A 576,716-nucleotide genomic window follows, 5' to 3' on the forward strand; every position below is an offset into this window, starting at 1 on the left:
AGGTGTCTGACACACCTGGATGCCCACAGATGCATTATGTGCAGGTGGTCACTTAACTTTCTTACGGAAATATTTACGACAGCAGTTTCCGCTACAGTGACAGTCTCATATAAAAATATTTCACAGGTCAAGAATTTGCGTTGCAAATGTGTAGAAACAAAATCCTATGAATATAACAGTGTCCAAAAAATTTTCGCCGGCATTGTGATACATTCACGCATTTACACACATTTCATAACTCTTAAAGTACGATTCTTGGTTTCCAACATCCTTTTTCACAAGTCAAGAGTCCCTAACTTCTATTCATTATTCCTTACCTTATTCGTCGACACTTTTTCCATATTTCATCATAACAGATACATAGCATAATCAAATAACTCATATAGCATCAGCCTATTAATCATAAACATACCTCAGCAGCATAATACTCATCGTCATCGTAATAATAACATCATAACACCTCAGTCAAATCTCAAAATCGTCGTAGCTTCCTCCAATAATTTCAAAACCTAACAAAATTCTCTGCTCATGTCAAAAGTGTCATCTGCCTCAAACGTACCTTAAATATCATGATCTCATACCAAATACATCATTCAAAGCTCTCATAGTATCACAATGGGTCAGAAAAAATATGAACAGTTCACAAAGTACAGACAAAATACAATTTCTTAAGTGTGAAGTAATCCAACTCTGTAATTGCGTAAACATGTGTCACTGACATAGTAAAAAAATGTTTGTCCCTCTCAGTTAAATGATCAGATAGCTGTGTAATTTATGTGTTAGAGAAATATGGTACCGATGTGTTACATTGTATAAGCAAATACCATATTAGCTAGGGCTCCTTGTGCTTTCCAAACACATGATACACAAAGTAGGCGTGTACCCCCCTGAGGATTATTGTAATTGTATCCTCAGGTATTATAGCTTACAGCAATGGAATGAAATGTATCACGAAAAACTTTCTTTGTAATTCAAAAATCTCTAAAAATAAATGTTTTAAGTACAAAATTAATCACTCAAATACATGTCCTGTAGCGCTAAATGTGCGTCTTGCTGTAAGATAATCTCTGGGAAGTGTCGTAGTTATTGTCCTCCGAAAGCTAAGTTCTGCAGAAGTCAATGTACTTACCTCATGATACACAAAAGTGAAATGCTTTGCGTATAGATAACTTAGTTATTACGCTTATTGCCGTGATGAGGAAAGTACTGTGCTGTAACGTACTGTTGTCCTACGGAAAAGGCTGTCTCCTTGTAGCAATAGCACAAAAGTCACCACTAAAACATGTCTCACTTTATAGAAGAATTCAGAAAAAACTGTGCAGATATAAAACAGATACACCGCAAAAGCAACATTGTAAATTGTCACGTATTAGCAGCGTCGTGATAAAATCGTGTAGCTGTCACATAAACTAACCATTGTCTCATCTGGTATCTCACAGAAACGGTATTCGTCCGTAAAGAATACTGGAATTTTGCTCAAGGTTAGCGTCAATGTTATTTTTCCCTGAGCCAGCGGGCGCACGCGGCAGCCTGCGGTGTGTGTCATTGTCTGTTCCTTTGTTGGCGCGCGTCGTTATTGGGATTTGGAGACCTAACTTCCACAAATTCGCCTTGCCGAGAGGGCCCAGCTCTGTTTAAAGCTCGCCCGTTCTGATGGAATTCAGGTCTGTCGTTTTGTTGGTAGTTTACATAGTTTCTTGTTTGTCGGTCATGTGGTGGAGAATTTCTCCCTGAATTATCACTGCATGGTGGAGCATTGCGTCTGAAGTTATTCTGTCTCCTGTGATAATAGTAGTTCTGGTTGCTAAATTGTCGGTTTCTATGATTGTCTCTGTCATATTCATTACTACGGAAATGCGATCTTTCTCTGTAACTATTACTCTGCCAGTGGTCGTCATACGGGTGGTGTCTGTTTTGGTCACGATTTGCGTTGTAAGAATAGCCTTGTTGTGTCCAGTTATTATTTCTTTCATCGCGGAATTGCGACGGATGTGACCTGTAATGATTGTTTTCCTGTTTCCGCATCCCGCGACTGTCTGTGTCAATTTCTAATTCTTGTAACAGTCCCTGAAAAGCTTCAATGTCGTCTTTGCAACGTCCTGCTAAAATAATATGTCGTAAATGTTCAGGCAGTTTGATTAAGCAAATGCGGATGAGTTCTGAGGGGCTGTATGGGTTTGACAGGTATTGATTCTTGTGCAACATGTCTTCAAAATATTTCACAAGACTGGAAAATTCAGATTGTTCGAAGTGTTTCATCATTATGATGCTATGTTTTACGTGGTCTTGTGTGGCTTGAGACCAATATGCTGAGAGGAAGGCATGGTAAAATTCTCCTTCACTGTGGCAATCGTGAATGACCGATCGCATTCTTACAGCTGGTTCATTCTCCAAGTAGCCACACATAAATTCTAATCTGTGTTCTAATGACCAGTTGGGAGGAAAACAATGAGAGAATTGATGGAGCCACGCTTGTGGATGAATGTCGTTGGCAGAATTCTTAAACGTTTTGAATTTACGTGTAGTAATGAACAGCTTATAGTCAAAATCATCGTGTCGGCGAGTAGCATATCGGTCATTGTTACGTCGTGTCGGCGGTTCCATCTCAAAATTCGGTGTACCTTGCCAATTTCTTTCATAATTACCGAAATGCCCTGTGTTATTATTTTGTGGCTGATCCGTATTTCTATGTCCCTCTTCCCTTATTGGGGCGCGAGTGTCCTCTGAAATACATAATTCTTGTATTACCTGTGTCAGCTGATCTTGTACTTCCCGCATTTCTCTTTTGTATTGCGTATTAATTTGATTCTGATTTTGTTTGAATTTTCTTATTTGTTCATACTCTTCTGTGTCAGTGAAGGCTACGGGTCTTGTGTCATTCAGATCATCATCTACCTTTGTAGATAAGTTAGTGACCTGATCCGAAAGTTCGGCTACTTTCTCTGATAATGAACTAATTTCCTCCATGTGTCTTTCTACTGTGTCCTTTAAGTTTTCCTGAGTTTTTGCAAGTTGCGTAACCGAATCGGTAGATGCAACTGAGTCCATTTTAGCTTGCAAGGTCTCATGATTTTCATGAATAATAGTTTGCAGTTCTTTTATGGCTGCTTCGTTATTCTGTAATGCATTTTCATGCCGCGAAAAAATAGGTTGAAAATGTTCACAAATTTGTGTTTTTACGTCATTACAGACATTTTGACATTTCGATTCGATGTTATGTAACTCAGTAGTTAAATCTTCACGTGTTTGTTCAAGTGTGGTGTCTAACTTCTGAAGCTTTTGCTGTGTTTGTCTCTGATTTTGTTCCATTGTGTCTAACTTTTGCAGCTTTTGCTGTGTTTGTCTCTGATTTTGTTCCATTATGTCTAACTTTTGAAGATTTTGTCCCATTGTGTCTAACTGTTGCTGTGTTTGTCTCTGATTTTGTTCCATTTGTTGCATTAGTTGTAATAACAATGCATTAGTGTCTGGAATCTGTTCCTCTACTCTTTTCGGCAGTGCATTTGCACCGGCAACATTCACATTTTGACAAGCTGAAAATGTGTCTTGACTTATTTGAGAAAACGGTGAGGACGCAAAACCTGAATCTACAGTATTTGCAAAATTGTGTCCTATCATTTCGGATTCCTGAGGCGAGCTGTTGCCGACCGATCGATCGATAATGCTTCCCTGTTCACTACCTGTTTGACTGTCTACGCCATTGTTTGACGCCCGTTCCATTTCCCTATGCACAGTTACCAAATTACTACTTTGAATATTAGTTAATTCATTACATGGTGGGGCCAACACACTGCTTTCGTCTTCACTGTCATTTCTTAGTTTACTTTGGAGCCGAGTGTTACGTTTTTCACACGCCATTATTGTCACAATATTTCACACGATAACACAGAAAAGCACAATTTGAATAGCAAAAATAAGAGAACACATTAATATAGCACTGAAAATAATATCTAGTTAATTGCAGCTGCGAAATACTTGGTGCAAATCTACATGCATGCCACAACTGTTTTACAGTACAACAATGAAAGACTGCAACTACAAAGGAGATTCTCTCTACAATTACGCGCTAGCAATAAACAAAAGCTACACTAAATACACAAACTACAAGAAAAAATCAGAAGATTCCAGTGAGGTATCCTAGGCTAAGGGTCGACATATGAAACGTCCCCTTAGAACAACTTATACACGACTGTGCTTAACCTGACACACAATGTTTTTTAGCGCAACGCAATCTGACTTTCAATAATCCCTACAAAACAATGGCCCTGACTAACTTTAACCTATAACTTTCACAAATCACTTACCTCACAAAAATCTTCGTTAGTGGAACTACAGCAATACAGCGAGCGCCACTACTGCCAGCTAAATAAAAGATTCAAACTACTGAAGGCACTAACTACTGATAGGGATAGTCAGCAAATGAAAGATATTAATAGAGAACAAACACTGTATTTACCTCAATATTCATAATATATACAGCAGTTCATGACATTTTTCAAAACTCCGCCATCTCTCTCCCCACATCCACCACTGCTGGCGGCTCACCTCGAACTGCGCAACGCTACGCGCTGTTCACATCCAGCTGCCCCTCTACAATGGCAGACAACAATGCAAACTAGCCACAGACTGCACACAGCACAGCCAGTGATTTTCATATAGAGCGCTACGTAACTTTGCCAATAAGAAAATATAAACAACCTACTTACACAAGATGATACAGTTGTAGCCTGGAGGCCCAGGGATTGACATCAAGGGAGCATGTTGCAATCTTCGTTAACAAAACACGGCAAAACCCTTGTTTTTCCAGTAAATGGACGAGGTGACTAAGTTAATTTGTCTTCGTCTACGCGGGATTGCTACGGTCGCAGGTTCGAATCCTGCCTCGGGCATGGATGTGTGTGATGTCCTTAGGTTAGTTAGGTTTAAGTAGTTCTAAGTTCTAGGGGACTGATGACCACAGATGTTAAGTCCCATAGTGCTCAGAGCCATTTGAACCATTGTTTTTGTCTCAGTCTAATCCTAGTTCTACTAATCAGAACATTTCTAGAGCGCTACAGAATCTCATCTAGCTACTATAAACACTTGCTCGACTTTCTCTGTGATACCACACTCAATAAGGCACTATGTGTCACTTCTGTATGGGCTAAAAAATTACTCGTGGGGTCAAGTAATTCGTATCCAGTCCTCCACTGTCCACTATCAGTGCCACCCAGCAGCATTATGTGCGACTGTGTGGACCAAGGGCCAGTTTCTATTATATGCACCCTTCATCCAGATGTCCACCAGATGCAATTCCAATTTTTCACCAAATGCTATATCTTGAACAATTATTGCCAATGTTTTACTATTCGCCTAAAATGTACGTTGATTCTTCTTTTATTACACCTTTAATATCTGAGCACCTATAACGGAGTGCATAGTTGGTGCTTCCATCAGCTCTTGATATTCTGGAAGTCCTTATACGATTCTGCTACGATCGTGTATTTGTATTCCTCGACCTTCGCTGTCCGTTTCGAGAAAGAAAATGTTAATACAGTACTACTGAACGAGACTAGTCTCGCTTACAAACGGCCACAACGTGCTAGGGACAGAAAGTGGCTGAAACGAGGTGTCAACAGCAATGGAACATTACAATGATCTTCTTAGTTCCGTCTGTGATTAAAAACGTATTAGGTCCTCAAACTATAGCAATGACCATACTTAGATCTGTTTTGAAAACATGCTCTAATACAATGGAGCCATAGTGACATCATCAAAAGATAAACACAAATTTTTACGATACCACTATAGCTCCACTGTATTAGTAGGCGTTTTTAAAACAGATCTGAAGATGGTCATTGTGAGCGAAACCGGTAGTCTGAGAAGAAATTTATTCTACACTTTCTGGATCACTGTTCTATTCGCGACCATGTCGCAGCCTGTGCAGTGGAACATTGCTTTGTACCTACAAACACACTGCTCCATTCTGCGCAGTTCTGCCCAGTTATGTGTTCCTCTGCGCCGTTCTGCGCTGCTCTGTGCTACGTGTTTGCGCGCGCCTCGTCACTGCACGGCTCTGTAAGTCTTACGTAGCTTCGGGTGGAGGTTTGAACTCACAAGATATAGACTGAAAGACTCAAGTGATTACATGGCAGGTAGTAAGGAGAGCGAATCGTGTGAAATTGTTTTAAATACCTCGAGTAGTTGATCAGAGAACCGATTCGTGAAGGTACCGTATTACATCTGCTGGTGACAAACAGACTCGAACTTTTCGTCGGCAATCAGCATATAATAGGGTATCAATAATCTTAAGGCCGTTACAGTATGATTGAATACGGCTGTAGATAGGGATACAAACAAAAGTAGGAAGACCTTTCTTCCTAGCAGGAGCGAAAGAAACAGATTTCAGATTAACTGATCGGTCAGCATGGACATTTCATTTCCAGCTCTACCAGCGTTGAATATCAAAGAAGAAAGTTTAAGAGCATTGGTGATACGCTTCAGACAGACATGCACCGAGAAAAGTTTTGAGGGACGGAAGAGACCCGACGAGGTTCGACAGCCATGCTAGAGAGCTACGAAAGGAAAAAAAGCTTCATTGAAAATAAACGTAGCCAAAGCCTCACAGATAAAAAAAATCAAACTGAGCCAAATTTAACGTAAGGAGAGCCACGCGTGATGCATTCAGCGAACTAGAAAGTAAAATTCTGTCTACGACGTGATAGAATAAACTGAGAAGTTTTGATGTTAGGGTAAATCAATAAATTGGTCGAAGCCATTTGTCCATAAACACTGTGCCCATAATGGCACAGGAATGGCCGAAATACTAAAAGTCGTTTTCCAAAATTGTTTCACTGAGGATGATCGCTGAGTAAAATTCAACGACAAAATGGCTGATACGAAAATAAGTTACCATGGTATAGAAAAGCAACTGAGGTCGCTCAACAGAGGGGAGACCATTGGACCTGACGGGATACGAGTACGATTGTACACAGGGCATGAGAAAGAACTTGCCCTTCCTGAAGCAGCAGTATGTCGTAGATCTCTGGACGACCGAAGTTTTCTGATGACCGGAAAAATCACAGATCAATGCCATTTTCAAAAGGGTCGTCGAACATACGCGCAGATCCTTTAGGCCTATTTCACGTCGTTATGACATTTCTGGAGACCGAAGCTCTCCCCCATTTGAATCAACACGGGTTCTGAAAACAAGGATAAAATGAAACTCAGCTCGCTCCTGTTCGTTTACAAGACCCTGAAGGCCGTAGATACCGGCGCGCAGGTAGATGCAGTGTTGTTTGAATTCCGTAGGGTTTTCGATACAGTTTCGCACTGCCGGCTAGTGGAAAAATACAAGCATACGTTGTATTGGATCAACTTCATTGGACTGAAGTGTTTCTAGTAAACAGAACACAACAAGCCGTCCGCAACGAAGAAAAGTTTTCAGGCATGAAAGTGACTTCGGGCGAACTACAAGCAAACTACATCTTGATTGGACTGATGGGTTTCTAACAAACAGAACATATAAAGTCCTCCGCAATGGAGAGAAGTCTTCATGCGTAAAAGTGACCTCGCGCGAACAGCAAGGGAGCGTCAATTACATTTCTTATAAATGTATAATTTTTTCATATAAATGGCATTATAGATGGCACAGTAAGTTGCATAAAGGGTTCCCAGATGATTCTGTTGTGTACAAGAGAAACCGTATCTCCAGAAAATTGTAGGAAAATGCAGGAAGTCGCAATTGAACCTCAACATAAAGAAATGTAACGTATTGTGGATACATAGAAAAACGATAGCGGAAAAATCACAAGAAGCTGCGACATCCATAAAATATCTAGGCGTAAGCTTATGGACCGATTAAAATTGGAACAAGCACATAAAACTAATCTCAGGAATGGTAGATGCCAGACGGAGATTAATTGAAAGAATCCTCAGGAAATGCAGTCCGTCAACGAAGGAGGTAGCTCAACCAGTTCATCAGTATTGCTCGACAGTATGGGATCCGTACCAGATATGACTGATATTGCTTCCTACTACGTATATCTGGCGAAAAGGCCATCAAGCTCAAATTAAAGAGATCCGAGCCCACGCGGAAGCTTTCTGGCAATCGTTCTTCCCGTGAGCCATTTGCGACTGGAGCAGGAAAGGGGGGACGTGACAGTGGTACACAAAGCAACCTCCGCCACACACCGCAAGGTGCCCTGTTGAGTATAGATAGTATAGATGTGGATGTAGATTGCGAATCATCCTTAAGAGGAGTACGGCTGCAAGTGATCAGTGACTTACATCCTAACTTTTGAAAATGAAGGAGCAGAGACAAAAAAGCTTCAGCAACTTTGGACCACTTTCAATTGTTAATAAAACATAGAAAATAGATAATTGTATGATAACACAGATTAATTTAAAAGACTATGTAAGCAAAGCTATTGTCGTGCGGAATAGCCGAGCTGTCTGGGGCACCTTGTCAGGGTTCGCGCCGCTTCCCCGTCGGAGGTTCGAGTCCTCCCTCGGGTATTGGTGTGTATGTTGGCCTTAGCGTAAGTTAGTTTAAGTTAGGTTAGCTCCAGAGCTATTCTTCAGGTCGAACGTACAAGTGAATTGCTTTATCAAAACACCAAAGAAAATTTTATTGATGTGAACCCCATCTCTGGCACATGTGGAGAACAAATACGAGTAGTGAGAGACGAAATACACAAAAAGAAGGTAGAATTGTTATAGGAGTTGGACAAGGTTGCGATCTGTCTCCATACCTATTCAAGAAGCAATAAATGAATGCAAAGAGTATTGTACAGATGTCAGAATAAATAGAGAAGGAATACAGACGCTTAGGTTTTCGGATGATGTAGTTGAGATAGCCGCAGATGAAATAAATGTCCAATACAGTTTCGAAGTTATGGATTCAGTTCTAAGAGATGAGAGTAAAGTTGATTCGGAAAAGAAATACTAGTTACCACCGTGGTATCAGAAGAGGTAAAAATTAAAATTGGAGGGAATAAAATAAAACAAGCCTGTCTTCCTCAACCAGCAATGACATCTTACAGCAGGGTAACTGTCCGTGCCACAAGGCCAGAATCTCAGAATCGTGCTGCAGTGGTTTGAGGAGCCTGATAGTGAACACACGTTGATGTCTTGGCCATCAAATTCGGCTTATCTGAATACGATGAAACACAGCTGGGTCACTATCAGACGCCACACGAATCAACCGCCCGTAAGTTACAGATAGTGTGTGACCTGTACGTAGGTATCAAGTGCCACAAACCTCTCGAAACCTACAAAGCACTTGTCGAATCCAAGGCACGCAGAATCACTGCTCAACTTCGTTCCATAAGTGGACCAAAACGTTTTTAAGTAGATAATCGTAACGTTTTGCCTTAGCGGTGTAGGTGTGGAAGTAGGGTTACCCACTTCACAGTGCCGGCCGGTGTGGTCGAGCGGTTCTAGGCACTTCAGTCTGGAACCGTGCGACCGCTACGGTCGGAGGTTCGAATCCTGCCTCGTGCATGGATGTGTGTGATGTCCTTAGGTTAGTTAGGTTTAAGCAGTTCTAAGTTCTAGGAGACTGATGAGCTCAGATGTTAAGTCCCATAGTGCTCAGAGCCATTTGAACCAACTTCACAAATACCGTCACTATGACCTGCAACACAGACTGTCGTACCAATAGTATTTTATGGCGAGTTATTTCGGATCGGAAAAGTACCGAAAGCCGAAGAGTGAAAAGTGTATATAATAAAAGAAGTTTATACACCGAAACGATTTCCCGCGGGCTAAATATATTAGGGCGGCGAGTTAATTTTGGAACGGCCGTGAAAGAAACAAGAGAAAAGTCCCGCGCGGCTATCGTCCCAGAGCGCCGGCCAGCAGGTACATAATGCAAAGTTAAAAATCAGTAAAACGGAAAACCGCGTGCCTTAAATTTAATATCAGCGACCGCATATTTTTCGGGTGGACGGCTGAAATATTAAAGCGGACAACAGGAGCGAGCACGGGCCGCGTGCAACATTAATCCGCGCGGCCGGCGAGCCCGTAATTTGCACTTTCCCATTAGCGGCGCATAATTTATTCAAGACAAGCCGCAAACAGAAAGCGGGCCGGCCGCGGCGCCGCGCTGTGACAAACCGCAGTCCACGGCGCGCCGGCCGCGCCGGCTCCTGCGCCTTCGCCCCACGTGCAATTAACACGTGTAGCGCGCTAGCGGCTCCGGCCGCGGGGGCGATGAAACATTGAGGAGCGCAGCGCCGCTGTCGCCGCGACCCCGGCGCGCAAACGCTGACCCATAAGTGAGCCCGAGGCTGACGTCGATCACCACCCGTCCGTCACGCTGCGTGCATTTCTTGCGGAAATAAAGATATTCCTAACGATAATGACTTCGGCGAAAAGTTGCCAGGCGTAGCTCCCCAGTTTCGTAGGTCAGGGAATTAAAAAAACTGGCTACTTTCCAGTCAAAGGAAACCATCTCTCACAAGTATTTCACGTAACAGAGATACACGGTTCTTCAAAATTGTCTAGACATTTTCAAGTGATTGTAAAAAATGTCTGTACTGAGGTGAAATATTATATGACTGTACAGTACGTCTCTCGTAAGAGTCTTCAGGCGCATTTTGTCTGGTGTTTCGACAGATATTCGCAATTTCGTTTTTTCACTGTGTAGCTGGAGTCATCCAAAGCAATGGTACCTATCGAAACAGATGACAGAGGAATAGAAAAACAGTTATAATCGCTCAAAAGAGGAAAGACCGCTGGACCTTATGGGATACCAGTTCGATTTTACACAGAGTACGTGAAGGAAGGGGTATCTGTTGGGAGGCCAGACAAACGTATGGTTCCTGAAGGGGGGCAGCAGCCTTTTCAGTAGTTGCAGGGGCAACAGTCTGGATGATTGACTGATCTGGCCTTGTAACACTAACCAAAACGGCCTTGCCGTGCTGGTACTGCGAACGGCTGAAAGCAAGGGAAACTACAGCCGTAATTCTTCCCGTGGGCATACAGCTTTGCTGTATGAGCCACTTAAAGTAGTAAAGGAGTTTTGCTATTTGGGGAGCAAAATAGCTGATCATGGTCGAAGCAGAAAGGATATAAAATGTAGACTGGCAATGGCAAGGAAGGCGTTTCTGAAGAAGAGAAACTTGTTAACATCGAGTATAGATTTAAGTGTCAGGAAGTCGTTTCTGAAAGTATTTGTATGGAGTGTAGCCATGTATGGAAGTGAAACATGGACGATAATTAGTTTGGACAAGAAGAGAATAGAAGCTTTTGAAATGTGATGCTACAGAAGAATGCTGAAGATTAGATGGGTAGATCACATAACTAATGAGGAGGTATTAAATAGGATTGGGGAGAAGAGGAGTTTGTGGCACAACTTGACTAGAGGAAGGGATTCGTTGGTAGGACATGTTCTGAGGCATCAAGGGATCACCAATTTAGTATTGGAGGGCAGCGTGGAGGGTAAAAATCGTAGAGGGAGACCAAGAGATGAATACACTAAACTGATTCAGAAGGATGTAGGTTGCAGTACGTATTGGGAGATGAAGAAGCTTGCACAGGATAGAGTAGCATGGAGAGCTGCATCAAACCAGTCTCAGGACTGAAGACCACAACAACAACAACGCGAAGGAACTTGCCCCCCTCCTTTCAGCGGTGTACCGTAGGTCTCTTAGAAGAGCGTGGCGTTCCCAAGGATTGGAAAAGCGCACAGGTCATACCCGTTTTCAAGAAGGGACGTCGAACAGATGTGCAGAACTATAGACCTATATCTCTAACGTCGATCAGTTGTAGAATTTTGGAACACGTATTATGTTCGAGTATAATGACTTTTCTGGAGACTAGAAATCTACTCTGTAGGAATCAGCATGGGTTTCGAAAAAGACGATCGTGTGAAACGGAGCTCGCGCTATTCGTCCACGAGACTCAGAGGGCCATAGACACGGGTTCACAGGTAGATGCCGTGTTTCTTGACTTCCGCAAGGTGTTCGATACAGTTCCCCACAGTCGTTTAATGAACAAAGTAAGAGCATATGGACTATCAGACCAATTGTGTGATTGGATTGAAGAGTTCCTAGATAACAGGACGCAGCATGTCATTCTTAATGGAGAGAAGTCTTCAGAAGTAAGAGTGATTTCAGGTGTGCCGCAGGGGAGTGTCGTAGGACCGTTGCTATTCACAATATATATAAATGACCTTGTGGATAACATAGGAAGTTCACTGAGGTTTTTTGCGGATGATGCTGTAGTATATCGAGAGGTTGTAACAATGGAAAATTGTACTGAAATGCAGGAGGATCTGCAGCGAATTGACGCATGGTGCAGGGAATGGCAATGTGCTGCGAATACATAGAAAGAAAGATCCTTTATCATTTAGCTACAATATAGCAGGTTAGCAACTCGAAGCAGTTAATTCCATAAATTATCTGGGAGTAGACATTAGGAGTGATTTAAAATGGAATGATCATATAAAGTTGATCGTTGATAAATCAGATGCCAGACTGAAAATGGGTCAAATGGCTCTGAGCACTACGGGACTTAACTTCTGAGGTCATCAGTCCCCTAAAACTTAGAACTACTTAAACCTAACTAACTTAAGGAGATCACACACATCCATGCCCGAGGCAGGATTCGACCTTGCGACCGTAGCGGTCGCGCGGTTCCAGACTGTAACGACTAGAACCGCTCAGCCACTTCGACCGGCTTGCCCGACTGAGATTCATTGGAAGAATCCTAAGCAAATGCAATCCGAAAACAAAGGAAATAGGTTAAAGTACACTTGTTCGCCCACTGCTTGAATATTGCTCACCAGTGTGGGATCTGTGTCAGAGAGGGTTGATAGAAGAGACAGAGAAGATCCAACGGAGAGCATGGCGCTTCGTTACAGGATCATTTAGTAATCGCGAAAGCGTTACGGAGATGATGGATAGGCTCCAATGGAAGGCTCTGCAGGAGAGACGGTCAGTAGCTCTGTACGGGCTTTTGGTGACGTTTCGAGAACATACCTTCACCGAGGAGTCAAGCTGTATATTGCTCCCTCCTACGTATATCTCGCGAAAAGACCATGAGGATAAAATCAGAGAGATTAGAGCCCACACAGAGGCATACCGACAATCTTTATTTCCACGAACAATACGAGACTGGATACTCAAAGTACCCTCCGCCACATACCGTCAGGTGGCTTGCGGAGTATCGATGTGTATGTAGATGTTGATATTGCTCATCACGTCTCTCATATGGCGCCCAGAATGATTTTTAAAGCGGAATGTTACACTCTCATGCGATAGAGCGGTCCAAAATTAGTCCAGTGCGATATTCTTGTTATCGATATGTGTTAACAGGAACAGTAAAACACGAAGAATAACCAGTACTCAGGCAGCGACTGAGCAGCGCTGCTGCTCCACGGCAACAGCAGTCAGTGCACTCCGGGGCAGCGGCGTCGCTGCTGGTTATTCGTGGTGTTTTACTGTTCCTCTTAACACATATCGATAACAAGAATATCGCACTGGACTAATTTGGGACCGGCATATCGAATGAGAACGTAACACCCCGCTTTAAAAATCATTTTGTTTGTGAGGCGAAACAAACCGACGTTTTCCGTTCACACTGGACGTCGTATGAAGGACGTGATGAGAACTATTTGCCTGGGCTGACTCGAGCTGCGCAGTGGAAAAACGAAATTGCACACTTCTGCCGAAACACCAGACAAAATGCTCTGACGATTTTTAGGACGCACAAAGTCCAAAATTGTTCTGTATACACATTTTGGATGGTGATTTGGTTAAACTAATGTTTGGAGATAAGGGGTTTTAATTAAATAAGGCTATTTAAGATGGTTGCCGCATACTTTTGATGGAACTGATGTATGGAATTCCAAAATTGCGCCTTCTCAATATTGTTTGAATATTCTGTGTGACGCCTATGCATTTCCTCCCACTGACGAAATGGCAGTCCATGGGTGCCACCTGATCTTCTGAGGTGAGCGCTGCATGCCTCAACTGGTATTCTACACACTGTAAACTCTTATAAAATGGTATTTATGAACTTTGGTACTAGAAATTTAGACGCTGTAAGTTGTCAGAAACTGTTTGTTAGCAGACAATTTTCCTCATACACCCTAGCGCTACTGAGCGGTCTCTTCCATTGTATTATTTTCAAACGTTCAAAAGTTCCGTCACGGGTTGTTTAGGAAAAAAATAGATTTTTGTAAAACACTGTAAAGTTATTTTAATGCAGTACTTACTGATGGAAGTGTTTTATACGATATAACGATGAAAATGTAGTTCTGAACAAAAAATGCAGCGTGTACCACGCACCCAGCGCCGTTTAGTGGTTTAGTCCATTTAGTTTCCAATTCGTTCCTGGGAGCGATTTGCTTTTATCTCGTGACAGGATTTTGACGAGATACAGTGTATATACTGGACAGTATTAGGTGATTGATAAAACATTGTTAAGCTAGAAGACTATATTTTACTAGTTATACAATGTCTCTAATCAGTGGGTAATGTAACATTTTTTCATATCTCTTGACACCAGTTTTGTGGTGCATTTAATACTGTTTCAAAATGTCGAAACGCGTAAGGCGATTTTGGGAATAGAAGAAGTGTGATCAACGCATATAAAGATTAGTGAAGTACATCCAAATGGCTGCTTCGTCTTATAGGATTTTCATGTAAATTGCAGCTGTTTGGAGAGAGCTGGGAAAACGTCTGCACGTGCGACCATAACGAATGTTGTTGCTCCAAGCCGTTACACACGACTACAAAAGTTTGAGGGAGCACTTAACGGAAGAGGACGATTTCATACGCCAGTTGATTTTCAGCGATGAGGCTACTTTTCACCTCAACGGTGTAGTGAGCCGGCACAACGTGCAAAGATGGGGAGCAAATAACCCCCTCGTTGTTGTCAGCGGATCCTCGAAGACTTTTATATTTTGTGGTTTGTCAAGACAAGAAGTGTATGGACCCTTCTTCTTTGCAAACCCGACAATATACGGACAAACTTAGCAGTACATGCTTTAGCTGTGGCTCATGCCTCTGTTGCAAGAGGATAGTGATAATTTCAGTTTTTAACAGAAGTTAATAGAGAGTTTCTCAACGACGTCCGCGAGATCGTGGGCACTAAACAATCACGATGAAGTTGTACGTACCCATGGATTGCCAAAAGTTCAAGTGTTTTGTGGTTTTTCAAGGCAACAAGTGTACAGGCCCTTCTTCTTTCAAGAAGCAACGATCAACGAACATTCTTACCAGGACATGGCCGGCAGAGGTGGCCGAGCGGTTCTAGGCGCTACAGTCTGGAACCGCGCGACCGCTACGGTCGCAGGTTCGAGTCCTGCCTCGGGCATGGATGTGTGTGATGTCCTTAGGTTAGTTAGGTTTAAGTAGTTCTAAGTTCTAGGGGACTGATGACCTCAGAAGTTAAGTCCCATAGTGCTCAGAGCCATTTGAACCATTTTGAACCAGGACATGCTTCAATTACGACTCATGCCGCAGTTGCAAGAGTACATTTATAATTTAACTTTTTAATAGAACGGTGCTCCTCCACAGTTACTGAAAGATGTTCAAGACTTCGTGAACAGTAATTAATCATGATGATGCATCGCTCGTGCACCATTCGCAAACTGCAGTTGGTGGGGTGGGCTCCACGTTCACCGCATCTGACACGGTGTGATTTTTACCTGTAGAGTTACATCAAAGACACTATTGCCACACCTCCATTCTGATTTACAAGCATGTATCAAGACATTTGTGGCTGGCTTCGATGCGACCGCTTTGGACAAATTGGACTGAAGACTAGATATGTGACTCCTCATCTGCTGTGTCGATACATACAGAGCGAGTCAGGAGGAAAGATAAGTGTTTCGACGGGTGATAGCATTACTGAGTCTCAACAAAAAATTCGATGTGGACATATGCCCTATTCCGAATGGTTTCCGAGACAGAACACTTTTAATGTACATTTCTGTTTCTTTTTTTTATTATTCATTGTCATTGTTTACAACTAACCACGGTAATATAGAGGAAGTTGAGACGAACATTTTGATACCGGAAGCTTCTGGTCTATCAAGTCGGAAAACTATCTAAAACTGGCCTACACAAGGTAACTAAGCTACAGCGCACGTGCATCGCGCGAGATTTTCAGTATTCTCGCAATCTCTCCGCGTAAAAAATAAGTAGGCCCTTTTTTTTTTTGTAGCGAATTTAATTTAGTTTAGTTGTGTACCCAGACACGTTTTTTGTTGGTGTGTGAGGTTTTCAAGTTATTAAGGAGAAACGTACGAAAGTGATGTTAAACGTTTTTTCCCTCGGAAACCATTCTCAATAGGGCATATGTCCATATGAAGTTTTTTGTTCAGAATCATTAATACTATCGCGTATCAAAGGATATACCTTTCCTCCCGACTCACCCTGTATTTATAACTACGATTTCGCTTTTGAATGTCATATGACATCAGTTCGATAAGGATTATTATACGGGATCTGTACTAGATAGGACTGCTAGAGAAAACAGAGAGGGTCCAAAGAAGAGCACCACGTTTCCTTACACGTTCATTTAGAAAGCCCCATAGAAATGCTCAGCCGGGCGCCAGTGGCAGAGCCGTTCTGCATCAGTCTATGGTGTTCTGTTAATGTTTCTACAGCGTTTATTCCGAGGAGATTCGCCCATTACATTGGTTTCTGTGACTACATCTCGCAAAAAGACCGTGACGATAAAATAAGAGAGATTCGAGCACACACGGAGGCTTACCAGCAATCGTTCTTCCCTCGAAACATACGCGACTGGAACAGGAAAAGGGAGAAGTGACACTGGTAACCGAACTACCCTCCGCCAAACACCGTAAGGTGGCTTGCGGCGTATATATGTAGACACAGGTTACATGCTACGGATTTTATGTAGATACAGATTATTGTATGTGTTCCATTCATATAGGTAGTGAGCATGAACTCCGCCGACAAACTTTCAGAGATTGTTCAAGGACACCTTAGTTTTGATACAAGGGACACAAGGTTTATTGGAGGCTCGTTACAGAATTTTTGGATTTCATTTGCCTTTTTGCTCCCATTAGCTTCGTAGAGGAAAGGAATATATAGACAGAATAAGAGAATACCTGTTAAGACATCAGGCAATTACTTTCATAACACTGGAGGCAGCTGTACAGGGAAGACAAAAATTGGAATTCGTGGCGGGCCTCGTCAAACATGAATTCTACCGCTGTTACTATTTTCTGCTGCTGTTGGTACTACCCAATACTCATGTACCAGAAATCTTTGTCTTCTTTCGATTTCACTTCACTGAATGCACCATATCTAGACTGAGCCTTAGCACTTCCTTTCCAGATTTTCCAGCTTCCCTACCACGTTCAAATTCTGCCATTCCACGCCCCGACTCGAAGAATGTTACCCTCCCCTTGGTTATTCGATCTTTTTCTCATAGTCGCCTCCCCCATGGCAACCCCCTCCTGGAGATCAGAATAGGGGATTATTCCAGAACCTTTTGCAAATAGATATATCATTATGTCCCTTTTCAATTATAAGCCATATGTCCTGTGGATACACGTTAAATGTCTTTAATTCAGTGGTTCCCACTGCTTTTTGCTCCTCGCGCCGACGATCATAGCTGAGTCTTCCGCCTTTATGGGCAGTTTTCCCACCACAAGGGGAAGAGAGTGCCCTGAACCTCTGTATGCTCCTCCACCCTTTCTAACAAGGCTGTTAGCAGAGCGAAGGTGACTTTTTATTACGGAAGTCTTCAGCCACCATCGCTGATGATTTTTATTCAAAATTTAAGCAGTGGCGAAGTTTGAACTTGGGTTCCAGCACGTTTCGTTTACTATTCACACACACTACTCCTAGACTACTGCTGCTAGAAGGTTGCAAGTTCTTTCGCATAACCAGTTACCTCATCCGGTCCAGATGAACATCCAAGTGATTAGTTATTTAATTTATTTTCTATAGATGCATTAATTCATCTCAATATCTCCCATTACCGGCTTTCATGCTAAAACTACATCACGAGCTTAGTGAAACTGTTTTGGAAAATCGAATTCCGTATATTGTCATTCTTTATGTCATCCCAGAAAACATCACCTAAATCATGAAGGATACCAGCTGATCCACCTATGCGACTCTCAGGTGGAAGACCGAAGACAGAAATGCATGGCGAGCTGCTGCTAAGCAACCTGGTGGTTGAAGACCTAAGGAAAAGAAGTATGTCACCATCCGTTTCAGTGCCAGTGTGGTCACTCAGAGATCTAATCGACGTTTTGAAATCCTTTACTGATTTTGTGCAAGAGCGGGATATTTCGTGGGGTCGATTGGCGTAACTTTTTTTCCTAATTAACTGAACATTTCCATCCTGTTCTCATTATGCTCTTTTGGGCTTTCTTCAGCCTTTTACTTAAGTGTAATATCGCTCTCTAGTCTTTTTTACATATCTATTAAGAAATGATAAGAAAGCCAAAGTATTGCATTAGCAGCTGCAGACTAGTGGCCAAAGTGTGGCGACGTCTGGTCAGAATCACATGCTTGTAAGAGGACTGCGAGCTGAGGCTAGCTGCACGCAGCGGTAATGACTGTAACAGAAGGGTTAATGCCGCCACACCAGAGAAAATTTCTTGTTATGGGCCACGCGGCAATAAAAAATGCACCTCGGGGCAATGCAAGTAAGTCTGAATTTTGAGTCATTACCTTTCGCCAGAGTCCAGCGGATCACCACGACAGCAGAGCCAAGCTGGAGAGCAAGACAACTGGGCATTACCATTAGCAGCCTTATTTTCGAGACTGGGCTGCGTCTGTTGACTCCAGCATTGAGTTCTTCAAGGGACCTGTGTCACAGTACCACCAACCTGTCACCAGCCTCTGCTGCCGCATGCTCCGAGCCCACGGGAATTAGTGCCTCCTCCAACGGTCGTCTGGCTTCTCTCAGAGGGCAGGGGGCTGAATACCCCACACAGCAGTCTCCATGTGCTGCCATAGTGAATGCCTGCATGGCCGAAGGGCCATTGTCAGAGGAGAAATAGCGCGCCACTGTCGTCTCAGGCTTGCCGTACCGAGCACCTGCCATCAACAACTAAGGGAGCCGACGCAGCATCCCTGGGTGGAAGCCGTCGCCCATACGTCAGCGCCGGCGGGGTTCAACAGAATGCCTCGCTGAGCCATAACAAAGCATGTAACGAGGTTGAATAAACCTTTCCCTACTGTCAGCAGTGTTTACAATAGACCCTCTGGCGCATCACTGCCACCACTCACCACACCTAGTGCAACTGCACTCCTCAGAGTGGTGGCAAGGAAGCCGACGTCAACACAGTCAACAGAAGAGTGCGCCCAAGCCACAGTATCATCATTTGGGATGAGTGAGACTATATTATGGTGGCAGTTATGGGGTTGAGTGCAAGGTGGCTTGATAATGGTAGACTTACTTTTGTAAATGTAAAGCGACCAGTGTACTATACCCTTAAACGGTGATTCTCAGAGATTCTAAGAGATGAGTGGTTAAAAGCTATACGTTTTTTTTTTTTTTCTTATTGGCTTGATGCAGCCAGCCACGAATTCCTCTCCTGTGCCAACCTCTTCATCTCAGAATAGCACTTGCAACCTACGTCCTTAATTATTTGCTGGATGTATTCCAATCTCTGTCTTCCCCTACAGTTTTTGCCCTCTACAGCTCGCTCTACCACCATGGAAGTCTTCCTTGATGTCATAACAGATGTCGTACTATCCTGTCCCTTCTCCTTTCAGTGATTTCACATATTCCTTTCCTCTCCGATTCTGCGTAAAACCTTACCTTATCAGTCCAACTAATTTTCAACATTCGTCTGTAACACCATATCTCAAATGCTTCAGTTCTCTTCTGTTCGGTTTTCTCACAGTCCATGCTTCACTACAATACGATGCTGTGCTCCAAACATACATTGTCAGAAATTTCTTCTTCAAATTAAAGCCTACGTGTGTTATTAGTAGACCTTTCTTCCTAGTCTGCTTCTGATGTCCTCGTTACTCCGCCCGTCATTCATTATTTTGCTTTCTAGGTAGCTGAGTTCCTCGACTTCATCTACTTCCTGTTCTCATTTCTGCTACTTCCTACAAACTGTTTCCGTCCTAGATGCGGGCTCACGGCCCACTAGCGTTTAGTGCTAGTCTGTTGCTAATTCTTAGTGGTGGAGTAGGACATTAGGGCATTGTCTGGTTTTTCCTTCCCGAACGAATGTTCATTTCTTTCGCCAGTAGCCACTTAAAGGGATTTAGAGCGCTACCTGCCACAGACACCAACCTGGGCTAGTGGTTTCAGTGTCCATCCGTTCACCTATTGTTTGTCCTACGTGGTACAGACTTGAAGGGTATTATTCTTAAATGGTTCGATAGCACTTCAGAATGTGATGTAGCACAAGGTAGGCATTAATTTATCGGGTGTTCGGTGTAACAGAGCACCACAGCTCGTCGGTTGTGATTACGCAAAATCTACTCCAGAGGAATACGCCGTGTGTTTAACATTGTTGCAAGAAACCTTTGAGCACTGAATGCTCTACTACATGATTCATGACAACTTTTCTTCAACTAATGAACGACTTTTTTAACCTCTGTCGACAGCAAACTTAGAGTTCAATCATAGATAAAGGCTACACTGTCTATGTGTATCACTAGGGAGATGTAATGACTGTATACGCATCACGGTTTTCACTGTCCTGTCGAGTCTCGAATTAAACGCATTTTTCACATATTATTCTTAAATCTCTTACTGCATGCTGCACACCAAACGGTCTTTGTCTGCACCGAGCCTTATTTCAAGCAATGGTTTGGTTTTTACTTTTTTAAGGCGTTACTATATTGCATAATCATAAATATGAAACGTTACATCCATCTGTGCTGGATATATAGTACATCGACAACAACATTCAACGACCGAAATTAGGGTAATGTAGAGCTACGAAGATCAAGTAAACGCGAACATACCACCCTACACAGTCCAACAGTGCACATTGCCGGTAGCGCCATTTTTCAGATATGTCTACTTTCTTGGCTTACAGTGGGATTTGACTTCGAGGTACAGGACTACTTAATTTTAATTTTCAACTTCTCTTAAAATGAGGGCAGTCATGACCAGGAGGTTTCAGTTTTCGTATCACCAACTGGGCGACCAGTACGAGTTAAAAAAAAAAAAAGAAATCTTCGAATCTCTAGGGAGGGGGGGCGGGGGGGGGGGGGTTGGCAGCTGTCCCTTCCCTCCTCACCCACCTCCCCCTAGCGGGCCTTTGCCGCCAGCCATGTATGGGCCTGCCGTCAGCAACGCAGGGTGCCTACTTAGTATCCTCTCTCTAAGGCAGAGGTCATTGCCTGTACGTCAGTGTGGGCCACGTTCAACACAGTGAGTGTGTTTTGCTTCATTGATCGACGACAAAGCATGTGCCGACTCAATAAAGCGTTCTTTACTGTCAGCAATGTTTACACTGGCCCCTCTGACCCGTCACCACCGCCACACATCCCACGGAGTGAAAGTGCTCTCTTCATAACAAAACTGTTACTTTGATTTATCTGTACTGAAGCTCTCTTTGTGTTGATACACTATGTGATCAAAAGTATCCGAACACCTGGCTGAAAAGACGTACAATTTTGTGGCGCCCTCCAACGGTAATGCTGGCATTCAATATGGTGTTGGCCCACCCTCTAGCCTTTATGACAGCTTCCATTCTCGCAGGCATACGTTCAATCATGTACTGGACGGTTTCTTGGGGAATGGCAGCCCATCCTTCACGGAGTGCTGCACTGAGGAGAGGTATCGATGTAGGTCGATGAGGCCTGGCACGAAGCTGGCGTTCAAAAACGTACCAAAGGTGTTCTATAGGATTAAGGGATGTTATTGCCGTGTAACCACTCCGCCACAGGCCGTGCATTATTAACAGGTGCTCGATCGTGTTGAAAGATGCAATCGCCATCCCCAAATTGCCCTTCAACAGTGGGAAGCAAGACGGTGCTTAAAATATCTATGTAGGCCTGTGCTGTGATAGTGCCACGCGTAACAGCAAGGGGTGCAAGCCCCCTCCATGAAACACACGACCACAGCATAACACCACCGCCTCCTAATTTTACTGTAGGCACTACACACGCTGGCAAATGACATTCACCGGGCATTCGCCGTACCCACACCCTGCCATCGGATCGCCACATTGTGTACCGTGATTTTTCACTCCACACAACGTTTTTTCACTGTTCAATGGTCCAGTGTTTACGCCCTTTACACCAAGTGAGGCGTCGTTTGGCATTTACCGGCGTGATGTGTGGCTTATGAGCAGCCACTCCGCCATGAAATCCAAGCTTTCTCACCTCCCGCCTAACTGTCATAGAGCTTGCAGTGAATCCTGTTGCAGTTTGGAATTCCTGTGTGATGGTCTGGATAGATGTCTGCCTATTACTCATTACGACCCTCTTCAACTGTCGGCAGTCTCTGTCAGTCAGCTGACGATGTTGGCCTGTACGCTTTTGTGCTGTACGTGTCCCTTCACGTTTCCACTTCACTATCACATCGGAAACAGTGGACCCAGGTATGTTTAGGAGTGTGAAAAATCTCGCGTACGGGCGTATGACACTAGTGACACCCCATCACCTGACCACGTTGGAGGTCCGTGAGTTCCGCGGAGCGCCCCATTCTACTCTCTCACGACGTCTAATGACAACTTGAGGTCGCTGATATGGAGTACCTGGCAGTAGGTGACAGCACAATGCACCTAATATGAAAAACGTATGTTTCTGGGGGTGTCCGTGTACTTTTGATTACATAGTGTACCAGCTTTGTAACAAGACTCGTGTGTTCGAGTAGGCTTAATACTCTGCAAAAGGTAAATACTGTGACTTGCATCTAAAACCAGTAGCACGTTTTCCACTCAAAGACAACAGCCACAAGCTTTTCACGGATACAGCACTAACTGATAATGATTCTTATTAAAGGGCTTAAATCATGTCTCAACACACTCCATATCCTAACAAGGATGGTCAGTGTGTGAGAACAAACACTAAATAACGTGTAGTGGCTTGTGATAACAGTAACAAGCACGGATGTATGTGTATGAAGTTGGTTTCTTTGTCAAATGGAACTGCAGTAATCTCTGCTACTTGTGATGTAGACTTGCAAGAAGCGAATTCAATGGCATTTCACTCTCAACTATGCGATTTCTCTGAGAAAATACAGAACTTCAGTATTTCGAAGTTATATTTCTCTGCTGTGAACATTAAACTGCTTCTATGAGCTCCACGTTCTCGTGACACTGAAGTCAAAATTTTCCTCATATTTTCTCCTGTTTTTTATTTTCGGATGTCGTGTACGTCTGACTTCTCTCAGTTTTTTCTTCACTGACGGAATTTGGGTTGTACCCGCATTTAAGAAAGAACACAAGAATCCTTTAAAACTAAAACATTAATCACGGATTAGGAGTAACATGGGGATTGCGCAGAGTTATTGACACTGTACTTCATAAGAGAATTTATGAAATCTCCGTGATACCGTCATACTATTAACTCCTCATAGTTTCCTAGCATCACTTCAGAAGCCTAATAGGTTGGTTCCTTCAATAAGGCCATAACTGTTTCCTACTGTGTCTCTGTTAGGGGAAAGGTGATGGAGATGAGTTGATAAGACACAGGTACTAAGAAACATTTAAATTTGTAATGGAGGGAAGTGCCGACCTAGGGCTACAAGTTATAGAGGAAAACCAAAACATTCATAAAGTACACAGATTCAAAAGGATGTAAGTTGCAGTAATTATGCAGATAAGACCTCAGGTGGACAGATCAGCGCCAAGAGCTGCATGAAACCTGTCTTTGGACTCACGAGTGCTGCATCGTTGTCCTGTTGGTACCGAGTTCCACCTCCGACAACAGTGACATTTATCCACACGGCATCTTAAAACTGTAGTCTGCCTCGTGGCTACGAAGGCTTTCCCGGCGTAATAATTGATAATATTCTTCTCGGGTATGCAGCCGGATCATAACGTATTGTAGTCTGCCTCGCTTGCAGAAAGATATACAATTTGTTTGCTGTTCCCCATAAATATACACTTCGTGCATTGTTGACTAATTAAAAAAGCTATATTGTGCACTAAGTAGACGAGTTATGACAATACATGTCGTTGCCGAATGACAACATAGCTCCAGCAAACGTTCACATGAAGAGTCATGTGCAAAATTTCAAAGATCTTAATTTCACTGTGTGAAAACTCTTCACGTCAGGAAAAGAAACAAGAAGCTGACTTATAGCCTTCAGTTCCACAGATTCATAAGAAGGTCTTTGGCAATATACGGAGAGTAATAAGTTATTTACCAACATCGCAAATGGAGATAAACCAAGAACTCGAGATTAATCGTGGATGCCAAAGACCCCAGATATATTTGACTTATAGTAAGTTAATTATCGGATACGGAAGTCAAAGAAATCTGCACTTTAAAATTTTCGTAAGTTTCATAGAGGAGGACGGGCACTAATGACACTGGATTGTTTTCCGATAGCATTTTACATCCACTCGTCAAGCACACACATTATCTTATAGAAATATAACTCTCATTATTGGTTTTCAAGTAATCTGCAACTCGCCTCATCACCTCCGCCGCTCCGGGCTCTGCAAGATAGTTGCCCTTCCTCCTTTTTTCAACCATCTCGACTTTTTTTCCCACCCTCGTCTCTGGCTGCTACGTTCTCGATTTCTTGTTGAAATGTTTCAATTTCCCCTTCGTGTTTTCTCCCCGACATCTAGCAGGGGTAATTACCAACGTTGCCGGAAATTAACAAGTGAGGAGTTATCACCTCACCTACTTGCTATTCTTATATTTGCCCTCCTCTTTTTTTTTTCTTTTTCACGCCTCTTTCCAACTCCCTCCGGCCTCATCTCTATTTCGCTCGCGCCCTCTCACTCCTTCCTCATTTCCCCTGCCGAGCCTTTACTATCATTTCTTTTCTCGCTCGCTCCGAAACCGGCGAAGCCATTACCAACAGAAATAAATGACAATAGGCCCCTATACGTCGCGGGACGCCAGCAGAAAAATAAGCCAGCCAAGGGGGAGGGGCGCGGGCTCTGATACGGGCGTTATTATAGCTGCTAATGACTTTATTTAAATCTGTCGGCGAGGGCGCGCCAGCCAGCCGTTGATACGGCGCCGTCGTTACCAGGTCATCCGCTCTCTGCCAGGGGCTGTGTCCTGAAGATGAGCGATACCTGTCCGCTACAGCCGCGTTTTATTTGCGTGCAAATCTCAGGCGCGAAAATACTTGTGCCAGGCATAGTCATGAGGAGAACTTAAATGATTTCCTTTTATTTATTCCCTCATGTTCCGCGCGAACGTCTAACCAAAACCATTTAATCACGAAAATTCTTCACTTGTGAGGCCATGTTGTCCGTAGTTGCTTTACAGCTCCCATTTGATCACTTAATGCCGGCCGGAGTGGCCGAGCGGTTCTAGGCTTTACAGTCTGGAACCGCGTGACAGCTACGGTCGCAGGTTCGAATCCTGCCTCGGTCATGGATGTGTGTGATGTCCTTAGGTTAGTTAGGTTTAGGTAGTTCTAAGTTCTAGGGGACTGATGACCTCAGAAGTTAAGTCCCATAGTGCTCAGACCCATTTGATCACGCAATGAGTCACTACATACGTTAACTTACAGATTCTTGCAAAACACGAAAGTACGAGAGTGCCGATAGACTGTAACTACAGAGAGACTGTGCACAAAGACTGAATTAGCTTCCATAGAACGTCCGGCGGCCATCATTCATAAATTTTAGGTATGCAGGAAGACTGTTACAAACGCAACCTACAGAAAAGGGCACACACTGATTTCCCAGTGCAAATAGCTTTTCTGCCCAGTGTTTATTCACTTCGTTCTGCAATTTCTTTTGAACGAGTCTACACCATGAACCACAAATCCCGTGAGGGATCTGCAAATGTTTATCACAGCTGTTTGAACAAGAGCCATGGCGAAATTAGTGAATTGGTAATTTTGATTACTCTTTTCTGGCCAATGAATATCCCTTGCGAATTCTTGCAAAATTTGCTTAGAAAGTTACACCATTGGACATAACAAAGTAGTTATAGCAGTGGGAAAGCATTTTCATTTCAGAGCCAAGGACGGTGGGGGTTCTTCTATAGTAAGATCAACTATGTGCCTATGTGCCTCATTTGCATGTGTTCGCCTGATTATTTTGTTGTGTAGACCGACACGTGATTAATCAAACTTCCGAACAGACAGTTTAAATATGATGCCTATAGTACGTTAATCTCGTATGCTTGTGATGATAGCTATTTTATTGGTGAAAGTGGAAACTATTTATGGATGTATTAATTGGCGAACTTTGTTCACTCTGAGTGTCCTACGATATTGTACAGTAAAAACATCAAATAATACTCCGTCGCCATTTTGCCCAACAAAATGTTTTTCTTTACGAGGATACTAAATAAAATACACTTCATCTATTTCGAAGCTCAACGTATTAAAAGTTCAATTAAACATGTTAGAGTACAGAGTAACGGGGTAAATAACGGCAGGTTTGGAGAAACAGTAAGATCATTAATGTATACCTTTCAAGGAAAGCTTTCATTTATCTACGTTTTAGGAATCTATAATTGTCTACTTCAGTGACTGTACAATGTTGCTTTTACTCGAGTTCTGTCCCGGAAAATGTATTCACTGTGTAATATGACGGTTAAGAATGCATTAAAACTTATCTGCTTTAAGATACGAAATGATACTGCCCACTATCACATTTGCTAAACCTTTGCACTCTTTAATTGTGACATTAATGACATCCGCTAACTGAGAATATCTTGAATCACCATGTTAAGATGCAGCGGATTTATGTATTTTAAGAAAAGCATTACACTAACCTGAGGCGTAATTTCGTCCCCTCCACCATCGAAGTAGCTCTTTCCCTCTCTTCCCCACTCACTTTAGAGAATTTCGTTTGCATCCTGTTTGTAGACCCTAGAGAACTATCTTAAGTTCCCTTTATCCCACGGGTGAGCTGCTCTCCTAAATATGCTGTGTCCCAAAAGTTATATATTGTTCAAGGGTATAGAATGTACAGACAACTAGTTACTTAACCTAACTTAAAGAAGGGACTTAGTATCCTTACAAATGACCTACGAACAAAATAACAAGTTACACTTTCTGATGATGCTTCTTCCTTGAAAGCAAATTTTGAGTTTGCAAACGAATTCCATATTCTGAAATGTTTTGCTACCCATTTGTACATTTTATCATAAAAAGTTTTTGAAAATTATAGTAGCAACGAAATAAACCTAGCTATATTATCTTTTTCTTCCACTTAATTAAATGATTTTACTAATGCATGTTTTAGTCTGCCTGGAAATTTGCTCTACTCGAAAGGCTCATTGCACAAGTGAGTTAGTATAACATTAATGGAGGGTAGACTTAACTAGCCAAAAATTCACATGATGGCGGTGAATTACTTGTTGTTGTGGGAATTCAAAAACAACGGCTTATGTCTCTGTAAATACGGTGTTTGTTATATTGGGGTACATATAGATAAAAGCGAATATGAAAAATGTTGAAAATAAAATTTAATTTCAAGTGAAGGAGAAATATTTCTTCTCACACTAACCAAATTAAATAGCTTGCGCTTCTAACATACTAGATTGCCAAGTTTACGTTTTTCTGCTTGCCATGTCACTTTATTGCCCATCTAGCAAAACTCGCGTTTGCTAAGTATGACATTGTTTTAATTATCATGTAGACTTCCATCTCTTTCCATCTCGTGCTCATATTTTTATCTCTGGGTGTTTCTATTAAGCGAAATATTCTGGAAAACTGTCTCCGATAGTCAGTATTACACTCTTTTCCTTCCCCCATCGAGTGAAAGACGTTAATGTCCTTTACAGCTTCTAGCATGTTTCTTCGGTTTCTTCTTCAGTTTGGTCTGCCAACATTCCTTCTTCTTCCTGGGTGATACAGCAGTGTTCCTTCATTGGAAGTCTTCTGCAAGTAGTTCCATCATTTATTGCTATAACCTATAATATTTTATTGTAAGCACTAGATGTTCACCTGCTGCAGTATGTCCTCCTTTCTTTCATTCTACTAATTCTTCAGTCACCTACCGATCACTTACACAATTAATTCCTTCACCTGGGTTCTGATTCTCTCCTACTATTCGTGTTTGAAGTTCACTGCATTACCTGTTAGACAGTTCACATTACTGAATAAATAGCCAAAGATTTTAACACATGAACATTTCATCCCCTTCTTGTTCCACACTAAGCCTGAGTAACTGAGAGTGTAACTCATTTCTCCTTTAGTATTGGCATTAAACTGCTAAATTGTTGTTTTCTACTATGACTGTCGACGACAAACTTCATTTGGTAGTATTTGTACTTTGAGGCTGTTGTCTGTATGTCCAACTGCTCACAGAGATATGTGCAAGAGGTTCTAGAGTGACACAACTCTGCCGGCCGGAGTGGCCGAGCGGTTCTAGGCACTACAGTCTGGAACCGCGCGACCGCTACGGTCGCAGGTTCGAATCCTGCTTCAGGCATGGATTTGTGTGATGTCCTTAGGTTAGTTAGGTTTAAGTAGTTCTAAGTTCTAGGGGACTGATGACCTCCGAAGTTAAGTCCCATAGTGCTCTGAGCCATTTGAACCATTTGACACAACTGTTTACCCTTATTTACCCTTTGACTACCAGTTTTATTTAAAAACAGTTATGGATGCTTATTTTAATTAATGTCTTAGTCCGAAGTAACAATATGAAAAGCATTTTTCCAGCCTTTTCGTGTTCGGAGGGCGTTGGCGAAAGGGGAGGGGGGAGAGGGAAACACATAGAGGATTATTTATAAGAACCTCCAGGATTTCAGAAGACGATTGAGCAAAAACTGCAAGACATACTAAAAACAGACACACATCAGATGACAGAGTATCTCTCCAGGTTTATAACTCACACTACAGGTGCTTAATATGAGCTTCGTCTGTAATGCCACAGCGTCAGTTCTTGGATGCAAGTCGTTGACGTGATGTGTCCGGGAAGTCGGGAAGACAGCTCGCTTTGTTAACCTGGTAACTGGGTTGTCTATCTGTAGGTGTGAACTTATTCAACGTGACAACACGGTGCAGAGTGCTAACTATGAAGTTTGGGGACGGCACAACCTACAGGTAGATTTTCCCTTACCAGTGGGACGTTGGAACATAGCAATAACTTGCGGCAGTTTTCTGATAGCCTATCGGAGAACACAGACGCCCCAATAGTAGTCAAAGGGTTACACAACAATGCTTTGTTCCTCTATGAGGAGTTGACCCAGAATACGAGGTCATTAGATATTCGTGTGTTATGGCAAGGAAGACCACTTCCTAACATTGTCATCGCCAAAGACTGTTCTAATAATATTTCATGCCTCCATTTGGAGGTGTCGGCTAAATTATGCGTTAGTTAACAACAAGCTAGATGTGGACGTTAAGCTCTGGTCTTACGAAAGACAGGCCAGAAGAAACGGGCTCTGCGGACTTCTTACCGGACAAGGAAGTGGCTCGACGCGATCCTAACTGAACTGAACCGAACGGAACCGACCGAACTCCTTAGAGAGGAGCGGCCGTGGTCTGTGTGAGGAGGCGGCGGTGGGAGAGGGAAGGCAGGGTAAGACGAGTCGGGGTTTCTTTTCAGTCGAGAGAACGGAGCAGAGTGGCGCTATCTGCGCCTGGGAATCTCCGTAATGACGTCAGATGAGCGGGAGGAGCGCTCGCCTGGAAAGTTAATTATTGGATGTGGGGGCAAACAGACTTGATTTCTGAACCAATCCCATCCATCTATCGATTCTTTCAGGTTTTGCACGGCCCGGGCGAGCGCGGCACGGCGCGGGCGAGATTTAGTGCGGCTCGGCCTATCCATTAAGCTAACCTGCCATCATTCTTCGTCCGTGCCCCATTGGCCAGAGGAGCCTCGCCACCTTGCAGGGACGCGCGCAGCCGCCGCCGCCGCCGCCGTCGGTTTAATTATCTCACTAACAGCGCCGCCATCCATAATGCTCCCTAGCTGGTAACTAGTCTGTCGCACGGCTTGCTGCGCCTCGGGCCGCACCCGCTCTCTTACCAGCTGTGATTCACTGCGGCTCCTATTTTTTACCCCTTACCTGTTCACATACACTTCTTCCGTGTACCCACATCTCACAGTTGTCTGCCAGTGTCGGGTTAACCGCTGAAGACCCAGACTTGAAGATGCAAATGACCAAGTACACTACTGGCCATTAAAATTGCTACACCAAGAAGAAATGCAGATGATAAACGGGTATTCATCGGACAAATATATTACACTAGAACTGACATGTGATTACATTTTCACGCAATTTGGGTGCATAGATCCTGAGAAATCAGTACCCAGAACAACCACCTCTGGCCGTAATAACGGCCTTGATACGCCTGGGCATTGAGTCAAATAGAGCTTGGATGGTGTGTACAGGTACAGCTGCCCGTGCAGCTTCAACACGATACCAAAGTTCGTCAAGACAAGTGACCGTCGTATTGTGACGAGCCAGTTGCTCGGCCACCATTGACCAGACGTTTTCAATTGGTGAGAGATCTGGAGAAAGTGATGGCCAGGGCAGCAGTCGAACATTTTCTGTATCCAGAAAGGCCCGTACAGGTCCTGCAACATGATGTCGTGCATTATCCTGCTGGAATGTAGGGTTTCGCAGGGATCAAATGAGGGGTCGTAACACATCTGAAATGTAACGTCCACTGTTCAAAGCGCCGTCAATGTGAACAAGAGGTGTCCGAGACGTGTAACCAATGGCACCCCATACCATAAAGCCGGTTGATACGCCAGTATGGCGATGACGAATACACGCTTCCAAAGTGCGTTGACAGCGATGTCACCAAACACGGATGTGACCATCATAAACAGAACGTGGATTGACGTTTTGCCATTCGTGCACCCAGGTTCGTCGTTGAGTACACCGTCGCAGGCTCTTCTGCCTGTGATGCAGCGTCACGGTTAACCGCAGCCATGGTCTCCGAGCTGATAGTCCATGCTGCTGCAAACGTCGTCGAACTGTTCGTGCAGATGGTTGTTGTCTTGCAAGCGTTCCCATATGCTGACTAAGGGATCGAGACGTGGCTGCACGATCCGTTACAGCCATGCGGATAAGATACCTGTCATCTCGACTGCTAGTGATACGAGGCCGTTGGGATCCAGCACGGCGTTCTGTATTACCCTCCTAAAGCCACCGATTCCATGTTCTGGTAACACTTATTGGATCTCGACCAACGCGAGCAGCAATGTTGCGATACCATAAATCGCAATCGCTATAGGCTACAATCCGACCTTTATCAAAGTCGGAAACGTGATGGTACGCATTTCTCCTCCTTACACGAGGCATCGCATCAACGGTTCACCAGGCATCGCCGGTCAACTACTGTTTGTGTATGCGAAATCGGTTGGAAACTTTCCTCATGTCAGCACGTGTTAGGTGTCGCCACCGGCGCCAACCTTGTGTGTGAATGCTCTGAAAAGCTAATCATTTGAATATCACAGCATCTTCTTCCTGTCGGTTAAATTTCGCGTCTGTAGCACGTCATCTTTGTGGTGTAGCAATTTTAATGGCCAGTAGCATGTATTCTGTTTCTTGAATTGCAGACCAATACCACTGACGTCCGTCTGTTTCAGGATCCCAGAAAATTTTTTAAGCCCAACACATAATAGCGTTTCTGGAGTAAGACAAACATTTTTCTAAGAATCAGAACGCGCGAAATGCACCTTGGCTTATTTTGTAAACGGCATCTTGCGAGCAGTGTATGCAGCTGAAGAAGTACATTCCGTCTTCTTAGTTTCCCGAACGGCTTTCACACTGTATCACACTAACAAATTTACTATCATACGGAGTATCTTCGGCCGTATACAGGGTGTCCATAATTAAACCTCCAGATTCACAGCGCTGTAGAAAGAGAACTACTGCTCAGACTGACGTCAGATTTGAACAGAATATTATTGACGAAGGAAGAAACGTCATGAAAAAAACAACGAAAATTTGACCAATAGATGGCACTGCAAGCGTCTTAATGTAAATGGGGCCGGATACAAACAACAGTTTAATTCCAATACGACGGCTATGGCCTGAGTTGCACATTACACCATCCATACTGTTCATAGTGCATGACTGCAGTAGTTCGGCAGTCAACAGTTGTAGCACTGTTAGTAAGGTAAGACCACGCACCAAGGCACGATCGTACCGCATGGGATGATCAGATGGTAGAAATCGGTTCTGATGCCAAAACCCACTCAAAAAGAGAAATGACATCGGTTTCTAACTGTCATGAAACTGGAGCAAGACATGTTCTATATGCTGTAAACCGTTTCCTGCCATAGGCTGGAATGAGAAATAGCGTGTTCCACAACGGATAAGTTTGTCTCGGGGCTCACGTTCAGTGTGCGTTGCACAAGGCATGTCTTCAGTTCAGCTACATTCGTAACTGGAGCAATGAACACAACGTCTTTCGGATAATCCCACAGCCAGACGTCAAACCTTGAGATCAGGTAATGTGGGCGGCCAGGCTGTAGGGAAATGACGGCTGATAATTTTAGTATTTCCGAAATGCCTCCGCAGTAGCCGCTTCACTGGCCCTGTAATTTGCGGAGGAAAGCCATCTTGCACAAAAATGATCCAACCCACACATCCACGCTGTTGAATGGTTCGTACGACGCTGGGTGCGCAAAAGACTCTCATAGTGTTCACCAGTGACGGTACAGGTAACGAAACCAAAGGGTCTCATCTGCTCGAAAAAAGAGGTCCCTACGATAAACTATGCAGCCAGCCCGCACCACACAGTCATCTTTTTGCATGGTGAAGTGCATTTTCCGTTGCCCTTAGTCTGTAATTATGTGAATTTACGTGTCCTTGGAGATTTTCTCTCCATCGAATCTTCTACGACCATTCATTGTCAACTGCTATGTGAGCAACTAATTCGAGAGCGGACGTTTGTTTTGCTGAGAGGTCAGCAGGAAGCAACTCCTGAACGTGAATAATTCTGTACGGACAGCAACGCAGGATATTTCGTAGAATTTTGTGCACCGTGCTGGCAGGCACTACGTGTTTGCACGCCACCGCTCGACCCCTCCTGCAGTGCTGTGGCTACATCTTCGATAATCGTAGGATCAACTGGTTTCCTCACTCAGCCGCGCTGCACTTCAAAAGAATCTGTGTACTCGATTTTTTTAATCATTTTCTCCAGACCTTTAGCAGACGTGGGATAAACCCCTTTCTTCGTATCCTTGAGTGTCTGGAACTTTTGCAGGGCTATTGGCGAACAGTCACTGTTCCTGTAAAAGAGCTCTCACAGCAGCGTGCGAACCTTCATCGAGACAGTCATGTTTGGAGACTCGCACGCGTCTGTGGGTGTGCATAATCTGATGCTTACAGCGTCATCTATTGGTCTAATTTACGTATTTTTCTTTCTTAACGTTTCCCCGTGCGTCAATAAGACGCTGTTCAAATTTTATGTCATTCTCAGCTGCGCTTCTCTTTCTACAGCATTTGAAAACAGGAAATTTCATTATAGACACACTGTATGTGTGTGGGAGAACTTCAGTAGAGACATTCTAGGGTGATATGAACTGTAAGTAAATGCATTTGTTTATAAAAGAAGTCTTTCTACATATAGGGAGGATAAAAAAACATATTTCTTCTTCCATGATATTTTCCCCTGCGTCAATAATTCCCTGTTCTAATTGGACGTCATTCAGAGCAGTGGTTCTGCTTCTACAGGATTTTGAAACGAAATTTTGATTATGGACACCCTCGATGACTGGCTCGAGGAATGTTTGACTAACACAACTCAGAGCGTTTTGCTGGACGGTGAATGTCAGGCAGAAGCGAAAGTAACATCGAATGTATCCTAAGGAAGCGTAATAGCACGTTTAATGTTCTCAGCATGCATAAAACATTTGTCAGATCCGATAAGTAACACAACAAGATTGTGCCCAGACGACGTTGTCGTAGTTTTGCGCTCATGAGGAATCTAGGAAAGCTTGGAGATTTCTGTTTGGTGTAATGATTAGCAGCTCTCCTAAAAATGTGGATTAATGTCAGATAATGTCTGTAACAAAAAGAAAGAATCCGTCATTATCTGAATACAAGAGTAGCGGTGAATACTCTGAGCTCATCAAATCGTACAAGTATTTTACGGTAATACTGTGAAACTATAGGATTGGGTCATGACTTAAATCAGTAATTGAGAAGGCGAATGGGAGACTTTGATTTCCTGGAAACATTCGGGAAAAATGGATTGCTTCAGTAAAGGATATCTCAGGAAAGACGCTATTGTGACCAATTTTAGCACATTACTCCCATGTCTGTAGCCTACATCAAGTGAACAATATAGAGCTAATGACTTCAGAGACACAATATTAGGACAACAAGTCGGTGCAGTCCATCTGAACAAAAATACTCAGGGACTTTGAACTGGTAATCCTGTGAATCAAGACGTCTTAATTCTCGCAAAACCCTGTTAGATAAATTCAGATAATCTGTATTCGAAGAGTTTGTGAGCCTCAGGCTGCCACCGCTGTAAGTGTCGCGTGTTCTTCGTAAGGTTAACAAGAGAGAGGTTAGGGAATATACTGAGCCATATAATAATTTTTCCCTCACTCTGTACGCAAAGTGAATAGGAAAGGAAACTGATGATATTGGTATGATACACCCCCATTCCTGAAATGTACAGTGGCTTGCGGAGTTTACAGGGTGTAACGAATATAAGTGCAGACATTTTTATTGGTGGCCGTGAGCAGTGTACTCATGGAACATCATTATTTACTTCATATGCTAACAAATAATTATGGCTATTAGGAGTACTATGTTTTTTGGTTGGTACTACCTCGAAGTACACGTAGCAAGGGCAAGCCATTAATGCTTATTTTCCCATGGGCAGCAGATCAGATGTTGAAGAGTGGATACGTAGACACAAAATGGTTAAGGGGAGATTGTACCTTATATACTTACAATGTTACATTTGTCAACTTTAGGTACAATTATCTCCTGGGGATTACTGGGGTTACCTGAACGCATTGAGTAATATGGCTACCAACTATCTGAAACAATTATTGTGGTGTTAACATCACCAAATGGTACACTAAAGAAACGCCATCCTTACTTGTGACATCACCATCGTCATGTGATAAGTCATGCCCGTATCCTGATTTCTATGATGTCACTTACAATCGAAGGAGCCACTTAGTTTCTTGGAATAATACTGGCCATCAAAATTAAACAGATAATCGTATCCCAGAAACATACAGGCCATTAAAATTAAACAACCACATGGTAGCCCCAGAGGATCTGATCAGGCAGGAGTTGATAACATCCATAGTTCAATCTGTGTACCATACTTGGTGTAGTGTAACCTCCCCCTCACTTTCCGACCTTAATGACAGTGAAAAATGAAACCGCGTGTACCTAATGGGAGTTTTGGAAAAGCAATCGTCACCGAAGTTAACCTGTCGGTAAAGAGGGAGGAAAGGGTTACATCTAAATGAAAGGAAATGTGCTAATGAAACTGGTGGAAATTAATTTTGAAAAGGGGTAAAGTTAATAAAGAAAGTAAATGTGCAGCCGTTACGTTAACAATTAACTAGCGGTAATTAGGTATTTGAGATTTGGGGGAAATCACGGTCGCCAGTCCTAAGGACAATTACTATAGTAACTGAAAAAGAAAGGTTATTACACATATAATTAGCACTAGAAGCGTGGCAACTGAAGGTTGACACGTGTAGTGTGAAAACTGAAAGTTTGTCAGAAGTAATAAATTTCGCTACACCCTGACTTAATTTAGCAAAAGAATTAATAAAACCGAAAAATCGAAAGTTAATTTAGTGACTGAAGTTAATAGTGAGCTTTCTTTCTGAAGCACATCGAAATTAAGTAAAATACGGTTAGTCTTGGACTACCTCAACAATCATTTCTAAAGCTACTTGAATCTATGCAATTTAGAAATAAGAGATTTAACTTTGAACTTGAATTAAATGATTCTGAACAATTAGCAATAGTAAAATTTAGTACGTACCAAGCTGAGCTGCAGTCACAGGTACGCTAAAATATGCTAACAAAACTCGCACTCTTAATTTGTGCTTATGTAATCTGAATATTGTAGCCAGCTATGAATACTTTGAAATTAAAGCAGTGAAATCGAATGGTATAATTTTAATGCTGGCGTTTAAATTTCAACGACACTCGGGTTCATTTCGGAAAAGGAAGGGACCCTGCTTGGTAATGCAATTGGGACAATGAGCAACAAAGGTTCATGCTAAGTTGCTGTTGTTATAGTTACGAAAATGGTACAGTTTGAAAAGCTGAGGTCTGCCATACAGTTCTAAAACTTTACTTGCGTCCAGTCTTCCTTGTCGGTTGATTGAAGGTTTGAAGCCGTCGGTCGAGGAGGTGGCGACAGTCACTCATTGTCGGCCGTCGCTGTTGCAGAAGCTGGATGTTGGCGCGCCTTCTTCTCGACACGGTCACCAGACGAAACGGGCTCTTGATGTGCGCTAGTTAATGTTTCCCGTCCGCGACACCATGTCAGAAACTATCATCGCAAGTCGAGCGCAATTACATGCTGCCAAACCCCGAAAGCGCGGCAACTCGCGGGAGCGTCACACCACGCACCTGCTCCACTCGCTACTCCCGCCACACTCCTTCTCCCAGCCCGCGCTCCACGCGGCAGAGTTAACACTACCAAAGATCCTACACACTTTGATTCTTCACACGACCTATCGACGTAATCGTTCGATAGCAGTTTTCCCTAGGCAAGACCCAGCGTAAAAATACAAATAATATTTACGAAACAAACCAATTATACATCGACATAAATGCATAAATATACAAATAGTAAAACAATTACAATATACCACGAGACAGAAATGTCATATCCTGAGGTAACAAAGCAAGGAAAGAAAATAATAGCATAGATGGAAATAGGAGGCTATGCATTTCCGGCGTTACACGTGCCCCACATTGTCTGAGGATGTTCGTGTAACGTAAACAGACTCAGAAAATGTCCCAAAAAAGAAACAGCGGAAATGCATATGCTCAAAACATCAAAAAAAATTTAGCATTCGTCTAATTAACCATAAACCAATTTTTAGACAATAATAATTGAGTGGAGACACTCCTAATCTTATTCCACTCTGTCATCTTGCACAAAATAAAACAGGTTGACAACATATCAAAATTCATAGAAAACATAGAAAATGGTTTAGCTATTCCAAAATCATTAAAATTCGTAACACTATAAGAAATGGAATACTATTTGCAAAATTGATCAGAGTACATGATCATAAAAAACAGGTATATCAAAATACGCAAACTAATAATTAATTACATAGAATACACATTTTTATGTAACCTTTTCATAATTAATTTTCTCGTCATGTCCAATTTACGCTAAACAAGAAAATAATATACAGCAGATCGAAGAAAACATAAATATTGACAGCAGAATTCTTTCACATCAGCTGCCCGGGTAAGAAAAGCAACTCCACATTTCGTAATCGCGAGTACAAAGAATGCCGACAGCGGTACAAATGCCGACAGCGGCACAAGAGCCGACAGCGGCTTCGCCTCGCCAATATTGTTGCGCCCGCCTGTGCGGCACGCTTGTTCTCACTCGCGTGTGTAACGGCATATCCAGAACGTCCGTTTCACTGAATTCTTTAGGAAAAACTCACTCCCGAGTAATCTCAAGGAGTCCCTTAATACTATCACAGTGGATAACTCAACACTGTCCATCATCACACGCATGTACTAGCCTGAAACTTAAAACAGCGTCTAAGTACATCGGCAATGACTAATAAAAACACACATTCATGAAATATTACAGAAAGTTACAAAATCATATTTACATTGCTTAATCTACTGTGACTCAGCTGAAAACTTAAACTAGCAGCTTGGATTTTTCAGATGATTACTAATCAGTTACTCTTAAATCATTTAGTCAAAATTAATTACTTATTAATTACAACTTCTTTAATGACCTCTAGGTCAGGCAAAAGCATCGTAACATGGCACATCCTTAAATCTTACACTCTATATTTACATACTGTACAAATTACCCATTGTGTGGTATTAATCGATCCTAGGTTGGTACAATTTCAAGTCTACAATATTCCGTATACCTAATCGTTTTCCAGAGCTTGGATACTCTAAGCAATAAGCATTTGTGTGAGGTATACCAATGACTTTATATGGTCCATTATAAACAAACTTAAATTTAGAGATTTCATTGTCTATCTCGCTCGATTTCTCATGAGCTTTTACAAGTACTAAGTCTCCGATTGCAAACTTAGCAAAACGCGCTTTTGCGTCATGACTACGTATGCGAGCATCGGCTTTTAGCTTCATTACTCCTCGCAAACGATCTTTTTTCACACCAATACTAATGTCAATCCGTGGAGGGAATTTGATTATCTCTTCCACTAAACTTTCTACACTTTTGTCAATGCCGAGATTCCTCACGTTACGGCAGTTCAAATTCATTCCTATGTCAATGTCATCCGGCCAGTTAACAATGTGTATAGGCTGGTATTGCCTATGCACACCGTCTCCTGCCTCGTCAAAACCAACTACCATTGTTTTATCTAGTGACATACATGTCAAAGTTTTGCTTTCGCAATTAATCACTGCACGGTACTTTAATAGCCAATCTAACCCGATAATTACTTCCGTAGTCAAGTCTGGCACGACGACAAACTCTTGTTCAAATCGTGCCCCACATATCTCGAAGTTGACAAAAATCTGTTTTGTGACCGGTTTACTGGCCTTCCCAGTAGCACCGATAATTTTCACTCCTGCTACTGGCATAACCACGATGCCAGGTCTGTCTTTCAGTAACTCAAATATTTTCCCAGATACAGCACTCAATTCTGCACCGGTGTCAATCAACACGTTTAGTTGTAGGTCGTTCATATTAACAGACACTACTATCTGTCTACACTTGTCCTCGACTGTTTCTTTATTTTCCCATAGTAAATCCTCGTCTATATCCAGGTCATTCCAGAAAAAACCATCCGGCTTTGATCCTAAATCCGGCTTATCTGGCGGCTTTTTCAGCCTCTGTTCACATACAGTTTTAATTTCAACACGTTTGTCCTGAGGCTTAGCCTGTAGCTTCGCCTCCAATACCGAAACCTTTTCCTGTAACTCGTCAACTAGTGAGTGTTGCTTCGCTATCAATTCATTAATCGTCACCTTCGTTGATTCCACTTTGGTCAGATTAATCTCATCCGCCAATCTACCTGGAGGAATGTGTCCAGTAGTTTCTGCAATTACTTCCGCTAGATCTGCGCAACCCACACTGCTATCGTCTGACCGTATAATGTCAGCTCTAACCTCATACACGTTGTAATCTACGTGCTTTTCTACCAATCGTGTCCGGCTATCACTAAAATTTTCGCAATCTTCCTCCTTAATACTCTCGCAATGTTTAAACTGGAGGTTTGCGTCGGATGGGTCGGTTACTTCTACCACTGAAACTTTCGGTAAGGTCTGCCGGTTAGGGCCAGAACTTTCCGTTACTACTTCAACATCTAACTCCTGCGGGACGAAACACGACGAATCTTGCTCGTGCTCCCCCTTAACATCAACTATTTCTAGTAAAGTCTGCCGATTAGGGCCAGAACTTTCTATCATTTCACAAACACTATCTTCCTGCGGGACGAGACGCGGAAAATCCTGCACGCGCTCCCCATAAACACTTCTCCCATACAGACCCCTATAATCTCTTAGTTCGTCGTACAAGCGACCGAACTGCCTTAACCAGACCTCATCCCTCTCTGCATCCCCTCGCTCGATGACGGACGTGTTATCCGACATCTGATCTTCTCTCAACACTTGTGAATCATTATTAAACTCAATCTCCAGTTCCGCTGTGGGTATTACAGATGCCACTTTATGATCGATTTCCGGAACACTACTTAAATTGTTCTCACTGACAGCGAATGTATTTTCTACTGCCGTGTATACAGCTGATCTACTACCTGTGGGCGCACTCTTTTCTCTTAACACTGGCACACTCTCCCGCCGTTGATTATTCCATACGGAATTTTCATAATGACGATACCTGGGTTTTCTCCTGTTATTGGGCCGCCAAAATTTCTCCACGCCCGCTCGGCCCCTCACCGGCGCGGCTAATGGTTTCCCTGTCTCGTCCCAGCAGATACGCTCCTCGGATGCTGCTGAGGCGGCTGATCACACCCTCTGGCGTTATTACTATTCTGTGAAGCCCGTATCACGTTAGTGTGATACTGGTTTCCGTCATTCCTGTCATTATTTGCATTGTACCGATTGTCATTACGGCCCCAACCACTATTGTTATTGCTGCCAAGATTGCGGTATGCATTATTCCCATAGTTATCATTGTTGTGGTTGCTGTGGTACCCGTTGTTACCACGGCCTCTACCACTGTCGCGATTTTTGCGCCAATTCTCCTCGTCCTCGACTCTGTCCAGGAAATCATTGATTGTCCTGTGATTGCTTCCTACGTAGCGTTTTGTGTCATCTGGAAGCTTCCTGTAGAGTTCCCAGACTATTTCGGATTCCGTGCGGCGATCACGCAAATATTCCAACTTGCGGATCCAACCCTCACAAAACTCCTTCATCGAACCGCGCGAATTCGCATCGAAAGGCCTCGATACGACAAATTCTCGCCAGACACTTTGCTGTTTTTGCTCTGACCAGTATTCAGCCAGAAACAAATTTTTAAACTCGTCAAAAGTTAGGTTCGTAATGTTGAGGTTTAAGCCCCAACGCTTGGCATCACCAGCCAGCACATCAATAACCGCATTAATTTTTCTCTCATTAGTCCATGATCTGTGTAAAACTCTTTCACAATTTTTAATGAAATCCGTCGCGTGTATACCGCCTTTTTTCAAGGGGTCGAACCGCTCCTCTTTCGTCAACAATTCCGAACTATGTGCACAGATTGGCACATAGCTCTGTTTTTCGTCAAGTTTCTTTTCTAATTCCGACACTCTCGTAATTACTTGGCAAGTGGTTGTCGCAAGCGTTTCCACTTCCCTCTTTTTCTCTTCGCAGGTATTAGCCTGCTCCCTCACTTTAGTGTCTACTTCGGACACTAAAGCCTTTAAAGTTTCCACCTTCTGTTGATCCTCTTTTTTCACTAATTGAATTTGTTCCGTCACCTTATTCTCAATGATCGGAGCAACTGCTTCTCCTACACTCAGCTCGCCCTATTTGCCCAAGAAATTCACAGTGCCGTAGACACTGGCGAGCAGATTGATGCCGTATTCCTGGACTTCAGGAAGGCATTTGATACGGTTCCGCACTTACGTTTAATGAAAAAAATACGAGCTTACGGAATATCGGACCAGGTTTGTGATTGGATTCAGGATTTCCTAGAAGAAAGAACACAACATGTCATTCTTAACGGTTCAAAATCTGCAGATGTAGAGGTAATTTCGGGAGTACCGCAAGGAAGCGTGATAGGACCTTTATTGTTTACAATATACATAAATGACTTAGTTGACAACATCGGTAGCTCCGTGAGGCTATTTGCAGATGACACGGTTGTCTACAAGAAAGTAGCAACATCAGAAGACTCGTACGTACTCCAGGAAGACCTGCAGAGATTAATGCATGGTGCGACAGCTGGCAGCTTTCCCTAAACGTAGATAAATGTAATATAATGCGCATACATAGGGGCAGAAATCCATTCCAGTACGATTATGCCATAGGTGGTAAATCATTGGAAGCGGTAACGACCGTAAAATACTTAGGAGTTACTATCCGGAGCGATCTGAAGTGGAATGATCACATAAAACAAATAGTGGGAAAAGCAGGCGCCAGGTTGAGATTCATAGGAAGAATTCTAAGAAAATGTGACTCATCGACGAAAGAAGTAGCTTACAAAACGCTTGTTCGTCCGATTCTTGAGTATTGCTCATCAGTATGGGACCCTTACCAGGTTGGATTAATAGAAGAGATAGACATGATCCAGCGAAAAGCAGCGCGATTCGTCATGGGGACATTTAGTCAGCGCGAGAGCGTTACGGAGATGCTGAACAAGCTCCAGTGGCGGACACTTCAAGAAAGGCGTTACGCAATACGGAGAGGTTTATTATCGAAATTACGAGAGAGCACATTCCGGGAAGAGATGGGCAACATATTACTACCGCCCACATATATCTCGCGTAATGATCACAACGAAAAGATCCGAGAAATTAGAGCAAATACGGAGACTTACAAGCAGTCGTTCTTCCCACGCACAATTCGTGAATGGAACAGGGAAGGGGGGATCAGATAGTGGTACAATAAGTACCCTCCGCCACACACCGTAAGGTGGCTCGCGGAGTATAGATGTAGATGTAGATGTAGATTCTGCTAATTTCGGAATCAAAACGAGTATTTATGCTCGCAATTTCCGCCTGAATGCTTATCATTTCCTGTTTAAGATTACCGATTTCGGTATTAATTACAACAATATCTTCTTTGATTTTATCAACTTTTGTATTAACAACTCCAACATTGTTGTTAACAACGTTAATAGCTTTGTTCTGATTGTCTAGCTTGGCCGATTGACTCTTGATTTCGTTAATCAAAACATTCAATAAATCAGTTAAATTCCCGGAAACTACCGGTTCCACTTCCGTAGCGGCTTCCTCTTTAATTGTCCCCCCGTATTCGTCATAAAGGGATTCAGGTTTGATTTTCACTTCCGATTCCGAAACATTTTCTAAAGATTGGAATTCCATTTCTGCTCTTTGTTGCGTTTCGATGGTCGCGTCTTTCATGCTAGCCGCCTGCCCCTGAACAATGGGTACCGCGGTGCGCGTTTCCCACTGTTCGACCGATTGTTCCGTATCCAAGTCTACCAAATTTTGGCAATTGTTGCCTTCACTCATTTTAATAATTTTCAATATAAATGTCAAATCTCAAATATAATTAGGATTACTCCCACTACTTATTCTCGCTGACGTAACGGCCTGTACGTAACCAATACTTTGTTACGAGATTTGCACAATGCAAAATTCGTGTCCAGAACAACCTCAAATCTGAAGATTGTCCTGTCACCAGGTCGCCACGTGTAACCTCCCCCTCACTTTCCGACCTTAATGACAGTGAAAAATGAAACCGCGTGTACCTAATGGGAGTTTTGGAAAAGCAATCGTCACCGAAGTTAACCTGTCGGTAAAGAGGGAGGAAAGGGTTACATCTAAATGAAAGGAAATGTGCTAATGAAACTGGTGGAAATTAATTTTGAAAAGGGGTAAAGTTAATAAAGAAAGTAAATGTGCAGCCGTTACGTTAACAATTAACTAGCGGTAATTAGGTATTTGAGATTTGGGGGAAATCACGGTCGCCAGTCCTAAGGACAATTACTATAGTAACTGAAAAAGAAAGGTTATTACACATATAATTAGCACTAGAAGCGTGGCAACTGAAGGTTGACACGTGTAGTGTGAAAACTGAAAGTTTGTCAGAAGTAATAAATTTCGCTACACCCTGACTTAATTTAGCAAAAGAATTAATAAAACCGAAAAATCGAAAGTTAATTTAGTGACTGAAGTTAATAGTGAGCTTTCTTTCTGAAGCACATCGAAATTAAGTAAAATACGGTTAGTCTTGGACTACCTCAACAATCATTTCTAAAGCTACTTGAATCTATGCAATTTAGAAATAAGAGATTTAACTTTGAACTTGAATTAAATGATTCTGAACAATTAGCAATAGTAAAATTTAGTACGTACCAAGCTGAGCTGCAGTCACAGGTACGCTAAAATATGCTAACAAAACTCGCACTCTTAATTTGTGCTTATGTAATCTGAATATTGTAGCCAGCTATGAATACTTTGAAATTAAAGCAGTGAAATCGAATGGTATAATTTTAATGCTGGCGTTTAAATTTCAACGACACTCGGGTTCATTTCGGAAAAGGAAGGGACCCTGCTTGGTAATGCAATTGGGACAATGAGCAACAAAGGTTAATGCTAAGTTGCTGTTGTTATAGTTACGAAAATGGTACAGTTTGAAAAGCTGAGGTCTGCCATACAGTTCTAAAACTTTACTTGCGTCCAGTCTTCCTTGTCGGTTGATTGAAGGTTTGAAGCCGTCGGTCGAGGAGGTGGCGACAGTCACTCATTGTCGGCCGTCGCTGTTGCAGAAGCTGGATGTTGGCGCGCCTTCTTCTCGACACGGTCACCAGACGAAACGGGCTCTTGATGTGCGCTAGTTAATGTTTCCCGTCCGCGACACCATGTCAGAAACTATCATCGCAAGTCGAGCGCAATTACATGCTGCCAAACCCCGAAAGCGCGGCAACTCGCGGGAGCGTCACACCACGCACCTGCTCCACTCGCTACTCCCGCCACACTCCTTCTCCCAGCCCGCGCTCCACGCGGCAGAGTTAACACTACCAAAGATCCTACACACTTTGATTCTTCACACGACCTATCGACGTAATCGTTCGATAGCAGTTTTCCCTAGGCAAGACCCAGCGTAAAAATACAAATAATATTTACGAAACAAACCAATTATACATCGACATAAATGCATAAATATACAAATAGTAAAACAATTACAATATACCACGAGACAGAAATGTCATATCCTGAGGTAACAAAGCAAGGAAAGAAAATAATAGCATAGATGGAAATAGGAGGCTATGCATTTCCGGCGTTACACGTGCCCCACATTGTCTGAGGATGTTCGTGTAACGTAAACAGACTCAGAAAATGTCCCAAAAAAGAAACAGCGGAAATGCATATGCTCAAAACATCAAAAAAAATTTAGCATTCGTCTAATTAACCATAAACCAATTTTTAGACAATAATAATTGAGTGGAGACACTCCTAATCTTATTCCACTCTGTCATCTTGCACAAAATAAAACAGGTTGACAACATATCAAAATTCATAGAAAACATAGAAAATGGTTTAGCTATTCCAAAATCATTAAAATTCGTAACACTATAAGAAATGGAATACTATTTGCAAAATTGATCAGAGTACATGATCATAAAAAACAGGTATATCAAAATACGCAAACTAATAATTAATTACATAGAATACACATTTTTATGTAACCTTTTCATAATTAATTTTCTCGTCATGTCCAATTTACGCTAAACAAGAAAATAATATACAGCAGATCGAAGAAAACATAAATATTGACAGCAGAATTCTTTCACATCAGCTGCCCGGGTAAGAAAAGCAACTCCACATTTCGTAATCGCGAGTACAAAGAATGCCGACAGCGGTACAAATGCCGACAGCGGCACAAGAGCCGACAGCGGCTTCGCCTCGCCAATATTGTTGCGCCCGCCTGTGCGGCACGCTTGTTCTCACTCGCGTGTGTAACGGCATATCCAGAACGTCCGTTTCACTGAATTCTTTAGGAAAAACTCACTCCCGAGTAATCTCAAGGAGTCCCTTAATACTATCACAGTGGATAACTCAACACTGTCCATCATCACACGCATGTACTAGCCTGAAACTTAAAACAGCGTCTAAGTACATCGGCAATGACTAATAAAAACACACATTCATGAAATATTACAGAAAGTTACAAAATCATATTTACATTGCTTAATCTACTGTGACTCAGCTGAAAACTTAAACTAGCAGCTTGGATTTTTCAGATGATTACTAATCAGTTACTCTTAAATCATTTAGTCAAAATTAATTACTTATTAATTACAACTTCTTTAATGACCTCTAGGTCAGGCAAAAGCATCGTAACATGGCACATCCTTAAATCTTACACTCTATATTTACATACTGTACAAATTACCCATTGTGTGGTATTAATCGATCCTAGGTTGGTACAATTTCAAGTCTACAATATTCCGTATACCTAATCGTTTTCCAGAGCTTGGATACTCTAAGCAATAAGCATTTGTGTGAGGTATACCAATGACTTTATATGGTCCATTATAAACAAACTTAAATTTAGAGATTTCATTGTCTATCTCGCTCGATTTCTCATGAGCTTTTACAAGTACTAAGTCTCCGATTGCAAACTTAGCAAAACGCGCTTTTGCGTCATGACTACGTATGCGAGCATCGGCTTTTAGCTTCATTACTCCTCGCAAACGATCTTTTTTCACACCAATACTAATGTCAATCCGTGGAGGGAATTTGATTATCTCTTCCACTAAACTTTCTACACTTTTGTCAATGCCGAGATTCCTCACGTTACGGCAGTTCAAATTCATTCCTATGTCAATGTCATCCGGCCAGTTAACAATGTGTATAGGCTGGTATTGCCTATGCACACCGTCTCCTGCCTCGTCAAAACCAACTACCATTGTTTTATCTAGTGACATACATGTCAAAGTTTTGCTTTCGCAATTAATCACTGCACGGTACTTTAATAGCCAATCTAACCCGATAATTACTTCCGTAGTCAAGTCTGGCACGACGACAAACTCTTGTTCAAATCGTGCCCCACATATCTCGAAGTTGACAAAAATCTGTTTTGTGACCGGTTTACTGGCCTTCCCAGTAGCACCGATAATTTTCACTCCTGCTACTGGCATAACCACGATGCCAGGTCTGTCTTTCAGTAACTCAAATATTTTCCCAGATACAGCACTCAATTCTGCACCGGTGTCAATCAACACGTTTAGTTGTAGGTCGTTCATATTAACAGACACTACTATCTGTCTACACTTGTCCTCGACTGTTTCTTTATTTTCCCATAGTAAATCCTCGTCTATATCCAGGTCATTCCAGAAAAAACCATCCGGCTTTGATCCTAAATCCGGCTTATCTGGCGGCTTTTTCAGCCTCTGTTCACATACAGTTTTAATTTCAACACGTTTGTCCTGAGGCTTAGCCTGTAGCTTCGCCTCCAATACCGAAACCTTTTCCTGTAACTCGTCAACTAGTGAGTGTTGCTTCGCTATCAATTCATTAATCGTCACCTTCGTTGATTCCACTTTGGTCAGATTAATCTCATCCGCCAATCTACCTGGAGGAATGTGTCCAGTAGTTTCTGCAATTACTTCCGCTAGATCTGCGCAACCCACACTGCTATCGTCTGACCGTATAATGTCAGCTCTAACCTCATACACGTTGTAATCTACGTGCTTTTCTACCAATCGTGTCCGGCTATCACTAAAATTTTCGCAATCTTCCTCCTTAATACTCTCGCAATGTTTAAACTGGAGGTTTGCGTCGGATGGGTCGGTTACTTCTACCACTGAAACTTTCGGTAAGGTCTGCCGGTTAGGGCCAGAACTTTCCGTTACTACTTCAACATCTAACTCCTGCGGGACGAAACACGACGAATCTTGCTCGTGCTCCCCCTTAACATCAACTATTTCTAGTAAAGTCTGCCGATTAGGGCCAGAACTTTCTATCATTTCACAAACACTATCTTCCTGCGGGACGAGACGCGGAAAATCCTGCACGCGCTCCCCATAAACACTTCTCCCATACAGACCCCTATAATCTCTTAGTTCGTCGTACAAGCGACCGAACTGCCTTAACCAGACCTCATCCCTCTCTGCATCCCCTCGCTCGATGACGGACGTGTTATCCGACATCTGATCTTCTCTCAACACTTGTGAATCATTATTAAACTCAATCTCCAGTTCCGCTGTGGGTATTACAGATGCCACTTTATGATCGATTTCCGGAACACTACTTAAATTGTTCTCACTGACAGCGAATGTATTTTCTACTGCCGTGTATACAGCTGATCTACTACCTGTGGGCGCACTCTTTTCTCTTAACACTGGCACACTCTCCCGCCGTTGATTATTCCATACGGAATTTTCATAATGACGATACCTGGGTTTTCTCCTGTTATTGGGCCGCCAAAATTTCTCCACGCCCGCTCGGCCCCTCACCGGCGCGGCTAATGGTTTCCCTGTCTCGTCCCAGCAGATACGCTCCTCGGATGCTGCTGAGGCGGCTGATCACACCCTCTGGCGTTATTACTATTCTGTGAAGCCCGTATCACGTTAGTGTGATACTGGTTTCCGTCATTCCTGTCATTATTTGCATTGTACCGATTGTCATTACGGCCCCAACCACTATTGTTATTGCTGCCAAGATTGCGGTATGCATTATTCCCATAGTTATCATTGTTGTGGTTGCTGTGGTACCCGTTGTTACCACGGCCTCTACCACTGTCGCGATTTTTGCGCCAATTCTCCTCGTCCTCGACTCTGTCCAGGAAATCATTGATTGTCCTGTGATTGCTTCCTACGTAGCGTTTTGTGTCATCTGGAAGCTTCCTGTAGAGTTCCCAGACTATTTCGGATTCCGTGCGGCGATCACGCAAATATTCCAACTTGCGGATCCAACCCTCACAAAACTCCTTCATCGAACCGCGCGAATTCGCATCGAAAGGCCTCGATACGACAAATTCTCGCCAGACACTTTGCTGTTTTTGCTCTGACCAGTATTCAGCCAGAAACAAATTTTTAAACTCGTCAAAAGTTAGGTTCGTAATGTTGAGGTTTAAGCCCCAACGCTTGGCATCACCAGCCAGCACATCAATAACCGCATTAATTTTTCTCTCATTAGTCCATGATCTGTGTAAAACTCTTTCACAATTTTTAATGAAATCCGTCGCGTGTATACCGCCTTTTTTCAAGGGGTCGAACCGCTCCTCTTTCGTCAACAATTCCGAACTATGTGCACAGATTGGCACATAGCTCTGTTTTTCGTCAAGTTTCTTTTCTAATTCCGACACTCTCGTAATTACTTGGCAAGTGGTTGTCGCAAGCGTTTCCACTTCCCTCTTTTTCTCTTCGCAGGTATTAGCCTGCTCCCTCACTTTAGTGTCTACTTCGGACACTAAAGCCTTTAAAGTTTCCACCTTCTGTTGATCCTCTTTTTTCACTAATTGAATTTGTTCCGTCACCTTATTCTCAATGATCGGAGCAACTGCTTCTCCTACACTCAGCTCGCCCTATTTGCCCAAGAAATTCACAGTGCCGTAGACACTGGCGAGCAGATTGATGCCGTATTCCTGGACTTCAGGAAGGCATTTGATACGGTTCCGCACTTACGTTTAATGAAAAAAATACGAGCTTACGGAATATCGGACCAGGTTTGTGATTGGATTCAGGATTTCCTAGAAGAAAGAACACAACATGTCATTCTTAACGGTTCAAAATCTGCAGATGTAGAGGTAATTTCGGGAGTACCGCAAGGAAGCGTGATAGGACCTTTATTGTTTACAATATACATAAATGACTTAGTTGACAACATCGGTAGCTCCGTGAGGCTATTTGCAGATGACACGGTTGTCTACAAGAAAGTAGCAACATCAGAAGACTCGTACGTACTCCAGGAAGACCTGCAGAGGATTAATGCATGGTGCGACAGCTGGCAGCTTTCCCTAAACGTAGATAAATGTAATATAATGCGCATACATAGGGGCAGAAATCCATTCCAGTACGATTATGCCATAGGTGGTAAATCATTGGAAGCGGTAACGACCGTAAAATACTTAGGAGTTACTATCCGGAGCGATCTGAAGTGGAATGATCACATAAAACAAATAGTGGGAAAAGCAGGCGCCAGGTTGAGATTCATAGGAAGAATTCTAAGAAAATGTGACTCATCGACGAAAGAAGTAGCTTACAAAACGCTTGTTCGTCCGATTCTTGAGTATTGCTCATCAGTATGGGACCCTTACCAGGTTGGATTAATAGAAGAGATAGACATGATCCAGCGAAAAGCAGCGCGATTCGTCATGGGGACATTTAGTCAGCGCGAGAGCGTTACGGAGATGCTGAACAAGCTCCAGTGGCGGACACTTCAAGAAAGGCGTTACGCAATACGGAGAGGTTTATTATCGAAATTACGAGAGAGCACATTCCGGGAAGAGATGGGCAACATATTACTACTGCCCACATATATCTCGCGTAATGATCACAACGAAAAGATCCGAGAAATTAGAGCAAATACGGAGACTTACAAGCAGTCGTTCTTCCCACGCACAATTCGTGAATGGAACAGGGAAGGGGGGATCAGATAGTGGTACAATAAGTACCCTCCGCCACACACCGTAAGGTGGCTCGCGGAGTATAGATGTAGATGTAGATGTAGATTCTGCTAATTTCGGAATCAAAACGAGTATTTATGCTCGCAATTTCCGCCTGAACGCTTATCATTTCCTGTTTAAGATTACCGATTTCGGTATTAATTACAACAATATCTTCTTTGATTTTATCAACTTTTGTATTAACAACTCCAACATTGTTGTTAACAACGTTAATAGCTTTGTTCTGATTGTCTAGCTTGGCCGATTGACTCTTGATTTCGTTAATCAAAACATTCAATAAATCAGTTAAATTCCCGGAAACTACCGGTTCCACTTCCGTAGCGGCTTCCTCTTTAATTGTCCCCCCGTATTCGTCATAAAGGGATTCAGGTTTGATTTTCACTTCCGATTCCGAAACATTTTCTAAAGATTGGAATTCCATTTCTGCTCTTTGTTGCGTTTCGATGGTCGCGTCTTTCATGCTAGCCGCCTGCCCCTGAACAATGGGTACCGCGGTGCGCGTTTCCCACTGTTCGACCGATTGTTCCGTATCCAAGTCTACCAAATTTTGGCAATTGTTGCCTTCACTCATTTTAATAATTTTCAATATAAATGTCAAATCTCAAATATAATTAGGATTACTCCCACTACTTATTCTCGCTGACGTAACGGCCTGTACGTAACCAATACTTTGTTACGAGATTTGCACAATGCAAAATTCGTGTCCAGAACAACCTCAAATCTGAAGATTGTCCTGTCACCAGGTCGCCACGTGTAACCTCCCCCTCACTTTCCGACCTTAATGACAGTGAAAAATGAAACCGCGTGTACCTAATGGGAGTTTTGGAAAAGCAATCGTCACCGAAGTTAACCTGTCGGTAAAGAGGGAGGAAAGGGTTACATCTAAATGAAAGGAAATGTGCTAATGAAACTGGTGGAAATTAATTTTGAAAAGGGGTAAAGTTAATAAAGAAAGTAAATGTGCAGCCGTTACGTTAACAATTAACTAGCGGTAATTAGGTATTTGAGATTTGGGGGAAATCACGGTCGCCAGTCCTAAGGACAATTACTATAGTAACTGAAAAAGAAAGGTTATTACACATATAATTAGCACTAGAAGCGTGGCAACTGAAGGTTGACACGTGTAGTGTGAAAACTGAAAGTTTGTCAGAAGTAATAAATTTCGCTACACCCTGACTTAATTTAGCAAAAGAATTAATAAAACCGAAAAATCGAAAGTTAATTTAGTGACTGAAGTTAATAGTGAGCTTTCTTTCTGAAGCACATCGAAATTAAGTAAAATACGGTTAGTCTTGGACTACCTCAACAATCATTTCTAAAGCTACTTGAATCTATGCAATTTAGAAATAAGAGATTTAACTTTGAACTTGAATTAAATGATTCTGAACAATTAGCAATAGTAAAATTTAGTACGTACCAAGCTGAGCTGCAGTCACAGGTACGCTAAAATATGCTAACAAAACTCGCACTCTTAATTTGTGCTTATGTAATCTGAATATTGTAGCCAGCTATGAATACTTTGAAATTAAAGCAGTGAAATCGAATGGTATAATTTTAATGCTGGCGTTTAAATTTCAACGACACTCGGGTTCATTTCGGAAAAGGAAGGGACCCTGCTTGGTAATGCAATTGGGACAATGAGCAACAAAGGTTCATGCTAAGTTGCTGTTGTTATAGTTACGAAAATGGTACAGTTTGAAAAGCTGAGGTCTGCCATACAGTTCTAAAACTTTACTTGCGTCCAGTCTTCCTTGTCGGTTGATTGAAGGTTTGAAGCCGTCGGTCGAGGAGGTGGCGACAGTCACTCATTGTCGGCCGTCGCTGTTGCAGAAGCTGGATGTTGGCGCGCCTTCTTCTCGACACGGTCACCAGACGAAACGGGCTCTTGATGTGCGCTAGTTAATGTTTCCCGTCCGCGACACCATGTCAGAAACTATCATCGCAAGTCGAGCGCAATTACATGCTGCCAAACCCCGAAAGCGCGGCAACTCGCGGGAGCGTCACACCACGCACCTGCTCCACTCGCTACTCCCGCCACACTCCTTCTCCCAGCCCGCGCTCCACGCGGCAGAGTTAACACTACCAAAGATCCTACACACTTTGATTCTTCACACGACCTATCGACGTAATCGTTCGATAGCAGTTTTCCCTAGGCAAGACCCAGCGTAAAAATACAAATAATATTTACGAAACAAACCAATTATACATCGACATAAATGCATAAATATACAAATAGTAAAACAATTACAATATACCACGAGACAGAAATGTCATATCCTGAGGTAACAAAGCAAGGAAAGAAAATAATAGCATAGATGGAAATAGGAGGCTATGCATTTCCGGCGTTACAGTAGGACGCAAGGGAATCTCAAATTAGATGTTTCCGAGTCCAAATTTTTCTGTAAAATGCGTAGATCTTGACAAGTGTCAAAATAAAATTGCACATGTAAAATATCTGCAGCAAAAACACGACAGCAACACAAAAATGCAGTGAAGAACAATCAGTCTTGGTTACTGTGTTAAAATTTTTACTATTTCCCAAAGAAGCAGGATATCTTGTTTAGGCCTCTTCGGATTGGCTGATATTTTGTAGCTGTGGGTACGTACTATATCATACATAAAATTCCACAGCGGGTAAACGCCCCTAGTCAAAGCTTTTAAAATACTGCATGGTGTCCTTACTACGTCGCGTGGCGCAATCCAGTGCAAACCCAACGGAATCAGGCCTACAGTAAAGCTTTACGTCATATATATGCTGGAGGTGCAACCTGGATCCAGTATGATGTGTGCAACCGGAATACGCACTACACCTCCGGCATCTTTGTGATGTAAAGCTTTACTGTAGGCCTGATCCCGTTTTGAAAATTCCTGGCAGGTTAAAACTGTGTGACAGACCGAGACTCTAGCTCGAGACCTTTGCCTTTCGCAGGCAAGTGCTGTACCGTCTGAGCTACCCAAGCACGACTCACGCCCCGCCCTCACAGCTTTACTTCAGCCAGTACCTCGTCTCCTACCTTTCAACCTTCACAGAAGCTCTCCTGCATACCTTGCAGAACTAGCACTCCCGGCAGAAAGGATATAGCGGAGACATGGCTTAGCCACAGCCTGGGAGATGTTTCCAGATTGAGATTTTCACTCTGCAGTGGAGTGTGCACTTTCCCGCAAAAGGCAAAGGTCCCGAGTTCTAGTTTCGGACTGGCACACAGTTTTAATCTACCAGGAAGTTTCATACCAGCGTACACTCCACTGCAGAGTGAAAATCTCAGTTTGATCCATTTTTGTTTGCTCTGGACTGCGTCACATGGCATATAATGAAACTGTACAGCGCCTTCAGAGATTTGGCAAGGGGCATTTGCCTCCTGGGGTATTTTATGTGCGGTATCCCATGTTCCTATCTCTACCAAATATCAGCCAATCTGAAGATGACTAAATAAAAGTGAAAAGCATCATTGGGAAATAATAAAGATTTTAACACTGCAACCAAGTCAGCTTGTTTCTTGAAATGACACATAATGGTTGCTGTACCAATCCCGCTATGAACTGGGAAAATAGAAATAAATTATTTATGTGAAGTGTCACGAATTACCACGCACATACACATCCCTATCAAACGCCTAAAAGTGGACTGTGGACTCTCAAATTAAGTGCCCCCTTCCTATTTCCGTGTCTGAATTGTTACAAAACACATGAAGCTAAAAAGTTCTATGCTAAGCATATAATTAGATATCTCTAACATATAATCTCTGCACAAAAATAAAATTATTTATCAAAATACGTTACGAGTTCCAGTACAAAACACACTCATGTCGTTTAGCATAATATGTAACTAGAATTACAGATCTTTGATCGAGAACGAAAAATACAACCTTATACCAAAATAAGATTGTCATATCTCAAAATACATAAGATTTCAAATACAGAAAACTCTTGGCACTATTGTCGAAAGTTATTTCCTCTGTAACATTAGCAAAATACCGATGGCTCAAATACTGACACTATGATAAAACTTACATGTTAAGCAGCATTTGTCGACAACTGAAATTTGGAATTTGTACACTTTGCAAAACACAATGAACCCTCAAATTAAATATTTCCTAAATTCGATCTGTTGTCTGTATTACTTATCAGAATACACAAAAATCACTTTTAGACGCAACTGATATTATTTACAAATTGGTTAACAAGTTTAATTCGATCTTTGCACTACACACAAAAGGAACCCAAATACATAAAATTTGGTTCTATAAATTACAAAAGACACTTGGGCATTGCTCCTGATGTAACTTAAAACTTACGACTGACTTATCAGCGGGAACAGTTGGTTCCTTCTACAAGGTACATAACACTATTCCTAGGTCTAAATTTGTCAAAAAGTCATCTCAGTTCAGCTAAGACGAGTGTCAGGGTCAGTCAACATTATGGTGACCCCCAGGCTAGGATATCAACTTTATCTTGCAGCTTACAGCATTTGTCGTCTTCTGCTGATAATGCTAAATTATCCTGTCACAATGAAGAAATTACGTACACTTCAGTCAATTAACATATGGAACAGTAGCAATATACATTTGCGTAGGTAAGAAACGAGGATTCCTGTGTTTCAACTATTTTTCGGGTACCAATCTTTATAGTGGCCTTATGGTTGGAAATTAACTTTATCTTGTAGTACAGCATGTTTTACGTATGATAATGCTAACTTACGCTATCACACAGTGGACACAGTGCTGTCATATGTTACCAATTCATAGTAATATTGTACAAAATTGCAGCGAGCAACGTAATACTACAGCACAAGTGTAATATATTACCTCATATATTGACTTGCTGGAGAAGATGTTGTAGAAAATGCCACTTGTACAATAAATTTAGCATTTTCTGCTGATAACAATGCTACTTACAGCCAGTGTAAACTACAATGCTAAGCATACAAGTCATGAGAGTTAACGCAAGGAAATATAAATTCAAAACTGAAATGGTGTTGTAACACACAATAATTTGACAGTGGGTGTCTGCCAGTGGATCTTACAAGTGTATACTAACACCAGAAGCTGATAGTGAGCATGCGTAGTGCGCGTCGACTACTGGATCTTAAAACTGTTTCCAGGAGCAGTAACTGAGGGTATGTGCGGTATCTGTCTTCTACTGGATCTTGAAACAGTATTCTAACACCAGTAGCTGACAGAGTGGATGTGCAGTGTGTGTAAGTATGGATCTTAAAACTATATTCTAACGACTGTAACTGCCAGCATTTGGAAAGGATGTTACTTACCGCATAGTAACACTGTATTCTAACACCAATAGCTCTCAATTTGTATTGCAGCATGTGTCAGCTACTGGATAAACTGTATTCCTGTATTATGTTTCTTAAGAACTGTTCCCTTTCAAATTTTGTAGTTTATAAAGGAATTCTGTAATGTATTCCCCACTTGTGTCTATTTAACTTGTGAAATACGGTGAATGAATTCTGTTCTCTTCCTGTTTTTGCTGGTGGGAGCTATCATCCTATTTTCTCTCTGTAGCTTGTGGTTCTGTAGGCTGCACTTAATCTTAGTACAATGAAGAGAATGGGTTGTTTCGACATGCAAGATGTTTTTGTTTACCTCACCTTGCTAAAAAAACTTGATCCTCGTTTGATTCAAAGCATTTGTTGTAATCATTGCTTGGTACATCGGCATTTGTTATTTAACTTTTGTCTCTAGAGTTTTGATTTAAAGTAAGTCAGGCCAAGGCCTCTGTCTCAAGTGCTACCACACCTGTGTTCATTAAAATTGTTGCAGTTTGAAATCAATCCTAATTATGTAATTGCTGCAGGTGATTAACGTGAAGCGAATGTTCTAACTTCTGTTTGAGTGCATTGCCCGAAATCTGACACAGTTCCAGATAGTCTTTGTGCACAATTAATTTGCCTTCGTAACTGGTTGATAACTGGTTAAAATGTGTAGCTTGCTGGCATTTTGAACGCTTGGTCACTGTAAAAATTTTTTCTTAGGGTTGATTACAGTTAAGCATAATTCAGTTGATTTTTAAAAAAGCAGACCCTTGTGATCAATTATAGTGTGCAAATAATATGACCTACTGTTATGGATGCATTTCAACATCGTTTTACATCTGTGCTTTAGATTGAGATTATACAAGTTCCTCGAACAGTGTAGAGCGTGAAGTGTTGTCGGAGTTGAAACTTATTATGTTGAACTGCAGTTGACATTTTCTATTGCACTGTTAATTTTTAGATTGTCAAGGTACTAGGTAACGTAATAAAGCGTATTTAAAATTTGTTTGTGTCGCAATTGGTGATCAAGCACTGTTTGTCCACCTCTCCCATCCCTAAGCAACCAAGTGTCAGGCGATGTTTCAGCAATGATGGTCGCTTAACATATGACGACCAGCGTACCTCGAATACTGTTGGATCAATGATGGTCAATTCAAAAGGTAACAGCCATCATCCTGATTACAAATGGGGCACTGATGGTCAGTTGACTTATAGTTGATACCTTTTTGTCAAATGCAACAGGGAAAATGACAGTCCATTAACACAGAGTCCAATGAAAGTCAGTTTACAGTGAGGAAAATGATCATTAGTTTAAAGGGTGACTGCCATTACTCTTTAGATAATACTGAGTGGGGCAATGATATTCAGTTTACAGTGTGACTACCATCTCCTCAAACACAACTGGGGCAATGACTGTCAACTGATGTATAGTGATAGCCACTGTCCTGGTCACAACTGGAGCAATTGTCAGCTGACATACACTGACGAGCCAAACCTTATGACCACCTGCTTTATAACTTGTTTGTCGGTCTTTGGAAAGAAATACATCACTGATACTGAATACTAGGGATTCGACAGTATGTTGCTAGGTATGTCGAGGTATGTGGGTTTAGGTATCTATGCAGAGATCATGAATTCGTTTAAATAGAGGCCACTGATTTGCGTGCCCGGTGATGGCGTTCGATAACGACACAGATGGATTCCATAGAATTGATCCCTGAGACATAAACATGAGATCACTATAATGCTCCTCATATCACTGTAGCATGTTTCTGGCTCCGAGACATGGACAGTCATACTGTTGTCGGGGAAGACATCAAGCATGAAGGGAAGCAGGTAGTCTCCGGCTGAAATGATGTCTTCGATTACTACCACAGATCCCATGCAACCACAGGAGCATGTTTTCCATAGCATAACACTGCTGCCAGCAGCCTACGACCGTGGCTCTGTGCTTGTTTGGAATTGCTGCCTCGATGATGGCGTTTTTAGAGACGACCATCGACCTGATGTAGCAAGAAACATGATTCATCCGTAGAGCTGGCACGTTTGTGATCCAAGGTCGAATCCCGATGGTCCAGTGCACACTGCAGTCGTAATTGTCGATGTTGTTGGGTCAACATGGGAAGACGTAGGCGTCATCTGCTGTGGATTTCCAAGTTCAACAATGTACCATAAACAATGTGCTCTGAAACACTTGTGCATGCCCCAGCATTGTGATTTTTATGCAGAGATACCACAGATCACCATCTATCCTACTTTACAGAGCAGACAAGCCTCTGAACTTCATGTTCTGTGAAAAGTCCTGGATAACTGTTTGGCTCCCAGTCGTAGTTTCGCTGTTCTTCTATCACTTTCTATAGACATTCATGACAGTAGCAGGTGAAGATTCGATTAGCTTCACCCTTTTCGTGATACTTGTTCACAGGCAATGCGTAATAGCAATCTGCCCTCTGTCAGAGTCGCTTATCTCAATGGATTTCCCCATTTGCAGCCCACATCTTCGCTATAGTGATCCCCCCAGTCGTCTCTGCTCTGTTTACATACTTTCCTTACCCGACGCCACCGGGGAGCATCGAACGTCACGGTAAACTGTGGCGACAATATTTTGGCTCTTCATTGTATGCAGACTATGCAGTTGGGGCAATGTGACTGCCATTACCCCAAATACATAGTTTTATTCAACTGTTAAGAAACATTATGTGTGTCAACTACTCGATCTCAAATAGTATTAACACACACTGTGCATGTGCTATAACGTGATGATGGGTGTTTGCCAAACGTCAAACATAATTATACCAAATTTCCCCATGCAGCACCCTTGTTACGCTAAACAGTAAAAATAGCCACATGCTTCACCATGTAATCATAACAAATTGCCCCATTCATCAAAACTGATACGCAAAACTGTAACAAATTGTCCCATATGTCATGACTAAGTTCCTGAGGCATGTTCGAGCAAGCTGAATCTTGTTCCATCAAGCAAATGTCATTATGCATCAAGATGAGAATTACCAATTCCAGCTATTTGAGACTTGTTACAACAAGAAAACCGCTTAGTCAGATTTATGACGTCACGTGGGCATGTCAGTACTCTATCAGTGATGTCACAAGCTTTGATTCTTACTGTAACACCATTATGATATCATGATATCATGTCACAATCCAAGAAGGCAGAATACATGACACCACAGTGGCTGTTTACTGATCATGGAAATGAAACAGCACAACGGTGCAGCATTTTACATATCATTAAAACTACCATTGGTTCTGCCATCTTAGTCACAGGCAAATGCAGTCAAGTACAGGTATTCACCTGCACATGCACATGAATCGAACTAAGATTTTGCTTGTGGGGACAAATATTGACTTGGTGGAACAAGTATCAACTCGCTTAGCTAGTGAATATGCCTCCATTTGTTATAGTTTTATGTAACAGTGGTGATGTATAGGGTGAACTGTTATGATTTCATGTAACAATTGTGATACATGGGCCACTTTGTTATAGTTATATTTGCTGTTCAATGTGCTATTTGACGTCTAGCAGCTAACACCCACTGCCACGTTACAGCACATAATGTCGCCTTCTAGTGTTAGAGCACTGTTTGAGATCTAGAAGCTGACACCATCTGTCAGCAAATAATTTTTCTTAATTCTTGAATAAAAGAATGCATTGGCCCTATTGCGTTTGGGGTATTGGCTGTCACCCTCTAAACTGATCATCATTATCCCAAGAGATAGCACTCACCTTGTCAACCGTCTGTTATTGATCCAATCGCATTAGGGGTAACAGCTGAGATCCAGTAGCACTGCAACTAAGCACTGGCACATGTTGTTATTAGAATATTGTTTTAAGACCCAGTAGCTGACATCAACTGCACATACATATTGTAAGCTACTGGTGTTACAATACAGCTTCAAGATCCCCGTCGCTGACATCCACTGCATGTACACACTGTCAGCGTCTGATGTTCGGATAGAGTTTTAAGACCCAGAATCTGACACCTACCATAAGATTATGGTGTTAGAACGCTATTTCAGTTCTGAATGCCTATTTGTTTGCGAGAACTATCAACGTCATGCCTGCTTAGCATTGTAGTTTCCGCTGTGCGATGGCATAAGTTAGTGTTGTCAGCAGAAGATGTCAAAGGACCAATTTATTAAAGCTTTTGCTGTAAATTAAACGTCATAGCCACACTGAATAGAATCGTAGGGCTAACAGCAATCATCCTGTAAACTGACCCTCATTGCCCCACCCAATAAACTGACCGTCATTTTCCTACCCTTTAAAGTGTTTATCTTTGCCCTTCCCTCTAAACTTACTATAATTACCCTCTTCGTCAAATGACCATCATTGCCCTCCACTTGAAAAACTGCAGCATGGAAATAAAATTTAACAAAACCTGCTTACTTGCCAAGCAGCTGGGGGTGGTGAAACGCAAAACGAGAGAAACCCTTGAAATACTGAAACACTCTAACAACAGGAACATGGAAGATGGGCTCACGTTTACCCCATTCTGGCTGCCACTCATCAAAGCCTAACATTCTGCCCTAAAAACATGAGATGTGAACATTACTGGCGTGCAACTACCGTAGGACTGCCTGCATTTAGGACAAGGGGAACAAGAGTCTGCATCCCATTCACTGATGACTAACAATCATGACCACACTGCAAGATCCAGAATATTACTTTGGTAACTTATTGCGGTAAAGTTCCCATCTTTTCCGTCACATGTGACTAACTATATCAACTGTTTTTTATGTTATGGTGTAATGTCATGCCCAGTGAGCTGTCATGACGAAACTAAATGATTCTGGGCAGCAGAAACACACTAGTAGGCACAGAAGAAAACTTTGGTTTCAGCACTAATAGTTTTTTTACAATATGTAGCGGTAACATAGCTAGAAAAACTTTTATAACAACTGTCCACGATTGCCTCACCCTGTAAAAACACCACAATTGCCCCTCATAAACTGACAAAAACTGCCATTAGTCACCTTATGCCAACTGACTATCGTTGCTCGCCCCCCCCCCCTTCCTCCCCCCCCCCCCCCTCTGTGATAATGGCAATTGTCTTTTCAGTTGCTTATCATTGCAGAAAGTGGCATTTAAGGGAATTGTAGCCACTATATGTCAACTGACCGTCCTCCCCCCCCCCTCCCCCCAAGTGTATTCAGAGAAACAGCATCAACTGTAAAGTGACAGACAATCATTACACTCAATGACATTTGGGGTAATGACACTACTTTTTCAAATGTTTATCACGGTCCCAATGGCTTTGAAGGTAATGGTTAAGATCCAGTAGCTGAAAGCAATTGCATACACAGACTGTCAGCTACTGGTGTCAGAATACAGTTTTAAGATCCAACAGCTGACAGCCACTATTAGCTAATGGTCTTAGAACAGTATTTGAGTTTTGAAGGTCTATTTGTTTGTGTCAGCTACAACTGTACCTCCTGCTTACCGCTATAGATTTCACAGTTTAATAGCATAAATTAGCATTATCAGCAGATCATGATAAATGTTTGATACATGGGACAATGTGTTAGCGATTTTGCTCTAATGTGCAAATTTTTGGGGCAGTTTGTTTCAATGTGATGTAAAACGATGATGTATGTCAGGCAAAGTGTCGTGTATGACAGCATGATATAGCGTCATCAGCAGAAAACTGCTGCCCGAGCATGGAGGTCACTATAACGTTAGGCTGTCCTTGATATCAGTTTTAGTCGAAATAACATGTGTTTTCAAAAAATTTTGATTTTGTGTAACAATGGTGAGTTACGAGAAAATATGATAAAATATTGTTCGATGCTTGAGATGTTATTATTTTTCATAAATGTTGAATAAAACCATGCATATGGAATAATGGTAGTCACCAAGTAAACTATCACTGGCTGCTGTAAAATAATGACTTATGAGAGGGAGAGTGACATGTAGTCTGCACTGTCTGATCCCCTAAGTTAGTGATATCAGCAGAAGGTGTCAAACGTTTTCTGGTTCAAGATAATGTTAATACCTTAGGATTATGATCACCATAGTGCTTGGCTGACTTTGATTTGGGCCTAGCCAATCTAAGACGACGTTTTGATAAATTTAGACATGGGAATATCATTGTTGCCTTTTGTACAAATATCAAAATTTCCTTGTTGATAAGTGCCCTTAAACTGTGAGTTAGATTAGCAGTAGTGGCCATATGTGATTTATAACACTGAATAACAGATTGTTTCATGATTTGTTTTCTTTAATGTATGGTAAAAAGATCGAATTAAACTCATCAGCTACCCTGTAAGTTATATTAGTTGTGTTAAAAAGATTGAGCTGCATATATTTTGAGAAGACATACACGAAATATACACTCCTGGAAATTGAAATAAGAACACCGTGAATTCATTGTCCCAGGAAGGGGAAACTTTATTGACACATTCCTGGGGTCAGATACATCACATGATCACACTGACAGAACCACAGGCACATAGACACAGGCAACAGAGCGTGCACAATGTCGGCACTAGTACAGTGTATATCCACCTTTCGCAGCAATGCAGGCTGCTATTCTCCCATGGAGACGATCGTAGAGATGCTGGATGTAGTCCTGTGGAACGGCTTGCCATGCCATTTCCACCTGGCGCCTCAGTTGGACCAGCGTTCGTGCTGGACGTGCAGACCGCGTGAGACGACGCTTCATCCAGTCCCAAACATGCTCAATGGGGGACAGATCCGGAGATCTTGCTGGCCAGGGTAGTTGACTTACACCTTCTAGAGCACGTTGGGTGGCACTGGATACATGCGGACGTGCATTGTCCTGTTGGAACAGCAAGTTCCCTTGCCGGTCTAGGAATGGTAGAACGATGGGTTCGATGACGGTTTGGATGTACCGTGCACTATTCAGTGTCCCCTCGACGATCACCAGTGGTGTACGGCCAGTGTAGGAGATCGCTCCCCACACCATGATGCCGGGTGTTGGCCCTGTGTGCCTCGGTCGTATGCAGTCCTGATTGTGGCGCTCACCTGCACGGCGCCAAACACGCATACGACCATCATTGGCACCAAGGCAGAAGCGACTCTCATCGCTGAAGACGACACGTCTCCATTCGTCCCTCCATTCACGCCTGTCGCGAAACCACTGGAGGCGGGCTGCACGATGTTGGGGCGTGAGCGGAAGACGGCCTAACGGTGTGCGGGACCGTAGCCCAGCTTCATGGAGACGGTTGCGAACGGTCCTCGCCGATACCCCAGGAGCAACAGTGTCCCTAATTTGCTGGGAAGTGGCGGTGCGCTCCCCTACGGCACTGCGTAGGATCCTACGGTCTTGGCGTGCATCCGTGCGTCGCTGCGGTCCGGTCCCAGGTCGACGGGGACGTGCACCTTCCGCCGACCACTGGCGACAACATCGATGTACTGTGGAGACCTCACGCCCCACGTGTTGAGCAATTCGGCGGTACGTCCACCCGGCCTCCCGCATGCCCACTATACGCCCTCGCTCAAAGTCCGTCAACTGCACATACGGTTCACGTCCACGCTGTCGCGGCATGCTACCAGTGTTAAAGACTGCGATGGAGCTCCGTATGCCACGGCAAACTGGCTGACACTGACGGCGGCGGTGCACAAATGCTGCGCAGCTAGCGCCATTCGACGGCCAACACCGCGGTTCCTGGTGTGTCCGCTGTGCCGTGCGTGTGATCATTGCTTGTACAGCCCTCTCGCAGTGTCCGGAGTGAGTATGGTGGGTCTGACACACCGGTGTCAATGTGTTCTTTTTTCCATTTCCAGGAGTGTAGATAGTTATTTTGTGGTCCATTGTGCATTGCAAAGTGTGATACAGATATTGAACTTTATTGATCAACAAATGCTCCTTAACGTGTAAATTTTGTCATTAGTGCCGCTATGACAGCCATTTATATTTTTTTATGTACGTCTCTCGACGTAGATATCTCCCGTCAGAGGATCGAATCAGATGTAAAACATTAAGTTACGGCCACCTCTTCAGTTTATTTAATTTTTAACAGTTGCACCTTCATGGAAAGGAAGGTATTTTTTTGTTAAGTTACAACAGCATGACATTGTTTTTTGTACTCAAAATCATAACATATTCTGATAAATAATTTTATTTTTGTACAGATATTTTCGAGATATCAATCCTTTCCCATTGCGTGTGTGTGGAACTCACCTATCAATTTCTTTGGCCATGTTTACATCTCGTATTCGGAGCATTACGAAGCTACATTTTTGTATAGTGACAATATGTAGCTTGAGTGACACAACATAATAAATATCTGGTGAAACTGTCTCCTTACCCATAAAATGGTGCTTGGTCAATTCGTTTGTGTTTAATTATGATTTTAGATCTCGTATTTCGGAGAATTTAGATTTGATCTAGGTTTTATTTAGTACCTGTGGTGTTCAAGCACCCTACAAAGAAGTGTGTCACGCCTTTTGTAATACGCAGGGGATCATCGTGAATCATGTTAACTTCATTGTAATAGCTATCTTTGAATGAAAGTATCATTTCTTTTCGTCACATTTCTATCAGCTACCTTCTGTACTGCATTGTAGCAGTTCTTTCTACGAATGGTCCAAGTTTCATTGAGCTACGTTACTTGGCAGTGAGACATCATGTGAAGTTGTTTTTGTCGTCAAGTTTTGCACACCAGTGTACCTCATACCTCAACTAAACGACTAGAAAAATACAGCTAAGCAAATTATAAAAAAAAACGATATTACAGTAATCATTTATTCTGTAAACAAATGAAGATACGTGAAAAAATTAGCTGTAATATGTTTGGTTAAGAAACAGAAGATAAATTCTGTTGAAGAGACAGGAACCAGCGGATGTATACAGTTGAGAAGCACACCAACTATATTTACGTATAGGGATCTTCGTCATTTCAGTACTTTTATTCCTGTGACCAATTAGACTCATGATTGGACAGTATCCTTCCCTATCACGACGGTGCGCTTGTCAGAAAATGTAATAAACTGGAAAGGTGCGCTTAACGGATTGTTCTATATATGATCAGATTCTCGAACAGGAGACAGCTATGTTGGGAGATGTTACATAAAACAAGATTAAAACTTTTCTTACGGAACAGCGGGATCATTACATCAAGTAAAAATATCAAGTCTGATGTCAACCACTGAGTCTCAGAGTGCATAGAAAATTGTCGGTGAAAACGATTCTATGAGATAACGTGTTCCACATAGTCATATCTCGCGGACATTTCAATCAAATGGAAACCTCTAGCGCGGCGCTTTAAACAGATAATTAAGACTTATCGAGGTTCCAGTCTCCCTTTCTTACTGCGGGAAGCATAAACCACGACATACAATCGGCGACCCACTGTAATTTTCCTCTCTTAAATAAAGGAGCTGGTGAAGGTATTTCCGTGGTTACGAACACAAAAAGAAGGTTTTATCCGTAAGGCCTTTCACCGCAGCGCTGCCTGACGTCTCCTGAGTTACATCCATTCTTACACAAACTGCAGTTTGCAGAAACCTCCAATTACCAGTCGCCTTTGTGTCATTCGTCGACCCTGGGCAGTGTCTTTCTCAGAAACGATTTTCTCGTTCCCTTTTTTCCAAGGAAACGATACAGACAACCTCATGAACTTTGGCAGCTACAGGCTACCTCAATAGAACAAGAATCTAGGTAGTTTCATCTTAACTTCAAAATACATCTTGCATGACCTTTTCTCCAAATCGAGGTAGAAATATTATAACAATGAGTAACGGAGAAATACGTGTCCAGCAGCTTCTTGACTCAGACACAACGTAGTATTAAATTGTTTCACACGTTTCCAAGATTTGTTAAAGAAAGATCATCTGTCAATAGAATAGAAGAAAGTAGAAAAATTTTGATAAAAACGTCAAGCTATTATTGCGGCACAACATAAAATCTCCCTTCCATCGGTTGGAGAAAAAAAGCCCTTGAAATCACAATCTCTCTTACGAAATTTCAACTGACTTGTTTCTTTCCAAGAGCACAAAAATCTTGTTCATGACTCATAAGCTACATTTGTGCCCAAATGGAAATTTTGCAATGTTGCCTTTATTTTGCCACAAAACAGTGTAAACAGGTGAAGGTAAAGTAGAAACAACGTAAAGAACACAGAACGTAAACAACTGCAACATGCATAACGGTAGACAAAAATGTTCTTCGTTTTTTCCAACTCAACGGATTTGCACACGCATTCCGACAACTGATCAGTGTGTTCAGCATGGGGCGTTAGCACCTCTGGTAGCAATACAGGCCTGACAAGGACGGGGCATGCTGTGAGTGACGTCATCAGTCCCATGTTGAGGCAATAACGCCCATTCTTCCCGAGAGCTGCTCTCAAGTCTTGGAGAGTAGTTTCTGGATGCTGACGTGATGCAACCTGTCTCCCTAGCGCGTCCCAGACATGCTCCAGGGATTCTAATCGGGACAGCGAGCAGGCCGCGCATGCGTGCAGTATCTTCCGTTTCCAAGAAAACATCAGCCACCCGTGAGCTCTGAGGTCGAGCATTATCGTACATCAGTAGAAAGTCTGGACCCACTCCACCTCGGAAGAATCGCACATGAGGTCCCAAGCTCTCGTCGCGATACTTGGCAGCAGTTAACCTTTGGCGATTCACCCGCAAAATTTCGTGAAAAGGTGTTCGAGTGGTCAACATAATCCCTGCCTACACCATTAAGGATCCTCCTAGATATCAGTCTCTTTCCACAATGTTTGGATTCAGTTATCGTGTTTCACGTTCCCTCCAGATGCGAATGCGTCGAGAATCGCTCTTCAGGCCAAGTCGGGACTCATCTGCGAAAAGAACATTGGCCCACTGTTTTGACCGTCCAGGTGGCATGTTGACGGCTTCGCTCTAGACGTTCCCTTCTGTGACGACGCGACAAGAGGACACATACAGAAGGTCTCCTACAATAAAGGCTACTCTGCCGAAGCCTACTGTACACAGTTTGTCTCCATACAACACGTCCAGTGGATGCTGTGTGGTCAGATGCCAGTTGCCACGCAGTACAAAGGCGATTCCGTCGTAGCCTTCTGGCCAAATAACGGTCCTCTCTTTTAGGCATCACAGGTGGTCGGTTCTGACCTGGTCTTTGGAATACTGTTTCGGTCTGTATAAATTGTCGCCACACCTGAGAAACAACAGAACTATTCACATTAAGCCCTCAGGTCACTTCAGTTAGCAACTGTCCTGCTTCCATTCTTCTTATGGCTCTCCTCTGTAGAGAATCTGGTAGGCGTCTTCTTTGCGCCATGCTGCACCGTCTGTCACTGTATACACAGCGATTGTCACTGTGTGACTACATGGCAAACCTTACCCCGTTTGATAGGTGCCCAGACGTCATCGTTAACGTGGTTGTCCATTGACCGGAATGCGATCTTCAGTGCGGAACACGATTGCACGGACATCTGTCGACATTTTGTGTGATTATACCGGACACGACACGGGGGAACAGCAGTTTGTTGCTTTAATTTTGGGCACATGAATTTAAGTGTAATCTACGGAAAGGATTAAAAGTGAATAAAAACATTAATAAAACGAACAAACTGCACGGACGAATTCGGGACTGGAAACGGAGAAAAAGATTACGATGAACACGTGTCCAGACATACTTCGTTGCCACGGTAGATGGCGCTGACGAATGACAATTCCTCTGACCACGTGCCGTGTGTACCTTGCGTGTTGCAGGTTCTGTGATTGACGCAGCGTACTGTGAGCAGCAGAATGGTCCGATATTCATGTCGGTAACAAGCCGAGATAGTGTTTGTGTACGGCCAAGTAGATGGAAACTGTCGAGACGCAACACGGCTATACGAGAACGAATACCTTCACAGACACCAGTCAGGAGCTGTAATGCACAACTTTTCAAGCCCTTTATGGGCATTTGTCGCGGGTCCGTTCAGACAGGTGACGTGCATGGAGGCGACGAAATGCGTATACCAGATCTGGAGGACCGCACGATACTGCCTCCCATGGACGCCACTTTGAACATCTGCTGTGACGTGGATACAGTGCAGCTCTGTACTTTGTTGCGGGACGATCTGTTGTCGTTGCAAGCACATCGTCTATTTCCAGTCCGGATTCCGCCCGTACAGTTTTCCGGTCTTGTTAACTTCACGTTGTATATATGTAGATCTTTAGTTAAGCTGGCTACGTCGTGTTAAAATTCAGGTAGCAGGCGAGGAATGGTTTTATTGATCACACTATGTATGCAAAACTTATTTCGGGATTATTTCCTTCTTCAGAAATCCAAGTACAAAAATACACAAGGATAAGAGTGTTACCAATCGTGTACATGTTACGCGCATGTACCTGTACACGTACGTGGTGAGTACACTTTACGTATACAACTGGTAACACTCGTGTCCTTGTGCTACCATTGAACTTGGATTTCTGAAGAAAGTACTAATTCCGAAATGCATCACGCATACTTCGTGATCACTAAAGTCATTCTTCACCTTCTGTATGTCCTTCTATGCTACCAGGCAAGCAACTAGAGATCTTGGTTCAAATGGCTCTGAGCACTATGGGACTCAACATCTTAGGTCATAAGTCCCCTAGAACTTAGAACTACTTAAACCTAACTAACCTAAGGACATCACACACACCCATGCCCGAGGCAGGATTCGAACCTGCGACCGTAGCAGTCCCGCGGTTCCGGACTGCAGCGCCAGAACCGCTAGACTGCCGCGGCCGGCACTAGAGATCTACACTTATGTACTAGAATGGTCTCTAGACTCCTACGTGACTTCATATCAAACCTTTATTGACTCATGAAGTCCTGAATAATGTGAAATTACGCAGTCTCAGTAATAACTCAAATTCCTTATTTTCTGCTTATGTTAATTTTTTCATTGTAACCAGAATTTTTTGTGAGCCACTGCCATGTGTAATCGCGGACATATTAATACATAATACCTTCTTGGCCCCAACATGGCGTATTGTTCCCAACCATCGCGAACTGAACCAGCGAACCGAACGTATCCAGTCAATGACTAGCCATCACCAATAATGCCATGCGCTTCAGACCATGTGAGGTACTGCGGAGGAGACTGGAGCAAGGGTAGCAGTACACAGCCAGGACGTCAGGAGCTGTAATGCACACATTTCTGTCCAAATTAGTCGGATATTTTATTTGTAGTTGCTTATGGGTCACCTACATATTGAACACACGTGTTCCAACCAACAGCACTCCAACAATGTTTTCTCGATCGCCTGCCACTTTTCTCAGCCTACGTGTCCTCTATTCAACAGACCAACGTGTAATTTGCCATTTAATCAATATCAGATATAGTCCTTCTGTAGAATAACAGTCACTGTTGAAACTATGTAAAAAAGTTGTATTCCAGCACAGAGACGTAAACCTAAGTTAGATAAACTGCCTATTGGCTTCTGTCTCGGGTTCTTCGGCCGACGTTCATCTAATGATTTTTCTGACGTTTCGCCAGCACGAGTGGCTGGCATTGTCAAAGCTTCACCCTCCATTGTCGGTGGTGAACTGGAGGCGAGCTCGCGACCGCAGACTATATGTACCTGGCGCGCCAACGTCCGAGGGCTTCTCCGCGGTCATTTCCGGTGCGGTTCTCCTCTTGCTACCTGCGACGGTCGTTCGCTGCAGTACGGGAAGCCAGGATCCGTTTACCTTAAGGCTTTCCTCTTTCTTGTTGAAACTGTTCGCGTGTTTTTGGATTTCTACAGCTTCTCTGAACAAGCGCGTGTGATAGTGCTTCTCTACAGCCAGAACTTCCGTGTCGGCGAATTTTATTACGTGGTCGGTCTCATTCAGTGCGTGCTCTGCCACGGCCGATTTCTCCACCTGCCCCAACCTGCAATGTCGCTTATGCTCTTTGATCCTGGTGTTAATGGATCGTCCAGTCATTCCGACATAAACTTTTCCGCATGTGCAAGGTATACGGTATATTCCCGACATTGCAAGTGGGTCTCTTTTCTCATTCGCCGATCTAAGACACTCTTTGATCTTCCTTGTCGATTTGAAAATTTTACGCCGTGTTTGCGCAATGGATGGTGAAGCTTTGACAATCCCAGCCACTCGTGCTGGCGAAACGTCAGAAAAATCATTACATGAACGTCGGCCGAAGAACCCGAGACAGAAGCCAATAGGCAGTTTGTCAACAAGTGGCCACGAAAGCCTTAACAATTTTCTAAGTTAGATAATCAGCATATTCATACGCTTATTCCTTCGTGCTCATCCAGAGGTTTGGTTTGCATCAGTACGCCATTCCATCCTTCTGTCTGCTTTCCTTTTCATTTTCTCATACGTAGCATTCCCTGCATCGCTTTTACACTCAAATTACGAAACTAGTTGGACACTTCCTAATCGCGCCGTACCACCGTTTGCCTGGCGTGGTGCGTCAGCTCGACGTGGCATGGACTCAACGAGTCGTTGGAACCCCCTGCAGAAATACTCAGCCATGTTGCCTCTACAGCCGTCCACAAGTGCAAACGTGTGGTCGTACAGGATTTCGTGCCGGAACTGACTTCTTGATAAAGTCCTACAATTGCTCTAGGGGATTCATGAAGGGCGATCTGGGTGGCCAACTCATTCGCTCGAACTGTCGAGAATGTTCTTCAAATGAGTCGCTAAAAGTTGTGACCTGGTGACATGGCATATTACCATCCATGAAAATTCCATCGTTGTTAGAGAACAGCCGGCCGCAGTGGCCGTGCGGTTAAAGGCGCTGCAGTCTGGAACCGCAAGACCGCTACGGTCGCAGGTTCGAGTCCTGCCTCGGGCATGGATGTTTGTGATGTCCTTAGGTGAGCTAGGTTTCACTAGTTCTAGGTTCTGGGGGACTGATGACCTCAGCAGTTGAGTCCCATAGTGCTCAGAGCCATTTTTTGTTAGAGAACATAAACACCATAAATTGCTGCAGATGGTCTCCAAGTAGCCGAACATAACCATTTACAGCCAATGAATGGTCCAGTTGCGCTAGAGGTCCCAATCCATTCCATGTCAACACAACCCTGCCCATTATAGAGTCTCCACCAGTTTGCAGAGTGTCTTATTGACAACATGGATCCACCGTTTAGTGGATTCTGCGCCACTCTTGAACCGTACCATCAGCTCTTACAGCTGAAATCGGGACTCATTTTACCAGGCCACGGTTTTCCAGTCGTCTAAGATCCAGTCGGTACGGTCACGAGCTCAGAAGAGGCACTGCAAGTGATGTCGTGGCGTTAGCAAAGGCACTGCCGTCGGTCGTTGCTGCCACAGCCCGTTGACGCCAAATTTCGCCGCACTGTTCTAACGTATACGTTCGTCGTACGTCCAATATTGATTTCTGCTGTTATTTCAGGCAGTGTTACTTGTCCTTCAGTAGTGACAACTCTACGCAAACGTTGCTCCTCTGGGTCGTCGGCCACTACGTGCTACGTGGTGTGAGGTAATGTCTGATATTTGGTATTCTCGGCACACTCTTGATGTTGTGGATCACGGAATATTGAAATCCCCGACAATTTCCGAAATGAAATGTTCCATGCGTCGAGCTCCAACCATCTCTCCAGGTTCACGGTCGTTAATTCCCGTCGTGCGGCCGTAATCACGTCCGAAATCCTTTCATATGAATCACCTAAGAACAAACGACAGCTCCGCCAATGCACTCCCCTTCTATACCTTGTGTACTCAATGCTACCGCCATTTTTATATGTGCATATCGCTGTCCCATGACTTTCGCCACCTCAGTGTAACCTGACGCATGAATATCATTGGTCGTCCCCGGCGATTCCTTCCTTCTGTTGCCGGCCGAAGTGGCCGTGCGGTTGTAGGCGCTGCAGTCTGGAACCGCGAGACCGCTACGGTCGCAGGTTCGAATCCTGCCTCGGGCAGGTTTGTTAGGTTTAACTAGTTCTAAGTTCTAGGGGACTAATGACCTCAGAAGTTGAGTCCCATAGTGCTCAGCGCCATTTGAAAAATTTCTTTTTCCTTCTGTTATTGTTCCTGTGATGTCACTAAGCCCAAAAATGTCTCCTAAGAGTTTGTATCTTTTTGTTCGTTTAAGCATCCAGAGAGATATGGTCTTCCGGGTTCTTCACAGCATCCGTTGATTACTATCTCTACCTGTGATCTTCTACATCCTTCTGTAGCATGAAATCTCCAAGACTTCTAGCCGTCTTCTCTCTTGTTTTCCGGCTGTCAGCGTTTCACACCCGGTTAGTGCTATACCCCAAACAAATGATTTCGTGATCTGTTCCTTTATTTCCAGAGTTATGATCTTTCTCTTCCCCCTTTCTTTCTTGTTCTTTCTCTCTCTCTCTCACTCTCTTTATCCGCATCCCTCTCTCTTTCTCTCTCTCTCTCTCTCTCTCTCTCACACACACACACACACACACACACACACACACACGCACACACACGCACGCACAAAAAAAATAGCAAACCACACACACACACACACACACACACACACACACACAACACAAACTAAAGACGGAAGCTAAACACACAGCGACAGTTGGCAACACTACACTCTGTAAGCACACACATGGATCACAAAATGAAAAGTGCAAGTGATGTGTATTTATAATAAACGTGGGTGAAAAAATGCCGGAAATCGGCAACCTGGAGCATGGCGAGCGAATGAACACATCTCAGGGACCACTCACATGGTCTAATATGGACTAACAAGACTGAAAACCGTAAGTAACATCAAACGATAATTTAACATCGTGATATTTGTGCTGAAAAAGTCGTTTCTTAACTAAATAACAAAAGACAAACATGAAAAAATGACTCATAGTAACATATTGTAACTACTACATAATACATGTATAAAAACAAAAACATATATTACAGGCCACTAAAGATGCTTCACACGTAAAAGAAGCGAAACGCGTATAGCAAAAACCAGCTGCCTTTCATTTAGTTCCAATATGGTTCAAATGGTTATGAGCACTATGGGACTTAACTTCTAAGTCCCCTAGAACTTAGAACTACGTAAACCTAACTAACCTAAGGACATCACACACATCCATGCCCGAGGCAGGATTCGAACCTGCGACCATAGCGGTCGCGAGGTTCCAGACTGTAGCGCCTAGAACCGCTAGGACACCCCGGCCGGCTTCATTTAGTTGCATAGAGGGAAAACACCTCCATGAATGAAATTAAGTGTAGTTTTGGCCTGCTGTATTCTGTTCGCACTGTATTTCCGGCTTCTACTACTCGCATGCCTTCGTATTATAGACCAGCTTTTTTTTTTCAGCACTCTGAACACCTCTTGCCAGGTAATATTATGGCATGCTTATTCCAGGTCTACAACCGCAAATTGATACAATTATCTGTGTTTTCCGATAAGATGTCATGGTACCAGAATCATGGTCGTGCGATTATTAGTACGTGCTTCTTTCTATTTCCATTCCACTGTCGGCAGTAGAACACAGAAAAGAAGAACGTTATTCGAAGTTCTGTACGTGTATTTGATGAATATCATCACTGCGACCCATCGGGAAAACATTTGTTGAAGGTGTAAATGGTTTTTAGAGCCCTCTTAGAGATACTATCATCAAATTTCAAAAGTAAACTTACACATGACGCTCTCGACATAACACTAATAGAATTTCTGGATCAGTTTCTTTCCATGTACGTGGGTTTTTGTAACAACATTTTATATGCTGTTATTAATATGTCCATATCCTCTGCAAATATAAATCATAAAAAATTATAAAATAATATTACAAAAATAAAACGAAATACATCTGTGCTTTATAGAAAACAGTCAACGTTTTTGGTTATATAAAATGTTGTGGGAACACTTGTTACGTTACGTTGATTTTATCTTTGTCATTTGATTTCACGGCAGGGAGTGATTGCAGAAGGTTATTATCTGCGTGAACATCAAATACACAAACGGGAACTTAATAGTTTACGTGATTAACTCAATGATAGATACCGTCCAAAGCTCAGAAGCTTCGATACATTTAATTCACCGAGGATATTCCATTCAAGAAACACGTAGCGTTGGACTTCCTGGCTGACGCGTTTCGTTGCTATCACTCGAACCAGTGACCGACCATAATCGTGAAGTGGCTTACAGCCGCCCAGGAGTCCACTTCCCGGCCGCTTAGTAAGATAATGACATAGTCATACAGGTCATTCCCCCAGCGTTGGGCCGCTTGTGAAATTTATATCACAAGTAAAGATGCGTCTCGCTGAATTAACTTTATACCACTGACAAAAGTGCGAATTCATTAGGATGTTGAAATGTTCAAGTGCGAATTGATTAGGATGTTAAAATCTTTGTAAATGTCCGTCTGCAACGGTAGGGTAGATGGTTAAACATCGATGTAGAAACGAAATATGACTGGAGGGTGAGCCATGTAAGGGCAATTATAATACGGAATGCAACTCCAGAAATGGTAGCAAATAACGAAATTTTACTTATTGTGCTTATGCAGCATAGTAGGAAGGAAACACTAAATCTGTAGGGGATTTGGGGATGCGCAGGGTACGAATTTTCGTACCAAATCAACCAGCTCTGACAGCAACAATGGCTGTAGCCCTGGTGACCATCGCGTTTAACTGAGCTCGGATGTCAGGTCCAGGTACTCTATTCCACGCTGCTTCAAGTATATCAAAGTTCATCAACTGTAGGACCAGATTTTTTTCATCGATAAAGAGATTTGGAGAACATGATGGCCAGGGCAACATCTGAACTTCCTCTGTATCCATGTAATACACGAATGCATGGACGACATGCAGATCTGGAAAGATAACGCCACCAAGACCTCAAAATATGGCAAAGCTACCAGCCTTAACATGTCAGAAACGCAATTAGTGCTGTGACCTACTGGCTATGCGAACCGGAGGCGATCGTAATGTGTACACAATGAGACCCTATAATGTCGCGCCTGATGTTGGGCTCTGTATGACACTAAAAATCGAAAACTGGCGACTTTCCTTCCTCTCAGTTTCCACAGACGAGTTACGTTATCACGATGCTATACGCAGATCTGCCACTCGTCTGAAAAGAAAAAGCGGCGGCCGCTGTGGCCGAGCGGCTCAAGGCGCTTCAGTCTGGAACCGCGCGACCGCTAATGTCGCAGGTTCGAATCCTGCCTCGGGCAGGGCTGTGTGTGATGTTAGGTTACTTAGGTTTAAGTAGTTCTAAGTTCTAAGGGACTGATGACCTCAGATGTTAAGTCCCATAGTGCTCACAGCCATTTGAACCATTTTTGGAAAGACAAAGACATGCTGCCACCACTGAAACCAGTGTTGCCGGTGGTACAGCTCTGTAGGTACGAAACACTCTGTCGCTGAATCAAGGCAAACCCCAACGGTGGTCTAGAAAACTCCAGGCGTCGTTGCACTGTCCACGTGAATATTTGTCTCACCAAACAAGTCCATTTCCTGGCTTCAGGTGGTCTTACGACCTTGTGCGGCTGGGCGAACAATGTCTGTCCACTCGGGCGCTAGTCAAGTGGGGCAGTTCAGGTCCTGCATGACGTCGAGTACGGCATGTTTGCGTGATAGTCATGGGGTCCTGAGGAATTCTGGCAGCAGTATACACGATTTGTTCCAGTTGGGTCTGTTTGTGTCAAACTCCAGACTACAGTGCTATCTCGTCTTGAGCTGCGGCGTTACGATCCTTGAAATTTCAACAACAGCCATGTAAAAGGTCAAAGTGCTAGCACTGCTGCAGCAGACGTCCTCACCGCGAATGTAACAGTACGTATGTGACACTTGTCGGAGAATGGCGGAGGAGCAGCGAGGTAACATCGTGTTATGTGTTTTGTGTCTGGGCGAGAATTCGTCGAATAGCGAGAGGCAGATCCCTGGTCGTTGCTCTACGACAATGCTCCAGCCCACAAAGGGAAGATCATGGGCTATTTTTTGGCCTGTAAACGGATCACAGTCCAGGACCACCCGCTGCACGCCCAGGATTTGGAGCCAGACGACTTCTAGTTGATTCCCAAAGTGAAGTCAGCAGTGAAAGACACCGTTACGATGCAGTTAAAGACATCCAGCACAACTGTATTGCAGTACTAAATGCAATTCCAAAAGGAGCACTATAGTGATAGTTTCGAAACTCTTCAGCTGTGTATTGATTCAGAGGGAGGTTATTTGGAATTAATACAGTGATTTTCTGAGCATAATCGATGACATTTTTTTCAAAGACAGAGTCCTAATGGAACTATGACACACTGTGTAAACTGTATCTCTAAAGGCTACAATCCAGCCACTATCGCATCCTCACACATTCTGGAAACGTTACCTTCTTATGCGATCTTCTCACAAACAGCACTCAGATGTGGCTTCTGAATGAGAACTCTTAAATGTAATCTTTCCTTTCATACCAAATTTATACAGCCTTATTGGTACTTACACTGTGAAGTTGTCCAGAAATGCTATTCATTTTCGTACCTAACCATGTAGTACATGTCACCACTTTTGCAGCGTGTCACATTCGCGGTGTTCGAATTTAAATGGCTGACAGAGTATGAAAATACACTGAGAGAAAAAATCGCAACACCAAAAAATAATTACTGCAGAGTAACGAAAATTTCGGTAATACATTTGTCTAGGTAACATGTGTAAGTGATTAACGCTACAAGATCATGGGTTAATATAAGCGCGAGATAAGCCATTGAAAATGTGAAATACTGACACATTAATAATCGATGCAACAGTCGCAATGTTGAATGCAAGCGTGCAAATTTGTTGTACGGGCGCCGAATGTCAGTTCGTGGGATGGATTTCCATGCGTGTTGCACTTGGTTGGTCTATACAGGGGTGACTAATGCTGGTTGTGGGCAACGCTGGAGTTGTTCTCTGATGATATTCCATCTGCGCTCGACTGGAGACAGATCTGGTGATAGAGCAGGTCAAAGCAACGTGTCGACATTCTGTGGAGCTTATTGCGTTTAACAGCGGTATGCGGGCGGGCTTTATCCAGTTGGGAAACGCCCCCTCGAATACTGTTCATGAATGGCAGCACAGCTGATCGAATCACTAGAGTTACGTACAAAATTGCAGTCAGCGTACGTGGGATAACCACGTCATACGAAATCGCAGTCCAGTGGTAACTGCTGGTGTAGGCCAGTGTCCAGAGCGAGGTACTGGCAGAATTAAAGTTGCGAGGACGGGTCGTGAGTCATGTTTGGGTAACTCAGTTGGCAGAGCACTTGCCCGCGAAAGGCAAAGGTCCCGAGTTCGAGTCTCGTTCCGGCACACCGCTTTAATCTGCCAGGAAGTGTCGTTTAGGTCCAGTGCACAGAGAGGTTGGTCGCAATCCCTCAACTGGCATTCTTCGAACCAATACACGGATGTCACTGGAGGGAGAAACAGCCTTCATCACGAAAAGCATCTGACCTCCACCCTTCCCTCCGATGAGCTAACGCATGACATCTCTGAAATCACAAATGGCGGTGAATTGGGGTAACTGGAATGCACGCTACAGGGCGTCTGGCTCGGAGCTGTACTTGAAGTAACCAGTTTGTGTCACTATGGTGCCTACTGCTGCTCAAATTGCTGGTGGAGATGCAGTACGATACACCAGAGCCATATGCCGACTACGATGGTCTTTCGGTAGTGCCACGTGGCCGTCCGGAGCACGGTCTTCGTACAATCGTGGATTCTCCTGACCACCGCTGCCAGCAGTCATGAGGTACAATTCTGCCAAGTCTTTCTACAGTATCGCAGAAGGGACATCCAGCTTCTCCTGGCCCTATTACACGATCTCGCTCAAAGTCATTGAAGTGCTGATAAAGGTGTCTTTGTCGTCTTAAAGGCATGCTTGACTAGAATTAACTCACTACGTCGAGTCTCAAACGCAAATAAGGCTTACGACCCTCATAGCATTTATTTAAAACAAACCTGATTTGAATCCTCATAGTGGTTCCACTGGTTAATTGGTTGATTTGGGGGAAGGGACCAATCAGCGAGGTCATCGGTCCCATCACATTAGGAAGGAAGTCGGCCGTGCCCTTACAAAGGAATCATCAGGCATTTGCCTGAAGCGATTCAGGCTCAAAAATGGCTCTGAGCACTAGGGGACTTAACATCTAAGGTCATCAGTCCCCTAGAACTTAGAACTACTTAAACCTAACTAACCTAAGGACATCACACACATCCATGCCCGAAGCAGGATTCGAACCTGCGACCGTAGCGGTCGCGCGGTTCCAGACTAAAGCGTCTAGAATCGCTCGGCCACTCCGGCCGGCGAAGCGATTCAGGGAAATCACGGAAAACCTAAATCAACATGGCCGGAAGCGGGTTTGAACCATCGTTCTCCCGAATGCGAGTTCAGTGTGCTAGCCACTGCGCCACGTCTCTCGGTGGTGCTGTTGAAACACATCGTCTTCCAGATGTAGAAACACACCTACCAACTTTCATTTATGTCGAAAAACTCCTTCTTGGTGTTGCGCTTTATTTTCCAGAAGTGCAGAAGGAAAGAAGTTCCCAGATAAGATTCACCGTCTTGTCCGACAGCGCTCCAGAAGGGTTGTCGCTGTCTCGTAGCGCCTCCATTCACAGCCGTTCCTCCGTGCCCACGCCTCAAGTACCCGGTACGCGGACGAAGTGAGCAACAGTTTCCCGTGGAGGACTGTAGCTGTGGCTTTGGAGTAGCCGGCAGCTGCTGCAGCAGCAGCAATGAATAAAGCCGGGCCAACATGTGTCCCGTGATTCATGGGACGGCCGTATTTCAAGGTTGGCCGGCCTGTGCCGTGGCGCCCCGTAATGGCGGGAAAAATAGCGGCGCGCGTGCAGTTCGGCCGGAAGCAGCGACCGGCGGCAGCGGCGGCGGCGGCGGCAGCGGCGGCCCACGCCGAACCGCTGCGAGCTCAGCGGCCGCCATATTGATTGGCCGCCGGGCACTCGTCCGCCCCCGCCGCCCCTGCCGCCCCCTCCGCCCCCGCCTCCGCCTCCGCCTCCACCGCGCCAGGCAGCCAGCCTGCCGGCGGGGCAGCCACCATGACGGGATTAATAAAACACTGGCCGGCAGATAAGGCCCACGCCTGTCCGCCCGCCGATAATGCAACGGCCGCCGGCCGATCCGATACACTTCCCGTTTCATTCCGACTTGTCTCCAATATTTCCGCACTTAAACAACAATAAATTCGCGCGAAAAAATACAGGCGGCCGCGGCCTCTGGTTGGGCTGTGACAAGTACGGTAGATCAGTCTCTGTGACGCAGTGGACACGAGACTCGCTCAGTACACAGAAAACTCCACGAACCGGCGTAAAGAGGCAATACGTCAGGCTGTGTACACGTTTACTACGTACAAAACTAAGACAGTACAGAACTGAAAATCACTGAAAACAGTCAGTGATAACTTTTCATGAACAGTAAATACGTTAGCATGATCTTAATACTATACAATCATCTTTTCTCTGAGCCAAAGTACGTTCTGTTATTGCAGTGAATGTTTGTCAATGATTTATCAGCTCTTGCAACTAAGGTTTATTATGATATAGACTTAAAACGCTGTAAGTTGCTCAGAGACATTTACCATTTTTCTTTCCTTTATTGTTTCTTGTCACGACGTGTTTCAGAATTATCCTATCATCTGATGACCGTAGAGTTCACATGTACAACACGACCTTGACATACCATTCATGTATCGTAACTTAAAGTTTAAGCTTCATCAGTTAAAAACTTAAATACGACCAGAAGTGCAGTGTTGTGTAGCCTTATGCCAGTTAGGTTTCTTATTGGTCTTAAGTTATCAATTGACGATAATTAAGTCATGTTTACATATGAACTCTATTGTCATCATATGGTAGGATAGTTCCGAAACGCTTCCTAACAAGAAACAATAAAGAAATTCATAAAAAAACGTAAATATGTTTGAGCAACCTTACAACTTTTTAAAGTCTATTTCGTAATGAATGTGATAATACTTGCAGTCTTCTTCAACGACCTCATCATGAATGTGGGTTTTGTTCAGTTACTCAAGGCTTGTTTCTTTTGAGGAGGCAGCTCTGCTTCACAGGCGTGAAACATGTCACTATTGTCCATTTTATCACATTTGCCGAAGTGATTTATGGAAAACACCTCAAATAAAATGGCCTGACTTAAATCTGGAACCCGGTGCTGCAAGTTGAGGATCCTGCCCATTGCGCTATATCACTCCGTTTGAATGACCGAGTAGCACAGGGATTGAATTATGACTTAGTGATGCCATCTGAAAATATGACACTGCAATTTGGAACGTTGCAATACGAATGTGTGGGGTTGACCTTGTATTTGGAAAGACAAATACCACAGTGTGGTTCATTGGGACTGATCTGAGCAAGCGTTGTTCGACTGCGAAAGAAATACCTTTCAGTACAGTACTGCACCCTTTACATGGGTGCTGTTTATCTTTGGAGGAAGCTTATCAGATCACAAGGATTAAAAATGTTGAACAAAGTAAAAGAAGGACAGCGTTTGTTTTGATTCGCTATGTACTATGTAGTCGGCATCAATAGTTAACTAACTGCTGACTGAAACCCACCTGTTTCTGTCTGTCAGATACCGATTGGAATACTTAAACGGAATAAGATACCAAAATAGTTACAGGTCACTTCAGATTGGAAATTAGCTTTATTTGCTCAATTGTGTGACACTGCAAAAAAGCTGTAGTCACAAGGATATTTACAGGTTTTCGTTGCCAGATTTTTAAACCTCTCGTTGTGCAGATCTGTAGTGTTCACCATTAATTTTGGAGTGTCTCAGCACAGATCGGCTCAAATGGCTCTGAGCACTGTGCGGCTTAACTTCTGAAGTCATCAGTCGCCTAGAACTTAGAACTAATTAAACCTAACTAACCTAAGGACATCACACACATCGATGCCCGAGGCAGGATTCGAACCTGCGACCGTAGCGGTCGCTCGGTTTCAGACTGTAGTGCCTAGAACCGCACGGCCACTCCGGCCGGCAGCACAGATCGTTGGAGCCAGACTGTATATACAGGATGTTAGGGATTTAGGTACAGATATTATGAACATTGGTACCTTAATATGTACCCACTTCAGAGTGTTAATTGTTTTTTCTCTGTGTCTAACTGTCTTCCCACAACCACGACACGTAATTTACTATCTGCTGTTTTTTGCACGTTCGTAATTGCACCACGGAGTGGACTATAGCTGTCAGTATAGACTTTCTGTTTTGCGTCCAAGCGTGCATACTTCAATACCTGACCCGCTGCCCGGGGGTAAAAATATTGAAACGTCCCCTTTGAACATTTATACAAGACTATGCTTAAACTGACACACAATATTTTTTAGCGCAACGCAATCTGACTTTCAGAAATCCCTACAAAGGAATGGCCCTGACTAACATTAACCTGTACCTTTCACAAATCACTTACCTCACCAAAAATCTTCGTTACTAGAACTACTGCAATACAGCGAGCGCCACTACTGCCAGCTAAATAAAAGGTTCAAACTACTGAAGGCACTAACTACTCATAGGCATAGTTAGCAAATGAAAGATTTTAATAGAGAACAAACAATGTATTTACCTTAATAATCATAGAATATATGCCATCCAGTCTTACAAATTTCAAATCTCCGCCATTTCTCTCCCCACATCCACCACTGCTGGCGGCTCACCTCCTACTGCGCAACACTACGCGCTGTTCACGTCCAGCTGCCCAACACTACAATGGCAGACAACAATGCAAACTAACCACACACTGCACACAGCACAGCCAGTGATTTTCATACAGAGAGTGCTACGTGGCGGCGGCGTTACCACTATAAGAACCTAAACAGCCTACTTACAATATACACTCCTGGAAATTGAAATATGAACACCGCGAATTCATTGTCCCAGGAAGGGGAAACTTTATTGACACATTCCTGGGGTCAGATACATCACATGATCACACTGACAGAACCACAGGCACATAGACACAGGCAACAGAGCATGCACAATGTCGGCACTAATAAAGTGTATATCCACCTTTCGCAGCAATGTAGGCTGCTATTCTCCCATGGAGACGATCGTAGAGATGCTGGATGTAGTCCTGTGAAACGGCTTGCCATGCCATTTCTACCTGGCGCCTCAGTTGGACCAGCGTTCGTGCTGGACGTGCAGACCGCGTGAGACGACGCTTCATCCAGTCCCAAACATGCTCAATGGGGGACAGACCCGGAGATCTTGCTGGCCAGGGTAGTTGACTTACACCTTCTAGAGCACGTTGGGTGGCATGGGATACCTGCGGACGTGCATTGTCCTGTTGGAACAGCAAGTTCCCTTGCCGGTCTAGGAATGGTAGAACGATGGGTTCGATGACGGTTTGGATGTACCGTGCACTATTCAGTGTCCCCTCGACGATCACCAGTGGTGTACGGCCAGTGTAGGAGATCGCTCCCCACACCATGATGCCGGGTGATGGCCCTGTGTGCCTCGGTCGTATGCAGTCCTGATTGTGGCGCTCACCTGCACGGCGCCAAACACGCATACGACCATCATTGGCACCAAGGCAGAAGCGACTCTCATCGCTGAAGACGACACGTCTCCATTCGTCCCTCCATTCACGCCTGTCGCGACACCACTGGAGGCGGGCTGCACGATGTTGGGGCGTGAGCGGAAGACGGCCTAACGGTGTGCGGGACCGTAGCCCAGCTTCATGGAGACGGTTGCGAATGGTCCTCGCCGATACCCCAGGAGCAACAGTGTCCCTAATTTGCTGGGAAGTGGTGGTGCGGTCCCCTACGGCACTGCGTAGGATCCTACGGTCTTGGCGTGCATCCGTGCGTCGCTGCGGTCCGGTCCCAGGTCGACGGGCACGTGCACCTTCCGCCGACCATTGGCGACAACATCGATGTACTGTGGAGACCTCACGCCCACGTGTTGAGCAATTCGGCGGTACGTCCACCCGGCCTCCCGCATGCCCACTATACGCCCTCGCTCAAAGTCCGTCAACTGCACATACGGTTCACGTCCACGCTGTCGCGGCATGCTACCAGTGTTAAAGACTGCGATGGAGCTCCGTATGCCACGGCAAACTGGCTGACACTGACGGCGGCGGTGCACAAATGCTGCGCAGCTAGCGACATTCGACGGCCAACACCGCGGTTCCTGGTGTGTCCGCTGTGCCGTGCGTGTGATCATTGCTTGTACAGCCCTCTCGCAGTGTCCGGAGCAAGTATGGTGGGTCTGACACACCGGTGTCAATGTGTTCTTTTTTCCATTTCCAGGAGTGTACTTTAATGGCATACTTGAGACTTGCATACGTGAAGGTACTAAGAAACCTAATAACAAACTACTTGTAATAGCTATAATTTTAACCTGCAAATGAAGTAAATACTGATCTAATTTTGTTCAGTACACTGCCATCACTCATCAACAAAAACATCTGCCCTCATAGGAATTCCTACTGCTCTGTACAGAATGTAGATTGACAGTGTTTGTTACATTTTATTACTGACAGTGCTATAAATTTTACTGCTTGACGACAGTGACTAGTGTCTGAATTTATGTTATTTGACGCCATAGGTTTAGTGTCGTCATGTAACCTGTGTTAAATGTCTTAAAATACCTGATATGGCCTGAGGTCTGAGACCGGTTGTAATAAAGAAAAGTATTATCATCTCTCAGTGGTTAAGTGTGATGTTTTTCAAATAATCAGGAACTGTGAGACATCACCTTCTCAAGAAGTAGTGAAACGACTAGTGATAATATTTATTTTACGGTGCCAGAAGAGGACCGCATCTTCCAAGATAACGGACTCCTCATATAAATGTAACATTCTTAATAGTGAGTGTGAAAAGCCAATAACGTATTTTTCCTACCTTCTACAGTTCTATGCTCGAAGTTGGAGAAATCGTTTACGTCCTTATACCGTCTATTTTTCGTATGACTCAAAAACTCGGGGCGGTTCTTTTGCGACGTGTAGTAAAACTCTCGTTAACTACAACACAGGATTTGCGTGCAACCATCCACAACTAAACTAGGTCGTTTTGACGACCATTAAACTTGTGTCCACACAACTGTAGTAGCACGCTCGGGTCCGTAGGTCAAAGCCCGCCAGCCGGCCTTGGTGGCCAAGCGGTTAAAGGCGCTACAGTCTGGAACCGCGCGGCCGCTACGGTCGCAGGTTCGAATCCTGCCTCGGGCATGGATGTGTGTGATGTCCTTAGGTTAGTTAGGTTTAAGTAGTTCTAAGTTCTAGGGGACTGATGACCTTAGAAGTTAAGTCCCATAGTGCTCAGAGCCATTTGAGCCAAAGCCCGCCACCTGTCGTTTGCCACAAACACACTGCTCCACGTTCGTTTATGATGGAAATGAAGAACGTGAGCAGGAAAGCGGCTTTACCTCCACTCGCCTCCAGCAGAGAGTCGATCGTCCACACCTTCCTATCGACTGTTCCGTTGATAGTACCTGACGTCCCACAACCGCAAGGAATACGGTGGACAATCGCCTTATGGATACCAAGACAACACTTTACGGAGCCTAAAATGGTCATAGTGGCTGACGAAAAACATATTTCACATCACATTTCCGCAGAATATGACCAGTCCTGTTGGAAGTGCTTACTGTGTAAGGCTAAAAGGTCAACCCTTTATTATCATCACACTGTTGGTCGATAGCGCAACGAGTGTCTGGTTTGACTTTCCGCTAAATCATTCTGGCGAATAGTGACTTCGAATTGGTCTAATTCGTTTGACAAACTTTCAAGGCCTGAGATGACGTGGGCCCTATGAAGCAAGCTAGGACTCTTTTTATGCTGAGCCGGATGGTGATAAGTATCCGATCCTGATTGGTGTGAGTTGGCTTCCTATAAACTGCTTGGTCCAACGTGCCAGCAATCTTCCTCGTAACCAACACTTGAAAGGAGGGAAGGCAGCCATTCTTTTCCACCTCTATCATGGGTGCACTGTCCCCTAAATCGTCCAGAAACAAATTGACAATAATAGGAGACAAAAAAATGGTTTAAAGGGCTTGGAGCACTATGGGACTTAACATCTGGTGTCATCAGTCCTCTAGAACTTAGAACCACTTAAACCTAACTAACCTAAGGACATCACACACATGCATGCCCGAGGCAGGATTCGAACCTGCGACTGTAGCGGGCGCCCGGTTCCAAACTGAAGCGCCTAGAACCGCTCGGCCACACAGGCCGGCAATAGGGGACAACGGGATCTTCATTGCAACTCAGTCTGTTCATAGTAATGGTCATTGAATAAAAAATCAGGTAGAAATCAACACAAGCCGAAATAGATTCGAAAAAATTAATTCAACATCAGACCTGGCTTCAATTAAGCGCAACGAACCTGACAGAAGAGCTCGAGCGAAGATAGAGACTACATCAAAACTTCCTGGTATGTTATGGTGATACAAATGCAGTTCCTCCAGTCAACGTAAGAATTCCACAGAGTTCTTAAGTGACGCACACTCCAACCTGCTAGTGGTCTCAACAGAGTAGCAAGCTGTTTAGCTACACAGTTCTTCGGATCACCGATGTTATTGACAATAGGCCTAAGAGAAATGCATTCCCTGTGGATCTCCGGGGGGGCCATGTAGTTTAGGGGAACAGTTCAATAAATATTAAGACTATAAATAGTCTCTTGCGACAAGGAACGTTTCTTCAGGAAATTGTTTATCTTCCCCACAACAGTTTTTGTTGGGTCATCATACGCCAGATGAGATAGTAACCGCTGCATCTTTTGAATCCAGTTGTGCTTGTCTAATACAAGTGTTTCGTTGCCTCGTCGGCAGGTAAGATAACAACATCAGGATCCACTCTAATAGAACGTGAAGCAGCCTTCTCAGCTACTGCTATATTAAACTTGAGCAAACTTGCGTAGTCAACTCGACCCTTCTTCTGGAGAATGTCCTGGCCAGGGCAGCAGTCTAACATTCTATGTATCCAGAAAGGCACGTACGGGACCTGCAACGTGCGGTCGTGCATTATCCTGCTGAAATGTAGGGTTTCACAGGAATCGAATGAAGGGTAGAGCCATGGGTCGTAACACATCTGAAATGTAACGTCCACTGTTCAAAGTGCCGTCAATGCGAACAAGAGCTGACCGAGACGTGTAACCAATGGCACCCCCTAACATCACACCGGGTGACACGCCAGTATGGCGATGACGAATACACGCTTCCAATGTGCGTTCACTGCGATGTCGCCAAACACGGATGCGGCCATCATGACGCTGTTAACAGAACCTCGATTCATCCGAAAAAATGACGTTTTGCCATTCGTGCACCCAGCTGTGATGCAGCGTCAAGGGTGACCGCAGCCATGGTCTCCGAGCTGATAGTCCATGCTGCTGCAAACGTCGTCGAACTGTTCGTGCAGATGGTTGTTGTCTTGCAAATGTCCCCATCTGTTGACTCAGGGATCGAGACGTGGATGCACGATCCGTTACAGCCATGCAGATAAGATGACTGTCATCTCGACTGCTAGTGATTAGAGGCCGTTGGGATCCAGCAAAGCGTTCCGTATTACCCTCCTGAACCCACCGATTCCATATTCTGCTAACAATCATCGGATCTCAACCAACTCGAGCAGCAATGTCGCGATATGATAAACCGCAATCGTGAGAGGCTACAATCTGACCTTTATCAAAGTCGGAACCGCGATGGTACCCATTTCTCCTCCTTACACGAGACATCACAAGAACGTTTCACCAGGCAGCGCCGGTCATCTGCTGTTTGTGTATGAGAAATCGGTTGGAAACTTTCCTCATGTCAGCACGTTGTAGGTGTCGCCACCGGCTCCAACCTTGTGTGAATGCTCTGAAAAGCTAATCATTTGCATATCACAGCATCTTCTTCCTGTCTGTTAAATTTCGCGTCTGTAGCACCTGTTCGTCGTGGTGTAGCAATATTAATGTCGAGTAGTATAATTCCAAGAAAACGCTGAAATTTTCGAAACAAGAGTGTCACAATAATGCTTTACAAATTCTAGTGGAAGATTTGGTTAGCATTACTGGCAAAATTTGGTGAGCCAGTGTTCCAAAAAGAGTCAAGCCACGTATCATTTTTATCAATAAAATCATCGTTTAGTGACCACGTTGGTAAAAATAAAGCATTTCGTGCTTATACACAGAGATGTCGGATGCATTTAAAAAAAAGGTTTAAATAGCTCTGAGCACTATGGGACTTAAAATCGGAGGTCATCAGTCCTCTAGAACGTACAACTACTTAAACCTAACCTAAGGACATCGCACACATCCATGCCCGAGGGAGGATTCGAACCTGCGGCCGTCCCAGTTGCGCGGTTCCGGACCGAAGAGCTTAGAACTGCTCGGCCACCATGGCCGTCGGGTGTATTTCTTCCATTGAACAATCCACAAATGAAATAAGAAAGAAAAATTATTCTCGTTCACTGTATACCCTCCTCAACTCTGGCTTGAGGATTACAGGTGGAGACGTAGAAGATTTTCAGCTCTCCTCTTGTTACATCATCTCTCATGCAATGTAGTCTCCTATATTAGTATAAAGATGCAGAGTGCTCTAGAATTCCTCTTACAGAATTCTAGGACTTGTGAAGGGGATTGGGTAGACAATATTTTAGATACGAACCAGAGTGCGGGAATGTACCGTTACCATGTTACAACCGTTTGAAAACGTATTTGCTAGGTAGGTATGCAAAAGGGTAGTCATGTCATTTGACTTCTATCCTACCTCTATGACATGCTTCGAGCCTCCTTTAGATGTCTGTAAGTGTTGGAGTGACGAGGCTGAGTACACGTTTGCAGAATAGATCGAATTTATCCTTCGGTGTGGAGAAGCTCAAGTTAATGGAAGCGCTGCTCGTCGTCTTTATCAAGGTCGTTATCCGCAACAAACATCCACAAAAAATGGTGCAAATGGCTCTGAGCACTATGGGACTCAACTGCTGAGGTCATTAGTCCCCTAGAACTTAGAACTAGTTAAATCTAACTAACCGGACGATATCACACACATCCAAGCCCGAGGCAGGATTCGAACCTGCGACCGTAGCGGTCTCGCGGTTCCAGACTGCAGCGCCTAGAACCGCACGGCCACTTCTGCCGGCCCAAACATCCACAACTCTACTGGACGTTGTCCTTTGCGACTGGTCTCTGGGACGCCTGTAGAGACAGAAAAAGAGCTAGTTGCTAGAGTAGTGGTCGCTGCAGGACAGATTACAAAGACACACGTGTGACAGAGTGTATGTACCTTAACATTATTCTTAAGTAAAATGTGTGACCGAGCTTGGTGATCGCCACATCGAATCTTACTTGTAGTGTTCAGATTTCTAACCCTCTTTCGAAAAAGATAAAAACAGTTTAAGTATAAACAGTTTTTGTGGAAACTGATTACACTTCCTTATTGTTTCTTTGGTTATTTATGAATGGAATTGTAAAACCAATGGTGTACTGGAGCACGCATTATAAATTACAAGGAAAAATGGTTGCGTCACCATCAGTTGCTAAATAGCTGCAGCACGGAAACGGTACGTTTCCGGACATACGTTCCAGTTCAGAGTATCATCTATTCATTCCCCCTACAAGTCCTTGAAGTTTTCAAGGGGTATTTTAGAACGCCCTTATAAATTAATATTCTAACTTTTGAATACACATGTGGTGCTATAAACAGAATTTTGAATCTTAAGACCAGAAAAAACAGCAGAATAAAAATTTATGAAGCAATGGCAACACCTTTTTGAATACATGGAATACTTGGGTGCCTATACAGTGACCAAAAAGGAAAATTAGATGTTTTTAAGAAAAGTTCAAGAATGCTCAAGTTTGGAAAGAATACGCAACGAACAAAATTCATGTGTACTTTCTAATCGGAGATGGACTGTAACAGGATTATCCATAAGAGATGCGTAGGCGAAAAGTTGAGATACGCCAGTGATAACAGGTGATCACAGTGCCGCGAATATCACAGAAGTGATATAATACGTGTATGACTCTTCAATTTGAAAGTATTGAGCATAGAACTTTGAACAAGAACAGTATTACGCCCTCACCATGTAACTTTTCATCAAAAAATAGACAAATCCGCTCAGAAATACAGATATAAAATTTCGTGAACAACACTGTTATCACTGTCTAAGCATCGGTGGTGGTAGTTCCCATTTTCATTTGTCGATCAGCACGTGGCCGAAATCAGACAACCGTGTGAAATCAATGAGAGTGATTCTATAACAGCCAAACTGAAAATTGTAATTGCCTTTTAATAAATTTTTGGCTGTGGCACCCGACACGAAAAACAATATGCAACTTAATACTCAGAGATTACAGTCAACAGCATCTTAAATTTGAGGTGTTACATCGGAAATGTTGTGGGGAAAGCGAACTAAAGACTGTGTTTAATTAGCAGAAAATGTAATTCATCTACTGCGCTTGCTTGTCCTCTACTGGAGTACTGATGCGCTTTATGGGAACCTTACTAGACAGGATCGACAGAGGATACCGAAACTGTTCAAAGAAGGGTAGAACGTTTTGTGTTATTGCGAACTAGGAGAGAGAGAGAGAGAGTCACGGATGTGATAAGTGAGTTGGGGTGGCAGTCATTAAAAGCCTTAAAGTAGTTCCATGGCCCCTCCGCCAAGCTCTTGAATGCGAATTACAGAATAGTCACCCAGATGTAGATGTAGATGAACGTAAAACTTCCGACAGGTAATAACGCAAATTTTAGACACAGCCTAGAAAAATTTTGTGTAACCAACTCCCTCGAGTCAATGGACGAAATTTCAATTGGAAACTGTTAGAACCTGTAGCTTATTAAAGAAATTAATTTCAAGTTTTTCCCCAATTACAAGAGACTCTCAATTCATTACTGTTAATTTTAAGCCAGAGAAGTAAATAGTTTGCAGTAAATGGCCGACATATAGCTAAGTCACAACCAAATCATTGTACTCATAACCTGTAAACTGAATTGTTTCAGTTTTCGATAAAAACAGTATTAGTGATCTATGTACATCATAACCAATTAATCAAGAATGGACGTGCCATTGTTAGATGTGACAAGTGACTCGTTGGAATCATGAAAGTAATAACGACAAGAAACGCCGAAAGAAATTTTCTGCAGCTACATACATACTGCGCAAGCCAACATCCAGAACACCGCGGAGGGTACCTTGCACTGCTAAACGTCATTCCCTTTCCTCCTCCAATTGAAAATGGAGGGAGGGGAAATCGACTGCCTGTGTGCCGCCCTATACGAGTTTGACGTGCTGATCTAGCACTTATGTGCATATTCAGAAGGCACGAGACCCCCGAACGGATTCCCGCGCAACAATACTTATAGTTTTTAAAAAAATTAAAATATCGTTTAACCAGCTTGAGCTGTTGATGAAGCACTTTATTTAAGCAGCCAGTTTCAGTCATCTGACCGTCATCAGGTGCATAAAAGTATTCACAGCATCATGTTAGACGAAATATAAAATCGTTATCATCAGATGATCAAACCATGATTAGTACACTATCCTCATATCGAAATACGAATTATGTCGTCAATCTATAAAAACTGGGGTGATAATGTACACATACATGTTAAAAATGTAATAGGTGTTAACGCTATGAGCAGATTCATACCACTCGTGTTGTTTAAAGCTGTCTGTCGTTTCCCTTGGTGCCGGGATAGTCGCTCCTGAAAGGTCAAAGGCCTGTCATTTGCCATTACCAGTTTATGCTTCGTTTATAAAGACCTACACTGTCGATGGGTAATTAAATTCTAATCTCTAATCCTTCCATCTTCTATTCCATTAAATATGAAAGAACGTTCTCAGTCGGATACTTACACGTTCTGTACGTAAGTTACATTTTGCGTGAATTACCTCGTCTCTCGTATGCTGACACTAACTTCGTCAGCCTTTCTGTTTAGTAATCTGGATATTATATTTTGGTCGCCTGGAGCCACGTCTGCAGTAATATCTTACGACGGACCTCTCCAGAGGATACATTAACTAATGAATTCGTTTACGTAACAGGCCCATGTCCATTAGTTTAACATGACGCCTCCTGATTTGCGATCTATACCACTTCTGATATTATATTAAACTTCCTTTAGTTTGTCAAATAATTTTAATGTGTCTACCTGAAACGCTTCTACGAATGGAATAGCATCACATTGTTCTCTAATGCTGTCTTCTTAACGAGTGTGAGTGATCAATAACGATTCCCTACGTCTATCTTCTTTAGCAGACTTGTACGGCTTTAGCTACTGTTCTACGTGTTTACACGCAGCAATGTGTTTGTAGCAGAGTAGTCTGGGAGGAAATTTAATAAATGGGAAGTAAAATACATCCATGCCTTCACTCCATGCTCCCACAATCAGAAATACATCATTTTCATACTGTTGAATCAATAATCACTTACGGAAAGTTGATAAACTCTGCTTGTAGTTTCTTTTTCTCGAAACCGGATATCGTAGAAATTATGTCTCGTAAGTAGCGTAGTATGTCAGATGTCTGTGTAGCATTTATTTCACAAATCGAGCTTGATGTAACGTTCGTTTATTCAGAAGGAGTCAGTGTTTATTATTTTCAGTAAACCAAAATCCCGATATTGATATCTACATGATGTCCCAGGAGGAATGGTCAGTATTCAGGGATATGACAGAAACAATCATTCGAAGCAAAAAGCGACTATAAATGTATACCTTAAGAGCTACGAGCACTTATCCACCTTCGACACTCTAAACAAATCTCTTTTTCTGCAAACTTTTTGCTTTCCAAATTTTGAGAAATGGTAGTACGAACCAAAACAAGAAAGAAAACGGCAAGTGCGCAGCCTAACAGCTATGAGTGCTTGTTCATCTTCGTTACTGTGAAACACATCTCTTCTACGGAAAAAAGTGCTCGTAGTTGTTAAGGTACGCATTTTAGAGACCATGTTTACTAGATGTTTTTGATTAGAATGGTCGTTCCTGTCATATCACTGAATATTAAACGTTCCTCCTGGGAGACCCTGAATATACGAAGTATTTTGATTTCCAAGTTCCTCATTTATTCAAAAGCGATGTGAAAGTAGGAATTTCAAATGTAAGATTCAACTTTCTGTAGCCAACAAGCAGGTGAAATGAAGATCCATATGAACGTTAAGTTGATTCTTGGCATCCAGTACAGAATTTGCACGGGCATTGTGCTGCGACCTAAAAGCTACTGGACTTAGCAAGTCTAATAGAATGAAAACATATTTTAAGTTCAATAAATTGTGATTGTTATGTCATTTGTCGTATCTCTCACATCAGCCTTGTGTGTGCACGCGCACGCGCGCGCGCGCGCGTGTGTGTGTGTGTGTGTTTGTGTGTGTGTGTGTGTTTGAACTCTGTTGCGCAGTTAACATATCTGACGGTCGTACTACAGAGTCCTAGGATTCGTTGAGCAAAGTACATACCTCGGTGCACTTTAGACGAGTGTTTGAGACCACCAGTTTATAAACAGTTAGGATCTTGCGGCTATTTTTACACAATAAAATTGCCTGCGTCTTCTCTGATCCCCCAAAACCTTTATTTTCTTTCGGTCAAAAATTATTGACTCAGCTTACTCACCATCGAAATTTTCACTAATTTATGATGGATATCCGTGAAGATGTTATGTTACAATTTTCGTTTCCTGTACCTACGTATCTTCGTTGTGAAAGTTTCTTGATGTATTAGATGTCAGACTGTCTATGAAAATACTTAGAACGTAGTTTGCGTGTTTCTTTCGGTTTATCCTATTCAGTTTCATTTCGTAAATTATTTATCCTTTTTTCTCTGCGATATGTAGTTTAAATTTTCTATGCTTTCGTGTTTCTTCCTTCTAACTGCTTCGGTGCTATACAAGAATTTTTAATTACGAGATTTGTGTTAAGCGGTTGTTCGTAAGTATCAATTCCGTAAAATCTTTAGTATTATGCTAGTGATTCCGTTACTTTCTCTACCTTTCTTTATGGTATTTTGGTGCTTCAAGGTACTCATGGATGATTAAAAACAGGAAGTTTTGCTCTACCAACGACAAGATTTACTTGCGGTAGCTCCGATTTATTTTGACTGTTAAGCAGTTTCTTACTGCTTATGTTGCTCATGATGCAGAAAAGTATAGCGGCACCTTAGTAAAGGCAAAGATTCTCAGCGTACAAACACAGGGTGCCCAGAAATAAACGTTACAAACTTCTAGGACTTGTAGAGGGGAGTGAGTAGAATATTTTAAATAGGAACCCATGTCCGGAAACGTATCGTTTCCGCTCTATGACTGTTTCAATTCAGATGTGTAACGCATCCAGGTCTGCTGAGGGAAAGAGAAAAGTCTCAGAGTTGGTTCACCTGGTATGCAATGGGATGGACAGGATGGCGTCCGCTACACCTCTTCAGTGTGATGCAACACGGCCTCTTCCAATCCGGATGTGCGGCGTCTGCCTGGAGCACTACAGTAACGCCTGCTGACAATGTAGATACCCTTTCCTCGAAGCCGTTGCGTAATTGGGGCGAAAAGGCTACTAGATGGAGTGGAACGTTGTGGATAACGATCTCGATAAAGACGACGAGCAGCACTTCCATTACGGTGAGCTTCGGCGTACGGAAGGACCATGCCGGTGTATTCTGCAAATTTGTACTCAACTATGTTGCTCAAACAGTCACAGGCACGTGAATGAAGCTCGAACCACGTCAGAGAGGTAGGACAGACGTCAAATGACATCAGCAAATCCGGCGAGAGCACCCCCAACTATGTCTAGCCCATTGCACATCTACCTAGCAAACATGTTTTGTAACGGGCATAGAATGAAAACGGTACGTTTCCGGACAAAGTCTCTTCCCTCTACAAGCCACGAAGTTTGTAATGGAAATTTCCGAACGCCTGTTTAACTTTAAGAGCACTAACTGAAATAGAAATGTAAATTTTACGCATTTTTATATTTTCAGCAGCGTTTTGCAAATACTTAGACCTTTTATTTGATAGTGTAGGTGACATTCATGATGAAGTCTGTAATATACCGACCGAACACTTCATGTTCCAGATGAACAGACAGAAAAACGCAAGTATTTTAACAATAAGTTTTACTTCTGGTGGGATGTTTGCATATGTACCCATAAAGCAGGGTTCATATATTTGGTTTTGAAAAGAGATATAAAAATAATAGTAATTTATCATACCGCCTCCGTAGGCGATTCGTTGGCGTCGCTGCCTTCGGTGGGGAAGGAACCAGTTTCGGTTCCCGGTACTTCGCCAGATTTTTTTCTGAGGTAGGGAGGTCTGAAACGGGATCGACTTAGCCTCGTAAGTTCAGAAGACGAGCTAAGGCACCATCAGGACTCATCTACTAGCAGCAACGGTTAATGGGAACGGTGACATGTTGATCACGCGTCCTGCTATCATAAGTCGCCGCTCCAACTGCCTTGTCGACGTAGTCGGCCAGTCGGAACAGGTCTAGGTGAGTCGTGTTTACGTTTACTGGCCTATGTATGTGTTTCGGAATTTATGCAATGCTGCAAGGACTAGTGGCACTTACAGGATGTGACACGTAGAAATTATGTTCGTATGCAAGTACTTACTTACTTTTAAGGCCTTCTCCACTCTTCAGCAGTTGCCCTGTATTGCCGTTAGCCAGCTTTTCTCGGTCATGGCAGCCTTCCTCTTTCTGGTCCGTCTTCCCAATCATTCCAATTACTCCCGCTCCCCATGTTAATCTCGGCCGTCCTGGTGGCAACCATCCTGGACCCATACCTGTGAAGAGTTCTGTTCTCAATTCTTTGCACGACTAGTTGCTCCATACCCGTAATCTTGCATTTGTCTATAACAAAAGCACTAGATAAGGTAACACAGAACCTAAGCTAGAGGGAGAAGTAAAAGAGATGCTGAAAAAGCAAGAAATGAAAAAGGAAGTGGACCGGGAGAAGTTGTGATGGAACTGTGAAAATACGGCCCCCTCCAATGGTGAGACGTACATGTAAACTGTTCAGTCAGACAGTGAAGGGAGAGGAAATACCAAGATAGATGTGTGTATCACACATACAATGATCAGCCAGAATATGGTGACAACACACCTAATAGCAATCACATCCATATCAGGCACGGATAACAGCCACGACGCGTTCAATCACGTCCCAGATGTGTTCGACCGGGTTCAGAACGGCGACTTGGGGAGGCCAGCATATCAATTGGAACCCGCCACAATGTTCCTCAAACTACTCCATCACGCTCCTGGTCTTGTGACAGAGCGCACTATGTTGCTGAAAAATGCCACTGCTGTCGGAAAACATGAGCGTCACGAAAGAGTGTACGTGGTCTGCAACCAGTGAACGATCCTCCTTAGCCTTCAAGGTCCCTTGCACGAGCTCCACTGGACCCATGGATGCCCACGTGAATGTTTCCCAGAGCATAATGGAGCCGCCGCCAGCTTGTCTCCGTCCCGCAGTATAGTGTCAAAGAGCCGTTCCCCTGCAAGACGACGGACTCGCACGCTTCCATCGGCATGATGAAGAAGGTATCGGAATTCATGAGACCGTGCAACACTCTACCACTGCGCCGGCGTCCAGTTCCGATGGTCACGTGCCCATTCCAGTCGTAGTTGCCGATGTCGAAGTGTTAACATTGGCACATATATAGGTGGTTGGCTGCAGAGGACCACCGTTAGGAGTATTCGATGCACTGTGTGTTCAGACGCACTTGTACTCTGCCCAGCATTAAAGTCCAATGTTAGTTCCGCCACAGTTCACGGCCTGTCCTCTTTTACCAGCCTGACCGGACTACGAAGAGCTACATCTGTAATGATTGGTGGCCGCCCAACCCCACGACGTCTGGACGTGGTTTTACCTGGGTTTCGCCACATGTTGAAGACACTACAACGTTCCTCGAACACCCGACAGGACGTATAGTTTCCGAAATGGTCGTGCCGAGCCTCCGGGCCTTCACAATCCGCCCTCGGTCAAACAGATAAATCGCATGCCTTCCCCATTCTACATACAGGGTGTTTCAAAAATGACCGGTATATTTGAAACGGCAATAAAAACTAAACGAGCAGCGATATAAATACACCGTTTGTTGCAATATGCTTGGGACAACAGTATATTTTCAGGCGGACAAACTTTCCAAATTACAGTAGTTACAATTTTCAACAACAGATGGCGCTGCAAGTGATGTGAAAGATATAGAAGACAACGCAGTCTGTGGGTGCGCCATTCTGTACGTCGTCTTTCTGCTGTAAGCGTGTGCTGTTCACAACGTGCAAGTGTGCTGTAGACATAATGGTTTATTCCTTAGAACAGAGGATTTTTCTGGTGTTGGAATTCCACTGCCTAGAACACAGTGTTGTTGCAACAAGACGAAGTTTTCAACGGAGGTTTAATGTAACCAAGGGAACGAAAAGCGATACAATAAAGGATCTGTTTGAAAAATTTCAACAGACTGGGAACGTGACGGATGAACGTGCTGGAAAGGTAGGGCGACCGCATACGGCAACCACAGAGGGCAACGCGCAGCTAGTGCAGCAGGCGATCCAACAGCGGCCTCGGGTTTCCGTTCGCCGTGTTGCAGCTGCGGTCCAAATGACGCCAACGTCCACGTATCGTCTCATGCGCCAGAGTTTACACCTCTATCCATACAAAATTCAAACGCGGCAACCCCTCAGCACCGCTACCATTGCTGCACGAGAGACATTCGCTAACGATATAGTGCACAGGATTGATGACGGCGATATGCATCTGGGCAGCATTTGGTTTACTGACGAAGCTTATTTTTACCTGGACGGCTTCGTCAATAAACAGAACTGGCGCATATGGGGAACCGAAAAGCCCATGTTGCAGTCCCATCGTCCCTGCATCCTCAAAAAGTACTGGTTTGGGCCGCCATTTCTTCCAAAGGAATCATTGGCCCATTTTTCAGATCCGAAACGATTACTGCATCACGCTAACTGGACATTCTTCGTGAATTTGTGGCGGTACAAACTGCCTTAGACGACACTGCGAACACCTCGTGGTTTATGCAAGATGGTGCCCGGCCACATCGCACGGCCGACGTCTTTAATTTCCTGAATGAATATTTCGATGATCGTGTGATTGCTTTGGGCTATCTGAAACATACAGGAGGCGGCGTGGATTGGCCTCCCTATTCGCCAGACATGAACCCCTGTGACTTCTTTCTGTGGGGACACTTGAATGACCAGGTGTACCGCCAGAATCCAGAAACAATTGAACAGCTGAAGCAGTACATCTCATCTGTATGTGAAGCCATTCCGCCAGACACGTTGTCAAAGGTTTCGGGTAATTTCATTCAGAGACTACGCCATATTATTGCTACGCATGGTGGATATGTGGAAAATATCGTACTATAGAGTTTCCCAGACCGCAGCGCCATCTGTTGTTGAAAATTGTAACTACTGTAATTTCGAAAGTTTGTCCGCCTGAAAATATACTGTTGTCCCAAGCATATTGCAACAAACGGTGTATTTCTATCGCTGCTCGTTTAGTTTTTATTGCCGTTTCAAATATACCGGTCATTTTTGAAACACCCTGTACGAACAGCACGCTGACTTATACTACATGCACCGTGCGCGTGACTGGCTAGCAGGTGACGGTGCTACCGCTTGGACGGGTTTATACGGATAGTGGATGAGTGGTCGTAATGTTCTGGCTGATCAGCGTGTCTACTATCTATGAACAAGGAAACAAGAAGCACCCAAGTAATTATAGAGGAATTAGTGTTATGGCATCTATCAGCAGACTTTTTAGCGCTATACTGAAACGAGAGTGAGGGAAAGAAGCGAGTGCAATAGGCAGATTTAAGGTTGGATGAACTTGTATCGATCATAGTTTTAGCACTAGGGAAATAAGACAGAAGGCGTAATCAGGTAGTGCAATCAGTATTTTTTGGTCTAGAAAGTGTGTGTTATATAGCCATCAACACACTACGGAAAGCGATGGTGTATATAAGCGTAGAAGCACAACATTCGAAGAATACACCATCAGTCGCACGCAACAATTAAAGTAAGGAGGAAGTTGAGACATTCTAGACGTCGAAAGCACTTAAACAGGACGCAGTATGTCGCTGTATCCAGTATATATTGAAATGATGGAATTAGTCAGGTGGAGGTATGGGAATTCGTTTCCAGCATTGTACTGTCTACTCATTATTATTTGCCGATTATGGAATAGTGATAGCGCAAAGTAGAGATAATGTCAAATATTTGCTAAATAAGGTAAGCAATTGAACGAGTTGAGCTTAGACTAAATAAGAGTAAAACTCCGTGTCTTATTAGTGGGAGGAGATGGAAGTGCTATAGTCCTGCCGCAAGGAACCATTGAAGTTGTAAGGCAGTTTACATATTTAGGGTCGATTATCCATGCCTCATGAAGCTGTAAAGCAAATGTGGAAAGCAGCATCCTGCAGGCAACAGGAACCATTAAAATGCTGAACGGTGTACTATGGAGCCGGGAAATATGAAAACAAACAAGGGGATTCTCCAACCAGCAGCGGGAAGTATACTAACGTACGGTACAGATGGATGCACCCTGGGGGAGCGGCATAGAAGCAAAGCACAGGCAATAGAGATGGACGGAATGAGCGGGCAGCCAGGATATCCAGGACAGAGTGGAGAACAAATATACAAATACACAAAAAAATTGCAAGAACATGTAATGCTGTAGCCAGTATATCAGCGAAGAAATCATTAGGTAGTAACGTCCTATGGGGTGCCCGACGACAGTGTAGTTCGTCCCCTCTACCGTTTAACATCTTCTCCGACCAGTCTTTAAAAAGGCCCTTTCAAACACAAATCATGAAATCCTGTTCAACAGTTGTCTTTCAAATAATATAGGTGTAAAGCTGATACTGTCATCTCGATACAAGGATTTCACGGCCTATTGCATGAAATCTGTGTGGGTGTTGCAGAATTCAATCTTTATATCTGTGCCAGGAACGTGGTACAGATCTGAAATCCGAACTAAGATGCAGAAACAGATGTGGTGAAATGGCTTCACTCAATGAGTGGGAACATTTAAATATTTAAGTTGAACGATTACGGGAGATATTGATCCGGAAACCTAAATCAAAAGCCGAAGCGGAACAGTAAGCCTGAAATACAGAATACTACAGCAAAATTGTTGTAATATCATAAATCTTAAACCGAAACAGCAAATGGTTGGGTATTATATTTAGATCATCTCTCCGCGTGGTGTGAAGGTATGAACAATAAAAATGGATTATCTGCCTTAAACTCGCATGTATTCACTAAAGACACGTCGTCACAAATGTCACCTTTTTCAGGTCTTTATGAGATGAAGAGTTACAAAAGTATCCTTAACAATTAGTGTCTCATTTTGGTAGGATGTCATAGTCCGACAGTGTTTTATGGTGCCCTGGCTTAATAAAACGTACAGTTCCAATAATTTACGCTGTATGGGTAAAGCTAGTTTCAGTGTGTTCATTCAGAAAGCAAAACACTCTGTGTCACTTCTTTGTGTCCTCGGGAGCTTTCGAGGTGGCATGCCTGAATAAAACATTCTCTCTTTTCAAGCCGCGACTCGTCGAATAAGGTCCTCGAGCTTTCGACAGCTTTGCTCGTCATCATCATGAAGAGCACTTCTCACTCTTATCCACTTTATCGACCTGTTTGTATTGACTGTACTGCGCCTCAGGCGTTCTCGTACTCTTCAAAGAAAGCCACCTCGGTACCGATTGTCACTTGACGTAGAATTTCTCGTGATTTCTACGTCATCACAAGGTCGAACGCAAATGGGCCATCTGTTGAAACGACTGTCATTTTTAGGTAATATTGTGACATAGCATTAAAAGTGTTGGTGAAACCTTCACGGCTGCTGAGGAAAGATTGGGACTAAAGAGCGTCAGCATTCTGAATACAAGTGCTTTCGCTAATGGCGTCAATCTTCTGAAGACTGAAGAAGAAGAAAGTTACCTCTTAAATGACAGTGGACATTTGATTACACATTCGTATACACTAAACTGTTCATAACAATCGTACAGAAGGAAATGAACTTTGCATAACCACCTTGATAAAAATCAAGCTGCAACCACGAAACTTAACGGCGGTGTCAGTCCATCTCTACATTTTCATCAATCCGAGACATTTTTCCCAGTGATTGATGATTTGACACTAGCCTTTGTTCTGCAAATCTGAATTTTGGTTCTTCAGGAAACGTCCTCATTATGGAACTGCCTGCTACGCAGTGGTTTCTTCATTCGTGAAGAGAGGAAAAAGCCTCAGGGTGCCATGTCAGAAGAACATGTGGGATAAGGCAAAATTTTAATAAACAAAGGAAGTAACATGTGTGACTGCTCACGTACAGACTGACCTGGGCATTATAATGGACCAGACGATGTAAGCATTTGTGCGCATATAACGATTTGCCCATTATGAGCCTAAATCCTGTAAAGAAAATCTCATTACCCGGTTGGATATTTGCCTTTTTTGGAGGTGGTGTAACAACATGTTACCACTGGTTGCTATGCTCCTCTGCCCCGGGATCTTTGTAAGACACCCAACAGTCATCCATGGTGATAACAAAGCTAAAGATCTGGAATGAGTCATCTAGAGTGGTCCCACTAAGCTGAATGGCAGGACTCAGTGGATGGCAACATATACTTAACGCAATTTTGTCATATGATGACATGATGGAGACCGTGGCTGTTGTTTGAAGACAAATGTTGATGGTGTTAGGACAAATGTTGATGGTGTTAGAACAGCAACCAGCCACAAATTTACTTTCAGTTCCTTTATTCATGCGATACATGCTCAAAATTCTACATTCGGCAGACAAGCAGAAGTTTTGAAATTAGACACAAAGAACATATTGATGCTTTAAGACTTGGTAACTTGAACAAATCAGCACTTGCAGCCCATATTGCTGAAGAAAACCATTCAATGGGAAACATTGAGGACAACTTAAAAATTTTACATCTGGCAGAAAAAGCAGCCACTATGAATATAGTAGAAGAAATAGAAATACACACACACAAAAACAGAACCCCAGACCATATGCTTAATGAACAAACAGAGTCAGTTAACACACCTTTCCTGAAAAATTTCCAAAAATTATTTTCCAACCTCCAAAGCAAATAATATTAGTACGCCTGTCTGCAGATCAGGTAGCAAATTTATATGTTAGTATAATTCTCATGATGCTAAATGTAATTAAATAATAAACTATTTTACCTATGTATATATTTATTTAAAAAAATAACAAGAAATTATAATTAATTTAGCAATATCTACTCAAAAATTCAATGTCTCTGTACTGGTATAAAAGGTATTACGGTTGCGTAAATGAATATATGATCCTTTCCAAACATAGGACATCACCGTCATAGCATCTTTGATACTCATATGCTTGTAAGCTCTTTGTATACATCAAAGCATGTGGTACGTGGTAGAAATCTTTTCAGTGACAAATCTAAAGTGTTCAGTGAGAACAATTTACGTGTGCAACAATAAGAATGCAGTGGTAATGTATTCACATCTGTTGGACGAATGTCCGCAGCTCGTGGTCGTGTGCGGTAACGATCTCGCTTCCCACGCCCGGGTTCCCGCGTTCGATTCCCGGCGGGGTCAGGGATTTTCTCTGCCTCGTGATGACTGGGTGTTGTGTGATGTCCTTAGGCTAGTTAGGTTTAAGTAGTTCTAAGTTCTAGGGGACTGATGACCATAGACGTTATGTCTCATAGTGCTCAGAGCCATTTGAACCATTTTTGTTGGACGAATGTTATGAAAACAAACACTTCAAACCGAAGTTTCACGTAAGTCACATGCAACGAAAATCTGTAACGTAACCGTCTGTGTGTGGCGTGTTTATAATTATGTATTATTTATATTTTAGGACAATTAATCTGTAAGAAACACACCACATGTCATAAAGAAAGCGTGTAAACCGTCTGAGGATGAATCACAACGATTCGAAACCGGTAACGGAACCCTTTGAATAAAGGAACTGAAAGTAAATTTTTGGCTGGTTGCCGTCCTAACACCATCAACATATGCTTACTCTGCTTTAAGCGATCAGGCCCAGAGGACCACGCGCAGCTTACAAGGCTCTTCTTCCACTGGTTTCTCTCTTGTGCCTTCTGTCGCCAGTCACCCGCTATGCCAATCTGCAGCAAGTCCTCACGGATTACATCCCTCCACATATTCTTTGGTCTTCCCAGTCGCCTTCTTCCGCAGGGAGTAAAATCCATTGGCTTCAAAGGCCATCAGTGTTTATCCATGCCAGCGACATGTCCCGCCCATAGTACCCGCTTGCTTCTCATCAGGGCAACATTTGTTAGTCAATAGACTAACAAATCTCATCCCTTATGCCGGAATCATCACTCTTCAGTGATATCATCTGGTACCGGGCCACAGATCTCCCTTAAGCCTTTTCGCTCGAAAACGAGGAGATTATTTAAGCCTTTTTTCCAAACACTCAAAGCTTCACAAACATACAGCCCTACTGGTTGGATCATTGTTTTGTGTAGCTGGAGTTTGAAATTTCTTGAGATACTGCGCAATTTAAAAATCTGAGTCAGATTGAAGTACGAGGTGTGGCTATAAATTAATGGACTGATGCTGTCACACAGGAAATATGCGTGCGATACAGATGAGGAACCACCTGTGAAGCATGGAGCCTTCTCAGTCGAATGCGGCATGTCTGATGTCTGTACAGAAATAGTGTGGCCGTCGCCTTCGTTTGTGAAAGAGCCGCTATTTTGTTTTGCTGGAAAAATAATAAGTGTGCTACTAGAGTAACGAATTGTCGTCAAGTTTCACATGAAACTTGGTAACACTGCTAGTGAAACCACTTCTAAAAGAAGTGTGCCAGCCATTGTGGCCGAGCGGTTCTAGGTGCTTCAGACCGGAACCGCGCCTGCTGCTACGGTCGCAGGTTCGTATCCTGCCCCGGACATGGATGTGTTGTGTGTGATGTCCTTAGGTTACTTAGGTTTAAGTAGTGCTAAGTTCTTGGGGAATGATGACCTCAGATGTTAAGTCTCATAGAGCTCAGAGCCATTTGAACCATTTTTTGCGGTTTTCTCACCCTCTACCTCGATCGCCTGGGTGTTCTTATGGAAAGCTTCCCTCATTATCTTTTCGAACGCTAGTTTGAACAATATCGTGGTACACCATCTCCTTGTCTCAGCCCTGTGGTTATATAAAAGCTCTCCCTGACCTGGTTCCCGAGATTCATTTTGCCTTTATGATCAATGAGACAAGCTCGAACTAGGCTGACGAGTTTCTTCGGTATTCCAAATACTATTATGCAGTTCATCATATGCATTCTTAAAATCCATGAAGAACACCTGAGGTCTTCTCCATGTTCCTGCATCTTTTATGTGAGCTGTCACAGCACATAGATGTAATTTCTGCAACCCCATGATATTCTCAATCACTTCTTCTGCAATCAACTGGATTCTATCCAGTAAACACTTGGGCGAGATCTTATAGCAGTCGTTCAAGAGGGCGATTCCTCTGTAGTTGACAAGATTTTGCTGCATACGTTCAGGAGGGCGATTCTTCTGCAGATCATGCTGTCCTCTTTGTTACCTTTTTTGTGTATAGTGCTTTGTGTGCGGGTCTTCCAGTCTTTCTAGGCTCTCTTCTAAAATCCAGATCCTTTCACAAGTTGTTGAATTTTCACTTCTCCAGCGTGAATGCCGGCGACATGTCACGTTCATAATGTCGTGAAATATGTTTCATCCGTGACTGATTTTTATTTCTTCCATCTCCTCTTTCCGTTTGTGATTCGTTGGTCTTCGAGCACCAGGGCCACAGTTTCTCTTCCAGTTGGTGGTTCTTCGCAGAGACGAGATGTCTCACTTTGTTCTTCATCATTCAGACTTGTTTGGCGACATTAGAAACGTTTCCGCATTGTTGGAGCACACTTACAATAATAAACATAGGATTGTTGCAGCGTTATTCCTCTCCAAACAGAGAAGAAGAAATACAGTGAGGTATTCCACTTTATCAATGGGCTACGCCATATTGTTTTAACTCCTATAGCGGCATACACCGGTACTGTACCACAGGGATTTCAGTGTTTGTGAATGCTGCAGAAAATAAGTTCAAACAAACGAATAGTTAATTATCTGAATTTATTCGCCAAGGTGACAATTAAAGCTTTATAATGTATGTAGGCCTATGTATGCACACTGAAGCGACGAATGAAAATCTGTACCAAAGCTGGGATTCGAAGCCAGACCTCCTGTTCACTAGGCAAATGCGCTAACCACTATGCCACCCAGGTACAGTAGCTTTGTATAACTGCACAGACTGTTCCAGCACACTTCCCTCCTTTTACCTTGGTATCTCGGTACAAATTTTCATTCGTCGCTTCAGTCTGCATATGTACATCATAGATGCTTGAGACTTTGAAGAGCCTCTGGAACCATATAGCTTCAGTTGGTTCAAGCACCTACACCTGGGTTTCAGGCAAGACCCCCCGTTTGATTCGATGTTAAGGTGCCATTCCTCTGCAATGGTGTTCGAGTTGGGGGGAATACCAAGTGGGCTGGGCGTGGATGGGATTTTGGATTGACGAGGGAGGTATGCTGGGAGAGTGCATACAGCTGTGTAGAGCCAATGTTACTGGGTGGTTTAGTGGTTAGGATATCTGCCTAATCAGCAGGAGACCCGGGTTCGAATGCTGGCATGGCAAACATTTTCATTTGCCGATTCAGTATGCGTACGTACATCATAGATGTTTGACATCTGAAAATGTCTTTGAAACCATGTAATTTCGTTCGATGAAAGGCTTACAGTTCTCCGCTGTAGATATTTACTGAATTGGAATATCGAACAATCGGTTTCTGGTGGGAACTGCACCTGCAGCGACAGCCTGAACAAACTCCGTGCATCCCCCGTCAGCCGTAGCGAGGTGCCGTGTGAGGAGAGAGCGGCACTTGCCGTGTTTACGACGCAGAAAGAGGGCAGCTGGGTCGCAGCATTCGTGAGGGTCAGCGGGAGCGTCCGGCCGTAACAGGCGGGTAATGAGGACGCGGTCGGCAGGTGGAGGAGGCGTCGCCCACTTTATGGATCCTTTCGCGGCGGCTCCCCTCGCCTTCCCGTGGCGCGCAGTGGGACGTCCACGAGGCCGTCCATCGCCGCAGCCCAAACCGCTCGCAGGCCGGCACACACACGCAGCGCTTGGGATCACGCGAGAGATCTGGTGGGCTCTCTTCATTGCTGTACATCGAAGAACTATCGAACAATAGATTGCCAAAAGACATTCGGCAACGTATCCCAATAGAAGCAGACTAGGTTACAGTCACATGTCGTCGCCATCAATGCTATGGACTGGAGGATATTCCTCAGGTATGAATCCCAGAATCTTATGCTGCAGTGAGAGTGTTCATCAGGCATTAACATGGCGTCGGATATATGCCCAAGAATGGGACATAATACCCTATTTTTCAGGATGATTGAGACAAAATTTTCACGGCAAATGTTCTGAATCAATGTCACACTTCCTCTGTGAGCTAACAATGCCGAAGCGTGGGCTAGAAATCGGCGCTTTTGCCTTCAGCTTGGAGCTCATGTTTTGGTTTTCCCTAATCGGCGAATAGTGTGCTGCCGAAAAGATTCACGCCGCTGAACATTGATGTCAAAGTGTACTAGGTCCCTTCAGGTATTACAGACTTTCCATTCACGTCAGATACTCTCACCGTAATATTCAGTGATAAATAATAACTTCCGTTATGTTCATTGAGGCCCCAGTTCTGTAGTATTTTAGAAAGGACAACATTTTTCAGCCAGCCCGTATTCAAATGTATTTATTTTCCACGATCGAGTTTTCGTCCTGTTGTACAATTTTCAGTTGTCAGCTCACTGTGAAGTGAGTCGATTGAAACCTCATGTCAATCATGTCTACATTTCCATGTGCATAATAAGGCAAGAGTCTTACCATACGTCACACCTGGCGAACGCATGGAGGAAATTATGTGTCGATGTGACATGGATTCGAGAGTAATTATTACATGAAGTGCTGTGTTCTGTTGAAGAAATGACGAAGACTCCTGTCTCATTATGCACACGGAACGAGACAATTCCTTACAGGAGTCATACCTAACCAGAACAAATATTATTATTGGCAAAAAATGGAATGGGAATCTATAATACCAATCGTACTGCACTTGACGCATGTTTGATGAAAAGACAGCTACGTTCAGTTCTGAGAGTTGCTTGGAGGCTGCAGATTGTTGGAAACGATTAGCTGCCCTCTTGACTATGGAAGGCTAGTTGTAGGTCGTCTGGGGCTAATGTGACGTCTAAGTTTCATATTTCTAACGTTGTAAGCAATCCACAGTTAAAAAGTTATCCTAGCAATACCGAAAGCTGCTAAAAATTTTCAAGCTGTTTCCGTGAGCGTGTGCGTAGTTATGATTAGCTTTTTCAAGTACTGTTGCCCAGTATTGCGACATGGTGAGAAGGCATAAGACTGGTAGGAGAAGGCCTCATATCGAATCGTCGAGTCGTCGAGCTATTAAATCTCTCAAAATGATGGTCAACAAAGGAGCGAGATTTAATTAAAGCTGACATACTTCATTTATCTTCGAGGTAAGTGTTCAGAATTTTGGTTTGACTGTTTCCTACGTAGGCAGAACAGCTACGCTATTTTGTCTCTGTGGACATTTTTTGCACGAGCTGCAATACTCCAATACGGGAAGATGTATTGTCTGAAGGCGGTGTACGTTTCCCAGTCCAGTGGTCGTATCAAGGACAATTTGTGAATATAGTTATAATACAACTGGACATTTATGGCATGTATCATTGGTATTGGAGTATTATATATTTTACCTCTGTCTCGTAGGACAAAGCGAACAAGTGTAGCAGGTGGATAATGGGTAAGAGTCCACCAGTAATCATCATTAATCAGTGGTGGAATACGGCATTCCGACACGGAATCTTAGCTCAGATGATTAAATGTTTCTGAAGCAGCTGTCAGACGTGGTGGAATTGCACATCGTCTGTCTAAAATCCACCCTATGTTTTGTTCTGAAGTACCTAGTATCAAGTAGCCTGAGTTATGTCATACGAATTTCGAACCAGCTACAAATACTGTGTGAGCGGTCGAGTGTGTAGAACCAAGCGGAGAATGTATCAATATTTGTAAAGAATTTTTAACTGGAGGACTTTTAAAGTGTTGTTTCTGTAATAGTAAGCACCTCATTTTGTACAAGTATTCCTGATACCCTCTGAAATTGGACGAGTGCAACATAAATTACAAGCAATAATTATCCTCAACCATCAAATTAAGGCCTTCGTGACATTGTTGTTACATATCGCTATGTGATATTAATTCATTTTTGTCGTCATTTCCTTCCGCATTGGCTGTTAAAATACGTTTATTAAATGTCACTACCGGTTTCACTTCAGTGGAGATGCATCTTCAGGTGACAAGTTCTTCTACTTTTTTTAAACAGACTTGGCGGGGTGCTGTGAATACTTAGAACCACATCCCATTGTCAAGATCAAACCAACATCGAGGGAGAAAAGGTTGTCTATGATTAAACTAATCCCAGTCGTTTTCATCACAGACATGATGATAAACTGATACCAGTCAGTTTCATCATTGACAACCGCTTTCAGTGTGCTGTTACTTTAATCAAGACGATGAACGATGGGATTTGGAATTTTTTGGAACATTGTTCCATGAAAAACAATGTTCTGTTAAAATTATAACTAAAGTAATAAATACAGTTGTGATCGCATTTAAGTTGTTAATTTTTATTTCTTAGATGGCCGGGTCATCATTAGATCTACATTCCTTGATTAGCAGCGTTCTCCATGCCTCAGTGTCCTCCAACCCAGCACGGAGGAACCTGCTCCACGTCAGCTGTTCCTACTGTCATCAGGGAATGTAGATCTGATAATAATCTCGTAGAAAATCGAAACCAGTCGTCTAAAAAAATTAAAATCAATAACTTAGACGCAGTCATGACTGTGTTTATTCCATAAGATGGGATTCGTCTTTAAGCATTCACTTTGCTGCACCATGACTGTTTGAAAAAGTAAAAAAAAAAAAAAAGCCTACCTGCTGAAGATGCATTTCCACTGATTCGAAACCATTAGTGACTCCTTAATAAAAGTATTTTAACAACCAATGCGAAAGATTCTGTTCACCTTGTGCAACTTTGGCTGCGGTTGCCCGACCTCCACAATAATATGTTTATCGGTAGATCCGGCGTCTCTCCTAGCTCTGAAATGAAATGAAATGTAGTGCGACTAGGGCCTCCCGTCAGGTAGACCGTTCGCCTGGTGGAAGTATTTCTATTTGACGCCACTTCGTCGAATTGTGCTTCTATGGGGATGAAATGATGATGATTAGGACAACACAACACCCAGTCCCTGAGCGGAGAAAAATCTCCGACCCAGCCGGGAATCGAACCCGTGCCCTTTGGATTAACATTCTGTCGCGCTGACCACTCAGCTACCGCGGGCGTACTTTCCTAGCTCTGAGCGGAAGGTGTTCAGCCGCCATTGCCATCGCCAGAGAAAACTGAGTACAACTGTTTTGCGTGCTCTGTTCGGGCATCAAAGCACGAACACCGTGACGCCACCCAACCAGCTTTCATTCCGAAATTTAGTGCACGCAATCAAATTGTGTCGCTCCTCCAGCAGACTTGGAATGAAGAAGCCGACCAATCTATGGGGTACTGCTCCATCCCAGTCAATGTCGTTTTTGTTAAGGTGGATTTTGTACACGAAGAGTGAAAAGGTTCTGCAGCGTCTCCCACTTTTGATGAACTAAGCGATATGCTCGACCATCACATTGGCTACAGCATTAAGTGGTTCCCTCCAAGTATTTTTTGAAAGCAGAAAGTTGGAGAGGGAGATCAGCGTTTCGTAGTCATCCTAACAGCGCTCGCCGTTTGGTGCTGAAGCGTGAGCCCTTTGCTGCTTTGCAGAAATGTTAATGTCACAACTGTAGTCTCTTGTTTCGTCGTTAACTTTGATTTCTCGAGCTGCGCAGGCGAGTAGAAATGTTTCAGATGGTTCAAATGGCTCTCAGCACTATGGGACGTAACATCTGAAGTCATCAGTCCCCTAGACTTAGAACTACTTAAACCTAACTAACCTAAGAACATCACATACATCCATGCCCGAGACAGGATTCTAACCTGCGACTGCAGCAGCAGCACGGTTCAGGACTGAAGCGCCTTCAACCGCTCGGTCACAGCGGCTGGTGACGAGCAGATATTGTTGCGCTGTCTCTGTACAGTCTCCCACATTTTTTTGTACGCCTCGGCAGTATTGACGTCGTTTAGTAATTATGTTTGAACTTTGGAAGTCTTTGGTTTCTGATAATTTTATTGCAATATGTATAGGTCATCAGAGCAAATAAATATCTTTTAAATTCAGTTTTTATTTAAATTTCAGTATACTGTAAATTGTCCAACAAATTTTCCTTGGTTAGGCGACACACTAATAATCAGTTTAACTTGGTACACACCTAAGCTTGTTGTACCCACTGTGCTAGCTTTACCGTTACGATATTAAGAATTCAGAAGAAAGAACTCTTGTCTATTTTGATCGAAGATTTGTTTTCGAACGAGTGTTGTACATACAGCCCTCAACTCAGACAGAGATCAGGAATCCAACTTTCCCTTTGGGAAGAAACTTTGGATTCCGGTTCACTAATTAGAAATTTGTGACTGTGATTGTGAACGATAATGATGGATGATGAAATGAAAGACAGTAGCTCCATTACAGAATCATGTATTAGAAATGATTTTACGCACATGAGTCTCATATGACATGCTTTGGAGCATTAATGGAATGTTTGGAATCCTCGTGAAGCCACCTTGAACGAAGAGGGCGAAGAAAATGAGATGCTGTGGCAGATTTAATCATCCACTTTAGTGTACAAGACATAATTACAGTACATCTTTATAAAACTCAAACTGGAATTTCTGAAAGAGATAACAGTTCAAGAAACGTTTTGCATAATCTGCATTCCTGCGAAAGTGTGTAGATTTTGATTCAACGAGAGCAGGGAATAAAGATTGAAAGCCTTATGAAACAATAACTTTAGTTTTATTGTGAGATAAAAACAAAACAATGCCCATCATGAAGGTAATGTGTCAGAAAGTACCCAACTTTACAAATTTTGTGATACCAAATTCTGAGACTAGGTAACGTTCAGTGCCATGCTGCTCTGGCCACTTCACTGTAACACGCTTGGATCCCCCTTGGCATGTTGCCCAGAGGATGCTCCAGACGGTTTTGTTCGAGACTGTAAAGGCGGCCTTTCTGAGTGTGTGAGATATGTTCCTGCGATGGCGACGGTGCACTGCAAGTAACAAAGCAAATATGTATGAAATCTTATGGGACTTAACTGCTAAGGTCATCAGTCCCTAAGCTTACACACTACTTAACCTAAATTATCCTAAGGACAAACACACACACCCATGCCTGAGGGGGACTCGAACCTCCGCCGGGACCAGCCGCACAGTCCATGACTGTAGCGCCACAGACCGCTCAGCTAATCCCGCGCGGCTGCAAGTAACAACTGGTCCGGAGCAATTTCAGTCGGATTCTTGTCAGCAGGCGCTGCAGATCATTCCATTCGGTTGATTCCTACCTCCAGGAGGAAAATGTCGACGAGATGGGAGCGGTGCTCTCCTGAATCAGGATTTTTAAAGATAAACCCATCGTCGAAATGTTGACTGTAGAGTCTGGTCAGCAGGTTGGTGCATCCTTTCCCGATACTGCACAGCCCTGAAATTGCCCTAGATTACAGTGAGATTATGATTTCCGTATAGTATATCGGCTCAGTCCATGAATTTGCATTCCTGAGAAGTGCATTTACTCCCGGTCCCCTTCATTCTCATCAATTTTGGTCATCAGGTGTCGGACAGATACTACACACGGAGGTGAAGAGGATCTGACGTCATTGATCGAAGTTACGTCCCTGGTGGTCCCTAGCCATCCTTCCTCACGGACCACGATGTCCGTTTGGTTCAGTTATTGATCGTAACCTACGCCTAAAGGCCAACTGATGTTGTGAGGTCGGTCGAAAACCGTCTTGGTAGACACGGCTTTCCCTACTGCGTGCTGAAACTGCAGCGCGCAGTTCCTTTGCGTTCCCTCAGAATAGTAGCTGCAAGGTGAGAGCGGCTGTGAACTGGTGTTGATTCCCAGCGACCATCACGAGGCACATCTTGAATGTTCTAAGTCTCACGATCGCAAATGAATGCTTGAATGACGTCACTGCGCCGTACTCCGATTCGATGGACAACTGTCCGTGCTGTCGAGCTGCCTTTCTAGGAGGTGAGAATTACGCACACTCTAGGCTTGAAATTACCCTTCGTAGCGTGTTGATGGACAGTAAGTGTAGGGAAGCCGCACTTGCTAACGCGACACACTCTGCTGATCCGCACTTACACAGATGGATGTAATCGCGATTTCTTAAGGTCAGAAAAATATTGAGAGAAAAGTTTCCGATAAAAGTGATATAAACTAAGCAAGTCGTCAGGGTGGTGTAAAACATTCCTTGCGCAGTTTATGGCAAAAATTTCTTTCATTTAAAATATAAAATTGTCCTTTCACCTTGATCACATTGAGTAAAGATCAGACGGACAGTTTAATGAAAGCTAAGACGCATACGAAGCCATTCAGTCATTTAACTCTACATTCGAGTAGAAGACGAAGAGGACTAATGCGATACTATATCTTCCATCATGCGCTGTAGAGGCATTTCAGGTCACAAATATATAACGACTCACAATTCGCTCTTTGCTTGCGCTAGTACCTCGCCTCCTGTCTCCCAAAAGTCACAGTTCTCCTGCGTGTCTTGCGACACAAGTAGGCCTGGAACAAAGGTTATCGTGGACAAATGGCTTAGCCACAGTCTGGGGGTTTGTTTCCGCAACGAATTTTCACTCCTCAGTGGAGTGTGCGTTGAACTGAAGCTGCCTTGTAGATTAAAACTTAAATTCCGAACAATGACGTTCCATGTGCGTCTTAACTTGTAATGTTGGTGACTCCAGCGGTGAACAATAAAATAACTGTCATCTTATATCCAGCAAAGATTCAGTTAACAATCGGATGTGAATAAAGATACTACTCTCTGGTAGAATATCACGTATGAACAATTATTACACTACTGGACATTAAAATTGCTACACCAAGAAGAAATGCAAATGATAAACGGTTACTCATTGGACAAATATATTATACTACAACTGACATGTGATTACATTTTCACGTAATTTGGGTGCATAGATCCTCAGAAATCAGTACCCAGAACAACCATCTCTGGCCGTAATAACGACCTTGAAAGGCCTGGGCATTGAGTAAAAGAGAGCTTGGATGGCGTGTACAGGTACAGCTCCCCATGCAGCTTCAACACGATACCACAGGTCATCAAGAGTAGTGACTGGCGTGTTGTGACGAACCAGTTGCTCGGCCACAATCGATCAGACGTTTTCAGTTGGTGAGAGATCTGGATAATGTGCTGGCAACGGCAGCAGTCGAACATTTTCTGTATCCAGAAAGGCCCGTACAGGACCTGCAGCATGCGGTCGTGCATTGTCCTGCTGAAATGTAGGGTTTTGCAGGGATCGAATGAAGGGTAGAGCCACGGGTCGTAACACATCTGAAATGTAATGTGCACTGTTCAAAGTGCCATCAATGCGAACAAGAGGTGACCGAGACGTGTAACCAATGGCACCCCATACGATCACGCCGGGTGATACGCCAGTATGGCGATGACGAATACACTCTTCCAGTGTGCGTTCACCGCGATGTCGCCAAACACGGATGCGACCATCATGATGCTGTAGACATAACCTGGATTCATCCGAAAAAATGACGTTTTGCCATTCGTGCACCCAGGTTCGTCGTTGAGTACACCATCGCAGGCGCTCCTGTCTGTGATGCAGCGTCAAGGGTAACCGCAGCCGTGGTCTCCGAGCTGATAGTCCATGCTGCTGCAAACGTTGTCGAACTGTTCGTGCATATGGTTGTTGTCTTGCAAACGTCCCCATCTGTTGACTCAGGGATCGAGTCGTGGCTGCACGATCCATTACAGCCATGCGGATAAGATGCGTGTCATATCGACTGCTAGTGATACGAGGCCGTTGGGATCCAGCACGGCGTTCCGTATTACCCTCCTGAACCCACTGATTCCATATTCTTCTAACAGTCATTGGATCTCGACCAACGCGAGCAGCAATGTCGCGATACGATAAACCGCAATCACGACAGGCTACAATCCGACCTTTATCAAAGTCGGAAATGTGATGGTACGCATTTCTCCTCCTTACACGAGGCATCACAACAACGTTTCACCAGGCAACGCCGGTCAACTGCTCTTTGTATATGAGAAATCGGTTGGAAGCTTTCCTGATGTCAGCACGTTGTAGGTGTCACCACCGGCGCCAACCTTGTGTGAATCCTCTGAAAAGCTAATAATTTGCATCTCACAGCATCTTCTTCCTGTCGTTTAAATTTCACGTCTGTAGCACGTCATCTTCGTGGTGTAGCAATTTAATGGCCAGTAGTGTATGTAACTGCATTTTAAAAAGCAGTCCTGAGATGCGCTGTTGGTCACGAGCGAAAAATAAATTGTTATGGAATGTTACGTGTGCTAAAACGGACAAATTAATGTTAAGATTTATTACAAAGATTTTATTTCTACATACACTGTGCAAAAGATTAGTTAAGACCCTGTCATTTTCCTCCACTCCGCAGTAGAAGTTTGAAATTTGGCTCAAAGGACTCTACAGCGTTTTTCTGTAATGATGTAAAAGCATGGTGACGTAACTCTCGGGCTCGGAGACGCTCGAAACAGTAACGTGTCCACATATTAGAATAAAAGTCCAGGGGTCTGAAGCTCATTTGATGCGTAAGGTGGGACAATGAGACCACATTGACACCAAATTTCAGCAAAATTCGTTCTGTTGCGCATCGCTCTGCAACTGTACTTCCCGACCGCGGAATGTGCGTACATGAACATCCCGAAGTCAAGGATGGTTTCATTTATGCCTTGCATGGCACATCCAGTGGCTTTTCATGTCGATTTTAAGCGTGTGAAATATTTTCCTCGTTTACAGAAAATAAAACTATTTGATTTCAGCGCTGAGAGTCGCGGTCTTGAACTCCATCACAGAGGCGCAAGAGAATGGGTTATATGGGGGTAAATATTGGTGTGGCGAATTTTCCATTGTGTGACACGTCCATCGAGGCCTTGAGCAGAACTGTGGCGAAATTTGGTTCCAGTGTGACATCATTATCCTAATTACACCTGACTTGAACTGCTGAGTTTTGGCCTCATTGGCAGCGGGGGGGGGGGGGGGGGGGGGGGGGGGGTGGAGTATGACACAGCAAGCTGGAATATCTTTACTTCCTCTCTTGTTATGCCATTTGCCTCCTTAAATTCATTTTTTCGTTTTTGCCTAATTACTATTAACGTGCATGATTATAATCTACATTTCCATGAAAGAGAAAGATTGAAATAAGAAATTGAAATAAGAACACCGTGAATTCATTGTCCCAGGAAGGGGAAACTTTATTGACACATTCCTGGGGTCAGATACATCACATGATCACACTGACAGAACCACAGGCACATAGACACAGGCAACAGAGCATGCACAATGTCGGCACTAGTACAGTGTATATCCACCTTTCGCAGCAATGCAGGCTGCTATTCTCCCATGGAGACGATCGTAGAGATGCTGGATGTAGTCCTGTGGGACGGCTTGCCATGCCATTTCCACCTGGCGCCTCAGTTGGACCAGCGTTCGTGCTGGACGTGCAGACCGCGTGAGACGACGCTTCATCCAGTCCCAAACATGCTCAATGGGGGACAGATCCGGAGATCTTGCTGGCCAGGGTAGTTGACTTACACCTTCTAGAGCACGTTGGGTGGCACGGGATACATGCGGACGTGCATTGTCCTGTTGGAACAGCAAGTTCCCTTGCCGGTCTAGGAATGGTAGAACGATGGGTTCGATGACGGTTTGGATGTACCGTGCACTATTCAGTGTCCCCTCGACGATCACCAGTGGTGTACGGCCAGTGTAGGAGATCGCTCCCCACACCATGATGCCGGGTGTTGGCCCTGTGTGCCTCGGTCGTATGCAGTCCTGATTGTGGCGCTCACCTGCACGGCGCCAAACACGCATACGGCCATCATTGGCACCAAGGCAGAAGCGACCCTCATCGCTGAAGACGACACGTCTCCATTCGTCCCTCCATTCACGCCTGTCGCGACACCACTGGAGGCGGGCTGCACGATGTTGGGGCGTGAGCGGAAGACGGCCTAACGGTGTGCGGGACCGTAGCCCAGCTTCATGGAGACGGTTGCGAATGGTCCTCGCCGATACCCCAGGAGCAACAGTGTCCCTAATTTGCTGGGAGGTGGCGGTGCGGTCCCCTACGGCACTGCGTAGGATCCTACGGTCTTGGCGTGCATCCGTGCGTCGCTGCGGTCCGGTCCCAGGTCGACGGGCACGTGCACCTTCCGCCGACCACTGGCGACAACATCGATGTACTGTGGAGACCTCACGCCCCACGTGTTGAGCAATTCGGCGGTACGTCCACCCGGCCTCCCGCATGCCCACTATACGCCCTCGCTCAAAGTCCGTCAACTGCACATACGGTTCACGTCCACGCTGTCGCGGCATGCTACCAGTGTTAAAGACTGCGATGGAGCTCCGTATGCCACGGCAAACTGGCTGACACTGACGGCGGCGGTGCACAAATGCTGCGCAGCTAGCGCCATTCGACGGCCAACACCGCGGTTCCTGGTGTGTCCGCTGTGCCGTGCGTGTGATCATTGCTTGTACAGCCCTCTCGCATTGTCCGGAGCAAGTATGGTGGGTCTGACACACCGGTGTCAATGTGTTCTTTTTTCCATTTCCATGAGTGTATGTGTGGGGCTGATGTCTTCTCACGGCTCTTCACCCATCCATTCTTGGGTTCCATCACCTGTCTGCATTTCTCTTGTACCTGATTCACTAACATGATTTGTGCGACCTCAAAATAAGTTAATTGAACATTCATTAACAATGGAATTTACTTATATAAAATATAATCTGACCTTATAGCCGTTTCTCACAAAAGTCTACATTTAATATCAATGCTATTTCCAATAAATTTATTTAGATTATTACTTTAATGTTATTTCAAGTTATGTTACTTTTAATGAAGTTAACTAACAATTCCATTAAGATTCATTCATAAATGGTCATCAATTCTTATTTCTTTTTATTGCTTGATCTTTCATATAATAGCTTTTAGCCATTTTCATCTTTACAAGTTTTCATTAAATCTTAGAAAGTTTTTAAAATATTGTACAGGATTGTTTTGGTTAGGATCTCAGAGTTGGAAATGTTACTGATTATTTCCTCATGCGATTATCTCTCAATTTCGTGCACCACGAGTTATACCAGAGAAGTCCACTGATACTCAGGAGCTCTCTCTCAGTTACCTGTTCATTGCTTATAGTATCCTTCACCTAAAGACTACTGTGGCCACACTGCCGTTTACTCCTACATTCAGAGGTCATCTGGTCCGATTTGTCTTTATTGCTCTTTAATTCCACCGCTTTTTTCATGGACGAAGATGCGCTAACAGCGATGTAATATGTATAACACGCCACTCTTCAGCTATAAACGTTACCAAATAGTTTGTGAATATTACAGAAGCTAAAAATAGGCACATAACTTTATAAAATAATTTATAAATGATAATTTCACGTTAATGTTTTCTTTAAAGAAACACTCATGGAAATGCTGAAGCACTTAACTACACTAAAACAGGAAAGACCTGCTTCGGAAGGGAATAATTCAGAAGAGGTGAGGATGAGTGCTGTTCTTGTGCAGTAAGATGTGAGATATCCACGGAGCAGGATGGCAGGTATGGAATGAAAGCGGAGTGTGCGCTGACATGAAACTTCCTGGCAGATTAAAACTGTGTGCCGGACCGAGACTCGAATTCGAGAACTTTGCCTTTCGCGGGAAAGTGCTCTATCATTTTTCTTTTTTTATCTCATTTTGTTCTACATTGTTCGTTGAATTTGTTCGGGGTGGAGGTACGATGAGACCCATTTAGATTCTCCGTTGATCTGTTCATTCAGTTTTTTGTTACAGAGGGTAGCTAATCCTCTGACCGAACACGCTGAGCTACCGTTCGGGCGTCTGAGATACCCAAGCACGACTCACGCCCCGTCCTCACAGCTTTACTTCCGCCAGTACCTCGTCTCCTACCTTCCAAACTTCACAGAAGCGTTCCTGCAAACCTTGCAAGACTAGCAACTCTGGAAGAAAAGGATATTGCGGAGACATGGCTTAGCCACAGCTTAGGGGATGTTTCCAGAATGCACTCCGCTGCAGAGTGAAAATTTCGTTGAGGAAACACCCCCCAGACTGTGGCTAAGCCATGTCTCCGCAATATCCTTTCTTCCAGAAGTGCTAGTCTTCCAAGGTTTGCAGGAAAGCTTCTGTGAAGTTTGGAAGGTAGGAGACGAGATACTGGCGGAAGTAAGGCTATGAGGACGAGGCGTGAGTCGTGCTTGTGTACCTCAGATGGTAAGGCCCTTGCTCGCGCAAGGCAAAGGTCTCGAGTTCGAGTCTCGGTCCGGCACACAGTTTTAATCTTCCAGGAAGTTTCAGGATGGTTGGTATTTGTAAACTGGTGTAATTTTGGAGGATGTTCATTAGCGATTCGGGATATGAGGTGAGTGTAAGTAGGGCGGAGGCTAGGTACTGATTATGAGCAGAAAAGAGTGGGTGAAAATAGGGTGGGAGTCATATTGTTTGGGGCGATAGGGATTGGCTCACTTCTTATAGGGAGGGTAAATATCAGAGCGAGTGCCATTGTTTGGGAGAGCGTGTCTGTTATTAAAGTAGCACGAGTATTTGGAGTGTGAGTAGGGTAGGGCTTTTGGAATGTGTTGGTATAGGAGCAATAGCAAACCACTACTGTAAATTAGAGGGGAACAGTGGGGTTGCTGGAGTCGTATTTGCAAGGTGTATAGGGTATAAGGAAAGAGGAGGGACAGAAGCCAGCCATGAACTGCTAAAGGATCAGTGTAGTGGTGAGTAAACAGATGCTTCCACCAAGTTTATCAAGCTCCGAGTAAATGCAGTATGGGTAGGAATGGAGGGCGGAGGATGAAGGGCAGTAGGTCAACAAAGGTAAACATGTGGGACATGTGGGTGGGAACACGAAGGTGGATCAGGATGCTGGGACAAATATTAGAGCCTTGACCGAAAGGAAAAGGCATTGGAACTAGAACTATAGTTCGTAAGATTGATAGATGTCAGGGCGGATTTCAGAGTCAGGAAGAGGGAGTGTGTTGAAGACATGACTCTACAATGATTGGTATATAAATATCTTCGAATAAAGATGTACATGGATGCTGAAGCTTTCTTGTGAAGAAAAGAATTTACAGAAAAGTAATTTGGAGATATAATGCTGCATCAAGTTAAAGGACTGCTCATCCATGATTTGAAGATGGTCACTGTATCGTAAATGATAGTACATAATAAACATACACATTTGGTGGTTCCAGGATGGCGATCTTTAAATACGTTGATGCTGTGCAGCATGGTTTACAGAAAAACAGTAATGGGGCTATTACTAAGACAAACCACGCCAACGCTGTGATCAGTGGTGCCTGACCGCTAATAGAAGCCCGCCCTGCTGTAATATCTGCGAACTTTGCAAGAAATGGAAACACAGTGGCCACTGCAGCGCTATAATGGGCGAGGATAGGGGGCGCTGAGGGGAAAGTCCGCCACAGAGCGCGTAATTTGTCTGCTGAAAGTCGTCGTCATGTTTTGGTCGGTGAGCAGGGCGGCCCCCTGGGCGGCGTGCGGGACGCAGCCAACAGTGACTAACTGCGGCGCGGGCGGCGTCTCCGCGCGCCGCAGGGGCAGCCTCCGCCTCCTCGCTCATTCACGCTGCGGGAGTCGTGCGCCGCGAAGCGAGCGCTCCAGGGAGGCTCCGACCCGGATAGGCAATCAGGGACCGACCGCCCTCATTACTGTCTGCCGCGTGTGCCCACGCGGTGACACCAGACTGTACCTCGTCGTCAAAATGATCGTCATTAGCCAATTGTCATCCACTTTTCTAGAATTAGGGTAAAGAAACTTTGTATCCAGTTACACTTAAATCGCCTTCATTTTAATTTGCCATAATCGATTTTGAGCTTCCAGCTTAAGCGTCTGATGTAACTGATGTAAATTGTTTGGCCAAAAAGATCAGTGGCGTAACTGCGATAACAGCTTGAACTAACAGCGGTAAACAACAGATGTACAGTCCCCCAGTCAGTTTTGAGCAGTACTTGACGTGCAGTGTCACAAGGAAATCGAGCGACTTCTCTAAATTAGGTGTTCAAGACATTCGGCAGAATGTTTTGAAGAATGGAAAAGTGCGTGCAAAGCTTATCCTGCACTGCTTCAACCCCGAAGGAAAACCACAACGCGTGGGTGCTTGCGCGACTTGAGTGAAATGAAAAAGTAGCAATTTTTTCTTTAAAAATTGTGTCACAGTGTCGACGTACCTACTACAAAACGACGAAGCCCAGAAATTCACGTGAAGGGCCAGTCTTTCACGATAGAACCAACAGTCGAGCTAATGTGACCAGCGAGTAGAACAAAACCAAAAGAAGGACATTTTTCACATGGTTGCATGAACGGTATGTGCGTTGTACTCAAGTGGAGCATGAAGCATTATTATAAATACACTCCTGGAAATTGAAATAAGAACACCGTGAATTCATTGTCCCAGGAAGGGGAAACTTTATTGACACATTCCTGGGGTCAGATACATCACATGATCACACTGACAGAACCACAGGCACATAGACACAGGCAACAGAGCATGCACAATGTCGGCACTAGTACAGTGTATATCCACCATTCGCAGCAATGCAGGCTGCTATTCTCCCATGGAGACGATCGTACAGATGCTGGATGTAGTCCTGTGGAACGGCTTGCCATGCCATTTCCACCTGGCGCCTCAGTTGGACCAGCGTTCGTGCTGGACGTGCAGACCGCGTGAGACGACGCTTCATCCAGTCCCAAACATGCCCAATGGGGGACAGATCCGGAGATCTTGCTGGCCAGGGTAGTTGACTTACACCTTCTAGAGCACGTTGGGTGGCACGGGATACATGCGGACGTGCATTGTCCTGTTGGAACAGCAAGTTCCCTTGCCGGTCTAGGAATGGTAGAACGATGGGTTCGATGACGGTTTGGATGTACCGTGCACTATTCAGTGTCCCCTCGACGATCACCACTGGTGTACGGCCAGTGTAGGAGATCGCTCCCCACACCATGATGCCGGGTGTTTGCCCTGTGTGCCTCGGTCGTATGCAGTCCTGATTGTGGCGCTCACCTGCACGGCGCCGAACACGCATACGACCATCATTGGCACCAAGGCAGAAGCGACTCTCATCGCTGAAGACGACACGTCTCCATTCGTCCCTCCATTCACGCCTGTCGCGACACCACTGGAGGCGGGCTGCACGATGTTGGGGCGTGAGCGGAAGACGGCCTAACGGTGTGCGGGACCGTAGCCCAGCTTCATGGAGACGGTTGCGAATGGTCCTCGCCGATACCCCAGGAGCAACAGTGTCCCTAATTTGCTGGGAAGTGGCGGTGCGGTCCCCTACGGCACTGCGTAGGATCCTACGGTCTTGGCGTGCATCCGTGCGTCGCTGCGGTCCGGTCCCAGGTCGACGGGCACGTGCACCTTCCGCCGACCACTGGCGACAACATCGATGTACTGTGGAGACCTCATGCCCCACGTGTTGATCAATTTGGCGGTACGTCCACCCGGCCTCCCGCATGCCCACTATACACCCTCGCTCAAAGTCCGTCAACTGCACATACGGTTCACGTCCACGCTGTCGCGGCATGCTACCAGTGTAAAAGACTGCGATGGAGCTCCGTATGCCACGGCAAACTGGCTGACAGTGACGGCGGCGGTGCACAAATGCTGCGCAGCTAGCGCCATTCGACGGCCAACACCGCGGTTCCTGGTGTGTCCGCTGTGCCGTGCGTGTGATCATTGCTTGTACAGCCCTCTCGCAGTGTCCGGAGCAAGTATGGTGGGTCTGACACACCGGTGTCAATGTGTACTTTTTTCCACTTCCAGGAGTGTACAACCCTAATTTTTCTTTATCTTGTTATTAATCTAGTGTCGAAACTTTTTGAACTGAAGGGATGTATACATCAAATCTACAAGTGGTATGAACTTTATAAGACCATGGCTTGTCGACATTAATTGTCCTACAAAAAGACCGTTGTTTACAGCCGTACGCCCACCTCTGTCCATGCCTCCCATCCAACCAGATCTTCACCTTACGTTGTGCGGGATGATGCTGACATCTGCGATCACTGGAAGAAACAATTACGAGCTGTACGAGAATAAGATCGGATGATCTGGAATAAGGTAGGGGCGGGGACAAGTCATGTTCCTGGGTAACTGGAGTATAAGTTGCTTGCATGCACTCAAAAAGCTACAGGTCCCCGTTTAACAGTGCGCGTTTTTTAAGACAAAACATACGTGACATCACGCGTCGATATAATTAAGGGCCTATTCAGGGTGTCCTAGAAATATTGCGACACACTTCGAGATTTTCTAAAGTGTGTCTTGAAGAACAAACCGAGGATAGGAACCCGTGTGTGAAAAAGTCATCTAATGACGCTACAGAACATCATAGTTATGATCGCCGGCAGCAGCTACTGTGTCACCCCGTCAGCAGCAAGCATAACTTTTTACATTGACAGACAGTAGGCAAGTCTCGTGATCACCTGTGGACAAGAGGGATCTACTTGACAGGCCATTTCTCGTATGAATACAATGCTCAGTTGCCTTGACGAATGACGGTTTCGGACACGGGTTTTCTATTTGCAGTTTATTGTTCTCGTGTATCTCGAAAGACACTGGAGATTTTACAGGGTTCCAGGAGAAGAATGAACTCAAATGAAAACTCATATTCTTAACAGTCATCCACTGTGGCAATAGAGCATCGTGGGAGATAAGGCTTGTCTATGCAGCAGCTAGCTCTGTCTTCTCAACTGGCGAACGAGGCAATCAGTAGCTATCGCTGATAAACGAACAATATCTCGAGAAGTTCCGCCTACTGTCCGTCAGCGTACTAGGACACGTTTGCTGTCGATGGGGTGGTCTAGTGGCAGGCGCCTAAGTCTATAACTTAGACGCTCTGAGGCATCACTGGATAACGTTACCGGCGACGGTTTCCTTCCCTCGATTTGTTCCTCAAGACGCCCTCAGCAACCACTGGAGTTTTTTCGCAACATTTCTGGGACACTCAGTATACAGGGTGACTGCTTTAACTTGCAACTACTAAAAATCTAGAAAAATACGCATCACACAAAAAACGCGAAGCGCGCTGTTCTCATTTCAGATTAGAACTCTACCCTAAAATATAGGTAGGCTTTATCAGAAACACTTTATGTCATTCGTGGTAGACGGCATTATAATGGGCGCCAGAGTTACGACGGTTGATCAGGAAAACACACCGAAATCGGTCACCCTAAGGGTGAGATTCGAGGAGACTCACCAAAACCAAGCATCCTGATCATGTTGGTGCTCACCGAAATCAACCCGAAGAGAACAGAAAACTACTTTATGTCACATGTAGCTTATTGGCTAAACTTGTAAATGTCTAAACGTTGAAGCTTTACTGTAAACTCGAGTTTACAAAACTATATTATATTTTTCACAATAATATCAACTGCTTGGAACAAAAATTTGCATTTCTCTTGAAATATAAAGTAGATTCAGATGAGTTCGTTCTTACTTACAAAGCCAGGGCAAATTGAATTTTGTCGATTAGAGCCCCAAATAACGTAGACAGATGTCTCCCTTGAGAATATTAACTTTTCATCTGGAACTTTGATACGTACCTTACGTATTTTTCGAGATTAGTATCTGTTCCAACTTAAAACAAGCATATTAACTGAGTTGTGTACATGCGAGGGGGAGGCTGGTTGCTTGGAAATCGGTAATGACCAAATACAATGAAGACCATTTCATCAGAGTCGGATTAAAGTTTCTGTCATCTAATGATCAGAACTAGTGTTTCCCTCTGTTACTTACAAAATAATAAGTGAAATGAATATTTATTTATATAACTTAACGTATGAAACGTTATTCTTTCTTCGGAATTACGAACATAGTTTACTTATGTAAGTTAGTTAGTTTCCAGAGACTTACAGCAAGGAGATAAAATTTTATAACCTGAACATTATTCTTTTCTATGATGTAGCTAATATATTTAAACCATGTTTGTACAGATTAATGTCTATCATTGTAGTTTGGCAGCTGGAAACGTTTGAAGTTTTAGGCGTCGATGCAACTAGCTGAATATAAAGTTTCTGGTGCTACGGAACGACAAAGAGTCAGACAATAAATAAGCTACCCCTGGAATGCTGATAACCTTGTCAGAATGTAGGATCAGTTGTTGCATGGGACACATCACAAGTTCTAACACGCTCATCAGATCAATACTACTGAAACCAGGTTTCATCAAGCACGCTACTATGTTCGCTGGTCCATGCAAAGTCGTTCAGTTCTGTGTGGAGGCGTCAGTAAAGAGAAGTGAGTTGGTCACCCGTTGATGAAGCCTGTGTGGTACATTCGTTGCACGATCACAGTAGATATTGGTTCTGAGCTCCTTACATTCAAGTGGGGGAGATTTGAGTCACAACATACGGTCATCATCCCATACAGCTCTGTGGAAGACAATTTGAAGTCCATTCGTCAGACACTTGTGCTTGCCCTGTGCTGTGGTGTATTCGTGTGGTATTGTTGCCTCTGCGACGTTGAAGGTCCACTCTAGACGGTACTGAACTCTTCAGCCGCAATTCTTGTATAATCTCCGGCATGCTGTGATCCTTGTATCTTGTACTGATTGTCATCCCAAATTCAAAGTCGATTCATAAGCGACGTGCCGCTTTGTTCACTACACACGTGTCTGTAACAGGCTGACCGATACTGTTTGGACTTGCGCTTTAAGCCTCAGGTAGTTGCAACGTTTGGGCGGCGTATAAAGTACATCTTCAAGTGGGACAATACTTGCCATGGCATTTAACCACTCAGCTTAACTTTGAACGTTAGCTCAGCTTAACTCCACTCAGTTTTCATCAAATGTACATCAACGTATCAAGCAGTATTCGCTGATTCATGGACTTGGACTCTAGTAACAGAGTCCTACTTTATAGGACTCATTGTTTCAGCGTGTACTGATTGATTTGTATAGTACACGTAGAGACAGGTTCCCTGAACGAAGTCCCGTGAAGTCAGTGTCACCAGTGGGTATGCCACACCATTCTAGGTACGTGTTTCTGTTTCAGGTGCTCTTAAAAGTACTTATGAGTCAGATACCAGCGAGATGACATTGGATGTCAAGTCTGAAGTATACGTACTCGCAGGGAGCATTATCACTTCCAGAATCTGCCTTCCAACTAAGTCGAACCTTTGAAAGCTTAAGTCGAAACGGAGATTTTACAGGGTGATCCAAGAGTCCATTAATATTTTAAAATTCAATACTTCACGGAATAATGTAGGTAGAGAGCTAAAAAGCTGACACATATGCTTGAAATGACAAGAGGTTTAATTGAAACAAAAAAGTGCACAAATTGAATAACGGATGGCGCTTCATATGTTACAAAATAATTAGCATAACAATTCATTTTTAGCAAAGAGGATGTTCTATATAGCAAATACTGAACACGTCGGTCGTCATTCATCAACAATACATGTAGTCGAGGGACAATGTTGTGAACAGCACTGTGCCCAAAACGGAGGGTGAGAAATTTACGTCAGACGTTCTCTTTTAGTGTGCCTAATGAGATCGGACTATTGCGGAATATTTGCGACTTAAGGTAACCCCACAATGAATGATCAAGCAGATTAAGGTCTGGAGACCTGGGAGGCCTAGTATAACGGAAGCGGTGGCTCAGGAAGCGATCCTCAGTAAACGATATGAGCAAGAGATCTTTCACACGTGTAACAATACCGGGTGAAGCGCCATTCTGCATAAAAGTCATACCTTCCAGTTGATGTTTATCAGCCAGGCTCGGGATAATGAGATCCTGAAACTGATCGACGTACCTCGCATCCGTCACGTTGACGATCCTCATGCAGCGTCACTAAAGTGTTGCTGTCTAGCACCATCTGCTGGTCAATTTTTGCACTCGTTTTCGTTTCAGTGGAACCCCATATCATTTCGGGCATTTGTGTCACGCCTTACCTCTCTACCTACATCATTCCGTGAATTAGTACATTTTGAAATATTAATGGACTTCTGAAACCATGTATTTACTTTTAATTTATTGCTAGAACAATGCCTCCACGACCACTTGTAATTATAATGAAGAATGACAACGACTGCATCAGTTGGCATGGTTTTTGAAAAACTGTTTTCGACCTTTGACTGGGGTTATCGTCGATACATGTATTTAATTAGTGTTAAGCATACAAATGTTGTTATGTATTCCTGTCACTCTCAGTCTGTGGACGGTCTGAAACGTGTGACAACTGAAGAAAACTTGACAGGCCGAAATAGCTGAAGAAGCATTTTAATGGACGATCAGTTTCGAAACAACTATGCTGTCATCATTGGACCTTATGGATTAAAATTTTTACAACATATTATCTAACAGTGTCGTCATTGGATCTTATGATTTAAAGATTTTGCAACACAGTTGGATAATACGTTGTAAAACTTTTGAAGCATAGCTCTGTCTAAACTGGTCATCCAATAAAATTCATTTTAGCGATATTGGCTTCTGAAGTTTTCTTTAGGTATCCTACAGTAGTTGCCTGTTTTCCATAGTTTTAACGTCTACATCTGCAGCAAATGATCTACACTGTTCACTGCTGGCTTTTTCGAATGTACATCTATATATCGCAAATCTTCCACAGTATGGAGTGGATGGTATTTGTAGACCAATAAATCACCTCTTCCTCCTACCCTCTGTGCTGTACCATGCGAGATATGCAAATAAGGGGATTAGAACAATGACTTGTCAGTAAGCATCCGTAAGCGTGCTGACTTTGCTGTCGTGATAACTTCGCGAAATGGATGTGGCCGGATGTATTAGGTTGAATGAATTTCGATCTTGATATACCTGAGTGATCGACAAGGCACCTTATGCAATGCCAGCCACTGCTGAGCATCTGCGTTATGGTATTCCCCTGACTGAACGAACCCGTGACGAAACGCACCGCTCCTCTTGGAATCTTCCAAATCTCCTCCATTAATTTCACCTGGCAAGGGTCCAGACTGAGGGGCAATCCTCAAAAATAGGTATGGTGGATGTTCTGTACTAGATTTCTTTCCTGGGTAAAAATCTTTCTAACGCCAAGATAGCATAAATACTTATTTATTTTCGACAACCGGTTTAGGCAGGCTTTGCTGTCACCTTCAGATCTTCAAAGCAGTAGAGCCTGTCAAAACAGATTGTCGAAAATAAATAAGTCCTAATGCGATCTTGGCTATAGAAACTTTTTCCAAATAAAACAGATGGCTCCTTCTCATTTCTCAACATGAGAAATTTCAACTTCTTTCGTGGACGATTTACATTTCTTTGGGTGCTTTCGATTAATCTCAGTCTTGGAAGTGCTTTCCTCACAAAGAATTTTATGTCGTGTTCGTGTTCGCAATGATTTATTGTATCAATAGTTTAAGGGTACCGTAGTGCGTCCTTCCTCCCCCGGTATACATTGCGTTGCCATTATGTAAGTACACTACTGGCCATCAAAATTGCTACACCAAGAAGAAATGTAGATGACAAACAGGTATTCATTGGACAAATATATTATACTAGAACTAATGTGTGATTACATTTTCACGCAATTTGGGTGCATAGATCCTGAGAAATCAGTACCCAGAACAACCACCTCTGGCCGTAATAACGACCTTGATACGCCTGGGCATTGAGTCAAACAGAGCTTGGATGGCGTGTACAGGTACAGCAGCCTATGCAGCTTCAGCACGATACCACAGTTCATCAAGAGTAGTGACTGGCGTATTGTGACGAGCCAGTTGCTCGGCCACCATTGACCAGACGATTTCAGTTGGTGAGACATCTGGCGAATGTGCTGGCCAGGGCAGCAGTCGAACGTTTTCTGTATCCAGAAAGGCCCGTACAGGAACTCCAATATGCCGTCGTGCATTATCCTGCTGAAATGTAGGGTTTCGCAGGGATCGAATGGAGGGTAGAGCCACTGTCGTAACACATCTGTAATAACGTCCACTGTTCAAAGTGCCGTCAATGCGAACAAGAGGTGACCGAGACGCGTAACCAACGGCACCCCATACCATCACGCCGGGTGATACGCCAGTATGGCGATGACGAATACACGCTTCCAATGTGCGTCCACCGCGATGTCGCCAAACACGGATGCCACCATCATGATGCTGTAAACAGAACCTGGATTCATCCGAAAAAAAATGACGTTATGCCATTCGTGCACCCAGGTTCGTCGTTGAGTACATCATCGCAGGCGCTCCTGTCTGTGATGCAGCGTCAGGGGTAACCGCATCCACGCTCTCCGAGCTGATAGTCCATGCTGCTGCAAACGTCGTCGAACTGTTCGTGCATATGGTTGTTGTCTTGCAAACGTCCCCATCTGTTGACTCAGGGATCGAGACGTGGCTGCACGATCCGTTACAGCCATGCGGATAAGAAGCGTGTCATCTCGACTGCTAGTGATACGAGGCCGTTGGCATCCAGCACGGCGTTTCGTATTACCCTCCTGAACCCACCGATTCCATATTCTGCTAACAGTCATTGGATCTCGATACGATAAATAGCAATGGCGCTAGGCTACAATCCGACCTTTATCAAAGTCCGAAATGTGGTGGTACGCATTTCTCCTCCTTACACGAGGCATCACAAGAACGTTTCACCAGGCAACGCCGATCAACTGCTGTTTGCGTATGAGAAATCGGTTGGAGACTTTCCTCATGTCAGCGCGTTGTAGGTGTCGCCACCGGCGCCAGCCTTGTGTGAATGCTCTGAAAATCTAATCATTTGCATAACACAGCATCTTCTTCCTGTCGGTTAGATTTCGCGTCTGTAGCACGTCATCTTCGTGGTGTAGCAATTTTAATGGCCAGTAGTGTAGATTGTCAGTTACTAGTATGTGCAGCAGTCTTCCCAGATGTTGAAAAACGCTGCCAAACTGTGAAGGACAGTGAGGAAAAAACAACGCAGCGCGAAGGAAGTGATAAAAAGGCACAAGGGCTGCGAGGGAGGCGGCAGGTAGCTGTCTGCAATGAACTCCTCGGGACTTTAAACAGTCCCCGGAGAGCACATCTTGCGACCCCTCGGCTCGCGCAGAACAGCCGGCGATACGTTCCGATGGCGCTCAGTCTAATAAACTTAAACGCCGCCTCGGAAGGCGGCGCTGGCGCCGGCGCCGGAAGAGTTTCTGCCGCAGTCCCGCCCCTGCTGGGAGTGATCCGGGCGGGCGTGAAATGTTTATGACGCCACAAAGCCGAGCGTAAAAATTCGTGTCGCGGCGTGGCGCTACGCAGCGTGCGTGGCGTGGCGCTGTGGCACGCCGCACGCGGGGACCTCTCTGCTGCGCTGCGTCGCTATCCCTCCCTCCCTCTCGCTCTCACTCACTACGTCTCGGCACACATTGTGTATTTATAACCAGGGGGATCATGTCGTCCCATTCTCTGCAGTCGGGTTTTATTCGCTTTCAAAAGGATCGGCTTGTCAATCAGGTGGCTGCCGCTGCGGCTAAGCTCATTAAAAAAATAAAAACACTGCAAGGAGGGGAACAGCGCCGGCGGCGGCGAAGAACAATACACGCGGCCCGCATCGCCCCGCGGCACACACAGACACAGACGCGCCGCGCCGTATGAAATCGCCAAGAGCTTCCTGAGTGCTTCCCCCCCCCTCTTCCCCCCACTCCCTCCCCCTTTCCCAAAGTCATGTGATTGACGGGCCGGGGACGGCCTCGCCGCTCTGTCGTCACTGTTTTCTCTCCACCAGAATGGCTGATGCTGCGGGCTGAAAAATAATCTTTTTTGTTTCGCTTTGATATAGCTGCGCCCCTTCTGCAAAAAAAGTACAAGTTTTAGCGAGGTACGCGCCCCAAGTCTCTCGGAACCAAGATTGTGCACGTTCCACTGAATGATGTGAAGTACACTGCAGTACATATAGCATGATATGCACAGTGCAGCTCCCATCTGGAAATTAGAGTAGGTAGATTAACAGCCACCCGCTTTCCCTCATAACACTGCTTTATTTACTCTCCACTTTCTGCCAATCATTGATCTACAGAGCTAAATTCAAAGGGTTCTGATAGTTCCTCAAATTCATAACAGTAACATATACAAAATATATTATTTTTGTAAAGTCTTAACATGGCTGCGTAGTCAGCAACCGTTTACACATTAATGTTATAGCAATTACACCCCTCAGTCACAAAATTTAAGTCTTTTGACCAGGTTTCGACTTCTATGAGTGCCTTCATCAGAAATTAAATATTCAAATTGGCCTATAACATAAGTAAAAAGTAATGGAAATTTTTTTATATAAAAGTGTAAGCACTAGCAGTACAAGAAATAAACAGTACTTACATGTCCCGTATAAGATAAATATCAAACGATAAGGCTTTAATCACAAAAATTTAAAAAAGAATACATGAAAGGCGAGCCACTAAGCGCTGCTTATAAATATTTAGCCACCGGTAGCAAAAGACTGAGGCTCCCGCGTTAGCAATTGCGGGCAGGTGAACATTACACCAAAAGTGCCATCTAGCAGCCATAAATATAAGTAGGCTACTTAAAATTTAATATACAGACAGATGAAAATTCCATTCTGGAGATGAATGTTAAGATGAACAGTATTTAGTACATCAACTAACAGTCGAAGTTTTATTTGACAGCAGCAGAAATGGTAACTTTTTGTTTATTTTTCTCTCGTTTTCCCTCGTCTTCTTCTCTTCTGCCACTCCCATGATCTCTAACAGTCCAGAGCCTCCCCTATTAACATGATGAATCCCATCACCGATTAAATTCGGTCCTGTCGAAAACATACTTTTCCGCCATTAATGCCAAAATCTCACATTCTGTTTCTCGAAATTGCTTGTCTCTTGGAGTTTTCCCCCAGGGCCTGTCACTGAATGTCCTCAGCCCCTTTTACAGTTTCAAATATAGCCATCTATTGAACTCAGTCGGTTAATCTGTGATCTATATGCCTCATGTGCCATTTTCCACTCCACCACACCGCAGTTATCTGCCCCTCACTTTTCCTTTGATGGTATCATCAACCAAGCCAAATTCAAATTACAACAACAGGAAGACATCGTCTTAAAGAGCTATCCCATTTTCTCGTAAACTACCTCAATAGTTATTTTGGAAATTTATGGTAAGTTATTATGGGACCAAACTGCTGAGGTCATCGATCGCTAGAGTTACACACTACTTAATCTAACTTAAACTAACTTACGCTAAGGACACCCATGCCCGAGGGAGGATTCGAACTTCCTACCCGGGGGCCACGCGAACCTTGGCAAGACGCACCAGTCCGCGCGGCTAGCCCGCGCGGCTAAACAGTTATGTTCTCCTTCCTGTCCCTCGCCAGCTCCCTAAACGGCCACACCACCTAGCACCACTCCTCCCCTACAAAGGTCGCATGGCCAAACTCCTTAACGTTCCCCGGCAATCATAATTCATGATGAGTCATAATGGAACAGTGTTTTCAACCTCTCATTTACGTCACCGTCGCTACTTGAATTATCTGTATTATTCAAGGGCCTCACTTTCAGTCAAAAACCTGGATTTAACCAAGCTACTCTGGTGGAGGGCCTACTTTCTTCACAAGTAATGTCAACTCGAAAAATCAATTTGCAACCCAGTCCCAACAATTTCCACACTAGACCTGACAGTGAACCCTGGAACCCTGCCTCGAACTGTTCCGACCACGATCCCAACTTGATCCACCACCACAACCTCGAAATCATCGTTTATAAGCATTCCAAGAATTCCTAACAACCACCATTGCTTCACAGTCCTTCTTCAGGTACCTACATGATCTTAACCTCTCCTCCACAGAACTCTAAGCTCCCTAAAAGCTGATGACTCCGTCACTGTCCTCCCAGCGGACAAGGCATCTACCACTATGGTACTTGGCCTACGGGCGTAGCGAGGGTCTACGCAACCTGTTGCCTCTAAGTACAGCATCTGCCAGGTGTGATACAAACCGACCAACAGTCTCTCCTTACAGCCTCAGGCCCCTCGCAAGGATTAACAACCCAATCCACAGAACTTTTCACCCCAACCAAACCACGTACCCCCATTTCCCTAAAATCCGAAAACGCAGTCGCTCTGACCCTCCCATAGTTTCTGCCTCCAAAGCACCCACCGAACGTGTATCTGCCTTAATTGATCGATACCTGCTGTACAAATATGTCCCCGAAATATTAAAGACATCACTCATATCTTAGATCGTCTGAAATTGGTGTATGTTCCACTCCCACCAGACACTTTGCTTGTCACCACTGATGCCGTCTCGCTCTATGCTAACATCCCCCACGTGCATGGTCTACCCATTTTCTTATCAACGCATTCCTGATTCGAAACCTGAGTCTTTATTTATCACCCCATCCGGTAAGTCTCCCCTGAACCGGGGCTCTGAGTGACTTTTCCGAACTCTCCTCATTTCCTATACTTTAGTACTGCCTTTTCTTCACCCTCGTTCCCCTTCAAGCCTTCTGCCAGAAGAAGCCACTGGCTCGGACAGCTTGCCAATTTCCGTACTTTCGTACGTGTGTGTTGTCCTGCCTCCGTTTGGTCAGTAGATTTTTTTTAGCTACCCAGTTACGTGATATTTACGCGAAGTATGTTTCATCTGAATCATCAAATCTAATAGGGCTATGGATTAATATTGCGCGTAAGTCAATATAAAAAGTATTACATATGATTTCTTCTTCTGGCTTTTATTGGTAGGTGCACACCTTTTGAAAGGTACGTGTTACAAACGTCTTTCATATTGAGTACTTATCCGAGTGTTGCGAATCACTTGTGTGGCTCTAAGACGATATTCTATGCTTTCGTATGCTAGGGAGTCACATCTTTGATTACCTGGTAAAGCACATTTGCAAGTTGTGCTTTGAGCGGGGGGCTCTGCCTACCAACCAGATAGCTTGGTGGTTAGATTCAGTTCAAATAGGGTAGTGTGGCAGGAAATTGCCCTTCTCTTTCCGTGGTCGTTGCCTGTAGCAGCTCACATCTTTCTACTTGTTAAATTCAGACGTTATTGTTTCGTGTGTTGCTGAGACGGGCGTTTCTAAAATGCATTATTCAGGATTCATTCTGAAATCGTTTGCTTACTAACGTTGCGTTGGTATACTTCTGTATTACAGGATATTTTCAGCTTTGCAGTTGTTTCCATTGTGAGTTGTGAGCAAGTTTTGGTCTTTGTCCAGTATGAGTCTTTGCCTATTATAGTGAGGATTAGTATCTACATTTGTTCTAGCCATCTGCAGATATTAGTTGCAGTCTCAGCCTTACGACATTTGTGTTCAGTCTACCTGTTCTCATTTATCCATTATTCACGTCAGAATTGATACGAGCACTCCTTAGTGGAAACAAGCTGCCTTCTGCATAACTAATAGCATTAAAGACTGTTTTCAGTGGATACAATATTTTCTTCTTCACACGTGATTTTTAGTCGATTAAAGATTGTTTGAGCTGCATATTCCTTCGAGACACGTGGTACAGTCGTGTATACGTCGACAGCTGGATCCTTGATGATTCATACTTTTTGCCATTAGTTGTTAGGTAAGGGAAAGGCCAGCTTAAATTTTCATTGCAGGCGTTTCCTCTTCAAGAGAATGCACAGTTCCACTTATCGGTTGTTAAAGAGTGACTGAACGTCTTGGTTATAGTTCTGTACTACTTTCAGTACCTTCTGATATATTCCGTGACACTATGAAAGTGTGCTTACTACCTAATATTTCTTTAATATCACTCAGATCACGTTGTTGTTCATTCATGACTCATGACGTAGTACAAGGTGAATAATATTTTTAGGGCGTTAGTACCCGAGACATAACTGCTATGCGTTCATGTCCTTTCACTGTTTCGTCAGTAACGTAATGTTTAAGCTGTGGCTCTGTGTCTTCACATCTTGAAAATTAGAGACGAATATCGGTGTGTCGAAAATAGCTTGCGATATGGACGTAGATTTTTGTTTTTGTGCAAGATTCGTGACATTTATGGGAAATCCCATGTTTGCCGACTGCCTTACAGAGTTCGGCCTGATGATTGGCGTAGTGAGAACAGCCGAGCAGATGATTTAGATCTGCCAGTTCTGGCTGGTAGTCTTCGCAATACGGAGAGAGTAAAAGTTTGATTCTGTAGAGATGTCCTGGATAATACCAGTGTCCATTTAGAATTCTTATTATTGATGTTGTATGACGACGTGAATGTCTTAAATTTTAATACTTAGTGCTTTCGTGAATAAATGATTGACTCTGTGAAAAGTTTGGTCCTCTTTCTCTCTGAGAAGTTTTCCATATTCGGTACCATTCATCAAGTACCGCTTCTGTTACAGCACGTACAAAGTTTGCGTAAGGCAAATGTCAAACAAAGACCCCTCCCATGAAAAAGCTCTTTGCTGATTGGCCGGTTATTTCGTTGCCTATAATTCTTGTCTATAATTCTAAACTGGTGACGCATGGTGTAGAGATAGTGTGTACCTTTAGTAATCACATTTTCTTGGGTTCAAGGTGCGAACCTAGCCGTCATGAAATTTTGAAAAAATCATCAACAATGGTATAAAAAGACTCCCGGTACAAGGAGTCACCCTTGTTCTGCCAACGGGCTTGTCAAAGAGAGCGGAGAAGCGGATAGAGTTTCTTCGACAGGGGTGGGAAACTGCGCTTGAAACGCGGAAGAATCAGCAATGATCAGCTGCACGTGGACGTAGAACGCAATGGAAGCTGCGAGCTAAGATCCCAAAGATGTTCGGGCTCACATGCGGTTCCTCTTCGTCGAAATGTCTTGGCTCAAACTCTTCTAGGGGTTGCACCGCATGTGTCGCATTGCACTCCCTAAATTAGACACTTGTGACCTTTTGGTTAAATTGTCTGGCTGATGGCAAGTTTGCGAAATACAAAGTTAATATAATATATAATAACAGTAATAATAATATCGGAAATTAAATTAACGACCCATAAATGATGTAGACCATACAGTTGCGATTTGGTTAGAATAATGTTTATTCAGAAAGCAAAGTACAAGCGAAAGTGGTCATATTTAGAATTACTATTACGCTCGAGTGCATGTCCATTTGACACATTTCGATCATTCACAATATCATCGTGAATTAAAAGTCCAACAATCCACCTCGTTAACTACGCGAAAAGTTAGTGTTCAAACCAGGCGCGTGGCTGCTCACCGCTCAGAGACCAAGTCCCGCGATACCACACAACGCGAAATTTTCTAAGTCTTTTCACTTCCTAGCTACCTAAAAACCGACCGTCCGCTTTCGTATCTCCACCCGCACTGCATGTACCCTTTGGTGTCTCCAGCCGAACTGTCCGCTTTGGCGTCTGCACCAGCACTCTCCCTCTGCCCGTTCCCGGCCGAGTTTCCCGCGCGCCGAACATCCTCGCTCAACTGACTAGGGCAGTTCCCTTTCCTGAAGCCGTCCATCTGATTGGCTACAGCTTATTGTACATTATTTTACATTTTAGCAAATTTAAATTTTCAAAGCTTGACCAGTTTCACGTTTTAAATAAATTAACAATAATATCCATTACATAATAAAGGTTATATTATTTTTCATAAAACGAACACAATTTCCTTCCTAACTTTGAATGTCACGGCCAGTAGCCTTGCACCAATGTGCTTTCTGATAAATAAATAAAGAACAAAAGTAAGTATTATGCACTAAACTTTACAACAAATATTCTGTTACCTAATGATTCAATAATGTGTCATGCTGTCATCGTTCAATGTGTTCTGTGTGATGTTCTGATGCTTAACTGAAAATAATGATAATTTAAATTTACTGTATCTTTTAAACGAATGAAGTCACAGAGTTGATATTTACAACGTTTGTTCAAAAAATGGCTCTGAGCACTATGGGACTTGACATCGATGGTCATCAGTCCCCTAGAACTTAGAACTACTTAAATCTAACTAACCTAAGGACATCGCACAACACCAAGTCATCACGAGGCAGAGAAAATCCCTGACCCCGCCGGGAATCGAACCCGGGAACCCGGGTGCGGGAAGCGAGAACGCTACCGCACGACCACGAGCTGCGGGCAACGTTTGTCATTTTAATGATGCGCTTCTGTATGAAATGTTAAGATCGATCAAAGCGTCCAGATTTTAATATTCAGGTCTTTGTTAAAAAACTTGCGTATTTCACTTTCACAGTAAATCCTGAACTATTATAGATGTGATCAATATTCGAGTTTTATTGGGATCACCATGAAAATTTATGGAGGATGGTAGATTAAAATTACTATGCCTTCATTTCCTGCATTGCTACAGAATTAAATAGCTTCCATAAGTGTTTCCCTTTATGGCCAATCTTAGGTCCGCCATATTTAACACTGCTACGTCTCCTTGGCCACAAACGGCTTCTACTGGGTTTCCCTATGACGTAGATTCTCGTCTGTCTCACTCGGACACTACAGCGCTTAGGCCTCGTTCAGCGCAATAGACGGTTTCTCCACCTCGTGGGCCAGCCGGTGTGGCCGAGCGGTTCTAGGCGCTACAGTCTGGAACCGCGCGACTGCTACAGTCGCAGGTTCGAATCCTGCCTCAGGCATGGATGTGTGTTTTGTCCTTAGGTTAGTTAGGTTTAAGTAGTTCTAAGTTCTAGGGGACTGATGACCTCAGATGTTAAGTCCCATAGTGCTCAGAGTTATTTGAACCATTTTCCATCTCGTGGCAAAGATGTTCGTTTCACAATTCCTGGAGGCTGACCCTTTTGGCCTTACACTTAAATGAGAGTGCAGTGCTCATTAACTCACAAAGCCATGCATTAAAGACCCATAAGGTGTATTTACAGGAGATGTCGCTCATAACTAAAGAAGTGTCTGATCTCCCCATTGTCAAAAGATTCCAGAGTAGTTTCCAATATGGCTTTCTGGAAGCGGACTGCCAAGGGAGAAGTAATCATGACAAAAGATTAAGTAATCAACGAATCTGAGTGTGGAATTTCAGAAATTTGAATGTGGTAGAGAAGTTAAAAAGTCTGAAGAGAGAAATGCAGAAGCTCAGTATAGATACGATGAGTGTCAGAGAAGTGAAATGGAAACAAGGATCTCTGGCCAGGAAAATATATGGTAGTATTAGCGGTAGAAGAAAACAGTATTAAGGATAGAATTTGTTCTGAATAGGAAAATAGGAGGCAAAGAAATGATTTACGGAAGGATAGATTCGGCAAATAGAAAATCAAAGCAATCATTGGTGAAACTGAAAACATGGATGGTAACATTAAAAATGCAGTGGGAATGCCGAGACGATAGGGAAAAAATAGGGGATTCAGTATTAGGATCAGAATTCGACAGAGCTTTGAAAGACTTAAAATAAGGCAGAAGGGATTGATAAAATTCCATTGGACTTTCTAAAATCATTGGGTGAACCAAACGATTAATATCGGCACAAAAAGGCCTGATGGAAGGAGAGGGGGATGGTAGTATAAAGGACGTTGGTAGAAAGGGCGTCAGTGAGACCATCGCTGTCCTTGGGGCATTGATTCTCACACACTTTGTGGTGGAAAACGATCGTGGCAGTTTTATGAGCAACAGGACGACGTTCTTGACAACCTTTGACACGATTCAAACGCCTTTAAGGACATTGTGAGCCAGCAGCCCCACTGACCATGGTCGCTCACTGCGACCGCAGTTTTTGCTCTGATTTATAGGGTAGAACCACTAGGGACCGTTCAAAACTATTCGACGAAATCTGAACGCGATCTGAAGCTTCAAAGGCTGTTTATTCCGGTCATGTCTCCCTTGTCCTACTATGGAGTGACGATGAAGGGGTGGGCATTGATACATGCATGAATAAAATGGCGAAGGGTCCCTCTATAACCCCCAGTTTGGCAATACCCCCAGTGCCATCTGTGTGGCTCTGTTGAGCACTTTAAAAATGTACCTGTACTGAGACAAACTGTGACGAGAGTCCTAGGCGCCTGCAGGTAGGCTACACTGCTGCTCTTGCACCCACTAATAGGTATGCAGAATTGGAGAGGTGTCAGGGGTTTGCCTGCCTACAAGCGCTTAGGACTTTGTCACAGTTTGTCTCTGCACATGTACATTTGAGCATAAGATGGGCAACCACAACTTCAAATGATAGCAATAAAATTCATCATGACTTAGAAGAAAAAAATTACTGACGCTATACCTTTATACATAAACGTTGGTAGTTAATGAGTATGAAAATTTAAATATGGATATTATTTGTTGTCTGAGGGTGGCCAGGAGATGCTAAGCAGATAATGGTGATACAGTGATGTAGAAGAATTTTCTTTGATTTTTTAGAGTGATGAACTACTTGCATTAAAAAGTTTATTGTTGCCAAGATGATGATTTCCGTTGAACCAAGTCTGTAGGAATTTGACAACTTTCATGTGTGGGGTTAAGTTCACAAATATCAGAATCCAGTTCTTGGTAAGTTATCATCCAGAATACCTTCCAGAAAACATGGAAGAGACACAGATTGGCCACAAAAATTAGTGCCACTCTGGTCTGCTGACTGTGTTCTTCGGAAGCTGAAGTTTTAAATAGATTAGCTTCAAAGGGAGCAGTCTAACCTTTTGGTCTGCTGAGAAGATTTCAACACACGTTTCCGCGGCAGGTACAGTCAGCTTCCAAACCACAAGAATTTAGGAGTCATGTTGTAACATTGTTCTTGAGTGTAGAAACTTCAGGCTTGTAGTGAAGAGTGCCAGTTTTCGATACGTAAACCGTTTAAACATCTTATTTCTCACTCGTCACGACAAGCAGATTAATATTCCCACGATAGCTCAAAAGTATGACGCAGCTAAACCTCAGAGTCATTCAAGCTACCGCTCAGGTAATGCTAAACGTTCTCCTGCCGTTGTAGCATCATTTGACAGAATCACTCTGTAGCTCGTCTTCATTACCGGTGTATTTAAATATTTCTTAGGAGTATGTTTCTTCTGTTTACCGAGCAGGGATTGCCAGTCCAGTAACTTGTAACAGTTTAAACACGCTTTGCCAATTCTTTCAGTGCTGCGACATTAATTGATTAAATGAAATTCTTGTATCTACATCGGAGCGTGTTATTTAATATACCTCTATATTTGAGTCTGTTTACGACTCTGAGTCACGTAGATTTGTAATCTCCCCTTGTGTCGTTGATTTCTATCATAGCTTTATCATAATCATAGTGATTAACAGAGGCCTTGTTGCTTCCAAGTACGAGAGGAAGCAGGTGCCTTAGTGACGATCAGGGTAGGTCACTGTAAGGTAGATGCCCGTTTTGGGAAGGCAGGCAACACTAAGAGGAGATCATCTGCGATATCAACACATTTGATCACAAGCATCCTAGACTTGGGACACTCCATCCAGAAAAAGCTACAATCTGAGACTTTGATGTATCAGGAGGTCAGTAGTATATGCTGAATACTTCAATGGGGAGAAAACTTTGCGATCCTAGAAGTGGCTAGAAGGGTTACAGCCCAGAAAATCATTACCGATCAGTAGTTAACAGCAACCGGCGAGTAACCATTCCACCCAGAACTACCTCGTCATGCCGTACGCCCCATACGTCTCCCTCTGCTCACCTCAAGTCACAGGACTTAGGGATTACTGCTATTGGACGCTCGAGACGTCGGAATAGCTCCCTAATGAGAAACAATATACGCTGCTGAAAATTAGTGCTAGAAAACAGCATGAACCGATACGTTCCACTTACCGTAGTAGCATCATTTAAGCAGGAGATAGCGGAAAAGTACGGAGGAGGTGGTGTTACAGCATAGGTACGTTCTTAATGGTTAGGGTGTGATCCTCTTACCGCGAATCAGCAGATGCTAAAACCGGAAGGAGATCAACACAATGTACAGAATTTTGTATACTACGTACAATAGAGGAGTAGTTCGAAGACAGCTCAGCACAACAAAGCATCCTGTCTTAAAGTAGCATCTGTGAGGCAATGGTTTCTTGACAATAACATTCCAAAAATGGATTAGCCTGTCCACGATCCCGATCTAAACGTCTTTGAGACGTGTTAGAAGGTCGGATTCGTTCCAGATCCCAACGTTAACATTACTATCTTTTCTGGTTTCAGCTCCACATTCAGACATCTCATTGGAAGTGTGTTAACACAGTTCAAGCTGTCACCAGTTAAATTATTCATAGCTGTGTATATAGCAGTGGTCTGTATTTCCTGACACTTCATAGAATTATTGATTGGTAAGGGAAGGATCTAATCTTTATCAAAATTTCCTAGCAGCAGTTAGGAACATGCAGCTGCTAACGTAGATTTCTTTTTTTTTTTTTTTTCGTCAGGAGAGACACGTCCAGCCAATACGCTGCATAATTCAATGGCTGCCGTTACCAACCTGTGAAAGACCTGTGGCACATGTGGCAGCTGTCACTTAAATATAAACTACATTCGCCGACGTGTGTATTGAACCGGTGACCTAGAGGCTTCGTCCCCGCCGTAGCCCTCAGTGGTTCACAACCCCACAACAGGCTACAGCAATCCACTCAACCCACACCGCCGCCCCACACCGAACACAGGGTTATAATGCGGTTCGTTCCCCAGTGGACGCCACCCCCCCCCCCCCCCCCCCCCCGGGAACATCTCATACCAGACGAGTGTAACCCCAAAAAGAGTAATTATGGTGTACTATGGTGTACGTGTACGTGGAGACAGTGTTTGCGCAGCAATCGCCGACAGTGTAACTGAGGCAGAATAAGGGGAACCAGCCAGCATTCGCCGAGGCAGGTGGAAAACCGCCTTAAAAACCACCCATAGGCTGGCCGGCATACCGGACCTCGACACTAATCGGCCGGGAAGCAGCGCGCTAGACCTCGCGGCTAGCCAGGCGGGCTAAGCAATGTGGTACTCAGTACTAGTGACTGTCAGCGAGCGACATCTCGGTCAGTATTCTTAGTCCATTCTTATACTCTCCTTTGCATGTATATAAGATACAAATTTGGCGAGATGAATATGGTATCTCATGTCTGCACCATATCGGCACGAAGTGATGAGAACATGCTGTTAGACGCACTTGTTCGATGCAGCTTGCCACGAATTCCACTCTTATGCCAAACTCAGCTTAGAGTAGCACGTGCACTCTATATCCTCATTTAGTTTTACCCTCTACGGCTATTCCTGTAGTACTATGAAGGTTTTTCCCTGATGTCATAGACCGTACGGATTATTCTGTCCTTTTTCTTGTCAAAGTTTACCACGTGTTTCTCCCTCGCCGATTCTGCGGAGGAAATCCTCATTATGTCCCTTTTTAAGTCTTGAACATCATTCTACAGCACCATGTCTAACGCTTGGTTTTTTTCCGTTCCCCTTTTTCTAACAGTCCATGATTCCCTCCCACACAACGCTGTGCTCAAACTGTACATCCTCAGAAATTTCTTCCTCAAATTACAGACGATTTTTGATACTAGTAGGCTTCTTTTGGGCAGGATTTCCTTCTTCGTCTATGGTCCTCCGTCCGTCAGGTGTTATTTTGCTTTTACGGTAGCAGAAGTCCTTCGTCTACCTCGTTGTCTCCAGTTTTTATATTTACAACCCGCAAGCCGGTATTTGCTGTCTTCTGTATCTGGTGGACGAATAGAAGTTCTTTCTTCTCGGTCTGGATATCAGTCCGTCCAACGGCCTTGCCGCAGTGTTAACACCGGTTCACGTCAGAGCACCGAAGTTAGGCGCTGTTGGGCTGGGCTAGCACTTGGATGGGTGACCACCCGGCCTACTGAGCGCTGTTGGCAGGCGGGATGCACTGAGTGTTTAAGAGGCAAACTGAGGAGCTCCTTGACTGAGAAGTAGTGGCTCCGGTCTGGTAATCTCACATACAGGCAGGAGAGCGACGTGCTGAACACATGCCCCTCTATATTAGCATCCAGTGACTCCTTTGGGCTGTGGATGACACGGTGGCCGGTCAGTACCGTTTGGCCTTCATGGCCTGTTCGAGCGGAGTTTACTTTTAGATATCAATCCAACAAACCGTGCTTTATTTTTTCGATGGTTGGTGGGTTAGATCGTTTTACAGATCTGGTTGGCTAAAAAATGGCTCTGAGCACTATGGGACTCAACTGCTGTGGTCATAAGTCCCCTAGAACTTAGAACTACTTAAACCTAACTAACCTAAGGACAGCACACAACACCCAGCCATCACGAGGCAGAGAAAATCCCTGACCCCGCCGGGAATCGAACCCGGGAACCCGGGCGTGGGAAGCGAGAACGCTACCGCACGACCACGAGATGCGGGCACAGATCTGGTCACACTGGGTTCATTACAGATAGGGCGCTAATCCAGGTGGAGAGAAACCATTCCAGCTTTAACTCAAAAGATATACGGAAGCTGCATAAAATGGAGTGTGTAGACGAGTCGTGGGTGTTACCATTGTTTTCCTAGAATATGAGCAGACCACCTAAACCACTGTGCGTTTTACTCTGTTGTTCATCACCGGCAGAGATCGTATTCGGTATGAATATGTATCTCCAATTACGTCGAAATACATACTCCACAAGCAAAACTGTAACACACAGCCGAGTGTACTTCTTACAAAAATTAGCGATTTTCTGTCGAAATTCATTCAGTTATGACCGTACAAAAAACTCTACGGCCATTCTACTCTGTCGTATCTTATTCTCATGATTCCTATTTGAGATATACGGTGATGAAAATGCAACTGTGGCACAGTTTTCTTCGAATTATATGTCCATCAGTGATTTGCAAGAAATACACTGCTCTGCAGCACCTACGAACGAGATTGATATAGAATGCTAACATATTAACTACTTCATGTAAATAATGAAAGTGCTGGATCATGTTGCGAGAGGTCTCCTAGTGCACGCAAAAGTGGACGTTACATGGCGTGAGGTCAATGTGATTGTAGCGCCCATGGGGCTGGCACCGAAACGCAAAGCAGTTGAAGGAACGTGAAAAGATAGTGTATTAATTAGCGAGCCGTTACAGTGCACTGTGGTGGTGTTCTTCATTACAACATGGCATGAAGAGAGCATATGGTCATTGGGCGACTGGAGGAAAGACGAAGTGTGACATGTAGCTCAGGAGCTTGGTACTGCTCACAGCATTGTTTACGTGCACGGGCAGCGTTCAAAACCACAGGCACTGTTTCCAGAAGGAAAAGAAGGGGAGAGGTGGTCCAACACGGTCAACTACAGCAGCAATTATGTAAGTCTGCAGGCTTTCGTGGCCGTTGTCACTGATGTTAAAATCTTCTGGGTTATTAGGCCGCGTCATGTATCTTCTAAAATGATTGACGTTTCGACCCCTCTGCTGGGATCTTCCTCAGGATCTTCTGGTGTCCACTACTGCTAGAACACTGTCCGAGACGAGTGTCGCGTCCTCTTATAAAGGGTGAGTTTTCACGCGTTCGTGCTGGAGAAGTGATAGTACTGGTTACAATTAATATGGCTACCATTGGTGGGCCATAGTCATAGGCTAATATTCCCGTCCTGATGCAGAAGAAGGGCGTTGTTACCTAATCTCTTGTGGATACCATTGGCGGCCCATCGTCAGTGGATAGAAAAGAACTATTCCACACTTACAATGGAGAAGGGTTATTGGTTGAAATTCCTGCTACCGCTATTGGTTGGTCGTCATCATTGGCTAGATTCGAAACGGGCAGAACAAGAGAGGGGGAATGTTTACCCAAAGATATTATTGTCCGCCGAGGTGACTTGCAGCGCGTTGTTTATGCCGCTCACACACCGCGGCCGCGTATTTATTTCCTTGATGGCAGGGAGCCGCGATGCCGGAAGCCTATAGCCGTCCTCCCCATTGAAAGTAGATGCATTCTTAGAAATTTCAACCGCGTCTCGGACCTTTCTTTTATAAATGTTTGTTTCCTTAGCCAGTACACATAAGTTATTAAAATCGATGTCAGAGCCACAGTTCTCATGGTGTTCCGCTACAGTCGATTTTGCACTTTGCTTTAGTCGCATGTGCCGTTCGTGTTCCTTAATGCGTTCTTTAACAGTTCTTCCCGTTTCGCCTATATACAGTTTGCCGCAGCCACTCGACACTTGATAGACGCCTGCATTGTGGAGGCAATCAGGTGCATCCGTTTTCCGTCGGAAAAAATCTTTCATTTTATTTTTACTAGAGAAAGGTGTCTGAATACCAGTTTTCTTTAAAATTCTGCTTATGCGGACAGTGACCCCAGAAACAATTGTAACCTGACCGAGTGAGAAGGCGGTTCCTCGTCATTCTTATTAGCGGTATAAATATTCCGCCTAAAAGCTCTGTCGATTGAGTAACTATCATACCCATTTGCCTTCAATGTCCTCTTTAAAAAATTCAACTCCGATTCCAAGTTGTCGTCATCGGTGATACGGAACGCATGTGGAGACAGAGTGTTGAGTACTGCTTGCTTCTGGGCTCGGTGGTGGTGCGACGTGGCGTCTAAATACCTGTTTGTGTTAGTCGGCTTTCTGTACACTATGGTATCCACAGGAGATTAGCTAACACCGCCACTTCTTCTGCACCAGAACTGGAATATGAGCTTATGACTATGGCCCACCAATCGTAGCCATATTAATTGTAACCATTACTATTACTTATCCAGCACTAACACGTGAAAACTCCCCGACACTCGTCTCGGACAGTGTTATAACAGTAGTGGACACCAGAAGGTCCTGAGGAAAATCCTAGCAGAGGGGTCGAAACGTCGATCATTTTAGAAGAAACATGACGCGGCCTAGTAACTAACGATATTTTAACTACAGTTGCCGCTATATTAAGCAAAAGGCGAAAAAGGGCCTACTTCAAACAGCGCGCGCAGTTGCAGTCTCATTCAACAGGACTGCAAGGCACGCAAGCTTCCCTCCACAGTGGAACGGCGGCTGCTTACGGCTGGTTCTTTTGCCTGACGGCCGGCACATTGTGTTCCCTTGGCATTTTCACATGGTCGGCACCGTTTGTGATGGTGCGAGGAGCGTAAGCACTGGACCCGCAAGGAGTTTGCACTACACAAAGGAAGCGGCTACTCGGGTAGCAGAGTACTTGTGGCGTGAACATGGGGGTTTTTTAGGCTAGGCAGTAGCGCGAGGTGTCCTGATGAACACTCACCAGTCGACGTGCGGGCAGGGAAATCAGGACGCCCTCAATGTAAACACACTTCAGCTATCAAGATATTAGCAGTAAATTTTCAGAGTGTTCGGAATAAAGTTCCTGAATTTGCTGCCCTCTAGGAAGCGCGCAAATTATTCTCGGGACTGAGGCCTGGCTGAACCCTGAGATAGGAAGTTCTGAAATATTTAGTGAGGGTTGTAACGTGTTTCGGAAAGACAGATTATACACCGTAGGAGGTGGTGTCTTCACTGCAGTTGACAAAAATATTGTGTCTACTGAGGTCGAAGTAGAGTGTGACTGCGAAGTTATCTGGACACGTTTAACACGGCTAAGAGAAATAATGTTGATTGTTGAGTGTTATTACCGGCCACCAGGTTCCACGGTGGCAGTTCTAGAATCGTTCAAACGGAGTCTACACTCTGTATCGCAGAGCTACCCGGATCATGGTATATTCGTCGAAGGCAACTTAAACCTACCTAGTATAGACTGGGATGTCTATGGATTCATTACAAGCGGTACAGACAAGCCGTCGTGTGAATTACTTTTGAACACATTATCCGAAAACTGTCTTGAGCAGCTAAATCGACAGCCAACGCGTAGTGGAAATATTTTAGATCTGGTAGCCACGAACAGACCAGACCTCATCGACGGTGTCTGTGTTGAGACAAGGATTAGTGATCATGATGTTGTCATTACGGCTATGGTTACGAAAGTTAAAAAGTCGGTCAAGAAGGCTAGGAGGGTATTCTTACTAGAAAGAGCAGATAAGCAGTTGTTAGCATCCCACTTAGTAAATGAATCGACTTCATTTACTTCCGGTACGATGGACGTGGAAGAATTATGGGCAAATTTTAAACTCATTGTAAATCACGCATTGGATAAGTATGTGACGAAAAAGTGGGTTACGGGACGGAAAAGACCCTCCGTGGTTTAACAGCGCAATTCGGAGAATGCTCAGGAAGCAAAGACAGTTGCACTCGCGGTACAAGAATGACCGGGAGAGTGAGAACAGGCAAAGTTAGTAGAGATTCTTGCTGCTGTAAAAAGAGCGATGCGTGAAGCATTCAACCACTACCACCGTCATACCTTAGCAAAAGATCTTGCTGGAAACCCAAGGAAATCCTGCTCTTACGTAAAATCGGTAAGCGGGTCGAAGGCTTCCATCCAGTCACTCACTGATCAGTCTGGCCTGGCAACGGAAGACAGCAAAACGAAAGCTGAAATTTTAAATTTAGCATTTGACGAATCTTTCACTCAGGAGGATCGTACAAACATACCGCCGTATGAGTCTCGTACAGATTCCCGTATGGAGGACATAGTGATAGACATCCCTGCGGTTATGAAGCAGCTGAATGGGTTGAAAATAAATAAATCGCCAGGTCCTGGTGGGATTCCAATTCGGTTTTGCAGAGAGTACTCTACTGCATTGGCACCTTACTTAGCTTGCATTTATTGCGAATCTCTTGCCCAGCGTCAAGTCCCGAGCGACTGGAAAAAAGCGCAGGTGACGCCTGCATATTGAAGGGTAGAAGGACGGATCCTCAAAATTACAGACCAATATCCCTAACATCGGTTTGTTGCAGGACTCTCGAACATATTCTCAGTTCGAATATAACGAATTTCCTTGAGACAGGTAAGTTGGTGTCCATGCATCAGCACGGCTTTGGAAAGCATCGCTCCTGCGAAACGCAACTCGCCCTTTTTTCACATGATATCTTGCGGACCATGGATGAAGGGTAGCAGACGGATGCCATATTCCTTGACTTCCGGAAAGCGTTTCACTCGGTGCCCCACTGCAGACTCCTAACTAAGGTACGAGCATATGGGATTGGTTCCCAAGTATGTGAGTGGCTCGAAGACTTCTTAAGTAATAGAACCCAGTACGTTGTCCTCGATGGTGAGTGTTCATCGGAGGTGAGGGTATCATCTGGAGTGTCCCAGGGAAGTGTGGTAGGTCCGCTGTTTTTTATATCTACATAAATGATCTTTTGGATAGGGTGGATAGCAACGTGCGGCTGTTTGCTGATGATGCTGTGGCGTACGGGAAGGTGTCGTCGTTGAGTGACTGTAGGAGGATAGAAGATGACTAGGATAGGATTTGTGATTGGTGTAAACAATGGCAGCTAACTCTAAACATATATAAATGTAAATTAATGCAGATGAATAGGAAAGAGAATCGTGTAATGTTTGAATACTCCATTAGTAGTGTAGCGCTTGACACAGTCACGTCGATTAAATATTTGGGCGTAACAATGCAGAGAGATATAAAGTGGGACAAGCATGTAATGTCAGTTGTGCGGAAGGCGGATAGTCGTCTTCGGTTCATTGGTATAATTTTGGGAAGATGTGGATCATATGTAAAGGAGACCGCTTATAAAACACTAATACGACCTATCCTTGAGTAATGCTCGAGCGTTTGGGATCCCTATCAGAACGGATTGAGGGAGGACATAAAAGCAATTCAGAGGCGGGCTGCTAGATTTGTTACTGGTAGGTTTGATCATCACGGAAAAGCTTCAGGAACTCGGATGGGGGTCTCTAGAGGAAAGGAGGCGTTAATCCGCATACCGAGTGTTTAAATTTCCTCTCGTTCCATTTATGCCTTGAAAAAAATGGCTCTGAGCACTATGGGACTTAACAGCTATGGTCATCAGTCCCCTAGAACTTAGAACTACTTAAACCTAACTAACCTAACGACAGCACACAACACTCAGCCATCACGAGGCAGAGAAATCATTTATGCCTTGAAAATGACGGTGTGTTCTGCTGTAGATATATTGTCGATTGTCCAGAAAGTCAGCCAGCTGCATCATCGTAAGTTATTTGAACAATACTGTCATCATTCGTGCATCCTTAGTAAATTCTCAGTATCCTCTGTTAGACCTATCTGGTATTGCAGTTATAGAATACTCTGTTTTTGCGTTTTGTGAAGCGCTCAGTGTTAAGTGTAGGAATATTTAAAGCAGTTTGCCTGTTTTCGCATCGAGTCTATTTCTGGATCCCAGAATAAAAGATTTTTTTCAGGTAGTACTTGCAGGCGTATTATCGTGCTGGAAGATACTTACACAAATTTTATTGTTAATATTTGCTATTTTCATACACAGGACAATAGAATACAGTTATTTATATTTATAACACGTGTACTAGATTTGTCAAAGATTTTTACAAATTATATGAATTCTGGCGCTCACAGTTCCGGGATACAGCAATGTATACGTGTAGGAAATTGCATGTAAGACATCAGCGTGACCAACTTTAGGATACTGTTGCAGCGTTTGTGGTCCTTCCAGATAGGCATGAGAGTAAACACTGAAGAAATTCACAGTCCCAATGCTAAGGTAATAACACCTGAAAAATAGCAGAAATGCTCGGGGCCATTAATCAGAATCGTGGAACAAATGTACGAAACAAATATATACAATGGCAAGAACACCGAAAAATCCGTAATACAGAAGGCGAATGGCAGACATAAATTTCTTGGAAGCGTTCCGGGATACAGACAAGTCTTAATTCCTTGGACACTTCATGAAACTATGTCTGGACGTATTTTTTGGTAGTGCTGAGACATTCGTCCGCTAGCTGGGGTACTCAAATGTGTGAGCCCGCCTGGTTCCTCGCCGATCAACAGAAGAGCATAGAGAGCAAGAAAGGACCACCTTCACGGAACGGCTTGCACGTTGCAAGACTGATCATGACAATTTTTTTTCCAGCATCGTCTTTGGAATGTTCTTCCTCGTCCACTCTGCAGCTCGAATCTCAAACCTTCCGACATCCGTCTGTTTGAGCCAATGACGGATGGACTCGGCTGGAATGAGGACGTCGATGTTGGGAAGGTTAGTGATGCAGCAAGGAGTTGACTCCGACGTCGGCCAGTACAGTGGTACTATGCGGCCATGCAGGCCTTTCCAGCAATGTGATGTAAAGGTATCGCATTGAATGAAGATTGCGTTTAAAAAAAGGGTTTTGTAGCCAAAATAATGGGTATAATAAGATGTATTGGAATCCTGAATGAAACCAACCTGTCTTCCATAAGGATAGAAGCTGAGGTCATGAATTAAAATTTATGCCACAGCTACGACTTTAACCCAGGTCTCCAACTAACGAGGCAGATGTGCTAAGCAATATATCGTAGTAGCATTGTGGCTTCATTAGTTGCACAGACTACCCTAGTCCAATGCCCATCCTAACACATACTTCACTTCACACCTTCTGCCCATTATCCTTATATCGATTGCTGAGCACCCCATTTTTGTAATGGGGAGTCCTGCCTGTACCTGCGGTAGGAAGGGCATTGGACTAGGGTAATCCGTGTAGAATAAAAGGGTTATAGTTAAGTATGACATTTGGGTTTGGATTAAAAAGTATTGATATAATCAATCAATCAACCTTAAGCATAATAAAAATAGAATAGTTAGCCATCATGCTGTGGTGCTGTGGTGGCTGACACATCTGCCTCGTAAACTGGAGACCTAGGTGAAAGTGCTCACTGTAGCACATATTTTAATTCATCGCTTGAGCTTCTATCCTTATCAAAAAATGGAGGTGAATCTTACATGTCCCCAGGAAAATGCACACTACTGGCCATTAAAATTGCTACATCACTAAGATGACGCGCTACCGACGCGAAATTTAACCGACAGGAAGAAGATGCTGTGAGGTGCAAATGATTAACTTTTCAAAGCATTCACACAAGGTTGGTGCCGGTGGCGACACCTACAACGTGCTGACATGAGGAAAGCTTCCAACCGATTTCTCATACACAAACAGTAGTTGACCGGCGTTGCCTGGTGAAACGTTGTTGTGATGCCTCGTGTAAGGAGGAGAAATGCGTACCATCACGTTTCCGACTTTGATAAAGGTCGGACTGTTGCCTATCGCGATTGCGGATTATCGTATCGCGACATTGCTGCTCGCGTTGGTTGAGGTCCAATGACTCTTAGCAGAATATGGAATCGGTGGGTTCAGGAGGGTAATACGGAACGCCGTGCTGGATCCCAACGGCCTCGTATCACTAGCAATCGAGATGAGAGGCATCTTATCCGCATGGTTGTAACGGATCGTGCAGCCACGTCTCGATCCCTGAGTTAACAGATGGGGACGTTTGCAAGGCAACAACCATCTGCACGAACAGTTCGACGACGTTTGCAGCAGCATGGACTATCAGCTCGGAGACCATGGCTGCGGTTACCCTTGACGCTGTATCACAGACAGGAGTGCCTGCGATGGTGTACTTAACGACGAACCTGTGTGCACGAATGGCAAGACAACATTTTTTCGGATGAATCCAGGATCTGTTTACAGCATCATGATGGTCGCATCCGTGTTTGGCGACATCGCGGTGAACGCACGTTGGAAGCGTGTATTCGTCATCGCCATACTGGCGCATCATCCGGCGTGATGGTATTGGGTGCCATTGGTTACACGACTCAGTCACCTCTTGTTCGGATTGACGGCACTTGGAGCAGTGGACGTTACATTTCAGATGTGTTACGACCCATGGCTCTACCCTTCATTCGATCCCTACGAAACCCCAAATTTCAGCAGGACAATGCACGACCGCATGTTGCAGGTCCTGTCCGGGCCTTTCTGGATAGAGAAAATGTTCGACTGCTGCCCTGTGCAGCACATTCGCCAGATCTCTCACCAATTGAAAAGGTCTGGTCAATGGTGGCTGAGCAAATGGCTCGTCACAATACTCCAGTTACTACTCTTGATGAACTGTGGTATCGAGTTGAAGCTGCATGGGCAGCTGTAGCTGTACACGCCATCCAAGCTGTGTTTGACTCAATGCCCAGGCGTATCACGGCCGTTATTACGGCCAGAGAAATGGCTCTGAGCACTACGGGACTTAACTTCTGAGGTCATCAGTCCCCTAGAACTTAGAACTACTTAAACCTAACTAACCTAAGGACATCACACACATCCATGCCCGAGGGAGGATTCGAACCTGCGACCGTAGCGGTCACGCGGTTCCAAACTGAAGCGCTTAGAACCGCACGGCCACACCGGCCGGCTATTACGGCCAGAGGTGGTTCTTCTGGATACTGATGTCTCAGGATCTATGCACCCAAATTGCGTGAAAATGTAATCACATGTTAGTTCTAGTATAATATATCTGTCCAATGAATACCCGTTTATCATCTGCATTTGTTCTTGGTGTAGCAGTTTTAATGACCAGTAGTGTATTTCCATCAGATCAATAGAATCTGACTTGCTGTCAGAAAAAAATGTGTTGCATTACTTATTGAATTCCCCTCGTATATAGAGTCCTACGATACTTCGTTGGGGCACAACAGACGATGACCTTGTCTGTAATGTAGATGTAGAGGAGAAGCAGATGTAGATATGAAGAAATGGTATCAATATTTGGCGTCTTTGAGGTAAGAATATTTCAAATATTTGATACTCGAGAAGGCACAGCACAATTGATAGCAGGTGTTTACGCCGACGCCACCAATCTAGACTGCGGAGACGCCGACGTCAGTGTCGGCGGGGGCGTAAATATTAGAGCAGGCTAGCAGGCAGGCAACAATGAGTGGGGCGGACGGGGGGCGGTTGCACTTGTCGCAGACAGCCGGCGACACAAAGGCAACAGCGGGGGCGGGCCGGGCCCGGCGAGAGTTGGAAGGAAGGCTCGTTAAAGATGGATGGCGCGCGGTTATACCTCGGAGCTGTCACGAGAGATTGGCGTCGCCGGCGCGGCGAGGCAGGCGTGTGTGGCGGCGGAGGGCGGAGCGGCCGCCGCAGCGCGCATCAAAAAGTAAAAACGCGCTCCGGCCGGCTCTGCGCTGCGCGGCGCGGCGCGGCCCGCGGGCTCCGGGTCTTGCGCCGCTGTCACGCCGCTGTCAGGGGACGCCGCGCCGGCTCCTCCCTCTCGCTCGCTCTGCGGCTGCAATATTTAGGCGGGCCTGAGGCGCGGCGCGGCCGGGCCGCATCAAGAATCGCTGGTTTAATGATAAACATTAACACGGCCGCTGGCGCCGGCGCACCGGCACTTAGGCCCGGTTCTTCGCGGGGCGCGGCCGCCCCCGCTGCATAATCCACGCCGCTGTCCGCGCCCGCCGCTTCCCGGCCGGGCCCGGCCCGGCCGAGCCCGGCACGGTCGCCACATTCGTTTCGGCCGCCTGCGGCCATGACGCCGACGCGTCGGCCGCGCGACTTGCCGCTGACACGGCTCTCTGTCGACGAAGTTTCACTTTCGACGCACCGCCCCTCACTTCGGCGGGTGTCGCCGCAGCGCGCGAGGCCGTCGCGGCGTCGCGTCACGTGTCCCGGGCTGCAACCTCGGGCTGGCAGTCGCGAACCGCGCACCGATGGCGTCACGGTGTGTGTCGCCGTTCCGACAGCGTCACTTGCAAAATTGAACTGCTCTTTCTTGCAGTGACGTATATCTCCGGCCTGATGCGCACGGATACTCTCCGAATTGGCATCACGTTACGCTCCATTAGCTGGACTGCGCATAATGTACTTTATCCTGCCTTATACTTTCGAGACGATACGGAAATGAGAACCAGCGATGGCCATAGACTACAGGAGGCTTCTATTGTCTCCAGCGTTCATCTTGCTTGCAGTACGATAGTTCAGACGTAAGAAAAGTCTATGTTCTGCTAAATGAAGCTATCAGGACAATAACAGGTTACACCAGCTTACTCCTCTCATGTGGTTACTATCTGTAAGCCACATTGGGGCATTAGATCAGCGAAGACAGGATCCCAGTCTCAAGGAATGTGAAAATTGGTAGGCTGGTCCACACGTTCGTAACGTTTAATAAATATAACACATACACATACACAGGAGCAAGGAGGAAATAACAGAGAGGATAAAGAAGATGAGGTCAGCATGACGAGAGAGGTATACAATAAAAAGAATATATCCACAGAGGCAAAGATAAGCCACTACAAGGCAACAGTGAGGAATGGAGTATTATATGCTGCCGAGACGATGAAACTAGGAAGAAATGGGGCAGAGCAACTAGAGAAAGAAGAGAGGAAAATACTGAGAAAAATAATAAGTCCCAAAAGAGGTGAAGAGAGGTGGATGCGAAGACCTACGAAAGAATTGTACAGGAACATGGGAAAAATAACCGTGGAAATCAGACTCAAAAGGGGAAGGTTTGCTGGGCATGTAGTTAGGATCAGTATGGACAGAATGACGAATAGAGTGTGGGAAACAACAGGGAGGACAAGGGGAAAGACAGGAACAATGTGGACTTTTGAACTTCGGAAGGACTGGTTGGAATTGGGGATCAAGGTCGAAAGAAAGGAAAATTGGAGGAACAAATATACACCGACAAATATGCCGGAGATCAATGACAGAGAAGAATACAGGAAAAGATTAGAATGTCACCAGTGGAGCCGACAGGAGAAACGGAAACTGAAGATCTCAGAAGAACAGCGGGAGAGGGGAAGAGAAAGAATTATGAGGTTCTGGGAGAAGAAGAGGAAAATTCAGTCCACGAAGGGCCTACCCGTGGTCCTACAGAGGCCGTAACGCAAGAAGAAGAAGATACACATAACAGACATCACTATTTATAGCATTCTATCAAAACTAGGATAACTTTTCGATTCCATGGCTGTAAAAACCTCGTGTTTTTTTTTCGTAAACCCTCGTCGCCAGTTTTGTAAAGGCCTCGTCGTTACTGCTGCGGAGGCCGAGTTGCCACTCGTCTTACGATAGGCCGAGTTTGTGAGTTCGTGAAAAGGCTTCTGGTAACATACACCGCTAAGACAATTTTCCCCGGCCAATATTACACATCTGTGCGCCAGGGTCAAGTAACTCAATCGGAGAACGAAGATTCTACAAATTAGTAACAAAATCACAAATGAGTTAAAAAGGTTTACTTATCTCTGTGACTAGCTGACAATTGAAGTCTGCAACACCGCATAAACTACAACACAATAAAGACTATTGTGACGTGTCGTCTTATGGGAAGTGACTTCTGGTTGGGCCCCGGCGTTTAGGTGTTGCTTTGTACGACTGATCAGCTGCTTCCGGCGCTTTAAGTTCAGTTAGTTTTTGCCCAGGTCAGCCTGGTGTCACTGCCCGTTTCATAAACTCGCATCTATATATACAGGGTGAGTCACCTAACATTACCGCTGGATATATTTCGTAAACCACATCAAATACTGACGAATCGATTCCACAGACCGGACGTGAGGAGAGGGACTAGTGTAATTGGTTAATACAAACCATAAAAAGATGCACGGAAGTATGTTTTTTAACACAATCCTACGTTTTTTTAAATGGAACCCCGTTAGTTTTCTTAGCACATCTGAACATATAAACAAATACGTAATCAGTGCCGTTTGTTGCATTGCAAAATGTTAATTACATCCGGAGATATTGTAACCTAAAGTTGACGCTTGAGTACCACTCCTCCGCTGTTCGATCGTGTGTATCGGAGATCACCGAATTACGTAGGGATCCAAAGGGAACGGTGATGGACCTTAGGTACAGAAGAGACTGGAAGAGTACATTGCGTCCACATGCTAACACCTTTTTATTGGTGTTTTTCACTGACGCACATGTACATTACCATGATGGGTGAGGTACACGTACACCAGTGGTTTCCGTTTTCAATTACGGAGTGGAATGGAGTGTGTCCCGACATGTCAGGCCAATAGATGTTCAATGTGATGGCCATCATTTGCTGTACACAATTGCAATGTCTGGGGTAATGAATGTCGTACACGCCGCAGTACATCTGGTGTAATGTCGCCGCAGGCTGCCACAATACGTTGTTTCATATCTTCTGGGGTTGTAGGCACATCACGGTACACATTCTCCTTCAACGTACCCCACAGAAAGAAGTCCAGAGGTGTAAGATCAGGAGAACGGGCTGGCCAGTTTATGCGTCCTCCACGTCCTATGAAACGCCCGTCGAACATCCTGTCAAGGTTCAGCCTAGTGTTAATTGCGGAATGAGCAGGTGCACCATCATGCTCATACCACATACGTCGACGCGTTTCCAGTGGGACACACTCTATTCCATTCCGTAATTGAAAACGGAAACCACGTGTGTACGTATACCTCACCCCTCATGGTAATGTACATGTGCGTCAGTGAAAAAGACCAATAAAAAGGTGTTACCATGTGGACGTAATGTGCTGTTCCAGTCTCTTCTGTACCTAAGATCCATCACCGTTCCCTTTGGATCCCTACGTAATTCGGTGTTCTCCGATACACACGATCGAACAGCGGAGTGGTACTCAAGCGTCAACTTTAGGTTACAATATCTCCGTATGTAATTAACATTTTACAATGCAACAAACGGCACTGATTACGTATTTGTTTATATGTTCAGATGTGCTAACAAAAATAACGGGGTTCCATTTAAAAAAACGTAGGATTGTGTTAAAAAACATACTTCCGTGCATCTTTTTATGGTTTGTATTAACCAATTAGACTAGCCCCTCTCCTCACGTTCGGCCTGTGGAATCGATTCGTCAGTATTTGATGTGGTTTACAAAATATATCCAGCGGTAACGTTAGGTGACTCACCCTTATATATACACTCATGGAAATTGAAATAAGAACACCGTGAATTCATTGTCCCAGGAAGGGGAAACTTTATTGACACATTCCTAGGGTCAGATACATCACATGATCACACTGACAGAACCACAGGCACATAGACACAGGCAACAGAGCATGCACAATGTCGGCACTAGTACAGTGTATATCTACCTTTCACAGAAATGCAGGCTGCTATTCTCCCATGGAGACGATCGTAGAGATGCTGGATATAGTCCTGTGGAACGGCTTGCCATGCCATTTCCACCTGGCGCCTCAGTTGGACCAGCGTTCGTGCTGGGCGTGCAGACCGCGTGAGACGACGCTTCATCCAGTCCCAAACATGCTCAATGGGGGACAGATCCGGAGATCTTGCTGGCCAGGGTAGTTGACTTACACCTTCTAGAGCACGTTGGGTGGCACGGGGTACATGCGGACGTGCATTGTCCTGTTGGAACAGCAAGTTCCCTTGCCGGTCTAGGAATGGTAGAACGATGGGTTCGATGACGGTTTGGATGTACCGTGCACTATTCAGTGTCCCCTCGACGATCACCAGTGGTGTACGGCCAGTGTAGGATATCGCTCCCCACACCATGATGCCGGGTGTTGGCCCTGTGTGCCTCGATCGTATGCAGTCCTGATTGTGGCGCTCACCTGCACGGCGCCAAACACGCATACGACCATCATTGGCACCAAGGCAGAAGCGACTCTCATCGCTGAAGACGACACGTCTCCATTCGTCCCTCCATTCACGCCTGTCGCGACACCACTGGAGGCGGGCTGCACGATGTTGGGGCGTGAGCGGAAGACGGTCTAACGGTGTGCGGGACCGTAGCCCAGCTTCATGGAGACGGTTGCGAATGGTCCTCGCCGATACCCCAGGAGCAACAGTGTCCCTAATTTGCTGGGAAGTGGCGGTGCGGTCCCCTACGGCACTGCGTAGGATCCTACGGTCTTGGCGTGCATCCGTGCGTCGCTGCGGTCCGGTCCCAGGTCGACGGGCACGTGCACCTTCCGCCGACCACTGGCGACAACAGCGATGTACTGTGGAGACCTCACGCCCCACGTGTTGAGCAATTCGGCGGTACGTCCACCTGGCCTCCCGCATGCCCACTATACGCCCTCGCTCAAAGTCCGTCAACTGCTCATACGGTTCACGTCCACGCTGTCGCGGCATGCTACCAGTGTTAAAGACTGCGATGGAGCTCCGTATGCCACGGCAAACTGGCTGACACTGACGGCGGCGGTGCACAAATGCTGCGCAGCTAGCGCCATTCGACGGCCAACACCGCGGTTCCTGGTGTGTCCGCTGTGCCGTGCGTGTGATCATTGCTTGTACAGCCCTCTCGCAGTGTCCGGAGCAAGTATGGTGGGTCTGACACACCGGTGTCAATGTGTTCTTTTTTCCATTTCCAGGAGTGTATATATATATATATATATATACAGGGTGATTCAAAAATGCATGTAAATATTTCAAGGGTGTATTTGTGAGGTAAATATAAGACAAAAATGTTCTATACAATTTTTTCCATACTTGGCTTATTACAGAGTTATGAACAAAACAGGATAATACATTCAATACAACGTAAGGTATTTAATTCCCAGAGTTCACAGTTTAATTACAGTGCATTTGGACTAACAACGCAAACTGATAAATAAACGTGACGTAACAAACTGAAACAATTCCTCGCGAACACTGTATTAATTTAGGTCCTGTTGATTGAACTACAGCAATGCAAATGCAACTGCAGCAATGCAGGAAAATTGAAGCATTTTACAGACTGTACTGTACTGTACTGTACTGTACTGTACTGTATTTGCACAAATCTTAATGCAATGCATGTTCGAAATGCTGTCCCTGAACTTGCAGACAGACCCGTGCTCGTCGCATCAATGATCTCTGCACATTACACAGTCCGTTCAACTCTCCACGAATAATTTCACAACCACCTTCAATTCTTTGTTGTAGCACTTCTCTGTTCGGTACTGCAGAAGAATACACCAATGTCTTTAGTCGGCCCCATAAATAAAAGTCTAAAGGGTTCAGGTCAGGTGATCTGGCTGGCCAAGCAATTGGTCCTCCGCGACCTATCCATCGATGTGGATACGCAGAATTGAGGTACGCCCTTACGTTGCGGCTGTAATGGGCGGGAGCACCATCGTGCATAAACCACATGGTGGCTCGTGTTGCAAGAGGGACATCCTGTAACAATCCAGGCAATTCTCCCTCCACAAATTCGCAGTACGCGTGCCCATTCAGCCTTGGAGGCAGAACATGAGGTCCGAGTAAGTAATTCCCCACAATACCACACCAAATGTTTATGGAGAATTGATGTTGATATCCACGCACAATTCTCGCGCCAGGATTCTCGACAGCCCACTGGTGCATATTATGCGAATTGATTACACCCGCACGAGTAAACATGGCCTCATCTGTGAATAATATCCGCCGAATGAACATTGGATCATTCAAATGACGCTCTTGTAACCACTGGCAGAATTGCTGACGGTGAGGATAGTCTTCAGGTGTCAATTCGTGCACTTTTTGCAGGTGAAATGGATGCAACTGTTGTCTCCGAAGCAGCCGCCATACAGTAGATTGTGGAAGTCGTACAGCTGCACTAATTTGTCTCGTACTGATAGATGGATCTTGGTCTACCAGGTCCAAAACATGTTCCTCGACGTTCACTGCATGCTCAAGTGGTCGACCTGAATGCGGCCCAGGACGAATGCCATACTCCCGCATACGTCTGTCCACAGATACAAACGTCTGATGACTTGGTAACCGTCTCCCTGGAAACAGTTCACTGTACCTTCGTCTTGCTGCAAGTGCATTTCCATCTGCTGCACCATACACAAGGTGCATATCAGCATACTCACTGTTTGAGTACATCATGTGCACGAAACCTTTGGCCTTCCGACGATGAATGAACGACAGGACGTACTTTTCCGTTACCAACAACATCAGCGCCATCTTCCGTACAGTAGGAGTAAACATCACGTGCAAACAAAAACAAACACTATTCATGCAGTTTCGAATCAACTGTTGGGAGATACGTATGTGAATTACGTACCAGAATATGGCATCCTGCTGCTTGCACTGCCGTCGTTTTGATACGGACATGACTTTCGTATTTAACGATAACTCTGGAATTAAACGTTTATGGAAAAACATTTATAGAACATTTTTGTCTTATATTTACCTCACAAATACACCCTTAAAATATTTACATGCATTTTTGAATCACCCTGTATATATATATATATATATATATATATATATTTGCTTGTCAATGAATTATATTAATTAACTGTAACGTCTTACTTGTGTTATTGATGCCACATTACACATTTCTTTAAATCACTTCTGATGTAATTTACTGTTCGTTAAGTAATTGTAATTTGCTGCTAGCTTAAGAAGGAAGCTGTCATTTTCAGATATAATCTTAATGATGGCCACATGTTGGTTGTATGTTAGCTATTCGATTAATGTGCTCTAAAACAAACTGTTACTTTATTTCTTGAATTGCTAGTTGTTGTTTGAGGAGTGACATTATAGAGGCCTTGACCTTCCATGCTAAGTGTACCCTTCATCTCCACTTCCTAAGTCACAACCGTCAATGGGTAAGCGCAAATAATCATAGGTAAACTTCACAGTACATAGCAAACGCAGTTTACAACAACAGTCTGTTCACTTCTAAGAGTTCACTAAACAACGTTCCCTGTCTAAGTCAGTCCTATTTCTATAACTAAGTGGGCGCGGGCTGTTCTTCTATCTTCCGAGTAGGCTTCTGCCCGTTGTCGTTCGGTGATTGGCGGATTGTACTCGGTCGCCAATTGGCCGAGGCGAAGTGCCGCCCGTGGCCCTGGTGAAACTCGCGCACTGGCTCCAGCTCGCATCTTTGCGCCTGTGGTACTTTTGCCGTGGCTGCATCTTGTTCGGACTGCATAGCACTTTTGAACCTAAGAACTCGTGGCTGCATGTTCGAATCGCAGTTTCCATCGGAAAGAAAGTTCCTTGAATGAGTGGAAAAGGTGAAAAACGCAAGTTCAGTTGAGCATGGTCGTTGCTGAATGACTTCCCACCTCAACTCCTGTGCAGTGTTTTTTGTCAGTCCATTAGAAAACGCTCTGGCGTTCTCGTGGTGTAACAACACTTTGTGCAGTCCTCCTGGTCGTTATTCTTCAACTGCGTTTGCCGAGAATTCTCAGTTGTTGGCAATGTCAGCAGTGATGGTTACACCCCGCGATTCGTAGCACACCACACCGTCAGTGTTCCACCCCATGCATCATTTGTGGATGCTCAGCGGACATTGTTTGGGCTCAATCATTCCTTTCTTTTCCTTATATTAGCATAAAGAAGCCATTTCTCGTCACCAGTAACAATGTTGGTTAGGAATAGTCGGTATTTTTCACGAGACAATTGATGACGAGCAAGCAGAGATTTAACTGTGACCTCCCGCTGTTTTTGTAATTTTCGCTTAGAGTAGGTGGTAACCATACAATTGCGTTTTGAACCTTACCCATTTCGTGCAGATGTCGCACGATGGTGGAATGGTCACAGATCATCACATTTCCCAGTAATCGCGTACACTGACATGGATCATTGTACATTAGAGCGTTTAAACGACCTTCACGAAACCCCGAAGGTCTTCCTGAAAGCAAAGAGTCACTAGTGTCAAAACAATCGTCCTTAAAACGAGAAAACCATTTTCTCACCGTGCCCTGTCCAATTCCATTATCCGCATACACGCTAAATATGTTTCTATCTGTCCCCGCTACTGTCACCCCTCTAGTGATTTCAAGCAGAAAAATATGTCGCAAATGTTTCGGTTACTCCACTTGACACTCCATTTTCTATCGTTGACAGCTCCACTCGCTATAGCCGAATGACAAAACTCAAATAGCAACACTGAATTAGAAATAAAAAATAACAACCCATATATAAAATCATAGCAAAGGAATAATAATAATGTCGTGTGGCTAGGGCCTCCCGTCGGGTAGACCGTCCGCCGAGTGCAAGTCTGGATTTGACGCCACTTCAGCGGCTTGCGTGTCGGTGGGGATGAAACGATGATGACTAGGACAACACAACACCCAGTCCCTGAGCGGAGAAAATCTCCGATCCAGCCTGGAATCGAACCCGGGCACTTTGGATTGACATTCTGTCACGCTGACCACTAATATACCGGGGGCGGACATAGCAAAAAGAATATCAACATGCGAAACAAAAATGTTACGAACTGACGCACCAGCGTAAGAATTAAAATTCATCAAATTGCTCTGAGAACTGTGGGACTTAACATCTCAGGTCATCAGTCCCCTAGAACTTGGAACTACTTAAACTTAATTAACCTAAGGACATAACACACATCCATGCCCGAGGCAGGATTCGAACCTGCGACCCTAGCGGTCACGCGGTTCCAGACTGAAGCACCTAGAACCGCTCGGTCGCAACGGCCGGCTAAAATTCATCGGCTCCAAATCTACTCTGATGGGCCTCAATTTAGAATGAACCGACAAAATTGCAAGCAGTCACCCCTCACATTGCAAGCAAAGAATTTCAACATGAACAGGAAGTGGTCATAAACGTGGAATAGCGTTGCCCATGAGGAACATCAGACCCTCATAAGACGCGGTGTAACGTCAGCCGGCATGGAATCACTGCGACGCGTCTGGAAGACAAAAAGCAGGATTCGTACGGGGCATTGCACCTGCGTAAAAAGGTCTGCCGATTGGGAAGGGTTTCGTCTTCTCAATGTGAAGGGTGACGGTGGCAATGAACCTCAGACCATGACACACATTATAACAAGCCGTAGCAGACTAGCTTTTTCCGTAAACCCGGACGATTTTTTTTTTTATGAGTTCAAAATTTAGATTTAGAGTTTTAGTTCTGTTTATTTTATAAAATTATGCAGTTAATGTGTGTTACTTACACTTCAGTTTCTATTGCCATAAGCTAAATAAGAAAATAAATCTCGCTTACGGACCGTCCGGACGAAATAATTGGTATTAAGACTACAGAAGAGGGATTGTGAGTAGCCTAAACCGAAGAAAGACAGACTTCATGACGATTAACAGAAAATCGAAGTGTAGGAGATGTGATGCTATAGGAGGATGTTGAAAATTAATTGCACTGATGAGAAAGTTTTCCAGAGAATCGTCGAAGAAAGGAACGTGTGAAATAATTGATGTGGCGCTAGAGGTATTTTTAGAGTCTAATACCTGTGGGGGCAGACAGATACTGGAATATATCCAATAAATAATTAAGGACGCTGAACGCTAGTGCTGTCCTGGCAAAAAAAAAAGGATCTCGATAAATATATCCCGCGCTGCAGGGGTCGTAATGTGGACTGTTAGATCCCCTAACCGATAGGGAAGGTTAGAGAATTTAAATACAGAAATACATAGGCGGAGGTCTGGTATAGCGGTAACTGTTGAGTCCGATGGCAAGGACAAAAATAAATGAAGTAAGGTTAATGCAGGAACTAATTTTTTACCATCAAGTAGTCTTTTGTGGACGGAAAGTGCAGCTGAAGTAATCCATGTTTCAGAAATAAACCGTTTTCAGCTTATATGAGCTTATATGTACAGGAGCACGACCGGTTTCCTGTTACACGACTTAAAATCACATCTTCAGCTGTACATCTATAAGACAGATATCATACAATCGACATTATGACATAAAACCTAAGACCTATCCTAATAGTCATGCTCTATGACAACCAGCACGAAATACATTACAATAAAACATTAAGCCAATGATACGGGAAGGAGGGGGACCAACCATCTCTAAATAAACTAATGTTACCCGCAACAAGCAGGGCGTCAAAGATCAAACTGACCAACTGAAAACCTGGCACGTTAAGATCGCGTTTACCTACAGTGAAAAGACTAAAATAAGAAATTTAAAAAAATTAAAAAGTTCCAGCGAGTAACGATGGAAGCCCGTGGTTAAGATAAGTTCCAGCTAGTAACACTGAAAGCCCATGGTTAAGAAAACTCACTTCATAACAGATAGGGGAGGACGGCAATCCTCTAACTGCCTCGCCACGCAGGACTACAATGCTGGTCGGACACGATCATGTGCGCCTAAGAGCGCATTAGCGCCACCACACACACAACGCGGAAAGTTCAACATTTTCGCTCGTATTCAAATATCATGGGAATAACTGAGGGTCCCGTTACGCACCACAACGATATAAACTATAAAACAGTTGACTATGAAAAGTCCTTAAACCCAAACAGAATAGAGGCAAGAGCGTATAACAATAGCAACCGAGTAAAAGTGTGAGGGACGGGAAAAACTCACCGTGGTTCAACAACAAAGTTAGGAAACTACTGCGAAAGTAAAGAGAGCTTCACTGCAAGTTTAAACACAGCCAAAACCTCTCAGACAAAAAGATGCTAAACGATGTCAAAGTTAGCGTAAGGAGGGCTATGCGTGAAGCGTTCAGTGAATTCGAAAGTAAAATTCTATGTACCGACTTGACAGAAAATCCTAGGAAGTTCTGGTCTTACGTTAAATCAGTAAGTGGCTCGAAACAGCATATCCAGACACTCCGGGATGATGATGGCATTGAAACAGAGGGTGACACGCGTAAAGCTGAAATAATAAACACCTTTTTCCAAAGCTGTTTCGCAGAGGAAGACCGCACTGCAGTTCCTTCTCTAAACCCTCGCACAAACGAAAAAATGGCTATCATCGAAATAAGTGTCCAAGGAATAGAAAAGCAACTGGAATCACACAACAGAGGAAAGTCCACTGGACCTGACGGGATACCAACTCGTTTCCACACAGACTACGCGAAAGAACTTGCCCCCCTTCTAACAGCCGTGTACCACAAGTCTCTAGAGGAACGGAAGGTTCCAAATGATTGGAAAAGAGCACAGGTAGTCCCAGTCTTCAAGAAGCGACGTCGAGCAGATGCGCGAAACTATAGACGTGGATCTGTTGTAGAATATTAGAACATGTATTTTGCTCGCGTATCATGTCGTTTCTGGAAACCCAGAATCTACTCTGTAGGAATCAACATGGATTCCGGAAACAGCGATCGTGTGAGACGCAACTCGCTTTATTTGTTCATGAGACCCATAAAATATTAGATACAGGCTCCCAAGTAGATGCTATTTTCCTTGACTTCCGGAAGGCGTTCGATACAGTTCCGCACTGTCGCCTGATAAACAAAGTAAGAGCCTACGGAATACCAGACCAGCTGTGTGGCTGGATTGAAGAGGTTTTAGCAAACAGAACACAGCATGTTGTTCTCAATGGAGAGAGGTCTACAGACGTTAAAGTAACCTCTGGCGTGCCACAGGGGAGTCTTATGGGACCATTGCTTTTCACAATATATATATAAATGACCTAGTAGATAGTGTCGGAAGTTCCATGCGGGTTTTCGCGGATGATGCTGTAGTATACAGAGAAGTTGCAGCATTAGAAAATTGTAGCGAAATGCAGGAAGATCTGCAGCGGATAGGCACTTGGTGCAGGGAGTGGCAACCGACCCTTAACCTGGACAAATGTAATGTATTGCGAATACCCAAATTGCGTGAAAATGTAATCACATGTCAGTTCTAGTATAATATATTTGTGCAATGAGTACCCGTTTATCATCTGCATTCCTTTTTGGAGTAGCAATTTTAATGGCCAGTAGTGTATGATGCAACTTGAGAAATCGCGAGCTGTAATTCAGTTTCTAACCGTCCACACATGTAGCACCCTCTCTTTCAGCTTGACAATGCCAGACTACACATGAGCGCTGCGACATCTGCAACGATCCGACGCCTTCGGCCTGTTGTCCTCGATCAACCTCCATACAGTTCCGTCTTGTGCCCACCCGACTTCCATCTGTTCCCAAAACTTAAATACCACCTTCGAGGACCTCACTTTGATAGTAACTTAGCGGTGCAACGAGAGGTGAGGTTATGGCTCCGGCAACAAAGTGACACATTCTACAGTGATGGTAGAAACAAACTGGTCTGAGAAATAAATATGTAGGTGCGAAGAGTAAGGATGTACAATGTTGATAACATTTGTTTTATTTAAAAACAGTTTTCACTCAAAAAATTCGGAGGCCTTACTTTTTAGCACGACCTCGTACACATGTGGGGAAGCGTCGAAAGCTATCGTGTTCTGTGGGTGATAGTGACTATGTAACGTACTGATATAATTTTATCCCCTTCCTATTGCAGTCCAAGAACAACTGAAGGTACGAATCAGTCAGAAGTGGAATTGTCTTAATAATACTGCCATTTACATTATGCTAAAAATGTATGTGAAGAAGTAACTTTTTTTCTCGAATCGTCCGATACGCGGTCAGAACTTTCAGACCAAGCCAGAATATGACGTACAACGCCTGTCTTCCTCAGTTGCGCATTACAAACTCTCCACCATTAGTATGACGGTCTAGTGCGAACTGAAGAGTCCATTGATGAATTCCTCACTACAACATTCTCTTCCTCTTCCGTTAATTCAACTTTCCTATTGCCCCAGACTGACTAAAAATATCCAGCATTTGATGGAAGGTGGGATGTGAAAGGACACTTTCCAATGGAATTTCCAAAAAATCTGCCAGCAATCTCAATCTTCGTGAGCTGTTTATGGCGCCGTTCCATCTTTTACTGCTCCATCTTTATAATCCTAGATCTTTGGCGACTGCTATTAGTGCCACTTAATGCTTATCAACGATGTGACGAAAAAAATCGGGCCTCCTTGCTCATTTATTCGCACAACATTGAGTCCTTTTATGTTACATTAGGATCACTTGCAAGTCGATGAATAAAGTCTTGCGTCTGAAAACAAGTAGCCAAGGATACGAAATTCCTGCTTAAATTCAGTAGAGCGCTGCCGGCAAGTATGTAATATCAACAACACAGCTGTAATGTGGTAGATGCGTCCATAACGCTTAATTCGCGTGATGTGTAACGTCGTGGCACCAGTTACAATGGGGAAGGAGACTACACTGAAGCGGTTGCTCTCAAACTAAAAGTAGACACGTAACAAGGTTGAAGTCTGCTGACTGAGAAGGAGAGCCGCTGAAGACAATCCGGTTGTCCACCAAATCCTGCCTGAGCAGAGCCAGTAGGGTGAGTTACGATTGTGGCTCACGTTTGATGATCTCATCAGCACTGCAATCTATTCTTGGTGGCTATGCGAATTCATATCAATCCAGCTACGAATATTAAATTATCCAGGTCGCATCATAATCTTGTTGCACGTATTAATTCTTAGAGATGTTGCCTGAGTTCTGATGCTCACTGGTATGTCTCAAGTTCTACAGTAACCTGTAAAAACAACTTTTACTGTATTTTGTTAATCGGTATAAATGTAGTGTTCTTAACATGTGATAAGATACCGTTGTGTACCAGGCCAGAAATAAACGCAGAGAGGCCTTTCGAAAAGAATAGCAAGGCTCTAGCGGCAAGTTGACATATTGACTCGGTTCATGAGACGTATTTCTGTAGTGAGATGATAATTAAATCAAGACCTTCTGCTGTCGACAGGCGTTGACATACATCAACGGGGACAGATAAAAATCTGTGCCCCGACCGGGACTCGAACCTGGGATCTCCTGCTTACATGGCAGACGCTCCATCCATCTGAGCCACCGAGGGCAAAGAGAATAGTGCGACTGCAGGGATTTATCCCTCGCATGCTACCCGTGAGGCCCTCATTCCCAAATTAATGTCCACACTCTACAGTCGTAGTGCCCCTGCCCATTACACTCATTACTAGCGGCAGACAATCTTACCGAGTCCCGTAAGAGTTCGGGCAATGTGTGTGCCTCGAGCACAGAAGAAGATACCATCTTCATATATTTCTGTAGCTCAGGTCGCACCGTACAGCTCTCAGAGAACCGAACCTAACAGTGAACCTGTCAAAGTGAGAAGTAGGTAATCTGTAAGTTCGTGAAGTTAAATTTCAATATTTACAGTAAACAACAAGGAAAATAAATTATGTAAATCTTCTAACTATCTGGGGGTGATTTTTGCTAAAGAGGTAAAGGTAGAGAACCTATAAATAATAATAGTTGGAACCTAAAGTTGGTAAATACTAAGCAGGCTTTAGACCAATCAGATACTATGCGGAACAAAATCTTAATTTAAAACTAATTCTTAGGCACCAAAGGATTTCTAGTAACAATATTGTATGTACATTTTTGGTGTTAAAAATGGCCTATGACTGAATTGATCGTGAATCTCTTATCCCAATTTTAGAGGAAGAAGGGCTAGATAACAAAACTGTAACACTGATTAAGGAAACGTCAAATGACACTAGCTCTAAAGCTAAATTCATGGGAGTCTGGTTTACGAGTAAGACAGGGAGATGAACTCTCTCCATTATTGCTTAACTGTGCTTTGAAAAAGGTAAACACAGAATGGCGAAAACAGAAGTCGTGTCAAAATTTAGATCAGTCAATCAAGTTAGATAGGAGTAATATTATAGTAGATTATCGTGTCAAAATATAGATCAATCATTAAAGTTAGATAGAAGTAAATTTAGAGTAGATGGCCTCGCCTTTGCAAATAATCTGGCAATTTTAACTAGGGATATTACGACACCTCAAAAGCAAATTGAAATTCTTGAAGAAGTTGCGGAAAAAGTAGGACTACAAATATCATTCGAGAAAGCGGAATATGTGACGTGCAACAAACAAGCGCAAAAGTTTTCGATCTCGAAATATGGAAAAATGAAAAGGGTTTCTTAATTTAAATACTTCTGGGAAGTCATAGAAGAAAACGGCCTGGAAAAATCTGCAAACGAAGTTCGCTTTCAAAAATTGACAACTGCATTCAGATTAAAACAAAATATTTCTAGTAAAAAATCACTTTCTAAATTCAGTAAACTTAGGCATTGCTGCACTGTAATCGAACCCGAAAGTCCTTATGGAGCAGAACCTTTAATTTTCAATAGAAAGAGGACTACTGAAGAAATTCAAAAGAAAGAAAGAAAGATTATTAGAAAAATATTAGACCCCAAAATTAGTGATAGAGAAACTTATAGGCTGAGAAGTAAAAAGGAAATAGAAGAATACACAAACATGCATGGTAACACGAGCAAAAGCAGGCTTAAATTTTATGGACACATTAAAAGAATGGCACCCACTAGGTCGACAAAACAAATAGTAGAATTCTACGAAAACAAAATTAAGGCCAAAACTGAGCCAATTAAATGAATCGCTTCGCTTAAGGAGGATCTGAAAGTTGCCGGTATAGCTCAGGCAGACGTTAAAGATAGAAAAACTTTCAGACGAAAGATGTTTGATTGGAAAGTTTGTCAGGGGCAAATTAGAAAACGGACTGGAGCGCCGTGGTCTGATGAAAGAAAGAAACTTCATTCTCAAAGGATGGAACAAATTTGGACACAAAGGGAGGCCAACCATCAAAAGTGACGTTAATTGGTTGTACCTCGCGTGGCCTTGTTGAGCACATATTTCAATAATAAATAAATATTGGGCGATGAAGAACATAATATGACAACTAAACTCCGCGTTGTGTAGTTACAAATAACAAAAACAAAATAACATCGTATGTGTAGTAGAAAATATTACCATCTACTGGGGAGTTGACATAGAAGGACTGTAATTGATTAAATGAAACGAAACGACTATTGTTGTACAAGCAGCTCGAAAGAGGCATGAAAGAAGGGGACTAAAATATTTCCAAATATGATTCCAATGGAAAAAGAAGTATTCAAGAGTGCTGATGTTTACGAATCGACCCCTTCCAGAAACCTTGAAGAAGGCGACTCGATCTATAGCGAAAATTAATCGGGATTCGAGAAACTGTGTCACACTCCCCCCCCCCCCCATGCTCTGACACAAAATACTTTCACTTATAACGTTGTGTACGTTACATTAACATGAGTAATCCAGAGTCATCGAGCTGTCATGAGATTTTCTAGTTAAATATTCGTTGTAATTTCTTCCAAATTAGTGATGGTGTCTCATTTATTTTCTTCCAAATTTTGATCAATTAAGAAAAGGTGGCCAAACTAGAACGTGCTTGAAGTTGACTCTCTCAGGAAGAAGTCCTGAAACATGTATCTTTGAGAAAAGCAACAAGAAAATGTAAATATGATACTGAACGCTCTGAGGCTGATAGCATCACCATATCGGAGAATGAGTATGTTACCTTTTAAATGGATACTTAACTATGAAAGACATTGTGCAAGACTGGTATTGCGTTTGATGAATGAATGAAAAAAAGTAAATGGAAAACGGAATTTCATATTGCGATTAACTGAAAGGAATAGCTTTTCTTGCTGACTGATTTGTTAGGTGCGTGAAGTTGGAGGCACAAAATCAGACTCGAAATGAAATACAATCGAAGATGGTGGTGGAAGTCAGTAACTCTGCGTCACGTAAGATGAAGTCTCTTTCATCTTACCTAACAGGTAATCGCCAGTGCTTTTTCAGATGCAAAAGAAAGCATGTAGAACTTTTAGACGATATATATAAAAGACCTTGCATCCTCCATATTTGACATGCCTTGCCTTCCATATGTTCGCACAACTAAGGTAGGTGAGCGTTGACACTGAACACAGGAAGACAATGGTTCAAACCCGTACAGCCATCCTGAGATCAGTTTTCATTGATTCCCCTACGACTCTTAAAGCGAAGGCCGAGATGATTCCTCTGAAATGGAACGACCGATTTCTTTCCATGTTCTTCCCCAGTCTGAACTTCTGCCCCATCAATAATGACCTCGTTCTCAGTGGCACGTTAAAGTCCGACATTTTTATATTTATTTAGAGACATAAGATGGTCCAACGAAGAGAACAACGCTGTAGGAGACGGAAATTTTAGAAGACGTTACAACAGCGCATTTCAGGAGAAGAATATATTGACAAACTGAACAAACTAAGAGATTACAAACAAGGATAATTACATGTTTTTTTGCACAGAAAACGCAGACTTTCACTGCCAAGCCGATAACTATTCAGACTGACTTGGTATGAGCAGTCAAGCAAATTTTATTTCTGGACTCCGTAACTGCAGACATTAGGGAGGTCTGCCGCCACCAGTTAGTGCCCACGCCCACGCCCAGTTTCAGACTCGTAGCGTGACGTGTGCTGAATGCTGCATGCGTCCAGGGCGCCACAATTAGGCGGGCGGGGGTCACACCGGGTCGAGCGGCCACCTGCATCGACGCCCAGACGGGCAGGACAGGCTTTTAGAGGTCGTCGCTAACCGGGAATAGCGGAGCCCCCACCGCCGGCTTGTTTTCGGCGAGTAAGTCCTCCCAGCTACGGATGGCAGGCGGCAACCCCTACGGCGGGGCTTTTAGACGCATGCGTCCTCCCTCAATACAGTGGCTCGCAGTTCGATGGCAGAAGGACGAAGAAACGCTAAAATATTTCGAAATAGTTGGTCACATCTACAATCTTACGAGGAAAGACTTTTACCGTTACTCAGATATCATTTTATCCTGGTATTAACATAGAGCAAAAGAAATGTGCTAAATGCGGTATAGTTAAAGACATTACAGAATATGGAACAAAGTTAGATAAACAAAGATCGATTTGTAAAAAGTGTATAAATAATGATCAACTTAATGGATATTATTCAAAAAAAAAATTAAGAACGATAACACATTGAACTGTACAAATGATGTAAAAAGGTGTACTAAATGTGGAACAGTAAAAAGTATAACAGAATATGGAAAAAATTAGGCAAACCTATATCAATTTGTAAAAAATATTTAAATAATGATCGTATTAGCAGATATTCTATTAAAATGGCTAATATGCAGAATAGTGTGGAAGAAATACAGGACAGAAAACAACATAATGAACAAAATTGTATGGACAGCAAGGAACAAAATGAACAAAATTGTATGGACAACAAAGAACATAATGTACAAAATTGTATGGACAACGAAGAACAGAATGAACAAAACTATGTGGACAACAAAGAACAAAATGAACAAAACTGAACGGACAACAAAGAACAAAATGAACAAAATTGTATGGACAATGACAAATTTAAAAACATGCAATTTATGTAACATTAAAAAGAATTAAATTGCTTTGCAAGAAATCATGGAAAGATACTATCAATTTGTAGAGATTGTAGAAAATTAAGAAGGTCAGAAAATAAAAAAAACTAAAATAGAATACATAACTAAAAATAAAAAAATTAGATCTAAATTACAAGATTAAAGTTAAACTAGATAAAATTAAAACAACAGCAAATAAGAACAAAGTAAGACTTGTTTGTTGTTTAATCTATATCTATCTAAACCCGGTAAAATGCCAGGTAATCTTGGAGAAAGATTGATTTTAAAATTAAAGAATATAAAATAGATTCATTAATAAATATAGTGTTTTTATAGTCTTTTAACCTGTCTGGCATATGGGTCTCAAATTTACTAATAAATTATTATCATCCGTATGTAGAATATAATTTTATCGGTGTATCGGTCCTTAAATCAGATCAATATGTTCTTTTTTTAAATTCAGTCGTAAATATGTCTGTTGGTCTCATATAGGTCTTAGTCTGTTCCTATCTTGAGCTGGCCCGAAAGGCACCTCTACAGATCTTCTCAAAGCCCAGTCGAGAGACGCTGAATGATGTTGACATCCTGATCTTCCATCGATTCCGAACAATTGATTAAGATATTTCCTGATAGTGCTGGCATTATAGGATGGGACACCATATTGCAACCAACTGTCATTAATAACCACACTGAAAAACTGGCGCTGTGTGTGAGATATATGTCTATCTCAAGTTTTGGGTCAGTTTACTGAATGATGCACCTCTTGTTATGTGGATTATCGGAGTTATGCACTATTGCGTGAATATGGAAGTGCACTGTTCTTTTTACTGGTCTCAACAGTTAGCCTGATTTGGCGCACGCCAGTGTAGCGTGCAGCAGTTGCTGTATAGTTGTATATCTGAGAGTGAGCCACTATGTGGACGCGTGTCCAGCAGTCTGCAATGGTGTGGCGCCTTTTTTGGAAGAATTTGCATTACGTGTACGTGTATGGTACAGTCACATTGTCACTGAAGAAATTAATAACTGTCATAACGCATTTTTCGTGGAACCGATAAAACGAACGTATGTGATGACTTGTGTCAATCTGTGACCGTCAAAGGAATTTCCTGGATCTGTCAGTACAAGATGAAGATAGTAACTGTTCCGAAAGAACAGATACCAATGATGACCATGCAGATTCTCTAGAAAGAACTGATAATTAATCGGAACCCTCAGCTGCCAACAGCTGTTGTTGATATACCTAAATGGGGACAGCTGAATTGTGTGCATGGCCATCATTGGTATCTGTTCATTCGGAACAGTTACTATCTTCATATAGTTAAAGGCTACCCGGTCATTGTGCTTCTCCTGTGCGAATGCGCACACTTTGCCCGAACTCTTACGGGAATCGTCACCTTAGTTGGCGCGAGTAATGAGTAAATGGGAAAATATCCTTCAGGAACATTACGAATGTAGATTGTAGACAGTTGGGAATGTGGGTCTCATGGGAAGCGTGCAAGAGATAAGTCCCTGCAGTCGTGTCCTCGGTGGCTCAGATGGATAGAACGTCTGTCTTGTAAGCAGGAGATCCCGGATTCGAGTCTCGGTCGGGGCACACATTTTCAGCTGTCCCCATTGAGGTATATCAACAACACCTGTTGGCAGCTGAGGGTTTCGATTAATTATCATGTCAGTAGAAGAGCCTATCAATAAAGTTTGTGAGCTCGCCCCTATGCAGCCCACACATTAGGACGAGGACCCAAGTAACACCCAGTGAGACAATAAGAAGGGACGATCTTACAACGTGGTGACGCGAGCCTTGACAACGGACGACGTGTTATCATCGGATTCGGCCGTTGCAGATCTCAACAGATGTACGGTGAGTCTTTTCGCAAATGCGTAACAGCGACTCTCAAGAAAGACTAAGTGCCACTTTGAATAATAATATAAGAACAATAGGCAATGAATGTTAAATTTAATTGCAGACAGCTGTGAGCCATTATTAATTGTGTTGATTTTGAGTGAATTCCTCCTTGTTTTCAGTTGTTTTCGTAGCCTTTTCAATCACGAACAGCCATGCCCAGTTCACGCCTTGTTGGGTTGTGTCTGCTTCCTCACGTCGGAGGTTTGACTGTCCTGTCACTCATTCGGTTTCAGGAACTGTGGGTCTGTTGGTCGGTATCCCGTGCTGCAATGCACGGTTTCGTCGAAGTACCTTCCGTTTTCGGTACGTACTAGACTCAGGCACTGCGTCTGTCAAAAACAAATATTCTAAACAGTTCGGCCAGCTGGTGCACGTACCGTTCCGTGGGATTAGACGGAAACTTTCTAATTCAGGATAAAGTCCTCCTGCCTTCCATCTCGGGTGCGTGAAAATCATAGCAAGGTCCGAGGACCCTCTTGGGCTTATCCCTCATGTGCACATAATCGTCCGTCAAAGTTTTAGCACAGCCTCTTCTTGTGTTGCGGTTTGTGACTTAATCCTGGGGAGCTTAGTAAATGCAAAATGGTTCAAATGGCTCTGAGCACTATGGGACTTAACATCTGAGGTCATCAGTCTCCTAGAACTTAGAACTACTTAAACCTAAGTAACCTAAGGACATCACACACATCCATGCCCGAGGCAGGATTCGAACCTGCGACCGTGGCGGTCGCACGGTTCCAGACTGTAGTGCCTAGAACCGCTCGGCCACTCGGGCCGGCTAGTAAATGCATCCAATAAACTTTCGCCCGAACTGTCCCCTCGGCAGAGGGCGATAATGATCAACACACATCAGGTAATTTGGCGCTTCTGGTGTGATGGCACACATTTCACCTCGTACAATGGTGCTCGGATGTTTTACGTACTGGCACATACCGCGTCCCCTAGCTGTCTCCGTAACCTTCCGTCTGAGTGCAGCATGTTCCCAGTCCTTGGCGACTGTTGCTTGCAACCTCGCTTATGAGCGTGTATGGGGACTCAACATCTGTGCGAAGTTGACAAAGTGCCCCCCAAAAATGAAATCAGCTCAATGTACTAGCTTAAACCTCGTACGCGACATGGCTGTTTCATTTTCGTGATCTCCATCGATTTGCATTTTTCCGGACGGATACTCCGGCAGGATCTCGAATCCGTGATAGACCATCTTGTTTTGTCAGACCTGGGCGTCACGCCTAATCTCTAGTGTGCTGACATCAGCTGATTTATGTGGCACATGTGTTCTCAAAATGCTGCAGACGCGACAGTTATGTCGTCGACGCAGACGTGACCATACTATTCAGAGCCCTTGCAGCTGCCGAACTGGTGTTCTTAATTCCGAATAGTATTCGGTTGTAGCCGTACTGTTTCCTCTAGATTAGAAAACCAGTGTACTTCCAGCAGGATGCATCGGTCTCAACTTAACATCTGTGGTCATCAGTCCCCTAGAACTTAGTGTCAAAGGTTGAAAGCCAAGTTTTCCCCGAGAATTGGTGCCATATATCCTGGATCGTTTCCGGTCTTGTTCCGTCTACCTCAAATGTGCTCATTTAGCATGGTTCAAAATGTCTCTGAGCACTATGGGACTTAACATCTGTGGTCATCAGTCCCCTAGAACTTAGAACTACTTAAACCTAACTAACCTAAGGACATCACACACATCCATGCCGGAGGCAGGATTCGAGCCTGCGACCGTAGCGGTCACGCGCTTCCAGACTGAAGCGCCTAGAACCGCACGGCCACTCCGGCCGGCTCATTTAGCATGCTCGCATCAAGGTAACAACGGACTGATCCGTCATTTTTAGGTACGACTGCGATAGGGTTCACATATTCCGACGCGGCCCACATCGCCTGTATCACTTCCGTGGCAGTTTTTCCGTACCTCCAGGCCGCTGAGTACGCTTTCCTCATCGGCGGCCAATCACACATTGCTCTAACTTCCTGGACCGCTCCCCTAAATCTTCCCAGTAGGAACGAAAATGTATCCCTGAATTTCATGATAGTTTTCTTCATCTCCGGTCTCTGCTCCTGGTTCAACTCTGGGTATCATGAATAAACTTTCTAAGTATTCGGATCAGCCTCTGCGCCTTCACATCCACTTCTGTACACTGGACTCCATCTATGTGATCAATTTATCTCGCCACTTCGATGTATGGAAACACCTGTGGTGCTCTGAGCACCGTCTGGCTTTTTCGAGTTTTTCGACCGTAGACGGAACAACATTTACTTCTACTACTGGCGAGTGGGCGTATACTATACTTCCGTGACGCACTTCATAGTACTTCTCAGCCAGTTCGCAAACTTCTCAGCATATTCAGCTGCACATAATATTCCCTATTGCTGTGAAGGTCCACCTTCAACCTTTGTCATCTTCTCGGCGTGCTTGTCGTCACGCCGTTTGACTGTGATCTCTTTATGGATACTACGAGGCGTGTTTTTTAAGTAAGTACCGTTTTGAAATTTAAAAAAGACGTGCTATGCTATCTCAATAATTTTATTTTTACATGAAAGCCTGTACCTTAATCTACTTTTCTACATAATTTCCGTCAATATTGAGGCACTTGTCATAACGTTGTACCCTGCTCGTAGAAGTCTGCCGCCTGACTTGTTAACCACTGCATCACCACTGTTTTGAGTTCGCCATCGCCTTGAAGACGCTGACCGCCCAGGTGTTTCTCCAAGAGCAGGAACAGTTGGTAGTCACTGGGCGTAAGATCGGGGCTGTACAGAGGATGATCTAGAGTTTCCCATCGGAAAGATGTGATGAGATCTTTGATCTGTTTGCCACATGCGGACGGGCATTGTCGTGCAGCAAAACGATGCCCTCGCTCAACTTCCATGGACTGTTGCTTTGATTCTGTTGTGACGTAGTCCACCCATGTTTCATCGCCAGTAACAATTTGGCTAAAGAAATCATCACCGTCGTTGTGGTACCGCTCAAGGAAAGTCAATGCATTGTCTAAATGTTTGGTTTTGTGCACATCCGTCAACATTTTCGGTACCCAACGTGCGCACAATTTTCGGTAATTCAAGTGCTCGGTCACAATCCCATGCAAAACACTACGAGGAACATAAGAAAGGTCATCCCGCAAGGAGGAAATCGTAAAGCATCTGTTTTCTTGCAGCTTATTGTCCACTTCCTGCACCAAACTTTCATTAACGACCGAAGGACGCCCACTCCGTTGTTCATCATGCAGATTTGTGCGACAGTCTTTAAATGCTCTCACCCACTTTCTTACCATTCCATCATCCATAATGTTTTCTCCGTAAACTGCACAGATCTCACGATGAATATCGACCGCTTTTAGGCCTTAAGCACTAAGAAATCTTATAACAGCCCGTACTTCACAGTCGGCGGGACTCACGATTATCGGAGGCATCTTAAACGCTCAGTACACAACGTAAACAAGGAAGAATCAGACTGTAATGGCGTCAGTGCGTAGATTTAGGTACAGGCTTTCAAGTAAAAATAAAATTATTGAGATATCTTAGCACGTCTTTTGTTAATTTCAAAACGGTACTTACTTAAAAAACACGCCTCGTATTATGTTCCTTTCGGAGTTTTCTTTCGTACTCGCGTGGGTGACACGGGCTGTCACGGGACCGAATTAATCAGCGGCCTATACCCATCTAAATCCTAAAGGTACATACGCTGGGGTCTCTAACTCGCGAACAGCCGTATCATGTCCATCAGATTCTCTTTTGTCGGCTGTGTGGGTGGAATTATCATCACGACTTGCCGACGGTAAATTCTCTCCATGTGGAACCCCTGCTCCCTCTAAGAAATCACCTTTTTGCTTCCATGGCCCATCTGTTCTTTGTCCCCTTACACGTTACTAAATTAATAGTGTCCTTAGTGTCCTCTGTATCCCTTGCAACAGAATCTTTGAACAAATTAACCACAGTTTTCGAGGCCCAATCCGTGATCACCAAGGTACTCGATTACAAAATATAGCGACAACCCACCGATGAGGACTGCATTCACCTGGAAGCCGCTTCTTCGGTCGCTTAGTGGTACAAACTCCGGTTTTTCTACCTTCTTGCTTTTCTTCTCGAACGCTTGAATTATGGTTATCTCAGCTAACTCACTAACACTTTGCACCAGTTTTACATAAAGAAACGTTGAAAGTGCTGTCACTTCCGACCCGGAATCCCGACATGCTCCCGCGTTAATTCCTTCCACGATTATCTCAATGAGGGGACACACGTTTCCCGCCTTTTCAGGCAACTCTAGGTAGGCTTGCGCTTATGGTTGTCAGTACCGCACATTGCGTATATGATGTTGCTTCTCTGCTGGGACATTATCTGTAATATCTCATTGTCTTTGGTCATCCACATATGCGATCTCAAGCTGCTGTGTCTGCGTTGGAACCAATGGTGGTGAACCTCCATTACTCTCTCACCCTTTGTCATTATGCGACGCTTGCACACAATACACGTGCCGTCCACGGCCCGGCTCATCGATCCTGCCTTGTTCTCCGTGGTGTGGACCATGACGTCCTTTCGCTCTCGCCTATACCTTTTTCTCTCCTTTTTCCATTATTGTGCCAATTCTACCTGTCATTGTGCCACAGAATTATTTGTGGCGCCCCATTTTCTGTCTTCATTGCGTTATCGTGTACCATCGTTTGTTTCTCCAGCTCCACAGAGTCGTCCAGAGACCTTAAAATATTGAGGAACTGTTCTCTCGACAAAGCTCCGACGACAGCACGATGTACATGAACAAGAAAGAGTGAGAGCATCACGCTACACAATTCCTGGGTCATTTTGTTGTCCAGTTCCCTGCAGAACGATAAAGTCAACAGCGTATGTTGCCATGGATTGGCGTGACGTTCGAATACGTTGACACAAACGTAGCGCAGAAACTTATAGTTCCCGCAAATGGTTACGTCAGACCAGTCAGCTTAACCTTGGTCGAGCGTATGCCATGCAACAAGTAAACCATTGCATTCTATCACTCCTTTCTTACACAGATACGTACCTAAATTCTTTAGGTATGGCTTCGAGTGGGCACTAGCAGTGGTAGGTTCACCCCGTGCATCGGGAAAGCGGACTGCAAACTCGTTAGCGTAACCCGCGTCATATGGACATTACCGTGTATTATTGTAGCCACTTCTTGTTCGAGAACTGAATCTTGTATGTGTTTCCTTGGATGATTCACTTCCCTCGTCTATGCGAGCGGAGTTGTCAGTCATCTTCGTGTTTACCCGCCTTTGTAGGTTGCCAACCTTCGTTTCACACGGTTTTACAACTCGTCCATGTTTCCTTGAGTAAATTTTTGGTTTTGGTCCCCAAGTCGCGTCTAGCTCCAACCATCTACAGATCAATTTGTTGACTATAAAGTTTAGCTCTGCTTCCAGTCTTTCAAATTGCATCTCATTCAGCTTCCTCATGGCGGTTAAGTGAGATGTCCGGTTTACTAACTTCGCCAGAATTCGACCCAGGGGACTCTGATTTGGCGTATCTTCCACAGACATGCCTTTTGTTTCCTCGCTCACTCCCGAAATTTCCATTGGGGTGTCTGGTTCAAGTGGGCTCTGAATTACAGACGTGCCACAGCGTTTCTTCACTCTCTCTCAAACGTTCCTCGATGGCGTGACGGTTTCCTATGAACTCTGACTTTGTGTACTCTGCACAGATGTGCCTTGTGTTCCCTCATTTAACCATGAACCCTTCTCGATTGGCCTGCCAGTTTCTATATTTAGCAGTCTCCCACAACAGAAGAAGTAACGGCAAACTAAAAGTACTCCACAGAACGACCTGCGATGGACAATACGACGCTGATCATAACTCTGGTAGCAGCAGACAGAAGAATGAAAACATCGAACAGAATATTCACAATAACAGACTACTCGTTCTAAAACTATATCATAGAATATGGGGGAGGACATGAGAACCAAAGGTAAATATAATACCTACAACTACGTATGTCTACTTCATACTGTTGACTTACAACACACTCAGACCAGTCAAACACACCATCCGTGTGCCTGAGACCACAAACAAAGAGGGAAGAGTATGCCAATAGCCGGCCGGAGTGGCCGTGCGGTTCTAGGCGCTACAGTCTGGAGCCGAGCGACCGCTACGGTCGCAGGTTCGAGTCCTACCTCGGGCATGGATGTGTGTGATGTCCTTAGGTTAGTTAGGTTTAATTAGTTCTAAGTTCTAGGCGACTGATGACCTCAGAAGTTAAGTCGCATAGTGTTCAGAGCCATTTGAACCATTTGAGTATGCCAATAAAGGTACAGGAAGTTAATTCTTCCTGAGTCGTGTCTGAAAATGTAGAGGTCCTCACACTAGCAAAAACATGAGAATGAAATCAAATGGAAGCACCAAGTTTGGTGCCAAAATATAGTGCACTGAAAATTCTCGTATCTGACATGAGATTACGTGCAGGTTGTAGTAAGATCACACCCTCCCTAGGGGTAAAAGTTAACTAACTACTACCGTCATACAGAAAAATCAAACAGAAAAAGGTCACGAGATTAAGGGACTGATGTGCTAATTGAACAGATTAATTGGAGAATTAAAACCTGAAATGTTTGCTTTTACTGCATTACCTTTTTCCACAAAATTACAAATATCAGGGCGGAAATGACTGGATTTGGTCACATCTCATTACGTGGAAGGAGGGGTAATGAATCATCTCACCATTCTTCGTAGTCATTAGTCATGTAGTGACGTCGGATCGCCTCGTGGCGGTGCGGCGGGAGTCGGCAACTCTCAACTGTGTCCTGTTTCCGCGGTCAGGCCCCGAACCGGTCTCCACGTCGATTGCTCGCCGTGGGCTGTGTAGCCAAACCAGTGCTATCGCGGTGTCGAGAGGTGGATGTCAGGCAATGAAATTGTTACGCTCAGTCGAGTGCTTTGTTCCCAAGGATTCATCCATTTAAGACGGAACAGGAAAAGAATAAGTCACAAAGTGATGATGAACTTTCGGCTGGGAGTAAGGATCAGAATGTAAGTCAGAAGACTAAGTAGGTGATGGGTGGAAGAGCCTCGGTGTCCTCTTGTTTTCGCGTCTTCACTTCTCTTCACACTCCTCGGCTCACAGACTCATCGAATTTTTCCTACTCTTAGCATTGTCAATGGCGGATTCAATTTGCAGTGCCCTTTCGTGACCGCGTCTCCCAGTGCAGGGAAGAGATTTTCTATCTTTCGTGAGCTGTAGTGTGACTGTGGTACTGGCATCTTTCTCAGATGTTCACTGTCAATGCCTTTTCCAGCGTTGTTCACTCATTCTTCCGATGTTCTATCGCACTCCTTAGCTGCACTGGAAGCAGCCACACACTTCCGTACAACGGCTGTCTCTGCGTAAGGCCTGGACAGTCTAACGTTAGAGATTCGTCTATGAAAAAACTGGTGTCCGCAATTAATAAGAAACCTCCTTCCTGTCCGAAGTTTTCAAAGTTTTCTTTTATTTTTTGATTCAGGCTGACTTCTTCTGATGTTCTATAGTTCACACGCCTCCCTGAGTGAATTCTTGATACTTTATGTCTATGTTCCGTCTCAGTGCCTACAGGCTCCCGTGAATTATCGGCGTGTTTCTCGTATTTTTAAGGCAGGCGAAAACTTGCTGCGACAAGCCAGCAGTTTCACCCGCTTCCACATGTGCAGTTTTGACACTTTCCTCTCTATGTTCAATCTTAGTGCCTGCAGGGGTCCGCGAATTTTTGGCACGTTTCTCATTGTCCATCAGGCCTTTCGCAAGGTGTCCATTCTTAAGGGAGAGATGGGCATCTGCCAAGCTACCCACTGCGCAGTTGCAGAATGACCCCATGTCAGCATCTCTGCTGCTCACTGTATGACGTCCGAATTTCCCGTCATCCTGGGCCGTTGACGCTGGAAGTCGGAGAAGTGTCCACCAGCGGAGATATTACGCTTAGTTTAGACAAACTGCGCCAATTCGATTCAGTACAACATCATTAACTATCCTCTATACCCTGCTTATCTTCAGCATCTTCATGTCGCATGACACTTCAGAAACTTGTATTGTCTTCTTGTGTTTCATGTTTACTGCCTACATTCCAGTTCCGTCCAACACCGCTCTCCAACCAAATACCTTCAAAAAAAAAAAAAAAAAAATTCGTAACATTTAAAATCGTGTTCGATGCAATTAAATTTCTCTTTCTCAGGAACTCCTTTAATGCTATGCCCATCTGCACCTTACGTCATTTCTACTTCTCACATTTATTTTTCTGCCTAATTAGTAAACTAAATTTGCTGAAATATATAGTGCTACATTTTGCTACATCACGTTTATCTGAATAAAAATGAACTTTATCTTAACAAACCACTGCCCGAAAAAAAATTTGTACACATAGAAAGCCGACGTCAGTTTTGATCCGATGACGGCATACGCCACCTGGGGGATAGTAAATGCACCGACAGTGGTTTCAACGTCGTCCTTCAACAGATAGCGTAGTGGCGTAGCTGCCAGAGCGCTATTTGTGTATACCCTTTAATAGAAAATGCTCACAGCCAGAAGTAGCCAGTGTGGTGCAAACTGTGAAGCAAACAAGCAACCATGCCACGGTGAAGCAATCGTGCCAACTGCGCTAGTTTGAAAAGGGGTCAAATTATGGCCTTCCGAGTGGCGAGACGTTCCTTTCGGAGAACTGCCACACAGGTTGGACGTGCTGCGTCAGTTGTGCAACAATATTGGTACCAGTGGTCAAGTGAACATTCTCACACCCGTAGACGAGGTTCTGGACGTCCAAGCAACACAGACGCCCGCCTAGATCGTCAGCAGTGGCACATCGTACAGCTGCCACACCAGACGAGTCAACACGAACTGTTGCGAACCGGTTATTAGCTGTGGGATAATGGGTACGCAGATTTCCAGTCCGTCTTCTAGTCGCCCGCATCTCGTGGTCGTGCGGTAGCGTTCTCGCTTCCCACGCCCGGGTTCCCGGGTTCGATTCCCGGCGGGGTCAGGGATTTTCTCTGCCTCGTGATGGCTGGGTGTTGTGTGCTGTCCTTAGGTTAGTTAGGTTTAAGTAGTTCTAAGTTCTAGGGGACTTATGACCACAGCAGTTGAGTCCCATAGTGCTCAGAGCCATTTGAACCGTCTTCTAGTCGAGCCACAGCATCGATGTACACAGCTTGCTGCTGTCATCCAGGGATAGTTTGGAAAATGGAAACGAGCGCCGAGATCTGCAGCGACGAAAGCAGATTCTGCATGCATGCAAGCGACGGCCATCTGCGCCTACGGCGTAGGCCTGTTGAGCGCCGTTTCGCAGACTGCATTCGTCCAAGACCCACTGGCGTCATCCCAGGCCTTATGGTCTGGCGTGCGATGAGCTACCACTCTTTTACCTTTGGCGTTTCTGGAGGATACACTAACCATGCGCGGAATGTTGCTGTATCTGCTCCTTTGCCGTTCTTACAACAGGAAGGCGACGTGTTGTTCCAACAAGATAATGCTTGCCCACATACTGTCCATGAAACTCAGTTTGCTCTGTAAGACGTGCAGCAACTTCCCTGACCAGCACGATCTCAATCGAGACATAATGGGATATAGTGGGACGAGAAGTCATCTTATGGAATATCGTCTCAGTTATGAGACTAGATTTGAGATTTCCTGTCAGAGAGGTCACAGTTCGTAGCAATTGACGGAAAGTCATCGAGCAAAACAGAAGTGATTTCTGGCGTTCCCCAAGATAGTGTAATAGGCCCTTTGCTGTTCATTATCTATATAAACGATTTGGGAGACAATCTGACATTTAGAAAAGATATGTGAATGGCGCGAAAAGTGGCAGTTGACCCTAAATAACAAAAAGTGTGAGAACATCCACATGAGTGCTCAAAGGAACTCGTTGAACTTCGGTTACACGATAAATCAGTCTAATCTAAAAGCCGTAAATTCAACTAAATACCTAGGTGTTACAATTACGAACAACTTAAATAGGAAAGAACACATAGAAAATGTTGTGGGGAAGGCTAACCAAAGGCTGCGTTTTATTGGCAGAACGCTTAGAAAATGTAACAGATCTACTAAGGAGACTGACCGCACTACGCTTGTCCGTCCTCTTTTAGAATACTGCTGAGCGGTGTGGGATCTTTACCAGGTAGGACTGACGGAGTACATCGAAAAAGTTGAAAGAAAGGCAGCACGTTTTTTTATTATCGTGAAGTATGGGAGAGAGTGTCACAGAAATGATACAGGATTTCGGCTGGAAATCGTTAAACGAAAGGCGTTTATCGTTGCAACGGAATCTTCTCACGAAATTCCAATCACCAACTTTCTCCTCCGAATGCGGAAATACTATTTGATTGACACTGACCTACATAGCGCGGAACTATCACCACGATAAAATAAGGGAAATCAGAGCTCGTATGCAAAGATACAGGTGTTCATTCTTTCAGCGTGCTATACGAATGGCTCAAATGGCTCTGAGCACTATGGGACTCAACTGCTGTGGTCATAAGTCTCCTAGAACTTAGAACTACTTAAACCTAACTAACCTAAGGACGTCACACACATCCATGCCCGAGGCAGGATTCGAACCTGCGACCGTAGCGGTCGTGCGGTTCCAGACTGTAGCGCCTTTAACCGCGCGGCCACTCCGGCCGGCGTGCTATACGAGATTGGAATAATAGAGAATTGTGAAGGTGGTTCAATGAACCCTCTGCCAGGCACTTAAATGTGATTTGCAGAGTATCCATGTAGATGTAGATGTAGATTATATCGCACACGTGCGCGATTTGAGACAAATACAGAGATCGTCCTGATCAGAGAAGTTGCTGCACATCTTGCAGAGAAAACTGAGTTTTACTCAATCGGCTCGTTGGCCAACAAGCATTACAGAACAACGTGAACAGGTCGAGCAGGCATGGCTAAACGTATCCCAGGACAGTATTCGCTATCTGTACGATCGACTGGAGAGTCAGAGCGTGCATTGCTGCCCGTGGAGGGTACACCACGTACTAATATAGGTCGATACCTGACGCATAAAACGTTTTTGCTGTTGATCTGTAAATTTAATCATTTCATGTACTCCCTACTCACTGTTGCAACAACCAATCTTGAGTGAACCGGAAACCTCTAAAAGTGTGTGTTAATTATTTTTTCCAGCAGTGTTATAGTTTGAAGTTTACATGTAGCTCTACTTCTTTCTGAAATTCTAACAGATTCGGAAACCTTAGGAATATGATTTCAACAGTGAGAAAATGGAATACATGAGGCACTGCAATTCAGCGAATTCATGTGTAGCAATAGGCCTCCGGCTATGGGTAGGACGAGAGTGGAATATGCGGCTGCACTCAGCTGTGTACGAGTTGCAAGCAAGCGCTAGGCCCGTCCAGCACTTGCCGCAGTCGCAAAGCCATTATGCACGGAGGGCCGGTAATACGCCCTATTGGGCGCATCATCTGGCCTCGCGGCGCAAATAAGCATTTCCGCCGGCCGAAGAGCGCCTCTGCAGGTTTCATAGCGGGAATTATTAGCGCCGTCATTAGCTAATTGTCACGTTGCTTATTGAAACGGCGAAGCGGCCAAGCAACGCCGGGCGCGTCGGCGGTGAATCAGCCACGATTGTAATCTGCCATGCAAACGTGCTCATTACCGCGACAGATGGCGCTCTCCTGTTCATTACGAGGCAAAGACCAACGCGGCTGGCCAGCCGATTTGCCGCCGCGCTAATAACACGCGCATTGGCCAGCTCAACCACCCGGCGCTCAGCCGCGTAAGGGGCAAAGTCGCGCGAAATTATGCTGGGATGCTCTCTACGCGCCTATAAGGCTAAACAATCGTCAAATGATGTAAGGTCGCCTTTGTTTGTAACTACTATTAGACTTACCATGCTATGGAAATTTTGAGAAAATTCAGAAATGAATCAAAGTTGTATAAATTTCGCTACTGAAGTTGTAAAATTTGATGTATTACTACGGAAATTCTTCCAATCCATATGTGGCATACAGCAAACTAGTGCTTAACAGTATTGGTTAAAAACAGTCTTGGTTGCAATTTTAGTTTTTTTTTATTTTTCAACGACGCGTTTCGACTTATTTAGGCATCTTCAGGTTATCTTTTCTAGATGGACGGGAGAGACGCCAAGATCTGCATAACGCGCCTTACTCTGTTACTCGCTCCTGTGAACGGGAACGCGTTATGCAGATCTTGGTGTGTCTCCCGTCCATCTAGAAAAGATAACCTGAAGATGCTTAAATAAGTCGAAATGCGTCGTTGAAAAATAAAAAAACTAAAGTTGCAACCAAGACTGTTTTTAACCAATTTTATTACTACAGAGGTCACTGTATCTGTATTTTGGCGTAGGTAAAAATATACATGCCGATTCAGCAGCTCCTACCGCTGTCGTTATATGCAACCCGCAATGTTATAGCTCGCGTTATATACCAAGTGCGAGATTTTCATGTTTTCTCGCTCGCTTCGCGCAAATTGTATGCCCTACAGAAAAAAATGAGGAGGACCTTTTTGTAAGAAATTTAATGTAGTTAAATTTTGTATCGGGGTATATTTGCGCTGGAGGCCATGGCTTTCGAGTTGTTCAAGAAAAACGCAATAAAGGGGCCTTGAAACGAACCTCCGACCCCCACAATCATCCCTCACCAGTCAGGATTTCTAGTATGATGTTCGTGGCACTTCCTTCTACCACATTACAAAAAATTTAGACTACGTGGGCTATTCCAGAAATCCGAACTTTTTTTGACCTCTATTGATTTAGCTGTTACAAAGTCAACATAGTATTTAAAAGTATCCCTGTGCGCAATGAACTAAAAGTAACTTTTGTAAACGTTACGCTAAAACTAATTACGTTTACAGTTCGTTCCAAACTTTGCACTTAGAAGCATAGTAGTTCCGTAGTCAGTAGGCCTGACGAATACAAAGATGTTATAGTTTAATTTATGCTGTTAAAATTCACAAAAATTTTAGTTTTACAATTTGCAAGTGCTCGACTAAGCCGGTAGTGCAATAAGGCCAGTCAATGAAGACCAAAAAAAGACGATTACTGGAAGTAATTCGTGTAGTCGCAAATACTTGTACAGTGGTAGGAGGGAGTGCCATGAACAATGTACAACAAATCCCGGCCGGTGGAGCTGAGTTTGGGAGTTGTAGTGTGTTTAAATGTCCTTTTTTCTTGAATGGCTCGAAAACTGCTACCTCAAGCAAAAACGTATCCCAGTACAAAATTTTAGTACATTAAAACTCCTTCAAAAAGGTCCAGTTCATTTTTTCTGAAGGACAAATAGTCTGCGCATAACGAGCGAAGGAATATGAAAATTTCGCGCGTGGGTTATGAAGGTTAGCTAAGGTTGCATAAAACGACAGAGGTGGGGGCAGCTCACTCACCCTGTATGTACGACTTACCAACTTATGTAAGCTACACCAACTTCTGTTGGGATGACTGCTGTATTAGCTTACAAAAATCGAGCGACGTGGCGCGGTAGTTACACACTTTCTCCTCTGGGAGGACGAAGGTTCAGATACCCGTCTCGTCATACAGATCTAGGTTTTCTGTGATTTCACTAAAACCGCTCCAGGGAAATATCAGTATAGATCCCTTGAAGCGGGTTTCCTTCCCTATCCTTTCATAATCCGAGCTTGTGCTCCGTCCATAATGACTGCAGTGTCAAAGAGATATTAAAGTGTATTCTTTCTTCCTTTCTTAACTTAGAAGTGGAACAACTACACTCCCTGAATCATAAACACTGGTCAAAACTATGACAAATCCCAGAAATCGTCTAAGAAATGTATACTTCTGTAACTACAGTAACGTGTGCCTGCTCTTATGGCAGTGTTGGTGCTGATGGTGAGTGGCAGGTGGAGGTCAGAATATCAAGGCACCACCCCAGGTCGTGTATAAGCAGTGAGACGGCCGCTGTGGCCGAGCGGTTCTAGGCACTTCAGTCAGGAACCGCTCTGCTGCTACGGTCGCAGGTTCGAATCCTGCCTTGGGCATGGTTGTGTATGGTATCCTTAGGTTAGTTAGGTTTAATTAGTTCTAAGTCTAGGGGACTGATGACCTCAGTTGTTAAGTCCCATAGTGCTTAGAGCTATTTGAACCATTTTTTTATAAGCAGTGGTGTAGTGTGTAGGGTCTTGTTAGATGCCAAATGAAGCGCCGCGAAATAGGACAAACCATATTTTTATTATTCAGAATACATGAGTTAGTGTAGGGGCGCACCAGGCAGCCAGCGCCTGAATGGCATTGGTTGTCCACACCTGCTGAGATAAGCGCCGATCTGCATTTGCCCTGGAGCCGCAGTCTGGCGGCGGCAAAGGAAGCATAAGTGTGAGCACTAGTGAAACTGTAAGGCTGTAAGACTGCCGAACCGTCATATCCGATTTGTTCCATCACCGACACTGCCAGTTTTCCGCTTGCAGCATCGGAAGTAGGTGACCAGGACGAGCACGACCACAATGTAGCCTACGAGCAGAAGGAGCCGCCCCAATGGCGAAGTCTTCCTACACGGACTGTGCAGGCAGCAATTAGATGGCTTGCACAAGACTCCTGGTAAGTCACCACTTACAAACCAGCACAATTATATTTTCACATCCGCCTCTTCTCCATAGACATTTTACAAACATTTCACAATAACAATCTCACTCATTTCTCCAGACACTCCGCACTCCTCCTCGTATAGCAGGTAGAGTTTCCCACTTAAACCGAGGAACGTAATTACATGGCCTCTTAAAGACAACATGAGAACATTTAGTGCGTATTTAAAAACATTTCCCACTTAAATAGAAGAATATAGTTAAATGACCTCTTGAAGGCCACATGACACTTTTAATACGTATTGACGGACAGTGACAGTTAAAATATGTTCCATTTAAATTTCAAACAAATAAACGAAGTTACGGTGTGCACAGGGTGCATCACCTAAAACTTTCACAGCAAACATTCCGGAAATGGAAAGTGGTGTTGATGTGTACTGATGTGCGGTTTTCGTAGAATGGATTCTTAGCCAGGAGCTCGTATTGTTAGCCAATCAACAGAGTGTAATAATACTTAGAAAGTGTGTTTTTTGTACAAACGTACGCTTTTGTAAATGGAACAACGTCTATTGATATTAACAAATCAAAATAAGCTTAAATTAGAATATCAGTGGTGTTTGTTGCAGGTTTCTAGTACTAGCCCTTTATGAGATATCGTAGTTTGAATAGTTCTCACACTGACACTTGTTCAATACCTGTGTCAACACATATCAAAGAATAAGAGAAGTGCATATGTATTAGTTATGTGGATTCTGACCAGTAACGAGGCAACTGACTATCACCGGTTGTGTTGAAAATGACCACCGACAACGGCAATGCATGCTTCCAGTATGTTATGGAACGACTGCTGCACACATGCTAGCATTTCAGCGGATACGTCCGAGCAGGCTGCAACAATACGTCATTGCATATTACCGGGTGTAGTTGGTATGTTCGTGTAGACAGCATCTTTCAGCTTTCACCACAGAAAAATGTCAACAGGTGTCAAATCTAGGGAACTTGCCGCTAGGGTACAGATAATCTGTATCCAATCAAAAAATTGGAAATAATTCGTAAAGAAATGCCGTAGTATTCGTGCACTAAGGGCTGGACAGCCATCATGTTGGTACCACAGGTTCCTCCTAGTTTGCAGAGGAACGTCTTTTAGCATTCGTAGAAGATGGTTTGTTAGACGGCTGCGATATTTGTCAGTGTTAAGTGTTCCGTCTACGATGAACGGGCCTATGAGCTGATGGTTCACTATCGCACACCACACGTTTGTACTCCATTGACGCTGACGTTCCATCTGACGAAGCCAATGAGAATTTTCGACAGACCAGTAGTTTATGTTTCGGCGGTTTATCTGGCCGTAACTGGTAAATGCGGCTTCAACACTAAATAAGATACATGATACATCTGGAGTGTCCTGTCATAATGTCCATGTTGAGAAGTTAACACGATTCCCACAATCGTTTCCATGCAGCTCTAGGTAGAGAGAGATGTGATAGGTATGGAATGTACGTCGGTGGAGAATGCGTAGGGCATTTCGTGCGGATCAACTGCAACAGCAGCAAGAACGTTAACCTCCCCCTCTTCTGTCGTGACTTGTATCCTTCTGTTACATTGTCTAGATATTACACTAACACATTCGCGAAACTGGTCGAAGAGATTGATAAATAGCTGCCGAGATGGTTGACGCCTATTTGTATATCTTGCCGCATACACCGTACAAGAACGAACCGTATTCTCCCTGTACTCTTTGCATTGGTAAATACCATCGTCCATTCACGAACTCCTGCTTGGACTGTCATACACGAACTGACTAGCTGGTCGCATTGCTCTCAAAGAACACACAAGCACATCGTAAGCGAACATAACTACATTAAACTTAGCAACTACGCATATTGAATGGCACAAGCAATGACTCGTACCATAATCTTGCAACAATGACCACTGACATCCTAATTAACCTTACTTTGGTTTGTTAACGTCAACAGGCGTCGTTCCTTTTTTAGAAAGGTATTTTGGCACAAAAAATACACTTTCTAAGTATTATTACAGTCTATTCATTACCTAACAGTACTAGCTACTGACAACCAATACATTCTGTGAAAACTGCACATCAATAGCACTTTATATTTCCGAAATATCTGCGAGGCAAGTTTTAGGTGATGCACCCTGTATATGACGAAATATGCGTAGACAACAAATCACACTTTTTTGTGCCATAATTGTAAATGCAAGATGTGTCTGCGACGTAAATGTATTTTAGGGTAAAGGAACTCCAAGTTAAAACTGACAGCTGAGGGAATGGAAGTCAGGGGTATGTATTGAAACATCCTACCATAGTACTGTTGTGACCTGTGCAGCTGGGGTCATGTTGTGTGCCGGAGGCCAGGCATGTAGTGAGGGGCAGTGGTCCAGTTTATGGACGGAGGTAGCCGGCCGCGGTGGCCGTGCGGTTCTGGCGCTGCAGTCCGGAACCGCGGGACTGCTACGGCCGCAGGCATGGGTGTGTGTGATGTCCTTAGGTTAGTTAGGTTTAAGTAGTTCTAAGTTCTAGGGGACTTATGACCTAAGATGTTGAGTCTCATAGTGCTCAGAGCCATTTTATGGAGGGAGGTGTGAACGACATACTGGAGTCGGCAATAATATTCATTTTTCAGGTTGGGTTTACAGAGTTATTATGCGTCTAAGGGCGTCGGAGTGGCCGGACGTAAGCGCATGCCACAAGGAAGCGCTGAAGCCACATCAGAGAGTCATGACGTCGCAGCCACAGGTCAGCGAGCCTGAGCGACACCCCCGGGATAACAAGGCCGCCCAGCAGTGTTAGTGACGTCACACTAAGCGGCCCATAGCCGACGCAGCAGTCCACGGACACCTCCGTACAGACGCGCCTGGTGCTAGCGACCTTCTGTCCGTCATACAGAAAGGAGCGAACTGTAATTCGAACCAGAGACCAAATTATATATATTCTTGTAAACAGCATAAAGGTTCATAACGAAATACCGATTACATATACGGGCAGGAATAAGTTTAATCTATTGAGCAACTTTGCCACTATTTTATACTATTTTATAATTGTCAGAACACTATTTAGCTTTAAAACTCGCATACAGGTGGTGACAAATGCCAACTGACAGCAGGACTTAACATTTTCAAGCTATTACACTGAAAGTAAATTATCTTAAACACTGTCATACATAGCAAAACCCTCACAACTTTCGTTTACAATAAGGTAACAAGAGTTCGCTGTATCTCATAAAACACATGACTATTGTGAATTTACCCATATGTTCATGGTGACAGCTCTTTTCAAGAATTTTTACAAGTGTATCCCCAGTAATAAAGAATGGAAACAAAAGATAGGTATCAAATATTCTCCTTTTAACATAGACATCACTGAACACGAGATTCTGTCTTGCACTGTGATACTAAGGGACTTCTCTTTCCTTTAAGAAAAGCCTGACAATTTGATGTTCACTCTGCTATTGAAGATACACTTCTTGAAACAATATTAAAAAAGTTACGAAAGGTAAGGAAATGAAAAACAACCAAGTGCATTACATGTAAGAATGTGAGCAAAAGGCTGAGGCTCTCTTTACTTACCATTTTCAATCTCTCTACACCTTATTTCCTTTTCCACGTAGAAATCACCAACTGCAAGTCTCATTATTGCTGTCTGTTACTAACAAAGTGCTTTTCTATTTAGAAAATCTGACAATTTGATGTTCAGTCTGGTACTGAAAATAAACACTGTGCAGAGGAGTTCTAGAACCTATTCCTGCCCCTATATATGATCGGTATTTCGTTATGAACCTTTATGCTGTTTACAAGAATATATATAATTTGGTCTCTGGTTCGAATTACAGTTCGCTCCTTTCTGTATGACGGACAGAAGGTCGCTAGCACCAGGCGCGTCTGTACGGAGGTGTCCGTGGACTGCTGCGTCGGCCATGGGCCGCTTAGTGTGACGTCACTAACACTGTTGGGCGGCCTTGTTATCCCGGGGGTGTCGGCCTGAGCCGCATGCCGTACTGTCGGCGGCATGGGGGCTGGAAGGAGTCGTCCGCCCAGATGTTCCGCTGTACAGCGCGGCTCACCCAGCCATCAGCTCTCTCGGAGCCAACCGTCGCATGATCGGGTCGGTTGTGGAGACTAGGCTCTGGTCGCCCACCGTGGGGCGACCAAGACGCAACAGATGTTTACGAGTCGGCAAGGCGACTGCGCGAACATGACATGTGGTTGAAGTCAGTAAGCGGGTAGCAGGCAGGCGCTCATCGATCAGCTCGTCGTGGTTTCACCAAAACTCAGTAGACTGTCACTCTCTCTGGCTCCAGCGGAACGGAGAGAATAACAGCATGGCTGGCTGTGTCTTTGAGATCCGGAAGCTCTGTTATTTAGAGAATCGTGTCTACCCCAAGGACACGGTAGCTCTGGATGTATGCTCGCATTTGTCCTCGTTTGCTGGTCCCGTCAGCGCTTCCTGCCTCGCCGCGTATTCAGTAACTATTCTAGGTCGCCTAACACAGGTCTTTCTACAACATTAGACTACAGCAGTGGCACTCTCCCCTGAAGTTACGGAGCGTTACTTCATACTACATTATCATGCAGCATTGCGGACATTGCGTTTCTGCTTCCCTCACTCGGAGGCCGTGGGGCAATGTTCGCCTGCTGTCCCGAGCCCGTTATATTGGAGGTATAGCTAGCTTGTTGAGTTTCCGATTGGCACACCAACCCACAACTAGCCACCTCAGCCCTGAGTCAACAGGGGAAAACTTTAAAAAATTTAAGCATGTACAACGAAAGAATGCTGTGTCACAATACTACAATAAAAACGTTTGTTTTGGACGAATTTGTTGACCTTGACGGAACCTCAGTGAACTTATTTTCAGTTTATTATTCGTTGATTTTTGTCACGTTCATTAAGGTGAATGGCGACCTTAATGGTTTACCAGGAGAAGCCAAATTTAAAGAAAACAATTTAAAAATTGGCATCAAAATAGTTTCTTGGCAATTTCTTTCCATCATCTGTTTTTCACTAAAACGACACGTTGGAATGATTTTTAACCAAATGGAGGAACATCATGCTACCGAACCCCACTCCGATTCGTGTTCACACTCTAAATCATATTTCTGTGGAATACGTGTCCATATTCCCCAACAGCCCTCCAGATTTTCATTTGCCGTAATTTTCTTAAACTACTTCAGAAGAATGTTGGGATTACGCCTTTCAGATGTACAGTTTCTTACGTTTTTGTTGTCCACCTTTGCATCATATCCAATCCTTTGAATCCTAGCAGATGAGGAACTGATAATCTTCCTATAAACACGACAATACGTTTCTGCCCTTTGCGATTTTGTTGAGGAAGTCATTACTGCTCTGACTTGTATGATTTTGTTGAGGAAGTCTTTACTGCCCTTGTACATCGATTTGATAAGAGATATGTGAGATCTACAAAAGAAGTTCGAATTTACGAACGTCTTAGAATACCTTAAATTGGTTACTGTTAATAGAAACTGACCTAATGGACACAGAGATTAAGTTTATTCGAACAGCGATTTACAACGCTCACGTGCAAGGGCAAAACGATAATTACTTTCGAACGGCGTATTCTACTGTTTAGGAGTGGCCACAAGCTGTGAAACGTCCCCTTAGAAAAATTATACAAGACTGTGCTTAAACTGACACACAATATTTTTAGCGCAACGCAATCTGACTTTCAAAAATCCCTACAAAACAATGGCCCTGATTAACATTAACCTAAACCTTTCACAAATCACTTGCCTCACAAAAATCTTCGTTACTCGAACTACTGCAATACAGCGAGCGCCACTACCACCAGCTAAATAAAAGATTCAAACTACTGAAGGCACTAACTACTGATAGGCATAGTTAGCAAATGAAAGATTTTAATAGAGAACAAACAATGTATTTACCTTAATATCCATAATTGACATCCAGTCTTACAAATTTCAAATCTCCGCCATCTCTCTCCCCACATCCACCACTGCTGGCGGCTCACCTCCAACTGCGCAACGCTACGCGCTGTTCACATCCAGCTGCCGCTTCCCAACACTACAATGGCAGACAACAATGCAAACTAGCCACACACTGCACACAGCACATCCAGTGATTTTCATACAGAGCGCTACGTAACGTTACCAATAAGAAAACATAAACAGCCTATTTACATAGCCCCCATGCTCCCCACAAAAAAATTTTGCAAATTGTTTTGGGCAGTGGCCAATAATGATATGATAAAATTTTTCATAATTAAAATAACAAAGAAATCAAATGCACACACTTATTGATACAATGTTGGTCAAAAGCTAAAATTTTTTCACAGTCCATAAAGACAGTCCAGATTGTTCATTACAGTAAAATTGCAGTGTTTTTCTCAAAGTCTGAGCAGTAAAAGACAATGCACATGGAAGTAGTGGATTTCCATGCAGTCTTGAAGAAGTATCGGTGTCCTTCCAACGGAAAGACAGTGCTGACTCTCGACATGTAGACAGGTAATGGGCCACAACAGAGCAAATCCACAGCAGAGTCAGTCGGAGTTTTGAAGAATATTGGTAGGTAGGTCATCACAGAGCAGACCCACTGTAGTCCTGGTAGAGAATATGGTATTGGTGGGCCACCAGAGGCGCAGACCCACTGCAGTCCTTGTAGAAATAATGGTATTGGTGGGTCATCAAAGATGCAGACCCACTGTAGTCCATGTAGAGACGGCCAGCAGCCATCTGTTGTGACTGTGGAGGTGCACATTCACCATCGAAGAGTCTTGACGAGATTATAGCAAGTCCATAAACCACCACTTGTGCACTCACAAAGTTTTTTTTTTTTGTCCATAGAACCAGCAATGCTGTTATCCAGTCCCTTGCTGAATTATTAACACATGCGCAAACACTATCAGTCCCTACTTCTCACATATTGTCCATATACTATGACCAACAGAAACGTGTGCAGTGGTATGATACTTAATTTGACGAACTGGTGTCAATTACAATATTATAACATGAGAATACAATTACAAAGGTACAAAATACATCATTAAAGAACATAACAATACAGATAACATTTGAAGTACAGGCTTTACAACAGAATACAAATAAACATATGCATCAATGTTACAGGAATTATGAGATAAGTAAATACATAAAAGATCAGAATAACTTTTGAAACATCAGCTTTACACATGAGCATTAAAACAGAACAGAATTAATAATGTCTAACATCTTTACAAAGTAAATAACATATTATTAATGCAAATTATTTTTGAGGATAACAGTATTCCTCATCATAGTTCATGTAGCTGAGTATTAGAAAAATTCTACAACATAAGTCTTATCAGATAAACATATAAAGACAGGAAGAACATAAATACACAAAGGTACACAAACACATAGTGGGATAACACAAAAGGAAAGGACAGGGTTTGTTATCAGTGTAACATTTGGTACTGCAGTCCAACCCAAAACTTCATTCGATAGATCTCTCGTCTTATTTCAACATTTGTTTCCACCAAAAAAATCCTATCCAAGCATGCTTTCTGTATTCTGTTCATATCCTCTTTCAAAAATAGTTTTTCTCCACTGTACACTACTTTGTTGGCCAAACCATTTTCTTATAGCTTCTCAATGCGTTTCTTCCAATCCATCATAGTTAGTTTCTTATATAGTCTACCCCTTCTTAAGCTAACTTAAATCTACTGAGCTCAGATGCTAAACTAAGGGACGAGGCAATGCAGCAGCACAAAACAATTAACACAAACAGCAATGACAAAAAAAATGGAAATTGGCAAAGCAATTGCAATATCACAACTAATATAAGGCAATGAGCAGCAAACAAGAAAAATAAATCAGTAATAAACTGGCTTAGCAGAGTAACACAAAGTCAAATTCAGTAACACTATGCCTGACAAACAGCAGTAACTTATACCTAAACATGACAAAGCTCAAGCAGAAAAAATATTACAGTAAAAACAACAATGCAGAAAAGGGAAATGTCTATTCACATCTTAATGTCTATGTAATTAAAGTGGTGCACCACAAATTATTCTACAAAAGAAATTACCAAGTACTTGAAAAGAAAATTCTGTATGCAATTCCTATGAAGGGAAATGCGTTTTTGTGCTCCTTCTTTTTTTTTTTTTTTGATGTACATCAAAGTTATTCTTTTTTTCTGGATCTGTAGGTATAAAATATTTATATTAGTACATCTATAAAATTTTATGTTAACCAAAGCTGCAGTGCGGCTAGGAACTAGATATTAAACAAAATGAGTAAATAAATACATAAAGCAAGCCATATGGCATTTCTCTCAACTAGCAAGACAATAGCCATGAAATGTTTCTCATTGTTTCATTAGACATTTTAGTAAATATCATAAATTACGAGCTCCATAGTATAGTCATATGTTTTCAAGTTTGAGCGTGTCGTATTTGCGATGCTTTCTACAAAGGACTGTCAATAGCGAGGATAATGGCCTCCCTTTTTTTTCTACCTGTGCCTCTGAAAAGGCCCTCACTCTAATGGCTTGTTCTCCAGGTGTCTGACACAGCTGGGTGCCCATGACGCATTAAGTGCAGGTGGTCACTTAACTTTCTTACGGAAATATTTACGACAGCAGTTGACAGTCTCATATACAAAATTTCACGGGTCGAGAATTGGCGTTGCAAATATGTAGATACAAAATGCTATTGATATAACAGTGTCCAAAAAATTTTCGTCGGCATTGTAATACATTCACGCACTTACATACATTTCGTAACTCTTAAAGTACGATTCTTGGTTTCCAACAACCTTTTTCACAAACCAGAGTTCCTAAACACTACTCATTATTCCTTACCTTATTCGTCGACACTTCTTCAATATTTCATCATAACAGATACGTAACATAATCAAATAACTCATACAGCATCAGCTTATTGATTATAAACATACCACAACAGCATAATACACATAGTCATCATAATAATAACAGCATAACACCTCAGTCAACTCTCAAAATCGTCGTAGCTTCCTCCAATAATATCAAAACCTAAAAAAAATTCTCTGCTCATGTCAAAAGTGTCATCTGCCTCAAACGTACTTTAAAAATCGTGATCCCACACCAAATATATCATCCAAAGCTCTCATAATATCACAATGGGTCCGAAAAAATATGAACAGTTCACGAAGTACAGACAAAATACAATTTCGTAAGTGTGAAGTTGTACAACTGTGTAATTGCGTACACATGTGTCACTGATGTAGTAAAAAAAAGTTTATCTCTCAGTTAAATGATCAGATAGCTGTGTAATTTGTGTGTTAGAGAAATATGGTACCGATGTGTAAAGTTGTATAAGCAAATACCATATTAGCTAGGGCTCCTTGTGCTTGCCAAACACATGGTACACAAAGTAAGTGTGTACCCCCCTGAGGATTAATGTAATTATAGCCTCAGGTGTTACAGATTACAGCAATGGAATGAAATGTATCACGGAAAACCTTTGTACCATTGTACTTCAAATATCCTTAAAAATAAATGTTGTAAGTACAAAATTAATCACTCAAATACGTGTCCTGTAGCGCTAAATGTGCGTCTTGCTGTAAGATAATCTCTGTGGAAGTGTCGTAGTTATTGTTCTCCGAAAGCTAAGTTCTGCAGAAGTCAATATACTTACCTAATGATAAACAAAAGTGAAATGCTTTGCGTATAGATATCTTAGATATTACTCTTATTGTTGTGATGAAGAAATTACTGTGCTGTAACGTATTGTTGTGCTACGGAAAAGGCTGTCTCATTGTAGCTATACCACAAAAGTTACTACTAAAACATGTTTTACTTTCCAGAATAATACAGAAAAACTGTGCAGATATGAAACAGAAACACCGCAAAAGCAACATTGTAAATTGTCACTCATTAGTAGCGTCATGATAAAATCGTGTAGCTGTCACACAAACCAACCACTGTGTCATCTGGCATTTCACAGAAAGCACCTGAAATCCAGAATCCACTCTCAAGCAAACCAAAATGTTGCATGAAAATCTCATTAGCAGTGCCGGTATATGTTCCAAGTATGTGAGTCTTATAGTCGTTACGTAATCGTGCAACTAACAAGCAAGAATGTACAAATAACAACATTGTGTCGTCTGTTCACTATAACAATGCATTCATAATTTTTGTTGAAATAAGTTCTCTTGGTTCTTGACTGGATATTTAACTTCAAACATTGTTGCATGTTAACAGTTGCTTAAGTATACTAGTAACGTGAAGTGAAACGTTTTATGGCAAAGACAAAGTTAAAAAGCAGATTATCTTTCAATAAACGGTTTTACATGTGAAATGTGGTGTAACCCTTTGCTCTTCTCAGTACACAGAGTTTCAACTTGAATGCAATTATCATGCAGTATTCGTCCGTAAAGAATACTGGAATTTTGCTCAAGGTTAGCGTCAATGTTATGTTTCCTTGAGCCAGCGGGCACAAGTGGCTGCCTGCGGTGCGAGTCATTGTCTGTTTCTTTGTTGGCGCACATCGTTATTGGGATTAGGAGACCTAACTTCTACAAATTCGCCTTCCCGAGAAGGCCCTGCCCTGTTTGAAGCTCGACAGTTCTGATGGAATTCAGATCTGTCGTTTTGTCGGTAGTTTACATAGTTTCTTGTTTGTTGGTTATGTGGTGGAGAATTTCTCCCGGAATCGTAACTGCGTGATGGACTGTTGCGTCTGAAGTTATTCTGTCTCCCTTGATAATAATTATTTTGGTTCCCATATTGTCTGTTTCTATGGTTGTCTCTGTCACATTCATTACTATAGAAAAGCGATCTTTCTCTATAACTATTATTCTGCCAACGGTTGACATACGGATGGTGTCTGTTTTGGTCACGATTTACGTTATAAGAATAGCCTTGTCGTGTCCAGTTATTATTTCTTTCGTCGCGGAATTGTGACGGATGTGACCTGTAATTGTTGTGTTCCTGTTTTCGCGTTCCGCGATTTCCACGATTGTCAGTGTCAATTTCCAGTTCTTGTAACAGTCCCTGAAAAGCTTCAATGTCGTCTTTGCAACGTCCCTCTAAAATAATATGTCGTAAATGTTCAGGCAGCTTGATTAAGCAAATGCGGATGAGTTCTGAGGGGCTGTATGGGTTTGAAAGATACTGATTCTTATGCAACATGTCTTCAAAATATTTCATAAGACTGGAAAATTCAGATTGTTCGAAACGTTTCATCATTATGATGCTATGTTTTACTCGGTCTTGTGTAGCTTGAGACCAATACGCTGAGAGGAAGGCATGATAAAATTCTCCTTCACTGTGACAATCGTGAATGACCGATCGCATTTTTACAGCTGGTTCATTCTCCAAGTAGCCACACATAAGTTCTAACCTGTGCTCCAATGACCAGTTGGGAGGAAAACAATGAGAAAATTGATGAAGCCATGCTTGTGGATGAATGTCGTTGTCAGAATTCTTAAATGTTTTGAATTTACGTGTAGTAATGAACAGCTTATAGTCGAAATCATCGTGTCGGTGAGTCGCACATCGCTCATTGTTACTTCGTTTCGGCGGTTCCATCTCAAAATCCAATGCGCCTTGCCAATTTCTTTCATAATTTCCGAAGTGTCCTGTGTTATTATTTTGTGGTTGTGCCGTATTTCTATGTCCCTCTTCCCGTACTGGAGCGCGAGTGTCCTCTGAAATATGTAATTCTTGTATTACCTGCGTCAACTGATCTTGTAGTACCCGGATTTCTCTTTTGTACTGTGTATTGATTTGATTTTGATTTTGTTTGAATTTTCTATTTTGTTCATACTCTTCTGTGTCAGTGAAGGCTTCGGGTCTTGTGTCATTAAGATCATCATCTACCTTTGTAGATAAGTTAGTGACCTGATCCGAAAGTTCGGCTACTTTCTCCGATAGTGAACACATTTCCTCAGTGTGTTTTTCTGAACCAAGTTTCAGAGTGCCCATTTGTGTTGAAATCGAATCTACTGTGTCCTTTAAGTTTTCCTGAGTTTTTGCAAGTTGCGTAACCGAATCGGTAGATGCAACTGAGTCACTTTTAGCCCACAAGGTCTCATGATTTTCATGAACAATGGTTTGCAGTTCTTTTATGGCTGCTTCGTGATTCTGTAGTGCATTTTCATGCCGCGAAAAGATAGGTTCAAAATGCTCACAAATTTGTGTTTTTACGTCATTACAGACTTTTTGACATTTCGATTCAATGTTATGTAACTCAGTAGTTAAATCTTCACTTGTTTGTTTAAGCGTGGTGTCTAACTTCCGAAGATTTTGTTCCATTGTGTCTAACTTTGGAAGATTTTGTTCCATTGTGTCTAACTTTTGAAGATTTTGTTCCATTGTGTCTAACTGTTGCTGTGTTTGTCTCTGATTTTGTTTCATTTGCTGCATTAATTGCAGTAATAATGTATTAGTGTCTGGAATCTGTTCCTCTATGTTTTCGGCAGTGCATTTGCACCGGCAACATTCACATTTTGACAAGCAGAAAATGTGTCTTGACTTATTTGAGAAAACGGTGAGGACGCAAAACCTGCCTCTACAGTATTTGCAATATTGTGTTCTGTCATTTCGGATTCCTGAGGCGAGCTGTTGCCGACCGATCGATCGATAATGCTTCCCTGTTCACAACCTGTTTCACTGTCTACACCATTATTTGCCGCCCGCTCCATTTCCCTATGCACAATTACCAAATTACTACTCCGAATGTCTGTTAATTCACTACACAGTGGTGCCGATAAGCTACGCTCTTCGTCACTATTATTTCTCAGTTTACTTTGGAGCCTAGTGTTACGTTTTTCACACGCCATTATTGTCACAATATTTCACACGACAACACAGTAAAGCACAATTTGAAGAGCAAAAATAAGAGAACACATTAACATAGCACTGAAAATAATATCTAGTTAATTGCAAGCGCAGCTGCGAAATACTTGGTGCAAATCTAAATGCATGCCACAACTGTGTACAACAATGAAAAACTACAACTACAAAGGAAATTCTCTCTATAATTACGCGCTAGCAATAAACAAAAGCTACACTAATTACACAAAGTACAGGAAAAAAATCAGAAGATTCCAGTGAGGTATCCTAGGCTAAGGGTCGACATATGAAACGTCCCCTTAGAAAAATTATACAAGACTGTGCTTAAACTGACACACAATATTTTTAGCGCAACGCAATCTGACTTTCAAAAATCCCTACAAAAGAATGGCCCTGATTAACATTAACCTAAATCTTTCACAAGTCACTTACCTCACAAAAATATCCTTACTCGAACTACTGCAATGCAGCGAGCGCCACTACCGCCAGCTAAATAAAAGATTCAAACTACTGAAGGCACTAACTACTGATAGGCATAGTTAGCAAATGAAAGATTTTAATAGAGAACAAACAATGTATTTACCTTAATATCCATAATTGACATCCAGTCTTACAAATTTCAAAACTCGGCCATCTCTCTCCCCACATCCACCACTGCTGGCGGCTCACCTCCAACTGCACAACGCTACGCGCTGTTCACATCCAGCTGCCGCTGCCCAATACTACAATGGCAGACAACAATGCAAACTAGTCACAGACTGCACACAGCACAGCCAGTGATTTTCATACAGAGCGCTACGTAACGTTACCAATAAGAAAACATAAACAGCCTATTTACAGTTGTTCGAGCAGTGGACAGAGCAAATTTTTCCGATGTCTTGAAGCACATCCCGAAAGCTGAAGGTATACAGTGAGGCACGTCTCCCGTCATTTATGACTGGGCTGTCAAATGAATTTTCACATAGAGGCGTTAGACTAGTACTATGTTATTAGTTATTGTGAGCTGATTTAATTCAGTGATTTGATTTCCACATTATTAGCAGAGCAAGCATTAATCGTCTTTCAAAACGCTGAAATTGTTTTAGTCACTTTCCCAACGAGATTTTGATTTTGTAAATCTCATTTTCTTCCCACTTTGGTCCATTAATCAACTAATAAGAACTATTCTTTTTCTTGATGAACCTATCTGTTTATTCTAAAAAAAATGTTTCATTCCTCGATGTTGTCTAGTTTCAAGTGTTTTCTTACTTTCAAGTACCCATTTCATTTTCTCTTAGGTATAGTATTAACAGATCATATACAGTACGATAATAAATAACCAGTCAAGAGAGAATAGTGCAAGAAAAATTGTATCCCAGGAAACCTACTGAAAAACACAGCACCTGGTACTTTATTGTGAATCTGGATGGACCTGTGCGCACTGTAGTCCAGTGTCGTTTACGAAATCCCAACGTTCTTGCACAATTGTCTCGTGTTTTGTTTCTTTTATGACATAATGTACGATCTGTTACTGCTTCACGAACGAAATTATTACATGTCTACCTGACAGTGAGTGAGCCGTCCAAATTGGTCAATAATGTGTAATAAAAAATGTCGTGCACAAGACATATTTCAACGCCTGTACATTACGTACTCTAGGTCTCATGCTATGTCTTAATTTATATCCCTTATGTCTTAAATTTATAGTACTTCTTTCTTTCGGTCATTATTAATTGTCAGCAAATAGTGTTTTATCCTACAAAATTTTCCATATGTGATATACGAGTTATATTTTTTAAACAGACTGTGGTACCAAAATCGACTTCTCTTTGTCTTGTTTGCTTTAACATGCACAAGGAAAAGAATGATAAACTATAGATCACATATTCTAAGAAAGCTAAGAAAGCTACTTCACTACTGTTGCTGCTTTACAAACTTGATTAATTAGCTTACTCATGTTGAGTTCGAAGGTGCGATCTGTAGTGATTACGCACGAGAAGAAGAACTTCTTAACTACTTGTGGTCATTTCGTCTCATGCATCGGCCATTGACAGTCAATCTTGCGGCGCCCTAGTAAGCACGATGTTTTATGTTACAGGAACGATATTTTGGTGAATTTTGATGTACATGGTAATTCTAATTCTGACGTCCCCACGCGTTGCTCATTTCATGTTTTATGAATTCAATGGAAGAATTTGTGTATAACTGGTACAAGATGTTTGTAATAACCTTTATGAAGATCTGAAGATGGTAACTTAAGTTTTCCCGAAACCGGTTACCTACAATAATGTTTTTTATTGTGACATCGGCTGAGAAGCTCTTCTTCTATCAAGTAAACTTGACTGAAATCTTATAGGAATGTAGATAATTTAATGATGCAAGTGATTAATTTTACTGAACTGTGCGAAATTACCTTCCTGTTTAGAACCACGTACTTGAACTTAAATATCTGAAAACTAGAATCGAAAATGACAAAAAATCTGGCAGTTCCACCAGGTTAAAAAATGGCTCTGAGCGCTATGGGACTTAATATCTGAGGTCTTCAGTCCCCTAGAACTAAGAACTACTTAAACCTAACTAACCTAAGGACATCACAAACATCCATTCCCGAGGCAGGATTCCAGCCTGCGACCGTAGCCGACCAGGTTAACCTTAAATGCCAACTTCAGACTGTTCACACTGTATTGTGGTTTGTAGGTATAGTACATGTTTTGGTCACTCTCTCCATTTATGTCAGACATTGATCTTGAGGATCCTGAGATGATCATTACAAAGAAAACAGACATATGTAAAAGACCCCTCTCTTGATACTCACTATGTCACATCTTGGAGGTGTATAGAGTTTGCGAATACCTTGTATAATTTTCCAGTTTATACTGTTGTAAAAAGCTTTCGAGTTTCCAGTCAGGTGGCAACTTTAAAATATCGCGACGTTTCGAAGAGTGTCATACTCATCATCTTCGCCAAGAGATATTGAGCATGGCGCTCTTCGAAACGTACGATATTTTAACATTGCCATCCAGCTGGGAACCCGAAAGCTATACAGCATCATCGAAGTCTGTTGGAAGTAAAAGCTATCAACCGAATGCCCATGGTAAAGTGAAAAGCATAAAATGAATTTCCATGTTCATACAGCTGAAAATTTTGCCTTCATAAAAGCAGTCCTTTTCAACATGAAATTCAGATATACAACTCGCCTCATCTAGCGAAAAATTTAAAGTCTTATTGGATGATAATTGTCTTTAAAATCAATTTTTTACGGATTAGATCAAATAAATATGACATCAGCAAATACAAAAATACGATATAAGCAATCATGAAAAATCTCAGTGAACAAATGGTTTTGATGTACATATTCTGTAACAATGACAATGTTTTCATTTTTTACTCATTTGTGTGTGTGTGTGAGTGTGTGTGTGTGTGCGTGCGTGCGTGTGTGAGTGAGGAAGGGAGGAGAGTGGGAGTAGAGAGGGGAAAGGGGTACAGGACTATTAAATTGCTGTAACAAATTTTTGCCTTTTCTCACTGCATGTAATTATGTCAGATCGTATTAGCTTCAAGTATATATAGCACCCTTGCAAGAAAAATGACATAACCAAAAAAAGCAGCAATTTTTAGATTTTGTCACCAAAAAACACGTGTCATATGTCCTCGAAAGATGTCACAACTCAACCTCGCAATTTTTCCACTTCAGGGCAGTTGAGTCGGTTTTGTTGTAGACTAGCTTATGGTTCGCTACTGCTACAGTGTCAATTCAGCGTTGCTACTTGTAGGTGTGCATGCGTGTCTGAAGGAACAGACATTGATCTGAAGATTACAGCTGAAGTTTTGTGCAGACAAGAAAAGAGTCGAAGTTTTTGCTATCAAGAACGTTCATAGTGAATTCCTTTTCTCGGCGAGCAGTATTCCTACAGTACATAAGCCTATTTCTGATTTCATTTTTTCGTAAATTTTGTTATTTAAATAGTACGTAATTGATCTTTCTTACTTAATTTTATTAATTTTAGAAAATAATGATTTTAATTTTTGTGTTTTTCTAATACAACAACCTAAATTTGCTTTTCATTTCTTCTTTTAATTCAACCACTTCTTCTGCCTGAAAGAGGTTCGAACTTCATATTATATTACCGTAAGTAAAAAAAAAAAAAGTATATAATATTTGGTGTGGAAAAGTGGCAAAAGTATTACATGAGGAGTTATAAAAGAAACAAAAAATATTGTGGAAATATTGACACAATTCAAATAATTAATAAATAATTACCTGATAACGCCTCTCACTCCACGAGAACAGAACAACGAGTCCATTTTAGCGTTGTGTAGACTATAATGGAATTTACTGCCAAAATTACTTGTTTGAAATTTTAAGGATGTTTATTGTATTTCAATATAAGATTATAGAACACTTTAAGTCGATTTTTTTCCAGTATTGCATTTCTGAGCTATGACACAATTTCTTGCCATGGAGCGATAAGACAGTCACTTATCATGTTCTCTGCCATATGACAATGCACCTATAGTGTACATAAATATATGTTTAGCTTCTAGGAAAATGAATCAGCGTGCCAAAAGAGAAAATAATTACAGTACTATGGAAATGGGGTTTTGAACACTGACCCAGCTTACTTAAGCTGTATTCTTTTTTCTAATGCTTTCTGTACGTATTTTACGGCCATTATATTCGTGCAAGAGTAGGATTCGCACCTTACAATTTTAAAAAAACCTTAGTTTGTTACTGTAAACAGAGACAGATTGAAACACATTTGTGCACTACATTGATATTTCCCATTTTTTACTACATCACGTTGCATCGAAAACGACGAGATTTTGATAGTTTGATAGACGTTTATGTGTCAGTGCATTTAAGAATGGTATTTTTCTTAACAAGTAAATATTAACTCATTATCTACTAAACACGGTACTTTTGCTGCAGATCGCTAGAAGCCAACATGGTGTTAAAAGCTGAGGTTTGGCAACAAACGCTACCACTGACCAAATAGCGAAACAAACAGGATATACAGTCGAGCAGTGCGATAACTACAATCGGCTTGTAGCTATCGTCGTCCGCGCATTCGTAATGGAGTAGTTTTGCTAGCTATCTGTTATAGTCACAAGTATTAACATCTAAAAGGGGCACAAAAATTCTGAGATATTTGTATCAGAAAGCAGTATCAGTCGAGGAACGCAACATTCGGTTGCAGTGCAACCGTGAGCAGAAAGATACTTTAAAGGAGAGATATTCAGGTTATGGCAGGAACATTGGAAGACCCACCTTCGTAGCTTGCGCTGGATCTTTTGAGTAAACCATACAAATTCCTGTTGGGAAGCATAAATACACTGATGGTTTTGTCAATGGTTACATGGCATGATGGAAGTATAGCATAGAGCAGATTTTCCTCTAGGCAAACGTCTCCCAGGAAATATACAACTCACAGACTAGCTGCAACATGGTAGACTAAGAGCAAATTTTTAAGATACTTAATCTAAACTGTAATCACTGCGATTCTCACAACACGAGGTCGCGGACGCGTTACCGGAACATAAGCCTAAGAAAGTCTCACGTCGTTACGCTATCCAGCCCGATGCACTGTTATGTAATCGTGACTTTCCTAACGGAATTATTCTGCTATTTATATGACTGAGAAGGGTTGCAGAGAATTAGAAATCTTCAAGAATAGTCATGAATAAAAAGTTCGAATTCAAGGATCCTGCAGGTAGTACGTCTTACAAGAGTATATGTTTGCGTCATAAACTCGCTGGCTAAAGTCGAGGAGCGCCTCTTACCTGCCGGACTGGAGGAATACAGGGAACTTCTGGGTCTTAACCAGCGATATTCTGATTTAAGTGGGCTTCGTTCCGTTGATGAGCCCGTTAATCAACCGCCTCACTCAGTTAGTAATTCGGCCCGCAAATATGTAGCTGCAATAATGGTCAATATTGCAGGCACCTTCTGCGTCCTATGATGACCTGGAATGTTTGTGCAACCTAAGTTACCTTCAGATTCCCTACCCACGATATCATAACCACCTGGGTAACTGCGGGGCAGAAAAGTAGAGTTTAATGCCGGCAATCATTAGGTAGCCTGAACTAAACGTTGCCCACTCGTTCATCAAATAAGATTTCTTGATGATCTTTTTGCATTTGGCATCCATTGTTCTTGTAACAGAATCTTGTGATCATGTAATCTCTCACTGATCACCATTTTCAAAAGAAGGTATCTGTTTTAACTAGGACGTCTGGAACGCTTATTTCCCAAGTTGGTTATGGGACTAGTTGTGCGATACAGCTGTTTTACAAAGTTCTCAGTGTTACTTCAGTACGCTCACTGTTTGTCCTTATCGCCAATAACGTATTCATAATGTTTCCAGGAGATACTGGAGGTTAAAATAATCATCTACTCTTACCGTGTGCTCGCGGTATTAGTACGCTGTCGAATTTAAGCTGTATATGAATAATTTCGACAAATGTGTCTGAACCTGGTGATGTAAGAGCTCATCATTAATCTGAGTCCAGCGACCCCAGTTACTCTTGTCCATACCAGGTCGCCATCGGATTCATTGAGAACCTCGCCGGAACTAATGTTTCTGATTGTTGCAATAAAAATCCTCCTTCTGGAGAATTTAATTCATCTTTCAGATATACGTTCCGTGTGTTATCGAAAATTTCCCTATTTTTTTACTTCAGCAACTCTTAGTTTCTAGAATGAAACATCGAGGTGATTAGAGACGAAGCTCATATAGAAAAGGAAGGTGTTGGAAACAGGACAAGGCCTGGAATTCGACTGACACGTTGAAGTGACAAGAAAACTACGTCAGTAAAGTTGGGCGAGCGTTTGACTATCACTCCTCCGTTATGTGATACACTAGGCACCTTTGTTTGATTGTTTATAAATAAAAAAAAGAGCATTTAAGTACAAGCTTCCTTCTGACGGCGAGACGTGAATTTCAGCGTCTTTTGTCCAGTTACATTTCACTTTAATTTCTGATGTATTGCAACGTGATTGCCAATCCAGTACTGTGAAGCTATTAATGTACTGGTATTTTTAGAAAGAGAAAGTGTGCATTTGTTCTGGACACCAGGAGGAGAGATGTGAGGGACGTGCAGAGGTACTTCACAAATAAATACACTGTTGAAAATGAATAAATTATGAGTGATCATATGACAATCGTGTACGTTGTTAGCTTCAGTGTAAATACAGGGAGTTAGGGTTATAGGTGCAGAAATTGTGATCATTGGTACGTTAATATGTACCCACTTCAGTGCGTAAGTTGCTTTTTTCCTCTGCCTCTGTCTTCCCGCAAACACGTCACATAATTTACTATCTGATGTTTTCTGCGTGGTCGTAAGAGCACGACTACGTACACTACACCTGTGAGTACAGACTACCCATTTTTCGTCCACACGTCCGCACTTCAATACCTGACCTCCACGCAGGGGAAAATAAGCATGAATGGCTTCCTCTTTCCACATGTACTTTGGAGGTACTGACCAACGTTTTTACGTTGTACTCCCAATAGCTATAATTATTAGTCTGAAAATGAGGTAAATACTTGTGTAATTTGTTCAATAATCTCTTCTCAGTCACCAATAAAAATATCAGCACTTACACCCTTAGCAACCTGTGCATCAAAAGCTTTATAGTAGGACAACGTATATAGAATTTTATTCTGCAATTAACAAGAATTCTGTAATAAGTACTTAAGTCTGGCATGTAATACCGTGCCACAGCGTGCGAATATACTGGGCTTACAGTTCTTCAGAACGTCATATATTTCCCCTTCACATACCACTCACCCAAGCTTTCTTAAGCTCTTTGCGCCTCACGTGGGTCCTTCACAATACTACCACAGTTATAGATTCATCAGCCGTGGTAAGTATAGGAACTTCGCTCTAGTATCAGCTGGTAGTACAGTGTGATAAAAATACTTTTATGAATCTGTTTGGCATAATATGATTTCTAAGACACTGACGTACAGATCATCGAAACTTCTGAGCGCTTGTTTGCAAGGACGTTTCCAGGTCAGCGAAATGCTCCTCCATCCTCATTTAAACATTTATAGTTGAACGGCTGAGCGCGCAAGGAAGAGTGCGATTATCCTGCGGGGAACGACTGAGGGAAAAACTTTAGTAGCGACGGCGGATTTGCATAATGTGCTCCTAACTGCTTTTTAAAGAGTTTTGGCGAATGTGGAGCATAATCATTAGTGGTAATTTGAGAGGCGCGTTGTATACCCGCCCGACTTACATACTGGATGGCCCTCCGCTCTCGTGGCCTTGGCAACGTTCGCAGTCTTCCAAACCGATGCCAGATTTTTTGCTCAATTAAGTGTTTACTTTTGTTTTCTGAGTTAAAATGGGTTTATCTCGTCCACAGTGCTTGATTTAAAATACGCGTTGAACTAGTAATTCTGCAAATATGCGACAGCCATCTACTGAATTCTACATCACAACAGGACGCAAAGAAAACACACGATAGAAGCAGAAGATTTTAAAAAATTGCCAAAGATACTATGATTACTTCATATACACACAAACTATGTACCACGTGGGATGCAAGGGCTCTGATTTTGCTCTTACATAATTAAAATATATCTCACGATGGGTACTTTCTATGCTTTACAATTAAGGGACAAATAGTTTTAAGTGAAACGACTATTTTACTGAATTTTGCATGAAATTGAATAAAAATACGAATTTAACTCCTACATGGAATACTGTGTAGTTTAACCCTATAGGTAACTGTTTATGCCAGCACTATTGGACTCTGGTAATATTTCCGAAATCATTTCACGAACTGCATTTTTTACCTTATGTCGTACCTGTTCCTCTTTCTACACGTACAATAAAAAATTTACTGTGCAAAGAACACAGTAAAAGAATCAGAATAAATGAAAAAAGAATAACGATGCTTAGGTTTGTGGATGACAAAGCTGTGATAATTGAATGAAATCTTGATACAATCTCATAAGCTATGAATACAGAACTATTGGATGGATATAAAATGGAAATAAACTGAAAAAACAGTGAAATACTCATATGCTCCAAGGTACCATTAGGAATAAACATTAAAACTAGAGGAAATAAAATAAAATTAAGAATATAATGCAGATATGTAGGAAGTACAATAACTGAAGACGAAAGAATAAATGAAGACCTAAAGCAAAGGAGTAGGGAAGCGGAAGGGTGTTTATGTGTAAAAGAATGCTTTGTTCAAACAACATTAATATTGGAGTGAATAAAAGTGCAATTAAGAGTTGTATCTGGAGCGTAGAATGCTTCGCTGTAAACATGGACAACTCTTGAAGCATTTGATGTATCGTTCTGATGAGACCTGTTAAAATGGACTGATAGAACCGCCAACCACAATGTCCTGCAAAGAGCTGGCGTAGAAATGGCAATTAAGAGAACAACAGAGTAAAGGAGACGCCAAAGGATTGACCACATAATATGACAACCAGACAGACTTCATAGAAGAAGTCTTACAAATGATATATCAGGATTCATGGTAACACTTCCTGCTGTTTGTTTAAATTTCGTTTATCAAACGCCACAGGTTTCGCTGATACATTGCACCGTCATAGATCCTCAGTTGGCAAAAATTGGATGGAAACGGATCGCATTTCAATAATGAAATGTAAACATAGGGCTAAAAGCGTTACGCTTAAACACCATACACTGACCAGCTGTCGTCGTACTCACAAGCCGAAACAGAATATAGATATATGAAATATTACAAAGAAACGTAACCCAAGGAAGACCGTGACTGACATTTATTTATAAAAAGCTGTGTATCAGACAAGACTTTTTAATTACGCGTAAATGAAGGAACTAGCTTCTAATTGATCCAGGTGGAGACCTCACAACCAATCGAAAGATTGATAATGAAGAAGAAAATTATGTAACGTCAACTGCATATACTAAATGCAAAATTCAGTACATCTTAAAGTGATTCGAATGGGACGTTTCTGTCAAGATGTAAGTCCTCGCGTTTTACTTACATTTCAATTCCACTCCTTTTCGCACTTACAGTAACAATCTGACGAAAACACAAGTGTTTATCGGGAGATATTTCTGAGAAACCGGATATTTGAGCTGCTTAAAATTGTTTCGTCATAAATTGTTGCTTTGTCACTATGTACTTTTTCTCTTGCAGTATATTTACTTGCACACCTTTCCAGTGCTCATGATACCTTAGTTAAATGATAGGCAGTTGAAAAGTGTATAGTGGTGGGCATTACATTCAGCTATCACAACATCACACGAAATACATCTCTCTTCCTTTCTCCTACCTGTTTGGCAAGACAATAAAGTACTCGATTCAATAAACGGCTTAAGGATAGAAGTGTGTTTTGAGTCTCGTGGTGCAAGGGATTGTGGTTTTTTTCTACCACGCGCGATATTTCAACTAGACACCTGTCGGACATCTTCAGATTAGCTGTCGAAGACTGACATCGACTCGCGACGTCGCGCAGTTTACTAGTGTGCCGTGTGCGTCTTGCACGTGACCGAGGTGATCGTAGATGCAACACCGACCACACGGCGGGCAGACAGCGCACTCGATGGCGGAGTTGCGAAAGTCGGATGTCCGCTGGGTTGCCGCTCGTCTTCGCCCTCGGCGTAATCTGTGCGTTACCCAGCTGGAAGTCGCTGAAACGTTAACAAGGTTTTCCCCCCTTGAGTATCTCCACTGACTATCTGATAATTAAATTCCAAAATTAATTTACATCAGCGGAAACTGTTGTTTTATCGTACTCCATCGTATTCCAGGTGGAAACCAATGTTCTGCAACACCAGACTTCAGTGGCTGCAAAATGAAAGTACAGCGTTGATGTTTTACTTAGCTTACACCCACGGTGCGTGTGATCTGATCTATATAAGCCATACCAGTTTGTCAGGGTATTTTGTTATACTCCAACCTTCCGCAATAATAAATCACCCTTCACCGATTAAGAATTTTTGCAGTCTTAGACGATGGATCGAAAACCACTTTCACGTGAAATTTCCTGAGGATACTCCTTATCTTGAGAAGACGCTGCCAACAAATGAATGAAAAGCTGTGGGTTTTCCAGCGTAATCTCGTTCTTGTCCGATTGTTGATTTCTTGCGGTAACTGATAATACCAATTTCCAGTCTCAGAATCGAAAACTGTGTGTACCCACTGGAAAAGAGTCGTAAGCACACTAATGATTTGTAACACTGATGTTATGTGGTACCCAATCACCATTACCGAGACTTTTAAAAATATACCTGTTGAGCCAGAAATAGTGACGAGAGAGCCAAGAACCTGCAGGAAGGGTAACCAGCTGCTCTTTCCCTACTGTAATGCTGCTCTTGTGCTCATTGTTGTTGTTGTTGTTGCTGTGGTCTTCAATCCAGAGACTGGTTTCATGCAGCTCTCCATGCTACTCAACACTGTGCAAGCTTCTACATCTCCAAGCAACTACTGCAACCTACATCCTTCTGAATCTTCTTACTGTATTCATCTCTTGGTCTCCCTCTGTTATTTTTATCCTCCACGCTGCCCTCCAATACTATATTAGAGATCCCTTGATGCCTCAGAACATATACTACCAACCGATCCCTTCTTCTAGTCAAGTTGTGCCACAAACTTCTCTTCTCCCCAATCCTATTCAATACTTCCTCATTAGTTATGTGATTTACCCATCTAATCTTCAGCATTCTTCTGTAGCACCACATTTCGGAAGCTTCTATTCTCTTTTTGTCCAAGCTATTTATCGTCCATGTTTCACTTCCATAAATGGCTACACTCTGTACAAATACTTTCAGGAAAGACTACCTGACACTTAAATCTATTCTCGATGTTAACAAATTTCTCTTCTTCAGAAAAGATTTCCTTGCCATTACCAATCTACATTTTAAATCCTCTCTACTTCGACCATCATCAGTTATTTTGTTTCCCTAATAGCAAAAGGCATTTACTACTTTAAGTGTCTCATTTCATAATCTAATTCCATCAGCATCACCTGATTTAAACTGACTATATTCCATTATCTTCGTTTTGCTTTTGTTGATGTTCATCTTATATCCTCCTTTCAAGACACTGTTCATTCCGTTCAACTGCTCTTCCAGGTCCTTTGCTGTCTCCGACAGAATTACAATGTCATCGGAAAACCTCAGAGTCTTTATTTCTTCTCCATGGATTTTAAATCCTACTCCAAATTTTTCTTTTGTTTCCTTTCCTGCTTGCTCAATACGCAGGTTGAATAACATCGGGGATACGCTACAACCCTGTCTCACTCCCTTCCCAACCACTGATTCCCTTTCATGCCCCTCGACTCTAGTGACTGCCGTCTGGTATCTGTACAAATTGGAAATAGCCTTTCGCTCCCTGTATTTTATCACTGCCACCTTCAGAATTTGAAATCGTGTATTCCAAGCAATATTGTGGAAAGCTTCCTCTAAGTCTTCAAATGCTAGAAACGTAGGTTGCCTTCCCTTAATCTATCTTCAAAAATAATTCGTAGAGCCTGTATTGCCTCACCTGTTCCAACATTTTTACGGAATCCAAACTGATCTTCCGCGAGGTCGGCTTCTGCCAGTTTTTCCATTCGTCTGTTAGTATTTTGCAGCCATGACTTATTAAACTTATCAGTTTAATAATTTTCATACCTGTCAACACCTGCTTTCTGTGGGACTGGAATTATTACATTCTTCTTGAAGTCTGAGTGTATTTCACCTGTCTCATACATCTTTCTCACGAGTTGGTTGAGTTTCGTCAGGGATGGCTCTCCCAAGGCTATCAGTAGTTCTAATGGAATGTTGTCTACTCCAGGGGCCTTGTTTCGACTTAGGTCTTTCAGTGCTCTGTCACATTCTTCACGCAGTATAGTATCTCTCATTTCATATTCATCTACGTCATTTCCGTAATATTGCCCTTGTATAGACCCTCTATATACTCCTTCCACCTTCCTGCTTTCCCTTCTTTGCTTAGAACTGGTTTTCCATCTGAGCTCTTGATATTCATACAAGTGGTTCTCTTTTCTCCAAAGGTCTCTTTAATTTTCCTGTAGGCATTATCTATCTTACCCCTAGTGATATACGCCTCTACATCCTTACATTTGTCCTCTAGCCATTTCTGTTTAGCCATTTTGCACGTCCTGCCGATCTCATGTTTGAGACGTTTATATTCCTTTCTACCTGGTTCGTTTACTGCATTTGTATATTTTCTCCTTTCATCAATCAAATCCAATATCTCTTCTGTTACCCAAGGTTTTCTACTAGCCCTTATCTTGTTACCCACTTGATCCTCTGCTGCCATAACTATTTCATCTGTCAAAGCTACCTATTCTTCTTCTACTGTATTTCTTTCCCCCATTCTTCTCAGTCGTTCCCTAATGCTCTCTCTGAAACTCTCTACAACCTCTGGTTCTTTCGGTTCATCCAGGTCCCATCCCCTTAAATTCCCAATTTTTTGCAGTTTCTTCAGTTTTAATCTATAGTTCATATCCAATAGACTGCGATCAGAGTCCACATCTGCCCCTGAAAAGTCTTACAATTTAAACCCTGCTTCCTAAATCTCTGATTTACCTTGATATAATCTATCTGAAACCTTACAGTGTCTCCAGGCCTCTTCCACGTATACATCCTTCCTTCATTAGTCTTAAACCAAGTGTTAGCTATGATTAAGTTATGCTCTTTGCAAACTTCCACCAAGCGGCTTCCTCTTCCATTCCTTACCCCCATTCCATATGCACCTACTACTTTTCCTTCTCTTCCTTTTCCTACTATCGAATACCAGTCCCCCAAAACAATTAAATTTTCGTTTCCCTTCTCTATCCGAATAATTTCTTTTATCTCATCATACATTTCTTCAATCTCTTCGTCATCTGCGGAGCCACTTGGTATCTAAACTTGTACTACTGTGGCAGGCGTGGGCTTCGTGTCTATCTTTGCTACAATAATGCGTTCACTACGCTGTTCGTAGTAGCTTACCCACGCTTCTATTTCTTATTCATTATTAAACCTACTCCGGCATTACCCCTATTTGCTTTTGTATATATAACCCTGTACTGACCTGACTAGAAGTCTTGTTCATCCTGCCACGCCGGCCGTGTGGCCGAGCGGTTCTAGGCGCTTCAGTCCGGAACTGCGCTGCTGCTATGATTGGAGGTTCGAATCCTGCCTCGGGCATGGATGTGTGTGATGTCCTTAGGTTAGTTAGTTCTAAGTCTAGGGGACTGATGAGCTCAGATATTAAGTCCCATAGGGCTTAGAGCCATTTGAACCTCCTGCCACCGAACTTCACTAATTCCCACTATATATAACTTTAACCTATACATTTCCCTTTTTAAGTTTTGTAACCTACGTACCCAATTAATCCGATCCGTAGAACGCCAGTTTCGTTTCTCCTGATATGACGTCCTCCTGAGTCGAACCGCCCCCCCCCCTCCCCATTCCCGCCCCATCCCAGAGATCCAAATTGGGGACTATTTTACCTCCGAAATATTTTAGTCAAGAGGACGCCATCATCATTTAACCATATATAAAGGTGCATGCCCTCGGAAAAATTACGGCTGTAGTTTCCCGTTGCTTTCAGCCGTTCGCAGTACCAGCACCGTAAGGCCGTTTTGGTTAATCTTGCAAGACCAGATCAGTCAATCACCCAGACTGTTGGCCCCGCAAGTACTAAAAACGCTGCTGCCCCTTTTCAGGAACCACTCGTTTATCTGGCCTCTCAACAGATACCCCTCCATTCATTGTGGTTGCACCTACGATACAGCTATCTGTATCACTTATGCATGCAAGCCTCTCCACCAACGGCTTCATGGGGGGGGGGGGGAGGGGGAGCAGGGGGGGCGCTCATAGTAGGCCATCCCGAATCGGATAGTGTCCAAGGCACTTGGAGGCACTAAGACTTCGTCACTGGGTCAGTCTATCCAGGTATATTTTTAAAATTTTCTGTTAAGTTGGCCAATGAAACCAAGAGTTTTGAGAATTTGGGCCCTTAGAGGAATTCTTCGATATTTTATTCACATGTGTCAGAATCGCATCTCCCCGTGAGCACGCCACAAGAGGACACAAAGTAGGAGCGAAGAGAAATCATAAGCACCCTTGCCTGCTTCGGATGACATTCAGATTCCTTCGAAAGATTTTGAACGGTCCCTAGTGTACACAGGAGCAAAAATTGTGGCCTCGCTGCGCTCCAAACGGGTGTGATACATTCGATGGGGATGCAACCCCACAATGTTCTTAGGGAAGGGTTGAAACACCCGAGGGTGTAAACAGTGTCGAAGTGCGCGAAGAAATTTTTCCTGTTCCTTATCGCACTGAGAACTGTCGTTTCCGATCGCGAAACGTGTAGACGTCGACCCCCAGAGAAAGGAGTGATTCCAGTGACGCACTTTATGCCGCCCTCTACAGCGTTCCCGTGTCGAATATGAGCGGCTGTGTGTCTGGAATGTTTTCCTCGGCTACTCATAGGAAACCCGCATGGTTTCAACGCTTGGAGTCGCCATTCTGACTTCCATCGCAGAGACGTCAAAAGAAGGGGTGAAATGTGGGTATGACGGGTTGTCACGAACTATCCATCGTGTGACACGTCCTTGGTAGCATTGAGCAGGATTTTGGTGAAATTTGGTCATAAAGGTGACGTTGTTAACACACCCTACACGTAAAATGAACCCCTGATGTGTCGCCTTTTTTTTCCCCCAGTGTCGACAGCTTGCTGTTTGAGCGTTGCCGACCCCGAGGGTGACGTCCCAGGGTGCCACGCTTTTGCATCGTTACAGAGGAAGGTTGGAAGCAACTTTGAGCCAGATTTCAAGCATAAGCGTCGCAAAGGGTAGGAATTATGGGCCTTTAAAAAAGTGATTCATTAATTCTGTTGCGCAGTGGTTTTCCTTTCGCTCCGGTGTCCCCAGGCTATCTGGGGCATTCGCTCTGTGCGTCCACTCAAAGGTTCAAATGGTTCAAATGGCTCTGAGTACTATGGGACTTAACGTCTGAGGTCATCAGTCCCCTAGAATTTAGAACTACTTAAGTCTAACTAACCTAAAGACATCACATACATCCATGCCCGAGGCAGGATTCGAACCTGCGACCGTAGCGGTCGCGCGGTTCCAGACTGTAGCACCTAGAACCACTCACCCACCTCGGCCGGCCACTCAGAGGTAACTGCGTGTACAAAAGACCTGTAAGGTGCATTTCGGTGTACCCGAGTTACAATATTTCCTAACAGGAGCAGATTATAATGGACAAGCTGGTCTCTTCAGTTTTCAATATACCACTAGAACTGTCAAAGGTCAGTTAAAGAACTCAACAAACACGCTGCATTACCTTGCCTTATTTACAGAATGTAGATGGCACTATTCCTCCTCGCGTAGTGTAGTTGCGCTCACGAAGTAACCATTGGCGTATACAAGTATTTTATACAATTCATGCCAGTTTGACCTGTATTGCTTGCCGCCTTCACAGTGCTGCAATTTTGCGATACGACAATGCTAGTACTGCTTTTCCGCTGCGAAAAACTACAAATATACTATCGGAGCAGCAACGATATCTCCTAAAGTAGCACGGTGCTTATGTCGGAAGGATGTCACTAACTACGGACAAGCATTTTTCCAATATTTTTACGTGTATTTCAGAGGAGTGTTCGGAAAGTAAGATCCGATCAGTGGCGAAACAGAAACCTCAATGAAAATCAGAAATGTTTCCTATACAACAGTTTGCCACATCTTCCAGCCACTTCTCTACAGTCGCCGCTCAGAGTTAGATATCTGTCGTAGCTTTGTGCCAACTTTGCAATACCGGCGTCATAGTTGGCAGCCGCCTTTGCTTTCTGCCTCATCTCTACGCTGGTCTGCAGTTCGTTGTGACAAAATTTGTCTTCATTGCCAACAGTTCATGTCAGCAGAAATGAACATCAGAGGGAGCGAAGTTCGGGCTGTATGGTGGCTCAGGGACGTCCTCATTATGGCTGCAGTGTGCGGCCAAGAACTGTCATGAAGAAGGAAATGCATGACAGGAACGTTATGTGGGGTTGCATTAAATCAGGCGAAACCTCGCAGCGGAAACCTGTACATGGATGGGAGACACTATTATTCTAGGCATCTTCACGTGCTCACTGTGTGCTCAGAACTGAAAAGATGCACGTGACACGATCGACAGGCGTACTAGGGACACTGCCCAACACATCTGCGCAAAGATTCATCGGAATGTCACTGTATGTTTTCATTTCGCGACCGGTCGGACGTCACTTTCCAATAGCCCTCTTAGTATGTCGAGCTCACTAAACTTATTGCATGGTAGTTCAGGCACTGGCGCCTATTTTCTATCTTTCTTTTTATTTATATTTTAATTTTTACGTCCTCTAAATTTTATATAGTACTGTAAATGAGCTCCAGCTACACTCCTGGAAATTCAAATAAGAACACCGTGAATTCATTGTCCCAGGAAGGGGAAACTTTATTGACACATTCCTGGGGTCAGATACATCACATGATCACACTGACAGAACCACAGGCACATAGACACAGGCAACAGAGCATGCACAATGTCGGCACTAGTACAGTGTATATCCACCTTTCGCAGCAATGCAGGCTGCTATTCTCCCATGGAGACGATCGTAGAGATGCTGGATGTAGTCCTGTGGAACGGCTTGCCATGCCATTTCCACCTGGCGCCTCAGTTGGACCAGCGTTCGTGCTGGACGTGCTGACCGCGTGAGACGACGCTTCATCCAGTCCCAAACATGCTCAATGGGGGACAGATCCGGAGATCTTGCTGGCCAGGGTAGTTGACTTACACCTTCTAGAGCACGTTGGGTGGCACGGGATACATGCGGACGTGCATTGTCCTGTTGGAACAGCAAGTTCCCTTGCCGGTCTAGGAATGGTAGAACGATGGGTTCGATGACGGTTTGGATGTACCGTGCACTATTCAGTGTCCCCTCGACGATCGCCAGTGGTGTACGGCCAGTGTAGGAGATCGCTCCCCACACCATGATGCCGGGTGTTGGCCCTGTGTGCCTCGGTCGTATGCAGTCCTGATTGTGGCGCTCACCTGCACGGCGCCAAACACGCATACGACCATCATTGGCACCAATGCAGAAGCGACTCTCATCGCTGAAGACGACACGTCTCCATTCGTCCCTCCATTCACGCCTGTCGCGACACCACTGGAGGCGGGCTGCACGATGTTGGGGCGTGAGCGGAAGACGGCCTAACGGTGTGCGGGACCGTAGCCCAGCTTCATGGAGACGGTTGCGAATGGTCCTCGCCGATACCCCAGGAGCAACAGTGTCCCTAATTTGCTGGGAAGTGGCGGTGCGGTCCCCTACGGCACTGCGTAGGATCCTACGGTCTTGGCGTGCATCCGTGCGTCGCTGCGGTCCGGTCCCAGGTCGACGGGCACGTGCACCTTCCGCCGACCACTGGCGACAACATCGATGTACTGTGGAGACCTCACGCCCCACGTGTTGAGCAATTCGGCGGTACGTCCACCCGGCCTCCCGCATGCCCACTATACGCCCTCGCTCAAAGTCCGTCAACTGCACATACGGTTCACGTCCACGCTGTCGCGGCATGCTACCAGTGTTAAAGACTGCGATGGAGCTCCGTATGCCACGGCAAACTGGCTGACACTGACGGCGGCGGTGCACAAATGCTGCGTAGCTAGCGCCATTCGACGGCCAACACCGCGGTTCCTGGTGTGTCCGCTGTGCCGTGCGTGTGATCATTGCTTGTACAGCCCTCTCGCAGTGTCCGGAGCAAGTATGGTGGGTCTGACACACCGGTGTCAATGTGTTCTTTTTTCCATTTCCAGGAGTGTATTACAAAATAGTAAAAAAGATCTTGTTCACGCAACGACCCTGTGGTAAATGGCCAAACAGTGCCACGCTTTGGTGCGGAAAGTATTGTAGAAACGGGACCCAACTTCGGCTTGACAGGCGGCACTCGCTATCACCAGCACCGGCAGAAGCGGCGGCGGAGGCGTAGGCGGCGGCGGGGGCGGCAGGGGCGGTGCAGGCAGCAGCAGCGCCGAGGCCGGGCCAGATAAAATTCTGCGCCGGCTGGAGGAGCAGCTCGCCGGGAAACTTGCTACAGAGTTGCCAGCCAGGTAATTAAATTAAGGTGACTAGCTCGCAGTCTGACAGCAGCCGGCCGCCGCCGCCGGCGCTGCGCGGCCCGGGGGAAGAGGCAAGTGCTGCCAACCCGCGTGCAGAAAACTTCCCTCGCCTTGCTCCTCCCGAGCGCGGTGAATTCCAGCCCGCTCGCTGCCTCCCTCGCCGTCGCAGCTGCCGCGCTGGAAACTCCAGCGCCGCCGGCGCCGACGCCGCACCGCGCCTCGCAAGTCGGCAGGACTTTTGTCCGGAGACTCGTTCCGCATCACTTTATACCGCTTAATGATAAATGAGAATTAAGAGTACCTTGCTAACTGGACTCCGGCTAACTTTTCACTCAGTTCGCAGAGCTCTTGCGAGCCGAGCTACACTGCTGCTGAAATTACCTCGCGGCTAATGAGAGTTTCTCTGCACAAACATCCTTTGGGTTCACATTCTGGGACCATATCACCAAAAAGTAAGCATGCGCTCCATACAGCAAATTTCATTAACAAAATACGACTCTATGTACCTCTATCTATATTTATATTAGCCAAGCGGTCAGGGGGCGCTGCAGTCATGGACTGTGCGGCTGGTCCCGGCAGAGGTTCGAGTCCTCCCTCGGGCATGGGAGTTTGTGTTTGTCCTTAGGATAATTTAGGTTATGTAGTGTGTAAGCTTAGGGACTGACGACCTTAGCAGTTAAGTCCCATAAGATTTCACACACATTTGAACATTTTTTTGTATGTGGTTCGTATCGACACTTAAGATTTACTAATGACGTACGTAAATTCTTCATTATCTCGCATTTGCTGGTCTGTAATTCTGTAATATTAATTTCAATTAAGAAGGGGAAGGGTTTAAGACAGGGATGTAGTCTTCCGCCCCTACTGTTCAATCAATGAACTGAGGAAGCAATGAGGGAAGTAATAGACAGCTTCAAGAGCGGGATTAAAATTCAAGGTGAAAAATATACCAATGACAAGATTCGCTGATGACAATGCTATCCTCACTGAAATTGAAGAAGCGTTACAAGATCAGCTGAATGGAATGAACACTGTAATGAGTGCAGAATTTGGATTAAGAGCAAGTCGAAGAAAGACGACAGTAATAAAGTACCAGAACTGAGATCAGCGAGAAACTTAATATCAGAATCGGTGATCACGAAGTAGATCAAGTTACGGAATTCTGCTTCCTAGGCAGCAAAATAACCCATCACGGACAGAGCAAGGAGGCAATAAAAAGCTGACTAGCACTGGCAAAAAGGGTATGTCTGGCCAAGGGGACTCTACTAGTATCAAACAAAGGGTTTAAATTGAGGAAGAGATTCTGAGAATGTGCGTTTGGAGCACAGCGTTGTATGGAAGTGAAACATGGACTGTGGGAAAACCGGAAACCAAAAAACTCGAAGCATTTAAGATGTAACACTACAGAAGAATGCTAAAGATTAGGTGGACTGATAACGTAATCAATGAGGAGGTTCTCCACAGATTAGGTGAGGAAATGAATAGTTACAAGAAAAGGGAGGGGATGATAGGACAGTCGCATGTTCGAATCCTGCCTCGGGCATGGGTGTGTGTGTGTGTGTGTGTGTGAAGTCCTTAGTTCAGTTCGGTTTAAGTAGTTCTAAGTTCTAGGGGACTAATGACCTCAGAAGTTAAGTCCCATAGTGCTCAGAGCCATCTGAACCATTTTTCATTGTAGGACACGTGTGAAAACATCAGGGAATAACTTCCTCGTACTAGAGGGAGCTGCAGAGACTGGAATACATCCAGCAAATAATTGAAGACATCTACATCTACATCTACATTTATACTCCGCAAGCCACCCAACGGTGTGTGGCGGAGGGCACTTTACGTGCCACTGTCATTACCTCCCTTTCCTGTTCCAGTCGCGTATGGTACGCGGGAAAAACGACTGTCTGAAAGCCTCCGTGCGCGCTCTAATCTCTCTAATTTTGCATTCGTGATCTCCTCGGGAGGTATAAGTAGGGGGAAGCAATATATTCGATACCTCATCCAGAAACGCACCCTCTCGAAACCTGGCGAGCAAGCTACACCGCGATGCAGAGCGCCTCTCTTGCAGAGTCTGCCACTTGAGTTTGTTAAACATCTCCGTAACGCTACCACGGTTACCAAATAACCCTGTGACGAAACGCGCCGCTCTTCTTTGGATCTTCTCTATCTCCTCCGTCAACCCGATCTGGTACGGATCCCACACTGTGTGTTACTCTGAGATGAAGAGGTTGGCGAAGGAGAAGAATTCGTGGAGGGTCGCATGTAACCAGTCACGTGACTGATGACTGATCACGTAAACACATAAAAAGAAAAAAGATACAGGTATCAGGATTACTTATGAATTTCCATAATTTTCCTGTAGCTGGATTTGTCTTTCACTCCTCTGTTTTGATTTTCCTCCTTTGTTTCGACTGCTGTCCAGCTCTCCGTGACTGCTTTAAACTGACTCATCCCTCTAAGCTTGTTGCGTTCCATATCTTCTTGTTCAAGATTTTGTCACCTATCCTCATGACGTGTCCCGGAAATCTCCATTCCTTTTCCCTATCCTCCACGAAACAAGTTTCCTCTGGATATGTAAATTTAAATTTCATCTAGTTCTTTGAGTCCCAGATATCTATCAATTATATTTGGTCTTCTTCCACAATGACATACGGGATCATATCACATAAACTGAAGAGGGAGAAAGGAAAAGAAAATGAACGAACTATTAATATCTGCCTCATCGGAACTTTATGTGGAATCATCAGCGACGAGTGAAAATGTGTGCCGGACAAGGATTCGAACCCGGCATTTCCTACTTGCTAGGAAGCGATAAATCTACTTATGACCGTTTTCTCTCTTACCAGGATTGGGTCTTATATTCAATTATGATTTTAGACGGTAATTTGCGTTAACCACTGCACCAACCGGACACAGTGTTTATAGCAATTGTGCGGGCTATTTATTAGCCACGCCTCCCGGCCGACCCCCCCCCCCCCCCTAGCGCCACCTATCCACAGTTCTCGCTCATGTCTTCCATGCTAGCTACTATGAAGTTCCCACAGGAGGTCGCACGTAACTGTGCGTCCGCAGTGAAGGTCGTGGATTCATTGCCCATAGAGACGAACCAATTACATTAATAGGTGGTGTTTGTTCTTTCGGACATATCCGAAAGATCAGAAACCACGTATTTATATAACAGGTACTGGATCATCTCTCTTCCAAACAAAATCATATTCCTTACATAATTTTGCAATTCGGTGTTACTATGTACCTTCTTACCACAGGTTGTCATCACAGTGTATCGCAGTTTCTGGAGTATTTGTTCTAGTTAAACTGTAGATAATCTGTAATTATCCCGTCGGCAGCGCAGTCGCTAGACATGGAGCTCGGATTACGAAAGGATGGGAAAGGAAATCGGTCATGCCGTTTTCAAAGGAACCATCTGAGCAATTGTGAAGAGCAATTCACGGAAACCACGGGAAACCCAAATCTGGATGGGCGAACAGGGATCTGAACCGTCGTCCTCCCGAGCGCCATCTCGTTCAGTCTCTGTTACATTCTCGCTCACATGCCGAAAGCTGTGGACATTTTACACCATTTGACCTTCAGCCACCAAGTTCATATCCGCAATGAGCAGTATTTCAATGCGGCCTTGGTACGATTTTCGATGTCATTACTGAATTTTTCTCATTCTTATGTAACAGCGTAATTTTAACGGCCAAAGCAAGGTATAATATATTATTTTATATTATTTTTTATTTACACCTTATTAAAAATATTGAGTTAGTCAGGCTCCAGAATATAATACTGGCTGTGGATAAATGAACAAAGGGAACAAAGCAAGTAGGTTACAGTACACTGGTTCGCCCACTGCTTGAATACTGCTCACCGGTGTGGGATCCGTACCAGATAAGGTTGATAGAAGAGATAGAGAAGATCCAACGGAGAGCAGCGCGCATCGTTACAGGATCATTTAGTAATTGCGAAAGCGTTGCGGAGATGATAGATAAACTCCAGTGGAAGACACTGCAAGAGAGACGCTCAGTAGCTCGGTACGGGCTTTTGTTGAAGTTTCGAGAACATACCTTCACCGAGGAGTCAAGCAGTATATTGCTCCCTCCTACGTATATCTCGAGAAGAGACCATGAGGATAAAATCAGAGATATTAGAACCGACACAGAGGCATACCGACAATCTTTCTTTCCGCGAACAGGAAGAGACTGGAATAGAAGAGAAAACCGATAGAGGTACTCAGGGTACCCTCCGCCACACACCGTCAGGTGGCTTGCGGAGTATGGATGTAGATGTAGATGTACGGTGGAAGAAGACAAGCTCAACGGCGAGGAAGGCGGAAAATTTTTTTTTTATCCTGTGCTAAATCCAGACACGGCATTTACGATGGAGAAACTACGCTTTGATACAATATAGGTGATCGCAGGAACAAACTTGCAGCGTATACACTTCAGAGAGCGAGAGCAACAGGTTTTCCATGTTAGGGGCGACTCGTCCACGTTACCTATAGTAGGTCACTGCCGCCAAGTGTAACCCCGCTACCACTAATGCGGTAGCTCAGTTAATACTTCATCTTCAGAACTCACCCTGGGAAACGTGATACTCTGCCTATACATATTATATAACCGTTATTATTTTCTATTGGCTAACTCATTTTTACATGTTATTGATAAAGGCAACGGTTTACGAACTACTTTGCAAATATGCAGCACAACTAGCTTCTGCTCCTATCAACACAATGAAAAATGGAGATTCTTCATAGATCGCTTTTTATTCACGACGGTCCCTTTGTGCACCACCTTCTGTCTCCACGTGGCCTTTGCTTCGTCTCCAAGATACTTGTATTTTTCCATGTGGGTTTTTGTGTGTGTGTGAGAGAGTGTGCGTACGCGCGCGCGTGCGTGCGTGCGAGCGTGTGTGTGTGTGTGTGTGTGTGTGTGTGTGTGTGTGTGTGTGTGTGTGAAAAGTACTGTCATATCTATGAGAAAAGTGATTTTGTTGCATCAGATTGGCTTGCCATATATTGTGTGGCAGTTTCAGTAAATCGTTAATTTGTCGTTTTCTATTACAGTGGAACGATATTATCTACTGTACGGGTGAATTCTTGCTCTTAAAACTTCTGTTGAATGGTTTTGACGACTTCATCAGATATTTTCAAATAATCTATAGATACACAACAGCATTCCCAGGTTCTTCGGGAAAGATCTCTGGTACCTCCTATTCGTAATGATCTGGAGTTGCACCGTTCTCATATACGTGTGTTGATACCTGACTGAATCAACCAGTTGTTCGACTCTTGGGAATCGACATGAATCTGGCCTAGGTCATTCCCATGTTCACCATGCAGTTGTTTTCTAATCAAATCATGGTGTCCATTATCCCTACTTTAGATCTAGGACTGCTTCACATGTTTTTGCTAGATAAGTGGTGAGTCATTAGCGTTTGCTATTACTGTTGAGCCAAAGAAACTGGTACACCTGCCCATCATCGTGTAGGGCCCCCGCGAGCACGCAGAAGTGCCGCAACACGACGTGCAATGGACTCGACTAATATCTGAAGTAGTTCCTGCGAACTGATACTAAGAATCCAGCAGGTCTTCCCATAAATCTGTAAGAGTACGAAGGGGTGGAAATCTCTTCTGAACAGCATGTTGCAATGCATCCGAGATATGCTCAATAATGTTCATGTCTGGTGAGTTTGGTAGCTAGCGGAAATGTTTAAACCCAGAAGAGTGTTCCTGGAGCCACTCTATAGCAATTCTGGACGTGTGGGGTGTCGCATTGTCCTGCTGGAATTGCCCAAGTCCGTCGCAATGTGGACATGAATGGATGCAGGTGATCTAACAGGATACTTACGTACTTGTTACTTGTCAGAGTCGTATCTAAACGTATCAGGGGTCCAACTGCACACGCCCGATACCATAACAGAGCCTCCACCATCTTGAACATTCCCTTGTTGACATGCATGAATTCATGAGGTTGTCTCCATACCCATATACGTCCATCCTCACTATACAATTTGAAACGAGACTCGTCCGATCAGGCAACGTGTTTCCAGTCATCAACACTCCAATGTCGGTACTGACGATCCCAGGTGAGGCGTAAAGCTTTTTGTCGGGCAGTCATCAAGGGTACAAGAGTGGGCCTTCGGCTCCGAAAGCCCATATCGATGATGATTCGTTGAATGGTTCACACGGTTACATTTGTTGATGGGCCAGCATTGAAATCTGCAGCAATTTTCTGAAGAGTTGCTCTTCTGTAACGCTGAACGATTTTCTTCAGTCGTCGTTGGTCCCCTTCTTGCAGCATCTTTTTCCGGCCGCAGAGATGTCGGAGGTTTGATATTTTCCCGGCTTCCTCATATTCATGGTACACTCGTGAAGTGGTCGTACGGGAGAATCCCCACTTAATCGCTACGTCGGAAATGCTGTGACCATCGTTCGTGCATCGACTATAACACCACGTTCAAACTCACTTAAATCTTGATAACTTGCCATTGTAGCAGCAGTAACCGATCTAACAACTGCGCCAGACACTGGTTTTCTCATGCAGGCGTTGCCGACTTCAGCGCCATATTCTGCCTATTTACGTAACTGTATATTTGAATACACGTCCCCATACCAGTTTCTTTGGCGCTTCAATGTATGATGATGTGATCTGCTGTTATGAAAATACTGCTTTAGATTACAGTATAACTTTTCATGTTCTATTACTATCATTCAAAATATTTCACTCTATCTTAACTAACGTTCTCTTAATGCAGATTAGATTAGTGTGGTTGGTGTGTTTGATCTCTTATTGTAACAAAAAGGAGAGCTTGGGAAAATACAGGCCCAGTTAACTAGTTTCTCATCGAATTTTCAGCAGCAGGTTTTTGAATTTTATGTACATTTTATCCTAGTGAAAAAGTGTAACATTTTTACCCAGTCTGGTTTTCAAATTCATATGAAGGTACTCAATAGGTGACCTTGTTCTCGGGATGAAAGGGAAAACCGTATCACCTCTGATGCTTAACGTAATTGTTACCTTTTTTACAGGCCTTCAAATTATCCTACTGTTTTCTGCCTCCTGTTGGAGCCTCAAAGGAGCGCATGAGCATGTAGTTTCCTACGACCCCCCTAAGATTACTATCTGATTTATATACAGGGTGAAGCGAAATTCGCTCACTCAGGCTTCGAAGCGCAGCTCCTCACATACCAGCGACAAAAAAAGGTCTGTCACAAAATTTCGTTTGGCGAATACATTCGGCAGAAAAAGAGCGTTAAGAGCGCAATCTAGCAATACTGTAACGACACGTACGGTAACTACATCATGTTGACACATGTTAGTCATGCTGTTCAGTTAGTGCAGTAGGTAGAGTTTTCGGTTAGCATGCAGGAGGTCGATGGTTGTATCCTGAGTTGAGGCATATGTTCATTATTTGGTAAATGTAGTCCCGGTGCTACGGTATCTGGCATCTTAATCGTCAACAGCGATTGCAGCGGGTCCTATAGAAATCATTTGCACTTACATACTACAGTCGTAGAAATGGAAGATTGGTCAGCTTTGAAAGAAGCCCTTTCCACGTCGTGGGCATGAATTTATTCGCTCCACTTAATCTACTAGATGCAAAACCTGTTTTCTTTGTACGCTCCTGCAATGGTCCCACAGATTAATACCAACAATTATTCTTTCCTTGTTCAGGTCCATTACATTTCGTTAGGGCCCAATGTTAGTGCCTTACGTTACCAGAAGGACTAGCAACGTACTTTGCGAATAATGACCAAACTCGGCTACTATTTGTATGTGTTATCACCATGGTCCCACTAATTATGCCTTCCAACATAGAGTCTGGTAACCTCATTCTGTTTAGTATGCATCTCAATACATTATTATTGTCATTATTATTATTATTATTATTCCATAGATGGGATTGTGGAAACATCACGTCTATTACCGTTAGGGAAACAGTGTAATTCAAAACCGAACATTTTACATTTAGCAGTCTCGAGATGAATCATGCAGAATAATATCTGTCAGAGGGGTAATGCGCGCCGGCCGGGGTGGCCGAGCGGTTCTAGGAGCTACAGTCTGGAACCGCGTGACTGCTACGGTCCCAGGTTCGAGTCCTGCCTCGGGCATGGATGTGTGTGATGTTCTTAGGTTAGTTAGGTTTAAGTAGTTCTAGGTTCTAGGGGACTGATGACCACAGCAGTTAAGTCCCATAGTGCTCAGAGCCAATTGAACCATTTGACTGATGACCTTAGAAGTTAAGTCCCATAGTGCTCAGAGCCATTTGAACCATTTGGTAATGCGCGTTAGGTGGAACAGCGCGCATGACTGACGGCGTGTTTGTACTGTATGAGCTGTCCACCAGGCAGGGCGTAGTTGCCAGCAGAGTAACGCCCCCGTGGCAGACTCCAATGTCCATGCGTACAGGTATCGAATTTTCTCATTGTAAACCTCTAAACCAGTGTGGCAGACGTATGGCATACACAAACGATGAGTATGTGGATATGCTTCTGGTTCTTGATGTATCTGGTAACCGGGGTGGTGTTGCCGCTCATGAATATGCAGCTAGATATCCTCGTCGATGCCATCCAGATAAAAATGTGTTTTGTGATCTGGAGCTGCACCTTCGAAAGTCAGGTTCTCTCCTTCCACCATCGCGTGACAGAGGTCGTCCACGGACTCGCCATACTCCAGTTACTGAGGGAGCTATTCTGGAGGTCACACACCAAGAACCTAAGCGAAGTACACGTAGCATAGCAAGGCAGCAGAGTGTCTCGCAACGCACGGTCGTTAACGTGCTGCACGAACATGGGCTGCACCCCCACCATGCTTTCACGCAACATCTGCATTCTGCAGATCTCTATTAGCGGATGCAATTCTGTGAATGGTTCCAACAATAACAGGAAGCCAACAGTGACTTCGTCAACACCGTAATATAGTTGGATGAAGCAACATTCACTCGTGAGGTTGTCTTCAATATGCACAATGCCCTCCATTGGTGTGAGGTTAACCCGCACGCCACCCCCGACCGTGGATATCAAGTTCGCTTTGGTATCAACGTCTGGGCCGGAATATTGGGCGACAGATGTTTGGGCCCCTACATGTTGCCTGACCAGTTGACTGCATGAAGATACCATGCATTCCTCCCAAACTATCTGACTGATGCGCTGGATGATGTTCCACTACATGTTCGGCAGAGGATATGGTTCCAACATGATGGTGCAAGCAACTCCACACCCTAGAATTGATGTGAGATGGTATTTGGACAGAACATTTCCAGGGAAAAGGCTCAGACTTGGAAGTCCAGTTCTATGGCCACCGCATTCACCTGACCTAAGTCCCGTGGATTTCTTCCTGTGGGGATACCTGAAGTAGCACATGTACTCTACTCCGCCGACGAATGTGGAAGAACTGGTAGCACGTGTTCATGCTGCTCTTGTTACTGTGAAATCAGCTTTGTTGCGAAGGGTCCAGAGCTGTATGATTCGGCGGGTTGCGCTATTTTTTGACTTACAGGGAGGCCGCTTTGAGCATCTGTTGTTCTGAGGACTGAGTATTCTGTTGTGGAGGTCATGCGGTCATCTATATGAACATTATTATTGCCACTGGTTGTTAATGTGCGATATCTGAGCGCTCATATTATATGTAATATAAATGTAGTTGTTATTGTAGTTATTCTGTCCTATGAGAGGTCATTTGTTTCAAGTGCGTATTTCTTATCTGTGTAACCACGTATTTGTTATTCAGTTCGTTCAAATTGCTCTGAGCACTATGGGACTTAACATCTGAGGTCATCAGTCCCCTAGACTTAGAACTACTTAAACCTAACTAACCTAAGGACATCACACACATCCATGCCCGAGGCAGGATTCGAACCTGCGACCGTTCAGCGCGGTTCCGGACTGAAGCACCTAAAACCGCTCGGCCACAGCGGCCGACCGTATTTGTTATGTTAAGCGTTACAAATGTTGTAAATTTAGGATACATATGACCTAAGAAACGGTGTATATTACAGTATCAAATGTCAGAATGAAATTAGCAAATAAAAAAATGTGCCAAAAAGCCACTCGAACCCTCGGCCTCTTGCATGCTAACATAAAACTCTACCCACTGTACTAATTGCACAGAATGACTAATATGTGTCAAGAGAGGCAGTTACCGTACATGTGGTTACAGTGTTGCTAGATTGACATCTCTAACGTCCTTTTTCTGCCGAATTTATTCGCCAAACAAAATTTTGTGACAGACATTTTTTTTATCGTTGTCATGTGAGGAGCCGTGCTGCGAAGTATATACGAGGGCTGGGGCAACTATTTATTCACAACCGATACAAAAGAGTTACATGTTGGCACCTGTTACTGTCCTTCAAAGTAGTCACCAGCGTTGTGCAGAATCCGTTGCCAGCGATGCGGAAGGCGTAGTATACGGTTAGCAGAGCCGGTTCTGATGATGGTGTAAATGGAGCGGTCTACTGCCTGTCGAATCTCTGGAACAGTTGTGAAGCTAATGCCACGAAGTGGTTCCTTCATCTTCGGAATCAAATCAAAGTCACAAGGACTTAAGTCCGTGGAGTGTAGTGGATGGTACAGTACTTCCCAGTCCCATCGACCGAACAGAGAAGCCCCATCTTGCGCTGTATGCGCCCTCGCATTGTCGTGCAAAATGATAGGTGGGTTGCGCAGGAAGTGTCGCTGCTTCTTTCGCAAAGCTCGTCGCAGTTGATGCTCCAAGAACGAACTGTAATATTGTGCATTGATTTTCTGCCGTGGAGGATCGTAATGCTTTAGGATAGCACCGTCACAGTCGTACACGAGAACCACCATAACTTTCACCGCAATGGGGCGCTGACGCACTTCCGACTTTCTCGGCGACCCGTAATGACGCCATTCTTTGGATTGGCGTTTCAGTTTTGGCTCGTACGATGTGGCCCATGTCTCATCCTGTGTTACGATACGGGGTAAGAAAGTCTCTCCTTCGCACTCACAGCTCTACAACTGCGTCTGAGCAGCGTCGTAACGCATCCGTTTCTGCAATTCCGTCAAGTCATACGGAACCCATCGTGATGCAATTTTTCGCATGCCCAGACGTTCCTTCAGGATGAGAAGGACAGCCATATCCGCTAATCCGGTTTCGTGTGCGAGCTCACGAATCGTATGGCGTCGATCACTGTCCACTAACGCGGCAACAGCATGCACTTCTTCAGAGACGCTAGGACGACCTGCCTGATGCATGTCTGCCACAGCTTGCCGACAGTCGTTGAAGGCTTTTACCCAACGTGCCACTGTTCTGTACGGCAATGTCGATTCCCCGCAGGCCTCTTGAAGACCTTGATGACACTGTCGTTCTGTACGATCTCTGGCACATACGATCTTGGTCCAACTGCATTGTTCCTGTTTCGAAAACATAGCTACAACTTTACGTTGGACCGCTCTCTGACAAGTGACTGTGTTTCCCTCGATTGTGCACACGCCGGTGACGTGGGACGGGCGAGTCCATTCGCTGGGAGGTAAGGTAGGTATGTCAATAACATGTGCTATCAGTGACAATAGTAGATTCCATTGCATAAAGTCTCCACAGCAGTGTTGCCACTATTTAAGTTCCAACATACACTCCTGGAAATTGAAATAAGAACACCGTGAATTCATTGTCCCAGGAAGGGGAAACTTTATTGACACATTCCTGGGGTCAGATACATCACATGATCACACTGACAGAACCACAGGCACATAGACACAGGCAACAGAGCATGCACAATGTCGGCACTAGTACAGTGTATATCCACCTTTCGCAGCAATGCAGGCTGCTATTCTCCCATGGAGACGATCGTAGAGATGCTGGATGTAGTCCTGTGGAACGGCTTGCCATGCCATTTCCACCTGGCGCCTCAGTTGGACCAGCGTTCGTGCTGGACGTGCTGACCGCGTGAGACGACGCTTCATCCAGTCCCAAACATGCTCAATGGGGGACAGATCCGGAGATCTTGCTGGCCAGGGTACTTGACTTACACCTTCTAGAGCACGTTGGGTGGCACGGGATATATGCGGACGTGCATTGTCCTATTGGAACAGCAAGTTCCCTTGCCGGTCTAGGAATGGTAGAACGATGGGTTCGATGACGGTTTGGATGTACCGTGCACTATTCAGTGTCCCCTCGACGATCACCAGTGGTGTACGGCCAGTGTAGGAGATCGCTCCCCACACCATGCCGGGTGTTGGCCCTGTGTGCCTCGGTCGTATGCAGTCCTGATTGTGGCGCTCACCTCCACGGCGCCAGACACGCATACGACCATCATTGGCACCAAGGCAGAAGCGACTCTCATCGCTGAAGATGACACGTCTCCATTCGTCCCTCCATTCACGCCTGTCGCGACACCACTGGAGGCGGGCTGCACGATGTTGGGGCGTGAGCGGAAGACGGCCTAACGGTGTGCGGGACCGTAGCCCAGCTTCATGGAGACGGTTGCGAATGGTCCTCGCCGATACCCCAGGAGCAACAGTGTCCCTAATTTGCTGGGAAGTGGCGGTGCGGTCCCCTACGGCACTGCGTAGGATCCTACGGTCTTGGCGTGCATCCGTGCGTCGCTGCGGTCCGGTCCCAGGTCGACGGGCACGTGCACCTTTCGCCGACCACTGGCGACAACATCGATGTACTGTGGAGACCTCATGCCCCACGTGTTGAGCAATTCGGCGGTACGTCCACCCGGCCTCCCGCATGCCCACTATACGCCCTCGCTCAAAGTCCGTCAACTGCACATACGGTTCACGTCCACGCTGTCGCGGCATGCTACCAGTGTTAAAGACTGCGATGGAGCTCCGTATGCCACGGCAAACTGGCTGACACTGACGGCAGCGGTGCACAAATGCTGCGCAGCTAGCGCCATTCGACGGCCAACACCGCGGTTCCTGGTGTGTCCGCTGTGCCGTGCGTGTGATCATTGCTTGTACAGCCCTCTCGCAGTGTCCGGAGCAAGTATGGTGGGTCTGACACACCGGTGTCAATGTGTTCTTTTTTCCATTTCCAGGAGTGTATATATATATATATATATATATATATATATATATATATATATATATTGTGTGTGTGTGTGTGCGGAGGGGGGGGGGGCAGCTAAAGGTATTATTGGGACGAGACATATGCAGCATCACACTTACCGAATCCTCACACCTCGCCTGCTGTTTTCTGATGAGAGCCTAGGGCCATTACATAAATACATATTACGTTGACAGTCCCCACAGTGTCCACCAGCATACTGCCCTCCTGTCGGCAGACCGGCGCTGTCTTCTCTACATTCTGCGCCCGAGGCCCATTGTTGCCTGCCTTGTAGGACCTTTACTGTACTTCACAACTCCCTCACCGCAGAAAACTTCTAAGGAACGTGTGAGTGGCGGTCATCTTGTGTAGGATTCCAATGACTCGTCTGCGGCCACCCAGACGGTCGGGGCGTTACCTGCTGTCTACATTGTGTCGACTTGCGACGGGCGTCACTTCATCCTGCCCAGTATAGACAACAGCCTTTGGGGAAAGCTGTCCTACCTGGTCTCGGCTTCATCTTTTACAACCTGCGTTAAGTTAATGGTGCCTTTCGGCCCACTTTGACCTTCTGTTTGTCTATGAAAGTACCAGACCAGCTAAACATAATTCTCGAGAAATAAAACACCTACAAGTACTTCGTATATTGGCAATCACTATCGGATAATCCTTAGTAAAAGTAAAGGAATACACTATAGATCGATACTGTGAAATTCGACGAAACCATCGGTTTCGCCGTCTGTCAAATTCCCCGCCGAACCCATGGGACAGCATACCAGATAAGTGCGTCAGCACATAGATGACTTGGCGTTCTTATACGATGCTCACCATATTAAGGAAATATTTTTATATTGGATAACATTTATAAATACGACTATATTACTTGTACGGTGAAAATGACTTGTTGACATTGGCTATCAGGTAGTGTAACTAACCGTTAGCGAACACTAAGATGTTTGATATCTCACAGCAGCAGTTGAATGTTCATGTCACGTCACGTTGCTATGGTTCACGCGAATCACGAGGACTGTGAAAAACTACTTAGAGCAGTTTAGTACCAATGTGAAAGTTACGGTTTCCCATAAATATTACTCTATTAGTCAAGATAGCAAAAATTATATATAATTACGGTGACTAGTTTTGGCTAAACAGCTAGCAATCTTCAGAACTAATATTTTATAGGAAACTGCACATACAGGTGAGTAGTGTGACACAAACCGTCATTATCACAAAGATTATGCGAAGTCAGTACGTACCAAGCAAGGACGAACATCGCTATGTCTAATCACCAAGCTGGCAGGAGACACATTGTCATTACTAAATTACATACATGTGCTTAACACTATTCAGGGCCCACCCTCTTATGTATGCAATACTCAATGAACATTAATATAAATACACTCCTGAAAATAGAAAAAAGAACACATTGACACCGGTGTCTCAGACCCACCATACTTGCTCCGGACACTGCGAGAGGGCTGTACAAGCAATGATCACACGCACGGCACAGCGGACACACCAGGAACCGCGGTGTTGGCCGTCGAATGGCGCTAGCTGCGCAGCATTTGTGCACCGCCGCCGTCAGTGTCAGCCAGTTTGCCGTGGCATACGGAGCTCCATCGCAGTCTTTAACACTGGTAGCATGCCGCGACAGCGTGGACGTGAACCGTATGTGCAGTTGACGGACTTTGAGCGAGGGCGTATAGTGGGCATGCGGGAGGCCGGGTGGACGTACCGCCGAATTGCTCAACACGTGGGGCGTGAGGTCTCCACAGTACATCGATGTTGTCGCCAGTGGTCGGCGAAAGGTGCACGTGCCCGTCGACCTGGGACCGGACCGCAGCGACGCACGGATGCACGCCAAGACCGTAGGATCCTACGCAGTGCCGTAGGGGACCGCACCGCCACTTCCCAGCAAATTAGGGACACTGTTGCTCCTGGGGTATCGTCGAGGACCATTCGCAACCGTCTCCATGAAGCTGGGCTACGGTCCCGCACACCGTTAGGCCGTCTTCCGCTCACGCCCCAACATCGTGCAGCCCGCCTCCAGTGGTGTCGCGACAGGCGTGAATGGAGGGACGAATGGAGACGTGTCGTCTTCAGCGATGAGAGTCGCTTCTGCCTTGGTGCCAATGATGGTCGTATGCGTGTCTGGCGCCGTGCAGGTGAGCGCCACAATCAGGACTGCATACGACCGAGGCACACAGGGCCAACACCCGGCATCATGGTGTGGGGAGCGATCTCCTACACTGGCCGTACACCACTGGTGATCGTCGAGGGGACACTGAATAGTGCACGGTACATCCAAACCGTCATCGAACCCATCGTTCTACCATTCCTAGACCGGCAAGGGAACTTGCTGTTCCAATAGGACAATGCACGTCCGCATGTATCCCGTGCCACCCAACGTGCTCTAGAAGGTGTAAGTCAAGTACCCTGGCCAGCAAGATCTCCGGATCTGTCCCCCATTGAGCATGTTTGGGACTGGATGAAGCGTCGTCTCACGCGGTCTTCACGTCCAGCACGAACGCTGGTCCAACTGAGGCGCCAGGTGGAAATGGCATGGCAAGCCGTTCCACAGGACTACATCCAGCATCTCTACGATCGTCTCCATGGGAGAATAGCAGCCTACATTGCTGCGAAAGGTGGATATACACTGTACTAGTGCCGACATTGTGCATGCTCTGTTGCCTGTGTCTATGTGCCTGTGGTTCTGTCAGTGTGATCATGTGATGTATCTGACCCCAGGAATGTGTCAATAAAGTTTCCCCTTCCTGGGACAATGAATTCACGGTGTTCTTATTTCAATTTCCAGGAGTGTATGATATAAAAAATACAAATCAAGTAGGAATTATATCGCATTGTGACATTATACCATTACAAGTTTCATAGCACATAATTCTTACCAAAATGTGTTATACATTGTACAGTAACATTAGATCAGCTCGTACCTGCATATGAAGAGTGCTTATCACAAACTAACGGATCAAGCTACCTCTGTCACACATCACCAGTGAATGACAGAGCCGTTTTCCCCTGTCACAGCACCCAGAACATTTACGTGCTGGGCTTGCAAGGAAACTATGTGCCAAAAAGAGGTATTACAGTTACAGTACATTAATTGACACAGTATATTAAGTGACGCAGGAGAGTAATAGTACCAACTATTGTGTGCTGTATACACAACGTAATAATAATAATAATTTTAGCTAAACAAGTACACAAATTCCAGATTACAACGAAAAGCATAATGGTAATCGTACGTTCATATGTCAAAGGGACAAATTGTCTTTAGATGGCATATAACTTTATTCTACTTAATTTAGAATAATAACAATCGAATTTGTAATATCAGTAATATTAAACAATTAGCTGCAATCAGCCTAAGGCATTCACGCATCCAATATTAAATCATAGAAAATCGTGAGTGAGGAATGAACTTGAGATCCACTTGTTTTATTGTCATAATTTATAAATTTACACATCATTTTAATCATGACTCGTAATATGTAGACCAGGTGAATTACAAGTAATCATATTTTAGTATATAGTACACATACTGCAGAAGATATCTGCTAATAGTGCACTATAAAAGTAACGAAAAATTATGAATTTAATATGCCAATGCATGAACGTACCGCTTACAGCAGCAGTCACGGTACAAGCGACAAAACTTGTCAACAGCACACACCCAGGTGAAGGTAGCAGTAGCATGGTGTACATTTTCTTCGCAAGTAAATAAGTGAAGTCATAATCAACAATATCACTAAAACATGCTTAACCTAGATACAACGAAAAGTTTTTGTAGACTAATATCATATTTCAAATTAATATGTGTAAGACATAATGCCAGTTGTATAATGGAAGCATGCATTTGTCTTAACACCAACGTATCTACGAGAAGTAGCGTGTTGTCTACGTGAATAGCAATAATAGTAGTAGCTATATACCAACACAAAATGTACTAGTTTCGTCGCCACGCTGCTGCCCCGTAAGACGGACAGATCACAATCAACCAACTACGAACGTAGAAACAACGGGTTTTACGCAAACAAAAGATTGGTCTCAATATAATCTTCATTCACGTCAATGCATTTGGTGAAGGAAGATTCGGTTTGTTTCCTCCTCAGCGAAGGAATTTATCTCCAGCCCTTTTATAGCATGGATAACTTCGTCGTTTCTTACCTTCAGGCTATTTCTTTGATATAAGAGAAATAGAATTACTCATGTAATATGAAGCCAGCCTGACGCGTCAGGTGAATGAGTAATTGTTTCAACTCAGACTTTTGCATATTTGCCATCACATCTACGAATGTAAGAGTGATGACCAGTCCTAATGCTGTAGTTCTTTTTCTGTTCTCGCTACAGCTGTGATTATTTCTTTGCAGTTTGTTATGTAATGGATGTAGTATCGTCCTCTAGTAAAAACGATAAAACGAATCACTATTTAACTATTTTCCAGTCTGTCAGTTATTATGACACGCCACGAAAGACAGCGTTCCTCCCCCCCCCCCCCCCATAGGAGAGTTGTTTTGTGTGTGTGTGTGTGTGTGTGTGTGTGTGTGTGTGTGTGTCTGTCTGTCTGTGTGTGCGTGTGTGTGTGTATGTATGTATGTGTGTGTGCTTGTGCGAACTATCACGTTTTCAACCTCTTGTTGCCGGGCGCGGTGGCCGAGCGGTTCTAGGCGCTTCAGTCCGGAACCGCGCGACTGCTACCGTCGCAGGTTCGAATCCTGCCTCGGGTATGGATGTGTGTGATGTCTTTAGGTTAGTTAGGTTTAAGTAGTTCTAAGTTCTAGGGAACTGATGACCTCAGGTGTTAAGTCCCATAGTGCTCAGAGCCATTTGAACCATTTTCAACCCCTTGTTTTGGCCTTTGTTTCCTGTCTCCTGGGTGTAATGCTGGATCCAGGTTTCTTCGTGTGCCATAGGGCGATGCGTGAAGACCTTCGAGTTTGGTTTCATCTTTTCCAATCATAATATTAAAAATCTTCAGACGAGCCATTTCTTGTAAATCTGCACTCACCAGATAGGACAACCGTCATGCCAGCTCCTTCATGTGAAAGATTTCGTCTATGATTTGTCGCAGACGTCCCACAAACCTTGACGAATGTTCTCTCTGAATAAGCTTCATTTAGTCAGTGGGGCGTGTCAGATAAGTCCTGTTCGTTTTATCACACTTGAAGTACACTCCTGGAAATTGAAATAAGAACACCGTGAATTCATTGTCCCAGGAAGGGGAAACTTTATTGACACATTCCTGGGGTCAGATACATCACATGATCACACTGACAGAACCACAGGCACATAGACACAGGCAACAGAGCATGCACAATGTCGGCACTAGTACAGTGTATATCCACCTTTCGCAGCAATGCAGGCTGCTATTCTCCCATGGAGACGATCGTAGAGATGCTGGATGTAGTCCTGTGGAACGGTTTGCCATGCCATTTCCACCTGGCGCCTCAGTTGGACCAGCGTTCGTGCTGGACGTGAAGACCGCGTGAGACGACGCTTCATCCAGTCCCAAACATGCTCAATGGGGGACAGATCCGGAGATCTTGCTGGCCAGGGTACTTGACTTACACCTTCTAGAGCACGTTGGGTGGCACGGGATACATGCGGACGTGCATTGTCCTGTTGGAACAGCAAGTTCCCTTGCCGGTCTAGGAATGGTAGAACGATGGGTTCAATGACGGTTTGGATGTACCGTGCACTATTCAGTGTCCCCTCGACGATCACCAGTGGTGTACGGCCAGTGTAGGAGATCGCTCCCCACACCATGATGCCGGGTGTTGGCCCTGTGTGCCTCGGTCGTATGCAGTCCTGATTGTGGCGATCACCTGCACGGCGCCAAACACACGCATACGACCATCATTGGCACCAAGGCAGAAGCGACTCTCATCGCTGAAGACGACACGTCTCCATTCGTCCCTCCATTCACGCCTGTCGCGACACCACTGGAGGCGGGCTGCACGATGTTGGGGCGTGAGCGGAAGACGGCCTAACGGTGTGCGGGACCGTAGCCCAGCTTCATGGAGACGGTTGCGAATGGTCCTCGCCGATACCCCAGGAGCAACAGTGTCCCTAATTTGCTGGGAAGTGGCGGTGCGGTCCCCTACGGCACTGCGTAGGATCCTACGGTCTTGGCGTGCATCCGTGCGTCGCTGCGGTCCGGTCCCAGGTCGACGGGCACGTGCACCTTTCGCCGACCACTGGCGACAACATCGATGTACTGTGGAGACCTCACGCCCCACGTGTTGAGCAATTCGGCGGTACGTCCACCCGGCCTCCCGCATGGCCACTATACGCCCTCGCTCAAAGTCAGTCAACTGCACATACGGTTCACGTCCACGCTGTCGCGGCATGCTACCAGTGTTAAAGACTGCGATGGAGCTCCGTATGCCACGGCAAACTGGCTGACACTGACGGCGGCGGTGCACAAATGCTGCGCAGCTAGCGCCATTCGACGGCCAACACCGCGGTTCCTGGTGTGTCCGCTGTGCCGTGCGTGTGATCATTGCTTGTACAGCCCTCTCGCAGTGTCCGGAGCAAGTATGGTGGGTCTGACACACCGGTGTCAATGTGTTCTTTTTTCCATTTCCAGGAGTGTAATTTCACTGAATACCTTACAGCGAATGTTAAGATGGCTCCTGTGAAACGGGACACGGTCGATTTTCGTCCCTACATTTGACCAATCCCAGATTGTACTTTATCTCTTGGTTCAAATGGCTCTGAGCACTATGGGACTTATCATCTGAGGTCATCAGTCCCCTAGAACTTAGAACTACTTAAACCTAACTAACCTAAGGACATCACACATATCCCTACCCGAGGCAGGATTCAAACCTGCAACCGTAGCGGTCGCGAGTTTCCTGACTGAAGCGCCTAGAATCGCTCGACCACAACGGTCGGCGTACTTTGTAACTAATCAACTTATCGCATTCAAGAGATTGAATCTTAATCTTCGATCTCAAATATATTAATTGATTAAGAAATGGTTCTCTTAGTTGCTGTCTAATTTAAAAATGGTTTGTATAATTCCACACACCACTTCTGGAAAATAAGGAATTTATTTCAGTGTCCATCGCTCGTTGTTATACATGGTTCGCCGCGCGGGATTAGCCGAGCGGTCTGAGGCACTGCCGTCATGGACTGTGCGGCAGGTACCGGCGGAGGCTCGAGTCCTTCCTCGGGAAGGGGTGTGTGTGATTGTCCTTAGGATAATTTAGGTTAAGTAGCGTGTAAGCTTAGGGACCAAGAGGGAATAATAAGAGTGGACGATCAAGAACGAAGTGCTCGTATTAAGAAGGGTGTAAGACAAGGCTGTAGCCTTTCGCCCCTACTCTTCAATCTGTACATCGAGGAAGCAATGATGGAAATAAAAGAAAGGTTCAGGAGTGGAATTAAAGTACAAGGTGAAAGGATATCAATGATACGAATCGCTGATGACATTGCTATCCTAAGTGAAAGTGAAGAACAATTAAATGATCTGCTAAACGGATTGAACAGTCTAATGAGTACACACCATGGTTTGAGAGTAAATCGGAGAAAGGCGAAGGTAATGAAAAGTAGTAGAAATGAGAACAGCGAGAAACTTAACATCAGGATTGATGGTCACTAAGTCAATGAAGTTAAGGAATTCTGCTACCTAGGCAGTAAAATAACCAATGACGGACGGAGCAAGGAGGACATCAAAAGCAGACTCGCTATGGCAAAAAAGGCATTTCTGGCCAAGAGAAGTCTGCTAATATCAAATACTGGCCTTAATTTTAGGAAGAAATTTCTGAGGATGTACGTTTGGAGTACAGCACTGTATGGTAGTGAAACATGGACTGTGGGAAAACCGGAACAGAAGAGAATCGAAGCATTTGAGATGTGGTGCTATAGACGAATGTTGAAAATTAGGTGGACTGATAAGGTAAGGAATGAGGAGGGTCTACGCAGAGTCGGAGAGGAAAGGAATATGTGGAAAACACTGATAAGGAGAAGGGACAGGATGATAGGACATCTGCTAAGACATGAGGGAATGACTTCCATGGTACTAGAGGGAGCTGTAGAGGGCAAAAACTGTAGAGGAAGACCGAGATTGGAATACGTCAAGCAAATAATTGAGGACGTAGGTTGCAAGTGCTACTCTGAGATGAAGAGGTTAGCACAGGAAAGGAATTCGTGGCGGGCCGCATCAAACCAGTCAGTAGACTGATGACCAAAAACAAAAAAACTTAGGGACTGATGACCATTGCAGTTAAGTCCCATAAGATTTCACACACATCTGAACATTTTTTATACATGGTTCAAATGGTGCTGAGCACTATGGGACTTAACTTCTGAGGTCATCAGTCCCCTGGAACTTAGAACTACTTAAAAGTAACTAAGGACATCACACACATCCATGCCCGAGGCAGGATTCGAACCTGCGACCGTAGCAGCGGCGCGGTTCCAGACTGCTATACATGTCTTTGAAAGACATGACACTGGTCGCATAAAATAGCTGTTAGTAAATAATTGTATCCGTTGCAGTGCTTGAACCAAATTGTTTGAATAATCTCGTTTAGCAACAGGCTTGCCGCTTAAAACAATTTCCCGCTTGTCCTTGGAAATTTATGAGACCTCTAAACTAAGTCTCCAATATATCCCTAGGATAGTTGACGTGTATCCTGCGGCGCTGTCAAGGTATTAGCGCGAGACGACTCGAGATGCGACTGCCGGACGGCTGGCACGGGAGCCCGGCCGTAGCCGCCGAGTGAGGCGGAGCGCAATCTGCTAGCAGGTGGACCCTGAAGCTCATCCGGCACTTTACGACGGCGACCAGTCGTAAATTTCTGGTTACGATCGGGTCTGGCAAAATATGTAACTGTGCTGCATCATTCAGGCCGGCGGCGTCGCGTGACAAGTGAGGCACTAACGGTCGACTGCCGACTGCTGCCGCTCCAGGATTTCTGCGCTCCAGGGCACACGGCGCGTTCCAGGGCACCGGCGCGCCGGCCGCCGCTGGTCGGTCGGCCGTGGCGCGGTCGCCCAGTATTTCAGCGGAATTAAGCTCCCCCTTGGCATTTCGACAGTAATCTTACGAGCATCAGAATCCTCTGTGTCCGGGATGCGACGAAATGTAGCCGAACAGGTAGGATCAGGAAACACAGCGACTCTGTTAATCTTGTATAACGAGCAGCTACACCAACTGTAAAAATGAGAATTGTCAACAGCCTGCAGATACGAAATCTGCGTCCACTTAAGCAAAAACCAAGAAGAATCCCTCAGACTGAAATTAGGATACGAGACTACACGCAAATAATAATTTGCGAGCTGTTCATGACCTCTCACTGAGAAAACAGTATGGCGTGAAGCATTTACGTGCTAGAATCAGAGCTTCCAAATATTTTTCCAAGCTGGCAGTAGTTACGAGATTAGACTCATGTTACTTAGCTATTGCTTTAAGCTCTCCATCTGGACATCCGCATTTATATCTTTCTTTTTTAGCGATCATCTTTTCATCATCACACTGGGAAGCTAATCTATGCAGTGGAATTTCCTTAAGTGTCTATTAACGCAGTGATACATTCATTATACACTCCTGGAAATTGAAATAAGAACACCGTGAATTCATTGTCCCAGGAAGGGGAAACTTTATTGACACATTCCTGGGGTCAGATACATCACATGATCACACTGACAGAACCACAGGCACATAGACACAGGCAACAGAGCATGCACAATGTCGGCACTAGTACAGTGTATATCCACCTTTCGCAGCAATGCAGGCTGCTATTCTCCCATGGAGACGATCGTAGAGATGCTGGATGTAGTCCTGTGGAACGGCTTGCCATGCCATTTCCACCTGGCGCCTCAGTTGGACCAGCATTCGTGCTGGACGTGAAGACCGCGTGAGACGACGCTTCAACCAGTCCCAAACATGCTCAATGGGGGACAGATCCGGAGATCTTGCTGGCCAGGGTACTTGACTTACACCTTCTAGAGCACGTTGGGTGGCACGGGATACATGCGGACGTGCATTATCCTGTTGGAACAGCAAGTTCCCTTGCCGGTCTAGGAATGGTAGAACGATGGGTTCGATGACGGTTTGGATGTACCGTGCACTATTCAGTGTCCCCTCGACAATCACCAGTGGTGTACGGCCAGTGTAGGAGATCGCGCCCCACACCATGATGCCGGGTGTTGGCCCTGTGTGCCTCGGTCGTATGCAGTCCTGATTGTGGGGCTCACTTGCACGGCGCCAAACACGCATACGACCATCATTGGCACCAAGGCAGAAGCGACTCTCATCGCTGAAGACGACACGTCTCCATTCGTCCCTCCATTCACGCCTGTCGCGACACCACTGGAGGCGGGCTGCACGATGTTGGGGCGTGAGCGGAAGACGGCCTAACGGTGTGCGGGACCGTAGCCCAGCTTCATGGAGACGGTTGCGAATGGTCCTCGACGATACCCCAGGAGCAACAGTGTCCCTAATTTGCTGGGAAGTGGCGGTGCGGTCCCCTACGGCACTGCGTAGGATCCTACGGTCTTGGCGTGCATCCGTGCGTCGCTGCGGTCCGGTCCCAGGTCGACGGGCACGTGCACCTTCCGCCGACCACTGGCGACAACATCGATGTACTGTGGAGACCTCACGCCCCACGTGTTGAGCAATTCGGCGGTACGTCCACCCGGCCTCCCGCATGCCCACTATACGCCCTCGCTCAAAGTCCGTCAGCTGCACATACGGTTCACGTCCACGCTGTCGCGGCACGCTACCAGTGTTAAAGACTGCGATGGAGCTCCGTATGCCACGGCAAACTGGCTGACACTGACGGCGGCGGTGCACAAATGCTGCGCAGCTAGCGCCATTCGACGGCCAACACCGCGGTTCCTGGTGTGTCCGTTGTGCCGTGCGTGTGATCATTGCTTGTACAGCCCTCTCGCAGTGTCCGGAGCAAGTATGGTGGGTCTGACACACCGGTGTCAATGTGTTCTTTTTTCCATTTCCAGGAGTGTATTATCCAACTTCTGAGGAAAATTAAAAAAAAAGTACTCCGTCTTCAGGACACGAGTGGCCTACCGGGACCATCCGACCGCCGTGTCATCCTCAGAGGAGGATACGGATAGGAGGGGCGTGGGGTCAGCACACCGCTCTCCCGGTCGTTATGATGGTATTCTTGATCGAAGACGCTAGTATTCGGTCAAGTAGCTCCTCAATTGGCATCACGAGGCTGAGTGCACCCCGAAAACTGGCAACAGCTCATGGCAGCCAGGATGGTCACCCATCCAAGTGCCGACCACGCCCGACAGCGCTGAACTTCGGTGATCTCACGGGAACCGGTGTATCCACTGCGGCAATCCCGTTGCTGAGGAAAATTTATGGTAGTTATATTTACTCACTATAAACAAAGTACAGCGTTTGCAAGTAATAAAACTAAATTAATTAGATGAGTTAGCTGTAGAAATACAATTAAAATAAATTTTCTCCTGTCAAAATCATCTTTTTTGGACGACGTCATCAATTATTCTTTACAAAGTTCCTTAATAACAAGCTGTGAAACGTCTGAACCAGAAAAGTTAACTTCTTTCTATCGTACGCTAAGGCTGTAAAAGAAACAATAACGTTTTTCTTCTATTAATGATAATCTCCAGGTCACTTTCTAAGACGTTAGCTAATACTTGGAGACAAAGGAGAATTAACAGGTGGACTTTTACCGTGTAGGTTTCGTGCATCCAACTGATAGGTTTGCAAGTCCCATTTATCTGGTTTGGACCATGGCTAAATTCACTTTAAATAACATCTACAAAATTACTGAATCTACGTTTCACTTAAAATACAATTTTTCTATCACACACTAAAATTAAAAAGATATGAGAAACATGCTTCCTCTGTTAATAAGAATCTCAAGAGTTGCATTACGGATTACTTTGACATATGTGGCACATTAGCAGATGAATTTCAGTGGAGTGATTGAGTGTATGCCATTACTAGACAGCGTGTGTCAGTCTTTTATTTTATTTACTTATTTTTCTGTTTTGAGTCATCAGTGTTATGAGTGGCTTGATGTAGCCGACATCAAATTCTTCACCTGTGTCAACCTCTTAGTCACAGAGTAACATCTGAACCCTATATCCGCAATTATTTACTATGTTCCAATCGCAGTCTTCCTTTACAATTTTTACCGTCTGTAATTCCCTCTACCACCATGTAAGTCGTTCCCTGATGTCGTAACATGTCCTGTCATCCTGTCGCTTTCTCTTGTGACTGTTTTCCACATGTTCCTTTCTAAGCCGATTCTGTACAGAAATTCGTCATTCTTTATATTATTAGTGCATCTAATTTTCAGTATCCTTCTATAGCACCACACCTCAGATGCTTCGATTTCCTTTTCTCCAATTTTCCCACGGTCCATAATTCGCTACCATACAACGCTGTATTCCAAACATTATATCGTCAGACGTTTATTCCTCAAATAAAGGTTAATGTTTGACACCAGTTGACTTTTTCCGGGTAGGAATTGTCTGTTTGCCTATACTGGTCTACCTTTGTGCTCCTTCCTTCATCCATCGTACGTTATTTGGCCTCAAAGGTAACAGAATTCTTTTGCTTTGACTGCTTTGTGGTAACCAGTTTTGTTTTTAAGTTCATAGTTGATCTCATTTTGCTACCTCCTATTACTCAAGTTTCTTATCTCCAACTTTTCATTGGGTCATTTAACATCAATACAGATTTAAGGTAAATATCATAATGTAATCAAGTAAATAACCAAATTTTATCAGTAAAGGACTTACCATTGCACACAAGACCAATCACAATGGAAAAGATTAGTTAGCTGACACAAACAACATAATAAGGAAATTATGCAGGAGTAACTGATATCTTGAGACATTTTGTAAAGCTTATGGTATTAATTTATCCTATCCTATATCCATGATTAGTGTTTTCATGGTGGCATTTCTTAAGACAATGGACATGCTGTATCACAGACAGGAAAGAAGATTAATACTTCATGAAGAAAATACACAGCGTACACAGAAATATGGCAAATGGTATATAATATGAAGGGGTTGATGGAAGAAAGTGCCAACCCTTGAAACAATTCTTATGAAACGTTATCTTCCATTATTTACATGTGTTTCTGGCATTTTTTGCAAAGAGCTCATCTTCTCTGCTTGGGTACATTCCAAAGCCAGTGACCAATGTCATCAAAATGCAATGTATGATAGCCCTCTTCAGTAATTCCTCTGATGTTTTTGGTCTTTCCCATGACATTGATAGTCTACTGTACTTTTGCAAGTATGTTTGCACTACATTCCTTCTAAAAGAGATACTTTTAAGATTTTGATTACTTTTATTTTCCCTGTAAAGCTACCATCCGTTCTGCATTGGTCTATCAATACAGAAAATAAATTTAGGCCATTATCATTTTTTTATTGGAGTGAGGTCCAAAAAATACGAAATATTTTCATCCATCAGATCTACACTGCCCCTGAAACAGTTATTTGCCTGGACTGTGCTCAAGTGTTGAACTAATTTTTCTTTTATTTTCAGCCTGGAGCCACCAAAAGATTCTCTGATGGCTTGAACAGGGTCATATTCTGATATGACTTGAGTGGACGGTTGTCATTCCAAATAGCTATCACACATTAAGAATATTTCTATCTTATATAGTCGAAGCTGTAGCTCACCTCTTTTATCAACCGTATGGCACCTTCGTATTATATTGCTCAATATTGTACCTGTGAATCACATTCCATTATCTCTCAATTATTTGGCCAAATAAATTGAGTAAAAGAAGTGGCCTGTGTAGATTTTGTATGGAGCTGGTGGCAAGTCTTCCACTAATTTCAGAACCATGTGCTCACTGAACCTAATATTTTTCAGCCAGTGATTGTCTTTTACACTGTAAGAAAAAAATTGTGTGAAATCCCAAATCGGCTTGCAGATATATCACATTTTGAAGCAAAATCTTACCACCTTACCCTTCAGGAGCTTCTTCGCCCCATGCCTACCATGATACAGTACCACACACTCACAAGCTGACAGATGTTCCTCCAATCAAGCACGAGGCAAAATACCATCATTCAGATGCTTTATTAGGTGCAATAATACACCACGTTTATCCCATGATGATGTTTTTAGAGTTACCAACGCTATGGACAAACGTTTTTATTTTTTCAAATCTGTTGTGCACTGCTGAACTGACATTGCTGTTTGGACTTCCCACTACAGTTTGCATCTAAGAATGGTTAGGTATCGTGATCAGACAAAAATTTCCAAGAAACGCCTCATTCATCACATGATGTTTAAAAACTGTGGTTACCATTCTGGGGAGAATATATTGTAAATGTATCATGGAGGTGATTCAATACACCATTTTTAAAAAAGAGAAAAAAGCATTCAACTGATTTGAGGGGATATGTTTTCCTTCAATGGAGTTAACTGATCGCAGTTGAGAGGAATGACATCCTTTCTCTAGTCATAAGAAGATGATCAATCCCATGAGCCTTTTTTAGTGCTATCTACACGTTTATTAAAATAAGATTCTGGTTTAGGTGGAGCTGTTGTGCCTGACACAATGTTTCATCCCATCTGAAGACTTTTGCTTCAGCTATTGCTGAAAGTTGTTCACCAGACGAATTGTCTCTTCTTTTCCATTCTCTGCTTTTGCTCCCACCCATCATCCAGAGGATCAATATATAAACTTGCGTCTGAAAAATCACCATTATTAAAAATAACTAAAAAGTCAAGAAAAATGTGTTATGGTGGAATACCTATTCTTGGAAGGCATGTTGCATGCAGGAATGACTGCCAATGTTGTAAACACACAATATTTACCATATACCAAAGAACTAAAAATGATCTTAGATTCAAAAACAGCAATATGAAAAGAAATTCAATTTAAAAAACATTATGTGACTCAAAATAAGTAACTCAAAACCTAAAAAAATATTGTTCCTATTTCATGACACCAGACCAAAGTGGATTAAGCATTTACTGAGCAGTATAATTACTGTCATGATCTATAACACAGTAAAGTAAAAAAATTCATTTTCTAAGGTATAGGTGAACATTATTTTTTAAATTTTCTGTAAGAGAGGTTTGTGTTCATCACTGTTGTTTTTGTAATACACACATAATAATGTCTCTGGAGGTTTCTTAATTCTTTTAATCAGTACATCCTGTGGTACCTTATCCATCTCAATATGAAACCCAAACACAAACCTACCATTACATTTTCCAGACAGTTTCTCAAAAAATTTATCAGGCATAACAAATCTTCATGATTATTTAATGAAGACAGACTTTCATTTATATTTAAATATTTTATTTAATCTATTCATGGTAAATTCATATCATTATTTGAAAATAGCTTTCTGCATAAGTTATTCAGAAAGTACACTAAAAACCTATCTAAAAACTATGGATCACTAGAGGGAATAAAGTATTTTGTGAAAGGAAGAGGCAAATATATGTTTTGGCAAGAACAAGTAGGGATCCTACAGTAGTTACAGAGTACAAAATTATTCAAAATTACTAAGAAAGGTTATTAAAAAAAATCATAGGATCAGCACATATTGTCAGAAATCAGTGCTTCTGACTACAGACTTAAGCTACATGGAGTGTAGCAAAATGAGACACAGGACAACCAGCCACAGAACAAGATGACATCACTACTGAACTGAAGGGGTGAGCTATAAATGATCGATCATATGAAGCTAATGTATTTAATAATCATTTCCTCAATATAGTAGAAAGTATAGAGACAAACAGTTCAAGTGCGAAATCACAGCATTAAGTTGAAAATGCAACTTTCATAAAATTCAGTCATGTGATCATGTGAATGTATCACTAACTTCTCCTTCTGAAATTAAGAAAATTATAATTCTCTCAAACTTAAAATCTCATCTAGTTTTGATGCTGTTTCCAAAAGAATACAAAAAGTTTGTTCTCCTATAATAAGCCCAGTCTTATCTGAAATATGTAATGCGCCAGTAACTCAATGCATTGTTCCAGACAGACTGAAAAATGCAGTTGATAAACACCTCTTCAAGAAGGATGATAAGAGAGATGTCAGTTACTACCGACCTGTTTCCCTACTGACATCACTCTCCAAAATTTGTGATAAGATGTATCCTAGAATATTATCTCACCTTAGTAACAATGGTATCTGTAACAAATCACAGTTTGGGTTTCAGAAGGGTTGCTCTACTGAGAATGCCATTTACATGTTTACCATGTTCACTCACCAGATTTTACAGATATTAAATAAGAAAACAGCAGCAGTTTGTCTTTTCTGCAACATCTCTAAGGCATTTGTCTATGAGAATTAAGTATTCTCCTAGATGAACTGACGTTATGGAATTGATGGTATAGCCAACAAATGGATAATGTCACATCCAACCAAAAGAACACAGAAAGTTGTACATAATAATTCAAGCAATATAGTGCGAGGACTTAATTCAGCCCAGAGAGAAATCACATATGGGGTTCCACAGAGTTCATTCTTAGGTCCACAAGGCCCTCATATATGTAAATGATCTTCTGTCTAGTTCTTTTTGCAGATGACACATGTATTATAATCAATCCAAACACACATCCAGAAACAGAAGAAATGGTAAATAATGTTCTTAAAAGTAACATTAACTGATTTTCTGTGAATGGTCTCACCCTCAACTTTAAAAAGACACAACATTTTCACTTCTGCACGTCTAGAGGTACTATACCAATGATAAGTGCAGCACACTGGAGGAAATAATAAAGAGGGTGGAAACTTCAAAATTCTTAGGGGTCCATATTAATGAGAATTTAAATTAAAAAAAAATTTTTTTGGAGCTCCTAAAACAACTTTGTTCAGCCATATTTGCGCTTAGAATCGTTGCAAATCTTGGGGAGAGACAAATCAGTAAGATGACATATTTTGCATACTTTCATTCAATAATGTCATATGGAATAATGTTCTGGGCTAAGTCATCTTTAAGAAAGGCAGTCTTCACTGCACAAAAACATGCTGTAGGAATAATATGTGATTCTCATGCATGATCGTTATGTACGCAACTGTTTCGGGAGTTGGGCATTCTGACTAATGCTACACAGTACATTTATTTCCTCATGAAGTTTCCCAGGAGGAAAAATAACATTCAATACTCCACCTTAAAGTCGTATTTAGCACAAAAAGGTGTGCACAATGCTGCAACAAAAATTTCTGATAACTTACTAAGTGATATAAAATGTATGACAGACAGCGAGGTAAAAATTGATAAATTGAGAAAATTTCTCTTTGACAACTCCTTCTGTTCCAAAGAACAATTTCTGTTGCTGTAATGAGTAAAAGGTAGTAGGTATGAAATACTAACTCACATTTGTATGTCTTTTTCTTTTTGTAAAAAAAGGGAAAAAACGTTACAAATGTTCAGAATGTAACCATTTGTACAAATTAATTGTTCCACATCATTACCATCTATCATGCAAAATGCTGCATGAAACATGTAAGCAACCACCTAACTTAGTAACCGTTTCTTTTAATTGTACTGTAAATTAACATAATTTACTGCACTATCATTAAATTATTTCCATTTGGTTTTAAACTTAGTGCAAAATACATTTAGGTGCTTCACCCACCACACAAACTTCATCAATTCACAAAATTCCGACAATTCTTTCCAGATGGATTTGATACTAAAAATCTTAGATCTGACGCAACTTTCTGTATCTAACGTTGAAAATTAATCTACAATCTGCTATTGACTGTAAAAACACCTCATTCTTACTTCCATAGAAGTAAACTCATCTTTCACAGTGAGAAAACAGTTTACCCCTACATCTACATTATCATCTTCACATAAATGGACTAAATTCCACTCTGCAATAATTACTTCAGACACATTAAAGGTGCCTACGTTATCTAAAGAGTTAGTTCCAGCTTACAAATCAGTTACTCATTGATTAACAGTTGGAGACTTGGATTTTGTGTTGTTAAATTTGTAATCCAGTTTGACAAGTTTTGATTTTACAGTTGCAAATTGATCTTTCAGATTGTCCTTAAATGCAGTGATTTGACTACTCAGTTATTTTTATGTGGCAAGCTGATTTTTCAATTGATTTCTTGTGTCATTTAAGCTTTTGGAAATTCGAATTTTCTAATCTTTTTAAGTCAGCTTTTGGCAGTTTGAGTGATTGTACAGAAAAATTTACTTTTTAATTCATCTAAGCTTTTGGTAATTTGACTATTTGTTTCAGCAGTTTGAATCTTCAGATCAACTATTAACACTGTTTTATCCCCCGTCTACAGCTCTACGAAGAATTTGTTAGACTGCTCTTACTTCTTCTGTTCAGCATTTCCAAGGTTTGCTGGTAATGGAAGCCTGAAAAAAGTTTCACACCCAAAGGAGAGTCACAACATCCAAAATTTCTTTTTCTTTCCTGTTCTGATTAAATAATTAAAGACGAAAACTGAAAATTGGTGCTTACCTTTCACCTAAGGCCCTATTGCAGGTCCTGAAACTTCCACTTTGTTGACAAGTACGACTGTCCACAGATCATAGTTGGTTTCCAGTCTGCTTTACACTCCATTTAGTTTTAGGTTCATTATGGTATAAGTCTGTTTTAAGATATCTGAAACTTATGTGCAAACGAATAATAATTTCTTTGTACAATACCAGATCACAGATGTTCATCATTTTTGAGCGAAGTTGAAAGGCATGCCCATTCTGAAAAAAGAAAATCAAGAAACAGCACTATTCCCACCAGGAAACTCTAAGTATAAATAATAAACAACATCCCACTTTATCATAAATGCATTTAAAACAACTCCTTAACAATTAAAGAGTCCGTATTTCTCCAAGACTTCCTATCTTTCAATTATAGCACCTGAAACATCACGCCTTCTTACTACAAGTAGTACATGTCTATTATGTCTCTTCCAACCTTGTGCATTGCAAGCAGGACAGGAATAATAATCATTTAAATAAATAACTAAAAAAATGTTTAAAAAGTTTCTACACAAATTCATGTTTAAATACTACAATAGTCTGTTTAAAAATTCAAACAAATGACTTGACAAAAGTATTTTCCGTATGTATTTTTTATTTTAACTACAAAAATTTTAAATTTGTATTTAACGAAATGATAGTTTACAAGTTATACAGGTCGATTCTTTCACAAACTTTCTATATTTTTATACATGAAGCGATCGTTACCTTGTGCCATCAAATGTTTCATATCCTGCATTTAACTTGATTACATCGAAGTGCACACAACCAGTGTTGAAATATATTTGAATGTGCTCATACTGGAACAACAGCTATGGTAATAGACCAATGTTGCCCCAGTACGAACATGTTCAGATAGTTGTATTTACTCACTGCATACACCTATGTGCTAAATGTTTATAATTACATTTTTGACGTTCTTCTAGTATAGGGATAAGTATTCATGTGTACTTGCAAACGTTACGAATCCCGAGACCGATTGGAATTCAAGACGTAAATAAAAAAAAATTCTAGCTTAACCGCTTTTGTGGAAGCAGTATAATGTTTATTGTCAATTATTGAGTCTGCAGTACCCGACTGAGGAAATTAAACGACAAAATTCTGTTTTTAGAAACTACTTCACCGATGAAGTAACAACGTAGTTCCTATGTTAGACATCACATAGATGCGAAAAGGACTAGAACAAATAAGCGAGCGAGAAACTGTAAAATATTTTGAGTTGCTCGACAAAGGATATGGTTGGCAGACGGAGCGCCCATAAGATTCTATGTAAAGAAACTCACCCTCTTCTACACTGAAGAGTATAGAAACTGGTACACCTGCCCAGTATCGTGTAGGGCCCTCGCAAGCTCGCAGAAGTGCCGCAACACGACGTGGCATGGACTCAACTAATGTCTGAAGTAGTGCATGAGGGAAATGACACCACGAAACCCGCAAGGCTGTCCATAAATCCAAAAGAGTACGAGGTGGTTGAGATCTCTTCTGAACAGCACGTTGCAAGGCATCCCAGATGTGCTCAATAACGTTCATAACTTGAGAGCCTGGTGGCCAGCGGAAGTGTTTAAACTCAGAAGAGTGTTCCTGGAGCCATTCTGTACCAATTCTGGACGTGTGCGGCGTCGCATTGTCCTGCTGGAATTGCCCAAGCCCGTCGGAATGCACAATAGATTTGAAAGGATGCAGGTGATCAGACAGGATGCTTACGTACCTGTCACCTGTCAGAGTCGTATCTAGACGTTTCAGGAGTCCCACATCATTCCAACTGCACACGCCCCACACCATTACAGAGCCTCCACCAGCTTGAACAGTCCTTTGCTGACATGCAGGGTTCATGAGGTTGTCTCCATTCCCGTGCACGTCCGTTCGCTCGATACCATTTGAAACTAGGCGCGTCCGACCAGGCAACATGTTTCCGATCATCACAGTCCATTTTTGGTGTTGACGGGTCCAGGTGAACTGTAAAGCTTTGTGTCGTGCAGTCATCAAGGGTACAGGATTGGGCCTTCGGCTCCGAAAGCTCATGTCGATGATGTTTCGTTGAACTGTTCGCACTCTGACACGTATTGATGGCCCAGCATTGAAATGTGCAGGATTTGCGGAAGGGTTGCACTTCTGTTACGTTTAACAATTCTCTTCAGTCGTCGTTGGTCCCGTTCTTGCATGATCTTTTTCCGGCCGCAGCGATGTCGGAGATTTGATGTGTTACCGGAGTCCTGATATTCACGGTACACTCGTGAAATGGTTGTACTGGAAAATCCCCACATCAGCGCTACCTCGTAGATGCTGTGTCTCATCGCTCGTGCGCCTACTGTAACATCACGTTCAGACTCGCTTAGATCTTGATAAACTGCCATTGTAGCAGCAATAACAAATCTAACAACTGCGCCAGATACTTATCTTATATAGGATGAGTCACTAACTATTGCTTCCAATAATAACTCCGAAAGTACGATAGGAGCTGAAAAGTTTGTGGGGCAAAAGTTGCTCGGGAGAGCGGGGGCCATAATATGACGTTGTTTTTTTGTTGTTAGTTTGGGTCACTTCAAACATATGAAGGTCAACTCTGTTTTTTAAACGGGATGCTACAGTTTGGTACTTGTTTTCTAATAGCGACTATCGAGACGAATCCAGTGATGTGTAACAGTAAAGTCTTTGAAGGTCACCGCAGCTCACAAGTAAATGATGACTAACTGACAACCTCAGCTGCCGACAGGTGTTGTTGATATACCTCGATGTGGACAGCTGAAAATGTGTGCCCCGACCGGGACTCGAACCCGGGATCTCCTGCTTACATGGCAGACGCTCTGAGCCACCGAGGACACAGATGAATAGCGCGACTGCAGGGACTTATTCCTTGCACGCTTCCCGTGAGACTCACATTCCCAACTGTCCACAATTCTACATATTTATTGTACCTTATAGACATTTGCCCACCCACTCATTACTCGCGCACGCTTTGGCGAGTCCCGTAAAGAGTTTGGGCAACCTGTGCGCATTCGCACAGAAGGAGGTCAATGGCTGGGTAGCCTTTAACTATATATACGAAGACAGTAACTTGTTCTCGAAAGAGCAGTTACTGTTACCCAGCCATTGATCTTCTTCTGTGCGAATGCGCACAGGTTGCCCAAACTCTTACGGGAATCGCCAAAGCGTGCGCGAGTAATGAGTGGGTGGGCAAATGTCTATAAGGTAAAATACATATGTAGAATTGTGGACAGTTGGGAATGTGAGTCTCACGGGAAGCGTGCAAGGGATAAGTCCCTGCAGTCACGCTATTCATCTGTGTCCTCGGTGGCTCAGATGGATAGAGCGTTTGCCAGGTAAGCAGGAGATCCTGGGTTCGAGTCCCGATCGGGGCTCACATTTTCAGCTGTCCACATCGAGGTATATAAACAACACCTGTCGGCAGCTGAGGTTGTCAGTTAGTCATGATTTATTCCAGGGAAAAGCTGCACAGTCATCAACAGTAACTGTTCTTTCGAGAACAAGTTACTGTATTAGTATATGCTGAGAGGCACCCACATGCCTTGCTCATACTGCGGCATCAAGCAGTCAGGCCTGCAAGATGAGTGGTCTGCCCAGCGAGTGGATTCATTCTTATCTGTCGAGTAACATGAACTCTAGTACTCACAATAAAGTTACAAATTATCCTCCTGTATGAATAATGCGAAAGAAAACGCACATCTGACTATCAGTAATTTACAGAACACTGACCGTTCACTACTCGCTGGCAATACCACATTTTCTTTTTTTTTTTTTTAACGGCTTTTATCAACACGTGGCCATCGCACTGAATATGAGTGGCGCACACATTATAAATTCTGGATATCTTGACAACGTACAATTCGAAGGAAAAGGCCACCAATCTTTTTCTTTTCACTATCTTATTTATTCCGATAAATTCTATAACCTAAACACACAAATTCTATAACCTACAACAATAACACATGAGAAATTCCGCCCAGTGGGCATGGCTTTACATTGGTGATTCTCTATCTTATGGTCTCGCAATTATTCAACATTCAACGCTACAGTGCACTTTCTGGATAGGATGGTGGATTTTTTGCTATATCTCACACTTCGACTCTCACAACCATCATCACGAAACTTTCCTCCAGACCGAGCGGTACAAAAGGAACACGCATAGCCCACTACCTCTGCAACTACCTAGCTACTCTCCCTTGCAAACCACACCTACCCAAATTACATGACATACACCACACTACAACATGGAATACAACACAAGAAATAGTCACACCACTATCACTTTCAGCTTTCCCACTTCAATTAGTATTTATCCCAGTTTCACACGACACTGCCCCACTTCGTAATTCTTCTTTCCTACTATGAACTCTGGAGATATATGCACGTCTTCCTGTGCAATGCAAGTCAAGTGGCGTTGCTGGATAGACGGCTGACTCACCTTGCTTCTCTCTCAGAGTATTATAGTTTGAATCAAGCGTCACATGGAAACATAATATCCAAAGTAATATTAAGTGCATATTCATCACACACGCGAGTCCTCAACTGATACTATGGACGAGTACTTCTCTTTATCCTTTGTCTCACACACAGATTGAGACTCACACAGTACTCACCACGTGGAAGTACTCGTCTCTAATTTCAAGTCCTGCACACGCCATTCCTTAAATATTTCAACTTATAGTACACACGCTAGTAATTCAGCTTAACTTAAGCACACAGAAGTATTTCAACTTATTGCTACACGTGGTTTCATTGTGACCGTTGGTCACTTCCGAAGATTACTACGATCCCATTAATATTACCTGCCTGACATTTAATTCTCCCCACAAAAGTTCCTGAAATAGAGAAATTATTATTTCAAACTACTCTTAAATATTCCACATGCATACCATGTCTCCACTCTTTCATCTTTACGGAGCACACCTAAGACAGTTCTTAACAGCACAAGATCCAGCGGCAGAGTGCTGAAACATGGCCGTTCTTCAGGTTCTCTCGCACCTCTGCCGAAGTGGGGGAGCACCTTGCTACCGTATTGGTCAGACACATTTCAGGCGCTCAAAGCTCCGGTAAGTTTCATCTCTTTGGTTCCACCAAAGGTGGCCAAAGTATCATTTCAAAGATGATCATATATTCACATTCACTATCTGCGGTTAGCAGACGACCATACATTCATTCATTTCACAGATCTCACCAAACTGGATGTAGGGATTTATTTTGTGGGAGTGCACATGTGATCAATTAAATAAATAAATTGTCTTTCTTTCCCACACTGGTATCCAGCTTCGCTGTATTAATTGAAATTTAATTACTATACAAAAAAACTGTTGTTCTGACAAAAATAATGAAGTATGTTGTACCTATTCTCAATGTCGGGCGGTACTGTACCCTTTCACCACTGGCTACCCATGCAGAAAAAAATGGCACGTACTATCCTTGCAATGCGAGGGTAGTTCCGAAATTTTTTTTAAAGAAGCTGTATTAGAACAAACGTAGCAAGTCATCAAAATAACCAGGAGGAGACCTTAGCCCCTGGTGACCTCAAATAGACGACCAAATGCTGTTACTTTACCAAATTATTGACGCAGTTGTTGCATTATTGTACTCTCCACAATCCGGAGTAACATACATATACAAATTTACAACAATCCACATGACAAATAAAATATTACATCATACAAATAAAAAATAATGTTGAGATAAAAATTTGCTTAGTTACCGGGATCTCTGTTATTTTTAGGAGTATTCCAAACTTCAATAATTCTAAAACAAATAAAAAAATACTAATTGTACGAGCGCATTCTGTGTAGCCCCTCAGCGCTACGACACCCAATCAGTCAGACTCTTCCGTGCATCTCGCAACATTACAGACAAAAGGATATTCTTACAGTATTTAAATACTCATTGATTACATGTATGATCTATTAGATACATTGGTAATAAAAGAATCTTTGTTCTAAAAAAACATAAAATCATACACACTAGTTTTCTACACATACAACATCAACATTTATCTCTTTTCTATATACAGCCCACACTTGTGCTATTGATTGTATCTTTCATCCCTCATACAAAACATGAAAGTGTCAAAAAAAAAAAAAAAAGGAATAAGAAACAATCTATACAGCTCATAATTACAATATCAAATAGTAGACTACTCTAACATCCTATCACAGTGAAAATATTAGAAACTGGTGATTCTAAAACTACAAAATTTAATGAACCTTTGTGCTTGTGACAGACTGAAATTAATACCCCTTGAAAGTGTTCTAACAAAAAAAAAAAAAAAAGAAATAATCTACACAGCTCACAATTACCTACTACATGTTGTCAAATAGCAAACTACTTTAACATCCTAACACAATAAACATTTTAGAAACTGATGACTCTAAATCTACAACATACAATGCACCATTGTGCTTGTGACAGACTGAAATTAGTACCTCTTTATATATTTTACCTTTTTATTATATATAACAACATTTCTAGGACATGTATGTACCATCCACATGATGTCAGATCCTGACCTGCCATCGAGGTTCCTCCAAATCGAACAATAAAGCACAATAATGTTTTAGTTATGGATCGGTAGCATCCCCTTTACAGGAGTGTGCGCATTGATCACACTACTCTACGACTCTCACTCACCAGACATCACATTTTCCTTCTCATTCAATCCATTAATACACTAACAGAATAGGTCTAGAAGTCAGCTAACCTTAACACCACCACACTCACGACAACATACCATACCTTTGCTCCCTTATACTCAACCACATAACACATGAAGCTGTTTCGGAGATAGCATTCCAGTCTCCGAATTCGTCCTTTCACTCTGGCACCTCTCTCCATCGGCTTACCTCTGCATTCACTTTACCGATTATTCATCCTGCTAAATATCACTTTAGAATTGCGACATTTCATCTAAGAACAAAAACTACACTAATTATTCATCCTGCAAAATAACTGTACACATTCTTAGTACCGTTTTGATTAGTTATACTGGTACCAGGCTCCAACAACAACAACAAAAATTATTTTTTTCATATTGCAAGTGTTATGGTAAGAATTAGATTTACACTTATATTACATCTTACGTCAGTATTCCACAACGTTCACCATCTGGATCTCATACTCCCTTTATGTCCCTTCACGTTGTGCAGTTGTCCTCATCTCTTCATTCGTATTTCGGCTCTCCATCCGTCGATTACTCCATCATTTCCTGGTCTTCCTCCGCCATTCGCATCAATCTCGATTGCAGCATACACAGGCCTCTCTGTAACATACCTCTAAGACATCTCCACATTCTTAGTTCTGCTCACCTTTACTTACCACTGTTTCATCACGTCGAATCTCTCTTTATTAATCACACTGCTTCACGTCGCTTCTCTCCTTAAATATCACCTTTATCCTCTACTATTTATCACGTCGCTTCTCTATCTACCATCTTCATCCACTCATTAATCATCACGTCGTTTCTGCTTGATCCTTATTCATATGACAAAAAATATGTACATACACCACTCTGTCGACTCCTGTTCATGACTCATTCGACCAGTCTATTCCGTCATACTTCCTGACATCCCGCCTGAAAATTCTTATGTTCGATTTGACCCTACACAACGTTACACACCACAAATAAATACACTGACTATCTACCATAACTTGCCTACTTTCGATCTATCCTTAACTTTTCCATAATTTGATGTTAGAAATGTGATGAAGCCCACGCGATTGTTTTCCCTTGATCGTCTCAATCAGTACAGCATTTTCATGGACAATCTGCCTCACTCTGAATGGTCCACAATACACCGTAAAGAATTTGCTAGTTAGGAATCTGTGCTTCTTTAATAATCGATGAGTTTTAATTAGAACCTTGTCTCCTACTGCCAGTTAGATCTTACGGATCTTTCCTTTCTGCTTCTCCTGCCTATCCTTAGCTGCTTTCTTAATACGCTCTATCGCAACCTTGACAATTTCTGTGTGCCTCTGCTTTCCTGATCGCGGAAAATCTACCAGCTCCCTGACTCGATCTGGTGGTGGTTCATTCTCTAGTACCGTAATTGGTGATAAACCAGTTGCTCCATGTGGTAGCTCATTGAGGATGTCCTGAAAATCTTTGAGAAAAATACTCCAACTTCTGTGTTGCCTATGGCAATAGATCTTACACAACTTTCCCAGTTCTTTTACCACTCTTTCACTGGGGTTACTTGCAGCATGGTATCGGGATATGAACACCGGTTTTATCCTTCTTCTCTTCAGTGTGGTTAGCCATTGTCTGGATCTATATTGTGGTCCATTGTCAGCTATGAACTTTTCTACAGTTCCTACTTCTCGCAAAAAGTTTTTAACGATCGCTGCTGCTACTGTCCTTCCCGTCGCACTTTTCAATGCGGTAAAAGTCACATACTTTGACACCAATTCCACTGCTATTAAAACATATCTATATCCTTGCACTGACTTAGGTAGCGGGCCAAACAAATCTGTTGCTCCGAATTCCCTCAATCTACCCGGCACTATCGGAAAAAGCGGTGCTTTGCATGAGATAGTTAACGATTTTGCCTTCTGGCACAATTTGCAACTACCAAGCACGTTCTTGATCCTCCTCTCCATACTAATGAAATAAACTGATTCCCTTAACTTCTTACAGCATTTCCTTGCCCCGTAATGCCCATAACTTAGGTGCGTGTACCAGATAAGCTTGTTGACTATTTCATTTCGTATACACAACACCCAGTCCTGTGTGTTCGGATTTCTACGGTAGAAAAGGACCCAGTTCTGAATTGTATAAAAGCGCGCTATATTGGCATCTAAGTTCGCTCTAACTCTGTCCTTCACCATTCTCCATGACGCGTCTTTATCCTGCTCTTTCGCGATATTTGTGAGTACCGCCCCTATGTATTTCTCGAACGGCACACCCTGCATATACAATATGTCATATCTGTTCTCGTTAACCTCCTCATCAAAGCATTGACCATGACCTACTGGGTTCCTTGACAACGCATTTGCCACTATATTCTGTGGCCCAGGAACATACATGACCGTAAACTGAAACTCCTGTAAGTAGAGTGCCCACCTAGCGAGTCGTCTATGGTTAAGTTTGGCCGACATCAGAAACTGTAGTGACTTGTGGTCAGTACGGATTTTAGTATGCCTCCCATACAAATAGTATCTAAACTTACTAAAACCCCATACTATTGCCAAAGCTTCAAGCTCAGTTACCGTGTAATTTCTCTCAGCTTTGCTAAGCACTCGGCTCGCAAATGCAATAGGTTGTTGTATAATTCTCCTCCTTGCTCTTGCTCTTGGAACAATATTACCCCAAGTCCACTACGGGAACTGTCCGTGGCCATACAAAACTCTTTCCCTAGGTCTGGATGCCCGAGAATAGGTGCCGATAGCAGTGCCTTCTTTAACGCCTCATATTCTTCCTGCGCGACTGGGTCCCAATTCCATACCGTATTCTTCCCAGTCAGCTGACATAGTCTGGGTGTCGCTGCACACCCAATCTTAATGAACCTCCTGTAAAAATTGATTAATCCTAAATAGCCCCGTAGCTGACGTTTTGTTCTCGGCACCGGAAAATCTCTGATTGCTTCGAGTTTGTCTGGATTTGGTCTTATTCCCTCTGGTGTCACAATGTGACCTAGAAACTCGATTTCTTTTCGTCCAAATTCTGACTTTCCCAAATTCACGGTCACCCCATGTCTCTCCAGTGCACCGAGCAATATGCTTAACGTTCTGTTGTGGTTTTCCCAGTTTCTTTCGGCTATCAGGACATCATCCACGTACTGTGTTACCTTATCTTTTATTTCATTAGGAATGACAGTATTTAGCGCTCTGATAAATGCCGCGGATGATGCATTTAACCCAAATGGTAGTTTCCGGAATTGATACGATTTCCCGTAGCACAAGAAAGCAGTGTATTTTCTACACCACCTATCTAACTCCACCTGCCAGATACTCATTCTCAAATCAGCTGAGCTGAGAACTTTGATCCCGTGGAACTTTTGTAGCAGTTCGTCAAGTGTCAGCGGCCGATCTGTCTCTGGCTCTATTATCTTATTAATCCTTCTTGCGTCCAAAACTAATCTAATTGACCCATCCTTTTTTTCAACACAAACTAAAGGGCTGTTGTACGGACTGGATGCTGGTTCGATAATCCCTTGTTGTAGCATGCTTTCGATCTCAGCTTCCACTCTTTCTTTGTACACAACAGGTATCGGGTACACTTGGGCCCTAAACTGTTTATGAGGCTTGACCTTGAATCTATACACAAAATTTCTTATTCTACCCGCAGCATGTTTAAATACCTCTCTATTCTCGTATAAAATTTTCAGCAATTCCCCGTAGACTGTGATCCCTTGTAAATGCCAGATTTTCTACCTGATCTCCTCCTCCAAACATTTATGAATTTCCTTCCTCTCTTGTTCGAACCCCGTATTCTGTGCCTGTATACCGGACTTTACCGCCAGACATAATGCTAAGTGTGCGTTATCTTTAGCATATAAGCAATCGTCGAATCTTAATGTAATTTCCTCCGAATCTCGTTTCAACTCCATCGAACCATTTCTCAAGTTAACGACTGCTTTATATTGGTTCAAAAAATTAACGCCTAATATCCCTTCAACAGTTAGAGATGACACAATCATGAACACTGTACTAAACCTCTTCGCCTGGCACACAAAGTCTACCTGCGCTTAACTTCACTTCAATTCCCTTTCTTGTAACTGCCCCTCTCACTGTTGTCCTTTGCAATGGCAACGTTGGCCATGGTTTTGTAAGACTCCAACATTTAAACACATCTTCTCTCAAAACACTCATTACACTGCCTGTGTCGATGACACAAGGTACGATTATATTATTTATTTCTACGCTAATTATTGGGTGGACTTCACTCCCCAAATCTCCTATCTCCTCTAACAGATTCTCCCTTAGTTTTCCGTAATCGATATACATCATTAATAGTCCTGGTTTGTACCCGCCTATCATGTAGTCACCTTCTTGTCCTTCTGTCATTGTGACAGTGATTGTCCTGTCGTGAACCCAATGACTGCCTATCCTCTCTTCGCCCATCATTTTCATTTTCCCTTCCTCTTCCATCTCTGTCCCATGTTCTATTTTCCCGATTTGCCGGTCGATGTCCCCATGAATTCTGCCCCCTATTTCCTCGCCATCTTCCATTTCCGTCATTCCTCTGATTCCACGCTCTCCTGTCATTCTGATAGTTTCTGCCGTTCCTATCCTCGACTCTGTCTGACCTATGTGTCGTGTCGCCGTTCACAATATTGCTCTCATTACACAGTTCCTGTAACAAGTGCTGAAATGACGCGGAATCGTCTAAGCCTCTGCCTGCTGTCACTATATCTCTGCGCAATTTCACTGGCGACTTCGTTATAAAGATCCTAATGAGCTCCCCAGTTACGTATGGCACATCCAAATACCTCTCTGAATTCGTCTTCCTCTTTCTGCCTACTTTCGTTTTTTGAATTTATCTCACTCTCCCTCTGCAGTCTACCTGGTGGTGTTCCTTATTTGCTTCTAATCATTCCTTAGTCTCCCTATCTCTCTCCTTATTATCTCTATCCATCGCTTCCAATCTTTCCTTATTTGCTTCCAATCTTTCCTTAATCTCCCTATCTCTCTCCTTATTATCTCTATCCATCCTCTGTTAGAACTGCGGTAGCACATTGTCATTTGCTACTTTCGGTGCGCTCACCTCGTTCGCCTGAGAAACCGTAGCTTCGCTAAGGGTAGCTGCACTTTCACTGCATACCTGACCTAGTCCCGGCTCGCCCGCATCGTCGGGAAAAGCCCCCGATTGTGGACAAAGCCCGCCGCTCAAAGGATCACGTAGCCGCGGTCCGCTGAACAATTCACCCCCTTCCAAGTGTTTGCCGTTCTCGCTCATTAACCCAAAGTCGACACCTACTTCCTGCTGCACTGCTACTTTCACCCCAGAATCGCTATTCTCCATGGTGACTACACTTTTCGACTGCGATCTAGTTACTACGGACATTACTCAAAAAAAATTATACAACGATCTTCCAGCCTTGGACGATATAGCAATTAATTACATAAAAAAATAAAAGATCCTCACCAATCCAGAAAGAAATTGCAAACAAAAATAATTTTACTTCTTAGCGCTATCACAATATATTCCATCAAATAAAAAAAATCTTAACAGCAAACCCTAACAGCAAAATATCCTGGCAGGGTCGAAATTATGAGAGGCACCCACATGCCTTGCTCATACTGTGGCATCAAGCAGTCAGACCTGCAAGATGAGTGTGTGGGGCGGCAAGTGAGTTGTAAAAATTAATTTTGCTGTATAAATGCTTGCAATTCAAAATGTTTGAATCAGTTTCAGGCTTTTAAAATGTTGTTAATGCTGTCTTTCGCCGTTCTCAACACTGGCTCTCTATTTACCTTTTAGCACCCAGAAAGTGATTTAATAAAACGTGGAGCCTGTAAAGAGAGTTCCTAGTGCCCACTTCATCTGAGAATACCATTATAGCTGCAGCTTATAGCTCTGAGGAATTAGGAGATTGTTCGGGATTTCTAATCAAAACGATTTTCCAAAATAGTTGAGTATATTCTGAAATTCACTGATAACAAACACAAGTATCCCTACAACCTAACTTACAGAGCAGTTCAGAGTCTAATGCGCTGATGCAACTATAAATGTCCGAATTAAATGTTAAAAGAATGCTCGCCAAAATTTGATGAGAATATTTCATCAAACGCCACGCTATAATAATTGGTAGAATGTCTGTCCCGCGACGGCACGTGAAAATACGACAATACGCAAACTGAAGCTAGATAATGCAAATCATCTCAGAATTAATCCTTTACTTGAAATGCTTTCACGGTTCCGCGTATCTCTAGTAACTTAATACGGCACCCGAGGCTGTTTGTAGCAGTGCTTCCGAGCGAAGCGACTCCCGACACAGCTGACGTGCTATTCAGCATCTGGAGAGAACTGGGGCCTTCCTTCCTCGCGCAGCGCTCTTATATATATAGCCGCGGTGCGGACGGCTAAGAGAACGCCTGCTCAAATCGGCTCTCCCGACTAGCCGCTGGGCTAGTAACGCACCACTTCAAGTTACATAATAATTTATAGCTTCTTTTGCTGATGGCCGATGAAGCTCTTAATTTAAACGTGCATTTAGCACGCAGGTAAGTATTGATAATAAAATTTTGCCGTGGCTAAGTTAAATATTTTGGGCGAGAGAATTAATTAAATTACGCTGCACGTAGCAGATGAGCTCTGAACTAGCCCTTTTGAGATCCGCTATCGCTATAATTTTATAGGTATTCAAAAGAAACTTTTCACATCTTCATAGTCATAGTGGACCTCCAACCTATTTAAATCTAAACATCCTAGCCTTATTTATTAGCCTACTTAATCTATCTTGCTTCCTTCAGTTTTGAGACGAAAACCAGAAAATCATGAATTTCCACTAAAGTCTTAATCTGTGAAATCCAAAGTACTGTTTTTATTAAATCATTATGAAAGATGAATCTAAATATAAATTTTGAAGTCTCTAGCTCTTTTCTGTTGCGCCAATGATTTTTTTAGAAAAACGTCCAAATTTCAAAAATGGCTGAAGTTATCGAACTGATATTTAACACACATTAATTTAGTATTATTCCTCACATGCTAGAAAAGTTTTAAGTCATTTGCTTGATTTTTAAGGTATTGCGCAACATTTATGACGTCAGAGCTAGTTACAGCAGACTAGCTGGCACACAATGGAAACTGATGTGAATTTATTACAGCGTGAGTAGGCTGCTTCCCTACATCACCCTCTACTTAAATTTTTTTGTTTATGAATGTTAATGAATGAAAAAAAATTTAATTACAAAAAGGGAAGCAAGAGTACAGTTTAACTCCCTATAAAAATTCAAAATTGAAATATAAACATGTAGAAACATTAAAGAAAACTGATTACCTACATTAATTATTTAAATTGTGGGCATGTTCACTGCCTTTTAAACAATGTCATTACTCAAAATTTTACACAAAGTCAATGAAATATTTTGGCATACATATTGCCTTAGACAAACAAACACATACAAATTGAAAAATTATGAAAATCTTAGATCCATTAAATACATTAAATACATTTTTACATACACAAATTCAAAGAAAATAACATGATACATAAACAGATGATTATCTCTTAGCAGTCTTTTCTAAACCTGAAAGAGAATTTCACAAATAATTTTTACACACGTGGTTGTAGCCGCTTTGGCTGGCGTCCTACACTTCCATTCACAAGGGTAGAGGAGGGGAAGTTGCTATGGTGTGCGTCCTTCACGTTCTCTCTAAATTACATGGGGGAAAGGGGAGGGGACACTGTGATTTGTGTCCAAGTCACTCCACGCTTTCACGCAGCTACCAGGCTGCCATTATCTGGTTTGTCCTGTAGAACAAACAAAAAGAGTGCCTCAGACTCTGTTCACTTAATATCTAAGGGTGGGTCACAATGAAATGGGTATATATACATTTTATCCTTCAATATTTTGCTGGAACAAAGTTAACAGAACTTTTTCAACATTACTCTCGCGGTTACTTAAATGTCATAAAATCGGTAAACAAATGGCTCAAAACGGCGTTAGTCACGTACTAGAGAAAATCTATGCTCAAGGCATACAATCATGAATCCTATTTAACATCAATTTATTATTTCTGGGCCGGAACACTGAACCAATGCTCGGTACATTCCTGACAAATCTGCATTTTATTTACTTAACTGACTCATCTTTGATTACCTTATTCTTAGAGATAGTATGAGTATATTTGATTAGTGGTTGTTTTCTCAGCTTCTTTGTACATGTGAGTAACTTTTGGTAATAGTACAGTTCTGAGTGTTCAAAACACACTACGTTTAGTTGACTACAAAATCCACTTATTGGTCCTCTGCTGTTGTGTTAGTTCCACATCTGCAATTAGGTACTTACTTACTTTGAAGTGTATTTATGCTGAGCTAAAATTAATGTTTCACGTTTGTTATTATGTTACTTATTTATTTTGCTAGTGTATGTACTTATTTAACACTCACTCTATTAATATTTAAAGCATAGGATAGCACATTTATTTCATATTCATAGTGTATTGCAGCTGATTAGTTTGTTGACGTGGCAATCCATTTCCACTTGATCGGACGCTGAAACCTCAGGTAGTCTCTCTCAGACCTACCACTAAAGTGCATCAAGTAATTATGGACGAGCGTAATGCTAAATTCCTTAAACCTATAGGACACCATGAGCTGCTCTGTCTCATCTAACATAAGGGTACCTATGGTCGCATTCACGCCTCCAACTCATAACCTCAATACGTGTAGGTGTATCCTGTCACACACTACACTAAAATAATGGCCAGCTCCAACCTTATAAATACTTCAGGGACGTGTCCTTCACGTCTCAACCACAAACACTGCTCAATTCTATTACACTGCCTTTCCTTGCTACATCAGGTGAGTTTAATCTTACAACTTATCTGCATATTTTTCCTAACACTAAGCAATCTCTTTTACTATTTCTTAGTTAGCTCTAATGCATACACTAGGTTTCACTACCACTTCAGATCCTGCTTGTACATGAATTCATATATCTTTTTAAATTACTGTTGTTGGACAATTTCCAATAAAACAACACTTTGTACTTACTATATTACCAGGGTACTATACATTCTATACATACTTGTTACTCAAATATATTGTATCTTAATTACATCATACTTCTCTATTGTTTGTCACTATTAGGTTTGTCACATTAGGTATTTTTCTTCACTAATCGGTGGATAGAATGGTTACAGAACTCATGGCTCGATAGTCATGACAGAAAAATTTCATGTCTGGAAAGAAAAGGTCGAAATTTTTTTTTTTAGATAGGAAAGAGGAAGAATGAGTGAGACCTGAAAGGGAAAGAAGATCTCACACAGCTGGGACTGCACAGCTGCCACACTGTGTAGAGGTTACAGAACAACCTCCTCCCTACAGCTTTCATTGGCTGCCTTTGACCACGCCACGTCGATCTGAAAATACCTTATGATGCCTTTTTAGAACCTGTCTCAGTTCTTCCTTTTGATTGTCTGAAATCTTATCGATTTCCTGCAATTTAGCTTCTATTTTGTCCACAATAATTGCTTCTTCTTCTTCTTCTGTGTTCAGCTTACTGTTACTAAGATTAACACCTTCGTCCCAATACCTCCTATTTTTCAGAACTCGTATAGGCAGCTCCCAAGTTTCATGATCAGTTACTACATGTTTATCACTAAAAGGGACTGTAATTATTCCGGTTATTGGCAAGACCATATTTACCTGGCTTCTTTCAAAGTCAACAATACTCTGATATTTTGACAAGAAATCTATGCCAATTAAAACCTCAATACCGAGATTGTTTACAATTAAACATGGATGATCAATTAAATTACCATTAATGTTAAAGGGCAGCAAAGCTTCTTGCTTTACCGTTTTTGACACCTTGCCAGTAGCACCAATTATTCTTAGTCCTGATACCCTCATTACTGTAAGCTTGTCTTTACCAGGTAATGCATCAAAGAAGGACTGAGATATTGCACTCACCTCACTTCCACTGTCTAAGAGACAACGTACATTGATACCCAACATATTCACTATTATTATAGGGTGGCTTATTCTAGGTTGTACAGGTGGTTCCTCAAATTCATCTAGTAGTTCCTTTTGGATTTGTCTCCAACTAAAGTGATTGACATCTGTCTTCATTACATTTAGGTCACAGTGTGTAGGGGTTTCCTGAATTACATTTTCAGCTGCCTTTTCCAGTCGGTCTATTAATTTTAAATCGAAACACCGCACGACTTCATTACATTTAGTTTGCTGAACATAACCCAAATTACTGTAGTCTGAGCGATTCTGCGTCTCCAGACCGGGCATAACACTAGTTACAGCTAAACCACTTTCACCATTATCGTCAGTTTCCTTCTCAAGTGACAACTGGTCACAGCTACTGGGTTCATTGACCCTCAACAGCCTACCCTCTACATTCTCACTTATCTCCTGTCCTAAATCTATTAGTACATTATCAACATCCTGCACAGGCACTTTAGATAAGAGCACATCATCCTCATCGTAAATATAAGCATGAATTTCTTCTGCTTCTTCACCTGTCAATTCAGTATTTTGTAGCTCTTCCCTATCGTTACACTGCTGCGCCTTCTCTTTCTCTTCCCACTTGGAAAGCGTCTCTAACACGGTATCTATCAAATACTGTGAGTGATCTAATATTTCTGTTGTATCCTTAGATGCTACCGACTCTTCATCCACATGTTCAGTTTGAGTATTCTGATCTGTCTTACCAATCCCCGTAACTACTGGCTTAGGAAAAGTAACCGCCTGGTGAGCGCCAGTGTCCTCACAGACGGGAACTAGTTTTCCTGCCTCGGCCTACTACTGTTTCCTCTAGTTTCATTTTGGTTAGCTGGCATAGCATTGCTTTCCGCACTGTTGTTTACCTGCATAATTCTGTTTGGAACAAAATTATTATCCCTTGGATGCCATTGTTGGTTCTGATAATTACTTCCCCAATTCCTACCTCTCTTAGGATGGCGAACACCTACTGTTCTGATGTTTACATTGCCATTTTGCTCGTTCCTAAAATTACTATTATTGTTATTGGCATTTCTGTTATTACGTGCTTGCTCCTCATTGGCAGCAACACGTTCTACACGTTCCAGATACTCAATGAAACGATCCAGATTGTCTCTAGGGGCAGATATAATTCTAGTTTGCCAATACCATGGCAGTTTGGCTTCAAGACCTAGTATAATCATTTCTGGCTTTAGCTTTTCCGCCAAATGTGACAAACGTGAAATCCAAGACCTAGCAAATTCTTTAATTGATTCCTTGCCTGCATTGAAGCGTTTTCCACTCCAAAATTCTCTCAACACTTCATTTTGCTTATTACTAGACCAATATTCATTAATGAAAGCTGTTTTAAACTCCGCTAATGTTTTACACTTCAACATAACATCAGCTGACCAACGCATGGCGTCACCTGCTAAATGGCTTTTAATAAATGAGATTTTCTCTCGTTCAGACCAAGTTGGTGGAATCGTTCCAGAAATCTAGCGGGTGGATATTTTTATCTGGATCGAATCGCAAGAACTGCCGACACCCGATAAAAGCGGCGTTTCAGGCTACAACTTGTTGTATACTACCATTACCAGAAGTTACTGAAGCTACTTTACTCTCAATGTTAGCAATGTTAGTACTGATATTTTCTACTTTCATTTCAACATTATCTACTCTTTGTTCAATATGAGTAGTATCAGTTTTGATTGCATCTACGTCTGCTTGACATATGTTTACTTTAATATTAACATCTTTAAATCTATCTGAGCACAGTTCAGATTCCGCCTCGATCTTTTCTGTTAACTTGTGCTCCAGCTTCGCATCTTCCATTTGGAAGTCTTTGCGAACCTCAGCAACTTCGGATTTAACTGTTTTATACATTTCAGAAAACTGTTGAGCAACCTTTTTCTTAATATCCTCATGGTTGTAATCAATTTTATAATTCAAACTGTCCAGATCCTCTTTTAAATTATTGCAACCAGTCTTGAAGGTATCATCCATTACCTCCAATCGTTTATTAAAATTTGTTTGGCTGGCCACAATCTCAGATTTTAATTCAGCATTACTGGCAGCTATTGTTTGTAATATAACATTTAAATCAACAGCCCCAGCATCTTTGGGTTGCTCACTAGCTGGCTTTTTATCACACTCAGGTGACGAAAAACTAGCTCCAACACCAGAATCATCAAAACTAAATGAAACTTCTGATTGATTAGTCATATCTAACTTCTCCTTCTTAAACTCTACCATCTCTGATGACTGTTTCATTTTTAATTCATCAGAGAAACTATCATCCAATAAGTTTACCATTTCTACTTTCTGCTTTACTACAGGGGTCTCTATTATTGAATCCTTGCCCCTTCGCCCACTACTGTCAGGAGACAATACTTCATATTTTACTTTAACATTACTACTTTCATGCATATTTACACTTGAAACTTTGTCTGAATTTACAGTTCCCTCAACAGACATAGGTTCTAATTTAAGTTTAACCTCAGTTTCTTTTGGCGGTTCCATCGCAGACATTCTTTTAGTGCAAGTTAGTAAAATTTTTAACAGCCTTTCACTTAACTTAGTTCCTTCTGCACGACGTTGTCAGCGCGGCGTACCAGGATTACTGATGCGACGTGGCACGTTGAACTGCAGACGGCACTCCGACGGCTGTTGTGTGTTTGCGTGGCCCGTAACTGCAGGCGCGGCTCCGGCTGCTGCGGCGGACGACTGCGGTACGGCGAAACTGGCTTCTGGCGATGCCGGCAGCACCGCTAGACTCAGTGCCAGCTCCGTCAATCCAGATGCGTTGTTAATCCAACTGCGTTGTCCACATGCCCACGTAACACCTTCACTGCTCTATTACTCAGCTGCGTGTCGCATTCCACTCGCGAATCCGAATAGTTAAAAAATCACTTTCACTTAGTTGAGTTTCCCGGCCGATGCACCATATGTGGGGCGGCAAGTGAGTTGTAAAAATTAATTTTGCTGTATAAATGCTTGCAATTCAAAATGTTTGAATCAGTTTCAGGCTTTTAAAATGTTGTTAATGCTGTCTTTCGCCGTTCTCAACACTGGCTCTCTATTTACCTTTTAGCACCCAGAAAGTGATTTAATAAAACGTGGAGCCTGTAAAGAGAGTTCCTAGTGCCCACTTCATCTGAGAATACCATTATAGCTGCAGCTTATAGCTCTGAGGAATTAGGAGATTGTTCGGGATTTCTAATCAAAACGATTTTCCAAAATAGTTGAGTATATTCTGAAATTCACTGATAACAAACACAAGTATCCCTACAACCTAACTTACAGAGCAGTTCAGAGTCTAATGCGCTGATGCAACTATAAATGTCCGAATTAAATGTTAAAAGAATGCTCGCCAAAATTTGATGAGAATATTTCATCAAACGCCACGCTATAATAATTGGTAGAATGTCTGTCCCGCGACGGCACGTGAAAATACGACAATACGCAAACTGAAGCTAGATAATGCAAATCATCTCAGAATTAATCCTTTACTTGAAATGCTTTCACGGTTCCGCGTATCTCTAGTAACTTAATACGGCACCCGAGGCTGTTTGTAGCAGTGCTTCCGAGCGAAGCGACTCCCGACACAGCTGACGTGCTATTCAGCATCTGGAGAGAACTGGGGCCTTCCTTCCTCGCGCAGCGCTCTTATATACACTCCTGGAAATTGAAATAAGAACACCGTGAATTCATTGTCCCAGGAAGGGGAAACTTTATTGACACATTCCTTGGGTCAGATACATCACATGATCACACTGACAGAATCACAGGCACATAGACACAGGCAACAGAGCATGCACAATGTCGGCACTAGTACAGTGTACATCCACCTTTCGCAGCAATGCAGGCTGCTATTCTCCCATGGAGACGATCGTAGAGATGCTGAATGTAGTCCTGTGGAACGGCTTGCCATGCCATTTCCACCTGGCGCCTCAGTTGGACCAGCGTTCGTGCTGGACGTGCAGACCGCGTGAGACGACGCTTCATCCAGTCCCAAACATGCTCAATGGGGGACAGATCCGGAGATCTTGCTGGCCAGGGTAGTTGACTTACACCATCTAGAGCACGTTGGGTGGCACGGGATACATGCGGACGTGCATTGTCCTGTTGGAACAGCAAGTTCCCTTGCCGGTCTAGGAATGGTAGAACGAGGGGTTCGATGACGGTTTGGATGTACCGTGCACTATTCAGTGTCCCCTCGACGATCACCAGTGGTGTACGGCCAGTGTAGGAGATCGCTCCCCACACCATGATGCCGGGTGTTGGCCCTGTGTGCCTCGGTCGTATGCAGTCCTGATTGTGGCGCTCACCTGCACGGCGCCAAACACGCATACGACCATCATTGGCACCAAGGCAGAAGCGACTCTCATCGCTGAAGACGACACATCTCCATTCGTCCCTCCATTCACGCCTGTCGCGACACCACTGGAGGCGGGCTGCACGATGTTGGGGCGTGAGCGGAAGACGGCCTAACGGTGTGCGGGACCGTAGCCCAGCTTCATGGAGACGGTTACGAATGGTCCTCGCCGATACCCCAGGAGCAACAGTGTCCCTAAATCTCTGGGAAGTGGCGGTCCGGTCCCCTACGGCACTGCGTAGGATCCTATGGTCTTGGTGTGCGTCCGTGCGTCGCTGCGGTCCGGTCCCAGGTCGACGGGCACGTGCACCTTCCGCCGACCACTGGCGACAACATCGATGTACTGTGGAGACCTAACGCCCCACGTGTTGAGCAATTCGGCGGTACGTCCACCCGGCCTCCCGCATGCCCACTATACGCCCTCGCTCAAAGTCCGTCAACTGCACATACGGTTCACATCCACGCTGTCGCGGCATGCTACCAGTGTTAAAGACTGCGATGGAGCTCCGTATGCCACGGCAAACTGGCTGACACTGACGGCGGCGGTGCACAAATGCTGCGCAGCTAGCGCCATTCGACGGCCAACACCGCGGTTCCTGGTGTGTCCGCTGTGCCGTGCGTGTGATCATTGCTTGTACAGCCCTCTCGCAGTGTCCGGAGCAAGTATGGTGGGTCTGACACACCGGTGTCAATGTGTTCTTTTTTTCATTTCCAGGAGTATATATAGCCGCGGTGCGGACGGCTAAGAGAATGCCTGCTCAAATCGGCTCTCCCGACTAGCCGCTGGGCTAGTAACGCACCACTTCAAGTTACATAATAATTTATAGCTTCTTTTGCTGATGGCCGATGAAGCTCTTAATTTAAACGTGCATTTAGCACGCAGGTAAGTATTGATAATAAAATTTTGACGTGGCTAAGTTAAATATTTTGGGCGAGAGAATTAATTAAATTACGCTGCACGTAGCAGATGAGCTCTGAACTGGCCCTTTTGAGATCCGCTATCGCTATAATTTTATAGGTATTCAAAAGAAACTTTTCACATCTTCATAGTCATAGTGGACCTCCAACCTATTTAAATCTAAACATCCTAGCCTTATTTATTAGCCTACTTAATCTATCTTGCTTCCTTCAGTTTTGAGACGAAAACCAGAATATCATGAATTTCCACTAAAGTCTTAATCTGTGAAATCCAAAGTACTGTTTTTATTAAATCATTATGAAAGATGAATCTAAATATAAATTTTGAAGTCTCTAGCTCTTTTCTGTTGCGCCAATGATTTTTTTAGAAAAACGTCCAAATTTCAAAAATGGCTGAAGTTATCGAACTGATATTTAACACACATTAATTTAGTATTATTCCTCACATGCTAGAAAAGTTTTAAGTCATTTGCTTGATTTTTAAGGTATTGCGCAACATTTATGACGTCAGAGCTAGTTACAGCAGACTAGCTGGCACACAATGGAAACTGATGTGAATTTATTACAGCGTGAGTAGGCTGCTTCCCTACAAGTGGTCTGCCAAGCGAGTGGATTCATTCTTATCTGTCGAGTAACATGAACTCTAGTACTCACAATAAAGTTACAAATTATCCTCCTGTATGAATAATGCGCAACAAAACGCACATCTGACTATCAGTAATTTACAGAACTCTGACTGTTCACTACCCACTGGCAATGCCACATTTTCTTTTTTTTTTAACGGCTTTTATCAACACGTGGCCATCGCACCGAATATGAGTGGCGCACACATTATAAATTTTGGATATTTTGACAACGTACAATTCGAAGGAAAAGGCCACCAATCTTTTTCTTTTCACTATCTTATTTATTCCGATAAATTCTACAACCTAAACACACAAATTCTATAACCTACAACAATAACACATGAGAAATTCCGCCCAGTGGGCATGGCTTTACATTGGTGATTCTCTATCTTATGGTCTCGTAACTATTCAACGCTACAGTGCACTTTCTGGATAGGATAGTAGATCTTTTTTTTTTTTTTTTTTTTTTTTTTTTTGCTATATCTCACACTTCGACTCTCACAACCATCATCACGAAACTTTCCTCCAGACCGAGCGGTACAAAAGGAACACGCATAGCCCACTACCTCTGCAACTACCTAGCTACTCTCCCATGCAAACCACACATACCCAAATTACATGACATACACTACACTACAACATGGAATACAACACAATAAATAGTCACAACACTATCACTTTCAGCTTTCCCACTTCAATTAGTATTTATCCCAGTTTCACACGACACTGCCCCACTTCGTAATTCTTCTTTCCTACTATGAACTCTGGAGATATATGCACGTCTTCCTGTGCAATGCAAGTCAAGTGGCGTTGCTGGATAGACGGCTGACTCACCTTGCTTCTCTCTCAGAGTATTATAGTTTGAATCAAGCGTCACATGGAAACATAACATCCAAAGTAATATTAAGTGCATATTCATCACACACCCGAGTCCTCAACTGATACCATTGACGAGTACTTCTCTTTATCCTTTGTCTCATACACAGATTGAGACTCACACAGTACTCACCACGTGGAAGTGCTCGTCTCTAATTTCAAGTCCTGCACACGCCATTCCTTAAATATTTCAACTTATAGTACACATGCTAGTAATTCAGCTTAACTTAAGCACACGGAAGTATTTCAACTTATTGCTACACGTGGTTTCATTGTGACCGTTGGTCACTTCCGAAGATTACTACGATCCCATTAATATTACCTGCCTGACATTTAATTCTCCCCACAAAAGTTCCTGAAATAGAGAAATTATTATTTCAAACTACTCTTAAATATTCCACATGCATACCATGTCTCCACTCTTTTATCTTTACGGAGCGCACCTAAGACAGGTCTTAACAGCACAAGATCCAGCGGCAGAGTGCTGAAACATGGTCGTTCTTCAGGTTCTCTTGCTCCTCTGCTGAAGTGGGGGAGCACCTTGCTACCGTATTGGTCAGACACATTTCAGGTGCTCAAAGCTCCGGTAAGTTTCATCTCTTTGGTTCCACCAAAGGTGGCCAAAGGATCATTTCAAAGATGATCATATATTCACATTCACTATCTGAGTTAGCAGACGACCATACATTCATTCATTTCACAGATCTCACCAAACTGGATGTAGGGATTTATTTTGTGGGAGTGCACATGTGATCAATTAAATAAATAAATTGTCATTCTTTCCCACACTGGTATCCGGCTTCGCTGTATTAATTGAAATTGAGTTATTATACAAAAAAAGTGTTGTTCTGACAAAAATAATGAAGCATGTTGTACCTATTTTCAATGTCGGGTGGTACTGTACCCTTTCAATGCAGCTCACAAAGGTGGCATGAACATCCATTTGCAGAAGGTGTTCGAAGTGATGACCATTGGTGTCAATGCAGTGCTGCGCTCTTCTTATCATGGATTGAGTGGTATTCCTTATCACATCGTCACTTATTGAAGCACATGCTCTGACAATTCTCCCTCGCATATCTTTAGGTGTTGTTGGAACGTCTTTATAAACAATGTCTTCTACGAATCCCCACGAGAAAAAATCTACAGGTGTCAAGCCTGGTAAACGAGACGGCCACGACACATCTCCTCAGCGTCCAATCCAATGATTTGGGAATTCTCTCTGCAGCTCATTTCTAGCATCAACGAAAAATATGCCGAACACCCATCGTGTTGATGCAACGTTCTATTCCTTGTTCCTAAAGGCATTTCTTCCAATAACAGACCTAATGTTTCTTGCAGGAATGTGAGTGCTTCCAACCATTAAGATTTCCTATCGTTGAAATAGGGCCCTATAATTCCGTCCTCTAGAACCCCACCACCACGGTTTTTAGTGTCCAACTTCCCGCAGATAGATTTTTGGTTGTCCAATAATGCATGTTATGCAATTTAACATTTCCATGGTTCGTGAATGTAGCCTCGTCAGTAAATAAAATCAAATTAATAAATGTGTCATACCTCTGATTCTGAAGTTGAGGCCATCAGCAGAATTCAATGTGACGCATACAATCCGTACCAGTTAATTCTTGGTGGAGACTGATATGGTAAGGATGATTTTATGGCGATGCTGAACATGAACAACTATGGCTCATACCGGATTCCCTTGCGATTTGACGCGAACTAACGCAAGGATCTCGAACCACAGTGGTAAGTGTACCAATTTCCGTTTCCTCGTTAGTAACTTTCCTTTGCCAGATATGTTTCCGATGCGTTACAGAGCCAGTTGTTCTCAATTCATCACACACATATATAAATGTGCGACGTGTAGGGTGAGTACGTTGAGGATATCTTTTAGCGTATAAATCTCTAGCTCTCACTGAATTTCGTTGGCATTCTGCATAAATGAGAAGCATATCGACTTGTTCATCGAAGCAATACATCATTCACATTTGCTTGATTCGATTATACTATTCTTACCATCGAATGGTGTTTACATGTCAATGGCACGTTAGATGGATACGCCGTGTTTGGCGAATATTTACAATTCGCATGGTGTACGAGAGAGATTTGTCAGAGCACGTGCTTCTATAAGTGCCAAAGTGATAAGGAATACCACGCAGTCCATGATAAGAAGGTCGCAACACTGCATTGGTACCAATGGACATCACTTCGAACACCTTCTGTAAATTGACGTTCATGCCACCTTCTTGACCTTTGTTGACCTGTTACACATCAATGGATTCGTCGCCATAGCCGCTATCAGAAAACAAGTACCAAAATATAGCATCCCATTTAAAGAAACAAATTTGCCCTTCTTATCTCTGACACGACCCCACCTAGCAACAAAAAGACCAACGTCATATTATGGCAACTTTTGTCCCACAAACTTTTCAGCTGCTATCATACTTTCGGAGATATTCTAGGTGGCAATAGTCAGTGACTCACCCTGTATAGACGTTGGCGACCGCAGCGTCATATTCCGCCTGTATATACATCTCTGTATTCGAAGACGCATGCCTATACCAGTTTCTTTTGCGCTTCAGTGTAGCATGAGATTACCATAGATGGATGGAATAAAGAGTTGCCTAGAGACTAACAAAGGCACAGGTCGTTTCCATGTGTAAGAACGGTCGCCAGGGCGCACAAAACTCTAGGCCCGTCGCACTGACGTCGACTTCTTGCAGTATTATCCTCGCATATGATAACTTTTCTAGGGACTGAACAACTTCCATGCGGAAATCAACATGGTGTCGGCAAGCACCTTTCGTGTGAAATCCAGCCAGCTCTGTTCGTTCATGAGCTCCAGTGGGCGGTATATAGGGTAGTTCAGGCTTTAATGTGTTTTCTGACTTCTTAAAAGCCTTTAATACAATTCTGCAGCGTCGTCTAGTGAAAAAATATGTGCAGATGTGCAGGATAACCGAATAGGTATGCGATTAAAATGAAGGCGCCCTAACGAACAGAACTCGGTATGTCGTTCGTAACGTAGAGGCATAGTCAGAAGGAAAACTAGTATCCGACATTAAGAGCCGCAGCACTTCACTAGACATCTCAGTGTTCTTTTGGAAAAACGTCTGTAGCCCTGTCGGGTGATCAGTCACTGGAAACAATCACAGCTTTCAAGTGTCTAGGAATGCCAGTCTAGAGTGATTTACTGTAGCCTTTGGGAAGGCTGATGGCTCACACCTGTTGGAAGCGTCCCATGGGAATGTAGATTTCGCCCCAAAGAGCTCGCTTACAAACTTGTTCGATTAATTTTGAATATTACTCATCTGTCTGAGACCCTTATATGGTGGATTAACTGAAGAACACATAACATAAAATTTCCTGGCCGTTCATTTGGGTTCAAATGGTTCAAAAGGCTCTGAGCACTATGGGACTTAACATCTGAGGTCATCAGTCCCCTAGACTTCGAACTATGTAAACCTAACTAACCTAAGGACATCACACACATCCATGCCAGAGGCAGGATTCGAACCTGCGACCGTAAGAGCAGCGCGGTTCCGAACTGAAGCGCCTAGAACCACTCCGCCATCAACCGAGTTCTTTCTTGCAGTGCGGAAAATTGAGAGATTCCGAAAGTGATTGTGGATTCTGGGTAAAACCATTCCAAGTTTCTTGACGAGTGTTGTTTAGTGAGCACGCAGACGATCACTGGGCAGAGAGCTCGGATTAAGTTGTGGAGCGAAGCAGCTTGATGGAGGATGGTGTTTAGTGAACGAGACTCCCTTCACGTGGTATTAACTGAAGACAGTAAACTATGGTAATTTCTGCAGAAAATTTGAGTGTGCAGTTTTTGTACCTTTTTTTTCCTATCCACTTTGAGCTTCGACTTTGAGCTTCAGTACTGTTTTTCATCATGTTCATAGACAGTGATTGTTAATAGGAACTAGCTGCAGGAGGTGTATGAACAGCAAGCGGTGTACATATTCCAGTCCAGTGGTCGGATCTGGAGATATTTTGAAGATGGTTGGATTGCTAGAGGGCTTATTGAAAGTGGAGTAGTGAGAAGCTTAACCTCGTCTTGTGGGTCAAAGCGTGGCTGGCGAAACTAATTTTAATTGATTTTGCGTGGAGAGCAGTGAAGAGAATTAATCTGGTTCCGCCAAAAAAAATTTTGATCAAATCTGCGAAGCAGTACGTTGTACACCGCTTGTCGTTAAGCGCGCATAGGCTGAGACTTTGATCGCTGATATTGGTTTGTGCGGTGCAACGGATGCTCTGAGACACAAACGAAGGGAACGTACCAGGCTATGGTACAATCAAAGCTCCTCAGTGTCTGTTTGGTTAAGGTGAAAGAGTCACAAATATTGACCTCTAACTAAAGTGAGAGATATTATAGGGTAGACGTTAGCATCCCAACACAGTTTATGTACAGAATAATGTGTCCATGGCTTTTATAACTGAAGTTTGTAAGTGCCTACGTAAATGACATTTTAAAGAACGTTGAAGAGTATGTAAATACGTTAGTACCAAATGAAAAAGACTTAAGACTGAACCAAGAATAAGAGTCTATCGATAGTAAATACTTACTATATGTAAGGTACGTGCCTCTACGGTAAGGAGGTAAAATGGTAGCCAAGGGAAAGCTGGAAGGCAAGTGAGCGCCAATCCTGAGCAGGAAACACAGAGCAGTTACACTTCTGAAGAGAGACAAATTTGGTGCCAGAATAAAGATGAAATAGCCTCGAGTGAACGGTATTATTGTTTCTGTGGCATAAGAACTGGACACAGTGGGATCCACAGCACGTTGTGAAAGATCGTACTGGAATGAAGAGCGGAAAAACGCTCCCAAAGAGTGCTATGCGTGCCCATGCACGGAAAGATGACTAAGCAAACGCCAATATATGAGTGAGCACGACGACTCAGCGCACCGTCTCATCAACCTTCAGACAGGTTAACATTTAGTTTAATAAATGCATTTACCTGTATTTGTATTAATTGAATGAATATATAATATTAGGGACAGTCAAATGAAAAAGAGACACGTGGAAAAAAGTTTATTGATGAAAACTTCTCGGGCTTCCATCCGGGTAGCTGCGTCTTCGCCAGAAGATGATGAGAATGGCATTCATCGAAACGTTGCGGATTTTCCACGCAGCTACCCGGATGGAAGCCCGAGAAGATTTCATCAGCAGTATACACCGGGAAAGCCTGCATTCACATGTAAAGGGTTTATTATTTCAAAAGTAATCACCATAGTTCTTGACACATTTATCCGACTATGACAAGATGGTCAATGCCTCCATGAAGAATGTTTTCAGTTGCCTGTGGTCGCATGATTATACCCAAGAGTGCACCTCTTTATGCGAAGGAAATCGACGGCCACGAATATCTTTCTTCAGAGCTCCGAAAATACGGAAATCGCTTGGGGAGAGATCGGGACTATATGGGTGTTGTGTAAGGGTATTGGACGGCTCTGGAAGATCAAACACAGTTCATATAAATTTGTGCACCTTAGCAGCTAATGATGTTACCATCAGTGTGGGCTCACTCTTCATTCAACCTCCTGTGCCGGCCGTAGTGGCTGAGCGGTTCTAGGCTGTACAGCAGGGTTTCACAACATACGTGCTTGCGGAGCAAGCTGTGAGCAGCAAGGCGCGAGCACGGAGCAGCACGAGCACGCTACCCCCACTACCGGACCAGAGCGGAGAGTGGGGAGAGTCACATGGGGCACACAACAGCTACCGCCTGTCAATGTAAATCCGCGGTCACCTGCAGGGATGTCACTCACGAATTATTACTGCGACAAGTGAAACAAATAAAGGAGAATGTACATGTGCCACATAATTTTATTAGCTTAGTGTATGCATCTACATTCGTATTAATTTGTGAACTGTCACTGAAGTGTGGGATTCTCTGTTACCTTGTACTTTTTGCCCTTTACAATTGCGTCTATGTTCGGAGTAATTGCTCTTGCGCATTGTAGGCGCAGCGTGCAGTTTAAATTTCGATCAGACAATGCGTTTCTCAGGCGCGTTTTGTTACATTTCATTGCAGAGAACAGTTGTTCACAAACATACGTAAAACCGAACATTGATATTATTGTAGCCGCCAGTTTGTGCAAACGAGGAAATCTATCCTGAGGGAAGTGTCTGTAGAATTCCAAAATGTTTTTCTTGTTCTGAAATTTGTCTCTGTATTCTCTGTCACACTGCAGGTCAATAATTTCTAGTTGCAGCTCAGGACGAATCTCTTCAATATTCGCTGAATATGGAGAGGAGAACAGATCAAAATCACTGTCTAGTGCTGTCAGATCTTGAAAGCGTTGATCAAATTCTTCCTTAAGGACAACTAAACTATGTGAATAACGTTCACAGTCTTTGTGAACATCTTGCATGGAAAATGAGCTAGATTTCCTGTTTCCAGCTGACTCACCCAAAGTGTCAATTTCATTTTAAAAGCTCGCATTCGATCTATGAAATGAGTAATTAGCAGATCTTTACCTTGTAGTGAAATGTTCAAAGCACTCAGATGGCTAGTCAAATCTGCTAAGAACGCGAGATCATATTTCCATGAAGGCTCCTTCAATTCAGGAACACACATGTTATTTATTTCCATGAACATATTTATCTCATCTAATAGGCAAAAAAAATCGATTTAATAATTCGCCACGACTAAGCCAGCGGACCTCGCTGTAATAAGGCAGGCTACCATACTGGCTTTCTACATCCTCAAGAAAGCTTTTAAATTGCCTGTGTTGTAGCCCATGCTTCCTTATATAATTGGTTGTACGAACAACAACACTCATCACATTTTTTAGAGTGATACTCTTTGCACATAAGTTTTCCTGGTGGATCACACAATGAACGCCCCTTATTTCATTCGGCACGGTCAGTTTTTGCATTTTCTCCTTCAACAGCGCAACGAAACCTGATTTTTTCCCTGTCATCGCTGGTGCACCGTCTGTAGACACTGAAACTAAAGAATTCCACGACAATCCTATATTTTCAACACTTTCTTCAACACTACTTAAAATATCACCGCCGGTCGTAGTGTTCTTCATAGCTACTACATCGAGGAGCTCCTCCCTCACCTGAAGATCTCTGTTAACACCTCTAATAAATATGGCAAGCTGCGCTGTTCCAGTGATATCAACACTTTCGTCCAGAGCTAGAGAATATGCTATAAAATCTTTACAGATATTTGCAAGCTGGCTCTGGACGTCGTCTGCTATGTCCTGTATGCGACGCATAATGGTCATGTTAGATAATGGCACAATCCGAAACTGTTCAACTTGAGATGGACACAAATGTTCCGCTGCAACTACCAAACATTCTTTTATTAAATCGCCATCAGTGAAGGGGCGCAGGGATTTTGCTAAAAGCAAAGCAATTTTGTAACTCACTCTGAGAGCTGCTTCAGTTGATTTTTCTTCGTCGTCCAGATCTTCTTCGGATAGCTTCCTTTTAAGTTTAATAACTTCCTGTGCACTATCTGGTCCATCACATTTTCCACTCCCGTAGTCTTTCGGGTGGTACGACATATAATGTCACTGCAAATTAAATTTCCTGAAAGAATTCAGCGTTTTGTGACATACTAAACATTTTGCAACACCATCTTTTTCTGTAAACAGATAGAATTCCTCCCAATGGGGGTTGAACTGCGAAAGCATGGTTGGGGTTACACAACGGCGACTTGACATGATTGTTAACCAGTGAAGTGACTGTTAGAGCTGATCGTAGTATTTTAAACGTTACACAGTCGGCTCGAATTCAATAGGCACGCTGTGCGCGCATTTCCCCTCCCTCCCCTCCCTCCCTATTCCTCCACCTTGCACCTGCTCGCGAGCACGTGCCTGAGCAGACGCGAGTACTCGCGCTCAAAACCGGCCAGTTGATAAGCCCTGCTCTACAGTCTGGAACCGCGCGACCGCTACGGTCGCAGGTTCGAATCCTGCCCCGGGCATGGCTGTGTGTGATGTCCTTGGGTTAGTTAGGTTTAAGTACACTCCTGGAAATTGAAATAAGAACACCGTGAATTCATTGTCCCAGGAAGGGGAAACTTTATTGACACATTCCTGGGGTCAGATACATCACATGATCACACTGACAGAACCACAGGCACTTAGACACAGGCAACAGAGCATGCAAAATGTCGGCACTAGTACAGTGTATATCCACCTTTCGCAGCAATGCAGGCTGCTATTCTCCCATGGAGACGATCGTAGAGATGCTGGATGTAGTCCTGTGGAACGGCTTGCCATGCCATTTCCACCTGGCGCCTCAGTTGGACCAGCGCTCGTGCTGGACGTGCAGACCGCGTGAGACGACGCTTCATCCAGTCCCAAACATGCTCAATGGGGGACAGATCCGGAGATCTTGCTGGCCAGGGTAGTTGACTTACACCTTCTAGAGCACGTTGGGTGGCACGGGATACATGCGGACGTGCATTGTCCTGTTGGAACAGCAAGTTCCCTTGCCGGTCTAGGAATGGTAGAACGATGGGTTCGATGACGGTTTGGATGTACCGTGCACTATTCAGTGTCCCCTCGACGATCACCAGTGGTGTACGGCCAGTGTAGGAGATCGCTCCCCACACCATGATGCCGGGTGTTGGCCCTGTGTGCCTCGGTCGTATGTAGTCCTGATTGTGGCGCTCACCTGCACGGCGCCAAACACGCATACGACCATCATTGGCACCAAGGCAGAAGCGACTCTCATCGCTGAAGACGACACGTCTCCATTCGTCCCTCCATTCACGCCTGTCGCGACACCACTGGAGGCGGGCTGCACGATGTTGGGGCGTGAGTGGAAGACGGCCTAACGGTGTGCGGGACCGTAGCCCAGCTTCATGGAGACGGTTGCGAATGGTCCTCGCCGATACCCCAGGAGCAACAGTGTCCCTAATTTGCTGGGAAGTGGCGGTGCAGTCCCCTACGGCACTGCGTAGGATCCTACGGTCTTGGCGTGCATCCGTGCGTCGCTGCGGTCCGGTCCCAGGTCGACGGGCACGTGCACCTTCCGCCGACCACTGGCGACAACATCGATGTACTGTGGAGACCTCACGCCCCACATGTTGAGCAATTCGGCGGTACGTCCACCCGGCCTCCCGCATGCCCACTATGCGCCCTCGCTCAAAGTCCGCCAACTGCACATACGGTTCACGTCCACGCTGTCGCGGCATGCTACCAGTGTTAAAGACTGCGATGGAGCTCCGTATGCCACGGCAAACTGGCTGACACTGACGGCGGCGGTGCACAAATGCTGCGCAGCTAGCGCCATTCGACGGCCAACACCGCGGTTCCTGGTGTGTCCGCTGTGCCGTGCGTGTGATCATTGCTTGTACAGCCCTCTCGCAGTGTCCGGAGCAAGTATAGTCGGTCTGACACACCGGTGTCAATGTGTTCTTTTTTCCATTTCCAGGAGTGTAGTTCTAAGTTCTAGGGGACTGATGACCTCAGATGTTAAGTCCCATAGTGCTCAGAGCCATTTGATTTGAACCAACCTCCTGTGGGAATCAGGTGAGGATGCGAGCAATGTGGATAACGGACAGGGGACACTATGTATGTAATCTTCGACATATGGAAATTTGAGATGGACAGGAAATGTGTTTGGAGGGCCGATGTGGTTAAGGTGACATCTCGTGATATGTGGGTAATCTGGGTTCAGGTCCTGATCCGGCAGAAATTTTCACTTGTCGCTAGGGATTTCTTTCAATGCCTGGTGGCAGCTGATGGCGAAATTTCTCTTTTGTCATGGTTATACAACTGAATAATCATGAATGGTGTCTTTTCTTTCAGACATGTCCGAAAGAACGAGCACCACACATAAAAATATACTCGCCTTGATGGCGAATAATGATACCATCAGTTTGGATCGATCTGTTGCGGCAGGCAAGTGAGGATGTGAGCACTGGAGTTGGCCAGGAAGCGTGTACAGGTAATCGAAGTGGTTAGGGCGAGCGCTCGTGATGAGCTGGTAATCCGGGTTTGAGTCCTACTTCGGCACAAATTTTCACTTGTCACCATTGGACTTATTGGAATGCCGGATTACACCTGATGTCAGAATTTCTCTTTCAATGGTCTGTTTACTTACTCTCTTTCATCTTTTCATTTGACTGTCCCTTGTATCCTGGAACATACATGACCGAAGGAATTACGGACACTGACTGCCAGTCGCCATTGATTGAAATTAATAGGGAAATTTTGAAAATTTGTACCGTATTGGGATTCAAACCCTGGGCTCCTGCTTACTAGATAGATACTCTGACGAATCAGCCGCCCAGAAACAGTGGTCGTTCCAGCTGCACGGAGTACCCCAGTATGCCTCCCGTCTCAACCAAATAATCATCCAACCGAGCGAATTGGTGCAGTGGATTCGTATTCGGGAGGACGACAAACCCGCGTCTGGCCATTCTGATATAGGTTTTCCGTGATTTCCCTAAATCGCTTGAGGCAAATGCAGGAATGGTTCCTTTGAAAGGACACAGATGATTTCCTTCCTCATTCTACCGTAATCCGAACTTGTGTTCCGTCTCTAATGACCTTGTTGTCGACGGAAAGTTAAACACCAGTCTCTTCCTCCTCCTGAACTTATTCACAGTGTGGTAATGTAGTACCACTTGCCCATTATTCTCATTACTCGCTGCATTTCGCCGATTCGCGTAACAGTTTGAGCCTGGTGTGCATCTGCTGTGAAGTGGTCATTGGCCGTCTCGCCTTAATTGTGATGTCTGTTCTTTCGGAAATACAGTAGATTCTCGATTATCCGACCTAAACCGGCCGTGGCACGGTCGGATAAGCGGGAAGATCGGGTAACACGGAAAATAATACAAAAAACACAAAAATTAAACTAAAGTAGGCCAAATGAGTTAAACATTTAATACAATACAACTCAAATTAGACTGAATAGGTATTTACTGTGTGACGAAGTTAGTAATTCTCTTTTTTTTGCCTGCTGTTTGCCGTTTCTTTGCCGCTAAACCACGTAGTCACTTAAGAAGAGCCGGCCGCTGTGGCCGTGCGGTTCTAGGCGCTTCAGTCTGGAACCGCGCGACCGCTACGGTCGCAGGTTCGAATCCTGCCTCGGGCATGGATGTGTGTGATCTCCTTAGGTTAGTTAGGTTTAAGTAGTTCTAAGTTCTAGGGGACTGATGACCACTGATGTTAAGTCCCATAGTGCTCAGAGCCATTTGAACCTTTCCTTAAGAAGAAAAACCTCGGTAGACGATGTTTCCTCCAGTGGTTCTACATATTTTAAAGCAGTTTCTAAGGCCTTGTGTCCTTCGTTGTGAGAAATCTTGGGATCACTTTCCTCCACTACAGCCGCTTCTTCGTCTTCTTCTTTTTCGTTTACCACGTTGACTATTTCTTCATCTGTCACTTCAAATTCTTCGACTTGGACAATCCATTCATTTATGTCATCTTCTGTGGCGTCAGCACATTCCGGAACTTTTCGTAACAATGAAAGCAGGGTAGTATTTTCTGGTTCGGTCTGATGCTGTAGATTTTCATTATCTGGAGAATTTTCTTCATTTTCCTGTGGCAAAATTTTCCAGGACTCAGCAGTTGTATTTACTCCAACACTCTCCCAATATTGGGCCACGTCATAAGCTACGTCTTTCAAAGTAATACGGTGCAACTGCTCTAGCATGTCTTCTCCCTTGTCCATAGAATTAATTAAAGAGGAAAGCAACTTTTGCCGTAGTTTCTCTTCAACGTCTCTAAGGTCGCTTGATCCATAGGCTGACATAAGGATGTGACATTTGAAGGCAAAAACATGGCCTTTATATCTTGATCTTGAAGTTCATCTTCATTAAGATGACAAGTGGCACTGTCTAGAAGCAACAGTGCTTTGCGGGGCAAGTTGTTGGCTTTCAAAAACTTTTCAGTTTGTGGCACGAACTCGTTAAAAAAACCATTCTTTAAAAATGTCTGAGCTCATCCAAGCATTTTTTTGTTGTTGTAATATTTAACCGGTAAAGCATTTTTAGATAAATTTTTAAATGCTGAAGGTTTTTTTGACTAACCTATCTCAGACAGTTTCATTTTCAAATTTGAAGTGGCGTTACTGCACGCAAGAATTCCCACTCTTTCTTTGCTACGTTTGTAGCCTGGCGCTGCCGTTTCGGCCTTTGACGCTAATTTTTTCTCCGGTAACATTTTGTAATGGAGACCAGTCTCGTCACTGTTAAAAATTTGATCACCTGTTAAGTTTTACTTGTCCAGTACCTTGTGAAGTTTATTCTCAAACAGTTGAACAGCTTCAAAATTTGCTGAAAACTTTTCACCACTGACATTAAGTTGTCGAATTCCGTATTTTTCTTTCATCTATCGAGCCAGCTTACACTAGCTGTGAAATCAGGTTCACCTTCGTTTAGTACGTTACGAAACTTTAAGGCTTTTTCCTGAAAAATAGTTCCCGACATGGGTACAACTTTATCTCTATGTCGAGTAAACTATAGGAACAAAGCTTTACTTACTTTTTCATAATCACATTTTTTCATGGTTTTCCAATCTTCCAAAACAGCCGAGGTTGCTCGCTGAGAATACCACTTCTCATTTTCATTGCGGTTCCTTTTCCAGTCTCCAATTGTTGTTTTCCCGTCGTTATAACCTTGCGCCACTTTTAATAAAGTTTCGCCATTGTCTATTCCTTTTAAGGAGGTAGAACGGTAAACGGGGCGACTTCGAGAAGGAGAGGCACCACAGGACATTTTAATTTGCAGTCTATACTTTTACAAATAAATTCATAAAACTTTGTCAGCATGACCAGCAAGGATTCAGGATTCACACTCATAGCAGTGGAAGTTCAAAAACACGAAAAAATAATATATTTTAATTGTGAAATTTCATGATTGTTTTCACTTACTGTTGGCTGCATTTGTTGCTAAAGGTACACATTTCTTCATAAGTAGGAGAGGTTCTTCGATGAATTTCGCACAGCTTACAAACCATACTTACAGGTGTATGAAACTCTAGAATTTATTTAATCTATGGAGAAATGAATGGGCTGTTACGTTTTAAACTTCGTGTTTAGAGAAAACTCGAATTTTATAGTTAATTATGTCAATTTTTAGCACAGTTTTTAACAGGTTTGGGAAATTCTAGAGTTTCATACACCTGTAAGTATGGTTTGTATGCTGTGCAAAATTCATCGAAGAATCTCTCTTACTTATGAAGAGAAGTGTACCTACAGCAACAAATGCAGCAAATACCAACTGAAAAAATGATGAAATTCCACATGAAAAAAAATTGTTTTGCTATGCTTTTGAACTTCCTCTGCTATGAATGCGAATCCTGAATCCTTCCTGGTCATGCTATCAAAGTTTTATGAATTTATTCGTAAAAGTATAGACAGTGTAAATTAAAATGTCCTGTGATGCCTCTGCTGCTCCAAGTCGGCCCGTTTCACGTCCTACCCCCCTTAAATCTTTTAAGTTTTTCTTCGATTGGAACGACCAACTTTCTCCGTTTTGAAACCTTCACCATAAATTTAGAGTGTGCAACACGTCCACTCCACTACAGATCTACCACAGCACTGAGAAGTGAGGAGTAGCAGACGGCGACAATGAACTGAGTATCGCCGGCCGGTGTGGGCGTGCGGGTCTAGGCGCTTCAGTTTGGAACCGCGTGACCGCTACGGTCGAAGGTTCGAATCCTGCCTCGGCCATGGATGTGTGTGATGTCCTTAGTTAGGTTTAAGTAGTTCTAAGTTCTGGCCAAGAGAAGTCTACTAATATCAAATACCGGCCTTAATTTGAGAAAGAAATTTCTGAGGACGTACGTCTGGAGTGCAGCATTGTATGGTAATGAAACATGGACTGTGGGAAAACCGGAACAGAAGAGAATCGAAGCATTTGAGATGTGGTGCTATAGACGAATGTTGAAAATTAGGTGGACTGATAAGGTAAGGAATGAGGAGGTTCTACGCAGAATGGGAGAGGAAAGGAATATGTGGAAAACACTGATAAGGAGAAGGGACAGGATGATAGGACATCTGCTAAGACATGAGGGAATGACTTCCATGGTACTAGAGGGAGCTGTAGAGGGCAAAAACTGTAGAGGAAGACAGAGATTGGAATACGTCAAGCAAATAATTGAGGACGTAGGTTGCAAGTGCTACTCTGAGATGAAGAGGTTAGCACAGGAAAGGAATTTGTGGCGGGCCGCATCAAACTAGTCAGTAGACTGATGACCAAAAAAAAAAAAAAAAAAATAAGTTCTAGGGGACTGATGACCACAGATGTTAAGTCCCATAGTGCTCGGAGCCATTTGAACCATTTTTTGAACTGAGTATCAACAAACAACACGTTAGTCACTGACCTGTCGCTGGCTGGCGTACGGCCGGCGCGGTGAAAGGGTAGGGTCGGATAACACAGAAGGTCGGATAACCGAAGATCGGTTAATCGAGACTCTACCGTAAGAGTTACAGCAGTGGCGTGACGCAGGTACCACTGATACGTGGCTGAAAATTTCTGCGCAAGGCGTTGCGAGTGGAGACGAGAGCTTGCAGGGTTAAAAAGGCGCGGGATACAAGTGAGATCTCTTTTAGGAGGACTGCCGCTGCCGCAGGCTCTGGGCGCTCGCAGCCCGGGGCCCCCGGCCGGTGGCGGCTGTCCGCGGCTCCATTTCTCCACTCGGCTCTGAGGCGCCAGGGGAGGCCTGAGAGGCGAGCCGGGCAGCCGTGCAAAAAGCGCCGCGCGCTGGCCGCTGGCCGCTGGCCGTGCGCGGCAGATAAAGCGAGCGGTCGGCGGGGGTGGCAGGCGAACGAGGAGGAGGGAGAAGGAGGAGGAGGAGCAGCAGCAGCAGAGGCCGACGAAGCAGCGGAGGCGGCGAGGCCGCGAGCGGCGTTTGCACGGCGCCGCTGCCGGACCGGAATCCCGACAGCCATTGGTCATCCTAGATTGCTTCTTGGAGGGTGGTCGCGCGCACACACAGGCGGCGGCGGCGGCGGCGGCGGCGGCGGCGGCGGGGCGACCACCCCCGCGCCCGGCGCGGCGCGGCGCAGAGCGGCACACAGCGGCCCGGAAATTGTGTCCACCTCACTCCCCAGCCCCAGTCCCCAGTCCCCAGCGCTGCGTCGTCAGTTCCGGTTTCCGGGCGCTCCTTGGCGACGCGGCGCGGCGGCCGCCGGCAGACGCCGGCGGGCCAGATAACGACCGCGCCGCCGCGCCGGCGACTCCGCGAGCCGACGCCGTCCACCGGCCGGCCTCCCCCAGCCGCGGCCGTGACGTCATTTCGCGGCCAATGTCCGGCAGCTGATTAGCCGCTATCTCACCCCTAGCCGCTGCCCTCTAGGGTCTGTTATAAGCCCCGCCGTCATGTTTCACGTCCTCTGCAGTGACATTATGGCGCCCGACGACGTTCTGATTCTATACATTAACTCTTATAGCTCTAAGAGCCATTACTGATCCGTTACCCTCAGAGTAAACGGTGTTACGTAGATCCGCTCGGAGGGCAGTCTGAATCGAGACAAGGGTCTAAGAATAGCCGAGGAATCAGTTGTTCTTGAAATTACCGAATGAGAGAAAACGACAGCTTTACACGCCTAAAGCCATCGGCACACGGACCGTGCTGTCGAACGTTAACGTTGAGAGTACCAAGTTCAACGTGCTGCTGAACGCTCAGGGACGATGCGACTTGTGCATACGGTACGTGGGCCCCCAACGTGGTATACGCGATCGCAACGCACGCCAGCGACAGTTGAGGGATGTTTCTAGTTCATAAATCACTCTGTTTACTCATCGGGCCCGCGTAAAATTGCCAAGTTAGCTCTATTAAAACGCACATTTCCCCCATCGTCCACGAAAAGGAAAGTACCATGTCCAATCAATAAGGACACAGGCTTATAAAAGTTCCACTACAAACAGTGCAGTACAAATTTGGAATACTTCTCCGCATAAGAGTAATAAATAATGTTTATTATTTCATCATTCCCACATTTTAGTAAAACCCTAAGATCAGTCTTACTTGATCACTGTTCCTACCCAGTAGCAGAATCTTTGCAACATGTGACTTACGAAGCGTAAAAGAAATATGTTTATACAAGTAGCGCAAGCTGTCTAGTTTATTAAGCCAATCGAACACAGTCACCCCTCAAAAAAATTCTGGGCGCTAATGACCATAGAAGTTTTGCGCCCTAAAACCACAAACCCTCAAAAAGAGGTGAACTCATATTTACATAACATCAAATATTATAGTAAATACTTATATTAAACTAATAATAAAGTATCAGAACCTAATAAAAACGCGAATGTTAGGGAAGAAAAATTCTGGATGTGTCAAGACTCGAACCACCGCTCCATCAGACAGCTTACTGCAAAACAGTGATACTACTCATTACGCTAAGCCCAAAACACACCTGTTATTACTAATTATAGTATTTTACCCCCTGCTGAAAACCTTAATCGTAGATATATTACTAATTGAAATTTAATTATAACAAATTTTACCAAGAACAATGCGTTTTGGGTGGATCTTCGGTGCGTCGCTGCCTTCAAATAGCCTACTCTCATAACACGCAAGTTACAATAATTCTTTTGCCACGGATCTGATTTTTCTCATTATTTTATTGGAATGAATCACACCGTTAACAACGGGTTTTCCAGTGATTCTCAATTTTCTGGCTCTCAGGAACAGCATATACACATATAGGCTTGGAAAGAATGCCAATATGGCGCCTCACAACCCTGTACTGAAGAGAGAGCGTGCGTGTGACGTAGGTAGCGTTGTGCCATCTCATTGGCCAACGCTCAGACGCACGCTCAGAATATCTGACATGCCAGATATTGCTCTGCACGTTCGGAAACACTCCCGAACGTGCTATCCCACGATATGATGTCAGAAACTCGGCACGCTCAACGTTCGGATGCACGGTCCGTGTGCCGACGGCTTCAGGTACTGCAAACTGCCATGTTACAATGTAGTTAGAGCTACGGGTATCATAAGAGAAGAGAATGCTGCCCTTATCGCCTTTCCCTGTCATATCTGCTAGCATCCACTGCAGAATTTACTCAAACCGTACTAGTGTGAAGTATATTATTCTTGCCAAGATCGCTAATAATTCTTTTTATTACTATTACTGGTTTCAACAGATCCAACTGTCAACATCGGATCTTGTAACATTATTAGATTTACACGCTTTTTACGTTAGCGTACCTCTCTCCTGGTCGTTCCCCGGATTCTCGAGCTTGGAACCGCTGTTAATCGGTCGAGTAGCTCCTCAGTTGCCCCCACCCCCGAAGAGATAGATAGGGAGAGGTCCCCAGCGGTGCGATCACCTTTTTGAAACTACCTATACGGTAACGTAGTTTAAGACTGCAAGTATCACACACTGCAGTCATTCACCCTGCTGGGCCCTCGTTTGCGAGTAATCGACAAAAAAATCAGGCATTTTGTGTGATACGTAATTGCATTTGAATATGGACTGGTTGTGTGGTGTATTGTGCAGGATAACAGCTTCGGCTACAGATGGGTGTGGTTTCGAAGCTCGTTAGGTGCACATTTTCTTTGTTTTTAAACGTTTATCCAAACTATTTTGATCATCATTCTTATTCAGTTAATTTCGGCATAGTTAGCTGAGTATTAACGTGTTTCGCAGCGGGCCAAGGATCGATTTTAGACTTTTTCCCCTCGTGGACTGGGTGTTGTGTTGTCGTCATCACCATCCTATCGTCACCGAAGCGTAAGTCGCCAAACGTGGCGTCGCCTGAAATCGGCGGCCAAATTTCCCCATATGGGACGTCCCGGCAAACAATGCCACACGATCATTTCATTTCATTCCTTTTTTATTTCTGTTCCTTTGTCACATGATTTCAATCAGCATATGAACTCTTCCAACTGTTTCATTTTTTATATCATTCTTCCAGTAGGAAGTTTTTGTGAATATGATTTGAATTATATATATCTATTATAGAATTCAATTATTTGAAAATTCCGATCTATCAGAAAAAAGGACAAAATCAACTATTTATATTTGTGCAATGGTGCGGAAAACGTATTTTTGTTACCAGATGAGCAACTTTTTAAACGGTAATCGTTATACAAATATTTAAAACATAACATAAATACCTACTGCACTACGGACAAAATGCCGCAGATGAAAATTAAAATGAAAGGCGGGTTTGTAAGTAAAACGAAAGTTCAGCAAAATGAGAAATTGATATAATGAACGCAATAATGTGGACGAAAAAATGGGGCGATAAACCAACACAAATTAAATCGAAATAAATACATAAAATTCATTAAGAACACATGAATAAAAATTCAAATGGAGAAAGACGGCCCTTTTTTAGAGGTGTCCATTCCTCTTCAACTGTAGTGCCTACTGAACTATTCCTCATTACTGTATCTATAGCCTCAGAGAACTTCAAGCATATCTCGTCATTCCTCAGTACTTCCGTATCCCATTTCTTTGCGTATTGCTTCTTCCTGACTAATCTCTTGAACTTCAGCCTACTCCTCATCACTAATATATTGTGACCTGAGTATATATCTCCTTACAATCCAGTATCTGATTTCGGTATCACTGTCTGACCATGATGTAATTTAACTGAAATCTTCTCGCATCACCTGGCCTTTTCCAAGTCTACCTCCTCCTCTTGTGACTCTTGGACAGAGTATTCGCTACTACTAACTGACATTTATGACATAACTCAATTAGTTTTTCTCCTCTCTCATTCCTTGTCCCAAGCCCATATTCTCTTGTACCCTTTTCTTCCACTCCTTCCCCTAAAACTGAATTCCAGTCCCCCATGGCTACTAGACTTTTCTCTCCTTTTACACATTGCACTACCCTTTCAGTATCCTGAGATACTTTCTCTGTCTCTTCATCTTCAGCTTGAGAGCCGGCTGCTGTGGCCGAGCGGTTCTAGGCGCTTCGATTCGGAACCGCGCTACTGCTGATGACTTCAGATGTTAAGTCCCACAGTACTCAGAGCCATTTGAACCATTTTTTTAAAAGATGGTTAACGGACAAACACAAGAAAAATCCAATAAAAATTCGTCCAGAAACGCATACTTTATTGGGTACGAACACTTTTTCATAAAGGGGCTAAAATAGATTTGACTGTGAATAAAAGCACAATCATTTCTTTGCCAATCAGGCAACAGAATTGGTGAATTTCTTAGCGCTCTTTGCCGCTCCTAGTTCCATCTGTTGGCATCTTCCAGGTCAGCTTGTCCAGAGTAAACTGCTTCCTGTCGGGAAACGTTGTAACTTCGGCTGAGGATAATGGGATCTTCCAGGCCCTTTGTGAATGTAGATGCTGGTGTGCGACTACTTAGAGCCGGTGAGCCCGGTAGCGTGGATACTCTGCAGCAAGTAGACGTATTTCTTGACCATCCAAGGGCCGCAGCTCCTGGGAACCATGTGCACTTTATAAGGTACTGCAGAATAGGAACTTTTAAGGTATTATGGAATAAAGCATTTTCACATAAAGAGTTCTGTTCCTTCTAATTATTGTGGAGTGGAAATAAGGGGAGGACAGTGAGCCCTCTTGCACTAAACACTCAAAATTGAAATGTAGCAATGCAGGACCAGAGGCCTGCAATTGAGTAGCATACAAGAGTGTTTTGATGTCTTCATCACAGCACTCTACGTATATGTTAGTGTATTCATTATTCATTCAACCGTAATTTGTGTAGTCTGAGTTGCGTTTGTTGCAGTTTCAGCCATGTTACTGTGTATTTTTATATAGCAAATTATACACATCTCTGTGTATCGTGTTGTCTTACCTACTTTCAGAAATGATCACAATTTTACCCTTATGTTATTTTGCTGTTTGTACGAATGAATAATCCGGCACACCCTTTCCCACTGGCAGTACTACTACTCCATAACTGATATGGTGTATGTGATTTTCCACAATAGTTCAACAGTTCGAAGCAGCCAGGCAGTATGATACCTTACGCCGAACGACAAGAGGATGCACTGCTGTCGATAGACATCACGTGCAGCACCTCTCATGAACAAGTTTCATTAATGGACGTCACATTAGACGCCTTCCATGAACAAATGTTGATATCTCAGAAAGTACGTGTTTCCATATCCATGTTTGCTGAGACTGTTTTCCTTCTTCCGATGAGTAGTATCAAAATTTTCAAAGCTTTTTTACTACTCTGTGTCAATTGGACGAAATTTGGAACGACATCCCTTAGGAGGACATGTAACAACTACCAACCACTGTCAAGCCGAATACTTGCTTGCATAGGGGCCAGAGCTGGACTATTGCGTTGTTGACTTCATCAATTTGTGAAGCTCTTTCTCTTGAATAAATCATCCAATTGTTCTGGAACTGTAAACATTTGTTTGCCTGTACATGTAAATCGGATCAATTGAGTTTCGTTCGATTCGTAAAATTCCTTCTTGGCTCGTCGTTTTTTACTGTTTTTGTCTTTCAGTGTATGTGTAAAACAAAGCATATGGCTTAGGTAAGACATTACTAAATAAAATGTGTTTGTCTGTCTAAAGGACAACACGTTAGACCTTCAATGAATACCATAGCAAATCTCAAGACCCTACAACATTCTGTTCAGGGTGTAGACTCACGGATAACAGAAGGCAGAAATGCAAAAGCAGGTGTTCTGACGTTCGTTTTCCCATGTTCTGTTATTATGGAGAATTCTGTACTACTTCCCATGTTCAATTCTCCCAAAAATTGAAGATGGTTGGTATAGACAATATTGTCTTTGTGCCTGACAGAAGCAACTAGGTCAAAACTGAATAAGGTCCTCAAGCGCGAAGACACCCCTGTCCAATTCTACACAGAACTTGCTGTTGTGTTAGCACCCCTCTTATGAAACTGTAACGTAGATAACTACGAAAAGAAAAAAGAAAAGAAAAAGAAAAATTAGACTCGTTGCTTGATATATAGTAATTCACACCTGTACAACAAGGCTGGCAAACGTGATCCACAAAATATCGTTCAAAATCATTGACATCCTTTTCTTGTAGACTCTTTGAACATATTCTTAACTCACACGTAGCGAGCTATCTCGAGCATAATAAGTTCCACCATGCCATTCAGCACTGGGTTCCGGAAAACAATAATGCAAAACCCATTTCACCCTTTTCTCACATGAAATCTTGAAAGCTATGGATCAAAGTATTCCCGTATACGCAACATTTCTTTACTTCCGAAAACCACCTGACATAGAACCACTCTAACGATTATGTTTTTTTCCAGGCACCACAAGTGCACACAGATTTATTCTAAGCACAGTGATACCAACTGCCAGCAACACATTGCAACTGTTCGACTTTTTCTCAACAAATAATGTCTTCCACCAAGTGAATTTCCCTTTTAAAAGTTAAGAAAAATATGTACCTATATATTTTACTTTATTCTGTTGTTTGCGTATTATTTAAACTCTTAATTTTACACATTTGGTAAATATCATTAGGTGCAATTCCTTTGCGGTTTATTTTTCTGCCCTGTACCAGCCTGGATGTACTTATTATCACTGTTCACTAACATAATAAGGAGCCTAACATTACCATCCCCTATCCTCAAGGTTGTTCTACTAATTCTCCTATCAATCTCTTCGGTTTTGTTCTCCACTTGATGTACCCCTTCCCTCAACTGTTCATCTCTTCTGGAACTTTATGATTGTCTTCTTGCCTCTTTTGTTGCTATTCCTTCCCTTCAGTTCCCAACTAAATCAGTTTCCTCAGTTCCTAGCTCTTTCAGAGCTTTGTCCATCTCTTCTTACTGTTTTTTCTTCGGCTTCCTCCACCTCTATCCGTGGTCAAAGTTTCTTTTCTTCTTCCAGATCTACCACTTATTTCAAATCAGCTTTCTCTTCTTCTTTAGTTTAGTCTTCAGTTATTCCCATTTGAGTAGATCTCTTTACAAGAGGTGGAGCCCCTTCACGCCCACACCGACATGACGGCCAAAACGAAAGGACTACTGTCATCTCTGTAAAAGGGCTAGTTTTCACTAGAGAGTGGTCTCGCAGGATGTGGGCACTGCGCTGTTTGCGTGCGTCTGGTTAAGGTTAACCCTTAATACGTGCTCATCTGGTGTCGTCTACTTCCTTTTATATGTCTTTGTCTCTTTCTTCTTGTGCCCGAATTTTATTCATAGTATCATTTGAAACAACTTTCTCTTCTTTCTTCTCTAACTTAATCATCTCCTTTGAGGTGTCGTCTACTTCCTTTTATATGTCTTTGTCTCTTTCTTCTTGTGCCCGAATTTTATTCATAGTATCATTTGAAACAACTTTCTCTTCTTTCTTCTCTAACTTAATCATCTCCTTTGAGGTGATTTTATCTTCCCCCTTAATTTTCTTTTCAGGAACTTCTTTTGGTGACAGTTTCTCTGTACTTTCTAGTAATACTGTTTCATTCGTATTTTTAATCTCTTGGGCACGACGTGTATCAACATCTTAGATTTCCTCTTGTAACTCGATCTTAGCTTCTGTAACATCCTTCAGTAGTTCTCCTGTTACCTTAACTCTTATTCCATTCATCACCTCCAAGTTTGAATTCTCCAACCATCTGCCATCTCTTCCTTCACGGGCTCTCTTTCATTCTTTCACCATTCTCCTACCACATTTCTCCCAGCTTTCTTTAGTCTGTTGATATTCTTCCTTCATATTAATTTTGTTTTCTTGGGACAACAGGATCATCAATATTACCTGTAACTATTCCACATCTGGACTTGACTTATCTCTCGCCGGTTTTACTGGTGTCTCAGTGTCTCCATTTGAATGACCGACTACCGATTCCAGAATCATTGTTATCTTCCTGCACCACCTATATGTTTCCCTATACTTCAACCCCAACATCTCGCTTTGCCTCAGAAGAGATACTGCTTATCTCACAAACTATTGGCATTTACACTGACGGGAAATAAATCGCAGCACCAATAAATTCCGGGAACATATTTGTCTCGGTAACATATTTCAGTGAGTAACACTGCAAGATCACATGTTAATTTAAGTGGGAGACAAGCCTTTGCATTAATGTGGAATGCTGGTAAATTAATAACCGATGTAGCCACCAGAATGTTGAATGCAAGCAAGCAAACTTGCGTATATTGTACTGTACAGGTGCCGGATTCAGTCTGTAGGATGGAGCACCATGCCCGTTGCCCTTGGTCGGTCAGTATAGGAGCGGTTAATGCTGTTTGTGGATGACGCTGGAGTTGACGTCTGGTGATGCCCCATATGTGCTCGATTAGAGACAGATTTTGTGCTCCAGCTGGCCAAGGCAACATGTCGATCCTGTAGAGTGTGTTGGATTACAACAGCGGTATGTGGGCGACTGTTGTCCTTTTGGAAAACGCCCCCTGGTATGGTATTCATGGTTGGTAACGCAACATCCCGAATCACGACTAACATACGTGGGATAACCACGAGTGTGCTCCTGCTGTCATAGGAAATTGTACCCCAGACCTTAACTCCAGGTATAGGTCCAGCGCGTCTGGCACGCTGACAGGTTGACTGTAGGCCCACAGCTGGTCTCCTTCTAACCAATGTATGGTCATCACTGGCACCGAGGCAGAACCAGCTTTCATCAGAAAACACAACAGACATCCGCTCTGTCCCCCAATGAGCTCTCGCTTGACACCACGGAAGTCGTATATGGCGGTGGTTTCGGGTCAGTGGAATGCACGCTACAGGACGTCTGGCTGCAAGCTATCCTTAAAGTAACCTATTTCCAACAGCTCGTTGTGGCACTGTGTCGCCAATTGCTGTTCAGATTGCTGCTTCAGATGCAGTATGATGCACGAGAGCCATATGCCGAACACCATGGTCTTCCCTCTCGGTAGTGTCACATGGCCGTCCATATCCAGGTCTTCTTGTGAACGAACATTCTCGTGGCCACCGTGAGCAGCAATCATGTGTAGCGGCTACATTCCTGCCAAGTCTTTCTGCAATAAATGAGAAGGAACGTCCAGCGTCTCATATCCCTATTACAAGACCTCGTTCGTGTTGATAATGGCGTCCTTGTCGCCTTAAAGGCATTTTTCACTAACATTATCCCACCACGTTCAATCTCAAAGGTAACTAACGCTCACGACCGTTTAAAGCAAACTTGATTTATGAGGAGCGTTTGAAAAGTCCGTGTAAAGTCCGAGAGATGGCACCACCGGCACGTATGAAGGTAATTTTTAGTTAGTAGCAATTTTGGAAAGAACTCACACCAAGTTTCAGCCATATTATTGTATTTTTTGTGTTTGGCATTCGTGTGAATCAAGGAAGTCGAGTGACAGTCAAAAAATTGGACGAAAAAGAATTTCATGTGGTGATTAAACATCACTTTATGAAAGACAAAAGGCCTTAGGAGACTAAAGAGAAGCTTGATAAACATTACGGTGACTCTACACCTTCGATTAGAACAGTTAAGTGGTTTCAAAATTTTCGGAGTATCCATATGGGCACAAGTGATGCTGGACGTTCTGGACGCACTGTGGAGGCTCCGACTCCAGATATCATTGATAAAATCCATGATATGGTGATGGATGACAGAAGAGTTAAGGTGCGTGAGATTGCTAATGCTGAGGGCATCTCGAATGAACGGGTAAATAATATTTTGCATAAGCATTTGGACATGAGAAAGCTATCCGCAAGACTGGTTCTGCGATTGCTCACGCTTGACCAAAAACGTAATCGTGCGAAGTGTTCCAAGGATGGTTTGCAGCTGTTCAGGAAGAATCCGCAGGACTTTAAGCGTCGTTTCGTCACTGTGGATGAAACATGGGTACATTACTACAGTCCTGAGAACAAACAACAATCTGAACAATGTGTTACCAAGAGAGAATCTGCACCAAAAAAGGCGAACACCATTCCTTCGGCCGGAAACTATTACAGGTGCATATTATTCATAGTTATTGGACCGTCTGAAAAACGAGCTGCAAGAACAACGCCGGCGATTGGACCGCAGAAAAGTCCGTTTCCATCACGACAGAGCACCAGCACACACCTCAGCAGTTGTGGTTACAAAATTAATGGAAATAGGATTCCAACTCGTTTCACATCCCCCCTATTGGTTCCCTCGGACTACTGTTGTTCGCCAATTTGAAGAAATGGCTGGTGAGACAAAGATTTTATTCAAACGAGGAGGTGATTGCAGCAACTAATAGCTACACTCCTGGAAATTGAAATAAGAACACCGTGAATTCATTGTCCCAGGAAGGGGAAACTTTATTGACACATTCCTGGGGTCAGATACGTCACATGATCACACTGACAGAACCACAGGCACATAGACACAGGCCACAGAGCATGCACAATGTCGGCACTAGTACAGTGTATATCCACCTTTCACAGCAATGCAGGCTGCTATTCGCCCATGGAGACGATCGTAGAGATGCTGGATGTAGTCCTGTGGAACGGCTTGCCATGCCATTTCCACTTGGCGCCTCAGTTGGACCAGCGTTCGTGCTGGACGTGCAGACCGCGTGAGACGACGCTTCATCCAGTCCCAAACATGCTCAATGGGAGACAGATCCGGAGATCTTGCTGGCCAGGGTAGTTGACTTACACCTTCTAGAGCACGTTGGGTGGCACGGGATACATGCGGACGTGCATTGTCCTGTTGGAACAGCAAGTTCCCTTGCCGGTCTAGGAATGGTAGAACGATGGGTTCGATGACGGTTTGGATGTACCGTGCACTATTCAGTGTCCCCTTCACGATCACCAGTGGTGTACGGCCAGTGTAGGAGATCGCTCCCCACACCATGATGCCGGGTGTTGGCCCTGTGTGCCTCGGTCGTATGCAGTCCTGATTGTGGCGCTCACCTGCACGGCGCCAAACACGCATACGACCATCATTGGCACCAAGGCAGAAGCGACTCTCATCGCTGAAGACGACACGTCTCCATTCGTCCCTCCATTCACGCCTGTCGCGACACCACTGGAGGCGGGCTGCACGATGTTGGGGCGTGGGCGGAAGACGGCCTAACGGTGTGCGGGACCGTAGCTCAGCTTCATGGAGACGGTTGCGAATGGTCCTCGCCGATACCCCAGGAGCAACAGTGTCCCTAATTTGCTGGGAAGTGGCGGTGCGGTCCCCTACGGCACTGCGTAGGATCCTACGGTCTTGGCGTGCATCCGTGCGTCGCTGCGGTCCGGTCCCAGGTCGACGGGCACGTGCACCTTCCGCCGACCACTGGCGACAATATCGATGTACTGTGGAGACCTCACGCCCCACGTGTTGAGCAATTCGGCGGTACGTCCACCCGGCCTCCCGCATGCCCACTATACGCCCTCGCTCAAAGTCCGTCAACTGCACATACGGTTCACGTCCACGCTGTCGCGGCATGCTACCAGTGTTAAATACTGCGATGGAGCTCCGTATGCCACGGCAAACTGGCTGACACTGACGGCGGCGGTGCACAAATGTTGCGCAGCTAGCGCCATTCGACGGCCAACACCGCTGTTCCTGGTGTGTCCGCTGTGCCGTGCGTGTGATCATTGCTTGTACAGCCCTCTCGCAGTGTCCGGAGCAAGTATGGTGGGTCTGACACACCGGTGTCAATGTGTTCTTTTTTCCATTTCCAGGAGTGTATTTCGCAGACTTGGACAATTCCTATTATTCGGAAAGGATCAACAAATTATAACGGCGCTGGACGAAGTGTTTAAATCTAAAAGGAGACTATGTCGAGAAATAAACAAGGTTTACCCCAAACACGCAAATAGTTTTTATTTTTGCACGGACTTTGCAAAAGCCCTTCGTATATGTTCATAGTGGGGCTACTGGCGCCACTGTTATTCGACTGGTGCATAATTTGAATAGACATCGTCTTTCAGATATAGAAAAAGCCTATCAACTGTCGTTTATGTCGTACAGTTGTACAGTTTCTTGTTCTTGTTGATTTTTGTCCGTCAGTGTATTATGCAAGAACCCCTTGGCAACTCAAACACTTCTAATTAATGCTAAAAAATGGTTCAAATGGCTCTGAGCACTATGGGACTTAACGTCTGAGGTCATCAGTCCCGTAGAACTTAGAACTACTTAAACCTAACTAACCTAAGAACATCACACACATCCATGCCCGTGGCAGGATTTGAACCTGCGGTCGCGCGGGTCCAGACTGAAGCGCCTAGAACCGCTCGACCACTCCGGCCGGCAATTAATGCCCAATTAAGTAAATATTCACTGTTCGACTTCAGTTAACACAAATCAACACAATGTCTATTACCATTGGCTAAAGTAATACTCACAAGCCTCCCAAAACCAAACACTATCATCAACATTCACAATTTCACTCAAAATGTTTAAATTAGATATCCATCATCAATTAATAATCATATAAACATGTAAGTCGCAATACCTAGCGCATCTGAACATGTGTTGCTTGCTACAATCACTGCTTAGTTGTACAAATACAGTGCTTCAGAGCAAAATGTCTACAAAAATATTGAAAACACTGTTTATAGTTCCTTGCATTAATGCAAAATACAATTTAAAACCATTATATGCTCTGAAGATTGGGTAACATTGGTTACTATAGCCCTTGCAAATCGTCTGTAGTCACCCATCCACTGGCGCACCTTTGTTTGTGTAGCACTGACTGTATGGCTGGCTGTCTCACGCAGTCTGCTCGTTGCACCGTCGTCGTTGTTCGGCAAAGTGGTCGTAGTCCTCTAGTTGGCTCCGCAGTGGAGCTGTGGTCGCTGGTAGTTCGCAGAGCAGCTGCCAGATGAGGCTACTGCACCACTAGTTTGTAGTTTCGCAGCTAGACGTTCGCGTCGGTGCTTGGCTTTCCCAATTTTGCATACCTGAAATCGCTACTATGGTGTCGTAGGTCTGCGATGTCCAAATTCCTTAATGAGATCTACAGCTTTTACAATCTCCTTGTCACTCTTAGCCTAGGGCTCAGCTTCCCTCCTCGCCTATGTGGTGTCACTCAACAGCGGTGTCGCAGTCGCTGTCGCATCCCCACCAGGTTGAAATAACGGAAGAAGTCGAAGCCACTCACAGGCGTGCTGATAGATTTGTTGTCGGTACGTTTGATCACCAGGCAAGTATTACGCAGATATTTCGTGAACACAAATGGGAATAACTGGAGGTAACATGACACTCCTTCCGCCAGGCACTATCGCGGAAATTTAGAGAACAAACATCTGCGGCCAACTGAAGTAGAGTTCTACTGTCGCCAGCGTACACTTCACGTAAGAACCACAAACATGAGTAGAGAGAAATTAAGGCTCGTAAGAGGCTTTTAAACAGTTATTTTCCCCTCCCTCTGTTTGCGAGTGGAACGGGGATGGAAATGTAGTAAGTCGTATTCTCCGACATGCACCGTACGGTGACTTGCAGTGTATGTACATAAAGGATCCACGTAAAACAAATCGAATTTAGCCGTTCAAAAAGCAATTTCGCATATAAGATCAGTATAAAACATTTCTCTGATAGGCGCGTGACGAATATTTGGCATGTTTAGACGCTGAAAGGTTCACAAGTGTCTTTCTTTAGCGTACGAATTTCACAGCTGTACATTCGAATTTTAACGTTCACACTTCGGGACACTGTTCGTTGATACTGTCTCTACTGTTTGATGCTGTGAAAATTATTTTATTCACCATATACAATGTTGTTGTTGTTGTCTTCAGTCCTGAGACTGGTTTGATGCAGCTCTCCATGCTACTCTATCCTGTGCAAGCTTCTTCATCTCCCAGTACTTACTGCAACCTACATCCTTTTGAATCTGCTTAAGGTATTCATCTCTTGGTCTCCCTCCTCATTAGTTATGTGATCTACCCAACTAATCTTCAGCATTCTTCTGTAGCACCACATTTCGAAAGCTTCTATTCTCTTCTTGTCCAAACTATTTATTGTACATGTTTCACTTCCACACATGGCTACACTCCATACAAATACTTTCAGAAACGACTTCCTGACACTTAAATCTATACTCGATGTTAACAAATTTCTCTTCTTCAGAAACGCTTTCCTTGCCATTGGCAGTCTACATTTTATATCCTATCTACTTCGACCATCATCACTTATTTTGCTCCCCAAATAGCAAAACTCCTTTACTACTTTAAGTGTCTCATTTCCTAATCTAATTCCCTCAGCATCACCCGACTTAATTCGACTACTTTCCATTATCCTCGTTTTGCTTTTGTTGATGTTCATCTTGTATCCTCCTTTCAAGACACTGTCCATTCCGTTCAACTGCTCTTCCAAGTCTTTCGCTGTCTCTGACAGAATTACAATGTTATCAGCGAACCTCAACGTTTTTATTTCCTCTCCATGGACTTTAATACATACTCCGAATTTTTCTTTTGTTTCCTTTACTGCTTGCTCAATACACAGACTGAATAACATCGGGGACAGGCTACAACCCTGTCTCACTCCCTTCCCAACCGCTGCTTCCCTTTCATACCCCTCGCCTCTTATAACTGCCATCCGGTTTCTGTACAAATCGTAAATAGCCTTTCGCTCCCTGTCTTTTACCCCTGCCACCTTTAGAATTTGAAAGAGAGTATTCCAGTCAACATTGTCAAAAGCTTTCTCTAAGTCTACAAATGCTAGAAATGTATGTTTGCCTTTCCTTAATCTATTTTCTAAGATAAGTCGTAGGGTTAGTATTACCTCACGTGTTCCAACATTTCTGCGGAATCCAAACTGATCTTCGCCGAGGTCGACTTCTACCAGTTTTTCCATTCGTCTGTAAAGAATTCGCGTTAGTATTTTGCAGCTGTGACTTATTAAACTGATTGTTCTGTAATTTTCACATCTGTCAACACCTGCTTTCTTTGGGATTGGAATTATTATATTCTTCTTGATGAGGTTATTTCGCCTGTCTCATACATCTTGCTCACCAGATGGTAGAGTTTTGTCAGTACTGGCTCTCCCAAGGCCGTCAGTAGTTCCAATGGAATGTTGTCTACTCCCGGGACCTTGTTTTGACTCAGGTCTTTCAGTGCTCTGTCAAACTCTTCACGCAGTATCATATCTCCCATTTCATCTCCATCTACATCCTCTTCTATTTCCATAATATTGTCCTCAAGTACATCGCCCTTGTCTAGACCCTCTACATACTCCTTCCACCTTTCTGCTTTCCCCTTTTTGCTTAGAACTGGGTTTCCATCTGAGCTCTTGATATTCATACAAGTGGCTCTCTTTTCTCCAAAGGTCTCTTTAATTTCCCTGTAGGCAGTATCTATCTTACTCCTAGTGAGATAAGCCTCTACATCCTTACATTTATCCGCTAGCCATTCCTGCTTAGCCATTTTGCACTTCCTGTCCATCTCCACTTTGGGACGTTTGTATTCCCTTTTGCCTGCTTCATTTACTGCGTTTTTATATTTTCTCCTTTCAACAATTAAATTCCCCCATTCCTGTCAATTGTTCCCTTATGCTCTCTCTGAAACTCTGTACAACCTTTGGTTTAGTCAGTTTATCCAGGTCCCATCTCCTTAAATTCCCACCTTTTTGCAGTTTCTTCAGTTTTAATCTACAGTTCATAACCAATAGATTGTGGTCAGAGTCCACATCTGCACCTGGAAATGTCTTACAATTTAAAAACTGGTTCCTAAATCTCTGTCTTACCATAATATAATCTATCTGATACCTTCTAGTATCTGTAACTCTGTACAACCTACATACAGTATACAGGGTTATTCACAAAGAAGGAACAGATCTCAAACATGTATTGCTTCCAAATTATAAAAGATAGAAACACAATTCCAACTTCTTGGAACGAGAAAAGTTCAAGTTTTTCTACATTCAGCGTGAGCACAATGTGTTACACGACTAATATCAAAACGCAAGTTACGGTGAGCACTATGTTGTGTTTCCCAACCCCGATGGTGTTCACTTGTTCTCTCTCTTTCTGTGTGTGTGTGTGTGTGTGTGTGTGTGTGTGTGTGTGTGTGTGAGAGAGAGAGAGAGAGAGAGAGAGAGAGAGAGAGAGAGTGATGTGTGTGTGTGTGTGCGCTTGTGTAAGCTTCTTTAGCTGTTTGTGTTGCCTTTTCTGTAAAGATCCTTTAATGTATTAAATAATGTACCTTTAGAGAGTGTAGTGTTGTCATTTAAGACTTGTTTACCTTATGCTATTGCTTTCTGTATGCGGAAGTTCTCTTATGCTGTCAGATTGTTACATCAGTTACAAGCCAAAATAAGTTCCCTTTTAACAGTTTTCAATAAACAAAACCCACGGAGGTGCCGAACAATGTTTGGATAACAAGAAAAAACAGAGTTTTCCATAAAAGGCGGAACTTATACCAAATAATTTAACTCCAAACACGGAAAGAAAGGCAAGGGCTGCAGATCTGCACGTGTTTTCTTCACTGCAATCACGGCACTCAGTGTATATAATCAGTTCTCGGTAAAAACAGTATGTCACCAATAGGTATATTACTTGCGTTTGCTGGGGGCTAAACCGCTGCGAATGGTGCCACACTCAGTTGGTACGATATTCCTCGTGCCGCTATGCTATCACAACAACCGCTTACTCTACTCACTGGTCAACTCCGCCTGACAACAGTAAACTTGCTAGGAGCACTCGGCGCATTACTATCGAATCTTGGTCTATTCTCGACCTGTGCGAGTAAAATATAAGAGTAAGAAACTGTCGATCCCTCACACATATCAAATATCGTGGAAGGCCTGAAACAGAACAATCAATCTCAAAACAGCGCAGAACTCAGGCACTGCAGTTCAGTATTAAAAATAGGAAATCCTATGTAATTGACTGTATCTCACTGAACAGCAAACGTTTTCTACAGAGCTTGGAAATAAAGAAGAAATAAATCCTGAGGATAACTCTAGGCCTTAAGAATGCGAATTACGACCAAGTCAGAACTGTGCGAAAAATTTGAAAACTCACAACATTCTTTAAGAAGATAAGGTAACTTCAATGAGCACGTCAAAAGAATTGGACCAGAGAGAATGGTTAAGAGAATCTGAGAATATATGAAGAACAAACTGACCAAATACTGTTTGAAAAAGTAAAGAAGAGTATGGCAAAAATTGAAATAATACTAGAAGTAGTAACGTCCGTCTCCGTAGCGGAAGGATCGGCTTTAATGGCTACCATTTGCAGGACGCGTGTGCGATTCCCTGTACTGCCAAGGACAGAGTACGAGAATACTATAGACGAAATAAAGAAATTCAAAGATCTAACGAGCTGCAATTAGAGAGGAAGTATATAGTCAGAATACCGCAAGGAAGCCCGCTCAGAAAATAATTAAGTACTGTGCTGAACGTAAGAAAAAAAGAAAAATTGTCACTGACTCATAAAGTCATCCGTAATTGAAGACAACGAAATGAAAAAAGCTGTAAATTATTAGTTATGTGGCAAATCATCTTTGTCTCGTAATTGTGGAGATAATAACGATGCAAAATGTTTCAATAAATCTTTTAATGTCATCTAAATTTGAATCTAGCTTAATTATTCACACGTATCTTACTTAGTTGCTTCCTACGAGACCGCATTGAATCTAAAAGTACGTTGATAATAAATAATTTTTCAATGTCTGAAGTACTGTGAAGTAATCGTCTACGTTGCGTGTGCTTGGCTCAGAAGCGCAAACATCTTGCTTCAAATATTCATCCTGACAGCATTATGTCCTGTTGCAACTGTCAATTAGTCATTTCAGCTTTTAATATACGCTAATAACTTCATTTGCATAAGTAAAATTCGGCATGTGTTGTGTATGAAGTGGTCCTTGTTAGATCTAAAGTATTAATACAAAGGCGAAGTATTTAGTTGTGTGACAATAGCCACGTAATCATTTTTAATTGCGCCGACACATCATATCTATTGCCGTGAGACATAGAATTATGTTGATGATCAATTAGCGATGGAAAGAAGGTAAAGCCATTACTAAGTCAAAACCTGAAGATACGTATGTCACCAACCTGCAGTAAGCAGTCTGTGCTTTCGTTTTGGCAGCTTTCATCGTTTTATCGAATAATTATTCAAGCATTAGCATATGCTGTCATAGCATGCACATTGTCAGCTACCTCTGCTCATTTTAATGTTGAACCTCTGCTTTTTGAATTACCTTGTTTTTCAAGCAAACACTTCTATTGATTCCAAAATCAGGACATAATGTGCTTGGAATTTCGTATGTGGTGTTCCTTACGGCGCAGTTGATTGCCTTTTAACGGATATTCTCTGCTGTTTACCATACGTTTCTTTTACAAGATGTAACACACATCAATGCAAGATGGGAATTATTTGAATATACTGACCATCCATGTTCGCGATAAGCAGAAAATGTAATAATTTAGACTGCGTAGGGAATTTTCTTGGAAGGGTTGATCTTGAGGAGCCATTGGTTACACCAGAAAGTATATTGACTGAGATTGATCTGGAGGGATTGTTGCGGTTTCTACCATGTAGGATAGAGAGTGAGAAAGCGATGTCGTCAGTAAACTGAAGGAGATGGACTGGTGGAGGTGGTTTGGCATATTGACCATGTTGAGGAGAGTATCGAAAGTGGTGTCATCAGTATACTGAAGGAGGTGGACATGTGTATGTGATCTGGGCGTACTGTCTGTCTAGAGGAAACAGAGGAAAGGAAAGAAGACGGAGCTTTGTGGCATACCTGCAGTGGGATGGGAGGTGTAGGAGTTGGTCTTTTTGTAAACAGTGACAAACGATGGGCGATTAGACAGGAAGGATAAATAAGAAGGATATAATGAATTGGAAGTGTTCAAGTCTGGGGTTTGAAAAGGAGACCGGAATGCCTTACAGATCATAGACTTTTTCTAGGTTAGTGGTTCCCAACCTGGAAGTAATTACCACCTGAGGGGTAAAATGAAATTTTCTGAGGGGTAAAAACTAAAGGATTCGATTCTATTTCAGTCAGAAACTAAATTATTTTCAAAAGATCTTTATTTTTATCACAATTTTGTAGTACTCTAATGCTGATTTATAAGTTGTGAGTTATTACATTCTCTCAATTAGTAACATTAATGTGGTGGAGGTTACAGGTTCCTCACGTAGTCCACCCACTACATACATATGCTGTGGTTTGTCCTGTAAATCGCTGTTGATAAAAGTGAGACATGTAGGTAACAAAAGTTAAATTTCTCAAGAAAATATCCTCCAGTTTGTAGATAATAACCGAACTAGCCCAAAAATTGCTTCATCACTCGCTTCAAAACAGATAAATGAAATTACTTGACACCATGACACAGCAGTAACTACATAAGAGCTGCTACAGTAATGTATACAGTTTTATTATTATTATTATTGTTATTCGAGTGGTTAGACACAAAACATTAATTGCTTGGAGTCATCCAATTTCTGCCAGTTCAGACGTAAGGAGTGCAGCAATGAAGTGATTTACGATAAGGAAGTATAGTGCACACATCTGAACTTACTTGATTTTAAATTGGGTTGCAGTGTGCTGATCAAGCAAGTGATACAGTGGAGAGGAGTAATACAGGGGAAACATTTTTAGTAACAAGAGTCTACCGCCACTGTGGACATTTAGCTTTCTTATCTGAGAAGGATTTGTGGGAAGCACTTCTGATGCATCACAAATTTCCTCATCATTCATTCTAATACACACACAGACAAACAATATCATTCATCTGCCATCATCTTAAAAATAAAAATGTTCCAAGAAAACTCTTTCATTCTACAGTTTAATTAGGTGCAAAGTTGGTGACATCGTGTGAGCACGGAGCAACAGGTGGCAGAGTGGATGGAGGGTGGGGGTACTAGCTAACGTCTGCACTCAGGGGTAATGTCTAAGACAGTTGGGACCATTGGTCTAGTTCGAGGGATACAAACGGATTTATATGGCTTGAGCTATTGGGATAGGAAATACACTATGTGATCAAAAGTATCCGGACAAGCATAAAAACATACATTTTTCATATTACGTGCATTGTGTTACCACCTACTGCCAGGTACTCTATATCAGCGACCTCAGTAGTCACTAGACATCGTGAGAGAGGAGAATGGGGTGCCCCGCAAAACTCAAGGGCTTTGAGTGTGGTCAGTTTGATTGTCACTTGTGTCATACGTCTGTGCGCGAGATTTCGACACTCCCAAACATCCCTAGGACCACTGTTTCTGATGTGATAGTGAAGTGGAAACGTGAGGGGACACGTACAGCACAAAAGCGTACAGGCCGATCTCGTCTGTTGACTGACAGGACCGCCGACAGTTGGAGAGGGCCGTAATATGTAATAGGCAGACACCTATCTAGATCGTCACACAGGAATTCCAAACTGCATCAGCATCCACTGCAAGTACTATGACAGTTAGGCGAGGGGTGAGAAAACTTCGATTTCATGATCGAGCGGCTGCTCATAAGTCACATATCACGCCGATAAATGCCAAACAACACCTCGCTTGGTGTAAGGAGCATAAACATTGGACGATTGAACAGTGAAAAAACGTCATGTGGAATGATGCATCACGGTACACAATGTGGCCATCGGATGGCAGGGTGTGGGTATGGCGAATGCCGGTGAGCGTCATCTGCCGGCGTGTGTAATGCCAACAGTAAAACTCGGAGGCAGTGGTGTTATGGTGTGGTCATGGTTTTCATGGAGGGGGCTTGCACCCCTTGTTTTGCGTGGCACTATTACAGCACAGGCCTACATTGATGTTTTAAGCCCCTTCTTGCTTCCCATTGTTGAAGAGCAATTCGGAGATGGCGATTGCATCTTTCAACACGATCGAGCACCCGTTCATAATGCACGGCCTGTGGCGGAGTGGTTGCATGACAGTAACATCGCTGTAATGGACTGCCCTGCACAGAGCCTGACCTGAATCCTGTAGAACACTTTTGGGATGTTTTGGAACGTCAACTTCGTGCCAGGCCTTACCGACCGACATCGTTACCTCTCCTCAGTGCAGGACTCCGTGAAGAATGAGCTGCCATTCCCCAACAAACCTTCCAGCACCTAATTGAACATATGCCTGCGAGAGTGGAAGCTGTCATCAAGGCTAAGGGAGGGCCAACACCACACTGAATTCGAGCATTACCGATGGAGGGCGCCATGTAGTTGTAAGTCATTTTCAGCCAGATGTCCGGATACTTTTGGTCACATATTGAAGGTGAGGTGCAGGATCTGAACATCAGAAGAGAACGAGGATGGAATAAACACTGATTAATGGATAGGAGGTGGCGTGGGTTCAGGAGCTGATGGATACCTCACGAGAGGATGGAGTCAAAGACATTGCTGAACGCTGTAGTGAGGTAGATGGTGCAGTAGGAGGAGGTGTCAGTAGGCCTATTTTGTGGTTTAAGGAAAAGTAGGATTTTGGAGGTTTTCCAGCGCTCAGGATAATAACCTGTGGGGAGGATAGTGGTATAAAGGGTGAAGAAAAATGAGAGGAGACATTCTTTATGGAATCGAAAGGTGATGTAGTTGTGTCCAGGAGATGCATTGAATTTGCTGTAAAGTACTTGTTTCACTTCATGTGATGTGATTGCTGTATGTAATTCTGTTTGTAGTATGTTGTCCAAGTACTGGCAGCTGGGAGCTAGTGGTGGGACAGCAGTGTTGGCAGATTTGCATCATAACAGAAATCTGCCAAGGACAGTACTTCTACTTATGGCGTGTATCGGTTACAAAAATATACCGATGATGACTGACATCAGTCGAAACCGATTTGCAACAAGATAAATAAATTATGTTTCCGCAACTGGTTGCTACATTCTTTGTAATTCTGTATTCCACGGTAGCTGCGCAGAAAGGGAACCTTATGGGGCCCAACGTTCAAAAAATTTAAAAAATGTTGAAGCTATTCATAGATCACAAGGAGACAATAGTACGACGCCCTAGACGGAACCGTAGAGGGAAAAAATTGCAGGAAAAGACAGAGATTACAACGTATTGTTATTGGTTCTTTATCGTTTTTCGGTCCCTTCACAATGCAATCATGTTCCTTGTGCACATTTACATAAAATACACGCTAAGAATATCAATATTACTTAAGATGCTGAACTGTTCGTGCAGTAACAATGAGTGAGTAGATTAAAATTTTGATACAGTAATATGATAATTGGTGCTGCAATACCATAAACACTGCAACCATAATTTTTTATTCATTGATGTTATATTTTTTTCTATGAATGTATGTAGGTACTTTCCTTGATGTGAATGTGAACTGTATATACAGAGTGTAATGGATTTAAGAGCAGATATTTCTGTTGGTGAGTGAGTGCGGTGTAATAGACAACATTACATCAGATTTTACGTTATTTGCAGACTAATAATTGTAAACATTACAAATCGCCTGTTCTTAGGTTGGGTAGTACCTCCAAGTATAAGGAGCTGCAGTCATGGACTGTGCGGTTGGTCCCGGCGGAGGCTCGAGTCCTCCCTCGGGCATGGGTGTGTGTGTTGGTCCTTAGGATAATTTATGTTAAGTAGTGTGTAAGCTTAGGGACTGATGACCTTAGCAGTTACACGTCCGATAAGATTTCAGACACATTTTTGAACCTCCAAGTACATGTGGAAAGAGAAAGCCATTAATGCTTATTTTCCCCTGGAGGAGTTCAGGTGTTGTAATACGGACGCGTGGATGCCAAAAAATAAGTCTATACTGACATGCATAGTCCACTTAGTGGAGCAGTACAACAGTGCAGAAAAGTTCAGGTCGTAACGTTTGTGATGTCTTTCTGGGAAGACTGTTCGACGCAGAGAAAAAGCAAACAAAAGTCTGAAGAGTGTACATGTTAAGGTACTACATAGAAAAATATCTGTACTTACACCCGTTACACCACGCATAAATTACTTCTGTTTAGGTATTTTATCACCGTGTCGTACGTGGCAGCTGCTCTTGATCCCAAAACAATGTTATTGTACACAGGGTGTTCTTCTTTGTGAACCCTTAATAGGGATCAGTAAATAGATGGTGGTTCACATTAGCAAATGCTTCATTTCCGCCTTCACAGTAAAATGTGTCACAGAGACCGAAGCGGTACAGATCGTTGGAAAATTCCCATAGTTTAGCTTCATCTTTATTAAAATGCACAATTTTCTTCTGCTGTAGACTGTTTTGTGGAACCAATGTTTCGATCGAATCTTGTCTTAAACTTCAGCATAGTGACTGCCGTTTAATGGTCTTGATGCATTTCAGTCTTCCTGTCAACGGGTATTAAGGGTGGATTTGATGTTATAAAATTCTTTGTGTTGTAATTTAGTGCCTAAATATATAGCTGTTGTTATTACTTCCCTTGCTTGGTGATACACTTTTTCATTATTTCGGACTTCACAGTATGTTTTCACCCACGTTATCTCTAGAATTTTCCGTTTCTGTTGCACAGTGCACTGCTCTATTTCGCTGATGGCATAATTTTCAAAGATGCTCTCCAGTTTCTTGTTGATAGTGAATTTAAAGCGGACGTAGAATCAGTAAACAGTGTCAAAATTTTATTTGTAACTCTGTACATAGCATACTTTAGTGCTTCAAGTGAAGCGATTGATTCTGCAGTAAAAATTTAGTTGTTTTCTGGTAGCTGATATTTCCTATACCCCCTGACTGTGGGCAGTAAAAGGCGCATCCTACATAGTAGCCTAAAGTTCGCTTGGATCCATTAGTGTAAATGAAGAAATAATCGGGCCATTTCTTGAGCACCTCCCCACACATTTCTCTGGATTGACAGTTAGAGCTGTAGGTAAGCGGTGCATTATAGTGGAATAATCACATTTGTAATTAGAAGCCGGCCGGGGTGGCCAAGCGGTTAAAGGCGCTGCAGTCTGGAACCGCGCGACCGCTACGGTCGCAGGTTCGAATCCTGCCTCGGGCATGGATGTGTGTGATGTCCTTAGGTTAGTTAGGTTTAAGTAGTTCTAAGTTCTAGCGGACTGATGACCTTAGAAGTTAAGTCCCATAGTGCTCAGAGCCATTTGAACCATTTTTTTGTGATTATAATATACAGAACTAATAACTGAGGTCGTCATGTACTCGCCACTGAAGAAATAAAGAGGCTGACACAAAGAGGAAACCAATCACAAGACAGAAACTGCAAAAATAAAAACTACAAAATACAAAAATTGAGTTTCTATGTCTCATTTGTGGAAGCGTATTTTGGAAAGATCTGCTGTGCAACAGACATATCTCTTCCGAGGTTATGGTCACTGAGGATTGGTCGTGGAACGACGGGCCCGGAGAGCTAGCAAGCTGCTCAATGGAGCGCATCACATTTGTCGCTGTGTTCTTGGACGGCGGCCGCGGGAGGCGTTATTTGGCGCAGGCCGCATCCGGAGGCGCCGTGCCCGCTGCGCTTTTACGAGGTCCGCTGACGTCACGTGATGGAGCTCTGCCGGCCGCACCCCTCCATAACTCACATCGTCCGCCGCTCTCTTCCGCAGCACGACCACTTCATTCCACCTGCTTCGTGAGACGTACATTCTGCACGCCTCATCCCCTCCTCCTCCTCCAACCGCTCGAGCGTCTCTACGGTTTGAGTCCAGTTTCCGACCCGTTTGTGTTGATACAATACGGAAATGATACCAAAAATGCAAATGATGTAAAAACGTTTTGCGTGCACATTGCCTTGGTAAAATGTAGTGGGAGCATTGAAATCTTTGTTTCAATAAAATACGCTCCACGACGAAAAAAAAAAAAGAAAAAAGAGAAAGAAAACGCGCACCACGAAGGAATTATCCGAACGGGGCAGGCATTGGTAGATTTGACGTACATGTGCAGACAAACAAGTTATTACAACTTTAGAAAAAATTGAACGAGTAATTCTAGAGAAAGAGCTTCACAAATTGAGCAAGTCAATAACGAGTTGGTCCACCTCTGGCCTTTATGCATGTAGTTATTCGGCTTCGCGTCTGATTGATAGAATTCTTGGATGTCGTTCTGAGGGATATCATCCCAAATTTTGTCCAGTTGGTATGTTAGATGGGCAAAATCCCGAGAGGGCCCTACACATAATGTTCTAAGTTGGGACAGATCCGACGACCTTGTTGCCAAGGAAAGGTTTGGCAAGCACAAAGACGAGCAGTAGAAACTTTAGCCATGTACGGATAGGCATTATCCTGCAGAAACGTAAGACCAGGATGGCTTGCCACGAAAGGGAACAAAACTGGGCGTAGAATATATACATCTACATCCATACTCCACAAGCCACCTGACGGTGTGTGGCAACATACCGCTGTGGTGTAAGGTTGCAGTGGATGATACCCCTCGTATGAAAAGAAATTCCACCCCAGACCATCACCTGGGGCTGTTGGGCCGTACGCAGAGCGACGGTCCGGTCGGTATTCTGTCTGGGGCGTCTCTAGACACATCTTCGTTGGGCGTCGATGGTCAGTTCGAAGCGGGAGTCATCACTAAAGACTGTTCTATTTCAGTCACTGAAATTCCACGCCGAAGACGTGCCTCGAGACAACAATAGGATACCAAATTGCACGTCGCCCGCCATACGGCCCGACACCCAGGAGAAATGCTCTGGGGTGCCATTTCTTATCACAGCAGGGCCCCTTTGATTGTCGTTAGCGGTACCCTTACAGCACACTGGTATGTCGATGTTCTTATACGCCCCGTTTTGTTGCCTTTCATGGCAAAAAATGCTGGGCTTACATTTCAGCAAAATAACGCATTTGACAATGTTGACTGGAATACTCTCTTTCAAATTCTAAAGGTGTCAGGGGTAAAATACAGGGAGCGAAAGGCTATTTGCAATTTGTACAGAAACCAGATGGCAGTTATAAGAGTTGAGGGACATGAAAGGGAATCAGTGGTTGGGAAGGGAGTGAGACAGGGTTGTAGCCTGTCCCAGATGTTATTCAATCTGTTTATTGAGCAAGCAATAAAGGAAACAAAAGAAAATTTCAGAGTAGGTATTAAAATCCATAGAGAAGAATCAAAAACTTTAAGGTTCGCCGATGACATTGTAATTCTGTCAGAGACATCAAAGGACTTGGAAGAGCAGTTGAACGAAGTGGACAGTGTCTTGAAAGGAGGATACAAGATGAACATCAACAAAAGCAAAACGAGGATAATGGAAAGTAGTCGAATTAAGTCGAGTGATGCTACGGGAATTAGATTCGGAAATGAGACACTTAAAGTAGTAAAGGAGTTTTGCTATTTGGGGAGCAAAATAATTGATGATGGTTGAAGTAGAGAGGATATAAAATGTAGACTGGCAATGGCAAGGAAAGCGTTTCTGAAGAAAAAAAATTTGTTAACATCGAGTATAGATTTAAGTGTCAGGACGTCGTTTCTGAAAGTATTTGTATGGAGTGTAGCCATGTATGGAAGTGAAACAAGGACGATAAATAGTTTGGGCAAGAAGAGAATAGAAGCTTTCGAAATGTGGTGCTACAAAAGAATGCTGAAGATTAGGTGGGTAGATCACATAACTAATGAGGAGGTATTGAATAGAATTGGGGAGAAGAGGAGCTTGTGGCACAACTTGACAAGAAGAAGGGACCGGTTGGTAGGACATGTTCTGAGGCATCAAGGTATCACAAATTTAGCGTTGGAGGGCAGCGTGGAGGGTAAAAATCGTAGATGGAGAGCAAGAGATGAATACACTAAGCAGATTCAGAAGGATGTAGATTGCAGTAGATACTGGGAGATGAAGAAGCTTGCATGGGATAGGGTAGCATGGAGAGCTGCATCAAACCAGTCTCAGGACTGAAGACAACAACAACAACAACAACAACAACGCCGGACCGCACACGGCGAGAGTTTCTACTGCTTCGTGCTTGACAAGCCCTACATTGGCCAGCAAGGTGGTCTCTCCCCAATTGAGAACGTGTGGAGTATTAAGGGCGGGGTCCTCCAGCCAGCTCGTGATCCTGACGATCTAACGCGACAATTGAACGAAATTTGGCACGATATCTCTCAGGAGCTCATCTAAAAACTCTGTCAATCAATGCCAAGCCGAATAACTTCTTGCATGAGGGCGGGAGGAGGACCAACGAGTTATTGACTTGGTCAATTTGTGAAGCTCTTTCCCTTTTTTTTTCTTAATAGAGCACAATACGGGTTGGAGGAAAGCGATGTAGTACTGTCAGACAAGGGTAGGAGTTCGGGGATAACTACCTATCAACAGTCCACTTTTGTAGAGCTGCAATCATGAAAGGCAGCCATTCAGCAATGAAAGTGGTTAAGTTGTGTCTGGTAAGCGAAGGTGTGCCACTATTGATTTTTGCCAGGTAGTCGCTCTTCGACTATGTTAACTTAGCAAGCGATGTTAGACTCAGAGATTTCGAGCCTTTGGTTTTATAAATGTGATTTGAGAAAAAGTGTTTAAAACTCAATTCTTGTTTTGTTTTTCACCTTTGTCTTAGTCAACACTTACTGACGTACTGCAATTGTTAGAAAAAAGTTCATTCATGCTCTTTCCACATAAGTAAACGCTAAAGTTTATTGTGTCTGCTATCTATGGATCAATCTACTATTTTACTGCAGTGCTGTTTCTGCAGTACAGCATATTTCCATTAAAAATTAATGGTATATCGGTAGTTTTAGCGTAGTTGATTTAATAGCCAAGTTTTACCTAATAAGAAACGTAGAAAATTCGTGTAACCAGCCACTGCTAGGAATCCAAAGTTCGCCTGGTTTTGAATGCTCACCTGAAACAATTACCCTCCCCTAATTAAATTAGTAACTGGGGCTTTTTAGAGTAACATATACATGCTGGTTCATTTTAATTTAAATGCACACAGTTCCTCGCGCTCGTCAGTGTCTGGCTGTCGTCTTATGGCCATAGTTCGATATGGCTGCATTTCCAACCGGGAAGTTTTGCTCAGTGTACCCTGTGATGGAGTTGTTGTCCTCCATCCCCTACAAGAGATGGAGAAGCAGGGTTCCGTCAGGAGAAGCAGGTTAAATGATGGATTCTTATACAAAACTCACCACTTACAGAAACAGAATAACTTTCAGCTCAGTGGAAAGCAGCATTTCGTCGAAACTTCAGAACTTATTCAAATATGGCATCAAGTACAAAACTTACATTAGTTTACATTAGTGAACTGCGTATGATTCAGCTGTGACAGTTTAGTAGAAACACTTCCAAGGTCTAAAGATGCATCAAACAGAATCTCAGCTATAGGGTCACTTACTTTTATTTGTTAGGCAATGCAGCTTATCCTGACAAGAATGGAGACGTAAAGGGCCAAACCGATATTTTTATGTGACCTACAACATATTGCGAAAAAGCGTCGTCTCCACCTGTTCTGTACACGCTGAGCACGAATACAATCGAGCATACAAGAAAAGTTATTTCGCACTAACGCATAAAAATAAAGAAAACCGAAAAGCTGCGTTTTACAACGTACAGCAATGAACATTCAGCAAGGTCATATTTTTGCATCCTTTTGGTTACAACTCGTTTGAAAAAATACATGCTGGATGTAAAGATTGCCCAATAGCTTTGTTGCTAAATGTGTAAAACAGTGCAATTTGGTAAGTAATAATGCTGTAACTTTTTGTTACGCAGTTAGTGACTCTTAACGAGTGATGTCATACTAAAAGATAACTGGGAGGAATAATTCTTTAGAACATAACTGGAGCTGTCATTTACGTTCAGCGTACGTATGGCTGTTTCTAAATTAAAAAATGTCGTACCTTAAATATCTGAGAACACGTTCAGTCGCTGTTTTAGGTTAAGCGACGGAGATTATCTCTGGTCATACCACAGATAGAAACGAAAAGTTTAGAGTAATGGTCTGAAATTTTCGGAAACAGACAACGACCTATACGTACACTCGTGTCAGTAGTGACCACATTTAGACACGTCACATAAACTACTATTTGTAAAGTTATTGGTTCCTGCCACGTTGTACACTGCTGTCCATTAAAACAGCAACACCAAGAAGATGTCCGCCAAGTTAGTTGGGTGGTAACGCGCTCGCCTCCCATGCAAGCGCGCGAGGGGTTCGATTCCCGGCCAGGTTACAGATTTTCTCTGATCGGGGACTGGGTGTTGTGTTGTCTTTACCATCATCCCATCTTCATCACCGGCGCGCAAGTCGCTCAATGTGGCGTCGACTGAAATAAGACGAACTTCGCGGCCGAACTTTCCCGGATGCCCTCCCCCCCCCCCCCCCCCCCCTAGCCAACTATGCCATAAGCTCATTCCATTTCATTTTTACCAGGAAGATAAATTTAGTGCTTTGAGCTTCCACCTGTTGTAGCAACAATGGCATTAACCCGGCCGGAAATGAAATCGAACTTCGACTAGATGACTGATAAGGATACATTATACTATGTGGCTACACATTTATACCAGAGACCATGAATTGTAGTACCTGGCGAATGGTTGTGTGGCTGTCTCTTGACGAACCACGACCAGATGTTTTCGACTGGTGACATATCTGGATAAAGTGCCGGCCAAGGCACCTTCTCTGTATAGAAGTAGATGAGGACAAAACGGACAACATGCAGTCTTACGTTATCTCGTTGAAAGATGATTTCACAGAGTCCTAGATGTCACTGCTCTTATCACGTCATAAATGTTATGACTGCTGTCTAAATTCCCGACAAGGTGAACAAGAGGTGACGGTCTTGTGTACCGAATGGAACCCAAGCCCACAACGCCGGATGCTGGACCAGTATGACAATGACAAAATGAAGTGCGGCAAAATTCTTTTTTCTCGAAGCCTCCACACACACATATACGTCTATCGTGATGCTGTATACAGAACTGCATCTAATCTAAAAGTGGTGATACTTCTGTGTGCAGTTTCGTCGTTGGGCGCACTACTGCCAGCGCGATCTCTCTGTTGTCGTATCGAGAGAATTCGCCACAATGTTGCTGTGCTGACAGTCCATGGTTCTACGGATATCGTCACACTGTCCGTGTGGATAATTGAGGAGCTTATTTCCAAAGGGTACCAAATCAATAAAACCCAATATAACAAGAGAGATAGAAAATGTTTTACGCCCACACTCGCATCAGAACAAGTTTTGTACCTTTGTTTTTATGTTCAGGCAGATGTCGAGACACATTACGCCAAGTAAACGTTTGTTTATTTAATTGTTATTGCATAAATAAAAATGAATTTTGTACTTTTTGGCCGAAAACTATACTACTTTTGGTAACTATTGTTCTGGAGTTTCTACTGGCGATTCACAGTATTCTTCTGATATATCAGACGGAATTATTTAATTAAAATGTCACAATGAACATAAGAAAACGCCAGAGACGTCATTACAGCATACAATGTCATGAAAACAGGTGTCGGCAATGTTGTGTGTCGTCATTATCAAGAAGAGAAACTATTGGCTGCGGCGATTTGGTACTTACTGGAAACGAAATAAAACTGAGTTTGGTACTCTTCGCCACGAACAGCAGGTCTTACGGGGAAATATATAACGGACATGGTACGTTTTGGCATACATAACAGTTTTTAGTAGACAGGCAATGGTTCTAAGTAGTGCTGCCACTTGTTATCTCATTTTTTTTATTTTTTCGGTTGGTATCTTTCGGAAATGAGCTTTTCAACTGTTTTGCTGCAAACGAGCTTATTTCACGACTCAATGTACGTGACGTGGCTTTGGGATCGCGTACGGCATCGTGAATAACACGTCTGTCCTCTTGGGTGCTAGTCACGTGGGGCCGTTGAGATTCTGCATCTACATCTACATCCATACTCCGCAAGCCTCTATCGGTTCTCCCTTCTATTCCAGTCTCGCATTGTTCGTGGAAAGAAAGATTGTCGGTATGCCTCTGTGTGAGCTCTAATCTCCCTGATTTTATCCTCATGGTCTTTTCTCGAGATATATGTAGGAGGGAGCAATATACTGCTTGACTCCTCGGTGAAGGTATGTTCTCGAACTTCAACAAAAGCCCGTACCGAGCTACTGAGCGTCTCTCTTGCAGAGTCTTCCACTGGAGTTTATCTATCATGTCCGTAACGCTTTCGCGATTACTAAATGATCCTGTAACGAAGCGCGTTGCTCTCCGTTGGATCTTCTCTATCTCTTCCATCAACCCTATCTGGTACGGATCCCACACTGGTGAGCAGTATTCAAGCAGTGGGCGAACAAGTGTACTGTAACCTACTTCCTTTGTTTTCGGATTGAATTTCCTTAGGATTCTTCCAATGAATCTCAGTCTGGCATCTGCTATATCGACGATTAATTTTATATGGTCATTCCATTTTAAATCACTTCTAATGCCTACTCCCAGATAATTTATGGAATCAACGGTTTCCAGTTACTATATTGTAGCTAAATGATAAAGGATCGTTCTTTCTGTGTATTCGTAGCACATTAAACTTGTCTACATTGAGATTCAATTGCCATTCTCTGCACTGTGCGTTAATTCGTTGCAGATCTTCCTGCATTTCAGTACAATTTTCCATTCTTACGACCTCTCGATATACTACAGCATCATCCGCAAAAAGCCTCAGTGAACTTCCGATGTTATCCACAAGGTCATTTATGTATATTGTGAATAGCAACATTCTTACGACACTACCCTGCGGCACAACTGAAATCACTCTTACTTCGGAAGACTTCTCTCCATTGAGAATGACATGCTGCGTTCTGTTATCAAGTAACTCTTCATTCCAATCACAAAATTAGTCTTATAGTCCATATGCTCTTACTTTGTTAATCAAACGACTGTGGGGAACTGTATCAAACGCCTTGTGGAAGTCAAGAAACACGGCATCTACCTGGGAACCCGTGTCTATGGCCCTCTGAGTCTCGTGGACGAATAGCGCGAGATGGATTTCACACGTTCGTCTTTTTCGAAACCCATGCTGATTCTTACAGAGTAGATTTCTAGTCTCCAGGAAAGTCATTATACACATTATACACATTATACACATTATACACATAATACGTGTTCCAAAATTCTACAACTCATCGACGTTAGAGATATACGTCTGTAGTTCTGCACATCTGTTCGACGTCCCTTCTTGAAAACGGGGATGACCTGTGCCCTTTTCCATTCTTTTGGAACACTACACTCTTCTAGAGAGCTACGGAACCGCTGCAAGAAGGGGGGCAAGTTCCTTCACGTACTCTGTGTAAAATCGAACTGGTATCCCTTCAGGTCCAGCAGCCTTTCCTCTTTTGAGCGATTTTAATTGTTTTCCTATTCCTCAGTCATCTATTTCGATATGTACTATTTTGTCATCTGTGCGCCAATCTAGAGAAGCGTTGAGTATATCCTTCCTGAAACCAAAAATTCCATTTTCGCAAGGCGATCGTGAATTCCCGATCAACGCGAGTATCAGTATCTCGGGTCGATAAAGCGCACTGTCGATACGTCACGATGATACTGGCAAACGTTTCTCTTCTTACGCGAGGAATAATACGGCCTCCTCATGAACAATCAATGCTGAAATGCCACTGCTGGGAGAGAAATCATTTGCATCAGCTACAGTTACATTCAAATTGTAGATGGTGTTGTCCCTACCAACTTCATGTGGTTGGTAATCATTTGCATATTCAAGTATGTAGTACACCTCTTGCCCCTTTGACGTTTGTTGCCAGCGGTCTTTGTGGTGTTACAAGGTTAATAGCAAATTGTGTACGTAATAATATATGAAATCAGGTCTTCGCGTGGAACCTTCGATTTTGTTTTATTCCAGTGATGATTAGAATAAGTCATACACTTTTCTTGCTGTGAAAGTCTTTCAGGTCACACAGTCACAGACTGCACAATAACACGAGTGGTCTCAAAAATATTCTTTTTCAGTACGTACCAGCGATTGTAATGTCACTACTAAACCAGTATGTCTTCTCATAACCGACAAATAATTAATAAAATTAGAATTATATTAATACCTTCAGCTGCCAAAGGGCGTTGATACATATCAACGGCCGGCCGGAGTGGCCGAGCGGTTCTAGGCGCTTCAGTCTAGAACCACACGACCGCTACGGTCACAGGTTCGAATCCTGCCTAATGCATTGGTGTGTGTGATGTCCTTAGGTTAGTTAGGTTTAAGTAGTTCTAAGTTCTTGGAGACAGATGACCTCTGATGTTGAGTTCCATAGTGCTCACAGCCATTTGAACCATATCAACGGGGACAGGTGAAAATGTGTGCCCCGACCGGGATCTCCTGCTTACATGGCAGACGCTCTACCCATCTGAGCCACCAAGGGCACAGAGGATAGCGCGACTGCAGGGACTATCCCGCCCACGCCTCCCGAAGGACCCACATTCTCATCTAGTATACCCACACACTACATTCTTAGTGTCCCACCCAAACTCACTTATTACTCGTGGAAGACATTCTTACCAAGTCCCGTAAGAGTTCGGGGAATATGTGTGCATCCGCACAGAAGAAGAAGGTCATGGCCGGTGTTGCCAGAACTAGTAATGTCCGAAAGAACAGACTCCATTGATGACCGACAGCTGTCTAGAACGAAATTAGAATTGTATTATTACCTTCAGTTGGCAACGGGCGTTGATACATATCAACGAGTACAGGAGAAAATATGTGTCCTGACCGGGACTCGAAACCAGATCTCCTGCTTACATGCCACCGAGGGCACAGATAATAGCGTGACTGCAGGGATTATCTCGCGCACGCCTCCCGCGAGACCCACATTCTCACCTTGTATGTCCACACACTACGTTCGTAGTGTCCGAAAGAACAGACACCAGATCCATATAAGTATATAGTTCTGGCAACACCAGCCATGAGCTTCTTCTTCTGTGCGCATGCATACATCTTCCCCGAACTCTTACGGGACTCGGTAAGAATGTCTTGCACGAATATTGAGTGTGTTGGGGTGAGACACTATGAATGTGTGGACATACAAGGTGAGAATGTGGATCTCGCGGGAGGCGTGCGAGAGATAATCCCTGCAGTCGCGCTATCATCTGTGCCCTCAGTGACTGAGATGGATTGGATAGAGCGTCTGCCATGTAAGCAGGAGATCCCGGGTTCGAATCCCGGTCGGGGCACACATTTTCACCCGTACCCGTTGATATGCATCAACGCCCTGTAGCAGCTGAAGGTATTAATATAATTCTAATTTCGTTCTAGACGGCTGCAGGTCATCGATGGTGTCTGTTCTTTCGGACATGTCCGAAAGAACAGACGCCATATCCATATAAGTATAATAATAAGGTGGGCGGATGAAAACTTACGTCAGGGTACTGAGAAGGACGTCTTTTAATGACATTTCTGTCTTCGTGGAAAGATTCAAGGACATATTGGGTCATTTCGTTCATGTAATTCAGCTGACAGAATGGAAAAAAAAAAATAATCGCGTAGCTCCCGACAAATCTTAGCAGAATACTACGATGTCGTTTGTCGAGTCGGCTCTGCTTTTGACCCTCTTCCACACAACTTTACGCCCAGACCACAAGAACGACTACCAAGCGACAGCTGTCAGTCGCTCAGTAGCTTAAGCAACGAGAGAGTCCTCGCCTGAGCCGTACGTCAACACGTATAGCGTGCTTTCTAAATCGCACTGCGACAGGCCACGGAATAGTTTCTAAAGGTCAGACCCGCGGCAGCGCAGCGAGATTGCGTACGCTGCGGCGGTGCCGGGGGAGGAGAGGCCGGGACACGCCATTAGCGTTAACTTCGCGGAAAATTGCGACCGCCCCGTCCGGGCGAGGCGCGGCGCGGCGAGGGAAGGCTGGGCCGGGCTAGGCTAGGAGCGGTCTAGCTGTCCGGCGGGCACGGTGGCATGGCGGAGTCCTCGCGTCGCAGCCGCCGCCCGCTGGCCACTCCAAATCCAATCTATCTTAATGGCGGCCCAGAAAAACAGTTATTGGATTGCACGGACCAGCCCGAAACAGAGCGGTGCCCGCCAAGATTATGGCGCTATTGAATTAAAATGTTATCGATTCGCGGCCATGCCATTAACTGATTAAGAACTGCATTATTCACCGAAGATCCAATACATTACTGGCGAAATACTGCTCGGCTACCGCAAATTCAGCCTGTGCCAGTAACCGCGTATGAATTAATTCGCTACATGTTCTTGTTTCTTAAAAAATGACACGACCCGATTTCTAGGCGTTCTGTTGGAGGAAAGAAGAAATTTTATGGTGCAGAAAACAACAGTCACGCGAAGACCGCATCACATTGTGGGCAAATTAGCACGCATGTGCACATCTCGGGCCCAGTGGTGGAATAGACTTTTTGAAACCATCTATATGTCGATGTAGGTTAAGATCCCAGGAGTCACACACTGCAGCCATTCACCCTGGTGGACCCTCGTTTGCGAGTAATGGGCGAAAAAAAAAATCGGAATTTTGTGTGATACTCAATAGCGTTATATAAACATCAGTGTATGGGTTCGTTGTGTGGAATACGAGTAGGATAACAGCTTCACATACAGCAGATTGTGGGTTCGAATCACATCAGCTATGCTATTTTTTTACATTTTTAAATCTTTATAGAAATAACTTCGATCATTTTTATTCAATTCATTGATTTAAATGTACTTTTATACTTCCACACCTTTGTCACATAATTTTAATCATAATATAATTGTTTGCAGAATAAGATTTTCACTCTGCAGCGGAGTGTGCGCTGATATGAAACTTCCTGGCAGATTAAAACTGTGTGCCCGACACACAGTTTTAATCTGCCAGGAAGTTTCATAATTGCTTTCATTTGCTCTCTTTTTTTCCTTTTTTTCCACTTGAAATCTTTGTACATGTGTTTCTGGTTTACTTTATATATTAATTTCTGTTTAATTTATTTTGTTTGATCAACCTGCTTTTTCGTCGGCCACGTTGTAGAGTCTATTTTAACTGTCTCTTATTTCGCTTGAATTTAGTTTCACTTTAAACCTTTCTTTCGTCTAAATCTTCATCTGCGCTATTTTTCCCATAGCGCAATAGGTATTAGATCATGTTTTAAATGTTTGCAGGACGATTACCGCACAAAAAAATGGGACATCTGGTAACGAAAAATACAGAATATTTTTCACATCATTGCACAGTAAATATGAATAGATTATTTCGTCTTTTGTTTTTTAACTGATAGATCATAATTTTCAAATAATTAAATATCACAATAGATAAATATAATTAAATCCAATTCACAAAACTTCCGATCGGAAAAGGAATGATATAAAGAACAATGAAACAAAGTAAAACGTCCATATGGCGCCTAAATGATGTGACAAAGGGATAGAAATAAAAAATACATTTAAAGAAATTAACTCAATAAAAATAATGATCAAAGTGATTTCGAGAAAAATTTCAAAATAAAATAATCATTGCACCTGACGAGATCAGTACCCACCTCCTCCTATGTGTGAAGCTATTATCCTGCCACGCAACTAGTCTATGTAACACGACCTTTTTAACTGCTTAAGCATCGCGCCAAATTCTGAACTTTTTGAATCAGGATGAATGGTGTGATTCCTGTGATCTTGACCTACATCACCGTATATTTGGTTTCAAAAAGTCGATCCCACCGATGGGGACCTCCCCTTGTCAGTACAAACTTTCACCGCATGCTATAAGAATCTCCCACAGTACAATTTTCTCTGCCATAATGGGTTTTGCATCAAGAGCGTTTGCACACCAGCTCCATTACTAAGTTACAAAAGGATCTTGAGACGGGTCCAGGCGTGTGTACTTTATCGACTGACTGGTGCCTTTGCTACGACTCTTGCTGAAGAACTGTTGGTTTTAATCGGAACCGAACCTGTGAACGTAACTGTCCGATACGAGGCAGTTAGATGCAGATTGAAGCTGGGAAAGTACGAGTAGGGGATTTTTCTTATCGCCAGGATCAGATAACAAGCCAGGCCTGTGGAATTGGAACGTGCAAGAGTGCAGTGTGAATGGGACTCAATGGAAATGGGATCAAAATGTATGCGATATTTCCGAACATATAGGTTAGACTAAAACTGAAGCACATCAACCCTCTTGGGGAGTGATAAAATTTAACAGGTGCAAAGGTACCTGCAAGATGTTTCCAAAGTGCTATACCTAAGATAAAAAAGGAAGCGATGAACCGCAGCAGAGATTCCGTTAGAGGAAAGAGATATGACATACTTTTTTTAAGTCGGAAGAAAGAGAGGAGTCTGTACTGTGCTTGATGAAGGTAGGATGCGAACATTTTATCGCTCCTCCTACTTTAACAGTTTTTTTAATAATATTGGATTTAGGATCAATATAATTAACGAAATAACGTCAAGTAGAATACAGTGCCTGTCTATTTATTTGACAAACAATTCACCTCAAATCATCGAAAGGTAATTTCCTTTCATTAGGTGACACGATCAACAATTGGCAACTTCTAAATTGAGCAAGCAGTAAAGGAAACAAAAGAAAAATTGTAATTAAAATCCATGGAGAAGAAATAAAAACTTTGAGGTTCGCCGATGACATTGTAATTCTGTCAGAGATAGCAAAGGGCCTGGGAGAGCAGCTGAACGGAATGGACCGTGTCTCGAAAGGAGGATATAAGATGAACATCAACAAAAGCAAAACGAGGATAATGGAATGTAGTCGAATTAAATCGGGTGATGCTACGGGAATTAGATTAGGAAATGAGACACTTAAAGTAGTAAATGTGTATTGCTATTTGGGGAGCAAAATAACTGATGATGGTTGAAGTAAGAGGATATAAAATGTAGACTGGCAATGGCAAGGAAAGCGTTTCTGAAGAAGAGAAATTTGTTAACATCGAGTATAGGTTTAAGTGTGAGGAAGTTGTTTCTGAAAGCATTTGTATGGAGTGTAGCCATGTATGGAAGTGAAACATGGAAGGTAAATCGTTTAGACAAGAAGAGAATAGAAGCTTTCGAAATGTGGTGCTACAGAAGAATGCTGAAGATTAGATGGGTAGATCAGATAACAAAAGAGGAGGAGTTGAATAGAATTGGGGAGAAGAGGAGTTTGTGGCCCAACTTGACTAGAAGAAGGGATCGGTTCGTAGGGCATATTCTGAGACATCAAGGGATCGCCAGCTTAGTACTGGAGGGCAGCGTGGAGGGTAAAAATCGTAGAGGGAGACCAAGAGAGGAATACACTAAACAGATTCAGAAGGATGTAGGTTGCAGTATATACTGGGAGATGAAGAACCGTGCACAGGATAGAGTAGCATGGAGAGCTGCATAAAACCAGTCTCAGGACTGAAGACCACAACAACAACAACATGGCAGTTGTATTCTAGACGAACATCGCAGCAGAAAGAATAGGTAAAGTTTCCCACTGAGATGAAAATACAACTAAGAAAACTGAATGTGTCAGACGGTGTCTGTTCGACAACCGGCCGTAAAAGCGTTTCACTAACTTCCATACACGACCTCAGATTTAAGTCATGAAATATTTTCAATTAAAAAATTCTATTTCATTAAGCAGCCGGTAGTAGAAATAGAATGTAATACGCAGCGCACGGACCGTTTGTGGTGTACTGAAACCGAATTCAAGAGCGCACCACAGACATAGGCGAGGTGTGGTCATGAGGGAACCTCAGATCACGCTGTGCTGCAGTGGCTGAACTACGACGTGGACGGGACGGCAATAACACTAATAATAGCATGGAAGAAATAGTGATACATAAAGAGCTATAAAGTGCAGACAACAGAATTTCAAATAAGATATGCAATACTGAAATGAGTATATACCACAAAAATCCCGGAAGTTTGAGATTTACAGCAACAAAATTTTAGGAAAGTGTGGTTCATCTGTGAAGGAGACTACATACAGGATGCTAGAGTGACCTATTCTTGAATATTGCTCAAGTGTTTGAATTCCACAGCAGGTTGGATTAACGCTGGCCTGTGTGGCCGTGCGGTTAAAGGCGCTTCAGTCTGGAACCGCGTGACCGCTACGGTCGCAGGTTCGAATCCTGCCTCAGGCATGGATGTGTGTGATGTCCTTAGGTTAGTTAGGTTTAAGTAGTTCTAAGTTCTATGGGACTTATGACCACAGATGTTGAGTCCCATAGTGCTCAGAGCCATTTGAAGCCAGGTTGGATTAAAGGAAGACACCGAAGTAGTTCAGAGGCTGGCTGGTAGATTTGTTACCAGTAGGTCAGAACAACACGGAAGTGTTACGGAGATGCTTTGGGAACTCAGGTGTGAATCCCTGGAGGGAAGGCGACGTTCTTTCCGAGGAAGACACGGAACATATAGAGAATCGGCGTTTGAAGCTGACTGCAGAACGATCCTACTGCCTTCAACATACACATCGCGTAAGGACCACGAAGATAAGATCCGGGAAATTAAGCATCATAGGGAGGCATATAGACAGTTGTTTTTCCCTCTCTCTGTTTGCGAGTGGAACAGGAAAGGAAACGTCTGGTAACGGTACACGGTTTCCTCCACCACCAACCGCACGGTAGCTTGCGGAATATGTATCTAGATGTAGATGCCGGAAGTAGCCTGTTTGTTTGTAGGCAGCGCTATAGACTGTGTTAATATAGCTGACTGCGCTCTGCGCCCTCTGCAAGAGATTCTGTGGGTGGATAGATTAGCAGTTAGCGAGGGGATAGAGAAGTATATGGACACGATTTTCTTAGTGGAGATCCGTGTTGGTAGGACATGTATCGTAAAATGATGATGGATATTGGTCAGACGATGCGTACCGTCGAGGATCGATGCCGCGAACACCAGAGGCACACTCGACTGATGTATCCGAGCAAGTCGGCGGTCGCTGAACATTGTTTGTCGGAAAATCACGCCATGGAGTATGACCGCACGAGGATTCTGGTACAGACGTCGAGATACTGGGACAGCGTTGTTAGAGAGGCCATCGAAATTCGCACCAATGACGACCTCATAAATCGGGACTGTGGCTATAATCTTAGCAAGGCTTGGGAACCAGCGATCGGGTTAATCAAGAGTAAATCGAGCAGACGTATAGTTGTGACGACCACGGCGGACAAAGCCGTCACACCGACGTCATCTCAGACGCCGTCGCAATCTGTTCCACCGCGCGACCGTGGCGCTGGGCGCAGACGGCGGAGGGAGCGCGCCGCGGGCGGAGGGTATTTAAATCGGCCGCCGCCGCGACCGAACCCAGTTCCCTCTGAGCAGCCATAGCGTACGGATCTCCGTGCCGGCACGTTCACAGGAGCTCAGTCCGTCAGTTCACCTGATGATGGCGACATGTTTGATCGCCGAAATATTGTGCCCGTTGGACACTATAGACCGGCAGCATACCCGTGGATATTTTGACTATCAAATACGCCGGGAGAAACTCAAGAATCACATCATACACCTTTACGGGGAGGAGATGTATCGCAGCATGAAGAAATTTGAAAAGTTGCGCCACCGTAGATGTCGTTTGCTAAGTACTCTTGCCTTTCTAAAGAGATGTCGTTCCGAGAATGTTGTTCCAAATTTTGCTAAGGTTATGCATCACATCGATTCTGCAGCAGCTAAAAGAATCAAGAAACGAGCCAGCCTCGCATTGGTACGTGAGAGAGTGCAATTCACCCGCCGGAGCCTTGAGTTTATCTCACAGGAATTACTCAAACTACATTTGCAACTGGCTAGTAAGTTCACTTCTTGTTCCTGGGATTGGATTGATGGTGTCACCTGGGTGTCAGCTGATTCCGCCCATAAGAAGGCTACAGGACGTCAAACAGCTAAGTTCTCACGTCTCCTTGACAAACCACCCCTGCAGGTTCCGTGCAAGACTGTCATCAATTTGAGTGGCATGGTGTTGAGTGATGATGCGGTCTCGGTTTTGCAGAGAGGTCTCAACTTTGCTCCCACCCCCAAGTTCACTCCGGTCGCAGAAATTGTTAGTGCTGTTGAACAGGTTGCAGCTCGACTTCCGCCAGAATCAGCCGAGGAAATACGTCGTGAAACTTGTCGTGCGTTGACGAAATCCAAGCCGATGAAGTCAAATATCAGCAGTAAAGAGAGGGCGGCCATTCGTGATCTGAGGGAGCGCTCTGAAATTGTTGTCTTACCAGCTGACAAAGGCAATGCTACAGTTGTTGTCTCCCATAAGGACTACACTGATAAGATGCAGAGCCTGCTAAATGACGATTCCTACCGGAAAATCAGCGTTGACCCTACAAAGAAGGTGGAGAACAAGACGAGGGCGCTTCTCAAAGACGCAGATTTACCGGAGGGTGACGCTAAGAAATTGTTACCCCAAGGTCCGGTACCGACTAGACTATATGGACTCCCGAATGTTCACAAAGAGGGGGTACCATTACGCCCCATTGTCAGCAACATCAGGGCACCTACATATTTGTTGGCCAAATACCTGACGGGAATGTTAAGTCCTTATGTGGGTAAATGGCCTCATCACATCCGTAATTCCGTGGATTTTGTTAAACGCCTTGATAGCTTCAGGTTGGATGAGTCAGATATCATGGTGAGTTTTGATGTCGTTTCCTTGTTTACGAGGGTACCCCTGCGAGAGTCACTAGAATTGATTAGTCAGAAGTTTGATGAGAAGACCACTGAACTTTTTAGGCATGTCTTGACTTCCACGTATTTTCTTTTTAATGGAGAATACTACGAGCAAACGGAGGGAGTCGCCATGGGTAGCCCACTCTCACCGGTGGTAGCGAATTTGTACATGGAGAACTTCGAGGAGGAAGCCCTGTCGTCATCCGTATGGAAACCTACTTGCTTTTTCCGTTACGTGGACGACACGTTCGTCATCTGGCCACATGGTATGGATAAACTCCTTGACTTCCTTACACATCTAAACTCCATACACCCCAACATCAAATTCACTATGGAGACTGAAACGGAGGGTAAATTACCTTTCCTTGACGTCTTGGTCAAGAGAAGGGCTGACGGCACCCTAGGTCATGGGGTGTATCGGAAGGCTACGCACACTGATCTGTATTTGCATGCAGACAGCTGCCACCACCCTTCACAGAGGAATGGGGTACTTAAAACTCTAGTACATAGGGCGCGCACTATCTCTGACGCAGAGAGTCTACCCCAGGAATTGGAACATCTGAGAACTGTATTTCGAAAAAATGGGTACTCAGAGTGGCAGATTCAACGTGCTCTCCGCCCAACCACTGCAGCACAACCTGTTGAGATGGATGAAGTCACGAGGGAGGAGGTAGGCACTGCATTTATTCCATACACAGGCGCACTCTCGGGGAAAATCGCCCGCATTCTGAAGAAACACCGGGTCGGAACTGTGTTTTGTCCTCCAAATAAAACTCGTGCACTAGTGGGGAGCGCCAAAGATGACCTCGGTTTGAGGAAGGCCGGCGTGTACCAGATTCCGTGTCAATGTGGCAAGTCGTATATTGGTCAGACGATGCGTACCGTCGAGGATCGATGCCGTGAACACCAGAGGCACACTCGACTGATGTATCCGAGCAAGTCGGCGGTCGCTGAACATTGTTTGTCGGAAAATCACGCCATGGAGTATGACCGCACGAGGATTCTGGTACAGACGTCGAGATACTGGGACAGCGTTGTTAGAGAGGCCATCGAAATTCGCACCAATGACGACCTCATAAACCGGGACTGTGGCTATAATCTTAGCAAGGCTTGGGAACCAGCGATCGGGTTAATCAAGAGTAAATCGAGCAGACGTATAGTTGTGACGACCACGGCGGACAGAGCCGTCACACCGACGTCATCTCAGACGCCGTCGCAATCTGTTCCACCGCGCGACCGTGGCGCTGGGCGCGGACGGCGGAGGGAGCGCGCCGCGGGCGGAGGGTATTTAAATCGGCCGCCGCCGCGACCGAACCCAGTTCCCTCTGAGCAGCCATAGCGTACGGATCTCCGTGCCGGCACGTTCACAGGAGCTCAGTCCGTCAGTTCACCTGATGATGGCGACATGTTTGATCGCCGAAATATTGTGCCCGTTGGACACTATAGACCGGCAGCATACCCGTGGATATTTTGATTATCAAATACGCCGGGAGAAACTCAAGAATCACATGATGGATGTTGTTGGTAATGTTTGGGTAGTACTGTACCATCGCAGTAGGATATAAATGCCTGTTTTTCCTGTTTGAAAGGTCATTCTTGATGCACCGCCAGCCCGAAATCTTCCCTCTTTTGACACAATCCCAGTACAGAATTTCCTTCAATGTGATTATGTCAAGAAGTTCCTCTGTCACACATTGAAATTTAAAAAGAGAGGCTACCTACAGTCAGTGTAGGTGTGAATAAATATTGCAGTCGCGAGGAGTGTTTTACGGATCGCTAGCACGCCTCTTGGTATTGTTGGCGGTGTGTCCAAAATATGTGAAATATTTCTTACTTGTTTTGGAAATTTAATATTTGCTTGAATTCAAGACACATTCTCAATTGTAACTCCTTCCTCCATGGTGACGGAGGCAACTCATCATAGCATATGCTACGAGATTATCGGCAGTCGATTAGTACCCCTGATTAAGGTTTGAAGCTTCAACGACAAAACATAACGTAGTATCTCAGAGACTGAACAATATGTGCTGCCTGAATCGGGGAAGATTCAAACTATCACATCAGACGTACTCATTATGCTAGGCTTGATCACTTAGGGTCCAGAGAGATATTATTATGTTTTTGTAGCGTTCTGAGACATCCTGAAACAGTTAAGAGACTGAAGAACATTATATTGTCTTGGTGAGCATCATTCTTCTGCAAGAACGCTAGTGATCAGTCAGTAACATGCAGGAAGGTTCAACTTCTAACGATAATTATAGAGGATATCGTTGCATTCCACGTGAGCATACCCTTACGAGGAATTCAACACATCCTAATGTAATTAGCCTTGCATTTGGAGGGAGTCGTATCTGACACTGACGTCACCGAATACGTACCGTGATTCACGACCCCCGATGTGTGTTTTCAAGTTTTAACAGACCTTCGTAGACTTTATTGGCTCTAAGGAAATCTGTATGTTCTCTGTAATGTGGTTAGCACATGTGGTTGTACAAGGGTCGCAGTTCCGTGTTTCCATATTCTATGTCGACTGGGCGTAACTAACGGGAAAGTCCGTCGTTTTCTAACGCTGAAACGGCGAAAATATTTCTTTCACAGGTCCTCGATGATGACAAAAATCTTCATGATACCTTTGGCCACCGAATTTGGCTCTGCCACTAATACTGTATATTTATGACAATGGCCTGTTACAATCCCAGGCCCGGCACGATTTCACAAATGAAACGTTCCATCTATGGTCCGATTATCTGGAACAGTCAAACGCTCTGATATTATATTTTGTGTCCGTCTTGTGATGCCTGTCGCTAAGAGCGAGTAGGGTCAGTAAAAGTGTAGCAGAACCATATTTGAGGGTTGTGCAAAACAATTCTATTCATTTAGGTAAGGGATGTATTCTCTTTCCAAGTAGGGTACTGTCCCTAATTTCATTACTCATCATTGCATTATGTGGGCTGAAATATGGTTGTGATGTAAGTCCCAAGGAAGGAAGAAAACATCCATGAGCGTTAGCTCAAACTACAAATAAGAAATCTCATTAAACCATTTATTCAGTAGTTTCTTTTACTGCACTGATACAATAATCTTTATAAAACCGCCAACGACGTTACTTTACAGTAAGATAATGGGAGGCCCCATGTGCCATGAAAGACCTGCAGGAAGTGGGTCTAACAAAGATGGATACGCTCGCACCAAAGCATTCCACTAGATAGCAACTCGTACCCTGCGTCGGTCTCAGTTTTCGTGCCAAAATATCTCTTTTCATCCGATCATAAAAAGAAACACTGTGTGTGTGTGTGTGTGTGTGTGTGTGTGTGTGTGTGTGTGTGTGTCTGTGTGTGTGCGCGCGCCTCAGTAGTGTGTATATTAGAATATCATAACGATGTGTGTGTCACAGTATCATGTATATTATAGTGAATATCAGAACGGCCTACAACTTCTCACATAAAAAAGCAACTGGCGATTTTTTACATCGTTAGGAGGCTCGCTATGCAGAGTGCGTCAGTTCACTTATGACAAACTCAGACAAACTACACGTGCCGTCAGACACTACGTACCTTCCAAATATTAGTTTGACAGAAACAACCATTGTATCTCAAACCTTATCATGCACTATGTAGTTGAAAATCCCTTACATCCTTACTTCTTTAAGTAAGTCACTTAACGTACTGTGTGTAAGATCTTTTTTCATGATAGTAGCCTCGCTAGGCTCTGATATGATGAAGATCGACTTAAACCTTTCTTCCAGAAGCACGATCACCCAGAACCCTAAAATGACACGCAGCCGACGCTCTTGGTTTCAAATAGATTCTATGGGAATCAGGAGGGGCCATTGAAAAGATCAGCCCACCTTATAGGCTTGATATTCTCTAGCCATAATGCACCACTGGTTGCTTGGAGTGAGGACCATTGTCATGCTGTGACATCGTGACAGCCGTTGATCATAATAAATAGTCCTGGCTTAAAAAGGAAAAAGCAACATCAAACCTTCTCATCACACCCAATAGGCTTCATTAGTACCATAACATAATCCCTAGCCAACTCCGAGTTCCTATTCAGTACTACAACATCTATCATGACTCAACATCATGAAATACTTCTTCATGATTCTGTATACCAACGACGGCGTTCTTCGCAGTACACTAAGCGAGTTTCATTCGCCCAATCTTTCAGTGGTCTCTGTACCTGTGTTATAGCAGAAGCCACCTGAAAAGTGTCAGAAAACTGGCTAGCATCTTCTCACAGAGAACAACCACAACAACCATTTGAAGTTGAAGATTTTCACCAACAATTACACAGCGAGTCCCAAATCTTTAGGGTCAATATTAAAGATGGTACAGGTTTGTAAAGAAACTACTCTGAGGTAGAAAACTAATGATCCAAAACGAACATCTAGTTTTCAGTAGACCTAAACAACTTAAGCTCGTAATAACTGATCACAGTGAATACCAGCAGTCTCGGTGAATATATGTTACAATATAATAAATTTTCAAAACTGAGTGCAAAATCAGTTGGCCTCTTGATGCACAAGTGGTTTCTGATATGGTTGATTGATTCTCCACTAGTGATAACCAGAGTATATTGTTCAAAATAGACATTTCACGAAAACGGATGCTTATTGACGGATCTTCTCCCATTAACCAACTCCATCTCCTCAAATTCGTCAATGCGAACAATTAATTGTATAGTACATTAGTCAGTACTCTATGGCTTCAGTTTCTGGTGTGTTTCTACCCATGGCGATGAATTTCTTCAAAATAGCATAATGTCAGTTGCAAGCCTTCCCTCTGTAGCTCATCAATGGACTATTTTTCATTTTCAATGCGTTTTCAGGGGAATGAAGTGCAAGAGGAATCAAACAACACACTACTTCCTCCCACATAAATCTCCCGAAATGACCACATGAGACAAATAAGTAAGAGTTAATATGGAGATTAATCGACAACCCTTCTTAGCAAACCACTCATGAATCGAACGGGAAAAAGAGGTGGGTAGTAGTATAGTGATACCAGAATTGTGCTCTGCCACACGCCATAATTCTGCTTGTGGAACACATATGTAGGTACAACATAGCGTGTTTCCTACTGTTCATCGACATTGCCTTATCCAAGGTTGGTGATCATTTACAATAGCAGTATCCAATTACAGGTCCAGGGGCCCGAATACGGCTCAAAGCAAATATCAGTGCGGCTCGAGAAGTAATCGTCTATCAAAAGGCTGCAAAAAAGTCCATAAGATTCCGGTTGTATATGATAAATTGAAAATTTTCGATCCGAAACTCTTGTAACACGATGATATTCTCTCATGGTCCATCCTTTTTCCTTTCTTTCTTTTTTCCCTTTCTTAGCAGTTAATGTTAAGTACATTACAGTATTGGGGCCAGGGTGGTACCACCCCACATTCCATTGTAGCCAGATGTATACAAGATGGCGGCGATGACGTCATCCAATATGGCGGCATGTAGACTTGGCAACAGTGCATTATGTCATCGAAGATGGTGGCCATGACGCCATCCAAGATGGCGGCTTTGGTGGGAGTATGAATTTTGGCAAGGAGATAGGTCAATTGGGCTACCTCCATTAACCTAACCCTCTCACCTCCTCTCCTCCAGAAAATGGTGGGAAGTCCAAATTCCATCAGGGCAATGCAGCCTCTACTAACCTAAGAAAAATGGCGGGGAGATAGGTCACTTGGACTACCTCCACTAACCTAAGTCATCCAACTGCCATCTCGTCCTAGGGATTGGGGGAAAGTTTAAATTCCATCAGGACAATGCAACCTCTACTAACCTAAGAAAATGGCGGGAAGATAGGTCATTTGGCCTACCTCAATTAACCTAAGTCAACCGACCGCCACCTCCTCCTATGAACTGGCAGTAATTTTGAATTTTGGCCGCAAGATAGGTCAATTCACGTATCTCTACTAACCTACGAAAATGGAGTGAAAGAAAGGGCTCTTGGACTACCTCCACTAACCTAAGTCACCTGACTGTCACATCCTCCAACAGATTGGCACATAGTTTGAATTTTGGTGCTAAACAAAGGTAATTTGTGTTATCTCTACTAATCTAAGAAAATGGCGGGAAATAAAGGTCAGTTGCGCTAACTCCATTAACCTAAGTCACCCGACTGCCACTTCTTCCTAGGGATTGGTGGAGAGAGGTCTCGAGCTGTACTTGACATAAGTCTTTATTATTTTGTTTTATTTAAACAGTTAGATGCACTACCACCATTCACTGTGGTCGCCAAGGGGCCTGGACTCCAACTGAGGCTGCTCTCATCCACGACATAATCCAAGATGCCCGCAATTACATCAGCTGATGACGCAAGTACTGTTATCCAAGATGGCGAGAAACAGTGTGTTCGGCATGAGGTCCAGGTCTAGTACACAGTACCAATGCCAGAGAGTGCTGTCGTCCATTCCGTGATGTAATCGAAGATGATGGTCTGGGGTGGGGGAAATGGTGGGAAAAGGACTCTGCCTGTGCTGAACATAAGTCTTTATTTTTCAAGCAGTGTCTCCATGATAAGATCTAGAGTCCAACTGACCTAGTACACAGTACTGCCACCAGAGGGTGCTGTCATCCCTCCAGTGACATGAGCCATGATGGTGATAAGGAGAGGGGGAAATGGCGAAAAAATGACTCAGCCTTCACTGGGCTGCTGGAGAGAGTAAGGAAGGAGGGTCCAATATTTGTTTTGGAACAATTTATTTAGGGATGGATTTTGGAAAATAGTATATTTATCACACTGATACAAAACACATGCTCTGACATGCTTGGGATCACACCACACAGTCCACAGACCTGTCAACTATTTCTAAATAACGCTCTGCAGACAACTCTTAAATTACCAAAATAATTTCAGCACAGACATGCAAACTCCTCCTAAATAATGCAGTACACTGATGTGTAGTTGCCCGCATCTCGTAGTCGTGCGGTAGCGTTCTTGCTTCCCACGCCCGGGTTCCCGGGTTCGATTCCCGGTGGGGTCAGGGATTTTCTCTGCCTCGTGATGGCTGGGTGTTGTGTGCTGTCCTTAGGTTAGTTAGGTTTAAGTAGTTCTAAGTTCTAGGGGACTGATGACCATAGATGTTAAGTCCCATAGTGCTCAGAGCCATTTGAACCATTTTTTTTTATGTGTAGTCATACTCAGTACTCATAAACTGTCCAAATAATGCATAGCGCAGCCTACAGACCTGCTCGCAAAATAATGACATGCACAAACACCGCTCACCACCCCCTGTCCATTGGACTGCACAGAAGGCTACCGGCATCCCCCACAGGTGTCAAACCATGCACAGGTACCCTCAAGCATGAGGCGGTGATATCCCTTTCATACTTGGCACCTGAGAAATTCCTCTCGAAATACATATTCACCTAGGCACCGTTGCTGATGCTACTGGATGGGAGCGAAGACCCATTTGCAGAGTGCGCCAATGCTGCCGTGAGCCACTACCAGACATAAGCCACTGTGAGCCACCATTGTCACTCCGCTGCTGCCTGCAGCAAGCAGGTGAAAGCTGCTTCTATTTTGAACTATACAGTTAGAGTTCTCTGAGTGTTATACTGATGTCACAGAACTCCAACACACATTAACGCCGATCTCATATGCACATCTGGGCAGCACATTTGTTTTACCATTGCTGATGCTATACCTCAGGATACAGACTTTACCAAATAACACAGGGTGCATTGTTCCTAGTGAAACATGTGAGACGCGTCTAACCATGCTTAACTGCCCTGCATGACTGACGCAATGCCATGACATGTGCATGCATAGCTACAATCCATCGCAAGCGCATCTAACAAGGTTTTCAATCTTATACTAATGTCACATGGCTATGTAAAATCAGAACCTAGTCGACCTCTCGGAAACTGCATAGTGTCCCAGAAACTGTTAACGCTCGCTTTCTTGATGTCTCTGCTTATATGCATGGAAATTCTTGCACTAACAGAAAGTGCTTACAAAAATAGCGCAGGATAACATGAAATGCTGTCTTCCTCACAGTCCTAACATGGTACCTCATCCATTACGTGTTACCCTTACTGCTTTCAACACACACAAACGTTCCCACTCCTATATCCCAGCCCAAAACAATTTCTTGTGAGTGAATCGAGCATTATGATTGATTCTTATCGAATTTACCCATTGAATTACTGATGCCGCCGGTATTGAAGTACTGTCCACCTTTTTTTTTCTTTCAGCAGACAAGATTTTCAACGGGAAAGCAACTATTTTACATAGATCGCCATATTGCACCGACAATTAAACCCTGCAAAGTGCCCCTACATATCGTCAAATGCGGAACGACTCTTACTAAATAACACAGCTCTCCCACTGAGGTCAGGAGCTCGAATATTAGAGCGCAAAACCAATCTTTAACCCGGAAATATATCACCGTGTACTATGTCGATGTAGTAAACATAGAAATCCTATCCTGCGCCATACAAAATCAGCCCTCTTACGTCATTCGTACATATACTGTGAAGACAGACAGCACTGTATACACTCCTCGCATCACTAGATATTTCCCTGCAAGGTCGGCAGCCATCCACACCCAACGTGTGACCAGAGCACCCTCAGTGGATTGTAGTCACTCTCAGAACTGTTCTACAAATTTGGTCTCACTCCCCCTTGGCACAAACGCATTACTGTTTCTGGTCTGGACCTGCTTGCTTGCTTCCTTTTCTACACCCATCTCCAGACTCTGGGATTACTAAAACACATGTATTTACACATGGTTTGCCATAATATTATACCATTTTCACGGTACTTCTCGAAATAAAGCACACAGCAGTAGCCTACAAATCACTCGCAGAACATAATTAGGAAGATATAGACTGGAAGTCTATGATGTAATAGATTCCAAATCATCCCTATAATTTACAAAGTCAACTAATGTGTTTCTCATGTCTAGAGGACCAGCAAACGTGTCTTTCACCTGCTAGATGCACACACCACAATCCATGTTAACTCAACTAAATAAAGGCGGAAATGTGCAGAAGCAGTGAACCGAACAGTTTACATGGGAGGGAATAACGGTCCAGCACAAACACACCTCCATTTTAAATCTTCTCAATTTTCCACACGATCATGAAAGCTATCCAACACATTCTAGGTATTAGTTCGCCATTTGGTCGTGTAGAAAACAATATGGTTAAGTCGTCTACATTCCCACACTCCAACAGCCCTCTCCATTCTGGCAGACCCTAGCGTTAGCTGGAAACATGAATCATCCCTGCCACAGGTCTCGTATAGATGGAATCATCCTACAGAACCAGTCACGTATATATTTGATCAGTATACTTACAATTAAATGTTATGATTGTGGTTTCAGTTGAATGACATTTGACAATGAGTGAAGTATGGGAAATACATTCGGCTGACAGCCATGGCTCAGGAAATAGAAATATCTCTACCATTCTTATGATTTGACATACTCTTTCCTCTGCTGTCACTGTATTCCACAGTCATCTCCTTTGCACATGTCGGAACCCAAACATATACTTTATAAGCCTGATGCTCAAGGTGAAACTATCACGCACCCCCTACTACTGCTAAGTATAATAATTCATAAATAGCTGATTGCCCATGATACGAAATAATACTGAGAGAAAATCAGCGATGGGTGGACATGTCTAATAAGTTTTATTTGTGAGTGATACCACTGTGTCTTAGAAAGATAGGCGTAATCGTCTTATACATTATAAAACCAGATGTTTACATTATAAAACTCTATGTTACTGTCACAAGCGCTCTTTGTTCTACAGGTGCACAAGTATCCATGTTAAAAGCTATACTTGCTTTATAAATCGAGGTACGACATTACCTCTGAATGAGGTGGCTTTTTGTTCAGACAAATACCGCCACCATGATCGCTGGAGTGTATATTATCATACCAGCAGTCTGGTTACATATAGCCCACGATGCAGCCTCATGATAAAATCGATGAATTTTGAAAGTGATTCGGCTAAGGAACGTTGTATGAAACTGCTATCTGCAACTCCCTCACAGCGCTAGATATTTCTATAGTATTTGTAACGTATTCTGCCTCAATACCATGTCAGAAGTTCTGTGATATATTCACTGAGTTATAGGCGATGACTGACTGAGAAGGATCACAAACAGTAGTAGATGGTGCGCTGATTGAGTTTGTAAGAAATGTACAGTAGCTTTTCTTATCTCTAGTCTTACGCTATCCTCTAGAAATAATGTATATTATTTGGAATCGAGTCCTTCCATTCAACCATATATCTGTGTTGGATCACAGCCACAAGTGAATCATATTTCTGGCACTCTCATATCTCGAAACGAGTCACCTTTCTCGAACCTATCTGCTACAGTAAAATTCCAAGGTGGTTTTAGTCACCCCTATGCATCTTGCAACTGCTCCCATTTATGCAGCTTTGCGCATATGATCATTCCAGTTTAGGTCGGAACTGAGCAGAAGTCAGAGAAAGCTATATCCCCCACCTCTTGCAACCCATGTAGAAACAGAACAACCTAAGTTTGTGCAACAGGACTGCGTTTTGACCATCTGGTGGAAATGCGTGCACTGTGGTGCATCTCCAAACTATATACAGATACTACAGCCCGAATCAGATCAGCCCAGCATGCTATCATCGTTAATCTGTACCATCCAACAAACAAAAATTACGAACTATAAAAGCTCCACTAACTTCATTCAGTATAGAACTCACCTAGGCACCAGCAGTGGTGTAATGACGCATAGCTGTGATGTGAGCCTGGAGAGAGAGAGAGAGAGAGTTGTTGCAATGCTTCCCAGAATAGCATTCCTAATGGGACACCCCGTCCATCATCGAATTTACCTATCACACTGCTGCTAAAGCCAATGCAGGACGATCCTATTCAATATACAGCTTTTGATCCATTGCATAAGTCAGTTTAAAGTTTCATCACCGTACTGTAGGAGGATGGTCGTAACCCACAGACTAATTGTAAGTCGCAAGATACTCTCCCTGTGACCCTGTGTTGTTGTTTGAAACATTGTTTCCTAACACATTTTGTAGACATTTTGCTATACATTTTGTTTTTCTGCCACTACTTCGAGGTCGGTGTCAGGTCCTAAACTGACATTAAGATGCTATGATCCATGGCTTCTCGCAGAAAATTAGACATTGCACAATGGTTCAAATGGTTCAAATGGCTCTGAGCACTATGGGACTCAACATCTTAGGTCATAAGTCCCGTAGAACTTAGAACTACTTAAACCTAACTAACCTAAGGACATCACACACACCCACGCCCGAGGCAGGATTCGAACCTGCAACCGTAGCAGTCCCGCAGTTCCGGACTGCAGCGCCAGAACAGCTAGACTACCGCGGCCGGCCATTGCACAATGTAAATCATATTGTTACTGTGGCTACCATAACACACCACAAACACTGGATGATTTTAAATAAAAGAGAGTTACAACATAACCAAATTGGAGGAGTTTTGCAGCGTTGTGGATTGTTTCCAAAATACAGTCTGAATGTAATTCATGAGCTCTACATTTAAACTCATGTGTCATAGTCATGGAATAGCTGATGACTCAACATTCCGTTTTGACTGATTCATCATATTGTAGTCATGTACGAGATCACTGTTTGGTGCTATCCACCCCAGAAGGTGTTGTCCATCCACCAAAACTCTTTCTCCAACTCAAACAAGCGATGTCAGTCAATCATTATGTGGTAACCAACAGCATGCTACTTGATGGATGGGGTGGAAAAAACACCATCGATGAACTCTAATAATAAGCATTACAGTTGATAGTGAAAAAATTTTAGCAATTTTAGAGTAATTTTAACACCAACCAGTGATGCGACAGCATGTTTTCCAATTTCAGTATCATAGCTAAACAACCCCTTCTCCACTTTGCGAGTCTCATTGCGAATGTGGATAGACAACTGTGCAGTACATCCATTCATTGTTAATTCTCGAACACATACACCAACAACGTATATCAGACAGCACTTTACATACTTCTAAAAACTCGAGCATAGTGCTTAATTTACGATCTATCTCTCTGCGTGTGGGAGTCACAGAGCATTCACGCTGTCTTAGGGTGAAATTAGGGACTGAAAGACCCTCCTCACTCTGTCATTGACCAAACCGCCCTGCAGCACCATTACGAATTTAATCTGCAACCGACCAGAAGTAGGCCGCTACACTCCACGTCTCGTGAATGAATGGAGCTTGCCAAGTCCTCACCCATTTCTCGAGATGCGCCCATGTCAAGGAGGTTAGCACTCCTTATCGATATATAGTAGCAGATTTCAAAGTGGCGTGATGTAATAGCAGACGGTTAAGAAGAACAAGAAATGGATGATTTTTATGCACGATGGAGCTCCAGACACATGGAGTTCGACTCATTTTTACGTAATCAGCCAAGCTATCAACTCTGAAGTATTGTTCTAGAGTCTATGATAAGTACCTGGAAGGCACTGGTAAGAAAGAACATAAACACACGCAATCCTAAGGCTACCACTTTCTGCACTTAAAATGGGCTATAATGTTAGATCGCTTGTGTTTCCGACCTGTCAGTCGTAGGGAATGTGGAGCTGTTAATATTCCAATGCAAGAAATATATTTCAAGCGGATGACATACGCCGGCCGCTGTGGCCGAATGGTTCTAGGCGCTTCAGTCCGGAACTCCGCTGCCGTTACGGACACAGGTTCGAATCCTGCCTCGTGCATGGATGTTGTGATGTCCTTAGGTTAGTTAGGTTTAGGTAGTTCTAAGTCTAGGGGACTGATGACCTCAGATGTTAAGTTCCATTGTGCTTAGAGCCATTTGAAGCATTTTTGGATGACATACATCCCTCTTCCCGGTTTCTCTACGATAGACTATGCTATCGAACGGTAAAACAAACTACTTCATTAAAACATTGGATCTGTGTGAAACGAGTACAATATAGCTTTCCCCAGATGAATAGTGCCCACTGTTCACATCCGATCAAAGTTCGGAAATATGCCTGCATCAATCCTATATAAAACGATCGTTAGTTATGGCGAATACCTGTTACAAGGAACAGATAAACGCATAGCATGTATACACAGGGACTGCAGTGCCTCACAAGCATCTATCGCTAATTTAGTTACGAAGCTGAAGTCCCGATTTTACACCCAAGATGCGACTTCGGGATGGAGTACATCGCATAAATCAAAGTTCGTTTAGAGGAATGTGTCACGTTTCATCACACATGAGATGTAAGTCCGCTGATGATTGACAGATTTACCATTAACGATTACAAGTTGACAGTGGTTTAAATCATATACAGTACACGTGGCTGTATACGAGTCAAACGCAGGCTGTGTCACGTGACCGATGCATCCTGACAGAACAGTGGAAAAATTGACCTGTAGCAACTTCCCTTCTCTAGTATGCATCATCAGTCCACCATTAAATCGTACCTTGTTACAGCTCCATCTCAATCGATCACCCCGTCCACTCTCTGTTATCCTTTAACACAGATGTAAGTAAGTTCAGAGGTGGATGGTTCTCTGTCTTCCTGAAAAGCATCAGATGCAGTAGTCAATTTGCGTGTATCACTGGTACCTATATAGACGTACAGTATAATGCACCCTCAACGGAAAAAAACTGACTGCTTTCCTGATTCCTTTCACTTCCACGTCGACGTTTTCTCGAATTCCTCTTGCTGCCGCATACTTGTTCCCATGTACAAATTGTTCTCCACGAACCAGAAGATACACAAGTACTTCCTCAATTTCCCCACATTTTGGTGTATATTCGGTCAACTTGTATCTATTCACTGTCATTTTTCGCAATTCTATCGATTTTATGTCAGTTCTATCCATATTATCATGACATAACCTCTCGTTCTGTGTTCTAAAATTTCTTGTAAATGTACCATAGTTGCCAGCACTTAGCCCAATGCACTGATTGCGGGGTATAGTATAGCACTGTATTCGATGGTATCCAGTCACCTCCACATTCGGAAAGTGTTCCCTTTGTTTTCTGTATGTCTGTCCATATGCATTGGGAGACTGAGTCCTGAGAGCCTTCCACGTTAGGACCACGATGAAGACTGTATTCGATGTTAATCTGCGCTGTTTTCGTCTACAGGTTCTGTTAGGGCAAGAATTTCCGTGCATACAAGCTGTGACATCAAGAAAGCGAGTGTTAACTATTTCTGGGGCACTATAAAATTTCCGAGAGGTCGACTCAGTTCTGATTTTATATAGCTATGTGACATCAGCATAAGATTGAAAACTTTGTTAGATGCTCTTATGATGGTTTGTTGCTATGTGTGCACACGTTGTGGCATTGCGTCAGTCACACTGGGTAGTTAAGCATGGTTAGACGCATCTCGCATGTCGCATTAGGAACAATGCACCCTGTGTTATTTGGTAAGGTCAGTATCCCCAGATATCGCATCAGCAATGGTAAGAAACACGTGCTGTCCAGATGTGCAGATGCGATTACGTACTTTTTCCTCCAGTTGTCTATAATCTTCCCAGCTTCTATCCACTGATTTAAGTGCTGCTTCGTTTCTGGCGTGATGGGGTGAACATAGGTTTCATACGCTAGAAAAAAAAAGCTAAGTGCGGGAAATAGTGCCTAATTTGTTTTTAACTGGTTCCATTAATGTTGGGAAATTAGTTTTCGACATTTCTTTTGTCCAGCTTTCGACGTTTAGGGTGCCGATATTGAACAAAGCTTTATCATAGTTTATTCTTCTTGTGGTATGTAACGAACTCTTTCTTCTGATGTGCCTACAGCATCAATCACTTCCTTCTCGTTTAATCAGAGTTCGAACAATCCCATACTGCGCACTTTATAGGTATTTTAATTTGATGTAGCACAACTGTGACGCTCTTCACTGTAAAGATCATCAAAAGAAATGTGGGTGCATTGGAATTTATTCATAAATTTCTTAATTTTGGAAACAGAGAAATAGACCGATTCCTTAGAAACCAGGGATGCACAAGCTTTTAGTTTGCCTGGGCCACTCTGGAAGAAGACAAGTAGTTTTGAGCCACACTTAATGAGTATTAGGGCAAGGGTGGAACCACCCCACATTCCATTGTTGCAAGATGTATCTAAGATGTCGGAGATGACGTCATCCAAGATGGCGGTCATGACATCATCCAAATGGCGGCTTTTGGCAGGAAGTTTGAATTTTGGCGGGAAGATAGGTCAATTTGGCTACCTCCACTAACCTGACCCACCTCCCCTCACCATCCCCAGAAAATGGTGGGAAGTTAAATTTCCATCAGGACACTGCAGCCTGTACTAAACTAAGGAAAATGGGGGGAAGATAGTTCACTTGGACTACCTCCATTAACCAAAGTGATCTGACTGCCACCTAGTCCTAGGGATTGGTGGGAAGTTCAAATTCCGTCAGGACAATGCAACCTCTATTAACCTAAGAAAATCTTGGCAAGACAGGTCACATGGACTACCTCCACTAAACTAAGTCAACCGCCAGCCACCTCGTCCTAGGGATTGGTGTGGAGTTTGAATTTTGGTGGTAAAGAAAGGTCACTTGGGTTACCTCTACTAACTTAAGAAAATGGTGGGAAAGAAAGGTTATTGAGCTAACTCCACTACCCTAAGTCACCTGACCACCACCTCTTCCAAGGGATTGTCGGCGAGAGGACTCGAACTGTGCTAGATGTGTTATTATTTTGCATGCACTATTTTATTTAAACAACTAGAGGCACTACCAGCATTTAGTGTGGTCGCCAAGGGGTCCAGAAACCAACTAAATTAGTACACAGTACCACCACCAGAGGATGCTCTGATCCCTCCTGTGACATAATGCAAAATCGTGGGGGGAAATGGCGGGAAACAGTGTGGTCACCATGGCGTCCCGACTCCAACTGACCTAGTACAGACTACCACCACCAGAGGCCACTCTCATCTGTGACATAATCCAAGATGGCAGCCAGGACATTAGCTGATGACGCAATTACTGTTATCCAAGATGGTGGGAAACATTGTGTTCACCATGGGGTCTGGGTCTAGTACACAATACCACCACCAGAGGTGCACTGTCATCCGTTCCGTGATGTAATACAAGATGACAGTCTGGGGTGGGAGAAATGGTGGGAAAAGGACTCTGCCTGTACTGGACGTAAGTTTTTATTTTGCAGGCAGTGTCTTTACCATGAGATCTAGAGTCCAACTGACCTAGTACACAGTACTGCCAGCAGAGGGTGTTGTCATGTCTCCTGTGACATAATCCATGATGGTGGTCTGGAGGGGGAAAATTGTGCAAAAATGACTCAGCCTGTGTTCGGCTTCTGCAGAGAGTAAGGAAGGAGTGTACTTTATTTATTTTGGAAAGATTTATTTAGTGATGGATTTTGAAAGATAGTATATTTATCACACTGATACAAAACACATGCTCTGACATGCTTGGGGTCATACCACACTGCCCACAGACCTGTAAACTATTCCTAAATAACGCTCTGAAGACAACTCCTAAATTACCAAAATAATTTCACCTCAGACATGCAAACGTCTCCTAAAAAATGCAGTACACTGATGTGTAGACATACTCAGTACTCATAAACTGTCCAAATAACGCATAGCACAGCCTACAGATTATAGCCCATTTTAAGTGCAGAACGTGATAGCCTTAGGATTGCGTGTGTCTGTAATGCAACAGACATGCACAGACACCACCCACTGCCCCCTGTCCATTGGACTGTACAGGAGGCTACTGGTAGCCCTCCTAAAGTGATGCAGCCATCAGCTGTTCAAAAGTGCTCTAAGCACTATGGGACTTAACATCTGAGGTCACCAGTCCCCTAGACTTAGAACTACTTAAACCTAACTGACCTAAGGACATCACACACATCCATGCCCGAGGGGGGAATTGAAACTGCGGCTGTAGCAGCAGCCCAGTTCCGGACTGAAACACCTAGAACCGCTCAGCCACAGCGTCCAGCCTGTCAGCTGCCAAACTATACACAGGGGCTCTCAAGCATGAGGCAGTGACATCCCTTTCATACTTGACACTGAGAAATACTTCTAGAAATACATGTTCACCTAGGCACCGTTGCTGACGCAACCGGTTCAAAAATGGTTCAAATGGTTCTGAGCACTATGGGACTTAACATCTGTGGTCATCAGTCCCCTAGAACTCAGAACTACTTAAACCTAACTAACCTAAGGACATCACACACATCCATTCCCGAGGCAGGATTCGAACCTGCGACCGTCACAGTCGCGTGGTTCCGGACTGAGCGCCTGAACTGCTAGACCACCGCGGCCGGCGACGCAACCGGACTGGAGCGAATACATATTTGCAGATCACACGGACGCTGCCGTGAGCCACCGCCAGACGTAAGCCAGAGCAAGCCACCTCTCTCATGCTGCGGTTATCTGCAGTGAGCAGGTGAAAGTTGCTTCTATTTTAGGGTATACAGTTAGAGTTCTCCGAGTGTTATACTGACGTCACAGAACTCCAATGCGTGCTCACACTCATAGAAAAAAAACCTTGGAAGAAGTAACATTCCGTTAGCGGAGATCGGACCTTGCTTATAATATTACTTCATTCCAATTTGGTTCAATGAATGCCCCTCTGGTCTGATTACTATTCAAAATATCCAGGATTAAAACTCTGCCTCAGCTTGAATTTTGAATAAAAATCATTAGCAATGGTGGCTGAAGACTCCCTGCATAGGAAGTCACCCTCATTCTGCCACTGGCCTTGTCAGAGAGGGCGGAGGAGAGGATGGCGGTTCAGGGCACTCTCTTACACTTAGGGGGCAAACTGCCCCTAAGGGCGGAAGAATCATGATCAACGGCATGAGAGTGCAGAAGGCAATGGAAACCAATGGAGGAAAATACACAATGTGTATCCATAGGACATGTAGACTGATCCTGAGGAAGTGTTATGATGATCTCTTCTCTGGCAAAAGATTCGGAATAGTCCCCTATTCGGATCTCCGCGAGGGGACTGCTAAGGGACAGACGACCATAAAGAAAGAGTAAATAACAACGAAAGGATAACGTATTACGAATAGGGGAATGGAATATCAGAAGCTTGAAGGTGGTATGGAAGCTAGAAAATCTGAAAAGGAAAATTCAATGGCTCAGTCTAGATATAGTGAGGATCAGTGAAGTGAAATGGAAAGAAGACAAGGATTTCTGGTCAGATGAGTACAAGGTAGTACCAACAGCAACAGAAAATGAGGTAACGGGAGTAGGACTGGTCATGAATGGGAAGGCAGGACAGTGTGAACTTTTCCGTGATAGAATTGTTTTTATCAGAATCGACAGCAAACCATGGCTCAAATGGCTCTAAGCACTATGGGACTTAACTGCTGAGGTCATCAGTCTCCTAGAACTTAAAACTACTTAAACCTAACTAACCTAAGGACATCACACACATCCATGCCCGAGGCCGGATTAGAACCTGCGACCGTAGCAGTCGCGCGGTTCCAGACTGTAGCGCCTAGAACCGCTCGGCCACCTAGGCCGGTGACAGCAAACCATCATAGCTAACGATCGTTCATGTATACATGCTGACGTTGCAAGCTGAAGATGAAGAGACTGAGAAACTATACGACGATACTGAATGGGTAATTCAGGGTGTAAAGGTAGATGAAAATCTAACAGACATGGGGGACTGGAATGTGATTGTGGGGGAGGAAGTAGAAGAAAATGCTACAGGAGAATATGGGCTTGGTAGTAGAATGAAAGAGGAGAAGAACTAATTGAGTTCTGCAATAAATATAAGTTAGTAGTAGCGAATACTTTGTCCAAGATTCAGAAGAGGAGGAGGTATACTTGGAAATGGCCTAGTGATACGTGAAATTTCAGTTAGGTTACATGGTGGTCGGGCAGAGATTCTAAAGTCAGATATCGGACTGTAAGGCGTACCCAGGAATACATATAGCCTCAGATCACAATTTAGTAGTGATGAAGGTTAGGCTGAAGTTTAAGAGACTAGTCATGAAGAATCAATGCGAAAAGAAATGGAATACTGAAGTACTAAAAAATGAAGAGGTAAGTTTGAAATCTGAGACTACAGACACTGCGATAACGAATAGTTCAGTGGGCACCACAAATAAAGAGGAATGGACGTCTCTAAGGGGGGCAATCACAGAAGTGGGAAAGAAAACAGTAGGTACAAGGAAGACAACTGCGAAGGAACCATGGACAACAGATGAAATAGTTCAGTTGACCGACAAAAGGAGGAGGTACAAAAACGTTCTGAGGAAAACCGGAACGAAGCAAATGGGAAGTGCAGGAAAGCTAGGGCAAAATAGCTGCATGAAACGTCTGGAGAAACCGAAGAAGAAATGATCGTCGGAAGGAATGGCTCAGCATATAGAAAAGTCGAAACAGCCTTCGGTGAGATTAATAGCAAGGGTGGTAGCATTAAGAGTTCAACGGGAATTCCTCTGTTAAATGCAGTGGAGGTAGCGGACAGGTGAAAAGCATACGCTGACGGCCTCTTTAAGGGGGAACACATGTCTGATGACGTGACAGAACAAGATACAGGAATCGTCAGGGAAGCAATGGGGGATCCAGTATTAGAATCAGAATTTAAATGGGCTTTGGAAATTTAAGATCAAATAAGGCAGAAGAGATAGACAATATTCCATCGCAATTTCTAAAATAATCGGGGGAAGTGGCAACAAAACGACCATTCACGTTGGTACGTAGAATGTATTGGACGGGCTGTATAGCAACAGAACAACATCACCAAAATTTCAAAGATTGCAGGAGCCGACAAGTGCAAGAATTATCGCACAATCAGCTTAACAGCTCATGCATCCAGGATGCTGACAAGAATAACGTACACAGAAGAATGAAAAAGAAAATTGAGGATCTGGTAGATGACGATCAGTTGGGCTTTGGGAAAGGTAAAGGCACCAGAGAGGCAATTCAAACGTTGCGGCTGATAATGGAGCCAAGACTAAAGGAAAATCAAGACACATTCATAGGATTTGTCGACCTGGAAAAAGCGTTCGACGTAAAATGGTGTAAGATGTTCGAAATTCTGAGAAACATAGGGGTAAGCCATAAGGAAAGGCGGATAATATACAATATGTACTAAAACAAAGAGGGAACAATAAGACTGGAAGATCGAAAACGAAATGCTAGGATTAAAAAGGGTGTAAAACACCCCTAGTGTTCACCCTATACATTAAAGTAGCAGTGAGGGAAAAAAAAGAAAGATTCAAGAATGGGATTAATTTTCAGGGTGAAAGGATGTCAGTGATAAGATTCGCTGTTGGCATTACCACCCTCAGTGACAGTGAAGAAGAATTACAGGATGTGTTGAATGGAATGAACAGTCTAATGAGTACAGAATGTGGATTGAGAGTAAATCCGAAGAAAGACGAAAGCAATGAGAAATATCAGAAACGGGAACAGTGAGAAACTTAACTTTACACTTGGGCATCACGAAACAGACGAAAATTAGGGCTTCTGCTACCTAGGCAGCAAAATAACCCATGACGGACGGAGCAAGGAGGACATAAAAAGCAGGTTAGCGTTGGCGAAAAAGGCATTTCTGGCCAAGAGAAGTCTGCTAGTATCAAACATTGGTCTTAAATTGAGGAAGAAATTTCTGAGAATGTGGGTTTTGAGCACTGCGTTATATGATACTGGGACATGGACTGAGCGTAAACCAGTACAGAAGAGAATCGAAGCATTGAGCTGTGGTGTTACAGAAGAAGTTTGAGAATTAGGTGGAGTGATTGGGTAAGGAATGAGGAGAGAATTAGGTGGTCTGATAAGTTGAGGAATGTAAAGTTTATCTGCAGAATCCGCGAGGAAAGGGACATATGGAGAAAACAGAATGGGAGGAGAGACAGGATGATAGGACATCAGTTAAGGCATCAGGGAGTATCTTCCCTGGTACTAGAGATAGCTTTACAGGGAAAAAACTACAGAGGAAGACAGAGATTGGAACACATCCAGCAAATAACTGAGTACCTAGGGTGCAACTACTACTCTGATATGAAAAGATTGTCACAAGAGAGGAATGACGCAGAATAAAAAAAGGCTCAATCACAAGAACACAATGTAACCAGTTTCCACCATATAGTGGTCTGCCTTAGACACTTACAACACATGCCGCATACTGTAATACAATATTACATGACAAAATGTTGTGTGTATATGGTTTCTTCGTACGCGGTGTGTAGTTAGTGTCTGAATATGGCCACTGCGTGGTTGAAATTGGTTACATGGTGAAATGATTTTGTGGTTGTGTTCTAGGGGTGCCGGCACGGTATCTCAGCGTGTTTTGTCAGAGGTTTAGCTACTCTCTGTAATAAGAAAACTGAGTAAACGTTTCAACATTGAACCTGAACGGGTGTCATGGGACGGCCGCCGCAAACAAATGCAACGAACAATAATGAACAACATGAGATAAAAAAAGGGGTAACGTCTTTGATTAGTAACCAAAACATCGTCGGTCCCGGGATCGAAACCCGCCACATGCGGAAAAGTTTATGTCAGAATGACTGGACGATCTATTAACACCAGGATCAAAGAGCATAAGCGACATTGCAGGTTGGGGCAGGTGGAGAAATCGGCCGTGGCGAGCACGCACTGAGTGAGACCGACCACGTAATAAAATTCGCCGACACGGAAGTTCTGGCTGTAGAGAAGCACTATGACACGCGCTTGTTCAGAGAAGCTGTTGAAATACAAAAACACGCGAACAGTTTCAACAAGAAAGAGGAAAGCCTTAAGGTAAACGGATCCTGGCTTCCCGTACTGCAGCGAACGACCGTCGCAGGTAGCAAGAGGAGAACCGCACCGGAAATGACCGCGGATAAGCTCTCGGACGTTGGCGCGCCAGGTACATATAGTCTGTGGCCGCGAGTTCGGCTCCAGTTCACCACCGGCAATGGAGGGTGAAGCTTTGACAACACCAGCCACTCGTGCTGGCGAAACGTCAGTAAAATCATTAGATGAACGTCGGCCGAAGAACCCGAGACAGAAGCCAACAGGCAGTTTGTCAACAAGTGGCCACGAAAGCCTTCACAATTTTGCCTCAAACAATACTTTGATGAACTTCTGAATTGCAAGAAACCCACAGAAAAATTAATCTTCCAAAAGGCCACAGCCAGCCCAGATTTTAATCCATCCACAATAGAAGAGATAGAGAGAATCATCAAACAAATGAAAAATAACAGAGCAGCAGGAGAAGATGGTATTATTGCCGAGATCTGGAAGCTCCAAGATGAAAACACCACCAAGCAGATTTGTAAGATTATCTTAGAAATTTTGGTCATAGAGAAGTTGCCAGAAGAATGGAAATGTGCTTTGAACCATCCCTTACATACAAAGGGTAATAAGTCAGATCAAAATGATTACAGAGGTATTTCTCTAGTACCAGGCACATACAAAATTCTCTCAAAGGTGTTATTAAACAGACTAGAACCACAAGCAGATCCGCAAATAGGGGAATACCAGGCAGGCTTCAGAAGAGGGAGGTCAGGCAGAGAACAAATCTGTAACTTGAGAACACTTTTGGAAGTCAGACAGACAAGAAACACTGTAGTTACCTTTGTTGACTTTAAAAAAAAGCATACGACTCCATAGACCGACAAACGTTCTTTGACATACTGGAAGAATATGGCATCGACAGAAAAACCAGGGCAATTATGCAACAGACGCTCGCAGATACCACCTCGAAGATTAAGTTCATGGGAGAAATTTCGGAACCCTTCCAGATACACACAGGTGTCCGACAAGGAGATGGACTTTCACCAATCCTTTTTAACATAGACAAAATTGTCAAACAATGGAAAGAACAAGTTAAAGGAATACAGCTAGGATGAACGCGTGAAACATGAACAATCATAAAATGTCTGGCATTTGCAGATGGCACAGCCATACTTAGTAATAACACACAGGAGTGAAAGGAAGCACTGGAACACCTACATGAAATAGCTGCCAAAACAGGTCTACAGATATCGTATGAGAAGACTCAATGCATGGAACGACAAACCAACAATGTACACATCATGCAAACGATGTACGGATCCGTAAAAAGAGTCAAAAAATTTAAATATTTAGGGGAATACGTAGAAATAGGCGGATCAAACAAGGCATCCAACATAGAACAAACAGAAAGACTCCAGAAAGCATACAAACTCACACGGTCACATTAAAATAAGAAAAGCGTATCAAGACAGGCCAAAATTAGACACTACAAAACAGTTGCATTACCCGAAGCACTTTATGCGTCAGAAACGACCACAACTGGAGCATCAGGCATTATAGAGACAGAAAAAATAGAACGCAAAATTCTCAGGAAAATATTCGGACCAATATACAAAGATGGCATATGGATGAAAAGACCTACCAATGAGTTATACCAACACACTGACAGACTGTCCGCCCCAGTAGCTGAGTCGTCAGCGTGACGGATTGCCGTCCTCCGGGCCCGGGTTCGATTCCCGGCTGGGTCGGAGATTTTCTCCGCTCAGGGACTGGGTGTTGTGTTGTGTTCATCATCATTTCATCCCCATCCGGCGTGCAGGTCGCCCAATGTGGCGCCGAATGTAATAAGACCTGCGCCAAGGCGGCCGGACCTGCCCCGCGAGGGGCCTCCCGGCCAATGACGCCGAACGCTCATTTCCATTTCACTGACAGACTCACAGACATGGTCAGAAAACACAGACTAAATTTCTACGGACTCATACAGAGAATGAACAACACTAGACTTCCAAAGAAAATCTTTGATGTAGTAGAACATTCAAGCCTTATAACAAATTGGTACTGTGAAACAGAGAAAGACATAAGGCAGCTGGGGAACACCAAAAAAATGATAAAAGACAGAAAAGAATTCAGGAACAAAATTAGGAACGCAATATTTATGGTACAAGAGAAGAGGAAGACGGGAGCATTATGGACGAAACAAAGGAAACAAGATCATAGTCAAAGGATGAAGAGATTTTGAGAAGAGAAAACGAAGAAAGGAAAGAAGTGAAAATTGTGTCATCATGAGATATTTGAGTTCAAACACTGCCCATAAGGGGAAAAATGATATGAATGAATGAATGAAATGAAGTACCGTATAGATGGTTTTCGTAACCTCATTAAGTTATAGTCTTCTGCTTAATGATGATCAGTGCACAGGTTTCGTCACCAGAGAACATAAAACACCGCCAGTGGTCAATAAGACGTTGAGCAGCGGCGCCTGGCGTGTAGCGGAGAAACGTTGCGGCCTGTGACAGTCCGCCGCTCTCTGCGCCACGAGTGACGAACGTAAGCCCCGTAACTGAGTTGGGGAGGGAGCGCATTATTGGATTCGCGGTGCTGGCTGCTCGTATCGTCTATTATGTTGTCCAGCGACGTAGTTGGCGTGAGACTATTCAGTCGTGTTAGGACCAGTGGAAGCGCGAGGGCACGCCACAAACGACGATGAGATGGTCTCAACAGACCATAGGGAAATCGGGTCGTCAGATCCGCCGACACGAAGCGGATAGAACTGCTCATTGCCCGCCAGCCAGGCAAAGGTGGCAACAGCGCTAGAAGCCCCAGTGTTTGCCCATGCCGTTGCCAGGCGCTTGGTGGGAGGAAATTTTGTGTTCCTGCGTCCACTGGGCGACCTGACAGTAGCACCGGTCCACTACCGTCTCCGGTCATTACCGGACTGCGACCGGTATGTGACGGCATAGAACAAGGTCGTCTTCGCGTCAAAGTTGGGTTGTGATAACAATGCCGCGTATTTCAGGTAACATCGTGGGAGATTGTCAATTCTGCATTTGCAGTGGCCCGGCACACCTCTCCGTATCTACAGTGCTCATCGTATATGAAACGTGGTTTCTAGTGATAGGACGATGAGAGTGCTGTTCTGCAACTACACGTGTAGTTACGAGGAGTGACCCAGGAGGACAAGGCGCGTCAGTGGTGTAACGAGAATACTTCGGCAACACTACCACATGTCTGTGGCCAGGAAGATCGACAGGACTATGCGAGGCGATCTCGCAATGCTCAGCTGCTGTCTGCATACGACAAGAACGTACGCAACAGTAATGTGTCAGGAAGTTGATAATACATTGCGACGTGGTGTAGAGTAGGATATTACGCGTCATTCTAAAAAGATTTTCTTGGAAGCAGTTACATCAACATTGAAACTGCGACTCACTTGTTGAGCTTCGAGCGCAGTAAATACATTTCATCACACCTATTGTGTACACTGACACTTCTGGAATAATATCGCCAAATTCTCCATTCATGTGTCCTCAGTATCAGTAACTGCTGTGGAAATAGTTTATTAATCCTGGTACTGTGTATGTAACTACTGGTACACGTTTTCTTCTTACCATACATACCTACATTTATTCAGTTAAAACATCTCCACTAGCTAAATGTCCTCGTTCGTTTGATCCTTATAATTTTTGTGTGATACCCGTACGCACGTTTCACTACAATTTTTCCCTTGACATTGGTGCTGTATGTAAAAAAAGAGAAAACCACAGAGCAAAACCGTCAAATAAGGAAATGCCATATGCTGACAGTGAAGTCTAGTAGTAAGGCAATACAGTGCTATTCAAACTGATCTAGACAGTTCAAAATGACTGTAAAAATGTTTTACTGAGCTAATGTATAATATTATGAGCAAACGTAGCCCTATGGAAACATCAATTCAAGAAGATTTTTTGTTAAAGTGATTTCCAGTAACACGGCTTTTAGAATAACGTAGAAGGCATTTGGCCTGACTTGCTTCCCTAACAGTCCGCAACCACATATCAATGCAAAGCTGTTTCCGAAAATGTTTCCAGTCTTGTGTAATGGCTTGGAGCACCTGAATCACATAAGGTTTCACTTGCAGGCTGTTTCTCAGCATTCTCCTGTTGGCTGTGGAATTCCTAGATCACGACTGTTAACCTGTGATGAATTCTGAGAAATGTTTCCTTGATCCATCCAACCTGTCCTTCAGATGTTGATGCCTGTCCACTGTTTGTCTTTACAACGACTTCCTGTTTTCTTAAACTGAATTTCATGATAGGTGGGGCCTTCTTAAATGAGATTCGCAGCTTCCAGCGCACTGCGTTGGCGAACTCGTTCTTGTAAAAGTATATCAGCCAAAATACCTTCCTCGTATGTCTGACAACCATGTTGCTGGAGATCACTGTAACCAAAGGAACTTCCTGAGTTGCTGCTTACGTACACATAACCATATAATACCATACCTCAATACAAGGGTTTTTGCAGTCGTTTGAAAGTGTGTATATAATTTTGAATAACCCTGTATTTTTCGGACGGCCAATAACACAGATCATGAGCAAATATAGGATGGACTGTTCGTCGGCTACAACATGTTTCCCGAAGAAGACCTGCACCCTTTGTAGAGATGATCCAACAGTTTACCGTGAACTCACTTAAAATAACAGAACCATTCCTTTGTTGTGATATTGTATACGCTTACTTGTAGCCACTGTATTTGTGCTCTTTGCAAAAGTTTCGAGCGTCTCGACAGCATATCCTGGCTGTTTGATATTTTTCACCAATAAATCTACAAGTTGACCAAAATAATAAGGCTGCAAATTATACTTTATACCAAACTTCAGTTTTAATATTATTATTCGGCTGTCGAACGTGTTGACACAAATTTTTGTTGCGTAATGGCTAGTATTATGCCAGTAACTCTTTCGGACGTGTTGACCAAGCCTCACCTAAAGGAACGAAAAACAGAGGATCTAAATGTGCCTATAAAACTATACCCAGAAACTATCGGCAGATCCGAACACGCCCTTGTTAGTCTTGAACATTAACTCTGAAACGTCCCCTTTGAACAGTTATACATGACTATGCTTAAACTGACACACAATATTTTTAGCGCAACGCAATCTGACTTTCAGAAATCCCTACAAAGGAATGGCCCTGACTAACATTAACCTGTACCTTTCACAAATCACTTACCTCACCAAAAATCTTCGTTACTCGAACTACTGCAATACAGCGAGCGCCACTACTGCCAGCTAAATAAAAGATTCAAACTACGGAAGTCACTAACTACTGATAGGGATAGTTAGCAAATGAAAGATTTTAATAGAGAACAAACAATGTATTTACCTTAATAGTCATAATATATACAGCAGTTCATAATATCCAGTATAACAAATTCCAAAACTCCGCCATCTCTCTCCCCACATCCACCAATGCTGGCGGCTCACCTCCAACTGCGCAACGCTACGCGCTGTTCACATCCAGCTGCCGCTGCCCAATACTACAATGGCAGACAACATTGCAAACTAGCCACAGACTGCACACAGCACAGCCAGTGATTTTCATATAGAGCGCTACGTAACGTTGCCAATAAGAAAACATAAACAGCCTACTTACATAAAGAAAACATAAACAGCCTACTTACAACTCATACAAACAAGAGAAAATTTGTGAGGATAAAGATACAAATCTTTTCTGATAATGTTCTTCCACAACGGTTTTTCAATTCCCACTCACACAACTGAGCCGGAGTTGTGGTTTTGTCTTGCATTTATGCAAGCTGTCTTTTACGTAAGTAATGCTTTCTGGTTTTCAAACTCGTTTTGGACAAGTTTCAACAATCTCTTTGATGTCTGGGTTATATTGTCACGAAATGCTGAAAACATTTTTGGAGCCAGTTTTATTCTGACAAAAATATAGTTGCAGATAATAGTGAGCAACTTACAGGCTAGTCAAAGCAGAACAGCAGCAGCGTAGTTTCTAAAGTTGAGTACCTGTTTTTCAAACGAGAGGGATTCGAATAAAGGATATCAAAAATCGGAGTTGAACGTCTCGATATCATAGCGATTATTATAAATTGCACAAATATTTTTGTTTCAGCAATGACCAAAAAAGGTGCCTCTCAATGTCTTGTTTATCTCTTTAAGAAAGTTAATGACATAGCAGTTTTCAGGCGTTTTCAGATTAATCTTTTCGGTAGGACAGTGTAATCTGATAATATACTGTCAGATCATGACAAATATCACTATGGTGCACATAGTAGCAGCTAAATCTCATTGTTGAGAAACGTGAATTGGTACACTCAAGAGAAGGTCATAATGTAACGGTCTTCTGCTACTGGATCCAGAAATCGAGTCAGTCATGTCATACAAAATACCTGAGTCTACAACGCAAGAGTAATGGACTGGAACGAATAAACAGTCACAAGTATTGATAAAATAAATGACACTCCTCGCATTATGAGTAGACTGCTGAGAAATTGCTGTCTGTATACAAATGGGATTACTTGCAAAATACTTCTAAAGCATATGCTGTAATATTCCTTTAATGCGTAGAATCCAAAATTGTGTTGAAGAAAAAGGAGAGACAAAACGTATACAACGAAGAGCAATTTTCATCTTCCACTTCGTCCTCTGGCTCTCAGGAGTAAATAACATATGCCTGAAAAATCTCTGCCGATACGCACACAATATAAGACGCCTACTAACTCGAGTGATTGTTTCGAACATTCTAAAAGTCAAATTTCAGGGTGGAATAGGTAAATGTACTCCACACTGTAACCTCCTCTCTTACTAATCGGTTAATGCGATATTATGACCATGATCGCGTATGCCCAAAGAATTTGATTTTCCACAAGGCTATCATCACCGAAAAAAATTTTTGGCTGTTTAGTGGAGACAAATATACAACTTGTTCGATGAATAACCTGCTGCACTCCGGCACTTTCTACCTATATGGATTTTGATCAATGCTTAATACAAGTGCCATCACTCACGTAAAATACGAAAACGAAAAGTTATACCAGATTACTCAAAGAGTCCGCAACAGATCTAAGTGAAATAATACAGAAATTACCTGAATTACGTTCGCCAGCCTAATTGGGCATTGTCTGTCCAATGTCTGACCAATAACTCGAACAGCAATGAATATGTAACAGTTTTGCTGTTCGTCTGGCAGCAGAAGGTTGACACATGTTTCTAACGACACAACATAATGCCGAATAATAATGGATAAAGAAAGCAACTGTCTTACATCGTTAACACCCAGATATATGAATTTGGAAAAGGGTTAAAATTCGTTACTGAAAAGTAAGTGATTGGAAGTAGCTCTTCTGCAACGACGATAATTTACGTAACCTTAGATTAACTTTTACTTACGAGCGCTAGATTCCTGGACGTAGTAAGCTACTTAAAATCAACAGATTGTAATTGCTATGAAAATTTAGTGCTTAAAATAGGCAGCTGTTGGCTTTAAGCAGATTGACAAAACCGAAATACAAACCACACCAGTAGACTACAGCGTTATTGCCTTGGATAGTGATGTGATACATGCAGGCAAACGTAATTTAATTTGTTCTTTTCTTTGAACTGATATGGCCAGTCTTACTTTAATTTTAAATTATTATACTTTACTTTGTCTACAGTCAATTACCAAGAATGGTTTTGCCTATGAATAGTACTGAACAATAATGTTAACTTAGTTAGGCTTCATTATTAATTACTTTCAGTTATCCTTTTAGCTATAAAACAAAACTAGCAAAGATAGTATTTTACAACTCTTCTTTTAATCAAAATATCCACGGGTATGCTGCCGGTCTATAGTGTCCAATGGGCACAATATTTCGGCGATCAAACATGTCGCCATCATCAGGTGAACTGACGGACTGAGCTCCTGTGAACGTGCCGGCACGGAGATCCGTACGCTATGGCTGCTCAGAGGGAACTGGGTTTGGTCGCGGCGGCGGCCGATTTAAATACCCTCCGCCCGCGGCGCGCTCCCTCCGCCGTCCGCGCCCAGCGCCACGGTCGCGCGGTGGAACAGATTGCGACGGCGTCTGAGATGACGTCGGTGTGATGGCTCTGTCCGCCGTGGTCGTCACAACTATACGTCTGCTCGATTTACTCTTGATTAACCCGATCGCTGGTTCCCAAGCCTTGCTAAGATTATAGCCACAGTCCCGGTTTATGAGGTCGTCATTGGTGCGAATTTCGATGGCCTCTCTAACAACGCTGTCCCAGTATCTCGACGTCTGTACCAGAATCCTCGTGCGGTCATACTCCATGGCGTGATTTTCCGACAAACAATGTTCAGCGACCGCCGACTTGCTCGGATACATCAGTCGAGTGTGCCTCTGGTGTTCACGGCATCGATCCTCGACGGTACGCATCGTCTGACCAATATACGACTTGCCACATTGACATGGAATCTGGTACACGCCGGCCTTCCTCAAACCGAGGTCATCTTTGGCGCTCCCCACCAGTGCACGAGTTTTATTTGGAGGACAAAACACAGTTCCGACCCGGTGTTTCTTCAGAATGCGGGCGATTTTCCCCGAGAGTGCGCCTGTGTATGGAATAAATGCAATGCCTACCTCCTCCCTCGTGACTTCATCCATCTCAACAGGTTGTGCTGCAGTGGGTGGGCGGAGAGCACGTTGAATCTGCCACTCTGAGTACCCATTTTTTCGAAATACAGTTCTCAGATGTTCCAATTCCTGGGGTAGACTCTCTGCGTCAGAGATAGTGCGCGCCCTATGTACTAGAGTTTTAAGTACCCCATTCCTCTGTGAAGGGTGGTGGCAGCTGTCTGCATGCAAATACAGATCAGTGTGCGTAGCCTTCCGATACACCCCATGACCTAGGGTGCCGTCAGCCCTTCTCTTGACCAAGACGTCAAGGAAAGGTAATTTACCCTCCGTTTCAGTCTCCATAGTGAATTTGATGTTGGGGTGTATGGAGTTTAGATGTGTAAGGAAGTCAAGGAGTTTATCCATACCATGTGGCCAGATGACGAACGTGTCGTCCACGTAACGGAAAAAGCAAGTAGGTTTCCATACGGATGACGACAGGGCTTCCTCCTCGAAGTTCTCCATGTACAAATTCGCTACCACCGGTGAGAGTGGGCTACCCATGGCGACTCCCTCCGTTTGTTCGTAGTATTCTCCATTAAAAAGAAAATACGTGGAAGTCAAGACATGCCTAAAAAGTTCAGTGGTCTTCTCATCAAACTTCTGACTAATCAATTCTAGTGACTCTCGCAGGGGTACCCTCGTAAACAAGGAAACGACATCAAAACTCACCATGATATCTGACTCATCCAACCTGAAGCTGTCAAGGCGTTTAACAAAATCCACGGAATTACGGATGTGATGAGGGCATTTACCCACATAAGGACTTAATATTCCCGTCAGGTATTTGGCCAACAAATATGTAGGTGCCCTGATGTTGCTGACAATGGGGCGTAATGGTACCCCCTCTTTGTGAACCTTCGGGAGTCCATATAGTCTAGGCGGTACCGGACCTTGGGGTAACAATTTCTTAGCGTCACCCTCCGGTAAATCTGCGTCTTTGAGAAGCGACCTCGTCTTGTTCTCCACCTTCTTTGTAGGGTCAACGCTGATCTTCCGGTAGGAAGTACATAGGGCGCGCACTATCTCTGACGCAGAGAGTCTACCCCAGGAATTGGAACATCTGAGAACTGTATTTCGAAAAAATGGGTACTCAGAGTGGCAGATTCAACGTGCTCTCCGCCCACCCACTGCAGCACAACCTGTTGAGATGGATGAAGTCACGAGGGAGGAGGTAGGCATTGCATTTATTCCATACACAGGCGCACTCTCGGGGAAAATCGCCCGCATTCTGAAGAAACACCGGGTCGGAACTGTGTTTTGTCCTCCAAATAAAACTCGTGCACTGGTGGGGAGCGCCAAAGATGACCTCGGTTTGAGGAAGGCCGGCGTGTACCAGATTCCATGTCAATGTGGCAAGTCGTATATTGGTCAGACGATGCGTACCGTCGAGGATCGATGCCGTGAACACCAGAGGCACACTCGACTGATGTATCCGAGCAAGTCGGCGGTCGCTGAACATTGTTTGTCGGAAAATCACGCCATGGAGTATGACCGCACGAGGATTCTGGTACAGACGTCGAGATACTGGGACAGCGTTGTTAGAGAGGCCATCGAAATTCGCACCAATGACGACCTCATAAACCGGGACTGTGGCTATAATCTTAGCAAGGCTTGGGAACCAGCGATCAGGTTAATCAAGAGTAAATCGAGCAGACGTATAGTTGTGACGACCACGGCGGACAGAGCCATCACACCGACGTCATCTCAGACGCCGTCGCAATCTGTTCCACCGCGCGACCGTGGCGCTGGGCGCGGACGGCGGAGGGAGCGCGCCGCGGGCGGAGGGTATTTAAATCGGCCGCCGCCGCGACCAAACCCAGTTCCCTCTGAGCAGCCATAGCGTACGGATCTCCGTGCCGGCACGTTCACAGGAGCTCAGTCCGTCAGTTCACCTGATGATGGCGACATGTTTGATCGCCGAAATATTGTGCCCATTGGACACTATAGACCGGCAGCATACCCGTGGATATTTTGATTATCAAATACGCCTGGAGAAACTCAAGAATCACATCATACACCTTTACGGGGAGGAGATGTATCGCAGCATGAAGCAATTTGAAAAGTTGCGCCACCGTAGATGTCGTTTGCTAAGTACTCTTGCCTTTCTAAAGAGATGTCGTTCCGAGAATGTTGTTCCAAATTTTGCTAAGGTTATGCATCACATCGATTCTGCAGCAGCTAAAAGAATCAAGAAACGAGCCAGCCTCGCATTGGTACGTGAGAGAGTGCAATTCACCCGCCGGAGCCTTGAGTTTATCTCACAGGAATTACTCAAACTACATTTGCAACTAGCTAGTAAGTTCACTTCTTGTTCCTGGGATTGGATTGATGGTGTCACCTGGGTGTCAGCTGATTCCGCCCATAAGAAGGCTACAGGACGTCAAACAGCTAAGTTCTCACGTCTCCTTGACAAACCATCCCTGCAAGTTACGTGCAAGACTGTCATCAATTTGAGTGGCATGGTGTTGAGTGATGATGCGGTCTCGGTTTTGCAGAGAGGTCTCAACTTCGCTCCCACCCCCAAGTTCACTCCGGTCGCAGAAATTGTTAGTGCTGTTGAACAGGTTGCAGCTCGACTTCCGCCAGAATCAGCCGAGGAAATACGTCGTGAAACTTGTCGTGCGTTGACGAAATCCAAGCCGATGAAGTCAAATATCAGCAGTAAAGAGAGGGCGGCCATTCGTGATCTGAGGGAGCGCTCTGAAATTGTTGTCTTACCAGCTGACAAAGGCAATGCTACAGTTGTTGTCTCCCATAAGGACTACACTGATAAGATGCAGAGCCTGCTAAATGACGATTCCTACCGGAAGATCAGCGTTGACCCTACAAAGAAGGTGGAGAACAAGACGAGGTCGCTTCTCAAAGACGCAGATTTACCGGAGGGTGACGCTAAGAAATTGTTACCCCAAGGTCCGGTACCGCCTAGACTATATGGACTCCCGAAGGTTCACAAAGAGGGGGTACCATTACGCCCCATTGTCAGCAACATCAGGGCACCTACATATTTGTTGGCCAAATACCTGACGGGAATATTAAGTCCTTATGTGGGTAAATGCCCTCATCACATCCGTAATTCCGTGGATTTTGTTAAACGCCTTGACAGCTTCAGGTTGGATGAGTCAGATATCATGGTGAGTTTTGATGTCGTTTCCTTGTTTACGAGGGTACCCCTGCGAGAGTCACTAGAATTGATTAGTCAGAAGTTTGATGAGAAGACCACTGAACTTTTTAGGCATGTCTTGACTTCCACGTATTTTCTTTTTAATGGAGAATACTACGAACAAACGGAGGGAGTCGCCATGGGTAGCCCACTCTCACCGGTGGTAGCGAATTTGTACATGGAGAACTTCGAGGAGGAAGCCCTGTCGTCATCCGTATGGAAACCTACTTGCTTTTTCCGTTACGTGGACGACACGTTCGTCATCTGGCCACATGGTATGGATAAACTCCTTGACTTCCTTACACATCTAAACTCCATACACCCCAACATCAAATTCACTATGGAGACTGAAACGGAGGGTAAATTACCTTTCCTTGACGTCTTGGTCAAGAGAAGGGCTGACGGCACCCTAGGTCATGGGGTGTATCGGAAGGCTACGCACACTGATCTGTATTTGCATGCAGACAGCTGCCACCACCCTTCACAGAGGAATGGGGTACTTAAAACTCTAGTACATAGGGCGCGCACTATCTCTGACGCAGAGAGTCTACCCCAGGAATTGGAACATCTGAGAACTGTATTTCGAAAAAATGGGTACTCAGAGTGGCAGATTCAACGTGCTCTCCGCCCACCCACTGCAGCACAACCTGTTGAGATGGATGAAGTCACGAGGGAGGAGGTAGGCATTGCATTTATTCCATACACAGGCGCACTCTCGGGGAAAATCGCCCGCATTCTGAAGAAACACCGGGTCGGAACTGTGTTTTGTCCTCCAAATAAAACTCGTGCACTGGTGGGGAGCGCCAAAGATGACCTCGGTTTGAGGAAGGCCGGCGTGTACCAGATTCCATGTCAATGTGGCAAGTCGTATATTGGTCAGACGATGCGTACCGTCGAGGATCGATGCCGTGAACACCAGAGGCACACTCGACTGATGTATCCGAGCAAGTCGGCGGTCGCTGAACATTGTTTGTCGGAAAATCACGCCATGGAGTATGACCGCACGAGGATTCTGGTACAGACGTCGAGATACTGGGACAGCGTTGTTAGAGAGGCCATCGAAATTCGCACCAATGACGACCTCATAAACCGGGACTGTGGCTATAATCTTAGCAAGGCTTGGGAACCAGCGATCGGGTTAATCAAGAGTAAATCGAGCAGACGTATAGTTGTGACGACCACGGCGGACAGAGCCATCACACCGACGTCATCTCAGACGCCGTCGCAATCTGTTCCACCGCGCGACCGTGGCGCTGGGCGCGGACGGCGGAGGGAGCGCGCCGCGGGCGGAGGGTTTTTAAATCGGCCGCCGCCGCGACCAAACCCAGTTCCCTCTGAGCAGCCATAGCGTACGGATCTCCGTGCCGGCACGTTCACAGGAGCTCAGTCCGTCAGTTCACCTGATGATGGCGACATGTTTGATCGCCGAAATATTGTGCCCATTGGACACTATAGACCGGCAGCATACCCGTGGATATTTTGATTATCAAATACGCCGGGAGAAACTCAAGAATCACAACTCTTCTTTTAGTTATTTAAACAATGACACTCGGGTATTCAGTAACTGGAAAGGAATGGGACCCTAAGTAGGCGACAATGACTGAGAATAATGACAAGATTAGGTACCTAAAGTTTTTACATACAATACTTATCAATGAAATAAAATTCACTGGGAAATTCACTGGGTAACGCCTCACAAAGTTCCTAACATGAACACCCCCTCCCTCATACCCAGGAATTGTTTTATGTGAAACAAATACGGAATCCTGCACAGCAATCCGCTCTGGAGACAGCAGGGTGAGACAAAGCCTGCCAAGATCTCGACCAAATGTACGGAAGATAGAACTTCAATAGTGGCAACTATCTGTTTACAGCTCGTACAAAATAGATACGTGTTTCAAAGTTTTACTGACCTCCAAAGTAGTCACCAGCATTGTGTACAACCCGTTGTCAGCGTGGAAGTCGTAGGATACTCTTAGCAGTGCCAGTTGTGTTGACAGCTCGAGCGGCGCGGTCTATTGCCCGACGAATTTGTAGCAGTTCTGAAGCGAATGCCGTGAAGTGTTTTCTTCAATTTAGAAATCGAGTTGAACTTACAAGGGCTTAAGTCAGGGGAGTGCATTAGGTGGTATAGCACTTAGCAGCCCCATCAGTCAAACAAATCAGTAACAGCTTGCACTGTACGTGCTTGAGCATTGTCCTGCAAAATGATAGTCAGGTCCTGCAGAATGTGTCATCACTTTTGCCTCTATGCTGTTCATTTTTGAGCACAACCTACGACCATCGTAGAGACAGAAATGATGACACTTTCTGCAGGACCTGACCATCATTTTGCAGGACAATGCTCAAGCTCGTACAGTGCAAGTTGTTACTGGCTTATATTAGAACAAATAAGCCCGCGGTCATGAATAGTTGAGAGATGACGTCACCTTTCCGGCTTAGATCTTTTTTAATATGTGACTTGTAAGTACTGCATCTTTTTCCAGTCAGTACAAACTTTAATTTTATTAATGTATTATATACCTAATATGTTTTAGAACAGTTAGTATAATTCTGAAGACGACGGTCATAGCAGCGTCGAAACCTGATCAATTTGACTTAATATTTGTGACCGATGGCTTAAAGTGTTTTCATATAATTCTGACACGATCACTTAACCTTAGCAGCTATGTTCAAAGTTTTATGTTACTGACTTGTTTGAGTGATGGGGCTGCTAAGTACTATACCACCTACTGCACTCCCCTGACTTAAGCCCTCGTGAGTTCAACTCGATTTCTAAACTGAAGGAAACACTTCACGGCATTCGCTTCAGAACTGCTACAAATTCGTCGGGCAACAGACGGCGCCGGTCGAACTGTCAACGCAACTACGACTTCCACATCGCTGGCAACGGGTTATACACAATGCTGGTGACTACTTTCAAGGTCAGTAAAACTTTGAAACTCGTATATATTTTGTACTAGCTGTAAATAAATAGTTGCCACTATTACAGTTCCAGCCTTCGTATTACGGGTGGTGCAGAGACTTTCTTACAGTTATAAGACAGTGTTGACGGGGGACTAAAGAGCTCTGCTGACACACATTCATTATGTGAACTTGTCTATATGCTAGACTCAGAGATTAAGAAAGCTGAATGTGTGGTACAATAAAATGTATCCATTTACCACACAGTTTACAGTGATTTTCAAACTATAAGTGTTAAACTGTTCGTATACCTTTTTCTTACTAGCTTCCTTAAATATTTCCGTTTCAGAACTTTTTAAAATTGTGAGAAATTTCAGAAGTGCATTACAAATAAGCTACATCTGCTTACGCACGTTTCCCGTGTGACAGTTTCAACAACTCGAAAACAGCCGGGCGAATTGCGGTCGCTCCTTTCAGTGGCTGGCCTTTTAAACGCCGGTCGTATTTCTGCCGCCTGTAAAAACATCCCGAGGGTTGCGGCTGACTGATGTGCTGTTTTTCATTTCGCCCTGCGGACGGTAATGCAGCCACGTCGAACTCTCAGTTAAAGAGTTGATATTTTGCAACAAAACATCGAATGAATTAATAAAACATTATATTTGCGCATGGTAAATTTATGTGCCGCCATGAATAAACATGCATGCTTACACGCGCGATTGCATAGAAAATATTTGATTTGTTGTTGTTTACGTTATGAATAAATCCAATAACATTCGTTCGTTATTTGAAAAACAAATATGGTGGCGCCGTGATTTGTTATTAAACCCGGATAAAAAGCAACACAGCCATATGAAACGGCAGAAAATGTAACGTGACGAGGTACTCATATATAGCAGCGTATATATTTTTCATTTTCTTTTCATTTTACGGTTTGCGCTGGGGTGGATATAAATAATCGGTACAAAAATGAATGTCAGAATATTAAAGAGGGAGTAATATACGGACACAATTTGCTCCTCGGAGCCAGCTGTTTTAAAACGCATGTTTACGGAATCAGCTCGCCATGAACGGATGCGTAAATGAAAATTTTCGGCCCGCCGGCTGTGTGGCAGGAAAATTAGAAGCCATTAGCATACGAGTATAAGGGTGAAACAGCGGCTGCCAAGGAACATTCTCGTACACCGCAGAGATCGAGGCGCTCTGTTTCTTTCTCCTCTACCGCAACTAGCTGCGTCTTTTTCAAACGGATCACGAATACCTGCAAAAGAACACACAGCGTAACAGAAACAGATCGTGCTCAATATCCTGCACAAAAATGCAAAAACTGTCAAGTTTTCTTTTTACCTCTACATCTTAATTTACGTACATGCTGTACAGAACGCGGCGGAGAGTACTTCGACCAAATATTAGCAACTTCGTGTGTTGTTCCCTTCGCGTACTAGGCGAGGAAAATAGACTGATATATGTCGAGGGATATGAAAGGGAAGCAGTGGTTGGGAAGGGAGTGAGACAGGGTTGTAGCCTATCCCCGATGTTATTCAATCTGTATATTGAGCAAGCAATAAAGGAAACAAAAGAAAAGCTCGGAGTAGGAATTAAAATCCATGGAGAAGAAATAAAAACTTTGAGGTTCGCCGATGACATTGTAATTCTGTCAGAGACAGCAAAGGGCTTGGAAGAGCAGTTGAACGGAATGGACAGTGTCTTGAAAGAAGGGTATAAGATGAACATCAACAAAAGCAAAACTAGGATAATGGAATGTAGCCGAATTAAGTCGGGTGATGCTGAGGGAATTAGATTAGGAAATGAGACACTTAAAGTAGTAAAGGAGTTTTGCTACTTGGGGAGCAAAATAAGTGATGATGGTCGAAGTAGAGAGGATATAAAATGTAGACTGGCAATGGCAAGGAAAGCGTTTCTGAAGAAGAAAAATTTGTTAACATCGAGTGTAGATTTAAGTGTCAGGAAGTCGTTTCTGAAAGTATTTGTATGGAGTGTAGCCATGTATGGAAGTGAAACGTGGACAATAAATAGTTTACACAAGAAGAGAATAGAAGCTTTCGAAATATGGTGCTACAGAAGAATGCTGAAGATTAGATGAGGAGGTATTGAATAGAATTGGGGAGAAGAGGAGCTTGTGGCACAACTTGACTAGAAGAAGGGATCGGTTGGTAGGACATGTTCTGAGACATCGAGGGCAGCGTGGAGGGTAAAAATCGTAGAGGGAGACCAAGAGATGAATGCACTAAGCAGATTCAGAAGGATGTAGGCTGCAGTAGGTACTGGGAGATGAAGAAGCTTGCACAGGTTAGAGTAGCATGGAGAGCTACATCAAACCAGTCTCGGGACTGAAGACCACAACAACAACAAGTCTGTACGCCCCCTAATCTCTAAAAACTCTACGCAAGAAGCATAGTGCTGTGATCAGAATTGGTGCATTGTCTTCCTCGAATACCTGTTCACCAAATTTATTGAAGAAGATTTCGCAAGGACAGTATCATCTGTCTCCCGAAGAGCAGTTCTGTTACTCTATACTGATCTCTTACGTTCATAGTAGTAACTCTATGAAATTGTTCAGCTTCCTCTGCCATTCTTACTTAAAAAGACCACCAACGCTTGCCCAGCCCTCTGAAATTGCTCGCACTTGCTGTTCGTATGCGATTTCTTTTACAGATTCCGCTGCACTTTCTGAGAATTTTTCCAAAGAAGCTTCCATTCGCCTTCCATGCTGCTGTTTTTACCAGTTCGTCCTACTTCGTATCGTTTCTTAATGTCACCATAGATACTTACACTGTCTAATAGGCTCCAGCTGCTCTTCACTGATCTTGCACTATGCGGGTCTTTCCTCTTGTTGTGAGAATTTTTCTTCATCATCAAGTGGCAATTTCTTAAAGATAAAATAGAGAAGACCCAAAAAAGAGCAGCATGTTTCATTGCAACTTCGTTTGGTAAGTGCGAAAGTGTCACGGAGGAGCACAGCCAACTTGAAGGCGTGGCTTACTGTTAAAATTACGAGAGCGTACGTTCCTAGAATAGTCAACCAATACATTGCTTGCTCCTACGAATATGTCGTGAGATTCTAGCGGACACATAGACTTACCAGAAATCGTTCCATTCGCGTATCATGAACAGGAAATGGGAGAAGTGACAAAGGTAAGCAAAGTATCCTCCGGCACACACCGTAGGGTAGCTTTCAGAGCATACATGTAGATGCAAACGTACGGTTGTCAAAAACAATGACTAGTTGGCGCAGTGGTAAGATAATGGACTCGTAATCTGGCGCTTGTATTCGCGGATGCAAGTGAAAGGTCTAACTATGGCAGTACCTCTCTGCATTCAAGATCGGAGATCGAACACGGAATTCACCTTGAAGAGTGTGTGAGACCACTCAAGAACCTCACTGCGATTGGTCCACGCCAACTACCATTAATCCAAAGTGTGTATTCACTTCCCTATCCCGCAGTCTATATCTTACGAGCAAGTCTAATGAAACTAAATATGTAAGGGGCAAAAAGTGAGTAGAATTTAGTATTTCTAAAGTACTCGCCATAACTGTTAATACATTTATCTCACTGTGAGACAAGTGGGACGGCTGGGGTGGCCGAGAGGTTCTAGGCGCTACAGTCTGGAACCTCGCTACTGCTACGGTCGCAGGTTCGAATCCTGCCTCGGGCATGGATGTGTGTGATGTCCTTAGGTTAGTTAGGTTCAAGTAGTTCTAGGAAACTGATGGCCTCAGAAGTTTTCCCAAAGTACTCAGAGCCATTTGAACCATTTTTTGAGGCAAGAGGGTGAGTGACTTATTGGAAAAATGTTTGTGGAGCCGGCCCCTGTGACCGAGCGGTTCTAGGCGCTTCAGTCTGGAACCGCGCAACTGCTACGGTTGCAAGTTCGAATCCTGCCTCGGGCATGGATGTGTGTGATGTCCTTAGGTTAGTTAGGATTAAGTAGTTCTAAGTTCTAGGTGACTGATGACCTCAGATGTTAAGTCCCATAGTGCTAAGAGCCATTTGAGCCAATGTTTGTGGTTGACTGTGGAACCATCATTGTATCCAGGCGTTGTAACTTCACCCGAATCGGATCGTTTGTGTTTCTTCAGGGGGCCGGCTCACATGTGCCAATGTTGTCTCGCTGAGAAACGCTTACACGTTCTCCACAGTCTCAATACAAGGGTACAGTCAAGGTTCCATGGACAACCGTAAATTTTTTTCCATGACTGCACTAACCGTCATGTCTCACAGTGGGCTAAACGGATTAACAGTTATGTCGATTACTTCTGAAATAATAAACAGTTTACTTATATTTTTTCATCTGTCTCTTGATTTGACTGCCCCTTATAATACTAATTTCTGTATACCGTTGATGTGAAATACAGGCTTGAAATTGCTAATAAATGCAACGAACTTTTGAATAAAATCAATATTTGCTTCAAGAATCAAAGAATCTTATTTCTATTAGGAATTTGAAGTCCGATAACATCGAGATGATTCGAAACGGTGCATAGGTTAAATTAGACAAAGAAGGAGAAGAAACTGGGCAGTGTGTTTCTTGGAGAACCATTTTGTTATTTACGCAGAATGATGTGAGGATTCACAGATAGATGAACGAAAGTGATCATACTTGGCTTTAGGCAACGGTATAAACAAACATGGAAGTGGAAGATTTATACGGCCAGCAGCTGAAACAGCACCACAGTAAATCACCACAAACTGCGGGAAGACAAACCAGCTCATGAAACGAGCTATACGTCCTGTAGCCTCTATTGGTAGCTCACAGAATATTGACGTAAAAATACGGAGAGGGGATTTTGAGGCACTAAAGTGTTGCGAGTACGTTCTGGAATCCTCTAAAACCGTCTCTAAACTTTTCTGGTGTCGTGTACACAGATAAACACGTCACAACCGAGGAAGTTTCACATCGTCCAGTGGATAAAGACGACCTACCGCAAATTAAGACCTGTCTGTGGATACAGCTGTTATATAGTTGAATCTTGAGAGTACCTGCATGTTAGCCTATTCGGACCTACTGTGTTGGGTTGAGATTATGTTCAGAAGATAGCCTATTCTGGTCCGCGCCTTATAAGTTACACAGCAATGACAGTGACTGAGAACTCTAGAATGAGATTTTCACTCCGCAGCAGAGTGTGAACTGATATGAAACTTCCTGGCAGATTAAAACTGTGTGCCAGGCCTAGACTCGAACTCGGGAGCTTTGCCTTTAGCGGGCAAGTGCTCTACCAACTGAGCTACCCAAGCATGACTCACGCCCCGTCCTCACAGCTTTACTTCTGCCAGTACTTCGTCTCCTTTCTTTCAGGAGTGCTAGCTCTGCAAGGTTCGCAGGAGAGCTTCTGTAAAGTTTGGAAGGTAGGAGACGAGGTACTGGCAGAAGTAAAGCTGTGAGGACGGGGCGTGAGTCGTGCTTGGGTAGCTCAGTTGGTAGAGCACTTACCCCCGAAAGGCAAAGGTCCCGAATTCGAGTCTCGACCTGGTACACAGTTTTAATCTGCCAGGAAGTTTCATTGAGAACTCCCATTCGCCGATCAGCAGCGACAAAGGTGGCGGCAATTAGGGGTAATCTGACAGGTCTTTGAGTGAGCCTGTCAGTTTTGGTATTATGCAGTTAGCCTGTGAGACGAAATCTATATTTCATTACTGTATCTGGAGTAAGACTTTCAACGTCCACCTCGGTACCTGTCGGGTCAGCGCAGCAGATTGTTGAGTGAAGGGGCACGAGTTCGAGATTTTCTCCGCTCGAGGACTGGGTGTAGCGTTGTCCTTAAGTTCGTACCGTCATTACCGACACGAAAGCCACCTCAGACACACTGTCATATCGTCTTCCCACTACTGAGGTTACTGCATGAGCACGAACTGAAATCCAAAAACTGGAAAAAGAGGAAAAAAAACTGCCTTTCCGCATGTTTTTTCTGATCCCAGATAGAGATTGTTTTGAAGTTGCTTCCCCATCACGTTGCAAACTTATTGGTATAATATAATTCATTGCTTACATTTACCTACTTACCTTCTAGACTGATTCCAGGTTTCCGAGGTAAAATCAAGTTCATAGGACAAGTATGCCCTACGAACTAGATTTTTACATTTTTAGCACTATTGTGATTAGAAGGAATCATTGCGTTCGTCAGATACTGAACGTATGGTATTATGCCAACTGTCTTTGGTTCCTGGTTATAAATAGACTACCCATCGTTCGTCTTCTACAGTGGTCCAAATGCTATAAAATCTCTGATTCAAATTGTGTTGCAAGAGCGCTTCTAGGATACAACACGTACAGAAACTCACACAGTATCAACCTTGTAAGCCAATCACTTTTCTGATGTTATCACTCTGAGTCTTCTGGAACTTGTACAGCTGCTTAATGGTGAAGTTGTTTGGTGCAACTTGAACTTGCTTTCTGCGAAAACGTTCTAAGTCTTTCCACAGATGGGGGATCTAACTGAATTGGTCGAAATGAATACAGGGTTGGAACTGTAATAGTGGCAACTATTTGTTTACAGCTCGTTCAAAATACTGCGTGTTTCAAAGATTTACTGATCTTCAAAGTAGTCACCAGCATTGTGTATAACCCGTTGCCAGCGATGTGGAAGTCGTAGGATACTCTTAGCAGTGCTAGTTGTGTTGACAGCTCGAGCGGCGCGGTCTATTGCCCGACGAATTAGTAGCAGTTCTGAAGCGAATGCCGTGAAGTGTTTCCGTCAGTTTATAAATCGCGTTGAACTTTCGAGGGCTTAAATGAGGGGAGTGCAGTAGTTGGTATAGCTCTTAGCAGCCCCATCAGTCAAACAAATCAGTAACAGCTTGCCACTGTACGTGCTTGAGCATTGTCCTCCAAAATGATGGTCAGGTCCTGCAGAAAGTGTCATCACTTCCGTCTCTAAGCTGGTCGTAGGTTGTGTTCAAAAATGAACAGCATAGAGGCAAAAGTGATGACACTTTCTGCAGTCCCTGACCATAATTTTACCGGACAATCCTCAAGCACGTACAGTGCAAGCTGTAACTGATTTGTTTCACTGATGGGCTGCTAAGTGCTAGACCTTCTACTGCACTCCCCTGACTTAAGCCCTCATACGTTCAACTCAATTTCTAAACTGAAGGAAACACTTCACGGCATTCGCTTCAGAAATGCTACAAATTCGTCGGGCAATAAACCGCGCTGCTCGAACTGTCAACACAACTGGCAGTGCTAAGAGTGTCCTACGACTTCCATGTGGCTGGCAATGGGTTATACACAATGCTGGTGACTACTCTGAAGGTCAGTAAAACTTTGAAACACATATCTATTTTGTACGAGCTGTAAATAAATAGTAGCCACTATTAAAGTTCCAACCCTTGTATCTTCTGCTCTAATGTGTAACCCATTTCTTCCCTAATTAAATAATCATCAGTCGGCCGGAGTGGCCGTGCGGTTCTAGGCACTACAGTCTGGAGCCGAGCGACCGCTACGGTTGCAGGTTCGAATATTGCCTCGGTCATGGATGTGTGTGATGTCCTTAAGGTTAGTTAGGTTTAATTAGTTCGAAGTTCTAGGCGACTGATGACCTCAGAAATTAAGTTGCATAGTGCTCAGAGCAATTTGAACCGTTTGAAACAAGCATCACACCTAATAAAAAAATGAATATTCAAGCTTCAGTCCTTGGAGTCTCTCGCGGTGGCATGTCTCAATAAAATCTTATCCGTTTTACTCCTGACGACAATGGCGGAGATAGCAATCGAAAGCTCGAGAATTTTATTCGAATCAGCGCACCTTGAAAATCGAGAAGATTTTATTCACTCTAGCGTAAGTACAACACCGTGTAAATGCACTTGCTTTACCGAAGGAACGTTTTTGGCTACCTGTCCGAGAAATTACTTCTTTCCCTCGTATTCCCTCGTAAGATACGTGCGGAGTTTCTTTGGGGTTACTTACGGGTCCTTAAGCCGGCACAACAGAGACGTGGCATCTGCAGGTCTGAGCGAGGCTACAGACGCTGAAGGTTACGGGGGTGGCAGGGGTGGCTGTGGGGGTGGGTGAGATAAGGCTCGCACGCCCCCAGATGCGCCGCGCCGCCTGTCTACCGCGCCGCAGCGCCGCGCTACGTGCGGTTGAGTAATTACTGCCACGGGCGCGGGCGCGGGGGCGGGTGGAGCCGAGCGGAGCGGGCAACGCGCTCACGTGCGCCCCCGCAAATTACTCTCCGCCGCCGCTGTTTGCACCGAGTATATTACCAGATACGGAATTTTAAAAGTTATAACTCGCCAAGTTATAGCAAGTTTGCTCGCCGCGCGGAAAAGGGGGGGTGGAGAGGACGGGGTGGGCCGGAGGATAAAGGGGTTGGCTCGGGTTACGAAGAAGAGGAAGGGGAGTGAGACTGTCTTACGTTGCAGTCTGGCGGAGTTCTCATTCCTCGGCGGGAACTAGGAGGAAAGTAGCATCATCAGGAGACAGAGTCGCTCTTATTGGAGGTAACGCAGAGGGCGCAGCCGGGGGAGGAAATTATTCGATCACATTTTAATGAGCAAAGTCCTCGAAGCGGCACATTTTTTTTCCTTTTCTCTCGTTGTTCTTTCTCTCTCTCTCTCTCTCTCTCTCTTCCATCGCTCTATCTTTCGCCCCGTCTCTTCCGCTCCCTTTCTTTCCGTGGAGTGTTATTTAAGCGAAGCTTCTGCTGCTGCCTCGCCCGCTGTTTCACTTCATTCCGCTCCCTTCGATATCCCCGCGTTCCATTCCGTTCTTTCCGCTGCGGCCTCCGTCTCTCACTCTCTCTCTCTCTCTCTCTCTCTCTCTCTCTCTCTCCATCTCTTGCACTCCTAGGCAGGGCCCTTGATGGGATCTCAGGAGAATTCTGGGAGCCGACGAAGGAGTAAGCGAAATGGATTGGAAAAGTATTCTCGGGCAGGCGGCGGCGGCTGGCTGCTGGCTGCTGGCTGCCTAGCTCCGTTTCGGGCCGCTTCGCCCCGTCTCGCCGGAATAAACTTGCTCGCCCAGCGGAACTCCGTCCTCGCCCGCCGACAACTCCGCGATGCTAAACTTGCCGCCGGCCTCCCGCAGGCCCAACTTGGCGCTCTGTGGTCGCCGCTGCCATTTGCTCTTCTTCTGCAGTCGCCGCTGCTTAAAAGGGTATCGAGCGTAACTTAAAATCATATCGCCTAACGAAAATGTTCGTACGGAATCCATCATCATATATTAGAGGAAGCTTATGGGGAAAGTTCAGTGGAATACACTCTTAGAAATTCTGAAGGTAGCAGTGGCAAAATACAGTGGATGACATCGGAAGTTCACTGAGGCTTTTTGCGGATGATGCTATGGTATATCGAGAGGCTGTAACAATGAAAAATTGTACTCAAATGCAGGAGGATCTGCAGCGAATTGACGCATGGTGCAGGGAATGGCAATTGAATCTCAATGTAGACAAGTGTAATGTGCTGCGAATACATAGAAAGAAACATCCCTTATCATTTAGCTACAATATAGCAGGTCAGCAACTGGAAGCAGTTAATTCCATAAATTATCTGGGAGTACGCACTAGGAGTGATTTAAAATGGAATGATCATATAAAGTTGATTGTCGGTAAAGCAGATGCCAGACTGAGATTCATTGGAAGAATCCTAAGGAAGTGCAATCCGAAAACAAAGGAAGTAGGTTACAGTACGCTTGTTCGCCCACTGCTCACCAGTGTGGGATCCGTACCAGATAGGGTTGATAGAAGAGATAGAAAAGATCCAACGGAGAGCAGCGCCCTTCGTTACAGGATCAGTATATTGTTCCCTCCTACGTATATCTCGCGAAGAGACCATAAGGATAAAATCAGAAAGATTAGAGCCCACACAGAGGCATACCGATAATCCTTCTTTCCACGAACAATACGAGACTGGAATAGAAGGGAGAACCGATAGAGGTACTCAAGGTATCCTCAGGTGGCTTGCGGAGTATGGATGTAGATGTAGAAAAGAAATACTATCCACAATTTGTAAAAATATCAGTACATAACAAGTGAGTGATATGGTCGAAATAGAGAGAATATAAAATGCAGACTGGTAGTAGCAGTAAAAGCATTTTTCAAAACTATAAGTTTGCTATTATCGAATATTAAACTTTACAAAGTATTTTTGAAGGTATTTGTCTGAGGGTGTTTGCAGTGTCTTGTACAGGAGTGAAACGTCGAAGATAAACAGCTGAGACACGAACGGAACAGAAATTTTTGAAATGTGGTGCTACAGGACACTGCTGAACATCAGAAGGACACATCGGATAACCAATGAGGAGCTGCGAACTAAACTGGGCAGAAAAGAAATTTATGGCACAACTTGACTAAAAGAAAGGTTCGATTGACAGGTCACATCCTGAAAATTCAAGGAAACGTCAATTTCGTAATGGAGGAAAATATGTCGGTTAAAAATTGTTGCGGGAAACAAAGGAATGACTACAGTAGGCAAGTGCTAATGAATGTAGGTTATAATATTGAAGCAGAGGTGAAGAGGCTCGCACAGGATAGACTAACGTGGAGTGCTGCATTATAGCAGTCTTCGGATGAAGACCACAAAAACGGAACAACTTATGAAGTCGTGTGACTAGGGCCTCCCGTCGGGTAGACCGTTCGCCGGTTGCAAATCTTTCGATATGACGCCACTTCGGCGATGGGGATGAAATGATGATGATTAGGACAACACGACAGCCAGTTCCTCAGTAGAGAAAAATCTCCGATCCAGACGGGAATCGAACCCGAGCCATTAGTATTGCCATTCTCTCTCGCTGGCCACTCAGCTACGGGGGGCGGACAACTTATGAAGTTAAAGTTCTCAATTACGCATGTTTAAGAACCCGTGATTATTTATTCAATACAAATACAGAAAACGGCAATCTGTCACGTTTTTGAAATAGTCATTTATTCCATGAAGTGATTTTCGAACATTTTTCCGGCTCATCTTCAGATGATGTAGACGAGGCTACATAGCTATTTCAGAGCATAGTGCTGAGTACTGGCTGTGTAATAAGAAGATTGAACATGCTTTTATGCATCGCCATGATTATTGTCTTTATGCCGATTTGGACCCAAATTTAATTTTGTACTTACTGAAACGGTATGGGCTTCTTAGACAGATGGATATTAATAACAAAGCGTCCGTACTGACGCAGTAAGTACGAAATTAAATTTTGGATCCAAATCGGTATATAAACTGTACTCATGGAGATGCATTAAACCATGACCCATCTCTTTATGACAGAGCCAGCACGCAGCATTACGCTATGAAATAGCTGTGTGACCTCTTGTACACCATCTGAAGATGAGCCTGAAAAGTTTCGAAAACCGGTTCATGCAATAATTAACTATTTCAAAAAAAATGACTGGTTGCAGTTTTCTGTATTTATAATGAGGGGTAAACTCCTTAGGTGGACAGGTCTTGTCGTCTTGATTAATACCTTCACGGCTGGCTGCCAGGAAAAATACAGAGTGACAGAACGTGGGAAGGTCTGAGATACATTGCTATGTCAGTTGAATGGTGACAGAGAGCGCTAGGGAAGAGACAGGGGAGTAGAAATCTTGTATCATCGCAGCGTCCTCTACGCCTCACCGTGGAGTGATGATAATGACTAGGATGCTGCTCAGTTGTGTAAAAATCTGTATACACAACGAAAGAGACAACTAATTATCACAGACTTGCATGAGTGTCTCTGAGGTACCATAAAAATGTAATATCTGAAATGGCTGAAACTTTATGAAAGACGTCCATTACCTCTCGAAAGTCCCTTGTAGTTCATATAGCTAAGGTCTATTAGATTCTAAAGCTGCTTTAAAATTGTCACATAAACTTAATCCAAAATTTAAGTCTAATTGAGGTGGTTATAAAGGCCCCATTCCCCCCCCCCCCCCCGTAACTGATGCGACTTCACAATGAATATCGTATTCAATAGTAAAAAATATTGTGGTAATACAAGAACCGAGACAAAAAATTAGGAACATCGGTTTCAACAATGAGCAGATTTGGTTTCTCTTTGGTTTCAAACAGAACTGCGGTGCAGGAATATCAGGTAGATGTCATCCGTGTACCAGTGAAAGCCGGCCAAAAGCAGAAAAGTACAACAAAGTGAACAATACAACAATAATCCACTGCAGTTGTAAGAAAAGAGATACACATGTGGTAAACACAGTAAGAAAACTGTTATCTGTTCCAAGTGTGAAGTAGATTCCGAAGAAAGTGGCGAAAAATTCTTCTCAGAAATTAATTTACTCAAACTATTTTAATTTTTATTTCAAATATTTTCAGTGCTTTTGAGTTGCAGTAAAGTTTTCTTCAAGAACTCGGTAAAAAAATCTATTACTACACTCCTGGAGATGGAAAAAAGAACACATTGACACCGGTGTGTCAGACCCACCATACTTGCTCCGGACACTGCGAGAGGGCTGTACAAGCAATGATCACACGCACGGCACGGCGCACACACCAGGAACCGCGGTGTTGGCCGTCGAATGGCGCTAGCTGCGCAGCATTTGTGCACCGCCGCCGTCAGTGTCAGCCAGTTTGCCGTGGCATACGGAGCTCCATCGCAGTCTTTAACACTGGTAGCATGCCGCGACAGCGTGGACATGAACCGTACGTGCAGTTGACGGACTTTGAGCGAGGGCGTATAGTGGGCATGCGGGAGGCCGGGTGGACGTACCGCCGAATTGCTCAACACGTGGGGCGTGAGGTCTCCACAGTACATCGATGTTGTCGCCAGTGGTCGGCGGAAGGTGCACGTGCCCGTCGACCTGGGACCGGACCGCAGCGACGCACGGATGCACGCCAAGACCGTAGGATTCTACGCAGTGCCGTAGGGGACCGCACCGCCACTTCACAGCAAATTAGGGACACTGTTGCTCCTGGGGTATCGGCGAGGACCATTCGCAACCGTCTCCATGAAGCTGGGCTAAGGTCCCGCACACCGTTAGGCCGTCTTCCGCTCACGCCCCAACATCGTGCAGCCCGCCTCCAGTGGTGTCGCGACAGGCGTGAATGGAGGGACGAATGGAGACGTGTCGTCTTCAGCGATGAGAGTCGCTTCTGCCTTGGTGCCAATGATGGTCGTATGCGTGTTTGGCGCCGTGCAGGTGAGCGCCACAATCAGGACTGCATACGACCGAGGCACACAGGGCCAACACCCGGCATCATGGTGTGGGGAGCGATCTCCTACACTGGCCGTACACCACTGGTGATCGTCGAGGGGACACTGAATAGTGCACGGTACATCCAAACCATCATCGAACCCATCGTTCTACCATTCCTAGACCGGCAAGGGAACTTGCTGTTCCAACAGGACAATGCACGTCCGCATGTATCCCGTGCCACCCAACGTGCTCTAGAAGGTGTAAGTCAACTACCCTGGCCAGCAAGATCTCCGGATCTGTCCCCCATTGAGCATGTTTGGGACTGGATGAAGCGTCGTCTCACGCGGTCTGCACGTCCAGCACGAACGCTGGTCCAACTGAGGCGCCAGGTGGAAATGGCATGGCAAGCCGTTCCACAGGACTACATCCAGCATCTCTACGATCGTCTCCATGGGAGGATAGCAGCCTGCATTGCTGCGAAAGGTGGATATACACTGTACTAGTGCCGACATTGTGCATGCTCTGTTGCCTGTGTCTATGTGCCTGTGTCTATGTGCCTGTGGTTCTGTCAGTGTGATCATGTGATGTATCTGACCCCAGGAATGTGTCAATAAAGTTTCCCCTTCCTGGGACAATGAATTCACGGTGTTCTAATTTCAATTTCCAGGAGTGTAATTTAGGCAGATATTACTCAAGGTAATAAGACAAAATAAATTTAAATGAATCAATAAGAGAAGAAAACAAAATGTGTTTTTGAAGACAGTTCTAAAATATATTTTCTGGTTCTGGAGCCTGATTACACATCAGTTTCGCTATAAAAAGCATGTTGTTCATAAAATTCAACAACAGTTAACGAATTTTGTGGTGCTCATGAAGTATACCCCCAAACCCCTGTCCCGTCATTGAAAATGTTTTGTTATTGCTACTGTTAATAGAAGTCGCGAGTCGTTTCCCTCGGTAACGTGCTGTCACCGAACTCCTATCTCTACTAGCTTAGGCCAATGTCCCATTTTGGCCATCTTGAGTTAGTTTGTGGTCTATCCTCTAAATCACATTAGATTGTTGCTGGATTGGTTGATTCTTGGCAAAACTGAGAAAGAGCTCCTTCTACAGCTATCCTAGCATTGTTCTCATCTTCTGTCCTTCTTTTCTTCGCCCTTCATTCCTTAGTGGAGATTAAATTAATACTTGGCGCTTGTTCACAACAGAAGAAAACTATTCACTTGCGGTTTTTGAAAGTTACGCTGTTTGAGCTAATGGCTAGCCAGTCACCAAAACAAAGGAAAGTCAAAGACCCACAGCCCAAAAATAAGCAAGAATTCATTTGAAAAGATCTTATCTTCAGTCTTCTGGGATAATTTAGTATCTTCAAATATTATTTGTCAAAGATCCTGTAGTTAGAGATCTACAAAGAAAAAATATTTGCAACTATAAAAGAAAAATACTGCAAGGTACAAAATGAATGTTTCCTTGTAGCAGCGAAGTAGTCACACTTTCCTACTACGTACCAGAAAATATCATCAGGACGTCCGCCTGTAAAATTTTATACAATCACCTGTAACTCCTCTGAAGTTCCCTTTCTGCTATCATAAATTTAAAAATGATCTCGTGACCGCCTCTGTCACTTCTTATTTGGATCAACTTTTTAACTTCTGTGTAAACAATATTCAACCACTTTAGCTTTGCAATGAACTGGAAGTGCTGTATAAAATGACAACTCTTGTAAACGGACACGGCCATTTATGAACTTTTTGCTGCGCTAAGAAATTTGAGAAATGATCAAATGTGATTGATTACAACGCATAATAAATGTCTTTTACTGCCTGCGAACATTGCGTAAATAACTGGAAATGCGTTGCGTCTATTAGAGTTAATTATTTCCTGCGGGGTCCACTTTCTTATATTTGGTTATTTTCACGACACGTTTTCTCTGCCAGTTTTAGGTTTCACAACTGTCCACCAATCGTGGAAATATACTTTTAGCCTAAACAGAGAAGCAACAACATCTCAAACAAATCAAAACAAATCATTTCGCACAATTGGTACTGGATCCACCCAGGACAGTTACGCCACGTACGGGTATTTTGAACAATTCGTGACACACACCCGCTAAAATGCGCGGCACGTTCTGCTCGCAGTAACATTGTCCATGACGCTTGTGTTACGCCGTGACATTTTTGCACGCAATTCATTGAATGAGATATCTACAACACTTTCAGAATTACAAACGCTTCAAATTACATTCATTTCAGTGGAGCAACATGGTCTCTCATAACACCCCAAATGTTGTTCCAAGCAAAAAAAGCGTCCTTTATATACGCACTAGCTAACGAATCAGCAGTCAGAGTAGCAAGGATAAAAATCACTGCCTCAGTATTTCTGTATTATGTAGACTTCATATGATTTTTCGGCTGTTGCAGAGATGCTCGAAGCACTGGAAATGTGGAACGTGTTTCTTCTACCTGCTCGTGTTCCAGATTGCACAAAGACTTACATGTTAGTGAATCGTCTCCATATCACCACACAATGAAACAAAAACCCGAAACAGGGAGGAAAGGCGCCTGTTTGACGAAACAAGAACTTCTAAACAGAAAACGGTGTTTTCTCATTCGTAACAAATGTCACTATTTATACAATTGAAGTGGCTAGTTTCGAGTATAATTTGAACGTTTATAGCCTTTATGTAACAAAATTGTCAGCTATAATCGTTTGTAAGCTTTGAACTACTATTTTGTCATTGTCTATACGATCAATAAAATCTCGTCTGGACAGTTGGTACCTACCAGTCCATGACGCGCTCCTGTCACCGGAGTCGTACTTTGATCTTGTTGTGGTCAAAAACGAGTTACTGTGTCAGCTCTCTGGGTGTTACAAAGCAAATGAAGTGCTTTCTACTGCCTAGAACTATGATGCCGTTTCACAGGATTTATCATAAAAACTTCAGTCTGTACAAGGAGTTTGAATATTATAGGTACAAATGAAAAGGGTAGATAGAGGACGCTGAAGTAAGCAAATAAAAATAGTATTGACTGGGGAAACCAATAATTTTCCCGGTACGACGTATGCACAAGGGCAGTCATGCCAATGTTACAATAATGTTCGTATCTAAGGCTACATTTTTGATGATGTTCCTCATGATGAATATCCTATCTACCTAGCACATGCACGTTGGTACACTGTCACACTTTCATGAGACTATTCGGGAGTTCGCAGCACGAATCTTCGACAAGCGTGTTTGTCGAGGCTCGCCAATACCGTGGCTGCCCTGGTCCCTCCGTTGACAATGTCAATTAATTTCTGGAACGCATTGTGGATAGCTGTCAGTGCATGCTGAACACGACTGTTACAAACTTTATTCCTGTTCTCGGAAGTAATACGTCCTGTCAGGGCAACCGGTGGTTGCCGGAGTCTATGTTTATTAGGATTACTTGCTTGTTTCATTGTCCTACACTCGCTTCTCTCGTTAGTGCCTGAAAGATTCAAATACCTTGTACACGGATAGGAAGAACACATTTCCTTTTTTTAGTTTTTTTTTTATTTGTCACTCGATACAACACGCACACTCCCTATTTCCTTTCCGTTTGTTACGCTGTAACTTAGTACCCCGCAGTTTCTCCTTCTAATTAGATCATTTTCCGAAATCATCATAGAAACTTTGTCACATTAACTGCAAAAAAATTCATCCTGGTAAGTCTGACAGCGGAAGAACAACCATCTTCCTTCTCGCATTACATTGGTCGTTCCACTAAGCACCTCGATTTTCAAAATACTTCATCGCATATTATCAGTCTTCTTTTTTTTCGTATCGTCTGTAATCGTACCTTTTTGCCTCGTCTGTTTCTTCTGCGCTCTGCACTCTGTTGCTCTATAGTTATTTCTCATTATTATTATTTTTGGAAATCTGGAAATTTGTGGTAAGGACTATGGGACCAAACTGCTGAGGTCATCGGCCCCTAGGCTTACACACTACTAAACTAACTTACACTAAGGACAACACACACACCCATGCCGGAGGGAGGACTTGAACCTCCGACGGGGCCAGCCGCGGTTACCGTGACAAGATGCCCAAGAACGCTCGGCTATCAGAGTGGCTTATTATTATTATTTTTTTCCTCGAAGTTAATCTGTTACCTAAGTATCTCATATATGCCTTGTTACAGTCATTAACATCATTATTAATATTACTGTTATCGATGTGCTCCTGAAGCTCAACGTGAAGTGGGCTAGCTGGCAAGACAGGAAGACGAGCAGACCCGAATCGATTCCGCGCGCCGTTGGTCTGGCACACTGGCCTGCCTGACTGTGATTTTTAGGCGGTTTTCCACTCTCGTTTTGCAAATGCTGGGATGGTCGCAGTCGCCGCTTCAGAAAATGCGGTACACGAACAGCTAAAATACGATAACAAACGATTTTTCTTTATTTACTTACTGGCTATCGGGACGTGCTCGTAGAGCCATCTCAACAGTCGAATTTCTATCATGTCTATACGAACGTAAGGACAATACAACAGCCCATCACCAAGCGGAGAAAATCTACAGCCCGACCGAGAATGTGTGTGTGAATTTCTAAGGGACCAAACTCCTGAGGTCTTCAGTCCCTAGACTAACACACTACATAAAGAAATTTAAACAAACTTATGAAAAGAACAACACACACACCAATGCCCAAGAGAGGACTCGAACCTCTGGCTGGAGGGGCCGCGCAGTCCGTGACATGGCTCCTCTAACCGCGCGGCCACTCCGCGCGGCTACCGGGAGTCGAACCCCGCTTCCTTCGGTTAGCATTTTGCCGCGATTACCGTGGGGCTACCGAGGCGGATAAGTTTATGCGATTCACAGACAGACAGTGTAAACCACATTCCGCCCTTAGATTAACTCACGGCTAGGGCGACAGAAAGTGTAATGTGGCCACAAAGGTAAATAAAATAAATTTCTCAAGTCAGGTGAAAAACGAATCCCTTACGGAGTGATAACACTAGTAAAGAGAGAGTGTTATTGTTAGTCGTCCACTTAAGTAGTGGTGGTCCATAACAGAACTCTAATTTCGCTTTTATTTTTCTAATTCGTGATTAATACACTACGGGCCATCAAAACTGCTACACCGAGAAGATGATAAACGGGTCTTCACTGGACAAATACATTATACTAGAACTGACATGTGATTACATTTTCACGCAAATTTGGATGCGTAGATCCTGAGTAATCAGTACCAAGAACAACCACCTCTGGCCGTAATAACGGCCTTGACACACCTGGACATTGAGTCAAACAGAGCTTGGATGGCGTGTACAGGTACAGCTCGCCATGCAGCTTCAACATGATACCACAGTTCATCAAGAGTAGTGACCGGCGTATTGTGACGAGCCAGTTGCAAGGCTACCATTGACAAGACGATTTCAATTGGTGAGAGATCTGGAGAATGTGCTGGCCAGAGCAGCAGTCGAACATTTTCTGCATCCAGAAAGGCCCATACAGGACCTACAACATGCGGTCGTGCATTATCCTGCTGAAATGTAGGGTTTCGCAGGGATCGAATGAAGGGTAGAGCCACGGGTAGTATCACATCTGAAACGTAACGTCCACTGTTCAAAGTGCCGTCAATGCGAACAAGAGGTGACCGAGACGTGTAACAAATGTCACCCCATACCATCACGCCGGGTGTTACGCCAGTAAGGCGATGACGAATACACACTTCCTATGTGCGTTCACCGCGATGTCGCCAAACAAGGATGCGACCATCATGATGTTGTAAACAGAACCTGAATTCATCCGAAAAAATGACGTTTTGCCATTCGTGCACCCAGGTTCGTCGTTGAGTACACCACCGCAGGCGCTACTATCTGTGGTGCAGCGTCGAGGGTAACCGCAGCCATGGTCTCCGAGCTGATAGTCCATGCTGCTGCAAACGTCGCCGAACTGTTCGTGCAGATGGTTGTTGTCTTGCAAACGTCCCCATCTGTTGACTCAGGGATCGAGACGTGGCTGCACGATCCCTTACAGCCATGCGGATATTATGCCTGTCATCTCGACTGCTAATGAGACGATGCTGTTGGGATACAGCACGGCGTTCCGTATTACCCTCCTGAACCCACCAATTCCATATTCTGCTAACAGTCATTGGATTTCGACAAACGCGGGCAGCAATGTGGCGATACGATAAACCGCAGTCGCGATAGGCTACAATCCGACGTTAATCAAAGTCGGAAACGTGATGGTACGCATTTCTCCTCCTTACACGAGGCATCACAACGACGTTTCACAACGCAACGCCGGCCAACTGCTGTTTGTGTATGAGAAATCGGTTGGAAACTTTCCTCATGTCAGCACGTTGTAGGTGTCGCCACCAGCGCCAACCTTGTGCGTGGTGTAGCTATTTTAATGGCCAGTAGTGTACTTGCTATATATTGTGCTAACAAAACCAATAGGAAACGTCGGATCAGGTATAATAGATAAACAGATGTATAATAGGAACACTGAGATGTGCTCTAAAGGTAAGTATTCTGTAACGATTGTCCTCTCTGCCAGAGAGAGCTGTTTTAGAAAATGGTTGCGACACTGCACTGTGCACTAGTGAGCACCGAGATTCAGTTCCCCGTTCTGCCACCCAGATTGAGTTTTCATTGAAACACTTGAGGAAAATAGTGAAACGGACCATATTCGATTTTCTTCTCCATTCCCGTCCAGTCTGAGATGGTGCCCCGCCTCTATTCACCACGGTATCGCTGAGAGGTTGCACAGCAATTTTTCATCTCGTCTTTTCCTAATAACTAAGTATTCCAGTGGCCGCGAAGCGCTTTATTCTACACGAGATTGGTGTGCGAGCAGCGCGACGAAATATTCGACCAGCCCCTCACGGTGCGGGTGTGGGTGTCGGGACCGTTGCCGTAGCCGCCAGCAATCAGGCGGCGCGGATAACGATAAGTTAAGGCTCCGCAAGTGTGGCACGTTCCGCGGCGCAGCCGGCGAAACTTCGGTTTCAGTTCGAGATGAAAGTGAGGGGGCGGCGGGGGAGGGGGGAGTGAGAGGGGAGAGTCGGGCTGAGCAGACGCGCCAGTGCGACGCCGACGCCTGCGCCGACGGCCAAGTTTTGAGGCAAACCAGCAGCGCGCGCGAACACAATTCACAAGTTCGGGCCCCGAGCGGATTGAAACAGATTGGACCCAAGTTGGGGGGACGCTCTGTTCGGAGTGCCGCCTCGCTGCGGCTCGTCACCGAACACGGCTTACTTCCTATTCTGCTGACCTTCTTGAGTCCAAAAGGTCATACGATTCGCATTATTCGTGAGAGCCGCGCAAAGCAGCAGTGCACCGGAATTCTGAATAGAGGAGAATCGCCCCACAGAAGATTTTATTAGAATATAATATATTCTATTGGCTTAATGCATTTGTGAAAAACTGATTTTGAGGTACCTAACAAGTATTGTGGCGTCCACTTTCGACGTGATGCCGGCGGTGACGAATTGAGGTATAACTACACGAGACAGTGAAACCATTTGGGAGTCCTCCATGGCCACTGAACCGTCATCAACAACTTATGAACACCTATCGGAGCAAGGTTCAATGCGCACCATCTCACGCTCCATAGTGTCCCAGATTTGCTCGATAGGACTGAGATCATAACACTTCGAGGCAGCACACAAGTATCCTTAAGGCCATGGATTGTTCCTCAAATCGCCGACCGCGGTGTCCAAGCGGTTCTAGGCGCTTCAGTCCGGAACCGCGCGACTGCTACGGTCGCACGTTCGAATCCTGCCTCGAGCATTGATGTGTGTGATGTCCTTAGGTTAGTTAGGTTTAAGTACTCCTAAGTTCTAGGGGACTGATGACCACAGATGTTAAGTCCCATAGTGCTCAGAGCCATTTGATTTTGTTCCTCAAATCATTCTGACACCGTGCAGAGCTATCGGGTAGCACATTGTCTTGCTGAATATACAGCACCAACATTGATCTATTTTCTTCTCCTTTTTCTTCTTCTTCTTCTGACTGGTCTGCTGCGGCCTGCTGCTAATTCCCCTTTGCCAACCACTTCTTCTCAGAGTTGCACTTGCAACCTATGTCCTCATTTATTTGCTGGATGTATTCCAATTTCTGTCTTCCTCTACAAAATAGTTCAAGAGGCTCTGAGCACTATGGGACTCAACATCTGAGGTCATCAGTCCCCTAGAACTTAGAACTACTTAAAAGTAACTAACCTAAGTGCTCAGAGCCATTTGAACCATTTTTTTTTTCGATACTAATAGATTTCTCTTGGCCAGGAATTTCATTTTTGCCAGTGTTAATCTGCTTTTGATGTCATCTTTGCTCCGTTCGTCATTGGTTATTATGCTGCCTAGGTAGTAGATTTCCTCAACTTGATCTACGTCGTGACCATCAATCCTGATGTTAAGTTTCTCGCTCTTCCCATTTCTGCTACTTCTCATTACTTTCGCCTTTCTTGGATTTACTCTCAATCCGTTTTCTGTACTCATCAGACTGTTCATTCCATTCAGCAGATCATATAATTCTTCTTCACTTTCACTCAGGATAGCAATGTCATCAGCGAATCGTATCATTCACATCCTTTCACCTTGAATTTGAATTCCACTCCTGAACCTTTCTTTTATTTCCGTCATTGCTCCTTCGATGTACAGAGTGAACAGTTGGGGCGAAACACAACATCCCTGTCTTACACTTTTTTTAACCCATTAAGTGCCTTGGTCCCCATTTGAGGATTTGTCTTTGTAACTGAAATTTTGCGAGTCTAATAACTCTGGCAGCGAATGCTACCATTTCCCATTGTTGTCCAGACCATTGTCGAGTGCTTTCATTTAAGTTTCGTCAGTTGACGTTAAACGAGTGAGTTGTACACTTTTATTTCTGTGAAGAAGCTACGTTTTTCAGTGTTATAAGAATTGTACATTTTCAAAACAGCGTAAGTTATATTAACATGTAAATAACTACCTACTCTGCGCAGAGGCATGTTCTGCAAAGGTTTGAGAAGATGTTTATCGATCATTTATTTCAAAGACCTATTTCATTTCTGTACTACAACTGTCTGTCATTCGATCTCCATTCATGGTTCATGGCAGTTTCAAAGTAAAACCTTATTTTCCTTTAATTTGCACCTCACGCACAATGAGTCGCTATGAAGCACTTTCTGTGAGTAAAATTGAAGAATTGTAAATGACCCGAAATTCATGGCTTCTTTTGGTGATGATGGTGATGTGAATGATACCACTGACACTGTCGACCTCCCACCAGATCGTGTAGATGAGATGTCTGACTGTGACTGTGACGAAAATATATTTGAAAATACTGTTCCATCTGATGCCCCAGGTTCCTTTGAAATTCATGCCAATGGAGTAAAGGAAAATGAAGAACATGCAGGCCAATGAAAGAAGAAAGTGAAAGCGATTATCACTTCTAATTGGACAACAGAAGATGCGACTTACTCTAAAACCTATCCTGATAAAGCAGAAACTGAACAGCGAAAATCCAATATGGTAGCAGTACTAAAAGAAAAATCTGCTGTTGAGTGCTTTGAAGAATTTTTTGATGAACTTGTATTGAACTTGATTGTCAGTGAAAGTGTCAGATATGTTACACAGAACAACAATCACAGCTATGAGTTATCCAATGGGTGCATAAAAAAGTTCATAGGTACATTACTCTTCATTGGATACCATGCTCTTCCACAGGAAAAGCTATACTGGAATGAAGATGTGGACTTTGATATAAGGTGTGTACGACAATGTATGAGTCGCAACAGATATCTCGAAATAAAGCACCGCCTTCTTTTTATTGATAAAACAAGTGTGAACAGAATCGCATCTGAGGAAAAGGACAAACTTTTTAAAATTCGTCCGTTAATGGATTTACGGAATAATAATTTCATAAAATTTCTAGTTTTTTCCGACAGCCTGAGTATTGATGAGCAATTGGACACCATTACCTATAACAGCTAATTCTCGGGAAACCAATGAGATTTGGATTCAAATGTGCTGTTCTCAAAGTGGTTTCTATTACCATTTGTCAGTCTATGAAGGAAAATCGAATGATACACTTGGTGTTTCAGTTCTGGGACTTGGCGGATCAGTTGTGTTGAAAATGATTTCTTTTCTGCAGAATCCTGAACTTGACAAAATATATTCTTATAACTTTTTCACGAGCGTCCGTTTGATGAAAGAGCTCTCAGAACAGTGAGTAAGGGCAACTGGAACTGCCCATATGAACCAAATGAATAACTGTCCAATAGAATCTGTAAACTGCATGAAGAAGAAATGAAGAGCAGCACATGACTATAGATTTGACAAGAATATGGAGATAATTGCAGTAATGTGGAAGAATAACAACTGTGTAAAGCTCTTGTCAAATCATGAGACAGTGCATCCAGTAAGCCAAGTAAAGAGATGGAGCAAAGCTGAGAACAAAGATGTGCAAGTTCCACAGCCAAGAATGATTTCAGAATATAACAGTCATATGGGAGTATGTGAGGTGTGGACAAACTGGACTGGAATGTGCAGAAATATCGTGTGAGAATTCGAGATAAGAAATGGTACTTCCCATTGTTCACCGATGCATTAGATGTAGCGTTGGTCAAAGCGCAGATATGTACTACCTCTCGAGTGAAAATATCCCTCTGCTTAAATTATGAAGGATCGTGGCAAGGGCATATCTTGTTCAGTCATATGCTGCTTCTGAACCGAAAAGGGCAGGACATCCATAATACCCAAAATCATCCATTTCTCGTGTTCCAATTGAACTCAGGACTTCTGCAAGCGGACATGTGATTGAACACACTGGGGAAACAAAGTAAATTAGAATTTGCAAGAAAAATATGAGAAAACAGTATTCTGTGTGCAATGTGGGACTCCATATTGATTGTTTTGTTGTCTGGCACAAAAAATAAAAGAAAATGTAAAAAGAGAGTGGCATGTACCATGATCCCCATTTGCGGATCTATTAAAATAAATAATTTATTTCAAGGATATAATTTTTTTTTATTTTACATTCATTTTCCTCATCTCTATGTCAATCAGACAGCACAAAAGTAAATGTAGATCGAAGAAGAAAATTGTATACTTCATGGGTTAATCCGAGGATTTCATTATGGTCGTCCACTCTTGGCTCTTATACGTACTGCATATTACCCGTCTCTCTCTCTCTAGAGCTTACCCTATTTCTCTCAGAATTTCGAACTCTGGCACCATTTTAGATTGTCGAACGCTTTTTCCACGTCGACAAAGCCTATCAACGTGTCTTTATTTTTCTTTGATCTTGCTTCCATTATCAACCGCGTGGACTGGGTATTGTGTTGTCCTCATCATCATTTCATTCTCATCACCGGAGCGCAAGTCGCCCAATGCGGCGTCGACTGAAATAAAACTTGCATTGGAGGCTGAACTTCCCCGAACGGAGCCTCCCGGCCAACGATGTCCTACGCTCATTTCATTTCCTTCCTTCCCTGCTTCCGCCACACGCCATGCTACTCTTGAAATTTCCCGGCTCTCCATCGTATAGTCCGACTGTGGTAGCGTAATTCTTTAAGGCACTTGACTGGCGCCCTGGAGGAGTGGTATTCAAATTCCTCTCCAGTTTTATGGATCCTTTGGTTTCCACAAATCACTTCAGGCAAATGCTGCGAAGATTCATTTGACATGACCGCCACAAATTTCCCTCCATAATAACATCCGTCTGAGCTAGTGCTCTGTCTCTAAAGCCCTCGATGTGCTGTGATATTAAATGCCAGCTTTCTTAGCTCAGTCTGAGCTCCCCGCTACAGGCCTATTAAAGGGGACTACTGCCGTTCTTAAAATTTTAGTAAGTGTTATTTCAATAGTTTTAATTTGTTTAGGTGTATCTTATGACTCTGGTGCACTAAAATGTCACGCCGTAACTGCATCTCCACTTTCTGAAGAAACAGCGCAGACATAAATTTCCTTCACCACCAGGATTCTAACCTACTACTTCGGTCAACCTCCAGTCATCTCCCCTTGTACCTCGGTGGCCGAGGTGGGTAATTCTTTCATTAACAAGAATTTTCATGGAGCTCACGGGTGGCCATGCTATACAGAACGTTAGCAGTGTTGACACTAATCCACTACAGTTCCCTCTAAGTTACGCGATGTGGCTCCAATCGTCTAGGAGACCAACGGCGTTAGATCTGACCAGTCGGAAACACAATATCGACGTTTTCTACTCTCTCTGAGGCGCTTATGAAATGTGCTTATGAAATGTCTGAGATGATCCAAATTTTAGTCCATCTAACTCTATTTCCTGAAGATGTCTCCCGGCTGTGTGGTCGAGCGGTTTTAGGCGCTTCAGTCTGGAACCGCGCAACCGCTACAGTCGCAGGTTCGAATCCTACCTCGGGCATGGATATGTGTGATGTCCTTAATTTAGTTAGGTTTAAGTGATTCCAAGTTCTAGGGGACTGATGACCTCAGATGTTAAGTCCCATAGTTTTCAGAGCCATTTGAAGATGTCCTCTGAGGTTCTCTTATCGAGTTATCGATTCAGATTTCGTTGCGCCCTCGCATTGAAGACACTCAGCCATCAAAGAAGAGCGTTCCATTTCTCTCTAAAAAATCAGTTTGTATTTTCATTATTATTCACACGGAATTTATCCGTATAAAAATATCGTATTTCTCAACTGTAGACTAAAGAATATGTACACACATTCGGTTCTCTGGCGGCGCTTCGTTAACTGGCGCAACAGAGTTTTATTGATTCGTGACAGTTAAACAGTAAAAATTAAAGTTCTCCGGATAAGATTTCGTTGTTCGTTTTTGTGGTCTTCAGTCCGGAGAATGGTTTGATGCATCTCTCCATGCTACAATATCCTGTGGAAACTTCTTCATCTCCCAGTACCTACTGCAACCTACATCCTTCTGAATCTGCTTAGTGTATTCATCTCTTGGTCTCCCTCTACGATTTTTTCCCTCCACGCTACCCTCCAATACTTAATTGGTGATCCCTTGATGCCTCAGAACATGTCCTACCAACCGATCCCTTCTTCTAGTCAAGTTGTGCCACAAATTTCTCTTCTCCCCAATTCTCTTCAATACCTCCTCATTAGTTATTTTATCTAACTATCTAATCTTCAGCATTCTTCTGTAGCACTACATTTCAAAAGCTTCTACTGTCTTCTTCTCCAAACTATTTATCGTCCATGTTTCACTTGCGTGCATGGCTAAAATATATTTAATTTACAATCGTGAAAAATAGATATCATGTCGCTCCCAGCCTAGTGAAAGCCTTTAGACTTGATAGCATATCCCCTGCTTGCGCGCAAAGTCGTTGCTTATTGTATCAAGCAGCTCTCGTATTGAACGACAAGGCTGAGCAGACCCCATTCCCGAGCTTTCCACCACGGATAAATCTGGGGCAGTCACAGCGTCTGTAACTAGCAAAGCTGGCGACTGCCGACAGCCAGTGTCGATTTGAATATCTATCCACCGCACTGTTCTGCGCGGCTTTTTACCCTCACATTCACTACCACGTTTCCAGAAGCTGAGTTGTGCTCTTTCGTCGCACATCTCTCAGAGATGCTCGTCTTTTAAAACGATGCAGCTGCTGAGTATGTATGTACGTTCTAGTTCTGAAGAGTAACTGGAAGTCTCTCATGCAATTCATAGTGACGTCGCGACGGGTTTGAGGTTGTCCCTGCGCCGCAGCGGTAGTCCTTGTTTGTCAGAACGCAGCCCTTGTATCTCAGGCTTCTCTGCGGAAGGAAGCAACTGCAGTCACGTCTGTCGAAGGCTCGTCCCAAGTGTTGTTGGAAAGTTGTCCACATCGTCATTCGTACCGAGCTTACAAGGTAGGCATCGCCTAAAAAGAAAGGAAAAACAGAGGTTAACGTCTCGTTGTCTTCGTTCTTGTATCATGCCAGGCACTCCACGCATCCAGCGCAAAGCCGTACATGTCGTTCGCCATTTCCCAGCGCCTTTATCGAGTGGCCGAGCACACAGCACGACTTCCTCATGTAAAACATAAAGTGTCCCTCCTGTGTTTCACACTAGAGGACGTTGACTCATATGTTCTCGGTGCGGCTGAACTTTGACGGGTAAGTAGACGCCGAATTTTAGTGTCCTGTGAGAAAATTTTTGGATATTCTATGAACGCCTCTTGCAGCTAATTTTTGGAACTATGTGTATATTAATTGATTATAGGAATGTAGTATGAAAACAGTAGTAACAACATATATACATACTTACATACATATAAACACACATACACAGATCACCATCTATCCTACTTTACAGAGGAGACAAGCATCCGAACCCCACGTTCTGTGAAGAGCTCCTATTGATAGTTTCACTGTCCTCCTACCTCCTTCCGTATATGCTCACGGCAGTAGCACATTAACGTTCGTCCAGTCCTTTGTGAAAGTCACTTATCTCAATGGATTTCCCCATTTGAAAGCTATATCATCGCTGGGTGACCCCCGTCCGTGGCTTCTCCGTTTACATACATTTGTTACTACGTAACGTGCCCGCAACGCCACCAGGAGGCATTGAACGTCAAGGTGGGCAGGGGTCATAATGTTTTGGCTTATCAGTGTATGTGGACATAAGGAGACTTCACTTGAAACAACGTTTGAAAAGACACTGACAAAGGCAACATCATATGGACTGGAAGTTTGCAGACCTATGTAAGCACAGGTACTGTACTACAGTTGTTCCATATCGAGTAGCAAACTAAAGGCTTTAACCTACATTCGCTCTACACCGGTAGTCAACAGTAAGGTCAATGTTAACATCATGCCGCGTTGGAATAGCCGAGCGGTCTTAGGCGCTGCAGTCATGGGCTGTGCGGCTGGTCCCGGCGGAGGTTCGAGCCCTCCCTCGGGCATGGGTGTGTGTGTGTTCGTCCTTAGGATAATATAAGTAGTGTCTAAGCTTAGGGACTGATGACCTTGGCAGTTAAGACCCATAAGATTTCACACACATTTGAGCATTTTGGTTATCGTCACAATAAAGAGAAAGAGAGCTAGAAAAGAGAAAGTTCTTTCTGTATAAAACATGTTGTACAATGCAGATAAGCCTCTTACATAGGGTCTAGTTGTTAGGAACTCCCGAGGGATAACTTCAGCAGCCAGATTGGGAATGTTTCTCGCTCTTTGCACACAATGGTACCTCTCATAAATAAAGTGTGGCAATTAAGTCTTAAATATATATTTTGATTTTACGTGACTGCAATGGGTGTGTGTGCGCAAAATTTAGTGTCGATTTTGTGTTATATAATGACGAAAGAAAAGAAAGGGTGACAAACAGTACCGGCGCACAGCTTACTGAAAACATAAAAAATAAAATAGTAGCTCCGAGATTGGCGCCGAACTTAGTGTCCACATCGTGCCGATGAATCACCGTCAACAGCATTACATGACATCTTCTTTGAGACACTTCGAAGTGGTTTGTATTGGACGAATACAATATGATGCGTTCACTTTTGCCAAATGTAATACAGCGGAGCAAAAGTAAACACAGTTCTCGTTCACTTCATCTCTGGGCATGAACCCTTTATTTAGACAAGTTTATGTGTAAAGAAGATTGCAGCTGTGAGTGTGCGTGTGTGTGTGTGTGTGCATCTGTCTGTCTGTGGTGACAATGGAAGCCTACAGCACGATATTCCTCACCGTAGGAGCACTGTTAATGATAATGAACGCTACAGATGTTTTGTACTAGCGGTGTCGACGTACGACATGCAGCGATCCAGAGAGACAAGTGAAGCTGTGCGGCATCTTGCAGATATTCACTAGCTATAGGAACTGCAGGTGTAAATCATTCGAGAGCGATACTACGATAACTCCTATGTGCGACGGCGGCAGGCAATTCAAATGCTTGCGGACGGCAACTGTGCAGATTTGGTTGAAGCAGAGACCTAAAGCGAAATATGCCCTCTCTGGGTCGTCTCAGTCATCGATCCGTGACGGTCGTGGAGGTCTGCTGAAGGTTAATTCCAGGGATTCTGTCCCCGAAGCGTAATGAGTTGGAGACCAATGAATGGCAACAAAGCAATGGGAGGAGAGAAGGTGTGGAGAACCATCCTAGCTCTGTGCCAGATATGTTTATCCTCGTCTGATGGCCTCAGATGTCAATGAAAATCATGTGCTGACTACAACAGTTAGGGACTGGGTCCATATCGTCCTGTTAGGGGCTCAAACTGAATGAGAGCTGTAATTAAATTTATACACATTTTCGCGCGTTTAGCACGACGGAACATGGTCGCAGTAACACAGAAGTGAGGTATAATAACAATGAAAAGAAATGGCGAAGAATTTTTCTAATAACGGAAATATACATAACTATGAATAGACAATTTACCAACATTAACATAGGGTTTGGTTTCAACACGCTTCCATATTTCGATAAAAACGTAGTTGTGGTTTATATGTATTACCAATTAAAAATGACCTGCTATAGTAAATAGGCAACAGGTCAGAATTCAACGTCATCAGTCAAATGAATAAATATATACAACCAGAGTGAAATTTTCACTCTGCAGCGGAGTGTGATATGTAAGATTAAAACTGTGTGGCGGACCGAGACTCGAACGCAGAACCTTTACCTTTCGCAGACAAGTGCTGTACCATCTGAGCTACCAAAGCCCGACTCACGACATGTCCTTACAGCTTTTATTCCACCAGTACCTCGTCTCCTACCTTCCAAACTTCACAGAAGTTCTCCTGCAGATCTTGCAGAACTAGCACGCCTGGAGGAAACGATATTGCGGAAACACGACTTAGCCACAGCCTGGGGAATGTTTCCAGAATAAAATTTTCACTCTGCAGCGGAGTGTGCGCTGATATGAAACTTCCTGGCAGATTAGAACTGTGTGCCGCACCGAGACTCAAACTCAGGACCTTGCCTTTCGCGAACAAGTGCTCCACCATATTTTTTAACTCTTTATGTTCGTTATAAATCGTTCTATTTGTTCTGGGCGAACGTCCCATGACGCTTGTTCAAGTTCATCTTTGATCCATTAACTCCGTTTTTTATTGCAGAGGGCAGCTAACTCTCTGACCGAATACGCTAAACTACCGTGCCGGCATCCATCTGAGCTACCCACGCACGACTCAATACCAGTCCTCACAGCTTTGATTCCTCCAGTACCTTGTCTCCTACATTCGAAACTGGCGGAATTAAAGCCGTGAGGACGTGAGCCATATCTGGGCAGCTCAGATGATTGCCGGAATGGTAGCTCAACGAGTTCGGGCAGAGGGATAGCTACTATAACAAAAAAACTGAGTGAATGGATCAAAGATGAACGTGAACAAGCGTCATGGGACGTCTGCCCCGAACAAAAAAAAGAAAGAAAGGATGGTACAGCAGTTGCCTGCGGAAGGCAAAGGTCCCGAATTCAAGTCTCGGACCGGCACACAGTCTTAATCTGCCAGGAAGTTTCGAAGATACACATTTTTTTTTAATTTCCTTGTTTTTGTGTTTTCGATTTTTAGTCCTCCTTGTCCGGCCGCTGTGGGCGAGCCGTTATAGGCGCTTCAGTCCGTAACCGCGCACCTGCTGCGGTCGCTGGGTCGAATCCTGCATCGTTCATGGATGTGTGTGATGTCCTTAGGTTAGTTAGGTCTTCAGTAGTTCTAAGTGTAGGGGACTGATGACCTTAGATATAAAGTCCCATAGTGCTTAGAGCCATTGGAACCATTTAATCTTCCTACTTAATATGGGGACAGCGCTTTATATTACTTCGGAAAAACTGTAAATAAATATTCGTATTTCATTGTTTCAGCCGGTGTTAGATATTGTCTGGTAGTAATTCTGGTGCACATGTGGCTCACGTTGCTTCATAGTAGCTGCAAAAGTCACACTAATCCAGGAACAGTTTTGTTTTCATATTTAGCCCAGTTATTATCTACAAATTTTGCATCAGGTAATTAATTTTAGTCCATGATGACCATCTTCAAGACCTACAAAGCAATAAGTGTGAGGCATCCTGCCACACAAAGTACAATGAAAGTAGAAAATCAATTTATGACACAGTCCTACACCAGAGTACAAAGAATTTTTCAATTAGGTATACATGGAGCGAACACTCGTAAATATACACTCCTGGAAATTGAAATAAGAACACCGTGAATTCATTGTCCCAGGAAGGGGAAACTTTATTGACACATTCCTGGGGTCAGATACATCACATGATCACACTGACAGAACCACAGGCACATAGGCACAGGCAACAGAGCATGCACAATGTCGGCACTAGTACAGTGTATATCCACCTTTCGCAGCAATGCAGGCTGCTATTCTCCCAGGGAGACGATCGTAGAGATGCTGGATGTAGTCCTGTGGAACGGCTTGCCATGCCATTTCCACCTGGCGCCTCAGTTGGACCAGCGTTCGTGCTGGACGTGCAGACCGCGTGAGACGACGCTTCATCCAGTCCCAAACATGCTCAATGGGGGACAGATCCGGAGATCTTGCTGGCCAGGGTAGTTGACTTACACCTTCTAGAGCACGTTGGGTGGCACGGGATACATGCGGACGTGCATTGTCCTGTTGGAACAGCAAGTTCCCTTGCCGGTCTAGGAATGGTAGAACGAAGGGTTCGATGACGGTTTGGATGTACCGTGCACTATTCAGTGTCCCCTCGACGATCACCAGTGGTGTACGGCCAGTGTAGGAGATCGGTCCCCACACCATGATGCCGGGTGTTGGCCCTGTGTGCCTCGGTCGTATGCAGTCCTGATTGTGGCGCTCACCTGCACGGCGCCAAACACGCATACGACCATCATTGGCACCAAGGCAGAAGCGACTCTCATCGCTGAAGACGACACGTCTCCATTCGTCCCTCCATTCACGCCTGTCGCGACACCACTGGTGGCGGGCTGCACGATGTTGCGGCGTGAGCGGAAGACGGCCTAACGGTGTACGGGACCGTAGCCCAGCTTCATGGAGACGGTTGCGAATGGTCCTCGCCGATACCCCAGGAGCAACAGGGTCCCTAATTTGCTGGGAAGCGGCGGTGCGGTCCCCTACGGCACCGCGTAGGATCCTACGGTCTTGGCGTGCATCCGTGCGTCGCTGCGGTCCAGTCCCAGGTCGACGGGCACGTGCACCTTCCGCCGACCACTGGCGACAACATCGATGTACTGTGGAGACCTCACGCCCCACGTGTTGAGCAATTCGGCGGTACGTCCACCCGGCCTCCCGCATGCCCACTATACGCCCTCGCTCAAAGTCCGTCAACTACACATACGGTTCACGTCCACGCTGTCGCGGCATGCTACCAGTGTTAAAGACTGCGGTGGAGCTCCGTATGCCACGGCAAACTGGCTGACACTGACGGCGGCGGTGCACAAATGCTGCGCAGCTAGCGCCATTCGACGGCCAACACCGCGGTTCCTGGTGTGTCCGCTGTGCCGTGCGTGTGATCATTGCTTGTACAGCCCTCTCGCAGTGTCCGGAGCAAGTATGGTGGGTCTGACACACCGGTGTCAATGTGTTCTTTTTTCCATTTCCAGGAGTGTATAAATTCATAAAATAGTAAACCGCTATGTGTTCTCAAACAGCAAAAGTGTGAGTAGATCTCGATTCTGTAGATCTACATTCTGTACACAATGTGGTATGTGTATAGAGAGAGAGAGTAAATCGAAGAAAGAGGAAAGGAACGAGAAGTAGTAGAATAGAGAACAGCGGAAAGGATCTGATCATAACGAAGTGGATGAAATTAAGTAGTTTTTCTCTCTAGGCAGCAGAATAACCATGACGGACCGAGAAAGGAGGACCTAAAAGGCAGACGAGCACTGGCAAAAAGGACGTTCGTTGCAAAGAGAAGTCTACTAGTATCTAACATAGGAATTAATTTGAAGAAAAAAATTCTGAGAATGTATGTTTGGAGCACAGCAGTGTCTGGCAGTGATACATGGACTGTAGAAGAACGAGTACAGAAGAGAATAGAATCATTTGAGATGTGGTGCTACAGAAGGATGCTGAAAATCAGTTGGATTGATAAGGTGAGGAATGAGAAGGTCCTCGCAGAATCGTCAATGAACGGAATATGTTATAAGGGAAATTCGAGCTTGTTCTGAGGAGTTCAGACAGTCGTTTTTCCCTCGCGCCATCCGCGAGTGGTCTACCTCACACCGCTTGGTGGCTAGCTGAGTATATATATAGATGTAGATGTAGTTGCGGTGAACATTGACAAGACCAAGGGTCAGGATGAGAGGACATTTGGTAGGACATCAGGGAATAACTTCCATGGTACTAGAGCGATCAGTAGAGGGTAAAACAGTACATGAAGACAAAGACTGGGCTACATGCAGCAAATGACTGAGTATGTAGGTTGCAAGTGCTAAAGTGACACGAAATAAAAAAAAAGAAACTGTAGTTCATCTGTAGGCTTTTATGAGTGAGTTTGCATACATCAAAATAAATTGCCATATTTTTTATTGCACTCACTTGAAACGTCCCCTTTGAACAATTATACATGGCTGTCCTTAAACTGACACACAATATTTTTAGCGCAACGCAATCTGACTTTCAAAAATCCCTACAAAAGAATGGCCCTGACTAACATTAACCTATACCTTTCACAAATCACTTACCTCACCAAAATCTTCGTTACCCGAACTATTGCAATACAGCGAGCGCCACTACTGCTAGCTAAATAAAAGATTCAAACTACTGAAGGCACTAACTACTAATAGGCATAGTTAGCAAATGAAAGATTTTGATAGAGAACAAACAATGTATTTACCTCAATAGTGTTCAAAAGTCATAATGTATATAGCAGTTCATGACATCCAGTCTTACAAATTTCAAAACTCCGCCCATCTCTCTCCCCACATCCACCACTGCTGGCGGCTCACCTCCAACTGCGCAACGCTACGCGCTGTTAACAGCCAACTGCCCAACACTACACTGGCAAATTCCAACAATGCCACCCAGCCACAGACTGCACACAGCACATCCAGTGATTTTCATACAGAGCGCTACGCGGCGTTACCATTGAAAAAACCTGTACAGTCTACTTACACACTTAGAAGCATTAATTTTTTATACAACAAAATGACCGTTGGCCTTGGTATTTGACATGAATTTCTTGATAGCTCTGTCCGGTCCTGAGAAAAAGGTATCTTAAATCTCGAACAGATGGGTAACAAAGTAATCCTATAAGTTTCCGTTTTTTCCGAAGGTTATTTTTCTGTTTGGGTCATCGGTCTCCTGACTGGTTTGATGCTGCCCGCCACGAATTCTTCTCCTGTGCCAATCTCTTCATCTCAGAGTAGCATTTGCAACCTACGTCTTCAGTTATTTGCTAGATATATTCCAATCTTTGTTTCCTCTGCAGTTTTTACCCTCTGCAGCTGCCTCTACTACCGTGTAAATTATTCTGTGACGTCTTAACAGATGTCCTTCCATCCTGTCCCTCATTGTCTGTTTTTCCCATATATCCCTTCCCCATTCCTTACCCGATGTACGGAACCCTAAAAACGAGTGTTTTCGTGCTGCCTTCTCATAAATTATTGTGAAATACAGTTGTGTGTACATTCTGAATGATTAAAAATCTGGTATGTACAAACGCTTGCAGTGGCAGTCGGTGAGGAATTTTACCGACTGACGCCTGCCGGTCCCCCGGCTCCACCAGGCGGGCTTTTCTCTGGAGATATTAAAGGGCGCGAGCGTGTCAAGGGCGCGAGGAGTGTTTTTCTGGCTGTCTGGTGTCAGAAAAGAAGGGCAGGCAGGCAGGCAGGCAGGCCTGGCGGCTGTCGGAAGCCGAAGACAAGGCGGGGCGCGCCGCCCGCCGCCGATACATCATATTCGGAGGCGGCTGGAGGCGCAGCGCAGCCGGCGCGCAGCTGTTGCGCGAGGCGCAGGCCTCAGAGGGCGCCGCCCGCGCCGCGTTATGGGATATTATAATGAGGCGGGCCGCGGGCCGTCAGGAATGCCCGCCCCCGCCGCCGCCACAGCTGTCTGATTGAGGCCGCCGCCGCCACCGCCGCCGGTGTTAAATGTCGCCTCGGGACATGCGCTCTTTCCCTTCCTGTGCCACGGATATTCCCACAAAAACAAAAAAAAAAGGAAGGGTATCGTGTCAAGAAAGTGGCGCGCAGCTCGTTGGTCATGACCTACGCCTACACAGAACACGGTACGTTTCATGGACGGCGAGTATTCATCAGAGTCGAGCGTATCGTCAGGAGTGCCCAAGGGAAGTGTGACAGGACCGCTATTATTTTATGTATACGTATATGCTCTGGCATACGGTGAGCAGTAATCTGTGGTCGTTTGCTGATGATGCTCTTACGAAAGGGAAGGTGTCGAAGTTGAGTAAGTGTAGCAGGATAGAAAGAATTCATAGTTGGCTGATGAATGGCAACTGGCTCTAAACGTAGGAAAATATAAATCAATGCGGAATAGTAGGAAAAACGAATTAGGGATGGCAAAACCGACCAGTTAAAACTGAAACCGGTACTTTAATTCCGAATAACCGGTATTTTTCGGTATTTGTTTCATCTCGATTACAAGAAGATTTTTGATTTTTTTTCCAATAAGCGAATAAAAAACCGGCAGTCAATTTGGCACAGCAGCAGTGCTAACATTTTTTGTCTTTAAATATTTTTTTTACTAAAACCATGCAGCAACCTAAATCGCATAAATATTTCTTTCTCTAAAACAACTGGTTTTTACATACTTTGCTGTCATCTTATCTTAAAAAATCGTTTTGTTATGAAACATGTTCACTTTACGTTGGACCTCACGCCAAGTTGTCACGTGGATAAAAACCAGGACATTATAAAAGGTCTGTTATAATCAAAATATTTGGAATGTGAACCACCTTGATCAAATCGCCGTGTCCAAATATATGTAACACTCGCAGACGCTTATTACATCACAGTACACAGTAGCACATCAGTTCATTTAAGCTGGACATATTCTAAACAGTGAAAATCCACTTTAAACGGCGTGTAAGGTCCAACTCTGGCTGTACTTTAGCGATGTTTTAACTCTAGCATAGAATATGTCCAGCTTATGTGAACAGATGTGCTACTGTATAGTGTGATGTAACAAGCATCAAATGGTTCAAATGGCTCGAAGCACTATGGGACTTAACATCTGAGGTCATCAGTCCCCTAGACTTAGAACTACTTAAACCTAACTAACCTAAGAACATCACATACATCCATGCACGAGGCAGGATTAGAACATGCGACCGTATCAGCAGCGCGGTTCCGGATTGAAGCGCCTAGAACCGCTCGGCCACAGCAGCCGGCTAACAATCATGTGCGAGCGCTACACATATATGGACGTGGCTATTCGCTCAAGGTGGTTCACGTTTCAAATATTTTGACTATAGCAGACCTTTTATAATGCGCTGGTTTTTAAACACGTGACAACTTGACGTGAGGTCCAACATAAAATGAACACGTTTCATAAGAAAAAGATTTTTAAGACATGAAGAGGACAGCAAACTATGTCGAAACCGGTTGTCTTACATAAAGAAATATTTATGCTGTCTAGGTCGTGTATTTTTAGCAAGTAAACAGGTCGCTCCTTCGGTTTTCTCAAAAAGAGAAAATTCAATCAGAATTTATCTTAAAAATGAGTAATGTGTATTCGCCAAATATTAATTGTTTCATTTGATCATTGTACAAATTGTTAGATTCAATCAGCACTTTTTTAATAAAAACGCCTACAGTCAAAAACTAGTAACAAACACGTGAGAAGAATCTACATAGCATTGGAGAGACAGTAATGTACCATTTCCCTGTGGCTTGGCCCATAAATGGTAAACGGGTGCGTGCAGTGTGCCCGCACCTGGTCAGTAGAGTAGTTTGTCGCTGTCGTCATCGGACATCAGTTGTATTACACAATAGAACCATCGCTAGTTAGGAAGTATTTTAAGAAGTGCGGTGGCAGTTTGCTTTAAAACATTAAAAACGAGAGAAGCCACACGAGGGTAGCAACATCATTTTATAAGGAAAAAACATCCACAATTTTCCGTGGAGGAGAGGGCAGATTTGATTGGTGTACGCTTAATTTTACTGATAGTAAGTGAACTCTTAATTTTGTGGTTCCTTCAGGTTGAAAAACTGGTATCATTCAAAACTGACGAAGCAGGAGATTCATCAACTCATCTTCTTTCGCTGTCATTGTTGCCTAACATTTTCCATCACTTTTCTGGAGACAACGAGGCCGATTAGTACAGCAGCCACAATCCCATACAGACCGTGATCTTCTACCACTTCACCTCCATTAGAATCTTTCAGTCTTTCTTAAAAGTCTACGTTTATTACTGAAAGATATAGGAATAAAAAAACGAAAAACGATTATTTCACAAACCGGTTATTTTTAGCGGTTTTAAAAGCCAGCTTAAACTGGAAACAAAGAGAACCGGAGTTAACAAAATGTATTGCTTCAATGATAATTGCCATACTTAAAACAAACCCTGCTTGACACAGCCTCGTCGTTTAAATATCTGGGCTTAACGATGGAAAGCGATACGGAAAGGGACGAACATGTGAAGATTATGACAGAGAAGTAGAATGGGCGACTTCGGTTCATTCGGAGAATTTTGTGACAGTGCGGTTCGTCAGTAAAGAGAGGCGCATATAGGACGCTGATCTGTTCTTGAGTATTGCTCGAGCATTTGGGATCCATACAAGGTCGTATTAAAAGATCTCGGAGCAATTCAGAGGCGGGTTGCTAGATTCATTACCGGTAAGTCAGAGCAACATGTAACTGTTGCCAAGATGTTTCGGGAACTCAAATGGGAACCCCGGAGGGAAGGCGACGTTCTTTGCGAGAAACATTATTGAGAAAATATAGAAAACCGGCATTTGTAACTGTCTGTAGAACGATTCTGATGCTGCCAACGTACATTTCGCGTAAGAACCACGAAGATAAAATCCGAGGAACTAGGGCTCCTACGGAGGCATATAGACAATCGTTTCTCCCTCCTTCCATTTGCGAGTGGATCAGAGAAGGAAACCACTAGTAGTGGTACAGAGTACCCTCCGCCACCCACCGCCATACACTATACGCTGCCTTGCGCCTGTAGATGTAGACGTGTGTTCGTTGTGAGCTCATACTCACCACACAACCGACTACATGCCTCCTACTCTGTATGTAAGGGCATTTCGGTGTATGTATAACAAGTCTCTGTCAGAATGAGTTTCCGTAGGTCTGAATCAGGTCAAGAGAGGTCGGATTTTATGGCCCCGTGACGTCGGTCAACTTGGCGCTGGAAGGAGCAGGCGCAAAATACAGCGCTGTGCAGAACTTAAGGAAGGAAGTAACTTTCGCCTCATGTGTAATTGCCAAGTAACGTAGCCCGATGAAACTTGGACTACGTACAGCAAAAACTGCTACAGTATTGTATGGAAGGTAACAGGAAGAAATACGCACTGAGATGAGCAGAAAAGAAACTTCAAAGGCAATAATTACACTGAAGTCACCGCGATTTATGATGGTACTCTGGACATTAGATGAGGCAGAACATGGCTTTTAAGAGGAAGCATGATTACCATGGACGGCAGTCAATGCTCTGCAACGTGCTCCCGCTCTCGCGACAAGGTTGGTAAGACCAGTATTACACTATCATATTTATATCAAACAAATTTGATGGTGTAATGGGAAACTTTGTCAAATCTCGCCTATCGTCAAATAAATATGATCAAATCTAGAGCTTCGGCGTAGATTAGGTCATAAGAATCGTTCGTCTTCTGTTCACTGCAATGTGAAATGTAACCGCTTGGAGTGCTAGCGTCGCTACAACTATTTGACGTCGCTCTCTCGCGTGTTTGTAAACATGGATTCAAAGTTGGTGCGATGGTTCGACTCTTTTTTTTTGTTTTTTTTTAATAAACTTGCTTCGACTAGGGTGGGGATGAGAAAGGAGCACAGTGCATGCTATTAATTGTGTGTTAATGGGCAGATGGAATATGCTGCAGGCGACTTCATGTACACAGCTACAGCCATGCACCTCTACATACGGAAACATCCAGACAGCTTTTCAGCAAGCCGGAATACAGGATGTGGTCACACTCTAAAATAAAGAATGCTTTCTTGGCTTTCAATTCTACTTTGTCTATTTCTTAATTCTAGATGCCACAAGTTAAAAAGTGCTTCATCTGCATCGTACTTTTTATTAATTTTGTAGTTGTTGGAACACGAATTCCATTAATTAAATTATTCAGAAATAAAAATAGTTCTTATTGCCCATACAGTGTACTAAACATTTCGTTACCTTCACAAATTCTCCTATCAGTGCTTAATAAATCGCTTCACACACTTCTGGAATTTTTTTGGTTAATATGCAAAGTGATATTCGATGACGATGTTTGGTTTGTGGGGTATTCAACTGCGCGGTTAACAGCGCCCGTACAAATTCCCAATCTTTGCACTGTCCAATCTCGCCACTTTCGTGAATGATGATGAAATGATGAGGACAACACAAACACCCAGTCAACAAGTTGTTGCCCGTCATCTCGAGGCAGGTGCAAATCCCTGACTACGCCTGGTATCGAACCCGGGACCCCTTGCTCTGGAAGCGAGAACGCGACAGCGAGTGATATTCCAGTGCTGTGTTGTAAATTAGAGTAGCTCTCTCCTGTATCAAGAAATCCCAGTGTCACAGTTTGTCTGTCTTCTGACATATAGCATTTCTCAAGAGAGTATTCTGTTTTGTAATATGAGAAGCCATTGCACTGAGCAAATTGTACCATTCGTAAGTAATTTATATATAAGACTCAACCGTCTCCACTTGCAGCTCTCGTAACTAATTTTCCTGAATGTTTTTATTTTCTAGACGTAATACCTATGGCTTCAACAAATACACACACAGTGCAATTGTGCGTACTAACAACTACAGCGCATAATAACAAGTTGTTGCCCGCCATCTTGAAATTTGACGAGAAGTATGACGACAATGTAATACCCGTTTTTAGCGTCACGCCAGACATCTTTGTCAAAGAAATTTGACGAATATTTGATCATATTTCTTTATCTGCAGTACGTCTCCCCAACACATTTCGCACACTTTTTTTGGGATTTAATGTTCCTGTTTGTACTGCGTGTTCCCGCCTTTCGCTTTAAGAGTGTACGCAATGCACCCAGGAACACTGTCAAACATCGTCGTTTTGGTAGTCTGGATATTACGGTTTGGGGTAGCATAATGTTGCATGGGCATTCTGACCTCCAAATCCTAGAACGTGGTACACTCACCCGTCAGTGTTATTGTAACACTGTACTGCTTCTCCATACTCGTATACGTCTTTCCAGGGATGCTCTCTGTCATGATTTCATTTTTTTGGACGACAGTGAGTGACCGCGTCGGACTGCTCAGGTAGAGGTGTTCTTGGAAAGAGAGGATATTCGGTGGATGGACAGGCTTACTCGTTCCCCCCCACTTCAATCCCCGACTTGGGGAGACGTACGAGTACTAATGACCATCGAGCAGTTGTGAATAATGCTGTTGAAAGAATATAACTTCCTACCACAAGTAATTCTTACCAATTTTCTGACCACCAAGCGCACTCATTGCAGAGCATGCATTGTCATCCGTACTGATCACACACCCTATTAAGATCCACGTGCCGTCTCTCCCAGTGTCCAGCGGACAATAATAGATCATGGTCACTTCAGTGAAACCGTTCTCTCTCAATAACAACGCCATTCCCGTTCGTCTCATTGCGTACTTTTTTCAGTTACCTTCAATACTTAGCTGTACTATACTGTAGCAGTTCTTTCCATTTATGGTACAAGTTTCATCGACCTATGTTTCTTGGTAGTGACACATCATGTGGTTAGTTGTGTCCTTAGCTTTTGCCAACACTGTATGTAGCTGAGGTGACGTTCTGTATCCCTACGCCATTTAGTGCTCATTTGTAGCTCTTTTGTTATTGAGCCCGCACTCTTATTCCGTGAAATGCACATTCTTTCTGCGTTTACCATTTATTGTGGATGAGGTGCTATTAGCGGTGCAACGCCAACAATACTTCAATGCCTGGTTAGAGTCCATTTCCCACAACAGCACAGCTCTCAGTACCTGAATAAGACACCTCAGTCGGACGTCGCAATATCAACAACTGAATATCAGAACGCACACTTTTAATCAGTGATGCAGAGAAAAAACCTGGGAGATCACAGTATCAATCATTCCTTCAGGAACCTGTGACTGAGCCTTCATACAGACATATACACTATTAGCGATGTTGTTAGGAACCGGAAACGTTAAGGAAACACTAAACATAGTCAACAGTCTTCTAGGCTTAATAAAATATTAGGGACAGATCTCCGACATCGAAGGAATACCAACTACTGCAGAAGACTTCCGTTGCAGGCAATCTCCATATGACAGTGACAGAATGATCTGTCGAGAGGGGAAGGGCTGCTTTAGCAGGGAAACCTCCGGACATTGTTAACTAAGACATTCTACTTTGTTGCAAAATGTCGACAACAAACTGAAAGAAGTAAAAGCAAACGCGACTTCTTCTGTTCATTTCAGAACATCAGATCCTTCCGACGAGAGCAACATTCGACGACAGGATTTTAGTTATTCGAATTGGTGAACGCGGCCGAAATATACTTGGGAAAGATAAACAGCATGGTAAAAGCTTTCAGCGGCGACAGCGTGTACTAGTTGGTTGATCAGTTTTCGATGGCAGAAAAAGTGTAATCGAAGGTCGTCGCACCGGAAGTCTGGATGATGTCTCTGTCGATGAGCAATGAAACCGCACAAATGGCTTCATATTTTAATTTTTGGATTCAACAATTCGTGACAAGGGTATTTGTCATACTTGTTCGAGATCAGTTCCAGCTCAGTCCGCATTTGTGCTGAACTCCAGCATTGGTTTTCAAAGAGAAAAACGATTTTCTTGAGTGTTACAACTTGCATTGAAACGCGAATTCCACACCAAGAACGTGAAAGCAACAGAGAGTTTTCAACAGAGATGTGCTATTTCACTTACCTTTAAGAGAATAATTTAAATCTCACGTCTCAGCTGGTATACACATATTCTGACACTCCCAAAGCCAAATTTTTGTGACTATTTTGAAGGAAAACCTGTTGTGGAACCTTCGATAAGGTGACAACACGATGCTATTCTCTCAAAAGGTGTGGTTGTGCTATTCAGAATACATGAGTGATGATAGGAAAATTCTTACTGCATCTACTTTGCAATCCCGAGCTCGCAACGTCCAATTTTCATCTCTACGAGCCGCTCCAAAAAATTTTCGTGGTGGTCAAACAAGGTTTACGTGTGGTAAGCACACCGAAGTGAACAACTTTTTTATCATTGCAGCTAGAAACATCACAGACAGACGGGATGGATGTGTAAATGATGGTGTATACTACAACGAAAAACTGTTAACATTGTTGCCACAGAATATATTGTTGCCGTTTTGTTTCATAACAACATACGTGTCTCGTTATTTAATAAATGTCCGTCGTATACATTCTGATATTCAGACAGACACGTGTGGATCTGAAGAATGCTTACCGAACTGTACGTGACAATGAAAGAGGCGCTGGAAAGATAAGGGACAGTCTTTCCTGATTTTGCCTATGACCGTTAGGATTGGTGAATAGAAAATAAGCACAGCTAGTAACGTGAATGTATTAGACTCAAATCATGTTTCCCACACTATAAAAACATATCAGAACTGGTCTGATGTAGCTCTAAATACTAATTCCTTCATCTCTTCGAGTTTACATGTAAGTAGGGAAAGACAATTTGTCAGTCAATGTGTATTAAAATCTTTGACTTACGGAAGTAAAATTTGACTTCAAATTCGTAAATTAAGATTACTCAACGAGCAGTGCAGTGAAATATACTGGAAATCACTCGGAGAGACAGGGAAACATACAAATGGATCAGGAAACGGGTTAGAATGAAAGACCAAAAAAATGGTTCAAATGGCTCTGAGCACTATAGGACTCAACTGCTGTGGTTATTAGTCCCCTAGAACTTAGAATTACTTACACCTAACTAACCTAAGGACAGCACACAACACCCAGCCATCACGAGGCAGAGAAAATCCCTGACCCCGCCGGGAATCGAACCCGGGCGTGGGAAGCGAGAACGCTACCGCACGACCACGAGATGCGGGCGAATGAAAGACATAATAATGATCGTAACAGAAATAAAATGGAGGTAAGTAGAACATGAAACCAGGAGAATGGATGAACAATAGACCAAGAAAGTGGGGTAAACTTACCCAGTTCTGTGATATAGTTTATTTCGTGATAGCAGACATATTCGTTGTTATGATGTAAGTTAAGCGTTCTGGATTGAGTTCCAAAAGTCCTCAACAAATTAATGGCAGGAATCTCTTCACACGAGAAAGACATTCTGAGCAGAATCTGCAGGACATATAGATTGTGCGCAGTATGGCGGGTAGCACGTTGTTTGCTGGGTTGATACTGTAATACAAGTTTATCAAGTTTTTCAAGTAATTTTATAGACACCTGTATGCAGTAGTATTAGATAAGGAACATACTTACAGTCGTAGTCATCAAATTTGGACTTAAATGTGTTATTACTGAAATAATCGCTTGAGTAAACGACGACGAATCTTACATTTTTTAACACGAATGTTTTCGCAGTTGCGAATATGGACAACTGTTAGCTGTGTAATGGAATGACGACAATGAAAATTTGTGCCGGGCTGGGATTCGAATCCGGATTTTTCCGCTTATCACGAACGGCCGCCTTACCATTATGGTATTCGAGCACGTCTCACGCCACCCCAAAACTTCCATATATCGTTAACAATGGGTCTACAACCTGTACTCGTACATCCATTACGTATATTCCCGGTCAGGAGAGATATTTTACTAGAAAGTCGTTTGTCCGATGTCGGCGGATAGATACAATATTGCAGTGCCTATGTTATACCGAATTACGATTCAATGTTCCTCGGATATGCGTTCCTTCGGAGATGCACCCATGTCTGAAGTACCATGGCATCGCGATTCGGAATAAGCAGGCACTGCAATACCGCATTTGTCCGCCGACGCAGTGAAAGCGAGTTTCTAGTAAAATCTCTCCCCTGTACGGGAATATACATAATGGATGTACGAATATAGGTCGTAGAGACATGGTTGACAACATAGGGAAATTTGGTCTGTTAGTAAGTCGTGTTCGATAGCTCAGCGCGTTCGGACAGAGAGCAGTCCCTGTAATAAAATGTGAATGTATTAGACGCAAATCATGTTTCCCACACTATAAAAACATATCAGAACTGGTCTGATGTAGCTCTAAATACTAATTCCTTCATCTCTTCGAGTTTACATGTAAGTACTGAGGGAACGGATCAACAAGGACTTCCAAGGATGTCATATGACGTCCACTACGACCAAATACAACGAACAAACTTTAAAAAAAATAAAAAATAAAATGGCAAGGCGAACGTTCACGATAAGCGGGAAATCCGGCTTCGAGTCCCAGCACAGCACAAATTTTGATTGTCGTAATTGATTATTGTTCATATTCGCAACTACGAATTCATTTCTTGTATTTCATAACGGCTGTAGTCGCCGCTGTGCTTCATCGCATCAAAATTCGGAATAACACGGGCATCGCAATTTCATACTTAGGTTTTGTGTCCGTTGCAGACACGATGGCTGCAAGTATAAGCAAAAACGTGAAGAAGGGAAACAGCATCCAGCCAAAAAACACTTATTTTGCTAGGAAGATTACTCGTATTTAATAGATGACCTTTGGGATCACTTCAAATCGTTTTGGAGGAAAATGGTGAATATACAAACTATATTCAATAAAACAGGCATTTTCCCTCTGAGTTCTGTAGAAATTCCCGATGAAGTTCTCTCAACAGTTACAAGAAGTCGCAATTGCTATGTTGAAGAAATATGCATGCCTATGGGTGTTCGGAATTAGGTATCCGTTTCAACAACAGCCTCACGCCATCTATTGACAATCTTCGAAGGTTGCGAGACTTATTTTTACCTGAGAAGATAACACCCCCGCCATGTAGTAAGCAGAAAAAAGGAAAGCGTAAGTTAAAGAACAAGCAAAACGACATTTGCGTCGTTTGTAATGAGAGCTACAGTTCTGGAAAGCTAGATTCGATTCAGCGTTGTCTGTATTTGTGATAGTTTGAAGTAAGTCCTCACTTCACAGAGTCACTTGATGATGATGATGATGATGTTTGGTTTGTGGGGCGCTCAACTGCGCTGCTATCAGTGCCAGCCGAGTCACTTGATGCTGTAGTGTTTGTCAATATGTAAATGACAATGACACCGATGCTGAAAATGAGTGTCAAGTGTGCTAAGTGAACTGCAAAAGATAGTTATGAAGGAATTAAGCACATTATCACGATGTTAAGTATATACGGTTAAGAAATTAGGAGTGCTGCAACGAAACTAGGTTGGATGCGCACTTCGCTCCCTGTGCTTTGTAACTTTAGGATCTTCGCATTTGGCGAGTCTACATCATGGTTCAAATGGCTCTGAGCACTATGGGACTCAACATCTTAGGTCATAAGTCCCCTAGAACTTAGAACTACTTAAACCTAACTAACCTAAGGACATCACACACACCCATGTCCGAGGCAGGATTCGAACCTGCGACCGTAGCAGTCTCGCGGTTCCGGACTGCAGCGCCAGAACCGCTAGACCACCGCGGCCGGCGTCTGCATCATGGATTAGCAGAACAATGCACTGGTTGTTACATGAAAAATATAAAGTATCTAGATTATTTGTTTCGTTTTCCCATTACTGTCCTTAATATCACGAATTTTTGGTAGGTTTACACTACTATCTTGGATTCCAAGAACTGATAAAGTATCGGAGCACTGGAGTTTCTATATTACTGAAGGCATGTGAAACAATTACCACATATCGATATTACTTCAGTTTCACCGATAGAAACAAGTACTGCTTACAGTTTCAGACGTAGCAGACACAGACAAAGCCACGTTCAGTGAATTTTACGGTATACTATCTTGGTCAAACTTTGTTGAAACTGGCACTGCAAAAATTGCTTCAGATAAATCAGTAACTATAACGCTTTTAGGAATGAACCGTCTGGCGCGACAAAATTTCCGCTGTTATTAAACAGTTCGAGCAGGACTCACGGTAGGATATAACGATCATAAACAGTAAAAAATCTCGTAAAATGCACCTGCAAGATATAAAACGTATGTTCGCATGCAGTATCTACAAATCGGCTTGCTTAGCCATTAGCTCCAGTTGTATACGATGTAATGAATAAACATAAGTTACTTCAAGAATGAAACTGTGACGACGTCACTAATGTATTTAACATTGCTTTGATGACGAATACTTTAACAACCAGCCGTTTTTAAGACCACGGTAAATTATGTCACGGTTCTGTAAATTTCAGTTTTATTTATGAATGTTTTAGTAGATCGTCCAGAGATAATTTTGTCTACGTGTTTTTATATCAAGAACCCACAATTTCTAGTGGCTCATTAGCGAATGGCCTGTTAGCATGCGTTACGCCGTATCGCTGAAATCGTGATAGACCCATTATGATACTAAACTAATTAATAAATTGTCATTTCAAACTGATAAACAGAAATAGTATCTGCGCACGAGTAATAACCAAAACATGCAACTTTAATTAAATACAAAATTCAACCATCAGTCAAAACGCGTACACTTTAATTGCGCTACTGATGGCAATCTTTCCAGTCACTGCACAGAGCAACCTACTTAAAGTAACCATTCAAAACACCAAATGCCTTTATCGCGACAGACTTTAATTAGGTGCAGCACGAACTATCACGCAAAAAATAACATTCGAAGTGTATGACGTGGACTTGCAGTGTCATCGACAGATATGGTAAAACGTTTTTCGATGAGGGTATCGCAGACTAGGCTCTTCAGACGAGTTTTGGTCATCGACTCTAGGGGTGATTTGGTGCAGTTCTCCAGTGCTGTTTCTTAATTTCAAGGTAAGTGCTGAAACCATCTCATCAACGATCTAATGTTGCCTCAGCGATTCTTTCCTTGGTAAATTTTTCTAGCTATTCTTCGATTGTTTGGTAAGCTGTATCTGCTTTATAACTGATGACCTTGTAGGCCCCGGAGCACTAAAGAGACAAAAGGTGCATCAAAGCGGTGTCTAATCTTACTCCAGAAACGTACAGGCGACCTCTCACGCTTGAAATATCAGCTGGACTTCTGTCAGGGAGTGTAACAGGAAATTTGTAGTGGTTTCATATATATACTTACTTTCTCGTATAGTATAATTACTCAAACACTCGAGACGATGTACCATAATGCTATAGATCTACTCAGTAAACGTCTTTGAACAACTTTTGAAAGTTTTTCGATAGAGCTCGAAGCGACAATGCAGACTTTATAGCGAAATGCTACGCCATGTGAAAGGAAACAATTCTCTACCAGAAAATATTTTTATAAAAAAAAGAAGAAAAAAACAACAAAGATACTTGTTCATGGTTCCGTGATCTTCTTTTCTTGTGGTTCCCGATAATGGTTCACAGTAATCCACTGTACTGATATTGCTTGAAATGAACTTTTGTGGATGTAGGTGGCCCGTAAGTGTACCTGATGTCTGCTCTGTTCGTTTATTCCTATGGAAGAAATGTTTAGTAATATGTTTACCCTAATGGTGGGCCAATCCAAGACGTAAGGCAATACAGAGTTCGTCCATGACAGAGAGAATATGACGTTGGTTTAGCGTTTATTGCGTAATACCGGCTCGTTTGTAGTCACGCCCGAAGTTTTTTTTTTCAGTTTCAACGTTTTGTTAATTCAGGGTCAGAAACCCTTTACTGATATTTCGTGAAGCGTTTTTTATCTATTTCAGTTACAGTACATATGTTTGGCGACTAGTTTCGAACTAACTGGTTGATTCTCAAGCCTGACATACTGAGGCCGCACTAAAAGGCCAGCTATTGATAACGGTTACAACAGCGGCAATACACGCTTTACCAAGTGATCGTAGAAGAAGAAACAGAACGATGTCTATGTTTTACAATTCTACAGAAACTCTAATGAGAAGCAAGGTACTAAATAAGACATATTGTCCCATTAGAAACCCAGTCACCGACTTTAAATGTGACGGACAACGGGTGGAATCGTTGTAGCATGGGTGACAAAAAAGTAATTTCGGTTACAGGAAACAAGACTTACTGAATTTCCGGCGATCTTTTTTAGGATATTATGACAACTGGTAAAGGCATGGTACGCTATTGCAGTTCTTAATATCATGTAGTCGATAAAACAAGAGAGGATGTTTGTTTTGTCACTGGTTGGATCACGCTAGCGTAAATGGGGTCTTTCTGAAGGAGAGTAACAGCAAAACTTCCGGTCGATAAAGGTCAGCCTTATAGCTTATCGGGACTTGACATTACATTTTCGTTAACACGAAGTAATACGCTTGTTTTTTTTTCCGCACCAGTGTTTCGCAGATACTCACAATAACATGCCATGTGAGTAATCATAACGATGATTTTTGTTTTCGTCCGCACACGCATGCACAGTCCACGCAATGTTTTATTAGTGTAAATGAGGTGATAAATTCAAATGTGATATGTAGACAACAAGAATCTCCGGAAAACGTAGATGTCGATACGCTTCTGAAATACTGGCAATACAAGCTAAGCACACTATACTATCAAGGTTAAGTGTAGTTCATAGTGCTGTGTAAAGCTACTAAACACAGAGAAAACGCTTTACCATTCATAAGCAATAATCTACTGCGATACTGTTCTGTACGAACCCCACCATTCTTGCAGTAGTTTTAGAATGTTAGAGAAGTAACAGTTAGCCAAACCACTCTTCGTACTGAATGTATAATGAAATGAAGATTAGTACCGTAGAACTTTGACGAAGTCATACATGTTGTGAAGTGTAAATGGGTTGTTAAGTACTATTTAACTTACATTAATTTTATGAGTTCGCTGAAAAGAATTAAGGGTTCTGCAATAGTCTGCACCATTCCTTGAGCATCAGGACTAATGGATTTACTTTTATTAATGTGGTGAAGGTCATCTCCCACTGTGAATAAAACGGCATCAAGAATACATCCTTAAAATCCTAAGTATTATTCGCTTCAGGTAAATGCCGGGATAGTTCCTTTGAAAGAGCGCGCCGGTTTCCTTCCCTATCCCTCCCTAATCCGAGCTTGTGCTCAATCTCTGACCTCTTTGTCGACGGGACGTTAAACACTAATTTCCTCCTCCTGAAAAGAAAGAAAAATCAAGCTAAGCAGATATTTATTACCAACATACAAGTTTTAATGTCAAGTATTTCAGGCAATTAGAGTCTATACAATTTATTAATTGAAGTCCCCCGTCGTGTTTTACTGGCTGTATGTGAAGGCTGACTTCATTGACTACTGTAGGGTTTTTGGTACGGTTTTCACTAGTAGACAGGCTGATTCATGAGGAAGGTGTGTGTGTATGTGTGTGTGTGTGTGTGTGTGTTTGTGTAATTTGTTACCGCTACACCAGACAAGTCGTCCGGCCGTACATAGTGCTAACCGTGCACGGCCGAGTCTTTCTCAAGTTTACAATTATGTACTGGTTTTACTAACAGCTGCTGATTTCGTCAGTGCATCTAACATAGTGTGTCTTTACTAAGCAGCAGCTGGTTCCGAGAATTTCTTGTACTTCCGAGTCATATTTTAATAGCTTGTAGTTTGTCCACGAATTTGTTCCTTGATTTTCCAACATTCTGCTCCAATGTTCATGTACAACCGCCCTTCATGTGATCGATTTGATAGTCAGTTCTTCAACGAAAGTCATCACAATGAATGACAGAACATAAACGTCATTCCATTAAGACTTTCGCATATTTAGAATACTTATGTTTGGGGATAGGGTCCGCCTTTAGCAAAACGCAATTTTGTTTTTTAACCCAAACATGTCTCACTGCAGTTGCAGCGTCTTCAGCTTTTATTTTTCATCTGTTAAAAATAAAGAATGTTCTTCACTGAAACTTCCTGGCAGATTAAAACTGTGTGCCGGACCGAGACTCGAACTCGGGACCTTTGCCTTTCGCGGGCAAGTGCTCTACCAACTGATCTACCCAAGCACGACTCACGCCCCGTCCTCACAGCAGTACTTCCGCCAGTACCTCGTCTCCTACCTTCCATGTTCTTCACTGTTTGTAGACACATAACTATTAGTTTTTAAATCGTGATTACAGATATTTGAAAAAACACATAAATTATGAATCCATACCTTTTTACCACATGGTGCGGTTTTTCTGATGTGTGGTGTTTCTACAGTGACCGTTTTGTTCCACAGTTTGTCATCTGCAACCACTTACACCTTGAAGTAGACAAATTGTTTAAGCCAAAATTACGATTTGAAAATCGTTATTTCTACGCCAGAAATTAATTAATTCTATGTACACGTGTGTGTGTGTGTGTGTGTGTGTGTGTGTTTCACTTTCTTTTTCATCACTGTCAAACACTATATTTGAGTTGCCACTGTCACTGTTTACCAGCTGTAAAAACAAACTTGGCGGGCAGTGGAACAATTGAAGGTGTAAAAACAAGATGGCTGACAATGGAACAGTTGAAGGTGTTCCTGGCAGAGGTGTCTATGAATTTGTGTGTGTGTGTATGTGTGTGTGTGAAAAGAGAGAGGGAGAGAGAGAGAGAGAGAGAGAGAGAGAGAGAGAGAGAGAGTGGCAGTAGGTTTTAGGATTTTGTCTGGAGGGGGGGCTGGGGTGGTTGGGGGGGGGGGAGAGCTCTATAGGTTGGTATTGTCTAATAATTCTTTGAGGGCAGAGAACAGAGTTCCATTGCAGAGAGCTGTGTAATCATTTATCACTTGTTTTCCTTACGCATGTTGTAACGACGTAAAACATGTAGTGTTAAGGTTGTTTTAAAGTGTTGAAGTTATTGGTTACATTTCAGCACGAGGGAATACGGTTCAAATTACAACTTCTGTTACCTCTTGTTAATAGTACTGAGTGAAATTAGTGAATGAGCTGATAGTTTCTTGGTAATGAGGGCGAGGCATGTTATCTTGGATGGACTCTCATCGACAGATGTAAAAGTTAACTTCGGATGTGCCCCACGGAAGCGTGTTGAAGAACTTGCTGCTCACGCTGCGTATTAATGACCTTGCAGACACTATTAATAGTAACTACAGCCTCTTCGCAGGTGATGCAATTACTGTCTGAAGAAAGCCGCTTAGATATTCAGTCGAATATTGATAAGATTTGAAAGTGGTGCGAGGTTGACAACTTGTAATGAAAACTCAGAATCTAAAACTGTGCATCTCACAAAACTGAAAAACGTAGTATCCTATGACTTCAGTACCTACGTGTCACAATTGGAATCGGTCAATTCAAACAAATACCTGGGTTAACAGTTTGTATGAATACGAAATGAAACTATCACAGTCTCAGTCGTGAGTAAAGCAGGTGGCAGACTTCCAGTCACTGGTAGAATTCTAGGGAAACACAACCAGTCTGCGAAGAAGGTTGTTTACAAATCACTCGTGCGACCCATCACAGAACATTGCTCAAGTGTGTGCGACCTGTACTAAATATAACGAACAGGTTATACTGAACGTCTACAGAGAAAGACGAAAAGAATATTTGTTCGACTTGTGGGAGAGCGTCTCAGATGCGCTGAAGAAACAGAATTGGTTGACTCTCGAGGATGACGAAACTAATCAGGAGAAAGCTTTCCAGAAGCCGGCTTTAAGTGATGGAGCTAGGAATATATGAATCGGTCCCACAAGGGTCGTGAGGGCAAGATTGTATTCATTACAGCGTGCAGAGTGACATTTAAAATGTTATTTTTCGCACGCTTCATGCTTGAATGGAACGCGAGGAGGCTGTAATAACTGGTACAACAGGTAGTAACCCCTGCCATGAAGTTCACAGTAGTTTGCAGAGTATGGGTGTAGGCATCAGTAGTTCAAACGTGGTCGTAAATACAGCGCACTAACGACTGAAAATTGCATTTTTATGTGAGGTACTCCCGGCACAGTGGAGAAAGTTAACAAAATGCACATCTACATCTACATCTACACCTACATGATTACTCTGCAATTCACATTTAAGTGCTTGGCAGAGGGTTCATCGGACCACAATCGTACTATCTCTCTACCATTCCACTCCCGAACAGCGCGCAGGAAAAACGAACACCTAAACCTTTCTGTTCGAGCTCTGATTTCTATTATTTTATTTTGATGATCATTCCTATCTATGTAAGCTGGGCTCAACAAAATATTTTCGCATTCGGAAGAGAAAGTTGGTGACTGAAATTTCGTAAATAGATCTCGCCGAGACGAAAAACGTCTTTGCTTTAATGACTTACATCCCAACTCGCGTATCATATCTGCCACACTCTCTCCCCTATTACGTGATAATACAAAACGATCTGCCCTTTTCTGCACACCGCGCAGCAATATTCTAATAGAGGACGAACGAGTGTAGTGTAAGCTGTCTCTTTAGTGGACTTGTTGCATCTTCTAAGTGTCCTGCCAATGAAACGCAACCTTTGGCTTGTCCTCCCCACATTATTTTCTATGTGGTCTTTCCAACTGAAGTTGTTCGTAATTTTTACAACCAGGTACTTAGTTGAATTGACATCCTTGAGAATTGTACTATTTATCGAGCAATCGAATTCCAACGGATTTCTTTTGCAACTCATGTGGATCACCTCACACTTTTCGTTATTTAGCGTCAACTGCCACCTGCCACACCATACAGCAATCTTTTCTAAATCGCTTTGCAACTGATACTGGTCTTCGGATGACCTTACTAGACGGTAAATTACAGCATCATCTGCGAACAACTTAAGAGAACTGCTCAGATTGTCACCCAGTTCATTTATATAGATCAGGAACAGCAGAGGTCCCAGGACGCTTCCCTGGGGAACACCTGATATCACTTCAGTTTTACTCGATGATTTGCCGTCTATTACTACGAACTGCGACCTTCCTGACAGGAAATCACTAATCCAGTCACACAACTGAGACGATACCCCGTAGGCCCGCAGCTTGATTTGAAGTCGATTGTGAGGAACGGTGTCAAAAGCTTTCCGGAAATCTAGAAATACGGAATCAACTTGAGATCCCCTGTCGATAGCGGCCATTAATTCGTGCGAATAAAGAGCTAGCTGCGTTGCACAAGAACGATGTTTTCTGAAACCATGCTGATTACGTATCAATAGAGCGTTCCCTTCGAGGTGATTCATAATGTTTGAATACAGTACATGCTCCAAAACCCTACTGCAAACCGACGTCAATGATATAGGTCTGTAGTTCGATGGATTACTCCTACTACCCTTCTTAAACACTGATGCGACCTGCGCAATTTTCCAATCTGTAGGTACAGATTTATCGGTGAGCGAGCGGTTGTATATGATTGCTAATTAGGGAGCTATTGTATCAGCGTAATCTGAACGGAACCTAATCGGTATACAGTCTGGACCAGGAGACTTGCCCGTATCAAGCGATTTGAGTTGCTTCGCAACCCCTAAGGTATCTGCTAAGAAACTCATGCTAGCAGCTGTTTGTGTTTCAAATTCTGGAATATTCCATTCGTCTTCCCTGGTGAAGGAATTTCGGAAGACTGCGTTCAATAACTCCGCTTTTGCGGCACAGTCGTCGGTTACAGTGCCATCGGCACTGCGCAGCGAAGGTATTGACTGCGTCTTGCCGCTTGTGTACTTTACATATGACCAGAATTTCTTCGGATTTTCTACCAAATTTCGAGACAATGTTTCGTTGTTGAACCTATTAAAGGCATCTCACATTGAAGTCCGTGCCAAATTTCGCGCGTCTGTTAATTTTAGCCGATCAGTTAAGACAAATAATTTATAATAAATAAGACAGATAAATAAATAAATAAATAAATATAATAAATAAGACAGATAATTTTTAACGTCACTATCAACGTCACTATCAACATACTCCCTTAAAATTTCAGAAGGAAATGCTTCAAAACGCTTCAAATGCAAATTTCTGTCATACAGTATTTCGCCATTAAGCTGCACTGTTTCGGAATCCGTTGCGTAGTTTTGATTATTTGAAATGTAACACAACCAAAAAAGTTTATCTTGCCTAAATAGGGGAAATAAGAGGCATGAAATGTTGACGTTAATGCTGCTAATGCATTTAAACATCTAAATTAACGCAAATGTCAATTGTAATATGTAATATTGCTGTAGGACAATCAGAAACCTGTAAGTCAAACGATTTCAATTGAAGCAGCATTGGAACCGCCTGGGCATTGGTGACAGTGTGTGCTCTGTATGAAACGTCGAGAAACAACTATCCTCTGCCTCTCTCTCTTCCACTCGTTCTCTCATGTCCATTGTTGCTAGCCCTAATAGTTTCAATCAACTTTTCTGTAACTTGCATTTATTGTTGTGCCTCTCGTTAACCAATCTAAACTGTCTTTATTTTCTTGTCTCTCTACCTAACGGCTACTAAATGTTTTACAACGTTGTGTGTTAGATGAAATTTTATATGATGTTTACCGTAATGCATGAAATGCGAAGTGCATAGAATGCCTAGTCAGAAGTAAGAGAGATCCTTAGGCCGTAATCCTGCCGCGTTAAATTAGTAAATTAATAAATAAATACAGAGAAAGTAAGTTTTTCACAGTTAGAACTCCTATTGTGTCTAATAACAATAGTCGCATGGAATCCAGTTCATTAAAAAAATGTATAGAGAGCGTTTTTTAAAAAAAGTGTTGACGTAGAGGAACTATCGTTAGGGTGACATTGTTTTTATGTAAACCTCACAAAACAATTATTTTCCTGCAATTAGAACACATTCGTTACCAAGATGTTAACAGATCACATTTATTGGTGGCAATCCATTACTGCAAAATACAACTATTTGTAGCTTTTAAGGCTAGCTAACAATTTCAGCGCAGAATTATTAGATACAAATATTTATGTTTGGTGGAACTGCATTCAAACCAATAAGTTTTCTTTAAAAAATTACAGACCTGTAATCATGGTGTTAAAAGACGATGATATATGGTGCGCACAACATTGAGGTGATAATTCTCACAATATTACATAATCAGAATCATGTTCGACGAAAGCTGTGACAATGCTTTTCATCCACAGCGTGTTACATATAGAATGTAGACCTTCGGTTGAAAGAACTGAACGTCACTTCTCTCACTTTTGAATTACCTTTGACATTCTTGGTGAAACGAACGACAAATCGACGTTATTACGCAACTTTTCCAGTGTGTACATAAATTAAAGACTCCTGCATGGCATACGAGAATGTATATCGTCTGAAGTAGTAACACAAGCTATGGAACGGATTTGGATCCAAAATCTGAAAAGCCAGAGATAGGTCGATTCAAGACTACTGACGAATTCGAACGGCTGCAAGACAAGTAGTCTCTGCTGTTGGGTTTCTGAACTGTTTTATGAAAGGTAATATAAGGGAATATTCGCTGTTTATTACAATGGGAGTGTGCTACAGCTGTTACATATTAAAAACCAAAAACTACTTAGAACATCAAATTCAAGGAAGTCTACTGTAGCGACGTAACTTGCACGGTGCTCACAGTAAACGAAACAGCGTAAATTTTTATTTTTTCTACTTGCAGACACAGTCACAAACGCTCATTTCTAGCTCCTTATTTCGTTCATTAATAACGAAGAGAAGATAAAAAAAGTAGCAGCATTTTGCTAAAAATGCGAACTCAACCCATGAAGTATATCTCAATTATTATTCAAATACAAACACTTCCATTCGCGCTATGAACTTAGTTATAATTTAGTGTCCTCCAATGTAATGTCCTACTAAAGACGTCCGATTTATCATCTATCCGCATCTGAAAATATTTTGTGTGTTTATGTCCCGTTCGCCTTTAATATCATACAGAAAATAAAAATTACCACTGTGGAAATCTTCTGTTCATTGTACAATATAGCTTCGAGTGATTGATAATTTAAGTGGATTAATGGTATGTAAATGTAGAGCCAAACATGTGTAATATTTTAGTAGAATGTCTTGTTACTTTTACGTTACGGGTGACAACGGGGACTGCATATAACTTGAAAACAGTGCGAATGTCATATATATCGACCAGATGATCGTCACAGGATGATTGACAACGTGTGCTTTAAAAACACGGAACGAAATACATAAATGATTATACAAAGCACAACGCGCTTTCCTTGCTGAAAATGGCAAGCTGCAAGAGAAACAAAATACATTACAGAAAATCTATAGAAGGTATAAACTATGATCCTGTACTTTCATAAAAGAAGAGTAAAAAGATTTCACTCATGTAAGCTGTAATTTTCTTTACAGCTGAATGAGATACATTTCAAGAACGGTATTTGAAAGGAAATAAGACTAATTAGAGACAAAAGGAATACACTTTTCTCGATCCCGTAGTGAACTGAAACTTCTCAGTTCTTGAATGCGAGTAATGATCTCAGCCAGAAATAACCCAATGTCTACATGTGCATAGGGAGATAACTGTTATCTCATAGTGATTTCAGAGACATGGCAATGACACAGACAATTTCTTATTCTGTAAACGTTGTTCGATTTCATTTTGGTGGTTGTATTCACAACTGACGAACTACTACTTTGCATTTTATGTTTGGTTCTAGTGCTCCACTCCTTCACTTACGGTGAAATTAATCTATTCGATGCTCTTTTAGAAATTGTTTCTTAGGGACGACTGCATAAACATTGCTGCCTGGAGGCCAATTTTGACGTTAGTTCAGCAACTGAACTCTGTTCAGGACTCCGCTCGATTGTATAACACTAAACTTGGATCTCTCGGAGGTTAAGCACTGATCGAAGTTAGCGCGGGACATGCTTGGCAACACCGCTAAAATCGCACACCGACGCAATTATTGCACTTCAAAAGCAGACATTATTCGTAAATCGTAGGTACACAGTATTTGTAATCGAAGGTGTCGTTTTATAAAGATGGAGGAAAATAAACAGAAAAAGGAGCGACCTTCAAACTTGCCCCCAATAAAAAAAAAAGAAATTGTTGCTGGAAATTATATTGGGCCAGAATAAAGAGACAATAGAACGCGAAACGAGCTCTTAAAGTTACTACGGCAAACTAGAAAAAAGCGTTAACTGTTTTCATGAAAATACATGCTTAATAAATTACACACTCATTGCATTGTGACTCGTGCTAGCTTCATTTTCTGTAGTACTGGAATTTCTCCGTAAACAGATTTTCGTCCCGAAATTATATGCGGTGCCTAGTACGCATTTTAAAACGTTGTAATGACGGTTAGCGTCTGGGGTTGCTTTTATATTTAATGAAAACTACCCATGACGATACCTAAATGTCTCTGAACTTTCACAACTACGAGATTTCATGAGGATAAGGGTACCGTCAACAGCCCTATTTCACCAGGTAAACGCGCTGCCGGTATGTGATAAAAATCACATGGGGTTTTCTCACGCCATTTTATTCGTAGGCATTTCGATGGATTTTTTTCTTTACTGAGGCAACGCAGGCCTACCCCACGTGTACAGCTCTGCAAGGTGTTGCTACATCTGTTTTAAACAAATCGCCAACACCCATGTGGAAGCTTCCTGTGATATCAAATCTTAAGTGTTTAAAGCAGCATGCACATTGGAGTCAGTGGCTGGTTTCTTTTTGCTTGGTTTCAGCAGATAGTCTCTCGATGTTCTGTGCTCTCAACGTTAGTTGTAACTGGGGCACAATACTTTTGTCCAAGCGAACCCTGAGCTTAATGATTTCTCATTTAATTCCGTCGTCAGTGCACTCTTCGGAATACCCAGATATGTGTAAAGTAAACGAAAGGAAACATTGTAATTCACATCGCGTACAGACGCAGAATGCTGCCCATCACAATGGCCCGGGACGTTCGGACAACGTGAAGTATAGTATGGTTTGAAACCGTAACGTTGTTATAATTGTCTTTATGATCAGTGCAATAGAGGTAGTGCTGTCATATGGAAAAAATTTCAAGAACTGACTTAGGTCCGAACATGTGGTCCTTTCCACTGTAGGCTAGAATGCAACCTCTGAGCTATCTAAACAACAACAAAACTAAGCCCTGAAACGCGTTGCTAAGTAATTTACATATTCTCGTCTACGGTTCATTCATCAACGCACAAGCAGTTGTCACAGCCATTTACGCACGTGTTCGATAGTTCAAAAAATAATACGCATTGTACACTCACTGCCATGTATTTTCATTTATTACTACGCCGCTTAGGTGCTAAGTGTCTATAAAATTATAAGATACCTCCAAGAATTGTTAAGACATTAATTATTACCTTCATTCATTATGTACGTAGCTGATAATTTCCTCAACATAACCCTATAGATCGAAAAATATATTTCGAGTTTCAGCAGTCTTGGAGGGGCATAGTTGTATATCATATTTACGTGTTAGTGACAACTTCTTTACTATTTCAGTTTATATTTGCGTGAAAGAGAAGCGTTGTTTTGACATGTCACTACACGGTAAGCTGACGATAACGTTTAAACCCGACTTTGATCCACTAACTTTCGCCTGTCGAAGTGTATCCTACTTCACCGCGATATAACCTGGGATTAATATTTATACAACGCACATTTCCGAACTATGTTTGATCTGAGGGCATTTTCTGCATTAATCTAAGGTCAAATACTTAATAAATCGGCCTTAATGTGGCAAAAATGGTATTCTATCTGACAATCAGTAAACGCAAAGCTCTGCTGAAACGTCAGTTTATATATCTTGGACCGCAACTTTTCAGGTGTCTCATTTATAATAGTTACAAAAATCAGTTATGCTGTTTTGAAAATTTTAGGCCAACATAAATTATCTAAAACCTGTGACCTGTAGTGTGTTCCAATGGACTTTAATTTAAAGGGGTTACTTCGTCTGTAATCGAAAGAGAGATGGACGGATATGTCTTCAACTCCTGTCGGTGACCATTGGAGGCGGAGCTTGTACTGGAAAAGAATATGAAACTAATTCGGCCGCAGTGATAGTAGTAATCGTAGTGGTGGTCAGTTAGTAGGCTATGAGTCGATATGACTTGATATCATACAGACCATTGCGCTCCGACTCGTCTGCTTTCCAGTACAGTGTCAACTTCAAAGGAAACATCTTGAAATCACTTCAAGCGCTTAAAAAAGACCTAAAGCTGGATAGCCAAGAGTAGGATTGAACCCCGCTTCCCTAAAATGTAATCATTATCCGTTAGCATATTGACACTGTGGTCGCACGCACAGGCATGTGTGCGCATTGACGTGGGCTGCCAGCCTTGGCTACGTGTATGTTCAGACTGTAATGCAGAGAAGACGTTTAACGTTAACAGCTCCAAACACAAGTTACTTATTTTCATGCTTTCTTCCTTATAACTAATTATGTCTATTTTAACCAGTGCTTAATTGTCAATTAACCGCAGAGTTGTGCGTATGTCTATGCGTATATTGCCTCTTCAGATCCAGTCATCTTTGTATTTGTAAATCGTTCCGTCATCCTAGAGTGCAATTCCTCCCAGAGATATGGAATATGATGGTTGCCACGTTGATTTTATTTGCCAAAAGGCAGTTTCACGTTCACTACTCATTCTTTAAATTTATGCTCGATACTAAACAAGAAATTAAACGAATAATAAATGTAGACATCGATTTGAAGGACAATTTTCTTCAACCAAGGAATGTAGAGCAAAAAACGAAAGAATATCAGAAAAGTGACAAAAATAAGACTAAAGCAAGAAATTGCAGGAAATTAAATAATAGAAACAGTCACTATTAAACTACCATTTCAACAAGATCTGTTAAAGACGGTATTGCTCTTTTATTTAAAGCGCTTTAAAATTCCAATATAGTTACAGATAAGTCAGTGCGACATACAGTGAAAAACTGTTCGAATCATACAATAATTTTTCTGTACCGTCAGTTCAGATTTGTAGCTTGTAAAGAAGCAGCTAGAGACAATTCGTTCAGTGCTGGGCTAATGGCTTCAGGTTTAAGCCCATCTGAAATACAGTTACAAAGATTTACTGCAATGCTTATAAGGCTCTTAATTATAATTCTACACAAACCGCTGCGTTTGTAAGACGGAATGTTCTGTGGTTGTACAATCTTGCTATTTGTATTGCAGAACAGACGTCTTTGACGATACGGTGTTGTACTGAAAACTGTCGTGCAAACATTGAAAGAAAGTAAGTAAAAACTTTATCAGTAAATTAGTCTTACTACTCTGCAGACGTTGAGAGATTCTTATATTGAAAGCAGCGTGCTTTGAAACGAAGAAAACGAAGAAAAGTTTCTCTGAAGGGCGCATCAAGGGAACAGTAGAAGAAAATATACCTTGCTAATGGACCAGTTTTCCTTCGGTATGCAAATACACCGCGTGAAATCGGTGAGAAATATGTTCAATCCAACTAAACGGATGAGAAGCGAAATAAATTACAATGGTAATGAACAATTTCTGAGGTTTATTTATTTAAGAAAAGTAACACAGAAGGTGTAGATCAGCTGACCTGGAACCCATATCTTGAGTTCATGGGTCGTTGTATGCAACCAAGACACGTGTAAGAAATTTCTAATAATACGTTAATGCTTAGCTGCGTGAAACATCTGCTACGATATTTTAATTTTTTACGACGTTATTGAGGTTGTTTTTGCTCTTACACACTCCCGCTTTCAAATTTGTTCAAAAAATGGTTCAAATGGCTCTGAGCACAATGGGGCTTAACTTCTGAGGTCATCAGTCCCGTAGAACTTATAACTACTTAAACCTAACTAATCTAAGGACATCACACACATCCATGCCCGAGGCAGGATTCGAACCTGCGACCGTAGCGGTGGCGCGGTTCCAGACTGTAGCGCCTAGAACCGTTCGGCCACCTCGGCTGGCTTTTCAAATCTGTTAATTGATTGTTCTTGCGCCTTGCATTCTATAGTTATTCGCTCTAAGCATCGTGAAAAACTGAAAAACCCGTACGTATATACATTTACAAACTTTTCTTAGCATCTTTTGCAGGAGATTAATCGATTGAGAGTACGAAAAATTTATCACGTTTCTTAGTATTGTTTGCAGGAGATTAATCGACTGAGAGTATGAAAAATGTACTCAACTAGCAAATTACAGAACTTAATTTAATCGCAGAGGAGCATATCTCACCTAACTGCGAAATATTAATAAACTGATAAGTAATTCACAACGGATGCTCATATAAGAGTCGCTCTGTTTAGTAGCATTGCTCAGTTCCCACTGAAACAACTACCTTTATTATCGGCTCACAAAAGAACAATCGGCTGAAATGGTTAAACAATGATTAGTGCAGTAAATTTGGAAGAAAAGTAAATCGAATTGTGAAACACATATCTGATCAGGATATCAGATACTCGTAACTAAGGAAGAACAAATTTTCCTTCAACGGCCAAAACTTCAAAAAAGGTCAGAATCTTAACCATCATATCTCTTGCTCGGAAAATCACAGGAAGATTCTGTGATACATGGACAAGTACAAGCAATAAGTAACAACAGATCGACTGTAAGAAAGTGATGTCAAACGTTCCCATCTAGCGGCAAGAAGATCAACTCGCTCATAAAAATGTGCGGAGAGAGCTTGGTAGGAACGCAGCACGTTGAGCCTGAGGTTTTTCGGACAATAACAAAAACTCGATTTCCACTGCACCTCTTTCGCAAAGGAGACGCCGTACAGCACAGTGGAAATTCTGCCAGCTGGGCGGCGACGTGAGTTTTATCAGATAAAGGCAACGGAAGTCACACGCAGTCCCTAAAAACAGTTCGCACTCTGCGCCTTAGGTCGTCCATCACACGCGATAGCGTTCCAAAGCAACAGCGAAACCTGCGTGATAATTCTGAAGCTGATACGTAGGTACGGTGAAACTCTTGCAGCTATCTCTGCTGATTTATTGCTTCCAGGAATGATAACAACGGTGAGAGAAAAAGAAAAAAACAGTTTTCTCATTTTTAGTTTCATTTATGCCATGTACTTTTAAAATGTGAATGAGCCATTGACGCCATATTATGCAGCTTCTATAGAGCGTCCAATGTAGAGATGCAATGTTTCTTTTGTGGCTGAAACAAAGAAAGAATGCCATATAAGAAGACTGCTTGTCTGGAAATAACGTAATTTAATTAGCGGGGTAGGAGGATGGTGTTGCTGATATTCACAGCGCAATGGCCTTTTACACCTATGGAAGATGAAAACTAAGGAATACTTCTGATTTTCGTGGAGGCTACGTATAGGGTGCGAACTTTAAAACAAAACCGTAAGATATGACACCGTGCTTCAAATATATAAAACGTCTGTATAACAGTATCTAACGGGCTGTAAAAACACGTCCGAATACTAGCTACACTCACATACAACAATTTTATATAGCTACGAATTGGATGAAAGGTAGGTGTAAATATATAAATCAAAATTAAGCATTTCAGCTGTTAATCGTGGTCTTACACTTGCTGTCGAAGGAATACTCCATAGCCAAGTATTGCATCAACAAAATTTTACGCGATCCGAAAAAGAGAAGAAGTATGCAGTACAAAGATCTTCGTGGAAGCCACAAAAGTTACAGTGAGAGACTTGAAAATTCGAATGGACTCTGATTACCGCGGTTTGACGATTACAGATTACAAATTACTTTCTGAAATGATTAAGAATTAATCGTAATAAATACAGGTCAGTCTCAGCATTTTCACAGTTTTCATTAAACTACCAGTAAAACAGTCGCAATTCTAATAAATATGAGTGAAAGAAATTTTCCGATATCTAGCTGCAAACGGTTTGCTATGTTTTGATTAACGTCTGAAAAAGTACTGTAGTTTCCAAGAAAACTACGCAGTTACTGAATGTGAAAAGTGGGCCTGCACGAAAAAAATGCACTAATACTTGATACAAGTTTGGAAATTAAAACTCTGTGGTTTTTGTTTTCCAGTGTGTGTGTTTGCTCAGAAATTGTCTTCCCGGTAGAAAATTGAGAAAGTATTAGTTGACAGAATCTTGACGTTCACGACCAGAAGACTATTTCTGCTCGTTTCACAATCAGAGTCTTTCGCGAACGTTCTAATGGTGAATTGGGCTGTAGGAAAGAAACGCTGTTCGAAATTCTGTAAAAAAGGAAAAATAATTCTTTTTGCGGCAAAGCAGTAATCATCTCTACCGTATAATAATCATCTCTACCGTATAACTCTACAAATGAGAGTACTGGCAAAAAGACGAAACTTACGTGAATAACGTTTGGCTTTCAACGTCGCTGTTTCAGAATGTGTGTAAAATAGGCAAAATATCTCAAAATATAAGCCTGTTGAAAATTAGTTCAAGACAGTTTTTTCGTTCCGGCAGTTTTTCTTATATCACGAATGAAAATTAGTTCAAGACAGTTTTTTCGTTCCGGCAGTTTTTCTTATATCACGAATGAACAGTGATATTGCCTCTCAAATGCCATTTATATTTTACACGTGCTTGTACAGTTTGAGATTTCTTTGTTTGTAATAGTTTCTTAGTTCAACAAAAGGAAAATATTTAAAAACTTGTTGTGGTGACTGAATGAATACAAAAGTTACGGACTATTAATTACTGTCTTGTTCGCATAAAACATTAACTAGCAAACAAGTATTTTCTAGTTTAAGATCTAGTTTATGTTGTAGTTCACCACAAGTTCCTGATGTTCAGTCCTCTGATCACTTAATCATTGAATTCATGAACAACAGTCTGACACTCTGTAAGAAATTTTTGAAACTTGTAAACAAATTGTTTCCTGAACACGTCGGAAATATTGCTGAAGGAAGCGTAATTTCATGAAATAATCCGAGTTGCATTTTTCGAACGTCTAATTCACAAGCAATACATTTTTAGTACATAAATACGTAAGCTGCGCTTGACACCAGAGATAATGGTCAACTGTTAAATTCAAGTTTCTTACCTAGTTAGTAATATTTTACGGCTCCCCTGATATTCAAACCTCAGACGCTGACAAACGTTTGCTGCATGTAAGGTGACGATAAGGTAAGCGATACATGCCTCACACAATTATTACGTTCCATCGTCTTGTTTGTGTTGAGAAAAGGCGATGTGCGATAGAAAGCTTCCGAAACCAAATGATAATATTCGCTGGTTGGTTGGAAAACTTACAAATGGAACTGCATATTTCTTGTTCCACTTTTCCAAAACAACGTTAAGCCGACGCTCACTGTGAAAAATAGAAGACGGTTTTATTTCATTTTTAAGACGCAGATGATCTTTGTGCAGTTTTCGTTAATCTGTAGCTGGACATGATACTTCCTCGAAATTTAATACGCATATTATACTTTAACGAAGTCGCTTTTGATATTCATTTTGAATAATTCTTCGTGCTCAAAGTAAAATCTTGTCACAACCAGAAGTGAAATTTTCTCTAAGAATCATGTATCTCAAGTGGAAATCTGGAGTAAAACCTTCGTCTGTCTGCAACTGCTGCGTTAATAATGTTAAGCAAAAATAGTATTTTTTTCATAATTTGAATGGGTTTTCTGGATTCTCTCCTGTTCGTTTAAACAGTATAATATGCGGCGAAGACAGACATAAAAAGTATATATACACCAGCAGAAGTCACCGTAGAGCTGTAGTAATGAACCTTTCACTGTAGAAACTACGCTAAGTTTAACGGCGTATTTTAGGCAGCTCATAATTTCGTAGCGCCGTTTACCCTTGCTTAGAGAAATCGCCGTCATCACACTACCTGTCTTGCTAGAGTAAGACACAAAGATTGTGAGAGTTTTATGCTGCTGTGAAAGTTAGTTCTACGTCGACCAAGGAGTTTTATTAAAGCCAACGAAGTCTTTGTCGTAGATGGGTGCTTGCCGTAATAATATGGCCACACCGAGACTGCCATGAATGGGAGGTCTGGTAGTTCCACAGCTGGTCGCGTAGGTGGCAGCACTCGCCGCGCGTTCCTCACGGGTAGATCCAGCCTTTACACAGTCGACTTTGTTGGAGGAATAAATATGGGGAATGCTTATACGGCTGTTGTAGTAACGTACTAGAAATCTTTTTATTTCATTAAGTGATAATAATTTTTCTATTACGATGAAGCTGCTCAAACTACAACCTCAAAAATGAAAAACAGTACTTGCAGGAACGTACTGTTGGACAACGAAAAGTTGACAGTATTATTGCAGAAGGTTCTGAGTCTGTATTGCTTGTGCATACAATCTAAACTGAAACAAAAGTGGCAGGTGTCTCCGACCACTTGCAATTCTCTTCCCAAATTAGCCTTTCTCTCGCAAGCGTTCGTGGAGTCGCACAAATGTTCTTTCGCAAGGTAGCTGCCTCCCAGGGTAACGTTCAGCATGAAGTTGACGTGCTGCGTCTTCATTTTCATTTTCTGAGCCATACGTGTAGTGCATATCCGTAACTTCAGACACTGATTACATCGCTATGTTGTGTTCTGATGGACTTTACTGTAAAACAGCATAAACAACAATTAGACGAAACAAAACAATGTCATGACCAAATGTAAACAAGGAAATGAGTAAAAATGCACATGTGAGCTAAAATACATAGTCAAGAAATTCCTTTCATGCCTCACTAACGAAGGATTTTCGGACCAATGTTTATATGAACTTTTTAAAACGTTTTGATGTCAATAATTAACCACTTTAGAGACATGTTTTTATATGTTCTGTATTTACTGAGTTTGCATGTTTTGAATATTGTACATTGACTTTACAGGGTATTATTCCACGACGCTACAGTATCTATTTGTGTCTTTCAGCTTTATTTCAAGCAAATTACTAACTAAAAATGTTTCATTCATCACCTAGAAAATACACCGAGCCGTGAGAAGTATTCGTTTTACACTTTCAGTCGAAAGCATATTGAACAGATATTACAATTTGTACTAAGGGTAAGGTGAAAACTGTGAATTAGGCCAGAGTCAGAAACGCGAAAAAATGCTTCACTGCACATTTAAAATTATTACAGCTGAACATTAGGATATAGGTCAGCAATTTATCATGTGCACTGTGCAAGAACGCCAAACGGAGACAACGCCACCTTAAAGTAAAAATTCAGCCTAAGATGGTTACTATAGAGGAGTTTGCAATGAAGTAAAGTAGTGAACCAAAAGAAAAAGAGCTTTGGCCAGGGCAACCATAATTAGTGACATTACAAACAATTTCCATATACAAATATCTACCGTTGAAGATGGCTTGTCAGAAATGGGTTAGCTGTATAAATTTTGGACGTAAGAAATACAGCTAGCTATAAACTATGTTTTGCCAGTTCTGAAGACTGTTGCTTGTAATGAATGAGAAACTATCCCTGATAATATTTCATATTAGTAACTTCGTATATCAATCGTTTCCAATAGCCAAATAAGAAATATTCTAATACATCGTTCTAGGTTAAAGATATGATTCTAATATTACATAAGCCATGCTCAACAACAACTGTGGTTATGTCCTGTCTCAGAAGATCAGAATCACCTATATTTTGAAGAATGTTAAGTCTAATCAAATTCTAGAACTAGTAACTGTATACCGCACCTCTTGAACGACAGAATGTTTGAGAAAATTCAAGATGATTAAATTTCATTGTCTTAAAGCTATGAGTAAGACTTACGGTTCTGCTATCATAAAACTGGTAGAAAGCGTGTTCTTAGCTTCTATGATACACCTGTTAACCAATGTTACATACCATTTACGAAAGGATTAAATGTGGATAATGGCCAGAATTAATTCTCCCTGCAATATGTGGTAATGCTAAAGGAAATCTTTTCTGTTCGAGTTGTTTACAGTTCTTTTCATGCAAATAAACAACCTTTTATGAGGTGGTAGGATCTAGTAATTCACCGTGTTACAGAACGGATATAAAAACTGATTTTTCGTGTGTTACTTGATGTAAAGCAAAACAATTGATGAGGATATAACTGAACTTATAGTTGATTAGTATCTTAATTTAAGGTACCAATTAAGAAGTTGTGGCTGTTTCTCTTTTTTCATTACCAAAGAACGGGAGAATTTTCTGTAGCTCGCCTGACAGGTAAGATGGAAATGGAGTCATTCGGGCAACGCAGTCGATGCACATATTTTACGTCCCAAAGAAACAGTTATAACATAAATAGCTATAGATAACTACCGAATACATGAACAGATTAGGTGGATTATTACGTTCCTCTGGCTCCGATAACTGCGCACCACAGATAATGTAAATAAGATCAGGCGCTCGTTGATTGAAGTCGGATAAGGGTTTAAAGCAATAAATGTGTCTCCCACTAATCTTTTCCCGTTTCTGGCAGTCGTAATAAGCTTTCTGTATGTTCCACAATGCAATATCATTCCTTCAATTTGACGTAGATGAATCGAACGTCACAACGTTTTCGTTTAGTAAATATTATTACAATATTATTACGAACAATTTTGTTACATATGAATGTCACCTGTTATATTTCCCCTTAAACCTGGCGTTTGCTCACACTTAAAGCTTTATATAAAAAGTTATATCTTTGCATTGAGTGACTGTTACATCGGTTCTTGACAGAATATTTTATGCGTTATGAATGAATTACACATAACACTGGTATAATATTCTACAATATTTATTATTTGTTTTACGAATCGGTTTTCGGCTGTTCACCGTCCTCAGGTACAGAGATAAGTATGTGGTTCAGTGAAATTTTGTTGGATCAAAGGGTTTTAAGCTAGAGCTTCTACAGACCATCTCCATTTCCAGAGATGACAAACGTTAATGCTAGAATTAGAAATAAAACAAGAGGGATTATTTCAGTGTAAACGCGAAGTAACGTCATTTAACTACGATAAAATAACTAATTGACTATAGAAAATTACGACAGTTGTTCATAGAAGAAAAGAATTGACAATTAACTTTGGTGAAATATTCCAAAGGTGTGGCTGAACAAAATAATCTTGTCTTTAATAGGTCCTAAATTAGAAACAGATAACATGTAATAGCGATATCAAGCAGGTGTATGAAGCAGCTGTGATCACACAATTTTCTTTACACTGAAATAATCTTTTTAGTTTTATTCCTAATTCTAACATTAACATTTTTCGTCTCTGGAAATGGAGTTGCTCTGTAGAAGCACTAGTTTAAGATCTGTGATCCAACCAGTTTCACTGCACCACATACGTATCTTGTACCTGATGATAGCGTAGCAGCCGAAAAACGGTTCGTGAAACAAATAATAAATGTTACAGAATATAACACCATTGTTGTATGTGTTTCATTCATAAGTTATATCTTTGTTCTGGAAACAGAAGGAAACAGCCATAGCCTTTTTTATGAGAAATCGAGGAATTTACGCTCTGTGGAATTCTGTCTCAGTAGGATCAAACACTGTTTTATGTTTCAGTTATTCTGAATAATATTTCAATTTACTAACTCGATATAGATAAAATATCCCAGTTGTTCGAAACAGTGACAGAGACGTTTATATTCTTCTTTTACTTGCACAAATGTGTCTGATGACTACGTGGACGAAGTGAAAAGAAAAAAAAACTGGACTCGTAAGTATCTAATATCGAGATATTTTAGTTAATTTACGTTATGTTATCTGGATTCCATGGGTCCGGTGGAGAAGAATTTGTGCGATGGAGAAAACAGATGACGGCGTCCATTTTATTTAGTGGGAAAACAATAATATCACTTAACAGTATTAATTGTATTACAACGCTGATATTGTTTATTAAATAAAGTTTAAGATTTTCTGTGAAGATATTCGTCAATGGGGCAAAGAAGTTGCCAAAAGAAAGTTCTTCAATTCAGTCTTAAACTCTAAATCACCCTCACCTCTAATATGTTCTCCATGTATAGCCTTGTATCCAACTCCTTACTGCCCAAAAGTTAAGCCCCTGAAGTATTTGCAGAATGTACACATATATTTGACTCCTTTCTGTACTAATGTTGATTCCGTGAAGTATTTGCAGAAGCTGTTTCTGAACGAAGAGTTGTATTCGTTCTTTGCTCTGTTTCTTGTGTTAAACGAAAGATTTTAACAATAATAAATATGTATACTGTGAAGTCGTTGTTTACATACCTTTGGTTTTCCATAGGTCTCTCTGTAGGATGTTCTGAAATTAGTACTATATACTTTCACCATATACATGGTTCTGTATTCTTAAAATGCAATACCTGTAGGCCTACACTAAGTTCCCACAAAAGATGATTCACTGTCTCATTAGTGAATGAAAATATGCCCAATAAACAGGTGTCTTAATTTAAATCACTTATAGCAGGATGTAGCAGAAATAGGGCAAGTTGATTAGTTAGCTCCATGTCACTTGTTGTTAGACGTGTTTTTGTTGTTGTTTTTATTGGAGTGGTGGTGGTGTGAGGACTGATTCGATGCAGCTGTCCGTGCTAGCGTATCCCGTGCAAGCCTCTTTATCTTTACATAACTGCTGAAACCCACATGCAGTTGTACCTGCTTACTGTATTATAACCTTCGTTCCTTCTACAGTTTTTCCTCCACACATACTTCCAGTACTAAACTAACAATTTCTTGATGCCCGAATATGTGTACCTTCAAACGATCCCTTCCCTTATTCAGGATTTGCCATAATTCCTTTTTGTCGACAATTGGATACAGAATTCCTCATTAGTTATTCAATCTACCCACCAAATTCTCAACATTCTTCTGCAGCAATACACCTTGAAAGCTTCTATTCTCTTTTTGTCTGAATAGCTTATCTTGCACTTTTCACTTCCGTACAAAGCTACAATCGAAAGATACGTTCGGAAAAAAATTCTCTTTTTCATAAATACTTTTCTTGCCGTTGCTGATCTACTTCGGCAATCATCAGTCAACTTGCTGACCAAATAGCAAACCTTATCTCTTATTTTTAGCAGCTCATTTCCTAAGGTAATATCCTCAGTGTCGGTTGGTTTGATTCGACAGTATTCCATTACCGTTGTTTTACATTTGTTGATGTTTATCTTATAATCATGGACGTGGTTTTTGCGACTAAATGAAACGCAGTTTGTTTTCTGCTACAAGCGTTTCGCTTCCTTTATTTATGAAGCATCTTCAACAGCGTGTAGTACATGTTCGTTTTTGTGTGTATAAGAAATGACATATGTACTAGTTACAAGTATGTTATTATGTTACATTTTCTAGTGTTTTTCTCTTTTTTCAGGTTGGAAACAACTTTCTCTGCACAATTTTCGCGAGGTTAAATCGTCGTTTTGTGTTACTTAGGATTTTCAATGTTAGTCTATTTTTGTGGCCCTATTGAAGTGTTTATTCGGTCCCCATACTCCAGACGGCTGACTTCCGGCGTTTTTTCACTCGCATTTATTACAAGACCTCACTTGCACTTTTCATTGAACGTGTGTTCGTTTACATTGTGTAGCGTTGCCAACCGTCGTTACGTGTTTATCTTTCGTCTTTTCTTTGTGTTGTGTGTGTGTGGTTTGATGTTTGTTCATTTGTTTTGTGTGCGTGTATCTATAGGCGTTTAGTTATGTGTATGTCGTTCTTCCCGCGAACCATACGCGACTGGAACAGGAAAGGGAGGTAATGACAGTGGCACGTAAAGTGCCCTCCGCCACACATCATTGGTTGGCTTGCGGAGTATAGATGTAGATGTACAACGTTTCATTCTTTGTGAGACTGAACTTTATGATTCTTTTATTTTTTTGTGTGAATGTGTTATTCTCTCTCACTCTCTCTCTGTGAGTGTGTGTGTGTGTGTGTGTGTGTGTGGAGCGAGAGAGAGAGAGAGAGAGAGAGAGAGAGAGAGAGAGAACAGAGAAGAGAGAGGGAGAGGGAGCTCTGAGTCGCTTGCCGTCTTTCGTAGAATTACAGTGTCATCACAAACCTCAAAATCTTTATTGCTACTACCTGAACATTAATTCCTTTTTCAAATTTCCCCTTGTTTTCCTTTGCCGTTTCCTTAATGTACAGACTGAATAGCATCGAGATCTGGCTGCAATCCTTTCTTACTCCCTTCGCAACTGCTATTTCTGTTTAATGTCCTTGATCCTTGTAGTTGCGTTCTGGTCTCTATACAAGATTGTATTTACAACAAAAATTATGGTGTGACACATGTCGAAAGTCTGCAGACAATTTTAAAAAGTATAAATTTGTTTGCCTACATTCTGGTGATGTACAGGTTTTGTAATTTATTTCTATTTAAGAAAACTCTGTGATACGGAAGGAACTGTTAAGGAGAAGCCACATATGCACTCACGGAATAAGACATCATTAGCACTGTCCACAGCTAGATAGAATGACCCGTTTGGTGGCGCTGTGGCCACGTGATGCCGTAATGAAAGTATAAACACTGAGCGAAGACGAATGGCGGGTGTTGTCGGCAAGGCATTTCAAACTGATACCGTATTTCTAGATTTCCAGTTGGCTTTTGACACCGTACTCACAAGCTTCTTGTAGTCAAATTGCGTGATTATGGAATATCGCCTTAGTTATGCCACAGGATTTGTGATTTCCTGTCAGAGAGGGTACAGTTCGTACTAATTGACGGAAAGTCATCGAGTAAAACAGAAGTGATATCTGCGTTCCGCAAGATAGTGTTATAGGCCCTCTGCTGTTCCTTATCTATATAAACGATTTAGGAGACAATCTGAGCAGCCGTCTCAGGTTGTTTGGAGATGATGCTGTCGTTTATCGTCTAGTAAAGTCATCAGAAGATCAAAACCGATTGCAAAACGATTTAGACAAGATATCTGTATGGTGCGAAAGTTGACAATTGACCCTAAATAATGAAAAGTGTGAGGTCATCCACTTGAGTATTAAAAGGAATCCGATACACTTCGGTTACACAATAAACCTGTCAGTTCAAAAGGCAGTAAATTCAGCTAAATACTCGTGAATTACAGTTCCCTTGATCACCGAAGTTAAGCGCTGTCGGGCGTGGTCGGCACTTGGATGGGTGACCATCCAGGCCGCCGTGCGCTGTTGCCATTTTTCGGGGTGCACTCAGCCTCGTGACGCCAATTGAGGAGCTACTCGACCGAATAGTAGCGGCTTAGGTCAAGAATACCATCATAACAACCGGTAGAGCGGTGTGCTGACCCCACGCCCCTCCTATCCGTATCCTCCACTAAGGATGACACAGCGGTCGGATGGTCCCGGTAGGCCACTCGTGCCTGAAGACGGAGTGCTTTTTTTAAATTGGAAAGAAAACAAAGCAAATTTTGCGGGGAAGGCGAACCAAACACTGTGTTTTATTGGCGGAACACTAGAAAATGCAATATAAAGGGACTGCACACACTACGCTTTCCCGTCCTATTTTGGAGTACTGCTGTGCGGTGTGTGGTCCTTACCAGACAGAATTAACGGAGTACATCGAGAAGGTGCAAAGAAGGGCAGCACGTTTTATATTATCGAGGTGGGATCTTCTCACGAAATTTCAATCACCAATTTTCTCCTCCGATTGCGAAAATATTTCATTGATACCGACCTATGTATGGAGAAAGGATCATCATAATAAAGCAAGGGAAATCAGAGTTCGCACGGAAAGATATCTGTGTTCATTTTTCGCTGTTCGAGACTGCAGTAACAGAGATTTATCGTGAAGGTGGTTTGATGAGGCCTCTGCTTGCCATTTAAGTGTGATATGCAGAGTCGCCATGTAAATGTAGATGTAAATGTAGATTGTAGCATTGATGCAGGTAGTAAATGGGGAAATGCACAGACGTAAGCGTCTTTCGCAAAGGGCAGACAGATCATTATGGCAGGCGCCTGTGAATGAGCATCTTCTAAACGCCGAAGCTGATTGGCTGTTTGCTGGCTACTGTCGTCAGCCTCTATGGAAAGTGACTGAACGACAGTGAAACCACGAGTAGACAAGGTGTTCGACGCCCGCGCCTCGTCAAAGAATGTGCAGGTCGGAGGCTTCCCCGCTCTGTAAGGCGGGATAGGCAGCGATCTGTGACAGAATTCGCAACAGAGTTCTTTGCTGATTGATGCACAAGTCTTTCGGATCACATCGTTCATCGCACATAATTAAACGCTTGGTTCCGAAGCAGCAGACCCCATTTTGACCAAATGAAATGTCTGTTACGTTTGCAGCAGGCACGGGTATCGAATGTGCATTGATGAATACGTGTCACCTCGTCGGAAGAATCATGTTTCTTGTTACACCATGTCGATGGTCGTGTCGGGGTGCGTCGTTACCTAGGAGAACGGCTGCTCGAATCATGCACCACGTCACGATTGTAGGCTGGTGGGAGCAATATTGTGCTATGGGGATCTATGGGACGTGTAATCGAAGACACCATGACAGCAGCGTTCTGCGTGAACTTTACTGCGGACTACCTATACCTCCTCATGCTTGAAGTCTCCACCAACAGCGACCACAGCTTACAGCCGGATAATTGTCCGTGCCACAATGCCAGAATCGCTTGAGGAGCGAGATCGTATATTACATCGGTGTCTTTGTCACCATATATATATATATATATATATATATATATATATATATATATATATATATTGTAAGTAGGCTGTTTATGTTTTCATATTGGTAACGCCACGTAGCGCTCTGTATGAAAATCACTGGCTGTGCTGTGTGCAGTCTGTGACTGGTTGGCATTTTTGTCTGTCATTGTAGTGTTGGGCAGTTGGCTGTTACAGTGCGTAGCGTTGCGCAGTTGGAGGTGGGCCGCCAGCAGTGGTGGATGTGGGGAAGTGAGATGGCGGATTTTTGAGAGCGGATGATCTAGACGTGTGTCCATCAGAAACAGTACATTTGTAAGAATGGATGTCATGAACTGCTATATATATTATAACCTTTGAACACTATTAAGGTAAATACATTGTTGTTCTCTATCAAAATCTTTCATTTGCTAACTATGCCTATCAGTAGTAAGGGCCTTCAGTAGTTTGAATCTTTTATTTGGCTGGCAGTAGTGGCGCTCGCCGTATTGCAGTAGTTCGAGTAACGAAGATTTTTGTGAGGTAAGTGATTTGTGAAAGGTATAGGTTAATGTTAGTCAAGGACATTCTTTTGTAGGGATTTTTGAAAGTCAGATTGCGTTGCGCTAAAAATATTGTGTGTCAGTTTAAGCACAGTCAGTTAAGGCTCACTGGCCATTTCACCATCTTCTTTGCGAATGCAGAAACAGTGCCCGAACTCTTAAGGGCATCGGCAATAAAGTCGCGAGTAAAGAGTATAATGGGCAGGGCACTATGAATATAGTGTGGGACATTAAGTTGCGAATGTGGGCCTCACGGGAGGCGTGCCAGAGATGCTGCAGTCGCCCTATCCTCTCTGTGCTCGGTGGCTCAGATGGATAGAGCGTCTGCCATGTAAGCAAGAGATCCTGGGTTCGCGTCCTGGTCGGGGCACACAATTTCAACTGTCCCCGTTGACTTACATCAACGCCTGTATGCAGCTAGGGGTATTTATTCTATTCATTTCATTGCAGACACCTGGTGCCACAAACCTCCGGATTGCCGGCCGGTGTGGCAGAGCGGTTCTAGGAGCCTCAGTCTGGAAACGCGCGAGCGCTACGGTCGCAGGTTCGAATCGTGCCTCGGGCATGGTGTGTGTGATGTCCTTAGGTTAGTTAGGTTTAAGTAGTACTACTGATGACCTCAGAAGTTAAGTCCTATAGTGTTCAGAGCCATTTTTTGAAACCTCCGGATTATCAAGACCTCCGGACTTGTCAAATGCATGCCACCCAGAATCGCTGATGTATTACCTTCCTAAGGTGGACCAAACGCTCTTAAGCAAATGCTCGGAAGTATACTGAAGAGACAAAGAAACTGGTACACTTTCCTAAGATCGTGTAGGGCCCCCGCGAACATGCAGAAGTGCAGCAAAACGACGTGGCATGGACTCGACTAATATCTGCAGTAGTGCTGGAAGGAATTGACAGCATGAATCCTGCAGGGCTGTCCATCAATCAGTAAGCGTACGAGGGTGTGGAGATCTCTTCCGAACAGTACGTCGAGAGGCATCCCAGATATGTTCAATAACATTCATGTCTGGGGAGTTTGGTGGCCTGCGGAAGTTTTTAAACTCAGAAGAGTGTTCCTGGAGCAACTCTGTAGCATTTCTGGGGGTTTGGGGTGTCGCATTGTCCTGCTGGAATTGTCAGAGTCCGTCGGAATGCACAATGGACGTGAATGAATGCAGGTGTTCAGACAGGATGCTAACGTACGTGTCACCTGTCAGAGTCATATCTAGACGTATCGGAAGTCCCATATCACTCCAACTGCATACGCCCCCTCCCCCTCACCATCACAGAGCTTCTACCAGCTTCAACAATCCTCTGCTGATATCCAGGATCCATGGACTCATGAGGTTGTCTCCACACCCGTACACGTTCATCCGCTCGATTCAATTAGAAACGAGACTCGTCCGACTAGGGAACATGTTTGTAGTCATCAACAATCCAATGTCGGTGTTGACGGGCCCAGGCAAGGAGTAAAACTTTGTGTCGTGCATTCATCAGTGTACACGAGTGGGTCTTCGGCTCCGAAAGCTCATATCGATGATGTTTCGTTGAATGGTTCGCACGCTGACACTAGTTGATGACCCAGCACTGAAATCTGCAACAATTTGCGGAATGGTTGCATTCCTGTCACGATGAACGATTCTCTTCAGTTGTTGTTGGTCCCGTTCTTGTAGAATCTTTTTGCGGCCGCAGCGATGTCGGAGATTTGATGTTTTACCAGATTCCTGATATTTTCAGCACACTCGTGAAACGACTGTAATGGGGAAAACCCCATTTCATCGCTACCTCGGAGATGCTGTGTCCTACCGCCCATGCACCGACTATAACACCACGTTCAAACTCACTTAAATCTTGATAATCTGCCATTGTAGCAGCAGTAACCTATCTAACAGCTGTCTTATATAGGCGTTGCTGACCGCAGCGTCGTATTCTGCCTGCTTGCATATCTGTGTATTTGAATACGCATGCTTATACCAGTTTCTTTGGCACTTCAGTGTACATGTATATGTAGATGTAACCGGGAAACACTTCTGCTGTGCCAAATTTTGTACATCCATGGCCTGATCGTTAGAGAGTTGTACTGTTGTGTATTTCACTCCTTTCAGCGTCAAAGTTACACCCATTGGAGGGAACAGCAGTAATTTTTGTACATTAATTCTAAGGTGTGTGTTTTGTAATTAAATATTTGTTCTAACTGTAGCACCTCTCATATTTCAATGTTTGAGTTATATGCAACGCTACAAGAAGAATTATATCCACACAGTCTCGTCAAAATTTGATGATAATCAATCTGCTTTTACCCATTTTTTATGTTTTTAAATACTTCACAAGCTCCATTCAGTAACGTAACTGGTTCTACGAACAGTGAAACTGATTATTCTGTTTAACGGTTTCTGTCTCATTGTGCAGAGTGGAGTTACTTCAAGTATGCTATGATCTTTCCCCTCATAAGGCTCTCTTAAATACGTTGTGGTTACGAAGGCCGCCCGTATTCGGAGTAGAAGGTGGTCAAATCCCCGCTTGTGTACGCAGTGGTTTCTCCAGATAATTTAAAACAAAGGCGGGATTTACTCCAGTGACTTTCCCCTTGTGTCTTGTCAAATGCGGTTACTAAGCCGTTGGTAGTGACGTCGAAGGAGAAGGCATTTTAGGAATAATGTTTCTTTTTTCATTCAGTTACAAGTTCAGTGTTATAATAAAGCGAATTGATTTTAATATTTCATTACAAACACGTACACTAGATAAAGCATTAATAACGTGCACATTGACAGAACAAATTAACAATTTTCGTAGCTCTTGTGTATTTACGAATTCTGTGTGTTGGATGTAACGCGACAAACATTAAATCGACACTCCAAATTGTGTCGCACCGTTGTTAATGAGCATTGAGCTAATGAGTTCACAGTGGCATGAACACATATTAATACTTGATGCGAAGTACTTACAAAAACATCGTCTTTCAAATTGTGCTATGGACAGGAATTACGCAGTGTTATGTTTCGTTGACGTCGAAGGGGCACAGCTCTGAAGAAAGTTTTCCTTCCCTGTTATGATAACATCGGACTTCTAGATGGAAATTGGTCGTATAAAGAACGCAAGTTAAGTTTATAGGTGAGGCACGTACGCTTTGACGGCACCAACAGAGTAAAATGCTTTCGGTTTTGCTACGTCTCTAATATTTGACGTATAAACCAAACCACTCGGACTCCGAAATTTCTTGTAATAATAACCCCTGTAGATCTTTTTTTACTGTTTCTAACGGGTATCTGTTATGATGAAACAATATGTAATGGTTATTGAGACATATAAGATGGAGGAAAACTACTTTCACACTGTACTGAACATTTTCATTCGAATTGTACGACATGTACCAAAGTCAAGATCGAATTCTATTAAATTCATGTGGTTTCTGTACTTCACTTTGCATATATTTGCATCTTAACATACGTTAAGTTTAAATGTAACACAGCAGTACGGAGGGTGCTGACGAGGAATTTGAAGTCATCACACTAGGTCGTTACATATTAAAGGGAGATCAGAATATGAATGTGCATGGCTTAGATGGCAATGTAGGCAAATAAAATGAACGAGAGCTTAACGATCTTTTTCAGAGAATGACAACAAACACTGGTCATGACAAAGCCTTGTATACTTTGGTGCCGCGGCTGCTGACTTTTGACCGAAAAATGACGCAAAGGATTCAAAAAAAAAAAATCATGAAATAGTTTGTCGCTATGCACGGCATTTTTGTATGGATTTGCAGACCGAGCTACATTCAACCTGTCTACAAATGCTTGTGAGTGAGTCAGAAAAAGCAACAACGCTTTTGTCGGTTCGAAAGGCATGTGCTCTTTGAAATTCCCCGCGTAGAATCAACAGAATTAAATTGGCGTTGTAGGGTTTCATTATTGGATGGTACAAATGTTATGAATCATTTGGCTGGAACGGTCAAAACTGGTAAAAAACGCTCCAGCTAAGACAACAGCGTCACAACGGTGAAAATACGTAAGATGAGATTCGAATTACTTCTACGCGTTGTCCTTATTCATCCCTATTACAAAAAATTTTAGTCAGTGAAACGACATGAAATGATTGAGTCAAGTACTACTGACAAGCTTTGCCAAAACTTTGGTCTCCAAACGGTTGAAATGTATACTCGTCGAAGGAGATAATGCAGTAAAATATTGTTCTCGTGGAAGAACAGCCCCCTCTTAAGTGACTTACATCTACGTTCACTCGTTGTCGTTTGTGAACGGTGTGGAAGTGTGTTGTTTCTGGATCAAAAGTACCATATTTGCCCAAGTGATGAACTTACACCGTTGAGCGGAGACTTCTCGCATTCGATCCAAGTTGTCATTCAGTCGTCAAACGGGAGGCAATCGTAAGTGCGCCAATAAAACCAATAAAATCAATGAAAACTTGTGCCCCAACTCTAATGAGGTAGCCTCGACGGGACGCGAAGTCAGTGTTTCTCCCTTTCTTGTGTATTAACATTATTAACGAAAAGTTTCTGTTGGTACAATTCAGAAAGAAGTGCTGTGACAGCAAAAAAAGAAAAGCTTGGTTTAGCTAGTACCTGCAGTTCTTATAACAGTTCATATAGTTTCTTAACTAATATTGCCTTTTGAATGGCGTTAAAAAACTTTACTATGGTGTTTCGAGGCTACGTTTGATTTTTCCGGAGTTAGAAAAAGGAAACTTAGGAGTTTCACCAAATATATTTTTAGCAAAAGACAGTGGAATACGCACGCTTTGAGTTCTCAATTCGCGAACTACTTCTAAGCAGTTGTTTCAACGCTTAGCTGCTATAACAACGCTTACTCATTTGAAAATATTATGGTAAAACACATGGCTTTTTTCCATTTGTTGCAGTATTTTATGCTTTGTCCCCGACTGTCCCATTAACCTCTCTCTCCCTCCCTCGCTCTCTCTCTCTCTCTCTCTCTCTCTCTCTCTCTCTGTGTGTGTGTGTGTGTGTGTGTGTGTGTGTGTGTGTGTGTGTGTGCGCGCGCGCGCGCGCGTGTGTGTGCTTTTTCGTGCGTAAGGAAATAGGGAGAGGGAGGGAAAGAGAATATAAAGGAAAGAAGATCAGGGCTTTAATGTCGACGATGAGATCATTAGATACGGAGCAAAAGAAATTGTGGAGATTTAATCGATCGTATCCTTTAGAAAGGAAGCCTCCCGACATTTATCTAAGTCGATTTAGAAAGACAACTGAAATATTATACGTCGACGGCAGGATAGAGATTGAAAGAACCGCATTCCCAATATGTGACCTGTATTCTTGACAATGCACCACATTCCTCGTTCACAAAATTTCTTTCTTAAGCCAAAAGCAGAACTGAATACGACTTACGGTGTCTTTGAATTACAGTTCTTCGATCCTGATGTAATGTGCTCCTACAGCTCGATACCGGCTGTGTGTCCAGAACTAGGTAAAATAAACGGAAACACCCGTCCATTTCTCTTGACAGGATTCCTCTTGATAGGACAACTCTGAACATGTTACAGCAGAGCCCGCAACACGGCGCATAGCTCCGGACCATATGAGACGGCGTTAACTCTTGTTTCCCCATTTGCGCGCGACTTGAGGACTCACGGATTAGCTGCATCCTCATGAAACCTGATAGCGCCCAACAGGGACACGCTCGGGCGACCGGGGCCGTATAATAGCTGCTTAGGTGCCGAGACTCCGCGGCAGCCTATCAGGTTTCGCCGAGGCTGTGGCCGGCGTCAGGGCACTGCGACGCATGGTCGGGGCGCCCCTCGTAAAAGACCAGAATTTCTTTGACGCTGACAGAGAAAAAGTGCAGGAACGGAAATTGTTTGTGATGTCTATCGAGCCGTCCGTGGAGGAACCAACATCCTTTCAAGCGAGAAATTGAAGCGGTAGCACGCAACAATAAAAGTGAACAATGTTCTGTTACACAAACGTATTTTCTAGAGATCTTACATAAGCAAAATGTATATCATTTGTCGCTCACGTCACCTACTTCCACACTACTCCTTGGAAATTGTTGTTATTGTCTTCAGTCCTGAGACTGGTTTGATGCAGCTCTCCATCCTACACTGTCCTGTGCAAGCGTCTTCATCTCCCAGTACTTACTGGAACCTACATCCTTCTGAATCTGCTTAGTGTATTCATCTCTTGGTCTCCCTCTACGATTTTTACCCTCCACGCTGCCCTCCAATGCTAAATTTGTGATCCCTTGATGCCTCATAACATGTCCTACCAACCGGGTCCTTCTTCTTGTCAATTTGTGCCACAAACTCCTCTTCTCCCCAATTCTATTCAATACCTCCTCATTAGTTATGTGATCTACCCATCTTATCTTCAGCATTCTTCTGTAGCACCACATTTAGAAAGCTTCTATTCTCTTCTTGTCCAAACTATATATCGTCCACGTTTCACTTCCATACATGGTTACACTCCATACAAGTACTTTCAGAAATGACTTCCTGACACTTAAATCTATACACGATGTTAACAAATTTCTCTTCTTCAGAAACGCTTTCCTTGCCATTGCCAATCTACACTTTATATCCTCTCTACTTCGACCATCATCAGTTATTTTGCTCCCCAAATAGCAAAACTCCTTTACTACTTTAAGTGTCTCATTTCCTAATCTAATACCCTCAACATCACCCGACTTAATTCGACTACATTCCATTATCCTCGTTTTGCTTTTGTTGATGTTCATCTCATATCCTCCTTTCAAGACACTGTCCATTCCGTTCAACTGCTCTTCCAAGTCCTTTGTTGTCTCTGACAGAATTACAATGTCATCGGCGAACCTCAACGTTTTTATTTCTTCTCCATGGAATTTAATACCTACTCCGAATTTTTCTTTTGTTTCCTTTACTGCTTGCTCAATATACGGATTGAATAACATCGGGGACAGGCTACAACCCTGTCTCACTCCCTTCCCAACCGCTGCTTCCCTTTGATGGCCCTCGACTCTCATAACGGCCATCTGGTTTCTGTACAAATTGTAAATAGCATTTCGCTCCCTGTATTTTACCCCTGCCACCTTCAGAATTTGGAAGAGAGTATTCCAGTCAACATTGTCAAAACCTTTCTCTAAGTCTACAAATGCTAGAAACGTAGATTTACCTTTTCTTAATCTAGCTTCTAAGATAAGTCGTAGGGTCAGTATTGCCTCACGTGTTCCAACATTTCTGCGGAATCCAAACTGATCTTCGCCGAGGTCGGCTTCTACCAGTTTTTCCATTCGTCTGTAAAGAATTCGCGTTAGTATTTTGCAGCTGTGACTTATTAAACTGATAGTTCGGTAATTTTCACATCTGTCAACACCTGCTTTCTTTGGGATTGGAATTACTATATTCTTTTTGAAGTCTGAGGGTATTTCGCCTGTCTCATACATCTTGCTCACCAGATGGTAGAGTTTTGTCAGGACTGGCTCTCCCAAAGCCGTCAGTAGTTCCAATGGAATGTTGTCTACTCCGGGGGCCTTGTTTCGACTCAGGTCTTTCAGTGGTCTGTCAAATTCTTCACGCAGTATCGTATCTCCCATTTCATCTTCATCTATATCCTCTTCCATTTCCATAATATTGTCCTCAAGTACATCGCCCTTGTATAGACCCTCTATATACTCCTTCCACCTTCCTGCTTTCCCTTGTTTGCTTAGAACTGGGTTTCCATCTGAGCTCTTGATATTCATACAAGTGGCTCTCTTTTCTCCAAAGGTCTCTTTAATTTCCCTGTAGGCATTATCTATCTTACCCCTAGTGAGATAAGCCTCTACATCCTTACATTTGTCCTCTAGCCAACCCTGCTTAGCAATTTTGCACTTCCTGTCGATCTCATTTTTGAGACGTTTGTATTCCCTTTTGCCTGCTTCATTTACTGCGTTTTTATATTTTCTCCTTTCATCAATTAAATTCAATATTTCTTCTGTTACCCAAGGATTTCTACTAGCCCTCGATTTTTTACCTACTTGATCCTCTGCTGCCTTCACTACTTCGTCCATCAGAGCTACCCATTCTTCTTCTACTGTATTTCTTTCCCCCATCCCTGTCATTTGTTCCCTTATGCTCTCCCTGAAACTCTGTACAACCTCTGGTCTAGTCAGTTTATCCAGGTCCCATCTCCTTAAATTCCCACCTTTTTGCAGTTTCTTCAGTTTTAATCTACAGTTCATAACCAATAGATTGTGGTCAGAGTCCACATCTGCCCCTGGAAATGTCTTACAGTTTAAAACCTGGTTCCCAAATCTATGTCTTACCATTATATAATCTATCTGATACCTTCTAGTATCTCTAGGATTCTTCCATGTATACAACCTTCTTTTATGATTCTTGAACCAAGTGTTAGCTATGATCCTTGTAAATTAGAGTAACCTAAATCAAAGCGACTTTAACTAAACAATCTATTCATTTTAATTTATTGCATTTAATGTTAAGCCTTCATGGTGCCGCTCCCTTGTTCACGTGGTAGACGTTATCAGTCCTTCATATGTTGAAATCTAAAGACACGTTTGGCAAGAGTTGTCACCAATAGGGAAATTTATTCAGGAGCACTTACTGCCGGACATCAGCGGTATAGAAGTCAGCAGTCCGCCACACACCGTCAGGTGGCTTGCGGAGTATGGAAAAAAAAGAAGCATCTGTGTAATGGGAATACACTCACGCAATGGCAACGTTTATTCGGACCTGGAGTTCGCTCCATTTCGTGTTACAGCAAGGATTCGCAGTCAATAACTTTTACAGGAGTACTGGAATTCACAGTTGCAAGCATACAAGCGTGCACGCCCATTTCTGAAATTTCTCTCTGCAAATATTGTCGTTATTTGACAGACGGAAATGGACAATGTAATAAACTGGTTGTGTTCAGATAAAATGCACTAGCCGATCTTGAATAATATGAAGACTCAGAACCTAGAAAGCCACTACCAAATAGCTATACCAAAATATGTAAACGCCAACATACGTAAATCTTTGTTTTTGCTCAAGATGAGTATGGTGCACGAGTTATGTATGTGTTGAGCTAGCATGGAGATTGAACTTAATTGTATTTTGAAGAGAAGTAACTAAAAGTACGAGTGGTGCCAAGAAAGTAATGCACCGCATTTTTTTTTTTTTTTTTCTCAGCCGAAAACAACGCTACGTATGCGATTCGTCACGTACGTATTATTTGAAGTTTCGTGAGTGAGCGCGCCAAGTTTCCGTCACTTCCGACGGATACCGTAGCGGCAGGACAGTTCCAAAATGGCGTCTGTAGGTGTTGTAGGTTACAAGCAACGTGCCGTAATTGAATTTCTCACTGCAGAGAAAGAAAGTGTGGGGAATATTCAAAAACGCTTGTGTAAAGTCTATGGAGCATCTGATATCGACAGAATTACAGTTAGTCGCAGGGCAGGGAGGGTGAGGTCATCAGAAGACGGTTCGGCGGAGCTCCACGATTTGCAGCGGTCGGTGAGACCATCCACGGCTGTCACACCTGACACACGTGGCCTGGCCCCCTCGGACTTACACTTGTTTGGGCCATTAAAGGATGTCACTCATGGGAGACATTTTGAGGACGAGGAGGAGGTGATTCACACAGTGAAGCACTGGCTCTGCCACCAGGACAAGGATTGGTACCGACAGGGCATACACGCCCTTGTTTGGCGGTAGAGGAAGGCCATAGAACAGGATGGAGATTACGTGGAAAAGTAGGGTGTGTGTAGATAGAATACCATTTATTCGTGTGCGTGATTCTCATTATGTTCAATAAAGAATTTCTGAAGAAAAAATTAAGGTGCATTACGTTCCAAGCAACCCTCGCCATTTATTCGACAACAGAAACTCAACCAGTGTTCATATCCTTTCAGAAAATGAAGCCGAGCATCTCCTAGACCAGTATGTGTAGTTGCTTTTCAGGATCCTGCATGGATATAGATTACGAGCCTACAACTTTCGACAACAACGAAGAACACGAAGAGATGAGTACAGCGAAAGCTATTTTTTTTTTTTTTATTCAACCGCTGTTACGTCTCTCTGCAGTGTGTTGCTATCTCAGCGTGCAAAGTGCTGTGAAATTGTGACCAGCCGCCCAAATTTATATTTACTTCCAAATTAATGGATTGACTTTTGGTTATGAGAAGGTGGTGACGCTCAGAAGACCCATAAATCCTCTCATCTGTGGAGAAAGCCCTCGAACACGATAAGGAGGGCGTAGATAACAGAGAAAACGGAAACAGGAGCTTGTGGAAAAGAAAAACGACGTCCAGAAAATTAATTGCTCATGTCTCTTCAGAAAGCTGATTCTGCAAAATATACTTTTTCACAGGTTGCGATTCTAATTTATATAATGACTAACCAGAGTGTGATAAATCTAAAGATGGTGACATGAATGGTGTACGGAGTCTAACGATGTAGGAGGTTATTTCTGGACACCACTGTTCAAGAATTTCACGTGAAAATTCTTGTGGGAAAGAGCACACTGTTAACGCCTTTGACCCTTAGTCCCATCGTGTCTGCCTTAAGAGAAAATTTGCATTTATTTTTATCTTACCTAACAGCTTAATTGATAGTTTTGTGTATAACCTATTACAATAAAAGATCAAGTAACTATTCGTGCATTCTGGACATTGATCGTGCACTTCGATAATCATACTGTGATGACTACGTGTAGTGTTATAGTCCAGCTTTGTTTCAGTGCATCGAAGGACAGAATCGATCTGGAACCTAAAGAAAATCTGTTATCTTATTCTGGAATATAGAGAACCATTTCCGAAACAGTTTTTAGTCGTAGCTGAATGTCTATAGTCTGCAACAATTCAAGGCGGATGTCATAAAATTTTAACTTCTGCCACTGTTAAGTCCAAATCACCCCTTGGAATTCTTAGTCAACGTGACATGACATCATCATGCTGCTATTGGCTACCACACTCACCATGTTAATAGTCTGTGATCTAACCCCTAAGTCTCCACATCTTACTACACATGGAGAACGATTGACCAGCTACAGTGAAACATTTGCTTACTATCTGCAGAGCTGTACATAATGTGAAACACCATGCCTCCATGTCATAAACACTTCTCTTTCCGCTTTTGTAAGAGCTTTTTCTCATTATTAAACTGAGTTCGTTGAAGATTAAGTGGCAAACGATGTTAACTGAGCAACCTTGTTCGTGGTAACGGCTTGTTTCTGTCAACAGAAGAAAAATTTCACAAAGACTAGAAAAGACTTAGTACTATAGGTTTGCAAATAAAAAGCAAATACAAAAAAAACAAAGAAAAGAACTGCACTATGACTGGTACGCAATCGAAAGAAGAGAGGTAGGAAAAAGAGAAGGGACAGGAAAAGGAAAAAGAGTCGGGTAATTGAAAAGACGGATCTGAGAGCGTCTCATACGTTTCTCGTATGGAGATGAGTTGAAACGTCCCCTTTGGAAAGCTTTAAATTACTGTGCTGGTAAACGTCTTACGTTATTTGACACAAAGACAGCTGAGCGAAACTGAACGTACTCAGACATTTCTCTCTTTACTTATTCTGATCATCACTAAACTGACACAGAATATTTTTAGCGCAACGCAGTCTGACTTTCAGTAACCCCAACAAAAGAATGGCCCTGACTAACAATAATCTATACCTTTCATGAATAACTTGCAAAAATCTTTGTTACTCGAACTACTGCAATACAGCGAGCGCCAATACTGACAGCTAAATAAAAGATTCTACCTACTAAGGCACTAACTACTGATAGGCATAGTTTGCAAACGAAAGATTTTGTTAGAGAACAAACAATGTGTTTACCTTAATAATATTCAAAAGTCATCATATATATACTTCATGATATACAGTATTACAAATTTCCTTTTTCTGACGGACACACGTCCAGATCGTCCGCTCTCAAAATTCTGCCATCTCCCTCCCCACATCCACCACTGCTGGCGGCTCACCTCCAACTGCGCAACGCTACGCGCTGTTCACATCCAATTTACCGCCACAGACCGCACACAGCAAAAATGGTTCAAATGGCTCTGAGCACTATGGGACTCAACATCTTAGGTCATAAGTCCCCTAGAACTTAGAACTACTTAAACCTAACCAACCTAAGGACATCACACACATCCATGCCCGAGGCAGGATTCGAACCTGCGACCGTAGCAGTCCCGCGGGTGCGGACTGCAGCGCCAGAACCGCTAGACCACCGCGGCCGGCCGCACACAGCACAGTCAGTGATTTTCATACCGAGCGCTACGTGGCGGTACCAACATATAAACCTAAACAGCCTACTTACAGAGTTGCCGTTTAGCCACACAAATCGACGGAAAATTGGCTAAGAACACTGTTCGTTATGAAACTTCCTGGCAGATTAAAACTGTGTGCCCGACCGAGACTCGAACTCGGGACCTTTGCCTTTCGCGGGCAAGTGCTCTACCATCTGAGCTACCGAAGCACGACTCACGGCCGGTACTCACAGCTTTACTTCTGCCAGTACCTCGTCTCCTACCTTCCAAACTTTACAGAAGCTCTCCTGCGAACCTTGCAGAACTAGCACTCCTGGAAGAAAGGAGTACTGGCAGAAGTAAAGCTGTGAGTACCGGCCGTGAGTCGTGCTTCGGTAGCTCAGATGGTAGAGCACTTGCCCGTGAAAGGCAAAGGTCCCGAGTTCGAGTCTCGCTCGGGCACACAGTTTTAATCTGCCAGGAAGTTTCATATCAGCGCACACTCCGCTGCAGAGTGAAAATCTCATTCTGGAGACTGTTCGTTATGTCACTCGCGACAAGAAACGCACCAGAAGAACATGGTGCATCTGTAATGAAATATTTACAATTAGCACGGACGTTTCTTTGTCAAATTGGACTGGCATACGCCCATATGCAGGAATCGCGTTTTGTCGGTTATTTTCTCAGTGGCAGCCTACAATAGATGTGGATGAGATTCAGGAGCCGCAGCAAAGGAGTTAGTTTGGAAGAGACTGGACTTGCAACAGAGTTTTTATCAGGAATTTGAGGAAGAGTAGCCAGCCGCTGTGGCCGAGCGATTCTAGGCGCTCCAGTTCGGAACCGCGCTGCTGCTACGGTCGCAGGTTCGAATCCTGCCTCGGGAGTGTGTAATGTCTTTAGGTTAGTTAGGTTTAAGTAGTTCTAAGTCTAGGGGACTGACGAGCTCAGATGTTAAGTCCCATAGTGCTTAGAGCCATTTGAACCATTTTTGAGGAAGAGTAGAATAGAGCGAATCTTGCCAACATTTCCTCGAGGAGGACGTCTCTGGTACAAAGTTACACATTTGTGTAACGAAAAGACGCTGCGTTCCACGCAGACACCACTGGCAAGATATTGCTACCTGTGGAGCCATCGATTTATCAATTTGCTTCCAGCAGCTGATGCATGCATTTCACCATATCTTCGGAAAAGTGGCAGCAGTTAAACGGCCAGTAGCTAGCTTATTCTTAAAAATTCTTCATTACATTGTTTGACCAGTACTGCTGGATTCCTCATCGGCTAGGATCTCTCCCAACAATGAACCAAAAATATCCACTGACATCGTGAAACTTTGTCGCAGAAGCAGGACCGGATTTACGTACACACCATGTAGCTCTGGCCTGGAGTCTCAAGAGACCTCGAACGACACTTGTACTCGTATTTTAGGTACATTCTGTCAAAAAATGATTCAAATGGCTCTGAGCACTATGGGATTTAACATCTGAGGCCATCAGTCCCCTAGAACTTAGAACTACGTAAATCTAACTAACCTAAGGACATCACACACATCCATCCCCGAGGCAGGATTCGAACCTGCGACCGTAGCTGTCGAGCGGTTTCTGACTGAAGTGTCAAGAACCACTCGACCACAACGGCCGGCTACATTCTGTCGCACGCGCACACACACACACACACACACACATACACACACACACAAAGAATTGTAAGCAGTTAGAAAAACATGGGAGGTTACTCAGCATCCAACAGCAATTTCGGTAGCGTTGCATCCTGTTCACTGCTGAATTCACTAGGAGTGCGACTGTTAACATCGCTGGTCGCAACTACTGTACGTGTTTCCCATAGATTCGTAAAAAGAGTTGACGTTGCTCCGGCTGTCCGTCGACATGATAACGAGAGTTGCCTTATATTCTTTATTAAAAAGTGTCTGTAACTTCACTGCACTGGAAACAATTCATTTTCTCTTTCACAGCAGAAAGATAACTTTAAGCAGAATGTTCAGAAAGTTAACTTCTAAGTGCGAAATGCATAAAATATTTCTTTTAAATAATTCCATTATTGAAGGTTCCTGGCAGATTAAAACGGTGTGCCGGGCCGAGACTCGAACTCGGGACATTTTCCTTTCAGGGTCAAGTGCTCTAGAGACGGCATCAGAACTGTGAGAGCGCGTCGCGAGTCGTGCCTGGGTAGCTCAGTGGACAGAGCACTTGCCCGCGACGAGTTTCGGTCCGGCACATAGTTTTAATCCGCCGGAAGTTTCAAATCAGCGCGCAATCCGTTGAAGAGTGTAAATTTCCTTCTAAATTCCATTATTTATTACATTTCTTGTAGTACTGAACGTTTACTTTGTGGAACAATGAAGAGAAATTATGAAAGCTGAAACCAAAGGAGAGATGATGTGTGTTTGTGTGTGTGCGCGCGTGTGTGTGTGTGTGTGTGTGTGTGTGTGTGTGTGTGTGTGTGTGTGGTGTTTGTATGTTTGGTGGGGAGGTAGGCGCCATAGGACGCCGCTGCCTGTAATTCCGTGTGCCGAAGGCAGCTGAAGATCAGCGCTCGCAACGCGGCTACTATTACGGAGATGCCAGGTGAAAAAGGACTGTCTTGCATGGGTGAAACTGAAGATCTTCGTATGAGTTGTAACCGGGAAAAGGTCTTAGGATGCAATGAAATAGGAGGCAGGGGGGGGTGGCCGAGCGGTTCTAGACGCTACAGTCTGGAACCGCGCGACCGCTACGGTCGCAGGTTCGAATCCTGCCTCGGGCATGGGTGTGTGTGATGTCCTTAGGTTGGTTAGGTTTAAGTAGTTCTGAGTTCTAGGGGACTGATGACCTCAGAAGTTAAGTCCCATAGTGCTCAGAGCCATTTGAACCATTTGCAATGAAATTAACATGTACATTTATACTAGTGATTATGGTTAGCCACCTAGTACAATTAACTGCGAAACGTTTCGTGGTGATGTAAGTATGGAAGTCCTGAAAGATCCATTCCAGCTTTTGAGGGGCTTATAGACGTAACAGTCAGAACGGAATAACCAGTGCTCGAAGTGTATTTCTCTTGATCAGGACTGCTCCCGTGATGGGGAGGTTGTTAGGGGGAATAGAGACAAGAACATCATTGAACATAATTCTACCATGAACATAGAATCCGAGAAATTACGGAGGCTCGCCGATGTTCGATAATGGTGCACGAAGGATTCTCTGCTCGCCCTCCCCCTCTCCCCTCCTCCCCCCCCCCCCCCCAGATAGAGCACTCACATGCACAAAACAGACTATATTGTGGCATATATGAAGCGGATGTTGGTGTAGACAGCTAGAGACTTCAAAGCAGATTAGATTTCTTGCGTTTCCCCCTCAAAATCGTGTTTCTGGGTGCTGTTGGTCATCACATCATCGAGTCATGCTAGAGGAAGACTCAGTCGTAGCCGGCTCGTTTCCTATACAGAGCGATTCAAAGAACTGTTCATAAAATGAAGGAGCTGAGAGCCGACCGGTGTGCCTCGGGCATGGGTGTGTCTGATGTCCTTAGGTTAGTTAGGTTTAAGTAGTTCTAAGTTCTAGGGGACTGATGACCTCAGAAGTTAAGTCCCATAGTGCTCAAAGCCATTTGAAGCTGATAGAGGAGTCGGAACACAACTTTGGGAGAGAAACGTAAGGTCCTGGAAGTCTTCCAGTGCCAATCGGTTCACACGAGCAGCAAGTTAAGCAATGATAATTTACTTTTTCCGTATATGTACAGCTGCTTGCTACCCAAGCGCGTTCCGTCTGCTGCCATGCCGTTAAGGTCTTGTGTATCATTTGCAGTGTACATACGTCTGATTTTCACTTGTGCGCTTCGAAATCAGTTGAGGAGGCCGAATTGCTCAGCCACCTCGTTATCCTAGCATGACGCCTATTGATTGACTTATTTACCTATTTTGTGGACGTGGCACCAGTTCCCGAAGAAGAAACGCATCTCACCAGGACACTTGCAGCATATGATGAGATACGTGCGTTGCGTGCTGTACCTAACAGAGCGCGCCAGTACTTTTTATGAAGATTTTATGCCTGTGTAACGTGGGACTTAGGGAAAGCACGAAAAGGTGTGGACGGGGCATTACTCACTTACCGTTGGTTGCTCAGCAAACACGTTCACTATATTTAAGGAAATAATTTTTTTAAACAATCATATTTTAAAAAATTTCCTACACTGACGGCTGAAGGCCTTATTATGAAAGAATTCAAGTTATTTGTGGGCTGAAGGCCAGGAGCAATACTTCAGAACAATTAGCGGCTGAAGGCCTGAATTACAAGTGAGGAAGACAACTACACGTTGAAAAGACTAAAATAATTTTTAAAACAATCATTAAAAAATTGACTGTAACACAAGCTACATTGACGGCTGAAGGCCTTATTAAGAAGAATTCAAATTATTTGTCGGCTGAAGGCCACAAGCAATAGGAATAATTTAAACAAAATATTATTTTTAAACAAGTGACACAATCAGACCAAATAAAGAAGGGAGTGATCCACAGACAGAGCTCCAAGGATCGACCTGAGAAAAGGTCCCTACAGCTGCGTAAGTGGTCAGACAGGCATCCAAGAGTTATGCTCACTTAACAGGATGGCAACTTAAACTAGGAACAGCTTAAACGCCGACCAGCACACTCGCAAAATCCACCTAAGATGCGATAACCAATACCACGATAGAACAACAGTTAACATCGTCAAATGACAAGCATTTAATTACACAAATTGGCTCCACCAAACCCTAGCACGCAGACAGGGTTAAGACCAAACTGCCTATTCAAAATATGACTAGATGCACATGGAACCGCAAAAGACAATTCCCCAAACAACTCAAACAATGGTAAAACAGTCGCTATACAGCAACAAGACGAATTGCACGTAGACATGAACGCTAAATACACAGAAACGGTCAAAAGACCAGATACACGTCGTCCACTGAGACGACCGACCGAACGACCACCCATCGGTCGTTGCCAATCAAGTCAGGCAAGGGAAACGTCGGAGTATAAAACCGCCAACTGAGAGCTTGATGGCATGAGGTCACTTCGATGGACGGACACACACACACTGAAAGTTGCACTACTCGAATATAACGATCCATTAAACTTAAACTCGCGGAATCCGGACCTCGACGTGGTCGTGCACTCTCTCGACCACATCCTTCCATCGGGCAGTGCATATATCGCCAGGTCCCTCGGCGAGTACTGGCGCTCTCGGATCTCACAGCTGCTCCGTCCCAACTGAACTCTCGACACACCCAAGCCGGAAAACACTTCCAAAGATAGTACGGGTACTAGATATCGATAAACGCTGCTGCTGCCACTTGCGGACAGGCAACGCTAGCAAACGTAGTGGCGCCTGTAAACAGAAGTAGAAAACGAGACGCCACTATCCCTATTACACGATGCCAACCTACCAACGGCACCAACGCGAGCCGCACACGGCTCAGCCTACACAAAATGTGGTGCTCGCAATTTTGAACACCTTCTGCAATGTGCAACGTTGTTGAGGGAACAGTAGATTGTCTTTGCCAAATTTATTGCATTGATTGTCCTTGTTTCTGCCATTCCAGAGATTTCACTGGCTCAGGAATACTTGCACTATCATAAGTTCGCCTTCGAAAATAGTTGTATTTCGATTTCTCTATTAGTTCCTTCAGTCTGTGCGCTACCACTTATACCACCCAGCAGAGCACATAAAAATCTCACAACGGAATCTTGTCAATGCCAGAAAAATTCAGATGTTTCAAATGGCTCTGAGCACTATGGGATTTAACATCTGAGGTCATCAGTCCCTAGATCTTAGAATTACTTAAACCTAACCAACCTAAGGACATCACACACCTCCATGCCCAAGGCAGGATTCGAACCAGCGACCGTAGCAGCAGCGCGGTTCCGGACTGAAGCACCTAGAACCGCTCGGCCACCGCGGCCGGCCCAGAAAAAGTGCGCAGGAAAAAGTGGTGGTGTTGAATTGACAAACATGTGCGTGGGGACCTGACAGTTGAATAAATGGTGGCGCAAGACGAAGTTAATGGAAACTGTCACTGTTGACGGGCTCGTTAAGACTTGCCTGTCCACAGGAGCCCATATGCAGGCATCGCGTTTTGTCGGTGTCTTTCTTACACGAGAGGTGTTGTGTACCACTGTTTGCTATTGAAATTTTAAGAGTGCACTTTCCGGGAAGAGTCGGACAACGTATTACTTCCTTCGGCATACATTTCGCGAAATGACCACGACAAGGAAACTCGAGAAATTAGAGCTGATACAGAGGCCTACCGGCAGTCATTCTTTCCCTGCGCCATTCGCAAATGGAAGAGGGGCATGATGTAGCTGTTGACGTACTTTCATGACCAACAATTACAATGTGAACGATACGTCACATGGATGGTCATCAAAAACTTCTGTTCCTCATAGAGAGACATAATTTCTGAGTGGAACCTGATGTGGACGACAGAAAAAGAGCTCCAATATCAGTAGGTGAACGAAACTCTTGATCTTTCAGCCACTGACACCTCACTAAGATTAATTAGCCAACAGTAGAAATACTTTTGAATAATTAGCGGAATAAATAAAAGCAATACATGATTTGCAAGATTAACTAAATAAAATCATCTGTGATTAAACACAAATTAAACAAACTTTGAAGTACTGTAAGATAAAGACCAGTGCCAATTTATTATTTGTAGTGGAAGTGTGATTCTATCTACCCTGTCCAGCACATCTTCACAAAGACCTTGCTTACCCTCAGCCTATTTTTGTGGTAAGGACTGTGGGACCAAACAGCTGAAGTCATCGGTCCCTAGGCTTAGGCACAACTTAATCTAACTTAAACTAACTTACAATAAAGACAACACACAACCATGCTCATGGGAGGAGTCGTACCTCCCACGTGGGGGAAGCCGCGCGAACCGTGACAAGGAGCCCTAGACTGCATGGCTACCCCGCGCGGCAAACACGCAGCTATTTCTCTTTACCGGTATCCGTCACTTTCTCAAAAACGGAGAGAGGAAAGATTGCAGCGAACGATGAGATCTTCAGAAATAGGGAACAAACTCTGACACGGCAGAAAGGGAGGACGAACTGGGCTTTTTCAAATGATTCATATATATGTCGTCTTAATCGAATTAAGCAAGTAACGAGAAGCCAAAATATAGATTACCCAGGAAGGGTATTACAATCCCGTTATTCCGTGAATGGGAATCCATTGCTTCATTCTGGAGGGAAGCTGAACAAATCTGTCCAGTTTGTAGTTCAAGTTATCTAAGTTTTAGTTTTGTGAGAAATATGCTTCGTATGCACTCGTGAATATCTAGGTGAACTCGCAAATACGAGGGGGATGGTCACGAAGCTCTAATTATCAGCCAATAAACATTCAGACGGACATATGGAACAGATGGACAGAGGAGCGGGAGGAAAGGAGAAGATGGACAATGAGAGTGGGGAGAGGGAGAGCAGAGGACAGAAAGGAGGCGGAGGAAATGGACAGAGGAGATGGAGGAAGAGGAGCGAGGAGAAGATGGACAGAGAAAGTAGTGATGGGGTGATCAACAGGGAGAGGTGAAGAGAGACAGGCAGGAGTAGATGGTGAGAGATGGGGTACGAAAAGATGGACAGAGAGGAGGGAGAGACTGTGGACAGAGAGAGGGGAAAGGAGGTGGGGTGAAGAAAGTGTGGGTAGGAGGAGATGGGCAGAGACAGGAGAGAGAAGGCGATTAGGACGTACATATGATCCCCAAACGTATTACAAATGTGTGCTTTCTCTTTTCTTTTTTGTCCAACTAACCAGGTAGAGCCGCAGCAACGTGTGGCTGGGAACACCTACTAATGAATATATATTGGCACAGTTCAGTTTGAGTCATCTCTTGATAATGGCACACAAGCAGAATCGCGACGGTAAAACAGTACAGGGAGGGCAAGTCATTTCTGAGACCGTGTTCGTCGCATCTGAATGGGCAATTTTATCTGGCGGAACTGGAGAGCTCTAGGCGCTGTGCGCGTTAGGCCTCGCCTCGCCGTCGCCATTGTGGCTGCCCTGCCTCCCACACATGGGCAGGCCGGCCGGGGAGCTGACCCCTGACCCCGGCCACTTGTGCGGCAACGAGCGTCCACTGGCGATCGCCCCTCTTCTCGGAACTCCGCCGCTGGCGCGGGCGCTCAATAAACATGTCGGCCGTGGCGTCGGCGTCGGCGTCACGGCGCCGGCTGCGGCCAGCGGGCAGCGCAGGCTAATCAGCCGGCGGCGGCGTTCTGGCCCGCGACGTCTCTACAGCCGCTGCGGCCGACAGATGCCGCCGCAGATACCGCACCTGACCCGTCTCTGCGCACTCGCCGCCTCCAGCCTGCTCGCTGTCTTTCACTTTGCGAGGACACGAGCATCTGGTAACCTATCGTACGCGGCGCGGCACAGCCACCTGACACTGCGGAGGCGCAAATCATGTCGCACTCTTCGGCGCAGTAATCTACGTCGTTAAGCTTTGGAGCTAATGCTTTCTGGCGGAGACGCAGAAAATCTAATCGTAATTGTGTATGCCACGTAGAATTGTCGACTGGTGATGTGTTGGTGGAAGAGGTAGCTAATGCAAATAATCGGACATCTACAAAAATAGGACCCATCATAACTTAGTTTACAATAGCTACACTTAATAACTGAGGTGTACCTGCATATAACTTTTAAAGTGCTGTAGTTTCTTCCTTGGCGCTCGGTTACACACAGTGATAGTAATATTCTTCACAGTTAGTCTTGAGAAGCAGCAGAAATGAAAACAGAGAGGAACTTAACGTCAGAACTGCTGATCACGAATTCTGCTACCTAGGCAGCAAAATAACCCATGACGCACGGAGATGGGTTAAGCAGACTAACACTGGCAGAAAGGGCATTCCTGGCCAAGAAAAGTCTACTAGTATCAAACATAGGCCTTAATCTGTGGAAGATAATTCTCAGAATATATGTTTGGCGCACAGCATTGTATGGCGGTAAAACAAGGACTGTGAGAAAACCGGAAAAGAAGAGGACAGAAGCATTTTAGACGCTGTGTTGCAGAAGAACGTTGAAAATTAGATCGATGGATAAGGTAAGAAGTTAGGAAACACTCTGGAGAATCGGCTAGGAAAGGAATATTCGGAGAAGACTCATTGTAAAGAGAAACAGGATCATAGGACTTGGGTTAAGAAATTAGGGAATGACTTCCACGGTTCGAGAGAGACTAGAGGTGCTAAAGCAAGGTTGGCACCTCGTAACGAAATCACAGAAGAGTATAGTCGACACATGCCGCACCCACAAATGAGAAACGCTGACGAAACCGACTCCTCCTAGAGCTTACATGCGCCACGCACGGTTCGTTTACTTAAGGCTGAGCAGTGGAACGATCGTTCCAGTTCCCAGTCAACGATCGAGACGACAGTAACGTCTTACAAAGCCCATCACTGCATTCAGCGTGCTGGCTGCTGTGGCCGAGCGGTTCTAGACGCTTCAGTCTGAAACCGCGCGAACGCTACGGTCGCAGGTTCGAATCCTGCCTCGGGCAAGGATGTGTGTGATGCCCTTAGGTTAGTTAGGTTTAAGTAGTTTTACGTTCTAGGGAACTGATGACCTTATATGTTAAGTCCCATAGTACTCAGAGCCATTTGAACCATTTTGTATTCAGCGTCTTAGGCAAAACATTATTGTGAACATTATGTCAATTATACTTGAAGTAAAGAGCCTTGTAAAATTGTCTGCCTCAAGTGGTACTTTAACCGTCAGAGACCGTTGTAAACCAGAACCATTCCCTTGGAAATGGATTGTGTGTAATTGAGTAAATCTTCGTATATGTACTGTAATAAAGTGAACTAATATTTCATGTCTTATTGGTCCGCTCACGCCCTCCCGGAGCAAACCAAAACAGTCGCTGTTGCGCCAGCGACTGTATTTTCGCACTGCACAACAGGGTGCAACTGCTAATCTGAGACGAAGAGTTTAGCACAGAAATGGAATTCGTGGCTGGCTCCGTCAGACCAATAAGAAGACTAATGGCTCACAAAAAAAGTTTATACATCTCCCGTGCACAGATACTACGATTGGCCATATTTGCGCACAAACCTTCTTACCCTTCACCAATGAAACTCCACGCTACACTTACCACGAGTTACAAACTCAGCAGCAGCTGGACGGCAAGCCGACAGTGTCGCATGTCAACTGCGTGCTGTCATGTGATGTGATGACGTGTAATGAGATGTGATGAGGTGCTTAACTAATGATGGTTCAAATGGCTCTAAGCACTTAACATCTGAGGTTATCAGTCCCCTAGACTTGGAACTACTTAAACCTAACTAACCCAAGGACATCACACACATCCATGACCGAGGCAGGATTCGAAACTGCTACCGTAGCAGCAGCTCGGTTCCGGACTGAAGCGCCTAGAACCGCTCGGCCACATCGGCCGGCGGTTAACTAATGAATTTGATACATTTTGCGTACCACCGTCCAATCTTGGTTCCAAATGATCTAGCGACTACTCATATGCAGTAACCGTGTAGTAGTGAAAAGGTCGAATTAATCCCTAACCCGTGGTCAGCCAATCTATTTTCACTATCCGCTGCTGGTCATGACGGCAGCTGACAGGAGCTACAGTGAGCTTCGCCTAATAAGAGTACTGGCTGTAGACCTTTCGCGCAGTGCACACGTAACTTCAGAAGCTAAGTTGACCGTGCAATGGGGCCAACATGATATTCCGCTGCCAAATGTGATTATACTGTAAACGTCGCCTTAGAAAAATTATGAAAGACTGCTAGTAAACTTCTACGTTATTTGATAAAAAGACAGCTGAGTAAAACTGAACGTACTCAGACAGTTCTCTCTTTACTTATTCTGATCATCACTAAACTGACACACAATATTTTTTTTAGCGCAACGCAATCTACTTTCAATAAGCCCTGCAAAAGAATGGCCCTGACTAACTTTTTCTGGCGGACACACGTCCAGATCGTCCGCTCTCAAAACTCGGGCATCTCTCTCCACATCCACCACGCCTGGTGGCTCACCACCAACTGCGCAACGCTACGCGCTGTTCCCAACCAACTGCTCAACACTACAATAGCGAATATTCCAACAATGCCAACCAGCCACAGACTTCACTCAGCACAGTCAGTGTTTTCGATTTATTCGTGTTGTAGTATTGTCCTTCTGGTATCGAAGATCCACTCTTGACACTGTTCACTTTGAACTCCTCGTGTAATCTTCAGTACACTAAGACGTAAGGGCCTGTCGCTATTTACCATACCTCGTTTTAAGTCGGTACCCTCTCGACGCGCACATTATTAAATGGAATAACCCTTCTCATGAGTGTCAGCAGATCTGTTTATGTAAGATAAACTTTCTGAAAATACCTACGCTGCTTGAAACAGCTATCTTTACGGTGTTACGGGCTATTTTGTTATGACATTCACGGCTTTCTCGAAGCATATTCCATAAATTTATTAATGTACAGATTTATGAGCATAACGCGTTACTAACTCAACGATTTGCTGCTACCGAGTTACAACACGCTCCTTGCGTTGGCAAGATGTGTCCCGACCTCTGGTTGTAACAGAGTGACCGTATACGCGAAGTTCTCATAGGAGATGAGCAAAAATGTCACATCTCGCAGTATTTCTGGAAGTCGTTAACCTCGCATCTTTAGGGATGCCCCTTCGCTGGAATCGGAGCACTGGCCTTGGTGGACTCATATAGAAGTGTCGAACATGATGCTGTAATAGTGATATTTGAAGAAAATCTTAAAAATAGATGAACTGCAATAAATAACACGCAGTCTGACTTTCCAAAGGGAATGCCGTTTAATGATCCCTGTGTTTATTCACATCCCAGGTCACTGTCCGCTTAACATGTTGTATAACATTCGGTATCAAGTCCAGTCTGGAACTGTATGTAGATTGCACTTTAAGTGCCTTTACTTCCGACACTAATTAATTCCGTAGCACTTTACGTGACCGCACGATTGATTGGCCCACGATTATACAATTATAAACATTTTAACGATTTTTTCAATAACAGACGAGAGCTACCATCGACATGCCCCTCCACTGTGGCCCGTGTTATGCAACATCACGACACTTGACCCTCCGAGAGAAGGGAAGATCAGCGTTACGCCTCTCAGCCAATACCTGCCAAGAAAATTTCATTTTACTATATACACTGACGTAAAAAAGAATACCATAATGCGACAAACACCTCATAGAGTTTGAACGAGGTCATGTAATAGGGCTACGAGAAGCTGGATCTTACTTCTGCGATACTGGAGAAAGATCTGGCAGGAACGTAGCCACTGTACATGACTGCTGGTAGATCACGAGAATGTACGGTCGCACGAACGTGCTCCAGACGGCCACGTGGTACTACCTAAAGGGAAGACAATCGTGTTCGGCACATGTCTCTGGCGCAGTTACAAATAATTACTTCAAGGACATCGTTCGAGTCAGATGCCCTGTACCGTGCATTTCACTGATCCCAAACCACGACCATTTGCGACTTCAGGGGGACAAGCAAGAATTCATTAGAAGGCTGGGTAGCGGCTTCTTGTGTTTTCTGATGAAAGATGGTTCTTCCCCGGTGGCGGTGTGTTGGTTAGAAGGAGGCCATTGAGGCCCAGCATCCAATCGGCCTGCATGCTAGACATAGAGGACCTATACCTGGAGTTACGGTCTTGGGTGCAATTTCATATGACAACAGGAGCACTTTAGTCGTTTTTCTTCGCACCCTGACTGCAAGTTTGTATGTCAGTCTGGTGATTCGACCTACTGTGCTGCCATTCATGAACAGCATAAGGTGTTTTCTAACAGGATAATGCTAACAATATAACGCGTCGCAATCCAAAATACTCTAAAGAGTGTTGACCTGCCGTGGCCTGCTCGATCACAAGATCTGTTTTCAATCGAGAACACATGGGACATCGTCGAATGACAACTCCAGTGTCAGCCGCAACCTAAATTCTTTTTTTTTTCCGTTAAGTGTGATGCGGTCCGCTACGAATTCCTCTCTTGTGCCTCTGTCTTCATCTCAGAGTCGCATTTGCAGCCTAAGTCCTCAATTATTTGCTGGATGCATTTAAGTCTCAGTCTTTCTCAACAGTTTTTACGCTCTATAACTCCCTCTAGTACCACAGAAGTTATTCCCTGATGTCTTAACGGCTATCCTACCATCTTGTCCCTTCTTCCTGTCAGTGTTATCCACATATTCCGTTCCGCTCCGATTCTGCGGAGAACATCCTTATTCCTTTCCTTATCAGTCCACCTAATTTTCAACATTCGTCTGTAGCACCTCATTTCAAATGCATCGATTATCTTCTGTTCACTTCATGTTTCACTACCATATAACACTGTGCTCCAAACGTACATTCTCAGAAATTTCTTCCTCAAGGCCTATGTTTCATACTAGTAGACTTCTCATGGCCAGGAATGCCGTTTTTGCCATTGCTAGTCAGCTTTTGATGTCCTACTTGCTCCGTCCATCATGGTTTATTTTGCTGTCTAAATAGCATTATTCCTTAACCTCATCTACTTCGTGAACATCAATCCTTACGTTAAGTTTGCCCCTTTTCTCATTTTCGCTACTTCTTATTACTTTCGTCTTTCTTCTGTTTACTCTCAGTCCATATTCTGTACTCATTCAACTGTTCATTCCATTCAGCAGATCCTCTAATTCTTCTCCACTTTCATAGAGGGTAGCAATGTCATAAACCAATCTTATCATTGCTATCCTTTCAACTAGGATTTTAATTCCTCTCTTGAATCCTTTTTTGTTTCTATCGTTGCTTATTTGATGTACAGATTGAACAGTAGAGGCAAAAGACTACGCCCTCTTTAACCCGAGCACTTCGTTCTTGGTCTGCCTCTCTCATTATTCCCTCTTGGCTATTGTACATGTCGTATATTGCCCGCCTATTTTCCTTAATAGTTTCGAATATCTTGCACCATCTGACACTGTCAAAAGCCATTATCAACCACAACGTCAGAACTGCCCCTTTGGTGCCTTTAGCTTTCCTAAAGCCAAATATCCTCAATTTTCTTTTTATTCTTCTTATATTATTCTTGTGAGCAACTTGTGTTGTTAAGGTGATTGTGTGATAATTCCCGCATTTGACAGTTGTTGCAGTCTTCAGAATTACGTGAATGATATTTTTCCGGGGGGCAGATGGCATGTCGCCGATCTTATACGTTCTACACACCAACGCGAATCGTCGTTTTGTTGCCACTTCCCCCAATGATTTTAGAAATTATGATGGAATGTTATCTACTCCTTCTGCCTTATTTCATCGTAAGTATTTTAAATTATGATTGTAATACGGGATATCTTAGCTCTTTTATATCGACTCCTTTTTCTTCTTCTATCACATCTGACAAATCTCCTCCCTCGTGAAGGTCTTCAGTGTACTCTTTTTACCTATCCACTCTCTCCTCTGCATTAACAGTGGAATTCCCCTTGCATTCTTACTTTTACCACCCTCAATTTTAATGTAACCGAAGGTTGTTTTCACTCCTCTATGTGCTGAGACGGTCCACCCGACAATCAATTCTTAGTAGGTTTCGTCACATTTTTCGTCTAGTCTTTTCGTCTTAGCTTTCCGGCATTTCCTATTATTTCATTCTTCAGCGACTTATATTTCCGTATCCCTGAGTTTGCCTGAATGTTTTTGTACCTTCTTCTTTCACCGATCAAGTAAAGTATTGCTGAACTTCCAGCATGCCGGAATAATTGTAGGTCAGCACGTTGCGTTAATCAGTACAACGAAAAACCAGCAGAAGTTGCAAATTTCACTGTGTTTATACACTCGATGGCTAGTTTTAGGCCGCTACCCATTTTCAAATCATGTCAACACATAAAAATTGGCATGTCCATTCCTCTTCGACTGAACTGCCTACTGACCTGTTCTTATCGCAGAATCTGTAGCCTTAGAGAACTTCAGGTCTATGCCTCCCTTCCTTAGTACCGTATCCCACTCCTTTGGGTATTGATTCTTCCTGACTAACCTCTTAAACTTCAGCCTACTCTTCATCAGTACTAAATTGTTACCTGAGTCTGTCTCCGATGGTGGGTACGCCTCACAATCCAGTATCTGATTTCGGAATCTCTGCCTGACCATGGTGTAATATAACTTAAATCTTCACACATCTCCCGGCCTTCTCCAATTATACCTAATATGTGGTGTCACCGCCAGACACCACACTTGCTAGGTGGTAGCCTTTAAATCGGCCGCGGTCCGTTAGTATACGTCGGACCCGCGTGTCGCCACTATCAGTGATTGCAGACCGAGCGCCGCCACACGGCAGGTCTAGAGAGACTTCCTAGCACTCGCCCCAGTTGTTCAACCGACTTTGCTAGCGATGGTTCACTGACAACATACGCTCTCATTTGCCGAGACGATAGTTAGCATAGCCTTCAGCTACGTCATTTGCTACGACCTAGCAAGGCGCCATTACCAGTTACTATTGATACTGTAAAACATGTACCGTCAAGAGCGACGTTCACCATTTATGGATTAAAGTTAACTATTCCACCAGCTACGTCAGTTTTTTCTAAGTCTAATTTCCTTGTCCTGTTCCAGACCTCACGCCATCCTGCGTGAGCTAAAACGTGTGCCTTTCGGCTTCCTCTAGTAGTACCGGGTTGGCTCTCTTGCCAACCCACAACATAATACTCTTGTGATTCTTGAATAGAATATTCGTTGTTACTAGCTGAAATTTATTGCAGAAGTCAATTAACCTTTCTCCTACCTCATTCTTCGTGCCAAGCCCATATTCTTCCGTAACCCTTTCTTCAACTCTTTCCTCTATAACCACATTCCAGTCTCTATGGCTATTAGATTTTCATCTCCCTTTACGTACTGAATTATCCGTTCAGTGTTCTTATATACTATCTCTATCTCTTCAACTTCAGCTTAGAACGTCAGGACGTATACCAGAAACATTTTTGTCGGTGTTGGTCTGCTGTGATTCTGATGAGAACAACCCTATGTCCGCACCTGGTAGCTGAGTGGTCAGCGCGACGGGCTCTCATACTTAACGGCCCGGGTTCGACTCCCGACTGGGTCTGAGATTTGCTCCGCTCAGGGACTGTGTGTTGTGTTGTCCTTATCATCATTTCATCCCCATCGACACGCAAGTCGCCGAAGGGATTGTAAGGTGACAGGCAAATCCATCACCTTCCATGAAAACCCTGTCATGATAAGCAAATCCATTAGTATGTCACATAGCTCCGAATAAATCGTGACATTAAATTAACCAAAGTAATACGAGTAACGAGTGAGCAAATGGAATACCACAGACTAACACAAGAATGCCTAAATGCATGTCATACCTTCCCACCGTGAGACAGACGCAGTTCCGAGGGGAGAAACGAGAACAGAAGCCGAGAGCAGAACCGTGTTAAGCTGGATGGCCCTACGATAAGGGACGGACACCCACGTCGCCAGCTAACCGCTAGGACCACCCCAGCTGCAAGTTTTAGCGTGAGAGACTTTTTCGCGTCTCTGTTACGTCGCAAACTTTAAAAACATTGCCCCACCACGAGAAATATAACGTTTCTCATTGGACAGACAGAATTTTTGTAGGCGGAGCTTAAGGTTAACATTGAGACCCTGATTGGTCAGATGAAAACACAGCCAGATAGTTTTTTTAAACCAACTTCGGTAAATTGTAGTATGGAGAAGTTAGGAGGGAGTTGCTTCCGAGACGGCGAGGTGAGCGGAGCTGTGCTGTCCGCCACCCCCTGACGAACACCGACAGGCTAATGAACGCACGCGATGCTGCATAACAGCGCATAAAGCTTGAATCAGAACTGCAGAAGTCTCATCTGTTACACCCCCTTTTTACGTAATACTAGTGTCGATCGTCAATTGAAGCTCATGGTATTCACATTTGCTACGTAAATTAAAATCTGAAACGCGATGATTTTTCTATTATATAATTATTGAGAAGCCACATCAGCCAGTGTAATTTACGACAAGTTAGATGAGTAATTAAACATAATTGAGGGTCACTGTAGACCATTTTGATAGTTTTCTCCCTTGTGAAACTTAATTTAAACCTAGATTATAGATGTGAGATGGCATAGGTCATCCTTTGATCCATTGTAGAACTTGGAAACCCACTCAGGGAATATTCGTTCACATTTTTGTTGAACGCAGTTGGTTTTTATCATCGTGTATTAAAACATTTCCTTTTATCAATAGCGCAATTTATAAACAATGTTTTGTGAGTAGAATAAAATTTCCAATGGTAAACTTAACTGCGTTTTCGACATTATTTTACCAGCTAACTATAAATAGGAAACCCCTTCCACTACATTTAGTTAGTATTAAGTTTCTTTTACAGGGAGTGCAGTGGAGCTGACGCTGAAATCATTAAGTATTTGGTTATATCATCGCTAGTCTCACTGAACTCTTCTGAATTCTACATGTCATATGTGATCTGGCGTCTCCTTAGCAGCAACAGGTCCCAGGTTCAAACTACTCAATTCCCTAAAAAACACGCACAGAGCGTCGTTGCGCGAAAGTGGTAGGGAGACACGATATAGAACAGACACCACGCAGAATGTTAGAGGGTGTCAACTCGAAAGACTTGCACCAGGCACACGGTCTACCCGACGGGAGGTCCTAGCCACACGGCATTTTATTTAGAACAACCCTATTACTGAACCGTTACAGTAACTCACTCTCTGCCCTATCTTCCAATTCATAACGAGTCCTACTCCCGTTATACCATTTTCTGCTGCTACTCATATTATCCTATACTCATCTGTCCAGAAATCCTTGGGTTCTTTCCGTTTCACTTCACTGACCCCAGCTATATCTTGTTTGAGCCTTAGCATTTGCTTTTCAGAATTTCTAGCTTCCCCGCCGCGTTCAAACTCCTGAATTTCCATGCCACGACTCTTAGAACGTTATGCTTTGGTTCGTTATTCAATCTTTTGCTCATTGTCACCTCCCCCATGGCAATCTCCTCCTGGAGATTCGAATGGGGGAGTATTCTGGAATCTTTTGCCAATGGAGATATCATAATGACACTTTTCCAATCACAGACCACAGTCCTGTGAAAACACATTATGTGTCTTTAATGCAGTGGTTTCTATTGCCCTCTGAATCCTCATACCGTTGATCGTTCGGATTCCTCCACCTTTTAGGGACAGTTTCCCATCTCAAGGGTAAGAGAGTGCCCTGAACCTCTATCCTCTTCTCCGCCCTCTTTGACAAAGCCGTTGGCTGAACGAGAGTGGCTTCTTATGCTGGAAGTCTTCGGTCGCCATCGCTGATGATTTTTATACAAAATATAAGCAGTTGCGCTGTTAGAAACCGAACCCAAGAACGTTTTGATTATTCTTCAAAGACACTACCCCTAGACCAGGATTTACACCACTTATTAATGTACCAGTATCTCACATTTTCAAAGGCTTATCTCAATCTTACATTAACCTGTTATCCTGCAATGTTAATCAGTTACATATGTTACCTCGATAAATGTATTTTCCAAGTTTCATTGCTCTGTATTAATCTTTTATTTTGTGTTTCGGTTTTTTCCGTCCGTGTATGTTGTGACCTAGCTCAGGCAGTGTCCAATTTCAAAAATCAAATGGCTCTGAGCACAATGGGACGTAACATCTAAGGTCGTCAGTCCCCTAGAGCTTAGAACTACTTAAACCTAACTAACCTAAGGACGTCACACACATCCATGCCCGAGGCATGATTCGAACCTGCGACAGTACCGGTCGCGCGGTTCCAGACTGAAGCGCCTAGAACCGCTCGGCCACACCGGCCGGCAAGGTCCAGTTTCTGACTTGGGTGACAACGTGGGTCTGCCAGGTGTCACTCAGGCTGACCTGCGATACATGGTGGTTAGTGTGTAACGTCCCGTCGACAACGAGGTCATTAGAGACGGAGCGCGAGCTCGGGTGAGGGAAGGATTGGGAAGGAAATCGGCCGTGCCCTTTCAAAGGAACCATCCCGGCATTTGCCTGAAACGATTTAGGAAAATCACGGAAAACCTGAATCAGGATGGCCGGAGACGGGATTGAACCGTCGTCCTCCCGAATGCGAGTCCAGTGTGCTAACCACTGCGCCACCTCGCTCGGTACCTGCGATACAGACAGTAGGCTTGGCGAGGTACTGCATACGTCTTACGCAGTCCCAGGGTAACTGTTATCTGCAGGTGGTCGACACGTGTGGCTGGGTATTCTGAGAAGAAGAGCGGACGCCCTTATATACCGTCAGATGTCAGTGAGCTTATTTGGCGCTTTCTAAAATTTAATACTCTTGTTCTCGGTCTAGATGAAGTCTATTATTTCTCGAGTCACGGATCATTAGCGGAGTACTTGTAATCACGTCACAAGTTGCAGCGGAGCCGTTCCGCCAGTCTCCGCGCTCTAAATACTAGCGAATTTGTTTCCCACAAAGTTTGATCAGCGGCCTCTCCACTACTTCCTGGTAAGTGCTGCAGCGGCAAGCCAAGTGTGTGCGCGTGTTGCAGCTTTCAGCACCACGCCCCGGCGACGTACGAGCTACAGCAGAGGGCGCCCGGGAAGGCCGTAACGCAACTCGTTGCCTCCGATCCCGAGGCGGGGCAAAATGAGAGCCGTGCTGGTCTCGCGGTCGCGGTCGGCTACACGGCCGAAAAGCGCATTAAATAAATTGAAAATTCAATTGGCCGGCGCGGCGAGGCGCACGTAGCGCCGTGATGTAGGGCGCCAGGTGCGCGCCCGCCAAACAGACTACCGTGGTGCCTTCGCTGGACTCATATCAGAGATGAAAGCCACTAGATAGGCCCACCCGAGGAACCCCGAGCCATTTCCAATTAAAGCAGATTCATGACGGCCGCGGTCGGCGACCGCTCGCAGACAAACTGAACAGGCCGGCACGGCGTGGCCACACTGCCCGCTCAGCTGCCTGGAAACGACCAGGGAACAGCACTACGTGTACCCACGGCTCACGAAGTGCGTGATCGATACGTGTAATGTGTGTGAAGACATCCAAAGAACTCCCAGTCTGAGCTCAAGGTACGGACTGCAGTGCAGGTCGTTAAAAATTGCAACACCGTGAAGACGGCACGAAAGAAACGTCAGTGGGCACGAACTGTGCTTCATGCTTGTATATGCTAATGATTAGCATTTCTGCGCATCCGCACAAAGTAAAAACGACTAACTCCATCTGTACTGCCAGAAACAAAATTTAGAGCACCTTAAAAGACGACGTTGATTTTTATCCGATGATGGCATATGCGACCTGCGGGACAGTTGATATATTGATAATGGTTTCAACGTCTTCCACCAATAGCTAACGTAGTGGTTTAGCTACCAGAGCACCATCTGTGTCTACAACTTAATAGGGGATGCTCACAGCCAGGACGATCAGTGTCGCGCAAACGTGTGAAGCAAGCACGAAATGCACTCGTGCTTCCTACAGCCATCTGGGCAAGTTTGAAAGGGGTCGCGTTTTGGCTCACCTGAGGGGCTTAACGGTCCTTTCGGAGAACAGACACAGTGGCTATGTGAACATTCTCTGACCCGTTGACGAGGTTCTGGATGTCCACCAGCAAAGGCGCCTGCCTGGAACGCCGTACTGTAAGGGCAGCAGAAGCAGGTCGCACGTCTACCACAGCACACACAAGAGGGCTTGTGGGCCCAGACATGTCAACACGAACTGTTGCGAACTGGCTATGTCACTAGCCCGTCTTTCACATACGCCACAGCCTCGACGTGCACGGCTCGACTGGTGCCGTCAGAGGATCACTTCGAATGTCAAGCCATGGTCCTCATCGTTGAAAGCAGATCCTACCTGCTCACAGGTGATGGTCGTTTGCGCGTGCGACGTACACCTTCTGAGCGCATACCGGCACGGTAGCTCAGCCTGTTCGGTCAGAGGGTTGGACGTCGCCGGCCAGTATAATAGGAAATGGGGAGTGAAACTGTATAGAATACAGAAGATCCTGTTCCAGAGCTAACATTCTAAGAAACTGTGTGAACGAATCAACGAAGATCCTGAACGGGTGTCATCGGACATCCACCCCGAACAAATTCAACGAACATTATAGAACAAAATTAAATCTAAAAAAAAAACGCTGTCTCGTATACTGCATTCATTCTGGACACACTGGCCCCACCTCAGACCTTATGGTCTTGTGTGCAGTAAGCTACAACTCTCATTTACCTTTGGTGTTTCTGGATGGGCGCTAGCCAGCGATCGGTAGGTGTCGAATGTTGTTTGACCCGTTCATTTACCGCTCTTGCAACAAGAAGTTGATGTGTTGTTCCAACAGGACAATGCTCGCTCAAGCACTGCCTGTGATATTCAGCGTGCTCTGCAACGTTTGTAGCAATTCCCTGGTCAGCACTATCTCCGGACTTGTCTGCAATCGAGCTGTTGTCGGATGTGATGGGACGAGAAATGACTTGTGTGACTCGTCAACCATCAACTCTTACAGAACTACATGAACATCGGGCAGGGGTGGGATAACGTATCTCAGGGCATCCGCCATCGGTACCATCGACTCGATGCCAGCGCCTGCATTGATGCCCGTGGAGGCTACACCACGTACCAATATAGGTGTTTCACTATGGGTCGTTACCTGGTATCTTATAACCATTTGTGCTATTGATCTGTAAATGTAATAATTTTATATACTCCGTAGCCACTGTTGCAACAATAAATCTTGAGTGAATTGGGAACCTCTAGAAGGGTGTGCTAATCTTTTTGCGGCAGCGTACAACATTTAAAAGAGCCGTTCCATATTGATTTACACTATTTTTTTCCTCAGTCATGGTGCACTGTTTGAAAAAAAAATGGATCAAATGGCTCTGAGCACTATGGGACTTAACATCGGAGGTCATCAGTCCCCTAGAACTTAGAACTACTTAAACCTAACTAACCTGAGGACGTCACACACATCCATGTCCGAGGCAGGATTCGAACCTTCGACCGTAGCAGTCGCTGCACCGTTTGAGTCATCATTATGGTTGCAAGTATGTAGTGTTTTGGTCTAAACGTAAGTGGCAGTGCAATCACTAAAAGTGTAATCCCAGTACGGTGCTGCCCAATTCCTAACTGTTATCACTACGTGAGCGGACAACATTGAGACTGATCATCAAGGACAGCGACGGACGACCTGGTTTCTGTGGAAGGACAGTCTAAACACTGCAGATATTCACAGGCGATTCGGGTCAGTGTGTGAAGAGTGTGCACCATCAAGAAAAGTGCTCTAGCAGTACGACAAGCTCGTCCGCCTTTGAGTTGGGAAACCACGGCTGTCACCACAGCGACGGGTTTCCAGGGACAGCCACACCAACCGTATTCTCAAGACTTGGGGTCCTTAACTTCTGGAGGCTCTCCTCGAACCAGTTTTCTGTGTGTGTCGCTCCCACCGCAGGACAGCTGCTGGCAGTTCTTTGAAGTCTTAGAGATGACGTCCGCACGGAAGGGACCAAGTCTGCAGAACATGATGGGTCTGGCAGTACATGGAATCATATTTCAGCCTTGGTAGACGTGGTTTTCCGACTCGTCTGGGGACAGGCGTTGTCGTGATGCAAGATTTTTACGTCAGTCGCTAAAATACTGTGCAGAGACGAAGTCCTCATTCTGTCTGGACACCCAGCAATACAATCACTTAAAAAAAAAAGAAGATTAGCATATATTCTATCTGATCGGAAATCCACTCCTGGAAATTGAAATAAGAACACCGTGAATTCATTGTCCCAGGAAGGGGAAACTTTATTGACACATTCCTGGGGTCAGATACATCACATGATCACACTGACAGAACCACAGGCACATAGACACAGGCAACAGGGCATGCACAATGTCGGCACTAGTACAGTGTATATCCACCTTTCGCAGCAATGCAGGCTGCTATTCTCCCATGGAGACGATCGTAGAGATGCTGGATGTAGTCCTGTGGAACGGCTTGCCATGCCATTTCCACCTGGCGCCTCACTTGCACCAGCGTTCGTGCTGGACGTGCAGACCGCGTGAGACGACGCTTCATCCAGTCCCAAACATGCTCAATGGGGGACAGATCCGGAGATCTTGCTGGCCAGGGTAGTTGACTTACACCTTCTAGAGCACGTTGGGTGGCACGGGATACATGCGGACGTGCATTGTCCTGTTGGAACAGCAAGTTCCCTTGCCGGTCTAGGAATGGTAGAACGATGGGTTCGATGACGGTTTGGATGTACCGTGCACTATTCAGTGTCCCCTCGACGATCACCAGTGGTGTACGGCCAGTGTAGGTAGGAGATCGCTCCCCACACCATGATGCCAGGTGTTGGCCCTGTGTGCCTCGGTCGTATGCAGTCCTGATTGTGGCGCTCACCTGCACGGCGCCAAACACGCATACGACCATCATTGGCACCAAGGCAGAAGCGACTCTCATCGCTGAAGACGACACGTCTTCATTCGTCCCTCCATTCACGCCTGTCGCGACACCACTGGAGGCGGGCTGCACGATGTTGGGGCGTGAGTGGAAGACGGCCTAACGGTGTGCGGGACCGTAGCCCAGCTTCATGGAGACGGTTGCGAATGGTCCTCGCCGATACCCCAGGAGCAACAGTGTCCCTAATTTGCTGGGAAGTGGCGGTGCGGTCCCCTACGGCACTGCGTAGGATCCTACGGTCTTGGCGTGCATCCGTGCGTCGCTGCGGTCCGGTCCCAGGTCGACGGGCACGTGCACTTTCCGCCGACCACTGGCGACAACATCGATGTACTGTGGAGACCTCACGCCCCACGTGTTGAGCAATTCGGCGGTACGTCCACCCGGCCTCCCGCATGCCCACTATACGCCCTCGCTCAAAGTTCATCAACTGCACATACGGTTCACGTCCACGCTGTCGCGGCATGCTACCAGTGTTAAAGACTGCGATGGAGCTCCATATGCCACGGCAAACTGGCTGACACTGACGGCGGCGGTGCACAAATGCTGCGCAGCTAGCGCCATTCGACGGCCAACACCGCGGTTCCTGGTGTGTCCGCTGTGCCGTGCGTGTGATGATTGCTTGTACAGCCCTCTCGCAGTGTCCGGAGCAAGTATGGTGGGTCTGACACACCGGTGTCAATGTGTTCTTTTTTCCATTTCCAGGAGTGTATAAGTTGACCACTAGACGTCACGAGAGGCAGACCCACCAGTGTAATAGGAGGCGGTGAGTAAACAGGAATAAAACGCAAAGATCCTGTTCCAGCGCAAACGTCTAAAAAAATAATACTCTGAAGGAGATACACGACCTGCCCCGTGGGAAACAAAACTGCAGTTCAGCGACAACGCAAGATATCGAGGACCCCATTACGAAATCTTAATTGGAAAATCCACAAGCTGTACACACTAAAAAAGAGTAGAAAAGAGAGGGACCAGTAAGACAAGGTCAAGGCAAGCTCCATGGCTGCAACGCCAGAACGGCATTGCTTACTTACGGGACATACATAAGGCCAATATTAGAATATAGAGTTCAACCCCTTGGGCGTATGACCAAACCGCTTCATGAGATTCACAGTGGGCCAACAAGCGACGAAGCATTCGATGCTGTCAAACTAGCATTCTACAAACCCTATTAGTAAAAATAAGAGCCAGGTACGGAAGACATAGACTAACAAACAACCAAGACACAGATCACCAGAAATACATATGCCTTAACCCAACACTGTCTCAAAATACCACCAAAATATATCCAGACCTCGCCCCAACATGACACCCCTCACCCAGAACATGAACACACCTCGGTATCTGGATGAAGGTCAGTAGAAAACCAAGTTCAAATTTACGTATATCATACATTTAAATAGCCCTAGGAGACAAAAGATATAAATGAAACAAAATCATGCAAATGTGGTAACCACCCTCTGCATGCAGTAGAGGGAAATGTACATATGTAAAAAATAAAACTCACAAACTGCAATAAGTAAAGCGAATTGAAGTACCAAGCTGCTGTACATAGCAGAGGCAAATGTTTGTAAGCAGGACATAAGATCAATAACCCATAGTGAGTGCAACAAGCAAACACACCAGATCCGTAAATAAAGAATGTAAAATAATTGTAGTAAGAAGCTTCTGCACACAGCTGAGGAAAAATAACATTGAAACGTATATGTTGAAACAGTATTAGAAATAAATATTAAAGTGTAAAATTATGAAATATAAAGAACTAAAGGTATACCGCAAAGGACCGAATAGAGCAATAGGATGCTCTCAAGCAGCCTGTCCTATCCCCATAAGGAAAGGCAATGAAAAGATTTTAGAAAACTGCATTGTTAGTAGATGAGCAGCATGAGCAGAGTGGGTCGGTCGGGCGACCTCCGTTTCTTCGAATGTAGAGTAGTCACTGGACGTCACCTGACTAGAAATGCCGTCACGAATATTTCAGTCCTTCTAAAGTTGCCGAGTCGACTGCTGGTGATGTGACTGCGAAGTGGAAACGCGAAGGAACAATCACAACTAAACGAAAACCATACAGACGTCATGCACTGTCGGGGAGCTACCAGCACACACTGTTTAGAGAGACTGTAAAAAAATCTCATGAAATAAGCGAAAGAAATAACTCGAGTTCTAAAAACCTACCAATGTCCCAGATAGCACAGTGACTGTGCGTAGGGAGTTTGAAAGAATGGGATACAATGGTTGCGCAGCTCCTAATAAACCCCATATTTATGTAGTAAATACCAAGGAACGCTAAAGGTGGCGGAAAGAGCGAAGGAGCTGGACAATGGATGACTGGAAACGAAAGACCTGGAGTCAAGGATCACGTTATACTCTGTGGCAGCCCGCTGGAAGGATTTACACATTTTACATCAATGTTTACTGTTTACAGCAGAGGAACAGTTTGGAGTCGATGACCGATCGTATCAGCATGACAGTGCAACCTGTCATAAACCAGCATCTCTGAGGCAATGGTTTGTGGACAACAACAGTGGTGAAACGGACTGGACTACCCAGGGCCCCTACCTGAAGCCAGTGGAACAGCTTTGGGATGAGTTAGAACGTAGACTTCGCTTCAAATCGCAGTGCCCAGCATCATTACCCTGTCTGGTTTAGACTCTTGAGGAAGAATGGGCTGCCATTCCTCCACAGAGATTCAGACAACTCATTTGAAAGTGTCCTCGGTGAGTTCAAGCCACCATAGAGGCGAAGGGTGGACATAATCCATTTTATAGAGTCCGCCAATAATCAAAAATTAGTAATTGTTGTGGTGGATTTTAAATTTCATTTAAAATTGCCTTGGCTAAAGAAGCCCTCTACATAACGTGAATCAAGCCCGGAAGAAAATAATTTTATTGCGTTATCTGGTCTCATGTCTAATTCATTACAGGCATACGTACTTCGCGCTTGAGAAATCTTTAAGTTTCCCCTAATCAGCAAGATATAAATATTAAGTCGTGAAGTCAGTCATAACTTCACAACACTTTGTTATTATAAGCTGACAGTGTAAGGCTATCACAAAACATGTTATGAAGATGACGAAGTAGCTCCTGCCTTGTGGAGGCAAACTTATCTTTCGTTATTTGAAAATACTGAAGTAACAGCAATCCTTGCAGGGTCGCAAAATGTACACGACTTGAAAAACATGTCACTGTGTAAGTAGGCTGTTTAGATTTTTATATGGGTAATGCCACGTAGCGCTCTATATGAAAATCACTGGCTGTGCTGTGTGCAGTATGTGGTTAGTTTGCATTGTTGTCTGCCATTGTTGTCATGAACTGCTACAGCTGGATGTGAACAGCGCGTAGCGTTGGGCAGTTGGAGGTGAGCCGCCAGCAGTGGTGGACGTGGGGAGAGAGATGGCGGAGTTTTGATAATCTGTAAGACTGAATGTCAATTATGAATATTAAGGTAAATACATTGTTTGTTCTCTATTAATATCTTTCATTTGCTAACTATCCCTATCAGTAGTTAGTACCTTCAGTGGTTTGAATCTTTTATTTAGCTGGCAATAGTGGCGCTCGCTGTTTTGCAGTAGCTTGAGTAGCGAAGATTTTTGTGAGGTAAGTGATTTGTAAAAGGTATAGGTTAAAGTTAGTCAGGGCCATTGTTTTGTAGGGGTTATTGAAAGTCAGATTGCGTTGCGCTAAATAATATTGTGTGTCAGGTTAAGCACAGGCTTGTATAATTGTTCTAAGTGGACGTTTTACATGTAAAATTGTTCAAAGGGGACGTTTCATATGTCGACCCTTAGCCTAGGATACCTCACTGGAATCTTCTGATTTTTTTCTTGTAGTTTGTGTAATTAGTGTAGATTCTGTTTATTGCTAGTGCGTAATTGTAGAGGGAATCTCCTTTGTAGTTGCAGCCTTTCATTGTTGTACTGTAAAACAGTTGTGGCATGCATGTAGATTTGCACCAAGTATTTCGCAGCTGCAATTAACTAGATATTATTTTCAGTGCTATGTTAATGTGTTCTCCTATTTTTGCTCTTCAAATTGTGTTTTTCTGTGTTATCGTGTGAAATATTGTCACAATAATGGCGTGTGAAAAACGTAACACTCGGCTCCAAAGTAAACTGAGAAACGACAGTGAAGACGAAAGCAATGTGTTAGCGCCACTGTGTAATGAGTTAACTAATGTTCAAAGTAGTAATTTGGTAACTGTGCATAGGGAAATGGAGCGGACGTCAAACAATGGCGTAGACAGTCAAACAGGTAGTGTACAGGGAAGCATTATCGATCGGTCGGTCGGCAACAGCTCGCCTCAGGAATCCGAAATGATAGGACACAATATTGCAAATACTGTAGATTCAGGTTTTGCGTCCTCACCGTTTTCTCAAATAAGTCAAGACACATTTTCAGCTTGTCAAAATGTGAATGTTGCCGGCGCAAATGCACTGCCGAAAAGAGTAGAGGAACAGATTCCAGACACTAATGCATTGTTATTACAACTAATGCAACAAATGGAACAAAATCAGAGACAGATGGGACAAAATCTTCAAAAGTTAGACACAATGGAACAAAATCTTAAAAAGTTAGACACAGTGGAACAAAATCTTAAAAAGTTAGACACAGTGGAACAAAATCTTAAAAAGTTAGACACAGTGGAACAAAATCTTAAAAAGTTAGACACAGTGGAACAAAATCTTCAAAAGTTAGACACAATGGAACAAAATCTTCGGAAGTTAGACACCACACTTGAACAAACACGTGAAGATCTAACTACTGAGTTACATAACATTGAATCTAAATGCCAAAAAGTCTGTAATGACGTAAAAACACAAATTTGTGAGCATTTTCAGCCTATTTTTTCGCGGCATGAGAATGCATTACAGAATCACGAAGCAGCCATAAAAGAGCTGCAAACTATTGTTCATGAAAATCATGAGACCTTGCAAGCTAAAATGGACTCAGTTGCATCTACCGATTCGGTTACGCAACTTGCAAAAACTCAGGAAAACTTAAAGGACACAGTAGAAAGACACATGGGGGAAATTAGTTCATTATCAGAGAAAGTAGCCGAACTTTCGGATCAGGTCACTAACTTATCTACAAAGGTAGATGATGATCTGAATGACACAAGACCCGTAGCCTTCACTGACACAGAAGAGTATGAACAAATTAGAAAATTCAAACAAAATCAAAATCAAATCAACACACAGTACAAAAGAGAAATGCGGGAATTACAAGATCAGCTGACACAGGTAATACAAGAATTACATATTTCAGAGGATACTCGCGCTCCAACACGGGAAGAGGAACTTAGAAATACGGAAAAGCCACAAAATAATAGCACAGGGCATTTCGGTAATTATGAAAGAAATTGGCAAGGTACACCGAATTTTGAGATGGAACCGCCGAAACGACGTGACAATGACCGACATGCTACTCGCCGACACGATGATTTTGACTATAAGCTGTTCATTACTACACGTAAATTCAAAACATTTAAGAATTCTGGCAACGACATTCATCCACAAGCATGGCTCCATCAATTCTCTCATTGTTTCCCTCCCAACTGGTCATTGGAGCACAGGTTAGAATTTATGTGTGGCTACTTAGAGAATGAACCAGCTGTAAGAATGCGATCGGTCATTCACGATTGCCACAGTGAAGGAGAATTTTACCATGCCTTCCTCTCAGCATATTGGTCTCAAGCCACACAAGACCGCGTAAAACATAGCATCATGATGATGAAACACTTTGAACAATCTGAATTTTCCAGTCTTGTCAAATATTTTGAAGACATGTTGCACAAGAATCAGTACCTATCAAACCCATACAGCCCCTCAGAACTCATCCGCATTTGCTTAATCAAACTGCCCGAACATTTGAGACATATTATTTTGGCAGGACGTTGCAAAGACGACATTGAAGCTTTTCAGGGATTGTTACAAGAACTGGAAATTGACACAGACAGTCGCGGGATGCGAAAACGGGAAAACAATCACTACAGGGCACATCCGTCACAATTCCGTGACGACAGAAATAATAACTGGACACGACAAATCTATTCTTACAACGTAAATCGTGACCAAAACAGACACCACCCATATGATAACCACTGGCAGAGTAATAGTTACAGGGAAAGATCACCTTTCCGCGGTAATGACTATCACAGAGACAATCAGAGAAACAGACAATATGGGAACCAATATAACTATTATCAAGGGAGACAGAATAACTTTAGACGCAACGGTCCAGCACGCAGTGACGACTCAGGCAGAAATTCTCCACCACATGACCGACAAGAAAGAAACTATCGAACCTACCGACATGACGACAGACGATATGATCGTAACGACAGACCTGAATTGCATCAGAACTGGCGAGTTTTAAACAGAGCTGGGCCCTCTGGGCAAGGCGAATTTGTGGAAGTTAGGCCTCCTAATCCCAGTAACGGCGCGCGCCAACAAAGAAACAGACAATGACTCGCACCACAGGCAGCTGCGTGCGCCGGCTGGCTCCGAGAAAAATAACATTGACGCTAACCTTGAGCAAAATTCCTGTATTCTTTACGGACGAATACCGCATGATAATTGCATTCAAGTTGAAACTCTGCGTACTGAGAAGAGGAAAAGGTTTTCACCATATTTCTCATGTAAAACCATTTATTGACAGATAATCTGTTTTTAACTTAGTCTTTGCAATTTTCACTTCACGCTACTTGTACAATTTGTCAGACTTAAGAAACTGTTAACATGCAACATTTTGGTTTGCATACGAGTGGATTCTGGATTTGAGGTGCTTTCTGTGAAATGCCAGATGACACAGTGGTTGGTTTGTGTGACAGCTACACGATTATATCACGACGTTACTAATGAGTGACAATTTACAATGTTGCTTTTGCGGTGTATCTGTTTGATATCTGCACTGTTTTTCTGAATTCTTCTGTAAAGTAAAACATGTTTTAGTAGTAACTTTTGTGCTATTGCTACAAGGAGACAGCCTTTTCCGTAGGACAACAATACGTTACAGCACAGTACTTTCCTCATCACGGCAATAAGCGTAATAACTAAGTTATCTATACGCAAAGCATTTCACTTTTGTTTATCATGAGGTAAGTACATTGGCTTCTGCTGAACTTAGCTTTTGGAGGACGATAACTACGACACTTCCCAGAGATTATCTTAGAGCAAAACGCACATTTAGTGCTACAGGACACGTACTTGAGTGATTAATTTTGTACTTAAAACATTTATTTTTAAAGATTTTTGAATTACAAAGAAAGTTTTTCGTGATACATTTCATTCCATTGCTGTAATCTGTAACACCTGAGGGTATAATTACAATAAACCTCAGGGGGGTACACGCCTACTTTGTGTACCATGTGTTTGGCAAGCACAAGGAGCCCTAGCTAATATGGTATTTGCTTATACAACTTTACACATCGGTACCATATTTCTCTAACACATAAATTACACACCTATCTGATCATTTAACAGAGAAACAAACATCCTTTTACTACGTCAGTGACACATGTTTACGCCATTACAGAGTTGGATTACTTCACACTTAAGAAATTGTACTTTGTCTGTACTTTGTGCACTGTTCATATTTTTTTTCGGAACCATTGTGGTACTATGAGAACTTTGAATGATGTATTTGGTAAGCGAGTATGATTTTAAAGTACGTTGGAGGCAGATGACACTTTTGACATGAGCAGAGAATTTTGTTAGGTTTTGAAATTATTGGAGGAAGCTACGACGATTTTGAGATTTGACTGAGGTTTTATGATGTTATTTTTACGACGACGATGTGTATTATGCTGTTGCGGTAAGTTTATGATCCATAAGCTGATGCTATATGAGTTATTTGATTATGCTATGTATATGTTATGATGTAATATTGAAAAAGTGTCGACGAATAAGGTAAGGAGTAATGAATAGTGGATAGGGACTCTTGACCTGTGAAATATTTTTATATGAGACTGTCACTGTAGCGGAAACTGCTGTCGTAAATATTTCCGTAAGAAAGTTAAGTGACCACCTGCACATAATGTGACGTGGGCACCCAGGTGTGTCAGACACCTGGAGAACAAGCCTTTTCAGACGCTCAGGTAGAAAAGAAAGCCATTAGGGTGTGCCAGAGGCACAGGTGGAAGAGAAGGACAAAGAGAGGGCTATACCACTGTTAATGACATTCCTTTGTAGAGGGCATCGCTAATGCGACACGCTCGCTACTTGAAAACATATGATTTTTGTAATGCGTTGTGGGCACACAGCTGTGTCAAACACCTGGAGAATAAGCCATTAGGATGTGCCTTTCATCGCTAATGCGACACCCTCGTTACTTAAAAAATTTATGATATTTACTGAAATGCCTAACAAAATGACAAGAAATATTTTTACATCTGCACACCTGATTATGACAAGAGTCTTTGTACGAGAGTTGAGAGCAATTAACTTATGAAATGAAATGTCACATGACTACTGAATGACATTTTTATGCTTTGGTTTGCGTAATTGCTTATTTCATTTGATGTCTGGTTTCCAGCTGTGTTGCAGCATTGCTTTTATAAAATGAGATGCATTTGCTAATGTGAACTCTTTCTGTCAACAGATCTATTAAATGATAATTTTGTAATCCACATTCTTTAAAAAAGGAGCACTTGGAAAGGAAAGAACAATAAGAAGTAACTAGTAACAGTAACACTTAATTTTCTTTTCAGGTACATGGTAATATTTTTTTACAATCAGTTGTTATGGTGCACCACTTTAATTATATAGACATTAAGATGTGAATATGCATTTCCCCTGTCTGCATTGTTGTTTTTACTGTAATATTTTTTCTGCTTGAGCTATGTCATGTTTAGGTATAAGTTGCTGCTGTTTGCCAGGCATAGTGTTATTGAATTTGACTTTTGCTAATTTATGCTGCTAGCTTTGCCAATTTGCATTTTTTTGTCATTTCTGTTTGTGTTGATTTGTTGTCATGCTGCATTGCCTCGTCCCTTGGTATATATATCTGAGCTCAGTAGATTTAAGTTAGCTTAAGAGGGGGTAGACTATATAAGGAACTAACTATGATGACTTGGAAGAAATGTATTGAGAAGCTATAAGAAAATAGTTTGGCCAAAGAAAAGTAGTGCACAGTGGAGAAAAACTATTTTTGAAAGAGGATGTGAACAGAATACAGAAAGCATGCTTGGATAGAATTTTTTTGGTGGAAGCAAAGGTTGAAATAAGACGAACGATCTATGGAATGAAGGGAGATCTCCAAGCAAAATACTGCAGTAAAACAAACCCTGTCCTTTCCTCTTTGCTGCTTTTTCCCAATATGTAATTGTGTGTTGTCCTTTCCTTTTGGTGTTATCCCACTATGTGTTTGGGTACCCTTGTGTATTTGTGTTTTTCCTGTCTTTATGTGTTTAGCTGATGAGAGCTCTGTTGTAGACTTTTTCTAATAATATGTTATTTACTTTGTAAAGATGCTTAGACATTATTTATTCTGTTTTGTTTTAATGCTCATGTGTGAAGTTGAATTTTTAAAAGTGATTCTGATCTTTTATGTATGTACTCATGTCATCATTCCTGTAACACTGATGTATATGTTTATTTCTATTGTTTTGTAAAGCCTGCACTACAAATATTATCTGTATTGTTATGTTTTTAATGATGTATTTTGTATCTTTGTAATTGTATTCTTATGTTATATAATTGTAATTGACACCAGTTACTCAAATTCAGTAACTTGTAAGCATTCATTTCACTGCACACATTTCTGTTGGTCATAGTATATGGACAATATGTGAGAAGTAGGGACTGTTAGTGTTTGCACGTGTGTTAATAATTCAGCAAGGGACTGGATAACAGCATTGCTGGTTCTAAGGACAATTCCCAAAAACTTTGTGAATGCACAAGTGGTGGTTATGGACTTGCTCTATTATCCGCAAGACTCTTCAATGGTGATTGTGCACCTGCACAGTCACAACAGATGGCTGCTGGCCATCTCTACGAGGACTACAGTGGGTCTGCATCTTTGATGGCCCACCAATACAATTATCTCTACAAGGACTACTGTGGGTCTGCATCTCTGGTGGCCCATCAATACCATACTCTCTACCAGGACTGCAGTGGGTCTGCTCAGTGATGACCTACCTACCAATATTCGTCAGAACTTCGAATGACTCTGCTGTGGGTTTGCTCCATTGTGGCCCATTACCTGTCAGCATTTCAAGAGTCAGCACTGTCTTTCCGTTGGAAGGACAACACTACTTCTTCAAGACTGCATGGAAATCCACTACTTCTATGTGCAATTTCTTTTACTAATGAGACTTTGTGAAAAACAAAAACTGTAATTACTATTATGATGAACAATCTGGACTGTCTTTATTGACTGTGAAAAAAATTTAGCTGTTGACCAACATTGTATCAATAAATGTGTGCATTTGATATCTTTGTTATTGTAATTATGAAAAATTTTATCAAATCATTATTGGCCACTGGCCAAAAACATTTGTAAAATTTTTTGTGGGGAGCATGGGGGCTATGTAAGTAGGCTGTTTAGATTTTTATATGGGTAATGCCACGTAGCGCTCTATATGAAAATCACTGGCTGTGCTGTGTGCAGTATGTGGTTAGTTTGCATTGTTGTCTGCCATTGTTGTCATGAACTGCTACAGCTGGATGTGAACAGCGCGTAGCGTTGGGCAGTTGGAGGTGAGCCGCCAGCAGTGGTGGACGTGGGGAGAGAGATGGCGGAGTTTTGATAATCTGTAAGACTGAATGTCAATTATGAATATTAAGGTAAATACATTGTTTGTTCTCTATTAATATCTTTCATTTGCTAACTATCCCTATCAGTAGTTAGTACCTTCAGTGGTTTGAATCTTTTATTTAGCTGGCAATAGTGGCGCTCGCTGTTTTGCAGTAGCTTGAGTAGCGAAGATTTTTGTGAGGTAAGTGATTTGTAAAAGGTATAGGTTAAAGTTAGTCAGGGCCATTGTTTTGTAGGGGTTATTGAAAGTCAGATTGCGTTGCGCTAAATAATATTGTGTGTCAGGTTAAGCACAGGCTTGTATAATTGTTCTAAGTGGACGTTTTACATGTAAAATTGTTCAAAGGGGACGTTTCAACTGAACAGATGAGTGAGCTGAGGGCATGAAACTGTCTATTTTGTTATTCTTACGCAGGGTCTTAGCGCAAGGCCTCATGGTTACTCAAAACTATCATATTCAAAAATTATAATTCATTTTAAAAAACGACATACAAATAAAGATAGGAGGTCCTCAGTAACTTATTATTATTGGATCCCAATGCCACAAACGTTTTACTAAGAACAATAAGATTAATGTTGCAGCTTTCAGCACATGTAAGTAGAGACACTATGGAGAGAGGAGGAGTTGCCATATATGTTAAAATCTTTCACAGTGTGAAAACTCTGGAAACTAAAAAATTTTGCATAGTTTTTGAAAAACTGGGATTCTTTATTGTGCTATCTGTCAGACAAAGGAAAGCGAATTATTGTTTGTGGGGGATTTCAATATATATATTTTCTGAAAGAGTCCGATAGAAAAGTTGATCTTGAAGTATTACTTGGTTCTTTCAATTTGACATCAGTTACTGATTTTCCTACTCAGGTGGTACAGGAAAGCTGCACAATGATACATAATGTTTTCAGAGACCAAGATAAATTTAATCAAATAAAAATTTTTTCTGTTAAGAGTGGTCTGTCTGATCATGATGCACAGCTAATTACAGTACGTGCTATATCTCCATACAATAATGCAAAACAGTCCTCCAAAATAGTGCATTCAATTAAAGATTTAACAATTCAAACTTTTAGGGAAACCTTGCAGCAGTTGGACTGGGATGAGGTGTACAGGGAACACGATGCTAATTTAAAATTTAACATATTTCATGATACCTTTGTGAGTACATTCGAAAATAGTTTCCCCAAGAAAACAGTAAAATTAATTGTAAGAAACGATGTAAAAAAAAATCATGGCTTGCTAAAAGGATAAAAATATCTTGTAAGCAGAAAAGGGAAATGTATCTTATAGCTAGGAGTACTAATGATCCCAAAACAGTGAAACATTATAAAAACTACTGCATTGTATTAAGAAAAGTTATTAAAAAGTCCAGAATTATGTGCATTATGTTTGAGATTAGCACATCTGATAATAAAATTAAAACAATTTGGAATATTGTTAAAAGGGATACAGGGCAACCAAGAGCACAGGAAGACTGTACTTCTATCAAACGCAATGAAAAGTTTGTTAACAAGAAGTCAGAAGTAGAAAGCACTTTTAATAATAATTTTTTAAGTGTCGTAGAGAAAATAGGATCCAGCTATTCATTAGAAAATGCAAGGCAGTATATGGAAGAGCCAGTACCTATTCAATTTGATAAAATTGAAATTCAACCCACTTCTCCTACTGAAATTAAGAGAATAATAAATTCACTCAAAAGTAAAAGCTCACAGGAAATTAATGGCATTTCCAACAGAGTACTAAAAGCTTGGTCCCAACAAAGAAGTAGGATTCTCAGCCACATACGTAGTAGCTCACTGAAACAGGGCATTTTTCCAGATAGACTGAAATACGCTATTGTTAAACCATTGCATAAAAAAGGGGATAGATCTGATGCTAACAACTACCACCCAGGAACTTCTGACATCTTTATCGCAAATTCTTGAGAAAGTAATGTTTTCAAGAGTAGCATCACATATTTGTAAAATTGAAGTACAACAAAATGTCCATTGGTTTTCAAAAAGGCTTTTCAACAGAAAATGATGTACAGGTTAGTAGGAAATTCCCGTTACAAACTTCTAGGAAATGTAGAGGGTAGCGAGTACATAACATTTTGAATAGGAAGCCATGTCCGGAAACGTGTCGTTTCCGTTCTACGACAGTTTAAATGCAGATGATTATCTCATCCACACCCACGTGAGTAATGTACTTAGGCGTGACCCAGTACAATTGTTGCAATCCATTTGACAAAAATACTGACTCGTTCCTTTACTACTTACGCATTTGCATTAAAACTTACGCCTTATGGTTTACATTAGTCGACAGCAACAAGAACCCAGCATCTACGGCACCAGCCGCAACGTACCGATGCATTACAGCAGCTGCTCGATGTGGCGACCACCAACGTTGTTACACACATTGTACCTCCGAGGCATGTTCTGGTACTCTCTCCATCCCACCTGGTGTCTCTTCAATGTCTTGTGCGGCGGCAGAAGTTGTACCAGCAGATCTTCCTCTGTCTCTACAGGTGTCTCATAAATTAGACTCTTCATACGACCCCACAAGAAGTAGTCCATATCGTGGTGGCCACGCTGTTGGATCACCACGGCCTATCCATCTTTCACCATACCGTCTGTTGAGATGTCTCTGGACAGCCAGTGAAAAGTCAGGTGGTGCTCCACCATGCTGAAACCACATTTCCTGACGGACATTCAATCGCACAGCTTCCAAGAACGGGTCTATTACATGTCGTATGAGGACTAAGTATGCGAGACCCGTGAGCTTGGATGGAAGGAAGTATGGTCCAATCACATGACCATCCAGGATACCTACCCACACGTTAATTCCAAACCTGTCTTGAAATGCCTGAACATGCGCGGCATGAGGGTTTTCGTCCGCCCATACATGGCTATTTCGAGCATTCAGAACACAATCCCCTGTGAACCTACAATCTGTGAAGAGAACTCGACATTGAAACAGGGGCGCGCCGATGCAACGGTGCAGGAACCATCTGCAGAAGGCGACGCGTTGTGGAAAGTCTGCTGGACCCATCGCGTGTACCCTTTGTAAGTGGTACGGATGTAATTGTTGCTCATGCAGGACGTCCAAGACGATACTGTGACTAAGAGCCATTGCACGCGCAGTTGTTCGCGAACTCGTTGACGGGCTATCTTCAATGCGACGCAGTACACCTTCTTCAAAGTCGGGAGTGCGGCAACGCCGTGGAGCTCCACAGTCCTGCCTCCTCACAGTGAAGGAACCCGTTTTTCGTAGCCGTTTTGTAACTTGGGCAAACAGTTTGTGCAATGGAGTGTGACGGTGTGGTAAACGTTCGTGATACAGCCGACTAGCAGCTCTTTCGTTACCTCCAGCTTCGCCGTACACAAGGAGCATGTCTGTGTATTCCACAAACGTGTACTGCACCATGTTTCCTCTATCGGTCATGCACAGGTAATGACTCGGTGTCACAGCAAAGCGGACAATAAGTGACATTTGGGGATCGTTTGACGTAGTATACGTCATCGTGTCTACCCTATTGCATACCAGGACAGGGAACTCTGAGACGTTACACTTCCCCTAAGCAGACGTTGACGGGGTACACATCTGAATTGAAACTGCCGTAGAATGGAAACGATACGATTTCGGACAAGGGTTCCCATTCAAAATGTTCTGTACTCACTACCCTCTACATGTCCTAGAAGTTTGTAACGGGAATTTCCGACCACCCTGTATATTCTTTCACTGATCAAATATTAAATGCACTGAATAACCGAACATCACCCATTCTGATATTTTGTGATCTCTCAAAGGCTCTTGATTGTCTGAATCATGAAATGATTCTGGATAAGCTTAAGTATTGTGGTATGAGTGGGACAGTGCACAAATAGTTTAATTCATACTTAACTGGAAGAATGCAGAAGGTTGAAATTAACAGTACAGATAGTCTGCAAAAACCAGTAGAGTCCTCTAACTGGGGAGGTATCAAGAATGGTGTCCCACAGGGTTCAGTCATGGGTCCATTATTGTTCTTAATGTATATTAATTACTTGCCACTCTATATTCATGAAGATGCGAAGCTAGTTCTTTTTGCTGATGATACAAGTATGGTAATCAAATCCAACAAGCAAGAATCACCTGAGGAAATTGCAAATAATGTCTTTCAGAAAATTATTAAGTGCTTCTCTGCAAATGGACTCTCACTAAATTTTGAGAAAACACAGTTTATACAATTCTGTGCAGTAAATGGCATAACACCATTGGTAAGTATAAACTATGAACAGAACTCTGTTGCTAAGGCAGAATACTCAAAATTTCTTGGTGTGTGCATCGATGAGAAATTAAATTGGAAGAAACACATCGATGATCTGCTGAAATAGTTAGGTTCAGCTACTCATGCTATTAGGGTTATCACAAATTTTGGTGATAAACATATCAGTAAATTAGCCTACTATGCCTATTTTCATTCAATGCTTTCATATGGCATCAAATTTGGGGGCAATTCGTCATTAAGAGAGAAAGTATTCATTGCACAAAAGCTTGTAGTCAGAATAACAGCTGGAGTCCACCCAAGATCACCTTGCAGACATTTATTTATGGAATTCGGAATATTTACAGTACTTCCACAATAAATGTATTCACTTATGATAGTGGTAGTTAATAACTCATCCCAATTCAAAAATAACAGCGAAATACATAGCTACAACACTAGAAGAAAGGATGATCTTCACTATTCTGGATTAAATCTCACTTTGACACAGAAATGGTTGAACTACGCTGCCACAAAAATCTTTGGTCATTTGTCAAATAGTATTGAAAGTCTGGCAGATAGCCAACCAACATTTAAAGGCAAATTAAAAGAATTTCTGAATGACAACTCCTTCTACTCAATAGATGAATTCTTAGATATTAAGTAGTAACTGTAAAAAAAGTAATTATTTTGTGTAAACAAAACTTATGTGAAAGTGACACATTCCACAACATTACGAAATGTCGTATTCATGATCTATGGAACAAGAATTAATGTACATATGTATGTATGTATGTATGTCTATACTCTGTAAACTACTGTGAAACGCATAGTAAACCACTATTCCCATGGTACAGTCTGTGTTGCGTTGTTAGCGACGCCTGTTCAGGGAACTGCGATTCAATAACCTCACTTCTGCTAACGTCCAACCAATGTCTGATGATGGTTGCGGGTGTGAATGTGAACGGGTTAGCAAGTGGTTGGTGCTCTACAGAACAGTCATCTTTTGTCGTGTCAGACATTGTCGACCAGAACCTTGACGACACTCCGTTTGCTTCAGATACAAACAAACAAATGGTTCAAATGGCTCTGAGCACTATGGGACTTGACATCTATGGTCATCAGTCCCACAAACAAACAGAAGACATTCCTGTACATGATAAAATCTGATCAGAATGCCACATCCAGGCCTGCTATTTTTTCTGATAGTTGTACTTTTATTATGTTTTTATCTGTTGCAGTCGTAACACTTGATAATGGCCTCAGGTCCAAGTCTGGACTGTGAAATAAAACCTGTTCTACGGTGAAATGGCGGTTATATATTTCAGAAAATTCCTCTTTAGATTTCTTCGCATTTTCCGGACTGCGAATATTATATGGAACAAATTAGAGAAAAAATTAACTTGAGAAATTTTTGGCTAGTTGTGATACAGTTCCGTTGGATACACTGTTCCTTCTATGAGTGTAAGGTCGATTGCAGTCTCTCAGTCTCTATCTAATCCATGTTTCAGGTGGAAGGCTCTTTGTTTACCATGACCTAAATTTTCATACAGCAAAAGTTGATTCTGGTGTAACTTAACTCTCATTTTAGGCACCAACATGAATTTTGTTGAAATGATCTGATTCTGGTCATTTTTCTTCTTATATAACTTTTTAGTTATATTTAGTCTGTCAGCAACTTGCCATGTCATTCTGGTTTTCGCTTTAGGATTCATTTTTAGATTTTATGCCTTACATTCCTACCAATTATTGAAAGTCAGAATCACATCGTATTCGCTTTGACATACAGCAATAGGTTTTCTAAAAGATAGCATTCTTTAACAAGTCTGATCAAGGCTGATATGACTGCACTGCGAAATTTTTTTTGACAATGTTTTAAAACTTTTTGAAGCAAGACATTTCTGAGTCAATGCACAAGATCAAAATACTTTGACTGAAATAACTGTTTATACCCAAAAATCATGTTTCAAACGCATAAGTATCTTTCGAAAGGATTAGCCGAGCGGTCTAATCCGCTGCAGTCATGGACTGTGCAGCTGGTCCCAGCGGAGGTTCGAGTCCTCCCTCGTGCTTGGGTTTGTGTGTGTTTGTCCTGAGGATAATTAGGTTAAGTAATGTGTAAGCTTAGAGACTGATGGCCTTAGCAGTGGAGTCCCATGAGATTTTACACACATTTGAACATTTTTTTGAACACACACATCTTTAGAAATAGTTTCCTTGACACAATCTGTTTTCACATTTGTGCAGTTCTAATGAAACGGACTATTGCATTTGTGTTTGTATGTCCAGTATCTCCTACCAGACCCCTGGATCGATTTCAACCAAATCTGGTGAAGAAAAAGTGGGCCTCATAAATAAAAGCACTGTGGGGTTTATAACCTCCTAGCTCCAATAGGAGTAGAGGTATGGGCAAAACGATTTTTTTCCAAGACCGTAATTTTTAGGCTCCCTAGCATGATTGGCAAGTTGCGTGGGGACAGGATCGGCCTGTCAAATCAACTGGCTTTGCCTTTGGAGGACCATATAAGTCAGGGGCAAGAACTGGTTTTCCTGACCCCAACATATAGGCCTCTGTGCATGACAGGCGTATTTAGTGTGAGTAGTATCTCCATGCCTTATGGACCTGCTATGCATGGCAGGTTAAATAAACGATTTTCAAGCCCCTGATGTGTAGCTGCCTTACCTATGGGTATTTTGTGGATGTAATATCAGATTGCATTATTGAATTGTATTGTAGTGGCCACACATGCCAGTGAACATAGCTGGGAACAGGTTGAGGTGGATATAAGGGAGTATGGACAGAATGAGAGAAGGAGGAAATGGACAGAGAGATGGGAGGAGGGTAAGGTGAATGAGCTGCCTGAAACATATAAATGGGCAGTGGGCATATGAGGAAGGAAGAGGGGAGGCAGAGATGGAAAGAAATAGGAGAGGAGGATATGGTTAGAGGCAGGGGTAGAAAGACATGTTCAGAAAGAGAGGGTGGAGAATATGGACAAAGAGAGGGGGAGGAAGCGTTGTTTTCAATACATGTATTGAATGCATATGCAGGAAAACCGGTGAGGGAAGGGCTAGTATACATATTTTAAATTTTATTTCGGTAAAGTCTGCACATTTAGCATTTGTAATCCATTATAATACCGGTTTAATCGACATGTTATGAATACGACTTGCATGCAAACTTAACTGGCAGTCTGAGAGGGGTTCTAAGTTTTATTTGGATGCACTTAATTTTCCATAAAATTAGGCTTCAGGGTAATTTGCAATTATATAGAATATCATTTTAATTGAAACACATTTCGTAGTTAGGACGTGTGCCTTGGGTGACGCAAAAGTATTAAAGACGAAACTGCCTCTGCTGAAGGTGGGCAGACTTTTCAGAGCACCAGAAGAGTGGCGAGACCGGTAGGTGGTGAAGTTCTGGCAGCTACAGCTGGCACTGTACTTTTAGTTTTGAATGAAGGTATGGTGGCTACCGCGATGGAAGCCTTTTTGGAGTAATTCAGATGTTCCTGCATGCTTTCATATCTACTAGAAATTAAATTACTTTAATACTGTTTTTATTATTCAATAATACCATTTCAAATAAAGCTAAGGACATATAACTCTGGAGGATACGACATTAACTAAGGCTATCTACTGGGGTTATGGATTTGGGTATCCACTATTGGGGATTAGATTCAGTGCAAAAGATAAACACGAGTAGATCTCACATTGTCTGGAAGTCGTTCTATCTGTTTAAGCTTTTCACTGTGTGCAAACTGTGACGTACTGTTCGATTTCTGTACACAGGAGGTACAGAGTGTTTATAAACTTCTTCACCATTTTTAGCTTTACGTTAAAAATTTCGGTTTTTAATACGTTGGACATAACAGATGAGTGAACAGCTGTTCCTGTTGACCGACTGCGTGTAATATTTTATAATTAGACGTGGAATTATTTCACACGTAATGTTCAGAAACCAGCTCCTGCTCGACTTTCCACTAGGAACACGGTCAACATATTCAAATGAACTGGTTATGTTACCGACGAACAGCATTCAGGAAGAGCGGCTGTAGCAGATGAGACTGTAGAAATATTTCAGGGAACGATTACTCGCTGCACATCAGCATCAAGCTGTAGGCTAAGCACGGAACTTGGTATCGCACACACCATCGCTGCTATTCCAACTAAACAAACTTGAAGATGACGACTATGCTGCCAGATAAGCTATGCGCTACAGCATATTGGATGTTGTTAGAAATGCAAATTTAATGCAGAGATTCAAATTTAATGGAGCACATTCCGTTCAACGACGAGGCAACATTTTACACCTGAGGATGTGTGATAATCCATACTTGTTGGGATTTGGGCAGATGAACAGCCAAATGCACTAGATGGATGGGAACTCTGTACGCCAAAGGTAAAAGTGTGGATGGGATTACAAAATCAGAAGTGTGTGGACTGTTCAAGTTTACTGAGGAAATAATAATTGGTAACACCCATCTTGACCTACTGGACCAGTTTTTGGAGGCGCAGTTGATTTAGGATGAAATTTTGTGTGCTGTCGTCTAGCAACTAGATAGAATACCCCCACATTTTTCCATAGCTGTCCGCGACTACCTTTATTCCACTTCTCTGAGAGTAGAGTCGGATGTGCATCGCCAAGACTTTGGTCTCCCCTGGCTTTCGTCCTTTTCGAAAACATTTTGGGAAAATAGCGATCAGTTTCACAACTGTACTTAGAAAAACAGTGTATATGGTACAAATTACATTTAGTGGTGACCGGTTTCAGTCCAAAGGTGGTACTCCAAAGTTAATGTGTGGAGACAGATCCACGGAGCAGGAATTTAAGATGCAGTTGACAGCGCCTGGAGACTTCTGCAGTTCCTCTCCCCACATAGTCAACTCTGGAGTACCGTCTGAAGACGGTCCGCCTTTGGACTGAAACCGGTCAGCACTAAATGTAATTTTTACGATGTAGACTGTTTTTCTGAGTACGGGGGTGAGTCAAATGAAAATCTTAAATATTTTTTTAAATATTATTTATTGTGCAGAAGTGGTACAAAGTTGTATCACTTTTCAATATAATCTCCCCCACGCTCAATGCAAGTCCTCCAGCGCTTACAAAGCGCACAAATTCCTTTAGAAAAAAATTCTTTTGGTAGTACGCGCAACCACTCATACACCGCGTGGCGTACCTCTTCATCAGAATGAAACTTCTTTCCTCCCATTGCGATTTTGAGTGGTCCAACATATGGAAATCACTTGGGGCAAGGTCTGGTGAGTATGGTGGATGAGGAAGATACTCAAAATGCAGGTCTGTGATTGTTTCAACTGTTGTACTGGCAGTGTGGGGAGTTGCATTGTCTTGTTGCACCTGCTGACAGCAATCCACGTCGCTTTGATTTTTTAGGAGATCTGTGTATGAGGCACTGGTGACAGTGGTCCCTCTAGGCAAGTGATGATCCAAAATGATGCCTTTTTCGTCCCGAAAGAGAGTCAGCATAACCTTCCCTGCTGATGGTTCTGTTCGAAACTTCTTTGGTTTTGGTGATGAGGAATGGCGCCATTCCTTGGTCGCTCTCTTCGTTTCCGGTTGGTGGAAGTGAACCCAGGTTTAGTTCCCTAGTAACGAGTCTTGCAAGGAAGCCTTCACCTTCTCGTTCAAAGCGGCGAAGAAGTTCTTCACGAGCATCAACACGTCTTTCTCTCATTTCAGGAGTCAGCTGCCGTGGCACCCATCTTGCAGACACTTCGTGAAACTGGAGCACATAATGCGCAATGTGGTGTGCTGACCCATGACTAATCTGTAAACATGCTGCAGTGTCATTCAGTGTCACTCGGCGGTTTTCCTTCACTATGGCTTCAACTGATGCAATGTTGTGTTGAGTCACAACTCGTTGTGCATGACATGGACGAGGAGCATCTTCCACTGAAGTCACACCGTTTGCGAACTTCCTACTCCATTCGTAGACTTGCAGCTGTGACAAACATGCATCACCGTACTGAACCTTCATTCGTCGATGGATTTCAATAGGTTTCACACCGTCACTACGCAAAAACCGAATAACAGAACGCTGTTCTTCCCTGGTGCAAGTCGCAAGTGAGGCGGCCATCTGTATACTGATACCGCGACAGTATGTGTGCATCTGGACTATGCTGCCACCTAGAGACCATTCTGCACGCTGTTTGTAGCACGCTTACCAACTTACAGGATAACGGCGCGAAATTTCGATTCGTTATTACAAATTTAAGGTTTTCATTTGACTCACCCTCGTAAAATCAATAATTTTAAATACATGAAAATCCATAATTTGGAAAATGTGGAACAAATAAAGCCAGCAGTATAAAGAAGCAGTTTCGCCCTTCACAGGAACGGTGGGATGTGCTCACAGTTTCAGGGTCATTACATCGAAATCTAGTAAATTTCTGTTAAGAAATGTCTCATTCGCACATACTGTTCGAGGCAGTGGCCAGTGTTCTAAGCAAACCGACATCGGAGATACCTACGAGTGGTCAGTCAAGTAGTTCGAAGCATGCAGACTCGACCGGCAGGTGAACGAACGGAGTGAATCCTTTAGGACACTAAAAACTGTTAGACACGCTAATGATGGCCACAGGAAGTCTGACGTATTGATTTTAGAGATTTATTCCCTCATTGGATCTCCATGAGTGCTTCAGTGCGTTGCGGACTGCGGCTGATTAATGATCTCCCGGATATCGATAGCCGTATACGTTAAACTTACGTCAATATACGTTCTATGTAAATAGGTGGTATTTCAATCCAATACGCGAAGACGCCTGGCGCTCTCCGGCGGACGCGAAGCTAAACTCTGTAATTTACCGCCGCTGCGCTGGAGACGCGTCGAATTATTCTGTGCTTAGGCCCCGGGCGATTACGCCCGGTGCGGCTGTTGGGCGTACGTTCACGCACGGTTTTTAAAGCGCTCCAGCCATTAGTTATGGGCGCAGATGGCCGCCGTCGTATCGGAGCTCTTTACCGCCTGTCACTTCTTATGCATCGCTCACTTTTATTAGAGGGCATCGCCCTTTGACGAGGGGCAGGTCAGCTGCGCGCGGCTCCCTTCCTCCGTCGCTGCTAACGCCTGCCCTATGCCTATTATTGTTCCTCACTTGATTTTAAGCATTATGAGACCTGTACGTTTGACTTTAAGAAAAATATTTGATGTTGAGTTACAATAAAAGCTTTGCTCGAGTTGCACATTCCGTTTTTCTAACTGAGTTACAACCAACAATCTTTCATACTTGCTAGAAATTCAATCACAGCAGCATATCCTCCTATAAGATTTGTAGTGTGAACGAGAAAAACACTCTGCTGTGCGCGGAAAACGGTTTGAGAGTAAATCTTAGAAATGTGAGGTATTAATGAAAATTGTAAATGAGAATAATGATAAATTTCACCTTAAATTGAGGGTCCGTTTGGTAGGCAAAGGGAAGGAATTCTGCTGCCTTGCAAACAAATTACACATACATGAGACACGGAAGACACACTAAAACTTCTTAAGTAATAGGACAACGTACGTTGTCCTCAACGGCGAGTGTTCATCACAGACAAGGGTATCATCAGGAGTGCCCAGGGAAGTGTGATAGGACCGCTGTTACAGGGTTATTACAAGCGATTTCACAGCTCTACAATAACTTTATTATTTGAGATATTTTCACAATGCTTTGCACACACATACAAAAACTCAAAAAAATTTTTTAGGCATTCACAAATGTTCGATATGTGCCCCTTTAGTGATTCGGCAGATATCAAACTGATAATCAAGTTTCTCCGACACTCGGCGTAGCATGTCCCCATCAATGAGTTCGAAAGCATCGTTGATGCGAGTTCGCAGTTCTGGCACGTTTCTTGGTAGAGGAGGTTTAAACACTGAATCTTTCACATAACCCCACAGAAAGAAATCGCATGGGGTACAGTCGGGAGAGCGTGGAGGCCATGACATGAATTGCTGATCATGATCTCCACCACGACCGATCCATCGGTTTTCCAATCTCCTGCTTAAGAAATGCCGAACATCATGATGGAAGTGCGGTGGAGAACCATCCTGTTGAAAGATGAAGTCAGCGCTGTCGGTCTCCAGTTGTGGCATGAGCCAATTTTCCAGATACACGTGTCCTGTAATGTTTTTTTCGCAGAAGAAAAAGGGGCCGTAAACTTTAAACCGTGAGATTGCACAAAACACGTTAACTTTTGGTGAATTGCGAATTTGCTGCACGAATACGTGAGGATTCTCTACCGCCCAGATTCGCACATTGTGTCTGTTCACTTCACCATTAAGAAAAAATGTTGCTTCATCACTGAAACCAAGTTTCGCACTGACCGCATCCTCTTCCATGAGCTGTTGCAATCGCGCCGAAAATTCAGAGCGTTTGATATCGTCATCGGGTGTCAGGGCTTGTAGCAATTGTAAACGGTAAGGCTTCTGCTTTAGCCTTTTCCGTAAGATTTTCCAAAACCGTCGGCTGTGGTACGTTTAGCTCCCTGCTTGCTTTATTCGTCGACTTCCGCGGGCTACGCGTGAAACTTGCCCGCACGCGTTCAATCGTTTCTTCGCTCACTGCAGGCCGACCGGTTGATTTCCCCTTACAGAGGCATCCAGAAGCTTTAAACTGCGCATACCATCGCCGAATGGAGTTAGCAGTTGGTGGATCTTTGTTGAACTTCGTCCTGAAGTGTCGTTGCACTGTTATGACTGACTGATGTGAGTGCATTTCAAGCACGACATACGCTTTCTCGGCTCCTGTCGCCATTTTGTCTCACTGCACTCTCGAGCGCTCTGGCGGCAGAAACCTGAAGTGCGGCTTCAGCTGAACAAAACTTTACGAGTTTTTCTACGTATCTGTAGTGTGTCGTGACCATATGTCAATGAATGGAGCAACAGTGAATTTATGAAATCGCTTCAATCATTTGTAATAGCCCTGTATTTTCCAAGTTCATAAAATGATCTGGCGGGCAGAGTGAGCAGCAACCTACGGCTGTTTACTGTCGATGCTGTGGTATACGAGAAGATGTCGTCATTGAATGACTGTAGGAGGGTACTAGTTGGTATTATGAATGGCAGCTAGCTTTAAATGAAAAAAAAATTTAAGTTAGTGCAGATGATTAGGAAAGACAAATCGGTAATGCTCGAATACATCCTCAGGAGTATGCTGCTTGACATAATCATGTCGATTGACCAGTTAAGTGTAAGGCTGCAAGCCATATGTAATGGAACGAGGATGTAACGGCTGTAGAAGGAAAGGAGAATGGTCGACTTCGGTTTATTGAGGGAATGTTGGGGAAGTGTGGTTCATCTGTAAAGGAGACCGCATATATGACGCTAGTATTGTCAATATCAGAATGTAGGAAGACATCGAGGCAGTTTAGAGATGGACTGCTGCAGTAATTACCGGTAGCTTCGGACAACGCGCAAGTGTTACGAAGATGCTTCGGGAACTCAAATGCCAATCCTCGGAGGGTAGGCGACATTCTTTTCGAGGAATGCTATTGAAAAAATATAGAGAACCGGCATTCGAAGCTGACTACAGAACGATTCTACTGCCACAATTGAACATTTCGCGCAAGGACCAAGCAGGTAAGAGAAATTATGGCTCGTACAAAGGCATATAGATAGCCGTTTTTCCTTTTGCTCTATTTGCGAGTGGAACGGGAAAGGAAAAGACTAGTCGTGGTACAGCACAGAGGACACCAGCTGTAAGTGTTACATTGAGATGGAGAGATTCGTTCAAGAGGGAAATCGTGCAGATCTCAACAAATGAATGGGAAGTTCTGGTAGAGATCGATCTCTGTTGGCTTCCTCAGGCCATTTTCATCATCATCAGCCATCATCCGCTGCTAGATATGAGACCTTACTATATTAGACAATAATGTAATACAGCAAAGATACACGTTTGCAGGTTTACTTAATTTTGATATCTGAATCTAAATGCTTGAAGGCGAAGCCACAAAAACCTTCGAAATCATTTCGGATACAGTAAACAACAAACACAGCTGACTGAAAAGTTAGTATCAGTATAGTCTGTGTGCTCCAGAATAAAACTGTTGTTTTTTTGTTGTTGTTGGTTTGGGTTGGGTTGTTTGGGGGAAGAGACCAAACTGCGAGGTCATCGGTCTCATCGGATTAGGGGAGGACGGGGAAAAAAGTCGGCCGTGCCCTTTCAAAGGATCCATCCTGGCATTGGCCTGGAGGGATTTAGAAATATCACGAAAAACATAAATCAGGATGGCCGGACCCGGGATTGAACCGTTGTCCTCCCGAATGCGAGTCCAGTGTGCTCTTCACTGCGACATCTCGCTCGGTTAAAACTGTTGTAACTGACTTTCTTACCAGCTCAAAAACTTACTCTGCTCGGTCCTGTCATACGGTGTTAAGTTCATATGCACTGGAGGCAACTTCTTCAGTGTTCTAAGCAAAATGAAGCTGGTTCAAATAAGTTCCATCAACATTTAAACTTCCATTTTCCCTTTTCAATGCAGTTACTAATCATTTTACGGAATATCTTGTGCGATAGCGAGAGGAAAGTTTTAGATTTATGGTTCTACTTTCTTGTGGCGCAGATGCAGAGATATTGAACGTTACGATAGGCAGTTCAGTTGATGAGGAATGAGAATCTCAAAAAAATGCAATCACAGGACGTGGACAGACATATAAGTACAAGGACGACAACTGCGAAGAGACATTAAGCAGCAGAGGAAATCCTTCAACTGACCGGCGAAAGAAGAAATACAGCAATATGAGTCACTTGGGAATGAAATAAACAGGAAATGCAGGAAACCCAAGGCGAAAAGACTGTAGCAAAAATGTGAAGAACCTGAGAAAGAAGTGGACTGAATCAGCATACAGGAAAGCCAAAAGAACCTTCTGAAACTAGGGCATCAATATTAAGACGGCAGTGGGGATTTCACTGTTCAGTACAGAGGAGAGAGCGGATACGTGGAACGAGTACATTCAAGTTCACTACGAGGGGAGGAGGAGAAATAATGGAAGTCGATATGGAAGACGTAGGTCATCCAGTATTAGACTCAGGGTCTAACAAAGCTACGGAATACTTGCGATCAAACGAGGCAGTAGGGATCGATAAAAATGCTTCGGAGTTTGTAAAAAAATCATTGGATGAAGTAACAACCAACTGATTATTCGAGTTGATGCGTAGAATCCATGAGACTGAAGATATACCATCAGACTTTCGGAAGAACATCATCCACACTATAACAAAGAAAGCAATGACAGATATGTGCGAGAAGTAGGGCACAATGAGCTAAACAGTTCATGCATCCATGTTGCTGACAGGAAAATTGTACAGAAGAATGGAAATGAAAATCGAGTATCTGTTACATGACGATTCTAGAATCGGAGAGGAAGTTCAGAGAGACAGTTCTGATGGGAGAAACACTCAATAAAAATCAAGACGCCCTAGAGGAACCAGAGGGAGCCATGAAGGATAAAACTGTAGGTGAAGACAGAAATGGGAATACATCGAACGAATAATGGACGACGTTGACGGAAAGGAAGCAGAATTCGATGCCAGCACGTAGCATGCTCCCCTAAGTCACCATCTAGTGATGTTTGTTGGTTGTCTTCCACCTCCGCTCACTAAATAGGTGCCGAAGTTGTTTTGTAATGCACGATGTATTTGCCCCACATTGATGCTGGGGGCAGCGCAACTAAAGATGTGAAACGATGGAATTTTTGAAAAGTAAATTCCATATCACGATCTGGCAATCGCTCTAGGCTCTGTAATTAGTAAAAGTTCTCGGGCTTGTTCCTCGACTAACTGCACGTTGACGTTTTACAATAAACAAGAAGGAGATGCTGAAACCTTGTAACAAAGTCACGGCAATGGCTGATCCGTGCCATGTCGACATGTTTCTCTCCCACAAGAGACTGAAAAACGAAATGGATAATACAATCGTAGTTAACACAATTCTCCGTACTGGTACTGCAATAAATTACTCGAACACGTTTTGATTGACGATTGACTTAATATATTATAAATTATTCAGAGCTAAAGAGAACGATGATGACATGGCGAGATCAGGAGGAATAAGACAAAAGCGAACAGTTAGGCATCTCCTAGCTGCCATCGAGAAAACTGCAGGCCACGCTCTTATTTATTTCTAGCTATAGATAATCTAAATTTTAACATAGGGACTGTTTGATTCCGTATAGTTGCACAAAAATTTACACACAAAAATTATTTTTTTAGAAATGGGTATTACATGTTATAAGGTTATCGAGCACAGCTTGTAGTCAGATCACCACGCGAAGTGTTATTTATCTCGACTCCACTGCTCTGTAGAGAGGTTTGACATCTAATACCGTACACTGTCACGAGGTCTAGTTTCACAAATAGTTTGCCACCGTCTGTCCTTCCTTATTTGACGAAATACCGCATTAACCGACGTTAGCCTAGGAGGTAGGTATAGTGATAGAAGAGTAGAAACGTAATGTAGTCTTGTTTTTACCGAGGGAGGTGGCGCAACCGTTGAAGAAATGGATTCACATTCGAAAGAAACAACAATTCAAATTTAGAGGTGTCGTTGACTCCATGACTTGATTAGCGTGAATGCTAGAATGCATCCTTTGCTATAGCTATATACCGGGTGATCAAAAAGTCAGTATAAATTTGAAAAGTTAATAAACCACGGAATAATGTAGATAGAGAGGTAAAAATTGACACACATGCTTGGAATCACATGGGGTTTTATTAGAACCAAAAAAAGACAAAGTATTGCTAGACGCGTGAACGATCTCTTGCGCGCGTCGTTTGGTGATGATCGTGTGCTCAGCCACCACTTTCGTCATGCTTGGCCTCCCAGGTCCCCAGACCTCAGTCCGTGCGATTATTGGCTTTGGGGTTACCTGAAGTCGCAAGTGTATCGTGATCGACCGACATCTCTAGGGATGCTGAAAGACAACATCCGACGCCAATGCCTCACCATAACTCCGGACATGCTTTACAGTGCTGTTCACAACATTATTCCTCGACTACAGCTATTGTTGAGGAATGATGGTGGACATATTGAGAATTTCCTATAAAGAACATCATCTTTGCTTTGTCATACTTTGTTATGCTAATTATTGCTCTGATCAGGTGAAGCGCCATCTGTCGGACGTTTTTTGAACTTCTAAATAAAACCCCATGTCATTCCAAGCATGTGTGTCAATTTGTACCTTTCTATCTACATTGTTCCGTGATTTATTCAGTTTTCAAATTTATACCGACTTTTTGATCACCCGGTATTTCCTTCCATACTCTTCGAAAGTCGTGCTCCGTTTCTTCCGCTTCATCTCTAATACCGTCGTGGTCAACAGAAGTTTTAATCTTTAATCTCCTTCCTTCTTCCAATTTAAGCAAGGACATCGCAGTTTCTTCATTTTTTATGGCACGTGACACATTCTTATGCACTGGACTAATCCCACTAAGACACTTTGTATCCTGCTATTACGACTGCAGCAACTGGAGGAAGGACAGGAAAACGTTAACGACTCATCGACAAGGAGGTTATTAGAGACGTAGCACTAACTCGGGTAGGAAAGGAACTCGGCAGTGTCCATTTACACCTCGCTTGCTACGTGTCCCTAAAAGCTGCGAATTACCCGTATAGTACGATCCTTTCAGATTTGTGTTCTCAAGGAATGTTAAATTCTGCCTGACAAAGTCGAATGCAAGTTTCATGTCGTTACGTTCGAACCTGTCTCGCAGCCTGCCTGTATCAGGGCATCGTAGTCCTAATTAGTGAAGACGGCGGTCGGCGTCATATGATACTCACGCTGGCACCCTGGAAGACCCAGCTAGCATTCACGGCAGCGGTTTTCGTCATAACACTCGTCCAATCCGTGGATCACAGAGAACATCCTACAGCGTTTTTGACGCTGACGAATCGAGCTTTGAAGAGGAATACGCTGTCGGCTCTGTGCTTCCGCGTCAAGTGAAGCCACAACAGTGTGGTCGAGCTGACAATCAGTACTGCTGCGGGCGGCGCCATCCGTCTGTGTGGGGACTTGTCTTGCTGGAAACACGTCCATTTGCTGACTGAAGGGACATGACATGATCGTACGACTCTGCACGGTCGAACGATCAGTATTTGGTCTCTTGGGCGCTAGCTGCTAGGAGGTCTTGAGATCGAACATGGTATAGAGTCTGGCCCTCCTGAACCCATCGACTGCATATTCGCATGAAAATCGTAGGATCCTGACAAACGCGAAGTGCATGAAAACTACCACTACCTAATATCTTTATCATGTGTGTACATTGCCTACTATGTCTTTTGGTTCTAATGCTCTGAAAATATTCCATTGTATGTCATTTGACTTATGAATGAACAACAACGCGATGTAACTGCTTTTAGTGTACTATGAGGTAGTGAACTAACTTTCATAGCGCAACGGAACAATAAAAGTGCCTTTAATACGTCAAAAACAGACGAACTGCCACCATAAACTTCAATTATCCTAATACCGCCTATCAGTAGGAGAGATACATGCAACGGAGATGTAACCGCATACGATATGTTCTAAACCTAACGAACGGACAACAACTCATTTGAAAGCAAAGTCTCTAAGTATTCAACAAATGGTTCAAATGGCTCTGAGCACTATGGGACTTGACTTCTGAGGTCACCAGTCCCCTAGAACTTAGAACTACTTAAACCTAACTAACCTAAGGACATCACACACATCCATGCCCGAGGCAGGATTCGAATCTGCGACCGTAGCGGTCGTGTCTAAGTATTCCTCGCTGCAAAATGCGCCTTTCAGATCACTGCAGTTTGTACTAACCTTAACTGAAAGATGCAAATAAATCAGGAAATTCTATTCCTGCTGAAGACAATTTCTAGAAAGGTTGTCTCTGCTGAGGGCAGATCCATAGATATTTCATACAGACAACGCGAACTCCTTGAATTCATGCCTAAACCTTAAATGAATATATACGCAAATTATATTTAAAGACTGAAGCATTGAAACAAGAGAGATTCGAATTTAAACTCAGTTATTATTCAGAAAGTAGGCACAAGAACACATGAATAACAAATGTAATAATCCTCTTACGGACCACGACCCTATGCAGAACCATACATTGACAAAAAAACCGAAAAATCACTCCAAATTTATGACAATTTAAAGAAGAGCAAAGTAATGTACAAAGTGACCGATATGCTCAGGTAACACAATGAAAAACACTGAAAAACACTTGTTGACACTCACGTCTTATAGCAAAGATGCGAATCGAACAAAAAGCCGTCATTGCTCACTTACGTCCTCAATTATTTCCTGTATTTATTCTAATCTCCGTCTTCCTAAACAGCTTTTACGTCCTACAGCTCCCTGTATTATCATGGAAGTTATCCCCTGATGTCTTAATAGATGTCCTATTACCCCATCTCTTTATCTTGTCGTTATTTTCCATACATTCCTTTCCTCGGCGATTCTGCGCGGTATCTCCATATTCCTTAACTTATCACTCCACCTAATTTTCATCATTCGTCTGTAGGACCACATCTCAAATGCGTCTATTCTCTTCTGTTCCGATTTTCCCACAGTCCAAGTTTCACTGCTATACAATGCTGTGCTCCAGACTTACATTCTCAGAAATTTCTTCGCCAAATTAAAGCCGATGTTTGATGAGAGCAGACTCATCTTGGCCAAGAATGCCTTTTCTTGCCAGTGCTAGCCTGCTTTTTAAGTCCTCCTTGCTCCGTCCGTCCGTCGTGGGTTGTTTTTCTGCCAGGCAGCAGAAGTTTTTAACTTTGGTTACTTTGTGATCCCCAACAGTAACGTTAAGTTTCCAGCTGCACCCATTTCTCATTACATTGGTCTTTCTTGGATTTACCCTCAATCCATATTCTGTGCTCATTAGACTGTTCCTTCCCTTCAACACATCCTGCAGTTCTTCTTCACTTTCAGTGAGGGTTGCACTGTCATCAGCAAATCTTATCATTGATAACTTTTCTTTTCGAATTTTAATCCCACTCTTGAACCTTTCCTTTATTTCCCTGATTACTTCTTCGATGCAGAGTTTGAACACTAGGAGTGAAAGACTACAACCCTGTCTTACGCCATTTTTAATCCGGGAATTTCGTTCTTGGTCTTCCACTCTTATTGTTCCCTCTGGTTCTTGCACATATTTCATCTTACCCGTCTTTGCCTATAGCTTAACCTATTTTTCTCAGAATTTCGAACATCTTGCACCATTTCTCATTGTCTAACGCTTTTTCCAGGTCAACAGATCCAATGAACGTTTCTTGATTTTTCTTCAGATATGCTTCCATTACCAAACGCAACGTAAGAACTGCCTCTCTGGTGTTTTTACCTTTCGTAAGGCAAACAAATGAAAATCAATTGATCGTACGGCATTATTTGCCGTGAGACCCCCATCTGGGATAGTTTGTCCACGTAGTGTGCGTCTTTTTATTTGACGCTACATCAACGACTTGCGCATCGATAATGATTAAATGATAAGGAGAATAATGTAACTCCCATTCCCCGAGGAATCGAACCAGGGATTCCATGATCTATAAGCGATAACCCTAGCCACTTGTTTTCGTTCCATCTGTTTCTTCGTCATTTTTCATCAGTAGGTCTGTGTGGATGTTGCAAGATATCTTTGCAAGTTCATCATTGGAAACTTTATTCACTTTCATTTATTACGGGGTAGCCAGTCGCCCGATCGATCACGCTGTGCTACCGTGACCGCATCCACTAGACCACGAGCTACGGACAATGTAGGACGAAAACACCGATTATAGCGTCTTTAAGTCATACGGGTGCCTCGTAACTCGCCTACTGATACATAACATGGAAGTCGTTTATAACGGACGGCTTTCAAGCAGTGTTGTGCAGCAGTAAACTGCGGTTCCGATAGGCTGTGATCCAGTCGATGTCTTCTGCCGATGCGTGATGGTAGACATTTCTCCTTCTTGTTCGATCTTCTCGACAAATCATTTCTGAATGAGAAACACGCTGTATAGTTATTCATAATATACACAATGCAAATGCGGTTTTTTCAGCCACTTTGTGCAGGAGAGCTGAAGCATATTTCATGTCAGTGTGACATTTGATGCACGCTGCCTTCATGATGTTGCAATTTTAATAGCTAGCAGTGAGAAAACACGAAGTCATAGTTCTACTACAATAACAAATTTTTGGAGATTCCTACGCATTGATTCTAGTACAAGAAGAATTCATGTATTTTCAATTAAAGTTTGTTGTTTTGAAAGTGACCCAATAAGGGAAAGAAGAGCTTAAAATATATTAAGTATAGGACCAGATTTAACTGCGCTACACAAACAAGAATGTTTGAAAACGTTGTTTAGCTTTTGCTCACGATCTTTCAGTACTATCTGTAAAGACAGCAACAAGGAACACCAATATTTTTAAAAGAATTCTATTAAAAATCTCTCTTCAATTATCTCACGTATAGACAGGTTATAAGACAAATATAAAACAGGTATACTTGAAAAAAGAGACAGCATTGGTCGTATATTTTTTACTATCGCAAAATCGATTTTCTGTCACTGAGTGACCATATTCAGTGCTATATTGTATAACTTAAATTAGGATGCACTGTTGTCACTAAGCTTACGGCAATCACACAGTCTATATATATATATACGGCCAATGCTGTCTCTTTTTTCAAGTATACCTGTTATCTGGTCGTAGTGCACAGGACAACATGGAGTCGCCAAATATAAAACATACTCCCAATTTGTTAAGAACAGGTTAAGGAAAAAGTATAACAGTAAATTTAAGTTCCTTACTGAGGTAATGGCCATGACCATGCAGCTGCAGTATCAGGAGAAGGGTAATGGTTTTCCTTATCTACAAGAGAAACCAAATTGAACCAGCTACTGAATAAGAAAAGCTGCAAAAACTGCCGGTCTAAAGTACTTATCCACAATTTTCTAAACGTAAAACTGAGTAAGTCTATAGAGAAAATTGTGAAGTGGCGGATACAATGGGACCTGGAACCCTAATATGGGCAGGGAAAATATGTAAAGTACTCTAAACGCAACAATGAGTAAGTCTACACAGGAAATTGTGGAGTGACGGAGGCAAGTAAGAGCCTGGAATCCGTAATACGACCAGGTAAAATACGTGAGCGTCCAATAAATTTATTACATGAAAGAAAAAGTACGCACCTCTGGGCCGATAACGTTTTAATTCTGTTTTAACTTTCCACATCATCATATATATTATTTCTTAACGGTGTTTTTTTCTTTTTTTGTCGGCACGCCATATCTCCTGAATCACTTAATCAAATTGAATGATTGAGACATCATTTTCAAGATTTCGTCTGCCACTAATGACGAAAAATACACAAAAAGTTTAATTTTTTTGTTGGAAAACTACATTTTGAAAACACTTTTATAACAAAAATGCAGAATATGCCATCTATTGACAATCTGGGCTAAAATGCACGAGAACTGTTGCAGTTGTCTAGATTCTTTACCCAAGCGTATTCTGTTATGCCATTTCGGTCGTACACGTCGATGCAAGGAATTTAGAAGGCGCCATCTATTGACAATCTAATTTTATTTTTTCGCACAACTGTGGTTTGTCTTGTCTACTTTCTTTGAGCAAGAGTTGTGTACTGAGCGAAAATGGTAATAGGGTCCAATGTCCAATAAAAGTAGCATTCGCTCTGACGATTAATAAAGCACAATTTGAGACGCTTCAAAGAGGTGGTTTTGTATTTAGCAGAACCTGTTTTATTTCGCACTGACAATTGTACGTGGTTTTGTCCCGAGCTCATATTTGATGTTTGTGCTAAACACAAATGCAGCCAAGACGTATGTGTGAACGAAGATCAAATTATATCTACTAACATTGTTTTCGAAACAGTTTGGAAAATAAAGAAGTTTTAAAAAATAAAATTAATGTGACAAAGGCTATAGCTGCCTTCTCTATATTTTACAGATAGCCGTATTTTATATAATAATACCGATTTTTACAGTAAGACAAATATTTGTTACTACTACTCAAAATAAATTACCTATTATTAATAAATACTTGCATTTATTTATTTATCCATTAATATATTATCTATTGGAGGCAGATCAGGGTAACGTGCGAATTATTCGCACGGGCAAACAAGTGTTCGTTTATTAGTCACGCTTCATAGCTGAATTCGCACGTATTTGGCTTCGTCTGTTAATGTGAATGACTTCTTTTTGGTGTTAGGTTTCAGCGACGGTCGTAGACTGCTCTAATTTTCATCCAAATTTCTGGTTTCATTACGTAGTCATCTATGCCTCGTTGACAGTAAGTACAGCTAACGAGCATCAATACGATGCGGCATCTGAGTGGAATTGTATCCATTCTCTAAGGCGGGTCTTCTTATGTATCTCTGTCGCTTGGAGGCTGTTAAATAAAATAATACTATTCCTTTTTGACCAGAGGTAATGAGCGACAGGAAATGTAATGATTAGCATCCTTGGACTTGTGAAGTTAAAGGCACTTTGTCAGTACTTCTCACAAATGATACTGCTTTCGACAGGGGACTCGATTCGATTATTCTATCAACAACAACGTGGGGAAACGTTTTAGAATTCTGTTATTTCACTGGTGAACAGATGGAAAAGCACTTAGCAAAAGAATATCACGATAATTCATCAGAAAATACCTGACAGAGCTTTTCTTTCTTACCGCACCGCCTGTCAGTCTAACATTTAATATAGGTCCTACTCACTTCAAGCAACTCCCAGAGGCTTAGCTAATATGAGGACTTCCTAAAATTATTTTCACAACAGAACATGTATTACAAACCTATCATGCTACGCTATGACACCCACAATGCAAAATTAATTTCTTGACGTCCTCCCAAACTTGTACAGGTCGTATCAGCATTTAGGATCAAAATTACATGGACGATAGAGGAAGTTAATATTAACATCTTGAGATGCTGAAACATTGATTAAAAAGTAATATTTCAGACGGTACCAAATTTTGAAAAAGCAGTGCGTCTGAGACACGTTTTTGTAAACTACTTACGTTTCATAACAAAAAGGTGTCTGCCTCATCGGTGTTGGTGGTGGTACCTGGAAAAACAATACAATTATCTTTGGCGTCCCGACAGAGGAGTTCACTTCTGTTTACAGGTCTTGACTGATTGTGGAGATAGGGTATTACTCGTTCCAAGAGCTTCTTAACATGCACCTAATGTGTGGTTCAGCATGACGTAGTGTCCAGAAAGCCGAACGAATGCACAGAGAAAAGTTGCGCAACAAGTGGAAAGTAGGAATTCCAGTAGAAACTGAAGAGAAATTGGTAAACATCTAGTAGAAGAGGCTGGCTCTGCACATTTTTCATTTTTTTTTTTGTTTTCTGAGATAGAAATTAGCAGTCATGGTTGTCTGTGCCTGAAATTCGAAAATTTTTTAACTCACTATCAGTTTTCGTTTTGTTGATAGACATTCCAAAGTTACACTTCCTATTTTATCTATCTTTAATTCTTCTGAATAGCTGCGACGTCACAGCTTTATTGTGAAGCAGTTATATACTCGCTTGTCTCTCGAAGACAATGTGTCTACCGTGGAACGGGCCACCAACTTGAACTTATGTAAGTTATAGTGACATTCAACCAGCGAAGAGCAGCGAGTGTCCGGATTCAAGTCAACACGTGACACTCGTCTGAAATTTGTAAAGAACTTTTGTGTACAACTTGTTGTGTAACATGACAGACATCCATTTCGACGCGGACGCAAAGAGCGAAAGCCCTGCTTCGAGTTACTCGTGGCGTAAATCTGTAATTTGAAATAAAGTTTTATGTATAATTTTGCAGAACAACGTATAGGCCGCAATTTCGTCGCGAACGCCGTTTATAAATCGCTCGCTTATCGAAGAGTAGACGGTTCACAGGAAAGGGCAGATAGCTCTTGTAGCAACGCCTGAGCTTTTACCGGTGCCGGCCAATTAGAGACCTGGGTGTGTATTTTTCGGTCGGTCACCTCGCGTAGCCTCACTCTCTTTCTTGGGAGCACATCGGAGGAGAAGTGACTCACACCCTTGCCTTGAGCTCTTGATATGAGCGCATTCGATCAGCAAATGTCAAGACAGTGGTGAGATTGCAGCAAGCAATGGGCAATCGGGTTATATTCACGTGTTTGGAATCTGCGACAGTGTTGAAGTTGTGTAAAACTGCGTTCTTTTTGTGTTGCATTTTCATTCGGATTTGCTATGAAAAATGTAATTTGTTCCTCCTTTTGATCTCATCAAAAAGCGTGGTGACCCGTATCCGTTTCTGTGTTAATCATCTCTAAATTCAAGTGACTTCAAATGCATTCTCTCACTCACTAAGCTATTTCTCAAAACAGTAAATTAATTTTTACATATTTTTGTGTCATGATGTTCAGAGTAGATGTTAAATGGTTGTAATCCAGGTTTTGTCTGTCTATGACGGTTGACCTAGTTCATCAAATTTGTTTACACATTATAATATGTTTTTCATACATTTGGTCTCCACGAATCCATTGTTTCACACCTTTCCTTTCTTCACAAATTCCACCAGGTGTATCTTACCTCCATGTTGATAATTGCTTCACACGAAGCTTGCTCCGTGCACTTTTATTGTAATAAAGCCAGGGGCTACGATACGTATCCCTACTGCGCTCGCATTTATCTTCTGAAAGAACTATCCAGAAATCAAGGTACGGCGTCGCTAGAGTAGTTCTTCGAGTTTATGGCCGCTGAGATGGCATCATCGTAAATTAGTGCTTCCACCACACAACTCTCTATTTTCAGGCTGTCATGTAATGCAGGCAACAGACGACATACACATCTTTCTTGCACACACTGACTCTATAAGGCCGAATTTTAATACAAATTTAGGCAGTATAGTGTGAGATCTGCAGTGAGTGATCGAGAGAAACTCAGTGTTACTTCTAAGTAACCCTCCCCTCCTCCCTCCTCCTCCCTCCTCCTCCCTCCCAGCCTTTCGAAGCCTTTTGCATTAAGTTTATCATTCCAAAATTTTAGCTTTAAAGTCAGATTGCGCTATTAATGGGTCATATTCAGTGTCTGGTGGTATATTTCAGGAAACTAACAGGGTTCGTAACCTTGCCTGAAAACTCAGGTACAGTATCAAAATCGCTGCCGGGCTTAGAACGCTAGTTATGTTATGGTCAATAACTTTGGTAACATTTAGATGAATTGCGTACAAAATATCAGGCCCCATGTTTGGAAATAAGGGAAAAAACTTTGCTCATATTCATTCTTGAAGAAGTAGACTGTGTTTTTATACACCCTTATGAATTCATGTACGTATGGGTTCTGTAATATTGCAAGAAAAATCATTGTTATATACCCGCAGGCGAAGGTCTGTGGCTTCGTAGCGCTAAAGGAACCGGTTGGTGGAAATGAGTGCGTTATTTGGGGTTTTAAGAGGTTCGTACACTTAAAACGTCGTTGTTTTACTCACCGCCAGTATCGGTAACACACTGTTTTTACTCTTCAGTTACCTTGCCCTGCTTCATCGATTTGTGGTGGGCTAAAGTTGTCTTCTCAGGGAGAGTGACTGCCGGTCGCTGTCAATGCTCTACCGGTTATGGCAAGTTTCTTGTCTGAGGTACAGACACAGGTAACTGCCGCCGATTAATTATTGCTTATGCCGCTTGTAGATATTTGTTACCTCTCGTGTAACATTGCTGCACTAAGATATACTGTATTAACGGTCTACCTACATGTCTAACCGGAACTCGCCGCCTGTGACTGCAACGATGCTACCGATCACTGACTACTTCATTTACGAACTTACTCAGAAACGAGTTACATGAACTGCGCGTTTTTTACTCACGCATCTGTACACGTATTCTGAGTCGTGAAAGGTATGATTAAACATTTCATTAATCCTGAAAATAATGTTAAATTAAATTGTTTTTAAAGTAATAGACTAAAGAAAACACTGGTATAATCATTCCACAAATACACTTATATGACAAAGAGAGTTACGTTTGACTACTGTTTACTCTATATGAAAGCCATAATTGTTGCAAGAGTTTCTGGGTTTCTATGATTTTGTAATAACGACAGACGACGTCACGCCCGTATTCAGTATAAATATAAGAGGATTAATCGAATGTGCAGTTCACAGGTTGCTAAAATTTAAAACTACAGTCATGTAAGAGGAGATGTCCTAAAATGACTCAGCATAAAGGAAAAATACTACTGTGTGTACATTTTGTGAATCATAAGCTTGTTGCGATGATGACAGAGGTCTCTCCCACCGACTCATTGTGCTTTTGTTTACTTCCAGGTCTCCGTAGACATTCTGTAACCGCCTATCAATATCAGCGATGCTTTGGTTTTTTACCAAAAGAAACTCAGTGACAATTCTCTACTTCCAACACACCTCAGCTACAGACGCCGTTTTGAAGGGCACGTATAACGCCGCCACCTGTACAAAATTCATAAGATTACAGGAACTAAAGCGATAACATTACACGATGCCCCACAACAAATTTTATTTTAATTGACGGGGTCAAAAAATGTATCGAATTACTTATTGAAATCCCCTCGTATGTTGCATCTACGATATTGTAAGTGTTCAGTTTACAGGAGGTATAAGTCAAACAATAACAATTAAGATGATTGCCTTTTGAGAGGCAAATACACTACTGGCCATTAAAATTGCTACACAACGAAGATGAGGTGCTACAGACGCGAAATTTAGCAGACAGGAGGAAGATGCTGTGATATGAAAATGATTAGCTTTTCAGAGCATTCACACAAGGTTGGCGCCGGTGGCGATACCTAAAACGTGCTGGCATGAGGAAAGTTTCCAACCTATTTCTCATACACAAATAGCAGTTGACCGGCGTTGCCTGGTGAAACGTTGTTGTGATGCCTCATGTAAGGAGGAGAAATGCGTACCATCACGATTCCGACTTTGAAAAAGGTCGGATTGTAGCCTATCGCGATTGCGGTTTATCGTATCGCGACACGCGTTGGTCGAGATCCAATGACTGTTTGCAGAATATGGAATCGGTGCGTTCAGGAGAGTAATACGGAACGCCGTGCTGTATCCCAACGGCCTCGTATCACTAGTAGTCCGCAGCTCGTGGTCTCGCGGTAGCGTTCTCGCTTCCCGAGCACGGGGTCCCTGGTTCGATTCCCGGCGGGGTCAGGGATTTTCTCTGCCTCGTGATGACTGGGTGTTGTGTGCCGTCCTTAGGTTAGTTAGGTTTAAGTAGTTCTAAGTTCTAGGGGACTGATGACCATAGATGTTAAGTCCCATAGTGCTCAGAGCCATTTGAACCATTTGAACCATAACTAGTAGTCGAGATGACAGGCATCTTATCCGCATGACTGTAACGGATCGTGCAGCCACGTCTCGATCCCTGAGTCAACAGACGGGGACGTTTGCAAGACAACAACCATCTGCGCGAACAGTTCGACGATGTTTGCAGCAGTATAAACTATCAGCTCGGAGACCATGGCAGCGGTTACCCTTGACGCTGCTTCATAGACAGGAGCGCCTGCGATGGTGTACTCAACGACGAATCTGGGTGCACGAATGGCAAAACGTCATTTTTTAGGATGAATCCATGTTCTGTTTACAGCATCATGATAGTCGCATCCGTGTTTGGCGACATCGTGGTGAACGCACATTGGAAGCGTCTATTCATCATCGCCATACTGGCGTATCACCCGACGTGATGGTATGGGTGACATTGGTTACACGTCTCGGTCACCTCTCGTTCGCATTGACGGCGCTTTGAACAGTGGACGTTACATTTCAGATGTGTTACGACCCGTGGCTCTACCCTTTACTCGATCCCTAAGAAACCCTACATTTCAGCAGGATAATGCACGACCGCATGTTACAGGTCCTGTACGGGCCTTTCTGCATACAGAAAATGTTCGACTTCTGCCATGGCCAGCACATTCTCCAGATCTCTCACCAATTGAAAACGTCTGGTCAATGGTGGCCGAGCAACTGGCTCGTCACAATGCGCTAGTCACTACTCTTGATGAACTGTAGTATCGTGTTGAAGCTGCATGAGGAGCTATACCTGTACACGCCATCCAAGCTCTGTTTGACTCAATGTCCAGGTGTATCAAGGCCGTTATTATGACCAGAGGTAGTTGTTCTGGGTACTGATTTCTCAGGATCTATGCACCCAAATTGCGTGAAAATGTAATCACATGCCAGTTGTAGTATAATATATCTGTTCAATGAATACCCGTTTATGATCTGCATTTCTTCTTGGTGTAGCAATTTTAATGGCCAGTAGTGTAGAAATGCAGTAAGGTATGCCAATAAAATACTTTCGTTGGAATTTTTCTAGTTTTGTAAGATTTTCTACACACTTTCGTGTTCCTTTCACCTTCGCGTAGAGTGTTGCAACAGTGTTTTCTGGAGATCAGGTCGCCGCCTGTAGTGAGCTGGCTCGGCGCTTTCTTCAGGAAGGAGGGCCGCACCCTCCCCTCGCCCCTACTTCCAGGCCGGTCAGTCATGCGACGCGCGGCTCAGTCAGTGCAAGGCACGGCAGCAAAGCAGCCCCTCCCCCTCTCCCGTCCCACACAACCTGCCGCCGCCGTCGATAAGCGCCGCGCTATAGATAGCGACGGACCGGAATTACTACGGGCAGGGTTAATGCGCTGCGCTGCGCTCGGCGGGCCGACGGCCGAAAGCCACTGTTGTTGCGCCCCGCGGGCGGGCAGGCACTGGTTGTCACCCGCCTCCGCCAGCCGCCTGCGCCCTTCCCCCAAGTTTCAGCGCTGACTGCCACGTCAGCTTTTATGTACGCGCTGAGACCGCCCACTTGGCCAGCAGTAAACATTCGCGTGCGTGACGCGGAGTGATTTCTGCCGATTTACGAGGCGTGCCACCCTTTCACTTTCGTGACCCTTTATTGCACAGGCTGCCGTACAGGTGAATGCGCTGCAGGTACCCACTGCCTTCGAAACATATCTTTCCCATGTCTGTTGCGACCAGTATTGTCAGGAGAAATTATCCAATTCGACTTTTTAATTGGTGGATGTAGTTGACGTTCCGCTTAAATTTGGCCACACAGACGGCAACGAAGTTGATGCAGGATCTTCCTGATGTTTGTTTTTTAGCGACACAAGAGCCAGCATACCCTGAGGTGCCTATATATATAGATTGAGGTAGTATCCCGCACAGAAGACATAAAGGGGCAGTGCATTGCCGGAGCTGTCATTTGTATTTAGGTCCTTCATGCGAAAACTTCCCGACGTGATTATGGTCACACAATGCGAATTAACACGCTTTGAAAGCGAAACGGTAGTTGAAGCTGGACGCGTGGTACATTCAATTTCGGAAATCATAAGGGAATCCAATGTTCCGATATCCGCAGCGTCAAGAGTGTGCCGAGAATACCAAATTACAGGTATCGCCTCTCACCACGGACAACGTGGTGACCGGTGTCCTTCACTTAACGACCGAGAGCAGCGGCGAAATTTGGTGTAAATGGGCTATGGCAACACACGACCGACGCGAGTGCCGTTGCTAACAGCACGACGTCGCCCGCAGCGTCTCTCCTAGGCTGATGACCGTATCGACTGGATATTAGACGAGCGGAAAACCGTGGCGTGGTAGATACGTCCCGATTCCAGTTGGCAGGGTTCGAATGTGACGCAGACCCCGCGAAGCCATGGACCAAAGTCATCAACAAGGCACTGTGCAAGCTGGTGGTAGCGGCGTAATGGTGTGGGCTGTGTTCACGTGGAATCGACTGAATCTTCTGGTCCAGCTGAACCGTTCATTGACGATTTTCAGCTATTCATGGACGTTATGTTCCCGAACAACTATAAAATTTTTATGGATGATAATACACAGTGTCACAGGGCCACAATTGTTAGCAATTGGTTTGAATACATTCTGGACACTTCGAACGAATGATTTGTCCACCCACATCGCTCGATATGAGTCCCATCAAACGTTTATGGGACATAATCGAGAGGTCAGTTAATGCACAAACTCCTGCAGCGGCAATACTTCCCCAACTGTGGACGGCTACAGAGGTATCATGGCTTAGTATTTCTGCAGGGGACTTCCAACGAGTCCAGTTACTGCATTACTCCGGGCAAAAGGAGCTCCGACACGACATTAGGAGGTATCCCATGACTTTTGTCACGCCAGTGTACGACGGAGATTTCGCGAACTACGTCAGATAGAATTTTAAATTAATGAAAGGCTGCTCAGATTACTAATGAAAACATTAACAAGGTCCAACACGTGCCGACTTTTACATACGACCATTTTCAAAAATGACGTTGCTTCTCTCCAGCACAATATTGAGAACTACTTGAAAATGGACTGATGTAAAGACTAAACCGGTCGTGTACTTGATAAAATGATTATTGGCATCTGGAGTGGCTTTTAACTAACTGAAAATACAGTTGTGGAATCAGCATTCTCTGAACATGGAGAAACGGAAAACTAGAATTCTTTGTTTGTCTCTACCAGATTGGTCGGTATTGGCTAACCCCTGTGAAGTGCGGTGTCTGAGAAATTTATGATGATGCTCGATAGTGTAATTCGCACCTACTAAACTCTTTTATGTACAAGAAACTTTCTGCTGACATTCCGCTGACTCTAGGTGTTCCGCTAGGACCATTAAGTTGCAATTAATATTAGCCAGAAGTGCTGGCAAGAGAGAGAGAGAGAGAGAGCTTACGAGATGTACTATTAATGAGAGAAGGGAATGAGAATGGTTGCATTTGAAATCCTAGGTCAAAAGCGCTAAAATTCCTGTGCTCTTTACCAGTTTCAGCATATTGGCAAGTCATCTTCAGATCAATAACAATTATTGCTTAATTCATTATGAACTAGCACCAGGCTGGTACTCACTGATAAACACTGAATTAGTTAATAATTTTTATTTCTCTGAAACTGTCTCGTCATTGAGCTGAAACTAGTAATCAATAAAAGAATATTTATGATCTTGACTTAGTACTTTTATCCACACATTTTAACACAACAGGTCACCTACCTTCCTATTTGACATGTCAAATAACAACACAATCGCAAATTATTCTGATCTCCAGGGTTGATTAGCTGAAAGATTAAACAATTTCCGAGGCGATTTGGACATCGTGAAATCGAGGAACGGGCCAGCGGTCGTAGCCGTAGGAAGCAAATCGTGGACGCCCAGGAGCGGGTCTGTTGTTAGATCGTATTAGTGGTTTATGGCGGAATGTCAATGATCCATAGTGACTGACAAATTATTTCTAACAAGGGCTCTTCGCGACATTCCTGAGTAAGGATCAGTCTTCTTATCTAATCTTTGTAGGCTACGGTTGTGGCTTAGCGAGTGCTCACGTATATCGTTGGTGGAGGACTTGTGGTGGACTGTGGAGGTATTAGCGTGCTGGATGTGGTGTGTAATGGAATAGATGAGCTTGGAGACGGTCTAACATTCTGTGTGGTGTCTGATGTTCTAAGTCGTGTCTCCATATCACTTTCGGGCAACGACGCTCTGAGCGTGTTTTTTAGGGAATTGACTAGTTTGAACCTGGGACCTGTTGCTGGTAAGGAGACGCCAGACCACACATGACATGTAGAGTTCAGAACAGTTAAGTGAGACTAGCGATGATATAACCAAATACACTCCTGGAAATGGAAAAAAGAACACATTGACACCGGTGTGTCAGACCCACCATACTTGCTCCGGACACTGCGAGAGGGCTGTACAAGCAATGATCACACGCACGGCACAGCGCACACACCAGGAACCGCGGTGTTGGCCGTCGAATGGCGCTAGCTGCGCAGCATTTGTGCACCGCCGCCGTCAGTGTCAGCCAGTTTGCCGTGGCATACGGAGCTCCATCGCAGTCTTTAACACTGGTAGCATGCCGCGACAGCGTGGACGTGAACCGTATGTGCAGTTGACGGACTTTGAGCGAGGGCGTATAGTGGGCATGCGGGAGGCCGGGTGGACGTACCGCCGAATTGCTCAACACGTGGGGCGTGAGGTCTCCACAGTACATCGATGTTGTCGCCAGTGGTCGGCGGAAGGTGCACGTGCCCGTCGACCTGGGACCGGACCGCAGCGACGCACGGATGCACGCCAAGACCATAGGATCCTACGCAGTGCCGTAGGGGACCGCACCGCCACTTCCCAGCAAATTAGGGACACTGTTGCTCCTGGGGTATCGGCGAGGACCATTCGCAACCGTCTCCATGAAGCTGGGCTACGGTCCCGCACACCGTTAGGCCTTCTTCCGCTCACGCCCCACCATCGTGCAGCCCGCCTCCAGTGGTGTCGCGACAGGCGTGAATGGAGGGACGAATGGAGACGTGTCGTCTTCAGCGATGAGAGTCGCTTCTGCCTTGGTGCCAATGATGGTCGTATGCGTGTTTGGCGCCGTGTAGGTGAGCGCCACAATTAGGACTGCATACGACCGAGGCACACAGGGCCAACACCCGGCGTCATGGTGTGGGGAGCGATCTCCTACACTGGCCGTATACCACTGGTGATCGTCGAGGGGACACTGAATAGTGCACGGTACATCCAAACCGTCATCGAACCCATCGTTCTACCATTCCTAGACCGGCAAGGGAACTTGCTGTTCCAACAGGACAATGCACGTCCGCATGTATCCCGTGCCACCCAACGTGCTCTAGAAGGTGTAAGTCAACTACCCTTGCCAGCAAGATCTCCGGATCTGTCCCCCATTGAGCATGTTTGGGACTGGATGAAGCGTCGTCTCACGCGGTCTGCACGTCCAGCACGAACGCTGGTCCAACTGAGGCGCCAGGTGGAAATGGCATGGCAAGCCGTTCCACAGGACTACATCCAGCATCTCTACGATCGTCTCCATGGGAGAATAGCAGCCTGCATTGCTGCGAAAGGTGGATATACACTGTACTAGTGCCGACATTGTGCATGCTCTGTTGCCTGTGTCCATGTGCCTGTGGTTCTGTCAGTGTGATCATGTGATGTATCTGACCCCAGGAATGTGTAAATAAAGTTTCCCCTTCCTGGGACAATGAATTCACGGTGTTCTTATTTCAATTTCCAGGAGTGTATAACAGAAAAATCATCGCGTTTCAGATTTTAACTTACGTTGCAAATGTGAATACCGTGAGCTTCAATTGACGATCGACACTAGTTTTACGTAAATAAGGGGTGTAACAGATCAGACTTTTGCAGTTGTGAGTGAAGCTTTCTTTATGCGCTGTTATGTGGCACCGCGTGCGTTCATTACCTTATCGGTGTTCGACAGGGGGCGGCAGGCAGCACAGCTTCGCTCACCTCGCCATCTCGGAAGCAACTCCCTCCTAACTTCTAATTACTACAATTTACCGAAGTTGGTTTAAAAAAACTATCTGGCTGTGTTTTCATCTGACCAATCAGGGTCTCAATGTTAACCTTAAGCTCCGCCGACAAAAATTCTGCTTTCCAATGAGGAACGTTATACTTTTCGTGTTGGGGCAATGTTTTTAAAATTTGCAACGTAACAGAGACGAGAAAAAGTCTCACGCTAGAACTTGCAGCTGGTGTGGCTCTTTTTGTGTTATCGTAAGATCTATACTGTTCTTCTGGAGGTCTCTATCTTTTAACATGGGCTGGGGGGGGGGGTAGTCCTGGCGGTTACTTTTCGTGGTGGGGCAATGTTTTTAACGTTTGCAACGTAACAGAGACGCGAAAAAGTCTCACGCTAAAACTTGCGGCTGGTGTGGCCCTTTTTGTGTTATTGTAAGATCTATACTGTTCTTCTGGAGGGCCCTAGCCTTTAACATGGGCTAGGGGGTGGTCATAGCGGTTACTTTTCGTGGTGCGGCAATGTTTTTTAGGTTTGCAACATAACAGAGACGCGAAAAATTCTCACGATTAAACGTTTAGTGTTATCGTAAGATCTATACTGTTCTTCTGGAGGGCTCTAGCTTTTAACATGGGCCGAGGGGTCGTCCTGGTGGTTAGCTGGCGACGTGGGTGTCCGTCCCTTATCGTAAGGCCTTCTAGCTTAACACGGTTCTGCTCTCGGCTTCTGTTCTCGTTTCTCCACTCGGAACTGCGTCTGTCTCACGGTGGGAAGGTATGACATGCATTTAGGCATTCTTGTGTTAGTCTGTGGTATTCCATTTGCTCACTCGTTACTTGTATTACTTTGGTTAATTTAATGTCACGATTTATTCGGAGCTATGTGACATACTACTGGATTTGCTTATCATGTCAGGGTTTTCATGGAAGATGTTGGATTTGCCTGACACCTTACAACGGTTATTATTTATTTACTTACTTTCGTTAGACCCATCTGTGGGCTACGTTTACACAACTTCCCTCACTTTATAAAGTTCTCTTCCTTCCTCTTTCGCCAGTACTCCTTCATCCGTTGGCTCACTCTTGCACGTTCGTCTACCGAGAATACTCTGTTCTCCCTCGCTTTCTCCTTCAAGAAAGCCTTCACTTCCACAACCTTTTTCCTAAGTATCTGTGAAACCTGGTGGTATTCAAGGGAGGGTAGGATTCGGTTACGATTGTGGACGGGGCCTTAATCAGTTACTGTTGGTTACCTTTTACAATCGCACATATCGTATTTTAAACCAGTAATTCCCGACTCAACAATTAATAAAAAAAATACTACACGTTATTAATGAAGGAATGAACAACATTGTAAATAATAGTGTTTTCAGTGAGTTACGGTTTAGCAAATCATCATTTAATATAGATACAACAGATAACTTTTAAAAGCAAGTCCGCAGCTCGTGGTCGTGCAGTAGCGTTCTCGCTTCCCGCGCCCGGGTTCCCGGGTTCGCTTCCCGGCGGGGTCAGGGATTTTCTCTGCCTCGTGATGACTGGGTGTTGTGTAATGTCCTTAGGTTAGTTAGGTTTAAGTAGTTCTGAGTTCTAGGGGACTGATGACTGTAGATGTTAAGTCCCATAGTGCTCAGAGCCATTTAAAAGCAAGCCACTGTGATCTGGGCAGAGAGCATTACACGCCAGGAATGGCAATAAATTAAGAATTGTTTAAAACTCGCTGCAACTTACAAATTACAGGTATTGAAATATTAAGGTAAGTCGCCAAAAACACAGTAGAAAGCATCAGGCGCCAAGGATGGCAGTAATTAAGGTTTTAAGACTTACTGCTAAAATACAAATACCAAATTTGAATTTTGAGGCAAATGACCACAATCATGGCTAAAGGCCTTACAAGCCAGGAACGGCAATAATATAAAAAAAATTTGAAACCTGCTGTAAAACAGCAAATGCAGTACCAAAAATTAATTTAAAAATCCAGCAACTCATCCAGACGGTGCTCCAGGAATCGACCTCTGAGACGGTCCGGCACAAACACTTTCGCGAGCGATGAGATAGGCAGCCAAGAGTTGCATTCACTTCTCAAGATGGTAACTCAGACTAGTGGCAGTCTAACGAATGACTAATGATAATCTTGCTGAAGCTACCTGACGTCCGATGAACCAAATGGAACGATGGAACAATACGCCAAAGCCGGAACCGGCGGTCTGCACCACGTCCAGAATACTGTGTTTAGGGCCCCCGGAACGAGAAAGGAATCACTGCCACCAGAGTAGAGGAATCAGCAACCGGCCTACAATCAAGAAAGCTGTCAAAACTACACACCTTACCGGACGGCAGTGGCAAGGCGAGGAAACGTACACTGTCTTTACATACAATAACCCCCAGGGCAGGTAATGGGGCGTTAGCGGCCACCAGGCAAGAACGATTACCGCTGGTTGAACTTAACAGATTGTAACCAGTTGAACGCAGCAATTAGTAATAAGAAGTCGAGGAAAGCTAATGAGATCCGCCTTCCCCAAGCACTCCACTCGCTGCTCTTCGCCTCGGCGACACTACGAGCAGCAGCACGAACCCAAGTCACTGGAGAATCGCGAGTTATCACAATGGTGGAGCTTTCTCTACTTGGATTGAAATATACTCATTTTAAAGCTTACTGGATCCTGTTTACGACGAAGTGTGCACCCTCGTGACCACAGCCTTTCTATCCGGCAGTCCTTGCCTGCCGCCAGCGGTCCCGGAGTGTTCTGGCACTTCGCGGACCTGGCCCCTCCTCAGTCCCCAACCGAACTCGCCAGTCACACGGCCCGGCCAAAACAATGACGTCGCCCCAGAAACGGGGCTACAGTTACTACATATCGATAACCGCCGCTGTTGCCACCGTCCGGCTTCCAACAGAAAGCGGAAACCTACAAAAGCACCAACGCAAGTCGCAGCACGGCTCAATCTGCCTATTCACAATTTCTTGTGCAGTATTCCCGTATTTTTCTAGATCCCGGTGAACTTCTTTGACCCATGGAACTTATGTTTCTTGTTCTCATGGAAGAGAAGAATCTTGTTGGCAAGCATCTCTGATTCCATTCTCTTAATATGTCCATTGAAAGACAGTCTTCTTTTCTTCATTGTGGTGGTAATATTTTCAAATAGTTGATAAAGTTTTTGATTTGATATTAGGTGGAACGTAAATTCATTAGATATTTTTCTGGGCCCAAGAATCCTTCTAAGGAATTTCCTTTCTTTCTTTTCCAAGTCTGAACGTCCATTCCTGGCTGTTTACTCAGATGCATATAAACATTCAGGTTTGACGACTGTGCTGCATTGTTGGAAATTGGCCTGTGATGAGAGTGATTTAGATTTGTATGTGTTTTGACACAATCTGAATGCTATTTACATATTTCTTGCTCGTTCTTCAATTGCTACCTTTTCATTGTTGTTTGTAGTCAATATCTCTCCCAGGTACCTGAACTTATGAATTTTTTTGATGTCGCCATACTTGGTCCTCATTGCCCAGACTGGATCAGTGGCATTTATGTTCATATATTGTGTCTTCTGAAAAGGTATTTGCAATCCTGCTTTCACTGCTGTTTTTCCTTGAGGACTTCGATCTGTTTAGTCGCACATTGCAGATTCTCTGAAAAAAAACCACAAACTATATCATCTTTCAACGAGAGGTATTCAAATGTAAGCCCAGACTGTTTGCGGCCTAGCCTGATTCCATTTGGAAAGTTGAACTGACTCATTTCTTTTCGACATTAATGGTTCAAATGGGTCTAAGCACTTAACAAAAAAAAAAAAAAAATGGCTCTGAGCACTATGGGACTCAACATCTTAGGTCATAAGTCCCCTAGAACTTAGAACAACTTAAACCTAACTAACCTAAGGACACCACACACACCCATGTCCGAGGCAGGATTCGAACCTGCGACCGTAGCAGTCCCGCGGTTCCGGACTGCAGCGCCAGAACCGCTAGACCACCGCGGCCGGCAAAGCACTTAACAACTGAGGTCATCAGTCCCCTAGACTTAGAACTACTTAAACCTAACTAAGCTAAGGACATCACACACATCCATGCCCGAGGCAGGATTCGAACCTGCGACTGCAGCAGCAGCGCGGTTCCGGACCGAAGCGCCTAGAACCGCTCGGCTACAGTGGCCGGCTCGCCATTAATTAAACTTAACATTATCCATTTGTTTCCATCGAAAGAAGTGTATATTTTCACGTCTTTCATCGTCTTGCACATGGTTACAATATCCATGAGTTGATAGGTTTTCGTTTTCTTTCTCACTAAGCTGTTAGTTCGTTATTTAATTACAGTTTCCATAGAGCATTTGAAAGGAGTGAAAAGCCCAGCAAACAGATGGCGTTGGACACCAACACGCGTGATTTCGTATGAGAATCGCATATAAAATGACGGGTGTGAAATACACCAGTATGTTACAGAATCGCATCATCCCTAGCCTAGCTGATGAACAGCTACTGAAAGGTGTGACTTTTATGCAGGATTGCATTCCACCATGTTGCTACAAGTGTGAAAGACCTCTTGCGCACGTAGTTTGGTGGGGACCGCATGCTTATCCGCCACTTCCGTCATGCATGGCCTCCCAGATCGCCAGACATTCTGTGTGACTATCGGTTGCGGTGTTACCTGAAGTCGCAGAGTCCACCGCGATAGTGCTACCTCATTAACTATGCTAAATGACAACATCCGATGACAGCGTCACACACTACCTACTGACAAGCTGTACAGTGCTGTTCCCAACATTGTTCCTCGTTTACAGGTATTGTTAATGAATGACGGCCGGTATGTTGTGCATTTGTCACAAAGAACAACGTCTTTGCTGAAAATCAACTGCTATGTTACTTAATGCTTTTGTGTCACACGAGGCACAAGCTGTTGGGCCATTTTGTGCACTTCCTTGAATTAAATAAAACCCCATGTTATTTCAGGTTAATTTTCACCTCTCTACCTACATTATTCTGTGAAGTATTCAGTTTTCAATGTTAATGAACTCTTGGATCGCTCTGTATATCACATAATCTCTAACTACCCACTGTTGACGTATTTATACTCTCATCCAGCCTCCCATTTTGCCCAGGTAGTTTAGGATATAAGTATACGACATAGGGTACTAAACCCCACGCTTCTGATATACCATTACCTGCAATGTTTAAAACAATCGTAGACAGAAATGAACACTTTACTTCCGTAATGTAAGCTTGAAGTGTTTTGATAGTGCAGTGACATTCGACCTATATAAGTTTTAACCATTTCCGCATTTGAGAAGATATATGCGTTCGGCCGGCCGGTGTGGCCGTGCGGTTCTAGGCACTTCAGTCTGGAACCGCGTGACCGCTACGGTCGCAGGTTCGAATCCTGCCTCGGGCATGGATGTGTGTGATGTCCTTAGGTTGGTTAGGTTTAAGTAGTTCTAAGTTCTAAGGGACTGATGACCTCAGATGTTAAGTCCCATAGTGCTCAGAGCCATTTGAACCATTTTATATGCGTTCGTTACAAAGAACAAGTTGAATGTCGGCCGTTAACTGTTAGCATATTACAGTTTCCAGTACAGGTATCCGATCCTGGAATCCGTTTGTACAAACAGACGTCTTTCGGATAACGGGTTGCAGGAGTGTGAGAAACAGGAATACACAGGCAACAGAAGTGTGAGGTAGGGCTACCATGCAGATGACCAGGGTAGAGCCTCGCCAGACACGAAATGAGAAATCTCACCAGTACCTTCATAAGGGGACTGTAACCGGCAAATATGCGAGGCCCACTTGTAACTATGATGATAGGACACCACAGGGAGATTACTCTTACAGCTGTGTCCTACACAGTCCCCACATAAAAGCAGCGGGCGTCATAGGGCAATAGGGATGTGCCATAGGGGTAACGCGTAAGTGTGCTCAACAGCGACTAGTCAGATGTAGTGAGAGTATTCTCGCTAACACGACTGCTTTTGAATGTGTCACCGTAGTTTCTAACGCCACTATCTGAGAATCGGAGGCGACCTGGTCTCTACATCAGGTATGTGAGTCCAAGAAAGACCTTGTACAGAACCGCTTGCCCGTATTCCTCCCTGGGCAATGGTAGGTAGTTAACTGGTTGATTTTTCAGGGCTAATTTCAGAGGCGGTACGTGAAACTAGCGTTAGGTACCATCAGGTGAGAGAACTAATAGCCTGATTGACCGCCAACGGACGGAAGATTCATTTCTACTGCAGACTGCTAAGATTATAGGTACAGCCTCAAAAGAATCAGAGTCCCTCTGAAAAAACAGGGGTCAGATCTCTGAAACACGTCCCACTGTACCTCTACATCTATACAGGAACTCTCCAAATCACACCTAAGTGCCTGGCAGAGGGTTCATCGAGCCATCTTCAGAATAATTCTCTATTAGTCCCCTCTCGAAAAGCGCGTGGAACAAACGAACACCTACATCTTCCCGCGCGAGCTCTCATTTCCCTTATTGTATTATCATGATCGTTGCACCATATGTAGGTCGGCGTCAACAATTTTTTCTCTTGAGGAGAAAGCTGGTGATCCCCTATTCCTCGATTATACAAAATGTGCTGCTCTTCTTTGAACTTTCTCAATGTACTCCATTAACCTTTTCTTGTAAGGAACCTACACCGCACAACAGTATTCCAAAAGAGGACGGACAGGCGTAACGTAGGCAGTCTCTTTAGTAGATCTGTTGCATATTGTAAGTGTTCCGCCGATAAATAGGAGTCTTTGATTCGCCTTCCCTACAGCATTTTCTCTGTCCTTTCCAATTTAAGTTGTTCGTAATGGTAACTCTGAGGTGTTTAGTTGAATTTACGGCCTTTAGATTCGAATGATTTATCGCGTAACCGAAGTTTCACGATTCCTTTCAGCACCCATGTTCTATTTTCTCATCGTACAGATACCTTTTCTAAATAGTTTTACAGTTTGTTTTGATCTTCTGTAGTTTAAGTGTGCGCGCTTAAGGACGAACATAGCAATTACCATATTCGACGTGGTCCTTCACGTGCTTATTTAGATTAATATTAACAGTTTTGGAAACTAAGGAAGTATTTTGCTGGTGTTATCTCACTATTTTATCAATTTGTGGTGATCTGTGGCAAGATTCGATACGTTACTTAAAAATGTTGTCTCCTCAAAGGAAACAACAGTTATAAGTGAACATGTTCTCACAGTTTTCATTGATAACCAGATGGTCAGGAATGACTTCCGCCTGTGTTAAATACACTGTTGGTTCTTAAAACTGCAACACCAGGAATAGCAGAAAATAATGAAATCTTACTTATCGTGCTTATACAGTAGAGACGGAAGAATTTGTAGCTGATACAGGTTTGCATTTTATGTTCAGACGTTGACCATATCATGTGCGGTTTTATTTTAAATCTGAACCAATGGATTTATTGCGGTCGTCATTGGCACGGGGCCAAAGACTCGCATGAGGGTTGCATTTTCTTATTTTACATGCGAATTAACGTCTGTGTAGCTTAAATGAGCCCAAGGGGGTGGAATTAACTAAGAGCGAAAGATTATGAACTAAAGAGTTTCTTTCTAAAATAAAAACAACTTAGGCTGGACATTGACTTCCCTTAAGAAATACGTTTTTGCAGTTTTAATTTTGGTATCTTGAAAGAAGACATTTTACTGCGTTAGCCGATTTAACCCCCTTATACTTACCAAGCTACATTTACTATATAGGTTGTTCGAGCAGTATGTATTTTAAGTTCAAAAGCTACGCTACTTACTTTAACGTGCCACATATCCGCATGATGGTTGCACGTGTTTTATTCAACAAGCATAATTTCACACCTGTGATAGTTGTGTCCCTACTTTGACTGTGCTATTTCTTATTAGGGATCAATTAGATGAGAAACGCTCCAGTGTTCGATTCAAGAAGGAATAAGAGAATTATTGAGATGGTGCAACAAAATACATGACAGCAAATAAATGCCAGAGAGCTTCTTGTTTGTGGCAATGATTCCAACACCCAAGACACATTGAACCACGAAACGCAGTGAGAACAGAACAGTTCCCCCTCATTTCACTTACAGCCAAAGTTACGGTAAAGATCATGAATAAAAGACTAGTAAGTTTAATGGAATAGTTTGGTTTTAGAAGGAATATAGGCACAAAAATTAGCAAATTTTGAAAGAGAATTGTTTTTAAGAGAGGGTCCTCCTTGAGCAAAACACTTTTTTTTTTGCTTTTTATTCCCCAGACATATTTCGCTCAAATTTCGGCATCATCAGTGGTTTTCTTTTTATTATCTTCTATAAAACACGAAAAATGCTTTTCACTACTTGTACACACATAAATTTGAGTTTTTAAGACAGTTTTATTATTATTTATTTTATGGCCTTCATTGGGCCACTCTAGTCAAAAATACAAAGTTGTAAACAAGTTGTTACACAGGGACACAATTTGGCTCAACAGTAACTTAATATGATATTTAGGTAATATAGTTATTAGAGTCTATTCTTATATGAAAGGTGTTTTGCTCTTCTGTCTGCCCAATATTTCTTCATTCTTTCAGATATTTCCTTTCTTTCTTCATCTGAGAGCACTCTTCCTGTACTCCTTTTATTGATTTTCATTTGTAGTCTGGTTTGCGGGTCTTGCAGTATTCTGGTTTTCTCTGTCCTGTTTTTTAGGTCATCTACTGTAATTTGGAGTTCTTTTATATCTTCCTTATTTTCTGAGATCCATTTAATGTCGCTCTTGCTATTCCACAATTTTTGTATTATTTTTTTTGCTTATTCTGTTTTCTGGAGTTCTCATCAGATGTCTAAAGAATAAGATGCGTTTCTTCCTGATCGTGCTCATGACTGGTTCTATTTTCTTATATACTATTTCATTTGATGCTATTCTGCAATGTACTTTTATTTTATACTGTTTATTTATACATGTCCTAATTATTCTTCTTTCTATTTTTAGTATTCTGTTAATTTCTGCTGTATTAGTTGTTTTGAAGATAGTGTCAGCTGCATACGTTATTTCTGGTTGTGTAACTGTTTCATAGTGTTTTAATTTTGCATCTATAGATAGGCTTTTTTGTTGTATGTAGTAGTGGTAATGCAATTTGCATAGTTCAGTTTTTTTATTCTATTCTGCCATAATGGCTTCTCATTTAGATTGTATGTTATTATTTCGCCTAAATATTTAAATTTACCAACAATTTTGATTTCCTGTTCTCCTATTGTAATTTTGTTTGCAAGTGGTGGATCAGTTAGCATAATCTCAGTTTTTTCAAATGATATTCTAAGGCCTACTTTCTCTGCTATTTCTTGTAGTGATTGCACTTGTTGCCTGGCTTCTTGAACGGTGTTGGCTAGGAAAGCAAGATCATCAGCGAATACCAAGCAGTGTAAGCTAATATCATCTTCTGCACTTCCAATTCTTATCATCTTTGGATTGTCCTTGTACCATTCTCTCATTATGTATTCCAGTGCACAGTTGAACAGTAATTGTGATAGGCAGTCACCTTGTCTTAAGCCTGTTTTTATGAGGAATGGTTCCGAAATTTCTCCTATAAACTTCACTTTTGATTTGGTGTTGGTTAGAGTGAGTTGTATTATTTTAATTAGTTTTGGATGGAGTCCTAAATTTCTTAAAATTTTTAATACTGAAGGTCTGTGGAGACAGTCATATGCCTTCTTAAAATCTACAAATGTTATTCCCAGAGGTTTGTTCCGTTTCTTGCAGTATGCCATAATCAATTTTAAACTAATTATCTGCTCTGCACAGCTTCTCCATAGTATGAAACCTACCTGATATTCCCCTAACTCCTGTTCTAATTGCTCCTTGATTCCTTCATATAGGATCTTGGGTAGAATTTTGTATGTGCAATCTAGGAGAGAGATTCCTCTGTAGTTGCCTGGGTTGCTCTTATCTCCCTTTTTGCGTAGTGGGTGGATGATAGCTGTGGTCCAATGTTCGGGGAATCGTTCTGTTACCCAAATTTGTGTTAGAGCCATGTGTAAGGAGGTCTTGACTGTGTCACTTGCATATTTCCACATTTCAACAAAAACCTGATCTTCTCCACATGCCTTATAATTTTTTTGTTCTTTAAGAATTTTTTTTTACTTCCTGGAAAGTGGGGGGTCTAGTTTGTTAGGTTTGGTTTTTATTGGGGTATTTATGTTGATTTGTAAGGGTTCTTTGGGTTCCTCACAATTCAGAAGTTTGTTAAATGCTTTTGCCATGATTTAAGACAGTATTTACATATTTGTGAAACAGAAAAACTTTTACATATATATAACGTGTTACCATATGCTGCGGATTTTATCTTGGTTAATGCAGTTGGTTTGTTTCACAGTTTGTCATCTGCAACCACACAGAACTTAATGTTGAACAATTATTTACATCGAAAATTGATGACTGGGCATGTTATAGTTTTGCCTGCCATTAACTAATATTGTGTGTGTATGTGCGTGTCGAGGTGTATAGGTGTGAGTTTTAATTATTTCATTACTATTTTTATTTTTATTTTTGTTTATTTATTTATTGTGTGTGTGTGTATGTGTTGGGAAAGGGGGGGGGGCTTTTACTGCATTTGAGAATTTTCAAGTCAGTTTTGACGTTATTTGGGCAGTGTTTTATGTCCTTAAGGTGTTCATAAAATGTAGAATGGCAGCTGTTTTTTTTTATTTTTTAATTTTTTAATTTTTTTTTGATGTCAGCCTTTCCATCATACTTTGTATGTATTGCTAAGAGAAAAATCCATGGTGTAAGCGATCTTCGAATCCTCCTACAAATAAGATGTTCAAGACACAACCGTCTAGTAACGTGCGTCGTCCTCTGGGGGTATGCATGGTGAGGTTGTTTTGTATATAGTGGAGACAAAAGCCAGATTGCCGGAATGTGGCACTTAATAGGCTGCAAGCCCGAATTTCCAGTCAGGCCAGGATAGCAGACAAACCTCCACATGGAACGCAATAAAGCAGATTTCGGTCCATGGTACTCATTGCTACATATGGCTGGACTGTCCTGCAACTTCCACCATAAGGTCGTTATTTAGCACCTTCAAACTTCCATCTCTTTGGATGTCTGAAAGATGAACTACGTAACCAATATTTTCCCAAAGTGGCTAGGTTCAGGTGTTTGAGGCTTTTAAGAGCACAGTTTGCAGGCTGTTATTCATCGTGGGCAAAAGGGCATAAATGAGAGAAGGTTGCTGCAGTCTTGCTATATTTAACTGTGTTGTTATGCTTTCCGTATCTCTGATAGTTTTCAAGAAAACAAATGGAAAGGATTAATTTAAAATACATATAAGGCACTAGCTTCAAAATTACCCTCTTGTATTGTGATGAAAATGGTTAATTTTCTTCCGATTCGAATCAGTGTGTAAGTTTTCAATGTTTGATCTGGTGTGTGGCCGGCCGGTGTGACCGGGCGGTTCTAGGCGCTTCAGTCTGGAACCGCGTGACCGCTACGTTCGTAGGTTCGAATCCTGCCGCAGGCATGAATGTGTGTGGTGTCCTTAGGTTAGTTAGGTTTAAGTATTTCTAAGTTCTAGGGGATTGATGACCTCAGATGTTAAGTCACATAGTGCTCAGATCCATTTGGACGATTTGTTTAATCTTTTGAACTAAAACTGTAATAAACTGAATCGCTATTCTTTATTAATCGTGCCACTATGGTGCAATCCTGAATAATGCAAGTGGTGTAATTACAAAAACGTTATCTGGTAAATGAGTCGCGAAAAATGAAATTGTCTGACTGAATTTTAATTGAGTTCAACCGAATTAATTAGAAAGCCAAAATTGTAAGAGCCGTCCTGTGAAACTGTGTTGCATAGTACAGCGACCAGTGGTAAAATACGTGACGACACAATACGTAACGTACAGTGCCAAAGTACAGAGCTAACAGAAAAAGGTATGTAAAGTTAGCGAACGAATTTTGTAATAAAGATGACCAAAATCTTTCTACTAGCATGCCTTGTGAACTTACGTACGCCGTCAGACAAAAAAAAAATAAATAAATAAAAACTACACATAATTCCAAACAAAGAATAATGCGCAGCAACTATAACACTGCACTGTGAAAATAAAGCAGTCTGCATAAGAAATTAAACCTGAACTGAATTTCGCTCAAACTGACCTGATAATGAATTCCGAAAAGCATCTTCTACCTCTGAGTGACCTCATTATGTTTCACTGTACCGTAGTAACATATCCTAAAAAATTTTTGTAGCTTACCCGTCGCAACGGGAACTCTGTACTGTTTGAAGTTATCAACATAAAATTAACATGCGGTGCAGCAGTAAGCAAGCTAAATGAGAAAAGATAGCCTTGCGCAGCGCACTGCAAGGATATGCAATTATTCTAACCCTCTCGTATTTCGACTTTAGTCACTGTGTTCCTGTGTTGCGGCGCCATCCATAATCAGAAAAAGTGAAATTATTTCTTGACGAGACGGTGGTGGAAATCGAACTTGTTAAATAAATGAAAGGAATTAACGTAAATAATCTGTACTGCAAAGCTAATAATCATTCCTCGACAATTACAATGATCTTTTAAAAATATTTTTATAACAAATTACTCTGCCGTATAGGAGTGGTAAAATCTATAACCTCTGAACAATGAAATTAACTAACCTAAACCAGTAAAGAAAAATTCTAATGAAATTTTCCGTTCTTCAAACACGTCATAACAACACGCAAGCAAGCAGTGCAGCAACAACATTACTTCACCTGTCAAATTAGTCTTTACCAAATCATATTCCAAAATTCGTACTTCTGCAAGCTATTTTAAGTCCGCTTAGCAGGCCGGCCGCTGTCGTCGAGCGGTTCTATGCACTTCAGTCCGGAACCGCGCTGCGGCTATGGTCGCAGGTTCGAATCCTGCCTCGGGCATGGATGTGGGTGATGTCCTTAGGTTAGTTAGGTTTAAGTAGCTTTTAAGTAGTTCTAAGTCTAGGAAACTGATGACCTCAGATGTTAAGTCCCATAGTGCTTAGAGCCATTTTTATACCGCTACGCAGCGTAGGCAACATCCGACTCACTCATTAGCTTCTTAAAATGTTACGGCAACTATAGCGCTACCAGCAACCAGAGATCATGGTGCCTGTTCCCAGAACCTCTGTGGCGTAACATATTGACTACTGAAAACCACTGTTTGAAAAATGTTTTGCGTACAAAAATGAAATGAAAGTATAAAGTTCACATCACTTTTCTTGATACCAAAAATAAGAAACATTACAAGTGTAGCATTATGAGAATGACACCATTTTCGAACAATTAAAAGTAGGTACAAATATGTATAGCAGTAAATAAATATTCATATCACAGATGTTCTAATGAGCGTATGATCTTCTATTCAGATGTGTAACTGTACGCCGACTGGTTTATCCGGTATGATAGACTCTGGCCGATCTCTGCGGTTCGCGAGCAGAATCCGCGCAAACGCGCCCTGCCCGACGCGTTTTGATTTTTCATCCGCAGCTCTCTGTAACAGATGCGCGGTAATTTTTCACAATGAACGACCCCCAGCCGCGTGGATGTACGTTATCGGATATCCGCACTCGTAAATTAACATGGAGCCGAGGCGAACCGGCAGCGTCCATCGGACCTGCCACGGGCGAACATTACGCGCCGCGGCCGCTGTTGCTGCTGCTGCTGCAAGCCGCTGGCAGGTGCTGCTGCTCAAAGGGCCAGTCGTCCCTAATTACGGGACGCAAAGGGCAAGCAGGTCCGCACAAAGCCGAGACGAGGGCAGGCCGGCCGAACCGAGGCGCGAAACGCTATCTCGGCGGGCGATGTCTGCGATTGGGGCGCACATCGCGACTAAAAATAAATTGCATAGCGTGACTTTATGGCAGTCGCGTGTGAACGGCCGCGCGTTTAGTTTTGGCAGTTGGGTGGTGGTGCCGAGGGTGGGGGGGGGGGGAGGGAGGGAGGGAAGGAAGAGGCATGTGAAACCGGGCTGCCCGGCTATCGAAAACGGTACGAGGGAAGCAAAAGAAAAGGAGGAAATTCGCTGTCAGGTGGCCTGTGGACCGTAACTTAGCGGGCGTTATAGTCGTCGGCGCTGCGCCCGTCTCGCCGATTTGCTTTCTTTGCGATGAAACCCGGCCGCGGCGGAGCACAGCTGTTCCGGCGAGGTCACGGAGCGGCATAGAAATTCCCCAGAAATCCCATAAGTTATTACCCACGCAGTAATAAGCTTCCCCGGGCACGAAGCTTCCTTGCATTTCAGTGATTCCATCTTCGGTCCTCCTCCACTTTCTGATCCATTTCTTCCTTTTTTTTTCTCCCTCCCCGTCGTTCCACTCAGGTGTGTCGGTTTCAGTGGTTTTCTAGCCGCCGGTCGCCATGGAAACAATCTCTTTCTCCCTTATTATCCCCTTTTCCTGCTTCGTATGGCTGCTGATTGTAGGAATATACTTTGTGTGCGGGAAATAAGGCGTCGTCCCTTTTCCGATAAGCATCGCTGAGGTACAGTTGGTTCCGTGGTATATGCCGTCGGTTCCCACTTAATGAGACCTCGCCTCTCAGGAACCATAAACAAAGAAATATCGTATGCTCACAACATGCGAGAAAACTAGATCAATCAGAATACAATAAAGAATGGACAGGAATTATTCTTTGACAGCAATTTCCACGATGGGGCTGCTGCTGAGAAAGTTGCGCGTTCCCAGTAGCCTTTACAAGATCCAAACGTACGCTCATTCTTTTCCAAACAAACAATTTAGTGTAGTAATTTGTACAACGTTTAAACGTACGCTAATATGCCGTACAAAAGTACAACTAATGTCAGTGGCTTTCTTTTTGTAATGGGTGCGGGGGTGGGGGGGCGTGGACGGCCACTAAGATTATACAACCATTCAAATTGTATACATCTGCTACTGTTATTGCTTCTGAAAGTGTCAAACACAAAACACACAACACACGCGCGCGCACGCACACACGTACACACAAAGGACATGGACATACATACAAACATACACTATGTGATCAAAAGTATCCCGACACCTGGCTGGAAATGACGTACAAGTTCGTGGCGCCCTCCATCGGTAATGCTGGAATTCAATATGGTGTTGGCCCACCCTTAGCCTTGATGACAGCTTCCACTCTCGTAGGCATACGTTCATTCAGGATTTTTGGGGAATGGCAGCCCATTCTTCACGGAGTGCTGCACTGAGGAGAGGTATCGATGTCGGTCGGTTAGGCCTGGCACGAAGTCGGAGTTCCAGAACATCCCAAAGGTGTACTATAGGATTCAGGTCAGGACTCTGTGCAGGCCAGTCCATTACAGGGTTGTTATTGTCGTGTAACCACTCCGCCACAGGCCGCGCATTATGAACAGGTGCTCGATCGTGTTGAAAGATACAAACTCCATCCCCAAATTGCTCTTCAACAGTGGGCAACAAGAAGGTACTTAAAACATTAATGTAGGCTTCTGCTGTGACAGTGCCACGTAAAACAACAAGGGGTGCAAGCCCCTTCCATGAAAAGCACGACGACACCGTAACACCACCCCCTCTGAATTTTACTGTTGGCAAAACACAAGCTGGCAGATGACGTTCACCGGGCATTCGTCATCCCCACACCCTTCCATCGGATCGCCGCACTGACCGTGATTCTTCACTCCAAACAACGTTTTTACACTATTCAATCGTCCAATGTTTACGCTCCAAGCGAAGCGTCGTTTGGCATTTACCTGCGTGATGTCTGGCTTATGAGCAGCCGCTCGATCATGAAATCCAAGTTTTCTCACCTCCCGCCTAACTTTCATAGTACTTTCAGTGGATCCTGGTGCAGTTTGGAATTCCTGTGTGATGGTCTAGATAGATGTCTGCCTATTACACATTACGACCATCTTCAACTGTCGGCGGTCTCTGTCTGTCAACAGACGATGACGGTCTGTACGATTTTGTGCTGTACGTGTCCCTTCACGTTTCCACTTCACTATCTCATCGGAAACAGTAGATCTAGGAATCTTTAGGAGTGTGTAAATCTCGCTTACAGACGTATGACACAAGTGACACCCAATCACCTGACCACGTTCGAAGTCCGTGAGTTCCGCAGACGCCCATTCTGCTCTCTCGCGATGTCTCTACTGAGGTCGCTGATGCAGAGTACCTGGCACTAGGTGGCATCACAATGCACCTAATATGAAAAACGTATGTTTTTCAGGGTGTCCGGATACTTGTGATCACATAGTGTACATATATACTACTGTCTATGTATCTTTGATGAAATATTCCCGTCCGCAGCTCGTGGTCGTGTGGTAGCGTTCTCGCTTCCCGCGCCCGGGTTCCCGGGTTCGATTCCCGGCGGGGTCAGGGATTTCCTCTGCCTCGTGATGACTGGGTGTTGTGTGCTGTGCTTAGTTTAGTTAGGTTTAAGTAGTTCTAGGGGACTGATGACCATAGCTGTTAAGTCCCATAATGCGCAGAGCCATTTGAACCATTTTTTGAAATATTCCCGTGTTATCAGTCGAGTCATAGCATCGCGTTGTCGCGACGTTTCGACGAGTTTCCTAGTTGTCATTTTAATGTATGAAGATAACTTAGAAAGTTGTCGAAACATCGCGACAACACAGTGCCACGATCCACTTAATAACACGAGAATTTTACATAAATGAAATTCACAAAGAAAGCTTACATTCCCTGAGCATTACTTAATATCATATTTGTTAACCGTAATCACGTTAAGTGCTTTTTTTTTACTATGTTATGTATATCAGACAAAAATTTCCCCATCAGATGTTAATACTAATGTTACTGAAATAACTATATACTTTGCGAACCTACACTTCCGTTCCCATTGTCATCTTCACTAAAATGTTTCCAAATATGTAAATATGTTAACATGTTGTTTAACAAACCAACGTTTTGAAGTGACCTTCGGGATGATGTATTGGATTGTTATAGTTAAAGTGCAGTTACTCGCGAAGGTCCAATGAGGGCTGTAATGATCGTATGGCGGAGAAACATGATACATATGCTACCGCTTTAACGCAGAAGCGATTTGTACGATAAGGAAATTAGTTCAGATTTTGGCCACCAGGTGCAAATCTGCCATTCTATAGCATCTCGTCGATGTCTCTAGTCCTCATATTGAACGAACTGTGTAAGTGGTGGCTAGTAATAGAATCAGCGTTATGCCTTTCTACCTTGTTTAAGCTTTTCTGTCCACGTTCCATTTACAATCCATTACATGTGGAAACATTTCTATACATCTTTCTTGCAATCGCAGCGCCAAATTTGCACTTGGTGGCAAAAAGTGAAACTAATATTTTCAAGTGTAAATCGGCTCTGCATTGACGTAATGGAATATCTACCAAGTTTCGGCTGCCATACGACCATTACAGTTGGCATGGGCCTCTGCGTGTAACCTCACTTTAATTATAATCACGCCGTACTTATTACTCGGCCAGTGCAGCTTTTACGTTTTATACACAGTTCAAATGGTTCAAATGGCTCTGAGCACTATGGGACTTAACATCTTGGGTCATCAGTCCCCTAGAACTTAGAACTATTTAAACCTAACTAACCTAAGGACATCACACACATCCATGCCCGAGGCAGGATTCGAACCTGCGACCGTAGCAGTCCCGCGGTTCCGGACTGCAGCGCCTAGAACCGCACGACCACCGCGGCCGGCTTTATACAGAGTAATTTCCTCCTGATGGTAGTGTCAGTTCGCTGGAACATCGCTCAACTCTATTTTGACCGGATGGCATGAGCGATTAGGTGCGAACTGACAGCCTTTGTTGATGATGTTTTGTTCCTATACATTGTTATTAATAAGTACCTCCGGGGCTTCAGAAGGCGACCGTGGGTAAACTACAAGACGTGTAAAGCAGTGACACATGTCAGTGGAGAGAGCATCTCTCCGAGTTCTGCTTCGTAATACACATCGTGACGCAGTTGCCAGGAAAACCGCTAGAGGGCAGGCGTGTCAGAACATGTGTAGAGAGCCTATTTTAAAGAGCGGCCAATCCTCAGGCAGTCGCCATGTTTTTTTCCCCTTCAAGATGGCATGCATTCGCCTATATGTTATAAGACATCGATATGGCAAATGACATGAAATCAGCACTTCTAGTTTGTTATTTGGTATGGCCGGCCGCGGTGGTCTAGCGGTTCTAGGCGTTCAAGTCCGGAACCGCGTGACTGCTACGGTCGCAGGTTCCAATCCTGCCTCGGGCATGGATGTGTGTGATGTCCTTAGGTTAGTTAGGTTTAATTAGTTCTAAGTTCTAGGCGACTGATGACCTCAGACATTAAGTCGCATAGTGATCAGAGCCATTTGAACCATTTTTGTTATTTGGTATCTGGCTAAAGCGAATGCCATTCCTGTATGGGTTCACATGTGATGCAGAGCACACTGAACGGTCTGGTGGGACACAGTGTTTACATCGTATGAACGGTTGGTAGGTTGGTTTGGGAGATCAAAGGGACCAGACTGTGACGGTTATCGGTCCCCATCGTATGAACGCCAAAAAATGTGAAAAATTAGCCGTATATTGCAGTTTTCTTCACATTTTAGAGGTAATGGCAATCGACGCGATAGACTTCCTTTTGTTTTATTTCATTTGCTCTGAACACATTTCAGTTTTCACTGTTGGGATGTTCACCGATGAAGCTAGTAGCCCCTAAGCTATGAATGTATCAGGGTGTTTCAAAATGAATATACTGGTTTTAACGCTTTGTATCATTTATTACATTCAACTTGCAGTTTTAAATAATACATCAAATGGAAAACAAGCTCAAATAGTTTTTCTTGAAGTGTTCATTGTGAACACATTTGCCAGATATCGAGCTGATAGACAAGTTCTTTGCAAACCTTGATCAGTATGTATGGAGTAATTGTTGTAACAATGCTGTTTATAAAGTCGTGTAGATTAGCTGGTAGCAGAGAGACATACACACGATCCTTTACGAATCCCCGAAGGTAAAAATTGCATGGCGTCAGACCGTGTGTGAAAGGCCAATCCAGTGGCCGGGTAAAGCGTCGTTTAACCTATCGCGCACTGAGTTCATGAGGTGGCGCACCATCTTGCTGCCACATAAAGTTCTGTTGTTCATCTTCTTCCAGTTGAGGAGGTACGAAACACCAGTTACAGTCGCTTCACCGAAAAGGAAAGGCCCATAAACTTTTCGCCAGGATATGGCACGCAAAACGTTCAATTTACATTATGTGTGCACACATTTCAGCTTTGGTGAAATGTCGATTCATCATTGAATACAACACGATCCAGAAAATCTTTATCTTCTTGCAGCAACATTTCGTTTGCAAAGTTGTCACATAACCCGTAGACTGTAGGCATTAAAGCTTTAAACAACTGCAAAGGACAAGAATATAGTTGTAAACGTCTGCTTAAAAGTCTCCACACAGACGTTACTGGAACTGATAATTCAAGACTAGCCTTCCAAACTGATTTCATGGGGCTACGCGTAAAAGACTCTCACTCGTTCAACCAGTTCTTCAGTCACTCTTGGTCGTTCCATACTGTTCCCTTTGCGCACAGCTGTACAAACAAAACTGTTTGAGTTGCTCTTTAATTCGATGTATTGTTCACAATTGTAAGTTGAAGTTAATAAATGCTACAAAACCTTAAAACCCGCATATTCATTTTGAAATACCCCGTATTTTTTTCCCTCTAGATTGTTTCTTCAGCGGGTCATTGTGGACATAATAGGATTGTGTTATAATGGGGAACTGCAGAACTTCTGCACTGACGTTTAAAAAAGCTATACCATAAAAAAATCGATAAAAGAAGTAGCTGGTTTTCAAGAACAAAAATTTAAATCTTCTACACTGCGACAGACGTAGTAATTCAGGTACATGGTTATCCGCGTTATGCACACTAGCAAGGTGTCCATCGTCCGGTTTATATTCCTTGATCTTCATTTTACATAACCAATAATTCGCCCTGTAACTGTCAGTAAATTGGAATTAAAAAATCAATCTGTAAATAAAACCAAAAAAATGTGCGGCGAGTGAACTGGATGTATTACTATAGACATATGTCACAAGATAGAAATGAAGTTATCGACGATAACGAATAACTACCATGGATGACGGAAGCGGTAACTGGAAAATAATTGGAACTAACGGACGTTAAGACCCAACGTATGCAGATGGCAGTCGAACACAATACCACTTAGTCACCAACACACATACGTTGTTATTAAATTCTTTTAAGATACGTTGCATTATACCTTAGACGAATAATGACAGTGTTTGTAGGGCTACTACTGTCTTTGTATGATCACTATTTCGAATTACTTCCGGGAATTCAGCCAGGTAACACTTTCAGCGACCGCCGATACTTCGGAGGGAGAACACCCCGCCATTTTCAAGGCAAAATGCAACGGACAGGTGGCGTACATGCAAATTTAAAACCTCGGTTCTCTACTGAAGCAGGAAAGATAACACACACACTGGACACTAGTGCCACCAAAGATGACCAAAGTCAGAGCTATCGATAGTGAGACTACGACTTCGCAGGTGAGGTAGCATTGACTCTGTCCCTCTGTTTTTTGGCAAGGGAGAGAGCCGGATTCCAAACAGAGTTTAAACAAAAACCTCCATCCCTGTTAACGAGGTTGCTTGCTAATTTAATCTCAACTGCCTCCTTAATAACACTGTCCCAATAGCTTGACGCGCATGCCAATATCTTGGTGTTGTTATATAACATGGGGTGACCAGTATCCAAGCAATGTTCGGCAATAGCATATCTACTTGGCTGCTGTAATCGTGTGTGCCGTTTATGCTCAGTACATCGGTCCTCCACGGTCCTGATAGTTTGACTAATATATGCCAGGCCGCAGCTACAAGGAATGCGATATACAAGCGCCATACGCAGACCAAGATCATCCTTAACGGAATTCAAAAGCACCCTTATTTTAGATGGAGGTCGAAAAACACATTTCACATTGTATTTCCGTATAATACGACCGATCTTGTTGGAAGTGTTGCCTACGTAAGGCAAAAAGGTACCAGACTTAGGTGTCGACTAAGAATTGTCATCAGTCACCCGATGTACAGTTGGTCGATAGCGCAACGCACGTTCAGTCTGTCTATCACTATAACCATTTTGACGAAACGTAACTTCCAGATGGGACAGCTCAGCTGGCGAAGTCTCAGCGTCGGAAATGACGTGTGCCCTGTGTACCAAGGTACGAAGTACCCCTTCACGTTGAACCGGATGGTGACAACTACGAGTATTAACCTGTAAGTACAAGTCGGTGTGAGTACGTTTGCTGTAGACTGCATGTTCCAATGATCCATCATCCTTTCTCCTAACCAACACGTCAAGAAAGGGAAGGCAACAATCCTCTTCCACCTTCATCGTAAAACGAATGTTCGGGTGGATCGAGTTAAGATATTCCCTACCATGAGGCCAAACAACAAAGGTACCGTCAATATATCTAAAGAAACAGACGGTGAAAGCACGTTCCTCGAAGTCTTCCATAAACAAATTTGCGATCACAGGAGACAACGGACTACCCATCACAACTCCGTCTGTCTGCTCGTAGTACTGATCACTAAATAAAAAGTAAGTGGATGTCAACACATGCCGAAAGAGATTAGTTAAGTCAGCACCAAACCTAGCCTCAATTAATCGCAACGAATCAGACAGAGGACCACGAGTGAAGAGAGAGACCACATCGAAACTCACTGAAATATTAGAGTCACTCAACCGCAGTCCCACCAAACGACGTAAAAAATCAGCTGAGTTCCTGATATGATGTTCACACCGACCTACTTGTGGACTCAACAGAGAAGCAAGATGCTTGGCTGCGCGATATGTCGGAGCGCCGATATTACTCACTACAGGACAGAAAGCAACCCCTTCCTTGTGAACCTTCGGAAGGCCATATAATTTTGGGGGAACAGCACTGTAGGTGTTAAGACTCTTGATAGTGTCCTGCGACAAACCACTTTTCTTCAGGAGGCTGTTGGACTTTCTCTCAACACTTTTTGTGGGGTCAGCATCGATTCTGCAATACGCTGAATCAGATAGTAAACGTTGCATCTTTTGTACATAATCCTGTTTATTTAAAAACAACGCTGGCATTTCTCTTGTCCGCAGGTAAAATAACAATATCAGGATCAACTTTGAGAGAGCGTAAAGCAGCCCTCTCTGCTGCTGTTACATTACTCTTGGGTGGACGAGCCTTAGTCAGCACACGGCATGTCTCCCTCCTAACCTCATCTGCAGCCTGAGGAGGTAGTTTCCAAACTGCCTGTTCAAGTGTTACCTGGCTGAACTCCCGGAAGTTATGTGAAAGTCTTATACGCCAGGAGAAACTCAGGTCTCATATTCAGTAGTGGTTTGTAACTTTCTCATCCCCCCTTCCCACTCAACCGGGCTCTCCCCTTACCCTCCTTACCACTCCCCTCCCCACCAATCAGAGCTTAGTATTTTAGTGGCCAATGAAATGAAATAACCAGTCATAATGTAGCCCGAGAGAAACCACCTTAACCGTGCTGAAAAGTATCAAAATGATCTGAATGTTTTACGCCATTTTCAAAAGCATTTATCCAAAAAATTACGTGTAGAGTGTAGCTTGCATTAATCCCACATCCAAAATTCCTCAGCAAAACACACACACAAATATTCGTCAAAATTTGTGCATAAACATCACTGTAGTCTCTAAAAGGAAATGTTCAACGCTATTTCCATGTTTATATAGATACATAACACATGTGACTAAGAAATAGACCCTAGGCTTGTAGATGACAGTCCATTTTCAGCCTTAGACTTGAATTTTCTAATTAAATAATTTCACAAGTAAATTGTTCAAGCTTGGTAATGTCTATAAGGGGCGTGAAGAGCGTACGATGGAGTGTAGCCGCAGTGAAGGCACGGAGATGCTGCGTACTATTGTCGAACAGAGTTCGAAAAGGGCATCATCACGTGTCACCTGAAAGGGTACAGCATTGCCTGACATTGAAAATAGGTACAACATTCTTCGTTATTCTTGTCAGTACAACATATTTTTTTCTAATAATAACTCAATTTCAATTAATACAGCAAAGCCGGATACCAGTGTGGGAAAGAATGACAATTTATTTATTTAATTGATCACATGTGCACTCCCACAAAATAAATCCCTACATCCAGTTTGGTGAGATCTGTGAAATGAATGAATGTATGGTCGTCTGCTAACCGCAGATAGTGAATGTGAATATATTATCATCTTTGAGACGATCTTTTGGTCACCTTTGGTGGAACTAAAGAGATGAAATTTACCGGAGCTTTGAGCGCCTGAAATGTGGCTGACCAATAGGTAGTTTGGTCTTCCCCCACCTCGATGGAGGTGCGAGATGACCTGAAGAACGGCCATGTTTCAGCACTCTGCCGCGGGATCTAGTGTTGGTAAGACCTGTCTTAGGTGTGCTCCGTAAAGACAAAAGAGTGGAGACATGGTATGCATGTGAAATACTTCAGAGCAGTTTGGAATAATAATTTCTCTATTTCAGGAACTTTTGTGGGGAGAATTAAATGTCAGGCAGGTAATATTAAGGGGATCGTAGTAATCTTCGGAAGTGACCAACTGTCACAATGAAACCACGTGTAGCAATAAGTTGAAATACTTCCGAGTGCTTAAGTTAAGCTGAATTACTAGCGTGTCTACTATAGGTTGGAAATATTTAAGAAATGGCATGTGCAGGACTTGAAATTAGAGACGAGTACTTCCACATTGTGAGTACTGTGTGAGTCTCAATCTGTGTATGAGACAAAGGATAAAGAGAAGTACTCGTCCATGGTATCAGTTGAGGACTCGCGTGTGTGATGAATATGTTCTTAATATTACTTTGCGTGTTATGTTTCCGTGTGACGCTTGATTCAAACTATAATACTCTGAGAGAGAAGCAAGGTGAGTCAGCCGTCTATCCAGCAACGCCACTTGGCTTGCATTGCACAGGAAGACGTGCATATATCCTCCAGAGTTCATGGTAGGAAAGAAAAATTACGAAGTGGGGCAGTGTCGTGTGAAACTGGGATAAATACTAATTGAAATGGAAAAGCTGAAAGTGATAATGTTGTGACTATTCCTTGCGTTGTATTCCATGTTGCAGTGTGGTGTATGTCATGTAATTTAAGTATGTGTGGTTTGCATGGGAGAGTAGCAAGGTAGTTTCAGAGGTAGTGGATTATGCATGTTCCTTTTGTACCGCTCGGTCTGGAGGAAAGTTTCGTGATGATGGTTGTGAGAGTCGAAGTGTGAGATATAGCAAAAGATCCACCATCCTATCCAGAAAGTGCACTGTAGCGTTAAATAATTACGAGACCATAAGATAGAGAATCACCAATGTAAAGCCATGCCCACTGGGCGGAATTTCTCATGTGTTATTGTTGTAGGTTATAGAATTTGTGTGTTTAGGTTATAGAATTTATCGGAATAAATAAGATAGTGAAAAGAAAAAGATTGGTGGCCTTTTCCTTCGAATAGTGTGTTGCCATGACACCCAGAATTTATAATGTGTGTGCCATTCATATGCAGTGTGATGGTCACGTGTTGATCAAAGCCGTTGAATAAGAACGAAAATGTGGTATTGCCAGTGCGTGGTGAACAGTCAGAGTTGTGTAAATTACTAATAGTCAGATGTGCGTTTCCGTTGCGTAATATCCAAGCAGGAGAATAACTTTTAACTTAATTGTGAGCACTAGAGTTCATGTTACTTGATAAATAAAAAATGAATCCACTCGCTTGGCAGACCACTTATCTTGCAGGCCTGACTGCTTGATGCCACAGTATGAGCAAGGCATGCGGGTGCCTCTCACACCATTTGGCTGGTCGGCCTAATCGTGACGGTGGCCCAATGTTGGACTGCCTGGTAACGTGAAGGCAAGCACACTCATTGTCAAGGTTCCTATCGACCACGTGTTCAGCAATATCACAGTCCTAAACTACCCCAATGACTACCGCCGGACATTATCGTGGCTACCTGTGGAGAGGTCCCATTCTTACAAAGTTTTGGAGAGTCGCAGCGATGTTACTCCTGGCGTTATGGTCAAACGGTATGACTTCATGTGGCGGCTGGCAGTGATTGAGGGAACCCAGCATAATGATGCGTCTCGGACATCTTGCGGTTTCAAGTGTTACCTCTCACGCGACAGTATCGTGGTGCTATTTTCAACAGGACAATACTCGTCCACACACGACACGTGTGTCTATTAACTGTCTGTGCGATGCTGATATACTCCTGTGGCCAAGAAGATCGTCAGATCTGTTCCCGAACATGTGTGGGTCCAGATCGGAAATTCCAGTGCCAGTAAGCAGGATATCAAGGCTAATTTACATCTGTCGTGAGCCAGCTTGTCTCCGGTGACAACACAACGGCTTTATGACACTCTACCCAACCGAATCAGAGCACGCATTCAGGCCACAATGGCTTCCACATCAAATGGATAGGCACTCACACTGCGACTTCCTTTGTAAATTTGACAAGATTTTCTAATCACTGAAATAACACCACCTGCCCTCTCAACCTGTGAACTTCCTTTTGTTTCCTTCTTCGGTTTTGGGTGCTTTACGTTTTCGTGACGCAGTGTGTATGTAAGCGGACTTCAAAAAGTAAATTCACGTTATTATGGCAGGCCAAGTAACTTTCATTGAATGCTGTACTATACTTAAAGGTCAGAGATACACTATATGACACTATTTTGCAGCATAGTCATTAAGTCTCAAACAACGAACGGAACATTCTAACAATCGATACGGTATTGCTGTGCCTGTGTTGTTTCAGAAGTACGATGCACTGCGGTGACTACAGCCGTTATGAAATACAGAAAATGTATTCACATTTGCGATATGAACAATCATAAGCTGTACAATGAAAGGAAAACAACGAAAATTTCTGCCAAACCGGGACTCGAACACAGATTCCCCGCTTCTCGCGAGTAATCGCACTACCATTAGGCTACCGAGAAGGACTCACAGCCAGATTTAAACTTCCATATTTCGTCTGTCGCTTATCTAAAACCTGCACTCTTACATCCATTTTGTATATTCCCTTACAGCAGAGAGAGTTTAATTGAAAGTGGCTTCCCCGGTGTCGACGGATAAATACGATATTGCAGTGTCTTTGTTGTTTTAGAAGAAGGACGATGAAATGCATGAAATGTACATCATATTCGATTCCTTGGGAATGATTATGCCCTTCGACCCTGATGTAATCCAGGCAGAAAGAAGGCCAGCACAAGTCGTAACGTCATCTCTCTTTTTATTACATTGCAGATCTGGATTTCAACTGAAATTGCGGCTATCATCAATGCCTTATATGTAATCATGTAGACTCAACGCAATTGTAACGACACACATTCCAATCTAACTTAGGCACGATGAGGGGCGTTTGAAAATTCTGTGCAAAAATAAAAACTACTTACACGTTTGGGGTAAAACTTTTTTTTTATTTTTCGCCATAGTCTCCTTTTAGACTCATACACTTCGTCCAACGCTGTTCTTATTTGTTGTCCAAGTCTGGAAAATAGCTATTAGTTGCTGCAATCACCTCCTCGTTTGACTCGTGTGAATAAAATCTTTGTCCCGCCAGCCATTTCTTCAAATTGGAGAACAAATAGTAGTCCGAGGGAGCCAAGTCTGGAGAATAGAGGGGTTGTAAAACGAGTTGGAATCGTATTTCCATTAATTTTGCTACCACGACTGCTGAGGTGTGTGCTGGTGCATTGTCGTGATGGAAAAGGACATTTTTGCGATCCAATCGCCGGCGTTTTTCTTACAGCTCGGTTTTCAAACGGTCCAATAACGATGAATAATATGCACCTGTAATAGTTTTACCCTTTTCCAGAGAGTCGATGAGGATTATCCCTTGCGAATCCCAAAAGACAGTCACCATAACCTTTCCGGCCGAAGGAATGGTCGTCTCTTTTTTTTGGTGCAGATTCTCCCTTGGTAACCCATTGTTTAGATTGTTGTTTGGTCTCAGGAGCATAGTAATGTATCCATGTTTCATCCACAGTGACGAAACGACACTTAAAGACCTGCCGATTCTTCCTGAACATCCTTGCAACACTACAGACGATTCCGGTTTTGGTCAAGCGTGAGCAATCGTGGAACCCATCTTGCGATTAGCTTTCTCATGTCCAAATGTTTAAGCAAAATCTTATGTATCCGTTCATTCGAGTTGCCCACAGCACTAGCAATCTTAAGCACCTTTTCTGTCATCCATCACCATATCATGGATTTTATCAATGATTTCTGGAGTCGTAACCTCCACAGCGCATCCAGAACGTTCAGTTCAGCATCACTTGTGCCCTTATGGCCACTCCGAAAATTTTGAAACCACTTATAAACTGTTCTAATCGAAGGTGCAGAGTCACCGTAATGTTTATCAAGCTTCTCTTTAGTCTCCTGAGGCGTTTTGCCTTTCATAAAGTAATGTTTAATCACCACACGAAATTCTTTTTCCTGCATTTTTTGACAATCACTCGACTTCCTTGATTCACACGAATGCCAAACGCAAAGAAATAGATCAATATGGCTGAAACTTGGTGTGCACTCTTTCCAAAGATGCTACTAGCTAAACATGACCTCGATACGTGCCGGTGTTGCCATCTCTCGGACTTTGCACGGACTTTTCAAACGCCTTCGTAGAGGCTTGTCCGAGGGAATATTGCTTTGCACTTCTGAAACAACACAGACATTGCACTATCATATTTATCCGCCAATGTTGCTTGCCGTGCAAGCGACATTCAATTAAAATGTCTCCCTTGTACGGGAATGTACATAATGTATATACGAGTGCAGGTTGTAGGCATATGGTTGACGATATATGGAAGTTTGGGTTTGGCCGTGAGTCGCCCTCGGATAACCTAATAGAAAGGCAACCGCTCGCGATAAGCAGGAAATTCAGGTTCTAGTCCCAAGCTGGCACAAATTTCCATTGTCATCATTCCTTTATAGAGCTAATGATTGTCCATATTCTCAACTGCGAACACCTTTCATGAGTTCTAACAATCGCTCAGTCCCTCAACAGCAGAAATCTCTCCTTTGTAGCTGAGCCACTCGAGAACCGTTCTGTGAACGGGTCTGATCGTTGGAAAAATCTCTTTCCCCGCAGATGTTCTTTCAACTTGCCGAAAAGATGGAATATTGCACCATTTCACCAGGGATGATCGCAGCATTGCATTTAGTCCATAAAACACCAGAAATTCAAATCTGTGTGCAGTTTAGGCGTTTCGCACACAGAATCGACTGTCCCGCGTACTTCAACTCTGGATTCCTTTTCCAGATAGCAAGCCATTTCACTGGCACACTGTGACGCTCCTCCTATCCGTACCTCCTCAAAACTGTCCGTAGGAAGCCAGGAACATTGACTCTCTTTTGACAATGAGCCACTCTTTTTGCGCAGTGCTCTTAGCGGAGGACGACATGGGCAATCCACGTTTTGAAGCCCATATAGGCCTACATACAGTTTCTGTTGTTGACGATCTGTGTATAGGCACACGTAGAGCGCTATTTACGGACGAACGGCACTGTAATCTGGGGTGAATCACGGTCTGCTACGGTGACTTCTGATGTGAAGTGCTACTTTGGAGAGTGTTGTAAGGAAGTTGCGGAAAATTTTCGAGTAGCGCTTGGTGTCATTGATACAGCCCACTCTCAGAGCATGCGCTGGTGCTAAAGACGGAAGATCGCCGCCAGCTGCGCTGATTGCACACAGTGCCGACACGTTTCCCACTTAGGGAGCTTATTTACAGGCGAGCACTCGGCACCGCCGCTTTTTGCGCCATTACTTTAATTGACAGAGACTTTTACGACGGGTATCGTAATACGCTGCTGCTCAGCTCGACACCGAGCGTGGCTGTAATTGCACACTGCTCCGCTACAAGCTGATGCCTGCAGAAGAGAAGGGGAGCACTCGGCGTAAACTCTGTTGTACTGGAATTTTTATGACTTGTAACAGTCTTCGGTGCACTAATGTGTGCGTTAACTCCGTATACTAACGATTACTGAAATAAATATTGAAGTGATAAAAGTACGAGGTGCATTCAAGTTCTAAGGCCTCCGATTTTTTTTCTAATTAACTACTCACCCGAAATCGATGAAACTGGCGTTACTTCTCGACGTAATCGCCCTGCAGACGTACACATTTTTCACAACGCTGACGCCATGATTCCATGGCAGCGGCGAAGGCTTCTTTAGGAGTCTGTTTTGACCACTGGAAAATCGCTGAGGCAATAGCAGCACGGCTGGTGAATGTGCGGCCACGGAGAGTGTCTTTCACTGTTGGAAAAAGCCAAAAGTCACTAGGAGCCAGGTCAGGTGAGTAGGGAGCATGAGGAATCACTTCATAGTTGTTATCACGAAGAAACTGTTGCGTAACGTTAGCTCGATGTGCGGGTGCGTTTCTTGGTGAAACAGCACACGTGCAGCCCTTCCCGGACGTTTTTGTTGCAGTGCAGGATGGAATTTGTTCTTCAAAACGTTTTCGTAGGATGCACCTGTTACCGTAGTGCCCTTTGGAACGCAATGGGTAAGGATTACGCCCTCGCTGTCCCAGAACATGGACACCATCATCTTTTCAGCACTGGCGGTTACCCGAAATTTTTTTGGTGGCGGTGAATCTGTGTGCTTCCATTGTGCTGACTGGCGCCTTGTTTGTGGATTGAAAAATGGCATCCACGTCTAATCCGTTGTCACAACCGACGAAAGGAAAGTCCCATTCATGCTGTCGTTGCGCGTCAACATTGCTTGGCAACATGCCACACGGGCAGCCGTGTGGTCGTCCGTCAGCATTCGTGGCACCCACCTGGACGACACTTTTCGCATTTTCAGGTCGTCATGCAGGACTGTGTGCACAGAACCCACAGAAATGCCAACCCTGGAGGCGAACTGTTCAACAGTCATTCGGCGATCCCCCAAAACAATTCTCTCCACTTTCTCGATCATTTCGTCAGACCGGCTTGTGCAAGCCCGAGGTTGTTTCGGTTTGTTGTTACACGATGTTCTGCCTTCATTAAACTGTCGCACGCACGAACGCACTTTCGACACATCCATAACTCCATCACCACATGTCTCCTTCAACTGTCAATGAATTTCAATTGGTTTCACACCACGCAAATTCAGAAAACGAATGATTGCCCGCTGTTCAAGTAAGGAAAACATCGCCATTTTAAGTATTTAAAACAGTTCTCATTCTCGCCGCTGGTGGTAAAATTCCATCTGCCGTACGGTGCTGCCATCTCTGGGACGTATTGACAATGAACACGGCCTCATTTTAAAACAATGCGCATGTTTCTATCTCTTTCCAGTCCGGAGGAAAAAAATCGGAGGCCTTAGAACTTGAATGCACCTCGTACAGTTTACAGATCCTGCAAAATTTCCCGGTAAAATAAGAATTTATAATTCGCCAGGAAACTGCTTTAATGACTGGATATTCAGAGAACTAAGTGGGAGCCCTATAGTTATCTCATAGGCAGAACGGCTCTCTCTCTCTTTCACACACACGCACGCACACACACACACGCACTGATTTCCACCGAAGCAATTTCTGCTCGAAATCCGTTAACACACACTACCTCAAGGCACCTACGGGACAATTTGGAAGAATAACAGCAGTTTCGTTGGTAAGGGGACGAAAGAATGCAACGTGCAGCTCCTGATCACACACTTGTGCACCAATGTCAGTTCCCTGGACGAAACACGAGCAGTTCTAGTCCACCATTTGCAAATGGGAGAGATATGGAGTAGGGGAGGCAATAAATTTTTCAGGTGTGGATGTTAAACCCTATAGACCCTTTCAAAGCAATCGAATAGAATAGACAAATACCAATTTAATTCTCTGCTGGCTCCCTCATCGCCAATAACAACACAAAGACGACGTAACATCTAACAGTTGAAGCACGTGACATGAAAGCAGTCGATGTGCTATCAGAACGAAGAGACTGAATCACTTCGCGAGGTATAAGATATAAGAAACTTTTAAAATTCATGTTTTCGAAATAGTAATACAAAAAGACTGATACTGCTTAGTTGATATCTCTGACCACTTCGATACAGCGATTCTGCATCACGTACCGCCGAATACGGAAGTGATACTTGACCTATCACTATGACCAAGCGAAAATCTTCGGTTAAGGTTGATAAGACACTTACGGTTCTGAAAATAAACAAGCTTGCTAATCATACTTGTTATGTTGATGTACACTGGACGCGTCACGCAAGCCACCGGCTTCACAGTCTTACACACATCATCACATATGCACGTTAACATTAGGTTTTCATGTTATTTGTCCCCGCTTCTTTGCCCCAGAAATAAATTAAAAATTGCTACAATCTTGCAGTTTCAAACAAGGTTTCCGGGAGGTGTCCTCAGCTGTAAGGCAACTGCTGGAAATGGAAACCATTTCCCAAATATTCCCAGTCGGGTACCCAGCTCCCAGCTTGCTACGTTTTGGCAGAAAATGAGAGAAAGAGATAAAGGAAGTCTACAAAGAGTCGGATCTCAAACAGTCTGCTCAATCTTGCGGAGTTCAGAATGAAAACTATTGTTTTATAAAATTACAGACTAATAACCACAGTAAAACTTTTAGTTTTCTCTAGTAATCAATGTAATATATTCTTATATTTTAAAAAGCACTGTGAGGTAATCTCATAATTTCATTCAGACATTTACAAGAAGCAGATCATAGTTAATGTATAAAATTATGAATTAAAATATTTTGTAATAATTGTTTTCAGTGTAGCAGAACCTCACATATCATCAATAAATCTAGAAAATTCTTGAAAAAATTGAGAGAAAATCACATAGTTACAGTGAGGACTTATTGAAAACCTTCCCGTTATTAGTGTTGGCTGGTGATTTTGAGACAAAATTTAGCTTAAGATCTGGTCGAGAGAACTTCTCGTACGTGGTCACTGTATTCGGATAACTTTAGGTTGTCATTCAGCTGTTACCACTCTAAAGCTCTCTGCATGCAAACACTCGAAAAGTCAACTAATCTGCAGAGACCAAGGTGTTCGTTTCTTCCAAGATTTCTTATTTACCATTACTCAGTATTAAGGTAATTGACGATGTGGCATTCGCCGTTTATCATAACGGAAACGCTCTTTACTTCCCTTTCAGGTTTCTTATGTTTCAATATATAGTTAACAACCTTTCGTAGACATGGGTAAATGTCCTCGTCTGTAGCTGAAAGACCAACGCTACAAATTTCTACATGGGGGACCCTGATTCAATTTCCGTATTTTCTGTATCACGTATATTTTCCGTAAGGCTCTGTACAGCACAGAATGGATGGTACATCACATCAATATTAGCCAAGTTTCTGTCTTATTCGATTCGTGCATGGAGCGAGGTGAAAATGAGTGCCTACATATGCCTTAATTTCTCTAATCGTATTGTCATAACCGACAGCAGTTTCGTTATTGCGCCGCGATTTCGTGGTACAGAGCTGTTTCCGCCGCATTCAGCAGGTGTCTGCAAGGCTTCTGCAGTTTGTAACACCAGACCTCCATAGCTCCACAGACATAAATTTTTCTGTTTTGTCTCTTCTACCTTCTATCATTAAGATATTGTAAATATTGTTTGATTGCATTAATAGCACAAGAGTGTTCGCTTTTTCTTTTGTAAAAACTCTGATGTCATGGTTTGATTCTATGCAATGTAGTGTATCTATCATTTAAATTCTTTGTCTCATTTGGAGGGAGACAAAATTTACTGTATATATTTGGAATTTTGATGAATAACTTTTTGTAGAAATGTCAATATGTGCAAATGTTCTGTTTTATTTACAGTGATTGTTTGCTGTTATGTAAACTGCTGACCTTCACTTAAGGCTCTTAATTATTTTGTATGTAGAAGGTGGTGTGGTTCCCCTCCGGAACGAAACTTATAGCGCGCGCAAATTGTGGTTGGCATAGGTAGAAGAGGTGGATTAAGAGTCAGTCGGGGACGAGCTACCAAACTGCCAACTGCTCATGTAAAAGTTGTGTATTGTGCTGGTGCCGAAAGAGGCTTTTCGTGCCACTTTCCAGTGCCTTGAATGGACAGATAGAGAACTGGAACTCTTCTGGAATTGATACCTATCATCCCCACCAAGAAATGACAGAGTCCAGCATTTCCACCTGCAAATCCACCCACCGACATGCACTCGCCACCACGTTGCGCAATCACTGAAAAGGAACCCAGGAATTGTAGATATGTCAAGTGAAGGATCATCTCACTGGATGTTTTAGTGAGCTCAAATATAAGGTAACTTATAATTGAATTTATGTACCTACTTTGATTTTTTCCTTATCACAACACCTTTCAGGTTCCTTTCCGTTTGAACTATGATTACCGAGTGTCCTTGTTGTGGAAAAAAAATGAAAGCGTCAAAGCCAAACAGCTAATTAAATGATGTTGTTTGATATTTGGTAAGAAGGGAGTATTCAGATTTACTGTGGATTTGGTAAAATTGTGGGAGGTAGTAATTGTAGCTTTGTGAAAACCTCCCAGTGATTGAAACATTTCAATTTAAAGTTTAGTGGACTTTTATGGTTACTTATTTAATCATTGACTTGAAAGTAGAGGACCGTAGTAATAAAGACAATTTGCTGTTACTTTTAAAAATTAAAAGTTCTTAAAACTGAGGCTTATAAAGTTTTGCTTAGTTAATGATCATAGTGCTGCCTGTTGTAAATTTTAAAAGGTGAGTCAGTTTTTTACAAATTTGTCAATATTGTGTTTCACTGCAGAAAAAGTCATGAACTGCATTTGTGGAAAGTTATATACTCATGTTTGCTAAGTGCTTGTCTCTCTTGTGTTTTGGAAGTGCATATTAATAGTGTAACAGGATCCATAGTTTGTCTATTGTTCTTATGCTAAGTAACAAGTAACAGAAAGACCACTATCTATGAGAACAATAACTTCTATTATTCAGGGAACAGTGAGAAATATTTTGGTAATTAATTTTTTCCCATGTCAGTTAGAAAAGTAATTGGTAAAAGAAAGATTACACCTACGCCATATTTATAATTTTGCAGTGAACTTTATTTACATCCCATGTCAGATAGGAAAATGTTTGAAAAGTGAGATTAAATCTATGGTTAATTGTCTATTCCTAAAGTGCACTTCAATAGTAATATTATTGAAACCATTCAGTTTGACCAAGCCTTGAAGGTGAAAGTGTATGTCATTTTCTGTTGTCTTTATGCAAATAGACTTGTTCTCCTATAACCTTTAGCTCTTTCTTTAACGTCAACATCTGTTAGTGACAGAGTTCATTGCACTCTCATGTGATAAAGAATAGGCTGTGTCTGTCCATCAAAGTTATTCATATCTATTTTCTTGAACAATAATCTTACTGATTCTTATGGCTAATTAGGCTGGCGACCGTTTTTATTATCATTTAGACACTGTGGATAGGCAAAATATTGTTTGTTACAGTTTAAATACACTCCTGGAAATGGAAAAAAGAACACATTTACACCGGTGTGTCAGACCCACCATACTTGCTCCGGACACTGCGAGAGGGCTGTACAAGCAATGATCACACGCACGGCACAGCGGACACACCAGGAACCGCGGTGTTGGCCGTCGAATGGCGCTAGCTGCGCAGCATTTGTGCACCGCCGCCGTCAGTGTCAGCCAGTTTGCCGTGGCATACGGAGCTCCATCGCAGTCTTTAACACTGGTAGCATGCCGCGAGAGCGTGGACGTGAACCGTATGTGCAGTTGACGGACTTTGAGCGAGGGCGTATAGTGGGCATGCGGGAGGCCGGGTGGACGTACCGCCGAATTGTTCAACACGTGGGGCGTGAGGTCTCCACAGTACATCGATGTTGTCGCCAGTGGTCGGCGGAAGGTGCACGTGCCCGTCGACCTGGGACCGGACCGCAGCGACGCACGGATGCACGCCAAGACCGTAGGATCCTACGCAGTGCCGTAGGGGACCGCACCGCCACTTCCCAGCAAATTAGGGACACTGTTGCTCCTGGGGTATCGGCGAGGACCATTCGCAACCGTCTCCATGAAGCTGGGCTACGGTCCCGCACACCGTTAGGCCGTCTTCCGCTCACGCCCCAACATCGTGCAGCCCGCCTCCAGTGGTGTCGCGACAGGCGTGAATGGAGGGACGAATGGAGACGTGTCGTCTTCAGCGATGAGAGTCGCTTCTGCCTTGGTGCTAATGATGGTCGTATGCGTGTTTGGCGCCGTGCAGGTGAGCGCCACAATCAGGACTGCATACGACCGAGGCACACAGGGCCAACACCCGGCATCATGGTGTGGGGAGCGATCTCCTACACTGGCCGTACACCACTGGTGATCGTCGAGGGGACACTGAATAGTGCACGGTACATCCAAACCGTCATCGAACCCATCGTTCTACCATTCCTAGACCGGCAAGGGAACTTGCTGTTCCAACAGGACAATGCACGTCCGCATGTATCCCGTGCCACCCAAAGTGCTCTAGAAGGTGTAAGTCAACTACCCTGGCCAGCAAGATCTCCGGATCTGTCCCCCATTGAGCATGTTTGGGACTGGATGAAGCGTCGTCTCACGCGGTCTGCACGTCCAGCACGAACGCTGGTCCAACTGAGGCGCCAGGTGGAAATGGCATGGCAAGCCGTTCCACAGGACTACATCCAGTATCTCTACGATCGTCTCCATGGGAGAATAGCAGCCTGCATTGCTGCGAAAGGTGGATATACACTGTACTAGTGCCGACATTGTGCATGCTCTGTTGCCTGTGTCTATGTGCCTGTGGTTCTGTCAGTGTGATCATGTGATGTATCTGACCCCAGGAATGTGTCAATAAAGTTTCCCCTTCCTGGGACAATGAATTCACGGTGTTCTTATTTCAATTTCCAGGAGTGTATTTACGTAATTCTGACTTTCACTTCCGATAAGCCACCTCCGTTAGGTAAATCGCAGTCAACACAACAAAATTCCTTTCTGAGGGTAACACTGCTCTGTTGCTTTATACCACAATTGCTTTAACAAGATAGTTCCATTTTACGATCTGTTCAGTAACTCAGTGACCATAATGGTGACGAAATGGAAGATGACACATACAAGTCCGAAATACTGTATTTGGTCTTCCGAAACTGTTCCACTATGGGCTGTGATTGTAATACTGTTCCTTCTTTCAACCGGCGTACGAATGCCGAAGTGGCGGTCATTGACATAGGTCACCGTGGAACAGAAAGATAACTAAAATCGGTCGATAGTGGGAAGGCGTCTGGACCTGATGAGATATCTTTGGAATTCTACAGAGATTATGAGGAAGAAGTTGCTCCCCCTGCAGCTATAGTGTATCGTACGCTGCAGGAATAACAAAGGATACAAAGCGGTGGAAAAAAGCATAGGTCAATCTCGCTTTCAAGAAGTGATGTCGAATCGAGGCACGTAATCGTAGACCTATATCACTGACATCATCCGCCTCCGTAGCTGACTGCCATGTGGGGGAACCGGGTTCGATGCCGTGTGCTGTCGTTGATTTTTCCTTCATAGGAGGCATTCAGCCTCCTGATGCACGTTGAGGAGCTACTTGGCCGAATAGTAGCGGCACAAGGTCTGCTGAACTCACAACAGCCGGGTGTACAATTACCATTACCCTCTACCTCTATAATGCATTTAAATGACGCCTTCGACAGAGGACCATACGGTGGTCAGTCGGTCTCGATTAGCCCATCTGCTGCCGGAACGGCAGTACTTGTCTTTATAGTTGTCTATCTGCTATGGAACTTTTCTCTACTCACGCCTTATGCCGTTTCTGGAGAGCGAAAATCTTTATGAAAACAAACATGAATTCTGTAAACAGGATTTTAGCAGAACACAACCCGCCCTGTTAGTCCATAAAATCCAAAGCAGTACTGATACCGTGATTCCCGACTTCCGGAAGGCATTCGGCACGGTTCTGCTCTGTCGTTAGTGAACAATATCCTAGCTTGCTGTTTACCATTTCAAATGGCTCTAAGCGCTATGGGACTTAACATCTGAGGTCATCAGTCCCCTAGACTTGGAAGTAGTTAAACCCAACTAACCTAAGGACATCACATACATCCGTGCCCGAGGCAGGATTCGAACCTGCGGCCGTAACAGCAGCGCGATCCATGACAGAAGCGCCTAGAATCGCTCGGCCACAGCGGCCGGTGTTTACCGTTTATATAAACGATGTAGTGGGAAACGTAATGAGCTCTAGCCAGTGGTGACGACATTCGACTCGTAGTATGTGAGCCGTGGCTTCAAATCTCCCTCAAACCATCAGTATTAGGCTTCCCGCCATTGTATAGAATCACTTTAGGCTAGTGGCTGTCAATCTATTTTCCTCAAGAACCAATACTGACGTTGTGTGGAGGCACCTCGGGCCACGTATGCTCCGACCTTATTATTAATTTGCAACCTACTAGTATGTTATTAACCCCAACAGACTAGCTATAGTAAGTGTGTAGCAGCAGCAACAGTGTCAGCTGTGTGTATTTGTTTCATTTGATAGCAGCCGGTTTAAGAGATACAATAGATTATCTTCAGGCTCCTCTGCAACATAGGGCAACAACGTTTTCCATGGTCATGATCACCGTTAAACCGTGTTGGCACCGCTTTCCTAGAGAGGCATACAGACCAAGACGACAAGCCTTCAGTAGTAATTAACACCCCATCAGGAAGCAGCAATGGTTGTGCCTGAGAACCAGGAATCATGGAAGGTCTGGCCAAAATGGTTTAACTGATCATCGTTTACCGTTACATTTTATTAACACAATTATTAGTCCGTCCCTGGTAGCTGCGTGGTCGGCGCGACGGAATGTCATACCTAACGGCCCGCGTTCAATTCGCGGCTGGGTGTCGTCATCATCATTTCAAACTCATAGACACGCAAGTCGCCGAAGTGGCGTCAGTTCGAAATACTAGCACGAGGCGAACGGTTTACCCGACGGGAGGCCTTAGCCACACGGCATTTGCAACACAATTATTGCAAACTGATGTAACTATACCGAACATTCGAGGGTAGTAGAATTCGTGGTTTAACACTGGCCAGTATTAAAGAGAAAAAAAATCAAGCAATAGTTTAAATTAAAACAGTAAAACGAATTTATACAACGACCATTTCCTGATGATCACAGCCATGTTTACCTTCAGCGCAAGGCCGTAGATCTAAGTGAAAACGTAAAAACCAGGCACCCGCCGAACATCAGAACAACAAAATTACGTCAGCTACAGCAAATAATACTCGAGTAAAACCTTAATACCACAATAAGGAAGTGAATAACATAACTTAGTAACGCTGTACTTAACGGTGCGTCCACAAACATTCATTCAACGGCCACCCCGTGTAGATGAGGGGCGCTCCGTCCAGTACAGCCACCAGACCGCACCCACGCAACGGACCTGCCGACTTCAGTCCAACTAGGGCCCTCACTCACACGCCGAAACACAACAGCCACAAACTAAATTACGGTTGAACTCTACAACATACATACATTACCAGTTAGTTTCTATATGGATGATGACAAGAATGATTTACCGAACAGATGAACGCATAAACAAGTTGTAAGTAGGCTATTTAGTTTTTTATGTTGGTAACGCCACGTAGTGCTCTGTATGAAAATCACTGACTGCGCTGTGTGCAGTCTGTGGCTGGTTGGCATTGTTGGAATATTGGCTTATGTAGTGTTGGGCAGTTGGTTGTGAACAGCGCTTACTGCCTTTAGTAGTTAGAATCTTTTATTTAGCTGGCAGTATTGGCACTCGCTGTGTTGCAGTAGTTCGGGTAACGAAGATTTTTGTGAGATAAGTGATTCATCAAAGGTACAGGTTATTGTTAGACAGGGCCATTCTTTTGTAGGGATTACTGAAAGTCAGACTGCTTTGCGTTAAAAATATTGTGTGTCAGTTTAGTGATGATCGGAATAAGTAAAGAGAAAACTGTTTGAGTACTTTGAGTTTTGCTCATCTGTTTGAAAATCAAATAAAGTAAGAGTTTTCCCAGCATTGTCATTCTTAATTTTTCAAAGGGGACGTTTGAAAGTGACACACCATAACCTGCAAATACGTAATGGGTAGCCCACAAGAATTTACTAGCAATAAAAAATGGTTCAAATGGCTCTGAGCACTATGGGATTTAACATCTGAGGTCATAAGGTTCAAATGGCTCTGAGCACTAAGGGACTTAACCTCTGTGGTCATCAGTCCCCCAGAACTTAGAACTACTTAAACCTAACTAACCTAAGGACATCACACACATCCATGCCCCAGGCAGGATTCGAACCTGCGACCGTAGCAGTCGCGCGGCTCCGGACTGAGCGCCTAGAACCGCTCGGCCACCCCGGCTGGCTTACTAGCAATAAAGCAGCTTCCAAATAAATACATATGTATATGTGTAGATCCCTGCAGATAAGGAGAAAACTCAACTGCTGTGGTCATAAGTAAATGATAACTTGCTGACACTTATCTTAAAACTATCAGTGAGAAAAACAATAAATATGTGCAAGAAGCTTTTAGACAGTAGATACAATTTAAAGCTCCTTGGAACATGTGAGGCTCAGTGATTAAAACAAATTTCTGATGCTAACTCTTGAGAAGTTCAGCCAGTGCCGGATTACCAAAGCGACAAGCCTGTCGCAAAACAGATAACTTGCGAGCTTAAATGTTAATTGATTTCAAATTGTCAGAACTGCCAAGACGGCCGCTAGCGGCACTACAATACAGCGAACTGTTGTGACCGGAAACGCTCAGTCAGTACCCCGAGTTACAGCCTTACATCCGCTTCGATGACAGCCGTAGACCACTTCGGGTTGAGTTAGCAATCCCCTCCGGGTCGTGCAGAACTGCCCGTCCTCCAGCATAAGACGGCCAACTAACGCCACGCAGCAGCAACTCGGTCCGGAAAGCCAGCGACTTTCCACGTGCAGTTCTCAGTGGCCGCCAACTCGGTGCACTTTTTTACACGCCCTCTGGCACAAACGCGGTCACTGCCCACCATCCAAGCGCTTGCTGATGACTCCTTCCCTTGCCGATTTCAAAAGCAAAATCGACCAAGGAGGCAAGACCGCGAAGGTAGGACAACACCAAAGATATCAAAACAAGAATCGACTGCAACATGCGGGACGCCCCGGCTCACAACGTATCTCTCACAAAGGGAACTTCTCGTTCATGGTGCGTCTGGTTGCAGTGTAAACGAAAAGTCCCGCAGATGCAGGTGGTTTCTGCTCCTTTTATTAGAGATATGGTGGTGATTCCCACTGGAGGCGTCGTAAATCTATCTTTCAATAGCAGCATGAAGATGTTGTGCTCCTTTTATTAGAGATAATTATGGTGGTGATGCCCCCTTAAAGTGTCTTCACTCTAGGTTTCAAAAGGGGCCTGAAGATGGTGGATTGTATTTCCGAAACAGTTTGCTGTTAAAATGGTTCAAATGGCTCTGAGCACTGTGGGACTTAACAGCTATGGTCATCAGTCCCCTAGAACTTAGAACTACTTAAACCTAGCTAACCTAAGGACATCACACAACACCCAGGCATCACGAGGCAGAGAAAATCCCTGAACCCGCCTGGAATCGAACCCGGGAACCCGGGCGTGGGAAGCGAGAACGCTACCGCACGACCACGAGCTGCGGCCGTTTGCTGTTAAATAAAACTAATTGTTGCTGCACATAAATGAAATAGCTGCTGCCTCATAATGCTTTAGAGGGGCCCGGTAAGTTGGCCACCTCCCCTAAGTACTGACAGTTAAAAGCTGTCACTGTTCGGAACACATTGTGACGACTGTGGTCTGTTTTAGTTCTGTCAACGTCAGCGACCTAACAGTTGTCATACTATATTTGCGTGGTGATATGCTGTCGGTTTCATTGTATGTGCGTATGATTTTGATGTATAATAGTATTTCTACTTACATTTAAATTAACTGTTAAATATGAGATGAGACACCATCACAAAAGTTTGATAAGCATTTCAAATGCCAGTTTTCTTCTGCTCTCTACGTTTTATTACAACAGCCTTAATTAAGTGGGTCTTTTTCGCTAAAAATAAATACCACATTTGAAGATGACGGTAATCAGCACTGACGAATGCACGTTACTTCCGTGTGAAAATTTAATGGAAATTTGTCGTAAGATCTTATGATACCAAACCGCTGAGGTCATCGGTACCTAAGCTTACCCACTACTTAATCCAACTTAAACGAACTTACACTAAGGACAACACACAGACTTACGCCCGAGGGAGGACTCGAACCTCCGACGGTGGAACCGCGGCGACCGTGACAAGACGCCCTAGGCCGCGCGGCTACACAGTGCGACCGTCAAAATTTATACCACAGCAACTGATCCCTATGAGTCGCGCACGCCGGCGATTCGTGATTTCTCAGCCTTGGAGACAAACAAGAAAACATTCCCCCACTCACATCCTCTAACTCGGCAATGGCCACGCTACCTACCTCTCCTCCCCTGAGTTAAGCGGCCAATTTTATTTAGCTCACGGCCGAACTCAACAACGTCAATTGAAATTAAACACATTTTGAAGCATTACTGACTCTGTACGTAATTTTGTTTGTTACTGAACAGGAAAACTACACTCGTGAGAAGTTCTGAACGATAGTTGACTCTTTGGCTTCTGCTGAGACCTGCTAGGGGTGATATAAAATCCGGCAGTGAACCCCAGAGCGCCACGAATACTTGAGCATTAGGGCGGCATGCGTCCCGCGGGCTGCAGTTCGGCGACCACTGCCTTAGGCGCGTACCATAATGGAGTATTTATTTATAACATGGTCGGCTGCGCCTCCTTTTTATCTCTTTAACGTCTGTATTTTAGTTTGTCCTCTAACGACTAAGATATCAGGGGACATTTAACTTCCCTACCTTTCCACAACCAGGTTGGTCGGCACTCGTGTTTTCTAACCAGCAGTGGGTTTCGCTCTTCCACTACCTGCATTTTCCCACAAATACATCTTCGGAATGGCTGGTTTCTCATAATCTAGCACCTTAGTAAAAAGTTGATTTTAGGAGACAGCTGTAAAGTTCTCCGTTAGTTCAACAAATTCTATATGTTTGTCCACTCCTCTTGAGAACTCAATGCAGATTTTAGGCTTTTTCTGTAGCCTATGCTGTTTATGCTTTGGAACGAATGTCGTTCTGCTTGAGGTTATGCTGAAAACGTTTCCTGAGCCATCTCTACTTGCACGGAATTTCATTACCGACGTCCTTTAATCCTCTTTATCTGCGACATTTTCATGCTGCACCGTAGTCCGCTTCGGGGTTTTCTGCTATCGCTTACAAAGCAGTTCCGCCTGCTACGTGATCTGCAGTTGTTACATGTGAAGGCGGTGCGTATATCGTCTGCCGTCGCCGCGCTTAGTTCAGCTTTCCACGTACTTCCTCCCGGGTCCCTGCTGAGCGAGGCACCTTGGTTGACCCCTGGACGTCGACCGTTTGTAACGTCTCTGCCGTCTTCCGATGTACAGACCCAACCCTTGAGTGAGCAATCTGTCATTCGGGTGCACATTGTTGACTGCGAATGACAGTTATGTAAACGTTAGGCCCGAAAGAGACCTGCATTATCGTAGATAACAGACAGCGTTCACTGAAAAATTCAGCCAAAGTTCCATTTGTATTGCCTCTTTCTCGGGATTGACGGAAGTTCATAGGAATGGATCGTCTACTTAGTTCGACTGCAGTTAATGGCTCTAAGCACTATGGGACTTAACATCTGGGTCATCAGACCCCTAGACTTAGAACTAAAACTAACTAACCTAAGGACATCACACACATCCGTGCCCGAGGCAGGATTCGAACCTGCGACCGTAGCAGCAGCGCGGTTCCGGACTCAAACGCCTACAACTGCTCGGCCACAGCGGCCGACTCGACTTCAGTTAGTTTGTTACTACACCTTGACATTCCCACAACACCATAGGGTATAGTACTACACGCATCTGTTTACGGTAAATCGTTGCATGTCAAACACCCATATGCTGCATCCTTTGAATAGGTAGTAGTAGTAGTAGTAGTAGCTTTCTTCATCCGTAGGTCTCTTTTTACAAGGATATAGGACGTATCAAAGTATTTACAAGTTTAAACCAATTTGAAATAAGCTAATTCGTATACACATATCTTTACAGACTTCTAGTTATACATGATCATTAGATTTACTCCTGGTATACAATAATTTTTGTACAAATAACTTATTAAATAATGTAATGCCACACCGTTCACTCATATCTCACTGTCAATCACTGCACACACTATACACACATTGTACCGCAACTTCACTTTCGCTACCCTGAAAAAAAAAAGAACTGAGTCAGCATCCCTCCATAATGAGTGAGACGAGCTCAGAAAGAGGAAGAGATGTTAGTATTGTGCTAGGCGTAGCTTGGGGGTAAGTATTTCTCGAAAGGAAAAAAACATAAAGTGAAAGTGTTATGTGGAATGTTGGCTGTTTTATAATCATTATTATTATTATTTATTTGTAAAACATTTTTGTATCAAACCCCTACTCTGTTTTATCTAAGTAATCCTTCAATGTATAAAATGTATTGAATAACAGGTACATTTTTATTGTACAATTTTATTCCTTGGTAGAAAATTCTGTTTTGAGTTTTATGTTTATTTTTTCTTGGTAAATGGAAGTTGAGTCTATTTCTTGTTGCATGGTCATGGACAGAGCTGTTTGTGCAGCAATTAACAATGTTATTTTTGATGTGTATGACTGACTGGTAAATGTATCCACACGGAGCAATTAAAATCCCCAGAGTTTTGAACAGATCTTTACAATGAGCTCGACTTGTATTTTTGGTTATTATTCTTATGGCTCTTTTCTGGAGTTTGAAAAGTGTGTTCATATTTTATGCGTTTGTTCCTCAAAAAAGAATCCAATAGCAGAGGACTGAGTGTACATATGAATAATATGTAACTAAAGGACACTGCATGTTACATACTGATGAGTTTTCACACCACTTCAACTGAGAATCAATATTCATTCCTAGAAATTTTGCATTTGTTACACAGTCTATAGGGGTGCCATCTACATTTAATTTAACATTGTCATTTTTCTTCTTCAAACTGAAATTCATGGCATTAGTTTGCTTTATGTTCAATGTCACTTTATTCCTTATTGACCTATCATAAACACCCTTGAGAGTTTCGTTTGCTTTCTCGGCTAGGAGTTCTCTTGTTTTCTCAGTAACTAGTCCATTACCCACTAAGAAATTGATGAGAAATCTGTTTCGAGGAAAACAACTGACTTTGTAACGCTGTGTGTCGCTAGATTACTCTGCCTTTACTAGGAACTACTAAGATCACCATACAGAAATCCTTGGAACACGTCATATTACTGAGCAAAGCAACATAAAATATGAACAAACGGATAGTTTTCAGCGAGTATAAAGTTGAACACTACTATTATTTCATAAACTGTTCTAAGATGCGGAACGAAGTTTCAGGCAAATAATACTGCACAATGTGGCAAGCCATTTGCTGCAATGGTATCACTTATCTTTCTTTTTATTCGCAATACGTTTCAGCATTTGAAACAATTACAATTGTTTCGTTCATTGTTAGCAAACGGCACTCCAGAAGCTCTGCACATCTCAAAAGTATTAGTGTAGCAAGTCAATTCCCTCCCCAGGAAGTTGTGAGCTCAAGGGGAATGTGAACGTGATTTTGTCCATGTACCACACATTATGGACAATTTTCCCCTATGAGTAGAACACAATAATAGTATTTCTCCAAGAAATGCTAAATTTAGCACTTGTGGCTAAATTCTGAGTCCCAGAATGAGGAATTTGTGTACTCATTGTAATTTTGAAGAGGATTAATTTCCTTTTTGCCCAACTACCACATGGACTTTAAAATAGAGTGAAGTAAAGTGATAACTGGCACCAAATATTTGACATCTCTTAGGCCATATGAATTTGAGGCAGTGAACCGTGACGTGCTTCTGTTTATATGAATATTTCTGAACTAGCATTTACCGGTACTATGATTTTTGAATGGTACTATACACGAAGGTCACCCATAAAGTAATGCACCGCACTCTGTTCTTCAACAGTTCTTTATTGAACCTAATGAGAATTACGCACACGAAAGAACGGTGTTTTATCTACACACCCTATTTTTCCACGTAATCTCCATCCTATTCTATGGCCTTCCTCTAACGCGAAACAAGAGCGTGTATGTCCTGTCGGTACCAATCCTTGCCCTGGTGGTGGAGACAGTTCAAGTTCGCTGTGAAATTTTTGAAAAATAGCTCGGTAATTTTCTAAATAACAGCATCAAGAGAGACCACAGTAGCCTGGCTATGGCCTGTCTACTGTTATTGCACTGACGAGTCAAATCATTATGAGCACTCGCTTAAAAGCTTACTGGTCCATCTCTAGAACACAATATAGTAGCGGTAAGATGGGTTCGAGAAATCTTTGGTAGGCTTCCAGAGGTATGTGGCACAGGTTAGAGAATACCCGCGAATTACGGGACAGTGACTTGTGGGCGCGGATTTGGCAACCGACAGCGTCCTAAATGTCTCATCAGGTTCAGACGAGGCTAATTTGTTGACCAGTGTATCAATGTGAGTCTATTACCACGCTCCTCAAAGCTCTGTATCACCATTTTGGCTTTGTGTAGCTGACAGTAATCTTACTGGAAAACGTAATAATGTTCACGTAATCCACAACTGCCATGGCGCCTTCGATTACTAGCACACATCCCATGGAAGCTCAGGTAAATACTTCCAATAGCTTAGTGACGCTCCTCGCGTTCTGCGACCGTGGTGCAGTGTACGTTTCGAGTAGCCGATCGCGTGGATGAAGGCATACCCGGACACGATCATCGATCTGGTGATAGATTCTTTCGACCAGGTGGCACGTTCCCATTCGCCTACTGTCCAATCTCGATTACCCCGTGTCCATTGCAATCCTGTAGAAACTTACGATGTCACTGGATCAACATTGAAACACGTAAGGGTTGTCTGGTGCGGAGCACCTGTTCAAAAAAAATGCGCTGAACGGTGTGCTGTGGAACACTTACGCCTGTACCGGCATTGTACTCTATCGTCTGATCTACAGCATAACGACGATAGCAACGATAATGTTACTGATGACGGTACCACTAAAGCGGACCTACTAGACGCGGTTTTCCGAAATTCCTTCACAAAAGAAGACGAAGTGAATATTACGGAATTAGAATCAAGAAACGCTGCAAACATAAGAAACACGGAAGTCGATAGTTTCGGTGCAGCGAAGGAACTTTAAATACTTAACGAAGGCAAGGCCTCCGTCCCAGATAATATACCGGTTAGGTTCCTTTTAGACTATGCTGAAGTTGAGCAGTGCGCGACTCGTGTTCATCCCATGTAATGTTAGTCATCTTCTCTTACGGTAGGTACTGCCGCCTCGTTTTCTTATTCCTTTTACTGGCGTCACTAACTTCCTGCCTTACCTGCTCGTGAGTGGCAGCAGCAGCGCTTATCGATAAGTGCACTATCGTAGCATCTCTGGAGCGACCGATAGTATTTCCGGGTCGTCGTGTGTCTGGAGTTCAGTCGGGAGCTCAGTCGCGGCGCAGCACCAGTGAAGTCGGCTACGGAGAGCCAGTGAGGTGCGGACAGCCAGTGCTCGCCGACCGCTGGCGACACACATGAACTGTCCGACGGAAGGAGATTGGAGCGGGACGACTGTTGGTTCCTCGTTCGGTTGGTCATCTCATCGGGCTATGCGTATAGGGTCTTTTGACAGTTTCTGGGCCTCGTCACTTGGCCATCGTGCCACACGTGGGTCGGCTTGTTCCTTGCACAGAGATGTCGTGGCCAATGGGCAAGAGTTACCTCTTCATGGATGGGTACGAGCCAGTGTGCCCTTCGTCACCGTGTCTCCGAGTTCTGAACGGACGTGGAGTTGAGTCGGGTTGGAGCTGCAGTCAGATTCGGACAGCCAAGACTCGCCCCACCATTGCCGGCACACGTAACTTGAGTGGGAACGACCTGGGTTGGTCGTTCGGTCGGTTGTCTCATCGGACGATGTGTATTTGGTCGCCGACTGCTTGTGGAAACTGTCTGTGTGTCGAATTGATTCGTCCTTGTTGTTCCACAGTGACTGCTTTTACGGTTGTTAGGGTTCTTGTGCAAGTGTGTTTACGTTGAACTGTGCGTAGCTTCTGTGATTTCCACTGAGCAGATGAATGCTGTCTGCGTACTGGAGTAGTCAGTCGGTATGTTGAAATAGAGCAGCGAGTGGATCGGGTGCAAGGGAATTTATTATGCTGTTGGTTGGATCCTCAGCCGTGCCTAGGTCGCTTTGCCCCCCGATTGTTCAGTGTTACGTTTGGCTGCCTGTCTCACCTAAACTGGTTAGACGTTCCTCCCCAGGCCGACCCTTGGAACACTTCTGAGTACCGCTGTTTGTTGTTTGTAATTTTATTTGGTCGCAGGTACTGTGCCAGGCTTTCTGCCGTGTATTAATATTGTCTGTTTATGTTTAGCATATGGCCTACCTCCGAACTTCATGGCAACTATTTTAAGATTAGGCCTTCAGCCGAGTATCATTTAAAATTCTTGTTGCTCTGTGTTTAGGCCTTCAGCGTGTTTGTGTCAGAATCTGTGACTTTAATAAGTAAATCCTTGTCTGTAAGGTTTCCCTTAATTATCTGGAATTTTTCAAACGACCTTCAGCCGTGTTCTGTAAATGTTTATTTTAAGGTTATCTTTAATTATTCTTGAGTGATTGTTTGGGCCTTTAGCCGACAACTTACTTGGGGTCTTCTTAAGATGTCTTTCTGTTGTACTGCGTAACAGCTTATCTTTAAAGCCTCTCTTTTATTAGGTAAAGTAAAATTTTTATTGAGCCTTCAGCAGATCAATGACCTTGAATTTTCCTTAATATGGTCTTTAGCTGGAATTTGTAAATGCTCGACTTTTAAGGAATTTACTTAGCTGATCTGAAATATTATTTCGGCCTTTATCCGATAAGATATTGTAATTTTGCTTAAGTAAGGCCTTCAGCCATTACTTTAAATCCTGGTGTTTGAAAAGCAATCATTTAAACTTATTGTGGAGAAGTTACTTGGGCCTTCAGCTGTGAACTGATCTTTGTTGCTTTAAAGAGAAAACTGTGCAATGGTTTGGGGAATAAAGTTATGTGTGTTTTTGTATAACTAACAGTAACTGACCTTGGCCCTTTTCTGCAACCTGATCCCCTCTGTTCTGAGAAACCATATTTCATAAGTAACAAGCACCTACTCACTATGATATCAAAGATATGTACTGATTGTGTTGGAGAACAAGTGATGACCATACTGATTGAAATAAAGACTTCAGTCCCTTTCCCCCTGCAAAATCAAAGGATGTGACTTAGGTTACTATAAGTGCACTTTATTATTTGACGCAATTTTGATAGGTTACCGGTGAAAAAAGATAAGTGACGGTGAAAGTTCATATGTGGTGTTGGAACTTGAACTTGTGACAGATTTTTTGCTATGGATGTAATACAAATGGCTTTCTTCCCACCGAAATCAGACATCTTAAATAAATAATAAATGATAATAAATAGAAGTACAGTTTTGTAGTCATTATCGCACTGGAATTTGAATTTGGAGCGAATTATCTAGTGGAGATAGGGCAATAATAATAATAAATAATAATAATAATAAATGATAATAAATGATAATGAATGTTAATAAATGGTAATGAATAATAATAAAGATAAGTAAGGTTTTGCATGCATAATCTTGTTGGAATTTGGATTTGGCGCCAATTTCTTCTGGAGGCTTAGGTTAGTTTACGTAGACCAACTGACCTATTTTCCCGCCAAAATTCAAAATTCCCGCCATTTTTTCTGGAGGTTACGTTAGTGGACATAGCAAAATTGGCCAATTTCCCGCCAAAATCGGGCATCTTGGATGACGTAATGCACTGTTGCAAAGTCTACATGCCGCCATCTTGGTTGACGTCATCGCCGCCATCTTGAATAAATTTGGCAACAATGCAGCGTGTTGTAGAACATACTTAGTCCTACTACTGACCTGTACTTTCTCTCAGCTACTAGGGACAGTTTTGTTCGAGGGATCTACAGTATATTAAGAGGGGTCAGTGATATCATGTCCCGAATGCCCCAATGTTTTAGAGATAATATCTACAGCAACTTATACATCACACTCCCAAGCTGCAAACGATTTGTGGTGGAAGGTACGAGGAGTGTTTTTAAATAAGGTCCGTTTTGTTGTAGACGCAAGTAGCTCGCGGTTATACGGCAAACGAGCGCGTGCGTCGTGTACCGGCATGTCTTGGAAACAACTGTGCCCCGTTTCAGCTCTGTAGCTGACCTATACGGTTCTGTTCTGTGCTTTCAAAATGTTTAAGACTATCAACTCGCCCGCCGTATGTGAGGTCAGCAAGGAACCTTTTTTCTGCAGAAATCCATCGACAGATTTGCGAAGTGTACGGTGATATTGTTATGAGTGAAAGCAAAGTTCGTAAGTCGGTAAGAGAATTCAAAGATGGTCGTGTCAATGTCCATGATGAGAACCGCTCTGATCGTCCTTCTTTGATTACAGACGATTTGGTGGTTTCAGTTGAAGTGAGGATTCCTGAGAACAGGCGCTTCGCAATAACAGGTCTCTCAAACGAATTTCTTGACATGTCGAGATCAGTGCTTTACAACATTGTTTCTGAACACCTAAAGTTTAGGAAACTGTGCTCCCGTTTGGTCCCGTAACTCCTAACGGAGGACCACAAAAGCCAAAGATTTGAGTGTGCGATGAAGTTCTTGACTCATTATCACGAAGAAGGTGACGCCTTCTTAAGTCAGATCGTAACTGGAGACGAAACATGGGTTTCGCGTATCACGCCCGAATCGAAGCAACAGAGCATGGAATGGAGACACACACACTCGCCTGTAAAGGTGATGGCCTAACAGACTCTGTCCCAGCGCAAAATCATGGCGTCGGTGTTCGGGATGGACATAGTGTTTTGCTGGTCGACTTCATGCAACGAGGAACCACTATCAATGCAGAAGCATACTGCCAAATCCTGAGAGAGCTACGCAAAGCGATTCAAAACGAAAGACGCGGCATGCTGACAAAGGGAATTGTCCTTCTCCATGACAATGCAAGACCTCACACTGCAGGTCAGACTCACGATTTATTGGACAGTTTTGGCTGGCAAGTTTTAGCCCACTCACCCTACAGTCCTGATCTTGCGCCGAGCGATTACCATCTGGTCCTTCAGCTCAAACAACACCTCAGTGGCAACCGTTACAATGATGACGTGAAAACGGCAGTGAACTCTTGGTTATCGGAGCAGGCGGAAAGTTTTTATGAAGAGGGTATTTTAAAATTTGTTAAGTATGATACGCGTTTCAACAAACTTGGCAACTATGTCGAAAAAAGAGTGAAGTATGTACTTTCTGAAAATAAATTTACTTTTTTGAAGTAACCTTTCGTTGTGTACTAATGTTCAAACGGACCTTACTTAAAAAACACGTCTCGTACTTCTGTCTCCACCCTTCCTTGTTCCACTCGCGTATGGCGCATTGAAAGAATGCTTGTTGTCGGTAAGCCTCTGTATTAGTTCTAATTTCTCATCTTTTTTCATTATGGTCATTTCGTGAGATGTATGTGCGAGATAGTAATATGTTGTCCCACTCTTCCCGGAAAGTCCTCTCTCAAAATTTTAATAGTAAACTTCTCCGTCACGGAGAACGACGCTCTTGTATCATCTGCCAATGGAGTTTGTTGGTCATCTCCGTAACGCTCTCGCGCTGAATACACGAACCCGCGACGAAACGCGCCGCTCTTCGTTGGATCTTTCTGTACTTTTATCAGTCCTGCCTGGTAAGTATCCCAAATTGATGAACAATGCTTAAGAATCGGTCGAACAAGTGCCTTATAAGCCATTGCTTTCGTGGATGAGTTACATTTCCTTAAGATTCTTGCTATGAGTTTCAGTCTGGCATCTGATTTTCCTACTGTCTGCTTTATGTGGTCATTCCGCTTAAGGTCGTTCTAAATTGTTACTCCCAGATATTTATGCCAGATATTGTTTCTAGCAGTTTTGTCGTCAGTAGTGTAATTGTACAGTAGCGAATTTCTTTTCCTGTGTATGCGCATAATGTTAGATTTACGTTCACGGTCAACTGCCACAGCCTGCATCATTCATCAATACTCCGCAAATTTGTATTTTCTTCTGACGTTGCTACTTTCTTACTAACGACCCCAACATCTGCGAATAGTCTTAAAGAGCTTCCCACGCTATCTACAAGATCATTTATATAAACTGTAAGCAGCATTAGTACTATTTCACTTCTTTGGAGTACTCCGGAAATTACGTTTACATCTCCTGGTTTTTGTTCCGTTAAGAGCGACAAGTTGCGTTCCATCTGTAATGAAGACATGAATCCAGTCGCAAACCAGGTCTGAGACTCGACAAGCTCGAATTTTCTTTTTCACTAAATGGCATTGCGGGACGTTGTCAAATGCCTCCCAGAAGTAATGAACAGGGCACCAACCTGGTCATTGTCAAAAAATGGCTCTAAGCACTATGGGACTTAACATCTGAGGTCATCAGTAACCTAGACTTAGAACTACTTAAAACTAACTAACCTAAGGACATCACACACATCCATGCCCGAGACAGGATTCGAACCTGCGACTGTAGCAGCAGCACGGTTGCGGACTGAAGCGCCTAGAACCGCTCGGCCACAGCGGCCGGCTCTGGTCGTTGTCCATAGCGTTTTGGATCTCATGGAGGAACAGAGCGAGCGGAGATTCGCAAGATTTCTCCTTGCGAAATCCATGTTGATTTCTATAGAGGAGATTTTCGTTCTAGAAAAATGTCGTAAATCTGGAGCATAAAATATGTTTCATGGTTCTACAACACATTGACTTTAACGATATAAGCCTGTAATTATGTGGATCTTCCTGCGACCCTTCTTGAAATGATTTGATCTTTTCTACAGTCGCTAGGTACCCTTCGTTACTTCGGCGATGTACGATAAACTGCTGCTAGAAGGAAAACAAGTTCTTTCTCATAAACTTTGTAGAAACTTACAGGTATCTCATCTGGTCGTGATATCTTTCTACTACTAAGGGATTGTAGTTACTTTTTTGATTACGCAATCGGCTATCAGAGCACCTGTCATATCAATATTTGTACCGCTATTGGAAGGAGGAACCATGATACGATCATCCGTGGTGAAACGATTTTGAAAGAGCGGATTCAATATTTCGGCCTTCGCTCTGTTACGAGGGTGAGTGAAATGAAAGCCTTAAATTTGCAATAACAAATCGAAATTTCGCGCCGTTATCCTGTACGTTGGTAAGCGTGCTACAAACAGCGTGCATAATGGGCTGTAGGTGGCAGCACAGTGCAGATGCTCACATACCGTCGCAGTATCAGTATAAAGATGGCCGCCCCTCTTGCGAATTGCACCAGGGAAGAACAGCGTTCTGTTATTCGGTTTTTGCATAGTGAAGGTGTGAAACCTATTGAAATTCACCGACGAATGAAGGTTCAGTACGGTGTCGCATGTTTGTCACAGCAGCAAGTCTACGAATGGAGTAGGACGTTCGCAAATGGTGTGACTTCATTGGAAGATGCTCCTCGTCCAGGTCAGGCACAACGAGTTGTGACTCCTCAGAACATTGCATCAGTTGAAGCCATAGTGAAGGAAAACCGCCGAGTGACACTGAATGACACTGCAGCATGTTTACAGATTAGTTATGGGCCAGCACACCACACTGTGCATGATGTGCTCCAGTTTCACGAGGTGTCTGCAAGATGGATGCCACTGCAGCTGACTCCTGAAATGAGAGAACTACGTGTTGATGCTTGTGAAGAACTTCTTCGGCGCTTCGAACGAGAAGGTGAGGCTTCTTGCAAGAATCGTTACTGGGGACGAAACCTGGGTTCACTTCCACCCACCGGAAACGAAGAGAGCGGGCAAGGAATGGCGCCATTCCTCATCACCAAAACCAAAGAAGTTTCGAACGGAATCATCAGCAGGGAAGGTTATGCTGACTCTCTTTTAGGACGAAAAAGGCTTCATTTTGGAGCATTACATGCCTAGAGGGACGACTGACACCAGCGCATCATACACAGATCTCCTAAAACAAAATCATCTGCGGCCTGCAATCAAATCAAAGCGACGTAGATTTCTGTCAGCAGGAGTCCTTTTGCAAGATGACATTGCAAGGCCCCTCGCTGCTCGTACAACAGTTGCAACAATCACAGACCAGCATTTTGAGTGTCTTCCTCATCCACCATACTCACCAGATCTTGCCCCAAGTGATTTCCGTATGTTTGGACCACTCAGAGACGCAATGGGAGGAAAGAAGTTCCGTTCTGATGAAGAGGTACGCCACGTGGTGCATGAGTGGTTGCGCGGACTACCAAAAGAATTTTTTTCTAAATGAATTCATGCACTTTGTAAGAGCTGAAGGACTTGTATTGAAAAGTGATACGGCTTTGTACCACTTCTGCAAAATAAAAAATATAAAAAAAAGTATTTAAAGTTTTCATTTGACTCACCTTTGTACCATACGTTTCGGCGCCTGTATGGTCAATTACTGACTTATTTGCGCTCTTTCCTTGGCCGTGGCCAAGATTTGAACAGCGGCACTCGCAGTCACCTGTTTTAGCACTGTGCTACGCCGTTCGGTAGGGGAAGAAGCGGGAAGGGTCTGTAAAGCACGGCCTCCCGGCTTCCAGTCTTGCCTGGCTGGCGTGTCGAGCTGCGAGCCGACTGCTCGTTTAACGGTACCGGCGCCGCCGTAAACGCGGGGACTATTTGTCGGCGCATCCCATCGCCTAGCGCGCGCGGCGCAGCCAATATCGCCAGCTCCCCACCGCATCCCATCCCATCCCACTCCACCCTGCCGTGCCCCCATCCCGCCGCAGCGAACGCAGTTTTTATTTTTCCGCGGCGCAAGTTCCGTCTCTCGCCTCGCAGCCCGCTCCTCTCGCATTCGGCACACATCTCGGTTTTATCGCCAGTTCCGGAAGTATATAACCGAGTCGAGTAGCACTTCATTCGTCTTACGGCGCCCGCCCGCGCATCTGCCACTCAGTTTCTCCTCGGCGGGCCATACGCGGCTCGGTGCAACGACTCGCCCGCCGGAGAGATAGGCGCGTGCCGCGCGTGGGCGTGTGTGAGAAATGTGCGTAGGCGGCAGTCGGCCGTGTTGCCCGCGCCTAGGCACCGTAACCTGCCCGACGACACTTCGTGTCCTGCAAAACACGCTCGTCGCGCCGTGGAAACTGCTCTGCACTGATTGTCGGTCCCTCTCCTTCCTGTAATCACTCTCTCCTTTTCTTTCGTCCCAGCTACATCCGAAACTGACAAGTTTGTTTTAATAACAATTTGCATAACACGAGCCAAATCTGTCCTTCTGACGAATTTGTTTTATTGACTGTTAGCTTCCCAAGCACGGGGTCCCGGGTTCGATTCCCGGCGGGGTCAGGGATTTTTCCTGCCTCGAGGTGACTGAGTGTTGTTGTGTCGTCTTCATCATCATCATTCATCCCCATTACGGTCGGGGTGCGGGTCTCCCACATCGTTCCCCTACGCTCTGTAAAGAAGCATGGGACTTCATTTCCATTTTTTTTACTGATGCTTTAAAATGAATATAAACAGTCTCGACCTGTCAGTAGGGTACGTTCGTGGGGTTCGTAACGCCTGCTCCGTTCACCGCCACCGCCTACCAGCATGGTGCGAGGTCTGAAGATGATCAGTAACTGACCGAAACAGCTAATGACAAAAATAAAGGTTTCTTGTGATAGAGGCTGATTATATTCATTTTAAAGTATTAAGGAAAACCTCTGTTCTTCACGATATTTCGGCAATACCCACCATTGCCACCAGCAGGAAAGTAACTGGCTGTCGATAAAGTAACAGAATCCCAGGGATCTAAGTCATGCAGTAGTGCCCGTTGCAACCAGAGTTTACATTTACGTGAATATAAAAAGAACATACACCATATTCATATACATAAGGCATACTGGCCAATAATCATCTTCAGTGTGGATGCACTCACATCGCTCAAACTCTTACAGGAATAGGTAGACTGACTACCACGAGTAATGAGTACAGTGGGCAGGGGTACTAGAAATGTTCCATGATGCTACTCCAGGCGGGTGTAAAACGAATGTGTGCAACGGAAAATAATAAACGCTAAAATGATGATTTGGCCCTGTCTGACTACCCCCTGTAGTTGATCTTATTATCTTTTAAATCTATTAATTATAATCTAAACATAAATGAATGATTAAGGCTACCAATACAACTAAATGATAGATGTTGTTCCTGCTTATATACAGGGCTATTACAAATGACTGAAGCGATTTCATAAATTCACTGTAGCTCCATTCATTGACATATGGTCACGACACACTACAGATACGTAGAAAACCTCGTAAAGTTTTGTTCGGCTGAAGCCGCACTTCAGGTTTCTGCCGCCAGAGCGCTCGAGAGCGCAGTGAGACAAAATGGCGACAGGAGCCGAGAAAGCGTATGTCGTGCTTGAAATGCACTCACATCAGTCAGTCATAACAGTGCAACGACACTTCAGGACGAAGTTCAACAAAGATCCACCAACTGCTAACTCCATTCGGCGATGGTATGCGCAGTTTAAAGCTTCTGGATGCCTCTGTAAGGGGAAATCAACCGGTCGGCCTGCAGTGAGCGAAGAAACGGTTGAACGCGTGCGGGCAAGTTTCACGCGTAGCCAGCGGGAGTCGACGAATAAAGCAAGCAGGGAGCTAAACGTACCACAGCCGACGGTTTGGAAAATCTTACGGAAAAGACTAAAGCAGAAGCCTTACCGTTTACAATTGCTACAAGCCCTGACACCCGATGACAAAGTCAAACGCTCTGAATTTTCAGCGCGGTTGCAACAGCTCATGGAAGAGGATGCGTTCAGTGCGAAACTTGTTTTCAGTGATGAAGCAACATTTTTTCTTAATGGTGAAGTGAACAGACACAATGTGCGAATCTGGGCGGTAGAGAATCCTCATGCATTCGTGCAGCAAATTCGCAATCCACCAAAAGTTAACGTGTTTTGTGCAGTCTCACGGTTTAAAGTTTACGGCCCCTTTTTCTTCTGTGAAAAAAACGCTGCAGGACACGTGTATCTGGACGTGCTGGAAAATTGGCTCATGCCACAACTGGAGACCGACATCGCCGACTTCATCTTTCAACAGGATGGTGCTCCACCACACTTCCATCATGATGTTCGGCATTTCTTAAACAGGAGATTGGAAAACCGATGGATCGGTCGTGGTGGAGATCATGATCAGCAATTCATGTCATGGCCTCCACGCTCTCCCGACTTAACCCCATGCGATGTCTTTCTGTGGGGTATGTGAAATATTCAGTGCTTAAACCTCCACTACCAAGAAACGTGCCAGAACTGCGAGCTCGCATCAATGATGCTTTCGAACTCATTGATGGGGACATACTGCGCCGAGTGTGGGAGGAACTTGATTATCGGCTTGATGTCTGCCGAATCACTAAAGGGGTACATATCGAACATTTGTGAATGCCTAAAAACACTTTTTGAGTTTTTGTATGTGTGTGCAAAGCATTGTGAAAATATCTCAAATAATAAAGTTATTGTAGAGCTGTGAAATCGCTTCAATCATTTGTAATAACCCTGTATTTATTGTAGATTAGATTAAACATTTATATTACAAAGTTTACATTTCCTAAGTAAAATTACTAATCAATTACCCAACTTTGCTTCTTATTATGACTGCACGGTCTAATATCAATAACGCGAAATGACTGACATCATCTACGTACCAAACACTAGAAGACAGTACTTTCAAAGATGCTCTACGGTGGTGTGAAACCTCAGTGGAAATAAACTAACGTGATCACAGGTGTTTAGCTTTTATAGCCCCAATAAGCTGAAGCAATTTGCGATATCACCGCATGTACTGCGCCCGGTGCGTCGGAGTGATGGTTCTCGTACTCGTCTGCGACGATGGAAGAACTCCAGCCACGAATAAACTCTTTCAAACACTAGAACGGTAGAGGCCGGTCCTCTGACTAATACACTCTAATACTGTCTTCTTCTCTCTGTGTTCTACAGACTGAAACGCGAACTCCCAGGCACAAGGACGGAGTTCAGATAACGTCTCAACGTGAGTATAGGCAGAGGAAGTACTCTCAGTTACAGAACGCTGCGTACTCTACGACGACTTCCAACCTGGAGGTGAAGTACATAATCGTATAGGTTCAGAACAGTACAGTGCCTGACGTTCTAACTATAAACTCTCCTTAGAGCAAAGACAGCAAGTCCGTCTGTACCAACAAAAGCTGATATCGAGGGACCGTCACACACGGGCGCTCACAACGGAAGACCTCGTCTCTCCCCCACTGGCCTCCCAGCAAGGCTCAGCCCCCCGCCATCGTAATTCCAAAACGAATCATCTTCCCGAAACCACGGAATATTCTCGCTGTCTACAGATTCTTCCGAACGCCGACCAACCGTATTTTAGTCTCTTGTCATCCAGTGAGGAATAAGTTTGCATGGAAATACCTATACTTATATAATGGTACGCTTCTGGGCAAAAATACTTGTAAATAACCCAGCCTGCGTGGTTTCTGAGGTGACGCTTCCTCGTTCCTCTCAGCTGTGTCTAAGAGTTTCG

General features: G+C 43.3%; 1 protein-coding gene across 1 annotated transcript; it reads right to left on the minus strand.

The window, feature by feature from the left end:
• Positions 1 to 149,999: 149,999 nt before the first annotated feature.
• LOC126188415 (testis-specific gene A8 protein-like) lies at positions 150,000 to 150,475 on the minus strand. Its single transcript, XM_049930018.1, has 2 exons — positions 150,335 to 150,475; positions 150,000 to 150,230 (listed from the first exon to the last, which is right to left on the minus strand). The coding sequence occupies exons 1-2, from the start codon at positions 150,473 to 150,475 to the stop codon at positions 150,000 to 150,002; spliced, it is 372 nt and encodes a 123-aa protein (XP_049785975.1).
• Between the last annotated feature and the right edge of the window lie 426,241 nt (positions 150,476 to 576,716).

The sequence above is a fragment of the Schistocerca cancellata genome, chromosome 5 (genome assembly GCF_023864275.1).
Source record: "Schistocerca cancellata isolate TAMUIC-IGC-003103 chromosome 5, iqSchCanc2.1, whole genome shotgun sequence".
NCBI lineage: Eukaryota > Metazoa > Arthropoda > Insecta > Orthoptera > Acrididae > Schistocerca > Schistocerca cancellata.

Excerpts from the sequence above, each read along its gene's own strand:
- LOC126188415 (XM_049930018.1), bottom strand. The coding sequence starts at position 150,475 with ATGGCCGCAGGCGGCCGAAACGAATGTGGCGACCGTGCCGGGCTCGGC. Across the intron at positions 150,231-150,334 it reads GCGAAGAACCGGGCCTAAGT|CCGCAGAGCGAGCGAGAGGG; the intron begins GCCGGTGCGCCG and ends TAAATATTGCAG.